General features: G+C 41.7%; 7 protein-coding genes, 2 non-coding genes and 3 pseudogenes across 13 annotated transcripts; 6 read left to right on the top strand and 6 right to left on the bottom strand.

Moving 5' to 3' along the window:
• Positions 1 to 51,963: 51,963 nt before the first annotated feature.
• Positions 51,964 to 109,108, top strand: UBE2Q2 (ubiquitin conjugating enzyme E2 Q2). Of its 2 annotated transcripts, XM_061158911.1 has the most exons (13): positions 51,967 to 52,253; positions 62,820 to 62,921; positions 67,382 to 67,486; positions 74,701 to 74,757; positions 77,516 to 77,656; positions 80,432 to 80,516; positions 81,869 to 81,929; positions 82,684 to 82,774; positions 90,356 to 90,414; positions 101,042 to 101,090; positions 101,534 to 101,629; positions 105,519 to 105,585; positions 107,461 to 109,108. In XM_061158911.1, the coding sequence occupies exons 1-13, from the start codon at positions 52,065 to 52,067 to the stop codon at positions 107,490 to 107,492; spliced, it is 1,134 nt and encodes a 377-aa protein (XP_061014894.1). In that variant the 5' UTR covers positions 51,967 to 52,064; the 3' UTR covers positions 107,493 to 109,108. The 2 variants fall into 2 exon arrangements, with proteins under 2 accessions (XP_061014895.1, XP_061014894.1); XM_061158912.1 differs by lacking the exon at positions 67,382 to 67,486 and having other exon boundaries at positions 51,964 to 52,253.
• A 1,933-nt stretch (positions 109,109 to 111,041) lies between these two features.
• Positions 111,042 to 135,380, top strand: FBXO22 (F-box protein 22). Its single transcript, XM_061158914.1, has 7 exons — positions 111,042 to 111,263; positions 111,653 to 111,791; positions 121,975 to 122,062; positions 122,916 to 123,011; positions 124,995 to 125,159; positions 131,631 to 131,796; positions 134,545 to 135,380. The coding sequence occupies exons 1-7, from the start codon at positions 111,121 to 111,123 to the stop codon at positions 134,960 to 134,962; spliced, it is 1,215 nt and encodes a 404-aa protein (XP_061014897.1). The 5' UTR covers positions 111,042 to 111,120; the 3' UTR covers positions 134,963 to 135,380.
• A 227-nt stretch (positions 135,381 to 135,607) lies between these two features.
• On the top strand, positions 135,608 to 135,719 carry LOC133068723 (small nucleolar RNA SNORA3/SNORA45 family). The gene has a single exon (XR_009695676.1). It is a non-coding gene; the product is annotated as a small nucleolar RNA SNORA3/SNORA45 family (small nucleolar RNA).
• An 888-nt stretch (positions 135,720 to 136,607) lies between these two features.
• NRG4 (neuregulin 4) lies at positions 136,608 to 246,299 on the bottom strand. Of its 4 annotated transcripts, XR_009695429.1 has the most exons (8): positions 246,248 to 246,299; positions 243,684 to 243,745; positions 209,994 to 210,059; positions 207,384 to 207,477; positions 168,797 to 168,946; positions 165,132 to 165,211; positions 157,528 to 157,611; positions 136,609 to 137,507 (listed from the first exon to the last, which is right to left on the bottom strand). XR_009695429.1 is itself a non-coding variant. In XM_061158915.1 (7 exons), exons 3-7 carry the CDS (start codon positions 210,001 to 210,003, stop codon positions 137,497 to 137,499), a joined length of 345 nt encoding a protein of 114 aa, XP_061014898.1. In that variant the 5' UTR covers positions 210,004 to 210,059; positions 243,684 to 243,745; positions 246,248 to 246,299; the 3' UTR covers positions 136,608 to 137,496. The 4 variants fall into 4 exon arrangements, 1 of the variants encoding a protein (XP_061014898.1); XM_061158915.1 differs by lacking the exon at positions 157,528 to 157,611 and having other exon boundaries at positions 136,608 to 137,507; XR_009695430.1 differs by lacking the exon at positions 243,684 to 243,745 and having other exon boundaries at positions 246,248 to 246,292.
• On the bottom strand, positions 165,124 to 210,003 carry LOC133068007 (pro-neuregulin-4, membrane-bound isoform-like). The gene is made up of 5 exons (XM_061159104.1): positions 209,994 to 210,003; positions 207,384 to 207,477; positions 168,797 to 168,946; positions 166,956 to 167,054; positions 165,124 to 165,211 (listed from the first exon to the last, which is right to left on the bottom strand). Exons 1-5 carry the CDS (start codon positions 210,001 to 210,003, stop codon positions 165,124 to 165,126), a joined length of 441 nt encoding a protein of 146 aa, XP_061015087.1.
• Positions 212,507 to 212,777, bottom strand: LOC133068008 (HIG1 domain family member 1A, mitochondrial-like; annotated as a pseudogene).
• On the bottom strand, positions 217,501 to 242,991 carry LOC133068009 (surfeit locus protein 1-like; annotated as a pseudogene).
• Positions 246,300 to 246,509: 210 nt separating the features above from the next.
• TMEM266 (transmembrane protein 266) lies at positions 246,510 to 370,122 on the top strand. The gene is made up of 11 exons (XM_061158913.1): positions 246,510 to 246,610; positions 302,956 to 303,087; positions 305,691 to 305,879; positions 322,978 to 323,132; positions 325,998 to 326,071; positions 337,930 to 337,986; positions 339,138 to 339,276; positions 342,592 to 342,707; positions 355,229 to 355,418; positions 367,310 to 367,372; positions 368,981 to 370,122. The coding sequence occupies exons 2-11, from the start codon at positions 303,050 to 303,052 to the stop codon at positions 369,577 to 369,579; spliced, it is 1,620 nt and encodes a 539-aa protein (XP_061014896.1). The 5' UTR covers positions 246,510 to 246,610; positions 302,956 to 303,049; the 3' UTR covers positions 369,580 to 370,122.
• A 10,394-nt stretch (positions 370,123 to 380,516) lies between these two features.
• On the bottom strand, positions 380,517 to 450,026 carry ETFA (electron transfer flavoprotein subunit alpha). Its single transcript, XM_061158916.1, has 12 exons — positions 449,866 to 450,026; positions 438,993 to 439,139; positions 436,728 to 436,809; positions 436,543 to 436,625; positions 433,050 to 433,149; positions 431,908 to 432,018; positions 431,157 to 431,258; positions 429,913 to 429,981; positions 426,288 to 426,370; positions 400,340 to 400,405; positions 393,701 to 393,781; positions 380,517 to 380,815 (listed from the first exon to the last, which is right to left on the bottom strand). The coding sequence occupies exons 1-12, from the start codon at positions 449,902 to 449,904 to the stop codon at positions 380,777 to 380,779; spliced, it is 1,002 nt and encodes a 333-aa protein (XP_061014899.1). The 5' UTR covers positions 449,905 to 450,026; the 3' UTR covers positions 380,517 to 380,776.
• Positions 424,798 to 424,901, top strand: LOC133068551 (U6 spliceosomal RNA). Its single transcript, XR_009695529.1, has one exon. It is a non-coding gene; the product is annotated as a U6 spliceosomal RNA (small nuclear RNA).
• Positions 450,027 to 472,577: 22,551 nt separating the features above from the next.
• On the bottom strand, positions 472,578 to 472,900 carry LOC133068398 (cAMP-regulated phosphoprotein 19-like; annotated as a pseudogene).
• A 12,045-nt stretch (positions 472,901 to 484,945) lies between these two features.
• ISL2 (ISL LIM homeobox 2) lies at positions 484,946 to 490,644 on the top strand. Its single transcript, XM_061159636.1, has 6 exons — positions 484,946 to 485,135; positions 486,003 to 486,192; positions 486,451 to 486,713; positions 488,482 to 488,765; positions 489,373 to 489,540; positions 489,921 to 490,644. The coding sequence occupies exons 1-6, from the start codon at positions 485,078 to 485,080 to the stop codon at positions 490,035 to 490,037; spliced, it is 1,080 nt and encodes a 359-aa protein (XP_061015619.1). The 5' UTR covers positions 484,946 to 485,077; the 3' UTR covers positions 490,038 to 490,644.
• Positions 490,645 to 493,454: the final 2,810 nt, after the last annotated feature.

Raw genomic sequence — 493,454 nt, forward strand, 5'->3', positions numbered from 1 at the left:
AGCTATGACACCCCAGACTGGGTGGTCCTTTGCTGTGAGACAGTCCCGAGCATTGTAAAATGCAGTGTAGTGCATCCCTGGCTCCTATGCACTAAGGGCCAACAGCACCCTCCCCAGAGTTGTGACAATTCAAAATATCCAGACATGGCCACACGTCTCCTGGCTGAAGCCCACTGCTCTAACCCAGTGTACCTGAAAATTGCACTGCTCTCAACAGGCACGTGGGACAGGAGATCAAGGCAATAGGATAGGTCTGGCCTAGAATAGGATGATCAGGCCAACCAGGGTCAACCTGTCCTGGGAAGGGAGACCCATGGAGGCAGAGGAACATGTGCCATGTCCAAGTGCAGAATCTTTTCATGGTAATGACCCTGCTCACTGGTAAACATGACCTCATGGCACCTTGGAATCTAATCACCCATATTAGTGACTTCTTGCAGAAAGGGTGGGTTGAGAAGCTAGGATCTTGAGGCTATTATTCTACATGTGCATGGAGCAAGCTTTACTTAGTTTGTCCAGTATCCTGGCTCTGTGAGAGTTAGTGAATTTGAAAACCAGATTTTCAAGGTTTTGAACACAAGAACCCAAAGCTCCGAAGGAATCTCCGAGTTTATCTGGGTGATATTTCTATCCTCCCAAGTCTGTGAGTTACTTGGAGATTGTGTCTTACTTATGAGTGGTCACCATCAGGCCACTGTCCACTTGTGGACTGAATGAAGGAAGTTAAAAGGCAGAAAATACTCCTCTCCCCAATACACCTGTCCTCTCTCTTCCTCCTAACCTAGTTTGCCCTTCAGGGTCTATAGATCTTTTTCCTGGAGCCCCAGGGGTCGTGCTCAGAGTCATTTTTTTCAGATATAATGGACATATAACATTATATTAATTTCTGGTACATAACATAATGATTCAGTATTTGTATATATTGCAAAATGATCACAGTAAGTCTAATTAACATCTGTTACCATACACAGTTACAACTTTTTTCTTATGATGAGAAATTTTAAGATCTACTCTCTTAGTGAATTTCAAATATTCAATACAATATTATTAACTATAGTCACAATACTACACATTATATACACAGGAATTATTTATTTTATAACTAAAATTTTGTACCTTTAGACCACTTTCACCATTTCATCCTCTCCCCACCCTCCACCGCTGGTAACCATCAATCTATTCTCTGTATCTATGAGTTTCTGTTACTGTTTTTGTTTTGTTTTTTAAAATAGATTCCACATATAAGTGAGATTATATGGTATTTGTCTTTCTCTGTCTTATTTCACTTAACATAATGACCTCAAAGTTGACACAAAGGACAAGATTCCATATTTGTGTGTGTATAACAGAATATCTATTTCTGTGTCTGTGTGTCATATTTTTTTATTCACTCACCCAGAAGTTTGGTTGTTTCCATATCTTGGCTGATGTAAATAGTGCTGCAATGAACATGGTGCACATACCTTCCCAAATTAGTGTTTTTATTTTCTTCAGATAAGTACCCAGAAGTGAGATTGCTGGATCATATGGTAGTTCTATGTTTAATTTTTTGAGAAAACTCCATACTGTTTTTTATAGTGGTGGCACCAATTTGCATTCCTACCAACAGTGCACAAGGATTCCCTTTTCTCCACATCCTCACCAACAGTTGTTTCTTATCCTTTCAATACTAGCCATTATAACAGGTGTAAGGTGATATTTCACTGTGGTTCTGATTTGAATTTTCCAGATAATTAGTGAAGTTGAACCCCTTTTCATGTACTTCTTGACCGTCTGTATTCTTTGGAAAAATATCTACTCAGATCCTCCACCCATTTTTTAAAATTGAGTTGTTTGATATTTTTGTTGTTGAGTTGTAGGAGTTCATTATATATTTTGGATATTATCCCTTCTCAGATATATGTTTATTTTCATCCAGTTAGCAGGTTGCCTTTTCATTTTGTTGATTCTATTTTGACTTCCTTTTCTGTGCAGAAACGTTTTAGTTTAATGTAGTAGTCCCACTTGTTTAGTTTTGTTTTTGTTGTCAAATAAAAAAAAATCATCACCAAGACTGATGTCAAGGACACCTATGTTTTCTTCTAAGAGCTGTATGAATTCAGGCCTTATGTTCAAGGCTTTAACCAACTTTAAGTTTCACTTACAGTGTAAGGTAATGGTCCAGTTTCATTCTTTTGCATGAAGCTATCCAGTTTTCTTTTTTTTTCACAGTATTTGTTAATTGTTTATTTATTGAGAGACTATTTCTCACCCCAGATAGTCACAGTTTCATAGTTCAGGAACACAGGAAAGTGACAAACTTCCATGGAACTCAACCCAAGAAATTCTTTATATTCCAAATCACTTTGCACTCTGAAAAATACCAGCCTTCCTCATCTCCTCAAAATCTTTCATGGAATCATAATTTCTGTAGAAATCTGCATATGCCTTCTTTCTTCGTTCAGCCACAGCAAACTTATAGAAAGTTGCAAACCCCAGGGAGACCATGAATGCTCCAAAAATATGAAATCGCAGACGTTTGGCCAGGAGGCCACGCATCTGAGGTTTTGCCAAAGCAGTAGACATGGTAGTTCTTCTTCTCGGCGGCACAAAGCCGACTGAGACGCCTGGGGCCCAGATGAGGAGGAAACCACCCCCTTCCTGCAGGTGAAAAACCAGCTATCCAGTTTTCCTAGGACCATTTATTCAAGAGGCTGTCCTTTTCCCATTGTATATTCTTACCCCCTTGTCATATATTGGTTGGCCACCTATTGGGTTTATTTCTGGGCTTTCTATTCTGTTGCATTATTCATGTGTCTGTTTTTATGCCAATAACATACTGTTTTGATTCCTATAGCTTTTTAATATAGTTTGAAATCAGGGAGCATCATGCCCCAGCTTTGTTGTTCTTCCTCAAGATTGGTTCGTCGAGGTCTTTTGTGTTTTCATGCAAATTTTAGGCTTGTGTGTTCTGTTTCTCTGGGAAATGCCATTGGAATTTTTATAGGGATTGCATTGAATCTGTTGATTGGTTTGGGTAGCATGGATATTTTAACAATGTTAATTCTTCCAGTCTATAAACATGAAATGTCTTTCTATTTACAGGTATCCTCTTTTCGAAAGTTTGCTCTGTGCTACTTTGCTTTCACCAAAGACCTACTACATTAGTATGTGTTCTCACTAACTGAAAGAAACTTGAAGAGGATTTTTGCTTTTATAAAAAAGGTGAAAAGTGGAAATAGTGTTCAGTGTTTGCTGTGTAGAAAGTCCCTGTAGAGGCAGTGAGAGTGTCACTACCAATTTCCTGCCCCAGGAACTGCCCCAGGATCAGCATCTGATCATCAAACTATCATAGCTTTGAATTGTGTCTGTGAGCATCTGTACCTTATCTAAATTTCTTTTTTACACCCAAGCAAGATATGTCCCAAGATAATTGCTTCTTCTCCTTACAGTATTTCCGCTTACAAAACATTTCATAAGAACACTCTACTTTGGATAGCAGAGGAAACCTGTATTTGTATCTTCTTCAGTTTCTTTTATGTATTTTAGTTGTCAGTGTACAGGTCTTCCACCTCCTTGGTGAGATTTATTCTTAGGTATTTTTTTCTTTTTGATGCAATTGTAAGTGGGATTGTTTTCTTAATTTCTTCTTCTGGGATCACTCTTACTGAGATGCAGTGGGAAGTGTCCCTGGCCTAATCATATATGCCCTGCTATTTGCCATTGTAGCCCTAACTCCTCAGCATCCTTGGACTCACCCTTGATAAGAGGGAATATGAAAGTTAATGTCACAAAAACTGCAAAGTGGAGCAGCATGGTGGTGTGAGAGGAAGGAAGAGAGAGGGAAAGAAGGAACCAGAGAGGTTTAGCACTGACAGAGCCTGCAGACCACCTTAGTTCCTGGGACCATATTATATGAGCCAGAAATCTGGACTTGTGGCATTGCTAGAGGTTTTGGAACTGCTGCTGTATGAGAGACCATCTGGGAGGTAATAAGTGTTAACATTATGGGTAATATTAGCTAACCTCTATGTCATAGCCACTGTTCCAAGATCTTTATGTACTTAACTTCATCCAGTCTTTACAATCCCCTCGTGAAAACTAGACACTATTGCTCTCTCATTTTACAGTCAGAGAAATCAAGGCTTAGAGTGGTTAAGTAACTTGCCTGAGGTCACACAGCTAGTAAATTGCAGAGTAAGTATTTGAATCCTGAAAGTTTGAGTTTAGGGCCTTGACCACCATACTCACTGCTTAGCTAACAACATATTTGACTACTTTCCTAGTTGATGGAGACAATAGGGTGGAATGTTGGTATGATTTAGATAAGCTTTGACGAATGGTTTCTGTAATCTTAGTCCAACCTCCTACTCAATGCAAACATTGTCTCCACATTTGGCACCACTAGGTCTTTAGCTGAAGAGCCTTAAGAATGGAGAACTCACCACCTCATTTTCATAAAACTCTAAGGTTATTTATTACTGCATAACAAGCCACCCCAAAACTTTGTGGCTAAAAGGACTTATTCTTTCTTGCTATTCTATAGGTTGACTGGTTCTTCTTCATGTAGATGGAGTTGGCTGGAGTCCCTCACATGACTGAATTTACCTGGAAACTCACCTGGAGTGTCTTGGTTCTCTATCATTCATGTTAACTCTTCCTCACGAAGTGTCTCACCTTCCAGAGCCTCTGTATGTGATTCTCTTTCTCTGCCTCACAGCATGGCAGCTAAGTTCCAGGAGGAACTTGTGACCTCTACTTATATCACACTTGCTAACGTTCCATTGGCCAAAGGAAGTCACATGGCCACGCCCAGAGTGGGAGGGGCCACACGAAGCCTGGAACCCTGGGAACAGTGTTTTGTAGGGGTCACCAATGAATTTACCATAGGTGGCTTCTATTAGAATTGCAACAGCAAATGCCAGCTCTTCTTCTCTGTCAAAGACAAAGCTGCTAGAGATGGCATTTCCTTCCCACACTTCTCCTGGATCAGGCCATATCTGAGTCCTTTGTCAGCTTGTATTCCCTTAATTAACCTGAATCAATACATCACTTACCCATTTTGCCTTGGATGGTTGGCCTTTAGTTTTTCTCAGTTGACTTGTAGGATTTATATAGTATTTTGGTATTCAACTGACCTGTTGATACTGGACATCATGCTGGAGGAACTGGCACTCAGACATTAAAGTGAATGTCATAGGACCCCACAGGTTCACCAATAGAGGCCAGTGAGGGTTAGGGGCTCCCAGGAGAGGCACCAGCCAATAAATGTAGGGTGGAGGTCATGATGCTATGCTGAGGTCTTCTAATAAAGCCCCTGGTTGTCATAGTGGCGGGAGAGGAGACAATTGAAATCAGGATTGTGAAGTGCAACTGAAATGTCTACTGCAGCTCCAGGTGAGGGAGGTCCACATCCTGGAATGGCAATAAAATCTCCTAAGAAAAACATCTATTTCTGCTTTATTGACTATGCCAAAGCCTTTGACTGTGTAGATCACAATAAACTGTGGAAAATTCTGAAAGAGATGGGAATAGCAGACCACCTGACCTGCCTCTTGAGAAACCTGTATATAGGTCAGGAAGCAACAGTTAGAACTGGACATGGAACAACAGACTGGTTCCAAATAGGAAAAGGAGTATGTCAAGGCTGTATATCTTCACCCTGCTGATTTAACTTATATGCAGAGTACATCATGAGAAACGCTGGGCTGGAGGAAGCACAAGCTGGATCAAGATTGCCGGGAGAAATATCAATAACCTCAGATATGCAGATGACACCACCCTTATGGCAGAAAGTGAAGAAGAACTAAAGAGCCTCTTGATGAAAGTGAAAGAGGAGAGTCAAAATGTTGGCGTAAAGCTCAATATTCAGAAAACTAAGATCATGGCATTCGGTCCCATCACTTCATGGCAAATAGATGGGGAAACAGTGGAAACAGTGGCTGACTTTATTTTTCTGGGCTCCAAAATCACTGCGGATGGTGATTGTAGCCATGAAATTAAAAGACGCTTGCTCCTTGGAAGGAAAGTTATGAACAACCTAGACAGCATATTAAAAAGCAGACACATTACTTTGCCAACAAAGGTCTGTCTAGTCAAGGCTATGGTTTTTCCAGTAGTCATGTGTGGATATAAAAGTTGGACTATAAAGAAAGCTGAGTGCGGAAGAATTGATGCTTTTGACCTGTGGTGTTGGAGAAGACTCTTGAGAGTCCCTTGGACTGCAAGGAGATCCAACCAGTCCTCCCTAAAGGAGATAAGCCCTGGGTGTTCATTGGTGGGACTGATGTTGAAGCTGAAACTCCAATACTTTGGCCACCTGATGCGGATAGCTGACTCATTTGAAAAGACCCCGATGCTGGGAAAGATTGAGGGCAGGAGGAGAAGGGGACAACAGAGGATGAGATGGTTGGATGGCATCACCGACACAATGGACATGGGTTTGGGTGGACTCCGGGAGTTGGTGATGGACAGGGAGGCCTGGCATGCTGTGATTCATGGGGTCGCAAAGAGGTGGACACAACTGAGCGACTGAACTGAACTGAACTGAAGATCTCATGAGATATGCTAGCTTCTGCCTCCTTGATGTTACCCCATGACCTGTACAGACCACAGCTTTTGAAAGAGGTGGCATGACAAAGATCATAGGAAAAAGAATTAGGTGAAAGAACTGGCATGTAAGATTTCCCCTGCTAGAGGACTAGGCACCTTACCTCTGAGTGGGGTCCTCTGGGGCAGGATCTGGGTGGGAATGATGGAGATGCCTCTTACAAGCACCAGCTTCCAGGAAGTTGGACCATTTTTGGCGGTGAGAGAATTTGAACTGGGCATTCACATTTATTTCTGTGTTTTAATGTCTTTCTTCGTGGCTAAATTATTTCTTAGAACCATAGTTCTTTCCACTCCTGCCAAAAGGAGCTTTGTCATGGAAATTGGGTGCCTACAATTCAATCTTGTGATGACTCATGTAGGCCTGGGATGGCTCCAGCCTTTAACCCTCTTCTCCCTCAGTGCCTGGTGTCAGGAAGTACCCCCACAGACCTCCCCCAGGACCTGAAGGTATTCTCACTGTCACTCTCTCCTGTGCCCTCGCCTGCTGGCCCTTGTTGCTTTCTGAGTGACAGGGAGGGTTTAGCCCAGATCTTTCTGGTCCTCACCAGCCAGGAAATGTTTCTCTAGGCCATGCCCTAGGAAGGTCTCACTTCATTCACTCGTTCATTCATCCAGTTAATGTATATTTAGTGCTTCTCGTATGCCAGGCCCTTCTCTTCTCACGGAAAACTTACACATCTCAGGAGCAATAACCATAGTTACTATTATTAGTTCTCATTTATGGATGAGGAAACAGAACCTTGGAAGGGTTAAGTAGCTTGCCTGAGACCACATGGTTAGTGGACAGCATTGCCATTCTGGGTCCTAGAGTCAGAATCCAGGCTAAGCGACTTCCATGTCAAGCTTACACCATGGGGCTGGTTGGGGTCTGCCCAGTGTGGCTCCCCCGGACCACACACAGAGCAGAAGTCAGATTACAGTGAACACAAAGGGCTTCCAGGAGGTGGCGTGTGGCCTGAGGCCAGGAAGGACCCGGTGGGGAGAGGGCCACTGGCTGCTTGACTGTGTAATGGCGTTAGATCTTTAGCATCACAAGGCAAAACTCCGCTGTGGGGGGCCAGAGTGGTAGGAGAGTCTTTAGTGACCGTGCATGAGGTCTGCTGGTGGGAATTTGGTTCATCATTACTTTTTGAGCTCTTACCATGTGCCAGGCACAAGTCTTGCCCCAGGCATACCACATCACACCAGCTGCCACTGTGTGCTCTGCTCTGGCCTGGGTCTCTTGGCTCTGCTTTACTTTTCATAGCTTACATCCCTCTCTCCCTAGATGCCCATCTTTGTGCTAGAGGCTCCGGGACATGCCGACCAAAAATCCCCAAGCTTCTGGTTCCCTGCAGTCTATACAGCAGAGTTCACTCAAATCAGAGTCTCCCCTTCCCCTTGTTCCCAGTACTGGCCTGGAACGCTTCTGTTTACCAGGGTTTGCTATGAACTCATCTGAGCTCCAGCCCATGTGAGTCACAGGTTGGGAATCAGCTGAAGGCTGGTCAGTCAGGCCGAGCCCTTAATAATGCATCAAAGCCCTTCTCCCCTGGATGAACCTTCTGAGCCTTCAGGGTACAGGCAGGGAGATGCCAGATATCACAGAGGGATCAACAGGTCCCCTGCCCCAGGGAGAACAGTGTAGGCTCCTATAGCCTTTCCCACCCCCTGGTGTGTACGGGGTCCCCAAGGGCTTGGAACTGAAAGGTCCTCAGAGTGAGTGAGTGACCTAATAAATGGGTAAACTGAGGCAGGCTTAATGTAACTGCAAAGCCCATACACCCTCCAAAAGAGAACAAAAGAAGTTTGGCTTCCAAATATTTATTTGGAATAACTATTTATTCTGTCTGTTGCAACTGGAAAACTTAGAAGCCATTTTATTTTCAGCAACCATACAAATGTTGTGTGTTCTCATGTTTCTAGTTTTGTTTTTATTTCGAATCCCCTCTCCAACTCCTAGGGAAGACCACCATAATATCTTCAGTGCTTAGACTAATAAAAGTCAAGCTTCAACCTGGAGATCCAGTCACAGTCACAGGAGCACAGAAAGGCAGAGCTGGGAGGGCCTGTGGAAGTGATCCGTCCACCCTACCCCATTCCCACCCTGGAACAGAACAGCTTAGGTCATCCAGGCCCATTCAGACACTCCCTTCTGATTCCATGAGACAAGTCTTGGAGTGGGAATTGAGAGCCTGAGCTAGTGGAGGCTCTGCTCTCCTAGCCCCTGATGTATCTTCGGCTGCAGTGAACACATGCAGTCATGGTGCCCACTCCCCTTCCTTATCCCTGAGAGCCAAGCAATCATCAGGTCCTCCCACCATCTCCAGACTCTCACCCCTCCCTCCTCCCATCATATTTGCTTCATTCCCCAGTTCCATTTCACTGGCCACAGCAGCCAATTAGAACCTAAGGCTGGCCTTTCCCTTCCCAGAAGGGGTTCAGCAGCTCCCTGTGACCATGTAGTCCAAACCTGTCAGGGCACTCAAGGTCTTTCTTGGCCTTCCCAGCCTCCCTGCTCCTCTTCCCTCCAGAAACAGAACAGGAGGCCTCTCTCCAGTGGCTCATTTGCCTGCCCACCTCTCTCTCCATCCTGGGGTATCTCAGGGCCTGGCATATTCATGAAGCCCTTCAACAACAGTTTGTTCAAAGAGTGAAGGAAAGAAAATTCCCCAGCAGTCCAGTGGTTAGGACTTGGCACCTTCACTGCCATGGCCCAGCTCACAGTAGGCTCAAATAAGCAAGAGCCAAGTGAATGGACTCAGTCCTCTTCCTTTCCTTCTTCCCCTCCTCCTTCCTGTCATTCTCCTTCATCACTGAGAATCCTAGTCATGGGTCACACCCTATGATCTGCTCCCCAGGGGCACTTTTGCCAAAGTTTCAGCTGCTTCCTGGTTGGTCCCCTCATCTCCAGCCCAGCAGAGCAGAAGGTGATCACTTGCAGGTGGTGATTGAGCGAGATCATAAATGGAACAGTGGCCAGGTATGTAGGGTTGAACTTTCATTTGATACTCCACCAAACCTAGAGAAGATAGTGGCATTCTCCCCACTTTAAAGAGGAGAAAACTTGGGTTCAGAGTGGTTGGGTGATTTGCCCATGGTCATACAGCCACCTGTTGTTAGAGCTACCACAGGAACAAAAGCCTCTAATACTTTGGCCACCTGATACGAAGAGCTGACTCATTTGAAAAGACCCTGATGCTGGGAAAGATTGAGGGCAGGAGGAGAAGGGGACGACAGAGGATGAGATGGTTGGATGGCATCACCGACTCAATGGACATCGGTTTTGGTAGACTCTGGCAGTTGGTGATGGACAGGGAGGCCTGGGACATGCTGCAGTTCATGGGGTCACAAAGAGTCGGACACGACTGAGCGGCTGAACTGAACTGAACTGAATGCCAAATCTTTGCACTGCTGTTTAGCTAGACACGGGGTCAAGGGTTGGGGGGTGGTGCAGGGTGCTCAGAGACTGCAAAATAGATCTTGGTCTTTGGGTGGAATCATGCTGTATTCACTTTGCCAGCCTCTTCTTCCAAATTGCTGCTTCCCAGGGCTGAAGATCACTGGGAAAGGAACACAGTGTTATCACTGAGTGAGGAGACAGACAAGCTCAGAACTGGGAAAGGAAATAAAATTCTTCTTAGAGAAGGCCAGATGGGAGGTGGCTTCCTCTGACCCACCTGGAAGTACAAGGAGGGAGCCCACCTCCCCAGCCTGCCACAGGTGCTTCCTCGCCAGCTGCTAGAGCCTCTCCAGTCCCCTCCCTTCCCCATCTCCCCAGAGGCCTTCATCTGCCTGATAAAGGTCCAGCTCTCAGAAGCATTCAAGGCCTTCTCTGATCCCACCTTGACTATGGGTGAGATACATTCTAGATCTATAGCAGTGGCCTTTGGGGCTGAAACCCACATAACACCTCGAGCACCTGCCAGAAGGACTGTGGGATTTGCTTGTCCTAACTTGTCTCATCTCCCTGGGAATAGCTGAACCAAAAAAAAAAAAAAAAACCACACACACAAATTGAGGCTGTCTCCCCACCCTGCCTATGCTCCCCAGGCTGCCCCAGGGAGAAAGACTCAGCAAGGATGCCTGGATGGCACTTGTCTCTGTCTCGTCCTGTCTGTATCACTGTCTGGCTGTCTTCCCTTCTTTGGCCTCAGTTTCTCCTGCCAAATAAGAGAGTTTGACCAGATCATTTCTAAGAGCCCTTTCTCTTCCAAAATGTACATGTGAGTACACATCCTTCTTCGGGTGGATTGGAATCACTCCTTTCCAACATAAGACTTCACCTTTTTTTTTTTAAGTTTTATTAGAATATAGTTGATTTACAACATTGTGTTAGTTTCAGGTGTACGGCAAAGTGAATTGGTTATACATATCATATATCCGCTCTTTTTCAGTTTCTTTTCCCATATAGCTAAGGTGTCATCTTTAAGGAGCCATCCCTAGAGGTTTCACTGTAAAAACTTGGCATTGACCATGAATTTTGAATCGCAATGTCCACAGGTCATCAAGTCTTTTCTCTTGCCTTTTGGACTGATAATAGCAAACCTTTCTCTCCAGTTTGCAAATATGGCCATTTCCTGCCTCTCTGTGGGAACCTCTGCTCTGGCCAGATGCATTTTCCTCGTCCCCAGCACACCTTTATGATCTCATGGCTGGGATCTTTCTAATTCCTTCCCCTGCCTGTCCAGACCCTCACTGTCCTTCAAAACCTTTTCTGACCGTGACTTACAAGAGTGGGTTGTCTCCTCTCATTTCACATAGTGTTTATTTCTGTTTCATGTCACCCACTCATTTGTTCATTCTTGCATCCATTCAAGTTTTTGAATGCCTACAGCTGGGGATGGTAAGGTACTCAAAGCTGAAAAGACAAGGTCATTGTCCTGATGGAGCTTTCCAGCCTAATTGGATTAATGCAGCATGGACCCAACTCCAACCCAAAGCTGACTGTGGAAAATGTCCAAGAAAAGTACACATACAGGGCCACTATTGAGAGAGAGAGCAGGGAGAAAGAGGGTATTCTTTCTGGAGACGTAGTAGTTAAGTCAGGCCTCTGGAGAAAGGATATAATTTGGACTTGGAGAGAGGGAGGAAGAAGGCATTCAGGGGAAAGCTGCAGTGAAAGCAAAGGCCTGGAGGTGGGAAAGCCCAGTCTCTGTGTGGGTAAAACTGACCCAATTTGGCGGGGGCTGAGGGGAGACCCAGTGGAGTAGAAAGAGATAAGGTCACATCAAGAAGAGCCTTGAATGCCAGGCTGAGGTTGGAGACATCTCTTGTAGAGTGGAAGGTGCCTTGGGTGGGAGGTAAGGTTACATGCTAAAAGGGGTATTCGGGGGATGGATCTTGTACCAGTGGTGGGAGAGGTTAAGAAGCAAGCAACAACTGGAAGCTGAGAAACAAGCCAGGAAACTGGGTGTATGGTTCTGAGTGCAGGCTTCAGGCTGTTCAAAGGGGCTGAGTTCCGGAGTGGAGCATAGCAAGGGGAAAGGTTGCCTTAGAGAATAAAAACACCCTCTCCCTGGACTTCCCTGGTGGTCCAGTGGTAAAGAATTCACTTGCCAATGCAGGGGGCATGGGTTTGATCCCTGGTCTGGGAAGATCCAGACTAAGCCCAAGAGCTGCCAACTACTGAAGCCCACAGGCCCTAGAGTCAGTGCTCTGCAATGAGAGAAGCCACCGCAACAACGAGAAGCCAGAGCACCGCAACGGAGAGACGCCCCAGCTCACCGCACCTAGGGAAAGCCTTTGCACAGCAGCGGAGACCCCCACAGCCAGAAATAAAAAAATAAATGATTTTTTAAAAATACTCTCTCCCCATTACCATGGTCGTTTCCCCATCAAGCTCATAACCAGATTTCTAAAAGTGGAAGAGTCAGCCTGCCCCCACCTCCTGTCGTTAGCAACAAAAGGAAACTTGAAGACGGCTTCACCTAGAACCCTGATCATTCCTGTGAGAAAGCTGTTGATTGCTTATGTTAACTGCCGAAGCTCACAGAACCCTGTGCCACAGAGCTGAGGGCAAAACCAGCTTTCTTAAGCTCCCAATGCTACAAGTGGCAGCACTCAGCTCTGTCTCAACCAGTTAAGACTGCACAAACCTGTCTACAGCTTTCCAGATGATAAAGCTGATGAGATTTTTATGATAAAACATGCCTCTCACTGAGCCCTTCTCCTCTCCTGGAAGAGAAGGGAAATGAGGCTTGGCACATCATCATCCCGTCTGGCAGAAGTCACAAGATAAGCAAATAATTATTATTTAAAACCAGAGCATCTTATAATTTATTCATGAATGCCACACATTCTATATTAGATCTTCCATTTCAATTTAGTTGTATTCTTTGAAGCAAATTGATAAGACTTGAATTATTCAGAAACTGCTCCCAGGCCTATAGAAGAAAATACTTCAGCTCCAGAAAGGCTCATGCTGCACGAGACGGTAGTGAAGTGTGAGGGCTCTGAAACCAGAACCATGCAGGCTCAAATTCTGGCTCCACTACCTCGGGTCAGTTACTTGGCCTCTCTTTGCCTCAATTTCCCCATTGGAAAAGCAAGGGTGACAATAATAGTATCTACTTCATAGAGTTGTTTTCAGGATAAACAATATATGTAAAGGGCTTCCCTGATAGCTGATAGCTGATAGCTCAGCTGGTAAAGAATCCACCTGCAATGCAGGAGACCCTGATTTGATTCCAGGGTTGGGAAGATTCCCTGGAGGAGGGCATGGCAACCCACTCCAGTATTCTTGCCTGGAGAACCCCATGGACAGAGGAGCCTGGTGGGCTACAGTCCATGGGGTCACAAAGAGTCAGACATGACGGAGCAATTAAGCACTGCACAGCACGATATATGTAAAGTACTTTGAATTCTATTAGGTGCTATGTAAGGGTTTGCTACAGTTATTTCAGCATTTAGAACTGTAAATATTCTGTCCTGTTGTCCAGATAGCAAGTATCCCTCAGCTGATAACACAATGAAAAGCTTTAAGTTTCCTTGATTTTCTATCAATTTTGTGAGGAAAAGTACCATCAGAAGAAGACTGATTGAAGCAGGTATGAGGAGGAAACCTGGTTTAAGACTGGATGGTTTTGCAAAAATAAACAAATGGGACCTAATTTAACTTAAAAGCTTTTGCACAAAAAGGAAACCATAAATTAGATGAAAAGACTACCCTCAGAATAGGAGGAAATATTTGCAAACAAAGCAACTGACAAAGGGTTGACCTCCAGAATGTAAAAACAGCTCAAGGAGCTCAATTTAAAAAAAACAAACAACCCTATCAAAAAATAGTCAGAAGACCTAAATAGACATTTCTTCAGAGAAGACATACAGATAGCCAACAAACTCATGAAAAGATGTACATCACTAATTGTTAGAGAGATGCAAATCAAAACTATGATGAGATAGCATCTCACATGGGTCAGAATGGCCATCATCACAAAATCTACAAACCATAAATGCTGGAGAGGGTATGGAGAAAAGGGAACCCTCTTGATCTGTTGGTGGGAATGTAAATTGATACAGACACTATGGAGAACAGTATGGAGTTGCCTTAAAAAACTAAAAATAGAACTACCATGTGACCCAGCAATGCCCGTACTAGGCATATACCCAAAGAAAACCATAATTCAAAAGCACACGTGTATCCAAGTGTTAATTGCAGCACTATTTACAATAGCCGGGACATGGAAGCAACCTAAATGTCCATCAACAGAGGAATGGATAAAGAAGATGTATTACATATATACAATGGAATATTACTCAGCCATAAAAAGGAATGGAATTAGGTTATTTATAGAGATGTGGATGGACCTAGAGACAGTCATACAGGATGAAGTAAGTCAGAAAGAGAAAAACAAACAAATATCATGTATGGGGACTCCCTGGTGATCCAGTGGCTAAGAATATGCCTTGCAATGCAGGGGATGCAGATTTGATTCCTGGTGGGGGAACTAGGCTCTCACATGCGTCGGAACAACTAAGCCCATGCATTACAACTACTCAGCCCATTTGCTCTGGAGTCCATGCGCCACAACTGGAGTCTGTGCCCGGACTGCAATGAAAGACACAACTGAGACCTCTGTGCCACAACAAGGACCCATCACAAATAAATGAATTAAAAAAATTTTTAAACCCCACAAATATCTATATTAATGCATACATGTGAAATCTGAAGAAAATTGATATAGATGATCTTATTTCCAAAGCAGAAATAGAGACATAGATATAGAAAACAAATGTTTGAGTACTGAGTGGGAAAGGAGGGATGGGGTGAATAGAGAAACTAGGATTAACATATATACACTGTTGGTATTATGTATAAAACAGATAACTAAAGAGATCCTATCTCACATAAAACTACTCAATGCTTTACTAAATGGGAAGGAAATCCAAAAAAGAGGAGATACATGTATATGTATAGCTGATTCGCTTTGCTGTACAGTAGAAAAGAATACAATGTTGTAAAGCAACTATACTTCAATAAAAATAAAAATAAAAAATTTTAAAAACTAAATTAATTGTAAAATTGTGATGTTGCTGTTAGAATTATTATTATAGCTTTCATTTTTGTTCCCTTCATCTTCATCTGTATTAAGGCAGAAAGTTAGAATTATTATTATAGCTTTCATTTTTGTTCCCTTCATCTTCATCTGTATTAAGGCAGAAAGGAAACTTTTCTGTTTAAGAACTGGGTATTTTACATGATAGAAGCAGTACATACTTACTGTAGAAAGTATGGAAAATAAATTATTTTTAAAATTTATCATTTTACCTCTTTGAGAAAGTCACTCAGTCCAGTTCAGTCACTCAGTCGTGTCCGACTCTTTGTGCCTCCATGAACTGCAGCACGCCAGGCCTCCCTGTCCATCACCAACTCCTGGAGTTTACTCAACTCATGTCCATTGAGTCGGTGATGCCATCCAACATCTCATCTTCTGTCGTCCCCTTTTCCTCCCACCTTCAATCTTTCCCAGCATTAGGGTCTTTTCAAATGAGTCAGCTCTTCGAATCAGGTCGCCAAAGTATTGGAGTTTCAGCTTCAACATCAGTCCTTCCAATGACTATTCAGGACTGATTTCCATTATACTTGTTCTTATTTACTCTAAAGTATCTTAATGCTTAAGGTTTTCATATAGCTTTTTTTCTCTTTTTGGGGGCAAGATCCAAGCTGGGGAGAGCTATATATGGAAAAAGTTAATTAAACTTGATTTTTTTCATGTTTAATTTTATTAAGAAAAATGAATTTTTTAAATATTCAGACTTTATTGCTACTAATACATGAAGAAAATAATAAATTAGTTATGTTTACAATGTCATTTGAGAACTTTCAAATATGTGTAATTCCTAATATGCCACAATATTAAAAATGGCTTTAATTTCATATATGTTATTTCATGACTGCTATGTAAATCATCAACAGTTTTTGAAATAAATGGCTTTTTAACGACTATAAAAAAAGAGACTGGATGATTTTGGCTTTTGTTTTCTAGAAATTTCTAAGCCCCATTGATACAAAGGTTTTTAATATTCATCTAGCCAAAAGGAACAACAGATGCCATAAGACACTGAGTTAGACATAAATTGTTGCTTTAGTCACAAAGTCGTATTTGACTCTTTTGCAACCCCATGGACTATACCCTGCCAGGCTCCTCTGACCATGGGTTTTTCCAGGCAAGAATCCTGGAGTGGGTTGCCATTTCCTACTCCAGGGAATCTTCCCACCCCAGGGATGGAACCCTCGTGGCCTGCATTGGAGGCAGATTCTTTACCACTGAGCCACCTGGGAAGCCCATAGACATAAATAGGAGAGTAATAAATAAAATATGGAAAACTGCAACAGTGAAAAATAAGTAACTACCAGTACACCCCAGTGACATGGATAAATCACACATGCATTATGCTGAGAGCAAGAAGTCAGCCACAAAAGGGCACATACTGCATGATTCCATTTATATGAAGTTCACAAACAAGCAAAACTAATTTGTGATTGTGGAGATCAGGACAGTTATTTCTGAGGTGGATAGAGATTGGGAGCAGGCATGAGGGAACCTTTCAGGGTAATGGAAACTTTATATTGATTTGGGCATGGTTACACCAGTGTATATATATATATATGCAAAAAGTCATTAAGTTATACACTTGAGATATGTGTACCTCACCATATGTAAAATGCACTTCACTAATGAAAAATAAATAAACACAGACACTCTTGTCTCTAAAAATAACAGTTTAACACTTTAAACTGGGAAGATATTAGCTACTTGCATGAGTTATCTTGTAGCAGGAGGTCCTGGTGACGAATGTGGAACTAACAAGCTACCACCAAACCAGAAAACGTCAAAAGGAGAGAGAAGAGTCCAGTCCCTATGTCCTACCAATCTCCCAGAATCCTTCTGGCTGGAATCCATCTTGGCTGAGTGTGCTGAGCCACCAGTAAGGAGGACCCTGGGTCAGAGTGATTGGCCAGAGACAACCTGGAAACTAATCCCATCACCATAAAACCCGAGACTGAGCCACATGGCAGGGCAGTCCTCCCGCGTCCCCTTACTCTACTGCTCTCCGCCAGGCATCCCTTCCCAATAGTCTCTTGCTTTGTTGGCACTTTTCTCCTCAGACAATTCATTTCTGAGTGTTAGGCAAGAGGCCACTCTCAGGCCCTGGAAGGGATCCCCCCTCTTCCTGTAACATTTAGAGCCTAATTTTCCTCTTGCTTACATGCATGTTTGTGACCATGTGATTATTGAAAGTGTTAGTCCCTCAGTCAAGTGTCGGACTCTTTGTGACCTCGTGGACTATAGGCCTCCAGGCTCCTCGGTCCATGGAATTCTCCAGGCAAGAATACTGGAGTGGGCTGCCATTCCCTTCTCCAGGGGATCTTCCTGACCCAGGGATTGAAACCAAGTCTCCTGCATCAGAGGCAGATTCTTTACTGTCCTGAGCCACCTGAGAACATTTCAGGAAAAACTTTTTTATTTCTCACATTATCTACTCTATTCAGATAAAACAAAATGCCTAACTTAGATTTTAGGTTAAGACAGAAATCTTTAGTGATTTGTAGTGAGTGTGAATGACAAAGAGCTAGGCTATTAACTAGCAAAATCCAACTCTAAAAATACATTTAAGGGCATGGTTCCCTACTAATGACTCCCTTTGACAAAACCATTACTTGGATATCAGTGAATCAACTGAAAATGGAAGAGAGAAAAGTTTGAGCCCTTTTTGCAATGGATGGATGTTTGTGAGGCTATTAAGTGAAAAGGATTCAGAAACAAGGGGATGAATGACACGCTAATTTAGGATTGAATGGGGTAATGGGATGATCTTGGAAATACAAGAATCCTGCTTAATGGGACTTGTCTATTTGCAATTCAATAAACCAACAGTTAAATTCAAAGAGATAAAGGCTATAAGCACTCAGAACAAAATTACAGAAATAAATTTGGTAAAGAAGACCGTATGATGCACCGACTGCAATTGAAATGAGGGTCACTGTTCCACATCTGACATCTTTAACTCTTGAGCCTTGGGGTTGGCATCCCAGGGAACACAGAATCTACTGACTGGAAGCTAAAATCAGCCTTGGAGTGGGTTCAGAGAGACTCTGTTTAGACTTGAGAAGCTATAGCACATGTTTCAATATCTAAAATATCCCACCGCAAGGGCATTTTCAAAGACACTGGTGATTGGGGGAAAAAATACTATATTTTAAAAAAAAATTAAAGGGGGTGGGACGAATTGAGAGTAGCACTGAAACATATATATTACCATGTGTAAAACAGACAGCTTGTGGGAAGTTGCTGTAGAACACAGGGAATTCAACCCGATGCTCTCTGATGACCTAGAGGGTGGGATGGGGTCGGGGGTGGGGGGGTGGGAGGGAGGTTCAAGAGGGAGGGACATATGTATACTTATGACTCATTCACATTGTTGTATGGCAGAAACCAACACAACATTGTAAAGCAATTATCCTCCAATTAAAAATTTTTTAAAAATTGAAAGAATGGGAACAATGAAGAAAAAGTGACCTGATGGTAAAGTGCCAGGGACAGATGTGTTTAAGTCTGTAGTCCCGGGAGCAATTAATAATAGTGCACGCTTTCTCTGTCACAGAGTCTGGATTTGAGTGATAGATCAGTGTCTGGATTTGAATGGTAAGTCACATGATCATTCTACCAAAGAGAGGAAATTAGCCAGAGGACCCTTCTGCCATTTTCAAATGGTGCAGGCACATACCCCGGCCTGGCCGCCCAAGTCCCTGCTCTGCTGAGAGGTTCTCACCACCTCTGCCTTGCTGGGTGTTCAGGATGGCTGGAGACCCAAGCTCAGCTCCTGCGCTGCTCTGGTGCCACCTACAGGCTGTCTGGGGAAAGTGCCTCTCCCTTCCCTGCCTCCACCCTTCTTTGCACAGCCTTGAACTTGGCCAAAAGAGCTTCAGAGCAAGAAAACAGGGCCTATGAGGTGGGCAGGAACCAGGAAGAGAAGCCCAGTTTATGGAATCAGAAGGGTCCAGCTGGAACCAACAAAGCCAAGTTCCTCTTCTTCCTACTCACCCCTGTCCTGCCTATGTTTATGTACAGAAAGCTGAGGCCTAATTCAGAGATTTGATTGGTAGGATTGTGACTATATAGCTGGAGCCTCCCTGGTACTGTTCTCTCCATCCCATTTCCACATACCTCTCACCTCCCATCTTTAACAAATATATTAGGATGGTGGAGAAGGGAACTTATAAATCTCCTCTTGTGTGCTGAGCACAGAGTGGGCGCTATACATACATTACCTCCCTCCTTGCAAATGGTGAGAAGTAGATGGTTTCCTCAACAGGGATATAGGATTGGAATGGGCTAGTGACTTGCCCATGGGCCCTTGGCTGGAATTTGAATGCAAGAATCTTTGCCTCCAAAACTGGTACTCTTTTCAAGCCTCTGACTTGAGCATTATTTGCAAAACGCAAAGCACGCATAGAAATCTAATATGATCCATAATAAGGCTGGACTGCAAACAAAAACAAGAAGAGTCTTTCCTTTGGGCTATAATTTTCTTAACAAACATATCACTCAATATAACTTGGGATATCTCTTAGGAAAATGAATGCAGCATGATTATGAATGCAGTTTGTTTGATAAACAATATCTGTTCCAGCATGAGATCTTGTGGATTTTAGGATTGAAGACAAAAAAAACCATTGTGTTGGACACTTTCTAAGAGGTTCTGTATAAAGTAACTAGGGGGCTCAGAGCCCCCAAATTCCTTCTTGTCTGACACCAAACCCCCTTCTTTGAGTAAATAGTGTTTCTCTCCTATTATGAATTGAATTGTTGTGTTCCCTTCCTGTCTTCCCTAACCCATTCATAAGTTGAAGCCCTTCAGATCCTTGAAGGTACACCATCCCACCTCAGGACCTTTGCACATACAGTTCTTTCTTCCAGAAATACCTCTCCTAGAATAGTGAACTCCTGCTCAAGTCTCCTTTGATTGGGATATTGACTACCCATCCCCTCAACACAGATTTCCTACTAATACGCCCTTGTATCTCCTTATACTTTTCCAGTTAGACAAGTTTGACCAGGTGATTCATGGCCATCTCCCTCACTAGACTGTAAGCTCCATGGCAGCAAGGGCTGGGCTAGTTTTTGTACACTATTGTAACTCCAGTGCTTAGCACTATATTTGGCACAAACTAGGGGCTATTTGGGAGCTTTCTGGCTGGCTCTAGTGGTAAAGAACCCACCTGCCAGTGCAGGAGATGTAAGAGACTCAGGTTCGGGAAGATCCCCTGGAGAAGGGAACAGTAACCCACTCCAGTATTCTTGCCTGGGAAATCCCATGGACAGAGGACCCTGGCCAGACTACAGTCCATAGGGTTGCAAAATGTTGGACATGATTGATGTGACTTGGCTTGCATGCAGGGACCATTTGTACCAAGTACATAGGCTGTGAGGGCTTCTGTCACCTGTGTACACAGGAAATAGTGTGGAGGGAAAAAGGAGAAACAGAATGACTGCTTCTCCACCTGGCCCAAGTCTGCTGGGCTTGTTCAGTCTGCTATCACGTGTTGGGAGGTATCAGAAAAGAAGAGGGCCGTTTTCCCTTTGCACGCAAAGGAAGGGTTAAAGAGCAGAAAATCTGCACCGCTCCACTGGGGTCAGTGTCCCTGGGGCTTTTCGGAGGAGGGCTGCACCTCCCTGGCCTGCAATGCTGCCTCTGCAGGTGTATGCAAGGCTGTACCACGCACCCTTGCACTCAGCCAGCTGGGCCCTTCTCACTTGAGTTTGTGTCAGTTGCTGCCTTTGGCCTGCAAAAGATGAATTCCTGTTTGGCCAGCGCAGAGTGCCTAGCAAAGGCTGAGGCCAAATGCAGAGTCCGAGGAATGTGAAACTTCTGGGTGGGCCCTGGAAATGCAGGGTGGGAGGCACTGGAGAGCTCACCTAGCCCAGCTTCTCCCTGCTCTGTGTCTTATCATGTTGGTAGTGGGAACTTGAATCAGAACTCCACCTCCTGCCTCCCAGACCTGTGTTTTACCACACAGCTGCCTGAGAGAACCTGGTATGTTGTGGGTCCTTGATCAATAAATGTCTGTGGAATGAACCAAGTCCTAATTCCACAATGACAAACTGGGGTCTGGAGAGGTTCCATGGCTTTTCCAAGGTCTCCTAGCCAGTCCTGGCAGAGGCAGAACTGAAGCCAGGTCTCCTGAATCCAGTCCGGATAGGGTTACCAGATAAAATATAGGACTCCCACTCAAAAGTGAATTTCAGATAGGCAACAGATAATATTTTAGGACAAATATGTCCCAGTTATTTTCATTCAAAAATTATTTATTGTTGATTTGATGTTCGAATCTCACTGGACTAACCCTATACTTTGTAGCCTGTACTCACTAACCCTGTACTTTAATTTGCTGAATCTGGCCACCCTCTCCCTGGGGTTTGTTCCCCTTCTCTGTGAGCTGCTGTGTCCTCCTTTTATTGCACCGTAGTAGACACTTTGGGTACAAAGAGGAATAAGACAGATCCTCTCCCCTCAAGGAACTCCCCGTCTAGTGTAAGAGATAAGAATATAAACAGAAACCTCCAAAGCTATGCAAAATCCATTTCTGATAATTTGGGAGCCTTTGTTGGAATAGGTATAATAATAATAATAATAGTTGCTCAGTCATTTCTGACTCTTTGTGAACCTGTGGACTGTGTCCATAGGATTCTCCAGGCAAGAATACTAGACTGGGTAGCCATTCCCCTCTCCAGGGGATCTTCTCAACCCAGGGATCAAACCTGGGTCTCCTGCATTGCAGGCAGTTTCTTTACCTTCTGAGCCACCAGGGAAGAGTTATAGTCTCCCTGGAAGAGGTATAGCTTTAGAATTTAAAAGAAACCAGGATTCACAGAATAGACTAGGAAGTCCAGAAACAAACCCAAATTTTCATGAGAATATACATTAGGATGTAATAAAATGGCATTTGAAATCCTCAAGGAAAGACGGGCTTATTAAATAAGTTATGGTAGAGTTGTGAATTTCCTACCTGGAAAAAAATCATTAGATCATTACTGCTTTAAACCTCATATCAGAAATTAATTCCAGTTCTTGTAAAGGCTTAGATGTTAATAAAAACTATAAACATACTAACAAATGAGTAGAAGACAAAAATGGATTTTTCTATAACCTTCAGGATGATTAAGGACTTTCTAAGCATGAGACTAAAAAAAAAAAGTGTTATATCACTAAAAATTTTGTTTTTCTCCATTTGTCTTTTTGTCTTTTAATTTGTTTTTCTGATATCTCATAACATGTAGAATTTTTTATTTCTACACAGTGAAATAGATCAAAGTGTGGAAATAATATTTCCACTATATAAAAGTACTTGTCAACTAACGGGAAAAAGATAAGCAAAATAATAAGAAAAATGAGGCAAAGAAATGAAGTGTAATTTAGAAAAGAAGAAATACAAATAACCAATGAATATGTAAAACAATATTCAATTTCGCTAGTAATTTTTTAAAATGCAAACCCAGTGTTAATTTGATAAAATGGGCCTTTCATACACTGCAGAGAATGTAAATTGAACCAACTTTCATAAAGGCCAATTTGGCAATATCTATAAGAGTCTTAAATCTGGTCTATAATTTCTAGTAATTATAAAGAAATACTGTCGTATATCAGCCATGACCTAACTAAGGGATACTTGTTACAATGTAGTTGATTACACTTTAAAAACTGGAAACAACATACAGTGGTCTCTCACATCCATGAATGGTTTGTTCCAGGACCCCCACGGATACCAAAATCATGGATGTTCAAGTCCCTTCTATAAAATGAAGTGGTATTTCGATATAACCCCCACACATCCTCTGCTGCATATACATATTTCTAGATTATAATATCTAATACAATGTAAATGCATGCAGCAAATTCAAGTTATGCTTTCTGGAACTTTCTGGAAAGTTTTTGAATATTTTTTTTTGGTCACACCCCACACATGTAGGATGCTTGTTCCCCGACAAAGGATCAAACCCACACCTGCTGCATTGGAAGCATGGAATCTTAAACACTGGACTACCAGGTAAGTCCATCGAATAATTTGGATCCATGGGTGTAGAACCCATGGATACAGAGGGTTGGCTGTTAATGTCCAACAATAAGGTTTTAGCTGAGTTATTAAGTAATATTCTCATTATGAGACAGCATGTGCAGAAGAGCCCCTGCTTGAAGCCATGGATCTTCCTGCCCTTAAAGGGCTTATGGTGGTGGTGGTGTTTAGTCTCTAAGTCATGTCCAACTCTTGCGACCCCATGGACTGTAGCCTGCCAGGCTCCTCTGCCCAGGGGATTCTTCAGGCAAGAATACTGGAGTGGGTTGCCATTTCCTTGTCCAGGAAATCTTCCCAACCCAGGGATCGAACCTGGGTCTCCTTCATTGCAGGCAGATTCTTTACCAACTGAACTATGAGGGAAGCCCCTAGGACACCCCCATTTCAACTACATTCCCCAAGTTTGTAATAAGGTATAAACAGTATACCTTATTCAAATAAGTACTTACTTCATTTTAAACATTAAATGCAAAATTTTCTTTTCTGGAAGATGCAGACCAGTGAGCTAGAAGTATAATACCTTATAATAGAATGGATCTACAAAAATTGTTACTGCCAAGTGGCTTGAGAACATTTTATTCTCCTAAAAGGATTATGTATCCCACACACAAAAATAACATTTTCCCATACCTACCCATAATCTCCTTTGCTTTCCCAGGACTTGGAATCATCAAAATGAAATATACTTTTACCTGAGTTCTTAAAAATCCACAAGTGACTGGCTTGACTCTGTGTTACCTGGGGGTGATCCTGAATGGGGGTCAGAAAGGAAGGGCCAGGCTCTCAGAGCTGACCTCTCTGGGTTCAAATGGCACAGCCAACATCTCCTTTCAAGGCCGACTTAGACAAGTTGCTTACTGTGTCTGAGCCCCCATGTTCTCATCCATGAATCAGGTCTAAGTTGCCCAGATTTGTTGAGAGGATTAAAGGAGCAAATCTCCACTGGCAATAGCACCATGCCAGGTTCCATACTGATTCCAACCCCTGCCTATGTCAACTTCACCCTCCAATTTTGAGATCACTCAATTTCACTTACTGACCCGGTGAGGCTAGCCTTCAGATGTGAGTTTCTCTGCTGTCTTTGATACGTTCTTTTCCCAGGGCACCAAGCAAGGCCCACTGGTTAGGAAAAAGGAGACGAAGAGTCTTGTTCCAGAGCTGGAAGCTGTGAGCTCTGACTTTGGGCTTTGACTCCCTGTGTGGCCTGAGGCCAGCCCCTGTCTGATCCATGCTCCACTTTCTCTGGTCTGAAATGAGACACTTGGACCAGGTATCTGCAAAGCCTTTCCTGTGGTCTTAAGATGAAGCGTTCATTTCTCAACTAGAAGAGGGTCTGGCAAAACCATGTGAAGTGTAATTCAAATCTAGCAGCTTGTGGCCTTCCCTGGTGGACCAGGGGTTAAGACTCTGTGCTCCCAATGCAGGGTGCATGAGTTTGACTCCTGGTCAGGAAACTAGATCCCACATGCCACAATGAAGACCTGATGCAGCCAAATAAATAAATAATAAAGCAACAACAACTAATTTAGCAGCTTGGCCGAGGTTGTGAAAGGTCCTTACGTGATTGAAGGGAAGGTGACCATGCCCTACCTGCTCCGGTGTCCCTTTCAAAGGAATGAGGCCTCCGTGCTACCATTTTATGGTGCTTCAAAGGCCCTCAGCCGCTGCCTGTCTTTCTCCAGTTTACCTGTGCCTACAACTTCACCTCTATTTTCTTTGCCCAACAATTTGAAGTTTGTAGGTTTTCTTAGAGAAGCAATGCTCTAGTCATTCATGGAGGTGAGGTGGAGTAAGGGAAGGGGAATCATCCCATGCCATGAAGGGAACCTGCTCCACGGTGACAAGACAGGCTTAGAGGGCCCATGTCCCTGCTGAGTGATGTGACGGGTTACCTCTGCCCCAGACCTGGCACTGTTGTTTGTGATGGTTTGGCTTGGGGAGGTGCCAACAGAACATCATGAAGCTTGAGAAGATGCTTTCTTCTCTGTGGAAAGCCTTGCCAAAAACAGCAGTCACGCCTGAAAGGACAGGGATCCAGAGAGGCCTACAAGTCCCAGAAGGAAAACTGTCTGTGGATGGGGCTGTAGAATGAGGGCTGGATTCAGCTCATAACAGCAACAAAGGCTGGGGTTCCAGTGATGACAATGTCACAACCCTAAAGGAAAGGGTGACTCAAGGGTAGTGGAAAAGCCTCTGGACTTGGTATGTGACCTTGGCCAGTCACTTCATTTGCTTATTTCTCCATCTGTACAAGCAGAGGATGGGACTAGGTCAAAGATGCCAAATAGGTTTCATCTCATGCAGAATGCTATGTTAGAAGAGATTCTGAGGTAGACCAGGCTTAAGGGGAAGGTGTGCCATGATTGATTAGCAACGTCTGACATAGGCAGGACTTTGGGAACTAGTGGCATATGTACCAACTATTTGCCATTTCTACATAAGACAATCTTTAAAGTTACTTTCAGTTCTAAAATCATGTTGTTAAACCCTGTGATGTAAACAGACCTGAACAAAACCTTGTTAAACCAGCATTCTATAACAAATTTGGGTCAGAATAAGTCAATTATCAAATTTTTATGGATTAATTGTGTAGAAAAATTAGAAGTCCTGACTGGCCAGCTTGCAACCAAATTCTCACCAGGGTTAATTAATAAATTAGCATCCTATTGATGCTAATTTACCTTCCTATAAGGAAGGTTTTAAAATTTACCTTGTTTTAAAATTTACCTTCTTATAAGGGCAAGTTTCCCACCTTGCCTGTTTTGGGTGCCAGAATTTTGACTGAGATTGCCAAATGGGGGTTTGCCTGGTTAAGGCTTCTACCTGCAGTCATACCTGGCAAGGTTCTTTAATTCAAGACTTTATAAAAATGACAAGAGGAATATGTCAGTGGGGGGGAATTTAAACTCTTATTGTAAAATATTTTTAAAAGTTTACAATTTCCTATGCAGAACCTTGAGGACAACTGTTTCTGTACCTCAATTGTAGAGAATACAATTGACCTAATTCCTGGTTGATGACATTCTCTCTTTATGGGTGCTTGCAGGAGCATTGTTATATGTTTGTTTATTTTTTAAATATAATTGGTATTCTTTTTTAAGGGAATTTACCCCTCAAAAATGAAAGTTAGGACCTTGTCAGCAACACTGACCTGTGTTCATGGTACTTCTCCATGCCCCAGTCTTTCTATCACATCCACTCCCCCATCCCCCACCCTAGGTAACCACTTTGCTGAATCTCATGTTCCTTTGACTTCCTCTTGCTTGTTTGTTTATTTGTGTTAAAATACACATAATGTAAAAGTTACCATCTTAATCACTTCTAAGTGGACAGTTCACTTGTGTTAATTATATTCACATCATTTTGCAATGAATCTCCAGAAAGCCTTCTATCTTGAAAAATAGAAACTCTGTACTCATTAAACAACAACTCCCTATTCCTTCCTCTCCACAGCCCTAGACAACCACCCTTCTACTTCTGTCTACAAATTTGACTGCGCTAGGTACTGCATTCAAGTGGAATCATATACCTTTGTGATGGCTTAGCACTGTGTCCTCAAGGTTCATCCATGTTATAGCATGTGTCAGAATTTCTTTCCCTTTTTAAGGCTAAATAATTTTCCATTGTCTGATTATATCATTTGTTTATCTATTCATCTGTAATAGACATTTCTTATAACTTTTGGTTGTTGTGAATAATGCTACTCTGAATATGAGTATCTCCTCCCCTTGAATTGTTTTTGCTCTAGCTTTATTTTATCTTACATAGTCCTAAAGTATATATACATAATTTATTTGTAGTTGTTTTCCAGATTATATAAAGTATGCCATATATATCCTTGTGAGATTTGCTTTTTTTTTCAGTTTATATTATATTGCTAAGATTCATATAAACAACAATGTTTGTAGCTGGTTCATCATTTTGACTGTTACTTGACAACATCACAGGCTTCAGAGCCTGAAATCTCTTATGTGTTGCTTGCTGGGAGTGTCGATTGGTATAACCACTTTGGAAAAGAGTTTCTATCTCATAAAGTTGAATATACCCATGCCTCAAAATCCATCAGTGCCACTCTATGTCCTAGAGAAATTCTTGCCCATGTAAAACAAGAGACTTGTACAAGGAAGATTCCCAACAGTTCTGTTCATGATAGCAAAAACCTACTGCCCATCAACCGAAGAGTCGATGAATAAACTGTGGTTCAGTGTTAACATTTTTCTTTCTCTTTGACTTCCTGTAGCTGTGTGATGCAAGTGGCTGACCTGTGGTTAGCCTGGGGAGAGGGAGGATTCTTGTAGCAACAGAGGCTGTGTCCTGACCAGCCCTAGGGCAACTGTCTCAGCTCCAAGCAAGAGTAAAGAGGATGAAGGGCCTCACTGAGTAAATGCCAACGGGCTCTGGGGTGTATATGGGGGAGATTCACACCTCTAAGAAATAACCATCATCTACATCTATCTTTTCAAATGCTTCTGCCATTGGGCTCCCCTGAAACACTATAAAGTTTATCGGGGATGCCATTTTTCAAGTATGTACCATATGCCCAATAATGTACTAAGCTCATCACTTGTTATTTCATTTAATTCTTAATCTGTGAGAGTGACTGGTGGCGGCTTCATACATACACTTGATATTCTCACCTCCAGTCACAGGTGAGAGAGCCGAGACTCAGCATAGTCAAGCAACTTCACGAAGGCCACATGGCTGGAGACTGGCTGAGCCAGGATGAAATGCTGGGATTTCTAAGCTGGTGCTCTAGGAAGAAAGAGCAATCCCTGAGAGTTCAGGCCAGCTGCCTCCTGACAAATATTTCTTTAGATATTCTAAACACCAGGGACTTCCCTGGTGGTCTAGTAGCTGACACTCTGAGCTTCCAGTGTGGGGGGCCTAGGTTTGACCTCTGGTCAGGGAACTAGGTCCCAGATGCCGCACCTAAAAGATTCCACATGCCACAACTAAGACCTGGCACAGCCAAACAAAAAAGTTAATTAATTAATTAATTAAAAAAACCCAACCCTAGATCCACTTTTCATAAAGCAAATAAAATGAGCAGCCTCTTCATTCTAGAGGGAAAAAAAAAAAAAACTCACTAAGTTCTAGGGCATCCCATTCCCATCCCACATAAGGCAGATGCTGGAACAACTCCCAAACCAGAAGAACCCTTTGCAGTTGTCTCTGTGAGCGCAGTACATCTGCAGATGGAAAGAATCTCTGAGGTATGCTGAAGAGTCAGGCAAAACCCTCAGTTCCAGGTCTGGCTTTGAAGGCATCCCTGTGGGAGTCTGCTTGACTTTCCACCAAGTTAATTTCTTGTTTGTGGTCAAGGAAGCCCCAAGGAGAAGGCGGCATGGGTGTGCCAAGTTCTGATGTGAAGTCTCTTGCTCTGGGCACAGTTCTCTCCCCTAGTCTCAAGGGACTCAAACCATGTCCCTCAGCTCCCTTGTCCAACCAGGTCGTCACCCCTCTGCTCCTCTTGCTTAGGCAGCGTCGGGCTTCTGGTGGTCCCTCAGGATCTGTGGCCTCACGCCAGGCATAGTTTCCTCTCCATAACTCCGTCCGTAGGCCCGGAGGATGACTGGTTCTGTCCTAACATGGTACTGCACCCCATTTCCTTTTCCTGACCTTCAGTGATCCCTAGCCAGGTTGTTTATATTCCTGTTCTCATCATCATTTCTCACTCTTCCCATAATTGGATTGCTCACTCTAGCCAATTAAAGCACACTGCTCTTCTCAACACTGATAGCTCTAGGCACATGGCTGGTGCTCACAAAATGGGGCATTGTCAGTTTCATTGATCGGTAGAAGTAATGGCTCAACTGTAAGGAAAACTTGATGGTGCCGGTGCCTCTGAGTTCACGAGCCTCACTAGACTAAGAACTCTAGAGCTAAAACACATGTGTGTCCCTCCTAGCTTGGCCGTGCAGCTTGAGCAATTTCCTGCCTTGTTGATGCAAGTGTAGTTGGGATGATGATAACCATGGCTAGTGATGACTGGGGCTTTCCAAGTGGCACTAGTGGTAAAGAACCCACCTGCTAATGCAGGTAGATGTAAGAACCCACAGGTTCAACCCCTGGGTTGGGAAGATCCCCTGGAGGAGGGCATGGCAACCCACTCCAGTATTCTAGCCTGGAGAATCCCAGGGACAGAGGAGCCTGGCAGGCTACAGTCCACAGGGTCGCAGACTTGGACACGACTGAAGTGACTAAGCACACACCCAGTGATGATCGAGGACTTACCCCGAGTCAGGCAGCCTACTAAAAGTTTTCACATAGACTCTCATTTAATCATTTCTATTCTTCAGGTCAAGAAACTGAAGCTTAAAGCTGTTAAGTATTTTACAGCTAGCCATGGCTAGCATGTCAGGATTCAAACCCAGCAGTCTAACTCCAGGATCCTGTGTCCTTAGTGATTATAATATCCAGAGTCAGCAACACAAAGTTAATGTGCACATATTTTCAATTATATTTTAAGAGGGTGACTTTGCGTTTGGGGGCATTTCACTTACAAAATCCATTGAGCTAGATATTAACCGAGGATGCATAAAAACTAATGAACTCTGAAAAACATAAAACATGAGCAACATGACATCACTGCAAGAGACAGAACAGCAAATTGCTTTCTTGTGAACATAGTTTGCTGACAGACCATAAGGTAGTAATCAGCCTGAATTCAGCAGTGCCCTGTTCCCTAGGGACAGACAGACAGAGACACATACACACACACACACACACACACACACACACACACACACACACACACATACATTGAATGGCTTGTGTGTGCCACTGGTAGGAACCCAGGAACTACTCTGCATTAGCAGAGGATGAAGTACTTCAGAAGCAACACAGATCAACTGAAAAAGCAAGTACTGAGAGTCAGAGATCAGAAGTAACATAATATAACTATCAATTAGCAAAATGTCCAGAATGGGAAGGAATGTGGGGAAGACAGCAAATTTGTATCAGGCTGTGAAAAGAGACAAAGGGGGAGCCCCTGGAAGAAGAATAGTCAGTTTTCACAGGAGCCCCATGGGTTGGTGACTTGATCAGGGCCATAGCATCGAGCTGGGACTTGAGTCTATGTCTCCCATCTCTTGACATTACAAGATTTTTTTTTGCCATTACATCATAAGCCAAGATGCAAAATGGAAATGGGACAACCTCAGCCAGCATAGATAAGAGGTTTGTGCATCTCAAGGGTGTAGGCAAGGACAAATAAGGTACTGAGGAATAACTGATTTGGAAGAGGGTAGCCAGGGCTTTTACGCTCACCAGGCTCTCCATACAGGAAACATGGAAGGCAGATGTCAGCTTTAACACCCCCTGCCCCAACCTTGACCCCAGTTGCCCCACTCTGGCTTGCTCCCCTGCCCCGAGGTGGTGGTTAAGAGCACTGATGCTGGAGCCAGATGGCTTGGGTTCAAATTTTAGCTCTTTTTACTTATTAAGTGTGATTGCAGGCCATTTCCCAAACTCCCTGTGCCTCAGTTTCTTCATCTATAATGTGGGAGTATTAGCAGCATCTTTTTGGCAGTGTTGCTGGGAGTATTAAATTAAACACATATTAAGAGCTTAGAACAGCGTGTGGCACCAAATGAGTCCTCTCTCGGGCTTAGCTAATACTATTTCTATTATTATCTCTGCTCCTTCCTGAATGCAGACTCTGAGGCTTCCTGCTATCCCTTTTTTCAAATTCAAGACCTTCTTAGTCATTCCTTCTGCAGTATTAACTTTCCACTTGGTCTTGGGATAAAGTCACATTCCTTGCCCAAGAATGATCTAACTAGGCTCACCCCTTCTGCTTCACTTGCTTTGTTCCTTGTTCCTGTCATTCAGCATATATGCCTTTCAACGGGCTGTTCCCTTTGAGGTACCTTTACCCTCACTCCTCTCGGCCCTGTCTCCTGGCTAACTACTGTTCTCTCTTCATTCCTCAGCTCACATACCACATGCCCTAGGAAGCCACTCCAGACCTGACTACCTCTGGTCCCACATGAATGCCCAGGCTGGTTAGACGTGCTGAGTCAGACGTGTGCTCCAAGAGGACTCCAGTTTTCCTTCCATCCTGGCACTGGTTACCCTGCCTCGTGATTGTCTCTTTGCCTCAGTTCAGTTCAGTCGCTCAGTCGTGTCCGACTCCCTGTGACCCCATGGACTGCAGCACGCCAGGCTTCCCTGTCCATCGCCAACTCCCTGAGCTTACTCAAACTCACGTCCATCGAGTCGGTGATGCCATCCAACCATCTCATCCTCTGCCTTCAATATTTCCCAGCATCAGGGTCTTATCCAATGAGTCAGTTTTTCACATCAGGTGACCAAAGTATTGGCCAAAGTCTCTTTGCCTGTTACCCCACAAAGCCAATACACACCCTGGGAAACAGACTATGTCTCCGTCCACACCCCTCCCTCACAAATGTACTTCCTCTGTCCTCCAGCCTGCCCTCTGCCCTGGAGACTGACCTCAAAGGATGGCTTCCATAGGTTTCCTTGCCCTCTGGCTTCTGGTTGGTTTGGGTCAATTGGGAGAGGCCCCACCAAGACTGGAGGGTGGGGAGTGAGGTCCTGGTGTTTGTTCCTAACTCCTTCCCTAGGAGATAGACTAAGGCTCACTACATCCCTCACTGAAGTTCCTAGCCACTCTTCTGGCCCTCTTCTTCCTCTTCAAATTATCTGGGGTGAAGGGTCAGCTTGTTTTCTCTTATTTTCAATTGAGTGCAGAATGACTTTTTATGAAATACAATTAAAATGAATTATTCAATATTTAAAAGGTAATTATTTGGAAAAGTAAAACATGATGATTTGTAAAATATAAGACCAGATTTTTATGACTAGATTTGAAGTCAAAAGTTATACTCAAATGAAATATAATCAGAAAAAAACATAACTGAGGGAAAACAAAAGAATGATAAGAACTAAACATGTTGCTCATTGAAAGTTTGCATGTAAGTGTTTAATGTAAAGAATTGTGGCTGATTCATGTGGATATATGACAGAAACCAACACAATATTGTAAAGCAATTCTCTTTCAATTAAAAATAAATTAATTAAAATGTTAAAGAGCTGCACATAAATTCTTACCATTCTACAATGGTGTCAGAACCCCAAATTAGGAAGGATGTAGTATTGCCCATGTCAAGTGCTTTTAGCATACTTTGAAAGAACAATGTGCATATCAACTTTAAGTTTTTAACGTGACAAACATCTTGCTTTTTGCTTGTTAATTTATCTAATGTAGGTTCGATCAACAACATTGATACCAACAGGATGTGATGTATGTGTAAACGGTTTTAATGTTTTTTTTTTAAATTACACTTTAGAGGAATTAGTCTCAAAAAGTTATGTTGACAGGAATAGAAGAAGGAATTTTAAGCAACTTCAGCAGACTCAGACTATTTTTTTTTAACTTTGATACAAAATGAGGCAAGTGATGCTATGTTTCAAAAGTAATTTCCCATCCTTTATTAATTGCCATCATGAGGGAATTCCCTGGTGGTCCAATGCTTAAGAATCTGCCCTCCAATGAAACGGACACATGCTCGATCCCTGTCGGGGAACTAAGGCAACTAAACCTGTGTTCCACAACTACTGAGCCCACGGGCTAAGGTTGTGTGCCACAGCAGGAGATCCCACGTGCCACCACTTAAGATCCAATGCAGCTAAAAATAAAATAAATATTTGAAAAGAATTATTAAAAGATAGCCAACATGAGCAATTTACCTCATAGAGTTACAGTTCTGGATCTATTTATTTCCTACACATGGAGCTTCTTTTGATGAAAAACACAACTGAAAATGGTCTATCAAATTTTTAAAGCGTTTGGTGCTAACTTTTCACAGATATGCAATATCAGGATTTTCACCAGCTTTATGGATAATTGTTAAGTTTTGGAAAATGCTATTCCAATTTGTAGAAACACTGTTCTTTCAAGCTTCTATTCCTTCCTTGCATGAAAGTATGAGAATCATTAGAAATACTCAGTGTATCAAAGAAAAGCAGGTCTGGCTGTCCAATGCATAACCTGGAAAAGTTGGGGTCAAACTGGCTTCTTATTTTGCAGAAACAGTAAGAGTTTGATTCTGTAGTTCAAACATTCTTCTGAGTCCTCCACAACTACACCATTACACAGCACTATTTTGTTAATAGTAATAGACCTTCTCCTAAAATTCTCTGAATCTAAGATTGCTATCTGATTTCTCTCCAGAAATATTTTCAGATACAACAGTCTGCCCATGTTTCCTAAACCAGTAACAAGACACTGCTTTGAAGAAATAAGATAGTATTTTGTAGGAAGTTCAGAAAAGGAGAGAGGCAAAGCCACACCATGAACGAATGTCTCTTCCTGAGATGGTTGTTATCCCTTCTTGATCTGGAGTCCTAGACCAGAGCCATCACTAGCTGCTACACTGCCCTTGTGCAAATTAGGAAAAGGCACAGGCCCTGCAGAAAGGAATGGCTACCTTCTCCAGTATTCTTGCCTGGAGAATCCCATGGACAGAGGAGCCTGGTGTCCTACAGTTCATGGAGTTTCAAAGAGCCGGACACAACTGAGTGACTAACACTTTCACAGGCTCTGAAAGGAAGTGCCCCTAAAGCCCAGGGTTTGAAGCATTGAGTGTGAACTGACTTTCAACTTCCTAAACCAGGTACCTTGTGCTTGAACAAACCATACAATCTTTTGAAAAATTTTTTATTCGATTAATCAATCAATTAATTTTTTTTTTTTTTTTTTTTTTTTTGCTACGCTTGGCCTTCATTGCTGTGCACGGGCTTTCTCTAATCATGGCTCACAGGCTCTGGAGTGCTGGCTCAGTATTGATAGCGCACCAGTTTTGTTGCTCCATGGTATGTGGGATCTTCCCGGACCAGGGATTGAACTGGAGTCCCCTGCATTGGCAGGCAGATTCTTAACCACTGGACCACCAGGGAAGTCCAAAATGTACAAACTTCACACAACTTGTCTACTTTATGCTGAGCAAGCTGTCAGGTCGCTCCATCTTAGAAATGGGACCGGTGAAGTATGATTCTTTAAGGAAGCCTATTACAGCTCAGATTTTGTGGAAATGTGACATTTTTGTTTGCAGGGTGATCTTTTTCACGCATTTCCTCCTTAGCTTCCTGAATGTGGGAGGAGAGCCCTGACTGGCAACGTTCAAATAGGTGTGTTATAATGCAATTGGGCCACAGAATCTCTGGGAGGCAAATGCATCTTGCAGTTCTGGATATAATTGCTTTTCTCCTGAGAGGTCTTTAAAACCCCAAACTGCAGGATTTGTGACTGAGAGTAGCCTGGGGGAGGGAGGTCAGGGTGGTGTTCTGAACCTGCTCTTTCTGGATGGAGCCAGGCACCTCTCACACAGAGAGGGCACTGACCCCTGGGGTGAGCTGGGTGGGGTGGGGGTGGGGGGTTGTTGGGAGTGCAGAGAAGGAATAATACAAGGAGTAGGGTGGGGAAACCAGACAGCTTGTCAGTATCTTGTGATTCAGGCCTTCCTGTTGTAGAGAAGTGATTCTGTTTGACATGAATTCCCAGAATGCCTGACACACCCACACACAAGCGGGCCCAAACCCATCCCAGAGCGCCTGCTGTGAATGAGCCTGGGGTTTGTGCTGCTTCTGCCTTCAGCACCGGTCCCCACTCCCCGCTGAGCAGACTTTCCCGCGTGGGAGTGTGAAGTGGAAGTGGAAGAGCTACGGGTATTGGAAAGTTCGGGTATTTATACTAAATTGGCTCTAATTCTCCAGCCCGAGAAGGAAAGTTGTTTTCAGGGGAGTCAGTTTCCTGTCTTTGCTAGCAGCCTGACACACCTTAACTTCTCTTATTTCTTAATCTGCCAAACAGATGGGTCAACTGTCAGTTTGGTGGTGATGACAGGGATATTTACTCTGTAATCAAACCAAGAGTGGCGAGATGGGGAGGACCTGGGAAAGGTGAATCGGGAAACCCAGGCAAAGATGTTGCGCTTCCTTTCCAGAACTGTAGTCACAATGACACCCTTTCACATGGCCACTGGCATCACCACTAGGAAAGTACTACTGCATTTGGAAACTGAAGAAATCTCTGAGACCATTCACTGTCTCTTTGTTTTAAAGATGAAGACACTGAAGCTGAATGACATTTATAATTGCTGAAAACTACCTGGGAAATGATGAAACCACAATTAGAACCCAGGTCTTATGGCTCTTAGTCCAGGGTGATTTCTACTAAGCTATGCTGTCTTTCAGAATAGCTTTCGTATCATTTACTCATTTATTCATCAAATATGTACTGAGTAGTACTATATGCCGGCATGCATGCTAGTCGCTTTAGTTGTGTCCACCTCTATGTAACCCTATGGAATGTAGTCCACCAGGCTCCTCTGTCCAATGGGATTCTCCAGGCAAGAATACTGGAGAAGTGGGATCCCCTTCTCCAGGGGATCTTCCCAACCCAGGGATCAAAGCTGCATCCCTTATGTCTCCTGCACTGGCTGGCGGGTTCTTTACCACTAGTGCCACCTGGGAAGCCCCACCATATGACTAACACTGTGGTATATGTGCTAGGATGGATGAATGACATGTGCTTGGACTATAGCAATGAATAAGACAGACGTTCTCCTCATGGACTTTAAGTATACTGAGAAGACATATTAAACAAATGACTGTATAAATAAACAATTACAAAGGTGATAAACACCAAAGAGAATTAGAGGGTACTATCAGAGTTCATGAAAGCAGGACTTACCTAGCCCAGGTGTCAGTGACAGTAGTTAAATCAGGGAAGGCTTTCCTGAGGGAGTGATATTTAAGCTGAAATTTGAAGGATAAGTAGAAAGGTAGTTAGGTGAAGGACCCAGGAGATGGGAAGAGAAACCTGGGCAGAAAGAAAGACATGTACAAAGGTCCTGAGGCAGGACAAAGATGCAACTCTGAAATAACTGAAAACAGATCCATAGCCTAGTACATAAAAGATGAGAAGGAAAGGACTGTTAAATGGTTTAGGAAGGTAGGCACACTCTGACCGCAAGCCATGGACAAGAGTCTGGACTTTATCCTAAAAGTAATGGGAAACCAGTGAAGGGTTTTAAACTTAGCAGTATTATGATCAGATTTTTAAAAGATAACTAAGAAGACTGCACTGGTGGGGAGCAAAAGTGAATGCAAGGAGGGACTTCCCTGGTGGTCCAGTGGCTAAGACTCTGTGCTCCCAATACAGGGTGTCTGATCCTGGTTCAATCCCTGGTCAGGGAACTAGATTCCACATGCCACAAGTAAGCATTCATATGCTGCAACTAAGAGTTTCATTGCAGCAACTATAGATCCCATATGCTGCAACAAAGATGAAGAGCCTGCATGCTGTAACTAAGATTCAGCACAGCCAAATAAATAAAATTTTTTTAAAAGTGGATGCAGGGAGTTATTTAGGAAGCTATTGCAACAGCTCAAGTGAGAGAAGATGGTGGCCTTGGACCAGGGCAGGTGTAGTGGATATGGAGAGACATGAAGACATTCAAAAGTATTGAGGAAGTACACCCAATGAACTTGATACTAAAAGGATATGAAAAATGAGGAAGACAGGAGGTGTCAACAGTCACTCTCAGGTGTTACCATGAAATGGGGTGAGGGATGGTGGTGCATTCATGGAACTAGGGAACACAGCAGACTCCAGGGAAAGACCAAGAGACTGGGTGTGTTAAGTTTGAGGGACCTAGGAGACAAAAGTGAGAAGATATTGAGAAGACAATCAAATATATAAAACTGCAGTGCAGACAAGAGACCTGCCCGGGAAATGGAATTTAGGGATAATGTCATGGAGACTGTAATTGAAGCCATGGAGGACACCATTTAGGAAGAAAGAAGAGGACAAGAAGAAAAGAGACAAATAAAGGTAACAACCAAAGGGTTTATTCCATTGCAAGAAATGACATACACCTAAGAATATTTAGCACCTTTGTTTTTAAGATTCTTGCTGATTATTAAGCTATTGTTTCTCTGTTTCAAATCCACCCTTCTACATATTCTGCTTGGGGCACTGCAACTACAGAATACATCCCTCTTTTGCCTACAGGGTGGTAGGAGTTGCTTGAAGGCATCAGAAAGGCTGGAGAAGGGAGAAGGGATCTGTGCTTTCTTTGCTTCCTGCTCCTGTCAGCATCCCCCTCAGCAAGTCCCTCATCCTGGTGGAGGCAGTTGTCTCCAGGAGCAGCAAGCAGTTCCATATGCAGTACTTACACATTCTCAGACCCAGTCTCACACATCCCCTCAGAGACATCAGCCTCACTGCCCTCAAACCCCAATATCTTCATCACTGTGCTTGTCTGAAGATAATTCTCCCTGAGCCTGGCCTCCTCATCATGTTACTCACATGTTAGTATCTAGGAATGTGGGAGAAACTTGGTCAAGGGCCTGTACCCTAGCTGCAAGGGAGTCTGGACATGTAAGTTCTGACTCCTACACTGAGGAGGTGGGATTCATAATGTAGGAACTGAGAAATGCAAAAACATGGCTTCTAGCAGTCTAAGGCTGGGACAATCCAGCTCCCTTCCAAGCGCCTGTTTAAAAAAGCTCAGGGCTATCAAAGGAGTTTATGGTCTGTTCTAGCCAACACCTGACAAAAGACCTCTGATCTCTGCATAGAGCATTTATCAGAGAGGACATGCTATTGTGAATCCTTTTCCTGTCCCTTTGAGATGTTTGTAAATCTGCTACAAGTCAGGAGTATCTTTTTCAATAACGTTTTTATCATCAGTAGGGATAGTTCCTTGAGACTTCCCTGGTAGTCCAGTAACTAAGACTCCAAGTTCTCAACACAGGGGACCCAGTTCCATACCTGGTCAGGGAACTAGACCCCACATGCCGCAAATAAGAGTTCAAGTGCTACCACTAAAATATCCCACATGCTGCAACTAAACATCCTACGTGCCACAAGGAAGATTGAAGAACCCATGTGCTGTGACTAGGACCCGGTGCAGTCAAATAAGTAAATAAATATTAAAAAAGAATGAAATAAAGAGGATTAGGGTCTCTGTGTTCAAGCTGGATTTAGAAAAGGCAGAGGAACCAGAGATCAAATTGTCAACATCCACTGGATCATCGAAAAAGCAATAGAGTTCCAGAAAAACACCTCCTGCTTTATTGACTATGCCAAAGCCTTTGACTATGTGGATCACAGCAAACTGTGGAAAATTCTTAAAGAGCTGGGAATACCAGATCACCTGACCTGCCTCCTGAGAAACCTGTATGAAGGTCAAGAAGCAACAGTTAGAATTGTTGGACATGAAACAACAAACTGGTTCCAAATTGGGAAAGGAGTACGTCAAGGCTGTATATTGTCACCCTGCTTATTTAACTTATATACAGAGTACGTCATGAGAAATGCTGGGCTGGATGAAGCACAAGCTGGAATCAAGATTTCTGGGAGAAATATCAATAACCTCAGATATGCAGATGACACCACCCTTATGAAAGAAAGTGAAGAAGAACTAAAGAGCCTCTTGATGAAAGTGAAAGAGGAGAGTGAAAAAGTTGGCTTAAAGCTCAACATTCAGAAAACTAAGATCATGGCATCTGGTCCCACCACTTCATGGCAAATAGATGGGGAAACAGTGGAAACAGTGGCTGACTTTATTTTTCTGGGCTCCAAAGTCACTGCAGATGGGATTGCAGCCATGAAATTAAAAGACGCTTGCTCCTTGGAAGAAAAGCTATGACCAACCTAGACAGCATATTAAAAAGCAGAGACATCACTTTGCCAACAAGTGTCTGTCTAGTCAAAGCTATGGTTTTACAAGTAGTCATGTGTGGATGTGAGAGTTGGACTATAAAGAAAGCTGAGCACTGAAGAATCAATGCTTTTGACCTGTGGTGTTGGAGAAGACTCTTGAGAATCCCTTGGACAGCAAGGAGATCCAACCAGTCCATCCTAAAGGAGATCAGTCCTGGGTGCTCATTGGAAGGACTGATGCTGAAGCTGAAACTCCAATACTTTGGCCACCTGATGCAAAGAACTGACTCATTGGAAAAGACCCTGATGTTGGGAAAGATTGAAGGCGGGAGGAGAAGGGGATGACAGGATGAGATGGTTGGATGGCATCACCGACTCAATGGACATGAGTTTGAGTAAACTCCGGGAGTTGGTGATGGACAGGGAGGCCTGGTGTGCTTCAGTCCATGGGGTCGCAAAAAGTCGGACACGACGGAGTGACTGAACTGAACTGAACTGAACTGAGGGTCTCTGTCTCCCAGTCTATGTGGGAGGTAGAATCCTAACTTCCCTAATTACCAGCTATCAGACACAGCTGAGCTAATCACATGTACACTGGTCACCCTTTGTAACTTTTTACTCAAGTCCCCACTCTCTCCACCTGTCTTCTCCTTCCTTCTTTTAAAATGTTCCATCACCTCTGTACAAATCAGGGCCCTACATTTCCTGTGCTGTCAGTAGTTACTGAATAAAATTGGTTTTCACCACTTTCAGTCATGTCCAGTTGTACTTATCTTTGGCAGAACCTTTCCATATATAAAGAGATGATTGAAAGCATGACTGGGAGCTATGGATATGGCAAATATCACAGGGGTTTAGTTGTTCTTTTTAAAAATTACTTGCCTCTTGCCAGAAGGGATTAAGGAATCCTCAGTTGAGTCAGTCATGTCCAATTCTTTGCGACCGCATGGACTGTAGCACGCCAGGAATCCTACTACAAGACATTATCCAAAAAGAATAATAAAATAAGGCTAAAAAGGAAAACATTTAAAGTACTGAGAGAAAGAGAGTAGTTGGTTAGGGTAGTAGTTGGTTCTTCTTTTGAAATAAGGAAAACAGGTGGGGTTGAGGTGGACCAGGGGTGGGAACCTAACAGTCTATCACAGAGAGAACATGGATATCTGAAATAAAGAAATCTGTGAGCATTTGCAACCCTCTATCGTGGGGAGCACTTTCTGCCAAGCATGGCAGAAGCTGGCAGTGCCCGAGCAAATGCCACTGGAAGCAGCTTGTGACCAGAAGCAAATGGGGAGTTATAAATGAAGACACCAGCGCCCTCCCCTATGGCTGGGATAACTTGGAGGCATATTCCATAATGTTCTCGGACTTCAATGGAGGGGAGTAATCTGTAGTTGCTTGCAGGGTAACCTGCTCTGCTTCCCTGTCTGAAAGCCCCAGTTCTCTGTCAGGGCTTCCTGGGATCACCTCCAAAATAAATGGCTTGCACTGGAATCTCTGTCTCAGAGTTTACTTCTGGGAGCACCCAACTAAGACCAGCTCTGGACTTCCTGGAAGTCCAGAGGGAAACTAAATAATATAACTGCTATATTTAGAAAGTAGAAAACAAATCAGTTCCTCAGTTGAGACAGTCTTTCTTCCTCCCCTACCTCTGCCTCCCTTTCCAAAATAAAGCACTACTTACAGTCCTATTTCCCACTTATGGCTTTTGTGGCATTCATGTTGGTACTACCTTCAGGCCTGTAAGTTCTCTGATACTTTATTTCCTTTTGAGCTGGCAAAGTGGCTCACAGATAGTTGAGACTAAGTAGGTGTTTGAATTATGAAAATATGAACATTGTCCAACATACATAGAAATGGAGACTCAGTTAGGGGACATGACTCTCCACATGTTCCATGCACAGTGACCAGGGAAGCCAGAATTGGCTCCCAAGTCTCTTGACCACTCCTCTGGTTTTCTACCACAAACACAGCGTCTCCTCCTGGGTTTCATTTCATCATCTGAGTGGAGCCTGAAGCTTTTAGCAGGAGAAGCATGTTTGTCAGTATTAAAAATATACTTGTCCTGAGTGAGCCAGGGCCTCTTCCCCTAGGCCCATTAGATCTGAAGGATTGTGTTTGTTGCTACTTAATTTTTCATATCGTGCAAGAAGAGACCTAAACGTAGTCAAGGAGAAGACTATAGATTCTAGGCATTTGGGCTATTCAGAGAGAATGCATTAATTGATTATGGCAAACCCCAAACACAGAATCAAGTCTGTGTTTCCATGAATTCCTCCTGGAAATAGTAGCACCTTGAAGCCCTAGAGTGTGGGGAGGGTGAGACTCAACTTAGCCTGCAGTGGCTCTGCAGAGAGTGAAGACCAAAGGCTTCATGAACAACCCAACAACAAGTCAGCCAGAGAAGGAGAGGTCTAAGGCCCACAACCTGAAGTCAAAACATTGGAAGTATCACTCCTCTTGGTCTGGGGTGGGGGAATTCATCCAAATGCAGGTACAACTTCAAAAATATCAGTTGTAATGGTTAATCTGTCTTGGGGCCTAAAGTTTGTCAGCCTCTGAGCAGCCTCTAGATCGGGTATCTTCTTGTGGTGGGAAAAAAAAAAAAAATAACAGCCACACATTCACTGGTCCTTTAAATTTCTTTGCAAAATTCTCTCATTTACCTCTCTCCACCGTAAATATCTATAAATCAATTTTAAATTGTTGTTTTATTACATAAATAAATAACATGTTCAATAAAACTATTTCAGAAAATATAAACAGAAAGAAAACTGAAGTTGCTTGAAAAGTCACCACTGTTAACATTTTAGTATATCCTTCCAGACATATATACACAACTTGATTTAATGAGTGCATAGTATTTCATTCTGAGGATAGACAAAACTTTTCTTAGGTTGGCCAAAAAATTCGTTCGGGTTTTCCATACCAGCTTTCCAAAGTCTGAATGAAATTTTTGGCCATCCTAATACACCCAGTTCTAAGCACTGGGTCCTTCCTTGCATTTGGCTATCATAAAGAGAGCTGGGGGACTTCACTGGTGGTCCACTAGTTAAGAGTCCACTTTGCAATGCAGGGAACATGGGTTTAATCCCTGGTCAGGGAACTCTGATCCCATGTGCTGCCGAGCAACTAAGCCCTAGAGCTGCAACAACTGAACCAGCGTGCACCGGAGCCCACAGACCACAACTAGAGACTCCATGCACCTCGGCAAAAGACCCACATGATGCAACGAAGGTCCTGCATCCTGCAACTGAAGACCAGACACAGCCAAATAAATATTAAAAAATAAATGAATCGGGTAAAAAGAGCTGGGATAAATATTTTAACCAAGTTTTTGTTATTTCATCAATAAGTAGCTCCAAAAGAGAAGAATGTTCATTTAAAAAATAGAATAGCAATAACAATACTATTACCACACCTAAGAAATGAAACAATAATTCCATAATATCATCAACTATTAAATGTTCAGACTTCTCCAATTGGCTCATAAATGTTTGATGTTTTTAGTAACCACTTGGGGAACTACATCTTGATTACATGCCTAAGTAGCTCTTTAGGATAAATGCTTAGATATGAAAAATTATAGGGTCAAAGGTATGTTATACCTAGATCAAGAAAGATATTCTCACTCATTAGCCTTAAACATTCCAAAACAACATTTTGTAAGAATGTGTCTGGGGATGGAATAAGGAAGGAATCTTTTTATTTGAAGCTTTCATTTGCTGATGACAGAGGCAAGATAATGCTCTGAAAGGTTTCTAGGGATTTACTATAATAAACCCCAGGCTGATTTCCCTCCTGCCTCCTTTCATCAGCGTCAGTGGGGTCAGGAGTTCTTCCCATTAGATTAATTAGCTTCTCCAGAGGATCATGTGCTCCTTCTCAATAGCCAGGTGGTCTTTCTGAAGGAACTGGTAGTTCTCACTCAGAATCTATCTGTAGAACCCATTATCTTCCTAACAGGAAGATCTGTATTTCACTCCATCGACATTTCTGTGCCACCCTGCCCTCTCAATGCTAAGTTTGCTGTTTTATATTTATCTAAATTTATATTTAGGGCTTGCCTGGTGGCTCAGATGGTAAAGAATCTGCTTGCAATGTTGGAGACCTGGGTTCGATCCCTGGTTGGGAAGATCCCTGGAGGAGGGTATGGCAACCCACCTGAAGAATCCCCAAGAACAGAGGGACCTGGTGGGCTACAGTCCATGGGATCACAAAGAGTTGGACACAACTTAGCGACTAAGCACAGCACAAATTTATATTTATAATTTACATAGAAGCTGAAGTGTAGTGGAAACAGCTGGACAGATCTGGATTCAGATTTACTGTGTCACCTTGGGGCTTCCCTGGTGGCTCAGATGGTAAAGAATCTGCCTGCAACGCAGGAGACCTGGGTTCGATCCCTGAATTGGGAAGACTCCATGAAGGAAATGGCAACCCACTCCAGTATTCTTGCCTGGAGAATTCCATGGACAGAGGAGCCTGGTGGGCTACAGTCCATAGGGTCACAAAGAGTCAGACACCACACTTGGGCAAATTATGTTCCTTTTCTAAAATTGAGTTATTTGGAAGCATAATGATAGTTTCCTCAGGCTACCACAAGGATAAATAACTTGGCTACTTCAATAGATACTTGTTTAATGAGTGAATATTTGCTTACTACATTCTTAGGTGGTTTTGTTGTTGTATATTTATTTTTAGCTAGAAGAAATCTTGGTGCTGCTGCTGCTGCTGCTAAGTCGCTTCAGCCGTGTCCGACTCTGTACGACCCCATAGCAGCCCACCAGGGTCCTCTGTCCCTGGGATTCTCCAGGCAAGAATACTGGAGTGGGTTGCCATTTCCTTCTCCAATCTTAGTGCACATCCTCTTTATTTTAGAAACAAGAAAACTGAGTTCAGAGAAAATGTGACATTTGGTCTTTCAGTCATTCGTTTAACAAACATTTATTAAGCACTGAATCTGTCTCGGGCACCAGATATATGATAATTAGCAACAGATGGCTGCTGCTTTCAAGGGTAAAGGAGGATAGACAAGTTTTAAAAAGCACTAGACTGAGCTAATACATGGTATTATAGAATTATCTAGCGCTGTGTTGCTCAATATGGTAGACACTAGCTCTGTGTGGCTATTTAAGTAGAAGTTAACTTGTAATTCAATTAAATCAAAGTAAATTTCAGTTTCTGAATCACATCAATCATTTTTCAAGTGCCCAATGGCCACATGTGGCCAGTGGCTACTGTATTTGACAGTGCAAATACAGAACACTTAAACACCACTGCAGAAAGTTCTATGGGATAGGGCTACTTCTGACTTTCTCCCCAGAATAATATTCATATGCATATATACTTCAAATTCATACAATTACAGGGTGTTTGCACCTTGGTCTGACAGCCTCTTACCATACAGGTAAGAGATGGGCATTGGTAACTAAAACTCAAAGATAAGAGTTTTATTATAAGGCAGAGCCCAAACTTGTGAAAATTTCAGCTTAGAACAGTTTCTGGCTGAGTTGGCTGCAGCAGAATAATGAGTCACTTGTTCACCTCAACAGGGATGGGCTCCATTTCCTGTGCCTCGTGGGGAGCCCTGTGGTTGTCTGGGCTTATGCAGCCACAGGCTGATGTGTGCACACTTCAGACATAGGGAGAGGGAGAGAGGTTCTCACAGTTTCCCTGAGATTTCAGTGAAACTAGATCACTTCTCTCACAATTTGCCTGCAGTCTCTTTAACTGAAGGTGTTACAAGGCTTTTGCTTCCAGTAGGCCGTGTTCACTCTGTGATCACTTACTGCATGCTTTCTATGTCCCAAGGATTGGGCTATAGACAGGAAGACGTTTCAGACAAGAAGTTTACAATCTAGTAGAGGAGACATACGTAGAACCAGCTAGTCATAACCAATGCAACACCCATGAAATAAGTACTGGAATAGGCAAGTGTGTTAGTCACTCCGTCGTGTCCAACTCTTTTCGACCCCATGGACTAGAGTCCACCAGGCTCCTCTGTCCATGGGATTCTCTGGGCAAGAATACTGGAGTGCGTTGCCATTCCCTTTTCCAGGTGACTGGAACAGGCAAAGTACTGTGAAATTGGAGAAAGGGAGAGATTAAATTCAATTCAGGGGACTAGGGAAGGCTTGATAAAGGATAAAGGCATTTGAGAGCAGCCCTATAGATATTCCGTGGAGAAGGGAATGGCAACCCACTCCAGTATTCTTGCCGGGAGAATTCCATGGGCAGAGGAGCCTGGTGGGCCCTAGTCCATGGGGTCACAAAGAGTCAGACACAACTGTGTGATTACTACTTAGTACAGATATGCTTAAAGAGAGTAGCATAGAATATGCTGTCACTGCAAATTACTCCACATTCAAATTCTAGGAGTTTGAAAGTCTTCTGTATGGACTGCGACTTATCCCATTCTTTCTTTCATATTGAACTTGCTTTGTCTCCCTGGAGACTTTCATCTTTTTCTCATGCTCCTTCATGCACATCCAGGTGGGACTCCGTGGTTAAAAGTTTTCAACCCATTTTTGTCAGCACTACCGTGTCCTCCGTATTTATCTATCTTGCCTGGTCCCAAACTTGCCTTGTTGTAATCAAGGTCATTTATTCAGCATAAGGTCTCTCACCAACTCTCTACTCTCTCAACATTTCTTTGTGTCTTCCCCAATATCTCTCTCCCGTCCCCAGCCTCTTTGAAGGGGTGATTCTTTTCTACATGTAACTCATCCCATCCTTTCCCTCCTCTTCCGGAATCTAGTTCTACATCTTATCTGCCTCTTACATCTTCAGGTTTCATTGCTTATAATTGGCTCTCTCCTTAGGGGCAGATCCAGCGTTGTAGGGCCTGAAGCTTACTCAATCTTGGGAGCTTTATTCAAGAAAAAGAACACAGAATTACAACTACCAACTTAAAACAAAAGTTAATTTTTATTTAGAAGGGGCCTGTGCCTGTGTAAGGGGCCCTGAAGTTTGAGGGACACAGTAATTCCACTTCTGTTCAGATTATAATAAAAACAATGCGTGCATGCTGAGTCGCTTCAGTTGTGCCCAACTCTTTGCCACCTTATGGATCATAGCCCACCAGGCTCCTTGGTCCATGGGATTCTCCAAGCAAGAATACTGGAGTGGGTTGCCATGCCCTCCTCCAGGGGATCTTCCCTACCCAGGGATCGAACCTGCATCTCTTATGTCTCCTGCACTGGCAGGCAGGTTCTTTACCACTAGCACTGCCTGGGAAGCCCCAAATCAGCTCTAAGATCTAGCAGTTCTACCTCAGATATGTCCCTAGAATCAGTATAGTGTTTTCCATGCCCACTGCCATTTCTGTTTCAGTGCTTCTCATTGTTGACTTGGACCAATCCAAAAGACTCTCTTGTTTGGAGCTGGAGAATGTCTGAGTTGGATGCGACTTGACTCATGGAATTAATGGCATGCCAGATCTAGATCTGGGTTTCCGGCCTCTTCTTCATGGCTACCTTACACTTTTAAACCCACTGTGATCTATTTTGTGTACTAATGCCAAATTAATCTTCTGAAAAGTGATGACTCTCATTAAATGAAACTGTAGTCATCCTGGAACAGTATTAGGATTTCAAGATCTGTGCTCAAATAGCATCTCAACTTTATCTTCCTTTTGGTCTCTTCCTGTATGATACAATCAGCTGATCTCTTGGATGTTCTCTGAGAATGGCTGTACTTTCATCCAAATAATTTCTAGAATTAAATTTTTCCTCCTCTGATATGTCATTTGTTGTTGTTCAGTTGCTCAGTCATGTCCAATTCTTTGTGACCCCATGGACTACAGCATGCCAGGCTTCACTGTCCTTCACTATCTCCCAGAATTTGCTCAAACTCATGTCGATAGAATCAGTGATACCATCCATCCATTTCATCCTCTGTCACCCACTTCTTCTCTTGCCCTCAATCTTTCCCAGCATCAGTGTCTTTTCCAATGAGTCAGCTCTTTGCTTCAGGTGGCCAAAGTACTGGAGCTTCAGCTTCAGCATCAGTCCTTCCAATGAATATTCGGAGTTGATTTCCTTTAGGATTGGCTGATTTGATCTCCTTGCTATCCAAGGAACTCTCAAGAGTCTTCTCCAGCACCACAGTTTGAAAGTATCAACTCTTCGGCACTCAGCCTTCTTCATGGTCCAACTCTCACATCCATACATGACTACTGGAAAAACCATAACTTTGACTATACAGACCTTTGTTGGCAAAATGATATCTCTACTTTTTAATACACTGTCTAGGTTTGTCATAGCTTTTCTTCCAAGGAGTAAGCTTCTTTTAATTTCATGACTGCAGTCACCGTCCACGGTGATTTTGGAGACCAAGAAAATAAAGTCTGTCACTGTTTCCATTGTTTCCCCATCTATCTGCCATGAAGTGATGGGACCAGATGCTGTGATCTTTGTTTTCTGAATGTTGAGTTTTAAGCCAGTTTTTTCACTCTCCTCTTTCACCATCATCAAGAGGCTCTTTAGTTCCTCTTCATTTTCCACCATAAGGGTGGCATAATCTGCATATCTGAGGTTATTGAAATTTCTCCCAGCAATCTTGATTGTCGCTTGAGCTTCCTCCAGCCCAGCATTTCTCATGATGTACTCTGCATATAAGTTAAATAAGCAGGGTGACGATACACAGCCTTGATGTACTCCTTTCCTAATTTTGAACCTGTCCGTTGTTCCATGTACAGTTCTAACTGTCGCTTCTTGACCTGCATACAGGTTTCTCAGGAGGCAGGTAAGGTGGTCTGGTATTCCCATCTCTTCAAGAATTTTCCACAGTTTTTATGATCCACACAGTCAAAGGCTTTAGTGTAGTCAATGAAGTGGAAGTAGATGTTTTTCTGGAATTTCCTTGCTTTTTCTATGATCTAGTAGACGTTGTGATCTGATGTTGTCTTTATTTATGAGTCTGTAGTAGACACTGTGGTTGACTCTCCAGTATCTGTTTCATCTCAGATGACTGGAAGGCCAGTGAGAGATCCCATCCATTTATAACTGTGATTGGTTTAGGGGTAGGTTGTGGATACTTCTCTGGCCAATGACACAGAAGAGAAGCCAGTTGGGTATATTCTAGGAAAAGTCTCTTGGAAGGAGACATGGAAGAAATAGTCCTTTCTGATTTGGATATCCTTGTGTCTGGTAACCTGAAAGAACACTTCTTGCCACCTTGCTCTCAGCTTGACAAGGGAAATAGGGTCTGGGCTCTTGATATCATTGAAGATGCTCAAAAAACGATAGTTAAATTTCACAATCGTTTTTTGGGGGTCTGCTGTGTTCCAAGCCCTAAAAGGGCTAGAAATGTAAGTAAATATAGTTCCTGAATTCAAGAAGCTTCAAGTCTAGCATTGGAAATAAAACACTGTATCCTGGAGCAAATAACAGAAAACTGTGACTTAAAATGGTTTGGACAACAAGGAAATATATTATTTCACATAATAGGAGGTCCAGAATCAGGGCAGATACTAGGATTGGTTGATTAAAGCTTCTTCTGTGATGTCTTGTGACTACTCTTCTGTGTCACTGACCAGAAATGTGTCACAAGCCTGCCCCTAAACCAATCACAGGTAAATGGATACCATCACTCATTGGACTTCCAGTCATCTGGGATGGAATGCATATTGCAGAGTCAACTTAATTAGGGCTTCCCTGGTGGCTCCATGGTAAAGAATCTGCCTGTCAATGCAAGAGACGTGGGTTCGATCCCTGGGGCAAGAAGATACCCTGGAGGAGGAAATGGCAATCCAGTCCAGTAAAATCCAGCCTGTAAAATCCCATGGACAAAGGAGCCTGGCAGGTTACAGTCCATGGGGATGTGTGTGTGTGTGTGTGTGTGTGTGTGTGTGTATTTCTGAGATATAAAAGTGTTTACAATTTATAAAGTTTTTAATTTTCTTATAGCAATTTAGAGATAAAATATAGCTTAGATAGATTAAATAACTTATTCAGGGAATTTTATTTCTCAAAGTCATACAAAATTCTGAACAGTTTGTTCCTCTTGGTCTCAAACCCTTGTCTGTGTACCAGAGTACCAGAGACTGAAGAAAAAGAAACAGCAAACTACATGTGTGCTTAACCCAGCAATAATACCAGAGCTAGTTATTTCTGGCTCAGAGTTTGGCACTGGAATCCATTCTTCTTTCTCTCAGTCCCAGTTCATAATGGTTCCCCTAGTTCCAGGGCCAGGAATCCCCAAAATAAAACAATTTATATGCAGAGGCATTTCCTGAGAAGATGGATCATAGCTTTTATTATATTCTCAGAGTGAACCACTGGAAAGCTAAGAAACAATATAACATGATACACTATTACAGAAGTAAATGAAAATAAAAACTTTAGATATGTTCCCCATTCAGTGGACTTATCCTTGTGTTTCTGCATTTTTAAAACTTTTTATTAAATTCCTTTATTTTGTATTGAAGTATAGCTGATTAATGGGCTTCCCTGGTGGCTTAGAATGCCCATGCAATGTGGGAGACCTGGGTTTGATTCCTGGGTTGGGAAGATCCCCTGGAGGAGGGCACGGCAACCCACTCCAGTATTCTTGCCTGGAGAATCCCCATGGACAGAGGAGCCTTATAGGCTACAGTCCATGGGGTCGCAAAGAGTCAGACATGACTGAAATGACTAAACACACACACATAGCTGATTAATAATGTTGTGATAATTGCAGGCAGTCAGCAAAGGGACTCAATCAGCCATCCTCCCCCAAACTCCATCCCATCCAGGCTTCCACATAACATTGAACATTGAGCAGAGTTCCCTGGGCCACACAGCAGATCCTTGTTGGTTTTAAATACAGCAGTGTATAACTGTCCATCCCAAACTCCCTAATCCTTCCCCTGGGGAACCATAAGTTCGTTCTTTAAGTCTATGTGTCTGTTTCTGTTCTGTAAATAAGTTTGTATCATGTCTTTTTTTCTTTTCTTTTTTTTTTGGTATCATGTCTTTTTATGTTGTTCTGTATTTTGTTATCTAAAGGACAAGTAAATCAGGGACCACTTGTAGATCATGAAGGAGGAAGCATTTAGGTACCGGAGAAGACTAGTTACCTCTAGTCAAGACCAGTGCAAACAAGAAGGAGGGGACATGTATATACCTATGGTTGATTCACATTGATATATGGCAGAAACCAACACAATATTGTAAAACAACTAATCTCCAAATAAAAATAAATTTATTTATTTATTTATAGTTCTACCACTTTATTGCTACCAACCCATCTCCCTCTACCCTCGTGCACACATGCTCAGTCATGTAATCTCATGGACTGCAGCCCGCCAGGCTTCTCTGTCCATGGACTTTTCCAGGCAAGAATACTGGAGTGGGTTGCCATTTCCTTCTCCAAAATAAATTTTTTTAAAAGGTGCAAAAGGAAATGCAGAGCAACTTGTTGGAAAATTATTAAGACTTTCAAAATGTCTATAAGTAAGTAAGTAAAGTCACTCAGTCGTGTCTGACTCTGTGATCCCATGGACTGTAGCCTACCAGGCTCCTCTGTCCATGGGATTTTCCAGGCAAGAATACTGGAGTGGATTGCCATTTCCTTCTTCAGGGGATCTTCCCGACCCAGGGATCGAACCTGGGTCTCCAGCATTGGAGACAGATGTTTTAGCGTCTGAGCCAGGGCATTAAACCTAACACAAGGCCCTTCTAAGCTAGGAGACTTTGCAACTACAGGTTGCATGCTCATGAAACTGGTCCTGCTTCTAGTGCATATCACTAAGTGCACTATTAATTACCTGCCCAATTACGTTATGTTCCTTTGGACTACCATGCAGCCCTCCATCCATTTCGGGAGCATTGAGAATATGCCAGGGATTGTGTTAAGTGTTGAGGATTCCAGATAGGAGCATTCATTCAGTAACACTGAGTGTCTATTATATAAAAGGCCTCATTCTAGGTCCTGGGACTATGGCTCTGAATAAGACATTCACGTTGGGGAAAACAACGAATAAACAGGAAAAAATATCAGATAGTGATAAGTGTCTAGCAAAAAATTAACATAGGATGGTATGATACAAGGTGACTAGATGGCTATTTTAGATTAGGTGTTCAGGAAGGCCCTGAGCTAAGACTTCACTGAAAATAGGCCAGCCCTGCCTCCATGGGAGGTGGAGAGAGTTATCTTAAGCTCGAGACAGGAAAGAGGGAGAGAAAAATGAATGCCAGAGTGAACAGAGGTAGTGGGTACAGAAAGGATGAAATTGCGAGAGGTGGGAGGGAGCAGCTGGCAGGGACCAAATTACCAAAAGGATTGTTTGAAAGCAAAGGAGTGGGCAGAGTCCGGCGAGAACGTCCTGGCAGGAACTCAGGCTAGACTGAGAAGTGGTGGCTAGGTGACTAGGTGACTAAGATGAGAGCAGCGGAGATGAAGCTAAGTGGGCCGACTTGGGTCCAGAGTGCTGTCGGCAGCCTCCTATCTGCGAGGGCCCCGGACCGGGTCAGGTGAGTGGGTGGCCCGCTCAGAGCCTCGCGGAGCCCCGCCCCCAGGGACCGGCGCGTGGCCGCTGCCCCGCCGACGTGGCCGGCGCAATAGGCCGGGCACGTGTCTGGTCCCAGACTGGGGGACAGGGCGCGCGGGGGTCTCCAGCTCCTTCTGGTGATTAGGGGCCGGGGCGCCAGCTGGCCTAATCCCGGCGTCCGCGGGCGCGAGCAGAGCAGATGGGCCGAGAGGAAGGGGGCTGGGTCACAGGGAGGAGGGGGCGGCCAGGCGGGCGCGCGCCCCAGCCGCGCGCACGCGCCGGAACGGGGGCGCGCAGGAGCGCCGGGGAGGGGAGGGGAGAGGAGGGGAGGGGAGGGGAGAGGAGGGGAGGGGAGGGGAGAGGAGGGGAGGGGAGGGGAGAGGAGGGGAGGGGAGGGGAGAGGAGGGGAGGGGAGGGGAGGGATGGGGGCGGGGTGGGGGCAGCCCTTTCCCAGGCGGTAGCGGGGGTGGTGTCGCTGTTGCCCTTTTAAGCCACGGGGCCGCCGCCTCCTGCCGGTGGAGTCAGTTACAAAGGGAGCAGCCGCCCAGGCCGCCACACCGCCGCTCGTTGAGGCCTCGGCGCCCCTCGCCATTTTCCAGCCCCGATCCGACGCGGGCCGCGGCGGCGAGGAGAGGCGGAGCCGCGAGAGCGCGGCCCGGGCCGGCCCCGCGGGGCGGTCGCGGCCGTGACGGCGGCTCCGGGCCCTGCTCCCCTTCCGCACCCCTCCCGCCGGAGATGAGGGGAAGATGTCCGTATCAGGGCTCAAGGCCGAGCTGAAGTTCCTGGCGTCCATCTTCGACAAGAACCACGAGCGATTCCGCATCGTCAGCTGGAAGCTGGACGAACTGCACTGCCAGTTCCTGGTGCCGCCACCGGCGCCGCCGGGCAGCCCGCACTCCCCGCCGCCGCCGCTCACACTCCACTGCAACATCACGGTGAGGCGCCCGGCCGCAGCCCCTCAGGGCCGGGCCGGGGAGGAGAGGGGCGCCCCGAGTGCTCGGACAAAGGGGAGGCTGCCCCGGAGAGGCCCCTCGGACCCCTGGGCGGGGCGGGGTGGGTCCGCCCCTTTCCCCGGTGAGGGGCCCGCCTGGGGCCCCGCCGGGACTGCGCGCGGCTGGGGTGGGAGGAGGCGGACGGCGCGTTTCTCCGGCTTTCCCGGCGGGGCTGGGTTTGGGGCTGCTGGCCCCTCTCGGCCCCGGTCGCCGCACCTCGAGGTAGGCGATCGCGGCCGGCCAAGTCCTCGCCGGGTCGCCATGGCCGTCCATAGCCGGGGGCCTGCCCCCGGGGGCCGCGGCCCGCGGGTCGGCTGTTGTTTGAGTCCCGGTGGGGCAGGCGAAAGGCCCTCAAGTTTGAACGCGTCCTTCTCCAGTCAGGTTTCCCTGGTTCCGTCTATTCCCCCAATTATTTTTTAAGTTTGGGTTTAAGGAGAAACTAACATTGAAAACTGACGCGTTTGTGGGGGAAAAGTTTAGAATGCAGCCTCTGGCGCTGTTTGAATGATCCCCTTCCCGTTGGCCTGGCTCTGCGCTAACGCGTTCCGAAGGCGCGTTGGACATTGGATGCGGCAGGTGTTCTGGGGGGATGTTTGTGTAGCCCCTCCTGTGGTAAATCGGGAGCAGGGGAAAGGAGATCCGTGCCCAAATCTACTGCCCAGAAAGATCGTTTTTATGTCACAAAGTCGGAAAGATCCTTTAAAGCTCTCTCATTTGCTTCGTCTGAAAGCTCGTGACAAACCCGTAAAAAAAAAAAATGTTAAGTTTCCTCATAAAAATGTATGATGAGGATGTTCATTGTGAAATTGACTTACGGTATCGGTCCAAACTACGGGATGTGCCGCTTATTATAACAGGAGTCAAGGTGGTGGTTTCTTGTTCCTCTGTAAATACGGTTAAAGCTGACTCTAGCGTCGTTAAACTCCCTTTGGTTAAGTTAGTAGGTAGTTAAGTCCTACAGCGTGCCTGGTGCTCCGGAGTCTGCAAAGGCCTTGAGGTTATGATAATATTAAAATAGTTTTCAGAATACCGGGGAGCAGGTGTATATTAAAAAAAAGTACAATAAAGGGCTGTACTGAGGTGTTCTCTTCTAGGCGCTGGTTTCGCAAAAATGGGTAGAGCAGTCCCTGCTTTCAGAACTCAGGCTTCTTTTTTTTTTTTTTATTATTATTATTATTTTTTTCCAGTGAACTCAGGCTTCTTGAGGGAAGAGTTTTACACAACTGTGATGAAGTTCTGTGGTATGCTCCTGAAAGCCAAAGAGAGCAATTAACTTTGACTTTGGTTGGGGACAGGGGGCGCTTCAGAAAGGGCCTTGAGGAGAGGCGGATTTGTGGAGTTGGGTTTTCACAGGTGAGTCGAATTTTGGAAGGGAGCCAAAGGGCATTTCAGGCTGAGGAAACTCCATCCGGAAAAAGACACCACAACTTTGAAAATGTGGTTGGCTTAGGAATAGAGACGTTATAATGAGACTTGAGAAGCCCAGGATATAGGCGGGTGAAGGAGAACATTTTCCAAGAATGGAAAACAGGAAGTAGTAGTGAGCACAGAGTAGGTGATAATAAAGAGACTGGCTGATCTGATGATGATTATTCTGGCACAAGTTGAAGTATGGCCAGGAAAAAGTAGGGCTGGTTTCAATGACAAACAACTTGTAGGCTCCTGGGGAGGCGCGAGCTCAGGTAAATGGGAAGATGTATTTACCATCCAGGACTAGGAGTGGTTCTCTGTAGTGGGTGGCATTAGGAAATGCGTGTGTGGTTTTGGTTATTCTGGTGGGAGTGGGATGGTGGTGTTGCTGTGCTGAGCTGGCATTTAAGTGGCAGGGGTACAGGGATGCCAAGTGTAATATTTAGGCAGTCTGCCAGACAGAATTATCCCACTTCAAGTGCCAGCAGTGTCCTATTGAGAACCATATTGGAGGCTGATGGAGTCAGCTGCACACAAAGATGCTGAATGATGACCTGGATTAGGGAGTGGAGAACGAAGTGAGTTAGAGATGCCTGGCCAAAGGAGGATTTGGTGGGGACTAGGATAATGGTACCATTAATACAAACTACTCAAATTGAGGTGTCAGTGAATTAGGACACATTATCAGAAGATAATTATCATGGTAGATACTGTGTTAATAACATTATTATGGAGAAACATCAAACATATTCAAGAAGTTCAGTAGCATGGAGAATTTCCGTGTATCCAGCCTCAACAGTGATAAACTTTTGGCCAATCTTATTTCATCTCTGCCCCACCTTGGATTATTTTGAAGCAGATTCCAGACATAGCACTTCATCTGTAAATATTTCAGTGTGTATCTCTAAAAGATAAAGACTAAAGTTTAGGCATGGCTTAGTGTTTAGATAAAATCAATACAGTTTGCTCTTGTTGATGCCATTTTCTTAGAGGGGAAGGAGCAAGGAAAGAGTGGGGTTGGATTTCAAATGCCAGGACTTGTCTACTGTGTTTGATTTGCTATTATCTAAAAAGTTTTAACTCTTAAAAATAAAAATGTACTGTTTGATCTATTAAAAAAAAAAAAAACAACAACTTTTCCTCTTACTCCCAAATATTTATTGAGTTCTTGCCAGGCCCTGTCTTCTCCGTGCTTACCAAGAAGCATCCTTAGGCACTTTCTATAATGTTTGAGTGAATGGTACCTCATTAGTTGTTTCTTACACACATGCATGTCAATTTGAGTAATCCTCTAAAGATATGGTGCCCCCTTTTTCTTTCAGGCTTCTGCATCAGCAGTTTTCCCCATGTGGAATGTGCCCCTTTCCCCAACTCATTCTGTCTTGACATGTCTGACCATCCCCAAGTCTCTAGTCATACAGTGTATCTATTTCCCTTCCTGCTTCCTCTAGTCCTTAACTGCTGCTTTGGTTATGTTTTCTTATCTTCTGTTATGGTACAGTAGTGGGTTTTTTTTGAAAGTCTTTTTCATGGTGGCAGGGGAGACTATTCAGTGATTATGCTTTTCATCCTCCACTCAGTAAATGCTCAGTAAATATTTGTGTTGTTGGCGATATGGCCACCATTTTAGCTACATTCTCTTTGAACAAAAATCTTAACTACTTGATCTTAATAAGTTAACTGCCAAGAACTGGTCAAAAGGGCAGAGAAAACATCAAGAAAGTGTCTTGGGTAGTGCATAAATATTTGAAAGGCCACTTAGGGCTTGATAGGAAATGTTCAATTTGACTTCATATGAAAGTGGTTTAAGAAGTAAAAAAACAGACAAAAGAAAGTGTAGATGTTTTTTACTCTTTAGGCCAAGGGAGTGGAACTAAATTTCTTTTCTGTTTCATAAATTTGTCCTAATCTTAGATACGAAGGGGGAAAAGGGCTAAATTCAACTTCAAGGAGTCATTTTTTTACTTGTTTTCTGTGAACTCATGATAAGAAAGTTTGTCATGGCGACTTAAAAAGTTATTTTTTCCATTTTCAGTAAATGGATTTAATCGCCAGTCAGAGCTAACATCCAGTTGTTATGATCACACCTAAAGGCAAAGCAGCTCATTTTCCTAACCTGTGCAGCCTTATTGGGAGCCAGTATAGGACTTTGTTTTAGTTCTTTTGGAATATTTAGCATAACTTGGCGGCTCCATTACTCCTTTTATGGACTTCTTGGCATCTGGGAACTCTTGGTAGAGAATCACTGTTTTAAAGTGAGAAATGCCCCCCAGGAAGTAAATTAGCTGGTAAACAAGTAAAACCTCATAGTGCTTTATTATTTGTGTAGCATAAATCATTACTCTTTCTGTAGGAGTGGCTATTTGCCAGTTCATTTGTGGTGGAACATTTTTTTGTTTAACTAATTAAATTTCTATTCATCATTGCCATAAAGGGTACTCTTTTCCCCACCCCAACAGCAAGATACTAAATTAAAAATGTTAGAGCTCTGAGTTTAGGAGATGGAAAAAAAAATTTTAGTCTTAGTCTTTAGGACCTCAAGCAAGCTACTACTTTTACTGTATTTTTCTATGAAATAGATAATACTTTTTGACCCACATGAGAACATATTTAGGAGAATTGTCTAACAGTGATAATAATCTCTATAAATATAAAAGTGATGATGTCATTAGTGGCTGAATAACACTGGTTTGAAAATACTTTTTAATAGCTTTTCATGGAAGATGAACCAGTGCTGTTAATTTAATTTTTGATGTTTCTTGTCTTTACACTGATAAAAAAGTAGCCCTGACAATGTTATACAAGGGAAATGACAAAACTTGACTGAAAAGCCAAAGACCTTTTCTTTGGTCTATTCTCCTGGGACAGATTGCTTTTCTAGTTTGAACTCCTGGAGAATCTTTTGAAAGTATCAGAACTGTCATGTTAAGTGCTTAAGTGGTACTTTCACTCCAGAGGAATTATTGTTTCCATTCATTTGACCAGTTTATAATATAGAGTCAAATTCCTAGTTGGTATCTAGTCTCCCTTATCCCCGTTTTTATGACCTTCCTTGAAAGGAACAGATATATGAAGAGGAGATTTAGGTTTCCATTTTGTGAATGGTGTATCCTTTAGTAATTTGATTTTTTTTTTTTTTTCTTTGTTAAACTTCCTTAGATCTGGAAGAGGATAGTGTGAGATAAATGTCAGCTAGTTGAGGGGCTGAGAATTGAATTTAAATAGTCCCTGCCAAATAAAGCATTATTGGAGAATCAGAGTGGTAAAGCAGAGGTCCCTTTTTCCAAGGCTATTGTAATAGTGTTCTGTGTTCTCTTCTAAAAGATTATCTTGAAAGACAAAGCAGACTTGGAACCAAGGAAACCAGTGGTTTCTGCAGGTTCAGTGGTTTCAATCTTTTTCAGCACTTTTGATTTCTCTGCTTCAATTCATTTAGAATGAAGTTTTAATTAGCTGTAATTTGTTCCTCAAACAGTTAAAATTTTTCAGATCACGGGAGTGTGTATGCAGTTTTCTTTCACCAAATATTAGTGTATTTACTCTGCTTCTGTGGGTTCCAGTCATGTTAGCTACTTAGTTGTACATTGTTTACTTGTAAAATGATTATCAGGGAGCAGTCTGTTTTTTTTGGGGGGGGGGGGAGAGGGTAGCTTTTTTTATGTTGTCAGGTCATTTAGGATTTTATATGGTACCATATGGTAATTCTGTCAGTTTATTTCATTCTCCACCCCACATTTATTGAACGGCAATGTGTGAAAATAATGTGTCCTATAACTGTTCTTCAGAAGTGTTACAGTTGTTAGACCTCTGAACCTTCAAAAAGAAGCATGTGCATCAATTTTCAAAAAGTTAAGACAGCCATCTCCAAGGATTTCATATCATTTGGAAAAATACCAGAAACTGGGCATTCTGGCAGGCAGTTTTGCTGGCAGGTGCTTGATACAGAGCTGCACATTGGTCTTGTAGTGGATTTATGTGGAAAATAGATAAAGTTATTTTTGAACAAGGCAAGCTCCTTAAACAATGAGAAACAAAGAGGTCGGTTTGATTAACCTTGAGTTATGTTGTCTTAGATTAGGACAACAACACAGCATTTTATGGTGGCAGTGGTGGTGAGCTTCTTTGTAATTTGTCCAATTATGGTAAATTTTAGGTTGGTGGTCACAGACAACTTCATCCTTCAAGCCTTAAAATTACTATAAGACCAATAGTATTAATAAAATTGAAGAAAAACAGGGCCCCTGAATAATTAGATGCTTAGATAATTGTCTAAAATTTTCATAATTGTGGTGAGAAAGAGCTGTGTTAGAAGCATTTAAACATTTAATGTGGGGAAAGTTGCTTGAATTTATATTGGGATTTTTCAGCACCATCCATTGTTTAAAAATTGTATATCATGAGTCATTTTAAAGAGAAATAGTAAGGAAACTATCTTTTCAAGATAGAAAGCTTAGTTATTAATCTTGTAAAAGTTTAAAAGCTTGAAGTATAAGAGGTTGAAAGCATTAATGCTTAGGTTTCTAAGTTTCGGTAATAATTTTAGATGCCTTTCAAAGTATGTGGATTGTCTTTTAAACATTACACTGAACAAGCCTTGACCACGATGTAGAATTTGTGCCAAAGGTTCAGTTTCCAGAGGTGATGGTAGTGGATATTTTATAATGTGGAAGACAAGACATTTTTATTTAAGAAATCTAGAAACCAGATAAGCAAAACTAGAAAAAAATCGCCTGTAATTCTACCACTCAGAACACACCACTATCCAAATTTTGGTATATGTATTGTCAACTGGTCATATTTCTTCTTTTATATTTATGTAGATACCCTCTCTCTTAAAAAAATCAGTTTATTTTATAATCTGCTTTTTTTTTTTTTACTCAATAATATTGTAGACCTTTGTAGTAACCATTACTCTACATTGTCTTCAATTATTGTGTGCTGTCTTATTATATGACTTGAGCATTGAGTCAGTCATGTCCCTACTATCAGTGGTTTCTGGTTGTTTTTTTTTTTTTCTATTTTAAATAATGCCTTAAACATTACTAGATTGAGCTAAATCCTCATGTATATAGGTAATATCCTTTGAAAATTTCCTAGTAGTGGTAACTTTCCTTTCTTATTGATGAATTGGTTTTTGGAGATGTTGTAACACATTATATTGTGTAGGAATTTTTTTTTTTTCCCTTTCAGGTAACAGCTTTTATTTATCAGATTGGCAATAATGTTAACAAGTGTCAAGTGAAATGGGCATTCTCATAGTCAAGGTAAAAGTGTAAATATCTGTGGCTCTCTAGAAAACAGTTTGGTTTCTTTTAACCCTGTCCATTTAGCAAGATAAATGCTGATTACCCCTGTTGGCCAGCATTGACCTTGTGACGCTAGATCTCTGAGAAAGAGGGCTCTAGTCCCAGAGAAGACCCAGATTTGCCTAGTTTAGCTCATCTGACAGCTAATCAGGAATAGGATAGGCTGGTAGAGACCAGTGATCAGGTTTTGGGTCAAGAGAGGAAGGTAAGAAAGAAAGGAGATAGGAAAAGTATCCTCAGTGGAAGAATGATAAAAGGATGTTCCTTCCAAGGAAGAAATTCTGAAAGTGAGGGGAGAAAAGGTTGGCGGATGGGGACAGGCAGCAGTTTTAATGAGACTAGTGGCACAATTTTACATTTTTGGGGGATTAAACTCTTTGATATCTGGTCTGTCACTTGCTTCTGCATTCAGTTTATGGTGGTATGTTGTTGTGGTTGAAATAATAAGAAAATCCAGCCTCACACAGATACTTGATTGGAAAAAGAAATATTTTAATAGCCATTTTAGATAGCTGTAGGCATTCTTTTTGGATACTGTACCCAAACTTAGTTTTTCTTGGATTTTGACTGGATCTTTCACCCTTGCATGATATGACATTGTGTGTTATTATTTGGAAAATATTAGTTCGCTGGAATCTTATAAATGTTAATACATTTCATTATATAACATAACATTATATCCATTAATATCACCATCACCCTCATCAAAATACTCTTGGGAAGCTGTCAGGCTCACATGGTGGAAACAGGCTTTGCAAACTTCTAATATTTGCTTAAAAGCTTGAATTTTATTACTGGCAATAAATACTGCCTTGGGTTTTCCTTGAAATGACAGGTTCTCTTCATTCTTTTTTTGAAAATATATCTATCAGAAACCCAAGTTGGAATAACCATTGTTTGTCAGTCATTCTTTCAAGTGAAAATGGTGTCCTGTGAAAGTGGTTAGTTCAGCTCACAATTCAAACACACAAGTGTGCTCTCATGTATTCTGTAGGAGTGCTCATGTGTGCCCATTTCATCACTTGCAATATTAAAAAGACATAAGGATTGAGATTTAGTAAAATAACTGCCTCATCACAGACATTTGTAAGTGAAATGCCTTTTTCTTCTTTGAAACACCTTGAATGCATAGTGGTGAATACCAGTGCTTCAAGTATAGTTTGGTGTCACTGCCTTTATCTGTGCTAAGGTACCCACCGTTGTTTTGGCACCATTGGTAAGAATGTTAAATGGGCAAAAGGCAATTAACATCTTAGTATTCCTGTAGAAGTAGTTTGGACCTTGGAGTCCAAGGGCCCCACTTAGAGAACTGTTAACATAGTTGCTTAGACCTACTATATATTCTGTCTTTTGTCTAGGATTAGAAAAATTTGGCATAGGTAGTAACTGATCTCAGCATTTCTTTTCTTTTCTTTTTTTTTTTTTGTAATTTTCATAATATAGTTTTGAGGGGTTTTAGCCCAGAGCACCAATTGATATATTTTCTTTCGCTTATGCAGAACTTGAATCAATGCAATGAAGCTCAAAATGTAGTGTTTTTTTTTTTTTTTTTTCTTTTTTTAAGACTAAAGAAAATACAAATCTAAAACAAAATGGTCTAGATAGTGTATTCTCCAGACTAGGCTGAAGACTTTGAAGAAAATGTAATATTCAGAAAGTAATTCTCACTAAAAATGGGATTAATTTTGAAGACCATCTACGTTTTAGCCTTAAAGAGGTTTGGAACACAGAGTTTGAGGGATGAGGATACAGACATAAACCATTGCTGAATGGATATAATGATGTTCTACTTCAGTTTTTTTTTTTTTAAAGAACATTCGGTAAAATGCTTTAAAAATATTCAGATTCTGTGACTCCCAACTGTATTATAATTGAGATTATACTTCTCAAAGCAGTGCTTCTTTAAAACTATGTAAAATTGCCATGTTTCTGTGACTAGATCCTAACTGCAGCTAATACTAATAATAATGGCTTTCCCTGATACGTAACAAAGCAGTACAAATGAACAGAGTAAATGTTAGTAGGTGGAAATGTGTAATGCTTAATTCGTTAACTTTAAAAAATCAACACGTAATTGTGCTTTAAAAAAGTGTATAGATAGTAATCGCATTTCTTGGTAGTATTCAGTTTGTGTGATGTAATAAAATATTGGAATTTTATGGTGTTTGAATTATTTATTGCTCTGTAACTAGTTTAGCAGCTTAAAACAGACATTATCTCACTATCTCTCATTATCTCATTTTGATTACGGGTCAGAAATCTGTGTGTGACTTACCTGGGTTCCTTGGCTCAGAGTCCCTGACCAGGCATTCAAGGTGTTGGCTGAGGCTGTAGTCATCTCAAGGCAGGACAGGACAGCCCTCTCCACATCCAGGTTCATTCATGCACTTGTTGGTAGGATTCATCTCCTCAAATGCTGTTGGTCTGAGGGCCTCAGATTCTAGTTGGCACTTGGTCAGAGGCCTCTTCAATCCCTTGGCCAGTGGGTTTGGACCTCTCCATAGGGAACTGTTTTCCATCAGGGGAACAAATGAAAGAGCAGGGGAGGGTAAGCAAGACAGAACTTCCCATCTTTTTGTAACCTAATTTCAGAGGTGACATCTATTACTTTATTCTGCTTGTTACAAGTGAGTCGCTAGGTCTAGGGGAGGGAATTATACAAGGGGGTGAATACCAGGAGGTTAGGATTATTGGGGCCATTTTAGAGGCAGCTTATTACAGTGTTCAAGAACACAACTGACATCGATGAGTGGGAGCCCACAGACAGTCGCTGTACAAGGAGAATGCCTCTCTCAGAGTCCAGCTCCCATGGCAAGTGAGCACTGAAGGTAGCCCTAAGATAGCTGTGTTGCTGTTTGTTCTGACTTTCTAACACTTGCTATATTTAAGAAGTAATCTTAACCTCATTTAAGAAATCTGTTCTTTAGAAACTACATTCTTGTTTGCAATCTTAAGAAAGGAAGGGAAATGAATTAGGAAAAAGGTGAAAATTAAATGGGATTGCTTTTAGGGGCCAGTTTTCTAATGGAGAAAAAAATCTCAAAGTAACTTCTGCAATTACACTACTGAGAAGATAAGGCATACAGTGAGTGGATTTAAAAAATTAGTTTTAGTATTTGTAAGGATTTAAAAACATGTGCCGAGATATGTATTCCTTTACTTTGTTTAAAAAATTGAGTTACATCTCATCTAGATAAAGCCTAGAAGTGTAGCTTTATTATACTGAAAGGCAAAAAGTAGTATGGTTTAACTCTATAGACTACTTCAAGGTTGGAAGTTTTTGTTTTTGCTTTTAATTTTGTTCTGTTTCTTGAAGGATTTATTATGATTCTAGATTTTAAAGCCCTTAAAAAATGTTAAAGCTGGCAAATCCATGCCATGATAGACCTTTCTTTGTAAACGAAGGAAACCCATCATCTTTGCTACTTGCATAACATTTTTTTCTGCTTTCGATGGAACAACTTTTGCAGTATATTCTCTTCTGTTTGTTTTAAATCAGACTGCAAGTCCTTTTTTTAAGGCTTATAAATCATATAACATGAAGCAGGCAAGATTAAACTATAGAGCTTAATAATTTTTGTTTAAAAAATTAAAAACATGGATTTTTAATGAATTTAAAGACATGGATTTTATTTATTTATTTTTTTAGACATGGATTTTAATGTGTTACTTTTCTTTCTGTGATATGTTTTACTTAAATTTGTGATCATCTTGCCATTTAGTAGTGGGGTTTGATTTCATATCCAGGTTAGCCTTTATGTAAATATGTTTAACATCAGTGTCTCCATAACAGGAATCTTATCCATCTTCTTCACCAATATGGTTTGTGGACTCTGATGATCCAAATCTGACTTCAGTTCTGGAACGTCTCGAAGACACTAAGAACAACAATTCGGTGAGAAAATAAACCACACTACTTTTTTTTTCTCATGAACATAACAGAATTCAAGTGTTAAGAGGTAATGTGATACAAAAGCTTCATTAATGACTATTTAATAACCTAGTCTTTAGCTCCTCTAAGGTTTTTTTTTGTCCTTCAAATTCTGTTTAGTACTTGGTTTCTCATTTTTATTCCCCGTAACTATAGTCTTAGTTTAGCTCAGGAATTATGTTGTCTCTTTCTCATGAATCCTAATCATTAAATTAAGTAAGCATTTTTGATTGGGTCCACTATCCAAGGTAGGAAACAGAAAAAGGGAAAAAGACTGAGGTAGAAGTGAGGGGGAAATAATGATAGAGTGACCCCAATTGATGTTTCTGTCAAGAGTCGATATAACTCTGCAGTAAAAACTAAATGAATATAAATAAAAAATTTTATTTTTTAATTTTTAATTTTATTTTTTAATATATGAAGAAATCGGATTTCTTTGATTATAAACTATTAAGTGACCCTTGTGAAAGAACTAGTTAAATTAAAAACAATAAAAGGAAAATAGAAATCACCCTAATTTTTCTCTACCTGATATAAACATTGTTAACATGATGGCATTTTTCTTTTGCTTGTAAAATACATATACTCTTAAATATATGTTTAAATTATTAAAGTTATATATCATTTGCATTTTTCCATGATATCAGAGTTCTTGTAGAAGAATATCAGTCATTATTTGCAGGTGATGTGATTTTTTACCTTAAATCCAAAGGAGTCAGTTGAAAAAGCAATTTTTAAGATGATTGATTAAAAGTTCTATTATATAAAAATCAAGTTTTCCTAAATATCAGCTATAATCAGAAAATATAGTGGACAGGTATTTCATTGACAGCCACAATTAAAGAAAAATTAGATACCTAGGAATAAGCTTAGATGTGCAAGTTTTGTATCAAGAAAACTATAAACATTTGCTGAGTGGAATTAAAGACTTGACAGCTATGTTCCTAGATGTGCGGACTCCCATATTATAAATGTGTCAGTTATCTGTAACTTCATGTGCCTTTATAAACTGAATGCAGTTCCAGTAAAAATCCCAACAGATTTATTTTTGGAACTTGACAAAATGACTCTAAAGTTTGTTTTGAAGAGTAAATAATAAATAATCGCTCGCTTCGGCAGCACATATACTGAAGAGTAAATAATAAATAATAATAATCTGACCAGATACTAAATAAAATATCAAGTACTAGCACTAAGCTGGACAGGTAAAGGCAGTTAGAAATTTGGAAACATAATCATGCAATTGAGAATTTAGAATCAGTTAAATTGAACCAAAATACTCAATGAGTAAAGGATAGATTATTTTATGAATAGTATTGGGAGAACTGACCATTTGAGGAAGTTAAAGACTTACCTCAGATTTTTTTGTCACAATAAGTTAGAGGTGGTTTAAACATCTATTCTTAAAATCAGAGGAACTTCAGTGTGAGTATTACAAGAGTAATAACAAAGCCATGAAATTAGAGGAAAAAATTAAAAGCTAGATAGACGTGTTCACATCTCCAGCAAGGGAGGGGCAACAGGACAAGTAATGAGCAATAGACATAGCCCCCTTACCAATGCTTCCCTTTAGGAGATTGCCTCTAAAGATCTAAAGTTGTAAGTTTTATAATAGTAGAAATGAGTGGGCTTATTTTTCGATGTCTAAAATATTTCATCAAAAAATGCTCCTAAAGTAAAATGACATAGGATATAAAATTTGGTCCAATTTATGAATGAGTATTTACATAAAAGAAAAAAAACAAACGCATCCCCTACTCTTTCTTGTGCTTTCTGCCAGTTATTTTATAATCTAGTTTCTTGATCAAATAAGCTATCTTTTCTCACATTTATTTAATTCATTATAATATGGATGCTGCCCCCTTTGTTGTACTAAAATTTTTACCCCTAGTTGCCAAATCCAGGACTACTTCTTTAGTCCTAAAGTTTCTGCAGCATTTTGATACTGTTGACTCTTTCCTTTTGAAACAGCCCTTCATTCAACAAACACATATGCTTTACTGTCCACCAATAAAGAGCTGGTTAAAAAAAAATTGCTGTGTAGTTTTATGATAGAACATCATGTTGTTGTTAAGAATGCAGCCAGTCTTTCCACAAGAGCACATGCAATGTTCCAAGATGTACTAAAGTGAAAAAACAAGGCAAAGCATATTTTCTATAATCTGGCCCCTTTTGTATGGTGGTTCAGTGACTAAGTCGTGTCTGCCTCTTATGACCCCATGTGCTGTAGTCTACCAGGCTCCTCTGTCCATGGGATTTCCCAAACAAGAATACTGGAGTGGGTTGCCATTTACTTCAGGGGATCTTCCAGACCCAGGGGATCAAACCCAGATCTCCTGTGCTGCAGGCGGTCTCCTGCATTGGAAGCAGATTCTTTACTGACTGAGCCACCAGGGAAGCACATATACAGTGTTGTAAAAAATATATAAGTAAATATATATATCTATGTGTACACCAGTTTATACATACCTTTTTTTAACTTGGGTGGATACAGGAAACTATTAGGACACAGGACACAGAAAAGTGTTTTTTAAAAACTTGACTGGCTTCTATGCCAGGCTTCGTGATAAGTGGTCAGTATAAAAGACAAGTCCTCTCTCTGACCTCTGAGGACTTCCATCAAATCACTCACTTCTGTTTCTGTCTCTTACTACCTTGCTTGGTCTTCTCTGAGCTCTTATTCCTTGGTCCACCTCTTTGTTCTCTTTCTGTGCTTTCTCTGAGAAATCTCTTCTACCCCCAGTAATTAAATTGTGGCCTATATTCCAATGATTCTTAAATTTGTATCTCTAGATAAAATTTTGTCTCCTGAGTTTGACACCCATTATTTGTCTGTATATCACATAAATCCAGGGAATCTCACTTAGATGTGCCATGGCTGTTCAAAATGATTATATCTAAAATTTAAGTTCATCTACATCTTAGTACTCCACCACCCCCATCACGTTTCCCCTCAAAAATTTCTCTCTGTGATTGTGAATGGGGCAAAATGAAATAATGAAATTTGTTACCCATGCCTGAATGTGGGAACTATCTTAGAGTTCTTTTTTATAACCGTGTTTCCTGACCCCTGCGTCCTCAACCCCAAACTATCTAGTAAATTTCTAAGACTTGTTCATCTCCCTTCTAAATATTTCTTAAATTCTTCCCCCATGGTCTTAGTTTCTCCTTCTGACCCCTTAACACCTTTTTGGGGAGCATGAAGTTGGGGTTCCTGGGAGGTGTACTGCCCCGTTTCTTACTCCTGGGCACCTCTACCACCCTGCCGCCCTCTCCCCCCAGTGCTCGCAGAGCTCTTCTGTACCAGGGTGTGGAGTGTCCAGGTCTGTCCAGCTCACCCAGCCGCCTCTTTATTACGTACTGAGCACAGAGCAGAGCTTATCAGATGGAGAACAAACGCACAGTGGGGCTTTGCTATTTTTTAAGCTTGAGGATACTTTTGCTACTAACTTACTGCTCAGCTTTCCTCATTTTCATTTGCTCCATTGTCCACTTGGGAAAGGCTTGTTCTTTGCTTTGTTTAGCCCATTCTAATTCTGTTTCTTTTTCCCTTAGTCCTTCATAAATCCACTTCTTTTTCTTCATCTCTTTTCCTGGTTGGCAACATCTAGGAAACTGTTCTGACCAATTGAAGTAAGTTGCCTTCCTTGCTCCCAATCAGGTCTACTGATGGTGACCATTCTTCTGAAATCATAATGCTAAACTTATACATTGAAAACAATGTATATTTTTTAAACAAAGAAAAATGTATTGTGCATCTAATTTACCTTGCTTACTTAAAGTAAATATGCTCTAAAAATCTGAATTTAAAAGTGAAAAGGAGTTATTCTTTGCAGTTTTCCTAGTGAGGCCTTTTTTTTTTTTTTTTTTTTGACAAACACTTAAGAGCCTATGAGTGTCCAGTGTTTTCGCAGAAGATTTCATTTAATCTTTACCCTTATGAGAAGGTTTTCATTTCCTTATTTTCCAGATGAGGAGACTCAGGCTCTGGGCATTAGGTACTGTATCTAAGGTTGCCTAGGTTCCAAGGCTCTGTCTGCTAGACCACATTTGCCTCTGTGCTTTCAAATGAGTGGCTGTGAAATATATAATTTTATAATCCATGTGCAACAACACTGTTCCTGTTTTCTGTAGCCTCGTTAATGTATTAATGTACTCTTGTAAGTTACTAAGAAAAGAAGTTAACAACTGAAAATTAGGCAGTGTTTGAAGCTTCTCTTCCTCTGCCATTTTTTTCATGTCATTCTGCTAGGCAGCCCCTAAAATATTTCTTAAGATTGTTATTTTATCTGTAGGCTGTAACTGAGCAATAATAAACTTTTTTTTCCCATTTCCTACTGGATTAGTTACAATAGTTGTAGCATTATTCATGTCTTCTAAGGGCTCTTTAACATAATGCTTATTTACTGAAATGTGTTTTGTAGCTTCGTCAGCAATTGAAGTGGTTGATATGTGAACTCTCCAGATTATATAACCTTCCTAAGCACCTGGATGTTGAGATGCTAGATCAACCACTACCCACGGGTCAGGTAAAGTAAAAATTCTCAAGTGTTCAAGAGCTAAAATATATTGTCTCATGCACAAATAAAATTAGGACTATTTCTCATTATTATACAACTTATTTGGAAGTTAGTTTTTGTTTTCTTGTTGAATTGTTTTGTTTTAGATACTAAAAATAGCCTTTTCATTCTTGGGAGCTGCTGGTTATATTTACTATGACAGGCAAACAATTGCCCTTGTCCCCATCACCACCTTTTTGTTGTTAATATTTCTGGTTGCCATAACTATTCCTTGCTTCTGCGATTGTTTGCTTTTGTTTATTTATTTATCTTCGCCTGAGAATGCCATCTCTCTGCCCTTTTGTGCTTCTAAAGGCCTAACTCAAATATCTCCTCCATGCAGCAGAAGGACCCACTTGCTCACCACTACCTCTAACTTCTCTGGATTTCTGGATTTACCTTTTTAGGTATAATTTAGTGACTTGTACTATAATAAAAATTTAACTCTTATACCACCCACTTACCCATCCACCTGCCCTTCCTAAAACATCTTTATATTTAGTCATATGAATAATCACCACTTATTATTAGGACTTTGTAGTGTAGTTTTCTGTTATAGTTCCTTTGTACAACTTTTTGCTTTGCAGTGTCTTCCTTAGTAATAATTCTTAGGTTAAAAAAATTATGTCCTGTCTCTTTTCTGTGAGATCTCCTGTCTCTTCAGCCTTTGGTCTCTTCTATACCAGTCTCAACAGGTTGTTTTCTGGGCTGGCTATTTAGCGGTCATCTTGAAATTTTTCTTGTCTCCTCTACTGCAGTAGTAGATACATTGTTTTCAGATTTCCTGTTTCTTTCTTGGCTTAACCTCTTTTCATTTCCCTGGAGTAAAATGATTTTAGTCAAGTAAAATCTTAAGAAAACATGAAGAGGTGGTACATTTCTGAGTTCTTAACTTCTTAAAAATAAAAAAAAAGTGGCCAGACCACCATAGGTTTGAATCTTGATTACTGCTCATTAGTTATATTACCTAATTAGCTTAGGCTAGTTACCTAGCAATATGTGCATCAGTTTCCCATTTGCAAAATGAGAGAAATACTAGTAATACATGTATTTGGGGGGACATGTAAAGATTAAGTAGGTTGTTACATGTAAATCTTTTAGGGCAGTGCCTGGTACATAATACATGCCCAATAAATGTTAACTGCTATTACATTCTTTACTTGATTGATAGTTTGGTTGAATGTGTAATTCTTGGTTGAAAAAAATTTTAGCTCAGAATTTCAGGCTGAGCTGTTGTCTAGTCAGTAGTGGTATGCCGTTCTTGGTCTTAGTCATCTCTGTGTGACTTTCAGGAAGCTTTTAGGACTTTGTCCTTCCCTTGGTGTTCTGAAATATCACAGTGGTTTACTGAGTCGTGGTTTGTTTGGCTTTCCATTGCTTTTGAGCACTTAGTATGGATGGACCTTGTCAAATTTGGACTCTTGAATCTTTCTTTTTGGGTAGATGTTCTTATATTTTTTGTCTGTGGCACTTTGTCCTTTCCATTCTTTTCTTTGTTCACTTTGGAATACCTACCAGTAGGATTTTATTTATTTATTTATTTATATTTATTCATTTTATTTTTATTACCAGTAGGATTTTAGACCTCCTTGCTTGAATCTTTGTATCTCTTATTATCACTATATTCTGTCTCTGTCTTAATTTCAAATTCTGAAACATTTACCTTTCAATTTTTGAAAATTTTATTTGAACAATCATAACTTTATAAGTTTTATTTTGGTTATTTATTACTGCTTAGCCAGTTACCCCAGAACTTAATGGCTTAAACAACACTTTGTTCTGTCTCTTGGGATTGTGTGGGTTGGTTGGGCTTAGCTGGACAGTTTTTCTGCTGACCTCACTGTGCAGTCAGAGAGTGGCTGGGACTCCTAGTTATTTGGACATGTGACCGCACTGGAACATCCAACATGGCTTCTTCATTCACATGTCTGATGCCTGCTGTTTCCTCACATGGCCCTTCTTACCACATGGCATCTCTTCATTCCAGGTCTCTCATCGTGGCTTCTCTTCCTTTAGGAAAGTAGTCAGAATTCTTATTTTTGGCTTTTAAGAGCACAAAAGTGGAAGCTGTCAGGCTTTTTTAAAAAAGTTTAGATCTGAAATGGGCACAGTGTCATTTCTACCATGTTTACTGGTTAAGGCAAGTCACAGGGCCAGCCCAAATTGACAGTGGGAGGGGTCCATATAAGGGATGAATGCTTGAGGCGTGGCTCATTGTGGGTCGTCTCCAAAGATGAATGAACCATAAGTTCTAAAAGCTTGTTCTCTGATTATTCCTTATTCTTAGCATTCTATTTTTGTTCTGTTGATGTAATCATAAGTGTCTTTAAGGAGTTACTTTGATATTCTCCCTCAAGCATCTCTATTTCTCTTTAATAAGTTTAATAATTTTTTTCCTAATTTATCTTTTTTTTTTCTTTTTGAAGATTTTCCTCATATATCTCTTTATTCTGTTGCTTTTTCATATTTTCCCTTTTTCCATTCATATTTGAAAGAGGTACTAAAAGGCTGATAAGGTGTTCTTTGTGGCCAAGACTTGCCAACTGATAGAGCTTTTTGGAGGAATTTAAGTTGACTTCCATCCCTTATCCTCCACTCCCTGTTTCCTGGTATAATCATAAATGATGGCTGGAACTGTTTGGTTTCTCTGGACATGAAACCTTATCTCCTGATTGAGATAGATATGTTTGCCAGAGTTCTGCTTAAGGAGAGCAGTGTGTTTTGGTGACTGGACTTAAGAAGAGCAGTGTGTTTTGGTGACTGGACAATCTGTTCTGTAATTGGCGTTTGGTTAATCTGTGTTTTCAATCCTATCCATCACTCCTGCTGTCAAGTGTACCTGGTGTCTGCTCTCGAGCCTCTCAAGGGTGCTGTGGGACAGATTAGCCTGCTGATTATCCCCTAACCTGTGGCTTGACTTGTTTGCTCCACTTAAATTACCGTTCTTCAGTTCACTGTCATCTTCTAGCATGAGTTGTCTTTTCTGCTGGTAGCCCTCTTTTTTTGTTGTTGTTACATTGTGTGTTTGTACAATGTTTAACCTTCATGGTATGTCTTCATCATAGTTCTAGTGGAGCTTCAGGAAATAGTTGGGAGAAAAGTATATTCTATGTTCAACTTTGCTTCTTCAGAAAACATAGGTTCTTCACTTAACAGTATATCATGGACACAATACATATAGACCTACCTTGTTTTTCATATATTAATAATTCCATATAGGGATATAACTTACAAATTACATGAATAAGTTTCCTAACTTTGAATCTTCCTTGCATTCCCATAATAAGCATTCAGTACCTACATAGGTTGGGAGTTGGGGGTAGAACACAACAAATAACGAATACTTTATATTGGGGTTTTTCTACTTTAAGTAGAGTCTAATATAGTCTCTTTCCTTTTAGGCTCCTCTTGTTTAATTTTGGTATCAGAGTATAAACAGTCTCGTGACTTGAGAAGCTTTGTGTATTTTTTTCTAAGATTTAGAACAGTTGAGATTAATTTTCACCTGGGGGTGGTTTTGCCTCCCATGGGACACGTGGAAGGCTTTGGAGAAACTTTGTGTTGTCACACCGGCAGGGTGGAGGAGTGTGCTGTTGACTTTTTGTGGGTATAGCGGATGTTACTAAACATCCTGCAATGTCAGGACAGTTCCCCACAACAAACAGTCATTTGGTTCAAAATATCAATAGTTCCAAGGTTGAGAAACCTTGATTTAAACAAACATCTGAGCTGATCTATTTTTCGTTTCTTTGTAGTATTCTACTTAGATTTTTCATTTCTTCAGTCAGTGTTAGTAATTTTAGATTCTAAAAAATTGATAACTTCATCTGCACATTTGAAGCTGTTGGAAAAATATGCAAAGTATTCACTTTTTGCATCATTATCATCTGTGATTATAATCTTTTCTAAAGTTTTCTTTATCTTGAGGCTGGTCTGTTTTATTATAATGGTCTTTTGAAAGAATTGACCCTTAGTTTTATTTGTTAAGTGTTTTTAATTTTTACTCTAGTCCTAATCATTTCTCTTTTTTCTCTCTTAGTTTACTGGATCAATGTGATTTAAGTTTTATAATGAAACATGTAAGGGTATTTATTTGTTTTCTTCTACATTGTTTGATGTTATTGTATAGATCTTAAAATTTACTTATTTTCTAAACAGATTGTATTTCTTAAGTAGTTTGAGTCCATCTCTTGTTCATATTACTCTTCTTATATTTTACAAGAAAAAGTTTTAAATAATATGTATTGAAAGTATATAAACATAAGTTTAGTATAATAACTAGTTATAGTGAATACCTGGCAACTATTGCCTAGCTACCACTCAGGTAAAGAAATAGAACATTGCTTGCACTGCAGAAATCTTCTTCAGGCTCTTTCCAGATTAACATTCTCCTATATGTAATCCTCCCCTTACTTTTCTCTAGTTTTATTGCTCATATATCCATCCCTGAACAATATGGTTTAGCGTTGCCTGTTTTTGAGCTTCATATTAAGAGTTATACTATCTGTGTATTCTTTCATGTCCGTCTTTGGCTCAGCTTTGTGAGTGTATTCATTTATATGGTGTGTAGTTATAGTTCTTTATTACTATATAAATAATATAGTATTTATTCCATTGTTTAAATGTACCATACATACTTATCCATTTGACTGTTTACTGACTTTTGGTTTGATTCCAGCTTGCTATTAGGAACAGTGCTACCATGATCCTTTTTGTCTCTGGGCATGTATTTAGGAATTGAATTACAGGGGCATATGAAGGTCAATTTCTTCTTAAATTCAAAAATTATTTAGAAAAAAATTTTAAAGATTCTCAGGCAACTTTGGGGTTTTTAGTTTTTCACTGTGATCAGAATATGGCCTGTAAACTTTCAGCTGCATTAGCAGCAGTTGCTTAGACTTAACCAGTGATGTCTTTGATTATGCTATTTCTTGTACTCTGTGGTTGCCCCTCTCTGAAATATATCTCTGAATAATGTATTCTTTTTTCTAGAAAGGATTTCTGAGGGTGGATATGAGGAGTGTTCTTTGAATACTCAGTGTCTGTTTTTATTATTTATTTAATATATTTATTTGACTTTGTGTAAAGGACTCTGTATAAGTGCTAAGGATCTGGTACTGAATAAACACAGGTATGGCCCGCATCCTAATGGAACTCGGGGAATTCTAAATTCATAGCTGAGTCTTTTCCAAGTTCTTTATACTTTTTTCTTCTGGTATATTTTGTTTTAGATGAAAAGTCTGAAATCTGTCTGATTCTTAGTTCTTTATACTTTTTCTCTCTGGAAGTTGATATGTTTTTTATTTTTTCTTTAACTGTAGAGCATGGGGTTTTACTTTTCAACATTACTTTGGGGCATTCAGAGCTACTTGATATTTTGACATCCTTCTTTAGGTTGGTAACATTTGTCTCTTTCTTTCTCTCATTTTCTGAATGAATATTGGATCTCTGTATTCCAGTCTCTTTTCGCTTTACTCTTCTCTTATTTTAATCACCTTCTTTCCACCCCACCCCCCATCTCCTTTTTCTCCACATTTTAGGGGAATGTCACAGTTTGGTTGTCTTCTTTAATCATAAATATTTTCTTCTTTCAGGTCCATTGTGCTCTCTGGCTGTTCTACTAAGTTGATTTTTTTTGTTTTCCCTTTGAGGGGAGATATGTTTGATTTCCCAGAGCTCTCTTGTTCTTTTACATAGTAATATTTTTAGGTTTTGTGGATGCAGTATCTTCTCAATTACTGCTAAAGATTCCAGTTAAATTTTTTAAAGTACTTGTTTAATTTTTGGTCTTAAGTTGCGACACGCTGGGTCTTTGTCACAGTTCATGGACTGTCTTCTAGTCATGGTGTGTGGGCTCCAAGGATGTAAGGGCTCAGTAGTTGTGGCACACAGGTTTGGTTGCCCTGCGGCATATGGAATCTTAGTTCCCGACCAGGGGTCAAACCCATATCCCCTTCATTGGAAGGTGGTTCTTTAACTGCTGGACCACCAGGTAAGTCCCTCCAATTTAGATTTTAAATTGCTTTATTGCTTTCATCAATCATGCTTCAGGTCACTTCTGCTTGTTTAACTTGGTGCCTTTCTTTCAGATTGCTAGTTTCTTCAAATATCTGATGATGCCCAATTATCTCATTTATAGATGAGGTATGAGTTGTTATGAGTGTCCTAGCAGTTGTCACTCCTCTCCTGTGGCCTCTAGTTTTTCAAACCTGTGCCCTGCCTGTGGCTTGTGAATGGGAGGTGCTTGGCAGGTGGCCTTTGTAGTTCCTGAGTAAGAGGAAGAGAGAAATCTGTTAGGAGAGTTCGCTGCTGCATTGAGTTACGTTACAAAATTGTTTTTTTCCTCTGGTTCTGACACTGACACTAAGAGGCCAGCAGGGTTGACCTCCTATATGAGCGTGATCCTTACCAGCTGTAGTTGGACAAATAGAGTAAGAATTTCTGGGGGAAAAAAATACCAAGTTTTTAAAGTCCTAGAGAACTCTGTGTCCTGGAGAACTGTGCTCTGGGTCCAGGAAGCTTGTCTTTATGAACTCTGATTAAACTAGATATAAAAGCTCTTCTTAAAACCCTATCTGACTCATTGTGAATGAAAGTTAAGTTGTAGCTTATCCAGAAATATTCTGTGGTAAATAGCATGTTATAAAAAAGAAAAATAGCTCTTTAGTGAAATGGTGATTACTTTATAACTTTTAGTTTTGTGCAGTGTCTATGCCTTTATAACGCATTTAACCTTTTAAAATGTAAACTATAGAATTTATGGAAAGATTCAGGTTTTTCAAACCTTAAAAGGTAGATATTTTAAGGAACCCTTGGTTTGGGGTATTTTAAGCCCAAAATCAGCCATTGGCCTTATAGGCATAGCGATATGTATAAAATGTTTTCTTATTTTAAATTAGAATATTTAAAATAGTAATTAGAATATGTTTAAAACTTTTTTCTATTTGCTTTATATTTGACTAATTGGCTTTGTTAATTTCTAAGGCATCTGTTAAGTTGAATTTTTCAAAATTTTTCTTAAAAAGCTGATAAATATTTGTCAAAGCAGAATTTAAGAGTAAATGTTTCAGCTTTAATAAGCTGTTAGTGGAATTGCAGTGACAATCAGTTTGTCTGTAAAGACTTCTGATTTGCTGTGTGCTAACTTGTTCTGTGTAGTCCTGGCAAACTTTTTTTCTTTTCAGAATGGGACAACAGAAGAGGTGACTTCAGAAGAGGAGGAAGAGGAAGAGATGGCTGAAGTAGGTATTTTATGTAAAAGTAACATTTCATAAATATCTTCATTTTTGGACATTTTAGTAATTTTCTAGTCTCCTTTATAAAACCATTGTTAATGTGGAATAATGAGAAGCACATTGTATTTGAAGATAAATACATTTTCTAAAATCTGGCTTTATCTCTAATTCATCATATGTGTTTTAGCAAATTGCTTATCTGATGTCCTTGGATTTGATTTCATGGAAAATAAGAGCTCTTAACATTTAGTACTAAAATTACATTTGCATTTAATAGTAATCAATACTTAACCTGATTTGGTTTAAGAATAGGAACTACTAAGTTTCAAAAGTTTGAATAAAAGGGGAATTTGAGAACATTTAAGGGACTATTCCTTAGAAGTAATGAAAACTATCTCATTTTGAAAACTTAAGAGTGTCAAAGAGGAAATTCCAAAGACACTGAAGTTACATCAGTTTAGTTGCCAGTCATTGATACAGTTTTAGAGGTTTTCAGACTCTGAAGCTTTGCATTTAAATTCAAACTTTGTAATGATCTCTTTCTCTATACTGACCTGATAAAAGGCATTTAAGTTCCACAACCTTGGTTTTAAAACATTTTTCTGTTTTGGGTCTTAGAATTGATTCAAGTTATTACCTTATTTTTCTTGATTTGGAAAAATTTAAACCTAAAATTCACTTCTTAGGATGCCTTATAACTAATGTAGTTGGAGGTTTGTTTTGTGAGTCTGGAAGTAAAAATAATTCTTTTTTGGAAAAAATAACTTTATTTTTGACTGTGCTGAGTCTTCGTTGCTGTGCCAGTTTTTCTCTAGTTGCAGTTTTTCTCTAGAGTGGGGTCTATTCTTCCTTGTAGTGCGTGGGCTTCTCATTGCGGTTGCTTCCCTTATTTCCCGGCACAGACTCTGTCTAGGGTGCGGGGCGTTGGTAGCTGCGGCACGTGGGCCCTAGACTTGTCATTCCCGGGCTCCAGATCACAGGCTCCGTAGTTGTGGTGCAGGGGCTTAGCTGCTCTGTGGCACGTGGGATCTTCCTGGACCAGGGATCGAACCTGTGTCACTGAGTCACCAGGGAAGCCCTAAAATAATTCTTAACATTATCCAATTAGAATGGATTTTGGAGAGATAGGAAGTTTTTTTTAATGTTTACATGCAGTTAAACTTTGGAATAAACTGAATTGAAATTTTAAACCTTTTATTGAGCCCAGTATATAATAAAGTAGACATGGTACTCACAAAGAGTTTATGTACCTTTCTTTTTTCCATTCACAAGATAGTATGAAGGAAGGACAGCAACATTTGGGGAAACCTGAAAAGGTAGGATAGACTTTGGAGATGTCAGATTAGGATAGGTGAAAAGATATTCTAGGCAACTAAAATAATGTGGTAAAAAGGCCCAGAACAACCCTGGGCATGGTGTTTGAGTACATTGGAGGTTGTCCTTTTGGAAGACGATTGATGTGTTGGAGTCTTGGAAAGCAACTTTGTCTAGAAAAAGCCGATGGCTAAGTTTTGAATTAGAGACAATATTTGTTTATATTTGGTGTGATTGTTGATAAGGCCTTAAGCAGAAAATAGTGTACCGTGAATATTATTTTGTAAAGATGATAATGATGTGTTGTTTAATACTGAGTGGAGAAATTTTGTGGGTTGGAGTATGGCTGAGGTTGAAGTTGGAGGAGGAGATACAGTTCAGCACTGTGAAGAAAACAAGTGTATACGGTAAATCATAGCTGAAATGTGCAATCCAGGGGAAATTAGCTGTATGAAGTGTGAAGTCATAGACAGGGTCTAAATAAGAAAGGAATAGGAGTTGAAGAGATGGCAGTCCAAGAAAAAGATTTTTGAGTCTGGATGGAAGTGGTCTAAATCAACCTGGTCTAGAAATCATGAATTAATCTGCTTGATAAAATGGAGATAAAGTATAGACTACTTCTTTAGAGATTTTGATGGCTGAAGTTGGAAGTAAAATAATAGATTTATACAAACATATGCAGAATTTTTAAACGTGTAAGAGCAGATGATAAGGGAAAGGAGGGAGAAGAATGATGTGGAGATTAATGATGTTGGCCTAGAGATGGTGTTTGAATTCTTTTTCTTTAACTTTTTTCCTAATTATAAAAAAATCAATATGTGCTCACTACAGAAAACTTGGAAAAGAAGAAAAAGCGCTGATAATAATATTTCAGTATATGTCCTTTTCTTTCTTTTCTGTGCTTATTTTGACATAATTAACATTCTGTGTATTCAATTTTGTATTCTGTGTCTTTTATTTCATTATTGATATAGAAGAAACCATTATACTGTATTGACATTTTAACGGTCTTCTGGTATTCCATTGAATTAACTTCTGATATTTTGCACATGAAAATTTTGTTTTTGTGGTTATAAAGTTGAAATGGGCAAACAGATTTATGCCTGTATCTGTGTTCACATTTTAGACTAGGTACTAAACTAAATCTAATAGATTTTTAGAAATCAAGTTAAAGTTCTTGGTACCTCATGCTGTACTATTTCAAAAATTCCTCTTAATAGGAGATGAAAGCCATTTAAGGTGGTTGTGGCTTTGTAAAATTATTAGATGTGCTTTACTCAGTTTCTAGCTTTAAAATACAGGATGTAAAAGGAGAGAACCTTTTAAATTGAGTGGTGAAAGCTCTTCTCCCCTCCTCAACGGATACACATGTTTCTCTCTTCTCTGTTCTAGGTCAAGAATAATTTAACTTTTGGCATAAGCTTGAGTAGCTAAATTTATCTTTTTGTAGGATATAGAAGACTTGGATCATTATGAGATGAAGGAAGAAGAGCCTATAAGTGGGAAAAAGTCAGAGGATGAAGGAATTGAAAAAGAAAATTTGGCAATATTAGAGAAAATTAGGAAGACTCAAAGGCAAGACCATCTAAATGTAAGTATTATATAAATATCTAGAACCTGGACTTTTGTGGTTAAATAATTACAGTTGACCCTTGTACAGTGCTCAGGTTAGGGATGCTGACCTTGCACAGTCAAAAATCCACATGTAACTACTGCCAGCCTTCTAATCCGCAGTTCCACATCCAAGGATTCAACTAACTGCAGATAGTGTAGTATGTATTTATTGAAAAAATCTGCATATAAGTGGATCCATGCAGTTCCAACTTGTCTTGTTCAAGAGTCAACTGTACAGGAATAATATAAATACAGGGCAATTCAATAAGATACTAACCTCAGCCAGGTCCCTCCATCCCTGCCTTGGTAGTAGATTCAGTCATAAGCTTTATTGCCCTAGTTTTCTTTTTCCCCCTAACATTTCTCATCTAATGATAACTCCTTTCTACTCTGTTCATCTGAAATCAGTTACTATCCAACCTGTTTATCCCGTTTTCTCTCTTTATCCTTTTCTTATGGGATCTGTAAATTTAAATTCAGTCTCTCCTACAAAGTATAATTCAAATTCTCTCTTCTTCATGAAGCTGGCATCTGGTTTGTCCTGCCCTGACAGAACCAAAAGTAACTTTTTCTTTTGACTTAACATCTTATATGAAGCAGCGTGGTAACAAACAGCTGTGTGGCTTCAGTTTCCCAACTCTATAATGTGGACATTGTGTACCGTTTAGATGATTTCTGTAAATAATAAATGATAATGATATATATAAAATGTTCAGTGTAGAGAAATATCAAATGAAAGTCCAGCTCTCCATCTCAACACTTACTGTTTACCTACTGCCTTTCTGTTAAAGCTGTTTATCAACCCCATGAAATCTGAGAACCAGTTCTTTTGTCCTGAGCACAGATTCTCAAACACAGGGAGTGAATTGTTATGCAAGGAGATGAAAAGTGTTGTAAACAGGAAGATTACTCTCATGTCTTCAGTCTTTCTTACTGTACTAATGTAACTGGCAAATCTTTCTTTAGAGAGCAAAGAAATTTAGCCAAGTCTTTACCTTGATTATTAAAAAAGGAAAGCTTGTGGTATTCAAGTTAAAGATATTTACTCTTGCTTTCTATATCTTGTGATTGCATCCAGTTTGTGTGTTATAGTCAAACAACTACAAATTATTGAACACTATCACATGACACATACTAAGTCCTTTAAACTATTTATATACCTTTGCATTTAATTTTCATAACTACTATGTGAAATATTCTCCCTACTCTACAGATGTGAAGCTGGGATTTTAACTCTTCAAGTAACGTAGCCAGATTTTCTACCTCACCTTAAAGTGTAATACAACTTTTAAGGTGCGGCATTTAAAATTTTACAAGGTCAGGTTTTTTTTTTTTTAATTCAGAAGACATTCTAAATGTTTTTATCTGATGATAAATAGTTCTATTCATATTCAGTCTTAGGATAAGATACTGGTGCCTTTTAATCTTCAGAGAAGTTGGAACACTGAAAAGTACTGAAACCAGTTGTATGTATGTGGACATGTTTCTCTATTTCTTAATATGTAAACTGTAGATTATTAGTATAATATTATTGATTATAAGGAAACTGCTTTAGTTAATGTATCATGTTGAGGGTCTTGTGGCATTTTCAAAAATGCATGGAGCCACTACACATCTATTAAAACAGCCAAAATTTGGAGCACTGACAACACCAAATGGCTGGTGAGGATATGGAGCAACAGGAAACTTTTCTGATTGCTAATAGGAAAATAGTGTCTGGCAGATTCTTTAAAAACTAAACATATTGTACCATACAATCCAGCAGTTGAGCTCCTTGGTATTTGCCCAAATGAACTGAAAAGTTATGTCCACACAAAAACCTGCACATGGATGTTTATAGCAGCTTTGTTCATAATTGCTAAAACTTGGAAGCAACCAAGGTAGTCTTCGGTAGGAAAGCAAATAAACTGTAGTACATCCAGGCAATGGAATATTAATCCCTGATAGAAAAAAAGTAATGAGTTGGCAAGACAGGACATAGGCCTGGAGGAACCTTAAAACCATGTTACAGGTGAAAGAAGCCGATCTGAAAAGATTGCAGACTGTGTTTCAATTATATGGCATTCTGGAAAAGGCAAAACTATGGAGACAGTAAAAAGATCCGTGGTTGCCAGGGATTGGGGGGTGGGGTGGGATTAATAGGTGAAGTGCCGAGGACTTTTTGGGCAATGAAAATACTTTGTATGTTACTGTAACGGGTGGATGCATGTCATTATATGTTTGTCCAGACCCATAGAGTATACAGCACCGAAAGTGAGCCATAAGATGGTGTAATGATGTGTCCAAATAGGTTTATAAGTTGTAAGAAATATGCCCCTGAAGGATGCTGATAATGAGGGAGATTATTGATTGTGAGGGGCAGTTATATAGGAAATCTCTGTACTGTCCTCTTAATTTTGCTATGAACATGAAACTTCCCACCCCAAGTAAAACCACAAAAAAGAAAATAAATTTTAAAAAATTGATGAATTTGAAATAGACTCTTATTAGTTCTAGGCTATTGAAGTGGTCATGGTGATCTGGACATAAGTTTTTTTTCAGATGACAAATAGTAAATGAATCAGACCTGTTCCAAATTTGTATTCCTGTTGCAACTTTATGATCATTGATTTAATTTTTTTGACTTCTTAAATGTTAAGTGGTGATCCATTTTTACAGTCTCATTATGAACATTTATTTCAGGTTCAGATACCTTAAATCTTTAGTTATTTGAATCAATAAATCCTGGTAAACAGCGAGTTTTATGTTTCAGGGTGCAGTGTCTGGGTCTGTACAAGCTTCAGATAGACTTATGAAAGAGCTCAGGGACATATACAGATCACAGAGTTATAAAACAGGTAAGGACCTCTGGATCTCTGCTGTTGTCCTTATGCCTAAAATTTTCAAATATAATATAACTTCATTTCTCATAGTATAACTGGACAGAAACAGAAATGTTTTTTAACTTTATTTTAGGAATGTGAAATGCAAATGCAAATTTAATTAAGTAACCAAAAGATGTGGGGGATAAAATAGGATGAGTTCACTTATTGTTTGGAGTTTTAGAAATTGTTTTTATGGGCACATTTTTTCGTCTTCTCGATGATAGGGATTAATTCATAGGATTTTTATCTTCTGGGAAAGTTACAAGAAATATCTGCTTTAGAAAGTAAATAAGATGAATATGTTTTATTATACAAAGAACTATTGTCAAGTTAATTTATGTTTTTATTCCTTTTTTTGAAACGACAAACTCATAATCAACTGTTACAGAGAGTTAAAATAGGTTTTGTTTTTTTTTTTTAAATTGTGGTTTGACTTAAGTGTTCTTTCTTATCCAATAAGACTTAAATATTGTGGAACCTCCATGACTGATGTAAAATTCCTTCATGTTATTGCAGAGAGTCTAACAGTATTGAATAAGGTAAAGAGTCAAACTTTACTTTCTTTGAAAAAAGTAGCATTACAATTCATTCAGAAGTTTTCAGAGTTATCAAATCTAAATCATGAGAGCTTACTTAAAAACAATCAGCCCTCTCCCCTTTATGGAACAAAGATAAGTCAAACTTGTTTCTGAGATTATTACAAGTTTTGGTGTCCTAACAGTTCTTCTTATAAGAAGTCTGAAAGTTTGTGTGTAGAAACCTAATAAAGTTAAATAATTGAATATTATTTATACCCAAATGTTAAATCATCACTTGTTTGTTACGGCATTATTTTGTAGTAACAAAAAATTAAATTAATAACCAGATATATGGTGAGCTTAATTAAATCATGGCTTATCCATAAAGTAAATTACTATAGAATTGTTTTAAAAATTGACAATAAATTTCTATATACTAAGCTGGAAAAATGCCCCCTGAAAGATTATAAAACTATGTGTAGAGGGATTCCATTTTAATAGAAATGTTTGTATATGCATAGGAGAAAAGTCTTAAGTACATGTGATTTTGCATAATCTTTTTTTTTTCCTTTTGCAGTGAATGGTAAACAGTTTCTCAACCCCACAATCCTCTTCAGGATGACTTTAGTTATCTATCTATTTAGGGCATAAGATACTCTGCTCCTGCACATGAATTATTATAACTTAGTTGTTACGTTTCAATAGCAAAATTTCTTGCTTTTGTTGGGTATATAGTGTGTACATTTACAGCAGAGCAATAGTTATAAGATAAGTGAAGAGTAACTAACATGCCCTATATCATTACAGGGATTTATTCAGTGGAACTCATAAATGACAGCTTATATGACTGGCATGTTAAACTCCAGAAGTAAGTGCTTTTTTACACTAACCCACTCTTTTTAATGGTAGACGATCCCAATGAGATTTCCTCCCTGCTTAATTTGGTACCTATTTACTATGGCTTTTACTTAGCACTTTAGATTCTGTTTGTATAGAAGTTCTTAGGTTGTTAAAATGAGCTGTTTCTTGGGCTTAATAAGTAAAGTGAGAAAGCAAGAGGAGAAAAAGAAGGGCCAGCTGTGGGAGAAAGTGTTTCATGGAGTTAGACAATTAGGAACTATCCAAACAAAAGTGTGTAAATAACTTGATGAGTTAGAATCCAGTGCTTACTCGAAGAAAGAAATTTGAGGAGATCTTTATATAAACAGTTGTAGACAAATTTAGGTTTTGTTAGTGATTTCACTTGTCCTTGGTAAATTTCTCTCGTTGAACCCTTTGTCTAATAATATAGTTTGAGAGAAGCAGATTAAATTTTTGAGTTCTTGAGAAGACTATGTATATATGACCGTTCCCTTTAGGACAACTGCTAACTTTGCATGCCACTTGAGAGAATAGATATAGAATACTGTGATCTCTTCTTCGGACATTTAATCTCAAGGAATTGGAGACTATAGTAATTTGTTTTTCTAGGGACCATAGGACAACTTTAGACTTTCTCTGTTTGGAACTTACCCTAGGGGCTCTGTTTTTAGCTTTCGAAATGGTTCATTTTTGAAGTTAAGGGAGGAAAAAAACATCTGACCTTTTTGTTTGAACTCTTTTTTTGTTTTGTAATTCTTTAGGGTAGATCCTGATAGTCCTTTGCACAGTGATCTTCAGATTTTAAAAGAAAAAGAAGGCATAGAATATATTTTGCTTAACTTCTCTTTTAAGGTAAGAAAAATTGTAAGGGGACCACATATGCTTCTAATGCAACATATATTTGTACAATTGCTTTGGAAAACCATTTGGTATAACTTGGTAAAGTAGAAGGTACTTGTATCCTATGGTCCAGGAATTTTCCTTCTAGATATACAGCCTGTAAGAAATGAGTACTTAGATGTGCCAGGAGACCAACACAAGAATGTTCAAAGCAGCATTGTTTATAATAGGCTCAAATAAAAATAACCTAAGTGTCTCCCAGTAAAATTGAGAACTGTGGTATTCATAAGATGGAATAGAGCTATGTATAACAAGATAGATGAATCTTAAACACAGTGTTGAGCAGAAAGCAGATCCAGAAACATGTTTTGTACAGTTTCGTTTATATAGAGCTCAAAAATAGGTAAAACTAAATTGTTCAGGGCGTGCATTCTCGTTGAAGGCAGGTCTCCCTCTCTTTCCCTGCTCCCCACCCCACACCCCATGCAGTGAAAATTGGTCCTTGGAGTGAAAAAGGCTTAGATGTTAAGATGGTCTGTAGCTGTTCAAGGGGCCATAGTATGTGTATAGATACACAGTATGTCTGAGGTGTTAAAATATGGTGAGGGAGCAGGACAGGGAAGAATTAGGAAAAAAAATACTCTAAAAAAGGCTTGTTAGTGGGACAAAAATGAAAAGAAGGCTGAGAAACATTAATGGATTCATACTTGGAAATGAAGATGCGAGTACCATACAGTTAAAATAGCAAGTACGTCTAGGTAAGAGGGAGGGAGTTGTGAGCTGAAAGGGACATCTAGGGGCTTCTTGGATACTGGCTGTAGTCTGTTTCTTGACCAGGGTGGTGGTTGTGTGGATACAGTTTCATGCTAATGTGTAACAATATACCTATATACTTTTCTAAATTTATGTGTTGTATTTAACAACTTTTTTTTTTCAAGTTGCTGAAAAATAAAAGTTGAAGAATGGCAATGGAATCTAGATAAAATGTATTGATTTATTATGGAATCTGGATAAGTGTAGTGGTTTTAAGCTTTTGTTTAAAAACACTGCAAAGCGTTTCTAAGGGATTATGTTTTAATTATTTGGAGCTTGTTTTTGATTTGTTCTCTGAAATTGAGAAATTGTGTAACAGCTGTCTTGCAGATAAACATTTTTTTTTTCTATTTCAGTTAGACTTCAGTGCATTTTAGTGTGATAGAATGAACAGCAGTCCTCAACTTTTCGGCACCAGGGATAGGTTCATGGAAGACAGTTTTACCACAGACTGGGTCGGGAAGTGGTTTGGGGATGATTTAAGTGCTTTACATTTATTGTGTTATTCTATTATTATTACATCAGCTCCATCTCAGATCATCAGGCATTAGATCTTGGAGGCTGGGGACCCCTGCTATAGAAGGCTTGAGGACGTGAGACTGGATGTTACTAAAATGTAAACCCTGTTCTTTAAGGACCTGTTGTCTTTCTGGAGAGAAATCTTTGAGGAAAACTGTAGGACTTTGGAGATCATGATGGAGAGTCTGGGAGCTTACCTTTATGTAGTAAAAAGCTAGCAGGGGTTTTTAGGCAGGGGTATGATTGATCTATTAGGCTTTTTATTTTATTTTTGAAAAAAATTAGTATGCCATCAGCATCAGAGTAGGGTTTGGATAAGATAGAGTACACTTCTGGGAGACAAGCTGGGGGTATTGATTTTAATCTGGGCAAAAGAGTAATGAAGGTTGGCAGTGGTAGGAATAGGTGAAAGTAGATGAAAATGGGCTTCCCTGGTGGCTCTGCTGGTAAAGAATCCGCCTGCAATGTGGGACACCTGGGTTTGATCCCTGGGTTGGGAAGATCTCCTGGAGGAGGGAAAGGGTACCCACTCCCCTATTCTGGCCCGGAGAATTCCATGGACTGTATAGTCCACAGGGTTGCAAAGAGTTGGACACGACTGAGTGACTTTCACTACCATTAGATGAATATGAGATGTTTTGAAGGAAGAAAAGACATTAAAGGATATTTTTACACTTACAAAAAGGAGTAATTTTCTGAAAGCTGCTTACTTAGTGTTTGTGTATATTCTTGTTTGGGCTTATTTCCTCATTTATGATTGAGCTTTCTTCAAATAACCCAAATGTCATATGTCACTATTTTCCCGCAGCTTTGTTATTGTAGAAATTGAGACTATTAGCTGGGTTACCTTCCTAAAGAGTGAATCTGGCATATATTTACTGATTCATGTGGTGCAAAGAACCTAGGAATGTATCTTTTTTTAAAATGCAAATTTTTATTTTATTTATTTTTGGTCACACTGTGTGGCTTGTGGGATCCTACTTCCCTGACCAGGAATCAAACCCCGGCCATTGACAGTGAAAGCATGAAGTCCCAACCACTGGACTGCCAGGGAGTTCCCCTATGTAAATTATTTTTAACTTGAAAGCTAAATAATTAAATCATATGCCCAACACCAATCTTAAGAAATAAAACTGTATCAGTATCTTTGAAACCCAGTGCGGGCCTCTCCCCTCCCACATTCTCCTTTCAGACATATTTTTAAAGGAATATGAATCTTGACCAGGAAACTGTTTGAGACTTATGACTGTGATAGTGTTTTCACTATATTTTCTTGCTCTAGATAGAACTTCAGAAAGGACAATCTGGGAGGTAAATAAATGGCTGAGATTCTGTTGGATTTGTGTTTCTGGACCATGGTTTCTGATACCAGAAAGAAGGGCCTTTGCTAGGGTTGAAGTATTTAAGAGGCCTGGGAAGGTTAAGATTGCCTTGAGCTAACTGACCTTGTGAAGAGGACCTTAAACTCAGTTGCCAAGTTATAAGTAACTCAATTCATAGATTCTGGGGGATAGCAGATATGACTCAGAAAGAAGAGGATTCACAGAATATTCAGAGCATGAATAGTATTTGAGGCCTTGAATGTCCACGGTGCACCTTGAGGGTCCTGAAGAATAAGAAAATGACACTTGAGATACAGTGTGACACCAGGTTGGGAAGGGGAAAGGGGCAGGAGGTTGGGCTGTATTAGATTTGTCCGCAACTTGGTTAGGAAGTGGTGATCTGGCTTTTCAGGCCACGTGTGAATTATGGAGTTGAATTCTGAGGTAGTACTTTAAAAAGAGTTTGTTTAGACAAATCTGGGTTCATCTAGAGAGTAGTAGCAAGGATTAGAGATTCCATACCATGTCCTAAGACGGTGAAATTGTAGATTTGGAGAGGAGAACAGCGGGGTTTGTGATAGCTTGTCATCAGCTATTTGAAGGACTGGGTATGTAGAAGTATTAGTTTGATTTTGTTTTTGATGAACACAAGGCATGCCAATTAAATTAGTAAGTCAGACTGTAAAGAGACAGTTTTCAACTCAATATAAGGAAGTGATTTGTAGTTATTTAGAGCCATCCGATGATGTAGTCATTCAAAAATAGAATGTTCCTCATCGTTAAGAATAGCTTGGAAGGCCTAGATAGTTTATTTGGAAATCAGATATCTGTGTGAGATTGCTGTAAACTCTGATATTCTTAGTTTCTGAGTCAATATACCACAGTAACTCGCATATCTATATTTTTGTTTTTGTTTTAGATACACGGCATGGCTTGCCGGATTTTAGTCCCCCTGCCAGGGATTGAACCTGGCAGTGAAAGTGTGGAGTCCTAACGGCTGGACTGCCTGGGAATTCCCTCTCATGTATCTGTTTTAACAGAAACCTTCTTCTCTTGCCTCCAGTGCCTGTACCTACCCTCCCCCACCCTGACACCTTATTTCTGTAAAATTTTGGTTACTGAGTTCCAAGGTATAGAGTTTATGGAATAGACTCCCTAGGTTTTGATAAAGTAGTTAATCTGAGGCATTACTTAAAGTGAAGGGAGGCCTCACTGTCACATGATCAATTCAGAGAGGTTTGTAGTCACTCATATGGAATCACACATTCAACGATCTAAAATACAGGAAATTAAATCAAGTTGTGCTTTACCAAACTTTGCATCTATGCCTTTCTTTATTAAATTGTAGATAAAAGGTGAGCTACTTATTCGAAAGTAGATTATAATAACTGTTGTTAAGTTGGTTTCTTGTGTGGATAGATTTCTTCTTTTTCTGCCTTACAATAGATAGCTAAGATTACCTGTTTTAGCCATCAGAAGTATGTTTTTTATCTCCCTCTCCTATTAGGATTTAATTTTCATAGTTTATATGTTCCTCAGAGTCTTGCTTGAGGATGGGTAGAGGTAGGGAGTTAAACACTGTGTTTTTGTATTGTTAGAAATCAGTTCAGTTCAGTTGCTCAGTTGTGTACGACTCTTTGTGACCCCATGAATCACAGCACGCCAGGCCTCCCTGTCTATCACCAACCCTCGGAGTTTACTCAAACTCAAGTCCTTCGAGTTGGTGATGCCATCCAGCCATCTCATCCTCTGTGGTCCCCTTCTCCTTCTGCCCCCAATCCCTCCCAGCATCAGGGTCTTTTCCAATGAGTCAGCTCTTTGCATCAGGTGGGCAAAGTATTGGAGTTTCAGCTTCAACATCAGTCCCTCCAATGAAAACTCAGGACTGATCTCCTTTAGGATGGACTGGTTGGATCTCCTTGCTGTCCAAGGGACTCTCAAGAGTCTTCTCCAACACCACAGTTCAAAAGCATCAATTCTTCAGCGCTCAGCTTCCTTTATAGTCCATCTCTCACATCCATACATGACTACTGGAAAAACCATAGCTTTGACTAGACGGACCTTTGTTGGCAAAGTAATGTCTCTGCTTTTTAATATGCTGTCTAGGTTGGGCATAACTTTTCTTGCAAGGAGTAAGCGTGTTTTAACTTCATGGCTACAGTCACCATCTGCAGTGATTTTGGAGCCTGAAAAAATAAAGTTTGTCACCATTTCCACTGTTTCCCCATCTATTTGCCATGAAGTGATGGGACCGAATGCCATGGTCTTAGTTTTCTGAATTTGAGCTTTAATCCAACTTTTTCACTCTCCTCTTTCACTTTCGTCAAGAAGCTCTTTAGTTCTTCTTCACTTTCTTCCATAAGGGGAGTGCCATCTGCATATCTGAGGTTATTGATATTTCTCCCGGCAGTCTTGATTCCAGCTTGTGCTTCATCCAGCCCAGCGTTTCTCATGATATAAGTACTCTGCGTATAAGTTAAATAAGCAGGGTGACAACATACAGCCTTGACGTACTCCTTTTCTTATTTGGAACCAGTCTGTTGTTCCATGCCTAGTTCTGACTGTTGCTTCCTGACCTGCATACAGATTTCTCAAGAGGCAGGTCAGGTGGTCTGCCTCTTTCAGAATTTTCTACAGTTTGTTGTGATCCACAGAGTCAAAGGCTTTGGCATAGTCAATAAAGCAGAAATAGATGTTTTTTTTCTGGAACTCTCTTGCTTTTTCAATGATCCAGTGGATGTTGGCAATTTGATCTCTGGTTCCTCTGCCTTTTCTAAATTCAGCTGGAACATCTGGAGGTTCACAGTTTACGTATTGTTAAAGCCTGGCTTGGAGAATTTTGAGCATTACTTTACTAGCGTGTGAGATGAGTATAGTTGTGTGGTAGTTTGAACATTCTTTGGCATTGCCTTTCTTTGGGATTGGAATGAAAACTGACCTTTCCAGTCCTGTGGCCACTGCTGAGTTTTCCAAATTTGCTGGCATATTGAGTGCAGCACTTCCACAGCATCATCTTTTAGGGTTTGAAATAGCTCAACTGGAATTCCAAAACCTCCACTAGCTTTGTTCATAGTGATGCTTCCTAAGGCCCACTTGACTTCACGTTCCGGGGTGTCTGGCTCTAGGTGAGTGATCAGACCATCGTTATCATCTGGGTCGTGAAGATCTTTTTTGTACAGTTCTTCTGTGTATTCTTGCCACCTATTCTTAATATCTTTTGCTTCTGTTAGGTCTATACCTTTTCTGTCCTTTATTGTGCCCATCTTTATGTGAAATGTCCCCTTTGTATCTCTAATTTTCTTGAAGAGATCTCTAGTCTTTCCCATTCTATTGTTTTCCTCTATTTCTTTGCACTGATCACTAAGGAAGGCTTTCTAATCTCTCCTTGCTATTCTTTGGAACTCTGCAATCAAATGGGTATATCTTTCCTTTTCTCCTTTGTTTTTGGCATCTCTTCTTTTCTCAGCTATTTGTAAGGCCTCCTCAGAGAGCCATTTTGCTTTTTTTGCATTTCTTCACTTGGGGATGGTCTTGATCCCTGCCTCCTGTACAGTGTAACAAACCTCCATCCATAGTTTATCAGACACTGTCCATCAGATCTAGTCTCTTAAATCTTAAATGCACTGTGTAATCCTAAGCGATGTGATTTAGGTCATACCTGAATGAATGGTCTAGTAGTTTTCCCTACTTTCTTCAATTTAAGTCTGAATTTGGCAATAAGGACTTCATGATCTGAGCCACTTTTTGCTGACTGTATAGAGCTTCTCTATCTTTGGCTGCAAAGAATATAATCCATCTGATTTCGGTGTTGACCATCTGGTGATGGCCATGTGTAGGGTTTTCTCTTGTGTTGTTGGAAGAGGGTGTTTTCTGTGATCAGTGCGTTCTCTTGGCAAAACTCTATTAGTCTTTGCCCTGCTTCATTCTGTACTGCAAGGCCAAATTTGCCTGTTACTCCAGGTGTTTCTTGACTTCCTATTTATTCCAGTCCCCTATAATGAAAAGGACATCCTTTTTAAGTGTTAGTTCTAAAAGGTCTTCTAGGTCTTCGTGTAACTGTTCAACTTTAGCTTCTTCGGCATTACTGGTCGGGGCATAGACTTGGATTACTGTGATATTGAATATTCAGCTTAGTTATTTTAAAATCTGTGTCTGATAACGCTTATCTTGACTCCTTGTAGTTTTGTCTGTCATTTTCTGATAATGCTGTCTTTAAGTCTCATATGACTGGTTATTTTTGGTGATAGATGTTATATATGAATGATTAGAGAGCTAATTTGAAGCCTTGGATGCTAGTCCTCTACACAGAAGATGTACATCTGCCTATCAGGTACTTGGGCATTGTAACCCAGGATCCCTGAATCCAAAATGGCAGGTGGGTTTTGTTCTCTGCCTGTGTAGTTTGTGACTTGTCCTTCAGGGTCCCAAGCTAACGTGTGTTATAGCGACTTGTAAGGAGTCTTTTTCTTCTCAGCTTCTTAACCTCTTATCTTCCTCTCCTCCAACTGAAAGAAAATCCAAAGAGGAGAAAAACAGGCTGCACTCTGAGGTTCCCTTTTCCGGATCTTAGCTCTGTAGTTATACATTTGTCTACCTTTTCTAGTTCATAGCCAGAGGATTGATTCAAATTACCTAGTCCACATTATTGGAATGGTTCCTTTATATAGTTCTCTTGGAAGTGGGAACCTCTTTCTGTATTTCATAATTTTGCAAATATACTGTTCTGTTTGGGCCTGATGTTCATTTTTATTTGCTTTAGTTTTCATTTCATTTTATTTTGGGGGACTATTTTTACATTTATGATCCTCATTCATCATTAGATAATAAATGTATGCATTCTTTATAAATTATTTTACAATCTTCTAAATAATACAGTATTAAGAATTTTTTTTTTTTTTAAGAATATTCTTAAAGTTAAACTTGCTTATTTGTTTTTTAGGATAACTTTCCGTTCGATCCTCCATTTGTTCGAGTGGTATTACCTGTTCTCTCAGGAGGGTAAGTTTAAGTGATTATTTTCTTTGATAGTATACATGAGAATCATTTGGAGGGCTAGTCAAATGCCAGGAGGCCTAGAATGCTGAACTTTACCTCAAAGTTTCTGATTCAGTAGGACTTGTTATGGGGCCTGAGAATTTCCATATCTAAGATAGTCTCAGGTGAAGCTGATGTTCTAGGCTGGGAACCATAATTTAAGCATCATTGGTATAAACCATTATGTTTATAGGGGTTTTTAAATGACCCCTATGTATATATACTTCACCTTAAAAAATCAAATGTTTTTCAAATGTAAGTTGTGATTGAGGGTTTAGAGAAAGTTAGGATTAGAGAGTGATTCCCACATGCCCATGATGTGAGGAATAATCATAGGAAATCTCACGGGCCTGTGGAGCTGGTCATTGATTTTCTAAAGGGGTTGTCTCAGTTTGGTAGAATCAAATCATAATTGCCTGACATTTTTTATTGAAACTTGTAATTTTTTTGTGATTAGAAGTCATGTGAACGATGGGCAAAAGATCAGAATTTGTACCTAGGTTAGTTGTGGAAGGTTCTATAGACCTTTAAAGTAAGAGGAGTTAAACTAGTTTGAGAATTGTGATATGCTCAGCTGATCAAGTCCACTCTGTGAAACAATCATATTATGGTAATTAAAATCTAAAAATATCCAATCCTTTGATCATTTCTATGCTTGATATAGTAATAGTCTCATTTAGATTAAAACAATATGGGTGGCTATAAATGATTAAGGAAAATATTTGGAAACTTTTTGCAAATTCAGGATAAATGTATAAAAAATATGTTTATCAAATTATTTTGAAATCTGATGTAAACTTCACTAGCATAGATTTTTTTCACATTCTGTTGTGGAAAAAATTTCCTAGAGTTTATGGTCTTAGTAGTTTACCACCTTGTGGAAATAATTAAATTATAACTAATGCCATTTTCAGTTTTAAAATCTGCTATATAGTTTCTCTTCATTGATTACTTTTACCAAATGGGGTTATTTTCCCATTATTCAAATAAATAACTAGAATAAGTCAGTTTGTGACTTACCCAAATAAACCTTATATCTTCTAATAAAATATTTCTTCCATTATACCAAAAGGCAACAATAATAAAAGATTAGAAATACTGAGTATTCAATTGATTTGTCAGGTGTTAAGTATGGACTTAAGTTCTCTGATCTTAAAGGAAAAGGAGAATGCTTCTGGCAATAGTGATCTGGGAAGACTTGGACAAGTAGGTGGGATCTCAGCTAGGTCTTGAAGTATTGGGTGGGGTTTGGTCAACTTATGGAGGTTGAAGGAAAATTGTCTACATAGGTGAAAAGTAAATACAATCACACATTTAGGAAAGAGCATGGTGTGTTCAGTTTACCAGAACAGTTTGAGCTATAACACATGAGGGGTAGAGTTCCTATAGAAGAATTATAGGAAATTGTGTTGACAATAGCTTGTAATTATATAGGAGCATGGATTGGTGAGCAAACTATTACCCATGGATATTTAATTTATTTTTCTTTAACTGGTTCAGAAATAGGGAAATAACAGTAAAAAGAATGTCTTAGAAAGCTAAATCTGGTGACAGTAGAAAAAACTACAGGACGAATTATATTCACAAAGTCTGGAAGACTGCAAGGCTAGTTAAGAGCTGATGCCACTGTCTTAGGGTGAAGTGATAACAGCCTGAGTTGTTACATTAGTGATGGGAATGGAAAGATGAATGAAGGATGAAGGCTAATTTGAGGCAAAATCAATATGACTTGATCTTCGTAGTCAACTATTAAGTAAAAAGTAAGAATTATTGACTGACATGGGAAGAAAGTGTGAAGCCTGATAGAACAGCTTGCGATCTCTGACTCAGGCTAATGCTTAATTAAACACTGTGACTCTGGACAGATTATTAAACAGTTCTTGTTCCAAATATTTTATGTCTCCTAGCTACTTATTTGTTTCTTGTCAAAAAATTTTTAAACATAACAGCTTTATTGTGATACAATTCACATATGATAAAACTTACCCTTTTAAGGTGTACAGTTCAGTGGTATAGTATACTCATTTGTGTAACCATTACCATTAATTTCAAAATGCTTTCATCACCTTCCAGAAGAAACTCTGTACCCATTAGCAATCACTTCTCATTCCTCTCTCCTATCCCTCCACCCACCAGCAACTACTAATTTTTTATCTCTATGGATATGCGTATTCTGGACATTTTCATTTAAGGAAGCAAACAAATTATGGGCTTTTGTGACTGGCTTCTGTCACTTAAAATTTTTCAAGGTTCATCCATGTTGCAGCATATATCAGTAGCTCATTCCATTTTATTTATCCATGGACATTTGTTTCTACCTTTTGGCTGTTATGAATAATGCTGTGAACTTTCAAAGACAGGTTTCTTCTGTGTGCACATCTTCATTTCTGTATCATATATACCTATGCGAGGAGTCACTAGGTCCTTTGGTAATAACTCTTTTTAACTTTTTATGAAGTGCCACACTTTTCCCAAGTGACTGCACAAGTTACATTCCCACAAGCAGTGTGTATGTAACCAACTCTCTTCATTTCCTTCCTGTTCACTTTTCAGCCCCATGTAGTTTGGCATTAGATGTTACTGTTCCTCCCAGACTGATATTTCCAGTAGGGACTTTGGTAGATCCGGAAGTACCTTTTCAAGTTCTGTCATATCTGATTATTAGATTTCTCAGCAACACCGAAACATTTTTCCCTCGGCTTCTGAGTGCCTCTTCTCAGTCTCTTTTTGCTGGGAGCTCCTTGTTCACTTAACTTCTACCTGTTGGAGTTCTTTAGAATTTGGTACTAGGTCCTTTCTCTTTTCTTTTCCCTTCATTCCTTTGCCTTTTTACAAAAATTTTTTTTTCATTGAGTTAATTGTACAGTTGCACACAGTACTAGGAAATATTAGAGACACGTTGTACCCTTTGCCTAGTTTCCTTAGTGGTACAATTTTTGCAAAGCTGTATAGTATGAAACAGTGATATAGAGACAGGGATACAATATATAGTGCTTATGCAGATTCTCCCAGTTTTATGTATAACTCATGTATATCTCCAGTGGCTCAGAAGGTAAAGAATCTGCCTGCAATGTGAGAGACCTGGGCTTGATCCCTGCGTTGGGAAGATTCCCTGGAGGAGGGCACTGGCAACCCACTCTAGGATTCCTGCCTGGACAGTGCCCATGGACAGATGAGCTTGGTGGCTACAGTCTATGGTGTCGTAAAGAGTCGGACATGACTGACTGACTTAAGCCCAGCACAGCACATACGTGTGTAGGGCTTCCCTAGTGGCTTAATGCTATAGATCTGCCTGCAATGGGGGAGATGTGGGTTCAGTCCCTGGGTTGGGACTATCCCCTGGAGGAGGGCATGGCAACCCACTCCAGTAGTCTTGCCTGGAGAATTCCCATGGACAGAGGAGCCTGATAGGCTACAGTTCATGGGGTCGCAAAGAGTTGGACAGGACTGAAGCGACTTAGTGTGCGTGCATGCATATGTGTGTATTGAATTTTATATTGAGTAGATTTGTGTATGCAACATGGCAGTCAGGGTACTGTACAGTTCCAACACCACACAGATCCTTTTTGTTGCCCCTTGAAACTATACCCATTTTCCTCTCATGCCCCTCATCCCTTAACTCCTGGTAACCACTCATCTATCCTGCATTCCTAATATTTTGTGATTATAAAAAAAGTGACATAAATGAAATCTTAAGTTTTGTATTGTAACCTTTGGGGATTAGCTGGTTTTTTGTTTTTTTACTCATAATTCCCTGGAGAGTCATCTAAGTATCTGGCTAGTTTGTTCCTTCTTATTGCTAAGTAGTATTCCATGGCTGCACCGTGTACCACAGTTTGTTTAACCAGTAATCCACTAAAGGACCTCTAGACTTATTTCAGTGTTAAGAATATTACAAATAAAGCTGCTATGAATACTTATATACAGTGTGTGTGTGTACTTGTGTGAATGAATGTGCATGTATTGTTCTTTGTCTGGGATTCATGTCTAGGAATGCAATTGCTAGGTCATAGAATCCCATGGACAGAGGGACCTGGCAGGCTACAGTTCATAGGGTCACCCAGAGTCGGACACGACTGAGCAACATTGCATGCACGCACGTCATTGCATATTGAATTTTAAAAGAAACTACCACACTGTTTCCCAGAATGGCTTTACCATTTTACATTCCTATCAAGAATGTGTGAGTGATCCACCTTCTCTACATCCTTGCCAGCATTTGGTGATGTCATTTGTTTTTATTTTAACCATTCTGTTAGCTGTGCAGTGATGTCTCATTGTGGTTTTAACTCGCATTTCCCTAATGAATATTCCTCAATGTTGAACATCTTTCATGTGCCTATTTGACAACTTTATGTGCTCTTCCAAGAGATACTTGTTCATGTCTTTTGCCAGTTTTCTAATTGGATTGTTCTTTTGTTGAATTTTGAAAGTTATTAAGATGCATTCTACACAGTAATCCTTTGGCTGTGTGGTTTTTTAGTTTCTTCTAGTAGCTTAATTTTATCTTAACAGAATCTTTTGTAGAACAAAATATTTTAGCTTTGAAGTAAAATTATGCTTTTGGTATCGAGTCTAACAACTCTTTGCCTAGTCCTAGATCCCAAAGATTTTTCTTCTGTTTTCATTCCTCAAGGTTTTACAGTTTACATTTTACAAATATGTCTGTGAATCATTTTGAATTAATTTTTGTATAAGGTATGAGGTTTAGATCATAGATTTTTACCTAATGTCCAGTTGCTCTTGTGTGATTTGTTGAAAAAGCTCTGTGGCTTTTAAACTATTTCTGCGTGCCAGTGACTCTCGACTTGTATCTGACATCCCTGTGTCTTTGGTGTTTCAAGTATTCTTCGGCTTTGTTGACACCTCCTTGAATGTCTCTTAAACAGGCCTGCAGGACAAAAACTTGAACCCATCTTTTTTTTCAGTCTCCCTTCCCAAGTCTTCCTTATCTCACTTAATGGACCTAGAGTCATTGTTTATATCTCATCTTTTCCTCATTTTCCTTTGTTTCTCCACTTTAAAGGGTTTTCAGATCCAATAGTTTCCAGTTTTGTTGCTACCACCATCAGTTCTCACTTGGATCACTTCAGAGAATTTCAGATCAGACTCCTGCTTTTATCCCCTCATTCATAAAGCTTTTTAGAGTGAATTTTTTTTTCACTTTAAAAGCACAAATTTTATAGTATTTTATATCACAATCCAACAAACAGACACACATATGTTCTGATTATGTTGCTCCTCTGCTTAAACACATCCCATGTCTTCCCACTGCTCCTGCAGGTTGATGTCCTTACCAGATTCCATATACTGTCTGTCATCTTGCCCTTGCTTGCCTCTTCAGTCCTCTTGTTTCCACCCACACTTCAATTCCTGCAAGTCTCAGCTTGTGTGTCACTCGTAGGTATATTATTCCTGACCACCAAATTTAAAATAAGCCTTCTGGGTTTTCCTTCTCAAAGAACTTTGGGACCCCTCCCCTACTTTATTGTTCATTTAACATCTAATCTTTACTATATTGCAGACATCATGAAGGCAAGTCATATCAGTTTTCTTCATTGTATATTCTTGTGTCTGCTTCAGTTTTTAGCATGCATACATACTATTACTATATATGCAGTAAATATTTGTGAACGAATGAACAAGATAAGAAAATACAGTAACTTAGCAGTACAGTTCAATCGCTAAGTCGTGTCTGACTCTCTGACCCCATGGACTGCCCCACACCTGGCTTCCCTGTCCATCACCAACTCCCAGAGCTTGCGCAAACTCATGTCCATCTAGTCGGTGATGCCATACAACCATCTCATCCTCTGTCATCCCCTTCTTCTCCTGCCTTCAATCTTTCCCAGCATCAGGGTCTTTTCAAATGAGTCAGTTCTTTGTGTCAGGTGGCCAATGTATTGGAGTTTCAGCTTCAGCATTAGTCCTTCCAATATTCAGGACTGATTTCCTTTAGGATGGACTGGTTTGATCTCCTTGCAGTCGAAGGGATTCTCAAGAGTCTTCTCCAACACCACAGTTCAAAAGCATCAATTCTTCAGCACTCAGCTCTCTTTATAGTCCAACTCTCACATCCATACATGACTACTGGAAAAACCATAGCTTTGACTAGACGGACCTTTGTTGGCAAAGTAATGTCTCTGCTTTTTAATATGCTTTCTAGGTTGGTCATAACTTTCCTTCCAAGGAGCAAACGTCTATTAATTTCATGGCTGCAGTCACCATCTGCAGTGATTGTGGAGCCCAAGGAAATAAAGTCTGTCACTGTTTCCATTGTTTCCCCATTTATTTGCCATGAAGTGATGAGACCGGATGCCATGATCTTCATTTTTTGAATGTTGAGTTTTAAGCCAGCTTTTTCACTCTCCTCTTTCCATCAAGAGACTCTTTAATTCTTCTTCGCTTTCTGCCATAAGGGTGGTGTCATCTGCATATCTGAGGTTATTGATATTTCCCCCAGCAATCCTGATTTCAGCTTGTGCTTCATCCAGCCCGGCATTTCGCATGATGTACTCTGGATGTAAGTTAAGTAAGCCGGGTGACAATATACAGCCTTGACATGTTCCTTTCCCAGTTTGGAACCAGCCTGTTGTTCCATGTCCAGTTCTAACTGTTGCTTCCTGATCTGCATACAGATTTCTCAGGAGGCAGGTAAGGTGGTATGGTATTCCCATCTAAGATTTTTTTGTTTTAAGTATTTTTGACAGATTGTTGTGATCCACACAGTCAAAGGCTTTGGCCTAGTCAATAAGAAAGAAGTAGATGTTTTTCTGGAACTTTCTTGCTTTTTCGTTGATCCAGCAGATGTTGGCAATTTGATCTCTGGTTCCTCTGCGTTTTCTAAATCCAGCTGGAACATCTGGAAGTTCAGGGCTCATGTACTGTTCAAGTCTGGCTTGGAGAATTTTGAGCATTACTGTGCTAGTGTGTGAGATGAGTGCAATTGTGCAGTAGTTTGAACATTGTTTGGCATTGCCTTTCTTTGGGGTTGGAATGAAAACTGACCTTTTCAGTCCTGTGGCCACTGCTGAGTTTTCCAAATTTGCTGGCTTATTGAGTGCAGCACTTTGACAGGATCATCTTTTAGGATTTGAAATAGCTTAACTGGAATTCCATCACCTCCAGTAGCTTTGTTTGAAGTGATGCTTCCTAAGGCCCACTTGACTTCACATTTTCAGGATGTCTGGCTCCAGGTGAGTGATCACACCATTGTAGTTATTTGGGTCATGAAGATCTTTTTTGTACAGTTTTTCTGTGTTTTCTTGCCACCTCTTCTTAATATCTTCTGCTTTTGTTAGGTCCATACCTTTTCTATCCTTCATTGTGCCCATCTTTGCATAAAATGTTCCTTTGGTATCTCTCATTTTTTGAGGAGATTGTTAATTTTTCTTATTCCGTTGTTTTCCTCCATTTCTTTGCAGTGATCACTGAGGAAGGCGTTCTTATCTCTCCTTGCTATTCTTTGGAACTCTGCATTCAAATGCGTATATCTTTCCTTTGCCTTTAGCTTTATTATAGTAAGTTAGCAAGATGTAGGCAAATACAGTAAATAGGCAGTTTAGGGTAGTATACAATTTCCAATCCACTGGTGTTTTATGAGCTACTTTACTGAGCCATCAAAACTTGGCTGTCTTTCTTGCTTAGTCCAGGGTACAGTGTAGTGAGATTCAGAAAGATTATTTGATGGTAATACAATACATTATTAGAGAGCTCTTTGTAAGCAAATAAAGATGCTTTATTGGCTGATATAATAGGAAGTATTGTTTGTGTCCCAGTCATTCACAGAGAGAATAGTTCTACTTCTATATGACCATGGTTTTTTGTCTGTATTGAGGGAATATTATTTTAAGAATCTGGTTTTAAATGCCAGTACTTTATTGCTCTTTTAGGGCTCTGTTCTTATCCCTGGTCCCCTTCTTTACCTCAACAAAGGGAAAGATCATGACTGTTTTATGTGGACTGATAAACCTGCCTTTTTAAAAAATTTATTTTTAATTGGAGGATAACTGCTTTAGAGTGTTGTATTGGAAGCCTGCCTTTTTTAAGAAAAAAAAAAGTGATCATTATCAAGAATTTGACTTAATATAAAATTTTATTTCTCATCTGTTTTTTGGATTCTTGCAAGAATCAATGTTGCATGATTAATGGTATTTGTTGTCCACTTAAGTACTGGTATCTGTTGTCCCCTCATAGCAATTAAGTTGATCATCCTAGATTGTGGGTGGGGAGGTTAACTGGCAAACATTCTTGCAAGAACCTCCTAGTAAAACAAAAATTTTATAAACTGAATGCCCGAAGAGGGTGAACTTAGGATAGTGTTTGTTATATAACTTTGGCAATTGAAAAATTTTTTAAGTTGAAAATATTACTGTGCCCATATTGATGGCATTTTATCTGTAAATGACCTTTAGATAATTTTTTTTTCTAGTGTCCTTGCATTGTCTCAATATTCTGCAGGAGCTCTTTGTTTGGACCCTAAGAGCAAATAAGAGCTTAGAACACCTACTGATAAAATGATACAATACAGAAGTAGAATTGACTTTTTTTCCATGTGTATATGCTGCTGGTGGTATATATTAAAGAGAAATTTAGTAATTGTATATACCAAGGAAAGTTTATTACACACTATACTTAGCTCACTTTTTGTATAGGTACTAGAACTGTCTTATGTTGAGACATCGAACACTTTTGTAGTTATTATGTGCTTGTAGAAAATGTACTTTCTTCTGATCTACAAGTATGAAAACTTTCCCTTCTCTCCTGACAAGACTCTCCACCCCCAAAATGAAGAGTGGGGTGCTAAAGGGGAAGGTGGTGATTAGATAATTGGTAACTCAGCATTAACTGCATATGTCCTTTTCCTAAAATAAGTTTCTCTTTAGCATTTCTGAAATGTAAGGACCAAGAATGGTGTTAACTCATTAACAGATTACTAGACTTTGAGCGGTTTTGGAGAAATCAAAATCAAATGAGAGCTTGGATCTTGTAATTCTGTTAAATCAGCAAATGCTTATTTAAAGCTGCAAGATTTTTAAATATGCAAGATATACTTTGAGCCCAGTGGGAGATTCAGAGAATTGTAGAAAAATTTCTGAGTTTCAGGAACATAAGAGAATATACACAGTTTATCTTTTATTAAAAAAAAATTACGGTGTATAGTTGATTTACAGAGTTATGTTACTTTCTGCTCTACATTAGAGTGAATCCACTAATACATTTACATGTATCCACTCTTTTTTAAGATTCTGTTCCCATATAGGTCATGACACAGTATTGAGTAGCGTTCCCTGTGCTATACAGTAAATTCTCATTAGTTATCCATTTTATATATAGTAGTGTATATGTCAATACCAATCTCCCCATTTTTTCCTCCCCTACAAAATGTAAAATCTCATGATTCTCCTTCCTGATTTAATTTTTTTGGAGCTTTTTCTTCCTATTAAACTTTTCCTTTGAAAGTTCCCAAAAGTTGGGACAAGGAAGTAAGAGAGATGGTTGCCTGAATTCTCCAGGATAGGGGAGAGTTATTGACTAGTTTCTGTTAGTGAGTAATTCCACTGTAACTATTATTACTAGTGGTCTACAGTAGAAGTTTTTAGATTCCTGACTTCTTTGTTACTTGGTTGAGTCAATACAAGGATGCATTTGCTTAGCCAGAATGCAAAATTTACAGGCTCGAATGGTCTTGGAAAGCTTTATGGGGCAGGAGGAGAAACAGGCATTTGGGAGAGTAGGCAGCAGAGGGAATCTCAGAAAGGAAAGGCATGGGCAGAGTCCCAGAGGACAAACAAAATTTGTGGTGGACACAGTTTTCACGTAGACCTAATCAGTGGTCCTACCTTATGTGCTTTCAAGATTGCCACAGTTTTTCTTTTGTAATTACCATTCCTTTTATTTTTAGGCATGATATTTAATGTGTTTTAAAGTTTAACATTAAAGGAGGAGTTACTTTGTTTGAGAAAATGTCAAAGGCTGAAGAATCTTGATCTAAATAATGATTTCTAAGGGAGATTTCTAATGAAATCCCCCGTAGTTGTTCTTGGTTCAGAGAAGAGTCCTCAGGACTAGAAAGAGAAATAGGGGAGCTCCAGAGAGGCTCCCTGGTCAGAACCATTTGATCTTCACAACAGAATGAAAAATATTTTAACTATAAGTGCAGATGTTCATTATTATAGGTAGGGTAAAGTCATCACTACTGTCAGAGGAAATGTTCTTGGCTATTTAACATGATGGTGGAGAAATCTTAAGATGAGTAGAACAGTTGAAAACCATTTAAGGAAGATTTTCTCCTGCCCCCATTCTCTGGAATGTTTAGGGCTATGTTCTTAGTTTCTGATACCTTAAAAGTTTTCAAGTGTTCCGTTGTTAAGAACCATTATTTAGTTTAAAAAAAAAAAGACATTTAGATGATGACATCAGAATTTTAGAATTACCTATAGTTCTGTAACCCTAAAAACTTATTTTCATTTTTGCATGTTATCTTTTAATCTTTACATGTATGCATACTTTCTTAGCAGTGATACTTTAAAAACTGAAGAAAGAATACCAAGATGTAGAGAATTTTGTATGATTCCTTTTTCTTTTTAAGGTACGTGTTGGGTGGTGGAGCACTGTGCATGGAACTACTCACAAAACAGGTGACTATTTTTCTTATGGTACTCAAGTATTTCAACCTCTTGTAGAGTGTTTTAATTATGTAAATTAGATTCTAAGTGGACAGAGCTCTTTGTAATAGTACCTACTTTAAAATAATTTTTTTTGTGTGTGTGCTAATAGCACCTATTTTAATAATGAAAGCTATTTAAACCAGTAAAATGACACTGTATTTGGTGCTTAATCTATGCTAGGGTGGGCAGTAAGAGTGATGTGTGTTGTAATTTGCTCATTTGTTGCACTTACAACATAGATTTATTTGTTTTGTGAGATTTTGGAAATGGTCCAACTTTACTTTTACTCCTTGACTACAAACTTAACATAAATTTGATACTACTAAGTTGTTATATGCCATTTTCTTAAGCTTTCCTGAGTGAGAATCAGGAGTACCACAGTGTTTTACAGAAGTGTTTTCTTCTTTCTATAGGGCTGGAGCAGTGCCTATTCAATAGAATCAGTCATCATGCAAATCAATGCCACCTTAGTTAAAGGCAAAGCCAGAGTGCAGTTTGGAGCAAATAAGGTACTTTTATTAAGAATGTCACATTAACTATGAGATACATTTCCTATTAGGAAGCTTCTACCTGTTCTTTTAGTCTTTGTTATTTCTACTTTAATTAAATATGTCTGTGGTTTAAAATTTATTATTGGTTTATATATACTAGCGAATAAAAAATTATAGGTAGTTACATGCTTCCCCAAATTGAGATCCCATTGTAATAGTTAATGTGCTAGGCTCTAATCTAAACTTTTTATTTGTATTAACTTTTCATCCTCTTAATAACCTAGAAGTAGGTACTATTATTGTCCTCATTTTGTAGATGAGGAAACTGAAGCACAGAGAAGTTAGGTGACTCATCTAAGATCACAGGTGGAGAGTGAGGATTGGAACCAGATGTTCTGGCCATTAGTCTCTGCTCTTAACCACCATGTTCTGTTCTTTATTCACTTACTGTATCAGAAATATCTTTCATGTCTAATTATAGTTATCTGTGAACACTTAAGACCAAAACGACTCTGAAGTTAGTATATTTTGGAAAAGTCTGTGATGGAAATCATCCCTACCTGACATTTAAAAAAAAATTATGTTCCTAAAATTCCTTGTAAATTTTGTATTAAATACCTATCCAAATAGTACTAAATCTAAGTAAGTATTTCTAACTGTATTGCACGTCAAATCATGAGCTCACTGGAATCTTAACTCACAGAGGAAGCAGAAAATTGATTCTCTAAGGGGACTAAAGTGGTCTCATGTTAATTGTATACACAGTTCTCATCAGTAGCAAATGCCAATACTCTTTAGAAGAAAGGATTTCTGGATTAAGACTATAAGATTCTCAGAGATTAAGATCATTTCAGTTCAATCACTCAGTCATGTCCGACTCTTCATGTCCCCATGGGCTGCAGCATGCCAGGCTTCCCTGTCCATCACCAACTCCTGGAGCTTACTCAAACTCATGTCCATTGAGTCGGTGATGCCATCCAACCATCTCATCCTCTGTCGTCCCCTTCTCCTCCTGCCTTCAATCTTTGCCAGCATCAGGGTCTTTTCCAATGAGTTCTTTGCATCAGGTGGCCAAAGTATTGGAGTTTCAGCTTCAGCATCAGTCCTTCCAATGAATATTCAGGACTGATTTCCTTTAGGATGGACTAGTTGACCTCTTTAGAGCCCAAGGGATTCTCAAGAGTCTTCTCCAACACCACAATTCAAAAGCATCAATTCTTAGGTGCTCAGCTTTCTTTATAGTCCACAACCATACATGACTGCTGGAAAAACCATAGCCTTGAGTAGATGGACCTTTGTTGGCAAAGTAATGTCTCTGCTTTTTAATACGCTGTTTAGGTTGGTCATAGCTTTTCTTCCAAGGAGCAAGTGTCTTTTAATTTCATGGCAGCAGTCATCAGCTGCAGTCATCATCTGCAGTGATTTCGGAGCCCTCAAAAATAAAGTCTGTCCCTGTTTCCATTGTTTCCCCATCTATTTGCCATGAAGTGATGAGACCAGATGCCATGATCTTTGTTTTTTGAATGTTGAGTTTTAAGCCAGCTTTTTCACTTGATAGTGAAAGATGACAAACACCCGTGTAGACAACCTAACATCCAAGAGAACTGGCAGAAACAATGACTAAGAGACACGAGGCACAAAGACTTGAAGTTTTGGAATTAGCAGATATTAAAATTGTGAGAAAATGAATACTTACGTGTAAAATCTAGTGATCAGAGAAAAGAATCTATAGAAATCAAGAATGTTAAAATGAGAAACTGATGAGACATCAGAAGAGAGAATTATTAGAAGAAATAACTCAGAATGTTGCACAGAGGGACCCAGGAATAGATAGTACAGCAGAAGTTAAGAGGTACAGATCAGAATGAGGTCTAAAACGTGTCTTATTTGAATCCCAGGAGGAGAGAATAAAATCATATTAAAAAGTGAGAAATAGAAATCAGAAAGTGAAGTTATGAAAGCAAATCCAAATAAATAAATCATAACAAATATAAATGCACAAAAGTTACCAGTTAGTTTGAATTAAGTGGTCTTTAAGAAGTGTATTTATTTTTATTAAAATTTTTTGAACTATAGTTGATTTACAGTGTTAATTTTTTTCTGTACAGCAAAGTGACTCAGTTATACATTTATGAATATATTCTTTTTAATTTTCTATTATAATTTGTCACAAGAAGTATATTTAACACATGAGGATACAAAGAGATGGAATTTTTTTAAAGGAAGAAGATAATATAAATAGACCAGTATAGGCATACCTTGGAGATATTATGGGTTCAGTTCCAGACTACTTCAGTAAAGCCAGTATCACAATAAAGCAAACCACATGAACTTTTTGGTTTCCTGGTATGTGTAACAGTTACACTGTACTGCAGGCTCCTAAGTGTGCAATAGCATTATGTCTAAAAAACAATGTACATGCTTAATTAAAAAATATTACTAAAAAATGCTAACCATCATCTGAGCCTTGAGCTAGTTGTAGTGGTTAACACCAAAAATCAGTGATCCCAGATCATTGTGACAAACACAGTAGTGAAAAAGTTTGAAGTATTTCAAATTACCAAAATGTGACACAGACACACAAAGTTGGCCCATATTCTTGGGGGAAAATGGAGCCAGTAGACTTGCTTGGTGCAGGGCTGTCACAGATCTTCAAACTGTTAAAAACAGCAACAAAAAAATGTAGTGTCTGCTAGGTGCAGTAAAGTGAGGTGCAGTAAAATGAGGTTTGCCTATATACACTGACAAAAAGGTGATTTAGCTGTAGTGTAAACAGTGTGATTTTGGAACAAAGCATTAGGGACTACTTAATGATAAAAGTCTCATTTAACCAGGAGGATATAATTTTTTACTCTAGGTCATGCTATCATTTCTTGAAAAAAGCAGGGGACAGTGACTAATAACAATAGGCTGTACATTAATTTTCTTATATAATCTTAAGGATATACAGGGATACTAATAAGAGTAGTTTATTTGAATGGAAGAAGGAAGGTAGGTGAGGGGAGGAACTGGGTGGTTGCAGGACAGGTAGGAATGAAAGTTGTCATTTGGAATGTGTTTATACACATTCTTATGCTATGAATTTATTTAAAAAATTTGTGACATAACATAATAGATGTGAACCACTATGGAGAATGCTTGTGATAATTCTCTACAATGGAGAATTGGAAGTTAAGATGTAGGCAAGTTGTACTTACGGGGATAAAATTAATAAAATCAATCCTAAACTTGGTCCCTTAGAAGACATTCTAATCTGTAGAGGTTAACAAAAGACTCCTTTAGTAGTGTGTCTTGGTATCACTTATGGGCATTCTTCAGGTGTTTAACTCAAAATGTTATCCATACATGTAGTCCTTAAAGCCTAATATGTTTCTTTACCTGAAGGCAGTATTTTGTAGTTTCTTTTTTTGATGGAAGTTATGAGGAAGAGTTTTCTGTCAGTGAATATTTATGATTTTATATTTCTAGATACAGAAGTTTTTTTCTTTTTTGAAGTAATAGTTGATTTATAATGTGTTAATTTCTGCTCTACAGCAGTGATTGTTATACATACATATATATACACACACACATATATATATATATACATATATATGTACATGTACATTCTCCTTGCATCCAAACAACATCCTTCAACTTTATTCCTAAAGCCTGTACTTGTGCAGTGGCAGGAGGACTTAGAACATAAACTGTGAATTTTGTAGATCTTTATTAGAAAACAATTTTGATTTTGTTATCCTTCTAAAATAGTTGGGAATAATGAAATTGGGAAATTTATTTTTGAAATGGAAATACTTGGTTTCCTGTGTTCTTTTAAGTACAGTGGTGATGCAAATAATCCATCAATTGTTTGTAATGATTTTCATCTACTTATAGTTTTGATATAAAATGTTTAATTCTCTTTCAGAATCAATATAATCTAGCAAGAGCCCAGCAATCCTATAATTCCATTGTACAGATACATGAGAAGAATGGTATGTTTACTTCAATAAGTGTTTATTGCCATACGTGAAATTTTACATAATGTACTGTTTACTTATTTTATTTTATTCTTCTGTTTTTGCTTTAATTTCTTACAAAGTATGGTTACCAGACTGAAAAAATTTAACTTGACGATACACATACTGTGCTTCATTCAGAATCTTTGTATCCTAAATACTTGGCCTGGGAATCTCTGAGTCAAAGATTTTTGAGTAGATTAATGAATGAATCACTTTACTCATTTGAAATGTGTGGTATTGGGATAGGAACTGAGTTAAAGGCAATTCTAAAGGTGGAGTTCTTGCTGTTAATAATGAGTAAGTGCAGTCAGGATCATGAGCCAGTTGCTGAACCATTTTCAGACCACTTAATGCTTTTTGACAGTTGTGATTTATTCAAGTAAAAAAGTTCTAACTTCAGTCTACACTTAAGAATATTTGAACTGTAAATTTTAGAAAATATCTTTCAAAACTTTATTTGACTTATTTTAAATTTTGTATTCACAAGACATGTTTGGAGTTTTTGTCTGTAATAGTGAGATGACAAAGAAGTAGACTTGGAGTCAAGACCTGTTATCAGGTGCCATTTGTGTCACTCACTAGCTCTGTGGCCCTGCACAACGCCCATTACCTCTCAGCCTTAGTTTTCTCATCTCTAAAATTGGTACGATGTCTGTCTTGCCAAAGGTGAGGAAGGAAATAAGTTGCGTGTGTGTGCAGCACTTAATAACCAAGTGTGCTGATATTCATGGTAGCTGGGGTAGTGGAATGGATGCATTTTTGTGCAGAGGAGGTTAATTGATAGGAAGTAGTTTTTCTTCAAGAGTATCTCCAGTAAAGTGTTCTTTATTTAGTTAGAATGTGATAGCTTGTGACTTAATATTTGTGTTTTGTGTGTGCTCACTTTCATTTAAGTGAAAGAGCAAACTTGTCACTTTTGCAGTGACTGCTTACTTTTGAAAGAATAGTATTCAAAACAGTTTTCAAGCTTCTGAAGAGGGAAATGATAAAATTTGAGGACAAAGCTGGGTTTTCATAATAATATTCATCTCTAGCATGCTAAATTAACAGACCCAAAGATGCCTATATGCTCCTTTATTAAGCACGTGGACACTCCACAAATCTTGGTATATTTATACTGTTGGAAGGGCAGCTTTGTACCAAACAATACTTTGTCTCAGTCTAATTTGCCTTTTTAGAGAGAGCTTATCTTTTTGTTGAGCATAGAAACATGTTTTTCTTATCTCTATTTTTTGTTAAATTAGACATTATAGTCAGCATTCAAAAATGCTTATGGAAAGCACTGTATTTGAGAAAGTGTGGGTGTGTATATAATTAGCTATGATGAAAGAGCAATAGATTCAGATTCAGGAGATGGATTCTAGTTAACCTGCTGGTGCTAAATCTGATCTTGGGCTTAATCACTTAATCAGGGCACCTGCTGAGATGACACCCTTACTGGTAAAATGGCATCACTGCACTGATGACAGTCCAAGTTCCTCGTACTCTAAAATACCAGGATTTCATTTGGGGGACAGTTATTTTTAGTTCAGTTTCCTATATAAAACTTAGCTTGTTGTCTAATATTCCACACTTTTCTCTTTAGGTAGAAATGCCATTAATACAGAGATCTTACCTTGAAAATTCAAGTACAATTTATTCATAGAAAATAACTATATTGTGAATATATCAGAATGTTGTGTTACCAACCCAAGTATAAGCTTAATTTTTACAAATAGGTTTAAATAGGGAAATTACGGGTAGAGAAAATTATGGGTAGAGAAAGTATCTAACCTTGCTAAAATGCCACTTCTCCTAGTTGGTTTAAGAATTAAAATATGTTAACTTTTTTTACCCATTCTTTTTCAGGCTGGTACACCCCTCCAAAGGAAGATGGCTAAATGTGTTGACTTTTGTATGCTTGGACCAGTGTTGCTTTAAAGAAAATCTTTCCAACATGCAGACACAAGCTTTGAGTGCCCCTATAACAGCAGTACCGAAGATGTTAGCTAATAGATATTTTAGTGGATAATCTGTCAGCTGATCCAGTATAAGTTACAGCCTTTCCATTTTTCTCATTTTAGGTATCTTGGACTGAGCAGTGGGGCCTTTACTGTATTTTTTCTGATAAATACACATACTGGCCACTCCTTATCATCTCTTTCTTGAAAGGTGTAATGTCTTAAGCAGACAAGTCAGCATCAGGTTACTGAAGTTATGAATTGAGGGCAAATTTCCCATTTTTGAGCTCGTGTGTTACGAGGATTTGCAATATATTGTTCCATTTAAAGCCAATAAAGTTTAATCAATGTTTAATATTGGTTTAGAAAATTTAAGGTGTTCTGAATCACAGTAGCTTTTTCAGGTTAAAACTATTTTATGATATTGCCAAAATAATGACAGGAAATGTATTGTTAAACTGTTAAACTTTTTTTTTTTTTTTTTTATGGCTATGAAGATCTAAACTATCTCCCGAAGATTTGCTCTTAATTGAGTTGAACTTTAAGCAAGGCTGTGTCAATTCAGCTTGTATGTAGTAATTTCCACTGGGGCATCAGAGTCTTGCTGAGCTGAATCTGTTTCTTGTTGGTTCAGTATTTCTTATGAAGAAGAGCTTGAAGTTATAGAGCTTGAATTATTTAAAATACTAAGTCATTCTACGTTTCATTTTATTAACGGGATGTTGCAATCAGTTGTAAACTAATAAACTTATAAAGTGATTGGCACAAAGACTCCTTGAACAAAACTGCACAGTTAAGTACAAAAAATGTCTAATTTGGAGACTTAAATTTTTTCTATAGTCATAATAATGGCTTTTACATTGAAAGACTAATAGGAATTCTACATATATTAATTCTTTTATAAAATCTAGACTCAAATCAGTGTACTCTCCATTTTATTGCCTTACCTGAATTAGTCCTATTGGGTTGATAATAGATTTTTTTTTTAATATACCCAAATTTGATTTAAAAGTAAACTCTAGTTATTAAGCACTTTTAAAAAGAAACCCAGAAGCACATTTTTTTCTGCACAAACCAGTTACAAAGTTCAAAAGTGTTTCTTATGCTTTAAGACTCAGTTTTTAACTTTGTAAACCACATCTGAAAGACCTGGCACTTCTACATTATTGTGTTTAATTTCTTTCTCTTTTTTTTCCTCCTTTTTTTTTTTCCCCCTGTTTTGGTTAAGAGGATAGTAGAAGATTTTCTAGCATTCTTGTTCACTTGGTTAATTTGTATACAATTCCGATTGCCAGTTGCTCAGATAACAAGTGACAAGGCAGAATTCTTTAAAGCATTAAAGTTCCTTAAACCTAAGGCTAAATCTTGAATACATTATTGAATTCTTTAATATCCTGATGGCTAGCAGATTGACAGCTGCACATTTGGCATGCTTTGGTTTTTGGTTTTGGGGGGTTTTTTGGACTTTATTTTTCATTGCAGATTTATTTGGCAATGTACAGTAAATTTTGTAAACTTGCATCAAGTTTATGAATAAAGAATCATTTAAAATATAACTTTCGCTTTCCTTTTGTAACAGATACTCTTTGTTTTGATTTTCTATAGGCTCTGTTGGGTTTCTGGAATAGGATCATATATGGTGGGATGGGGTGAGGAGAGATTTGAGGCAGATTGATTTCACAAGAGAAAGCTGGAGAACCCAGAATTGGTGTGTATAGACTTGGCATACTCAGGGTTTCCTCAACCTCTTCCCTTGCCCACACTGATTCTTTAATATAAATTCAAGCGCTACTTTCTTCATCGCTTTCCTAATTCCCCAAGTTACAGTAATCTGTTCCCTGTTCAGTGTCCCCATAGCCTTTTTACACAGTTGTCAATTTCTCATATACAAGAAGTACAGAGGTAGGAAAACTCGAGGCATAGTACCTCTGTTTCTTTGAGATCTTTCTGTGTTGGTTTCATCTTTGGATAGACTTGAATGTGCAGCCACCTTAATTCATCCAGAGGTAGATAATGGCCCTGTGGTCTAGTGTCTCCTTAGGAAGTGAGAAGGTCTTTAGAGGTCCCCCTACCCCCGCCCCCCCAGAAAAACACAACTTTTTCTTGGCCTAGAACTAGAGCATTTGTCTACCCCTAAATTAATGGCTGACCAAAAAAATGAAACTATCATGATTAGTTTGGACTAGTGGTTTTCAAGGTATAATTTGTTGGAGAACTCTGGAGACTGCTGAGACCCTTTTAGGAGGTTTTTAACGTCAAAGCAACACTAAACCATTATTTGATATTTTCACTCTCATTCTCTCACAAGTGTACAGTGGAGTTTTCCATAGGCCACATGATGTGACAGACATGATATTGAACAGACTGAATTCAGAAGCAGATCCAGCTGTCTTCTACTAAGCCAGAAGTTAGAGGTTTATAAGCTGTAAAGATGCTACTGTATGCAATATTGGGGAGTAGGGTGGAGATCTGGTAAGGTTATTTTTTCTTAAGTTACTCTGTGTGATGAACTATTTTAAGTGAATTAGTATGATAAATATAGTTATAACCCAGGTAAAGAAGTTCTTTGGCCTTGTCAGTTATTTAAGAATGTGAAGCAGTCTTGAAGTCAAAATGTTTGAGACCTGCTTTTTTTAGACTTAACCACATTTACCAGTCAAGAGCTGGGCACCAGATCAGGGCCTTGTTAGCAAAGGAAGCTACAGGAGGAGTGGGTGTTCCCTGGGGAGACAGCAGTATCTGCTGTGCTTACATTTTTCTGTCTGTGGTTCTCAACTTGAACTTGTATCAGGGGTAAGTTTAAATCACAGTAAAGCTAAAATTCTAACTGCTGGGCCCCAGCCCACATAGTAAGCCTGGGGTGGGGACGGAGAACGCGCCAAGCTGAGTATTTCCCAGGTGAATCTGATGCTATAGGCGGGGAACTAGTGCTGTTTGGGGCGTGCTTTCACAGCAGTGGTAGATACTCTCTAAGCCGATTTACAGGTTCAGAACTTGAGGGCTACACGATGTTGAATAAAGGTATTGATTTTCACACTTTTAAAAGCATATACTATCTGCTCAAAAATCAGACTCATGCTCTTGTTAACTGACTGTAAAAAAAAAATTGGGACTGTAAAGACCGATACAACACTCTCTAGTCTGACTCCCAAGAATTCATGAAATACGTGAATTCATGAAATTCATGAATACTTGGAAATACGCCTACAAGTGCAGTGAGCGGCACAGAATGAGGTGGATCTGGTTGGACTGCGTGATGCCTCCGGTTAAGTCCCAGGAGAATTACAGGACGCGTGACTGTGTGCGCTCTGCTTAGCCGCTCAGCCCTGTCCGACTCTGCTACCCCATGGCCTATTAAGTCCACCAAGCTCCCCTCCCAAACACCTGCCTGCCATCCAAGGCCAGCGCCGGAAACGTATTAGCCTGCAGTCACTTGGACTTCCCCGCAGCGGTTCCGCCTCCCCGTATCGGCCGGAAGTGGAGCGCGCGCCTGCTCAGTGCGCCGAGGGCCCTGTCTAAGCCGCTCCCTCCGAGCCGCCGTACTGTTTCCCGGTGGGGTTGGTGAGGCATGGAGCGGGTGGGCGGCGGTGGCGATTGCTGCGGCTCCTCCTCCGCAGATCCGCGAAGCACCTTCGTGCTGAGTAACCTAGCGGAGGTGGTGGAGCGTGTCTTCACCTTCCTGCCCGCTAAGGCGTTGCTGCGGGTGGCCGGGTGAGGGCAGAGGAGGCGGGAAGCTGACCTCGGGGCTTGCCTCGGGCTTGCTGGGCTGGCGGGTGGGCGGATACCGTCGGGACCCAGGGCTGACCCCGGCTCCGGAACCCCTGTCCCCTGGTGGCGCTCCCATACCCCAGCATTACCTGCTGTAGTGCTCCCGGGGACCCTTCCCAGAGGAGCCAGTTTCCCCCTAAGGTTTTCTCCGCCCCCAGCTCTGCCTCCGAACCGGTGCCAGACGTCTGGCCGTCCCAGGGACTCGGGATCCCTTAGCAATCTCCTGCTGTTGAGGTTATGTGTGGTGGGGAGCGGAGGGAGGTCTGTAAAGAGCTGCGGGAGAAAGAGAAGTGAACGTCCGTTTACAGTCCTTTGTGCGTGTGCGTCTCCAGCGTGTGCCGCTTATGGAGGGAGTGTGTGCGCAGAGTGTTGCGGACCCATCGGAATGTGACCTGGATCTCCGCGCTCTCGGCGGATCCCTGCCATCTGGCGCAGCATTGCCTGGTCCGCGTGGTAGCCGAAGAGCTTGAGGCAAGTAAGGGGTGTCGCGTACAGTCCTTTGCAAGATTGGTGGATCAGTCGTTGAGAACTAAATATTTTAAAACAATTCGTATATGGCCTGACTTCCCTGGTGGCTCAGAGGGTAAGTAGACCGCCTACAATGAGGGAGACCTGGGTTCGATCCCTGGGTTGGGAAGATCCCTTCGAGGAGGAAATGGCAACTGCTCACTCCACTTCTTACCTGGAGAATCCCATGGATAGACTGGCGGCCTACAGTCTACGGGGTCGCAAGAGTCGGACACGACTGAAGCGACTTAGCTTGCACACAGGCATTGTAAGGATGTGCCATGACACATCTTTGACAATTCTTCACCTGTTGGGCGTTTTCAGTTCAGTTCTGTTGCTCAGTCATGTCCGACTTTTTGCGATCCCGTGGACTGCAACACTCCAGGCCTCCCTGTCCATCACCAGCTCCCGGAGCTTGCTCAAACTCATGTCCGTTGAGTCGGCGATGCCAACCAACCATCTCATCCTCTGTCACCCCCTTTTCCTCCCACCTTCAATCTTTCCCAGCATCAGGGTCTTTTCCAGTGACTCAGTTCTTCGCATCAGGTGGCCAAAGTAATTGGAGTTTCAGCTTCAGCATTAGTCCTTCCAATATTCAGGACTCATTTCCTTCAGGATTGACTGGTTTGATCTCCTTGGAGTCCAAGGGATTCTCAAGAGTCTTCTCCAACACCACAGTTCAAAAGCATCAATTCTTAAGCTCTCAGCTTCCTTTATAGTCCAACTCTTACATCCATACATGACCACTGGAAAAACCATAGCTTTCACTAGACAGACCTTTGTTTTTTGCAACCTTTTGCAACCTTTGTTGCAGAGTAATGTCTCTGCTTTTTAATATGCTGTCTAGGTTGGTCATAGCTTTTCTTCCAAGGAGCAAGTGTCTTTTAATTTCATGGCTGCAGTCACCATCTGCAGTGATCTTGGAGTCCAAAAAAATGAAGTCTGTCACTGTTTCCATTGTTTCCCCCATCTGTTTGCCATGAAGTGATGGGACCAGATGCCATGATCTTGGTTTCCTGAGTGTTGAGTTTTAAACCAACTTTTTCACTCTCCTCTTTCAGTTTCATCAAGAGGCTCTTTAATTCTTCTTCACTTTCTTTCATAAGTGTGGTGTCATCTGCATATCTGAGGTTATTGATATTTCTCCTGTCAATCTTGATTCCAGCTTGTGCTTAACCCAGCCAAGCATTTCTCATGATACACTCGGCATGTAAGTTAAATAAGCAGGGTGACAATATAACAGCCTTGATGTACTCCTTTCCCAATTTGGAACCTTGTCTGGTCTAACTGTTGCTTCCTGACGTGCATACAGATTTCTCAGGAGGCAGGTCAGGTGGTCTGGTATTCCCATCTCTTTAAGTATTTTCTACAGTTTGTTGTCATCAACACAGTCAAAGGCTTTGGCATAGTCAGTAAAGCAGGAGTAGATGTTTTTCTGGAACTCTCTTGCTTTTTCGATGATCCAGTGGATGTTGGCAATTTGATCTCTGATTCCTCTGCCTTTTCTAAATCTAGCTTGAACATCTGGAAGTTCACGGTTCACATACTGTTGAAGCCTGGCTTGGAGAATTTTGAGCATTACTTTACTCGCATGTGAGATGAGTGCAATTGTGCAGTAGTTTGAGCATTCTTTGGCATTGCCTTTCTTTGGGCTTGGAATGAAAACTGACCTTTTCCAGTCCTGTGGCCATTGCTGGGTTTTCCAAATTTGCTGGCATATTGAGTGCAGCACTTTCACAGCATCATCTTTTAGGATTGGGTATTTTATGTATCCAGATTTTCACTATTATGAAAATGCTATTTAGAACCTTCCTATTACCTGCTTCCCTTGTCACATGGTTTTGCAGGGATGGGTTCTGAAGGGTCTCTATTGCTTATTGTCACATGAAAATGCCAATAGCTAATACTTAAACCCAAATATTTCGACCCCCAGTCCTATTTAAAATTATACATTTAATATAAGTTATTAAAAGCAAAAATGGAAAATAGAAAAGAAATAAGCCAAAATGCTAGCAAAAGTTTCTTTTGGGGGTAGAAGTGTGTGTGTGTGTGTGTGTGTGTGTGTGTGTGGTGGTGGTATTTATAAAAACTTTTCTATTTTTCTTTTCTTCAAGTTTTTACCACTGCAGGTATTGTTTCTATTTAACTTTAAAAGTTTATGATTTGTAATGGCTGTTAAAGCTAGGCAGACTTAGTTGTGAACCCAGCTTTGGCACATATACATGTTTATATATATTTATATATACATATATATATAAAATAGCTGTGTGACTTTGAAAATGTTACATAAACTCTCTGAGCCTGTAAAGTGAAAACAAAATGATACTATTTACACTCTTACAGAATTGTTGTAAGAATTAAATAATGAAAAGGTAACACATGTAGGTTTACCTTCAGTACCAGGAATATAATATTTTTAATAATTGAAATTATTATTCTTTATTAATATCATTACTGAAATTCATCTACTAATACCCTTAAAGATATTTATACATTGTAGAATACTAGTGTGGAGACAAAAATGTAATCTTATCTAAATCATTCATGCTGGGGTTTTTTTGTGTTTGCCAAATTATCTAGTAGACATGATACCTTACAGCCATAAAGAAAGTTGATTTAGCTTTTTAACTATAAATATTTTAAAATCCACTGAAATTTTTATAAAACATTTTGTCATTTGGAATTGTTTTTAAATGAGGTTCTAGTTGTCTTCTGTTGTGCTTTGGGAACATTTCATGTTGAGGATTGCCATTGTTACTTCTTTAGTGAGACTTGGGAATGAAAATTGAGCAGTTGCTTCTCAGGGTGTACCAGAATCGGGTCTAGACTTCCAGACTTTAAGAATAAGAAATGCAGGGCCTAAGCACCAAGGGTTATTCTGCTGATTTATGGCAGAGTCTCACCTAAATCTCACATCTCTTGAGTTCTCTCCCCTGTACTCACTATAGTGGGCATCACAAACTCAGATGACTCCAGAGTTAGTCAGGTGGGTTACTAACTCAGGTGGGTTGGGCGACTCGGTGTAACATCCTGGAGAGTGGTAGGGTGAGGCAGACCAGGTCGCACTTGCTTCTCCTTGGCCTTTGTCAGGGAGAATGGTGTCTAATAAGTATTGCCAGAGTGTCTACTTTTTCAAAAGAAATCTACATTTTATGTAAATATTCTGTGGGAGTTTTAAATGTTGGCAACTAAAATACATTTGTATTTGTGTGTCTGGTTTTGTTCATGAAATTATTTAAGTTTTAAGTATAATTGATTTACACTACGATTTACACTGTTAGTTTCAGATGCACAACATAGTGATACAGTATTTCTGTACGCTACAAAATGATCATTATATGTTTAGCTATCACCTGTTACCATGCAAAGTTATAATACCGGTCATATTCCCCATACTGTACATTTCAACCCCAGGACTCATTTATTTTGTAACAGGGAGGTTGTACCTCTTAATCTCCCTTACCTGTTTTACTCATCTCCCAACTTCTCTCTCCAGTGACAACTGCCTCTTTATTCTCTGTGTCTATGACTCTTTCTGATTTGTTGTTTGTTCATTTGTTTTGTTTTTTTAGATTCCACACATAAGTGAAATCATATATTTGCCTTTCTCTGTCTGACTTATTTTACTTAGCCTTATGTCCTCTCGGTCCATCCATGTCATCACAAACAGCAAGATTACATATATATATATATTTTAATGACTAAATAATATTCCATCATGTAAGTAATGTTGTTTGTTGTTGTTCAGTCACTAACATGTGTCTGACTCTTTGTGACCCCGTTGACTACTGCACACCAGGCTCCCCTGCCCTTCACTGTCTCCTGGTGTTTGCTCAGATGCATGTCCATTGAGTCGGTGATACTGTCTAACCAACTCATCCTCTGCTGCTCCCTTCTTTTGCCTTTAGTCTTTCCCAGCATCAGGATCTTTTCTGGTGAATAGGCTCTGCACATCAGGTGACCAAAGTGTTGTAGATTCAACTTCAGCAGCAGTCCTTCCAGTGAATCTTCAGGGTTAATTTCCTTTAGGATTGATTGGTTTGATCTCTGCAGTGCAAGGAACTTGGACTTCTCCAGCACCACAATTGGAAACCATCAATTTTTCTGCACCCAGCCTTTCTTATGGTCCAATCCTCACATCCATACATGACTACCCGAAAAACCATAGCTTTGACTATACAGATCTTTGTTGGCAAAGTGGTATCTCTGCTTTTTAATATGCTGTCTAGGTACAAGTGTACCACATTTTTATCCATTCATGTATTTGTGAGCACTTAGGTTGCTTCCATATCTTGGCTATTGTAAATAATGCTGCAGTGCATGTATCTTATCAAACTAGTATTTTTTTTTTTTTTCTCCTTCAGAAAAATACCCAGAGGTGGAATTGCTGGTCATATGATAGTTCTGATTTTAGCCTCTAAAATTTGTATGGAAACACAAAAGACCCTGAATAGCCAAAACAACCTTGAGAAAAAAGAGCAAGGGTGGAGATATCATGTTCCATGATTTCAAACTATATTACAGTAATCAAAATAAATTTTAGGATTATTTGTTGTGGTTTTGTGAAAATGCCATTGATATTTTAGTAGGGATTGCATTGAACGTGTAGATTACATTGGGGTACATAGTTGTTTTCACAATATTCTTCCAGTTGATGACCACAGTATATTGTTCCATTTGTGTCACCTTCAGTTTCTTTCATCAGTGTCTTAAGATTTCCTGAGTGTAGGTCCTTTATCTCTTGGTTATTTTATTCCTAATTTTTGTTTTTTTTTTTTTTAATGTAGATGGGATTATCTTCTTTCTTTCTCTTTCTGATAGTTCATTGTTAGTGTATAGAAACACAACAACAACAAAAAAACAAACACAACAAATTTCTATATATTAATTTTGGATCCTGCAACTTTACTGAATTCATTTAATAACTGTAATAGTTTTTTGGTAGTGTCTTTAGGGTTTTCTATATGAAGTATTGTGTTATCTGCAGTGACAGTTTTACTTCTTCCTTTCAAATTTGTATCCTTTTGTTTCTTTTTCTTGTCTGATTACCATGGCTAGAATTTGCAACACTATGTTGAGAGTAAGTGGCAAGAGTGGGCATCTTTGTCTTTTTCCTTATCTTATGAAATGTTTTCTTTCAGCTTTGCACTATTGAGTGTGATTTTAGCTGTGATTTTTGTCCTATATGATCTTTATTATGTAGATGTGTGTTCTATCTCCAGTTTGTGCAGTTATTTTCATAAATAGATACTGAATATTGTCAAAACTTTTTCCTCATTTATTGAGATGATTAGGTATTTATTCTTCATTTTGTTAATGTGGTGTATTCCATGGACTGATTTGCATATATTGAAGTATCCTTGCATCCCTGGGATAAATTCCACTTGATCATGTGCATGACTCTTTTATTAAAGTATTATTGAATTTGATGTGCTGATTTTTTTTAAAGGAGTTTTGAATCTTTGTTCATCAGAGATACTGGCTTGTAATTTTCCTTTTTTGTGGTGTCTTTATCTGGTTTTGGTACAGAGTATATGTCATAAGAATGAGTTTGGAAGCAGTTCTTCCTCTTCATTTTTAGGGAATAATTTGTGTAGGATATGTGTTAACTCTAAATGATTGGTATAGAATTCACCCGTGAAGCTCTATGGTCCTGAACTTTTGTCTGTTGGGAGTTTTAAAATTACTGATTCAGTTTCATTGTCAGTAATTGGTTTGTTCATATTTTCTGTTTCTTTCTGATTCACTCTTGGGAGACTGTATGTTGTTAGAAGTTTATCCCTTTCTTCTAGGTGTTTATCTTGTTGGTGTATAATTGTTCATAGTAATCTCTTTGAATCTTTTGTATTTCTCTGGTATCAGTTGTAATATCTCCTTGTTCGTTTTGTTTTATTGATTTGGGCTCTTTTGCTTGATGAGTCTGGCTAAAGGTTTTGTAAGTTTTATCTTTTCACAGAACCAGCTCTTAGTTTCTTTGACCTTTTTTTACTGTTTTACTGTCTTTATTTCATTTATTTCTGCTCTGAGCTTAATGATTTCTTCTACTAACTTTGGGTTTTTTTTGTGTTCTTTTTCTAGTTCATTTAGGAGTTGTATTGGGTTTTTAAATTGTGATTTTTCTTGTATTCTGAGGTAGGCTTGCATTGCTATACACTTATCTCTTAGAATCATTTTTGCTGCATTCCATAGGTTTTGGGCTGTGTTTACATTTTCTTTTGTCACCAGGTTTTTGATTTCTTCAGTTGCCCATTGGTTACTTCGTTGCATATGGTTTGGCCTACCAGTGCTTTGTTGTTTTTTTTTTTTGTGTGTGTGGTTAATTTCTAGTCTCATAGTGTTGTGGTCAGAAAAGATTCTTGATATGATTTCTGACTTCTTAAATTTATTGAGACTTGTTCTGTGGCCTAGCATTTTATCCATCCTTGAGAAAGTTCCATGTACACTTGAAAATAATGTGTATTCTGCTGGTTTTGGATGGACTGTTCTATATGTTATATCTATTGAGTCTGTGTGTCCTAATGTATTGTTCAAGGCCAGTGTTTGCTGTTGATTTTCTCTCTGGATAATCTGTTAATTGATATAAGTGGGGTGTTAAAGTTCCCCACTACTATTGTGTTACTGGCACTTTCTCCCTTTGTTTCTGTTTTCTTTATGTATTTAGGTGTTCTCTTTTTGGGTGCATATATATTTACAACTGTCATATCTTGTTGGGTCAAACTTTTTATCAAAGTAGTGCTACCTATCTTGCTTTTCATATTCATTTCCATGGAACACTTTTTTTTCCATCCCCTTACTATCTGTGTGTGTCTTTAGATCTGAAGTGAGTTTCTTGTAGACAGCATATATATGGGTCTTATTTTTTTTACCCATTCGGCCAGTCTGTGTCTTTTGATTGGAGCATTTAGTTCATTTACATTGAAAGTAATAACAGATTAAGTATGTACTTGTTCCTGTTTACTGTTTTCTGATTGTTTTTTAATTCTTTTTTTCCTTCTTTTGCTTGCTTCCCTTGTGATTTCATGACTATCTTTAGTGTTAAGTTTGGATTCCTTTGTTCTCTCTGTGTGTGTGATTATTTTAAGGTGGTGATTCTTAAGTTTGAACACATTCAAACAAACCTGCATCCACCCCCACGCTTTCTTGTTTTTGACATCATATTTGCCTTTTTTTGGTTTCTGTATCCCTTAACAACTTTTTGTGGATATTGATGATTTTACTATACTTTTGTCTTTTAACTTTCCTCCTAGATTTTTATATTTCCAGGTGAGGTGTTTTTCTTTTCTGTTTAGAGAAGTTTCTTAAATATTTTTTGTAAAGTCTACTTAGAGGTGCTGAACTCAGGTTTTGCTTGTCGGTGAAACTCTTTATTGCTCTTTCAAATCTGAATGATAGCCTTGCCGAATAGACTATTCCTGATTGTGGGTTTTTTCCTTTCATCACATTGAACATATTTTGCTGCTTCCTTCTGCCCTGCAAAATTTTTGCTGAAAAGTCAACTGACAGTGTTATGGGAGTTCCCTTGTACATAACTAGTTGTTTTTCTCTTGCTGCTTTTAAGAGTCTTGCTTTATCTTTAAGTTTTGCCATTTGAATTATAGTGTGCCTTGGTATGGACTTCTCTGAGTTCTTCTTGTTTGGGATCTGTGCTTTCTGGATCTGGATATTCCTTTCCCAGGTTAAGGAAGTTTTTAGCTATTATTCTTCTAGTAACTTCTCTTGTCACCTTCTCTCTCCTCAACTTCTGGGATTCCTATAATATGAATGTTAGTACTCTTGATGTTAACGCAGAGATTTTTTAAACTACTATTATTTAAGATTTTTTTCTTTTTCTTTTCAGCTTGAGTTGTTTCTGTTACTTTTTCACTTCACTCATCCATTTCTCTGTATCGTCTGATCAACTGTTGATTCCTTCTAGTGTAGCTAAATTTATCTCAGCTGCTGTATTTCTCAGATCTGGTTCTTTATAACTCACTGTTAAGCTTCTCACTGTGTTCATTCTTTTCCTGAGTTCATTGAGCATCTTTACGATCACTGCCTCAAACTCCATCAGGTAGATTGCTTATCTCATTTCACTTAGTTCTCCCTCTGGGATTTTGTTTTGTTCCTTCATCTGGAACATACTCCTCTGTCATTTTTCCTGATTTTCTGTTTTTATTTCTTTATAAATCAGGTAGGTCAGTTATGCTTCCTGATCTTGGAGAAGCAGGAGATGTCCTAGGGGGTCCAAGAGCACAGTTCTCCCTGATCACCAGAGCTGTGTCCTTTAGGAGTACCCCTAATGTGGGCTGCAAGGGCTCATCTCTTGTGGCAGAGCTGACTGCTGTGGGTGTCCTGGTAGGCAGGGCTGGCCCCCAAGCCCCGCTGGCTGCCAGGAGCTCATGTGGAGGCTGCCAGCTGCTGGCGGGTGGGGGTTGGGGTCCAGTGAAGTTGGCTTTGTGGCCGAGGGAGGACCAGGGCTGGTAGGTAGGTAAGCCCATGGCACTAATAGGCTAGAGGAAGAACTCCACAGAGGTGCTAGTGGCATCAGGGTCCTCCTGGTAGAACAAGCTCCCCAGAATGGCTGCTGCTGGCATCTCTGTCCCTAGAGGGGGGTCCCAGTTGCCTCTTGCTTTTCCAGGAGGCTCTCCAAGATCTGACCGAGGCTCCTTTCAAATTACTGCCTCTGAGCTTGGACTCAGCATATGGGATTTTGTGTGCACCCTTTCTGAATAGAGTCTCTGCTTCCTCCAGCCCTCTGGCTCTTCTGTCCACAAGCCCTCCTGGCCTTCAAAGCCAGATGTTCTGGCGCCTCATCTTCCTGGTTGTAGGACCGATGGGCTGGGGGTCCAATGTGGGGCTCAGATCCCTTACTCCTTGGGGACAGCCTCTGCAGTTGTGATTAGCCTCACATTTCTAGGTTGCCTGTTCAGGGTGTGGTCTACGCTATACTGTATCTCCACTTTCCCCCTTCTGCCTTCTCATGGTGATTCCTGCTGTATGTCTTCAGTGGTGGAAATTTTTTTCCATTAGTCTTGAGGTTGTTCCCATCAGCAGTTTCTCTGTAAATAATTGTAAATTTGGAGTGTCTGCAGTAGGATGTGGGCTGAAGGTCTTATTACTGTTATCTTGCCCCCTCCTCCCTAAATTATATTCCTTGAAGATGCCTTGTGGACCATGGAAACTATATCCATAGTTTATTATTCAGCCCTGAGGCCACTACAGGGTCATCATTGTCTCAGTATCTTTCATGAGTTTGTCTATATGGAATCTACTCCAAAACAACTTAACTTTCCCAGATTACCATTTCTTTTTCATTTAACTCCTATTGAGGCTTCACTGAATGCTATCTTCTTCCTTCTATTTTGATAGTAAAAATCTTTGAAAGTAACCAGCTTAGGAGGAAAACTATGTACACCTTTTTCATTTAGTTGAGCTGCTTTGCCACTTGTCTGCTATATGTATTTTGGTGGAAAATATGAGTCTGAATAAGCCAAGGTTGTAAGGGCTTACAGCTGTCCCTTGTAAGAGGTAAGGCACAAGTAAGAATGACTGGGATGTCAGGGATGTCATATATGAGGTCAGATGTCCTTAGGAAGTCTAGGAAAAGGTTTTATGAAGAGTGTGGCACTTAGCTCTTTCTAAGGAGAAACAATCTTCAGCAAAAGGAAGAAAGCTGCAGAAGAATAAATACAGAAGTGAGCTTGTCCAGATAATGGTGAGAGATAGATTCCTGTAGGAAACTAGTTAGCAAGCCAGAAATGAAGGCCTGGATTATTTAATTTGGCAAAGAAAAGAGGAGTGATACAAGTCTGTATACCTTTTCTCTGTTGCTGAGATGTTTCCATTGCTGTGATACCTGTTCATATAAAGCCAGTGGGATCTTTTGCTGGTGTGTAATGTTTTTGTCTAAGAGCTTAAATTATTGTGAAAATGAACTTCTTCAGTCAGGCTGGAATGAATGTGACCTGAAGAAATAATATATGTTCAACAAATGAATGAACTGAAAATGAAAGAGCATAAGTGAAAAATGAATGAGTAGATGGACTCAGAACACCTGAAGAAAGGTAGGGCCACAGCAGTTCGGGTCAGGGCAGAACTTTAGGGCTCCACAAAAGCATTTGTAGATTTGTGTGATCAAATTCTGTTTTGTTTTCTTTTTTCTTTGCAGAATGTCCATATATTACCACAGACAGTTCTTTACATGGCTGATTCAGAAAATTTCATTAATCTGGAGGAGTGTCGTGGCCATAAGAGAGGTGAGTATCAAAGGAAAAAGTTTTGGATTCTTTTGCTTCCTTATGTACCTCTGTTTGGAGATAAGTGCTGTTTTCATCCTGAGAGTTACTGACTTTCTGAGGCTGTGCGCCTGCTCCCTGAAGAATGCCTGAATATAGTGTCTTTGAACTTTTGAGGAACCGTTTGCTTCAGAGATTGCAAACCTTGCAATCTCAAGATTCAGAGATTCTATCCAGAGATTGTAAACCTTGTGGTACAGTTGACACAAGTTCTTTGGAAAGGTGTTTTCTCATTTTGAAATACTTGCATGTGCAGGCATTTGTCTTTTACTATTAAAACAGAATGTTTGTCTTTGGCTATTCAAGCCCTTTATTCTGTTGGATGACTATTTGCCAAAGTTCTCTGTCAGTACTGTGCATTCTTCTTGGCTTGCTAAGGGAAGAAGCAGACCATGTCCCATGATGGGCACACTGGCCCCCAGAGTTACGACTTAGTGGATTATCATTGTGTGACTTGATTCCAGATGACTCTGCTGTAGAAAAGTCATGATTTCGTATCAGCTTAACAGAAAGAATAGTAAATCTGAAATTCAGCTGCTACTGCTGATGTCATTGAGGCAAAAGCAGTGTGTGAACAAGTGGAAAAGGGGCAAACTGGCAATGCTGAAGGTCAAATTTAGAATATAACATATAAAACAGGGACTCATAACAACAACAAAATACTACTTTTGTTTTCAGTCAAAGCTTTTAGATGTCCTTGTAATGTGTTCTAGTGTAAAGTGACTTAAACTTTATTTAATATTTGCTTTTATTTTCCTCATCAAATTTGACCTTAAATGGATGACCTGGATAATCTTCTTCTATATTATTGCAGCCAGGAAAAGAACTACTATGGAAGCAGCGTTTGCCCTTGAGAAGCTCTTCCCAAAACAATGCCAAGTCCTTGGGATTGTGACCCCAGGAATTGTAGGTGAGAGAATACCAACTTGATTTCCTGCCTTTCATTCATATGGGGTCCTATGGATTGGTGGGTTATTTGTAGCTTAAAGCAGATTTATGTTTTTGGCCATTGAAAGTACAGTAAAGTTGGTCTTATATACCTTCAAGTTATATTTGACTTACATTCATGTTCCTTAGGTTATTGTGGTTAATATTTCAAATCTCAGGGTTGTCCATATAAGCCACATGTACTAATAATTCATATCTTTCCAGTAGCCATTCAGAGGAAGACAAAGATCTCATTCCTCCTCTCTACAAATTAGAAAGTATTAGTGAGAATTCTCACTCCTGGCACCTCAGCCAGAACTGTTTCTGGTGGGTGGAGGTGAGGTTGGCCTCATCAGGAGCTGCCTTCGACCTTCCTCAGATACTTCTCTTTTTCTCCTTGGCTGCCGCTATTTGAAGCTTATAGCATGAAGTTTTCTCTTTCTAGGTTTGCTCCTGGTGAATTTTTGCTGCTGTAATTATTTTTGACTCTGTTCTCTAGCTAGTGGGGGAGTGAGAGCCTGTTGAGGCCATCATGGTGCAGTGGCTCCGATCCCTGGGTGGAAATCCCAGCTGTACCACTCTAGTGTCTGCATGACTTTGAGCGAGTTCGATGACCTCATGGAGCTTCAGTTTCCCCCTGTCTGACATGGGGGTGATTGACAGTACCTTTCGCGGAGAGTTTGAGGAGTCAGTGAATTGTACACGTGCAGTATTTAGAATAGAGATACACAGTAAGCAGTGAGTAAATGTTAGCTATGATCCTTTACTTTGTTGCACTCAGTAGTACTCCATAATTGGCATTTTTAATCTTCACTGAAAGACTTTTGATTGTATATTAAGTGCTGTGCAAGGAAGTACAAAAGATTTCAAGTGTTTACAGGCAAGTAAGGGTAAGTAAATGGTTGATGGGGACTGTTTCATCTCGCCTGCAATTAGCTCCTACCCCTGTATTATTATATCAGCCCCTTCATCACAAAGTTTGTTTCTCATTGGATTGAAAAAATGATGGCAGTGACTGATTTTCTTTTCACTCTTAATTTTTCCTTAAATGAGTGATCTAGTTATCCATTATTAGTTATTATCAAATGCCTCTATAGAAACAACTTTGAGTTGTTACCTAATTTCGTTGGGCCTCTCCCTGCTGCCCGCTGTGACTTCCTCAAAGCATGACCAAATAGAAACTCTAAAATTTGAGTTGGGGGTCAGGGACAAGAGAGGGCAGGCACTCTTGTGCGACACTCTTGCCTCTGTGACCCCATAGTGAGGGGTGAGCAGTCTACCTGAAGCCTTCCTCTCATGCTCAGAGCCTTGCACATCTTTCCCCCTAAGTTCCCAGGTGATCTTGATGTTGGGAGGGAGTATCATTCCAACTCCCTTATTTGGGACCTGTCATCTTATGTTTCCTTGGACCCACTCCTCACCCTGCTCTTGATTCTTGTTCCCCTGCAGCTGAGTGGTTTCTCTGAGCCAGTTCCACACATGTCACAACAACACTTCCACCACGACAGCTGATTGGGTTCCTTTTTCTTAGGCTACAATTAGTGACTATTTCTAAAACAGCCATTGGTGATAAATTTTTTTCAAGTAGAATTGCTGTGAAGTTGTAATTACTACCTCCCCAACTTTTTATTTAGAAAAACTTCAAATCTATAGAAAAGGTGGAAGAATAATAGAATAGTACAATAAACACCCATATACCTTCATCTAGATCACCATTGTGAAAAACATGTGCTTTTCCTGTGTTTATGAAAACATTTGTTTCTAAACAGTTTGAAAGTAAATTGTAGGCATCATGACCTTATACTCCTAAAAATGTGAAAGCTGAGGAACTTTTACTTGGGTGGTGGCCTGTTATCTATTGATTATGTTAGTAGACTAAGCTGTAGGTGTGGCTGGGTAATTTACATGAGGTGAAACTTCTGTCTTCATTGTATTTGTTCACAAAATGGTTTAACTTTTTTCCTAGTGACACCAATAGGATCACGTAGCAATCGACCTCAGGAAATAGAAATTGGAGAATCTGGTTTTGCTCTATTATTTCCTCAAATTGAAGGAATAAAAATAAAGCCCTTTCATTTTATTAAGGATCCAAAGAAATTAACACTAGAAAGGCATCAACTCACTGAAGTTGGTAAGTTGTTACATTTACCACTAATTGCCCATATTGTTGATTGATTTTGTTTGTTCCTGAGAGAGTCAGAATCAAGTACAAGTTACTGCAGATATGGATAATTCAAACTAGTGATTAACAGAGGCTGGTGCAATATTTTTGATAGAATAAATCCACTTTTTAAATTATTTTACTTACATTAAAACCTGCGAGAACCAGAGATGAATTTTCCACAAATACACCATTGATAATAAACTAACTTGTATTTAATTCTGAATTTTGAAGGACTTCTTCCTCTTATTTTCTTATCATTTTGTCCTATTTTGTTTTTGAAGTTGAAAAGTTTAAGGTTTTATTTCTCTTTTGTGATAGTAATCATTTGTTTAAAAAAAAACTAGAAGGTACAGGTTAGTTCAATATCGACTAATTAGAAAGAAATGTGTGATGAATTTGATAAGTTTTAGAAATAGTGTAAGTTAAAGCAAAGTCTATCAGACAAAGGTTTACTAGGAAATACCAGGCAGGAAACTTGCTGATGTAGACAGGTCATGCATGAGAGTTGATAAAAAGGGTTGGCTCAGTTTCTAAGCTCTAATGAGAAAGCTTAATTTAATGTAGTAAGCATTAAACTAACTATTCAAGCAAAGCAGTGTTAAGGCCGTTTACCTACCTCTGCAGGTGAACTGATCGGGGTGAACTTGTTAGAGGAACTTGTTTGGCCTTTGACTTGGTGCTTTTGCTGAAGGTCATATGGTTTCTTCTTCTGTGCTGTCTCTTTTTTTGTCCAGAAGTGAGTATGGTGCCTCCTGGGCATGTTCTCTTCTGTTTTAAAGCAGCCTGGGGATCCATGGTTGAGGTCTTCCTGGTAGCACTGCTTGAAGCTAGAAGCCTAGTTTTGTCCATTTATAAGAAAGACTGAAAATCTTGAGCGGGGAGTAACCTCTGTTTTATGATCAAATAGTTATTCGATTTGTTTTAGACCTTGCTTGCATTGTGGCTCTAAGTATAGGAATCAGAAAACAGACAGGAAAAAGAGTCCCACATTTTTCTGCTCTGTGAAGTGGTTTTACTGGTGTCCTTTCCCTGAACTCTTTGCTGTCAACAGTTTTGACTTATTCCAAGGCATTGTTTTCATCCTATTCATGACCTTCTGGAAAGTGAGGCTTTGCCTAGATTGAGATGATAATCTCTATTCTTTCCCATTACTATTTTCTATTCCTCAGTTTGGACTGTTGCCTTGTATGTGGACAAGAAGATGGAGGCATTTGAGGTGGGCAGGGAAGGAGGGGTTGGAGGCTGTGATGTGGGCATACCTTCTCCACAGAGTCCCAGCCTGCACCCCTGAGCCAGACACCCGGAGCAGCTCGTCAGTCATGTTCTGTGACCGTGGAAGGCACCCCGTTCCTGGAAGTGTCCCACAGGCTCGGCACACCTTCTCTAAAGGCCAGATAGTGACTGTTTCAGGCTTAGCCAGTCATACAGCCTAGGCATCTATTCAACTCTGCCACTGGAGCACAGAAGCAGCTGTAGACAGTACACAAAAAAAATCAGGTTTGTTCCAATAAAACTTTATATGCAAAGGCAGGGGGCCAGATTTGGCGCCCGGGCTGTGTTCTGTCTTCCCCTGCATTGCTGACTTGGCTGCTCTGAGTAGAAAGTGGTGTGTGGAAAGCCTGTGATGAATAAACAAAGCCCCCTCAGCCTCCTGCGAGATGGGCAGTGTCTCTGTGGGCAGTGACCTCACATGAGATATTATATTCCTTCTAGACCTTGTATATAGGGTGTGTCATAATCAGACCCAGCATCCTAGTACCCAGCATCCCATATGTACTGGGATGTATATTTATATATATAAATATACATGTATATAATATACACACACATACACACGGCCACACACCCTGGTTACGTTCTTTTTGAAGAACTTACCAAAATAGCATGTTTTTTAAAAGAAGCGTGGTGGTGGTTTGGTCGCTAAGTTGTGTCCGACTCTCGTGACCCCATGGACTATAACCCGCCAGGCTCCTTAATCCATGGTATTTCCCAGGCAAGAATACTGGAGTGGGTTGCCATTTCCTTCTCCAGGGGGTCTTCCCCACCCAGGATCGAACTCCAGTTTCCTGCATTGCAGGCAGATTCCTTACTGATTGAACCACAAGTGAAGCCCTAAAGAGGCACAGGTTGTTCTAAGATCTGTATGGTATCCACCCCATGTTAAAAAATAGTCTCTGGAATGAAAAAAATATATAGATATACACGTGTAGATGGGCCAGCACTTGATTCTTTCGGAGTGAAAGCAGAAATACCCATGTTCCGTAAAAGCCAGTGTTGGTTTATTGGCAACTGTCCGTGTGCAGATCCTATGCCAGTCCTGCGTGTGCGGGGCTGTGGAGATGCCTCCTGGCGCTCCCGGTTCAGCAGGCCAGGCCGACTTTGAATGCAGTACACCGATGTGTGAGTGTTACCGAGCAGACGCACAGAAGTGCTGGGAAACATAAGCATGGGACTTAATCCACCCTGGGGTCTTGGGAAAGTGACATTTGGGCAGAGCCCTGAGGAGGAGTGAACTGGAGTGGGCGGGGGTCCCTCACATGTGGAGTCAGGAAGTGGATCGTAGAAGTATTGTGCCTGCTTTGCAGGTTATTGACAAAAATAAATCAAAGGACAGGAAATAGGAAGGGCCTGGCAGCTCACCTCCAGGACTGCTGTGCAGTCACTGACTCGTTTATGAAGTAGAAGGAATTCCAGTGAGTCTGGAGAATGGTGAGATGGAAGGTAGGGGAGTGTGGTTGAGCCAGGAGGCAGGCTGGGGCCGGCTCTGCCTTGTAGAGGATCTGAGGATTTTACAGACATAAGGGCCGCGGTAAGCCAGGACTCTAGGCAGAGAGTGACACAGCCGGCTACATCTTCTGAAACTGCCCCTCTGGCTGTGGTGTGATCAGTTTGGAGGGACACAGGAGAGGATGCAGGGAGATCAAGGCTGTTGTGGTTGTGGCAAGTGGAGTTGTAGAGACATGGATGGATTCACGCTGAAGTTTCGAGGTGGAATCAGGAGGTTGGGGTGAGGGATTAGCATGTTGGGAGCTGAGAATGAGGATGGGGGCAGTGTTGTCCCCTGGGTTTCTGCCACGGCAGGCACGCGGAGGGACGGGATAGACGGGGACGGAGGTTAGAAGAGTCAGGCTCCCAGTTCTGGGTTGGGGACACAGGTTAGAAGAGTCCAATTACCAGTTCTGGGTTGGCCATGTTGAATCTGAGATGGGAACATTGATTTGACAGTTAATATGTGGGTCTGAAGCTCAAGAGAATGGTGTCAACCACAGATGGAAATCTGGGAACAGGTAATTTAATGGTGATTGAAGAAAAAGGAACTGGCACAAATTGGAAGAGGAGGGGAAGGAGGTTCAGCAGCTGATGTTGCTTATTCATGGTTGACACTGACATGATGCCAGCATGTGCCTCCCATGGGCAGCCGTTCCCTTCTCCAGGGGATCTTCCCAACCCAGGGATCGAACCCAGGTCTCCCGCATTGCGGGCGGATTCTTTACCAGCTGACCTACCAGGGCATAGTTCCTTGTGCTATACAATAAGTCTGTCTTGCTTGTTGTGTACCTATTGAAAGTAATTGTCGATATTCTACATGCGTTTAGATTATATCACTTTCAAATGGTTCATAAAAGAGCTGTCTTCAAGGAGAGGTTTCTCTAAAAAGAAATCTGAACACACAGACCTAGCTTTTGCAGGCAGTGCTAGCCAGTCTTTGGAACAGTTCTTCATAGTTGACTTTCCTGAATGTGATGCTGGTCTTGGTGTCCAGATTTTAGTTTTTTCCTTTTAACCTTCCAGCTTGATCATATCTGTAATGAATTTATATTCTGCCTTATTTGAAAATGAATTTAAGGCAGCTTACAAAAAAGATAATGTAAACCATCAGTGGAGGAATTCTGAGTTGAGGCGCACGTGTAGGAGGGGCACAGTGCTGCCAGGGCCATGGGTAGTACGGAGGTGCAGACTGTCAGCATTTGCTAGAGGTGGGGCGCTGGTTTGCCGGGCCAGGACAGAAGCAGAACTCTACCCGGTCTTCTGAGAACTGTGATAAATTCTAGTGCATCCACATGCCCTTATGGTAAGTAGGTGGAGTTTTTCAAGCTGTTTCGTACCATGTCACTCTATGAACACTCTATGAACACTGTGATTCCTTAAAGTAACAGTGGTAGGATCCACACCAGCGAGGTCTGGTCCCTAGCTGTGTGTGCAGTCGCCGTGTTTAGGGCTGCCGCAGGAGTGGCTGGCCCACGTGCCCTTCAGGCACGTGCTGTGACTTCCGTCTCACGCCGGGTGTCAAGGAACAGTGCGCTGAGAGCACTGGTGGAGCGTGTCGTCTGCCCAGCACACATCAGAACTCAGAAGACGGCCGCCTGCTTTCTGGGAGTTGAAAGTCCTGAGACACTTGTACTGAGTAGGGGACCCCCTTGTTTCACCAGGAGGCAGGACTGAAGGCGGTGCCGGGATTTACCTCAAAGTGAGCTGGGTGGTCATCTTCCCAGGCTCGTGTATCTCAGGCCTCTCAGTGTTGAGTGGCTTGGCGTTTGAACCTTCCTTCCGGTACGTGATGCAGACCTGTCTGCCTTGACAGCCTGGGCTAGGTGGACTTGTTCTCTAAGTTGGGTGGAGGGAAGTGAGTCTGGTTTCTAGAGTAGTGTGTGTTTGTGTGGTTGGCTACAGAACAAGACCACTGGAGGAAGACGTTGAAAGCACTGGGTATGCGTTGGCTGAATGAGGGCGGTGCCTAGTCGGCAACTGTAAAAGAGTCTAGAGCTTAGGAAGGGGAGAGATTAGAAGTCTTTAGGTTTCTTAAAACTGAAAACTGAGAGTCAAGAGATGTGGATCTAGTCTGCTAAGATGTTGTCCTGGGCCAGTCACTCTCCTGAGATTAGCAGTCCTTATTCGTAAAATAAGACTACAGTGTTGACCCCACAGGCCTCTTCTGACTCTAAATAGTCATTCTGGGAAGAAAAAAAAAAAAGAAACGTTTTCTGCAAATTTGCTGCCCTGGTCTGTGTGGAGAAAAAGATCCTAACTTTAGTAATGGTTTGGGGTATATGGTGTCTTGAAAGTACTGGTTTTTACTAATATCCTTCTTACTCTCCAAATCAGTGATGTGCTGTGGAGAGAATTAGAAATGGACCAGAGGCAGTCTCCCTAGAGAAGTCATTACTTCGTGTTAGGAACTGGTCATTCACCTCCACCCCACCCCAGTTTGCTTGAATGAGCTTTATCTCAGGCAACTTTTACTCTTAACGTCTATGAAGATGGAAGTCATGTGGCTGAGACAGTGGATGCTCGAATGTGGGTCAGGTGTTTGACTTTTTTCTTTTTCCTGTCCCAGAGCCACCTGTTTGTCAGATTTCAAACTGATAGTCTATGAACAAGGTGCCAGCGGCACGTACGAAAGCCTGGGAGCTTGTGGGGGATGTGAGTCCTGCCTGCCTCCTGACCGGGCTATGCTGCCCTCTAGTGGTAGCTGCTTTTCATCCCAGAATTACATCCCAGAAGTGCTCCAGAATTGAGTATTTCCCTGCTTTGGAATGAGTTTCCCATGGTTAATCCACCTTCCCTCTCCTGGAATATGTGGATAAGGCCTGTATTTTAATGGTGTTTTTGTTTCCTAAGGCTGCTGTAACAAATTATCACAAACTTCAGTGGCTTAAAGCACCATTTATTCTGTCACAGTACAGAAGGCTGGAGTCAGTGTTGGTGGAGCTGCTTCCTCTGGTGGCTCCGGGGGTGGGGGTGGGGGGGATCTCTTTTCTCTTCCTCCTTCTGGTGCCACTGACATTCCTTACGGTTGCATCATTCCAGTCTCTGCTTCTGAGGTCACATTGCCTCTTCTGTCTGCCTCTGTTTCTCTAGTAAGGATACTTGTGTAGTATTTAGGGCCTACCTGGACAATCCCGATGATCGCATCTCAAGATCCCTAATCACATCTGCAAAGACCCTTTTCCCAAGTTAGGTCCCATTCTTCGTTCCTGGGAACGTGGTGGGGGGATCACACTCAATCCTCTACAGGTGGTTCGTGCCGTCTCCCGCTCTGGACGCTTAAATCCCCCTGCGTCTAACTCTGTTCTGTCCACCAGCGTCCCCTTCCGTGTCAGCAGGCGGCCTGAGTGGAGACGGCTCGTACCCAGGCCCACCAAGGGGTGCCGCTCAGTTCCACAGCTACTTCCTTATTTGTGTTGAATGTTGACTATGTTATTTTCAAATAGCCATTTAATTTTCTTAATGGTTAAAAATTAATTATAGCAAAGGTTTTGAGTAATGTTAGAGCTTGCTAAAAAAATGGAAGACTTGACAGCTTAAGCACTAAGTTGCATATTAGGCATATAAGACATTAGCAATAACATTTCATTTTGAAAAATAATTCACAATTCCTTTCTAAGGATTTCTTTTAAAGATTCCCATTTTTAATTGTCACTCTTCGTTTTTCTGCAGGTCTTTTAGATAACCCTGAGCTTCGTGTGGTCCTTGTGTTTGGCTATAACTGCTGTAAGGTGGGAGCCAGTAACTATCTGCAGCGAGTCGTCAGCACTTTCAGTGATATGAATGTCATCTTGGCTGGAGGCCAGGTGGACAACCTGGCATCGCTGACTTCTGAAAAGTATGTTTGATGTGCTTTTGACTTCTGCATGTGATGGGTTATGTTCTCAGCTTTACATTACTTTGGGTTTTTAAAACATCATGTTTAAAGGATTGCTAATAGTTCATTCCATTTTGCAGTAGACATAGGTTGAAGGGCTTACACAACATAATTCTGCTTATCTTTGAAGAATGAAATTTATATATGTTATCCTTTTAAGAGTTTATTCTTAGTTGGACTTACACTCTCCTTAAAATTGACTTTCACCATTGTTTATTGTGTTTCCTTGATGGCTCCGTCACTGAAACTGCAGCACATCACTTGCTCTCTGGTTCTGTTCTCCTCTAAAGGAAATGTGGGGTTCAGTAGCACAGCTTTGTGGTAAAGCTTCTTGGAGCCTCTAGTACTGTGCTCAGTACTTTGGATCTTTTAGAGGGAGGGGTAATCCTGTTACTTGTGGCAGTTCTTAAATACATTTGGCCACAGAACCTTTTGTACATGAAACCTGTTGCAGGCCTACCGGTATTATTCAGCAAACATTTTTTAAAATATTGTATTAGATTTTTAAAAAAAAATTTTATTGGAGTATAGCTGATTTACAGTGTTGTGTTAGTTTCAGGTATGCAGCAAAGTGAATCAGTTATACATGTATCCACTCTTTCAAGATTCTTTTCCCATTTAGGCCATTAGAGTATTGAACAGGGTTCCCTGTGCTATATACTTATCTATTTTATATATAGTAGTGTGTATATGTCAATCCCAGCCTCCCAGTTTATACTCCTCAGCTTCCCCCTTGATAACCCTGTTTGTTTTCTACATCTATGACTATTTCTGTTTTGTAAATCAGTTCATTTGTACCATTTTTTCAGATTCCATGTATAAGCAATATCACTTGGAACACATTTTAGGAAATACTATACTAGATCTTTTGAAAGGCTTTTTCAAGTTCAAAAGTGATATATATCTTTGATTTTATTACTAAGGCATCTGTTTTCAAAGATAAAAATATTTGCTCTTCTATCTTGAACCATTACTACTTTTCCATTTCCAATGAAAGTATGTAGTATTTTGAGTTTCAGCTAATTAAGTGGACATAAATACCAGCTGTTTCCAAAAGGAAGAAAATGAAACATTCCCTCTGACCCCAAATATTTCCTGCAAACCTCCTTATTTGTTTCTTTGTGTACTCATTTTTAGTATTTGGACCCTAGAGCAGTGACATGGAGACAGGCTGTTAGAGATCAGTATCTTTAAGAGCAATTTAAATCATCCCAGTCATAATCTCCCTTCTGGTTGTCAGCACCGACAGGTCAGGGAAAGCAGATGCGAAATTGAGTTCCCTGGAACTTGAGGAAGAAGGGAGGAAAGCCAGATGCACTGAACTCTAAGCACTGGATTTCCTGCATAAGTATACCTGATTCTCGGTAGCTGTCTTTGGGTTATTTCCCCTCTTGCTTAATCTTCCTTATTGTCTTTTAAACTATATACAGATATGGCAATGGTGATTTAACTTACAGTTTATCTTTGAAATGCCAACTCATTCAGACATGTAACATCTGGGATGCTAGCCAGTTAGTTTAGCATGCTGTCTGTATATAATCTACCCTTTATACCTAATATGGGGAAATACACCCTCCAGCAATCATTACCTTTTACGTGACACATTAATGTGGTCTTTACACTGTGTCATTGAGTAAGGGAAGCCATTGGGTATATCAGTGATTCATCTTAATGGTGTCCAGATATAAACCCCTCTCCCTCTAAAAAAAGATGACTAATTCTTTCAGGCAGGAGACACCTGTTGCCATTGTATACCGAAGAGGAAATGTAATAAAGTTAAAGGGGCAGCAGCAGACTTCAGAAGATGCATTCTGCCCCTCAGAGACTTGCTTTGCCACTGGTTAGCCTTAAGGGACTTAGTGCTTAAGCCTTTTAAGTCTTAGTTTCTTACTAACCCAGTGAATCCTGCCTGTTCACAGACTCAGATGTTGCTAAGCCTGATAAAAAAAAGCTACTTACTTGGTTTCCCCCAGTGGGTGTTCACTATATTACACTTTACAACTTTACTAACACTGTTTATATTTTCTTTAATAACCATAAAATATTTCATTTTAAAAAATGCCAGGTAAGTAGAAACAAAAAGAAAATGTATGATTTTTCCCTTCAGATTAAACTAAATTATTGGCCCAAAGCAATAAATAAGACACAGCAGTGTAACCTATTTCTTTATGGACCAAATAGAAGAGAGCTAAAACCTCTGGAATTATGGGTTCTAATAAAATTATCCTCCATGACTGAATATTTAACACACCTCTTTTAAAATTTGACAAGCTGAGGTAGGGGATAAAAAGGTACTGAAGATGTAAATAATACCAAAAGCTTCAGCATTGTATATATGAATAAAGTTGTAAGATTCCTTTTTAAGGAAGAGGGTAAGGTAAGGATGCTCTGTACTCTTCTAAAGCTCAGGCTGGATTTTAGAAATCTTTGTGGTGATGCATCTGCCCCTTTGTATCTATGACTGAAGAAATAATTGCTTTATCCTCCATAGATCTGCCTTCTGCGTTCTTGATTGTATTAATTTCAGTAGTTTCATTTTTAACCCTTTCTACCTTACCTCTGATCAGGGAGAGAGCACCTCAGACTAACTGTAAATTAAGGCAGCACTTCTCAACCAGTGAGAATCGGGAGGTGTTTTCTTTTCTTTTACACTATAAATCTGAATTGTGTTTCATGACACGTCGCCACTGTTCTCCTTTCATTTCCTAGGAACCCCCTGGACATTGATGCCACTGGTGTGGTCGGACTGTCATTCAGCGGACACCAGGTCCAGGGTGCCACAGTGCTTCTCAACGAGGATGTCAATGACGAGAAGACTGTGGACGCTGCAATGCAGCGCCTCAAGGCAGCGAACATTCCAGAGCAGAACACCATTGGTTTCATGTTTGCATGTGTCGGCAGGGGTTCTCAGTATTACAGAGCCAAGAAGAATGTGGAGGCTGATGCATTTAGAAAGTTTTTTCCTAGTGTTCCTTTATTTGGCTTCTTTGGAAATGGAGAAATTGGATGTGATCGCATAGTCACTGGGAACTTTATATTGAAGAAATGTAATGAGTTTAACTATAATGATCTATTTCACAGCTATACAACAATAATGGCACTGATTCATCTTGGGTCATCTAAATAAAGCCACCTGTAAAGTGGCTTTCACAATATATAACTTGCAGGTTCTGCCTTTTCTGGAAAATGGAAACTTGGGAGGTGTATATTTCAGACAAAAACTTTATATGTATCTGTTTTGTAGCTTTGACACTCTAAAGGTTTTTTTGGTAGTTTTTAATGTATTAGATGGAGGACAACTTTGTATATAACGTAGTGGGGACCCAGAATTGAGAACTTTTGCATCAGGCACAAGTGAACCGATTATGACTATTGAACCAGGCTGAGTGACAGGACTTTACATAGTCTTCTGCATGGAAAGACTGAGAAAGGATCCATCAGTGGAAGGAGAGCTGAGACATTCCATGACTACCTCTGCAGTGTGAGATGATCTTTCAGCAGAATCATGAAGATTTTTTTCTTCCTTAATAAAAGAGAAAACTATACAGATGGCTTGATAAATTTTTCTCTGCTTTACAGTTTCACCATGTTTTTCAGAAGCTGTAACAAAATTACTACTGACTTTTTACTTGATAAGTATTAAAGAACTGTTTTGTTTTAGTACTCTATAAAGTTGCTTAGTCAAATGAATTGCCAAGACTAATCCATATTCTATTTTAAGGGAAAACATTTTCCTTTTCCCTCAATAAAGATATTGCAACATGGACAAAGGATCGAGGCTAGAGCCACACTTGGGTATCAGCTGTTGCCTTTGTGTGCTAGAGTCCTTGAAGAGTAACTGCTGACCTTAGTCACTCACTGTGGCCCTCAGGGCATAATCACCAGCAAATAAACATCAATGTCGAGATTAAAAAAAAAAAAATGCATCGGAAGATTCTTTTTTCACCTACTTCTATATAGCTAATTGGCAGATCAGGTGACTACATCACCTTTCTTTGATTTTATACCAATATAACATACCTTGGAAACTCAGATAGTTGTGTTGTTAAGTTTGACTCTTTGCAACCCCATGGACTGCAGCATGGCAAATTTCCCTGTCCTTCACCAGCTCCTTCACCACTTTTAGTGAGTGAGTGAAGGAAACTAAGAGGAAAACCCAGAATGATGGTATTTGTCAGCTAGCAAATCCTGGCACATTTCCAGTAAAAGGATTGTCAAGTTTAAATTTCTAATTATTTGTAAATATATCAAAATAGATGCAGAGAATATCAGTTTCTCCTGATAGCCATTCTTTCCTGTTCACACAGATAACACCTTTGGTTTTTAGCTAGGCACATGCACACCAGAATAAAGACTACATTTCCTAGTCTCCCTTGCAAGTATTACTTTTCAGGGCAGTGAAATGTGAGGGAAATGATAATATTTCCTTTAACAGTATGACCATTTTTGTTTTGTTTTCCTTTATTCAATCCTGTTGCTTAGAAGTGGATATGACCGTGAGCCATCTTAGACTCCACAGCAGAGTCAATGCTGTTTTGTGGAAGAGAACCACACAGAACCGTATCTACACAGTTTTTTGTTGAAGTGCAAAACTGATCTGGACTGCCTATCTTTGGACTGTTTTACAAGACAGAAATTAAAATCAGTCTTGCCTAAGCCACTTGTGTTTTTCCCAGGTCTTTGTTATGGGACATCTGTATTAGCATATTCTAATACAGTGTGACATAACGTATGGCCCTTTTGTAACAGTCAATGGTTCCAACAGGATAGAAGGAAACTTGCAAGGTAAGTGAAATTAAAATATATGAACATTCATTCACACTTTTCTGTTTTTAATAATTTGTTAAACCAATTTTTACTCCAAAAGATTTTCTTTCTGCTGTTTATTTACATGAATGATGAAAATACTTTAACGTTTCTTTAAATTATGATTATCCTCAATATTAGTTCCTGAAGAAAGTCCAAAGAAAAGTTTGATTGCAATAGAATTTTTAATTTCTGAATATTAGTATTTAGCTGTTTTTGAAAGGCTTACATACTGAATTGCCTTCTGTCAAGTGACAGGGTTGACAGGATTGTTTATTCAATCAAAATGTTTAAAAAATGCTTTCTTATGTGCTTTCAAAGCAGAATCTTTCTGCAGCTACAATTTGACTTGTTAAAGGCTGCTTTAAGGAATAAACTCCTTGAAAAGCTAAGGAACAATGTAAGGAAGAGGAGGGAAGCATAGGATTAAGATGTGGAAACAGACATTCCACACATTGTTACAGTTAATAGCCTGTGACCTAGACTAATGAAGGGGGAAGGCCAGCTCACTGCTGTAATTATCAACTTTATTCAAACCTGGGCCATTGGTAAATACAACCACTTTTCAATCTAGTAAGAGAAGCCAAACAGCAAAGGTTTTGCCACTGACTTGTACTGCAAATTTAACACAATGAACATGAAAGAATGTAAAATAAACTTTCACAAACCTGATGGTTTCCTATGCATTCTACAGAAATGTTTGAGAAAGTAATTAAATCTACTTCTGTCATTTAAACACCACCATAAATTCCATTCTAATAAAAACAGAAGACGCTAAATCCTCTTGATTTGAAATTGAGATTTTTAGATGACTGACTTGGTTTTCACTTGTAGAAACAGTTTATGAGTCTTGCTTTATGAAAATCCTAAAATAAAACATAGTGAATATTAGTAATAACGTCCTTGTTAAATGAACAAAACTAACACCTGCACTATGTAAAAGAGTGTTACCAGGAAGTCATTTTAATATTGGCCCATTTATAGAAAACATCAAATATTTATATGAGACATGTTATTTTTGTTTTATTTCATTTCTGCACTATGCCATGATGGAGACAGAAGACTATGCTACTATAAAGCAGAAAACATTGGCAGGAGCCAATAAACACCATTTAATGTTTTGGACTAAGAGTGTATGGAGCATTTCATTTCAGAAAGGCTTTATAAAAGTTAATGTTCTGTGGACATCGTATCTTTTTGCCTTTTCATATGAACAAAGCTAGTGGAGGGAATGGAATTCCAGCTGAGCTATTTCAAATCCTAAAAGGTGATGCTGTTAAAATGCTGCACTCAATATGCCAGCAAATTTGGAAAACTCAGCAGTGGCTACAGGACTGGAAAAGGTCAGCTTTCATTCCAATAACAAAGGCAGTGCCAAAAAATGTTCAAGCTATTGCACAACTGCCCTCATCTCACATGCTAGCACAGTAATGCTTAAAATTCTCCAAGCAAGGCTTCAACAGTATGTGAACTGAGAACTTCCAGATGTTCAAGCTGGATTTGAAAAGGGCAGAGGAACCAGAGATCAAATTGCCAACATCTGTTGGATCATAGAAAAAGCAAGAGAATTCCAGAAAAACATCTGCTTCACTGACTACACTAAAGCCTTTGACTATGTGAATCACAACAAACTACAAAAGTCTGAAAGAGATGGGAATACCAGACCACCTTACCTGACTCCCGAGAAAGCTGTATGCAGGTCAAGAAGCAACAGTTAGAACCAGACATGGAACAACGGACTGGTTCCAAATTGGGAAAGGAATACGTCAAGGCTGTATATTGTCACTCTGCTTATTTAACTCATATGCAGAGTACATCATGTGAAATAGCTCAAGCTGAAATCAAGATTGCTGGGAGAAATATCAATAACCTCAGATATGCAGATGACACCACCCTAACAGCAGAATGTGTAGAGGAACTAAAAAGCCTCTTGATGAAAGAGGAGAGTGAAAAATCTGGCTTAAAACTCAACATACAAAAAACTAAGATCATGGCATCTGGTCCCATCACTTCATGGCAAATAGATGGGAGAAAAATGGAAACAGTGACAGACATTATTTTCTTGGGATCCAATATCACTGTGGATGGTGACTGCAGCCATGAAATTAAAAGACTCTTGCTCCTGGGAAGAAAAGCTATGATGAACCTAGACAGTGTATTAAAAAGCAGAGACATCACTTTGCTGACAAAGGTCCATCTAGTCAAAGTTATGGTTTTTCCAGTAATCATGTAGAGATGTGAGAGTTGGACCATAAAGAAGGCTGAGCACCAAAGGATTGATACTTTCAAACTGTGGTGCTGGAGAATACACTTCAGAGTTCCTTGGACAGGAAGGAGATCAAACCAGTCAATCCTAAAGGAAATCCACCCTGAATAGCCATTTGGAGGACTGATGCTGAAGCTGAAGCTCCAATACTTCGGCTACCTGATGCAAAGAGCCGACTCACTGGAAGAGACCCAACTCATTGGAAAAGACCCTGATGCTGGGAAATACTGAGGGCAGGAGAAGGAGGTCACAGAGGATGAGATGGTTGGTTGGCATCACCGACTCGATGGACATGAGTTTGAGCAAGTTTCAGGAGTTGGTGATGGACAGGGAAGCCTGGAGTGGGGCAGTCCATGGGGTTGCAAAGAGTCAGACACAACTGAGTGACTGAACAACAGTAACACCATAGCAAAAAAGGAAAGACTGATTATTACAAGGAATTAGAAAAAATATCTATTCATTAATTTTAAATGTAGATGAAGATAACTGAGACCCTTTTCTTAACATTTACACAAAATTTCCAAGTCTAATTAAAATTCAGTCACCATACATGTATCTGAAACATACTATATTCAAAGCCTAGTCAGGATACTAGAATTACAGGTAGGAATAAATAAACATAATTGATCTGACTGACACAAGCAAAATTGTGATCTATGACATTTCAGCTTTGATTCCTCCACAGAAACACTGGGGAGAAAAGGTGGAAAGCATCAACTATATGAACCAACTTTGTTGGAATTCTGGAAAACAGTCAAAGGTTTACAGCAACTAACACACAGCCCAGTAAAGAAAACCCATCCTCAAAATGGCAGGAAAATGTGACTTTTTACCCACCCTTGCCTCCCGTGCAATGGTGGGCTTATTCTTAAAATGAGATAAGCCTGGTTTCCATTTCCCTCCCTCAAGCCAGAAGAGGAAGAATAGACTTTACTTGCCAATCACTGCCTTTTCTAATCTGTCTTTGGGATTACAAGATTTGATTCAAGCTGTTCATCATTGTTTTTCATAACTTGGAAACAGGCGAGAAAAGGTAGGCACTGCTTGTGAAAGCTGCCTACAGCTTGTGAAAGATGACTACAGAATTGCAGGCATCGAGATACAGGCCATGTAAGGCCCAGAGGAGAAACTGGGGTGAGATTTTTGACAAACCAGACGTTCAAAAGCAGTTGTACCCAAGGAGTGCAGAATGCCAAATGTGTGCACAAACAAAAATGGCTCAGAAAAGATTTAAGACCTTAAGCTTGCATCTTGGTCTGATCCCTAGGATAGAAGCAAGCCTAACTAAGTACGGCAGGAATGCCTTCGGACACAGCTAAACTGTAATAAAGGAGAATGGGCATCCAGGGACATCTCTAAAATCAGATAAACATGAGATAATAGGGACAGAGGTTTCAATGATCACATACAAGGAATAGGCTTTGCAAAAAGGGCTTGGAAGTCTCAAAAACATGAACAACAGCTTTTAGCTGTCAGCAACAACTGGTGAACTAACTGAGGATAAAACAATGTTATATTCAGAATTACAATATTGTAATAGTAAAGTGCCCAATTTTCAACAACAACAAAAACCCTGAAAGGCATACAAAGAAACAAGGAAACAAGGTCTATTCAATGAAACAAACTGGCCTGGAGGAAGCCCACACACTGAACTTAACAGAAAAAGGTCTTTAATTATGGTCAAAGAACTAATGAAAATCAAGAAAGTGATGAATAAAATGGGAATACCAATGGAGAGAAATTACAAAAAGGAGCCAAACAAATTCTGGAGCAGAAAGTTAAAATAATAAAATTTCACTAGAGGGGTTGAACAGTAGAATTGAGTAAGCAAAAAAAAATTCATCAGCAAAGCTGAAGACAGGAAGGTTGAAATTGCTGTCTAAGAAAACAAAAAAATCTTAAGGGATTTGCAAGACACCCTCAAATGGAGCAAGAAATGTTACAGGAGTCCAAGGAGGAAAGAGAAAACTATATAATGATTATTTGAAGAAATAATGACAAGAAGCTTGCCAGACTTGATGTAAGATATGGATGTAGACGTCCAGAGGCTCAATGAACACCAAATAGGGTAAAGTCAAAAGATATATCATATAGTTTGTCCTCAACCCAGGATCTGGGATTTTTCAAACCTTAATGTTACAAAAGTGATAATGCATTCAGTAAAAACCACATTTCAAGTTTTGAATTTTGATCTTTTCCCACATTAGCAATATGCAATGAGATATGCACTTATGCTGACTGGCAGTGACAGAGAGCTACAGCTCCCAGTCAGCCACATGATCATGAGGGTAAACATCTAATATACTTAAAATCATTCTGTTTTTCAGCACAGTATTCAATTACATCACTTCAAAATAGGCTTAGTATTAGATGATTTTTGCCCAACTATAGGCTAATGTAATTGTTCAGAGCACATTTAAGGTAGGATAGGCTTAGCTATGATGTTCAGGATAGGTATATAAAATGCACTTCGACTTATGATATTGTCAACTTACCATGGGTTTATCAATATACAACCCCACTGTAAGTCAAGGAAGATCTGTATAATTAAGCTATACAAAAAGAAAGAATCTTGAAAGCAGCAAGAATGAAGAGACTCATAAAGAGGACATTCAGCGCTTCCTATGTGGCCCAGTGGTAAAGAATCCACCTGTCAATACAGGAGACATGGGCCTGATCCCTGATCCAGGAATATTCCACGTTCTGCAGAGCAACTAAGCCTGACTAAGCCTGTGTGCCACCACTGTTGGGCCTGTGCTCTACAGTCTGGGAGACACAACTACCGAGCTTATATGTCACAACTAGTGAAGCTGGTGCACTCTAGAGCCTGTGCTCCTCAACAAGAGAAGCCACCACAATGAGAAGCCTGGGCACCACAACTAGACAGTAGTTCCCGCTTGCCACAACTAGAGAAAAGCCCATGCAGCAATGAAGACCTAGCACAGCCAAAAATAAAATTTTTTTAAAGGGATCTTCAGTAAGATTATCAGATTCCTCATCAGAAACCATGGAAGCCAAATAGCAGTGGTTTGATATATTCAAAGTGCTAAAAGAAAAAACTGTCAACCTAAAATATTTTATCTGGCAAAACTATCCATCAAAAATGAGGAAGAAATGAAACCATTATCAGATAAAAGCAGGAGGAGACTATTACAACTAGATATGCCTTGCAAGAAATGCTAAAGGGAATTCTTCAAGGACAAAGGATAAGAACAGGAAACCATAAAAAGAAATAAAGCTCTGCAGTATAGAAACTAATATAACTCTAATGTTTAACTCTGTTTGCCACACAATTTAGGAACCAGTGTATAAAAATAGTTATTGGTTTATGTTTCCCGACACAACGCTTAAAGATAGAATCCTGTGACATTAATGACTGAAAGGGAGTGAAGGCAAATTTATACAAGAGCAAGGTAGCAAAGTTTTTTATTAACTATTGAACTTAAGCTGCTATAAATTCAAATTAGTGTTATTATTTTATGACATTAAATGGAATCCCCATGGTAACCACAAAGAAATAGATACAGAAGAATTCCCTTGTAGTCCAGTGGTTAGGACTCTGCACTCTCATTGTTAAGGTCCTAGGTTCAGTCCCTGATTGGGGAACTAAGATCCCACAAGCTGTGCAGTGCAGCAGGAAAAAAAAAAAACTGCCAAAAAAAAAAAAAAAATAGCTATAGAATACATACAAAAGGAGAGAATTTATATGTTTTACTAGAAAAAAAAATAATCAAAACCAAAGACACTAACAAAATAAGGAGCAAAAATCCATGAAGCATTTAGAAGAGAAATAGCAAAACAACATAAGTTCCTCCTTACCAACAATTAATTTAACCATGTGCTGTCTACAAGAGACTGACTTCAGATCTAAATAGGCTGAAAGTGAAAGGATGGATAAAGATATTCCATGTGAATAGTAATCAAAAGAGAACAGTATACTATTACCAGACAAATAGACTTATAACCTTTTTGAATTTAAAGAGACAGAGAAGGATGTTCTATAGGGTTTTATATAACAGATACAACAATTATAAACATTTATACATCTAATAACATCCTCAAAATACATTAAGCAAAACACAACATGCATTGCTTTCATTGCATCCCATAAGAATATTTTAGCTGCAAATGTTTATCTTAAGATAGAAAACTGAAATCAACATTCTAACTTTATAACTTAAGGAACCAGAAAAAGAAGAATGGACTAAGCCCAAAGCTACTAGGATACTAGAATATTAGATTAATATTAGAATATTAGAACTAAGACAAGCAAAATACTGAACAGAAAATTTTGAATCAAAAGTTAGTTCTTTGAAAAGGTTAATATAATGGATAAACTTTTAGCTAGATCAATAACAGAAAAGACTCAACTTCAAAAAACAAGATTAAGGGGGAGGAGCCAAGATGGCGGAGGAGTAGGACGGGGAGACCACTTTCTCTCCTACAAATTCATCAAAAGAATAACTGAACGCAGAGCAAACTTCGCAAAACAACTTCTGATCGCTAGCTGAGGTCATCAGGCGCCCAGAAAAGCAGCCCATTGTCTTCGAAAGGAGGTAGGACAAAATATAAAAGATTAAAAGTGAGACAAAAGAGCTAAGGACGGAGGTCCGTCCCGGGAAGGGAGTCTTAGGTGGCATTGCTTGGGGTAGGGTCCGGGCCTGAGTGCCCTGAGGACAATCGGAGGGAGCTTCTGTGAGTTGCCAACTTGAACTGTGGGAGACCAAAAGAGAGAGAGAAAATTAACCGGCCTGAACACACTGCCGGCCGTTCGCAGAACAAAGAGACCGAGAAAGTCCAGAGAAGAGCTCGCAGGCTGCGGACCGGCCCAGCCCCGGCGGAGGCAGGAGGCAGGGGGGAGGGGAAGGTCGCGGCGAGACACAGGGCGCAGGCACCCGACCTGCGCGGGCGGGGACTGGGGCTGGGGACGCGGAGGGCAGAAGGCGCGCGCACCCGACTGGCGCCAGCGGAAACTGAGACTGGGTCCGCGGAAGGGAGTGGGCGCGCCACACCTGGGGAGAGTGCGCCCACCAAGCCCCTGGCTGCCTGGACTGCTCTGACGGGGAAGGCACAGAGAGCAGGCGCAGCTTTTTGTTCCGCGCTTTTGTGGAACACAGGAGGACTGGAACCTCGCGCAGCGCGGGGCGCGCTCCATATAGAGCGGCCGGGAGCCTGAGCAGCGCAGACGGAGAAAGCAGCGTCAGCCCCTCCCGGCAGCGCCAGCTCGTCCCCGCGGCGCAAGCCCCTCCCCGCAGAGCGACGGAACTAGCTACCTGAATAAGAGTCCACCTGCGCCCGCCTGTGTCAGGGCAGAAATGAGGCTCTGAAGAGACCGGCAAACAGAAGCCAAATAAACAAAGGGAACCGCTTCAGAAGGGACTGGTGCAACAGATTATAATCCCTGTAGAAAACACCGACTACACCGGAAGGGGCCTGTAAATATCGAGAAGTGTAAGCTGGAACGAGGAGCTATCTGAAACTGAGCCGAACCCACACTGACCGCAACAGCTCCAGAGAAACTCCTAGATATAATTTTACTTTTTTCTCTTTTTTTTTTTCTTTTTTCTTTTTTATTTTTTCTCTTTTATTTTCCTTTAAAATCCCCTATTACTCCCCCATTACTCCTTAACTTTCATTTCCATAGATTTTTATGATTTTTTTAATTAGGGAAAAAAAATTTTTTTTTCTTTTTTCTATTTTTTTCTTTCCTTTTTCTCTTCTATTTTCTATTTTTCTTTTTCTCTTATTTCTTTTAAAGTCTTCTAGTACTTCTCTACTACTCCTTAATTTTCATTTTCAATACACTATAACCTTACAAAAAAAAAAAAAGAAGAGAAGCCCTATTTTTAAACTGAAGATTATTCTCTCCCAATCTTGACTCTCTGTTTTCTACCTCAGAACACCTCTATTTCCTCCTTTCCCCTTCCCTTCCCAATCCAATTCTGTGAATCTTTGTAGGTGACTGGGCTACGGAGAACACTCTGGGAACAGACAGCTGCGTAGATCTGTCTCTCTCCTCTTGAGTCCCCCTTTTTTCTCCTCCTGCTCATCTCTATCTCCCTCCTCCCTCTCCTCTTCTTCATGTAACTCTGTGAACCTCTCTGGGTGTCCCTAACGGAGGAGAATCTTTTAGCCATTAACCTAGAAGTTTTCTTATCAGGGCTGTATAGTTGGAGAAGTCCTGAGACTACAGGAAGAATAAAACTGAAATCCAGAGGCAGGAGACTTAAGCCCAAAACCTGAGAACTCCAGAAAACTCCTGACTACATGGAACTTTAAGTAATAAGTGACTGTCCAAAAGCCTCCATACCTACACTGAAACCAACCACCACCCAAGAGCCAATAAGTTTTAGAGCAAGACATACCACGCAAGTTCTCCAGCAACGCAGGAACATAGCCCTGAACATCAACATACAGGCTGCCCAAGGTCACACCTAACACATAGACCCATCTCAAAACTCATTACTGGGCACTCCATTGCTCTCCAAAGAGAAGAAATCAAGTTCCACATACCAGAACACTGACGCAAGCTTCCCTAACCAGGAAACCTTGAGAAGCCAATCATCTAACCCCACCCACTGGGTAAATCCTCCACAATAAAAAGGAACCACAGACCTCCAGAACACAGAAAGCCCACTCCAGACACAGCAATCTAAACAAGATGAAAAGGCAAAGAAATACCCAACAGGTTAAGGAACATGAAAAATGCCCACCAAGTCAAACAAAAGAGGAGGAGATAGGGAATCTACCTGAAAAAGAATTTAGAATAATGATAATAAAAATGATCCAAAATCTTAAAAACAAAATGGAGTTGCAGATAAATAGCCTGGAAACAAAGATTGAAAAGATACAAGAAATGTTTAATAAAGACCTAGAAGAAATAGAAAAGAGTCAATTAAAAATGAATAATGCAATGAATGAGATCAAAAACACTTTGGAGGGAACCAACAGTAGAATAACGGAGGCAGAAGATAGGATAAGTGAGGTAGAAGATAAAATGGTGGAAATAAATGAAGCAGAGAGGAAAAAAGAAAAAAGGATCAAAAGAAATGAGGACAACCTCAGGGACCTCTGGGACAATGTGAAACGCCCCAACATTCGAATCATAGGAGTTCCAGAAGAAGAAGACAAAAAGAAAGGCCATGAGAAAATACTCGAGGAGATAATAGCTGAAAACTTCCCTAAAATGGGGAAGGAAATAGCCACCGAAGTCCAAGAAACCCAGAGAGTCCCAAACAGGATAAACCCAAGGCGAAACACCCCAAGACACATATTAATCAAATTAACAAAGATCAAACACAAAGAACAAATATTAAAAGCAGCAAGGGAAAAACAACAAATAACACACAAAGGGATTCCCATAAGGATAACAGCTTATCTATCAATAGAAACCCTCCAGGCCAGAAGGGAATGGCAGGACGTACTGAAAAATAATGAAAGAGAATAACCTACAACCTAGATTACTGTATCCAGCAAGGATCTCATTCAGATATGAAGGAGACTTCAAAAGCTTTACAGATAAGCAAAAGCTGAGACAATTCAGCACCACCAAACCAGCTCTTCAACAAATGCTAGAGGATCTTCTCTAGACAGGAAATGTAGAAAGGTTGTATAAACGTGAACCCAAAACAACAAAGTAAATGGCAACGGGACCACACCTATCAATAATTACCCTAAATGTAAATGGGTTGAATGCCCCAACCAAAAGACAAAGATTGGCTGAATGGATACAAAAACAAGACCCCTATATATGCTGTCTACAAGAGACCCACCTCAAAACAAGAGACACATACAGACTAAAAGTGAAGGGCTGGAACAAAATATTTCATGCAAACGGAGACCAAAAGAAAGCAGGAGTCGCAATACTCATATCAGATAAAACAGACTTTCAAATAAAGGATGTGAAAAGAGACAAAGAAGGACACTACATAATGATCAAAGGATCAATCAAAGAAGAAGATATAACAATTATAAATATATATGCACCCAACATAGGAGCACCGCAATATGTACGGCAAACACTAACGAGTATGAAAGAGGAAATTAATAGTAACACAATAATAGTGGGAGACTTTAATACCCCACTCACAACTATGGATAGATCAACTAAACAGAAAATTAACAAGGAAACACAAACCTTAAATGACACAATGGACCAGCAGACCTAATTGATATCTATAGGACATTTCACCCCAAAACAATCAACTTCACCTTTTTCTCAAGTGCACATGGAACCTTCTCCAGAATAGATCACATCCTGGGCCATAAATCTGGTCTTGAAAAATTCAAAAAAATTGAAATCATTCCAGTCATCTTTTCTGACCACAGTGCAGTAAGATTAGATCTCAATTACAGGAAAAACATTGTTAAAAATTCAAACATATGGAGGCTAAATAACACGCTTCTGAATAACCAACAAATCATAGAAGAAATCAAAAAAGAAATCAAAATATGTATAGAAATGAATGAAAATGAAAACACAACAACCCAAAACCTATGGGACACTGTAAAAGCAGTGCTAAGGGGAAGGTTCATAGCATTACAGGCTTACATCAAGAAACAAGAAAAAAACCAAATAAATAACCTAACTCTACACCTAAAGCAATTAAAGAAGGAAGAAATGAAGAACCCCAGGGTTAGCAGAAGGAAAGAAATCTTAAAAATCAGGGCAGAAATAAATGCAAAAGAAACTAAAGAGACCATAGCAAAAATCAACAAAGCTAAAAGCTGGTTTTTTGAAAAAATAAACAAAATTGACAAACCATTAGCAAGACTCATTAAGAAACAAAGAGAGAAGAACCAAATTAACAAAATTAGAAATGAAAATGGAGAGATCACAACAGACAACACTGAAATACAAAGGATCATGAGACTACTACCAGCAGCTCTATGCCAATAAAATGGACAACTTGGATGAAATGGACAAATTCTTAGAAAAGTATAACTTTCCAAAACTGAACCAGGAAGAAATAGAAGATCTTAACAGACCCATCACAAGCAAGGAAATCGAAACTGTAATCAAAAATCTTCCAGCAAACAAAAGCCCAGGACCAGATGGCTTCACAGCTGAATTCTACCAAAAATTTAGAGAAGAGCTAACACCTATCTTACTCAAACTCTTCCAGAAAATTGCAGATGAAGATAAGCTTCCAAACTCATTCTATGAGGCCACCATCACCCTAATTCCAAAACCAGACAAAGATGCCACAAAAAAAGAAAACTACAGGCCAATATCACTGATGAACATAGATGCAAAAATCCTTAACAAAATTCTAGCAAACAGAATCCAACAACATATTAAAAAAATCATACACCATGACCAAGTGGGCTTTATCCCAGGAATGCAAGGATTCTTTAATATCCGCAAATCAATCAATGTAATACACCACATTAACAAATTGAAAGATAAAAACCATATGATTATCTCAATAGATGCAGAGAAAGCCTTTGACAAAATTCAACACTCATTTATGATTAAAACTCTCCAAAAAGCAGGAATAGAAGGAACATACCTCAACATAATAAAAGCTATATATGACAAACCCACAGCAAGCATCACCCTCAATGGTGAAAAATTGAAAGCATTTCCCCTGAAATCAGGAACAAGACAAGGGTGCCCACTCTTACCACTACTACTCAACATAGTTTTGGAAGTTTTGGCCACAGCAATAAGAGCAGAAAAAGAAATAAAAGGAATCCACATAGGAAAAGAAGAAGTGAAACTCTCACTGTTTGCAGATGACATGATCCTCTACAGAGAAAACCCTAAAGACTCTACCAGAAAATTACCAGAGCTAATCAGTGAATATAGTAAAGTTGCAGGATATAAAATTAACACACAGAAATCCCTTGCATTCCTATATACTAACAATGAAAAAACAGAAAGAGAAATTAAGGAAACAATACCATTCACCATTGCAACAAAAAGAATAAAATACTTAGGAGTATATCTACCTAAAGAAACAAAAGACCTATACATAGAAAACTATAAAACACTGATGAAAGAAATCAAAGAGGACACCAACAGATGGAGAAACATACCGTGTTCATGGATTGGAAGAATCAATATTGTCAAAATGGCTATTCTACCCAAAGCAATCTATAGATTCAATGCAATCCCTATCAAGCTACCAACGGTATTTTTCACAGAACTAGACCAAAGAATTTCACAATTTGTATGGAAATACAAAAAACCTCGAATAGCCAAAGTAATCTTGAGAAAGAAGAATGGAACTGGAGGAATCAACCTGCCTGACTTCAGACTCTACTACAAAGCCACAGTCATCAAGACAGTATGGTACTGGCACAAAGACAGAAATATAGATCAATGGAACAGAATAGAAAGCCCAGAGATAAATCCACGAACCTATGGACACCTTATCTTTGACAAAGGAGGCAAGGATATACAATGGAAAAAAGACAACCTCTTTAACAAGTGGTGCTGGGAAAACTGGTCAACCACTTGTAAAAGAATGAAACTAGAACACTTTCTAACACCATACACAAAAATAAACTCAAAATGGATTAAAGATCTAAATGTAAGACCAGAAACTATAAAACTCCTAGAGGAGAACATAGGCAGAACACTCTCCGACGTAAATCACAGCAAGATCCTCTATGACCCACCTCCCAGAATATTGGAAATAAAAGCAAAACTAAACAAATGGGACCTAATGAAACTTAAAAGCTTTTGCACTACAAAGGAAACTATAAGTAAGGTGAAAAGACAGCCCTCAGATTGGGAGAAAATAATAGCAAATGAAGAAACAGACAAAGGATTAATCTCAAAAATATACAAGCAACTCCTGCAGCTCAATTCCAGAAAAATAAATGACCCAATCAAAAAATGGGCCAAAGAACTAAACAGACATTTCTCCAAAGAAGACATACAGATGGCTAACAAACACATGAAAAGATGCTCAACATCACTTATTATTAGAGAAATGCAAATCAAAACCACAATGAGGTACCATTACACGCCAGTCAGGATGGCTGCTATCCAAAAGTCTACAAGCAATAAATGCTGGAGAGGGTGTGGAGAAAAGGGAACCCTCTTACACTGTTGGTGGGAATGCAAACTAGTACAGCCACTATGGAGAACAGTGTGGAGATTCCTTAAAAAACTGGAAATAGAACTGCCATATGACCCAGCAATCCCACTGCTGAGCATACACACCAAGGAAACCAGAAGTGAAGGAGACACATGTACCCCAATGTTCATCGCAGCACTGTTTATAATAGCCAGGACATGGAAGCAACATAGATGCCCATCAGCAGATGAATGGATAAGGAAGCTGTGGTACATATACACCATGGAATATTACTCAGCCGTTAAAAAGAATTCATTTGAACCAGTCCTAATGAGATGGATGAAACTGGAGCCCCTTATACAGAGTGAAGTAAACCAGAAAGATAAAGAACATTACAGCATACTAACACATATATATGGAATTTAGAAAGATGGTAACGATAACCTTATATGCAAAACAGAAAAAGAGACACAGAAATACAAAACAGACTTTTGAACTCTGTGGGAGAATGTGAGGGTGGGATATTTCAAAAGAACAGCATGTATACTGTCTATGGTGAAACAGATCACCAGCCCAGGTGGGATGCATGAGACAAGTGCTCGGGCCTGGTGCACTAGGAAGACCCAGAGGAATCGGGTGGAGAGGGAGGTGGGAGGGGGGATCGGGATGGGGAATACGTGTAAATCTATGGCTGATTCATATCAATGTATGACAAAACCCACTGAAATGTTGTGAAGTAATTAGCCTCCAACTAATAAAAAAAAAAAAAAAAAACAAGATTAAGGATATTACTAATGAGTCTACAAAAATAAAAAGGCTCATAAGAATACAAGAGCAGTTGTAAACATCTTGGATAACCTAGATGTAATGTATATATTTGTAAAAACCATACCAAGACTGATTCATGAAGAAATTAGGTCTTCATAGACCTATAATTAGAAAGGAGATTGAATCAACAGTCAAAAACCTCCCAACAAAAGAAAATCCTGCAACCTCTGACTTTACTCAGTTCTACCAAACATTTAAAGAAGAAATAACATCAGTCCTCAAACTTTTAAAAAAACAATTCAATATGAGAGAACACTTCCTAATCCACTATATAAGCCTAGTATTACCCTGATACCAAAGCCAGACAATGACAACACAAGAAAAGAAAGTTAAAGACCAATATCCCTGTTGAATACTGATGCAAAATTCTTGAAGGATTAGCAAACTGAATTCAAGATCACTTTAAAAATTTTATACATTTTGAACATTTTTATTGTTCAAATAAAATTTGAACAATTTATTGGGTTTATTGCTGCAATGCAAGGATGGTTCAACAGATAAAAATCCAACTGAATACAATGTACCACATTAGCAGAATGAGGGTCCCACGTGGATCATATCATTGATGCTGAAAAAGGATTTGACAAAATTTTCTTGATTAAAAAAAAAAACAAAAAACCACTCAACACACTAGGAATTGAAGGAAGCTATCTCAACATCACTTCATAGGAAACAGATGGGGAAACAGTGGAAACAGTGTCAGACTATTTTTTTGGGCTCCAAACCACTGCAGATGGTGATTGCAGCCATGAAATTAAAAGACACTTACTCCTTGGAAGGAAAGTTATGACCTACCTAGATAGCATATTTAAAAACAGAGACACCACTTTGCCAACAAAGGTCTGTCTAGTCAAGGCTATGGTTTTTCCAGTAGTCATGTATGGATGTGAGAGTTGGACGGTGAAGAAAGCTGAGTGCCAAAGAATTGATGCTTTTGAACTGTGGTGCTGGAGAAGACTCTTGAGAGTCCCTTGCATTGTAAGAAGATCCAACCAGTCCATCCTAAAGGAGATCAGTCCTGGGTGTTGATTGGAAGGACTGATGTTGAAGCTGAAACTCCAATACTTTGGCCACCTCATGTGAAGAGCTGACTCATTGGAAAAGACCCTGATGTTGGGAGGGATTGGGGGCAGGAGGAGAAGGGGACGACAGAGGATGATATGGCTGGATGCCATCACTGACTCGATGGACATGGGTGTGGTTAGACTCCGGGAGTTGGTGATAGACAGGGAGGCCTGGTGTGCTGCGATTCATGGGGTCGCAGAGTCGGACATGACTGAGTGACTGAACTGAACCTCAACATAATAAAGACCACATATGAAACTCTTACAGCTAACATTATATTCAATGGAAAAGGACTGAAATCATGAACAAGGTAAGGATGCAGCGTTTACTACTCCTATTCAGCACAGTGTTGGAAGTTCAAGGCAGAGTAATTATTCAAGAAAATGAATGAAATTAGAATGAAGGAAAACTATCTCTGCAGAATACATGGTCCTATGTGTAGAAAACACAAATGACCTCCACACCCCCAAATCTGTTAGCACTAAGAAAAAACTCCAGCAATGTTTAGATACAGAAACAACACACAAAATCAGTTGCCTTTCTATATCCTAATATAAACAACCCCAAAGACTTAATGAAGTCTTAATGAAGAAGTTGATGACTTGTACATTGAAAACCACAAGACATTGCTTAATGATGTAAACGTGAAAGTCACTCAGTTGTAGCCGACTCTGGGACCCCATGGACTATATAGTCTATGGAATTTTCCAGGCCAGAATACTGGAATGGGTAACCCTTCCCTTCTCTAGGGGATCTTCCCAACCCAAGGATTGAACCCAGGTCTCCCACATTGCAGGGAGATTCTTTACCAGCTGAGCTATAAGGGAATACTCCAAGAATACTGGAGTGGGTAGCCTATCCCTTCTCCAAGGGATCTTCCTGACCTAGGAATCAAACCGGGGTCTCCTGCATTGCAAACAGATTCTTTACCAACTGAGCTATCAGGGAAGCTGATATTAATGATGTTAAAGATGACACCAATAAGTTGAAAGACATCCTGTGTAAACAGACTGGAAGACTTAATATTGGTATGATGTCAATACTATCCAAAGTGATCTACAGATTCAATATAATTCACTTCAAAATCTCAATGACATTCTTTACAGATACAGAAAAATAATTCAAGCGTAATATCTAGGATCCAAATAGCCAAAACAATCTTGAAAAGAAGAAAGCTGAATACCAAAGAATTGATGCTCTCAAACTGTGGTGCTGGAAAAGACTCTTGAGAGTCCCTTGGATAGCAAGGAGATCAAGCCAGTCAATCCTAAAGGAAATCAACCCTGAATATTCATTGGAAGGACTGATGCTGAAGCTGAAGCTCCAATACTTTGGCCACCTGATGGAAAAGACCCTGATTCTGGGAAAGACTGAGGGCAGGAGGAGAAGGGGGTAACAGAGGATGAGATGGTTGGATGGCATCACTGACTCAATGGACATGAGTTTGAGCAAGCTCTGGGAGAGAGAGGACAGAGAAGTCTGGTGCACTGCAGTCCATGGAATCACAGACAGACATGACTTAGCAACAGAACAACAACAATAATCTTGAAAAACATCAAAGTTGGAAGACTCACAATTCCTGATTTCAAATTTTACTGCAAAGATACAATAATCAAAACAGTGTGATACTGAATAAAAACAGACATATAGACCAGTGGAATAGAATAAAGAATCCAGAAATTCTCACATATATGGTCAAATGATTTGGAGGAAGCACACCAAGACCATTTAATGGGAAACGGACAGTGTTTTCAACAAATGGTGCTGGGAAAAACTGGGTACCCACGTGCCAAAGAACGAAATTGGATTCTTACCTAACACTATATACAAAAATTAGTTCAAATGGACCAAAGACCTAACCATAAGACTTAAAACTCCACTCTGAGGGAAAAAACCAGGGGGAAAGTTTCAGAACACTGGATTTAGGAGTGATTTCTTAGATATGACACCAAAGTCATAGGCATGAAAAGAGAAAAGAGACAAACTCAGCTTCAAAAATTAGATAGCTGGACTTTCCTGGTAGCACAGTGGATAAGAATCCGCCTGCCAATGCAGGCGGGTTTGATCCCTGGTCCAGAAAGATTCTACATGCCAGAGAGCAACTAAGCCCATGAACCACACCTACTGAGCCCGTGCCACCACTACTGAAGCCCATGCACCCAGAGCCCACATGCTGCAACTCCTGTACCCACATGCTGCAACCACTAACGCCTGTACACTCTACATCCTGTGCTTGGCAACAAGAGAAGCCACCGCAGTACGAGGCCCACACACCACACCAAAGAGTAGCCCCTGCTTGCCACAACCAATGCAGAGAAAGCCCACACAAAGCAACGAAGACCCAGCATGGCCACAAATAAGTAAGACATTTATGTATCAAAGGATACTATCAACAGACTAAAAAAAGCAATCCACAGATGGGAGAAAATATTTGCAGATCACATATCTGATGAGGTATTAATACCCATTAATATATTAACATATTAATATGTTATTATAGATAAACATTAATATAATTATGTATTATAATTAATATATTGATCATAATATGTAACACATTAGCATATCAATATATTAACATATCAGTATATCTATAAATATATATTAATATATATAAATACATAAATATAAATTTATTATATATAAATATATTAATATATATTTATATATAAAACAATATATATATAATATATCAAGTAAATATATAAAATATATATTTATAAAAATAAAAACAAATTTATATAAACAAAAATTTATTTATATATATAAATAAATATATATAAAATGATAAATATACATAAATAATATATATTAATATATAAAAATATATATTTATATAAATATATATATATATATATATATATAAAACTAAAATGCAGCAACAGTTATAAAAGACAACCCAATTCAAAACTGGGCAAAGGACTTGAATAGACAGGTATCCAAAGAAGATATAGATGACCAATTAGCACATGAAAAGATGCTCAACATTACTAATCATTTGGGAAATACAAATCAAAACCATGATGAAATAGCACTTCATACACATTAGAGTGGCTATTATTTATTTTTTTTTAAAGTGTTGACAAGGATGTGGAGAAACTAGAGTACACTGCTATCATATATGATAGCATATATATCATATATATATATGATAGCAATGTACTCTAGTATATATATATACTCTTTATATATATATAAAGCACTATAGCTGCTGTAGAAAACAGTATCATAGTTCCTCAAAAAATTAAATATAGAATGAACATTTGATACTACTTCTGGGTATTTATACAAAAGAAGAGAAAACAGGGGCTTGAACAGCTATTTGCAAACGTATGTTCCTAGAAGCATCATCACAATAGCCAGTGAAATGACTCATGTTCATCTGTTGATAAATGAATAAACAAAATGAGGTAAATATATACAATGTAATATCATTCAGTCATAAAAAGGAATGAAATTTGGATACATACTATACTGTTGATGAACCTTGAAGACGTGGTAAGTGAAATAAGCCACACACAAAAGGACAAATGCATGATTCATGTATTTGTATGAAGTACTGAGACTTACATCAAGCATTGAGAATATTCAAATGCTTAGAGATTAAGTAGAATGTTAGCTACCACGGTCTGAGTAGAGGAGGGAATGAGGAGTTATTGTTTAATGGGTATAGCATTCGGTATAGGATGATGAGAAAGTTCTGGAGATGGGACAGTGGTGATGGTTGAACCAATGGGAATATACTTAATGCCATTGAATTGCATGTATAAAAGGCTAAGAAGCCAATCTGAAAAGGTTACCTACTGTATGATTCCAACTATATGACATTCCAGAAAAAGCTATAAAGATAGTAAAAAACTATAGAGATAATAAAGGGATCAGTGGTTACCACTGAGACTGGGAAATAGTAGATAGAGCACAGGAGATTTTTAGGTGGTAAATTATTCAATGTGATACATAGTAGTGGACACATGAAATCATGCATTTGTTAAAATCTATAAAACTGTAAAAAAAAAAAAAAGAAAAAGAGGAGCCTTAATGAAAACTATGGACTTCTGTTACCAACTTTACCAAACGCATTCTTTATATTGCTCCTAATAAGATGGAAACCTCATGATCTGTAAAATCGTGCCCTAAAATGAAAAGCCTTACAGGGGAAAAAAGGTTTGGAGTTTTGTAACCTGAGCAGTAACAAAAACAAAAATCCTAAATTTCCACTAGTATCTGCACTGAGAAACAGTCTATCTTTCGTATACTTAAACTTTGGGGTTTGTGCTTCTTCCTTTCAGATACAGACCCTGAAATCAATTGCTTCTCATAGAACCATTTTCAGGACTTCCCTGGTGGTCCAGTGGCTAGGACTCTACACTCTCAATGAAAGGGGCCTTAGTTCGACCGCTGGTCAGGCAACTAGAACCCACATCCTCAACTAAGGATCCTGCATGCACAACTAAGACCCAATACAACCAAATAAATATTTATTTTTAAAATAAACCAATTGCATTAACATTAAAAATAGGATCTAAAGGTAGCTCCCAATAATAGGAATAGAGCAGGATAGTTACACAGGTAGCTTTTGACATCCCACTGGGGGGTTATAGATAGAGAAGGAACTTTGGGAGATCATTGTAAGCTAGTGATCACTCAAGAAAGCAATCAGACTATTGTGAAACAGGCCTGCTTAACAACGAAACCACACAATAAAAGCGTAAGATATGCTCCAGGCCAATAAGTGAAAAAGTGAGGCCTGCACCCAGCTGGTCGAGGTCAGCAGAAGAATGATCCTTAAGACAGGCTCCTTAGCAAATACCAAAGACAGGAATACATGAGCAAGGTGCCATTCCAAAGGAGACTTCATCATACTAAAACCTGAGGTGATTTAACATATTTTGGTTTGTTAGTTTACATTACCACCCTTCTGCTGATGTGGATAGCACCATGACAGTCCCAGTTTGACCATATACGGTCAAAAACTCCTCTGCCTGACTGGAGGAGGAGCTAGTGATGAAAGCTTGACGTCCACTCAAAGAATGAGGAAGAAAGTAGTCTTCTTCCCCTTTCTATTTTCCCTTTGCTTATAAACATGTTGCCCACTTAGTTCTCAGGGCAGAGGTCTCTTGCCTGCCTGCTTGTATCCTTCAAAAGCATCCTAAACTATGAATCCACTTCTTACCTCTTACTTTGTCCCTCACTGAATTTCTTCTGCACCAAGACATAAAAAACCTGTGATTTGCTAAGTCCTGAGATGAGCTGTGCAGTTTCACCTTCATCAGTCAATGCTTTCTTCCTAATAACCAGGTGAAATGTCTTCATGGTTAACTTGCACTTTGCAGTTTCCCCAGCCAGCTTAATACAGTGAAAGTTACTAAAACAGTCACTCTTTGACCTTAAAGGATTTTCACTTGTCTTTTAGGGTCTTTATATATTACGAAGAGTTTCTCCTGAGCTGTGAGAAAGTTTGCCTCTAGTTGCTTCAACATATTAGCTTACTGAGAAAAAAAAATCATGTTTGAACCCATGCAACTTTCATGCAGGATTGATATTACTCTCCTATTTACCAACTGCAAATAAGTTAATAATATATGTTACAGAAACACACATACTTTGCAACAGGATGGACTGTGTTTCAAGGTATGATAACTTTCAGTCTTTTTATTTAGAGAACAAAGAAAGATTAACTTGTTTAATTTATTTTACCTTTTAGAGTTTCACTCTCTGCCTTTGTAACAAAGAAGCAATGATTTGGCTTCACTGTGTTATTTCTTCAATGTTCTCCATGACCTATGGAAAATAAGAATCAAGATGTTTTCTCCATCTCAGTTTTTCTTTATGTGCACAACTGTCAACATGTCTTTATTTATACATGTACATCCACCCCTTCTGTTTGCAAAAAGTTGAGGTGAACTAGCCTAGAACATCCAAATGAGCCTCTTAACACACCTCAGAACACAGAAGAGTTGTATCAGCACATCCATTCAGATCTCACAGAAGTGTCCCTGCCTTTTCTCATGCCTCTTTTCTGTTACCTGAAGTTCTAACAAGCTTGGTGAATTTTTAAAAAGATATTACAAATGACAAAGAGGGTAAGAGGGAAAGATTGGTAAAGTGAGTCACTCTAACAGCAATAAAAATGAATAACTGATGGCAGGAAAACAGGAGAAAGTAGCAAAAACAGAACAAAAACCGAGATAAAAACCAAACCAAACCTGTGGCTGGTATTTAATGTAGGGACAATTCCCTCAAGAGCCAATGAGCCCTGAGCCTGTTACCCGCTATCTGTGGAAGCATAAGTACAGTATGAAAAACTTGGACTTGGGAACTAGATTCACCTGGGTTTAAATCCTGTCTTACCACCTTCTGATGTGTGATCTTGATGTTAACTTCTCTAAACCTCAGTTTTCTTTTTCATAGAGTGAGAAGAATGCCACTTGCCTCAATATGGGTTCCATTCAGTTCAGTTCAGTTGCTCAATCATGTCCGACTCTTTGCAACCCCATGGACTGCAACCCCCTGTCCATCACCAACTCCCAGAGCTTGCTCAAACTCATGTCCACTGCGTCGGTGATGCCATCCAACCATCTCATCCTCTGTTGTCCCCTTCTCCTCCTGCCATTAGTCTTTCTCAGCATCAGGGTCTTTTCCAATGAGTCAGTTCTTTGCATCAGGTGGCCAAAGTACTGGAGTTTCAGCTTCAGCATCAGTCATTCCCAATGAATATTCAGGACTGATTTCCTTTAAAATTGACTGGTTTGACCTCCTTGGAGTCCAAGGGATTCTTAAGAGTCTTCTCCAACACCACAATTCAAAAGCATCAATTCTTTAGTGCTCAGCTTTCTTTATAGTCCAACTCTCACATCCATACATGACTACTGGAAATATTATAGCTTTGACTAGGTGAACCTTTGTTGGCAAAGTAATGCCTCTGCTTTTTAATATGCCATCTAGGTTGGTTATAGCTTTTCTTCCAAGGAGCAAGCGGCTTTTAATTTCATGGCTGCAGTCACCATCTGCAGTGATTTTGGAGCCCAGAAAAATAAAGTCTCTCGCTGTTTCCATTGTTTCTCCATCTATTTCCCATGAAGTGATGGGACTGGATGCTATAACCTTCGTATTTTGAATGTTGATTTTTAAGCCAACTTTTTCACTCTCCTCTTTCACTTTCATCAAGAGGCTCTTTAGTTCCTCTTCACTTTCTGCCATAAGGGTGGTATCATCTGCGTATCTGAGGTGATTGATATTTCACAATGGGTATTAAGACTTATAAGTCTCCAAAGTGAAATACCAGCCAGTGTCTGGCACCTATAGGTACGTGATGTTCATGGTTCCATAGTTACCTTACTTTCTATTCATTTTAAAGAGTTGTACTTTAAGAACTAGTGTGTTATTGCAGTAGGGATGATACGTAATCACAATCTAAATGAATGCGAGGACTTAAAGCTGTAGGTTTACTTAATAAACAAATTGAAATAATTGCCTCGGGAGATTTATATTTCAGATGCATACAAGGTGACATGAATGAATCTATTAGAAAGGAGTGTTAAACTGAATAAAGCTTTATGCTATGGTGGCAAGAGGAGTTTCCTGGTGAAAACAGGTCATTAACAAATTTTAAAATAACATGTACCATCATGTTCTGATTTTCATAACAAATATAAGCATGAAGAAATTCCCAATCCCTAAGATCAACTTTGTTTTCATGACACAGATCTTCTCACATGCGGTAAAGGCATTTATTTTGCTTTTTTTAAAGTAATGGCTTTGCAGTTATTGAGACTATTTGACACTGAAAAAATAAGTGGCCAGTGAGCTAATTTTGTGAGCTACACCAACACCTTATCCAGATTTTTACCTCTGGTTGTGATACCCATTTTTCCTCGTTAAAAGAAGGCAGCAATTTAATACTTGAGTTCTGAAACTCTTTTCCCAATTAAACCAGAGTACCCCTGTGTGGAAAGGCTCCAAGGTAGTTTCGATTTTATTACAAACACGTCTTTATAAACTGAAAAGAAGCCAACTTGCTTTTTAGGTGTATGTGGTTTCTAAAAAATAATTTGAGTTTTTACCATCTCATTGAACATTCTGAAAAAAAATTAAGAGGCAAATCCTTTGAGGAGAGAAACCATTGGTGAATTACAAGCATGGATACTCATGCATTCAAGCGTTAGTGGCAATCAGCCATTCCCACATTTTTTCCTGTCACATTTGGCCCTATTTGTATTAATCTTCCCAGTTAAAATCATGCACGATAATACATTCAGTTCTCTGAGAATTTCTTCACTGGTTATTTTATCATAGAGCATTTAAAAATGAATGTAGTTCCAGACATTATCATTACAAATAAAAGCAAAAATAAAAAAACTCATCAAACCATTTAAATACACGACTTCACCCAATTACAAAGTAGAAGAACACAAGTCAATCTCTTGATAACTCAAATGATAATTCTGAGTATATTAAAATGAATCATTTGATAGTGTCATTTCATAATGGCATCTTAGACTTCCCTGGTAGTACCCTGGCCAAGAATCTGCCTGCCAATGCAAGGGACGGAGGTTTGATCCCTGGTGGGGAAGATTTCACATGCCACAGAGTAACCAAGCCCATGTGCTGCAACTACTGAAGTCTGCAAACCCTAGAGCCTGCGCTCTGCAACAAGAGAAGCCACTGCAATGAGAAACTTGTGTACTGCAACAAAGAGTAGCCCCAGCTTGCCACAACTAGAGAAAACCTGCATACAGCAACGAAGACCCGGTGCAACCAAAACCCAAAAAATGCAGCATCTCTTTCTGGCTTTTTATTGTGAAATATACTTGTAAAATTTACCATTCTAACCATTTTCAATATGCCAGCAAATCTGGAAAACTCAGCAGTGGTCACAGGACTGGAAAAGATCAGTTTTCATTCTAATCCCAAAGAAAGGCAATGTCAAAGTATGTTCAAACTACCACACAAGTGCACTCATTTCACATGCTAGCAAAGTAATGCCCAAAATTCTCCAAGCTAGGCTTCAATAGCACGTGAACTGAGAACTTCCAGATGTTCAAGCTGGTTTTAGAAAAGGCAGAGGAACCAGAGATCAAATTGCCAACATCCGCTTGATCATCAAAAAAGCAAGAGAGTTCCAGAAAAACATCTATTTCTGCTTTATTGACTACGCCAAAGCCTTTGATTGTGTGGATCACAACAAACTGGAAAATTCTTAAAGAGATGGGAATAGTAGATCACCGTACCTACATCCTGAGAAGTATGTATGCAGGTCAAGGAGAAACAGTTAGAACTGGACATGGAACAACAGACTGGTTCCAAATTGGGAAAGGAGTACGTCAAGGCTGTATATTGTCACCCTGCTTATTTAACTTATATACGGAGTACATTATGCAAAATGCCAGACTGGATAAAGCACAAGCTGGAGTCAAGATTGCTGGGAGAAATATCAATAACCTCAAATATGCAGATGACACCACCCTTATGTCAGAAAGTGAAGAGGAACTAAAGAACCTCTTGATGAAAGTGAAAGAGTAGGGTAAAAAAGTTGGCTTAAAACTCAACATTCAAAATACGAAGATCATGGCATCCAGTCCCATCACTTCCTGGCAAATAGATAAGAAACAATAGAAACAGTGACAGACTTTATTTTCTTGGGATCCAATATCACTGTGGACTGTGACTGCAGCCATGAAATTAAAAGACGCTTGCTCCTTGGAAGAAAAACTATGATGAACCTAGACAGTGTATTAAAAAGCAGAGACATTACTTTGCCGACAAAGGTTCACCTAGTCAGAGCAATGGTTTTTCCAGTACTCATGTATGGTTGTGAGAGTTGGACTATAAAGAAAGCTGAATGCCAAAGAATTGATGTTTTTGAACTGTGGTGTTGGAGAAGACTCTTGAGAATCCTTTGGACTCCAAGGAGGTCAAACCACTCAATTTTAAAGGAAATCAGTCCTGAATATTCATTGGGAATGACTGATGCTGAAGTTGAAACTCCAATACTCTGGCCACCTGATGTGAAGAACTGACTCATTGGAACAGACACTGATGCTGGGAAAGACTAATGGCAGGAGGAGAAGGGGACAACAGAGGATGAGATGGTTGGATGGCATCACCGATTTGATGGACATGAGTTTGAGCAAGCTCTGGGAGTTGGTGAAGGACAGGGAAGCCTGGTGTGCTGCAGTCCAGTTCAGTTGCTCAGTCATGTCCGACGCTTTACAACCCCATGAATCGCAGCATGCCAGGCTTCCCTGTCCATTACCAACTCCTGGAGTCTACCCAAACCCATGTCCATCGAGTCAGTGACGCCATCCAGCCATCTCATCCTCTGTCGTCCCCTTCTCCTCCTGCCCCCAATCCCTCCCAGCATCAGGGTCTTTTCCAATGAGTCAACTCTTCACATGAGGTGGCCAAAGTGTTGGAGTTTCAGCTTCAACATCAGTCCTTCCAATCAACACCCAGGACTGATCTCCTTTACGATGGACTGGTTGGATCTCCTTGCAGTCCAAGGGACTCTCTAGAGTCTTCTCCAACACCACAGTTCAAAAGCATCAATTCTTCAGTGCTCAGTTTTCTTCACCGTCGAACTCTCACATCCATACATGACCACTGGAAAAACCACAGCCTTGACTAGACGGACCTTTGTTGGCAAAGTATTGTCTCTGCTTTTTAATATGCTATCCAGGTTGGTCATAACTTTCCTTCCAAGTAGTAAGCATCTTTTAATTTCATGACTGCAATCACCATCTGCAGTGATTTTGGCGCCCAAAAAAAAATAAAGTCTGACACTGTTTCCACTGTCTCCCCATCTATTTCCCATGAAGTGATGGGATCGGATGCCATGATCTTAGTTTTCTGAATGTTGAGCTTTAAGTCAACTTCTTCACTCTCCTCCTTCACTTTCATCAAGAGGTTTTTTAGTTCCTCTTCACTTTCTGACATAAGGGTGGTGTTATCTGCATATCTGAGGTTATTGATATTTCTCCCGTCAATCTTGATTCCAGCTTGTGCTTCTTCCAGCCCAGCATTTCTCATGATGTACTCTGCATATAAGTTAAATAAGCAGGGTGACAATATACAGCCTTGATGTACTCCTTTTCCTATTTGGAACCAGTCTGTTGTTCCGTGTCCAGTTCTAACTGTTGCTTCCTGACTGGCATACAGGCTTCTCAAGAGACAGGTCAGATGGTCTGGTATTCCCATCTCTTTAAGAATTTTCCACAGTTTATTGTGATCCACAGAGTCAAAGGCTTTGGCATAGTCAATAAAGCAGAAATAGATGTTTTTCTGGAACTCTCTTGCTTTTTCGATGATCCAGCGGATGTTGGCAATTTGATCTCTGGTTCCTCTGCCTTTTCTAAAACCAGCTTGAACATCTGGAAGTTCACGGTTCACGTATTGCTGAAGCCTGGCTTGAAGAATTTTGAGCATTACTTTACTAGCATGTGAGATGAGTGCAATCGTGCGGTAGTTTGAGCATTCTTTGGCATTGCCTTTCTTTGGGACTGGAATGAAAACTGACCTTTTCCAGTCCTGTGGCCACTGCTGAGTTTTCCAAATTTGCTGGCATATTGAGTGCAGCACTTTCACAGCATCATCTTTCAGGCCGAGAGGAGCAACCCCACGTCCAAGGAGCGGCGGCTGTGCAGGCGCAGGAGGGCTGAGAGGAGCTACTCCACGTTCAAGGTCAGGAGGGGCAGCCATGAGGAGATACCCCTTGTCCAAGGTAAGGAGCAGCAGCTGCGCTTTGCTGGCGCAGCCGTGACGAGATACCCCACGTCCAAGGTAAGAGAAACCCAAGTAAGATGGTAGGTGTTGCGAGAGGGCATCAGAGGGCAGACACACTGAAACCATAATCACAGAAAACTAGTCAATCTGATCACAGGACCACAGTCTTGTCTAACTCAATGAAACTAAGCCATGCCGTGTGGGGCCACCAAAGATGGATGGGTCATGGTGGAGAGGTCTGACAGAATGTGGTCCACTGGAGATGGGAATGGCAAACCTCTTCAGTATTCTTGCCTTGAGAACCCCGTGAACAGTATGAAAAGGCAAAAAGAAAGGACACTGAAAGATGAACTCCCCAGGTCGGTAGGTGCCCAATATGCTACTGGAGATCAGTGGAGAAATAACTCCAGAAAGAATGAAGGGATTGGAGCCAAAGCAAAATCAATACCCAGTTGTGGATGTGACTGGTGATAGAAGCAAGGTTCGATGCTGTAAACAGCAATATTGCATAGGAACCTGGAATGTTAGTTCCATGAATCAAGGCAAATTGCTGCAGTCCATGGGGTCGCAAAGAGTCGGACATGACTGAGTGATGGAACTGATGATGATGATGCAGTTAGGTTATTTAGAAACAATTTGATTCTTTCAGTTCTTGCTTTTATGGTCTGTTAGGCAGGACTGGAACAGTACCCAATCTAGGGCTAATTATTCCCCACTACTGAAGAAATAATCTTTGGTGTACACTATTACTCAATGAATAATTAGGATTTTTAGCCTTATTATTGGGAACAGGCACTTTTCCTAGCCTTGTGTGAATAGTGGGTACCTCTAATCCTATCAGGTGATTCTTACCCTAATATCAAGTATTTTCCTAGTATACATGTGATTATCACTCAACTGAATACTTGAAGATCTCTGAAATTCTCTCTCCATTCAGTGAACTATATTGTTCAAGCCACACTGATCAACCTGGGTCATCCAACCAACTTTCCCATGCCACAGCCTGGAAACTCTCTCAAGGCAGTAATTTGAGGGAATCATTGGTTCATCTCATCTGTTTTCCATCTCTCATGATCTTTTGTTCCCTGTTGTCCAATGCCTTAAAAACCATTACTTAATGTATAATGTCCATTTATAAATTGTTTCAAGGAGGAGGTATTGTTTAAATCCAGTTTAAATTGTTTAAATCCAGTCACTGTTATTCCATCTTGGTCAGAAGCAGAAGTCTCATGATATTTTTAAAACATGAATTGACCCATACATTTCCAAAAGATTTGCTTATCCTTATAGATAAAAATCCTCCTCCTGTCCATATACCAGTCCACTTCAAATTACTTCTGTAAAAATCAGTCTGTGAAACATAATTAACATCATAATTTCACATATTGTGATAACATAGTTTTCTTTGGGGAAAAAAGATGACTTGTGTTATATAGCTAATGAGAAATTCATCTTCAGGTAAAAAAAACCCATAGAAAAAATTTTTAGGGTCAACATTTTTTGGATAGATCCAAATCCCATTAAACATCCAACATCTAACTTAGGGTTTTAAAATATACATTTATTTTGCATTTACTCACTGTGGTGGACACTGGTACTGCTTGTCTCTACCAAGTTGATATCATACTGGACCGAGCTGGCCCTCTGAAGATGGCCCTTCCTGACAATAAAGAAGAGAGAAACGCACAAATGGAAAATGGGTAAGTGCAAACGCAGAAAGCAAGTTTAAATTTGAATATTTGGAGGTCTATTTTCTTTTCTGCAACTATCTGAAACTGCCAGAGCTTCCCTAAAACTGTGCCCCATTATTTAACAAATCCACCAGGGCAGGTAGGTCATCTGTAGGGGCTTCAGATGCTGATGATCCACTTAGTCTTTCTCCTTTAAGACAGCAGAACTGTGCTGTTTTAATGTAGCATCGTTGTGCTCTTCTTAAAGTGGTTAGTTTTCATTATTAATTGGGATCATTATGGTGGCTCAGTCAGTAAAAAATCTGCTTGCAACGCAGGAGACCCAGGTTTGATCCCTGGGTCGGGAAGATCCCCTGGAGAAGGGAATGGCAGCCCACTCCAGTATTCTTGCCTGGAGATTTCCATGGACAGAGGAGCCTGGTGGGCTACAGTCCATGGGGTCGCAAAGAGTCATAGTCTACTGAGTAACACTTTATGTGACATGGGGTGGCTCTACTCAACTATTGAGAAACTCAATTGCACCTTTTAAAAAATTTTATTTATTTTTGGCTGCACTGGATCTTCAATGCTGTGCACAGGCTTTCTCTAGTTGAGGCAAGTGGGGGCTATTCTCCAGTTGCAGCGCACAGGCTTCTCATTGTGGTGGCTTTTCTTCTTGTGGAGCACAGGCTCTAGGATGCACGGGCTTCAGTAGCTGTGGTGTGTGGGCTTAGATGCCCCCCAGCAAGTGCGATCTTCCTGGACCAGGAATTGGATCCATGTTCCCTGCATTGGCAGGCAGATTCTTAACCACTGGACCACCAGAGAAGTCCCTCACTTGTACTTCTTTAAGGCTACAGTTCATCAATCTTTTTTGTCATCTGGTCAATTAATATAGTTTCTAATTACATTCAAATGCCCATGACAGGGTTTTTAAAAGCCACTTTTAATATTAAATAAGATATTGAAATGTACACTTGCTTTCGATTTTTTTTCAGTAAGTCAATGCCTAGAGTATTACATGAATGAAAATTAATTCAAAACCACTTTTTACCATAGCAAAATGAAATGTGTTTTCTAAAAATACACTGATTCCTCCTCATGAAACATGATTGATTCTGTCTAGATTTCAGCTTATGGGTTATCATTTTGGACCTCATTCAAATATGACATTAATTAGTTATTAAATTTCAAAAAGGCTTCAGTTTAAAGCAATTTCAACCACTGATGGACCTAAAAAACTACAGTAAACATTGACTTGTTTTAATTCTTAAAAGCACATTTCAGACAGTATGTTTCACCTGGTCAGTATGCAAGAGCCTAAATCTTATGACTAGATTTTTTTATAAGCAATAGCTACTCGTGTTTTTTTCAAATTAATTCTACTCTTGATTTTGACAAGACACTAATCATCATATAGAAATACCTCTGCTTGTGTTGTCATTTAAAAATGGAAAAGGTACAGTGTGTGTAGCATATTATAACCATTTCTGAAAATTATTCAATGTCATATTATTTTTGTAAGAATCTTAAGGATGCTATTTTTCTCAGTTATTAAATTTACATTCATTTTCCAATTAATATGAAAATGTTTAACATTTATATATGGCAAAAGTTGCTTTATTTTATTTTTCAATAAAGTCCACATATAAAAAGAGTGAATGACAATATTTATGCTTACAGAGAAATGGAATATCTCCTGCCACGTCAGTAAACAAAGGATGTCGCAGTCACCAGCCTGCAGCCTGCCCACAGGCCGCGGGTGAGCCCTGAGGGAACTTAGAAAGGAAAGAACGCCTGCCATCTGACTGCTGCCACTCCCTGTAGTGAGCCCTGAGGAAAACGGGAGGTAAAAACACAGGAAACTGGCCCCAAATAAAGGTGCATATCAAAGGAATGACTTCAGTGAATCCAGATTCTTGCATCTTCTCGTATACAGAAAAGTGCTAAATTCCTTAACTTACTGTAGCTGGTTTTCTTTAATTAACAATAATTAAAAGATTTAAACATATTGGATGTTCTGACTACTTTGTTGCAAAACGTCCATCTATCCTAGCTCCTGGCTTGTCTCCTCGGAGCAATTTTCTCAAGGTTACTTGAGATGCTGCCTCCCAGGCTTGAAGTCCTAAAAATTCCTGCCAAAAAAACACATAACTCTCAACTTTTGGTTGTGAATATTTAAGTTGATACCAGTTTAAAAATCAGTGATAGACCCTTACGTGCAAAGCACAAGATTAGAAACAGGCTATTAACATTCCATGCCTTCTTTGAGTGCTTCCCTTTCTCTTCCCACCACAGGTAACCATCATTCTGTATTTTGTGCTAACCAGTCTCTTACTTGAACCAATCATATATATCACCCTAAGCAATACATTATTTAGTTTTGTCTAGTTTTAAACTTTTCATGAGTAGGATCATACTGTTACATTTTTTATGTGACTTGTTTCTTTCACATAAAATTATGTTTCTAAGATTTACCCAGGCACTTGATAAGGAGCAGGGTCCTCTGGGGCTCCTGGGCACAGTCTTTCTGTGTCTCTCATTTCTTTGATTACAGGAAATAGCCTTTTTATCAGCTTCTATGACCTTTCCTGAGTTCTAATGGGCAGATTCAAGCAGCTGCTAATTAGGGAAGGGAGGGGATCCTAGACCAGGAAGAAACAAACAGTCAAGAGAAACAATAGTGCAGCCCTGGGACAAGGTCCTGGTTCCCCATCAACGGAAACACACAACAATACCCTTGAGCTGTTTTGGGATACTGAAACCCTCTCCAGGTGGGAGAAAGTTAGATGGTATGCTATCCACAAGCATGTAGATCCAGACCAGTTGGAACCTAAAGGTTGATGATGCTGACTCCTACTTATCTTACCACCAATGCATCAGAAGAATGCCCGCAAGCTGATCACATCCTTTTTAAATCATTACTACAAAACTTCTAACTATCCTCTCCAAGCTGGGACACACAGTTTTTGAGGCAAAAGTCCACTGTGTCCTCCACTGCCTGGCAAAGTAATAAAGCTATCCTTTTCTACCTTACCCGAAACTCTGTCTCCAAGATTCGATTCGGCACCAATGTACAGAGAAGCTGAGCTTTCAGAATCAATTTGTGTAACTGTAATTCATTTCTGCTTATATATTACCCATATATATATATATATGGACATACCCATATATATGTCCACTCTTTTGTTGATGGGTACTTGGGTAACTGATAAATCATTGCTTTTCTTTCACATTCAAAGTATACTTTAAATAGACTTACTCCAAATATTTAGGTGTTTTTGGCATGATGACTTTAGTGAATGTGGGTCTACCTTACTAGTTTAGAAAAGTCAAGGTAATGATGATGATAGTAACAAAGAATAAGATCCTTTCAAAAATGACAGTAATTTAATAACAAAAATAAATAAAAGATACAATTTAGTAACAATAACTGCATTAGAGAAATAACTCTAAACAGAAAACATGAGCTGGAAAAATAATCTAGAGCTAAAGGGCATGTTGATTATTTAGTCAAACAATAACTATTATGTATTACTTTTTTCTTTTCAAAAGCATATTTCTATTTTGGTTACCTGCAGAGGAAGTAGAGGGCTCCAAGGATAAGAGTTCCTAGAAGAACAATCAATGCCACGAAAGCTGCGAACAGATCACTTTTAGTCTGGATACTGGAGCTTGGGAGAAAAACCTCTTCACAACGAGCTCCTGTATAATTTTCAATGCATCTATGGAATAAAATGTTAGATACAGAGTTGCATTCTCTGTTCCATTAACTAATATAGGAAGCATAAGTTTTCCAGCTGGTATGAAAAAAAAAAGAAGACTAATTTTCAGATTCTGAACCCAGACTAGGAGTGCTTTACTATAATGCTCACAGAGCTACAGTTATTATAAATTAGCATCTGCAGTCTGATCTTTACTATCTTCCTTTTTCAGTTTTCAAATTGCTCAGAAACTCCAGAGAAATTATAGAATATTCAGTCCTTTTATCTTCCATATTTTCAATATGTAATTGTCCACACTTAAGGTTCATCTGAAATTTATTTTGTTATCTCTGGTGTAGATGTGATTCTAAGTGTATTTTTCCTTGACAATGCTAAATAGCTATTCCAACCCCATTTATTAAATAAACATTCTCTTCCCTGCTGTTTAACAGTGCCTCCTTTAATATATGTTAGGTTTGTGTAAGTGACAACAGTTCTTTACTCTTCAGTGATCTATACATCTAATCTTGGGCTTCCACCTTACTGCTTCAATACTGTTACTTTATGTTTTAGTATCTGGTAGTTCTACTCCTTATATTATTACTTTGCTTTTCTAGAGATTTTGTGATATTTTCATTTGCCAGCCAACTATTTTAAGCCCACTTACTTTCAGCTCTTTAAAACTATGTGACAGAAATCCATAATCTTTGGTAATATCAACCAGTTGCTTTCTCCCTGTTAATATGTTCAAAGATTATAAAACATAAAAATTGATATGAATTAGTGAGTTTGGCACCAGATCAATTTAATTATTTAATATTTGCAGTTAAAATAAATAATAGTATTTTAATATATACTGTTTATTTATAAAGCAACCCACAAAGTTACACAGTAAACTATACTTAGAAAAATTTGTGTAAAAAAGTATGTGTGTATATAAATTCTTCAAGGTAGCATTACCAAAACCAGAAATATTTGTTCTATTAAATTAATTCTCCTCCCCACCTCTTTCCAGTTTAGGAAGTATTTATAAATGTTACCTTCTTTTCTCCCATCCTAGACTAACAAGGATGTTAGAAAGTTACATGTGAACTAATTACTAACAAAGCTTGGCAACTAATGTGATAGGCTAATAAAGCAGTATACAAATAAATAAGAGAAAAGAATATCAAGCTACAGCACAGGTATCAATTTTACTTAAATGAGCATATGAAAGATGTTTTATGAACCTCAAGTCCTACTGATGGTGAGAAAGTGGTGTTACTGGTTAGAGCTTCCACTAGAGGGGGTGTCAGTTTGACCAACGCAGCAGTTCCCATTCTCTCAAAACTACTGTAAAGATGGAGTTGAGGAGACACAGAGAGGAAGAGAAAGGAGAGAATATGAGTGGCAAACTGAAATGGAAGTAAAATACTTTAGAAAGCACAATTACCTAAAGTCTAAATAAAAAATACTTATTTCCCCTATAGAATAAGTCACCTGCTTCCTGAGAAATCTGTATGCAGTTCAAGAAGCAACAGTTAGAACTAGACATGGAACAACAGACTGGTTCCAAATGGGAAAAGGAGTACATCAAGGCTGTATACTATCACCCTGCTTATTTAACTTATATGCAGAGTACATCTTGTGAAATGCCAGGCTGGATGAACCACAAGCTAGAATCAAGATTGCTGGGAGAAATATCAATTACCTCAGATACACAGATGATACCACCCTTATGGCAGAAAGTGAAGAAGAACTAAAGAGCCTCTTGATGAAAGTGAAAGAGGAGAGTGAAAAAGTTGGTTTAAAATTCAACATTCAGAAAACAAAGATCGCGATATCTGGTCCCATAACTCCATGGCAAATAGATGGAGAAACAATGGAAATAGTGAGAGATTTTATTTTCTTAGGCTCAAAAATCACTGCAGCTATGAAATTAAAGATGCTTACTCCTTGGAAGGAAAGTTTTGACCAACCTAGACAGCATATTAAAAAGCAGAGACATTACTTTGCCAACAAAGGTCCATCTAGTCAAGGCTATGGTTTTTCTAGTAGTCATGTATAGATGTGAGAGTTGGAATATAAAGAAAGCTGAGCACCGAAGAATTGATGCTTTTGAACTATGGTGTTGGAGAAGACTCTTGAGAGTCTCTTGGACTGCAAGGAGATCCAACCAGTCCATCCTAAAGGAGATCAGTCCTGGGTGTTCATTGGAAGGACTGATGTTGAAGCTGAAATACTTTGGCCACCTGATGCAAAGAGCTGACTCATTTGAAAAGACTCTGGGAAAGATTGAGAGCAGGTGGAGAAGGGGATGACAGAGGATGAGATGGTTGGATGGCATCACTGACTCAATGGACATGAGTTTGGGTGGACTCTGAGAGTTGGTGATGGACATGGAGGCCTGGCGTGCTCCAATCCATGGGGTCACAGAGTCAGACATGACAGAGTGACTCAACTGAACTGAACTGAATTCTTCTTTATGAGGAAGATTCTTTTTAAAAAAAACTATAAACTCATTACTCAAATTTCTTAAGGCTGGTTCAAGTTTAGATAAGATAGAACTTCAAGCAAGATGACAAACTAGCTGATGTAACTAACTATATGATAGTTACATCATATGAGTTGGATGGAGTCAAGAGAATGGTATAAATATAAACTGAGTGGTCAGATGAGATTGTGGGCCGACAGACAAAAAAAAAAAGGCATATAAAGGAACCCACTCAACACTAGAGTGCTGTCCATTGTCTTACAGCATGGCCAAACAAACACATGCTCTTGTGAGAAAATCAAAAGCTGATGGTATCTTTCAATAAAGCAAAGTCAAGAAAAAATACATCTTTTTGTTATTTAACTAGTCAGATCAGAATTTAGAGAAAAAACAAAGAGAAATTTAAATATTATGTTGTCATCCAAGAAGTAAAAATGACTAACCTAAAAATTAACTTAAAATTTTCAGATATATTTACAAAAAATAAATACAGCCTACCAATGAGTATGTACAAGGATCCCACTTTTTTTTTTTTAATTTATTTTAGTTGTAGGCTAATGAATTTACAATATTGTAGTGGTTTTGTCATACATTGATATGAATTAGCCATGGGTTTACATGTGTTCCCCATCCTGAACCCCCCTCCCACCTTCCTCCCCATCCCATCCCTCTTGGTCATCCCAGTGCACCAGCCCTGAGCACCCTGTCTCATGCATTGAACCTGGACTGGTGATCTGTTTCATATATGATAATATACATGTTTCAATGCTATTCTCTCAGATCACCCCACCCTCACCTTCTCCCACAGAGTCCAAAAGACTGTTCTAAACATCTGTGTCTCTTTTGCTGTCTTGCATGTAGGGTTATCATTACCATCTTTCTAAATTCCATATATATGCATTAGTATACTGTATTGGTGTTTTTCTTTCTGGCTTACTTCACTCTGTGTAATAGGCTCCAGTTTCATCCACCTCATTAGAACTGATTCAAATGTATTTTTTTAATGGCTGAGTAATATTCCATTGTGTATATGTACCACTGCTTTCTTATCCATTCATCTGCTGATGGACATCTAGGTTGCTTCCATGTCCTGGCTATTATAAACAGTGCTGCGATGAACATTGGGGTACATGTGTCTCCTTCACTTCTGGTTTCCTTGGTGTGTATGCTCAGCAGTGGGATTGCTGGGTCATATGGCAGTTCTATTTCCAGTTTTTTAAGGAATCTCCACACTGTTCTCCATAGTGGCTGTACTAGTTTGCATTCCCACCAACAGTGTAAGAGGGTTCCCTTTTCTCCACACTCTCTCCAGCATTTATTGTTTGTAGATTTTTGGACAGCAGCCATTCTGACTGGCATGAGATGGTTCCTCATTGTGGTTTTGATTTGCATTTCTCTGATAATGAGTGATGTTGAGCATCTTTTCATGTGTTTGTTAGCCATCTGTATGTCTTCTTTGGAGAAATGTCTATTTAGTTCCTTGGCCCATTTTTTGATTGGGTCATTTATTTTTCTGGAATTGAACTTCAGGAGTTGCTTGTATATTTTTGGGAGTAATTCTTTGTCAGTTGCTTCATTTGCTATTATTTTCTCCCATTCTGAAGGCTGTCTTTTCACTTTGCTTATAGTTTCCTTCATTGTGCAAAAGCTTTTAAGTTTAATTAGGTCCCATTTGTTTATTTTTGCTTTTATTTCTATTACTCTGGGAGGTGGGTCATAGAGGATCCTGCTGTGGTTTATGTTAGACAGTGTTTTGCCTATGTTTTCCTCTAGGAGTTTTATAATTTCTGGTCTTACGTTTAGATCTTTAATCCATTTTGAGTTTATTTTTGTGTATGGTGTTAGAAAGTGTTCTAGTTTCATTCTTTTACAAGTGGTTGACAGTTTCCCCAGCACCGCTTGTTAAAGAGATTGTCTTTTCTCCATTGTATATTCTTGCCTCCTTTGTCAAAGATAAGGTGTCCATAGGTGTGTGGATTTATCTCTGGGCTTTCTATTTTGTTCCATTGATCTATATTTCTGTCTTTGTGACAGTATCATACTGTCTTGATGACTGTAGCTTTGTAGTAGAGCTTGAAGTCAGGCAGGTTGATTCCTCCTGTTCCATTCTTCTTTCTCAAGATTGCTTTGGCTATTTGAGGTTTTTTGTATTTCCATACAAATTTTGAAATTATTTGTTCTAGTTCTGTGAAAAATAGCGTTTGGTAGCTTGATAGGGATTGCATTGAATCTATAGATTGCTTTGGGTCGTATACTCATTTTCACTGTATTGATTCTTCCAATCCCTGAACATGGTATATTTCTCCATCTATTTGTGTCCTCTTTGATTTCTTTCATCAGTGTTTTATAGTTTTCTATATATAGGTCTTTTGTTTCTTTAGGTAGATATATTCCTAAGTATTTTATTCTTTTCATTGCAATGGTGAATGGAATTGTTTCCTTAATTTCTCTTTCTGTTTTCTCATTGTTAGTGTATAGGAATGCAAGGGATTTCTGTGTGTTAATTTCGTATCCTGCAACTTTACTATATTCATTGATTAGCTCTAGTAATTTTCTGGTAGAGTCTTTAGGGTTTTTTATGTAGCGGATCATGTCATCTGCAAACAGTGAGAGTTTTACTTCTTCTTTTCCAATCTGGATTCCTTTTATTTCTTTTTCTGCTCTGATTGCTGTGGCCAAAACTTCCAAAACTATGTTGAATAGTAGTGGTGAGAGTGGGCAACCTTGACTTGTTCCTGACTTTAGTGGAAATGCTTTCAATTTTTCACCATTGAGGATAATGTTTGCTGTGGGTTTGTCATATATAGCTTTTATTATGTTGAGGTATGCTCCTTCTATTCCTGCTTTCTGGAGAGTTTTTATCATAAATGGATGTTGAATTTTGTCCAAGGCTTTTTCTGCATCTATTGAGATAATCATATGGTTTTTATCTTTCAATTTATTAATGTGGTGTGTTACATTGATTGATTTGTGGATACCAAAGAATCCTTGCATTCCTGGGATAAAGCCCACTTGGTCATGATGTATGATCTTTTTAACATGTTGTTGGATTCTGTTTGCTAGAATTTTGTTAAGGATTTTTGCATCTATGTTCATCAGTGATATTGGCCTGTAGTTTTCTTTTTTTGTGGCATCTTTGTCTGGTTTTGGTATTAGGGTGATGGTGGCCTCATAGAATGAGTTTGAAAGTTTACCTTCTGCAATTTTCTAGAAGAGTTTGAGTAAGATAGGTGTTAGCTCTTCTCTAAATTTTTGGTAGAATTCAGCTGTGAAGCTGTCTGGTCCTGGGTTTTTGTTTGCTGGAAGATTTCTGATTACAGTTTCGATTTTCATGCTTGTGATGGGTCTGTTAAGATCTTCTATTTCTTCCTGGTTTAGTTTTGGAAAGTTATACTTTTCTAAGAATTTGTCCATTTCATCCAAGTTGTCCATTTTATTGGCATATAGTTGCTAATAGTAGTCTCTTAGGATCCTTTGTATTTCTGTGTTGTCTGTTGTGATTTCTCCACTCTCATTTCTAATTTTCTTGATTTGATTCTTCTCCCTTTGTTTCTTGATGAGTCTGGCTAATGGTTTGTCAATTTTATTTATCTTCTCAAAGAACCAGCTTTTAGCTTTGTTGATTTTTGCTATGGTCTCTTGTTTCTTTTGCATTTATTTCTGCCCTGATTTTTAAGATTTCTTTCTTTCCACTAACCCTGGGATTCTTCATTTCTTCCTTTTCTAGTTGCTTTAGGTGTAGAATTAGGTTATTTATTTGACTTTTTTCTTGCTTCTTGAGGTAAGCCTGTATTGCAATAAACCTTCCCCTAGCACTGCTTTTACAGAGTCCCACAGGTTTTGGGTTGTTGTGCTTTCATTCGTTTCTATGCATATTTTGATTTCTTTTTTGATTTCTTCTATGATTTGTTGGTTATTCAGAAGGGTGTTGTTTAGCCTCCATATCTTGGAATTTTTAATAGTTTTTTTTCCCATAATTGAGATCTAATCTTACTGCATTGTGGTCAGAAAAGATGATTGGAATGATTTCAATTTTTTTGAATTTACCAAGGCTAAATTTATGGCCCAGGATGTGAGGATCCCACTTTTAGAGCTCGAGCTCATTTGTGAAAATGTTATGACCCAATTATGACACAAATATCAAGTTTCAGGCAAAGTCAGCTCCTTTAAGGATAAATAAATAAGGGTGAATTAGGGCTTCCCTGATGGCTCAGCTGATAAAGAATCTGCCTACAATGCCATAGACCTGGGTTTGATCCCTGGGTTGGGAAGATGCACTGGAGAAGGGAAAGGCTACCCACTCCAGTATTTTGACCTGGAGAATTCCATGGACAGAGGAGCCTGGTGGGCTACAATGGAGTCACAAAGAGTCATACACAACTGAGTGACTTTCAAAAAAAAAAAGGTGGGGGAAGTGAATTAAGATTTACACAGATAATGAAATAATAGTACCAGCTGAAGCAAAATAGAAAGGTGAGGCATTTGTACCACCATTTCATGTAGAACTAAGCAGCCTTCAGTCTTTATGTAACTTCCTTGTTAATTTATTTTTGGACATCATTTCTGCACAGACTGCCAAGTAGCAAACAGTTGTGCCATCTACCAAGGTAAACACCAAGTACTAGGATTATGCACATTTTCCTGGAACTGAAAGATGAATGCTGGAACAGGTACTAATACTTAACCATGTGAGAAATTTCAAAATTCAGAATCCAAGACATATGTGTTAGTTTTCTGGCTGAACACCACCAACAATCTCTCCTTAAACCCAGAAGCTATATTAGTACATTGGACATAAAATAAATTCATTAGATTCCACAGCATTCAAGGTAAGTTGTTAGACCCAAGTTTTTAATCATGTAAATAAAATGTGCCATATAGCTCTAAGAAAGAGTATTGGACTGTGAGCTAGAAAAAACCGATCTCTTGATCCACTCTTATGACTTGATTGTGTGACCTTCAGCAAGTCACTCAAACACTCTAAGACTGTAAAATCAAAATAACACCTGCTGTAGCTATTTCATAGGCCTATTGTCAGAATCAAATCAGTAATGTCTAAAAGTGCTTTGAATATGGAAACACGCTATACAAGTGAAACTGAAATTAGTTACTTCACAAAGGTCATATTTACATCTCATGTATGACTACACGGAATAAAATACTTAAGAAAAGTTATAGCCAGAAAAAATTAAATAATTTTCAGAAATAATAAACAACTTTAGAAGAGTTCACTAACCAAGTAGAGACTCAGTGTCAATGCCACTTGACTTGGGCTAATCTATCTTAGAAAGAAAAAGTATAATATTGGCATATGCTAAAATTGACTTCCAAGTTTGATTCCCACTTTATAGCAATCAAAGTTCAATCTGAAACCCACGAAAAATAGCAAAAGCAAATTCAAAATAAAATAAAACTATTAGAGTGTTCAAAAAAAACATGAACTAATAAGCACATGAGCTTAAATCCCTTTAGCGATCCAGAGCCAGATAACCATACAAAAACATGCCAACGTCCTATGGAACTCCTACTATATTTTTATAGGTCAAGAATTTAGGGAAGACTGATTCTTTTATTAGCTGGTGCCATAAATGTAATTTCACTAAGCATTAACAGATTCTTAATATTAAGTAAGAGACACTTAGCTAATATTCAACTTTGCAAAAGTTTTGTTTAATATTTATATGATATTAGCACCCTTAAAAACCAATAAATATTGTACTTCAAAAGTGTAAAGTATAATCTAAGTCCAATAAAAAAGCAAAATCTATTAGGTTTTTCCAAAGAGGACTATTAACTAGATAATTCATGTGCTGAAATGGACTACAGATTATATCTGTATATAAATGGACAAAATGTTCTCCATAGAGAATAATTAATATTTGTCATGTATGGTACTATTATTGTGAAAAATTATGATTTTTTTTGCTTTAGTAAAACACTGAAAATTTTAATCATTTTACTTACTGAAACAAACTAAAGCACCATGAATGAAGGAAACATGTAAACAAATGATCAGAATAAGCAAGAGTAGTTTAAAACAGGACCTTCATTACTGAACCCATGCATTGGCTAGTCTTTTCCAATAAAGACTTTTTGGGAGAGACAGCCAAAGAATGCTGCTTGGTTCACCAGAACACTTAGGCAAAATTCTGTGATTAAAAATTTTTTCCCAAATATTGCCTTTCTCTGTGTGAGAAAAATTATTATCTCAATTCTTTGCTCACCCTATTCTGCTTTCCTCAAAAAAAAAAAAAAATCAGGAAGGAAATCTAAAAATGTTCTTGAAAGACAAGGTATATATATTTTTAAAATGATCAGGGAAGAAAAGTAAAACTATAAGCAGGAAATATATATATTTTTTGTAGTCTATATTGTTATAAACCTTGGTATAAATATATATATATTTGTATATACAAAGATTTATTTATATATAAAGTCAGTATAGGTCAGTTCTTCCTTTCTTTTAAGTAATAATTTCAGTAAATATAAAAATATATTTAAAACTCATAAAAAACAAATTATATTAATGGACCTCCCAACTGTAGACATTTTTCACATGTTTTGGTAAAACTGAAAGTTCAGGGACAACTGGAAAGACTCATCCTCTTAAATCACCACTCAATTAAACCACAGTTCTAAATGGACAGTATTCATGCTGGCATCTTACCTTCCCAGGCTTCAGGTCTCAACAACCTTCTAATGCAGAGAAAATCTCATGCCCCAACTTGGAATAAGACAAAGAGAAGCCAGCATCAGCTCACTTCCTGACAAAAGAAGTTAAGTATTAGAGCTGAACAAAAGTCACAGTTTCCAGTTTGCATGGTATTCCTATGTTGAAAATGAAATCTTATTGATGAGAAATTGGGATATTTTTCAGTGGCCTGTCAAAGGAAGTAGTGGATGAAAAAGACACTATCTAAAAGGATAACCAAAATTCAGAAGCAAATACACAATCAGATATAATTTCATAATGCAACAAATAAGAAGAAAGTGAAGGTGCTTTAAAGGAGGATATTCGTTGTCTTTTATGGGCACTCTGCTTCCTAGAACACCTGAGTCAGTTCTGAAGAATAGTTTCTACTCTTGGACAAGTGACACAAAGGAGTAAGACAAAGGCTGGTGGAAGACATGGAGACCTAAGACAGCAGGTATGTTTGCACTGCTTCAAAACCATATTCTGCCATGTTTGACAAGCGGCTGATCTGGAAAAATGTGAGGTTTCAAGATTTATCCTTTTAAGTTTTTGTTCTAAGCAGGGTGAGGTCAAGAAAGATATATCAGTTGTTCCTGCTGAGAATACTAATGAAAAATAAGGTTACTAAAATGAAAAGTGTCAACAAAATGCATAGCTAAATAAAGCAGTTGTTTCAAGTTTTGCAACTGTTCTATCATCAGCTTCAAGGCTGTGATTTCCTTTCTGTAAAGGTGTTCTAAAGATCAATCTAAATCCTGATGTTTAATAAAGCATGTGGTACACTGCCAAAAGTCAAAGTAAAGAGGACTCTGTTCGATTAATATCACAGTAGCATTTTGAACTTTCTTTCTTTGAAGTATAACCCTCTATTAAATTTACAGATGAAAAACCAGAAGTCTTACCTAAAAAGAGTGCCAAGAACTGGTCTATCATAACTACTGACCTTAAGAAAACTAAAATTTTATGTGATTAATAAAACAACTCGTAAAACCAGAAAATTCCTTTTGGAAATTGAGTTTAGTAAAACATACACTGAGGCCTGGCAAAACTGTGGACAGGCACAAATGCTATATACAGTTAAAAGAGGTAACGTGTGCAATGCAGAAGGACAATAAATGTTGATTTCCTTACATTTTCTCAATTCTTATTCTCAACATCAATTATTTTACTTTCATAAAACAAGCCTTTCATATAGCAAGACCTTCATGTATTGCATTTGTAGTCCTAAATTGCCTCTCTTAAATAGAATTCAGTCTTTATCATCTTGAAAAATGATGATTTTTACCTATCCAACACTGGAATTGCTATAGATAGGGGACAAAGCTTGGCTTCAGAGACTTCCTCAACAATTCAGTGTTTAAGACATCATGTTTTCAATGCAGGGGGTGTGGGTTCAAACCCTTGTTGGGGAACTCATATCCTACATAGTCAAAAATTTAAAAAAGAAAAAAAAGAAAAAAAAAAAAAAGCTTGGCTTTAGCCAGGCAGCGGGGTCTCAGGTTCTTTGGTCTGAGCCTGTGGCTCTGTGGGCAGATAATTCTTAGGAATGCCCTTCTGGGAGAATTCTGGTCATCAGGCTCAGGGAGCCAGAGCTTACTGAGTCACTCTGGGAAACTACACCAACAGGTACCTTTTGCCTGATATTTAAAATTCCACCTCCACACTGTGCAATGGTTGGTTCCAAAGTGATCACAAGAAGCCCGGAGGAAAGTGAAGCCGCAAGGAGACGCCTCATTCAGCTAGTGATGCAAACACAGGTGAAGACAAATCTTTTCCCCCTATCTTTGCTCCACGAACCTAGAAAGTTCTAGTTGGAAGGCTGAAAGGTTAGGGGCTGGCTAACCTTGTGCCTAAGTTGGCCAAGAAGACAAGGGCAGTAAAGGACTTCCCCTGGGTTGTTCTCAGTGAAAGACTTTGAAATAGACAAGAAAGGTTATTAGGCGTCCTAACAACCCTCTGGGTTGTCTGATACTATGGGCTCCTGTGTTTTTCATTGTCTTTGAGCTATTTTACAACTCTGTAAAGTTAGAAAATCTATTATAATGTAAATTAATTTTGTCCAGTATAATACAAGAGATTTCCCTGTGGATACTGATTAGTATTTATAAATTCACTTCAACATTATAGACTGATCACCTATACTTACATGTGTGTGTTGGTTTTCCTTTGTTTGTTTTTGGCCCCACGGTGAGGGCCCTCAGCAGTGAAAACCTGAAGACCTAACCACTGGAAGGCCAGGAAATTCCCATGTGTGTGTTGTTTGCACTTGTCTTTGAGTCAGTTGTAACATTTTATTGGTTCCCTTGTTAATGAATGAGTCAAATACGTCTTTGACACATGTTCATATTATATTTGTAATTTTATAAATTTTGTAAATCATATTATATTATGATTTTCATGATTTTCTCTTTAAATTCTTTTTTTTTTTTTTTACCAGTTTGAAGGTCGCCCACTGAGATGGATTCATCTGACAAAGCTAGTAAATGGAGCTGCCAGTGAAGGGCACCTCCTGAGAAGCTTAAACCCCGGCACGTTTTTCTTGCTCCCAGAGGTGAATCTCAAGCAGCAATAGAATTTAAAATTTGCTGGCTCTCTGTTTCTCTAGTTTTCTTCCCTATCCACTAATTTCATGTTTTAGTTTTTGTTGTTGTTGGTTTTCTTACTACTGATAAGTTATTTTCCCATTAGTAAGAGCAATAATAAGGAGTTTGGTTTTATAGTTTGACAATCTGATGATCTCTGTAAATGGATGACAGAGATCTGTTTATTTAGATGACAGAGAAAATGGTTTATTAGACTCTTATTAAAAATTTCTCTATTTTAGCTCAAATAAATAAAAAATTACATACCCACTGGGGAGGAGAGTACCTCTTTGACATTTGGACAGTGAAATTTTAAGTTTCTGTGTTTACTTGATCTGTGCCAAAGGTATAGATCTGAAGCTATAACCTCTCTCTGTGCCTATGTGTCAAACTCGGAAAGGCCTTTACCTTTCACTCTATGTGAAATTTCTTCCTTTCTCCAGAGGATACGAAAAAGTGATGGTACAAGGTTTCTTAAATTAAACAAGTTCTGATCTGATTGACTTAACAGAGATAAATAAGCTCTTATATAAATTCAACATTCCTAAAATTCTCAGAATAGGAAATTGAACTTCTAATGCTTTATTTTTTAAAATTTTATTGAAATATAGTTTGTTTACAATGTTGTACTAATTTCTGCTATATAGCGAAGTGACTCAGTTATATATGTTCTTTTTCATACTCTCCATCATGGTTTATCACAGGTTACTGAATATAATTCTCTGTGCTCTACAGTAGGACTTTGTTTTCTGAACTTCTAATGCTTTAAATGTACTAAACTTAAATAAAATTCTTCTAGCTAAAACTAGGAAATATTCTAAGAATCCAAGTTCACATTAATAAAACTAAATCTTTGGTAAACAATACTAGCTTAATAAAACATCTGTATCTTTGAATTATCAGTATTAGGTATTACAGAAGCATACATTTTATTCCACTTTGGTTTGTTTTTCCTAAAATTATACAGGTTTACTAATCAAGTTAAGCTAATATTACTCCTACAAATTATTAAAAACTATCAAAAATGAACACTGTATTCAGTTAAATTCAATTCTGACTAACATTTATTTCAACCATAATTATGTTTTATAGTATTTGTTTTTAGCAGATAATTTCCAAGGTAATGTAAAAGCTTAAACTTATATTAAATTGAATTAATGGATATTATTAGACATAGATAAATTTTAAGTAAGATAGAATGTGTGTGTTAGTTCTCAGTCATGTCTGACTCTTTGTGCCCCTGCAGACTGTAACCCGTCAGGCTCCTCTGTCCATGGGATTCTCCAGGCAAGAATACTGGAGTGGGTTGCCATTTCCTTTTCCAGGGGATCTTCCTGACCCAGGGATGGAACATGGGTCTCCTGCATTGCAGGCAGATTGTTCACTGAGTCACCAAGGAAGCCCAAGACAAAATACTGAAATATTAATCACTAAGTATAATATTAAATTTATATAATTTTGCTTAAGGTTACAGCTTTGGTCATGTTAATGAACATACTCATTTCTTCCACATTAGAAAGTCATGTAAGAAATGTGTGTGGTAGTAGAAAGTTGTAACATGTGAATTCATGACTCTGCACACCTACTAAACTGCTTGTGGATGCCATACAGTTCTAAATTATCCACTACCCTAGTTTCTCTGTAAAGTACAAGTTAGTTATAGTTACTTGGTTGAAAATTATAATTGATATGAGTTATGAGACTATACTTGGAACAACTGTGACAGAGAAATACAACTCTGTGTGTACTTTTGTTTCCCAAGGGTAGATATGTCTGGAAGCAGTAGTTTGCAGTAGTTCTCAAGATTTTCAGTCTCCAACCCAAAGGACTCTAGGACTTAGGACTCCAGAGAGCTTTTGTTTATATGGGTGCAGAACTATTGGCATTAATATATTAGAAAGTAAAATATAAATTTACAAAATACTTATTAATTGGTTCATTTGAAAATAATAATAATAATGAACACAAAGTGCATTAAAAATTACATCTCAGTATTATAAAAATGGCTTGAATGGGTAAAACTCCTAAAAGAGAACTAGATCAGTTTGTCCTAGAATATGAGAAAGTATAATGAAGAACGGAGCTTAGAAAATACATTTTGTCCTTTTGACTAAAGAGGTAATTGTATATTACTTCTCAGGCACCTGTCTTAACCAAGTGCTCAGATCTCCTCTGATAACTTTTTTGATTTTGCCTTCCCAAAATTGGAACCTAAATACTGGAAAAACAAAATAAAAGATCATGATATCCATTATATCCAAAACTATATTTGAGATTTCCCAGAGGACCCCAGAAAATCACAATTTTTCTTTGTCTTCTATCTTTTAAAAACAGAGATGATAGAAATAATTATTACAGTAAAATAATGAACAAAAATCTATGAAATTTCCTGGAGATCTGTCAATGCCTTTACTGCACATACTGTTTTCTTTTTTTTTTCCTTTTGACTGTACCATGCAGCATAAGGGATCTTAGTTCTCAAACCCATGCTTCCTTCAGTGGAAGCACAGAGTCCTAACCACTGGACTGCCAGGAAGTTCCCAGTTCATACAGAGCAAATGCCAATCAAAACTCTTATGAAATAGTTATACACTATACTTCAACAGAAAATTTTACCCTAATTCACCCTGATATTATTAACTAGAGAAATCAATTACCCATAGTCATTAGGTAATTGTCATCTATATAGTTTTGTTTTAATGTGATGCTTCGCAGAAAGCACTGCTACAGAACTGTATTTCTGCATTTTTTTTTCTATCTACCACCCTATTTTTAACAACTAAGTATGTAAAAGTAAAGAAAAATGTAATTTCTTTCAGAAACACACAACATGCCAAGGGTTAATTTCTGCCACTTGTACACAGTAGTACAACAAGAAAATGATTTAAAAAATAATACAAAAAGGAATACCAAGCAATAAAGCAACTGCAATTTCCTTTATCTTACAAAGAACTAAATGATAAATTAGTAAAATCCATTTGGATTAGGTCTAACAAATTTAGTGGCAGCTTTGATGAGCTATGGGTGAAAGTCTTCCTAATAGCTAGGCAATTAGTACCATGAGATTCAGCTTCTCTTTCAATTCTCTTTCTGCAGTAAAAGTTAAAATGCCAATATCTTTGAGAAAAGTAATAAGTTAAGCTACACTATCATTTAAATCTCTATGTGTGGGGGAATTTTCAGAAAGAATTTTTAAAACAGAACAGTGGAAAGAATGCATAGTATAAAGAAAATAATCACGGCACAAAAAGAGGTAAAAAGATAAAATTTTGCTACTTCAGACTTGGCCCCTGATAACAACTACCTTTTTTTCCGACAGAAATTAGAATATGTATTCCTAAGAGAAGTCTTGGGTATACAAAGGTAAGAAGGTGTATATAATAGTAGAAAGGGCTAGTGGCCTGAAAGAAGTTACTCAAACTTGGGGCCTCACACCCATCTAAAAAGGGACTTTGGAAAGATCCAATGAGATCATGCATGTATTTTAAAGCATTTGGCATATCAAGGCACTCAATAATGTTTGTTTTTGTTGTTCAGTTGCTAAGTCATATCTGACTCTTTGCAACCACATGGACTGTAACACACCAGGCTTCCCTGTCATTCACTATTTCTGGAAGTTTGCTCAAACTTGGGTCCATTGTGTCAATGATGCCATCCAACCATCGAGGATGAGATTGTCTTCTCCTGCCCTCAGTCTTTCCCAGTATCAGAGTCTTTTTCAATGAGTTGCAATCCAATGATCCAACAAACTCAAATACAAGCTGTGACTTGACCGCTTATTATTTTCCTACTTTAAAGAATGGTGTTATCAGAGAAAGTCTGAGAAGGAAATGAATAAATGGAAAACACTAAACGCACTAAATGAAAGCCTGGTATGTGGATTTCTGGAATTTATTTGCAAAACTGGAACAAATTATATAGAGAATCTGAATAACTACAAAATATACTATATACATATGAATCTATGAAGATGTATAATAGTTACTCAATTTTCTGAAATTTCTTCAAGAAGTCTGAGATAGTTACATATACATTGTCTCTAAAAGTGAGTAAAAAGCTGAATAACAAGACTGAAAATCTAAACCTTGAGCTATATTTTCTTCCTATTGTATTAACATTCTCAGTTGTTCAAAAACAATAGTATCCTTTTATTTCAGGCTATAAATTACAGTAAATTCTTATAATGTCAATGTTAAGTCCACAATAGAAATGCTGACACCTGAATAATAGTGGAACAGCTCAGCATAGCTATAGTTAGGCACTAATAGCATTAGCCTATGCTTATATCAGCAAAACTCTTTATATTATTCTTTTCTTATCTCCAAACTGAATGGATTTTGACACATACACACACCCCATTTTCTATAGTAGTAGTTGGGCTAACTTTCTCTATGCATATAAAATACAATTATATGTACCCACAGACATATCTTACTTCTGTATTTCCAAGTAATTTATTATGTGGGAAATACAATTTTCTGTTTTAATTAAGTTTATCTGAATATGTAGGTTTATAGTGAGAACATACAAATAATTTTATCTCGGGGCCATTTTATAAGTATTATTTGTAAAGATCAATATAGTTGAAATTTAAATCTGGTTTAAAAGGTTACACTGTATTGAAGAGGTAATATTGCCTGTTCAAATCATGATTATATAGAATCAGATTTGTAAAATAATGACCAAAAAAAAGTGAACAACAATGATCATAGTTCACCCAACTATGATACATTTCACTTCTGGGTATTATATTAATAGCTTAGATAAGAAATCAATAAAGCTGAATATAAATATATTTTGGGCTTCCCAGGTGGCTCAGTGGTAAAGAATTGCCTGCCAGTGCAGGAGATGCAGGTTCACTTCCTGGGTCGGAAAGATCACCTGGAGGAGGAAATGGCAAACCACGCCAGTATTCTTACCAGGATAATCCCATGGACAGAGGAGCCTGGAGGGCTGCAGGCCATGGGGGTCGCAAAGAGTTGGACACAACTGAGCAACTGAGCATGCACACAAATGCATTTTAATATTTAGACTTTTGAGGATTTCCTGTGGTCCAGCGGTTAAGACTTTACAGTCGAGCAGTTAAAACTCTGCGTGCTCACTGTAGAGGGTATGGGTTCAATCCCTGGTCAGGGAACTAAGATCCTGCATGCCACGCAGCATGGCCAAAAAAAAATTTTTTTTTAGACTTTTGCATATCAAAGTAAATTTACTAAATTATTCTTTCTTCTTTTTCTTTCTTCCTTTCTTCTTATTTTTCCTGTCTCCTCTATATGCTCATTCTCAATGAGCTCAATTCTCAAACTATCTCCTATTAAACAGTTAAAGAATTTTAATTATTTCCTAACAAATAAAACAACAAAGAGCTCAGTTGAAATAAAACCACATATGATAATTTAGGCATCTTTCTTAGCATTAATAGTAGTTTATAAGTCTGACATCTACTATATTTTAGACTTTCAGAATTATTTCATTGATAGGTCAGTTAGTTTACAATTTTTCCTGAAAAATACTTGTGAGTACAAGTATCTAAAATATAATGTTCTATCGACTATTTCTACTATTTTTCACCTGATAATCTTATAACCTATTCAAAATACATCTGTGAGAAGGAACTTTCCTTCAAAAGAGTCCACAGTCTAGAATTGGACAATATGAACCAACTGTTCAGGAGTAAAACAAATTAGTTTCAGAACAATCATAAACTAAAGAGAATGCATCTCAAGGATTTTTTTACCCAGCACATAAGAAACTGTCAGCTTTCCCAAATTACCTAGACTCCAGAGAATAGTTTAAGAGGGAAAGCATGGAATAGTGGAGGTGTACTGAAAAATGTCAGGTAGACTCAAAATAAATATAATAGTTTTCTCTGGTGACTTTTCCTTTTAAACTGATGTTAATTTGTAGAATCAAATACAGCAAATCAATAGAAAGTATGAGGAAGAGTATACCCAGTATGAAAATCTAGGGTTATTTCCAAACACTATGGCAGTGTTTCAAGGTTGTCTCTGGCATCATTTCACCTCATTTTTCAGCTTTGTTGCCACACGGCACCCACTCCCAAAGTCTTGAGTTTTAAAAGGTAGTTAGGACATCCTAGTGCTGTGATATCCAGAAAAGATCTCACGTTCCAGACCACTCTCTGCCGCCTCCACCTGTCAGAGACATTTTGCTCAGTTCTGATAAACTGATTCCAAATACTAAGTAATACTAATGACCAAAGTGTAATCCTTGGAGGATCATTTGCATATAACAGAGAGCCTCACAATACACAGAAAATAATCAAGTTATACTAGTCAAGACCTTTATACACTTAGCTAGACTTGGGTAATAATAACTGGCTACATTTATTCCCACTAAAGGCAAGTTGAGCAATTAATCATCTAAAGAATTTAGACACTCTCAAGGAAAATTTTCTGGATAAGTAAGGCTCCTCTCAGTTTATATCATTTTTAGAAAAGAAGGACTATTTCATTTTCTAGTTTGAGAAATATACATCCTTTGATCCTTACCAATGTTATACATGTTATGCTTCATTATTTAATTATGTGTAATTTGGATATGACTTAGCAACTGAACAACAATTTAGACCATAATGCTTCTTTTCCCTAATAAGACTACAAAACAGGCAGAAACACCTAAATATCCCCTGTCCTCCATTATCCTTTTATCCTTTCTCTCCTCCAATTACAAGAAACCTTAGTCAGGCACATGGCTACATGAAATAAACACTGCGCTTCCAAATTCCACATTCACTGAGGAAAAGGCATGGGACTAGGTCCCAACTAAGAGAGTGTAGGAAAGTGATAGGTGCAATTTCCAACTTCAAGAAAATATCCTTAAAAGGAGTAGAAGTGTCTCCTTTTCTTCCTTCCTACTTTTTGAAAAGATGTGATCTACAGATTATAAAATATCTGTGAGAAATGTCAAAAGAAGCTGCGATTGGTCAGATATCACAAAATAAGAGCCTGGGGGACTAAGAAGGAAGCAGATCTCTTTGTGCACCATATGCTTCCTGGAAGATGAAAGGCTCATTCTGACTTGTTTGCAGTGGCCTGTGAAGGAACCAGGAATACAGGAAGGAACATAGGAGACACATCAGCAGAAATGTGCAAGTGTGCCAGAGCATGGAGGAAATACTGAATCTGGGAGCCTGACTTCTGGAAGGCATCTAGCAAACAAACTTCAGCTGATCATGACATGATTACAGAGGCAATGGCAAAAGGGCAAGCAAGGAGCACTGAATATACTCAACTATAGAACACAGACTAAAACAGATGAGGAAAATGATGACAAAACACAGGGAAAATGTCTTAACTCAGATAAAGTAGACATCGTGCCATTTACAAAAATTCGGAAGAGAGTAACAAAGATAGGAGTGGAGTGAGGACTGCAATCTAAAGCATACATTGGCTGGCAGTCATAGCAGGTATTTAACAATATAATATCAAATAGTTGAGGAATATATGCACATAGAGATTTTTTTTAACTGTGAAAACAGTTCAGTTCCATTCAGTTCAGTCGCTCAGTCATGTCTGACTCTTTACAACCCCATGAATCGCAGCATGCCAGGCCTCCCTGTCCATCACTGACTCCCGGAGTTTACCCAAACTCATGTCCGTTGAGTCAGTGATGCCATCCAGCCATCTCATCCTCTGTCATCCCCTTCTCCTCCTGCCCCCAATCTTTCCCAACATCAGGGTCTTTTCAAAGGAGTCAGCTCTTCGCATCAGGTGTCCAAAGTATTGGGGTTTCAGCTTCAACATCAGTCCTTCCAATGAACACCCAGGACTGATCTCCTCTAGGATGAACTGGTTTGATCTCCTTGCAGTTCAAGTGACTCTCAAGAGTCTTCTCCAACACCAAAAGCATCAATTCTTCAACGCTCAGCTTTCTTTATATTCCAACTCTCACATCCATACATGACTAATGGAAAAACCATAGCTTTAACAAGATGGACCTTTGTCAGCAAAGTAATGTCTTTCCTTTTTAATACGCTGCCTAGGTTGGTCATAGCTTTTCTTCCAAGGAGCAAGCATCTTTTAATTTCATGGCTGCAGTCACTATCTGCAGTGATTTTGGAGCCCAAAGAAATAAATTCTCTCACTGTTTTCACTGTTTCCCCATCTATTTGCCGTGAAGTGATGGGACTGGATGCCATGATCTTATTTTTCTGAATATTGAGTTTTAAGCCAACTTTTTCACTATCCTCTTTCACTTTCATCAAGAGGCTCTTTAGTTCCTCTTCACTTTCTGCCATAAGGGTGGTGTTATCTGCATATCTGAAGTTATTGATATTTCTCCTGGCAATCTTGATTTCAGCTTGTGCTTCATCCAGCCCAGCATTTCTCATGATATACTCTGCATATAAGTTAAATAAGCAGGGTCACAATATACAGCCATGATGTACTACTTTCCCAATTTGGAACTAGTTTGTTGTTCCATGTCCAGTTCTAGCTGTTGCTTCTTGACCTGCATACAGGTTTCTCAGGAGGCAGGTAAGGTGGTCTGCTATTCCCATCTCTTTAAGAATTTTCCAGTTTGTCATGATCCACATGGTCAAAGGCTTTGGTGTAGTCAATAAAGCAGAAGTAGATGTTTTTCTGGAATTCCCTTGCTTTTTCTATGCTCCAATGGATATTGGCAATTTGATCTCTGGTTCCTCTGCCTTTTCTAAATCTAGCTTGAACATCTGGAATTTCACAGTTCACATACTGTTGAAGCCTGGCTTGGAGAATTTTGAGCATTACTTTGCTAGCGTGTGGGATGAGTGCAATTGTGTGGTCGTTTGAACATTCTTTGGCATTGCTCAGACTCATATCCATCCAAAGGACTCTCAAGAGTCACCTCCTGCACCACAATTTGAAAGCATCAATTCTTTGGCACTCAGCATTCTTTATGGTCCAACACCCATACACGACTGCTGGAAAAACCATAACTTTGACTATACGGACCTCAGTCAACAAAATGATGCCTCTACTTTTGTCTAGGATTGTCATAGCTTTTCTTGCAAGGAGCAAGCATCTTTTAATTTCACAGCTGCAGTCACCATTCGCAGTGATTTTGGAGCCCAAGAAAACGAAATCTGTCATTGTTTCCACTTTTCCCCAACCTATTTGCCATGAAGTGATTGGACCAGATGACATGATCTTAGGTTTTTGAATGCTGAGTTTTAAGCCAGGTTTTCACTCTCTTCTTTTACCCTCATCAAGAGGCTCTTTGGTTTCTCTTCACTTTCTGCCATTACAGTGGTATCATCTGCATATATAATATTGTTTATCTTCCATTAGTTTTCCCATATATTTACTTTTCCATAGTTTGCCATCCTTAAAGTCTAAAATCTCTCCTTGTCCTGTCACTTCTCTACAAATTTATTGTTTTTTGCTCAGATGTTATAGAAACCCCAAGTTTAAACCAACCCTTTGAGTAACCCTTGAGTTACTCACCACCAAATGGTCTCATGTATTTATTCAGAAAACATGCATTTGTAAACTTCTGTTTTTCTCTTTTTAATTTTTGTCAGTCTAATTTGCAAGGCCCCAACCAATAAACCTAAGATGGATAGAGGAAAGATTTTTCTCCTCCCTTACTAGGACATGTATGTTACAGTAACAGCACTCAGTGTAAAGAAAATCAACTGGAGTCTGACCCTGAGATGACTTAGACACTCAAATAAGCAGACAAGAATTTTAAATCCCAAGGTTTAATGCTCAAGGACATAAAAGAAAATATAATCAATGAGGAAATAAGATAGCTCAGCAGAAAAATAGGAAATATGAAAAAAATATTAGAACTCATAAAGTAATATATGAAATAAAAAATTGATTAGATGACCTTAACAGCAGATTGTAAATAATAGGAGGGTCAGTGAACTTAAACACAGATCATTACAAACTATCTGTTTAAAATACAGAAATATTTTTTTTAAAAAAGAAAGAAAAATCCAATGATTTATGGAACAGTATTAAAAGGTCAACATACTTGTAATTGGAAACCCAAAAGGAGAAAAATTAGAGAATGAGGCAGGAAAGAATATTTAAAGAAATGATGCCCTCAAATTTCCCAACTTTAGTGAAAGATAAATTTGCATACTGAAACTGCATACACCAAGAAAACTTAGGCACATCATAGTTAAATGGCTGGAGGGAAAAAAGAGAAAATCTTGAAAGTAATCAGAGAGAACAACATAGTACATATGGGAATATAGTAATATGAATGATAGCTGACTTTGTACCAGAACTCATAGAGACCAGGAGACAGTAGAAGGAAATATTTAAAGTGTGGGGAAAAAAAAAACTGAACACAGAGCTCTGTATTTTGCAGAAATACCCTTTAAATATGAAGGCAATAATAGCAGCACTACTCATAATAGCCCAAAAGTAGGAAAATTCTCAAAGGTTCATTAACCAGTAAGTGGAGAAATAAAATGTATATCTACACAATACAACATCATTTGGTGATAAAAATAAAGTACTGAGACATGCTACAAAATAGATAACTCTACAACATAAAATAACTTAGGCTAAGTCAAACAAGTCATTCACAAAATAACCCTTATTGTCTCATTCCATTTGTATTAAATATCCAAAATAGGATAATGATACTGAAAGTAGACTAATTATGTAATGGAGAATAGGGATTAATTACAAATGTTTGTGATGTACTTCTAAGTGTGAAAGTGAACGTGTTAGTCACTCAGTTTGTGTCCGACTCTTTGGACCCCATGGACTGTAGCCCGCCAGGCTCCTCTGTCCATGGAATTCTCCAGGCAAGAATACTGGAGTGGGTTGCCATTCCCTTCTCCAGGGAATCTTCCTGACACAAGGATCGAACCCTGGTCTCCCACATTGCAGGCAGGTTCACAGATTCTTTACTATCTGAGCCACCAGGGAAGCTTTTAGGAGAGGATGAAAATGTCCTAAAATTAGATTACAGTGATAGTTGATTGCATAACACTGTGAACATACAAAAAAACATTGGATTATTTATTTAAATGGGCAAATTATATGATATGCTAATTATATCTCAATGAAGCTGTTAAGAAAAAGACTGAAGGCAATATAAAGACATTTTTAGATACAAGAAAAAAAAAGATAACTCATGGTCAGCAGCCTGTTTTGTAAGAAAAATAAAAAGGAAGGTCTCCAGACTCAGGGGAAATAACTAGATGGAGACAAATCTATAGAAAGGAATGATAAGCACTGGAAACACTTAAAAAACAGTGTCACTTAAATCTCCATTTAGAAAAATACACATGACTATTAAAACAAAAATACTGTATTGTGGAGCTTACAGACTTATGTAGATGCATTTGTTAGGATAATGATGGCATGAAGAATAGGGAAACAAGTGGAACAATATGGTTGGCAAGATTTCTGCATCTTATATGAAGTGAAAATTAGTCATGATTATACTAACTGTGAAGTTAAACCTGTATATATCCTTGGAGCAAAAACTACAAATATAATACAGAGGTAGTTAAGAGGCTTATAAATTAAAATGAAATTCTACCTTCATGTTTAGTCACTTTAAACAGTACTAGCCACAAGACTCATATTGTTGGTAGTCATGGGCTAAAGGACACAAAGGGAAAAAAAAATACAAGATATGTAATACTTGCAACACACCTCAACTATATTTAGACTGTGTATTAAGTACAAGTAAGTAATACACTTACTGTGTATTAAGTAAGATGCTCTACACTACTGATAAATGAATGAAACAAGGTTATTTAACAAAAGCTAAATTATAAAGTCTATGAATCAGAGATGAACAAAGCCAAGGTCCTTTAAAAAATGGAGAATGGCTGTATATATATTAACATATCTAAAGAAAAAGCCTCTCAATCTGAGGAGCTGTTGGTCAGCAAGAGAAACCCAGGAAAAAAGAGCACAAGAGGCAAACTTTAGCAGTACTCATCTAAGCACTAATAGAGAAGTTATGGGCCAGACTTCAAGCATTACAGTCCTAGGTAAGATTATTCCTCTTATGGAAATGAATGCAACAGGCTAGTGACAAATCCAATTTATATAATTTTGTTCCCACTCTATATTCCCTAAACAATGTTCTAATTATAAACTTGACTTCCCATTTATAACAGTCAACACAGAGAAAATACCTGACTCACATTAACTCAAGTCTGTGTTTACCACTCAAAAATTAATAAACTGGAATGGTTATTTTAGTTATTAGTCTCTACAGGTCCAGTTAGTGTTCATGAGAGATAAGAACCCCCTCCCCCCGCGATGCTATGCATGGGGCTTCTCCGTTGGCTCAGAAGGTAAAGAATCTGCCTGCAGTGCTGGGACTGGGTTCAATCTCTGGGTTGGGAAGTTCCCCTGGAGAAGGAAATGGCTATCCACTCCAGTATTCTTGTCTGGGAAATCCATAGACAGAGGAGCTTGGCGGGCTCCAGCCCATAGTGTCACAAAGAGTCAGACACGACAGAATGACTCATACACACATACCACACTAGGCATAATTAGGTTTGAAAGCATGGAGACCAAGAGAAGATCTCCAGGTTGCGATAATACGGTTATATGGTTACACAGTATTTCATAAGGCTACTTATTTTATGGCCTACGTGTACAAACTTTACTGGGTAGTTCATTTTCTTTTTAATTACAAGAGTTTGAAATTTAAATCTTCATATTATTAAAAAACTTCATTTGGCTTTTTAACTGATGTGCTTGATTACATAAGACAGTGGAATAAAGAGATACTGCTGACAAAAGAAAACATTAGTGAAAGGTCAGGAAATCAGATATAGTCCTTGACATAAGCTACCCCTTACACGTAACAGAAAAGAGATTCACTCACAAAACTGGAAAATAGTGCCCAATTCTTGTTTATAATAATTTATTTTTACAGCAACTAGTGAATTATTTATCTATATAATGATAGTATTAGATCTCAATATTACATTTGTTATTACTACATCTGCTTGTACTGTCTTGGTAGAAATCAGGTAAAATGGTTATATCAGAATGAAGAATGAACAAGTCCTAGATCAAACCTCAAATATTCCCAGTGAAATGTGTTATAAGAATTGCATCATAAAGATCTATAAATATAAGATTTACACATTTTTTTCTTGATGGCCATAATTAGCTCTATATTTTGAATTTCTATTTAACACATATTGGTTGAGATGCTTTGTAAAAAGGATGAGGCAGGTGTAAAACTGAGGAAATTAATTTAATGATATTTTTAAGGCTTCTTTTCATGGCCTTCCCCTCATTTGAGCCCTTCCCATTCTAATACTTTATTAGACTAAGAAAATTTTATGAGATTTTTAGAAGCACTGGTTTTTTTATTAACTTAATGAGAGAGGGAAATGTATAAGCTAAAAAAGGGCAAAAAAAATTCAATACATCTCTGTAGAAAATTACAAATAACTTTTATTTTCAAATCCAATCTATTGTAAACATCTTCCTCACAGAATTTATTTTATCTTAGCTTTGATTACTTGGTATTAAATATCCCTATTTTTCAGTGATAAGATTTCCAAATTCTTCTCCATCCTGGCTTTCCTCATCAACATTTTACCAAAATTTTTTTTTTTCTTTTAGCATTTATTATATTCCAGGACTTATACTGGATGGAGGCAATTCAAAGACAAATAAGAAGATGCATTTCCTCCAAGGGGCTTACTATTCTATTAGGGAGCAGCATATACAGAAGTCATTTAAGTGACATAAAGAGTCATAAAGATGTCTGAAACATGTCTGAGTACGTGAGCATATAATTACTAGCTGATATTTAGGGTAATCCTCAAATTGGTGGCTTAATACAAAGAAAGACAAAAGACACTGTTTCATTCACAGGCAGCCCTTCTCCATCACTTAAATCTACTACCTTGAAAACATGTCCTCCAAGGTAACAGATTTAAGTAGGAAAAAGATAGGCTGGAGTTTTTCAGGAAACAGTTGTCTGGGGCTAGGTTTGGAAGTGGCCTGAATCCCTTCCCATAACACTCTGTCCCAGAAGTCAAACTCATGGATCCAACCTATCGACAAGTGGGGCTGGGAAATGTAAAAGACCCCAAAGATATTTACTGAACACTAATAGGCTCTGCCACAGAGTGTAAAATGGAGGCCAGTTAATTCTACTTGGAAAAGCTTTATAGAAAATATAATGCTTGAATTGGGTACCAGATCACTCTATCAGTTTTCCATTGTACATGATGAGAAAACCAAGAGAATCAACTGAAAAAAACCTTACAAACAATAAAAGAATTTAGCAGAATAGCTGGGCCTCCATTCATTCGAAAGGTAATTATTGAACACTTGTTCTAGATTCATGGGAAACATCACTGAATAAAATAAAAATTCTTAAATTTTTAAATTTAAAAAACCATGGAGTTTATAATTGATCTTGGGGAGATAGTAAGTAATAAAGTAAACAAGGACTTTCCTGGTGACTCAGTGATAAAGAATTTGCCTGCCAATGAAAGAGACACAGGTTTGATCCCTGATCTGGGAAGATCTCACATGCCGTGGAGTAACTAAGCCCGTGTGCCACAACTAATCAGCCTGTGCTCTAGAGCCCAGGAGCTGCAACTACTGAGCACATGTGCCACAACTAGTGAAGTCCGCGCAGCCTATGCTGCGCATGAGAGCCCATGCTCCACAACAAGAGAAGCCACTGCAATGAAAAGCCCACGCACCACAAGTAGAGAGTAGCCTCTGCTCGCCACCATCAAAGAAAAGTCTGTATAGTAATGAAGATCCAGCACAATCAAAAATAAAATAAACAAAAATTATTTTAAAAATAAATTAAAAATCAGATAGCATGTTAGTAGATGATAAGATATGTGGCTAAAGGAAGAGTGGAAATGGGAGAAGAATAGGTTTCATTTTTTAAATAGTGGTCCAGAAGTTGACAGTGACGAGATGAATGATGTGAGGGAGTTAGCCATAAGGATATCTTGAAGAAGAGCATTCTATCACAGAAGGAAAAACCAGGACATTATCTTAAAGTCAGGAACTTTCTTGGCATTGGGAAACACCAAGGATGCCAGCGTGGCTGAAGTAGATTGAACAACAGGAGAGAAATAGGATACGAAGGTAGAGAATTACGACAGCCATTTAAGCCTCTGGTCTTTATGTGAGTGAAATGGAAAGTCATTGAAGAGTTTTAAATATAGGAGTAACATGACATTTATTAAGTTTATGTGTAAAATGATTTATATTTGCAGCAAAACATAAAATCTATAGGAAAAAACTAGAGAAACTGCAAAATTTATATAAAATGTTTTTTAAACACCCCTAAAGGACACAAAAAGGAATTTGAATAAATAAGAAGATACGTATTATTCTTGGATAAAAAGACTCAGCAGTATAAAAATTTTTTTCCTTACATGAATGTATCAATTTAATGCAATTAATAAAAAAAATTGCCCGTATGTGAATGTATCAATTTAATGCAATTACCCACTCAAAAAAATCCAGAGTTTTTCTTTCTGGACAGATAAATTAATTCTAAAGTTCATATGAAAAAATTAAAAAGCAAGGGTGATTATGGGTGTGGTGATGCAAAACCTAGACCTACTATATATTAAATCTCACTATAAAGATCCAACAATTAAAAGAAGTTGCTACCGGCACATGAACAGGCCAAAGGAAAATGAGAGAAATTCCAGAAAGAATTCAAATACTTATATTTGAAACTTAGTATATAACAAAGTTGGCATTTCAAATCAGTAGAGGAATTCAAGCTTTTAATAAATACTTACTGAGTACCTATTATGTTTCAGGCACAATTCCAGCAGTAAACATGAGTAAAAGTTCTTGTCCTCATGAGGATGACATTCTAATGGGAATTATGACATTAAATCAATAATGTTGAGAGGACTGGGTAGTTATAGTGAAGAAGATAAATCTGGATCATATACATATTCTAAGTAGAATAAACTTTTAATTTTTAAAAAACAACCTGAAACAAACATGGGAAAATTCTTTATAATCTTGGAGTAAGAAAGACTTTTCTAAGTATGACTTAAATTTGAAGTTTAAGAAAAAAACAAAAGACTGAAAATTTTGACTGCAGACAAATAAAAGAACTACTGCATGGAAAAGTAAACACCATAGGATAGGTAAAAAGAAACATAATAAACTATAAATAATTATTTTAAATTAATATTATACATAAAAGGCTAACCTCCCCAATATAAGACAAGTTCTAGAAATAAAAAGGATCAATAACCCAATTTTTAAAAATAAGCAAATATGGGAACAAATGTTTATCAAAAAAGATAATTAGTATTTAAGCAATGAAAGATGTCTGACTTTACTTATAATTAGGAAAATATAAAAAAAAAAAAAAAGAAAATATAAATGAAAAGAACACTGAGATACTATGGTTTTAGTCTATCATATTTGCAAAAATCCAGAAGTTTGACAACTCTGTTGTAATGGAAACAGTTACTCAAATACATTACTGGTGGGAGTTCAAAATAATATTTTAATCCCCATAGAGAAATATTTGGCGACACCTATTAAAATCACAAAAGTATGTATCCTCAACCCTGAAATCTTACCTCTAGGAATTTACTTTACAGATAAGTAATTTCATACATGTGCAGATTTATACACACAGTTATATACCTCAGCATTGTGTAAGCAGTAACATCCAATGATGAATTCAAGGAGCTAAAGAATGAAGAGAAAATCAAACCCAAAGAAAGTGCAAAAAAAGAAATAACGAGCAGATATTAGCCAACACTACTTGTGCTTAGATTTTTCATAACATCTTTGGGCAAGAGGAGTTTGTTTCTCCAATTTCATAGATGAGTCAAATGTGACTCAAAGAAGTGAGGCAAATAGTCCACAAGTATACAGCTTGTATGGGCAAAGACAGTCTCACAGCTATGCTGAAGTCTAGACCCTGTGTTCTTAAACAAAACTCAACACTGTCTGCTATGAAAATATGTTGTTACATTGTTGTTGTTATTTAGTTGGTAAGTCCTGTCCAATTCTTTTGGACCCCGTGGACTGTATCCCACCAGGCTCCTCTGTCCATGGGATTTCCCAGGCAAGAATATATACTCTATGACTGTTCCAGGCCCAGAAAGTTACCCTAAGAAAAAAACTGAAAAGAAAGCTCCACTCCATATGTACAAAGCTGCTTATTCATTCCACAAATATTTGTTGATTGTTCACTATGTGTCAGGAAATATCCTTAAGTAATTTAAAAGAAATAAATGCAAGTGCTAACCTGACAGAGGTGACAGGCAAGTGTCCCATTCCCAGGGCTTGTCCCTAGGTCCTGCCAGAACCGGTAGTCACGTGGAGCCCTCTCCCCAGGGGATGCCCCTTGACTGTCAGGCTCTGTTGGCCAGAGGGGAACGCATTTCCAAGCCTCACAGGTCTGAAACAACAGCAAGGCAGCTGAAGAGACAATAAAGATCCAGGGCAAAGTTAAACAGTAAGGTTCATCTCCTACGCAAAGCTACTCCTTCAAAATTGGGAGACAGAGCTATCTTGCCTAATACATAGAAACAAATACAGAGCCAAGCAACATGAGGAAACAGAGGAATATGTTCCAAATGAAAGAATAAGCTGAACTCCAGGAAAACAAAAAAACCTAAGTGAAATGGCGATAAGTCATTTACCTACTAAACAGTTAGAAGTAGTAGTCATAAAGACACCAAACTTGGAAGAAGAAAGGATAAACACAGAGATAACTTCAACAAAGAAATAGAAAATCTAAGAAAGTACCAAACAGAAGTCAAAAAGCTGAAGAATACAATAAATCAACTAAAAAAATACACTAGAGGGGTTCAACAGCAGACTAGATGAAGGAGAAATAATCAGTGTTCTAGGGTACAGGACACTCTGTGGGACTCACCAAAACAGAGCAGGAAAAAAAAAAAAAAAGAGAGAAGATTTTAAAAAGAGAAGACACCTTAAGGGACCAATGGGACAACATCAAATACAATAAAATTTACATCATAGGGGTCTCAGAAGGAGAAGAGCAAGAGAAAAAGGGGCAGAAAGCTTATTCAAAGAAACAATGGCTGAAACTTCCCTAACTTAAGGACACAGACATCAATATTCATGCATATGAATGTCAAATCATTATGCTATACATCTGAAATGAATGGAATATTGCATGTCAACTATACTTCATTAGAAATGACATCAAGAAGATAAGGCAATTTTTAAAAAAGCATTTATGAGATAATGTTAAATGGAAAAAGTTGACTACTATCTTTCATTTATCCTACATAAAAACAACTGGTCATGAGGCTCAGGCTAAGGGCTGAATTGATGTGAAGTTATGTGATTTGGGATGGGGACTGAGGTAAATTACTAATTTTAAAGTCTCACTGGGGAAAAAAAATCAATGAAATAGGAAAATGCAATTGAGAAAAATGAGCAAAACTTAAAACTGGTGTTGAAAAAAATAATAAATAAACCTCTAGGAAAAAAAGAAAAAACACAAAACATTTATATCAGAAATTAAAAGGTGACCATCACTATAGATACAGACTTTTCAGATGTTTAAAAGGTAATAAGAGAATAATATTGCATAGGAACCTGGAATGTTAGGTCCATGAACCAAGGTAAATTGGACGTGATCAAACAGGAGACGGCAAGAGTGAACATTGACATTTTAGGAATCAGTGAACTAAAACGGATGGGAATGGGTGGATTTAATTCAGATGACCACTATATCTACTACTGTGAGCAAGAATCCCTTAGAAGGAGTGGTGAAGCCCTTTATAGTCAACAAAAGAGTCTGAAATGCAGTACTTGGTTGCAATCTCAAAAATGACAGAAATGATCTGGATTTATTTCCAGTGCAAACCATTCAACATCACAGTTTTCCAAGTCTATGCCCCAACCACTGATGCTGAAGAAGATGAAGTTGAATGAATTCTATGAAGACCTACAAGACCTCCTAGAACTAACACCAAAAAAGATGCCCTTTTCATCATAGAGGACTGGAATGCAAAAGTAGGAAGTCAAGAGATACCTGGAGTAACTGTCTAGTTTGGCCTTGGAGCACAAAATAAAGCAGGGCAAAAGCTAACAGAGTTTTGGCAAGATAATGCATTGACGCATTGGTCATAGCAAACACCCTCTTCCAACAACACAAGAGGCGACTCTACACATGGACATCTCCAGGTGGACAATACTGAAATCAGATTGATTACAGTCTTTTCAGCCAAAGATGCAAAAGCTCTATACAGTCGGCAAAAACAAAACTGGGAGCTGACTGTGGCTCAGATCATGAGCTCTTTATCACAAAATTCAAGCTCAAACTGAAGAAAGTAGGGAAAACCGCTAGGCCATTCATATGACCTAAATCAAATCTCTTATGATAATATGGTAGAGGTGACGAATAGATTCAAGGGATTAGATTCGACAGAGTGCCTGAAGAACTATGGGCAGAGGTTTGTAACATTGTATAGGAGGTGGTGACCAATACCATTCCCAAGGAAAAGAAATGCAAGGAGGCAAAGTGGTTGTCTGAGGAGGGCTTACAAATAACAGAAAAGAAGAGAAGTGAAAGGTAAAGGAGAAAGGGAAAGATAAACCCAATTGAATGCAGAGTTCCAGATAATAGAAAGGAGAAATAAGAAATCCTTCTTAAGTGAACAATGCAAAGAAACAGAGGAAAACAACAGAATGGGAAAGACTAGAGATCTCTTTAAGAAAATGTGAGATACAAAGGGAACATTTCATACAAAGAAGGCACAATAAAGGACAAAAATAGCAGGGACTTAACAGAGCAGAGAGATTAAGAAGAGGTGGCAGGAATACACAGAAGAACTGTACAAAAAAGCTCTTAATGACCCAGATAACCACAATGGTGTGATCATTCACCTGGATCCAGACATCCTGGAGTGTGAGGTCAAGTGGGCCTTAGGAAATGTGGCTATGAACAAAGTTAGTGGAGCTGATGGAATTCCAGCTGAGCTATTTAAAACCCTAAAAGATGATGCTCTTAAAGTGCTGTACTCAACTTGCCAGCAAATTTGGAAAACTCAGCAGTGGCCTCAGGACAGGAAAAGGTCAGCTTTTATTCCAATACCAAAGAAAGACAATGCCAAAGAATGGTAAAATTACCATACAATTGCACTCATTTCACGAGCTAGAAAGATTATGCTCAAAATCTTTCAGTCTAGGCTTCAGCCCTATGTGAACCAAGAACTTCCAGATGTATAAACTGGATTTAGAAAATGCAGAGGAACCAGAGATCAAATTGCCAACATCCGTTGGATCATAGAAAAAGCAAGGGAATTCCAAAAAAACATCTACTTCTGCTTCATTGACTACGCTAAAGCCTTTTACTGTATGGATCACAACAAACTATGGAATATTTTTGAAGACACGGGAATACCAGACCACCTTACCTGCCTCCTGAGAAATCTGTATGCAGGTCAAGAAGCAATAGTTAGAACTGGACATGGAAAAAAGGACTGGTTCAAAATTGGGAAAGGAGTATGTCAAGGCTATATATTGTCACCCTGCTTATTTAACTTATATGCAGATTACATCATGCAAAATGCTGGGCCAGATGACTTCACAAACTGGAATCAAGATTGCCAGAAGAAATTATCAACAACCTCAGATATGCAGATGATATCACCCTTATGGCAGAAAGCAAAGAGGAACTAAAGAGCCTCTTGATGAAGGTGAAAGAGGAGAGTGAAAAAGCTGGCTTAAAACTCAACATTCAAAAAATGAAGATCATGGGATCCGATCTCATCACTTCATGGCAAATAGATGGGAGAAAAGTGGAACTGTCAGATTTCATTTTCCTGGGCTCCAAAATCACCACGGATGGTGACTACAGCCACAAAATTAAAAGATGATTGCTCCTTGGAAGAAAAGCTAAGACCAACCTAGACAGTGTATTAAAAAGCAGAGACATCACTTTGCTGACAAGGGTCTGTATAGTCAAAGCTATGGTTTTTCCAGTAGTCATGTACGGATGTGAGAGCTGGACCATAAAGGAGGCTGAGCACCAAAGAATTGATGCTTTTGAACCGTGGTGTTGGAGAAGACTCTTCAGAGTCCCTTGGACTGCAAGGAGATCAAAGCAGTCAATCCTAAAGGAAATTAACCCTGAATATTCATTGGAAGGACTGATGCTGAAGCTGAAGCTCCAATTCTTTGGCCACCTGATGTGAAGAACTGACTCACTGGAAAAGACCCTGATGCTAGGAAAGATTGAGGGCAAGAGGAAAAGGGCATAACATATACACACTTTTGAACTGTGCTGGAGAAGACTCTTGAGAGTCCTTTGGACTGCAAGGAGTTCACACCAGTCAATCCTAAAAGGAAATCAACCTTGATTATTCTCTGGAAGCACTGATGCTGAAGCTGAAGCTCCAATACTTTGGCCATGGGATGTGAAGAGCTAACTCATTGAAAAAGACTCTGATTCTGGGAATGACTGAAGGCAAAAGGAGAAGGAGGTGGCAGAGGGTGAAACTGTTAGATAGCATCACTGACTCAATGGACATGAACTTGAGCAAATTCTGGGAGTTAGTGAAGGACACACAGAAGCCTGGCATTCTATAGTCCATGAGGTCACAAACAGTTGGACACAACTTAGCAACTGAACAACAACAACAATATACACATTACTATATAGAAAATCCTGTGCAGTGCTTAGTCGCTTAGTTGTGTCTGAGTCTTTGCCTCCCCATGGACTGTAGCCTGCCAGACTCCTTAGTCCATGGGGATTCTCCAGGCAAGAATACTGGAGTGGGTTGCCATGCCTTCCTCTGGGGGATCTTCCTGACCCAGGGATCAAACCCACGTCTCCCACATTGCAGGCAGATTCTTTACCAGCTGAGCCACCAGGGAAGACCAAGAATACTGGAGTGGGTAGTCTATCCCTTCTCCAGGGGATCTTCCCACGCCAGGAATCAAAAGGATCTCCTGCTCTGCAGGCGGATTCTTTACCAGCTGAGCTACCAGGGAAGCCCATATATAAAATAAATAAATATTAATAATGACCTACTATATAGCACAGGGGCTTCCCAGGTGGCTCAGTGAGTCTGAGCCTGCAAGAATCTGCCTGCAATGCAAGAGATGCAAGAGACTCCGGTTCGAACCTTGAGTCGAGAAGATTCCCTGGAGGAGGGCACGGCAACCCACTCCAGTATCCTTGCCTACAGAATCCCACGTACAGAGAGCCTCAGGAGCCACAGTCCATAGGGTCGCAAAGAGTAGGACACGACTGAAGTGACTGAGCATGCACACAGAGCCCAACGGAACTCTACTCAGTACTATGTAATGACCCATGTGGGAAATGAGTCTAAAAAAGTGGGGATATATGTGTATGTATAACTGATTCACTGTGCTAGACAACAGAAAGTAACACAACATTGTAAATTAACTATACTCCAACTTTAAAGAATAGGGTTTCCCTGGTGGCTCAGTTGGTAAAGAAATCGTCCACAGTGCAGGAGACCTGGGTTCAATCCCTGGGTCTGGAAGATCCCCTAGAGAAGGAAAAGGCAACCCTATCCAGTATTCTTGCCTGGGGGGTTACACTCCACATGGTTGCAAGAGTTAGACACGACTTAGCGACTATACCACCATCAATTAAAAAAATAACAACATTGAGCCACTGAATCAAAAAATAATATATGTGACTCCAAACACATGCACACTGACACATCTGAAGCACAAGTTTCAAAATAATACTTACACACATTATGTACAATTTATTCTAATATTTTTTTCTGTTCTTTTCATTAATTTTAAGACATGTCAATGAAAATAGAATGTAGGATGGAAAAATAAAAGTCATATCCATAAAATTATTAAGGATATGAGAGATTTGAACAGCATATTATAACAAGCCTGATCTAAAGTGTATACATAAAACTCAACATGTGTCAATTAAAGAATCCACAATCTTCTCTTGTAGACATAGACCATTTAAAATTCATACATGAATTAGGCTCCAGAGCAAATCTCAGCACTAACAAACTGATATCATGTAGTCCTCAACTTTAAAATATTAGCTTAAAAAAAAATCACTGTGCTAAATAAGCAAATAAAGAAACTAGATAAGAAAAACCAGAGGATGCTGGTTTGAAAGTCCAAATAAGAAGAAAAAAAAAAAAAAATAGAGACAGAAGAAAAAGACCAATGTGTAAGAAAGAGTAAGTTAAATTTGTAAAGCCTACTTGTTTATTGCCATTGTAGTATTTCTAACTATTTTATTAATTTACTTACATATTTCACGCAAGAAAAATATACTGACCACTGATTCAGAGATGAATCAACAATTATTTAAACTGTCATCTACCATGGGCAAGGCAATTTCCTAAATGGTAAGAATGATGGGAGATATTTATTGTAGAATAAAGAAAATGAGTATATATGTGATACAAAATATAAGGCAATAAATTCCACACATTTCTCTGTATAGAGAGGAGATTAATTTTGATTTGTGATGAGATGAGTGATTAGGAAGGAGGCAACCTTGAAATATAAGTAGGATTTGAATATGCATGTACATTTGTGCTTGGTCACAAGTCAAGTTCCACTCTTTGCGACCCTATGAACTATAGTCTGCAAGGCTCCTCTGTCCATGGGACTTCCCAGGCAAGTATACTGGAATGAGATGCCAACAGACAGGAAGAAAAGGAAGGGTGAGAAAATGCAAAATGTATCTAACATAAATAGGAAATGGTTCTAGGTAGAACACAGACCAAGGAAGAACAGATCACAAAGATGGTTTGGGGGCAAACAGAAGACATCTCTAAAAGCTACAGCAAAAGGTGAAACTTTATTGTATCTGTGGCAGATGGGTAGGTATGAAGGTTGTCACTGAAGTTTTATTTTAGCAGAAGTAGTGATAAGAATTACAGTTCAAGAAAATTGGCTAGGAAACCATTTCTATAGACAAATCAGGGATTAAGAAGGTCTGCTGCTGCTGCTGCTGCTAAGTCACTTCAGTCATGACCAATTCTGTGCGACCCCATATATGGCAGCCCACCAGGCTCCGCTGTCCCTGGGATTCTCCAGGCAAGAACACTGAACTGGGTTGCCATTGCCTTCTCCCAAGAAGGTATGAGCTAACACAATGATTGTAAGAACACAGAGGGCTAGAAAGATGAGAGACCTACAGCAAAGGCAGAATTATGACCTGACAACCAGACAAGGGTTCAATGACAGTTGAAGATGAATCTGTTTTCTCAGTGACAAGTTGGTTGGATTGTCATTGATAGAAATAGGGAATGCAGGAAATAGTATGAGTTGGGATGGGAAATGAGTTTGCCTTTACATATAGGCAGTATAGCCTATAGGACTGTATTAGAAACATGGTCCTAAAATTATTAGAAGGCAATTATTTTTATAGAATATGATTTTAAACTTATCTGCCATCCAGTTTCACTGAACCCTTAGTCACTACATTTCTTCCTTTTTTCTCAAGGTCCCTTTGGCTCCTCCTGACTTCGCCTTCTTCCAGTATATTTAAGAGCTCCAGGGTATACCATGCACACTGTGCAGAGAGTGCTAATCTCAGAACCTCCTGCGATCGCGCAGCATGGTGACCTTGCTTCCGTCCTAACCATTATGAATCATGGGGCATGGTTTCAACTTCTCAATTACTACCACTATTAAAGTCTGAAATTAGGAAGAAACCAGATATACTCTTAAGAGCCTGGCATGAGTTCCCAGCAAAGCAGCCCATTCTCTTTCATTAGTCACTCTTTGAAAATAAACTAAAAGTGCATCTATATAAAATACAAAAGCAGAGTGACAACCTAAGTGCCATAGACTAAATATCTGCCTCCCCCACCCCAAAATCACATGTTGAATTTCATAACCCCATATGATGGTATTAGGAGGTAGAGGCTTTGACAGGTGATTAAGTCATGAGGATGGAACCCCTCATGAGTGGGATTAGTGACCTTATGAAAGAGGCTCTAGTGAACTCTCTCTTCCTGCCATGCATGGCATAATCTTCCGTATTTTTCTGAGTATGTTTTATAACCTTTTAAAAAGCAAAAACAACAACAACAACAACCTTCTTAAGTCAAGGGTAAAACAAAAATAATCTGGCCTGTGGTTTGTAATTTGCTTACATCTAGAGGAAGGTCCTCCTCATTCTATCCTATGTTGTGTCCGCAGTCTGATAGCTGGCTCCTTACCAGCTCTTCCTGACAATAAATCTGCCAGTCAAAAGTTCTACCCAGGTACATCTGCAAACCAGGAAGCAGCCACTCCCCAGAAACCAACCAGGCTGGCACCCTGATCTCAGACCCTTAGATCTCAGGCCCTTAGAACTATGAGAAATAAATTTCTGTTTTTCATAAGCCACTCAGTCTATGGTATTTTGCTATAATAGCCTGAACTAAAACACTAGATTTCTTCCTATTTCAATGACTTTCCATATTTCAATACTCTTTAACTCTTTCTTTCCACTTACTCACTTCAGTATAACAGACAGTTAGTATACAGTCAGTTAATTTTTCATTTTCTCCTTCTTTTTCTATTTCCTTAGGTCTCCTCTCCACCTTTTCTCTAAGGTTTTTCTGAGAATGAAACATGGAAATGTAAATAAAGAAAATGGTCAGTAAAGAAATTTGAGGAGATAATGGAAATATTCTGTATTTTGTGGTGCTGGTGGTTTCACAGGTATAAACATTAGTCAAAATTCATCAGTTATGCACTTACATGAATGTTGTTTATCATACATAGATTATATTTCAGTAAATGGATTTAAAATATAATCTAATGTAAAGCATCTGGAAGGTGAGAAATAATTGCTAATTTGTTCCTCTATGCCCTTCTTTTTTCACCTAAGAGGAAAAAAATACCTATTTTTAAAAATAGTCAGTCACTATTCCTTCCATGAAAACTTCTAAAAACTTCCTGAGATAATTATAAGGTTATTTCTCTGTCTCTTCTCCTCCACACTAAATTCCAACATCCTTCTCTTTTTCTGAAAATTGCATTTTCCTATTCCTTTATTTAAAAATATCTCTCATTTCAGTTAAATAACAAAAACAGAGTAATTGACACACATGGTACAGAATAGCTTTGGATGTCAGCTCTGCTAAAATCTATGAACATTGCTGGTAGTACTATGTTGTTAGTTCACATATTAAAAGAGGTTTATTATACCCCCCTTTAATCCTATTCATCCAAACTCACATGAATTCAGCTATACAAGTACTCTTTTCAAGCCTTTTATTAATCACTGGCTATAACTATACTCCAAAGTGAATCATATTCTTTTAAAACAATAAAAGCTAAGACCCTTTCTTTTCAAAATTTGCTCCCACTGTTAGAAAAACTTAACTCTTCATTTTAATATATCAAATGAAGTCTTGGTACCAACACAGTTATCATGAATTTATATATTCTAAATCAAAGCAAAATATCGCATGGTATGTTTTCTTACATTAGTGAATTCTCTAGCTGTTTTGCCAGAATACTAAGTATAGACTGTCTTCCCTAATTTGCTAAAATTGTAGAGAGTTTACTAAAATGGATTATTAAAAAATACTAATAGACTTGAAACTACCACTACAATTTTCAAAATAAATGCTTTTGGGATGATTTGCCACTTTGCTTTGTTTTTTAAAACCATAATTCTTTTCTATATAAAGTGTTCCTCACCCTTTTTCATCTCACTCTTTATTCAATATTTATCACTTCTTAAAGAAGTGAGTAGATAATGAAAAAGAAAATTACCCTCTCCCCAGTCCATTTTACTCACCTACAAAATGGGCTGGGAATAGTAGGTATCACATAACAAAGTCCTCCATTCAGGCAGAATGACCTGTGACTAGGACCACAGGGCTCTTCGTGATCTAAAACATATACACAAATAAAAGACAAATTATCGTTTTTCTAATAAAATAAGGAAAAGGACTAGATTGAAGTAGTAATTCTAAAAATTAGAATAAAATAAAGAACTGTTTATTAAAATGAAGGACTTAGTTTTATTCCTTATTTGATAAGCAGGGAATTCTATCTCTTTGAGGGAAAGAAACTAATCTGTCTTAAGGATATGGCCATTAATTATAATAGAGTTAAAAACTGTATTGCAGAAATACGGACTGTCTCTAATACATGAAGGGCTTCCCTGGTGGCTCAGTGGTGAAGAATCCATCTGCCAACACAGGAGTCACGGGTCTGATCCCTGAGTTGGGAAGACACCCTGGAGAAAAAAAAAATGGCAGCCCACTCCAGTATTGTTGCCTGGGAAATTCCTTGGGCAGAGAAGCCGGGTGGGCTACAGTCCATGGGTTCAGGGAAGAGGTGGACACAGCTTAGCGACTGAACAATATAGTAGATTAAAAGGAGAAGACCAGTATCTTAAAATAAATAGTGGCTTTTCTCATCTAGTACAGCTTTGCTAAGAGTTCTGTCCCAATAGTATATTTAGATTCCTATCTTTCCTTTAAGGTCTCAGATACATTAAAGTCTGAAATTGCTGTGGGAAAAAATTTTAGATTATTAAATAAATTCTGATGTTCAAAATCATCTTTAAGTATTTCTATATATGACAATTTTAACATCAAAAAACAAAAATACCTTAATAGGTTTTGATTTGCAAGGGGACTTTAGGTAATACCTAGTAACTAGAAAGACATATTTAAAGTCCTCAGTAAAACTGAAAACAGTAATACCATCATATGGGATACAGCAAAAATTTTTGGAATATTAAGAAAATAAATCTCCATATCTCTCTTCCTTTCTCTCCTCTTTCTCCCTCCTTTCTTCCTTCCTTATCTTTGACCTTTCCATTATGCATCTTTCTCTGCCTTCCCTTTTTCTCTTGGTACCTATCCCTCCCTTCCAGACTCTAGCTCCTCACTCACTCTTAGAAAAAAAATCCCCCCAAAACCATTAGACAGAAAAATTTAGAAACAAACATAGGAGAAGTTATAATGTTATGTGTATAATAAGTTATATATACTATATACTTTAAATATGTCTTTATAATTACTCATTGAGTTATACTACTATAGACTACTATTTATGATTAGAAAAGTCAATTGCTGAATGCTTTATCTTTTGATCCTGAAGGGGGAATTATTTAATACATTGCTTTAAAATTGAACTTTGTTGGTTCCTGATTATATCTGTGCAGAAAGTGATGTAGAATCTTATGTGAAGAAGAAAATGGCATTGTTCCAATTTGGCATTTTAAAAAATAGCACACTAATTTTAAAAACGTTATTTAGCATTTATTTGCCACTAAGATATTAATACCCTTAAGATATAATTACTATCGAACCAGATGTCTTCACTGTCAGAATTTGAACTTTGCTTTTATTTTAAATTGTTTCACCCTTACATTACAATTATAAAAATATAAAAATGTAAAGAGGAAAACAGAACTTACAAAAAACTTAAGTGGAAAAAAGGAAAGTAAACCAACCAGAACTAATCTTCTAATTTTTTTCTTTTTTACACAATGTTATGCTTCTTTACTAAAGGAAATCAGTCCTGAATATTCATTGGAAGGACTGATGCTGAAGCAGAAGCTCTAATACTTTGGCAACATGATATAAAGAACTGATTTATTGGAAAAGACCCTGATGCTGGGAAAGATTGAAGGCAGGAGGAGAAGGCAACAACAGAGGATGAGATGGTTGGATGGCATCACTGACGCAATGGACATGAGTTTGAGCAAACTCTGAGAGTTGGTGATGGACAGGGAAACCTGGCATGCTACAGTCCATGGGTCACAAAGAGTTGGACACGACTGAGCGACTGAACTGAACTGATGCTTCTTTACAACAAAACAACTTTTTCTTTTTTTCAAAACAACTTTTTATAAGATAATTCTTAAAATTTTCCAGGAATAATTTGGCTAACAAATAAAATCTCAGTTGACATTACATTATGTTAGAATTATGGACATCATCACATGCAGTTTTCATTGAAGGTGGAGTGTCAACTTTATCACAGAATGCTTCCTGTAGCTGAAATTAATGTCCTTATTTTTAATAGGATCACAACCAGTTATGACTCAACATCTGGGATTTTATCAGTAAGGAATACTCATCTAACCTGAATCACTATCTCTGAATCTATTTGTATTCTGATTTCATTTACTTATTTGTAAAGTTGATAGCAGATTTAGAGTACACCAGAATTAGTCTGTAAAATGTGATAAAATATAGGTCTAAATAAAATAGTTCCATGTTATAAAGCAAGGTCTTTCAAAACCAAGGTATTTCATATTTCTAGGATAATTGTGGGTGGGTGGGAAAAATACAGTCTTGTGTTGATATAAATTTCTTTTTTGTTTATATTTCTATGATATAAATTTTTTGACACACACTGACAAAAGTATAAACTTACAAGAAATTACCTGTTGTCATCTTAACTTCTAAATAGTTTCATTCTTGGTCGAAAGTTTAGGGTTGAAAAACAGCACCTAAAATTAATAATTCAGGAAAAATTATCCTCTTTTGATAGCATTACAAAATTTCAAATATTGTAACAATAATATTCTTTTAAATGATGAAAATAATTAAGCATTTATAGGCTAGGGACAAAATTCTTTGGTTAGAGCATCTATATTTTTAGATACTTATCATATATATCAGTAAAAAAATATGAACAGGTAAAACTAAAGGATCAATAAACAGTATAAATGCACTAGATACAAATCACTGCCTAAGTAATATAATGCAATCTTAAATCTCTCTCTGAAGAAAAGTCTAATGTTTTACTTTTAATGAAAGTGAAAGTCGCTCAGTCATGTCCGATTCTTTGTGACCCCATGGACTATACAGTCCATGCAATTCTCCAGGTGAGATTACTGGAGTGGGCCGTGTCCTCCACCAGGGGATCTTCCCAACCCTGGGATCAAACCCAGGTCTCCCGCATTGCAGACAGTATCTTTATCGGTTGAACCACAAGGGAAGCCCAAGAATACTGGAGTGGGTAGCCTATCCCTTCTCCAGCAGATCTTCCCAACCCAAGAATCGAACAGGGGTCTCTTGCATTGCAGGTGGATTTTTTTACCTACTGAGCTATCAGGGAAGCCCAATAAACCTTGTTAATTTAGTAGTATACCATATGAGATTCTATATGAAAAATACTAGTCTATAAGCAAAAATGAATGACTTGAAATTGACATTTTAACTTTCTCATAAAGCCTATTTCTTTTTTTTTTTACTGAAATAATAAGAATGTATTCAGAGTCAAAATACAGACTTTTTAAATGAGAAAAGAGTTTTCACTGGCAGTTTTTTTATGTGCTGTCAGCTTTTTTTTTTTGCTGTTAGCTTTTTTTTTTTCTTTTTATTTACACGTCTTCCCCATCCCAATCCCCGCTCCCACCTCCCTCTCCACCCGATTCCTCTCGAAACATCCCACCCTCGCCTTCTCCCAGAGAGTTCAAAAGTCTGTTCTGTATTTCTGTGTCTCTTTTTCTGTTTTACATATAGGGTTATCATTACCATCTTTCTAAATTCCATATATATGTGTTAGTATGCTGTAATGTTCTTTATCTTTCTGGCTTACTTCACTCTGTATAAGGGGCTCCAGCTTCATCCATCTCATTAGGACTGGTTCAAATGAATTCTTTTTAATGGCTGAGTAATATTCCATGGTGTATATGTACCACAGCTTCCTTATCCATTCATCTGCTGATGGGCATCTAGGTTGCTTCCATGTCCTGGCTATTATAAACAGTGCTGCGATGAACATTGGGGTGCACGTGTCTCTTTCAGATCTGGTTTCCTCAGTGTGTATGCCCAGAAGTGGGATTGCTGGGTCATATGGCAGTTCTATTTCTAATTTGACTTTTCAAAAGAACAAGTTTCAATTTTTAAGTTTATTAAAAATCACCAAAAGGTTTGCATTTCTACAGAACTTTAAAAATTTTTTATAAAAGTACTTTTAAATTTACTGTAGATTACATATTACATTTACCAATCTACATGTACCTTTCTTTTGAAAAATGTCTAGTGTCTGGCAAAACAAAGGAGCTATGTATTAAGTTATCTGCTATAACAGAAACAAAGGAATTCCAAAAGACATTTGAAAAGATGATAGATTTATACTTACATTATGATTATATGCTCTCATTTTCATTTTATAAAAGAGACTTACTCCTGACTTAAGGAAAAAGACTTTTGTAACAGAAATCTCAGTCAACAACTTCAAATTAACATAGGTGTAATAAGCAAGATCTTCTCTCAAAGCGAGTCACTCATAAACAGACAAGCAGTGAGAGAGAGAAAGATAGAAATTAAGCCTATTTAATTTGAAATAATCACTGGTTCATTGTATGAGTCTCTTTTTCTAAAGAAACAGGCTTACCTCAATAACAATTTACATTCATACAGACAATAAATTTTGTTGGATAGGCAGCATTTCAAAAGTTTTTGAATAATGCAGTCTGCAGCAGCTGTGCCTTGCCCTTTATAATCCGTCAAAAATCTGATTTATATAGCTGCGGTGCCCAGTGTGGGTGCAGCTGAGAAAGACCAAGGTGTGCACAGAGGTCAGGTACCAGCCAAGGGAACCAGCCCTTTCAGTCCACATGTTCAGAGTTACAAATGGAGCAGAATTTTATTTAGAAAAGAAGTTGTTCTAAGCTGCCTTCTCAAATCACTTTCCAATATTTTCAAGTGATTAAGTAAACCATATTCATTTGGCTCCTAACTTATCTTTGTATGGCTGAATAATTCCATCGTGGTGTATAACTTTGTGAAGAAAAGGAATTTTAACACGGAGTTAGTGGACAAGTATTCCACGGATTTTTTTTTGGTCTGACCCAAACAATTTATTTTTAGCATAAACATATAGCATCAATATGAGATGTCTAACTAAAGCAAGCACCATCAACAAGACCAAGATGGCATCTCCCTTCTAAGATTTAGGTTTTGCCCAGAATTCTTCATATAGGTAACAGCCCATACCAAGAGTCACAACAAAGCCTTGGGCTGCCACATGCATGTGGAGCAGGTGAACAGACATTTTAGTACTTCCCCTGCTCTTCAATCTATATAATCCATATGCAACATTTGCTGCAAAACCCGCCATTCCAGTGGGGACAAATGGTGCCTCTAGCTTTTCAGATAAGTTTAGATCCCTGACCTTCACCATATGAAGAAAGAGAAACATCTGTGTCACTTGACATAGTGATTGAAGAATTTTCAGACAACTGCAAGACGTTTCAGGTTCCTACTGGCTTCTGACCCCACTCCTGCACCCGCCCTCCATGGATTTTTTTAAAATAATTAATTTAATTGGAGGCTAATTACTTTTACAATATTGTGGTGGTTTTTGCCATACATTGACATGAATCAGCCACAGGTGTACATGTCCCCCGGTCCCAAAGCCCACTCCCACCTCCCTCCCCATCCCATCCCTCTGGGTTGTCCCAGTGTACTGGTTTTGAGTGCCCTGTTTCATGCATCGAACTTGGACTGGTCATCCATCTCAAGTATGGCAATATTCATGTTTCAATGCTATTCTCTCAAATCATCCCACCCTCACCTTCTCCCACAGAGTCCAAAAGTCTGTTCTTTTTATCTGTGTCTCTTTGTTGTCACATACATAGGGTCGGCGTTACCATCTTTCTAAATTCCAAATATATGCATTAATATACTGTACTGGTGTTTTTCTTTCTGACTTACTTCACTCTGTATAATAGGCTCCAGTTTCATCCATCTTATTAGAACTGACTCAAATGTGCTCTTTTTAATAGCTGAGTAATATTCCATTTCCATAGGGTTTTTTAAAAAAGGAATTTCCTTACAAAATATATAACATTTACATAAATAATGCTTTGAAGTACTGAGAAAATTAAAAGAAGGTAACAGTTACAATACAGCATACATACATGTTCAGTTTGAAGTGAATAAGCACTGAACATGACTAATACTGATGGCAATATAACTATCTGCAAACTATAACAAAGCTGTAATATATGCATTAAGGGAAGTTATAAGGTTTAAAATAATAAATAACTTAATAAAGTAAAGCATAATTTTGTTTAAAATTGAAGTACAGAGTTCTTTAGCAAGTAACTATCTAAAGTGTGCCAACCATTCAGGTGGTTTTCTTTTCTAAAACAACTCAGACATGACTACTTGTTTGATGTAAAATGTAGAAACTAGTACATTTGCTCTTTCAAGAAAATATTTAAATAAACTCATAATCCATATTATGAGAAAAACTCTTTACATTACTAAATACTATCTCCCACATTCAAAGGTAACTTTTACATATTACAATCTTATACACACACACATGCAAACATATATATACACATACATAAAATTTTGTTAGCTTACAATGTTTGAATTTTAAAATGACTTTTTTTTGAAAAACTTAGTAAATTTGATTTGAAGCATGGAAATATATTGCTGTCCACTAACATGAAAATGACTACTAAGTTGTATGTGAGAGATAATAATCTATGAGTACATTCAGGATGTTCAAGATGCTACTTATTAAGAGACCTATCAGCAGTTTTGGTATTAATAATTTTTCACACAATACAAATAAATTTAACCTTTGAGGCTACATGATTCTAAAGAAGAAGGCTTAACATTTTCAAGTTAACTTTCACTCTAAATAAAAGCCATGATCTTTACAAACAATGCGTTCATGCATCTATCAGTAAATATGTGGTAAGTGACCTGCTATCATTAACAAATGATAGAAACATAAACAATAGCAAGCAATTACAAAAATGTTTTAGGCTGACAATGCAATTCAACCTAATATATTTTCACAGACACCTATTTATGTCATATATTAACACACTCAGAAACAAAGCTTAACTAGTAAGGAGAATCAGAGAAAGATTCTGAGAGGGAGTTTTATTTGTGCTGAGCCCTGAAGAATGAGTAAGAGTTTGCTGTTTTCCGATAGAGGTAACAGCATGTTCAAAGGCACAGAAGAAAGAAAATCCTAATGTATTCAGATAACAGCAGATAGATTACAGGTCATGATGTGTTCAGGGTGTGTATGTGATTTTTATAAGAGGAGAGGATGGTGAGGGAAGGAATGGCAAGAACAAGCCTTGTAAAATAAGGAGGGTTCAGACAGTGGACTTTATCTAAAGGGCAATGGGGCTTCTTGGAAAGGTTTTTATTAGCAAAGAAGTGGCATGACCACACATACATTTTAGAAAATTCATTTTGATAATGGTGTAGAAAATAGACTGCAATCTACAGAGGAACTGCTATCAGAGAAAACCATTTGGAGGCCATTTTAATAATCAAAAATAGTGAAGAAATAAAGTAATGGGAATGAGCATAAAGGAGAGAATTAAAGATGTACTAAATAGGTACACTCACAGAATGGGAGAATAGGGTACAAAAAGAAAAATCAAGGCTAACCTTCAAGTACACATTGTGATATGCTCAGTCATGTCTCACTCTTTGCAACCCCATGGACTGCAGCCTGCCAGGCTCCTCTGTCCATGGGGATTCTCCAGGCAAGAATACTGGAGTGGGTTGTCATGCCATCCTCCAGGCAAGTACCCATTAGGGAAACGTATATGAAAACCACAAAGAGATGGGACCTCCCTGGTGGTCCAGTTGATAAGAATCTGTATTCTAATACAGTGGACAAAGGTTCGATCACCAGTTAGGGAACTAAGATCCCACAGGTCAGGAAGCAACTAAGTCTGTGTGTGGCAACTACAGAGCCCATGCACTCCAGAGCCAGCACACGTCCCAACTAGAGAGAAGCCCCTCTGCTGCAACAAAAGATCCCACATGCCACAACAGCCAAAAATAAATAAACAAAAATATTTTTAAAAATCTACAATGAGGCACCATTTCACACCTTACTAGAATGTCTATAATAAAAATGGCAAACAATAACAAAGAGTAACTAGACCTCTCATACATTGCTAGTGGGACTATAAAATGGTACAGTCATTTTAGAAAATAATTGTATAGCTTCTTAAAAAGTTAAAATATAAATTTTCCATGCGTGCATACTAAGTTGCTTCAGTTGTGTCCAATTTTGTACGACCCCATGGCCTGTAGCCCACCAGGCTCCTCTGTCCATGGGATTCTCCAAGCAAGAATAATGGAGTGGGTTGCCATGCCCTCCTCCAGGGAATCTTCCCGACTCAAGAGATTGAACCTGGGTCTCTTACATCTCCTGCATTGGCAGGCAGGTTCTTTAGCACTAGTGCCACCTAGGAAGCCCAAATTTGTCACAAATGAATCCAAGAGATATGGAAATATGGATTCACACAAAGACAAGACCATAACATTTAGAACATTATTCATAATGCCCCAAACTAGAAAACAACTCAAATGTCCATCAACTGATAAACAGATAAACAAAATATGGTACAGCCACACAATGAAATACTATTCAGCAGTAAAAAGGAATGGAGTATTGGTACATGAATTTCAAAAACACACTAAGTGAAAGAAGCCAGTCACAAAAACCACATATTGTATGATTCCATTTATGTGAAATCTTTAGAAAAGGCAAATCAAAAGAGATAGGAATAGATTAATAATTACTTGGGACTGGGGCTGGGAAAAGGAAATGATACAAATAAACATAAAGGATCTTTTTAGAATGATGGAAATATTCTACAATTGGATTGTTGAGGCAGTTGCAAATTTGATAAGCATCATTGATCAGGCTAAAAAATAGGTGAATTTTATGGTATATAAATTATGTTTCAATAAAGCTGTTAAAATAAAAAAGGAATACTGAAACAGAGTTCATGGGCAAGATAATGATTTCTACTTGGACATGTTAAATTTAAAATGCTACTGGGACATAAAGAAGGAATTACCTGAGAATGCAAATCTTACATGCAGGATAACAATCAACTTAGAGATACAGGCAGTTCCTGAAGTCATTTATGCGAGTTAACTAGCTCACAGTGTGCATGTGTTGGGTGAGACAGAGGCTATGGACTGCTCCCTGAAAAATACCAACATTTAATGTTTGAAAAAGCAGCCTGTTAAGAAATTATCAGAGAAACAAGAAAAGAACAAACATGACCAATGGCAAGCTCTTCTTCCACAATTCAAAATGCTTATCCCCTCTATTTCTAAATTTAGCACTTTAGTCAACATCTAACCCCCAGCAATGGAAGATGAGGCTTCAGCTGTCTTACACTACCCTCTACCCCTTTGATTTGAATCTTTGATAAGTTACACTGTCTCTATTTCTTCTCTTGGTTACATCTGCAATTTTAAATAACATACTCATACTTCTATGTCCTCATTAATGAACTTGAGTCAATTCACAGACTGGCTTCTTAACTTTACAGCTAACTTGGCTTCCAACTTTCCTCTCCCCTCTTCCTCTTTCTGCCTCGGTAGCTTTATCTTGACTCCTACATCATGAAGGATTTTAACATTTACATTCTCATCTGTGACCCTAACAAAGTGTTTCATAACTTTGCCTCTAGATGTAAAAGTTGAAAACCAATAAACTACAGTTTTATCAATATTACTATAAATAGTAGTCACAGCAGATCCATGCTGTGTGAATATTTCCTTCTCTTGTTTCAAGGCCACAATACTTGGGCTATTCATAAGATAATATTCCCAACAGCAAGATAAAATAGATTCTCTTCAACTCCAGATTGATTAAAATCATGCTGCATTTGAATATGTATTTTATTTGTACCTTGTTTTTCTTACACAGCTTGAGAGCTTGAGAGTTGCCTTCTTTTTGGTGGGCAGGAGGGACAACTGAAGAATACTGTGCTTTATCATAACATCTCAAATATTCAGCTGCTTTTTTTGTAGTATAGGGATTTATTTATACCAATAGCACATGATCCAGCATAAAATAAAATCTATTGAAATGTTTACTCTGTGACTTCCTAATAATTCAGGGCCAGGGCTACATCATCTAATCCTTCACACACCAGGAGTCCAAGGTAGGAATTTCTTAAACCACAGGTACGTGACTGCAGAGTCTGCACCAGTGCACTGCTGGTGCTCAGTCCTGAGTGACCCTGGTTGTCCTCCAATGGGTCTTTCAAGAACTGTGCTCTGGAAGTCAGCATCAGTGAAAATGGGGTCTGTACCTGGGAGCCTGGCCATGGTCTCCAGGTCCTGGTAATGCCAGTGGTTCTGTCTGGATTATTCTTGGAGACAAAGGACTTCCTGGTTTCTGTCAGCCTCAGCATCACAACTAGGCCCACTTTTCCCTCAATCTGAACTTTATACCATGTTTCAGGATGCACTTTCTTCCTGGGCACAAACACTCTGTTTAGCAGAATGGTAATCCCCAGGTTAGCACAGTGAAAGGGGGTGACAAGGCAGGCACCAGTAAACAAAGGGAACCAGTAGGCCAGCCTCCCGGGCACGGTCCACCATGGTCCGAGACATCGTGTACAGCAACTTGGAGGTCAAAGTGCCTCCTGACCTTCACTGGCCTGTACTCCAGGTGTTCCGGTTCCATTGGATCTGCTGGCAGAGAAATGGACTTGGTAATCACTCTAGACTCTAGCTCTGCCATCAACTTTAGCTTCCACTTCCGACTGGACTTGCCATGTCCCTGGACTGAAGGTAGTAACAGGAATGAGAAGCAGAAACCACTAGAGAAAGGAGCCGTCTTCTGTTTCTGTGGCAGTTGCTTTGGCTTAAGAGCTGCCACACCTGCTGGGCCTCGAGGCCAGTTCTTAGGAGGAACATGCAAACTGGTGGTTAGTTATGCTTTCCTTTAGGATCCCAGACCCCTGGGTTTCAGTTTGGGGTTGGCTCCGCATTAGCCCAAGGAGGCACAGGATTACTGCATGTCGAAAGTCAAGTGTGTAATCCCAGAGTGCAGGAGGAGTCAGTCACGTGGCTGTCACGAGGACAGAATTCTCATCAGAGTAGGCATGCAACCAGGGCCTGATGGCCTGATTCAGAGGCTCAGGCAGCAGCCCCAGAGCATATTTCAATGCCCGTACCTACCCACCCACCCTCCTGGGCCAAGTGGAAGGCAGGGACAGAGCAGTTTTTCCCAGGTGGATAGGGCACACCTGGATGAGTCCTTACCTGGGCCCAGGGCTACCTCAAGGATGCTCCTCCTGGCGGTTGGCCTGGTGCCCACTCCACACAGCCCCAGCCCCAAGGCCTGCAGCCCCAGCTCTCAAATACTCAAGTTTCTTAATCGTACTATTTATTGCATGTAGTCTTCTTCCATTGTTAGACATCCCTTCCAACACTCTATCTCTTGCTCAAATGTGGGACTACTACCAAATTCAGCATAACAATAATAACTACTGCTTTTTTTAACTTTTTTTTTTTTTTTACTGAAGTATAGGTGATTTACAGTGTTCCAGGTATACAGGAAAGTGATTCGGCTACACATATGTCTCTATTCTTTTAAAAATTTTTTCCATTATAGATTATTATAAACTATTGAATACAGTTCCCTGTGTTATATAGTAGGTCCTTGTTATTTATTTATATATAGCAGTCTGTATTTGTTAATCCCAAATTCCAAATTTATCCTTCCGCTTTTTCCCTTTGGTAACCATAAGCTTGTTTTCTATGTCTGTGAAGTCTATTTCTGTTTTGTAAATAAGTTCATTTGCATAATTTTTTAAATAGTTGGATTATTTTAATAATTCTTATTTATTTATTTCATTTTTGGTTGCACTGGGTCTTCATTACTGCACGTGGCCTTCCTCCAGCTGTGGAGAGCAGGGGGCTCTACTCTCTAGTTGTAGTGTGTGGGCTTCTCACTGCAGTCACTTCTCTCGTTTCGGAGCATGGGCTCTAGGCACATGGGTTGTAGCATGCAGGCCACAGAGCAAAGGCTCAGTAGCTCTGGGGCACAGGCTTAGCGCTCTGCAGCATGTGAAAACCTCCCAGACTAGGGACCAAACCCGTGTCCCCTGCACTGGCAGGCAGACTCTCATCCGCTGTACCACCAGTGAAATCCTCATGTTTTTAGATTCCATATATAAGTGATTTCACTAAAACCATATGCAAAAATAAACTCAAAATGGATCAAAGACCTAAATGTAAGACTGGACACTATAAAACTCCTAGATGAAAACACAGTCAGGACATTTTTTGATATAAATTGAAGCAATTATTTTTTTGGATCTACCTCCTTGAGTAATGAAAACAAAAACAAAAATAAACAAATGAGACCTAATTAAACTTAAAATCTTTTGCATAGCAAAGGAAACCATAAACAAAATGAAAAGACAATCTATAGAATGGGAGAAAGTATTTGTAAATGATGCAACCAACAGGGATTAATTTCCAAAATACACAAATAGCTCATAGAGCTCGATAGTAAAAAAAAAGAAAAAAAGAAAAAAAAATTAAAAAGATTGGCACAAGACCTAAAGAGACATTTCTCCAAAGAGGACATGGCAAACAACACATGAAAAGAGGTTCAACATCACTAATTATTAGAGAAATGCAAGTCAAAACCACAATAAGATATCACCTTACACTGGTCAGAATGGCCATCATTAAAAAGTCTACAAATAATAAATGCTGGAGAGGGTGTGGAGGAAAGGTAACTGTCCTACACTTTTGGTAAGAATATAAATTGGTGGTGGTGCTGCTGATGCTAAGTCGCTTCAGTCTTAGCATCCAGGTTTGTGTCTGACTCTGTGCGACCCCATAGACGGCAGCCCACCAGGCTCCTCCATCCCTGGGATTCTCCAGGCAAGAATACTGGAGAATCCCAGGGACAGAGGAGCCTGGTGGGTTGCCATTCCCTTCTCCAATGCATGCATGCATGCTAAGTCGCTTCAGTTGTGTCCAACTCTGTGCGACCCTATGGACAGCAGCCCACGAGGCTACTCTGGTGAGAATCCCTGGGATTCTCTAGGTAAGAATACTGGAGTGGGTTACCATTTCCTTCTCCAATAAACTGGTGCAGCTACTATGAAAAAGAGTATGGTGGTTCCTCAAAACTAAAAATAGATTTACCATATTTTTGGCAATCCCACTTCTGGGAATGTATACAGAGAAAACCATACTCCAAAAATACATGCACCCCAATGTTCACAGCAGCATTATTTACAATAGCCAAGACATGGAAGCAACATAGATGTCCATCGATAGATGAATGGATGAAGAAGATGTGGTACATATACACAGTGGAATACTACTCAGCCATAAAAAAGAATGAAACAATGCCATCTGTCGCAACATGGATCATAATAAGTGAAGTAAGCCAGACAAATATGTGATATCACTTGTATGTGGAATCTAAAAAAGATCCAAATGAGCTTTTTACAGAACAGATTCATATATACAGAAAACAAACTTATGGTGACCAAAGGGTGAAGGTAGGGGCAATAAACCAAGAGTTTGAGATGAGCAGATACAAACTACTATAAATAAAATAGACAAACAATAGTCAATACTGTATAATAAGCCATAATGGAAAAGAATTCAAAAATAAAATAAAAATAGTGGCCTAAGGTTGGCATGTCTCTTTTCTTCCTGGAAACAAGCACACTCCTTTGGTGATGGCTCAGATGGTAAAGAATATGCCTGCAATGCATGAGACTCAGGTGTGATCCTTGGGTGGGGAAGATCCCCTGCAGTAGGGAATGGCTACCCACATCACCGGGTTTCCCAGGTGGCGGTAACTGGTAAAGGACCTGCCTACCAATGCAGGAGACATAAGAGATGCAATTCAATCCCTGGGTTAGGAAGAGTCCCTGGAGGAGGAAACAGCAACCCACTCCCACTCCAGGGATTCTTGCCTGAGGAATCCCCATGGACAGAGGAGCCTGGCAGGCTACAATCCATGAAGTCACAGAGTCGGACACGACTGACTGACTGACACTTCAATTGCTGCAACAGCAAATTTTGAAATCAGGTAGTCTAAGTCCTCCAGGTTTGTTCCTTTTCTAGATTGTTTCAGCTATTTTAGGTACTTTGCCTTTCTATATAAATTCTAGAATTAGCTTACCAATTACTATTTTTAAAATGCTGTTGGGATACTGATAGTGAATGTGTTTAATCTATAGATCAAGAACTATACACTTAGAACAAACCCATATTATTTTGACAAAAGTATGAAGGTAATTCAGTGATGTAAAGGTAGTTTTTTCAACAAATGGTGCTGGAGTATTTGAATATCCATGTGCAAAACCCAGAATTATACCTTTACCTTGTAGCATACAGAAAAACTAACTCAAAATACATCACAAACCTAAATGTAAGAGCTAAAACTATAAAACTTCTAAAAGAAAATCTTTGTGACTTTGGGTTCACTTCAGTTCAGTCACTCAGTCGTGTCCAACTCTTTGCGACCCCATGAATCGCAGCATGCCAGGCCTCCCTGTCCATCACCAACTCCCAGAGTTTACTCAAACCCATGTCCATTGAGTCGGTGATGTCATCCAACCATCTCATCCTCTGTCGTCCCCTTCTCCTCCTGCCCCCAATCCCTCCCAGCATCAGGGTCTTCTCCAATGAGTCAACTCTTCTCATGAGGTGGCCAAAGTACTGGAGTTTCAGCTTCAACACCAGTCCTTCCAATGAACACCCAGGACTGATCTTCAGGATGGACTGGTTGGATCTCCTTGCAGTCCAACGGACTCTCAAGAGTCTTCTCCAACACCACAGTTCAAAAGTATCAATTCTTCGGCGCTCAGCTTCCTTCACCATCCAACTCTCACATCCATACATGACCACTGGAAAAACCATAGCCTTGACCAGATGGACCTTTGTTGGCAAAGTAATGTCTCTGCTTTTTAATATGCTATCTAGGTTGGTCATAACTTTCCTTCCAAGGAGTAAGCGTCTTTTAATTTCATGGCTGCAATCACCATCTGCAGTGATTTTGGAGCCCAAAAAAATAAAGTCTGACACTGTTTCCACTGTCTCCCCATCTATTTCTCATAAAGTGATGGGACCAGATGCCATGATCTTAGTTTTCTGAATGTTAAGCTTTAGGCCAACTTTTTCACTCTCTTCTTTCACTTTCATCAAGAGGCTTTTTAGTTTGCAAAGATTTCTTAAATATGACAGCAAGAGGACAGTTCATAAAAGAAAAAGTTGACAAATTAGACTATCAAAGTTTAACTTTTTCAATTAAAAAAATGAAAAGGCAAGCCACAGAATGGAAGAACATATTGACAAATCGTATATCTGATTAAAGACTTGTATCCAGACAATATAAAGAACTCTTATAAATGAAAGGAAGACAACCCAATTAAAAAATGGGCAATCATTTTTTTCAACTTAATGAAACTGAAATTAAAACCTCAACAAGATACTACTACTATCTACTAGAATAACTATAATAAAAAATACTGACAATATAGTTTTGGCAAGGATGTAGAGAAACTGGAAGCTTCATACAGTACTGGTGGAAATGTAAAATGGTATGGCCACTTTGAAAAAGTGTGGCTGTTTCTTAAAAACGTCAACATACATTTATCATAAAACCCAGAAATCTTTCTCCTAAGAATCTGCCTAAAAGAAATGAAAACATATGTCCACTCAAAAGATTTGTACACAAATATTCATAGCAGATTTTTTTTTTAATTTAGACACTGTGGATAAACCAAAAATGAAAAAAATTCTACTAAAAAAGTGGCATTAGAGTATGAACGGAAAGTACCTGAAGAATGAACGCAAAAAAGGAAAATAATTCTAGCTGTAAAAAGGAATTAAGGGCCAAGAAAGTTGTGAATATGGTGGCAAATCTAAATAAACACTATATAAAAAGTAGAAATGTCCTTTGGGTTCAGCTGGTAAAGAATCTGCCTGCAATGCAGGAGACCCTGGTTCGATTCCTGGGTCAGGACGTTCCCCTGGAGAAGGGATAGGCTACCCACTCCAATATTCTTAGGCTACCCACTCTGGTATTGGGCTTCCCTGGTGGCACAGACAGTAAAGAATCACCTGCAATGCAGGAGACCTGGGTTCGATTCCTGAGTTGGGAAGATCCCCTGGAGGAGGGCATGGCAACTCACTTTAGTATTTTTGCCTGGAGAATCCCCATGGACAGAGGCGCCTGGCAGGCTACAGTCCATGGGGTTGCAAAGAGTCGGATGCAACTGAGCGACTAAGCACAGCAAAGCAATATGCAGGTAGCATTAAATACCTGAAAACAAAAGCATGAAAGTTGCTGCTGCTAAGTCGCTTCAGTCGTGTCCAACTCTGTGCGACCCCATAGACGGCAGCCCACCAGGCTCCCCCATCCCTGGGATTCTCCAGGCAAGAACACTGGAGTGGGTTAGCATGAAAGTTAGCAAGGGGTAAATTAAATGTGTCCTAAGATCCTTTTATTTTGTGGGATGAGAGCAAAAGTTAGACTTTTGACTTTGGTAAGTGAAAAATTTTCACTTTTCCAAAGTGGCCATACCATTTTACATTTCTATCAGTATTGTATAAGGCTTTCAGTTTCTCTATATCCTTGCCAAAACTATATTGTCAGCATTTTTTATTATAGTTATTCTAGTAGGTAGGTAGTAGTATCTTGTTGAGGGTTTAATTTCAGTTTCTGAAGACATTAAATTTCAGTAAATGAAGAATGCATGTGGTACTTTCTAGGGTAACTACCAGTACAATAGAAACAGTGTCTTAAATTCAAACTTAAACAAACTAGCAGAGGGGAAAAATGGAAAAAAAAAAGAAATCCCAAAGAAGGCAAAAGGAGAGAAAATAAAACAGATGTGAGAGACAAACTATGAATCAGATGAGATAGAGTAAACAGGAAGAAGATTTCCCCCATCTCCTCTTAGGAACTCAGCCAATGAGAAAGTCATGAACTCTTTGTTTATTATAGCCTTTCCAATTTGTTTCTCCCTGTAAAAAAGTGTTCTCCTTAACTTTGCTGTGTGGGGACTTGCACATAGATTACCATGCCTGCAGACACTGAACTGAAATTCTCTGCTGATCCCAAATAAACCCACTTTTTTTTTATTGTTGCTGGAAAAGTAACTGGAAGTTTATATCTTTTAGGCAAAATGTTTGAACAATGATATAGGTTTGAACTACATAATATAAAAAAAACTTGAGCTAATAAAGATATGTAAAACAATGCTCCTAACAACTGCTAAATAAACTTTTTTTTCAAGCATACAGATTTATAAAAAACATATCATTACTGAAAAGCAAGTCTCAAAAATGTTTAAATGACTGAAATCATACAGAATAAGTTTTCTGACCATAGTGAGAATAAACTAGAAATGTTAAATGGTTCAATGAAGAAATTAAAAATATATTTTAACTCAAAACAATAAAGTAAATGGTAATAGGATCATACATATCAATTTTGGAAATATTATATATTAAAATGTAGATGAAACTAAAGCAACATTTAGAGGAAAACTTACAGCCTTAAATGTGTATGTTAAGGGAAAAAGAGGCTTACAGATGTTAAGCTAAACATCCAATTAAAAAGAAAAAGAAAATAATTCAAAGAAAGCTTAAAGAAGGAAACAAAGAACAGAAACAACAAAATGAAAAGCAAACATACAATTCAGAGGATTAACAAGGCCAGAAGTTGATTTAATCCTTAAAAAGTTTAGAAAAACTGACTAACATTTATTAAGATTGAGCATGAAAAAAATTAAAAATCACAGGTCAATATCCTGGATGAAATAGATGCAAAAATCCTCAACACAACACTAGCAAATTCAACCAATCCAACCACTACCAATTCAACAGTATTTTAAAAATCTTAAAGGTCACCATGATCAAATAGGATTTATTCCTGGGATGTAAGTGGTTCCACATACACGATTCAATCAATGAGATTCTCTGTATTAACAAAAGTGGATCAGCGATAGAGTAAGATAATCAGTCAGTTTAGAAATCCCACTAAGAGATTAAAGACAGAGAGGAAATTTTAAGGCAGTTTGGAAGACTGTTGCAAGCTAATGACCACTCAAGAAGAGAATTCAATAACCTAGCAACAATCTACACTACCTTGAAGGAAGACCAGGTGCATCCAAGCACCAAACACAAGTCACAAACCTTGATGGTTAAAATGCAAGACAACAGATATGGGTCTGAATCCTGTTACATTAAGTCAGACCGTTAACAGTCTTTGAAGAGTAGCATTTCTGCATGTAACCAGGAAAGAAATATAGGTGAAAAGGGAAAAGAAATTAGGTGAAAGGGAACATTATACCAAAACCTGAGATGAATTACCATATTTTAATATTTTTACCACCCTTTTGCTAACGTACATATGACTTAAATAGCACCATGATAGTCCTGGTGTCTGTCATGACACGGCCAAGCAGGGCCAAAGGGGGAACTAATCATGTGAGCCTTGATGTCTGTCCAAGAATGAGGAAGAAGGTGGTCTCCTCCCCTCCCCAATTTTTCTTTGATTATAAAAATGTAGCCCTCTTTGTTCTTGGGGCTGTGCTCCTTTGCCCACCTCCCTGTATCTCTCACAGGCATCCTATGCTGATAAACTTGGTCTTTGCCTGATGCTGAATTCTTTCCGTGATGAACAAAAGAGCCTGAGCTTCAGTAAGTCCTGACACCAGGTGAGTGGTTTTAATTGAAAGGCAGGGGTTCAAGTCTGTTCCTAAGTCAGGGATTGTGGGTTCGAGCACAAGTCTGAATTTTGGCTAGGTTCAAGTCCCACCCAAGAAGGAGTGCAGTGTCAAAAGGAAGAATTAAAATCCTACAATCATTTCAATAGTTACAGAAAAAGCACTTGATGAAGTGCAACATCCTTTCATGATTAAAAAGTCTCTCAACAAATTAGGTATAGAAGGAACATCCTCAACATAACAAAGGCCTTATATGACAAGGTCACAGCTAACACCATACCCAACAGTGAAAAGCTTTCAGCTTTTCCTCTAAGGTCAGGAAGAAGACAACACAGTAGTGAAAGTCCTAGTCAGAGCAATTAGATTAAAACATAAAAAAAGGAAGAAATAGAATTCCCTCTGTCTATAGATACATGATATCACATATGGAATACCCTGAATACACAACTGAAAAATGTATAGAATTAATCAATGAATTCAGCAAAACTGCAAGATACAAAATCAATTTACAAAAAAACAGTTGTACTTCTATACACTAACAACAAACTATCTAAAGAGGAATTAAGAAAACAATCCCACTTATGAAAGAATAAAATACTCAGGAACAAACTTAACCAAGGAGGTGAACAAGCTGTACAGTGAAAACCATAAAACACTGAAAAAAGAAACTGAAGATGACACAAATAATTAGAAAGATATTCCATGTTCGTGGATTAGAAGAACTAATATTGCTATATCTTCATATTACCTAAGAAAAGATATAGGAGAGGATATAGGAGACGATTCTGCAAACCATACATTTGGTAAGGAGTAGATATTTAAAATATATGAGGGACTCAAGTAACTCCACAGCAAGAAGACAGATGACCCGATTTTTTAAATGGGCAAAGGACCTGAATAGCTAATTCTCAAAGGAAGACATACAAATGGCCAATGAATATATGGGATGATGCTCAACATCAATGATCAATAGGGAGGTGCAGACTGAAACCACAGTGAGATGTCACATCATACGTGTTGGAATTGCTATTACTAAAAAGACAAAAAAAAAAAAAAAAAAAAGAAACCAAAACAAGTGTTGGTGAGGATGTGAAGAGAAGGGAGCCTTTGTGAGAAGAAGGTAGACTGGTACAAACATTACAGAAAACAGTATGGAGGCTCCTGAAAAGACTAGAATTGGAACTGCCATGTGATCCAGTGGTCCCCTACCGAGGTATACATCACAAATGATATCAAATCTCAAGGAACTATTTGAACTCCCACATTCATTGCAGTGTTATTCACAACACCCAAGATAGGGAGTCAATCTATGCATCCATCAACAAATGAATGGCTGGAGTCATTTTGGTGTAGTGTATTTAACAATGAGTTGTTATTCAGCTTTAGGGAAGAAGGAGATCCTGTCATTTGTGATAATGTGGATGAACTTCGAGGACACAGCACAGGGCATAGTGAGCCAGACACACAAGGACAAGAACTACATCATCTTACTTGTATGTGGAATATGAAAAAGTCAAACTCATGGAGGCAGGGAGTGAAATAGTGGTTTCCAGGAGCTGGAGAATTCAGGAAATGGGATGATGTAGCTTAAAAAAAAACCCAATGGCTTACTTCCCATCACAAAGTGTCAGAAGAAAAATGATATCTTTCAAGTGCTGAAGAAAAAACAAAAATTCTTCTATCCTAGAATTCCATACCTAACAAAAACATACATATACCCATGGCTGATTCATGCTGATGTTTTACAGAAACCAACACAATTCTGTAAAGCAATTATCCTTCAATTAAAAAAAATAAATTAATTAAAAAAATATTCTTCAAAGAATGACACAAAATAGAGACAATTTAAAATGAAAGGTATTTGGGGCTAATAGACCTAGCCTTACAAAAAAACAATGAAGAAATTTCTTCAGGCTAAAGGTAAATGATCCCCAACTGAAGCATGATTCCATAATGAAGAACACCATGTGGTAAATTCAATATCTATGTATAATAAAAACTCTCAACCAAGCAGATGTAGATGAAGTGTACCTCAGTATAATAAAGGCCATATATGACCAGCCCTAACAAAACTCCAATGGTATTTTTTTTTTAATAGAAATAGAACCAATAACCCTAAAATTTGTATGGAACCACAAAAGACCCCAAATCGCCAAAGCAACCTTGAGAAGGAAGAACAAAGCTGGAGGTATCACATCCCCCACTTTCAAATTATATTACAAAGCTATAGCAATCAAAACTGTGTAGTATTGGCATAAAAACAAACACATAGATCAATGGAACAGAATAGAGAGCCCAGAAACAAACCGATGTATATTTGGTAAATTAATCTATAACAAAGAAGGCAAGAATCTATGAGGTGACTAGGTGTTTTCAAGGAAGAATGAGGGAATAGGGAGGGGAGATGAGTGGAGGCTTAGTAGAGTGAAGGAATTGAAAAATTACAAAAAACAAGAAGGTGCAAAGGTTTTTCCATGTGAGTCCCATCTGGGTCTATTAACTGGCAGTCATTCAAGGTAAGCTCCTACACTCCCATAGAGACTGGGAGATAGGAACTGGGTTTTTTTGTTTTTAGAATTTAATGTATTTTTTAAAACCCCTTCAGATTAAAATAGATTTTAGAAAATGAAAAAAAAATGATTTGGATTGCATTTTTTCAACATGTGAACACAAATTAAAAAACCAGTTTTTCTTGAAGCCAAATATAATTTTTCTATAAAGTACATCCAAAGAAATATGTCTGTTCTTAACTCCATATTTACCTTTGGTTGGTATTCAAGAATCTCCTTTTCATATAAAAAGCTGGCACACATGGTTACTACAGCCAATTAATGTTAAGAAAGGCAAAAAAAAAAAAAAGAAAAATACAATTGTGAACTTCATATGGTTGAGTCAAAAATTGGAAGAAAAAATTGTTCTGAAATGATGAAATGTTCTGAAAAACATTTAAAAGGACACTGGAATAAAAAAAAATGCATGCTCTGAAATAAAGCATAGAGGGTAAAACATCATTTTAGAAGTAGTAAACATTTACTAGTAGTCAATGATGCAGAACTAAAAGATTGTTCTATACAAAAGCCAAGACTTTATATTGAACATATTCTACTCCAGTCAGCAATTTCTTCCTGAAGATTTTTATTTGGTGGTAACAATTTTAGCTTTTCTTGCTGCATACCTCAGCATGGGAAACCAATTTCCAAAAGGTGTTCCCTAATCATATTAAATGTACAATGCTTAACTATACCCATATTCTATTTCAAAAAGGAACCAAAGTAGGCTAGGCCACGTATGGAGAAGATGCCTATCCATAGTAACACGTCAATGATGCCATTTCAATGTAAATCAGCCTACTGTAAAACTTTTTAAAAAAATCTTTTTCTCACTTCATATAACTATTTACTAATAAGACTTCATGCTAAAAATGAACCAATAAACAAAAACTATCTTTGAGGTTGTAGCATAGAAAACAGATATCTATACTCTATCAGTTTAAGATGCTTTGGGCTGTAGGCAACAGTGAACTCAGTTCACAAAAGTCTTAATAATACGGATTCACTTCTCTCACAAGACAAAAAACCTTGAACTTGGTGACTGTTAAGGATGGTTTATTAATCAATGATGCCATCAATATCTTCAATATTTTTGTTCCACCATCCTGAGTGTGTCTACCCTTTTTAAGGTAAAAGATGGATTTATTTAGAGAGAAACAAACTCCACAGGCAGAGTGTGGGCCATTTCAGAAGGCAAGAGCAGGCCTGAGTTTACTTTTTCCATTCAAAGTTTGTTGCCTAATGATTTCAAGATGGTCACTGCAGCTCCAAGCATTAACTACAGCCCTGTCTGATTCTTTTATCAGTGAAGTCCCTCAGCAGGTTTATGGGCTACAATTGTACTCCATGACTATTGTAGCAATAAGGAAGACTGGAAAATCAAATATTTAACTTTTCTGATTTTTACAATAGAGGTAAGAAGTGAATATGGATTGGTCAGTCAACAGTGTCTGCAGTCCTCAACTCAATATACATATAAACACACACACTTCTTACATGAGTGTTAAACACAATATACTCATCCTCTCTTCCAGGAAGAAAGCCCCACTCTGTCATCCAATCATTGCATGATGCAGGATCTCTGGTTGATTTTCTGTCTGCTCTATGAAGACCAAATATGACAACTCTTATCTGACCATTTGTATCGCTAAAAGAGATGTCTCTAAACAACTCCCCTCATGTATATAGAAGGACAAAAAAGAAAGAACAAAGTGACCTCAATAAAAATTCCATTGAGAAAGGGAGATAATAAGAAGTACACAGTCATCCACAGTCAACAATCCATATCATATCTTATTGGACAGAAATCACAGATTCCCCTGCAGGTAATAAATCCCTTGGTCAGTCAATCTGACAGCGCCTACTTTAAGTTTCAGGAGGATCTGCTTTGTCATTGTCCTCTGCAGCCATATCTAAGATAGGTTTTGAAGTGGATGACCTTTCCAGGGGATTCACAACTTCTGTAGCCTACTTCATCCTGGCTTGACATAGGGAGAAAAGGCTTGACATTGGAAGGTAAAGACAACTGCAACTAATTGTCAGCTTTGTACTACAGTTCCCTCAAAAATATATCAAGCTTCTGGTCTAATTGCTTCAGATCAGTTCCTTGTGTGAGTGAAAGTGAAGTCACTAAGTCGTGTCTGACTGTTTGCAACCCCATGGACTGTAGCCTACCCGGCTCCTCTGTCCATGGGATTTTCCAGGCAAGAATCCTGGAGTGGGTTGCCATTTCCTTCTCCAGGTGATCTTTCCAACCCAGGGATTGAACCCAAGTCACCCGCATTGTAGGCAGACACTTTACTGTCTGAGCCACCAGGGAAGTCCTTGTGTGAGTAATCACAACCAAAAAATTGTTTCTAGAAGTTTCTAGAAATAATCTTTAGGCTGAGAGACTCTCATCTCTTAGAGACTCTCATCATGGACCCCTGAACCATCATAAAAGACAAGGCAATTCTAACAACAAGTCTTAGGTAAGAAGATACTACCCTCAATCCCAAAATTTCAAATTATAGGACTCTTTGTCAATTTAGAGTACAAGCTAAACGCAGATTACCTCCATAGCAAAGCTGTATTCTTCTAGCCTCTCTGCTTTCATGCTGAAAAGCACTAATTTGAGTTCACTGCCTTGTGTAGGATCCTACTGAAAAGGCACAAGAAGTAACCAATATGCACATTATTCCAAATTTTTTCTTTCATTTCTCCTAACAGGCAGTCTCAGTTTGCACAGTCGGCCTTCCATGGGACAGCAGGTATAGGTTAATCAAATGCTCTATGACCATGTAACAAGGGTTACAACATTCCTCTCCTTAATTTTCTCCATAATAAGTCTGGAGGTAGGCAGTCCAAGACTAGAAGAGCTGTTCAACACCAGACTCTGTCAAACCTTCTCCATGGTCCTCAGCTTGTTAAAATCATCTTTTCACTCTCATACCTGTCACCCCATGGTTACAAGATGGCTGCGGCATCTCCAGGCCTCATGTCTGCATTTAAGGCACAAAGGAGGGGGAAAGAAGAGAGTACCAGCCACCTCTGTTCTCTTTATCAGGAAAGCAAAGGTAATCCCTGAGCTCAGCAGTCTTCCCTTCACGATCACTGGCAAAGGAGAATGGGATTGTCATGACTGGCTTCAACTATTCAGGATTTTTTGCTAGGAGCTGGGAACACTGCTACCCCTAACAAAACGAAGGGAAGCAATAGGGAATGGATAGAAGCGAGGTCACTAAGAATATCTATCACACACAGACATTTATAGTCTTAAGATAATGTTTGAAAAATAAAAAGCAATCTCTGTTTGGTGAAATTTGAACAACAGAAGTGAGGGGAAGCCCCTCAGGCAGTGCTATAGAAATACATTTTAGGTAAAGAGAGCTCTACTCAGGCAAATGCAGCCTATTTAGGAGTCTGTCCCTGAAATTAACACCCTTAGTAACTGCTTTCAACAGACTCTTCCCTTTCTTCAATTCTGAACCCACAGATTCTCTAAAATACCCATGTTTATTAACAACTGTTTCTATGGCAGCAGAGCCCCTGGTGGAGGGCAAACGGCTGGAGGCTATTTATAAGTTAAGGACTGACAGTACATGCCAATAGCAGCTATTATTGATGAAATCCTTGAGGAATTTTTGAAATAGATAAATATCATTAAAAAAAACAAGAAATATTCAAAATATTCATGATGCCTGTTGTTCACCAAGAAACCAATTGTAATTTGGTTTCCCATCTATATGCACCACCTGGAAGAAAATATACTGATTATACTGTTACAACTGGTTTTTTAACAGTTTCATCTCATTATATTTAAATTAATTTGCATTCTGGCTCTACATCTTAAGCTGATGAGGTCATCAGACTAATTTAATTCTCTTTGGGACACTTACTGTCCAGACCAGCTTTCTTAAGACCACAAGACTGGGAGTTAGACCCTAGTAAACTCACTAAGGTTATACCATCCAATCTGGTCTCCTGAATAACAGTAGCACTGAGTGTATTGGCAGAAACAACAGATCAATTTTCATTCCACGTAACAGCTCACAAAAGCCACTTTCTTTGATGTAAACTGTGCCACCTATAAATATATTTGTCACAGTGTTCAAAGCAAAATAGTTTCCAAGTAACTTTCAAACTGTGCTTCTCTGATAGCTCAGCTGGTAAAGAATCTGCCTGCAATGCAGGATACCCCCGTACAATTCCTGGGTTGGGAAGATCCCCTGGAGAAGGGATAGGCTACCCACTCTAGTATTCTTGGGCGTCCCTTGTGGCTCAGCTGGTAAAGAATTCGCCTGCAACGTGGGAGACCTGGGTTCGATTACTGGGTTGGGAAGAAGGGAAAGGTGACCCACTCTAGTATTCTGGCCTAGAGAAATCTATACAGTCCATGGAGACACAAAGAGTTGGACACGACTAAGCAACTTTCACTTTCAAATAAAAAATTTTATATATAAAAAGGTATGTGGTACAGGGGTTATGAGCATGAGTCCACAGCCAGGAGGCCAGAGTGCAAATCATAGTTCTCTTAATTAAAACATTCTACCATATTAAAACATTCTACCACAGAATTGAGCAAAAATCTTTGTGCCAAGTTTCTTCACCCATAAGTGAGGTTTGAGGTAGTGGGGACAAAATAATAGTGCCTACTTCAAAGAGTTGTCTGAATATAAAATTAATTTATACATATAAAGTGCTTGAAATATAAGAAGCACTCAACAAGTGTTAGCTGGAAAATCTAATGGTACATGGTTGCATTTTATGCACAGGTAAAATGACTTGATAATTTAAGATTCACTTTATATGTACAATATGAAATAATGCAAAATTCCTCCAATTAATAATTCATTAAGAATCACAGCTTCAAAACTGGCTGGTGAGTGATTTATAAACTCTTTTAAGCTACTGCCACAAGGCAATGGCAAACTTTCCATTCTTTGCTGCCAGGAATAGTCTTGAATTATGCATGTCTCCTACAAAAGGCTACAGCTCTATACAGGGATGAGAAGCAGATAAATATCATAGCACTTCCAACCCCTTGACCTCTCTGTATTGATTCTGGTCTTCCTAGAGGTTTCCTATGTCAATGTCACTAGAGCCTAGAAACTCTACAGTGAATATACAAACAGAATTAAGTCTTTGAACACTGTCCCAGAAAACTTTTCCTGAAATAAGGTGTCAGTCATCCTGGTTATTTTTCACATGCATGTGCCATTCTCAGACCTGGAATAATTACTATCCCCTCCCATTTTCCTTAGGATACATAACTGGTCATCTTTAATACATCACTGCTCATAAAGAATTATTATCCTAATGGCCCTGATTTTCCTTTAACCTGTGTCTACTTTACTACTCAAGTACTTTTATTTCTGTTTTATTTACTCACCTCCAACAGCACAATTCTTTTTTCCCTTTTGCCTCTGACCGCCAGGCACATCTCTCAAACTCCCCCAACCATGCTCATTTCACACCCAATTCTTCCACTTCTGTCACTCTTTACCATCTTGCCCTATCCATCAAGGACTAGAGAATCCGTTTATTTGAGGAAAGACTCTTTTATCCAAAACTATTTTTCACTTCTCTGCAATTTACTCTTTAAAAAAAAAAATTTGGTTCCCCCTAAGGTCACAAGGTATCTTATGATCTTGTAAGTTTCCAATATAACTTATTTAGTCCTTACTTTCTGCTCTTTCTCTGAATCAATAGGAAGAAATGAGGAACAAATGCCATCTTCACTCTCCTTTGAAATCTTCACCTTGTCTCATATTTCACAGAGCTGTCCTCAATAATCTTATCTGAACAAACTCTTCTTTAAATTTATCCTCCCATCCTTCTCTCCAGAGTTGATAGAGGTCATTCATTAAGAGTCACAATTCAATTTCTACTAATATTAACATATGTATTTGAAGAGTATTATATGAACCAGAAAACTTAAACATGTTAATGATGATCACACAGTCAACAAATGGAACAAACTGAATAAAACACATGACTATACCTGTGCTCATAAAATAACTCTATAAGTTTCCATAAAACTCTTAAAGTCAAGTTCTTCTAGTTTATATATTCTGTCATTAGAAATATATCATGTCAGGTACTGCCTTAGACACATATCACCATGTTTGTCAAAATAAAACCATAACAACATAAAATTAGAAGGCCTTATAATGGACATATAAAGGGTTCTTGGCAGATGATCACACTACTTAGAAGACCTTCCAGAAAAAGGATTCTACAACTTCCCAAGGTCAATCATTCTAATCTTAAACATCCTTAATTTCAAAAGCTTTGACTTTTCTTATCTATATTTCTCCTGCTGTTTTTCCCCTCTGGAGATGGGAAAAAGACAGGCACCATTCTCAGACTCTCATCTACTTGAAAAGCAGTATCATTCCTTAGCCTTCACTCTTCTAAACTCAACAACTTTAACTGTTTTCCAGATTCTTGTTCTCCAAGACCATCTTAACTTTCTTTAACTATATTCATATTATTTTTAAATTACTAAGACTAGACTTGGACTTAACCAGCATACAAGTTTGCTGTTTTTAATGTTTTATGAATAGTTAACACATACATGAACATATTTCTATACATACAGGCTTTTCCAACATTAGAATTGAGATCCAAGCTTCTATAAATTAAAAGTTAAAGAATCCTCCATATTATGTAATCTATTTCTATTGTCTCTTAGTTGAACTAAACCAATAATCTATGGCTATAGTTGACAAATTATGGCTCCACATATTGGCCCCAAAACATTACAAAAAATGAATTAAAAATTACTTACCTGATTTGTCCTTGGGAGAAAGTTTTTCTCCTAGATTGCAGAATATAGAGGAAACCAGCTTTATAGTTCACTGTATAGTTCACCTCTATTTCATCTGCTTTGATAAAAATTGTAGCTACCATAAATAAAAACAAAATATTTTATATAGCAATTTTAGTAACACATCGAGAGAAGGAAAATAGCATCTGTTTACATGCAATATTATGGACAGAGGGTTAATAATGATGATCATTTCAATAAAGTGGTAACCTTCATGAGAAAGGAGACAGGAAAAGTGGTATACAATATGATCTATCTTCCACTTTAAAAGTTCATTTTTTCAAAGAGCTTTATTTCATATGGCACTAAGAAGATCAAGGCTCAGAACACCGTAAGTATATAGAAGTGGCATATATAATATATAAATTTTTATATCAAGCCAATTATCATAATGCATAATTAATCCCTCAGAACTTGTATGGTATTTCTAGACCCACATGCTGAAAACTAGTTTCCTTTTCATAAAGGAAACTAAAGATGGTTCAAAGAAACGAAAAGATATTCTGTGCTTTTAGAAGAATTAATATTGTTAAAATGGCCATACTACCCAAAGCAATGTACAAATTTAATGCCTATCAAAATATCCATGAAATTTTTCACTGAACCAAAATGAATAACCCTGAAATTTATAAAGAACCACAAAGATTCAGAACTGCCAAAGCAATCCTGAGAAAAAAAGAACAAAAACTGTAAGTATATCCCTCCCAGATTTCAGACGATACTGCAAGGCTACAGCAATCAACACAGCATAGTATCGGCACAAAAAAAGAGACACACAGATCAATGGAACAGAATAGAGGGTCCAGAAATAAACCCACTAACCTACATTGAATTAATCTACAACAAAAAAGGCAAGAATACACAATGGAGAAAAGACAGCCTCTTCAACAAGTGGTGCTAGGAAAGCTTATAGCTACATTAAAACAATGAAATAAGAACACTCTCTCACACACCATATATAAAAATAAACTCAAAATGTTTTACAGACCTAAATGTAAGACATGACTTCATAAAACTCCTAGAAGGAAACATAAGCGAAACATTCTTTGACATAAACTGTAGCAATATATTCTTAGATCAATCTCCCAAGACAAAAGAAATAAACGCAAAAATAAACAAGTGAGACCTAATCAAACTTAAAAGCTTTCACACAGCAAAGGAAATCATCTACAACGTGAAAAGATACCCTATAAACTTAAGGAAACTATCTACAACATGAAAAGACTATGAAAGGTGAGAAAACATTTGCAAATTGTGCAACTGACAAGGTGTTAATATTCAAAATATACAAACAGCTCATATCAAAATATCAAAAAAACAGACAATCCAAATGAAAAATGAGCAAAAGACTTAAACAGACATTTTTCCAAAGAAGACATACAGATGCCCAATAAGCACATGAAAAGATGCTCAACAATGCTAGAGAAATACAAATCAAAGCCACAATAAGGTGTCACCTCACACTGGTGAAATGGCTATCATCAAAAAGTCTACAAATAATAAATGCTAGAGAGGGCATGGAGAAATGAAAACACTCATACAATATTGGTGGGAATGTAAATTGGCACAATCACTATGGAAAACAGTATGGAGGTTGCTTAAAAAAAAAAAAAAAACCCTGAAAATAGATCAACCATATGATTTGGCAATTCCCTCCTTGGTATACAATATAATAGTCTAAAATCCATGGGGTCGCAAAGAGTTGGACATGACTGAGCAACTAAACTTTCACTTTTCACTTTCCTTAGTATGAAAAAAGAGAAAGTGAAAGCTGCTCAGTCACGTCCGACTCTTTGTGACCCCATGGACTGTAGCCCACCAGGCTCCTCTGTCCATGGGATTCTCCAGGCAAGAATACTGGCGTGGATTGCCATGCCCTCCTTCAGAGGATCTTCCCGACCCAGGGATCAAACCTGCATCTCTTACGTCTCTCCTGGATTGATAGGTGGGTTCTTTACCAATAGGGCCATCTGGGAAGCTAGTAACAAAAAACAAAAACTCTAATTTGAAAAGACACATGCACCTCAATGTTCATAGAAACAGTATTTATAATAGACAAGACATGGAAGCAACCTAAATGTCTATCAACAGATGGATGGATAAATAAGTTGTGGAGTGTATATGTGTGCCATGTATACAATGCCATAGAAAAACAGAATAGAATATCGCCACTCGCAGCAACATGGGTGGACCTCGAGAATATTATACTTAGTAAAAGAAGTCAGAGAAAGACAAATACTACATGGTATCACTTATATGTAGAACCTGAAAAATAATACAAATGAATCTGTATACAAAACAGAAAACAACTCACAGATGTAGAAAACAACCTCATGGTTACCAAAGGGGAGAGGGAGAGGGTAAGGAATAAACTAAGAATATGAGATTAATGGATACAAACTACTATACATAAAATAGATAAACAAGGATTTACTACATAAAACAGGGAATTATACCCAATATCAAAATACTCAATATAATAATAACAATGGAATATTCTAATAATTTTACAATAATCTATAACAGGATATAATTTGAAAAAAAACCCACTATGCTGTATATACAAAACGAACATAATTTTCTGAATCAACTATATTTCAATTAAAAAAAGAAGTTGATAGTCTTTGTGTAGTCACAAAAATAATGAACATGAAAGGCTTAATAGCTAATTTTGCAACAAAATATCAAAAATTTATCTACCTTCAAATTTAATCATGCTAGTTTTTTTTTCCCTGGTTCATTTTTAGTCTGTTGGATAAGTGAAAAATCAAATTTTCCTCTTTATATAAAAATAATCATAGAATCACAAAAATTTAGAGCTAGAAAGAAATTTCGAGAATTTCTAGATTATTAAGTTCAATCCTCTCCAAATCAGAGACATTCATTTAATTGCCTTTTTCAAAGTTAAAGAATGAACTGGAGGGAACTTCCCTGGTGGCCCAGTGTTAAGAATCTGCATGCCAATGCAGCAGACATGGGTTCAATCTCTGGTCCAGGAAGATTCCACATGCCACAATGCAACTAAATCCACCATGGGCCACAACTACTGAGCCCACACCCTAGAGTCCCAAGTTCTGCAGCAGGAGAAGCCACCACAATGAAAAGCCCACACACCGCAAATAGAGAAAGCCTGTTTGCAGCAATGAAGACCCAGCGCAGCCAAAAATAAACAAACAAATAAAATCAAAGAAAAAAAATCAAAGAAAAAAAGAATGAACTGGAGGTGAAACCCTGGAACCCATAATGCTTTTCCCACTACATCATGATTCCTCAAACTAACTGAGGCACAATTTTGCATATATATCTGACGCAGCAGGGTTGAACGAGAGGTTTGTGAGTCAGACTGTCCAGGTTTGAATTTTGGGTTCCTCCACTTGCTATTTGGGTGATCTTGAGCAAATTACTAAATCTCACTGTGTCTCAGTTTTCTCATCTGTAAAATGAGATAACAACTATACTTTGCCAATAGGACTATTATGAAAAAATTAATACAAATAAAGCTCACAAAATGATGTCTGACACATTGTAAGCATTTAATAAATGTCAGTAATCATTAGGAGTCTACTAATAAACACATGGACATGTATTTGCTAGATTTTAAAATAGCCTAAATATACTAGAATTAGAACTCTAGATCATTTTTATGTTTTAAAATATATACACAACCACTGCTTTTTCATTTGCCATATAAACAGTACCCCCAAAATGGTTTCCTCATGAAGTACATGAAAATTCCAGATATTAAATGCATAATAAAGCTCACTTAATTTGAACATCATTCATTTTGTGATCAATCGAGTCCAGTGGTATTCTCAGAATATAATACCCAGAGGGATCTTTATTTTAAACATACCCTTCTCTGTGTGACAAAATTATTTTCAGTAATGACCATGAAATGAAACAAATAATAATAGCCAGGAATGAAACAGACAGTGAAAATTCTTTTACTCAACTCCACTTATATGTCAATATAAAATAAATATTATAGTACAAAAAATAAAAAAGCAATGGAATTAATGTTTTGAAAAAAGGAAAAACTTAAACCTATATATTGTTTTGTGGAAGTACTAAATAATAACATATTTGCTATTCTCTTGGTTCCTTCTTCAGTTTTGGAGTAAACAATAATTTAAAAAGAATAAATTTCATAGGTAAATATATTTTTAATTCAATTATTCAAAAGGATAATTTCATATATTAACTAAAATTTGTACTTAGAAGCCAAAAACATTACAACTCAAAGTTTACACTTTGTCTCACTCTTAAATGTTAAACACAAATGAAAACTCTTAAGTTGTCACATGGAATGAAAACACTGAAGTAATCAAGCTGTTTCTTCACCTAACAGTCTCTGTACTATCACTGCATAAGAATCTACTATTTAAATACAGGGATTTGGACCAAAGGGGTTCCAGACATGAACTGCACCTGAAGTCTTGCATTACCCTGAATTTTTATTAATTTATTTGGAAAAATATCCATAGAGCTGAGTCTAGGTTTATAGAAGGCCAGGTATATAATTGGGAGTTCTCTGATTTAACGTCTCTGTAGAATATAATATTTATTAAAGGATCAATAATTAAAATGTGCTAATTTGAAGCTTACATTGTTCTTGTTTGTTCTTCAGTCCCTAAGTCATGTCCAACTCTTTGCAACCCCATGAACAGCAGCAAGCCAGGCTTCCCTGTCCTTCACTAAGTCCCAGAGTTTGCTCAAACTCATGTCCATTGATACCATCCAACCATCTCATTCTCTGTTACCTCCTTCTCTTGCCCTCAAACTTTGCTAGTATCAGGGTCTTTTCCAGTGAGTGGCTCTTCGCACCAGGTGGCCAAAGTATTGGAGCTTCAGCTTCAGTCCTTCCAATGAATATTCAGGGTTAATTTCCTTTAGGATTGATTGATTTCCTTGCTATCCAAGGGACTCTCAAGAGTCTTCTCCAGCACCACAGGTAGAAGGCATTAATTCTTCAGCACTCAGCCTTCTTTATGGTCCAATTCTCACATCTGTACATGAATACTGGAAAAAACATAGTATGGACTATCCAGACCTTTGTTGGCAAAGTGATGTCTCTGCTTTTTTATACATTGTCTAGGTTTGTCATAGCTTTTCTTCTAAGGAGCAAGCGTCTTTTAATTTCATGGCTGCAGTCACCATCTGCAGTGATTCTGGAGCCCAAGAAAAGAAAATCTGTCATTCTTTTCTTTGTTTTCCCATCTATTTGCCATAAAGTGATGGGCTCAGATGCCATGATCTGAAGTGTTTTGAATGTTGACTTTTAAGCCAGCTTTTTCACTCTCCTCTTTCACCTTCAACAAGAGGCAGTTTAGTTCCTCTTCACTTTCTGCCATTAGAGCAGTATCATGTGAGGTTGTTGATATTTCTGCCTGCAGTCTTGATTGCAGCTTGTGATTCATCCAGCCTGGCATTTCGAATGATATACTCTGCATATAAGTTAAACAAGCAGGGTGACAATATACAGTCTTGATGTACTCCTTTCCCGATTTTGAATCAGTCTGTTGTTCCATGTCTGGTTCTGACTGTTGCTTCTTGACCCTCATATGTGTTTCTCAGGAGACAGATTAAGGTGGTCTGGTACTCCTATCTCTTCAAGAATTTTCCAGTTTGTTGTGATCCTCACAGTCAAAAACTTTAGCAGTCAATGGGGTAGATGTTTTTATTGAATTCCCTTGCTTTCTCCATGATCCAGTGAATGTCAGCAATTTGATCTCTGGTTCCTCTGCCCTTTCTAAACCCAGTTTGTACATCTGAAAGTTCTCAGTTCACATACTGCTAAAGCCTAGCTTAAAAGATTTTGAGTACTATCTTGCTAGCATGTGAAATGAGCACAATTGTCCAGTAGTTTGGGACTTCCCTGGTGGCTCAGACAGTAAAAAATCTGCCAGCAATGTGGGAGACCTGGGTTTGATCCCTAGGGTGGGACGATCCCTTGGAGAAGGAAATGGATACCCACTCCAGTATTCTTTCCTGGAGAATTCTATGGACAGAAGAGTCTGGAGGGCTAGAGTCCATACGGTCACAAAGAGTCGGACACAACTGAGTGACTAACACTTTCACTTGAACTTTCTTTAGAACTGGAATGAAAAATCAACATTTTCCAGTTCTGTGGCCACTGCTGAGTTTTCCAAATTTGCTGGCATATTCAGTACAACTCTTTAATAGCATCATCTTTTAGGATCAGAAATAGCTCAGCTAGAATTCCATCACCTCCATTAGCTTTATTCATAGTAATGCTTCCTAAGGTCCACTTGACTTCATGCTCCAGAATGTCTGGTTCTAGGTGAATGACCACACCAATGTGGTTATCCAAATAATTAAGCCCTTTTCTGTACAGATCTTCTGCATATTCTTGCCACCTCTTCTTAATCTCTTCTGCTCCTGTTAGGTCCTTACAGCTTCTATCCTTTATCGTGCCCGTCCTTCCATGAAATGGTCCATGATACCTCCAATATTCTTGAGGAGATCTTAACCTTTCCCATTCTACTGTTTTCCTCTATTTGAATTGTTCATTTAAGAAGGCCTTCTTTCTCTTCTTGCTATTCTCTGGAAGTCTGCATTGGGTATGTAGTTGTTGTGTTAGTCACTCAGTTGTGTCTGATTCTAGCAACCCCATGGACTGTAACCTGCCAGGCTCCTCTGTCCATGGAATTCTCCAGGCAAGAATACTGGAGTGGGTTTCCATTCCCTTCTCCAGGGGATCTTCCTGACCCAGGGATTGAAGGGGTCTCCTGCATTGCAGGTTGATTATTTACCATCTGAGCCACCAGGGATGCCTTCAGTTGGGAATATCTTTCCCTTACTCCCTTGCCTTTTGTTTCTCTTCCCCTTCATGGATCACAGCCTTGTCATGGTGAAGGGCCTTGCATAATTCAATGACACTATGAGCCATGCCACGCAGGGCTGCCCAAGATGAACAGGTCATACTGAAGAGTTCTGACAAAACATAGTCTACTGGAGGAGGAAATGGCAAACCAGTCCAGTATTCTTGCATGGAGAGCCCCATAAACAGGCAAAAATACTTCCATGGTGGTCTGGTAGTTAAGAATCCACCAGTCAATGCAGGGAACAGGGGTTTGATCCCAGATCCAGAAGAATCCACATGCCACGAGGCAACTAAGCCCGTGTTCCACAACTACCAAGCCGGCGTGCAGCAACGACTGAAGCTTGTGGGAGCTTTATGCTCCACAACAAGAGAAACCACCAAGATGGGAAGCCAAAGCATCCCAACTATAGAGTACGCTGAAACTGGAGAAAAACCGTGTGCAGCAACAAAGACCCAGCACAGTCAAAAATAAAATAAACTATATATATATATGTAAAGTAACTATGGAACTTGTTTAGAAACTAGGTTCATAAGAAATTTTTCAAAGAAGAATATTTTATCACTGATATTGTTTAGAATTTCTGGTATATAAAAACTGCTGGTAATAAAAATCAGACAGGCTTTTAGTGGGTATATTATAGTTCAAATTCCCTACAGACAATGAGAACTTTCTTGCCTACACCCCAAGTGATGTTCTCACTGCGCCATTCTCGGCATGCCACCACTCAAGGTAAAATCTGCCCCTTCTGTCCTTGAAAATGGGCTTGCTACATTAAGTGTATTTAACCTATTTATGAGAAAATATTTTTTAAAAGAATATTGAGGACCTATTCAGTGTACAGTACTGTGCTTTGCTTTATCCCCACAGAATATATGCACATGAATTTTGCTAATTACAAGTCAATCACATTTATTCATTAAAGCACTCAGCAGGATTTTGAAAGCTATTTTGTTAGCAGGTATTATGTATACTTAAATTTTTAAATAATTATCACACAAATTCACATATATTCCATTTTTCAAGCTTTTCATTGACTCAGACTGGCTTTCTCCCTGTGTGTTCCCAGTAAGTGAGGCTGCATCCCAAATCAACGTGCAGCAGAGGTTTTAAAATATTAACATTTACATAAACATTAACAACTTAAAATCTCTTGATATTATTTAAATTTCACAAATCACGTGGCATCAGAATTCACACGTTCTACTTTTTCAAGCAATTACCTCAAGAGAACAAATTTTAACTCTAATAGCAATCTTTTTCAGACATGCATAGGATCAATGTAATCTCCAGTCTGCCTTCTCCTAATCTTGCAGCTGCATACATGCACAATTTTTCTGATTATGTGATTCTGGTACTCTTGAAAAGACAGTCTTTTTAAACAAAAGAAAATCTAACTTACCTCAAAAGATATTTTGGTATGGAAGAGCAAGGTAATTACAGCCACATTAGAAGCAGATATACCTGGCAAGAGAGTGACACACAAGCCTTAAAACTACAATTTCTTCTATTTCTGCTTATAGGTCCTATTTTTCTTTTGTTGTGGGGTTCCATCACCCACAAAGTCCCTTCTCTAGTCACCTACAGTCTACTGAAGCAGGCACCTGTCCTATTTATAGCTCCAGTGTTCCTCAACCTCTCCTGTTGACAAGCATCACCTGGGGCAGTTAAAAATAAAAATAACAGGCTACACTTGTGTCGATTCAACTTTAATGGATTTGAGGGGAGCCTCCAGAATCCGATTTTAATCAAGCATCCTCAAGAGATTCCTATAGACACATTTAAGAATAAGCTAAAGAGGCCTGCCAGAGTTCTTCACGGTTCCTCCAAATTGATCACCCTCAGGGGATAATCCTCCTCCAGGTATTAGGACTTAGAAATTTGAAAATAGAGCAGGAAAAGTTTGGAGAAAGCAGAATAGCATCTTGTCTACACAGCTGATTTAGGTTTTCAATATCCCTAAAGAATTAGAGGGGGATTTTAGTTTGGGTTGGTGATATAAAGTACACACCACCAGGGTGCAGCACAGAGCTGATAAATTACAGGTGTTAGGGGATTTTTTCTTTTTTGACTACACACTACCACATAAAATAGGTGCACCTACATTTTCCATGAACTCAAGATTACAAGAAAAAAAAAAAAAGCAGCACACTTAAAAGACCCAGGTAAAAGATATTAGCATATAATTCCCACAGTTTTCTGTCTCTAGAGGGTCTTCAATGACAGCTGTTACAGAAAAAAAGTTCCCTTGAAGCAGTGTTACACCTGAATCTAAAACTGGTATTAGACTACAAAGATTCTAGGCAAACCAAAGTGGTGTTCCAATTTTTCTGTCTGAAAGTTTCAAAACGTGTCCTACTGTTTTAACTAGCATTGTAACTGGACGCTTTTAATCAAGCCTTTGGAGTTCTACTAAGTGGGGGGGGGGGGGGGGGGATAGGGAGGGATGGGGGTGGAAAACAACAAGAACAAGCTATGCCAAGGCTACTTTTTCTTACACTTTTTCAAATGTAGTTGAAATGTTGCCACCACCTGTCAAAAAACTACCCATTCCCCATCCATCTTCCCAACTTTTCCAGACTCATCCCCACTTTCTCTTTTCAAGTCTACTTTAAATGGAGAAGAAATATCCTCTAGCAACTCGGGTAGCTTCTACACGTATCACCTCCAAGGGCTTTGTGTTCCTCTTAAATTCCATTAGAGTTGGGTTAAAGATGAGGGAGGACCTGAAGAAGGAATTTTACTTATTTCCCAACTTGCCAAAAGTAGATACACATTCCCGATCTAGATATCTCTTTGTCTAAGAAACGTATGATCCAAGCCCCTGGGGCAATTCTGTGACCTGTGTTTTGAAGTCTTTCAACTGCATAATTTCCAACTTTTAGCTAGAAAAGCTGAGGTGGGAAGAGGAAGAGACAGGGATGACTAGACTAAGACATTCCTGCGAATCAAACAGGCCTAACCAAAACAAACACCAAAACCTTTATAAGAAGTATGAGAACCAGAAATCAAGGCTGTCTTATAGAGCTAGAGCTCACCCTGGAACTTGGTGGTCTAGAAGAGAGGGTTTGCGATCTTTTCAAGTACTTTAGCAAAACTATCTGGACTCTACTGGAAAATGGCTAGATTTTTAGCATGAATCGAGACTACAAGTGACAAAAGCTACTTTAACTCCAGAAGGGGCTTAAGTGACTGTATTCCACTGCTCACAGGAGCCCGTACAGACATCAGAAACAGGGAGGATGTAAGAACCTAATCTCTAGTCTTCTGCGTGCACCCAGAGTCCTCATCTAAGCCATTTGCCCCACCCACTAACCAAGAGCCACTGTCCTAAAGCAAGCATTCTCCACGGGGAAGATGTTTTACCTCCAAAGGGTGAGATCTTACTCCTCCTTTTATGTGTGAAACACGATACACGTGCGGTACATAAGCAGCTATACGGTATATGAACGGTATCAGAATTTCATGGCGTCGAGGAGGAAGAGAATGATGAGCAAAACGTTTTAAAAGGCTTTTCTTAAGAGAACGATAATGGAAAGAAAAAAAAGCTTGAGAAACACTGACCTACAAGGGTCCCGAGGTCAACTATGAAATGAAGGTTCTCACAAGTAATTTTTTCCCCAGACAGCAGCCTGAGTCAGGGGGTCTCTGATTCTGGTTCGACTTCGGCCAGAAAGGGGTTCATCAAAGCTCAAAGGGCAATCCATGCCCGCCGTTCGCTGCCTCACCGGGTGCCGTGTGTGGATGTAACCAATGGCTGGCAAAGAGCTTTGGAAACTGCAAAGCGCTGCACCAAAGCCAGAGAAGGTTTCTATTCTCGGTTGAACGAAATACCGGGAATGGGGCCCCCTCACTTGTTGCTTCCCAGTCCTTCTACCTCAGACCTTCTCTCCACGACCCACTCCTGATTCCACACGCGCACGCGCAGCCCCCCATACACCCGACACGTCCCCGCGACCCCCTCACCCGCGCCACGAGACCTGCGCGCTCCGTTCGGGCCCAGGCGCGGGCCGCGTCCCCAGCCCCCGCCCCCTGCCCGGTTCCCGCCGCCCTCCGGGCCGGCCGAGGCTGCCGTTTCCTAGACAGTCGCGCGTCCGCTCCGCAGCCTCCTGGGCGCGCGCGCCGAAAGAGGAGACTAGGGCGCAGGCGCGGGCCCGGTCCTGCCGCCGGCGCGTGGCCGCGCGCGCGCGCCCCCGAGCGCGGTGGGCGGAGGAGCGGAGGGAGCCGCGGGGCCGCGAGGGGGCGGGGGGGCGGAGAGGGGAGCCCCGGGAGCGCGAGCCGCGGCCAGCGCCGCTGCAGAGCCGAGCGAATCCCCAGCCCCGGCAGCAGGTATGTGTCCCCGCAGCCGGCCGTGGCCGGGGCTTCCCCTGCCACGCTGCCCGGGTCCTGTGGCCGGGGCGGGGGTGGGAGCCGGTCAGGGTTTGCAGGGTACGTGCCCGGGAGGGCTGGGATCTTACCTCTGACCTTCATCCCCTCCGGCCGGGGTAGCAATGCGAGGGTGCCTGGGGCAGCCCAGGGCTTCAGCTCCAGCCTGGAGATCTGCTTCTTGTCACATGCTTCTTATTTATTTTTGCAAACTGCCCTGGTTCGGGTCCAGCTGCAGATGCCTTACCTCCCATTCTTTGCATCCGTGTGCCATCTTGCATTTATTAATAAATCATGCAAGCTGGGGGGGGGGGGGGGGGGATTGCTGCTGGGGGGAATCCCATTGCAGTATAACAAGCGAGCGCCTGTTTTCGGTTTTCGAGTGTGGTATTGAGATGGAAATCCCACACCCCAGGGATTTGTGGCTTGGTTGGTCGTGACCGCTTCCTCGTGGGCTTCCCCCATTTGTCTGGAGGCGCCACAGCGGCAGAATGGACTGGCAAGAAAGGATGGTGGTTTTTCACTGTCAGGCCAGAATCCGGTTCTGGGGACAGGTGCAAGCTACGGCAGACAGTTCCCCTGCTTGCTAACTTGCCAGGGTGGCTTAAAACCAGAAGACTGTTTCCCTTGATTGCCGAGAGGAGGCCTTGAACAGAATTCCTGAGACTTGCATACTCAAACTCATTAAGGTTTTGCATCTGAGGATGACTAAAGCTTGCCACCTGTTGGAAGTTAGACCCCATGAAATTCCCTGTAATCTAGCCCACCAATCCCTGTTTCAGACACTAATACTGAGATAGCAATAAGCCCATATTGATCCCTAATGTATTCTTTAATACTGCTTGGCTTTTGTCTCTTTTAAAATAAAACCTGACTATCATTTGATGCCCCATATGTTATAGATTGAAATGAGATGATTTGTTTATATTCCATACACATATAACATCATATCCTAAAGACTAAATTTCTCTTCAGTTACCTATTTCCCCAGCTTTTCACCTTGCTTCAGGAAACAGTTCCAAAAGTGGGACGTATGAAACTGACTACCTTTTTTTGCTCCCCACCCCCCGAAATGCTATGGTAAAGAAATAGCGAAAGCTAGAAGTATAGAATAAAAATGGTTATCGCAAGATCTTTGGATATGGCAACAGGACTATAATTGCTTCTAAAATATATAGTAGAGTGCCACATTTAATCATGAGAACACATTTTTTTAATGGTCATGTATACCAGATACTGAGTTACGAGTTACTGGTACATGATTTCATTTAATCTTCATAACAAACCTATTATCTCCATGTTGAACATGAAGAGACTAAGACTGAGGTTAGCTAACTTGCCCAAGGTCACACAGTCAGGGACAGGATAAGGATACGAACTCTAGTGCATCTGATTGCTGGGGAACGGGGGGTTTAGTGCGTGGCTGAGGGAGTGGGAGTAATGTTTAACCCTGGTACTGTCACTCCATCTACATTTTCATTAAGATCAAAGCTTATGAATGAGCATACAGGCTTGGATCTGATTTTCCATTTCATAGATTCAATTCAACCTTTGTGACTTTCCAGTAATAGAAACTGTTGTTTCAGAATGGATTTGTGTGGAATTTTTTAAGGTGGCACTGAGCCTATAAACATGGGATTTGAGACATGTCTCTTAGACTTGCAGAGAATGCACTTATGGTTGCCAGATGGGGGGTGGATGGAGGGAAGGGATAGTTAGGGAGTTTGGGATGGACATATGCACACTGCTGTATTTAAAATGGACAACCAACAAGGACCTACTGTATAGCATATGGAACTCTGCTCAATGTTATGTGGCAGCCTGGATGGGATGAGGGGGGTGGGGGGAGAACGGATACATGTATATGTATGGCCAAGTCCCTTTGCTATTCTCCTGAAATTATCACAACATTGTTAATCGGGTATACCCCAATAGAAAATAAAAAGTTTAAAAAAAAATTTTTTTTTAAAGACATGTTTCTGTTCAACTCTCCCAAAACAGTTAAGTTCAAAAAGTTGTTTCCCTTCACATTTAAATCTAAAAAATGTATATGCATCAGGTAGAATGAATCATTCACAGTTTTCATGGTCACATTCCAGTCCTATCTTCTCCCTACACTGCACACCATTTTCTGGTCTCATTGCCAGTCATTAGAACATCAACACACTTGTGTGTATGTGCCTTAACCCGGTGAAGAAATCTAATCAAGCTGTAGACCATAATCCAGTCTCTCTGTGATTGTGGCAGCTCTTCATTTGAAAATCTTATAATCTGTACATTTAACAATGGGTGTAAATTTAATATTTTTATATAAATGCATTATTATAACGCAGCTATGAGATCTTGCTACACATTCCTAACAGTTCTCACTGTGGTTGCATCGATGGGAAATTCATCCAGGGGGACTACAAAGTTTTATACTCAGGTCACATATTTGAGATGGTGGTGAGAAAAGTATAGATAAGCATAAGGGATTATTTGAAAATTATATCCCATGGAAGTTACAGCTTTAATGATAAATTGGTGAATAATATTGTCAGAAATAAAAGACTCTCTTGTAAATTCTACAAGCTCTGTTTTCTTTCTTGGGCAATATGACTGGTTTTAGGACATCATGATGTTACTTTTTTCATTATACTGTATTCTGTTGATAGTAAAGCAATTTGTTACAACCATTTTGCCTCACGGAAGTCACTTGGTTTTGGAAGCGCACAGCTCCAGTGCTTATGGAAATGCTGAGATGGAGCCTTTCTGCCCTGGGGATTTCCAGTTTCTGATCAGATAAACTCAAGATAAGTCCTGATGTTACTGAGCGGGAAGTGGAAAGCAAAGAGAGGCATTGCTTGATTCTGGGGAGTATATGGGTTTTCCAATGGGGAGCACCTCTATCTTCTACAGACAGTAGTCTCATAATTAAAAAGCATCCAAGAAGTCTACTTTCTTTTATTCAAGCAGGATTTTATTTACTGCAGGGCTGAGCACCCTTTTTTGGTGCAGTGGTCAATTTGAGGAACATTAAAACGTTTCTGACTACATATTTGTTTCCCTGAAACATATGTTTACACTGGGAAAAACCATATGGGCAACTATGGATGCTTAAGCTTTTTTTTTTTTTTTTTTATTCCCTTCACCAAGGATTTTTTTTTTTCTTTTTTTGGAAGTGGGGAAGCAACTAAAATTTTTCCAAGCTATATAACTAGCATGCATTGCAGTGACTTATTGTAATGCACATTTTAATGTATTGTTGAGTAAGACACTGGGAACTGGCATATTTGTCTTTCCTTGACTGACCTTGTAGGCTACTTACTTGTGAAATGTTTTGTTTTCTTACACTTAACTTAGTATTCTCTAAAATGAGATATTTGTTTCTGTGTCAACAATCTGGAATAACAAAAGTTCACAGTCAGTTTACTCTGAAATACTCGATTTTCACCAGTCTTCTTTTTCTTTCCTTGGTGGAAGCTATAGCAAGGGTTTTAATTTTATTTAGAAAGCGGTTCACAACCTGCTAGTTAATCCATCTCCTTTCCAAACTGAACCAGAGTTCACAAATGCTGGCCAGGCACACCCACCATAGGATTTTCTCCAATAGTCCTGGTCTCTTGAGAGACCTAGACCTTTGGTTGAACTTGTATGCACTCAGTTTCCCCATAAGGAAAATGTAAGGATTCCTAAAGTGGGCTCACATCTGTGGGTTTTGGGCGCAAGGGAGGATGGAGGCTGCTTATAGGAAAGGGCCAGGAAATCAATTCTCCTGTACCAACATTAGTATCTATTGTGATTTCTACTTGCAAATATGTATGTGTTGTAAAATGTTCAATCATTACATAAATATAGAAGGTAGCGGTCCATGGTTAGATTCTTTGATAGTCTTATACCTTCATGAGACCACCGGTAGTAGTTTGGTATGGATTTCTCTGGATTTTTTAATGCGGACACTAAAATGTTACTGTTCACCAACAATACTATACATAGATGCATACTGCTTTGCAGTTTCTTTTCTTACACTTGGTAGTATACTTTGAACCTCTAGAAAGCCCTTGAATGGCATCCTTCTAGACACGGCCACAATGGGAGCTAGATGAGAGGAGCCCTGTAACCAGGGCTGGAGGAAGGGAACTGATGTGTGCTGTGTCCTGCCATAGATAGTTTCACACTCGTGTCTCCTTTAGCCCTTTGCAAGGACCCTTTGTGGTCAACTCTTTCTAGATTAGAAGAGAAGAGTCTGAGGTGCATGACATAAGGAACAGACGCTGAGGTTCAGGCCCTCATCAGTATGGCCCGGAATCTGGGCCTTTTCCTCCTTCTCACTTCCACTGCAGGATGGAGAGTGCTCTGCCCCACCGTTCTCTGGCCTCCCACCCTTCTCTGCCTCTGCCTATCCACACAGGCCCCCTTGCTGTTCCTGCTGCCTCAGAGCCTTGGCACTAGTGCCTCCCTCTCCTCGACCATGCTGCCTGCAGATTCCTGCATGGTTTGCTCCCTCACCTCCTTTTGGCTCTGCTCAAAGTCTCATCACTCCTTTAAAACTACACACCCTCCCACAGGCATTCCCATCCCTCCTCCTGCTTTGCTTTTATCCACAGCCCCTCTGAACACACTCTATAAAAATCAGCCCCAGGGAATGAACGCTCCAGAGCACAGGGATTTTGTCTATTTTGTTCACTCCCCTAACCCTAGTGCTATGGAAAAGAACTGACAAGTCACCGTGGCATCCTTGAGTCTTTCCAGCCTCCCACACTTCTTGTTATCTTGTAGCCCTTGCAGTTCCCCATCGTGAGCAGTGAAACCTCTCAAATGCAAAGGCTGTATATGTGTTGGGAGTGGGGGAGAACAACAAGGAAAGTGGAGAAGAATCGGGGGGAGATGTTGTCTTACTTTTGAGCCGCTGTTGACAAAAGAGGAACCTCCCAGACAGAGTCAGCCCTTGGAGAGATGAAAAGAAAGTCTCCTGAGGGCTGCAGTGTGTAACAAGGAAGCAAAAGGTAGATGGGCATATGGCTTGGGATGGAAAGGAGACCTGTGTGGGTTCCCTTCTATTTGGAGTGCAGAATGATTTTGAAGACTCCCAAAGAAGGATGCTCTAGATTCCACCAACTTTCCCATGGCCTGAGTCACTAGAAAGGAAAAGGAATCTGTGGACACTCATACAGGCAGGTTAATCATGACACTACCAGCTTCAACATCTTTTTTTTTTTTTTTTAAGGTTGAATACCTGTTGGTGTCTTTCCTGCTTAAGCCAGGGTGTGAAAGTTCATTGCCAAAGCATTTATCTCATGAGTCTGAGTTTTGCAGAAAGCGTACCCCAACAGCATCCCAGCCTGAGATTATTTTGGTCCCAGCAGTTTCAGACTCCGAGTGACCTTTCATTCATCTATTGTTTGCAGTATTTCTTGGGCAGCAGCAAAATGATGGGCATTTGGGACATGAACGTGACTCAGAACACTGTAGGACTGAGTACACTGGAATGCCAGAGGGAGGGAATGGCTATGGGATGAAGTCTCAGTGGAGCCTCTCCTCAGCCACAGGGAAGCCTCCTTGTCCTTCTCTCCTCCTCAGTGCCTTTAATTGCTGCCCTAGGCGGTCCGAATTATCTACCAGGAGAGAATTCCCCTCCAAGAAAATGCAGCCTGCCTGAAACTGCTTTTGATTTGTAATGGAAACTACTCAGTAGCTAGGACAGGGCCGATAACTCGGGCTCCCACAGCTCATTAAAACAAAGAATTTTAATAAGTATTTCTGCTCTTTGCAGCCCAGGTTTTTGGAAGTGCGTGCTGCTATCAGGCAGCTCTTCTCTGAATTTCAGCCTCAAGCCGTAACGCATGCAGTGCTTTCTGCTACTCTTGGCTTGAACTAAGTCTGAAGCGAGTTATTTCATCCGTGATTTTCTGACAGTCCCCTATCCCAGTTACAGAATTGCCATCATGTCCAGCCAATGCAATATAGAAATAAGGTTAAATAACCTTTCTCCAATAATGATTTCCCTTCAAACAGTTAAATCTTTGATTTTACCCGAATTTGATGCAGCGTTGTTTTTTTCAAAAAACAATTTCTGTGACACTGCTAATTCTTTAACCATGGCTACTGAAATTTATTAGTTATACCCTTCAAAACAAAAGAACAAGGTGAAATATATTGTAATTGTGTTCTATTGTTTGGTAGCATAGCTTCAAAAGTCTCTTTGGTTTCTCCCTGTCCTTTCATTATCAGTTCCTATCGGGGACTCTCTGCATTTTCACTCCCTACTTCCTGTCTTACCGGGAACCCCTGTCCCCACCCTTCTACGGAACAGAACTCTTAAAGGTCACCCCTGATTGCCTAATCACAAATCCAATGGCCCTTTCTCAGATTTCGTTCCTGATGGCTCAGCAACATCTGACCCCATTGACTTCCACTCCTTGAACTGCTCCCTGCTGGCAGCGTCTTCCTAACATGTCTGGTCTTTCCTCAGCTCTCAACCTTCCTGTTCTATCAAGAGGCAGTCCTGAGAAGAAATTAGAGTGTGGGCTCTGCCCAGGGTGGGAATCCTGGCTCTAGCTCTTCCTAATTGTGTGACTCTGCACAAATGATTTAATAACCCCATGCCTCAGTTTCCTCATCAGTCAAATGGGAAGAAGAGTAGCTTTGTCATAGGGCTGTCAGGAAGAAGATGAAATGAGTGTGCCTGGTAAACAGCAAGCACTCAGTAAATGTCACCTTTTATCACTGTACCTTCCTGTTTGGATGCCTTCGGAGTCTCTCTTGTAGCTGTGGGATAAAACTGTAACTTTAGCACCTGATTAGTTTGCTCCCTGCCCCGACCCTTTCCAGTGTGTGCCCATTTCTAGCCTTTGCTCTGCTCCTCCTTCCCCGGCCAGAGGAAGGAAAGAGAGCTGAGGGCTGTGCCTGCCTGGCGGCTCTGAGCACAGACCGCCTTGTAATGAAAGACATCCTCCCTTGGGCACTGAGCCTATCTCTCTCAGGCAGATTATAAATTACTTAAGGACACCAGCTGTGATTTATATGCTTAAAAAATATTGCCTCAGCATTTAGCACTGTACTTTACACATAGTAGGAATTTAACTCATATCTTTGAACCGCCAGAACTTTATAGGTTTCCTTGGCCCTCCCCAAATCCTTTTTCCTCTTACACTGAAACACCTATTGATCGGTCCTAAAGCCCATGTAAGCTTTATATGGGGAGATTGACTCGACACCACAGGGCGAGTTAACCACCTCAACCTTTTTGGAATGAGGAGGGATATACAGAAATCATTAAAATAATGGGAGCACAGGGAGTTATTTAATGCCTTTTAAAAGGAGTTTGAAATCCTACCAACCCATGAAGCTGTTAGGATTTTATAAAGTGGAGCTTTTTTCTGTCCTCATGCCATCCACTGCAAGTAAAATGAGCTCTGAGAGTGTAAGTGGCAAATCTTCAGACCTCGTCACAGGCCTGCTCCTGAGCCACTGTGTTCTAGTCCCGTTTTTTTTCCCCTTACTATGCAGGTGAAGAGGACAGTGAAGTTGAATGAAGATCCGAGGAGGGGCTGCCTAAAAAAAATTAATCCTGTTCCCAACATCTGTTGGCATGGCAAATACTCCATCAGTCTCTGCTGTATCTCTGAGGTCGTGTGTAGAGTTGGGCTGCCAGTAGAAGTTTCCCCTCTCTTACCCTGGCAGCCTTACAGACCATGTTCTTTGCATCTTCAGATTCTACTGTAGCAGGGTTTTTCAGCTTCAGCATTATTGACATGTGGGGCTGGATAACTTTGTTGTAGGGGAGCTGTCCTGTGCACTGGTTAGTAGCATCCTTGGCCTCTACCTACTAGATGCCAGTTGTGATGACCAAACAATGTCTCTACATGTTGCCAAATGCCCTCTGGGCATCTTTGGCATCTCCCAGTTGAGAACTATTGCTCTACAGAATCAAACATGGAAACTCAGCATCTTACCATTTTGTAAGAATACCAGAATTGGGACAGTTGGGGGCAATTGAAGATGAAGATTTTAATAGCTGTGAAAGGTGAATTTATGTTTGAAATTACTAACACAGGGAAAATTTAGTGTTATGAGCAGTTATAGATTTTATCATAAATAAGGAGAAGTAAACAAATAAAGTAGTTATAGAAGTTGAGACCATTTTACTCCTAACGGCCTTGGATCTGAATACAGCACCTCATTCTAGGGCTGTTTCAACCATCCTCAGAATATTTTTGTTGGAATTGTATTTAAGGCCTTTGGCAGTGAGTATATAATTGTTTTTAGGCCTTTGACAATAAGTATATTAAGCCAAAAATAATTAATATTTCTGGAGAAATCCTGGTTAATTACCATTGGAGAAAATTATATTTGACCTAAGGTTGGCTGGCTCTCTTCACCAGAGGTTACGTCTGACCACAAAGATGCCTGAAAACAGCACTTGCAGGTGCTTCGGGGGTGAAGGAGGAATGACAAGGCATTTTGGGCTTTGGTGAAGGGCCACATTTGATCAGTACTGTCCATGGCAGTCAGAAAATTTACCTATATACGTGTGATTTGAAACCCAACTCCAAATGACAGTCACCATTGTGTTCTTTCTAAAGACAGCAGCTAATTTTCATGTCACACCCCAAAACCGAAAGTAACAGTAAATATACTGCTTTTTGAAAAATGTTAAGGCTCCAGCCTCAGGAGAGACCTGTTTTGGCCAGAGATCACCTTTGGTGTATTAATTTCCTTTGAAAAGGAGAAGCATACACAGAAGACCCCAAGATGCTCCCTACCCAAGAGTTGAGATATGAGCCTTGTGCAATGTCTTGAATCAAGGAAGCCAGTAGACTAATTGATTCCATGGACAACTGTGAGTATCTTCAATGTTCCAGACTTGTGCTAACAGGTGGAAGGAACTCCAAATGTCATGTCAGTGCTGTGGGCTGAATTGTGTTCCCCCAAAATGCATATGATGAAATCCTAACCCCCAGCGTGGTTATTTGTGGAGAAAGAATCTTGAGGAAATAAATAAGATTAAGTGAGGTCAATGATTAAAAAAACAAACAGATGTATCCCAGTGTTCTCTGCGGTGCTATTTACATTAGCCAGGACACAGAAGTAATGACTGAATAAAGTAGATGTGGTACATATATATGATGGAACATTATCAGCCATAAAAAAGGAATGGAATTGGATCATCTGTAGTGATGAGGATGGACCTAGAGTCTGTCATACCGAGTGAAGTAAGTCAGAAAGAGAAAAACAGATATTGTTTATTAATGCATTTGTAAGGAATCTAGAGAGATGGTACTAATGAACCTATTTGCAGGGCAGGAATAGGATGCAGACGTAGAAAACAGACATGTGGACGCAGGGGAGTGGAGGCTGAGATGAACTGGGAGAGTACACATACACTACCATGTGTAGAATAGGTAGCTAGTGGGAACCTGCTACTCAGCACAGGAAGCTCAGCTCAGTGCTCTGTCATGACCTGGAGGGGTGGGATGCAGGTGGGTGGGAGGGAGGTTCAGGAAGGAAGGGATATATGTCTACATATAGCTGATTCTGAAACTAACACAACATTGAAAAGCAATTATACTCCAATTTAAAAAGAAAAGATTAGCTGAGGTCATAAGGATGGGGCCTTAATCTGCTGGGACTATGTCCTTGTAAAAAGAGGGAGTTCTCTCTAGCTGTCTCTCTCTCTCCCTCTCCCTTTTTCCCCACCCCCAGTGTGAGGACATAGCAGAGAGAAGAGCTCTCACCAGGACTAGACTTTACTGGCACCCTGATCTTGGACCTTTCATCTCCAGAACTGTGAGAAAATAAGTTTGTTATTTAAGCCATGTAGTCTGAGGAATTTTGTTAAGATAGTCTAAGTTGACTAGTACATCCAGCATCCTCACTGTACAGATGAGGAGATTGGACCCAGAGAGGTAAATGACTTTCCCAAGGTCAAGGTACTAAGTTAGTGGTGGAACTGGAGCACTAAACAAGTTTCCTGACCCCTAGTCCAATGTCTGTTCCTCTTTCCCCACTGCCTTGGGTCATTGTTGCTCTTGTTGTTCAGCTGTGCAGTCGTGAAGTGTCCGACTCTTCACGATGCTGTGGACTGCAACACATCTGGCTTCCCTGTCTCTTGATGTCTCCTGGAGTTTGCCCATGTTCATGTCCACTGAATCAGTGATGCCTTCTAACCATGCATACTTATCTCTAAAACCTATCACTCCTCACAGTCCTTATGCTTGCCCTGTTTAGCTCAGCATTGCTGTGAGGATCGGTGAGATGATACAAAAAATGACAGTTTAAGATTCTAAACTATGAAATATTTTACAAATATAAATATCATGATCAACTCAGATTTTGCTTAGGTAGCAGAAATCTGGGAGAAGGCAATGGCAACCCACTCGAGTACTCTTGCCTGGAAAATTCCATGCGCAGAGGAGCCTGGTAGGCTGCAGTCCATGGGGTCACTAAGAGTTGGACACAACTGAGTGACTTCACTTTCACTTTTCACTTTCATGCATTGGAGAAGGAAATGGCAACCCACTCCAGTATTCTTGCCTGGAGAATCCCAGGGATGGGGGAGCCTGGTGGGCTGCCGTCTATGGGGTCACACAGAGTCAGACACGACTGAAGCGACTTAACAGCAGCAGCAGCAGCAGCAGCAGAAGTCTAGGCTTCCTTGGGAGTTCAGCTGGGAAAGAATCTGCCTGCAATGCAGGAGACCCCAGTTCGATTCCTGGGTTTGGAAGATCTGCAGAAAGGATAGGCTACCCACTCCAGTATTCTTGGGTTTTTCCCTGGTGGCTCAGACAGTACAGAATCTGCCTGCAGGTGGGAGATCTGGGTGCGATCCCTGGGTTGGGAAGATACCTTGGTCATCTGAATTAAATTCACCCATTCCCATCCATTTTAATTCACTGTTTCCTAAAATGTTGATATTTACTCTTGCCATCTCCTTCTTGACCACATCCAATTCACCTTAATTCATGGACCTACCATTCCATGTTACTATGCAATATTGTTCTTCACAGAATCAGACTTTACTTTCACCACCGGACACATCCACAACCAAGTGTCTTTTACACTTTGGCCCAGCCACTTCATTCTTTCTGGAGCTATTTCTCTGCTCTTCCCCAGTAAAATATTGGACACCTACCAACCTGGGGGGCTCACCTTCCGGTGTCATATCTTTTTGCCTTTTCATACAATTCATGGGGTTCTCCAGGCAAGAATACTGAGGTGCTTTGCCATTCCTTTCTCCAGTGGACCATGTTTTGTCAGGACTGTCCACTATGACCCGTCCATCTTGGGTGGCCCTACACGGCATGGCTCATAGCTTTGTTGAGTTATGCAAGACTGTGATGCGTGTGATCATTTTGGTTAGCTTTCTTTGATTGTGGTGAGGCCATCAAGATGGCGGAGTAGAAGGATGTGTGTTTATCTTCTCTTTTACAAAGGTCAAGAAAGAGTCGATTCCTTGGTTCTGTTTGGCTGAAGTATGATAATGTTTTGCTCCCACAGATTCTGCATATGACTCTGCTTCTTGAATTAAAACATGTCTCTCTTTCTCCAAGTCTAGTTTATTACCTGTATGTGAGTGTTAGTCACTCAGTCGTGTCTGACTCTTTGCGATCCCATAGCCTATAGCCCGCCAGGTTCCTCTGTCCATGGAATTCTCCAGGCAAGAATACTGGAGTGGGTTGCCATTCCCTTCTCCAGGAGTTCTTCCCAAACCAGGGCTTGAACCTGGGTTTCCTGAACTGCAGGCAGATTCTTTACCATCTGAGCCACTACTTGGGTTCCTACGATACATAAACAGGTTTCATTTCCCAACATTTTCCATAATTATTTCACCCAGTTTTTAACCTTCCAGAAAGAATCTTCATCTGTTATATGATAAACTATAATAGCTCCATTTGAATCTCTGTAGCAAATTGGACCCAATGCAAGGAATCTCTTTTGACCTGCTGTATACCATGTAGCAAGATTTACTTTTCTCACCAGTATTTCGCTTCTGAAAGCGGTGGTGTCGGCTTGTCTTGCTGCTCAGGGATGTCATCAGAGGCCAGCGTTCCGATTAGCATTTTGTTCCTCATGGTCATGAGCAGATGCTTCACTTCCAGGCATTTCATGTGTATTCCAGGCAGGAAGAAGGAGAGGGACAACGGTGAAGTACAAAAGCTTTTTCCTCTCCAGGTTTTACCTTCATACTGGGGAAGGGACTTCTTGTTTTGTTTTATTTTATTAATCAGGACTATATCACATGACCACTTCTTAATGCAAAGGTGTCTGGGAATTCAAGTATTTTGCTTTCTAGCCTCTACTGTAGAGGGAGAAAAGGATTGAATGCGGCTTGTGAGCCAAGTTAAGATAATTATCACAGAGAACATGGCATCTCTGCAGAATCATTGGAGGCTAGAGAGCCAGGCTCAGAATTTAATCAAGGTGGCCAGGCGCAGCTCAAAGGCACTGGACGCTCCTGTACTAGTCTGGGCTGATCACTTGCAGTCAACATTCAAGCCGTACCCCTGGATTCGCATTCCACCACAGTCATACTTTTGCGTTCTTATTAAGGATTCAAAGTCTTTGGATGAGCCTGGATCACATTTCCATGTTGTAATATATGGGAAGGGTAGGGAGTATGGCCTCCTCTTGGGCTTCCGTAATGGCCAAAGGGGGAGTCTGCCCACCACCCATCTTGTAATTCCTCCAAACAGAGAGGATGCTACAATGCTATGCAGCCAAAAATGACAAATAGTCACCATCCCCCTATTTTATAGATGGCGAACCCAGAGTTCAGAAGGAGGAAAGAGCTCAGTCTATACCACTGAGTGGGTGAAGGGCAATGGCAGGATTTTATCTTATCCTGATGCCCCCAAACTGCTGGGTCCCAGAGAAGCAGCTCCCCTCAGAGTCTTCTCAGAATCTTTGACATTCCCTATGTTGAGGGAGGGTTGTCTTGGAGGCAGTCCCTCCTTTTTCCAGCAGTCCGTGGGTAATTCCCTCTCTCCCTGTAGGATCTTCCCAACAACTGCTTCCTCTTTGTATACTGTCCTCCTTTCCAAAAGTAAGAACAACCTTGCTGACACTAGGACTCCCATAAGACAATATTGAATGGAATTTTTTTTAATGAAAATGCTATGTGGTAAGTACCCCACACTTCTGAAGAGGAATAGCTAGGCAAAACCCCTCAAGATTTATATAAAGTGGATAAAATTTTCTAGCTGCCATCACCCACCAGCCTGTGTGAAAAAAGACTAGACAGGTACTTCCCTTGTGGTCCACTAGTTAAAGATCCCATGCTCCCAGTGCAGGGGTCATGGGTTCAATCCCTGGCCAGGGAACTAAGATCCGTATCCACATATAGCGTGGCCAAAAATAAATGAATAAAAACACTCTACAAAATAAAATATATATTAAAAAAGAAAACATAATTCTCAACTTAAAAAAAAAAGACTAGTCAAGAAGATTTGATTCACTGGGCAGACTTTGAGGGACAGTGCAACTGGAGATGGGCAGAGAGAGCCTTAGTTTTCCTCCCAGCCAAGGGAGAGGGCTCCCACAGCACCCTCACTTTGGTGCCCCTGACTCAGATCCTATGGAGATTCCCATAAGGCCTTTGTCAGAAGCCATAGCTGCATCCCAAGGTATGTTCAATCTTTGGACACCAACCCAGAGAATGCTGTCAGTCAAGGGAGCTTTACAGTCAAGTGCAAAGACTTTGGCCCCTTTACTTCAATCCTTGTCAACTCCTCCACCCCTGGTCCACCACTGATCCTGGAAAGCGAGAGCAATGGAAGAAGTGAAGGAGAGAAAAGCAGATTTCATCTCCTTCCCCATTTGCAAGACCTCAAGCTGTGAGTTAGTCTGAGCCATGTGAAGGGAAAGAACTTTGAGCTAAATGTAAGATTGAAGATTTGATTTAGACCAGATGAATTTAAAACAAAAAACAACACCTGAAAATTAGTCTTAATTGCTGAAATTAGGTGGTCCTTGAAAGTGTGAGTAATCAGAAAGCTGTGGAGTCTATTTGAAGACAAAGGTTGGGGAGAGAGAAGGCTGTTTCTAGTTATAACCACATTCAGACTGTTGTTACTCTCCTTTTCCAAAGATAACATTCCAACTTTTGAGAAAATGCATGGGACTAAGGCATAGGATTTCTGGAGTCAAGCCCCCACTATTCCATACACTAGGAGGGTAACTCTGAACCAGTCATTTTGTTTTCTGGGTCTTGGCATCCTCTCCCCAAATGATGGGATTGTGCTTTGTGATTTAGGTATCCCAGAATAATTTCTCTACTCCTCTGAACTGTGCAGTGACTTAAAACAGCAGGACAAAATAATTCACACAGCGAGCTTGCTTTACAAATTGTACTTCAGTTATATTTGTTGGAAGAGTCAAGCATAGATGAATGGCATTTGGCAGGAGCAAATCTTAGTACATCCGAAACCCTTAATTATGCATGATAGGCAGCTCTGTAGCTTGGTCTATGTCAAAAGATGCCACATTATCAAATGACACATTGTAGAGATGTGTCCGTTTTTGCAACAGCTTGTTCATCTGTAGCATGATTGTCCTGTGTCAGACAGGTAGCATCCATGTTGTCACCTGCATCTGCATTTGAAAATCTAAGTGCTCCTATATTTAAAGTCCCCTTGTCTAGTTCCTGTGGAGATGAATCCATTGAAATTGATGACACTAAATAGGAAGTTTAGTGATAACATATTTATTTCCAGAGCTTGTATGTAGTTAAATATCACCATACTAGGTATAAGTTTTGTACGCAGCTCTTTATGAATTTTATTATGTATGTAATATATATAAAAATCACAAATAATTAATACATATATTAGAAGCACTTTTCCTGCAAAAAGAAAATCATATGTAATCCTTCTACCCTAACAGGCTTCCCTAGTGGCTCAGACTTTGTGAAGAATCTGCCTGCAATGCAGGAAATTGGGTTTAACCCTGCTGGTTCAATCCTTGGGTCAGGAAGATCCTCTGGAGGAGGGCATGGCAACCCACTCCAGTATTCTTGCCTGGAGAATCCCATGGACAAAGGAGGCTGGTGGGCTACAATCCATGGGTCACAAAGAGTCAGACACAACTGAGCAACTAACACTACTCTATAAATAATTACTATTCCCCTTTTGTGCTTATGCTTTCAGACCTATTTTGCAAATATACAGATATTAACGATCTTTTTCTTTTTTATTATTTATTTTGGTAGAATACACATAACGTAGAATTTACCATTTTAGGGAACGTCCCTGTCAGTCCAGTGGTTAATACTCTGTACTCCCAATGCAGAGGGCATGGGTTCAATCCCTGGTCAGGAAACTAAGATCCTGCATGCTACTAGCTGTGGCCAAAAAAAAAAAGAATTTACCATTTTACCTATTTTGGTAAAATAGGCATAACATAGAATTTACTATTTTGACTATTTTTAAATATATAGTTCAGTGACATTAAGTACATTCACATTAAGTTCTGGAGATCTGCTGAATGAAATAGAGCCTGTAATTAAGTAAATCCACATTGTTGTGCACCATCACCACCATCCATGTCCAGAACTCTCCTCATCTTGCAATATCAAAGCCCTGTACCTAATAAACACAAGGACTTTTTTTTTTTCCCGCTGCACAACGCCACTACACACACTTTGTGTTATTGATGTCACAAATTTTCTTTTTATATCTTATCTCATATTTTGAGGCATGTATGTTCAGTTTAATAACTTACTGAAGACAACAAGGAGGCCTGTGTAACAAAAGTAGGAAATAAAACTGGAAAAGAGCATTTGCAGGGCCTTGTGGACTATGGTGAGCATTGAATTTCATGCAAAATTTACTGGGACATCTTTGTATAGTTGAGGGCGGAGGAGTAACATGATATAGTTTGTCTTACTGGGCTGCTTCCTAGAGTTTGACTAGCAGTGGGTGGGAGAGAAAACAGACAAGTTGTGGGGAGTTTCTTTCAGTTGAGAGTTGATAGTGTCATGGACCAGGTTGCCCTCAATGGAAGCAGAGACAAGTGGTTGGATTCTGGATATATGTGGAAGGTAGAACCAATAGGATTTGTTGATGGATTGGATGTGAGGTGAGAAAGAGAGAGGAGTCAAGGTTGACTTCAAGGTTCTGGGCTTGAGCCACCAAATGAAATTGCCATTTCCTGAAGTGGAGGTGGAGGAAAGTGAAAGTGAAAGTCGCTCAGTCGTGTCCCACTCTGTGACCCCATAGACTATACAGTCCATGGAATTCTCCAGGCCAGAATACTGGAGTGGGAGCCTTTCTCTTCTTCAGGGGATCTTCCCAACCCAGGGATGGAACCCAGGTCTCCTGCACTGCAGGTGGATTCTTTACCAGCTGAGCCACAAGGGAAGCCCAAGAATACTGTAGTGGGTAGCCTATCCCTTCTCCAGGGGATCTTCCCAACCCAGGAGTTGAACCAGTGTCTCCTGCATTGCAGGTGGATTCTTTACCAACTGAGCTATCAGGGAAGCACGAGATGGAGGGGGAGGAGATTTTAGGTGGGGTGAAATGAAGAGTTCTGTTTCAGTCATTTTCAGTTTTACAATCTATGAGATGTCTCATTGAAGAAGTCAAGTAGGCAGCTGGATATGCAAGTCTGGTGTTCAAGGGAAAGAATGGGGCCAGAGATAGCATTTTGGAGAAAGCATGTGTGAATGACATTTTTAAGTCATGAGACTGAGTGAGCTCACCTAGGCCCGGGAAGAGAGGAGAAGTGAATAAGATAAGAGGTCTGACTAATGAGCCCTGGGGCATGTCAACATTTAGAGGTCAAGAGGAGGTAGAGGACCCGGTGAAGGAAACTGAGAAGGAACATCCATTGAAGCCAGAGATAAAGAGTACAAAATATTTCAAGAAGGAAGAGTGAGTGGTCCGTTGTCCCGTGTGTCTGAGAAATTAAGCGGTGTGTTTAGCAACATGAAGGTCATGCCTCGTACTTGGGATGTGGCTCTCGTCACCAGGTTCTGTTAACAGATGATGTCAGGGACTCCTGAATCAGGCAATTCTCCTTCCTTTCAGAGCTTTTGATTCTTAGAGTTCTTCTGCTGCATATTCACATCCATTTTGAAATTGGGGCTATTTTGTCTGTACAAATTCTTCACCAAATCCTGTCTGGGAGGAGAGGAAGACATTTTGCGCCCTCTAACTTTCCTTCCTGAAAGGTCTGTGCTGTCTTTTTTTTTTCTTTGAAATCTTTAGTTGCACCACACGGCATGTGGGATCTTAGTTCCCTCATCAGCGATGGAACCCATGCCCCCTACATTGGCAGCGCAGGGTTTTAACCACTGAACTACCAGGGAAGCCCCTTTATGATGTATTCCTTGATAGAAAATCACAGTCCCTGACTGTCTCAACAGCTGTCTGCGTGTGTGCTTGCTCAGTCATGTCCGACTCTTTGTGACCCCCATGGACTATAGCCCACTAGGCTTCTCTTGATTTCTCTGGGAAAAAAAAATCTGTCTTGATTTCCCAGGCAAGAATACTGGAATGGGTTGCCATTTCCTACTCCAGGGGATCTTCCTGACCCAGGGGTTGATCCCCTGTCTCCTGCATCTCCAGCATTGGCAGGCAGATTCTTTACTGCTGTGCCACCTGGGAAGCCTTCTTAACAGTTACCACTTATGTAAAAGAACTTTATCTTTTAGCTGAATGTTAAACATCTCATCCTCCAGGAGATGATTATCTAATTTTCTAAATCAGTTGATCCCAAAATGAGTATTCTGCCTTCTCTTGGACCTTCCAAGCAAATAGGTGTTTTTCCCTGCCTCAGAGTGGAGAAGTCTTGTGTTAGTGTGATCTGTTCTTTAGCTCACTAGTTTTCCTTACATTCATCACCCAACGATTATTTAACAAAATTACAATATACTATACTATATGCATTGAGTCTAATTTGAGAAAGAAGCTCTTAGAAAGAGTTTACCAAGTCCCAAGCAGAAGGAGAAGAGGGCATCAGAGGATGAGGTGCCTGGATGGCATCACTGATGCAATGGACATGAACTTGGGCAAACTTAAGGAGACGGTGAAGGACAGGGAGGCCTGGCGTGCTGCAGTTCATGGGGTCACAAAGAGGCAGACATGGCTTGGCATCTGAACAGCAACAAAGCAGAAGTGATTCCCATGGGCAGGAAGGGCAGGAAGACCTTAAAGGAAAGAAGGATTGTGAAAAGGTGTGGAGGGTAAGAAAATGTCATGTCCCAGGAAAGTAGAGCATTAGCTGGGCCTCAAAAGGTAGAAAGGATTTGAACAGGTAGAGCAAAAGATAATCATGCAACATATTTAGCATCACAGTCAAAGTTAGTGCTGGTTGCAATTACTGTTTATACAGACAGGTTGGCCTGAAGAGATGGGTTCCTTGTAAGAGATAATTCACATTGAATCATGAACCCGTGAAACTCATTCACACTGGCCTGTGCTTGAGTGGCCAGGGGTATAAAGATCCTAGATTACCTTTCAGAGGGATACTGATGGTCTGTAGTGGTAGTGAGGCACCTTAGAATTTATAAATAAGATTGCCTTAATTTGTCTATTCATTTGCATTCATATGTGAGACACTGAAGAAATATGAAGACAGATAGGCCCCAGTGTTCAAAAGCCTTGAATGGTGACTTGCCAAACCACATCCCCCACAAACTGCAAAAGGTATTCAAACCAAGTCCCTGGAACCTGTAAGTGTTACTTTTTGGGGGAGGAGGGAATGTGATTTGAGGCAGATGTGATTAAGTTAAGATTCTTGAGATGAGATCATTCTGGATTATCATGGACACATGGAGAAGAAGTGGCAGTGTGACCCAGAGGCCAAGACTGGAATGATGAGGCTACAAGCCAAGGAGCACCTGGAGTGACGAGAAAGTGGAAGAGGCCAGAGCCAGAGCTTCTCCCAGAAGGAGCACAGCCTTCACTTCACTTCAGTTCAGTCACTCAGTCGTGTCCGACTCTTTGCAACCCCATGAACCGCAGCACGCCAGGCCTCCCTGCCCATCACCAACTCCCGGAGTTTACTCAAACTCATGTCCATCGAGTCGGTGATGCCATCCAGCCATCTCATCCTCTGTCGTCCCCTTCTCCTCCTGCCCCCAATCCCTCCCAGCATCAGGGTCTTTTCCAATGAGTCAACTCTTCTCATGAAGTGGCCAAAGTATTGGAGTTTCAGCTTCAGCATCAGTCCTTCCAATGAACACCCAGAACTGATCTCCTCTAGGATGGACTGGTTGGATCTCCTTGCAGTCCAAGGGACTCTCAAGAGTCTTCTCCAACACCACAGTTCAAAAGCATCAATTCTTCGGTGCTACCAACACATTAATTTTGGAACTTTGGCCTCAAGAACTGTGAGAGAATACATTTCTACTCTTTAAAAAGAATACCTCCATGTTTGTGATACTTTGTTACAGTAGCTACAGGAAACTTAATCATATTAATTATGGTTATTAACAAATGGTATATGGCCCCATCACTTCATGGCAAATAGAAGGAGAAAAAGTGGAAGCAGTGACAAATTTTATTTACTTGGGCTCCAAAATCACTGCAGATGGTGACTGCAGCCATGAAATTAAAAGATGCTTGCTCCTTGGAAGAAAAGCTATGACCAACCTAGACAGTATATTAAAAAGCAGAGACATCACTTGGCCGACAAAGGTCCATACTATCAAGGCTATGGTTTTTCCAGTAGTCATGTATGGATGTGAGAGTTGGACCATAAGGAAGGCTGGGCACCAAAGAATTGATGCTTTTAAATTGCGGTGCTAGAGAAGACTCTTGAGAGTCCCTTGGACAGCTAGGAGATTAAAGCCGTCAATCCTAAAGGAAATCAACCCTGAATATTCATTGGAAGGACTGAAGCTGAAACTCCAATACTTTAGCCACGTGATGTGAAGGGCCAGCCCTTTGAAAAAGACCCTGAGGCTGGGAAAGATTGAAGGCAAGAGGAAAAGGGGATGATAGGATGAGACAGTTGCATGGCATCACCGACTCAATGGACATGAATTGGAGCAAACTCTGGGAGATAGTGAAGGGCAGGGAAGCCTGGTGTGCTTCAGTCTGTGTGGGTTTAGAAGAACCTGGTAGTTTAGTGAACGTCACCCGCTTTGTGACATTAGGGAAGCAAGTCCAGAACATAACTATAATATAGCAAGCTGAATTCAATTATTGGGACTTCTCTGGTGTTCCAGTGGCTAAAGCTCTTTGTTCTAATGCAGGGGGCCCAAGTTCAGTCCCTGGTCAGGAAACTAGATCCCACATGCCACAACTAAAGATCCAACTAAGACTTAATGCAGCCAAATATGTATATATAGTCTCTGATCAGCTTTTGGTATACTCACTCTGGGCCCTGGTAGTGAACTTGAGCATTTTGGATCCTGAAAGGGAAGCTTTCTCTCTTTCTCACACATGTACCAATGAATACATTTGCAACCTGGTTTTTATTTCTTGCGAGTTTGATTAGCATGATTTAGCTAATCATGCAAAGGTTGACTCAACCTTGAGAATGACAAAACTAGAGACCACATCCTGACGCTTAGTGAATTTGCCTGCTAAAGCCACATGATCAGACTTCTTGAGAAACAGGCTTGGAGTCTTCCAGATACTGTCTACTGTTACTGTTGATCCCTCTACACCTCCTAAGGGAACATCATGCTTCTCCCTCAATTTAAAATCTGGGAAACGTATTTATTCAGCAGACATTTTTTTCTTGGCGCTCACCTATAGGGGTGAAGTAAAGGGGCTGCTGAGGCCTGGAGAGCTCATTGATGTATCTTTCAGGAGAATGACCTCAGTTCCTGTGTTAGTTTCCTGGGGATGCTGTACCAGACACTGAGAGACTTAAAAGAACAGAGATTTATTCTCTCACAGTTCTGGAGGCCGAAAGTCTAAGATCAAGGAGTCAACAGGGCTATATTCCCTCCGAAAGCTCTGGCGGTAAATCATCTTTGCCAGTTCTGGTGGACGCAGGTGTTTCTTGGATTGTGGCCTCATCACACCAGTCTGTGCCTTGGTCTTCACATGGCCTTCTCTGCCTTCTCTGCGTCTGTCTCTTTTAAAGAAACCTGTCATTGAATTTAGGGCCTACTCTACTCTAATATGTCCTTATTTAATTAATCACAGAGACCTATTTCTAAATAAGGTCAAACGAGTTTTGCAGGGGTGCTGGTCAACTGACTATAGCTCCTTAAACTGGAAAAGCTGCATGGGCTGGAATGAGTCTTCGGTTATGCTAAAATAAATATGAATTGGGGACTTCCCTATTGGTCCAGTAGTTAAGACTCTGTGCTGCCAATGCGGGGTTCAATCAGGGTTCAATCCTGGTTGGGGAACTAAGATCCTGCATGCCATGTGGAATGAACAAAAGATTAAAAAAAAATTTAATAAAAAATATGTCATCTACAGCCCAGACTAGGTAGATCTCAATCTGCAAGTGCATGGGCTATAAGATATCATGTGTGTGTGTGTGCTCAATCACGTCTGACTTTTTATGACCCCATGGACTGTAGCTGCCTGGCTCCTCTGTCCATGGAATTTTCCAGGCAAGATTTCTGGAGTGGGTTGCCATTTCCTGCTCTAGGGGATCTTCCCTACCCAGACATGGGATCAAACCCATGTCTCCTGCATTGGCAGGCAGTTTCTTTACTGCTCTGCTATCTGGGAAGCCCATAAGATAGCATGTGTGAATGTTAATCGCTCAGTCATGTCCAACTCTTTGCGACCCCATGGACAATAGCTCACCAGGCTCCTCTGTCCATGGAATTCTCCAGGCAAGAATACTGGAGTGGGTTGCCATTTCCTTCTCCAATAAGATAGCATAAGGAAGCTTAATAATGATCAAGAGACCACACTGGCTGGTGGCAGCAGTGCTGCGCAATGTCTCCTGTTAAGATCCCTAAAGGCACCTCTCCAAACAAGGAACCTGCCCATCTGGCTCCCTTTCCCTCCTCTAATTCAGATCACTCCAGCAGTACTGCTCTCTGCAGATGGAGCCAGTTCCCGCATCACCTGCTGTTCTCTGTTGGTGTGGACACCTGTCTCCTGGCCCAGGGTCTTTACAGCTTTGTAGCTTTCCGTGGACACTCTGGCACTTATTCCAAAGGCTTTTTTTCTCCTGTTGGGATAGGTTTGTCTTCTAAGGGCTGCCCCGCCCATAGTCATTCTAGTTACCCAAGCTATTGCCATCTTGGCATTTGTGCCTGAAGCTCAAAATGTCGAATGAAGGCATGTCTCCATGGCACCCCTGGACTCATGGCACTCTACGGAGAAGTTACTGACCTTATCTTTAGTCAGGTTAACCTGTGGCATACTCCAATGTTGGTTTCTTTATGATTCTTCTCATCTCAGTAAGAGGACAGTGCATTCTAGGCCAGAGTGTTGCATTCTAGCTTCCCAAACTGTTTTCTTATTACTCATTTACTCGTAAGGAGACCCTGGAAAGCACATTGTGCAAATTAAACCAACCCTATAGGCAAAAACTGCCTCTGCCGCCTTGCGCTATGCCCATGTTCCAGCTGTATTGGAATAAAGCATCTGAAACCAGCGCACAGGTAGCAGAATGGCCAGTCTACCAAGTTGCCGCAGGACTAGAGTTCCAGTTCCAGATCATCTACCCACTGACAGTGTAGATCCAGAAAAGGTTTTCAACCTCCTTGAACCCAAGTTCTGTAAATTGTAATTCATCTGTAAGTTGGGCCTAAAATTATGTACTTTGAAAAATTGTGAACTGTGAAAATTTAGTGAGATGGCGAACGCATGTGAAAACTTAGTGCCGTGCTGGTTGCGAGTCACCACTCTATAAATCTACTGCCGTGACTATAGGCAGAATCCACAGCACAGCTGACAAAGAGTGATCGTCTGATAGCACCATGCAGATTCAATGACATTTCCAGTGAGCCCACGTGACTGTAATAACACCCTTGCCTAGAAATAACATATCTGCCATGAGTTCATGTCTTTTCTCTAGATCTTTCCCTGTTTTTCTGCCCTTTTCTCATACCTCAGTGGAAGAATTATTCTTCCTTTTCAAAACTGATAATCTCTGTATTTGTGATTCCATCCTTCCCACCTACATCAGAACTCTATTTACACAGTCCATCCCTTTATTGGCTGTATTCCCTCAACAAACCCAAGTTGTGCCTTTGCTTAAAAACACTATTCCTTAATTCTGCAGTGCATTCAAGATACATGTGGTCGCTCCTTCCCTTAGCTGTCAAACTTCTTGAGTACTTCTAAAATTAATTCACAAATGTCTGTTTCACATGAGCCCGTGCTGCGTACAGTGATGGGCAGTGGGCATCCATCATGGCTGTCAGTGGAGGACGATACCACCGCGTCTCCTGCAGCTTGATCTTGAGCTAAACGGTGACCAAATCTGAGCAGCTTCTGGTCTGGCACTTGTCCAACTCTGTTCCATCACACTGGGCCCATCAGTTTCTGTTCTCAAATCTCACCAGCTTCATTTCAGTTTCTTGAACAGTCTCAAGTTCGCTCACCGGATTAATCCCTGTGTCTCCTTTAGATTCCAATTAGGTTATCTGCTCAGGGAAACCTTCCATGCCCCCTCCTCCGCCGTATTTAGGACAGATTTTTTTTCTTTTACATACTCATAGACTCATCACCCCCTTTGTTCAGAACACTTAACTCAGTACCTAATTCTCCATTTATGAGTGTGGTTACCTGGCTTTCTTTTCCACTCTACCCTAAGCTCTAGGGGAGCAAGGGCCATGGCTATTTTTACTTACTTTATGCACAACTGCTGGTAGTGTCATCTGGCAGTAGACCATCATTAAACAGTGATATAAGTGTCTTTCAGGAGCTAGTCAGATAGCAAGAAGAAAATAATGTGTTCTAATGCTTTTGCTTCGAGCAGAGTATTCTAATGGAGTTAAACCGTGTATGTTAAGGGGGTACAGAATAGCAGCCATTAACTCATAGGGGTGTAGGTACAGGTGTGAAGTAATCAGCAAACACCTTTGAAAAGATGAGTAGACATCCGTTATGTAAATGAGGGGAAAATGGCATTGTGGCAGAGGGAAGGACTTATACAAAGAAGTGAAAAGACTTCTTCAGTTGAGGGAACTGAGTGATGTTTCTATGACTAGAATGAAGGGAACATGTGGAGAAATAGTAAGAAGTGAGACTGGACGACTGGGACACAGAAAATGGAGAGCCTTGCCTATTTCCTGTGGAATTTGAACATATGTGGAGATAGGGATGATCACTAAATAGGAAAATGGCATGACATATATGCATTTGAAAAAGACTTATTTTGGCAACTGGAACTCTCAGACATGGCTTGTGGAATTATAAAGTAGTAGAACCATATTGGAGAGTTGTTTGACAGTTCCTTACAAAATTGAACATACACCTATCCTATGAACTGGCACTTCTATTCCTATATATTTATCTAAAATTGAAAATATATGTCTGAAAAAGACATACAAAAATGTTCATGACGGCTTTTTCATAAGAGCAAAAGCTAGAAACAACTCAATTTTTCATCAACACATGAATGGAAACATAAGTTGTTATATATCCATACAATTGTGTACTACTCAGCAATATAAAGGACTTCCTCAGTGGCTCAGCAGCAAAGAATCCGCCTGCAATGCAGAAGACTCGGGTTCAATCCCTGGGTTGGGAAGATCCCCTGGAGGAGGGCATGGCAACTCACTCCAGTATTCTTGCCTGGAGAATCCCATGGAGAGAGGAGCCTGACGGGCTACAGTTCAGAGCGTTGCAAAGAGCTGGACACGACTGAAGTGACTGGGCACGCATGCGCAGCAACATAAAGGAAGAAACTAGTGAAAATGCCATAGCCTGGATGACTTTCACAGACACTGTGTTGACTAAAGAATCCAGATACAAGATAATCTGTACCATGTGATTCCATTTACATACAGTTTAAGAACAGGCAAAACTGTTCTATGGTAATAGAAATCAGGACATCAAGCCCCTCTGGGCATAAGGGGCTTGACTGGAGAGAGTCATAAGGGAACCTTCTGAGGCTATGGGAATGTTCTGTTTCTTGATGGGGGTGGTGGTTATGTTTAAGCCCGTCAAATTTTGCACTTACAATTTGTGTGTTTTATTGTATGTAAATTATGCATCCATTTTTTTTTTAAGTACTAGAGGAAAACGACTTCTGTGGAAACAGTGTGGAGAATGCTCAAAGAGGAATTGAGAATTGACTTGGGGTGATTGTAACAATGCAGTAGAAAAATTTTAGAATGCTAGAATTTAAGCAATAGGTTTGGAAAAAGAGGGGATGAATTTCTGGATTATTGAGGTAATAGGATTTTTTTTTTCTTCTTTCTCCAACCCCCTCCCCTCTAGCAACCACCTGTTAGTCTCTGTATCAGTGACTCTGTTGTTTAGTTACGTTTGTTCATTTATTTTGGTTTTTTAGACTCCATATATAAGTGAAATCTACAGTATTGTCTTTCTCTGTGTATATTATTTCACTTGACACCTCTTGGTCCAACCATGTTGTCACAAATGGGAAGACTTCATTCTTTTTCATGGCTGAGTAATACTCCATTGTGTGTATATGTGTGTATCTATATATCTGTATATCACATCTTCTTTATCCATATTTCTGTTGATGGGCACTTAGATTGCCTCCATATCTTGACTATTGTTAATAATGCTGTAATTAACATAGGGGCGGATATATCTTTTCATTTTCTTTGTATAAGTACCCAGGAGTGGAATTGCTGGATCATAGGGTAGTTCTATTTTTAAATTTTAAGGGAGGCTGCCATGCTCCTTTCCAGAGTAGCTGCATCAATTTACATTCCCACCAACAGTGCATGAGGGTTCCCTTTCCTCCACATCCTCACCAACACTTGTTATCTCTTGTCTTTTTGATAATGGCTCTTCTGACAGGTGTGAGGTGATATCTCATTGTGGTTTTGATTTGCATTTCCCTGATGGCTAGTGATTTTGGCTATCTTTTCATGTGTCTATTAACCATCTGTATGTCTGCTTTGGAAAAATGTCTATTAAGCTCCTCTGTCCATTTTTTAATCAAGTTTTTTGTCTTCTTGATGTTGAGTTGTGTAAGTTCTTTGTGTGTTTCAGGTATTAACCCCTTATCAGATATATAATTTACAAATATCTTCTCCTATTCAGTAGGCAGCCTTTTCATTTTGTTAACAGTTTCACTCTGCAAAAGCTTTTTAGTTTGACGCAATCCCATTTGCTTATTTTTGCTTTTGTTTCTTTTGCCTGAGGAGACATCCAAAAAAGTATTGCTAAGACTCATGTTAAAGAGCATATTGCCTATGTTTTCTTCCAGAAGTTTTATGGTTTCAGGCCTTACATTTAAGTCCTTAATCCGTTTTGAGTTTATTCTCATATGTGATGTGAAAGGATGGTCTAGTCTGATTCTTTTGCTTGTAGTTGCCTCAAGTTCAGTTCAGTTCAGTTGCTCAGTAGTGTCTGACTCTTTGCGACCCCATGAACCACAGCACGCCAGGCCTCCCTGTCCATCACCAACTCCCGGAGTTTACTCAAACTCATGTCCATTGAGTCGGTGATGCCATCCAACCATCTCATCCCCTGTCTAGGTTTCCTTTATTGAAGAGGCTGTCTTTTCCCCATTGAATATTCTTGCCTCCTTTGTCATAGATGGATTGACCATATAAATGTGGGGTTTTTTCCCCTGGATTCTCTGTTCTGTTTCCTTGACCCATGTGCCTGTTTTTGTGTCAGTATTTTTTTTTTTTTTTTAATTTGGCTGCACCAGGTTTTAGTTACAGAACACAAGATCTTCATTCTCACGTGCAGGATCTTCAGTTGCGTCACACAGGCTCTTAGCTGCAGCATGTGGGATCTAGTTCCCTGACCAGGGATTGAACCCAGGCACCCTGCATTGGGAATGCAGAGTTTTAACCACTGGACCACCAGGGAAGTCCCAGTACCATACTATTTTGATTACTGTAGATTTGTAGTTTGAAATCAGGGAGCAAGATACCTCCAGCTTTGTCTTCTTCCTTAAGACTGTTTAGACTATTCAGGGACTTTTGTGTTTCTCTACATATTTTAGAATTATTTGTTCTAGTTTTGTGAAAAATGCCATTGGCATTTTGATAGGGAGTGTATTGAATCTGTAAATTGCCTTAGGTTGTATGTTCATTTTAGCAGTATTAATTCTTCCAATCCATGAGCACAGTGTATCTTCCCATTTTTTTGCATTATCTTCAGTTTCTTTCATCACGTCATCATTTTTCTGAGTACAGGTCTTTTACCTCCTTAGTTAGATTTATTATTAGGCATTTTTATTCTTTTTGAAGTGATTTATAAATGGGATTGTTTTCTTAATTTCTCGTCCTAGTTTGTTTTTAGTGTATGAAAAGGAGGTGGTAGGATTGACAGAACTTAAAAAATGAAGAGGGAAGAGTTAAGTCTTTGGATTGTACCCTTTGATAGGTTGATACAGTTGCTGAAAATTTGGAAGCAGGTTTTGAGGGAGGATTTTTGGTGGTGGCCGCTGAGTTGGGTTCCAGAAAGGTGAGCTTGTTGTAACCCTGAGGAATCTCCATGTGCAACAGGCAGAGCTAAAGACGGGTCTGAAGCCTGGGGAGAGTCCAGGGCTGGAGATAAGAGTGTGGGGTCACCAAGAGGTAGGCAGCATTGAAATCATCATGAATGGGAGAGTTTGAGGATTAAGCAGAGACAAGGGCTAAAAACAGAACCTTGGAAACCTTGACATTTAAAGGTCAGTAGAGAACTAGGAGCCCATGAAGGAATCTGAGGAGATACAAAATGTGCTTCGTAAGAGCCAAAGAAGGGGTAAGTGATTCAATAAATAGGGAGGGTCAATGTCAAGTGCTGTAGCAGTCAGGTCAGAAAATAACTGCTTTCACGCCCCTTCCTCCCTCCCAAACCTTTCAGATCTCATGAACTCCTTTCTCCTGCTACTGGAATGTTTTTCCTGAAGGTGGCCAGAGACCTCCAAGTCTCCAGATCTAGTGGCATCATCATCTCCAGCCTCATCTTCAACCTCCCTGAACATTCGACATCACCAACCATGCCCTCCTCCTTGAAATTCTCTCCCCTAGGCCTTTGTGACTCTGCAGGTTTCTTATTACCCTCACACAAACCCTCATCATGGCTCCTCTTCCTGCTCCTGAACATACTCATTCCCTGAGGTTTTGCTGTCTTTTCTTCTCTTGACATCAAATCGAATCGTCATGTGGTTAGAACTGTGGTAGGTGCCGATGAGACCAGTAAATATAACATAGGCCTGGCTTCCCAGGAGTTGACAGCATAGTCACAGTGGAAGAAGAAAATAGATCTCAACAGTACTGTATGCTAGACAGTTATTAGCCAGGTTCTCTGGGATTGTGGAAGGAACAATGGAGCCTGAAACAGTAAATAAGAACACATAGAGTCTAGGGAGATAGTGTCTAGGAAGGATGGGATCCCTGGAAATGTTTGTGGCTGAAGTGTATATAGAAAAGGTGGGGCTGAAGCGTGAGAGAAGGATTCGAAATATAAATGTAGAGAGGTAAATTGCAAAGTGTCGTGTGTAATTCTTAGGAGTTTGAGCATCATTATATATATATAAGTAGTAGAGAGCCAGTTGGGTCTTAAATAGAGGAAAGATGATCACACACAGGCTTCCCAGGTGGCCCAGTGCGTAAAGAATCTGCCTGCAATGCAGCAGACTCAGGAGACATGTGTTCGATCTCTGGGTTGAAAACATCCCCTGGAGGAGGGCATGCAAACCCACTCCAATATTCTTGTCTAGAAAAATCCCATAGACAGAAGAGCCTGGTGAGCTACAGTCCATAGGGTCACAAAGAGTTGGACATGACTGAAGCAACTTAGCATACATGCATGCTTTATCACACAAAAAATTTTGGAACATAACTAGCTGAATGAAGGCTAGAGAGACTGGGAGGAGGCTGGGGAACAGAAGGGCCAATAAGGAGGCTATTTCCGTAATCCAGGTGAGAAATGATGAGGATTTGAATTAAGGTGGCAATGAGAATGGGGGTTCCTTAGTGGCTCAGTGGTAAGGACTCTGCCTGCAATTCAGGAGACCCAGGTTTGATCCTGGGTTGGGAAGATCCCCTGGAGGAGGGCATGGCCACCCACTCTAGTACTCTTGCCTAGAGAATCCCATGGACATAAGAGCCTGGCAGGCTGCAGTCCTTAGGGTCACTCAGAGTCAGACACAACTGAAGCGACTAAGCAGCAACAGCGGCAGCTCTGAGAACAGGGAAGATGATGAAATTCCAGAGGTATTTCTGGTATAGACTTGAATTGGTGAGGCAGCTGGTTGGGAGATGCCAAAGGAGAGGTTGAGGATGACTGCATAGTGCTTAAGAGAGGAGATTTGGGTCAGTGGTGACTCCATTACCCCAAATTAAAACCACAAGAATGGAAACAGCCTTTGAATGGAAGTACGTTTATGATTAAGATGTAAACATACTTGGGAATTCCCTAGTGGTCCACTAGTTAAGACTGCATGCTTTCACTGCCAAGGACACTGGTTCAATCCCTGGTCAGGGAACTAAGATCCTGCAAGCGGCATTGTATGGCCAAGAAAAAAATAAGATTTAAACATACTAATTTTGAAATTATTATGCAGTATTTAGTTAGAACTCTGTTTCGACACAGAGATCGTGGCTGAAGCCCTAGGATTAGATGAGCCTTTTTTGAAAGCCCATATAGAAGAGATCATGAGTTTGGAAGAGATGGAACATCAAAGAATATCAGCATTGGGACTTCTCTGGTAGTCCAGTGGCTAAGACTCCCTGCTCCCAATGCCCTGGTCAGGGAACAAGATCCCATATGCGGCAACAAAGATACCATGTGCTGCAACTAAGACCCGGCACAGGCAAATAAATCATAAATATTTTTTTAAAAATGAATATCACTATTGTAGAGTTGAGAAGGGAAAGCCTGAAAAGAAATAAACAGAGAAAGAGGAAAAGGACAAAGAATCCTCAAAACTAAGAGAATAAAGAGTTTTAAGAACAACAACAACAACAACAATGTCAAATGTCACAGAAAGGTTTAGGCCTAAATGTGTACATTGTGTTTGGTAACTAGGAGATCCCTGACTAACACATCAAGAGCACTTTTATTGGAGGGCAGGGATGGAAACCATACGGTTGAAGAGAATTTAGGAGGAAAATTAGAAAAAGCATAGTGTAAAATAATGTCACATTCAGGCATACAAATACTTGGAACATTTCCTTTCCACATAATTTTACTCAGGAAAATTACTTGAAGGTGTACTCCAGAAAAAAAATGAAAGAAATTCAATAAAGAAGAAACATGGGATCTGAGGGGGAAAAAATAGAGCCATGTCAGATTAATAGTGGTAGAGCAGATCCATAGAGTAATGTGTCCAAAATTGATCATTTAACAGGAAAATTAGGGATCTTGACAGTCTTACCATAGGATGAAGAAAACATATAGTTTTACTTTCTGTAAGAAAAAGGGCAATGAGAAACCTCAGAAATGTAGAGAAAAGCCTGTGGAAGAAGTCTGGGCCAAACATGAAGCAAACTGAAATATAATATGATTTTGAGCAGTTTGATGGCAGATAAAAAAAGAACAATAAACCTATATATTTGAATTTTTTCCATCCAGTAACTTGGCTGGAAATAGTGTTATAGCCCTTTCTGTCATGATTTATTCACCCTACCTGATTCTGCAGTGTATGTAATCATAAACATAAATATTGCTTATTGTTCTTCAAGTTTTAGATTCAATTTATGTGAAGTTTACAAAACATGCAAAAATTCATGGAGCTCCAAAGCAGAATCTGAATGATTTAAACCTTGACATGTAAAGAAGAACTTGAACAGGTAATCAAAATTTGGAATGTGGAGAAGAGTGTTAGCAATAAGATAGCTACCATTCATTGAGTCTCCACTATGTCCCAGCACTATCCTAAGCCTGTTAAAAGTTATTGAATTCATGACAAGGCTATGAGTTAGGTGCTATTTTTATATCCATTTTCCAGATAAGGATACTGAAGCACAGAGAGGTGGAGCAACCTGCCCAGGGTCACACAGCTAGAAAATGAAAGCAGTGAGATTAGCACCTCAGCGGTCTGGCTCCAGAGCCTACATCTGCATGTACTCCATGCCACTGTCCCGTTTCCTCAGGTGAGGCAGAGAGAAGTGCCCAGGTACCAGCAACCTCATCACACTTCCTAGAAGGGGGAGCAGGAGGAGAAGCTGTCCCAAGTCGATGCAGCAGACAGGAAGCTTAAAATAGGTATTTTACAAGTCACCTGAGGTGGTTGCCTCAGCAGGTTAGGACTGAGGGGTGGGAGGCTGAGAGGAGAACTTACTGTCATTTTATATACTTAACGAACCATTTGAATTGTTATTACTATGTGCATGGATTACTTTCATCATTTAAAAATCCTACCCTTCTTCCAAGGCCATGTTTAAAAATGTCCTCCCAAAGCTTCCCTAATTCCTTCAGTAAAAAATGGGCTCTTGAATCCTCTGAGCTCCTGCAAGGCTGTGTCTCTAATTCTGCCCTCTTTAGAACCCACTACTTCTGACTTTACATTGCCTTTGAAAATGCCTTGGGGACAGCGTCTTTGTCAGAATTACCTGACTTACCTCCATGACCTTGGCATCGTGCCCTGCTTAGGTTATGTGCTCAGTAAATATTGAATGAACTGGACGAGTGGCTTCTGTTAACAGCAGATTGTGTCCATTTCCCGCAATTTGGGGAACTCAGAACACGTGGCTTGAGTATGTCTGTGGGTCAGTCCCTGTGCTGCCACTGGGGAGGAGGGAGATGGGGAGAGGAGGAGGGGTGTGGAGTGGCCACGTTGCCCCATCCTTCTATGAAAACAGAGTCACAAAATGACAGCGCTGAAATGAATCTTAGATCGTTACGTCCAACCCCATCATTTTACAGATGAGGAATCTAAGGCAAGGGAGCAGAAAAGACTGGAAAGCCCACAATGAAACTGGAATAGCTGTGTATCAGCTTAGGTTCTTAAGCTTTGTTCCTAATTACCAAAGCAATACCTGTTCAATACTTAGCTTGGGTTTTTTGGTTTGTTTTTTTAAGCCCCTATAATCTCTCTATATTTCTACCTGAACATGGTTTAGAGCTTTTATTTATTTGTTTTTTTATGGTCTTGCTTTGTAGGTGATATTTTAAGTTGGCACAGATTCTTTTTGGATGGCAGTGAATGATGGATGGGTAGATAGATGGATAAATTAGTGACTTTCCCGGGATAACATAGCTGGTCGGTGACAGAGCCGAGACCTAGCAAAGCATCTCGTTGAGGGATGCCAAGCAGCTGAAGTACCAGACACCAAAGCACTTCTGAGTTGCCGTGACAACTACAGGAGTCCTCTAATTTCCATCAGAGTGTGTGGGGATCAGGGTCAGATCCTAATGCACAGGCTCAGAGGTTAAGGTCCAAAGGAGGACGCTCCTTACCCGGGCTGCAATGGCACAGCCCCAGCTAGATTCAGGAATCAGCATTTTGTTGAAGCCACCAGGCCTGGTCTGAAAGAGGGGCCAAGAGAAATGGATCCAAAGGACACTGTTATCCAGGCAGCACCATGTGGTGAAGAGAAACAGGAGGCAGACCCAGATTCCTGTCCTGGCTCAGGCACTAAGTCATTGAGTGACTTTGGGCAGGTCACTGCCTCTTTCTGGGCCTCGGTTTCTTTACCTACAAGGTGAGGTGATTGGACTAGTCCCTGGGTGATGTCCAAGGGCTCTAACCGTGTGAAAACGCCCTGAAACCACAATTGCAAAATGTCTTGTCAGAATCCAGAGAAGGCTGGGATTCCAGCCTCAGATCCACAGAGAGGACATATCCCTCCCCTCACCCCTTTGTTGCCCACGGACTCCATGCCCTCTGACAGCCAGCCGGAGTTGCGGGACAACAGCCTAAGACGGGTAGCCTGCCAGCCCTGGCCAGCTCCCTGCTCCAATTGAGGTAGGAGTGGGGCCGGGAGCAGGTGCTCTTCTTCAGAGATGCCTCCCTTTGGAGGAGGCACTACTTGGGTGGTCAACAAAGACCCAGATTCCTCGGCTGGAAGCGGCGGTGTGCCTTCCTCCTCCTCCACGAAGATGGGGGTTGCAGGAGGTCAGCGGTCCTGGGAGCACTGCTGAGTGGGGGTGAAGAAGCCAGCTGGGTGGAGGGGCAGGGTGACTGGGTGACCTGTGGTGGCGACTCCACGTCCATGTCCAGTCCCCGAGGGTCGTATCCCCCAGTCTCTTCACAAGTCATCTACCTCCCAAGCCTCTCCACCTTCCTATGCGTGTCACCACTTACACTTCATTCACTCAGTAAGTGGGATGCTGAGGATACAGTGGTAAATGAGAGAGACAAAACCCCTGCTCTCAAGGAGCTTATGTTCTAATGGGGGAGGTACTTAGTAAGCAAATACTGATCATATAGTATATTATACACATGGTGAGACATGCTGTGAAAAGAATAAAGCAGGTAGAGGAGATAAGAAATGTGAGCAGAGCATGCTCTTGGAATTAAGGTGGTCTGGGAAGACCTTGCTAATAAGGTGACTTTTGAGCAAAGACCTGAAGGAAGTGAAGGTGCAAGTCCTGCGACATTCCAGGCCAAGAAGAAGCATCCCAGGCAAAGAAAAGGCCCAGAATAGAGTGTGCTTGGCGTGTCTAGAACACAGTCAGCAAGGCTGGAGAGGTGGAGTCACAGGGGACAGGCGGAAGTTGCGGAGAAGGCAGGGACAGAGTATAGCACCTTGAGGGCCGCCACTCAGTGGCCAGGACGGGAAGCCACTGGAGGTGGTGAGCAGCGGGGTGATGTGTCTGGCTTGGGTTTTAAAAGGGTTTCTGCTGTGTGAAGGACAGGTGAAGGTGGAAGCAGGGGAACAGGTGAGCTGTCAATTGCAGTAATCCAGCTGAGAGATGACAGGGGCTTGGACTGGAGTGGAGAGGTGGTGAGGAGTGTTAAAATTTGAAATGTGTTTTGAAGGTAGAACTGACAGATTTGCTGACAGATTGGATATGGGGCATGAAAGGAAGGAATCAGGATGGTTCCAAGACTCTTTGGCCTGAGCAACTGGAAGGATGGGTTTGTTGTTCACAGAGATGGGAAGGGCTGTGTTGGGGTAGATGACACATCTAAGTCAGGTTTTCCAATTGACAGTTGGATCCATGAGTCTGGAATTAATGGGAACATTTGAGGGTAAAGATGTGTTTAGAAGTCATCAGCAAATAAACTTGCATTGTCCAATATGGTAGCCACTAACCACAAAAGGCTTTTTATATTTAACATGAGTTAACAGTAAGTAGCATTTAAAATTTAGCCCCTTCTGTCACACTAACCACATTTCAAGTGCACAACAGCCAAATGTGAGCAGAGGCTACCATACTGGACTGCACAGATAGAGAACATTTCCACCATCACAGCAAGCTCATTAGACAGTGCTTATAATGTCTGGATGAGATGCCAGGAGAGTGGATGGAGGAAAGTGAGCTTTTACCAGTTGGGAAGATAGAGAGGAGTGGCCTCTATGCTCAGTTGCTAAGTTGTATCCGACTCTTTGTGACCCCATGGACTGTATAGCCCACCAGGCTCAGACTTTGTCCATGGGATTTCCTAGGCAAGAATACTGGAGTGCCCTGTATAGGAGTAGGAAAATCCAGGAAAGGGTGGATTTCTAGATGCCAGTAAAGAAGGTATATTGGAGAAGAGGTCAGATGCTTATATTAGGACAGGGAGACTGAAAATCAAGAATTGTTGGTGGTCCAGTGGTTGAGAATCTGCCTGCCAGTGCAGGGAGGGGTCCCATCCCTGGTCCCAGAGGATCACACGTGCCGTGGAGCAACTAGAACGCGCACGCCGCAGCTGCTGAAGCCCATGCACTCTGGAGCTCATGCTCCACAAGAGAAGTCACTGTAATGAGAAGCCCGCGCCATCTAGAGAGTAGCCCTTGCTCACCACAGCTGGAGAAAGCCCACACGCAGCAACGAAGACCCAGCGCAGCCAAAATAAATAAATAATAATAACCTTAAAAAAAAATGACCAGCAGATTTATCAACAAGTAGGTCGTCAATGACTTCAGGGAAGGCAGTTTTGCAGAGGTGGAGACCAAAGCTTGAGTGAGGTGATAGATTCCAGGGAGAATGAGGAGAGAGGAATTGGAAATAGCACCTGTACACACCTTTTCAGATGAAGGTGCTGTGGAGGAGCGGAGAAGTAGCCAGGGGCTTATGATGTTAAGGGAAGTAAAGCTTCCACACAGGGGAATTGAGAAAGCCATGCCTTGAGTAAGGAAGAGCCGAGGGCATCTGATTCCCACAGGGTAGGATGGTCCGTGGCTAGGATATGGACAGGATGGATGTCTTGTCTGGAGGATGGAGGGAGGGCAGAGTCGGTGGCAAGGCTGCAGATAAGACAGTGGCTAGGGCATGGGGAGCGTGGGGAGGTTCTCTTGTAAATGTCTCAGTTCCCCCAGGGCAGTTAGGAGGAGTTCATTGACTGAATGTGAACCTGGCATTGGAGGGGTGAGGAGAGAGAGAAGGGCATCCAGTAGTCATCCAGGAAAGCAGGAGAGTGGTGGGGTTAGGGGATGGATGTGGGATTGCCAGGCTGCACCAAAAGCTTGCTTAAAGTTTGTGGTCCTGCCAGAGCCAGCTTCCAGAATTTGCCCTGTCTTGCCTCTGTGTGTTCACATATGCCACTTTTTCTCTTCAGAGGGTCTTCTCATTTCTCTGGTCCCTCCTCTGCCCAGCAGACCCACGGTTCTGCAAGGCACAGCTTGAGTATCAGCTCCTCTGATACCTCCTTCCCTCCCTTTCTTCTCACCGGAGCCCATCCTTCCCCGCAGAACTCTGATCGTGTCACATGATCAGTATTTGCTTCCATGGCTAGTGCTCTAAGGCAGGGGTCAGCAGGCACTTTTTGCAGAAGGGCAGATAGTGAATATATTAGGTTTTGTAGACTATTCAGTCTCTGCCACACTATTCAGTCTGTACAGATTGTAGCACAAAAGCAGTCAGACAATACATAAAAGATGGGGTGTGACTGTGTTCCAGTAAAGTGCTGTTTGCTGAAACAGGCGGTGGGCTGGATCTGGCCTCTGGGCCATAGTTTGCCAACCCCTACTCAAGGGAATGGCAGAGATGATGCCTCAGTTCTCAGTGGCCCCTGTACCTGGGTGCCAGCTAGGGGCTCAGGGAATGTTTGAATGGACGACAGATGAATGGATGTGCAGGAATAAACATTTAGGCCTGCCCTACTTAGACTGCAGAACAGTGTTCCCCCAGACATGCAAATTTTAGTCTGCTTGTCAATGGTCTGTCATTACACCGTCACCCCGTGCCTAGGGAAGGATTATACATGGGAGCATGAGCCCTCGATACCCAGGAAAGATCAGAGATGGCCTTGCCACCCACTGCATCCATGCTAAACTGCCACCCTGGCTAGCCAACCTTGCTCCTACTTGTTCCCAGGTGTGCAGACTCCCAGTTCAGAGGGACCAGCCTCTTCACAAACAGGCCCTCCATTTTCACCGTCCCTCTGCATAGTTCCGGTGCTCCCCTTCAGCCCAGCATCCCTCAGCCCCTGCAGAGAACGAATAGTCATCAGGTCTCTGTCATATGCAAGACAAAGTGGGAGAATCATAGGCCCTTCCCTGAAGAAGCTTACTCAGTCCAAGCATCCCTTTGGGAGTGCCCTCTGCCTACCCTCATTATACTCATACCTGAGCTCCTCCTTAAAGCTTGCCAGAGCCACCCCAACCCACCTGATTCCCCCTTCTTCTCTATTTTTTTGTCCCGAGGTTTTGCACCACGCTGGGCTCCTCTTGGGGGTGGATTCACATGTAAATATCCTCTCCCCATCATACTGTCAACCAACAAAGACCAAGGACAGCAGAGTTTGCTTTTGTTTCTTTGAGCTCACACTGTCCAAGAGAAGTATAAACCACACACACACAGTTTAAAATTTTTCTACTAACACATTAAAAAGTTAGAAACTGGTGTGTATGCATGTGTGCTCAGTCATGCCCAACTCTTTGCGGCCCCCTGGACTGTAGCCCACAAGCCTCCCCTGTCCATGGAATTTTCCAGGCAAGAGTACTGGAGTGGGTTGCCATTTCCTACTCCAGAGGATCTTCCCGATCCAGGGATTGAACCTGCTTCTCCTGTGTCTCCTGCATTGGCAGGCAGATGCTTTGCCACTGAGCCCCCTGGAAAGCCCTAAAAGAAATAGGTGAGATTAATTTTAATGTATTTTTAATAACAAATATATCTAGAATATTATTCTAACATACAATCAATATAAAAATGATTTTATTCATATTATTCATACGTCTTCAGTGTGTGTTTTGCTTGTACAAAACAGCTGTTTGGGCAGCAACACTGCAAGTGCTCCGTAGCCACATGTGGCCAGTGGCTCCCTCACTGGAGTGTGTAGTTCGTGCAGGGAGGGTGGTAGGTGCCTGGGAAGTGGCTGCATTGAGTCTTCCTTGTGGAGTGCTTTCCTCCCAGCCTCTGACACCATTGGATATTGTACTGGGGACTCCGAAGAGCTCCAGTACTATAATCCTGCATGTCCCAGCACAGAAAAGACTTCAGCAAGAGGCAAAGTGATAGATAAGAAGTGATTTATTAGAATAGGACGCTTGTGAGCCTTACAAGCAGGCAGGCAAGAGGATGCTGCACCCTGAGAACTTACAGGGCTCCAGTTTTATAATCAAAAGAAAAGTGGGGTGGGGGAAGAAGAGCTTCTTTGTCTTTCTTGAGTAGACTCTGTGCTTCCATCATCAGCTCCTCCTCCAGGTTGTGCAGGAGAGTTTTCTTGACCCCATATGGTCAAGCAAGGTCCACAAATTCTTGTTTTTTATGTGTGTAGAGATCATGTCCTAGGGATCATTAACTTAACTGAGCTCACTGGGCAGGATGTGGGTCTCATGACACCTGACCAGGGATTATACCCATGTCCCCTGCCTTGCAAGGCAGACTCTTCACCACTGGACCACCAGAGAAGTCCTTAAACTACCTTCATTGAGAAATGTTTGACATATAAATATTGTAAAGAAAACTGAGATTTAAGAGCTTGCTTTTACTCAAATGCTAAGTTACAAAGCTCAAATTTGAACCCAGGTCCAGGTCCAAAGCCTGTCCATAAAATAGAATATTTAAGTTGGAAGGTTCATTAGAAAATTATCCAAACCATTACCTCCATGAATATCACTTGTGTTCTCAGCACCTAGCCCCAGTGTCTAGCTCATCCTAGGAGTTCAGTTATTTCAGTGAGCAAATTTGGTCTCACTTTATAGATGAGAAATTGAGAAATGAGAGGAGACTTGTCCAACTCAGTGGAAAGAGGGACATCAGAGGCTAGAACCCACATTGCTGATTATCACTGCACTGCTCTTATTCCATGTCATTTTGTCACGCAGGTGATCAGCCCCCCCAACCATGGGAGTTTGACATCTGAAGTGCTCTTTGTATTTGCAGGGACAGATTTTCAGCAAGCATTTTCTTCCCCAGGTCCACAGCCTCAGAACTCACCAGGAATCCTCCTTGCAATTCCCATCTCCTCTTAATTCCACCCTCTAGCAGCTGAGCCTGCTCAGGGACCCGGACTCCAGGTCTCCACGTGAAGCCGCATATACCAGCAAAGCTCACTGCATGTGGGCACCACCCCCAGCTTTCATCTCGGGTCACACTCGTCGTGACAACTCAAGAGGTTTCCTTGGCTGGAGGGCAGCACGACTCTCCAAGAGGGTCACGCCAGCAGCTGCCTGCTGTGCCTGGATGCCAGCCCTGGAGCCTGATTGGGAAGGCGCCCTCGGGCTTACTGCAGGCCCAGCCAGTCAGCATCCTCCCAGAGAACTCCTAGCAGCCTCCCTCCTGATCGGGTCATAGTAAAGGTCATAGATTGTATTAGAAGCTTAGAACTGAAAGGGAATTTAAATATCATGCTCCCTAGTGCTTTTCTAACTGTAATGTCCTACAAGTCTCCTGGGAATCTTGTTAAAATGCAGATTTCTGATTTCATCAATTGCAACAGATATACCACTGGAAGCTATGCGGGGTGGTGGGGGAAGGGGTGGTAGTCATGTAGAAATGCTCTATATTTTAAATTTTTCTTTAAATTTTAAAACTGCTCTAAAAAAATAAAGTCTATTAATTTTTTTAACATCCTACTGAGTTCCAAGAGATCATTTGCTGGGTAATTGCTCAGTCATGTTTCTCCTTAGGCACAAAGATGACCTTGCACATTCACTGCTGATGGCCCCTCCAAGGCTGCCTCCAGCACTGACTTGCTGCAAACTGTCCTCAAGTTTGATGGGTTAACTGAGGAATACTTTTTGAATGCAGAAAGCGTACTCATGGGGCCATCTAAGGGCCCTGCCTCACTCTTCTGCCTTTAGAAAAGCTGCTGAACTAAATCTGGCATATAGAAATGTTCCTGAGAGATTTTTCTTCTTTTTTTTTAAGGATTAAATATAATTTTTATTTTATATTGGGGTATAGCCCTACAATTGTTGTGTTAGTTTCAGGTGAATACTTGAATTATACTTCAGTTATACATATACCTTTATATGTTCTTTTTCAGATTCTTTTTTTCCCATATAGGTTATTACAGAATAATAACTCTAACCTGTAGTAGAGTTCCCAGTAACTCCTTGTTGATTATTTATTTTATATATAATAGTGTGTATATATTAATCTCAACTTCTAATTTATCCTTCTTCCCCCACCTTTCCCCTTTAGTAACTGTAAATTTGTTTTTGAAATCTGTGAGTCTGTTTCTGTTTTGTGAATAAGTTCATCTGTATCATCTTTTTAGATTCCACATATAAGTGATACTGTTTGATATTTGTCTTTCTCTGTCTGACTTACCTCACTTAGTATGATGATCTCTAGGTCCATCCGTGTTGCTATAGATGGCATTAGTTCATTCTTTTCTTGACTGAGTCATATTCATGTACATGTACATACATGTACATACTGTATACATGTACCAAATCTTCTTTATCCATTTCTCTGTCAATGGACATTTAGGTTTTTACATGTCTTGGCCATTGCAAATAGAGCTGCAGAGAACATTGGGATGCATATATCTTCTCAGATTATGGTTTCCTCCAGATGCCCAGGAGTGGGATTGCTGGATTATATGGTAGTTATATTGTTAGTTTTCTGAGGAACCTCCATACTATTCTCCATAGTGGCAGCACCAGTTTACATTCCCAGAAACAGTGTGGGAGGGTTCCCTTTTCTCTACACCCTCCCCAGCATTTATTGTTTATAGACATTTCTATGATGGCCATTCTGACCAGTGTGAGGTAATGCCTCATTGTGGTTTTGATTTCCATTTCTCTCATAATTAGTGATGTTGAATACTTTTTCAAGTGCTTTGAGGTTTTTTTTTCCTTTAGGTTTGCTAATATGAACCCTGGCCTTAAGGAGCTTATAGTCTAGAATAGATGGTATAGGAGCCTAAACCTCTATAAGACAAAGTAGAAAAGTGGTACATACCCTGAGTGATGTACAGTTAAAGTGTACAGAAGAGAGAAAAGAGTTGGCTCCCTGACACTGCGTTCAGGTGGAAGCAGTGACCCTGGGTTATAGAAGGTTGGATGAGAGAGAGATTATGCTGGGACTTGTGGAATAGGGGAATCCGTGTTCCTGCCGAGAGAGTTCCATAAGCAGAGGCAGAGGGTGGATAATTGTGTGCCTCTGTCCGTGCACTTGGAACAGTGGTGTCTGGACAAGGTGGCTGGAACACAGCACATAAGGAGGGTGAGGAATGGCTTAAAACGTTGAGGTCAGGTGGTGGAGGGTTCTGAATCACAAGTCAAGGAATTGAGACCATGTTCAGTAAGCAGTAAACCATGAAATTAAAATATGCCTGCTCCTTGGAAGAAAAGCTATGACAAACATAGACAGCATATTAAAAAGCAGAGACATCACTTTGCCAACAAAGGTCTGTTTAGTCAAAGCTGTGGTTTTTCCAGTCGTCATATACGGATGTGAGAGTTGGACCATAAAGAAGGCTGAGTGCCAAAGAATTCATCCTTTCAGATTGCACTGGAGAAGACTCTTGAGAGTCCCTTGGACTGCAAGGAGATCAAAGCAGTCAATCCTAAAGGAAATAAACCCTGAATATTCACTGGAAGAACTGATGCTGAAGCTGAAGTTCCAATACTTTGGCCATCTGATGCGAAGAGCCCATTCATTGGAAAAGACCCTGATGCTGGGAAAGACTGAAGGTAAAAGGAGAAAACAGCAGCAAAGGATGAGATGGTAACACCACCAACTCAATGGACATGAATTTGGGCAAACTTCGGTAAATAGTGAAGGAGAGGGAAGCCTGGCATGGTGCAGTCCATGGGGTCGCAAAGAGTCGGACATGACTGAGCAGCTGAACAGTACCAAGTCGGTAAGCAGTGGGGATTGAGCAAACCCCAGCTTCAGCAGAGGAGTTTTGTGGTGGCTGCATGTAAGATGTGTCAGAGAAGAGAAGATCCTTACCTGGAGGTAAGGATCCTCGTCAGGAGACTGCTTTGAGGAAGATTCGAGAACCCAGGCAGTTGGAAGCTGTCTAGTCTGCCTTGGGATTCCCACAGCCCTTTTCCTGTATCTCTCATACACACTTAGCAATTTTTAACCTTATGTACGTTTTTTAGTTTAAAAGTAGATTTAGTTCATTATTAATGAAAATGAGACAATATAGAAACATATAAAGTAAACAGTTCCTTGTAGTCCCACCACCCAGAGATAACTTCTTTTAACATTGTGGGTCTGTCCTTTCAGATTGCTTTAAATATACATCACACTATATGGGCTTTTTTTTTCCCCCAGATATGAACATAGTTTAAAGCCTACTTTTTCTAATTACCTTGTAGTGAACATCTTTCCTTGTCAAGCAGTATTTCTAGATTTTTGTTGTTGCTTTGGTTGACTTTTGGTTTTCCTTTCCTAGTTTTTAAAATTGTGGTAACATGTACATAACATGAAATGTACTGTCACTGATAGTATATTTGCATCATTGTGCAACCTTTAATATTATTTAGTTGCAGAACATTTTCATAACCTGAAAAGGAAACCCTGCAACAACTAAGCAGTCATTCCCCATTCCTCTCTCTCCCCAGCCCCCAGCAACCATTAATTTGCTTCCTATCTCTAGAGGTTTATCTATTTGAGAAATTTCATGTAAATGGAATCATACAGTATGTGGCCTTTTGTGTCTGGCTTCTTTTACCCAACACAGTGTTTTCAAAGTTCATCATATCTAGATTATCCTTGTCTTTTTTTTTTTTAACAAAACATGCTCAGGAACAAAAAGCAGTGAAATGAAACCTCTCCTCAAGAATACCACTTCTCCCTCCTACCTCCCTACCTGTTAATAACTTTGGATGCAGCCATCTGCATCTTTTAGATGAATGGAGGTTGATAGGAACAATCAAGCGATGACTTTTTTCAACATATTCTGCTGTCTGTCTCCTCCCATCACCTGACATGAACGTGGCAAGATGTTTCAGCTTTTTTAGTCACTTTCAGGATTTAAAAAACTGTTAATTAATGTCTGACTCTTTGCGGCCCCATGGACTGTAACCCACCAGGCTCCTCTGTCCATGGAAGTCTCCAGCAAGAATACTGGAGTGGGTAGCCATTCCCTTCTCCAGGGAATCTTCCCAACCCAGGGATCAAACCCAGGTCTTCTACATTGCAGTGGATTCTTTACTGTCTAAGCCATCAGGGAAGCCCTTCAGGATTTAGGACAGACTCATTTTCAGGTGTTAAAATATCCCATGTAAATGAAAATTCTGTCCAGGCTACACAACCTGACCTACAGGCCAGCCCTTCTGCTCCTTCCCACACCCAGTTCCCTGTATTCACCTGTATTCATCGTCGACATGATCTGAGGATACTTTTGTAAGTTCCTTAGAAACCCGCCTTCTGTGTCCTGCCCACTCCAGCCCCTCTGGGTGCAGTAGGGGAGCTGCATGCACTATTCCACTGGATTCTTGCCTGACTTCAGAGGGCTACCTTCAGTTCCTGCTTTGGACACTGTGTCCCTGGCACCCCTCTGGTCCTCTTGGGTAGAGTCCTGTCAAGATGTACATGGGAGACCATAAACTATAGACTATAGTCCATAACTATTGGCATATTTGTGATCATCTCACATCCTTTCAGTGGCCTTTCTAGATTTGGGGAAATTCCCATGTTGAGTCCACCCCCCATGCAAGGTGGCAGCCTCCCTTGCAGCCAGGATGCAGCTGTGTGATCTGTCTCTGCCGGTTTTTAATCAGGTGGAGCTGGGACCTCGGGAGCTGGGGAGGAGAGGATGTTGGGGTGGTGCAATGGCATCAGCGATGCTTTTGCTGGAGCAGCACTAGGGCCCAGTCCATGTTCCTGACCATAAATGTTTGATACCTGACTCTCTCACCCACCTGGAATTCAGCATCCTTTAAAAATGCACACTCTGCTTAAACTATTGAGTTTAATTTTCACTAAGATCCTTGACTGATGCCACACCCCTGCTTAGCTTTGTGGTTAAGGGCAGGTGGCTCCCGCCAATGTTCTCTGTCCTCTTCTGGCCATCTCCCATGGCCCACTCAGCCTGGGAGTCTGGCATGGGTTTCTCTAGCCTTCTTTCTCACAGGCTGTCAGGAGTAGTAGCTACTAGACCAGCTTAACCATCTGTTAGTATATTCCAAATAGATAGTCTGATATCTCTCTTTAGAAAATGTGAGCATTTACTATCTTTATCTTCGACTTTAGGGCATCTGCCAAATTCTGGGACAACAGGAAAAGTCCCAGTCCACACCTTGTCACATACATATTTCCTCTATATATTGTGTAAGTGGGATCATCATCTATTTATCATTTAGTAACCATTTTTATTGTTACATTGCAGGCAACTTTCCATGTTAATGAAAATAGTATACCTTCATCCATTAATACAAAATCAGCCGTATTGGTGAAAGAACTATTTACAAACAATAAAAAGCAGCCATTTTAAAAGCACACTTGGAACCATCACAATAAAGATTTAGAATATTGCCAGAAGTTCCCTCATATTCCTTTGCAGTCAGTCCTTCCCAGTCTTCCATTTAACTTCATCCTTTTCAATAGCTGTAGGACAATCCCGTAATACAGAAGTTCCTTATTTACCTAGTCTCCTATTGATAGACATTTGCATTGCTTTCAATTTATTATTTTATTGATTTCTTATCAGCACATTTGTGGAGCACCTACTATGTGCTAGGTGTGGTGATATTATATAAATTCAAGAAACTTCTATATGTGTGTATGTATCTATTATTCCCCTAAAACATATCTTCTAACAGTTGAATTGTGCGGCCAAAGAGTACACATTAGAATAATTTTGATAAATATTGTCAAATTACCCTTCAGCAAATTTCCAACAGTTTTCACTTCTATCAACAATGGCTCAGACAGTAAAGAATCTGCCTGCAATGTGGGAGACCTAGGTTCAATCTTAAGGTTGGGAAGATGCCCTGGAGAAGGAAATAGCAACCCACTCCAATATTCTTGCCTGGAAAATTCCATGGACAGAGGGGACAGAGGAGCCTGGCGGGCTACAGTCCGTGGGTCACAAAGAGTTGGACACAGCTGAGCAACTAACACACACATGTATATCTCAATGATGTGCATGAATGGCCATTTTCTCACACACTCATCAGTACCAGGTATTATAAGTCATTCCCAGTCCATTAGGAGAAAAAATGGTTTGAATTTATGTGCCTTTGCTTACTGATAATGTGGACCCACTTTGCATCTGTGACGTTTATTTGGTTTCTGGAAATGACTGCCCCAGGAGCCAAACTCCCTTGACTTTGCCACTGAGTGAGGTCATGACTGGATTCTCTCCACTGAACTGGAAGGACATCCTGTCCTATTGGAAGTGGGACAAAGGTCACCTTTCAATTCCTGATGGCTCCCTGCTTGCCCTTGAACAGCCACTTCGGGTAAAGCCCCTCCAGATTGGGGTTGGTCCTTGTCCCTCCTGTGATTGGACCTGCCCCAGCAGGTACCCCTGAGGAGGTCTGTGTCATTTACACGTCTAAGCTGGCAGAGAGTGTGGGTGGAAATAGCAGGCTTAACTTAGCTATAGTTCCTGGTCAGCTAGATAAAAATCATTATCAAAGGATAAGAATTTTAGCAAAGTCACTCTCTTTTTAACAAGTAAGTATATACAAAGAACTGACTCATTAGAAAAGAACATGATGCTGGGAAAGATTGAAGGCAGGAGGAGAAGGGGACGACAGAGGATGAGATGGTTGAATGGCATCACTGACTCGATGGACATGAGTTTGAGCAAGCTCTGGGAGTTGGTGATGGACAGGGAAGCCTGGCATGCTGCAGTCCATGGGGTCGCAAAGAGTCAGACACGACTGAGCACCTGAACAGACAGACAAAAATATCAATGTGTGGGGCTTCCCTGGTGGCTCAGATGGTAAAGAATCTGTTGGCAGTGCAGAAGACCCAGGTTTGATCCCTGGGTTGGAAAGATTCCCTGGAGAAGGGAATGGCAACCTGCTCCAATATATCAATATATAGGTTAGTGTCTAAAATATGACTGGAAACTATTAGAAGGTGACACCAGAATTTCCTGTAATTCCCCCTACTCTGTGGTGCTCTCCCATCCTCATTCAAGGAGAAGTCAAATCTCCTTGGATAGATCACAGCTCATAACTCCTGGGATTGGGCAGGAACCCAGGAACTGGTTATGTGGCTGGTTTAGTTGGGATGGTTAGGGTTTATGGCACAAGAAAGAAAACGGAATCCTCAGGGCATTAACTGTTCTGAAATAACTCATAGAAATACTGTGACAGGGTAGTTCCTAAGTCAACTAAGTCTTTTCTTGTGGTGCAAGGATATTTATTGCTATTTTTGGTTTCACCCTTGTCCTCTATTTTCACTCCAGTGCTCCATGGGGACAAGGGTATAATTAAGCAAGTATTTGGACTTATCTGGTCCACAGACACCCTCAACTTGCAAATGATTAAGATGTTCTCTTAAAAGGGAACTTTCAAAGCAATCTTGTTTTAGCTATTAAAATTTAAGATATATTGTCTTTAGCCCAGTCATCTCACTTATGGGAATCTATCCCATGCAAATAAAAACACCAGTATATAATGAAATGTATGCAAGATCTTTATTGTAGTATTTTTCACAGGGCCCCAAAACTCTGAAACTGCCTGTCAATAAGGATGTGCGTGTGTGCTAAGTCGCTTCAGTTGTGTCCAGCTCTTTGTGACCCTATGGACTATATAGCCTGCCAGGCTCCTCTGTCCATGAGATTCTCCAGCCAAGAATACTGGAGTGGGAGGGAGGTGGGAGGAGGGGATCGGGATGGGGAATACATGTAACTCCATGGCTGATTCATGTCAATGTATGACAAAACCCACTGAAATGTTGTGAAGTAATTAGCCTCCAACTAATAAAAATAAATGAAAAAAAAAGAAAAGAATACTGGAGTGGGTTGTCATGCCCTCCTCCTAGGGGTCTTCCTGACCCAGGGATCGAATTCACATCTCCTGCATGTATATTAAGGGAAGGTAACAGTGAGGCAGGTGAAGTGGGCAAATGAGGAGGAAGTGGGCAAAAGAGAACACATGTGCTACTAAAGACATGAATTTTATGATAAGCAATTTATATAAAGTTATATGTTATATGTGTGTGTGTATATATATATATATATATATATATGAATTAATAAGTTAGAAAAGTGTAGATCTTTCTCTATTGGCCAGAAAGGATTTCCATTATATATTGCTAAGTGATAAAAGCAAATTACAGAGTTGGTTTTATTTTGTTAAACACAAACCCCCCAAAAATTAGCTTATATCTGTGAGTACATGCTTACATAATTCTGAGCAAGGATTTCCACACCTGGCTGTTAACCTAGGACCTCAGGGGAGACATGGAGGGTTAAAATGGAGGCTGGAGAGAGGTTATCTTTAATATACATATATATGATGATGTATACAAAAATATACATCTTTGCTACATCTGGCCAGTCCTTTAAAGTAGGTTGTAAATTTGATTAGACATGCAAGACTAGATGCCAGGATTGAGTCTAAATTAGGTCATGTGGTTATGGGTAGCACTGCAGGCTCACCTCATCAGCAAGTGATTAAAAGACCAAAAGCCGTTCATTTGGAAGCCAGATGTTGGCCATGAATATTGAGAAGAAAATCAGAATAGCAGGTCAGAGGCTCCTAACTGGGCAACTCAGGACTCAGGCTTCTATTGGAGAACAGTACACAAAAAGAAAAACCTATAAAAGAAAGGTGAAATAATAAAACCTTTGTATCATGGTGAAGCATTTTAGAAACAACATGTTTAGTATAAATTTTGGAAAATTTAAATAAAATTGTGCTTCATTTAAAAAATATATACATATGTGTCTTTGTATTATTTTATGTGTTGCAGTGGACATTTACCTATAATGTATCAGTGATCTGTTACCACAGTAATACCACATAACAACCATTCCCAAAACTTGGTGGGCTTAGAGAAACAAACCTTTCCTAACAGATGGCTGGAGACTGTACCTGCCAGTGTGAGGCGTTGTTAGTTACCTGATATTTATAAGGAAGTTTACAGCTTTCAAAACACCCCTTTTTAATGTTTTGTTCTTCTCACCTCTCTGAATTTTAATTTCTATCTGTGCATCTGTCTTATCACTAGCCCACGAGTTTTCTGAGTGTCTCTGTTATCTTGATAACCCCAGTCTTTGCTATATTCCTAGAGGACACCAGGTGCTAATAAATAGCTAAAGAATGACTTTGAAAAAACAAAATTTTATTTAGGTCATGGGTCTGTGGCTCTGCAGTTTAGGCTGGGCACAGCTGTGTGACTCTTCTAGACTTGACTGAACTCACGTGTCTGGGGGTGGGCAGGTGCAGGTGGCTATTGGCCGTCCTTGGCCGGGGTGACTGGGCATGCTGGCTGTCATGGAAACATGTGAGAGAGAGGGCAAGCCCAGTCACATGAGTGCTTTCTTGTTAGCTGATGTGGTCATCAGGGTTCTACAGAGAAACAGAAGCAATAGGATATTTATGTGTGCATGTGTGTGTTTCTGTGTGTATGTGTGTGTGAATAAAGAGATTTATTATAAGGAACTGGCTCACAGGATGATGGAAGCTGAGAAGTCCAGATCCAGTAAAGCCAACAGGATAATTTTGAGCCTGAGTGTGAAAACAGAAGGCTGATGCCCCAACTAACAGAAAGTGAGGCAGAGAGAGAGAATTCTTTCTTGCTGCTGCTGCTAAGTCACTTCAGTCACGTCTGACTCTGCACGACCCCATAGATGGCAGCCCACCAGGCTCCCTGTCCCTGGGATTCTCCAGGCAAGAACACTGGAGTGGGTTGCCATTTCCTTCTCCAATGCATGAAAGTGAAAAGTGAAAGCGAAGCCACTCAGTCGTGTCCAACTCACAGTGACCCCATGAACTGCAGCCTACCAGGCTCCTCCGTCCATGGGATTTTCCAGGCAAGAGTACTGGAGTGGGGTGCCATTGCCGTCTCCGAATTCTTTCTTACTAGCTTCTTATTCTCTTCAGGCCATCTACAAATTGAATGAGACCCACCCACACTGGCGAGGGCAGCCTCCTTTACTCAGTCTACCAATTCAGATTTTAATCTCATGCAAAAATATCCTTTTAGACACCCCGAGGCACACTGTTTAACCAGAGGGCCCCTTGTGTGCCAAGTTGACACATAAAACTAATCATCACAGTTTCCCATCTACGTTGACAAAGCAAGTCACATGGCCAGCCCCAGCGACAGGTGAGGGGGTAATGAGAAGCTCTGTGACTGTCCTTGTCCATTTGGGCTGCTGTCACAGAATGTCATAGGCTGGGGGCCTTCTTACAGTTCAGAGACCTGGCAAGTCCAGGGTCAAGGTGCTGGCAGACCTGGTGTCTGGTGAAGACTCTCCTCCTGGTTTATAATAGGCGGTGTTCTGGTTGTATTCTCACATGGCTAAGAAGTCTTCACTCTTGTGTTTCTTCTTATTAGGGTACTAATCCCATTTGTGAGGATTCCTTCCCCATGACTTAATTACTTTCCAAAGGCATTACCTCCCAATACCACCAACATATGAGTTGGTGCAGAATCTGCTCCTAGGGAGAGCAACTTACCAACATATGTAAGAACAAAAGGGGATTACTACAGGGAGAGTGAGAATGTGGTCATTTTTGCATCCTACCACAGATGTACAAAAAAGTACTACAAAAGTATTGAAGAAAGAGGATTTTCCCCCATTTATCAAAGAATGGTCATTTGTCTGGTGCAATGTAGAATTCAATGACAAAGTTAATTATGCCCAAGTTCTTAAATCTTTTAGTTACCATCATGTACAACCAAAGATTTCTTCAGAGATTTACAAAGTCTTACTCTTAAGATTTGCTTGACTGGAGTGGGGAGGGGGGATGGTAGGGTCAGCCACTGCAGCCCTAGCTCATTGTTATCCCTTCTCTAAATCACAGATATTTGAGTTCCCCAGGAGCTCTGCAGAATTCTGGAGGGAAAATGACATCAAGTGGCAGGTAAGGAATGCCTGCTATAGGATGTCCATTTCTGCCCAGGCTAACCAGGGGCAAGGAACCACTGGATCCTTTGTTCCAGCAGGGACAGCTTAGGGAAGTGCTCGTTAGAAAAAAAAAAATTGTTGGGAGCAAGGGAAGGATTAGAATAGTGGTCCTCTTGGTTTTCTTCTCGGACACAAGAGTAATTTCAGATCTAGTTTTTTGTGATCTCATTTTGTGTGTCCCCTGCTTTATGACACTGGTAATAGTTGAGTGGCTACATTATTTGGTAAGTGGAGAAGAGCAAATGGTAGAAAGTAAGAGCAGTCCACAGGAGACAGGGCCGCATCTAGAAAAGAGAGCCACTGTGGGCTCCCTGCCTGCTTCTTTAACTGCTAAGAACTGTGCAGTTGACTAGAGATGAGAGAGAGAGAATGCTCACAGACATGATTGATTTTCTTCATTTTCACTCGTTGTTAACAGAGCAAGGTACAATGGGTCAAGGTAACAACAAGGTTGACCTTGCATTGCTGTACACGAACCTTTGTCTTTTAGAGCAAGAAACAGCCTCCTTCTGGGGGTGTGGAACATCGTATCTGTGAAAGGTGCCTGTGCTCACTGGCTTCTCCCTAGGAGCAGATTCTGCAGCGTGCTTGAGGATGTCAAAGCTGGACCCCACACATGTGCTCTCTAAATAAAAGAGCCCTGAGGTTTGGTAAGAGCACATCTTTTATCTCTCCTGTGAACCAGTTACCAACACTTGGCCAGTCTTGTTTGGAGACCCAGGAAATTTCCTTCAGCAGAGCCTCAGAACCATCTCAGAAGTGTCCAAACCTGGTCTGGCAGACAGGTGGTTATACACCAGAGAGCTCCTTCCTGCTTCTTGCTTGCTAAGATAACTGAGGTTTGTTTATGGTAACAATATGCCCAGCTCCTAAAGGATGAGTCACGACTGGTCTAGGGTCTCATATCACCCTAGTCCCTTGGCCAGCTGTGTATTGTCCTTGGTTCTTTTGTAGCCATATGACCTAGCTCTGCCCAAGAGATATTAGATGTTGAATAGAGGCCTTGGAAAGATAATACCAGCTAAATAAAAGACCAAACTTCATGAGGAGAAAGGCTTTGATTGTTCCTTTTTGGTAGGAGCTAGTGTGAGGATGTGCAAGCTGGAGCTGCAGCAGCCATTCTGCAACCACAAGGCAACAAATATGAATAATGCATCACAAGGGGAATGAGGGAATGCCAAGATACAAAGGGCTTGAGTCCTTGGTGATATCTTTGAGCCTCTGCCTCCAGGCCTCTTGCTATGTAAGATAATTAGAAGTCTTTACCGCCTAAGTCACTGTTAGTCAGATATTTTGTTACTTGCAAATAAAATTATTCCTAACTAATATAGCGGGTCATCTTCAGCCTGGCCAGGATAGGATTTGCTGACTATTTCACCATACTAGCTTTGTGTGCAAAATACACAGGGATAAAAATCCCTTCTATAAATTACCTCAAGCAGACTTTCTGATACAGAAGATCAGAGTGTGGTCTGTGGATCAGCAAATCATTATTCTCTGAAGTTTTTTCAAAATATAGATTCTCAAGTTCCCACCCCAGACATACTAAATTAGAAACTTCGTGGGTAAGGCTATCAATTTGTATTTACATAAACCTTCGTGGTAATTCTGGTGCAATGGAAAGTTTAAGAACCACTGATATTGAGGGTCAAGTGCAGTGGTTGCATGTCAGAAACACCTGGGGAATTTGAAGAAGATTCTCAAACTTCACCTGCACAGTTCTGATCCAGCATTTCTACAGTGTAGCCTGTGAATTTATATTTCCCAAAAGACCCCCAGGTGATTCGCAGTAAAAGCAGGTATGGCAACCAATGGAACACAGATGAAAGCAGATCATGTATGCCAGGGGGTTGTCACTAAAGTAAGAGATGAGGAGTAGACTTAGTCGAGTAGACTTAGTCGCCCCTGGGGACAGGTGAGCCAAATTACCGATTTTCTCACCTGGTAGGTGAGGGAACTGACTACTTGTTTTTAGAAGCCTTTTTCAGCTCTAAGATCCCTAGGATGACAACTTGAACTTTGCAGGTCTGGCTGGAACAAGCCAATATGGTTTTGGTAAATTACATAGACAGACTCATGAGCAACAAGTGGAATGGACTGAAATTGCCTCAAGTTTAAAGAGCAGCCTTCCTCCCCACTGCTGCCAGACCAAATAAATCCAAAACAGGTTTCCTCTTCTGCCTTCCCAGGTTATGAGACAGCAGGTTTGCACCGCAGATGTTCATTTATAGAGTGCTAGACTACACCTGCTTCATGCTAGGCTTGTGCTTTGGGCGTTATTTCATTTGGAAAATATTATTTTTAAAAAGCATCATCTTAAGGGATCTTGCCTTCTGAACTGTGTTTCTTGTTAAGGTTCTAAATCGCTGAAGCAGCCTACTCACTGTCCATCCAAATAGGATTTTAACCCTCTATCCTGCCTCATCTTTGCCTGTACTGGAGATGCCAATCATTTCTTCCCCATCCCCACATCTCCTTCCAGGACCCTGCCGTCCCCGTTTCCAAGGAGCCTGCTCCCCTCTCAACCTCTCCTGAGTGAGTGTTTAAATCTGTAACACTGAAAAATAAACCACCACCACAAAACACCTCACTGATCGACTTTGGAAGATTATTTTGAAAACCAATAAATAAAGGAGGGAAAGTTAAGCATGTATCCTTCCTTTTCTATATGAATTGTACCTTAAGCTAATCTAATAGTTGACGAGGGGGAGTTTGTCTTCACAGAAGCTGAGAAATGAAGACAGAAAGATGAAATCGTGTGATCTTTTTGCAAGCCCTAATGAATTAATGGGATCTAGGGAGTGACCATCAATGGCTGTTATGTCACAAAAGAAAAAAAAGACATTCTGTGTCTCTGAATGGAAGTCATGATACTGCTTATGAAAGTGAAAACAAAACAAAACAAAACAAAACTAAAGGTGAATCTTATTAAAGTTTATAGACTAATGTTTATAGGAAATACAGAGGACAGAGGGACATGTTAAATGAAACCAAAGAGATATAATCACCATAATTTAGACTATGGGAAACTTCATGAGACAACCCAGTTTTTCCAACAAATTACATGGGAAAAAATCCAATACTGTAAAGCAATCATCCTTCAACTAAAAATAAATAACTTTTTTTTAATTGCATGGGAAAAAAGTGAGATGGAGCGGGAAACCTACAGATTAATTAAGAATCATGTGAACCAATCATAATGTGTGGACCTTGTTTGACTCCTTATTCAACAAACCTTTAAAAATTATAGGAGAAATAAGGAAATGTGAATAATTCCTGGATATTTCATAATATTAAGAAAATATTGTTGATTTAATAGTTGATGATAGTTTTGTGGTTGCATCTTTTAGAGGAAATCCTTACCCTTATGCTTAGGGTTACATATTGAAACATTCACACATGAATAAAATGACACCCCAAATTTCTTTCAAAATAATCATGAGGAGTGAGAAGGGGCAGTCTACAGAGAGAACTAGACAGTCCCTGTGCTGTTAACTGCTGAAGTTGGGTGAAAGATAACTAGAAATTCACTCTGCAGATCTCTACAGCTCTATATATTTGAAATCTTTCTTTCTAAAATGTCAAATTTTAAAAATTTAAATCATTTTTATTTCTATTTTTTTAAATGTCTTATATGGGTCATATTAGTATAGTATTTTATGTTTATTATGTATAAATATAGATTTGTCAAGTTTTACTTGTTCATTACTGCTAAGGATACACAAAAATTTGGGGGTTTTGTGTATTTTACACTTGCATGCCCAACTGGACTGGAAGGTCCATGGAAGCAAAGACCTTCCTAGTATATACTCCAGAGAGTTAATATCTCAAGATATAGCATGTAAAGGGCTCACCTGCAAATACAACTTGTTAAAACATCATTCCAGAAGGTTGTGTTGCTCACCTGGACTCCTATTTGTGGACACCTCCATCCTGACTTCATTGTCAGTGGAGGATGGACAGCCCACGTGACCAGTCCAACCATTGGGAGGAGTTGGTTTGCTTGAGGCTTTGTAGAAAGACCTGGAAAGATTGAGACTAACTAAATCTGTGCTATGGAATCGAGAACTTGATATATTTACTATACAGTTAATATTATAGATGCTACAGGAGAGTTCTCATTTTTAAGTTCACGTCCTCCTTATAAAGGTAGAAAGTAAGGTGAAACCCCCAGCAAGGTGTGGCTGCAAAACATTTGTCCAGATTCTCCTTGCTATTGTCTCTGGCTCTTTCGCCCATGCTTTGTTTTGCCCCAAAAACATCTGGTGTGAAAACAGTGGTCCCCATATTAAAGCTTTTCTGGCTTTATTAATTTATTCTTTTATTTGGCTGTACTGGGTCTTTGTCTCGGCATGTGAACTCTTCATTGTGGCATGCAGGATCTAGTTCTCTGGCCAGAGATTGAACCTGGGCCCCCTGCATTGAGAGTGCAGAGTCTTAACTACCAGACCACCAGGGAAATCCCAGAGCTCATCTGATTTTATGAAGCTCTCCATCTCTCTTATTTCCAGTTGCTCAAAGTTCAGATTTCCCAAGATTTCCTCAATTTCCTTTACCTTGAGCTGTTACTTTTCTTAGTTACACAGAACTTGAATGCACTTCCCCGCTTTGCAGGTTTACCATCAATCCTCTAATATGTTTCACTCCAGGAGCACCTTTTCCTTTGGCACCATGTAGCAATTCTGTCCCTTTGTTCCTTGAGAGCTGAGCTTCAGGATTGCATGGCTAAGTCACTCAGTCAGGTCCCACTCTTTGGGACCCCATGGAGCGTAGCCTGCCAGACTCCTCTGTCCATGGAATTCTCCAGACAAGAATTCTGGACAATTCAGACAAGGGTTGCCGTGCCCTCCTCCAGGGGATCTTCCTGACCCAGGGATCGAACCGCATCTCTCTCTTACATCTCCTGCATTGGCAAGTGGGTTCTTTATCACTCATGCCACCTGGGAAGAGCTTCAGGATTGGGAGAGGATATTTATCCTGGATTGATGTCTTGTAGGAAAACCAGTTTGCAATTAGAATGTAATTTATGAAAGGACCAGCCCTTTGAGTAACTTCCCTTTTAAGTAGTTAAAAATCACCCAAAACCTGGGTCTGTCTCCTTGTCTGTGTACAATCTGTTACTCTTTCCCAGAAGACTTCAAGGTGGTACTATAGTATCTGTTTGTAGAAAAGTATATTCTATTTACCTAATCCAGATTTTAAGAGGAAATCTTACACTCAGACATCCAAATGCTTTGGAATGTGCTTAGATTCAACAGACTGTGCAATTTAAATTTATAAAACAATAGCTCTGTTGATAAAAGCCAACAGTAGATGCCAGGCACTATTCCAAGGGTTTTACATGCATTAACTCATTTAGTTAGTTCTATTATTATTCCCATATTTTATGGGTGGAAAAAATGAGGACAAGGTTTATTATTAGAGACATAGCACAATGTATGGGAGAACACACAGATAAAGTTTATTTATTTGAGGCAGAAATATACATCAGGAGAGGAGTATGGGTATCTTGAATGAGGGCTGCAGTAAGAGGTGATTTAAATCCATATAGAGCAGGGGTCCCCAACTGTTAGAAGTGGGGCTGCACAGCAGGAGGTGAGTGGCAGGTGAGCAAATGGGAAGCTTCATCTGTGTTTACAGTCACTCCTCATTGCTCACATTACCACCTGAGCTCTGCTTCCTGCCAGCTCAGCTGTGGCATTAGATTCTCACAGGAGTGCAAACCCTAGTGTGAACTGTGCATGTGAGGGAAATAGGTCGTGTGCTCCTTATAGGAATCATCCTGAAACCATTTCCCCCCACCACCCCATGGAAAAACCATCTTCCATGAAACCGGTCCCTGGCGCCAGAAAGGTTGGGGACCGCTGTTACAAAAGACCGTCCTTCTGGGTCTTTGTTTATATTTGGTCAGTTACCTTCTCTTTTCACACCTGACTGGTCCTAGGACCCGCTCCAACATGTGTGCACAATTTTTTGCTAAGATGGATCCCACTGCAGAGGCCTATGGGCTGTTCACACTTATTACGGGGTGGTGTCCCCTCCCTTTTTGTCCCCCAAGGAGCCTCCCTGCACATGTGCAGACAGGGAAGTTTTCCTTGACCTCAGGAGTGGTCATCTTGTCTCTTTACTTCAGCAGAGCTCAGCTTCCACCACTAGCTTTGCTCTTGGAGTGTCTGGGTGAGAACAAAGCTTCCGTTTTACTCCACTTGACAAATACCAGCTGTCCAGCCCAGGGGCCCATCTATCTCATACCTCATGACCACAGGCAGCCTCGGTCTGAGGTGTGTGGCCTCTCTCCTGGAGTGACCCGGTTGGGAAGAAGAGAGGGAGGCCTGGAAGAGTGAAGAAACAGCCTACCTGAGGAGAGGGAAATCTCGGGAGAAAGAAATCTGTGGGAAAGCTCTTGAGGTTATTTTAGACAAACCTAATTTTTGAGATTCCTAAAGCTGAAGTATATAGAGTTACCCTGGTTTTTACTTGGCTATTTAGTAGAAAGAGTTGTGGTTCAACCTGGCTCTCTGCCATCTCCGTGTGATGCAGAAAATCACTTTGTCACTCTGGGCCCATTTCTTCATCTCTAAAAAAGAGAGAAATCCTGTTTATTGGTATCTGCCATAAGTAATGATCAGAATCTGTGCACTGTTACTTTGAAGGGAAGTCTATCTCAGAGAAAGTTCTAAGGGCTTCCATCTTTAGATGAGCTTAGGAGGACTCTGGTTTGGCTCCTGAGTGTAACAAATTCCTACTATTCAATTATTTGTTTGCAGGGTACCACATTCACATGTTTTGTAGAACTCATGCTTGGAAATGCTGACGTCAGACTTCAAGACAGCTGAGCCCCACTAGTCACCAGGAAAACCCATGGCCCTGGTTGCATCTTTCAACATGACCAATCCACAGTAAGTAGCACTGGGATCTGCTTTCTGCAGGTGCTGAGTTGGTATGTCTGGATAGGGGAAATAGCCAATAGCTCCTTCCCTAGCCCCGTAGAGATGGAGGGGCTCCAGGTGGTTTTGTCCTTGAGCCTGACATTAAAATAACTTGTTAAAATCTACTTTTTCTCTGAGTTGCCTTACTCTTGTCATCTCATTTTTTTAGTTCAAAAAGGCAGAGGAATTCTGCAATCCAAAACTGGGGTTGTAGGGACTAGCCTGGTGGTCCAGTGTTTAAGACTGTGGTTCCATTGCAGAGGACACGGGTTCGATCCCTCGTCAGGGAACTAAGATCCCACATGCCACACAGTGCAACCAAAAGACAAAACTGGGATTGTAATCCCATTGCTAGTCCTGTGGAATTACTAATATCCCATCGGCCAAAACAAGTCTCTTGATTGAACACAGCATCAGAGGTGGGAAAAATACTCTTCCTTTTGATGGGAAGCTGCAGAGTCACATGGCAAAGTGAGGGGTGCAGAAAGGAATCACTGATACATGTTGTCTACCATACTGTTCTTCTTACCCAAGATCAGGGACCAGTCCCAACACCCAGACCTTTACTCCTCCTAAAGGAGGCCTTGTCTCCTTCTGCTGAAAGATGACCACATGAGGCGAGATGGTGCCGGGCCATGGTGCTATGACCATTAGCAGGAGGGGAAAAGAGAGCAAGAAAGTCAGAAAGACAGAAGTAGCTTATCCCATGCTTCTCAGGACCACATCCTGTTAGTCTCAGAAACTCACCCCAGCCCTCCATGAACATCCCATGGATCAGAAAGCCCCGGTTCAGCAATCCATAGTTTCCAAAAGAAAAGAACACATTCAGTCCAGTGTCGTCTAGTTTTGGGGGAACATCTGGAAGAGCCAGGATTCCCGCATGAACAACCACACTTCTGTTCCAATTGTTGAGAAACACAGCAACTTCACATCCCGTGACTGTTCTGTCTGAAGATCTTGAGTCATTTTGTAGATGTCACACCATGATGAGTACCATTATCCGTGCTTCACAGGGAGCAAAGAACTAAGGTTTAAATAAGGCCCACAGAAGAGAACTGGGGCACTGGAAATTACTGGGTGAACTCAGGTGGCTTAGGCCACCAACCTGTGGTGCTCAAGAAAAATCCCTGTTTTCCCTCAATTATCTGGATGATTCAAGCAAAAGAGAAGTAGGCAGATGCAGTTCTAGACTTTCCAGATCGCTGCCACTGTATATTATTGGGTAGCTTTCAGTAACTAATAATCTTGGTAGTTGGAAAAGCTTAGCATTTAGAACCATCCAGCCCAGTGTAGGGACTTCTCAATCCAGAGTCCCCCCACTTCCTCTTTCTCATACCCATGTCAGGTCATAGAGAAGGGATGGCACCTCTCTTTCACCTCGTCATGCCTCTGCTGGGGAAACTGAAGCCCCAGAATGCGGAGGCCCACAGAAGTCAGCACTGGAATCCGCACTTGAGCCCAAGAACAGTTTAACACAGACTGGGCTGTCACCTCAGCCTTACCACTGGCCTCTCAACGATCCTTGGATAGTTAATTCTTACTCCTCCTCACTGTTTGGCCAGAGGCGTAATACCCAGCCCTTCAGATTCTACAGGATGAGCTAGGCTCAAAGATTTGTTGGGGAGACCAAAGACGGCACCCCAGGAGGTGAAAGCAAAATGATCCAGCTTACCATCTCTTCACAGGGTAGCTGTTGGAGTTGGGAGGAAGAGTTTTTGGTTACCCAACACACTGAAGGATGTGTAAAGTCCCCTTTCCTATTGATGTTGTTAGTGACCTCCTGTGGTCACTGAAGGTCACAGCCACAAATTCCTCCACCAATTGCTAAGTACCCTGCTTGGTTGCTTGATAACCTGTTACAGGAGGTAGCCCTGCCCCGAGTTGAGATGCTCTGTAATAATAATGGAGTTGTGGGTTATTTGCAGGGCCCTTGGTGAGTCTGACAGTAACCTAGGATGAGACTCACAACTTCTTGAACATTTGATCTATTGATCCCCATTTCCTACTCTCAACCTTAAAAGAGCTGTAACAGAACCAGTGTGAGTAGGAACAGAATGGCATCCAGGACAGCTGGTCCCTCCTCTCCTCACGGCCTGAAGGCTCACTTGGCCCCTCCAGATCAGCCCCCTAAGCACCAGCAGTACATCCAGTTGTGAGCAAGCACCTCATTTCTCTATTGTGTACAGATGGTAGGACCATTACAAAGAAACCCGGGAGACAATTTACAAGAATATATTAATTACTCCAACATAAAGTCCGGTGACTGAGAAGCCTAAAAATCTAAATCCTGGCTTTGCTGGTTGGCAGAGTTTCCATCTGGGTCTATACCTGCCCCCAAAGCTCATGTTTTCAGATGTGAGCACGCTTCTGCTTTTCCCCAGCTGATGAAGGAGATGGCACGGGTGGTGGGGTGGCCAGTGGGGAGGAACGAAACCTCACCCTCCTTTGCCCTCCTCCGCCCTCCTCTAGCACAGCAGTGATCCCGTGCCTACTCCCTCGTCTCCTTGGGGAACAGAAACGTCATTTTGTTCTTGGGGGATGACTCTGTCCTGTTGCCATCCTCCCCCACTCAGGCCTGCCACAGAAAGAGGACTTTCCGAAGTTGAGATCATCTCCCAACAAGTAGATGAAGAAACCAAGAGCATTGCTCCTGTGCAGCTGGTGAACTTTGCCTATCGCGACTTGCCGCTGGCTGCCGTCGACCTCTCCACAGCGGGCTCGCAGCTCCTGTCAAATCTGGACGAAGATTACCAAAGAGAAGGGTAGGTGTGGGACCGCTGAGTAGCTAAGAAGTCTGTCACATTAACGCCCCAGGTTTCCATGGGTACCTCCAGGGAGGCAGCCCGAGAGGAGAGATGCCAGATAGTCAAGAGACCAGAAGTTCACATCAGGCCACATGGGCCCTCCTCCTCAGACGTGGTTTCCTCAGAAAAAGGCTGTGGGCACAGAAAACATCAGTTGCTGTTGGACAACTCATTAAGTGAACATTTGCTTGGAACTCAGGGAATTATAGTATTTAAAGGCTGTTAAACTCCCTAAGGACCCATACAACTCTCAATCTGGACACCTAAGAATTGGGAAACCCACAGGATAAGTGAGTCACCCAGGAGGTCAGAGCCCATAAGGAATGGATTTAGACTGTACTTTCCTTATATCGGGCTTCCCAGGTGGCTCAGTGGTAAAGAATCAGCCTGCCAAGCAGGAAACCCAGTTTCGATCCCTGGGTCGGAAAGATGCCCCAGAGAAGGAAATGGCAACCCACTGTTGTATTCTCGTTTGGGAAATCCCATGGACAGAGGACCCTGGCGGGCTACAGTTCATAGGATCACAAGAGTTGGACACGACTTAGCCACTAAACAGTATTCTCTCACCAGGGACGGGATCAGGAAAAGAGCATTCTGTGTACGGGAACACGCTAAGGGCAGAAGGGAATTTAGCAGCATCCAGCCAGGAGCTTTGCAGCCCTTAGCCGCTCCTTTTCTGGTGGCCTCTGATACACAGAGTGGCCCCTACCTACTTTTATTTAGCTGGTCAATCAGATTGGACATCTTTGTTCAATCTGGGCAGGGGAGACACAGCAGTGAAACCCTCAGTTTACATGGGGGAAGCGAAAGGTCAGGAACAGGTCCTGGGGTCACAGGGGGTCCGACTTTCCCCAGCCCCACCCTGTGGCTCTTAGATACAAGCTTTTAAACACTGGCCCCGAGCTTGGGAGCCAGTTGTGGGCTATTCTCCTTCCCTGGGTGCCGCTGGTAAGTATTTTTGGAACACGCCGACTGCTTTGAATATAAAAACTAAGGGTTGCCAGGTTATTTTAGAAACACATGAGAAGCCTTAGCTACAGTTAAATTTGCAGAGCTTGGATTCCCCGCGCGGATTTACGAAGGGGCTCCCGGCCTTCCCGAGGTAAATTGCCCAATAACTGTGAAACCATACACCTTGTACAGAAACTTCACCCCAGTGGCTTTCTCTGAAAATATAATCTTCTCCAAGGACTGTGCTTCGAGTCAGCAGGACACTGGAAACGGATAGGCAAAAGGGTTGGAAATAGTTCGCGATGCCTCGCGGACGGCGGCGCCCTCCTCTGAGCACGGGCTGCACGCTCTGACCACAGGGTCTTCTCCTCCAGGTCCTGGCCTCCGCCAGTGACATTGGCGGTCGAGCCTTCCCTGCGCACCCGGTTCCCGTGTCACTGCCCTCTGGCGGTCAAAATTGAAGTACAATCTGGTTCCCTCCGCGGTTCTCAGGGACTCATTGCCCACCTCACTTGCACCAGCGTTAGCTTCTTTTCAAGTTTACAGTCTGAAGGCAAGAAGAGGGAAGGATCCTCGCGGGTCCTGGTTCCGGACCATGTCCACGGTCTGCACCCTGTGGGCGCATGCACTGCAGAGGTCCAGGCTATGGGGCACCACTCCTTCGCTTAAATTGGAGAAGGCAGTGTCCCCGCTTTGTCATTCCATTGACTTCTGAATCAGGCTTCTGCAAGGTTTCTTCTGAGCAGGGAGAAGACAAATAGGATGCCTGCAAGGCAAAGAGGCTCTTGATTTGATTTGAGTCTCCAGGTGCGCCCTGGAACGCTGCTTCTGTTGAGTAAATAGGAAGCAGCCTGGCAGAAGGGATTTGCTTCCCCGCTGGAGTTCTCCGCAGGGGGCTCCGTTGGCAGCCAGAGGGCTTCCTGGAGGAAGGAAGAGCAGGTACAGGACACCAGCCAGAGCCCGAGGAAGCAGAACCAAAGCACACTGTGAAGGGGGGAAAGGCTCTCCTCACAAGCTTCTTCTTGGCTCTTGCTGTACTTCCTGGGGTTTTCCCATAATTTCCAACCTGGCCTTTTCTGAAACGATGCAAAACAACATGATTTCTAGGTCTTTGAAAAGCTTTTCTGTAAGTCTTGTCAAATACACCTCTTCCTACTAAGTGAACTGTTATATATAGGAATGAATATTTTCTGTAAGAAGTGATGGGACCTCAGAGTACCCAGCAAGGGGGTGCCCAGTGACCCAGCCACCTTGCCATTCACTGCTTTTGAGTTCAATGGTATTTCAGTGCTTTTAAGTTCCCCAGAATCTGCGAATGTTAGAGCTGGAGGAAAAAAAATTCTTAGGACGTGTGTATTCTAAATACTCTAACAGGATGCCCGAGTCCAGGGAGTGGAAGGAGCTTGCCCAAGGTCACACAGTGACTTGAGACGAGACAAAGATAGAGCCTTGGCTCCTGATCCAGGCTGGCACTATGGGCTTCCGGTTTGTCATCTATCCCTTTAGAAAATCACATTGTAACTGTGGTGTTAGCCTACATTGCACATGTGATACCACTCTTCGGCTATACTGTCAAAAGTGTGCAGTCACTGAAATGTCGGTAAACCCCTTGGCAAAGATGGAAAAGATTCATCTCTGTCAAGCGCCTTGACTTTCCTAACAGACCTTTGTCCTTCTCAAGTATCTGCCTGATGGAGCTTAAACTGCAGAGCTCTCTGCTGTCCACCCTCTTCGCTTCCATACCCAGACTGCCTGGGGCTCAGGTGAGAAGGTCAGACACCTGGGCAGATTGGCACTGTCTTAGTTTGGTGGGGCTGCCATAACAAAGGACCACAGACCAGACAGCTGAAACACAGATATTTATTTTTTCACAGTCCTGGTACTGGGAAGTCCAAGATGCAGGGTCAGTGGCTGGTGGGGGCTCTCTCTTTGGGTTACAGACAGCTGCTTTTTCGCTGTGCTCTCAAATGGCCATTCCTTGTTCTGTATGAGTGGAGAGACTGAGCTCGTCTCTTCCTCTTCTTATAAGGGCTCTAATCCCATCATGGGGGCCCAACCCTGACCTCATCTAAACCTAATTGCCTCCCAGAAGCCCCACCTCCAAATACAGTCACAACCTGCAGTACTGGGGGGCTGGCCAGTGTTTAGGGCTTCAGCATTTGATTTGGGGGGTGGGGTGGGGGAGAAGGACTCATTCCACCTGTAGCATCATTCCCCAGACTCATGATCTGCAGTCTCAGCTTGCTTCTCAGTTTTGCCTGACAGTCCTCTGTTGTCCTGGTGACCTTTGACTCCTGGTCCCCAGATGGCTATTTCAGATTCCTCCCATTTCCCCCAAGCCGGCTCTTGCCCCCAGAAGATGACCTCATCTCCTCCTTCCCTCAGGAAGTAGAAACAGTCACAGACGAACTGCATCCCACCCCCTCTGTCCCTTGCATCCTCCCTTCTAGGGCCCACCTTACCTCTGAGTGCTGATTCCCCTCCCCTCACACCTTTTCATGAACTTTGCTGCCTCAGTTACATCCTCACTCTGACTCATCACACACTCAGGTCTCTCACATCCTCCCCCAACTCCACATCCCATTTGATGCTACCATCTCTCTCTTCCCGTTTGCAGCCAAACTTCTTAAAAGCTTCATCTCCACTCGCCATGCCCCCTCTGCTTCCTCCCGTTCATTCCTTGGTCTCCTACAGTCCAGCTTCAGCCCTGTCTGCAGGGCAACTCTCCTCAAGATCATCAACAGCCTCCATGTTGCCAAGATCTTTTCGTTGTCCTCTGTCCAGCATTTGAGACTGTCAGCCACTCCCCCATCTTGAAACACCATCTCCTGCTGCCCTATCACACTCTCCAGATTTTCTTCCTACCCCTTTGGCTGTCCATTGTAGGCCTTTTAAAACTTGTTCTTCCTCTGCTTGGTCCTTGAATGTTGGGGTCCTTCATTTTCTGAATTTGGCCATTTTCACTCTACTAATTCTATCCACTAGGTAAGTGCATCCACCCCCATGACTGAAATTAACGTTCTTCAACTTGTAGCTTTCAAAGCCACATCTCAAACACAGTTCTCTTCCTTTCTCTCTCTCTCTCTCTCTCTCTCTCTCTCTCTCTCTCTCTCTCTCAAACTCCTGGCTCACATACAATTATTTCCTGGACATCTTCACAGGATCCCAGATACACATATAATCCTAACAAGTGTCTGTGGAATTATCTGTTCTTCTATCTCTGAGTGGACTGAATATTTGAGAAATGTTCTAGTCTCCACCCAAATCATTGCTTAAAATAGTTTTTTTTTGGTGGAAGCACTTAAATCCAGCCTGAGGAGCCATTACCTGCCCAGTCAGGACTTCTGGCCATCTCAAACCCAACAGGACCCACAACTGAACTGTCTTCTCCCAAAAAGGAATTCTATCTGACCCCAGTCAGTGGATCTCGACCTACCTGGCTGTCCTCCCCAGCCCATTACCAGAGTAAGTCACACACTTTGACTCATTTACAATGGCCCTCAGCCCCCTTCCTGCCTCGAGAGGAGCCAGTGGTTTCCAAGACACCTACGCTCCACGAAGCCAGTCAGTCAGGCACAGTCACCGTTGGAACTGTGTCCTTCTTCCTCCCCTGCTCTGGCTCCATCTTGTCCACGTCCATTGCCGACGAAGCCACTGCCACCAACAGTGTACATTGCGGGAGTGCTAGTGCCCAGTTCGGGGGCTTCAGAAACCAGAAGGCCACAGGATACCCAAGCAGGGTAGGGATGAAAAGCCTTCCCTCCCCCCAGACTCTGTACCAAGCTATCCATGAGCCCAGACCACTCTGGTCCTATTTGCTTCTGGCTTTCACTTCTCTTCAGCCAGGTCTCCAATTCAATCCAAGGGGCCGCACTGGCACATCATGCCAACTACACCACCACCACCATCATCCTTGCCCTCCCTGCGTCTTCCCCCCAGCCATGCACTTCCTCCTTTGATAGTGATAAAACACAAATCTGCGTGCATGTCTGCAGATGTGAGCAGACACTTAGAGGAGAGGGAGGGGAACAGAGGAGCTGCCTGGGCATGTTCTGAGCCCCAGCTGAGCTGCCACAATGCACCCACTCCATAAGTGCCTGGAGCCAGGGCAGCTTTGAGGTTGGTCCAGACCCTCAACAATAGTGACAAGGACCAGATTCCTTCTGTCTGTCAGCAGTGTTGGCTTCATCCTGATGCTGTAAGGTTCCCCTTATTTTGTGAGAGAGCTGCCATGGTTATCTGGCCACATCATCTTCATACATACCTGGCAAGAGAAAGAATGGCTGCCCATCATTCTCTTTCAAGAGCAACAGCGAACTTTCCCAGAATTCTTTAGCTGCTCTCTCCTCATGTCTCATTGGCTAGAATTGGGTCACATGGTAAGGGATATGGGAATCCACAGCCCAATCAGGGCCACCCCTTGAACTGTGTCATTTCCTGAAACACATTGATGTTACCCAATGGGCCAAGAGTAGGATGGATATTGGAGAATTGTCCGTAATACACCACAGCCTCTAAGGAACCCAAGCCTTCATTCATAGCTTTTGATCCAGAATGAGAACTTTCCTTTTTCCTTTATAGTCATTGTTGGATTTGGAAAAGAACTAGAAACATGTCTGCCTTCTCAGACTGTTTCTTCAGTAACTTGCTTGACTTGATTATTTCACTTGGAGGCAGTTTGACTTGTGTCCACGATCCCAGTGTTTCCCTTTGTGTTTCCATGTAACCAGAGACCCGTCTGGGCCTGCTTCCCTTTGGGACATCACCCCATTAAACAGTGGGAATGTGAGATACAGAGCTGCTTCTTGGTGAACCAGCTGTCCCCCTTTAGAAGAGGGACACTGGGTTTGCAGGTGGCTAACTCATGGCACAGACTGGCAGTTCTGCCTTTTCTTAACCAGTTTCACTACACTGACGGCCTGCTTGGTTTTGCAGGGTCTGGGTTAGCTAGACAGGAGGTCACAGAAGACAGAAAATTCAGAGAAGCCCAGAGTCTCCACCCTCAGGAGGCGCACAGCCCATAGGAAAAGTGATGGTGACAACATATGTGGGAAGAAAGCAGTGGAAGCAAGGGCTGTCACCCCTGTTTATAGAGGAGACTCTGTGGCCCTCCAGAGAGATAGTGCTCCCCTTCTTTTGGTGAAAAGCAAGTGCAGGGAGAGTTATGGGAGAGTAGGCAGGGTCGTCTTTGTCAAAATATCAAAACTAAGAAATGAAAAATATTCAGCCTTTTGTAATTATTTACGTTTTAGTGTTCTACAGGGTCTGACCTGGTTGGTCAGGGCCAGACCTCTAGATGGGAGAAGCTTGGAGGAAGGCTGAGTAGACAGAAAGGGACACTGCTTGGAGATGATGCCAATGACACATTTCTGAAATAACTGCAACTTCACAGTCAGAGGAAGAAAACCTAATAGTTTTTGAGAAGTCAGGTTAGGAAAAGAAGACAGGGCCAATATAGCAACATCTTTAAATAACGACTGAAATAATTTTAGACATGCCAGCAAACAAAGGCTGGAGGCAAAGAGGGAGAAGGAGAGGTACCCTCTGATCCTTGACCCCATATTCCCTTCTCTCTCCCCACACTCTGTAGTCCAAGGACCACCCCATCCAGAAAGTCTTCTGTCCCCCAGCCCACCCAGGCCAGGGTCTCACCTCTGTGCACCGTAGCCCCTGACCTACTTCTGTCTCAGCACTCGTGACACTAAACTCTGCCCTACTCTCCAGCCTCCCCATGGTACTGGATTAAGTGCTCCCTTAGGACAGAGATCAGATCCTTTGAGCCTTGGAGCACAGAGGGGTGTTGATTAAATGAAGGAATGACCTGAGTGAGTAAATGGATGGATGAGGCTGTGTTAAGATAAAATTAGAAGAGAAGGGGAGGCCCAGTTTTATTTGGGGAGAGGTGGAGGCTAGTCCCAGACCTATGTGGGGTCCAGAAAGAATCACAGGAAGGGACCAGGATTCTCATGCTTCAGAACTCAAGGCCATGGTCTGTAACTAGCCCACCTCTGAGCATCCCTGCTAATTCCACAGCCCCTCCACAAAATCATTCTAAGAGAAATAAATCAGACTTGCCTCAGAACCTTGCCCACTTGAGCTAGTATACTCTTAGCATCCTTTCAGAAAAAGAAACAGTTTTTTGGGGTTCTGGGTTAAAAGGCAGTTCTGTCTGTGCCATGGCCTTGCAAGTGCAAAGTCTAAAAGTTCTGTATCATGTGGCTTGTAAAGCTTGAGTCATCATTTTTCCCTCAAGGAAGAAAAAACGTTAAAAAGAGTTTCCTTAATCCATTTTCTCAATGCCAGTGAGATTTGTCTATAATAAAACTCCATCCCTTCCTTTGACACACTAGCTGTCCCTAAACCCAACCTGACATTGTGACCCATGACTCTCTATTTTTAGTAGTCTCAGGCTTCCATGAGGGTTCTTGATGCCCCAAACAGGGAATAGAGGTTTAATTCAGATTAAAAAAGTATTTTCTTGTAATAACAGTTAGCCTGTTTCCTGTAGTCCAAGAATTGCAAAGATTTTATATTTATTAGGAAGGTGGTAAGTTCACCTATATTTCTCAGCAAAATAAAACTTTTTCCCCACCTGAGTAGGGCCAGGGTGTACAGCCGCTAGTGACCACTAGGTGGCGGTAGAGTGCCTCTGACCATCTTTGCGGGGTGCCTGAGAGCTGCCTTTGGCGGGGGGGGGGGGGGGGGGGGGGGGGGAGGCGTGGAGGGGGGGAGGCGCGGGGGGGGGGGGAGGCGCGGAGGGCGGGGTGAGGACATAAACCCAAGTCCAGGTCCCCAAGGAAAGTGAGCTGGATTTATGGGGCTTGGGGGGCCCCCAGTCATCTGTGGAGGCACTTGAGATCTGAACTTTGGCCAAAGAGAAGAGGGAGCTGGCTGACCCAGGGTTTGCCAAGCCACAGCTCAGAGCCACAGAGAGCTGGACGGGGAAGTGGGGAGGGAATGCTTGAAAATTGTAGCCCCCTTGTTAACCTCCTGGGTAGGAAGCTGACCTCATCCAGGCAGCCCTGCCCGCAAAGCTTGGCACAAAAAAGACTCTTGGACTTTTGGCCAGTTCCTGCATTAAGGACTCGGGAGGTGAGAGAGTCTTGTGGCCACTTACTTGGTCCAGCAGCACCCCACTCTCTCACCGAGTAGGCTAGGACCCCGTGGCAGCCCTTCAGAGGCGTGTGGACAGTGTCCCAAGTCCCCCAAGTAGCGGGTCGATGGTGTGTGTTGGTCATTGTGTTCCCAGATGGGGGTTGATGGCTTGTCAAGCAGGGTATCAGCTCCTGGGCTGGGCTCTTGCCACCGCACCCTGCTGTCTTTCCCAGAGCTGGCATTTCCCAGGATGCAAGATATCTGAGATTCTGGAGCAAGCACATGTCAGACTCCCGGGACCCCAGCTGCACACCGCCCTCCACCCCAAGGTGGTGGGGTTCACCTTTAACTCTGATTGCAGCGCTGAAGCTGCTCTAGGGGGAGCTTCAGTTTCTTCAGTCCCCCCGAGGACTGAGAGAATCACCTCTCACCTCCGACCTGAGCGTCTCCGTGACTGCAGTGAGTCGTGTGCGCGCATTTCTGGGTGTGTGTGCTGCTGTGGCTTGCCTCTTGCGATTGTGTGCAGGAACACGGGGGCTGCTTGACAGCGCTTTTCCTGCTGTCCCGGGTCTCCCTGTGAGAGCAAGGAAGAGGCACAAGTGTGTCCCTGTGGCTGCAGGACTGATGGTTCTCAGAGGAGGTTTGTCTTTTTTAACAAGTTCTTCACATGTAAGCCCATTTCCCGCTCCTGCTTTCTCCTCTTCCTTTATATGTTCAGCTTTTTGGGGTAGTCTAGGACTAAGAGCTCATGGCGGAGTCAGAATTAACTTATAAGGCTGCAGATTCCATATAGATGAATGCCCTGAGTGCCCTCAGTACAGTGCCTGGCACTTAGCGGGCATGTACCAAGTATGAGCAGGATGGAATGGATGTGGAAACTACCCACATTTAGATGATTAATTGCTATTCTAATGTCCACACACCTAAATCATAGAAGATATGAATGGTATAGTAAGCATTACATTATAGATTTTACATATTATTTTTAATATTTTAGTATAACACTCCTGCAATAAAATAGCAGTTTTCCCATTTGGGAGCTAAGAAACTAAGGCTCAAAGATTATACTCGGATTTCAGGCAGTGGTGGGGCTGCAGTTAGTACCAAAACCTAGACAGATGGAAAAGTCTGGCTTTCCCCACTGTTTGTCAACAGAGGGAAAAAAATTAAAGGAATTGTCTTTTAAAACTACTAGATGAGTTAACATTTGTTAAGTGCTCAGAGTGGCATACATACATAGTAAATGCCTTATAAGTGTTTGTTAAATCAGTACAAATAAAACCCAGGGCAATGCCAGAAGTTGGATTTTAAGTCAGCTTCGTGGCTTTCTCTGACAGTAATTTAATCCTCTGGCGTGAATACAGTAAAGAAAAGTGGGGCCACTGGATGGTCTGCTGATGAAATCACCACCAAGTCTGGGGCACCCAAGCCACCAGGGTCTAGCAACACAGAATTAGAGTATCTCAGGGCTTGCGGGCATGGGGGCGGATCTCAGACTGCCCAGTCCCAGGCTTTAAACTTGGATCCCAGGTGTCCTTAGAAGATCTAGTAGTGAGATTCAAGGGGTCCATGCACCCCTTGGAATGCTGTGAGCACTGCTGTGGTTTTGTGCATTGTTTGGGCTGCAGGGCCAAGGTTTTCATGCCTCAGAGAGCTCTGCAAGCCAGAAGGTTCAGTGCTCTGGTCAAGTAGAGCCTCCCAAGGCTGGAGTTGAGGTAGGGTGGGGAGGCCCAGTGCCCCAGACTTCATTAAGGCCTCAACTTCAACCCCTTTCTTTGGGGACTTGGTGGATGAATATCCCCACGCAGTAGGATATGTAGCCATCTGGTCTGGTCACTCACAGAGAAACAGGCTCTTCTGTGATCTTCCACCTCCTCCGGGGACACCGTGGCTGTCCACAGCCTGTGAGCACCTGTTCAGATAGCGTGGGGGTCTCCACAATCCCCATACCCTAGTCACTGCCCCTCCCCCATTGTGCATCCTCCCAGCTACACCAGCCTGGCAGCCATGCTGTGGATTGCAAGGGTGGGAGAAGCCAGACCCCCCAGGAGCAAACACAGCCCCTGCCGTCCTGGCAGCACACAGCTCTGCTCTGCCTTTCAGAACAGGGCTGTTTTGGTGCCAGGCTTGGGAACACGGCCTGATGGAGCAGTGACCTGGAGCCGCCTCCTTCTGGGCCACTCACGTGGCCTGACCTCATATGAAGGTCCCATCAGAAACTTGCCAGAGTTCATTCTCACATTCTAAAAGTTATTCTTTCAAACTTTTATCAAAACACCTAAGTATATAAAGTGGAAGCAGTAAGGATACTCACCTCCCCTCCCGCTCCAGGGTTTCTCTGAGGTCTCAGGAGTGACTGGTGGACCCTCACAGTAGGACACACGCCTGACTGCCAGGAGATGCCATCTGCTTGTTGGTATTTACAGACTTTGGCAGCCCAAGCTGGCCTCCTGGAGCTGTCCCCTCACTGTCACTGCACCAAGATAGGAAATTGAGAGACGCCTGCCCTCTGGTGGTGTTCCTGGGGATAACACCACCCTGAAAACCCACTCCAGGGCTTTGATGGACAGGACTGGAAGCTCAAGAGATGGAGGAAAGTATCTTCTCTAATTAAAGAGTCAATGCTGATTTCCCTTTTGGCCCATGCAACCCCTTGAGTCATTATTTAATCACTCAGGGACATTATGAAGCTGGAAAGATTCTATTTTTCTGCTAAGACACAGTCTCCTAGGAATGTCTGAATCATTTGAGTCTCAGAGGACATTTTATCAGCAGCTTGGGATTTCCAAACACTGGGGCAGCCAGGAAGTCTGCTGCTTCAGCCCAGCCTCCATCCTGGAGCCTTGGGGCCCACGGTCCTGCTCTTCATGGAGCTGGAAGCCCAGAGCCTGCTCGGACTCTGGCTTCAGCCTTAGGTCTGGGCTAAGAAAGCCCTCGATGCCCCTGAAGACACACACCCAGTCTCAGTGAGAGTCAGCACACTTTCTTGCTCCCCAGGGGGGCTGCCTGCTTCGCCATCTCCTCAGTGCTGGGTCCTGCGCCCCAGCCCCAGGGACTGGCTAGGGCCCTGCTTGCCTTTACTGCCTCATCTCTTCTGCACCCAGACTCCCCTGACCATGTCCTGCCCACCTCCTGAGCTGCCCAGTCACCCAGATCACCCAGGATCTCACTGGAATGCAGACACTCATCCCATGGGTGTGGGGAGGCCCAAGAGTCTGCGTTTCCAGCAAGCCCCAGGTGATGCTGCTGCTGCTGGTTCCCAGAGCCCACTGGGCATCAGGGACCAATGACAGTGGTTCTCAAGTTCAACTGCACTTTGTGAAAGTGTTAGTCGCTCAACTGCATCTCACTCTTTGAAACCCCGTGGACTGTAGCCCACTAGGCTCCTCTGTCCATGGGATTCTCCAGGCAAGACTACTGGAATGGGTTGCCATTGCCTCCTCCAGGGGATCTTCCAAGGAGATCAAAAAAATACTAAGGCCTGAGTCCCACCCTAGAGGCTGTGGTTTGAATGCTGTGGTGTGTGGCCCAGGCACTGGGATGTTTTTAAGCTGTCTTAGTGGTCCTGGAACCAGCCGAGGTTGAGAGCCATCAAGCTGGATGCAGACTGCAGCCTACCTGCACCAGGCAACCTCTACTCAGCAGCTACTGGATCCCTGGATGCTCTCCTTTCTTTGACGGGTGGTCTCCCTCCACCTGCTGCAGCTGAGTCCACCCCCATGTGTATTGCCCTGGGGTTCACATAGAGCATGTGTGAATCACATTTCTTGAACTTGTGCAAAAAGAGGGGTTGCAGGAAGTCACCCCCAGATAGACATGGTTGAGGGACTGGTAGCTGAAGGCAGAGCAGGGGCTGGGGGAACCTGTGGGCTGGAGCAGGAGCGGAAGCACTGGACTGAGGCAGTCTTGGGCTCTGTTTTGCAACTGCCCTGGATTCTCTGGGGCTTCCCAAGGTGGCTCAGATGGTAAATAATCTACCTGCAATGCAGGAGACACAGGTTCAATCCCTGGGTTGGAAAGATCCCCTGGAGAAGGGAATGGCAACCCACTCCAGTATTCTTGCTTGGAGAATTTCTTGGTCAGAGGATCCTGGCAGGCGATACAGTCTATGGGGTCGCAGAGTCGGACATAACTGAGCGACTAACACTTTCACTTGGGGTTCTTTAGGAACTGCATTGGTTGCCCCAAGGGCTGTGGGAATGCCTGCCGCAGCCGCCCCGGGTGGGTTAAGTAAACTGCCCCCAGCCTAAAGGGGGAGCCCCACCTCCCCCACCCCCAGCCCAGCTCCCAGCTTCTGCCCTTCTGGTGTTTACTCTGCCAGAGATTCCTTGGGAGTCCAGTAGAATTTTACCATGAACAGTCCCCGTTTCCTATACATCACCACCCACCCTCAGATATGCACGGCCTCACTCCCTCCAGTTCTTGCTCACAATGGCAGTTTTGGGGTGAGGCCTACCCTGACCGCCTAGTTTGAAATGCCACCCTTCATGCCCCTCTTTTCCTCCACAGAACCCACCACCTTGTCACACACCATCTAATTTCCTAACCTGTCTTATTTTAATGAATGAATTCTGTTTATTTACGTTCCGGCTGCACCGGGTCTTCATTGCTGTACACAGGCTTTCTCTTGTGGTGGCGGGCAGGAGCGAGTCCCTAGTTCTGGTACACGGGCTTGTTGCTGCGGAGGCTTCGCTTGTTGCTGAGCGTAGGCTCTAGAGCACAGACTCAGTAGTCGTGGTACATGGGCTTAGTTGCTCTGCGGTATATGGAATCCTCCCGGGCCAGGGATCAAACCCGTGTCCCGTGCATTGGCAGGCGGATTCTTAACCACTGGACCACTGGGGAAATTCCTAATGTCCTAGTTTGTCATGTTTATTGTCTGACTCTCACCCACTGGAATGGCAGTCTGAGAGCCAATGCCTGTTTGGGTCACAGTGTCCGGCATGCACTTGACTTCCAGACCTTCCCCAGCCTGGTTTCTCAGTCCTGCCACCTAACGGATGCCGTGGTGTCAGGGCCAGGCCCACGATGCCGGCTTCGAACTACACATCCCCACTGAGCACTGACCGCTTCCCAGTAACCAAACCCGGGTCTGCCTAGGGAGTTTTTCCAACCACACAAGAAAATAAAAAGCAACATCTTAACATTTGAAACAGCAACATGAAATGACTTTTTCCTCCCATGGAGACAGCTCAAGCTTGGAGCTTCCTTTTTAGAGGGAAAGACTGCTACTTGAAGAAGTACCGGAGCTACTTCTCAGGGTAAAAGGCTTGGTCTCTGAGGGGTAGACCCCATGCTTCGGGGATGCACAGGCATGGAGGAGAACAGGTGCCCCCCCGCCCCTGTTGGGCGTACAGGTGTACCTTCCTCTGGTGCTCAGCGTGGCAGCAGCTCCAGCAAATGGCCTTGGCAGCCGCCCTTTTTTATTCATCACATGGAAAGCACTTGCCTCAGATTTCAGGTGACAGTGAAATGACATCAGTTTAGGGGCCACAGACGATTGGACCGGGTTTCAGGGAGGATGTGGAATTGGAGCTGGGTCTCCTCTGGGACCAGACGATGAAAGAGCTTGTGGCCTTGGGGAGGAGTGAACAGGAGGGCAGAAGACGGCAGGAAACTTCCAGAGGACATGCTGAGGCAGCTGGAGCTGAGCGAGAACCGGGATGAGAGGTGCAAAAAGATTAAAATAGGGCCCGTGGAAGGGAGTTGGGAATGTCACGTTGTGAGAAAAGAAGACATGACACCCTCAGCATGGACCAGGAGGAGAGGAGGTCAGTCGGTGGTGATGGCCAAAGCTACCTTAGAATTCAAAGGGTCTGACTTCCCTGTTGGTCCAGTGGCTGAGACTCTGAGCTCCTGATGCAGGGGGCCCTAGTTCGATCCCTAGTCAGGGAACTAGCTCCAACATGCTACAGTGAAGAGTTCACACAGCACAACTAAAGATTCTACATGCCGCAGCTAAGACATGGTGCAGCAAAAGAAATAATTTTTTAAAAATCCAAAGGGATCTTTCATACACAGAAAAGCATGCACAGCTGATAGCCCCTATGGGCAGAGCCTCTAGGTTCCTCTGGGCCTTGGCCAGGTGGGGCACGGCTGTCCCTCTGAGCTGACTGCCCTCGTCCTTATTTCCTGGCCTGGTCAGACACGCACAGCCCTCCCAGCGTGTCCCTCTCCTGGTCTTTCCTTCCCTGATGCTGACTTCTCACCTGTTTTCCAGGGTTCCCGTACATCCCTCTGACTTATCGCAGCCAACCTCACCAGATCCACCTCAGGCCCACTCTGCTCTGAATTTAGGGCTGTCAGATTTAGCAAATAAGGTTACAGGGCACCCAGTTAAATTTGAATTTTGGATAAACAATGAGTTGTTGTTTTAGTGTAAGCGTGCAATGATTGTGCATGCCTGCTTGCTTAGTCACTTCAGTTGTGTCTGAGTCTACAACCCCATGGACTGTAGCCCACCAGGCTCCTCTGTCCGTGGGATTCTCCAGGCAAGAATGCTGGAGTGGGTAGCCATGCCCTCCCCCAGGGGGTCTTCCCAACCCAGGGGTTGAACCCGCTTCTGTTACGTCTCCCGCTTTAGGCAGGTGGGTTCTTTACCACTTGCGACACCAGGTGGATTCTTTTACCCACTGAGCCACCTGGGAAGCCAAATACAGTAATTGGGATACATTTATAGTAGAAAATTGTTGCTTGCTTATTCAAGATTTAACTGTTTGCCCTGTATTTTCTCTGGCAACCCTCATGAGGTCTGCATGGTGTTGGTTTGAGGTTTACCCTGCAGCCTATTAGGCGTGGGCCACCAATCACTTCTCGACCTTTCTGCTAAGATCCAGGGTTGTGGGCAGCCCTCGTGAACATTCAGGAAGGTGGAGCAAGGTGGTTCTGTGGGGGACTTTGAAACCCGCCTTCTGTCTGGCCTCCACTCACTCTTGTCCCCATGTCATCTGCTTGTCCTCAGTGAGAACCCTCCCTTCTACCTGGCAGCTCTCCCCACCCCTCACCCCACCCACACTCTGGGCCATGGGCTTGAGGGTCACATCAGTCACCCTCTGCCTGTCCAAGGTGCCTTCCATCCTTCCCCATCACCTGATGGAATTCCCCTACCCCTCTTCCTGGGACCAGTTTCTGAGGCTGGGGATTGAACCCCCAGTTTTTTCCCCCAGAGCCAAGGACACCCATAGGTTTTGGAAAACATCCAAGAAAGATTTGAATAAGCCAGGTTTCCTTGAAGAGCCACGAGCTTTGTCCCACCTTCCCACAGCTGGGGCCTCCTTCGAGCCTTCCCTGGATTGTGAAGAAGAAATCTCCTTTTTGAAGCATCCACAGTATTCCTTTGGTGAGAAGGAAGCATCTCAAGGCAGAAGTCCCCCTTCCAGGGACACCCTCGGGGTCTTTGAGGGATGGTCCTGGCCACTGTGCAGCAGGCTCCAGCTGGTTGCTCCCTTAGGACAGGAAGGACAGGGGTGACGGCCGAATCTTTGGGCCATCAGATAATTTATCATCATCATTACCACCACCATCATCACCACCATCACCATCGTCATCAGCTGCATGGTTCCTTCCAGGTCAGATACGTTTTCTCATTTAATTTTCAATGACCCTGGAGGTTAAGGAGTTTTACATATGGGGAAGCGGAGGTTTAGAATGCCTTTGGCATGGTCCCAGGAGACTGAAGGTCAATCAGAAGTGAGAAGGCCCCAGCCACTGCTGTCTCGGGTGCTTCAGGGCACCTAATTCTTCCTTGTCAAGGCAGGCAGGTGGGTCCAGCTCATAAATAATCTACCAAAGCAGTGAGTTTTGACCTCGCCATCCCAAGACCTTCTTAGAGGCACCCCCTTTTCACCAGAATCTTGTGTTCCTGAAGGTAGTGGATCAGGTGTCCTAAGAAACCCACCAGCTCTGAGATTCTCTGCCTTCTCTCTACATCCAGGCCTACTCAGGAAAGATTTCATCCTTGGTGGCTGCATGTCTAAGTATGTTCACGATAGTGTAGTCAAGGGTTTCCCAAAAGATGGTCCATGGACCACTAGTCCCTCTAGATGCTACATACAAAAGGCTGCCATGGGATAGTGCATTGGGAGACACTGATTCTGTAATTCCTTTTCGAGTCCATTGGTGTATGATAGCGTATTAATGGCACTAAAATGTCCTGCAAAGAAAAATAATCCACTTGACCTTGATGCAAATTTTCCAAAACTTACCCAACCATGGAAACTTTTTATTGAGTAACAACCATTAACATTTTGTGGAACTAGCTTTCCTTACAGTCTGCTTTGAGAAACAAAGATCTACTTCAAATCTTTTCTTATATAACTGGAAAAAAAAAAAAGAAAATTCTCTTACTAATCCACTGAACACTTGTTAGAGGTGGTTTGAGGGTCTCCCAAATGTAGAACGTGTGCTCCATTCTGACACTGCACAGAAGTATAATAATAAAGTGTTAGTCACTCAGTTGTGTACGACTCTTTGGACCCCATGGACTGTAGCCTGCCAGGCTTCTCTGTCCATGGGGATTCTCCAGGCAAGAATACTGGAGTAGGTTGGCAAGCCCTTCTCCAGGGGATCTTCCTGACCCAGGGATCAAACCCGAGTCTCCTGCATTGCAGGCAGATTCTTTACCACTGAGCAACCAGGGAAGCCCTACAGTAATAAGTATAATAATAAGAAGAATTCATGCAGTACTTATCACATGGCCAGCCTCTCCACTAACCTTTGTGATCTTCCATCTTTACCACAAGGCTATGAGATGTGGTTTTGTTCCCGTTTTAAAGATGAGGAGACTGGAGCACAGGGCGACGCTGTGAGCAGCCCAGGTCAGCCTGTAAACGAAGCTGCATCTCTCAGTGAGATGTTTCCGGTCTTCGTCATTCTGCCCAGCACCCTCTGAAGAAGGCACAGAACCGGGGAGGTGGGATGTGGCAGGGGCGGGGGGCGGGGTTTGAGAGCAGGGCTGTGGTGGGACCTCACCCCTGCTCAGCGCCTGCACCCCCCACTTTTGTCCCCGCAGGTCTACCTGGCTGAAGCCGTGCTGTGGGAAGAGAGCAGCCGTGTGGCAGGTATTTTTGCTCAGTGCGAGTGTCAACAGTTTCCTGGTAGCCTGTGTAATATTGGTGGTGATTCTCCTGACTCTGGAACTTCTAATAGATATAAAGCTTCTCCAGTGTGAGTAGCAAGAGAGATACATATGCAAACACATATGATGTCAATATTCCATGTGCATCCATCAGGGGTCCCCAACTAGCAGTGAGATCTGCCCCCGGCCCGACGGCTGTCCCCACCCCATCACCCCCCGGCCCCATATCTCATGGGGGTGACCATGGGGAAAAAAGCATCTGGCAGCCTCTCTCTCTGTCACCCCAGCATCGGTTTGCCCCCCTCACTCCACCCAATGTGGCCTCTTCACTCCCCCTCCCCAGCATGCCATGATCAGCAACTAATCAGATCCAAAATGTTGGGGACCCCTGTGTGCACTTTTTTTTTTTAATTGTTCCCATTTGGAATTTTTCAGATTGGAATTTTCTGTAGCTTAGAGTTCCCACGTGTGGAGGCGTCTCACTTTGTAGTAACCTGTAATGATAGCAGCCACAGTGATGCTAGGATTCCTTGTATTTTTAACCAGTTGTAAGTTGGCAGGGTTGTGTGTCTATAACGTGATCATTTTGGAAGCACTTCTCCATGCATCTGATCCTAGTAGCACCCCTGGGAGACAGGCAAGACGGCTCTTAGCCCTTTCTATGGATTTGGGAATGAAGCTTGGGAGAAGTTAGACTTTCCCTTGGTGAGAGGTGTTGGAGCTGGGATGTCGAGCCATCAGGCCAGTTTTCTTCCTCACCCTGGTCCTGGTGGTGTTGGTCCTGCTTTCATGGGAGCCTGACGCATGTGGTGGCTTGTCTGCCGCCTCTCTGTCCTTGCAGATGTCCCTTGGCAGCACAGCCATCAGAGCAGAGGGTCCTCCTTCTGCCCCTAGCCCCTGGTAGACCCCCGTTTGGTGTACCAGCGGGAAGGGCCAAGGGCCTTGACTCTTGGCTTTGGGTGAGTGAGTGCTCTTTGGTTCCCCAGAGGTCCCCTAGTCGGAGGGTGGTTCATTCAAATGCAAATAAAAAAAAGAAATGAAATTGTGGGCCCTCTGAGAGATTTCCTTCCCTGCCATTGCCAAAATCCAGGACTATCGATCTGGCCACCCCCAGACCTGTTCTGTCATCTTAGATTTGTTTTCTTCTCAGTAGCCCCCAGGTCCCTTACTGGAGTCTCTGCATTCAGGGTCCGTCAGAGCTCCTGCCAACCTGTTCGCCTTCCCTCCTCTCTGAGAGGGCGGCGGGGAGTACAGAGTTGCTTTTGTCTGATGAGCCTCATTGGCTTTGTACAGCTGGTGGCCCCTTGGTTCTAATCACCGTATCTCCCAGCAGAAAGTAACCAGCGCTGATTTTACACTCAGCCTGTCTTCAATTATACTGTGTTGTCTATTTTCCCTCCCACTCATCCCTCCGTCTGCTTTTTATGAGGTCTGACCATAACAGAGTCTTTCTTTCCCTGTTGTGGGTTATACCCGGGGCCCTTGGCCGCTCAGGCATTGGGTAGAACCAAGAACACAGCCGACACTGGAATTTTGCTTAAAATTAAGTATCCAGGAGATTGATTTTGGTGGGAGATCCAATAGCAGCTCATAAAAGGCATCTTAAATTCCATAAAATGCACAATCAGAGATTTATTGCTCTTCTAAAGCAAACCGTAAAAAAAGGCCCAGGAATTCATTTGAGAAATAATGGGGAGAGATTTTATGTTTCCAGAATCATCTGGAGGTCCCTTCAGAATCACGCAGGCCTCAGCCTCCCAGTTCTCACTCATCTTCATGTGACCCACGGTGGGGCAGGCCTTGCCTTCTGAGGCTCGTATTGGCCTCAAGCCAGGGGCCCCAGAGTCTCCCACCTGGAACCTGGCATTGCAGCTTTCTGACCCTGGATATGCTCCAGGACTTCGTTTCCACCTGCCCATCTCAGAGTTTTCGGGAGACTGTGGGTTCCTCTCTTTGGGCCAGCCTGCCCCACTGATGGCTCAGGGCATTTTTCCTGGGCCCCCAGGGGAGCTGAGCTATGTGCTGAGCAGGCCTGGCCAGAGCGCAGTAGGGAAGCGTGCTCCTAGCAGCATTCCTGCACCTTGTTTCAGCTCTGCCACGCTGCCCGGGGTCACCCACTGCTACCACTCTCTCTTTCAGGCTGGCCCTCTGAGCGGCATCCCCTTCTGCCCTCTCTCTATCAAAGCCCATTTGCCCTTGTCCTGGGCCCCAGCATCCTACAGTTAGCCTCAGGGCTCCTATACCATGAAAGGGTCTACCAGAGGTGGTGCCTTAGTGCCAAGGACTGTCTGGTGGAAGGCGGGATGGGAGCTTTCAGTGGCTGCTGGTGCTCCCTGCTCACGCTCTTGGGGCAGGAAGCTATGGCACTTTCGGGAGGCTGACATCCCCTCCCCACCCCCAGCTCCCTCTGCCAGTCCCAGCTCCAGTCTTCTCCCCAGCATACTCTGGCTAACACTGCCATCTCAGCCACTCAGAATTTTCAGAATGAGAAGTCAAAGGAAGCTTGCCTTAAATCCCGCTCACAGCACACGGTGCTTTGGGGGTCAGTTGTGGTGGGGATTTCTGAAAGCTCGTCTAGATCTGACCACAGCTGCCTCCACTGTTCCAAGAGCCCTGGCTGTCTCCATCAGCCCCCTCTGGAAGCCTTCTTTCTGGACGCAAAGCCCACAGTGGCTGGTGGGACCAAGCTGGAACTCAGAGGCCGCCTGTGGGGAGATGGAGGCAGCCTCTCAGATAGAAGGGAAAACAGCATCACAGACCCACCCACCTCCCTCCACCTCCCTTGCAGACCCCCCTTAAAGCTCCCTCACGTTCTCGTTCTCTGGCCTGATTGCTTCCCAATCCAAATGCTCACTCTCCGGGCTCCTGAAGGCCTGCCTCCATGCCACAAAGCCTGCTTTGCTGATGGACCTCATTCCTTACTCCTGAAATTGACCCTGCTACTGTGCTTGCAGTTTCCAGCGCATTCCAGTTTGCCGGCGTGATACACTGGATCAGCCTGGTCATCCTGTCGGTGTTCTTCTCAGAGGTAGGTTGAGATTTGGGCCCTGGGACCGTCTCTTTAGGGCAACTCCTGTCCCAGGGGGACGAAGCTTTAGTCTCTTGGCCCTTGAGGCTGCAAAGAGGGAGACGTGATACGGGGAGCGAAGTTGTATGCTGGGCCTCGGCGGGTGGCCCAGACGGTGAGCAGGTGTCGTCCAGGTAAGGATGGATAGTGACCTCTGTGAAGGTGAGGCTTAGTGGGAGGGGGTTGAGGGAGAGCAGATGGTTCTTGTGGCTGGTGAGGAGCAGGCAGAGGCCGGGCCAAAGCCCGGGGGCCTGGAGATGGGGAAACTGACTGGGACGGCGGTCCTGGATGCACGGGGGGCCAAGGCTCGGGAGGCAGAGAGATGGAGTCGCGGGCCAGGCAGTGGACTTGACCCAGGTTTTCATGGGGAACAGGGTCTGGCTAGACTGAGCTGTGACCCTTCCGTGGGAGAAAAGGGGCAGGTGTCTGGAGTCAGGGAGCACAGGTGCCCTTTGCCATTGCTAGAGTCAGCTGATGAAGCCCCAGCCCATATCTCTGTGTGTGAGATAAGAGGGGAAAAGCGCCTAGAAGCCCTGGGACCCTGGGTTTTGATGGGAGCTGATAGCCTTGAGTGCCTCTGAAAGGGATAGGAATCAGCATCTCGGCCCAATTCCTCTGCCTTGATGGGAGAGTGAGTGGCCAGTCCTCTGAGCGGCTCCTGGCCTGTCACAGTGACCCCTGCCTGCGTTTCAGGGGCATCAACTTGGGGCTCTTCCCAGCAGGGTCTATGGGAAGGCTGAGAAGACTGGGCTTCGTCCTGTGGGCGGCAGGTCTTTATAGAACTAGAGAGTTTTGTGTGGCAGCCCGGTTCTTCCTAACGGAAGATGGGCCTGAGTCAGCTGACCGCTGGCCTGCTCCCTCTGTGTGCCGTCACCCCACACTGCTGCAGGTCCAGATTACCCCGGGCAGAGTCCCACTGGGGCCTCTCAACGTGGTCAGGAGGCGTGGGGAGGAAGTCAGAAAGGAATATGGTACAGAGCCTGTTGGGGAGGCGTATAGGCTTGTGCACATACACATATGCGCACACACATACACACACAGCCCACACCAGCTTAGAAGCAGAGGGGCCTCTGAGTCCCAGAGCACAGCAGGGCCTCAAAGGGCGGAAGGATGCTCTGGGAGAGCAGTGATGTGGGTGGAGGGATGGAAGTAGAGAGTGTTTTGTGATGTGATCAGGGAACCCGAGGAGTCAGGCACCCAGGATCCTCTCATGTGCGGGGTTCTCGGTGGGCCGGCTCTAACACCGGCTAGTGGCATGCACTCTCCTCCTCACAGACTCAGGGGAGGCCCAGGCCCCTTAGGCCTGGAGTCCAGAATCCTCTGCCTGGGCGTGGGGTGTGCTGGGCTGGGCAGCAGGCATTCCTCACCCGGAACATTCTCTCCCCGGGCCTTAGATCCTGCAGCCCACGAAGTTGGCCAGCGAGCCTGGGCTCAGACTGAGGGGGCAGCCCCAACACTGCCCCTCCTGGGAGGTGTCCCCACCAGCTCACCAAGGTCACTGCCCCAGAGATGCTTCGGCCCCCAGATGGTGCCTGCGCCCCGGCCTGCTGCCCCTCGGAGGGTCCTTGTCTCCGGCCGAGGGGCCCCCTTGTCTCCGCTCACCAGCGCTCCCTCCCACACATACACGGGCCGTGGCCAGATGTCTGCTTGATGCAAGCTTGGAAAATGTGCCATGTGTCTATGACTGCCAACAAAAATGTTTAATCAGTTGCTGCGGTTCTTCCATCTATTCCTCCGCTTTGGTTTTATTGGCTTCACAGAATTTATTACCCAGCGTTAATTTGGCATTCCCTCCCTGTCACTGCTAGAGACGAGCCACCTGAAACAGACAAGCCCCTGTGTAGCGGCATCGTGGCTTCAGACCCTCACCCGCCCCCCACCCTGTCTCCACATCGTGGAAGGGGGCTGGGCTTCCCACAGGCTCAGCAGGGAGAGCTGGGGGCTGGGGGGAGAATGACTGTGACCTTGGACCTTGTCAGAGAGAGGGTGGGGCTGTAAGGTGGGAGTAACGGGGGGTGGGGTAACAGAGGGGTAACAGGAATAATAGAGGGATAACAGGAAAGTAACAGGGGAGACCTGCCTTCCCCAGCACAGCCAGCCCCTCATGAGGGGCAGCCCAGCTCGTGAGCCTGGGTGTCCCCGGAGCTTCCAGGAGAACCTAGCATCCGAAGAGGTTAGAGCCATCCCACTGAGCAGGGGGCCCAGCCCCAGACTGTGGACCGAGGCTGACCCGAGTGAGGCCTGTTAGGAACCAGGCTGCACAGCAGGGGATAAGCAAAGGGCAAGGGAACGAAGCTTCATCTGTGTTCCCATCACTCCCCATGGCTCGGGCTCGCATTGCCACGCGTCCCCCACCCCCTGCCCCATCTGAGGAAAAGTTGTCCTCCACAAAACCTGGAGCCTCCACAACAGTCCCTGGTGCCAAAAAGCTTGGAGACTGCTGCCATAGAGGCCCCCAACCCCTACTCCCCGGAGGGTTGGAAGTGTGTGAAGGTGTCTGTGCTTCTCACGATGACAGGGGCACCTCTAGTGGGAGTCAACTGTCCCTCCGCCGTGGAGCAGGCTTGCAGATTTGCCTGCTGAAAATGCCAAAAGCGTCCCTTTAAAACCATGCGGACAAGGACCGCAGCCCAGGGTCACATAGCTGGTTTCCACCAAAACGGGGCCCAAGGCTCCGGACTCTTGTCTGGCCTGTCGCCACTGCATGCCCCCTCCCTACCCACCCACCTTGGGCCTGGTGCACGCAGGCGGGGAGCAGACTAAGAATCTGAGGGAAAGGTCTGGGTCAGCAACCGAGAAAGAAAAGGCCTGACCCTGTGATACTTCTGACCATAGATCCAGCACACTCCCCCCACCTAGGGAGAAGCCAACACCGCCCCTTCAGGGCTGGCCCTTGTCCCTCTGGGGAGGGCCCAGGGCCATGGCCGCGGGCCGGGGGTGGGTGTGGTGTCCAGGAAGGTCCCACCCAAAGGGCTCCTGAGGCCAGGCAGCCGGTCACCTATTCCTGAGCCACGTTCCACCCCACGTCTCAGCTGAGCTTTAGGACAGTCGCCGGGTCAGGCAGGACATTTTGTGAGTTAGGAAACTGAGGCTGTGGAAGAGAGAAAACTGCCAGGCCCTCAGGAAGACGGGCGGCCTGGATGCAGGCCCCCAGGCGGGTGTGCGAGCGCCAGCCTGTCCTTGCCCATCTCAGAGCTCCAGGGGCTGCTCCAGGGAAGACGCCCCAGAGCACAGAGCTGAGTCTGGAGAAGAGAAGTATGGGGCTGCTTTGGGCTCAGTGTGAAGGCATCTATTTTTTTTAATTAATTAATTAAATTTAATTGGAGAATAATTACTTTACAACATTGTGAAGACTTTTGCCATACATCAACATGGATCAGCCACAGGTATATATGTGTCCCCCCATCCTGCACCTCCCTCCCACTTCCCTCCCCACCCTATCCCCCTGGGTTGTCCCAGAGCATTGGTTTTGGGTGCCCTGCATGATGAAGCGTCATGCATTGAACTTGCACTGGTCATCTCTTTTGCATATGGTAATTCAGTTTGAGGACATCTGTTCAAACAGGCCAAGCTATTCAGCAGCAAGGCAGATGCTTCTCAGTGTAGTGAGAGTAGGCGCCCCACGTGCAGTCAGGCTGGGCAGGGTCCCTGCAGGGGCACGAGGTGAATGTGGATGCCTGGCCAGCTTCCTGGGCCATGTCAGGCAGGGTCATCCCGCTTCCTCCTGCTTCCATGGGGCCCTGCAGCACTGAGACCGGGCAGAGCCTTCGGAATCCAGATGGACAGTTGTGCAAACTGTGTTTCCGAACCGCCCTTGGCTGAGACCAGGCCCAGTGATCACTTGCAACTGGGGAGGCCAGCTGCTTCTCTTCCTGAGACTCCACGAGGCCTGGGGGCCCAGCCAGGCTGGGTCACCCTGCAGCAGGGCCTGAGCGCAGGTCATAGGGTGTTGGAACTGTTCCCTAGCCAGGGTGGAGATGCAGAGAGGCCCAGCTCCTTTTCCTGGAAGAGGGGAAAGCTAGCCCATGGTTGGCCTTGTAGATGGGAGCCTTAAGGCAGGGGCAGCAGCCTCTGCTTCTTCCTTCTGTTTATTATTATTAGGATTCTATTGAGGTGAAATTCACAAAACAGAGCCTTTTATTTTTATTGATCGATTGATTTTTGGCTGTGATGGGTCTTCGTTGCTGCACATAGACTTTCTCTAATTATGGCAAGAGGTGGGCTACTCTTCATTGCTGTGTGCGGGCTTCTCATTGAGGTGGCTCCTCTTGTTGCGGAGCACAGGCTCTAGAATGTGCAGGCTCAGTAGTTGTGGCACAGGGGCTTAGTTGCTCGGAGGCATGTGGGATCATCCCCGTCCAGGGATTGAACCTGTGTGCCCTGCACTGGCAGGCAGATTCTTAACCACTAGACCACCAGGGAAGTCCTGACATAACAGCCTTTTACAGGTTCAGTGGCATTTAGCCCCCAGTATTGTGCAACCATCACCCCTTCCTAGTTCCAAAGCATTTTCATCACCCACAAAGGAGACCCTGTCCCCATTGAGTGGCCACTCCCCCATTCCCCCTCTCCCCCAGCCCCTGCCAGCCACACCAATCTGCTTTCTGATTCTAGGAACTTAACTATTCTGGATATTTCATAAAGGTGGAATCGTTCAATATGTGACCTTTGGGGTCTGGCTCTTTCATGCAACATGTTTTCAAGTTCGTTCACACTGTAGCGTGGTTCAGTGCCTCTTCCCTTTTTATGTCTCAGTACCCCTTCTACTGTATGGGTAGACCATACTTGGTGCATCCACACATCAGTTGATCAAGGTTTCTTTTAACTTTGGCTGTTACAGCAGAGAGAGCAAATCCTTCCTCCTTTTGTTTTCTTTGGCCCTTCGGCGGATTGAAAAGAATGAGACTCACTCACGTTGGGGAGGCAGTCTGCTTTTACTCAGTCTACTGGTTCAAATGATAATCTCATCAGAAATACCCTCCCAGACACACCCCAAAATGATGTCTGGCCAGACATCTGAACACCCGTGGCCCAGCCAAGCTGACCCGTATAATTAATCTCCCAGTGCCTAATAGAGAGCCTGGCACAGAGGTGCATGTGTGCGAAGTTGCTTCAGTTGTGTTCAACTCTGTGACCCTATGGACTGTAGCCCACCAGGCTCCTCTGTCCTTTGGATTCTCCAGGCAAGACTACTGGGAGTGGGTAGCTATTTCCTTCTCCAGGGGATCTTCCCAACCTCGGGATCAAACCTGCATCTTTCAAGTCTCCTGCATTGGCAGGCAGGTTCTTTACCACTAGTGCCACCTGGGAAGCCCAGAGGAGGCACCTGGAAAAAGGAAGCTCTCACTTACTCATCCAGCTCCTACCCTTGAGTGACTCTATGCTGGGTGCTGTAGGTGGTGTAGGGTGTGAGGATTCTGCCCTGATAATCAAGACGCAGGCCCAGTTCAGGTGTTTACCATCTACTGGGAAGGAGCCAAGCAGGCATGCATAATGAGAACAAGAAACAGCTTAAATCTCCCACTGACTGCAGCGGGAGGGGCCGCAAGCTGCTGGTGGATGTGTGAGCTGCCAGGTGGGTGCGGGGATGGAGGGCCTTCGGGCAGTGGTCACAGAGCGAACAAGGGACCGAGAAACAGCGACCACAGCATGTCAGGGTGTTGACTGCGGCAGGGGAGGTGGGGAGAGATGTCCTGGGGACCAGGCCGGGTAACGAGGTCCCCTCCAGGTCTTGCTCAAGAGTGAGGCATCTTGTTCAGGAGTGGGGTGCCTTGCTCAGAAGTGGGGCATCGTGTTCAGAGTGGGGAGGAGGCTCCAAGCAGGAGAGCGGAGTGATGAAATTGGCCTTTTAGAGAAATCGCCCAGGCAAGGCGGTGAGGAGTGGGTGTTCGAAGTAGGAGGGAGACTGGAATTTGGGGACTGTTTGGGAGATGTGGTTCAGTGTCGGGGTTAAAGGTTTGACCCAGAGCAGTGGAAGCAGGATGGAGGAAGGGACAAGCTGGATGGAGTTGAAGGAGCTAAACTCTGCAGTACATGGGTACTGGTGATCATGGAGGGGAGCATGTGAGCAAGAGAGGGGGGCAAGCAGGACTTCCGGGGGCGGGGGGGGGGGGGGGACTGGTCTCCTAAGAGGGGGTGGGGATGCCCTTCATTAAGCCCAGAAACTGCTGCAGGAGGAGGGGGGAGGGGAGGGAGGCCTCAAGGTGTCCGGTGGGAGTTGAGGCCAAGGGTGCAGTCGTCTGGGGACCGGGAAGCATGAGAGGAGAAATGGAGCCCAGGGAAACAATTTGAGGATGAAAAGCTGACTGAGACGATGTAGCCAGGAGGTGGGCGAAGAATCCAGAGGGGTTGGGACCCTGGAAACCAAAGAAGGAAGGAAGGAAGGAACTGGCCAAGGAAGCCAGTGGTGCACCCCCCAAGCTGCCGAGGAGTCAGCACTAACCAGGTGCAGGCAGTTTTGGTGTGGGCCGGCATCAGGTTGCAGTGGGTTCAATGGAGACACCTCTTCAGAAACTTGGGAGAAGAGACAGGGGGGTTGGCTTCAGGGAGACTTGGGGTCAGTGAGAGATGCTTCAGGACTGAGAAGTGGAGATGTTCACATGCTGAGAGGGATTTCTAGAACAAACTATGCTTGTCTTGTGGATTCCAGCCTCTCCTCTGGGACCCACGCCTAGCACGGTACCCCCGCCCCCCGCAGCCCCCCGCGCCGGGAGCATACAGCCGGGTCTGTCAGCGCTTAATACGCTGCCCTTGGTCACGTGGTCGCCACCATGCTCTATCCTGCCGGCCTTGAACCCATTCTTTTAAGGTAGCTGGGAACCGCCTGCTGAAATGAAACCAGTGCAGCCAGTGCGCCTGTCGGCTCTGGTGTCTGGTGCGGGGTCACCTATGGACCCCTAGGGCGGAGGCTGCCCAGGGAGCAGGCAGATTCCCTTCACCATCCGGATCCGGGCACATTTGGAAGACCTGAGGGTGGAGGAGGGAAGTGGGGGAGCTGCTCACTCGGCTCCTGTTTTATCAACGCCTAACTCCAGGGGGCGCGCTTGTGCTGCCCTGCGGTCACCCCTAAAAGGTTTCTCAACCGAATAAACCTTTCTTTTGCAAACAAATCGAAGACTGCTTTCAAGCTCCCACAGAGGTCTCTCCCATTTCCTAAGTTCTCCTTGTAGCGGAATCCCGGGCGGTGTGCCTACCTCTTGCTGCTCTAGTTTAAAAGGAGGCTTGCAGGGGAGGGAGCCTGCAGCCATCTTGGCAGCAGAAACTTGCTCAGGGGTAGATAGGCTTCTTGAGGAAGCACCAGGGGTCGGCCCCCAGTGGCCTGGTGCCCATCGTGGGTATTCCTTAGGCCAGGCGGCTCCCCAGAGAGCCCGGGTACCGCCCCACTCCCCAGACCCACCAGCTGCAGTGTTGCAGGGGCACAGGCTCAGGGCGAGATGTGCGCTGCTTCCTTCTTCCTGGCTGGTGGGCCCAGCTCTGGGGATGGGTCTGTAAGGGGCAAGGGTGCCAGCCCCAACGCTGCTCACCAATCAATGAGCCAGGGAATCTCTCTGCCTGGAGAAGGGGTTGTTGTTCAGTTGCTAACTCTTTGCAGGTGCAACGGTCAGGTCTTCCCACCCACCCTCATGCTCCCTGAAGCCTGAGCCCCTTCCCTGGGGAGAAGGAAGAGGCGTCCCTCCTGAGAGCAGAGCTTCCCAAGGGAAAAGATGAGGGCGCTAGGGTAGGAAGGAAGAAGGGCCTGGGAACCAGAAGCTTTACCTGCCCCTCTCAGCCTCAGTTTCTGTATCTGTAAAATGGCAGAAGACCTTGGCTTATAGTAAATAATAAATGGTGACATCCTGTAGGTTTGGCCAAGCCTATCTTGAGTGTGGAGGAGGCTGAAAGCTCTTACTCCCAGGAGGGACAGAGGCAGCTGGAATTCAGGGTACAGGTCCCTCAGTCCCTCCCTGCCTCAAAGACCTTTGCAACACTTGGGGGCCAGATCGCAAGGCTGAGGGTCTTGGGGTGGGGGATGGGTGGCTTTGGCCAATGTCCCATGGTTAGTAAGGTTTAGTCAGGACCAGAAAGGGGCCCTGACCTTTGATTCCTAGTCGAACTCTCTTTCTCCTTGTTGCGTCTGGGCATATGGCTTCCTTGGTTTCACCCAGGGCACTGTTACCTCATACATCCCCGCCATTCTGTTGGGACCCCAGGAGAGTTTGTTTAAAAGGCAAATTCTTGGGCCCTTCACCCAGAGGTCCTGACATCCTGGATCTCCATGAGAGTCCAGGAATCTTCATTTTAAACAAAACCCCAGGAGTGATGCTGAAATTAAAGCTCCAGTACTTTGGCCACCTGATGTAAAGAGCCGACTCATTGGAAAAGAACCTGATGCTGGGAAAGATTGAGGGCAGGAGGAGAAGGGGGCCACAGAGCATGAGATGGTTAGATAGCATCTTTGACTCACTTGACATAAGTCTGAGAAAACTCCAGGAGACAGTGAAGCATAGGGAAGCCTGGCATGCTGCAGCCCATGGGGTCATAAAGAGTCAGACACGACTTAGCAACTGAACAACAAATAACAACCCAGATGTTGCTGAAGCAGGGGATCCTTGCCAGCACTTTCAGGAACACTAGCTATCAGTGGGTTTGTTGACCAGGGCGAGACCCATGGGGGGCGCTGTGAGGTGGGAGGGCAGAATGCCTTGATACCTGCAAAGGATGCTACAGGGGAAAAGCCCCTGGGTGGGATGTTTCAGAGCTGGGTTCTCATTCCAGCTTTGACCCTGATTCAGAGCCACCAGTTCCAGGCCCTTTCCCTTCTCTAGCAGGAGGCTGGCCCAGGAGGGGTTTCCCAAGCCCTTTCTACAGCTGCTTTTAGCTGTTCTGTTTCCATGGGCTGGGCTAGAAAGAAAAGGTTCCCTCAGTTGGCGGGGAGGGTGGGGGTTGCTGTGGATGGACCAGAAAGGATGGAAGGCAGGAAGCAGGTGCTTCTGCTGTTCTGCTTGCCTGCCTGGCATGACTTTGGCCCAGGAGCCCATCAAACCTCCATCCCTTCCTAGAGCACAGAGGCTGCGTGTATGCTGCCTGCCCCCCTCTGCTGCGGGTTCCTGGCTGAGTCTCAGCCTGGCCAGCTCCCTTCCTCCTCCCCCTCCTCCCCCCCTCTACCCCCCACTCCGGGCCACTGACTTTTCAGTAAGTGCTGCTTTGTTTATAAAGAAGCAGGATGATTCCCTTTTAATGAGGTTCTGAGAGTAGTCAAACCAAGAAGGGAAAGGAATAGTGGTTTCCAGGGGCTGCAGGAGGCGGGAGACCGGGAATTAATATGTAATGGACACAGAGTTTCAGTTTGGGGTGATGAAAAAGTTCTGGAGGTGGATAATGGTAAAGGTTGCACAATAATGTGAATGTACTTTATGCCACAGAGTCTAAAATGTGTGTGTGTGTGTGTGTGTATTTTACCACAATCTCAAAAGGAGCAGAAGAAGGAGAAATCATATTTGGACCAGGCCCTGTTCCCCTCTGTGCTAGCCAGGACTTTTTGCTTTGGGAGCCTCAGAATTGTGTGTGGGGGGTGGATGTGGCTGGTGTATCCTTTCAGAGGAGACAAATGCTGAGTTTCAAAGTCAGCACAATTCGAGGGAGTGAAGAGCAACAGGAGACACTGGGACAGTGTCGGGTGTTTCCATGTAGCCTGAGTGTACAACGCGGAGTCAGCGACCTCTGGGTCCAAATACTGACTCACTGCCCAATGCCTGAGTGACATTGGGCAGCTTCCTTAACCCCTCTGAGCATCAGCTTCCCCTTCTGTAAAATGAGAGTCATGCGTAAGGAGGGCCGGCCCAGGATTTGCAACCTACTGATACATCCCAGATAGCAAATGTTAGTCTCATATGGAACTGGAAGATGTGTATCTCCTAACCCATCTCTCTAGCGGAAGAGGATATGGGCCCAGAGAGGGGGTTTGACTTGCCCACAGCCACACAACCAGTTCATTACTGAGCTGTGACCTCAAGATACCAGACCACCAACCCAGATCTCTCTGCACCCACTCGGAGCTGCGGTAGTTAAGTGAGAGATCGGGAAACCACGTGGAAGGGACATCAGGCTGCCATGTGTCCCTCCCTGTTCTCAAACATGGTGACATAACAGGCTGCCACCAGCATCCCTCCTTCTCATCCCCTCATGGAAATCGGGATAGTCCTTCATGGGGAAGAGGTAGACTTTAGCAGCCAGTCGTTTTTGTGGCCTAAGTATGGGTAGAGATCCCTAGGCTTTCTGCAGCTTTTGCCAAGTTCAGGTGGCTGACCTTGTATTGAGTTGGCAAAAAAAAAAATTCGGGTGGGTTTTCTGAACAAACTTTTTGGCCAACCCAATCCTATAGGCGTGTAGGAGAACGGACCCCACCTGAAGGGAACTGCTGTGAACTTCTCACCTTGGTTCAGGGAAGGACCTAAGACAATTATACTAGGGTCATACAAGACCAGGTTCTAAGTATCTTCTTTGGAGAAAAAGGTACTCTTGGTGAGGAAGCCACCCCAGAATGCAGAGGCATTGAAATGAGTTATGGAGTGTTTTAAGGAATCAGTCAGGCATGCATTTATTCATCACTCACGTGGGTAATCACTCAGTCTCACTCTATGCCAGAGACTGGGACAAAGGAGAGAAATGAGACAATGTCTCCTCATCCTTAATTGGGGCATCAAGCAGGCAGTCACCACAAGGTAAGACGAAGTCTGGGGGAGGGGACAGCAGCAATTGAGATTTCCAAGGACTATAGGGACACCCAGGAAAGAGGCACCAAGCCTGGAAAAGGTAGAGAAGCTTCGTGGAGGTGATGTTTGAGTGGTTGGGAAGGTCCCCTGGAGAAGGGAAAGGCTACCCACTCCAGTATTGTGGCCTGGAGAATTCCATGGACTGTAATAGTCCATGGGGTGTCAAAGAGTCAGACACGACTGAGCAACTTTCACTTTCAGAATGAGAAGAAAGCCTTTCCAAGTAGAGAAAGGGAAAGAGGCCCTGCTGGTTAGCACACAGGCCAAGATGCTCTAACAAGAAAACCAAAAATACGGGGGCTTAAACAAGGCGGGATTCATTTCTCTCTCGTGGAAGGACAGGTGGGACCAGCCGTTTAGGCTCACGTGGTGATGTGGGGCTGGTGGGGACCCAGCAGTGCCTCCATCTTGTTGCCCAGCCCTCTCTAATTGAACACACCTCCCCACCACACCTACACACCCATATGCTAGCCTTTGGGAAGAAGGAAACAGGAGGAAGAGACTAATCCCTTAAAGCTCACAACTGAGAGGTGGGACACAGAGCTTCTCTGCTTATAAGCCATTGGCCAGAACTTGCTCACTTGGCCACTCCAGATGCAAGGAAGGCTGGGAAATGTAGTCTTTTTCTGGGTGGCCATAGTGAAATTCCAATTATTGTATAAGGAAAAGAGAGAGATTGGGGGTGGGGGAGCAGTCTTTGCCACATGCGAAGACAAGGTACAGGAGAAAGAATTGCATGTTTGTAGGTTTGCAAGTGGTTGTGGCATGACAGGAGTGCAAGAGATGACTGGAGAGGGAGGCAGAATTCTGAGTGTCCATTCCAGAGTGTATCTGTGTTCAGTGGGAGCACTGAAGGTGCTGAGCCAGAGGCTGGCACCAGTGGTAATGCAGACCTGAGCTGGGGCATTCAAGGCAGGGCTGGGGAGGGCACGTGAACCGAGAGACACTTAGGGGAAGACTTCCCGAGGAAGCAGAGCCTTGTATTCTCAGCTCTGGAGTCTTCTCTGCTGATGGAAGCAGGTAGGAAGAGCAGTAACCATGCCCTCTTTTCTCACTTCCTCTCCCCAGACTGTCCTTCGGATTGTGGTGCTCGGGATCTGGGATTACATTGAAAACAAGATAGAGGTAAAGACCAGTGTCCCTCGCACCCCCCGACCCAACCATCCTGGAAGCTGGAAACTGTCACTGTCCTGTCCGTCCCAGGGTGGGAGCCATCAACAAAGGCCAGCTCCCTCCCACACTGGACACACGAGTCTGTCCATCTGTGCCTTTGGGTGGGTGGGGAGTGGAGACAACTGAGAAAGTTTCCAGCAAAAGAATATGGTCTAAAATATCTCCTTGAAGTTCTGCAAAATTTAAAAAGTTATTCTTGAATCATTTTGGGAAACTTCTGAAACGTGTTTGAAAACAAACCTACTCTTTAAAATGGTCCCGTGGTCGGAGAACAGAGTGAGGGAACCCTAGAAGTGCTTCTCAGCCTGGGTTTCTGCTGAGCAAACCAGTTGCTCTGTTTCATGTGAAAAGGGGGTGGAGTGTGATGGGAGGAGATGGGGTGCTGGGGAGGCTGGCTGTCCTTCAAGTTTGGTGCACACAGGACAAGGCAAGAAGGTCAGTGTCTGCTACCCACTCCTTCCTTACCACCACCCTCTCCCCACCACCAGCACACACTCTTTATCCTCTTTGGGTCAAATGCTGGGAGCAGACATAGAGGCCTGGCCTGTGGAAGTCTCAGACCAAGGCCACACTGGAACAGGCTGATGGCAGGGCAGGGCCCAGAGCTGAAGCTTAGGGTCCCCTCCTCTCCAAACTCTGCCTCTAGGCAGAGTGAGAGACTCAGCACCAGCCCTGGATGAAGAAGATGCAGGCTCTGGGCTTCCCAAGGGGAAAGGGCCTTCCTTCAGCCCCTGCTGCCACTGAGAGGTTCAGAGAAGCCAGCACAGGAACCCTGCAACGTGGAGGAAAGCCTGTCCCAAGAAGAGACAAGATGCTGGAGGCAGATGCTTGAAAAAGAAGCTTGGAACAGCCCAAAGCAGTCTGAACCAAGGCTGGCGATGGACTGAGGTCACTTGGAGGACTGTGCTCAGGAGCATGCCCAGCAGAGAGAGGCCCCTAAAGACCAGGGAGGATCAGGAGAGGTAGCCAGGGATGGGGGGTGACCTTCAGAGGGGGCTGCAGGGCGTCATTGGCCAGTGCCAGCTGCCTTTCCTGACCTGGTCACTGGTTCCAGGACATTCAGGAAGGTGGCCCAGGGTGCTGACATCCACCTCCTCTCACAGGTGTTTGACGGGGCAGTGATCATCCTGTCTTTGGCCCCGATGGTGGCATCCACTGTGGCTAATGGGCCCCGGAGCCCCTGGGATGCCATCAGCCTCATCATCATGTTCCGGATCTGGCGGGTGAAGAGGGTGATTGATGGTGAGTGACCTGAAAGGGTGAGCTGGAGGCAGGAAGGGCAGCACCGCCTCTGGGGTCGCGCCCTTGTCGGGGCAGCCTTTCCTCGGTTCCCACCCCCACGTCCCACCCTGCGAATACTGTGGGGCTTGACATCTGCTCAGGGAGCCAATCCAGGGTCCTTATCAAACTGGGATGTGAGCGGGTCCAGCTTCAGAAAGTCCACCCTGGGAAAGTGCTGGTGGATCGTCTCGTCCATCCTCTCCTTTCACAGGTGGGAAGGCTCAGGCCCCGAGGGAGGAGGGTCACACACACTTGAGCCACAAGTGGAGGCAGGACGCCCGAGGCCTCCCGGTGCTCTCTTAGCCGTTCAGCCTCCCCCATCTGCACAGGCTCTGCTCTCAGCTCTGTCCCTGAGAACATCCGCTCCCTCCAGGGCATGAACAGCGCCTTCTGGCTCCTCTCTGCCAGCTGGGGACAGCTGGATACCCTCACACCGATGCATCCTGACAGCCCCCATTGTGAATGCTCTTCCCAGCTGTTCCCCTTTGTCCTGACACGTCAGGCGTTGCAGAGCCACTGGGGGCATCATGATAGGGTCGGGCTGTGTGAACGGATGGGGATTGGTTTGCCACTCTCACCCTGGGTGTGAACTGGCTTCGGCAGAGACCCCGGGGACAGTGGGCCCGCTTGGGGAAGCCTCTGGGGCCTGGAGACAGGTCTCCGGGACTCATGGTCTGTCCTCGAGTTTGGAAGCAAACAGAAAAATTCTGATCTCTCTCGTCTGCATGATTTCTGCAGCAGCCAGAGAACAGCTGGAGGTTGGGAGGCTGTGGGTGGAAAAGAACTTGGAGAGTTGAGACACAGAGAGTTCTAGAACCTAGTGGCAAAAGAGGCATGTGACGGAGGTTTCTGAAGGGTCTGGAAGGGCTGGGTTCTGAGAGGTGTGAGAAGAGTGTGAAAGGCAGAGGCCAAGGTCAGGTCAAGAGTTGATCCTGAGACTTCCCAAGAGCCAAGAGAACTGCCAGAGGAGGGGTCCGTGGGGCTGCCGCTGGCTGGGAACTCTCCAGGTTCTCCAATCCAGAGTCCAGGGTCTCTCCTCTGGGTCTCAATGTGTTTCATTTATAAGTAGGATTGACTGTGAGTAAGTAGATTCAGAATAGCAGTGACTTAAAATAGAAGCCTATTCCTCTCACATGAAAACCTGCAGGTAGGCAGTCCAGGATCGTAAGGAGCATCCATAGTCATGGTCCCTGGTTCCTCCTGTTTTGCTGCTTTGCTGCACATAGCCTACTTTCCAAAGTCATCCCCATGGCCCAAGATGGCTGCTTCCATGCCTGCTATCACATCCTCATTTCAGCCAATAGAAAGAAGGAAGAAAGGAATAAGATAAAGAGTCAAAAGGAAAGCCCCATCTGTCTTTTCTTTTTATACATCTTTACTCAGATACAGTTACATACCATAAGACTCACCCATTTAAAATGCACAACTCAATGGTTTTTAGTACATTCATAGAATTGTGCAAACATCACCAAAATTTAAGTTTGGAGCACCTAAAAAAATCACTTCAAATAGAAACCCATTAGCTTCACTCCCCATTCCCCTCTAGCCTTAAGCAATTACTAATCTACTTTCCATCTCTATAGATTTGTTTCTTCTGAGCATTTCATTTAAATGAAATCATATGATATGTAGTCTATTGTATCTGCCTTCTTTCACTTAATGTTTTCAAGATTGATCCATGTTGTAGCATGTGTACACACGTGCTAAGTTGCTTCAGTCAGGTCTGACTCTTTTGTGGCCCCATGGACTGTAGCCCGCCAGGCTCCTCTGTCCATGGGATTCTCCAGGCAAGAATACTGAAGTGGGTTGCCATTTCCTTCTCCAGGGATCTTCCTGACCCAGGGATTGAACCCACATCTCTTTTGTTTTCTGCATTAGCAGGTGGGTTCTTTACCACTAGCACCACCCGGGAAGCCCAAGCATGCATCAGGACTTCATTCCTTTTTCTTGTGAAATGGTGACTGCAGCCATGAAATTAAAAGATGCTTGCTCCTGGAAGAAAAGCTATGACCAACCTAGACAGTATATTAAAAAGCAGAGACATTACTTTGCCAACAAAGGTCCGTCTAGTCAAAGCTATGGTTTTTCTAGTAGTCATGAATGGATGTGAAAGTTGGACTATAAAGAAAGTTGAGCGCCAAAGAATTGATGCTTTTCAACTGTGATGTTGGAGAAGACTCTTGGACTGCAGGAGATCCAACAAGTCTATCCTAAAGGAAATCAGTCCTGAATATTCTTTGGAAGGACTGATGTTGAAGCTAAAACTCCAATACTTTGGCTACCTGATGCAAAGAACTGACTCATTTGAAAAGACCCTGATGCTGGGAAAGATTGAAGGCAGGAGGAGAAGGGGTCAATAGAGGACGAGATAGTTGGATGGCATCACCGACTCGATGAACATGAGTTTGAGCAAGCTCCAGGAGTTGGTGATGGATAGGGAAGCCTGAGTGCTACAGTCCATGGGGTTGCAAAGAGTCAGACACGGCTGAGCAACTGAACTGAACTGAAGTGTTCCATTGCATAGATATACCACATTTTATTTATCCATCTGTCAGCTGATAGACATTTAGGTTGCTTCCACTTTGGGCTGCTATGGACACTTATGTTCAAGTTTTTGTGTGGACATATGTTTTCATTTTTCTTAGATTCCTAGGAATGGAATTACTGGGCCATGTGGTCACTCTTTGTTGAATATTTTGAAGAACTGCTGTTTTCCAGAGCAGCTGCCCCATTTTACATTCCCACCAGCAGTGTGGGAAGGTTCTAATATCTCCACTTCCTCATCAACCCCAGCTGCCTTTTAAGAAAGGCTTCTGGAAGCTGCTTCATGACACCTGCGCTTATATCCCATTGTCCAGCATGTAGTCTCACGGCTGCTCACAGCTGCAAAAGAGACTGGAAAATATAGTCCTCATACCAGGCAGCCATGCACATAGCCAGAATTACAGAAAATCCCATGGACAGAGGAGCCTGGTGGGCTGCAGTCCATGGGGTTGTGAAGAGTCAGACACAACTGAGCGACTGAGCACATATGCAGAATGTCACTATGGAAAAGGAGGAAAATGAGTATCTCGGTCACAATGGCTTAGGGTTCTAGCTCTCTTATACTTTCTGGGTGCTGTTGGTACCTAGGTACCACGCCTGCCACTGCACTGCTAGATCTTCTGGGAACCACACCTGGGCCTGAACTTGGTGCTGGCTGGACGCTGGGACTGGCCCTTCCCCTCCCAGCCCCGCCACTGCCAAGCTCTTCATGGGGCTGTCTCTGTCTTGCAGCCTACGTCCTGCCGGTGAAGGTGGAGATGGAGATGGTCATCCAGCAGTATGAGAAGGCCAAGGCCATCCAAGACGAGCAGCTGGAGAGACTGACGCAGATCTGTCAGGAGCAAGGGGTAACGCATGGCCACGCTCAGTTCTGCCCGGGTCCATCCTGGGCTGAGAACACTAGTGGTGCCTAAAGTCCCCCAGGGTGTCAGAGCTGCAGGGGCCCTGTGGTCAGCGAGCTCCTCCGGACCCTTCACAGACATATGGGGAGCCCAAGGCCCAGAGTCAGGAGACATGTCTCTAAAGTCACTTGTGCCCAGCCAGGCCTGGACTCAGCCCCAATTCCCAGGCCAGGCTTCTTTTCATCTTGCTGTGGTGACCAGTCAGCTCTCCAGCCTAAACCGGCTGAGTCACCTTCTCAGTTATCAGGGTCTTCTGGGCACCGTGGTCTCTGAAAGGGGAGGGGAAACAGATTCTGTGTGCAGAGCTTGCCGGGCATCATGGTGGGCCAGTTGCCAGCCAGGACCCCCAGGCCCACCAGAGAGGCGTCAGCAGTGCCCTCCTCCCTCTGGGAACCAAGGAAAAGACTCAGAGACAGGGAGGGGCCCTGTGAGGCTGTGCTGAGGTGGGTGGGTGGGGTGGGGATGGGCAGCTGGGCCTGGAAGAGGGTCTGTCTAGGAATCCAGGCCTCACTCAAGGCCCATCTCTCCCCCTCCACCCCCTGTCCTCTGCACGGCTAACCAGAAGTAGTTTGGCCTTCATCCTGATGAGAGAGAGGAAATCTGGAATGTTAGCAGCAGCAACAGGGGGATCTGCTCAGGTTTAAATTTTATTCTTTAATTTGGCTGTGCCTGGTCTTAGTCGTGGCATGCGGGATCTAGTTCCCTGACCAGGAATTGAGCCCGGGTCCCCTGCATTGGGAGCAGAGTCCTAACCACTGGGTCACCAGGGAAGTCCCCAGATTTGAATTTTTGGTGGATCTTTCTTGCCACCCTTGGAGGACAGATGGGAGAGGCAGGAGTGGAGATGGGAATGAAGCCTGGAAGAGGCTGTAGAACCACCAAGGGAAGCAGGCTCTGGGGTCAGGGAGACAACACCTCGAGCCTCATCCAGGACCTGGCCAGAGTGTGGTCAGGCAGCTCGCAGTCTGCTGTCTGATAGGAAAATGAATGCTCTGCTCAGCCACACTTGGCCACATGAAAGCCCTGCATCTGCTCTTCATAAATGCCTGGCTTCCCAGGCCGCAGAGAGCAAGCTGGCCCCACGAGCCTCACGTTAACAGCCCATGTGCCGCGTGGCTGAGGGGAAGCCCTGGCGGCAGCCTACCTCCCCTGCTTTCCACCACGACCCCGTCCTGAGCCCCCAGGGACCCCACATTCCTGCTGTCCTGGTTCACATCACCCACTCCATGTGGCCTCCTTCCCGAGGGTCTGGGCCGGAGGGAGACTCCCTTGGACTCCGTGCAGGAAAGAGCCCATAAATAAAGACAGATTCCCTCTAGGTAGTGACATCTGGAAAAGAGATGAACAGAAACAAACCATTTTAATTTAAAAAACACCTGAAGCCTGTCATCTGAGTTAAGACAGCAAAAAAGGGCCAGACGGGCTGGAATCCCAGGGGGCTGCCAGGAGGGCGGGAGGGGCTGGCCAGAGCAACGCTGGATTCTCCGCTCTCCCAGAGCTCGGCCCTGCCCGCTTCACAGGATGGAGCAGACAGACACTTCATTTTCAACTGGATTGTAAGACCAGGCTTGAGACTTGACTGGGCAACAAATGCCCTTAAAGCAATGTGAATGCTGGTTCATGGGATGTCAGGGGTGGCCAGATCCTTTGAGAGGAAAGTGATTGGAATAGTTAAGTTGTTGTGGACAGACCTGAGTGCAAAGCCATCTTGGCTACTTGTGGTTTTGGACACCAGTGAAACCTCTGTGGACCTTGGTTTTCCTAATCTGAAAAATGGGGCTAGTAATAAAAATCCTGGAAGGATGGCTGTGGGATTGTTTAGCCTAAAGCCCGGCACCTGACAAATAGTGACTCTATGAGAACTAACCCCTATTTCCCCACACACAGCCATTTTACAGGTAAGAAAATTGAGGATTGGTGACTTGCCCAAGAGCACACAGCTAAGTGAGGGCTTTTAGAGCCAGGAGTAGATCCAGGTGTCCTAACTGAATGTCCTTCTTTCCCAGTCCACCTTGCTTAGGGTCTTGTTCCATGACATTTTCCTACCCAGGTCACTTCTCAGGGCTTGGTGAAAACCTTGATCAGGTTGAGCACCAGGGTGTCTTTAAATCACGGCCTGAGGACACCCCTTCTTTTGTGGGCACAGACCCAGCTCCCCTCAGCTCCCTCAATAGCTTCCAAAGAGTCTCTCGCTGCTGCTCCCCCCAACCCCACCCCACCCCACCCCACCCCATCCCATCCCAGGTCATTCTGTTCATCTTGGTTGCAAACTCTCTCTCTCTCCCGGCTGGAATTCTTAGGGTTCAATGAAGCAATTTCCAAAATAAATTCGTGTATTCTACCTAAGAAACTGAAATGTATCCAAAGTTCCAGTGAAATGTGTGGCATCACTTTGCATTCACCTTGCTCTCTCCCTGGCGTGTATTTGCATAACCATTTGTCAGCTCTTATTTTTCAGAACAGTTTTAGATTTATAGGAAAATTGTGACAGTATCACAGAGTTCCCATATGCGCTGTACCCCATTTCCCTATTGTTAACATCTTACCCTAACATCATGCTTTTGTCACAATTAATGCACCAACATTCATACGTTGTTATCAAGGTCCGCACATTATTCAGATTCAGTTTTTATCGAATGTCCTTGATCTGTTCCAGGATCCCATCCAGGATACCATATGACAATGAGTCATCGTGTCTCCTGGGGCTCCCCTTGGCTCTGAAAGTCCCTCAGACCTCTCTTGTTTGTGGGGGCCTGGACAGTTTGGGAGAGTTGGTCAGGCGTTTTATAGCGTGTCTCTCTGTTGGGTTTTGACTCGTGGCTTTCTCATGATTCGACTGGAGTTCTGGGAGTTTGGGAGGGAGACCGCAGAGATCCGATGCCATTCTCATCCCATCACATCAAAGGTAATACTGTCACTCCGACATCACCGTGGGTGTTCACCCTGAGCACCTGGCTGAGGCCGGGTGTGTCGGCTCTCTCACCGGTTAAGTGACTCTTTTTAAAATTCATGGTCACTTTTTAAGAAAGCTTAAGTTGCTTCTCACAGTGACCCTGTGGAGACACTGGGTGACATGGTTTGCCAGTTTCTTGCAGGAACAGCTTGTACGTTTTCTCTTCTTTGCCATGTGGCAGCCCACTTCTTACCATGTGGCCACACCCCAGGTGGCCTGGAACCTCCTTGTGTTGTAGACGAGGGGCCCCTGGATTTGGCAGGTGGGGGAATCTGAGGCCAGTGGGGGATGAGGATGGAAGAGGGTGTCTTATGGCTCATTCTGGTCCTTTCCCCCTGGACCACACTGGCCCTCTAGTCTTCCCAGGGAGACAGGATTCAGTGCTGCCCTCAGTCCCACATCGTTCCTGGCCTTTGGGCTTACCTTACCCTTAGCAGATTCCTACGAGGAGCCCAGAGGGGCCAAGCCAGGGGGAGTGACAGGGGTGCACTCTGTGGCCGGCCTCACTTTCCTCCAGCCCTGGCTGGCCTTCTGCCATTTTCCTCCAGACGGCTCATTACTGTGATGGAAGCATGTCCCCTCAGCCCCTTGCATTCAACAGTCCTTTGGCTGGAAGGTCATTCCCATTTACTTTTCTTTTGCTCTCTCTGTGGATTCTGCTCTCTGCCTGTATGTCCACCCAGAACTTTGCTAGGCATCCATCTGTACACCAGTCTGTACACCAGTGGATTCCAGAGGAGGGGTGCTAGGGACCGTCCTTCAGAGAGATGGTGTGCACTTTTTGTCCTTCTCTGTAAATGGCTGCTTCAGAAATCAAAGGTATTTTCGAAGCAGGGGTTAAATCAGTGCAATGATATATTCTTCCTATTCGTCATATGAAACCACCTCTGAGGTTTTAGTGCATCCCTGCCTGGCCCCTTGCTCTCATTCCAAAACATATTTTGAAGTCCCCATTGTACCTGCTCTTTGTGCTCTAAGCCTTGCAACAACCGTTGGCCCCCAGTAATATGATCCAACTCAGAGCCCTGTGGAAGTTTGTTTCTCTTCCCTGCTGGGCCCTGTGGGACCAGCGGAGTTCTACTTCCTCAGCACCATCCACCCTGAGATCACTGGCAAGAGACCTGAGGAGGTGGGGCTCAGTCTTGGGTGACTTGGGGCCAGCCTGCAAGGCAACCAATGGAACTCAAGGCAGCCAAGGAGCCCCTTAGGACAGCCTCAGACCTTGGCAAGCGGCAGGCTCCAAAAGAAGAGTCCTGTATAAGGGCAGCTTGCGGGGTGGGGGGGGCATCCTCTCTCCCAGGGAGAGAGCAAGAGGAATTCTGACCTCAGCTACATGGATCACTCTCTTCACCCCTGGATCTCAGGATCCTCATTGGAGAAATGGACAAAACAAGGCTTATATCACAAGGATGCTGTGAAGTTCAGATTAATTCAAGTAATATAGAAAGTCTGGTCCACTGAAGTCTCTCAGTAAATGTGAGAGAGAGAGAGAGAGAATAAAAACAATACTAAATCATTCATATAATGGTGACTGTTTACAAATGCACTGCCACATGTTTTAGCTCATCTTGACTTTGATGGTCGGAGTTGGCAGGCTTGGTATTATTAATCCTTTTATAGATGGAAAGACTGAGGCTGAGAGAGACGGCGGCTTGCCCAGGGTCTCACTGTTTGTCATGGAAGGAAGGGCCGGGATGGAACTCCGGGCTCCGTGTGCATTTTCCTACACCACAAACAGGGCATCTGTACAAGTCTGTTAGAATGAGTAACAGCATCTGCTCCGTCACACAGATCCGGACATCCAGTGGCCTAACACAGGAGGAGCATACTGCAGCCCAGAGCGGGGTGGGGGTACAGGGACACTGTGTCACAGTCTGGCCTCCAGGCTCTTCCATGTCATGGCTGCTGCTTATTCTGAGTGTCGGGAGTCTTCTCCTTTCAGCCAGGGGTTAAGAAAGGGAGGGTAGAGAACTGTGCATAGACGATTTTTACTGCCTGGGCCTAAAAGCGGTGACCTTGCTTCTGCCCCCGTTTGATGGTGGACTCAGTTACACATTCATACCTAAGGCACCAGACCCCCACAACAGTAGGCTGTGCGTCTGCTGAAAACAGTCACCTGCACAGCCGCCTGTAGGCCCACAATGTTTCCTAACTCCCTTCCCCACTTCCCAATAGCAAGAGGAGCAGTCACAATGATCAGTTCTCCCTGGATGATGCAGGTCCCCCTGGCCTGTCTCCTGAAGAAATCTGGACCCTAAGGGATAGACATTCCCAGTGGAAGCAGGGGGAAGGGGTTCTCTCCTCATTCTGGAGAGAACTGTGGCTGACTAATTCTAGAGAACCCCCATCTTTTCTTGCAGAGGCCAGAGCCCCCCAGCTCAACACAATAGTCTTTGTTACCAGGATTATTCAAGATCTCCAACTGTGAGAAGGAAAGTTGTTTTTTTTTTTTTTTTTCCAAACATGGGAAGTGATTTGTAAAACAGCCGATAGCTTTAATGACAAGCCTATTTAGCTGATAAAATTAGCCATCAGAGGAATAACTTATGTTATCCTTTTGCCATAATTTAAATTTATGGCCAACTACCAGTCATCTTCACAGTGGATGGAAAGGGGCCAAGGTCGGATTCAGCATCACCCTGCTCCTAAATCATTAGTTTGCAACTGTCTCCTGAGTTTTATTGTTACCAACAATGGCGAAACTAATGGAAATAAACATTGGATGCCATCCCAATAGCAGATGGGTTTGAAGGCAGGGCAGTCTGTGCAGACAGCCCTAATAGGATGGAAGAAAATTATTGCTATTGCATTAGATACCATCGAGCTTCTGGCCAAAGTGTGCATTGATCAGGCCAAGGCCATGTCAGTTGTACTCCACAAACCAGACCATTAAAGGCAGAGATGCGCTGGGTGTGCCCGCCCTGCCGCCCCGGGGGTCTGGCCCCGCCTGGGCATGCATTAAAAGCCCAGCCCAATGGAAGGGGACTGACTCACTCCAGTAATGCACGCTGAGGGCTTCCCTGTGGATCCCAGCTGATTTGGTCAGGTTATCTGATTAGAAATACTTAGCTCATGATGTGCATTAAGAAGGGCGGTGACTGCACTTTCATTCCTCCTGAGTCACACGGTGGTCCTTTTGTCCCCACTGCACCAGTTTGCCAGTGGGAAATTTGCTTCATTTTGTCGTCAAAGCCACCATGTGCTTTCTCTCCCAGAGGCCCAGGCCCACGTGCTACAGGTGTTTCTCCTTACTTGCCCTTTGATTGCAGGGCATCACGGTTTTTATATTTATCCTCCTTGAGATTCTTCTCAGTTTCTTGAATTTCTGGGTCGATGTTTTTCATTAGATTTGCAAAGGTTTGGACCATCATTTCTTCTTTTTAATGTTTATTTATTTGACTGTGCCCGATCTTAATTGCAGCACATGGGATCTTGAGTTGCGGCATGTGGGTTCTAGTTCCCTTATCAAAGATGGAACCCAAGCCCCCTGCATTGGGAGTGCAGAGTCTTAGCCACTGGACCACCAGGGAAGTCCCTCAGTGATCTCTTTATTTATTGCTTCGGCCTCATCCTATCTTTTTTCTCCTCTGGAACTCTAATTGCATGTTAGACTTTCTGATCGTGCCACACTTCTTTCTTATACCCTAATCTCTTCCCCCATTCTCTCTCTTTTTTCTTTTTCTGACTGTAAGTCCTAATTTTTTTTTTTTTATAGATCTATCCTCAGGTTCAACATCCCTGTCTTCTACTGTGTCCAGTCTGCTGTTAAACGCATGCAACTGAGGACTCAATTTCAGATATTGTATATTAAGGTTCTAAAATTTTCATTTGATTCTTTTTATAGGTTCTGTTTCTCCACTGAAATGTTACATCCATTTTATCCATTTTCCCCCCTCCCTTCTCTAACATATTAATCACAGTTGTTTCAAAGCCCTTGTCCGTTAATTCAAATATTTAAATAGGTCAGCTTCTGTGCAGATTCTAAGCAGCTTCTTAACTGGTTTATGATTTGATAATCACTTTTTTCTACTTGTTTGCATGAATAGTAGTTCTTATTGTCTGTGGAATGCATTGTTGATGCATTTTAGAGGTTCTGGATTATGTTATCCTCTCTGTAAAGAGTTGGCTCTCTGCAGTTGGGCATTCACATGAAAACAGGGCGCTGCCTAGGTGGTTCAGTGGTAAAGAACCCACTTGCAATGCAGGAGACGCAAGAGACATGGGTTCAAACCCTGGGTCGGGAAGATCCCCTGGAGAAGGGAATGGCAACCCACTCCAGTGTTCTTGCCTGGAAAGCCCCATGGACAGAGGAGCCTGGTGGGCTACAGTCCACAGGGTCACAAGGAGTCAGACATGACTGAGCACACACAGCACGCAGCATAGGAGCACAGGATGGTCCTGAAGATGCACCAAGAGTTACCTGGCACTTGCGATTTTTCCCTCCCAGTTAGAATCCCAGAGCCAGGACAGAGCTTATCATAGACCAGAATTCAGCTGCTCCGTTACCCTTATTGAACACACAGTGAAAGTGAGGCCCAAAGAGGAAAAGAGACTTAACCAAAGTCAGAGTGAGGCCGGAGAAGGAGGTGACAGAGGACAAGATGGTTGGATGGCATCACCGACTCAGTGGCCATGAGTTTGAGCAAGCTCTGGGAGATGGTGAAGGACAGGGAAGCCTGGCGTGCTGCAGTCCATGAGGTCACAAAGAGTCAGACACGACTGAGCGGCTGAACAAGAACAACAGAGTGAGGGGGGATGATGGGCTCCTGCCTCCAGCTCTAGCTGTTTTCCTACCTGGGAGCCTCCTGCCCTTTCCTGACCCCTGTTACCATTAAGCTCCTCATGTTCTGTTGGGTTGAGTTACTTCCATCTCTCCCATAAAGCTTCAAGTTCCCTGACCAAGGTCTGTGGGGCTAGAAGCCAGAGGCGTGGGTTCTGGACCCAACATTGCTTCTATTGTACCATGTGATCTAAGCCTTTGCCCCATCCTGTCCCCTGGCACAAACGCCTCCTTCCCATCTCAGGGCCTTAGTTTTCCCATCTGACTAACGAGGCCCTGATATCCTAGGACCCCTTGACAACTCTTCATCAACTGGGGAAGCACACATGGCCATGTTCAGGAATGCGGATCAGGAGCCAGGCTCTGAGGGTCCCAGCTAGAACATTTGGACAGTCCCCTGGGCTGTCACAGCCAGTGGCCGGAGCCAAGAGCTGATGCAGCCCATCTGTTGTGTCTCCTCTGCGAGGGGTCAGTCATTTCTCTTTAGGGCAAGCACTCAGAGCACCCAGCCACCCCACACTCTCTGGGTAAGCAGCTTGTAATAACCTGTCCCCAAAGCAGGTTGCCCTCTCCCTCATCTGCATTCTAATCCCTGCCCATGCTGACACTTTCGCTTCCTAAACAGTTCTCATCTCCTTCTCACTGTCTCTACTCTAGTCCAGATTCTGGTCATCCCTGGCCTGGACCGCTGCAGTAGTCTCCCAGCTCGTATTCCCATGTCTGTCCTGGATTATGTCTGTCCAGTTCATTCTCCTCTCTGCTTTCAGCACAGTCCTTTCAAAATGCTCAGCTGAATCACCACCCTACCACCTCCACCACCCCACCTTTCTGTTTAAAAGACTTCAGTGGTTCACTGTTGCTCTTTAAATAAGGGCCAAAATCCTTAGAACCTCTTACCATGCTCCACGGCTGTGTGCCTGGTGTGGCCCCTGCAGACCTCCTCACCGCTCTGCCCTCCCAGTCTCTGCCTCCCGGACACACCACCTCTACCACAGGTGCCACCCAGAGCTAGCCTTCAGGACTCTCCTAAGAGATGCGTTCCTTGTGCAGCAGATAGCCCCTATCACTGGGACCAGCCAGGGCTCACTGGGAGAGGCATTTTCATTCCAGTATACATAACAGAATTTTAACATCACCCTCACCAGGCTTTACCTGACTTCTTAGTGAATGGGTGAATAAATGAATGACTAGAACTACCATATACTCGGGGTGTGTATTTTTAGCTTAAAACTTATTTCATTGTGCATGCCTATGTCTGCATATATGGGCTTGGGGCTGGGCAAGCTCTGGCCTCTGGCTGTCTGGCCTGAATTCCAGTGGGACACTCATGGGCAGCTCTGTATCAATTACAAGTTATCAATAATGCATCTGTTCAGAGTGGCCTTGGAGGCCATTAGCTAGGACCGCCGGCCCTGATGAGCGGCCTTGGAGAAAGCAGGCTGGGTACGCCCATGGGAAGTTCAGATCAGCTGGGGCCGGAGGGCCTCCTAGCCCCAACAGAGCTAAGGAGGGTTGCCTAATGGGTCCTCCTTGACATCTGAGACCTGCTGCAAGAAGGGTGGCTCCAGCCAGCTCCCTCTGCACAGACTACCCTGTAACAAGCCAGCCTTGCTTTCTCACTTCCTGAGACCAGTGGCGCCATCTGAGTACCGGGTTGTTAAGATCCAGGTCTGAGCCTAGCCTGAAACCAGAGTTAGAGCCCAGTGTGTGATCAGGTTGGGCTCTCAGTTCGTGACTTGGGTCAGGGCTCAGTGTGTGAGCAGACTTGGGGCTCACTCTGTGAGCAAGATCAGGGCTCAGTGTTGGGGCTCAGGCTTTGTCTCAGCTTTGGGTCAGGATCAGGACCCAGTTTGTGGCTGGTGTTAGGACGCAGCCTGAAACCACAGAACTGGGCAAAACTGACTAGTTTCACACATTCATGTATTGATTCCCTCAGCAATATTTATTGAGGGCCTTCTGTGTACCAGGCAACAAGACAGGCAAGACCCCTGCTCTTGCAGAGATTATCTTCTATACTTTATTCTTGTGTAGATTATATTCTACATTCCTGCTCTAACAGAGGGCCAGTTGTGAAGGTTTCTTCCCTGTTCTGCATAACATCATGTTGGTAGTTTGGAACTGGTCATGGTGGATTTACTAGAGATTAGCATGCACTGTAAATCAGGCCTTTTTTTATTTTTTTAATACCTGCACACCACTGCAGGTGAGAGGAACACCCATAGACAGTTTTTGAAGAAAATGGTGGAGTGACCACACATGTTTATCTGATCTCCTTCCCCAAATTCCACTAAGATGGTGGTAAAGAAAAAAAGAATTATAAACAGATAAGAATTAAGAAATCCTTTAAGTCCTGTCCATCAGGACTGAGAGGAGAGAGAGAGTTCTGTGGATTTGCGGGAAGTGGAGAGAGAGAGCAAGAAAGTGGTAACTGATCTCGAAGAGAGGAGGATCTATCACTAAGGGAGTGTGTGAAGAGGTGGCTAGTGAAGGAAATGGGCTAATTCCCCCTCAGAACCCTGGAGAGTTTGGAAGGAAGGGGTGAGTGTGAAGCCGACCATAGGGGAGAGGGGTGGGCTAAAAGTCTGTACATGTGCTATCTGAACCCTCCAGGTCCCCTTGCAAATCCTGCACAGTCAGGAGACCATGCTCCCCCATCACACAAGAGGCAAGAGTTTCATCCTCTGGAGAAACTGAACCAGAGGGCTCTGCAAGTGGGTACCAGGTGAGGCACACCCCAGGAATTAGGTCAATGTCCTTTCATCTCATGGCTGGATCCTCAGCCCCATTTCCCTGCTCTGCTCTCAGCACACAGGCAGCCAGAGGCGTGTCCTCAGGCAGGAGGCTGATAACTCTACCCAGACCTGAGTGGTCCTTGAGACAAAACCCTTGAACACTGCCATTGGGAAGTTATCCCAATGTCAGTTTGCTGCCCAGCCACTCTAGTGTTAGTGAATCCTTGAATTGTGTTTCACTTTCATCAAAGGAAAAATAATAAAACATTAAAATAAATAAAAAAAATCAGAAGGTGCTAAGTGCAATGTAGAGAATTCAAACAGGGTAATGGGATGGAGTGGCTGGGTTAGGGGTCCGGGAAAGCCTCCAAGGGGGGGAGGGTCAGCCATGTGATATGGGACCAGAGGTCTCTGGGGAAGTGATCCTGAGACCAACACAGGCTTAGTGTGTTTAAGGAGTTTTGAGAAGGTGTCCCAGTGAGAGGTTAAGGGAGAAAGGGTGAGAGGAAGTGGGCCAAGTAAACGGAGTCAGAACTCACACCTGCTCTGTAAGTCAAGGGTGAAAAGCTTGGGTTTTCTCCCACCCAAGGGGAGATATGACAAGGGGGTGACATGATCTGATCTGCGTTTATGAGAACCCCTCTGGCCCCTGTTGGAGGATGGATAGTAGAGGATGTGGGGCTGCAATCATCCAGGTGAGAGCTGGCCGTGGAGGTGCGGGAGGTGGGTAGATCTGGGGTAGCCCTTCGGGAGCTGGACTTGAGGGCAGAGTGGATGGCAAGGATAATGGAAAGTGAGGAAGCAAGGGAGGAGGTTACATTTTTGGCCCCAGCTAAAATGAGATGAAAGCACCTGAGGAGCAGCTGTGAGGACAGAGTGAACAGTCCTGTTTAGACTAGGTTGAGTGTGTGGTATCTGTGACCCAGTTCTGTTGTTGTTGGGCAGGCAGCTAGAGGTGTGACCTGACATTTCAGGGAGGGGCAAAGGCTGGAGGTTGGAATCATGAGCAAGCAGGTAATCTCCTAGGTAGGGAGCTAACCCCCAGCTTCAGGTCTTTGGGGGTTTGACTGGAGGTTGTGGGGTTGTGCAAGAGTGATGCAATGTGTGTTTGGAACACTAGGTGGCAGTGAAGACTCTCCTTCCTCCTGAGTCCGCAGTCAGGCCGTTCAGAGTCAGACCCAAACTTTGCCTTCACCCAGATGACCCAGGAGGGCCCCAGAGTGTGAACAGCCCTCTCAGCCACAACCCCAAGAGGCATCTGAAAGCCTCTCTAGGAAACTTTCCCCAACAACAAAAATTTAAACCAAAATAAAAATGTATGATGCCTTTTACAAAGCCTTTATGAAGAGCTCTGTGGGGTGATAACCCCCATTTTACAGAGACAGAAACCAGCCACATGGCAGTAAAGCCGCAGGGTTGGGACCAGAGCCCAGTCCTGTCGGACCAGCGCTCGGAACACCTCGGAGAAGGATGTGGGCGCTGCTGGAAGACGAGTGGGTCGGGCACAGACCAGCGAGCACGCGATGCCACGATGGGCTTCCCTGGCAGGTTATCGCTGGCCCTGGATATTGTGGGGTTTCCAGTCCTCCGCTAAACATCGGTGTAAGACACCTGAATAAGGTTCTCATTTTTTGGGTCACACTTTAGACCAGTAACTAAAACAGGATTCAAGTCCGATGTTCCCCGACTCCTGCGATGCATTTTTTTTTTTTTTTTTTTTTTTGCAAACCACCATTGTGTTCCTCTTAACGGCCATCTTGTCCTCACGACACAGTATCGGAGATGGGACACGGGAACATATTTTATTACTTGGAAAAGCCTCCATAAACGTCAGGGACTCTTGCCATTAGTGCCGTTGCGAGATTTATAAAGGAACGCCCCCTCCAGCCTTTGGAGGCTCAGTGCCTTCCTCCCCGCTCTCCCGAAAGGAAAGCGCCCAGACATCTCGCAGGGCCTGGGTCCTGGTGCCGCCCACCGCCCACCGCCCCTCTCCTCCTTGCAGTTTGAGATCCGGCAGCTGCGGGCGCACCTAGCGCAGCAGGACTTGGACCTGGCGGCGGAGCGCGAGGCGGCGCTGCAGGCCCCGCACGTGCTCAGCCAGCCGCGCAGCCGCTACAAGGTGGTGGAGGCCGGCACGTGGGCCGAGGAGACGGCGGCCGAGAGCGTCGTGGAGGAGCTGCAGCCCGCGCAAGGTGAGTCTGCCGGCGCCTCCCCAGCCCGGCCGTGGGGAGCTCCCTCGCCGCCCCCGGGCTCTGCGCACAGCCACAGCATCAGGGAGCTGGAGCACGTCTCCTGATGGGACTGTGTCCCCATGCCAGCCCACAATTTTGGTGGTGGTGGGGGGGGGACCCTAGTTTAGTGCTCCCCGGGACTGCCTTTCTCAGCCGCGGAGAAAGCGTTCAGTCAAGCTGCCTTGACCCGACTTCGACATGATCTCAGTGGCCTGTAGTGTAGTGACCTACCCTCGCCTGCTTTGAGTGTGTTACCTCCCCACTCCTCGCGGCAGCTTGCAGGAGACTTTCCTACTTTATGCGTGAAGGGACTGAGCCCCAGAAAAGTCGTCCAAAGGTGCAGAGCTAGGTTTCCAGCCGGGTGCCCTCGGACTTTCCTATTGGGCTGCCCCTACCCCCGACCCCCAGGACCCAGATAGTAAGGGGCCTGGGGCCAGAACAGCCGAGAACCTAAGCCTTGAGGATGGTGGTAAATTGATGGGCCGGTGATGTTGGTGGAGATGGGGGCCTTGGCCATACCGTAGGGCAGAGTTCTCTAGAGAAGACCACCTTGCAGTGGGGACTTAACCTTTCTGGGTCTTGGTTTCACTAGCTGTCAAATGGAACGATGCTGAGCCTTCCTCACAGGTTCCTCTGAAGCCCCAGGAAGCAGGTGCAAGTGGCTTTCAGAATTGCAAAGTAGTCCTGCAAATGTCAGGTGGTGTTATTTGTGATTGGGGTGGAAATACCCCTACATGGTGATGCAGCTGTCAGGTTTGGGCCTTTGTGGGGTTTGGGGAGGCTGTGTTCTGACGGGCTCAGGCCAGGACTTGGCCTGCGCAGGGGCCAGCAGGGGAGATCTGCAGCCTTGTTAGAGCCCCCAGGGCAGCCTGGATGCAGGTTCCCCTCCCCAGGCACCCTTGCTGCTCTGGTCTGAGTCTACCCTGCTCTGACTTGCACCTGAAAATGCTGTTGCTAAAATGATGCCTACGGGATTTCTTCACTTTACCAACATAGATTTTTTTAAAATATTGACTTCCCCTAATAATTCAGAATACATTTCTAGGACCACCTTTTTGACCTAAAGATAAGGGAACTACCCAAATGCCTCCAAGAGAAGCTTTTTACAGTGTGATTTCATTCCATCCTCACACCTCTTTTCTGTCATATGGAGGGAGAAACTCAGGCCCAAAGAAATCAAGAGAACTTCATGGGGTCACATGGAAATGGAGGTGCTGGACTCAGCTAACTGCAGCTTGATCTAGGGCCCTCTTCACTTTGGCGTGCTCTATTCCCCTCACCAGGGCAGTGACAGCCAGGCAGGGCTGGGCAGGGTGGGAGGCAAGAAGCCAAAGCTCCAGACTCTGCCACTCCCCAGCTCTGCGACTTGGGGTCTCAGTGCTCCCTTCTGTAAAGTGGGCTCATAACTCCGGCTCTGTCTGCCTCACAGGAAGTCTGGGGAACTGGTGGACGTGAGAAAGCTCTGTAGGCTACACGGTGCTGTGAACAGGTTTGGGGGAGTAGGGTGATTGCTATTATGATCTTTTGAGAGAGCTTCCATCCTTAGAACTTTAGAAGTTGGGGGGCTCAGGACTTCTGAGTCTAGCTCTTCAGCTGACGTGCTAATTCCATCTAGAACCCCTGCCAAGAGGTTTACCAGCTTCTAAGAACAGGTACCTGGAACCTCCCAAGGAAGCCCAGGCCAACCCAACTTCACATGACTCTGCCTGTTAGAAAATACTTTCTCAGACGGAGCCAAGGTCTGCCCCTGGCACCCACCTCTCCCACCTGGATGAAGCTTTTATGTCTCCCAGCTGAGACATCCTTTTGGAAACTGGCCTCTGGGTGCCTTCTCCTCCAGGGACTGTCACCTGCATCCCCACAGCCACTCCTCAGGGGACACAAGCCCTCCAAGTTCTTGCTGTACAGTCCCTCCCTGAGCATTCCAGTGTTTCCGTCCCTCTCAGAGTGACATCTAGAACTAAGCACGCTTCTCGGGGAGCTGCAAGACCAGGTCAGAGTGTCATGGGGCCACCGCCTGCTTTTTTGTTCTGGACACAAGACCCCTGTGACTGAGCCTTGTGGTGGCTGCCTGGCCTCAGCTCACAGATGAGCCAGGTCATGGCTCTGTTGAGCCCTGGAACCTCCCCACAGCCCATCCTTGACTTTCTATATGCCCATGCAGAGTTTGACATTCATTTGTGTTCAGTTGTAGCCTGATTCCTGCCTTTACTCTGGGTTTCCAGGGCTTTGTAGGTTCTACTCACAACTCATCACCAATCCTGCTGGTTTTACTGCCTACATATATTTCGAAACATTCCCGACTTTTCGTTTGCATTGTTCAGCCTCCCTCTTTCTGGACCTCATCTGCTTCCTTGACCTCAACTTTGCCCCCATGGGTGCCCTCTTCACTCCTCCCCCCCACCCCAACACACAAACACACACAGTGATCTTCCATAATCTTTCATGTCACTCTCTGACTTAATACCTTGGCTGGTTATTTGCTTGAGCTGCCGAAACAAAGTCCTGCAAACTGGGTGGCTTAACCAACAGAAGTTTCCTGTCTCTGAGTTCTGGAGGCTGGAAGTCTGGGATCAGGGTCTTGGCAGGACTGGCTCCTTCTGAGTTGCGAGGGAGCATCTGCTGCTGCCTCTCCCCCGGCTCCTGGCGCGTTGCTGGTAACCCTTGGCGTCCCTTAAAGAAGCATCACCCTGACCTCTGCCTTCTCCTCACATGCTGTCCTCCCTGTGTGTGCGTCTGTGTCCGGATTTCCCTTTTTACAAGGACCCTAGTCGTGTTGTGTCTGGGGCCCACCCTACTCCAGTATATGACCTCATCTTAACTAATTCTGTCTACAACAATCTCATTTCCAAATCAGATCACATTCTCAGGTCATGTGGGTTAGGATTTCAACATATGACTTTGGAGGCGGAGGACATGGTGACTCAGCTTGTAACAGGTGGCATGTAAGGCCCTTGATATTCTTGTCCCAGGCTGCCCCCTCCCACCCCCTGCCATCTCATCTCCCTCCACTCTGCACTCCGTCTTCACTTTCACTCTGGCTGAGTGAAGCATCTCTGCATTTGGAGAAGTGGTCTGTGTAGTAGTAAGTCCCTGAGGTTTTCCACATGCTGTTCACTGGCAGGACAGGCCTGCCTGCCAAACTTCTTTTCATCCTTCAAACCCGTCTCAGAGTCAGCTCCCGGTCACCATGTCCTTCCCTCGAGACCTCATATGAACCCCTGCTTGCCAGGTCGCCCCCGCATTTTATCTTCGGAGCCACACCTGGCCCTTGGCAGGCTCCTCACAGAGTGATCTACATGGAATATAGTCTGCAAGCTCATAGCTGATTGAAGAACAGGACAGATCTGTGGACATGGCTTGTTTGACTATGGGTCCTGCAACCCTGGGTCTTCTCTCAGCGCTCAGGGGGCTTCTGGCAGTAGCCCACTCCAGAAACCCCGCTTGTGGCTTGCAGCTCCCCATGCCGGTGCTTGGGGAATCCAGAATATAAGAATCTTCGTTTTGAAAATTCTGGAAGTTGGTGGCAACTTTTGCCCACTTTGTCCTGTTTTCCAAGGGTGAGAGGAGCAGGTTTACAGCCTATCCCAGGGTCTTCCCAGGTGGTGCTAGTGGTAAAGAACTTGCCTGCCAGTGCAGGAGACTTAAGGAGACACAGGTTCAATCCCTGGGTCAGGAAGATCCCCTGGAGGAGGACATGGCAACCCACTCTGGTATTCTTGCCTGGAGAATTCCATGGGGAGAAGCCTGGGAGAAGCCTGGTGGACCACAGTCCATAGGGTCGCACAGAGTTGGACACAACTGAAGCTACTTAGCACGCACAACCGGCCCATCCCAGGACCTTCCTGCTAATGGAGCAAAGTGAGGTGGAGGAGCTGCCCCCTTGCTCTGCCCTGGCGGCTGCTGAAGCCCGTTTGGAGGCTGCAGCTCACCTGGCGCTGGAGCCTGCTCAGCGCTGTTCCGTCTTGGGCAGTGCGCACCTTTGAACACCTGAGCTCAGGTGAGCACCTCCGGTACAGCCAGTCGTTCTGCAGCACCTCTCTGCCTCTCTCATCAGGAGCCTTCGCTCTTGAGATAACAGCCTGGCCGTTACTATCCCCCCCAGCCAATGACCTCCAGATCCCGGACACCTGATGCCACACTTGGATTCACAGGGCGTCAAGATCTGAGCTCACAGTGTCTGCAAACAAGCCAAGCGTTTAAAGTAACTGCACACATTCTAGTACTGTGGAGCCGTGAGTCCCTGCCTCTCCACCCTGTTCCTTCTCTCCCTGCAGTCCCCACGGTGGGCACCTTCCAGCAGGAAGTGGAGGGAGGCAGAAGAGGAAGGTAGAAAGTGATCGGCTACACGTGCCAGCCAGGGGGGTCACGGGTTCTGTGCCAGCCCTCCTGGAAACTAGAGGCATGTCTGATTGGGCACTCGGATCTCCCACAGAGCTGGAAGACGTGCACCCCTGGGAGCCGTTGCCAGTGCCCCTCCCATCTAGCCCTGGAGCCCTATCCTTGCTCTCCTCTGTCTCCTCTGTGACATCCCTGCCTCCTAGCTCTCTAGAGGCACCCCGGGCCCGGCCTACTCAGCAGAGCGCTAGCACATTTCCCAACTTGTCACTGGCCTGCCAACCCCCAGAGCCATCAATAGCAAAGGTAGTTCCTCTGAGACAGAGAGCAGAAGCCTTGCCGGGCTAGCAAGTGGCATGCATGATTCACGGCCTCAGATGGGCTGGGGAGTCAGGGCACCCCAGCTCATCTCTGTCTGACCAGGACTTGTGTCCAGAGAGGGATTTCCACGATGTTAGAAATCATGGCTAGACAAGCTCGGGGCGCTCTGGGCCACGCTGGAGAGGGAGAAAGGGCAGTGTTTGTTGCTCACCATGACCTTCAGGCCAGCGAGGGCCCCAAGGCTCAGCGTGTCACACCAGTGCACAGACAATCCGGGGATTAACCTGCAGACATCAGCAGTAAGTCTCAGGAGCCTCGGGGTATGGGGGTGGGGAGGGAGGCAGCCACTGGAGTGGGAGTGCCAGCCTCAGCCGCGGCAGGAGAAGCGGCTCCTGCAGTCCCCACAGTTGCCAGCAGGTCGCTGTCAGACTAACGCCAACCAGCTTCTGTTTAAACTTGCTCCAGCACAAATCATTTTTAAAACCCGGACTGCAAAGTTCCAGGCTTTGGGGCCTGCCAAGTTCACAGTGCCCCTGTGTAGTCATTAATACTTCCCTCCCAAATTTATTAGTCCTGAAGCTCGCCCATAACTTATGAATTACAGCCGCTGGTGGGAGTGCCACAGCTTTTACCATATATCACAGTGAGCCTCGGCGTCCACCCCCCACCGCCCCCGCACTGCACCCGCGCTCAGAGAAACCTCCACGGAGGTGCGCTGGGCCGCAGAGCTGGCACCGGGTCTCACCCTGGGAGAGGAGAGGCTTGTGTGCTGACGGAGGCAAGTCGGGCTCTCTCCCATCACTGGCCTCCTGATGGGGGACACTGGAGACCAGGAGAGCCCCCAGAGCTGTAGCACTAGAACTGGGGCCCCTCACATAAAGCAGAGAAGCACATACCAGGGTAGGGAGATGTAGGTGGCTCTGAAAGAAAGATGTGGGATTCAGACTCAGGACTGGGTTTGGATCTCAACTTGGCCGTGAACAAGTTACTTAACCTCTCTGGACTGGCTTCACGGCGGGGTAACACCTGTAGTCACTGAGGGTGTCACACTTGGTTCATTGCTCTGGTGTCACTCTCTTAAAATTCGTAATGTTTTTTCTTTCAGTGATATATTAATTTCAGGTATACCTGAAAATACTTGTATATACTGGAGAATCACAGTAAGTCTAGATAGCATCCATCACTATGCATAGTTACAGAATTTTATTTATTGTGATGAGAACTTTTGAGATTTATTCTCTTAGCAGTTTTCAAATATACCATACAGAGCTAACTATAGTGACCATATTGTAGCATATCCCTGTGACATTTACTGTATAACCGGAAGTTTGTACCTTTTGAGCCCCTTCACCCACCCATTTCACACCCCCTCCCTTGCTTGCCCAACCCCTGCCTCTGAGAACCACCAATCTGTTCTCTGTATCTCTGAGCTCAGGGCATTTGTTTGTTTTAGGTTTTGTTTTTAGATTCCACAAATAAGTAAGATCATACCATGTCTTTGTCTGACTTATTTCACTTAAGCACAATGCCCTCTGGTCGATCCAGGTTGTTGCAGATGTCAAGATCTCATTCTTTTTTATGGCTGAATAACATTCCATTGTATGTATGTATGCATGTATGTGTGTGTGTGTGTGTGTGTGTGTGTATGTGTATATACCACATCTTCTTTATCCATTCATCTGTTCTTGGACACTTAGGTTATTTCCATATCTTGGCTATTATAAAAAAATGCTGTATACATTGGGATGCATGCATCTTTTCAAATGTTTTTGTTTTCTTCAGATATATACCCAGAAGTAGAACTGCTGGATCATATGGTAGTTCTATTATTATTATTATTTTTTTTTTTAGGAACCTCCATACTGTGTTCCAGAGTGGCTACACCAATTTATATTCCCACCAACAGTGTACTGGGGTTCTCTTTTCTCTGCCATCTCACCAACACTTATTATCTCTGTCCTTGTGATTCTAGCCATTATAACGAGTGTGAGGTGACATCTCCCTGTAGTTCTGGTTTGCACTTAATTGCACTCCTTGAGTGAAGTTGAGTTCCTTTTTGTGTACCTCTGGCCCACTCTGTGTCTTCTTCAGGAAAATGTCTATTCAGATCCAATTTTTAAATTGGATTATTATTTCTTTTTTTTTTTTTTTTTTGCTATTGAGTTGTATGAGTTCTTTATGTTTATGTATTTTGGATATTAATCCTTATCAGGTATGATTTGCAAATATTTTCTTCCATTCAGTAGATTGCCATTCATTTTGTTGATGGTTTCCTTTGCTGTGCAGAAACTTTTTAGTTTAGTATAGTCCTACTTGTTTATTTTTTGCTTTCATTGCTTTTGTTTTAGTGTCAAATCCAAAAAAATCATTGCCGAGATCAAGGTCAAGGAGCTTACATACCGCCTATGTTTTCTTCTAGGACTTTTATGGTTTCGGGTTTTATGTTCAAGTCTTAATTCATTTTGAGTAAATTTTTGTGTATGGTGTAAGTTAGGGGTCCAGTTTTCCCAGGACCACTTACTAAAGAGACTTTCGTTTCCTCCTTGTATATTCTTAGCTCCTTTGCTGTAAATTAATTGACCATATATGGGTGAATTTATTTCTGAGCCTTAATGCTTTTTAAACAAAGGGCCCCACAAATTATGCAGCTGGTCCTGAGTCTGAACTCTGATTGTCCCAACTAGGAGCAGAAGCACATCGCCACTGAGAAGGACTGAGCACTCGGCCACACGCACTGCCCTCGGCCTGGCACACAGCTGGTCACATAGCAGTGTCCTTTCTCAATGAGGCTGCCCTTGGCCTGGCACACAGCTGGTCACATAGCAGTGTTCTTTCTCGATGAGGCCGCTGAGCTGTGGAGCAGCAGTGTGGAGTGTGGCAGTGGGAGCCCTGGCCGGGAGTCAGGGCCTCCCTCTGGGCTCGGATCTGCACAGGACGTGTGGGTGTGCAGTGGGACTCCCCACTCCCACCCCACAGCCGGGCCAGTCCCACCGCCCAGGGAGGCCCACCTGACTCACCACGCCCTCTTGCTCCACCTCGCTGGGCAGGCTGGGGCTCTGCCCGAGGAGCACACCCACATAATGAGCACTGCCAGCACAGCGCTCGACCAGCTTTAGGAGGATCAGTCAGGAGGGCTGCGTGGAGTGCTCACGCCCTAGGAACAAAGGTGCTGGGTGGTTGAGGGCGGCTGCGGCAGCTGCCACAGCAATGACCTGAGACTTAGGGGCCGGCAGGGAGCACCATGGGCCAGGGTTTCAGGGAGGTGACGGACAGACCCAGGTTAGACTTGACCTTCATCATCCCGGTGGAACATATAGCTCACCAGCATGTAGGTATTTCTTATTCCCATTTTACTGAGGAAGCTGAGGCTCAGAGTGGCCAGGGATTTGCCTAAGGCCACAGAGCAGATGTCTGCAGAGCTGGGGCTGGCACCTGAGCTGTTTCATCCTGGAGCCTGAGTTTGTACCAGCCCTTCTTTCTCACCCCTCCAGTGTCAGCCAACCCTGTCCTCCTGTGGGGCAGTTCCTACATGGCCTTGGGGCTCCTTCATGCCAAATCAAAGCAAACCTCGGGGCAGGGGTTCTCTTAGATGGAGGGTGGGCAGCCCCATGTCGGGGCTCACTGATGGCCTCTTCCTGGCCACATGCATCCGTGCCTGCCTGCATTCCCTCCCTGCAGGCTCCCACACACCAGTAGTCATTAGTCTCTGGGCAGGAAGTACCAGGGACCAAGAGCAAGGCTGTGTGCTGCATGGTGCTGACAGCGTCTCAGAGGCTGAGGGGAATGGTCCTGGGAGGTCATGCAGGCCCTGGACCCAGCCTCGGTCATTGTCCAGTCATCCTATTCATTGGTGGGTAGTATATGCCAAGCCCCATGCTAAGTGCTGGCGAGACTCTGAGTACGATGTGGCCTCTGTGTGGGAGGGGACAAAGCCCCAGCCCAAGTGGTCAGCGTGGAGAAAGGGGCCTGCCTGAAGCAGAGAGAGTCGGGGAGTGGGTGGCAATCAACACTGCTGGAAAAGCCTGGGCAAGGCCTTGCTCTGACTGCCTTGAAACTCACTCTGAGGCCCCTGTGTGGGTACAGGTTTGGAGCAGAGGGAACAAATGCAGACTGGACAGGCCTGCAGTGGCTGCCTGGAGATCTAGGTTCTGTGTCAGGCATGTCCATGGAGTGAGCAATCCCGTTTATTAATCCCTGCAGGCATGGTGAGAGGCAAAAGGGAAAAGTGTGAGGTCTGACCCAAGGCTGGATGGCAGAGGGTATCTGGGTATCCCTTGACTGGTCACAGGTTCAGCAGGAGCTGAATTGCTGGTAAGAATGGAGGAGAAGCATGGAGAAGTGACCAGGGTCCTAGGGTACCATTCACCAAGGTGGAGGTGGGGGGAGAAACTGAGTTCTCTTTTGGACACGTTGAGTCAGAGGTGGCTGGAGGTCATCCAGGAGAAGCTGTCTGGTTGGCCAGACCAGTCAGAAGCTGAGAGATGTCTGGGCTGAAGGTCACCTGGCTCAGGTTACTTTTATATCCATGGTTTTGATGAAGATTGAGCATCCTCAAATGAACAGTCAACACTGAGGTACAAGAGAGAATTCCTTAGTAGACAGAATCAAGATTCAGAATGCTTTCAGCACGCTTTGGGCTGAGACCAACAAGCTGACATTTGCCTGAGATGATAAACGTGAAGTCCTCTGTGGAGCCGACACAGCCACGGTGTGGTGAAGGCCTGGCTGGCTTGGCCCCAGTGCCTGCAGAGAAGGCCTGGCCTGGGCATCCGTGTTGGCCACAGACTCATGAGTCAGCAGAGTTGGGTGGTTGCTGAGCCCGATTGGAGGATGTTAGGCTGTGTGAGGGGAAAGATCCCAGCAGATCTCCGGGAGGACCCACCTGTTAAGCAAGATGAAAGGAGGTCGCTGTGTGGAGTGCCCAATCTGCAATCTGGAGCTCTGAAGGGCACAGTGACAGTCGGCTCCCTCCTGCCTCCCCTGTCCCTGATTTGGTCACATCTGGAGCCCATAGTGACTTGAGAGGCTGGAAAACCAGGGAGGGTTGAAGAGTGAACAGGGGTTTCTCAGGAGAAGAGACATCTTGGGAGGGATGTGAGGGCTTTGTAAGTGCTGGAAGGTCTGTTGTGTAGTAAGTAGAAGTGGGGTGTGGCCTTGGGGCATGTGGGAACAGGACCCAGATACTCGGATCTGCAAGGCCTGCCATAGCGGGCCCTTCCTAAGGAGACGGAGACTGGCTGCCTGACCACGCAGTGGAGGTCCCCAGGAGGCCCTGTGCCCCCTGGAGGTGGAGGGCCAGGCACCCGACCCCGCTGAGCACAGATGAGTCTGATTATTAGAGTTGCTCCGCAGAGAGGCAGGAGGCCCCTTCTGTGAGGGGCTCAGGCCGTGGTGGGCAGAGCGCAGGCAGGGGTTGAGGGGATGCTCACACAGGGTGGGGTGGGGGGAGTGCGGCCCTTGATGGCTCCAGTCCCTCCCCACTCTACTCTCTCACCTTTTGAACTTCAGGCCTGGCTGAGGGGCCGGGAGCCAGCTAGCCTGGCTGTCACGGTCTCTAAGAGCCCCACCGGCTCCCCCCATGGTACAGATGGAAAAACTGAGGCCCTGAGAGGGGACGTGACCTGCCCAGGTTCCCATGGTGGGCCAGTGGCAATAGCAACACAAGAACCCAAGCTCTGGGTGTTTCATTCATCCAGGCCACCTCCTGCACATAAGCCCCTTTGGGACTCACGGGTCTGTGGAAACTTCAGCTGAGTTTATTGTCCTGTCCTCGTGACATGGTCCTCTACAGCCATACTGCAGGTCCCTCCTGCCACGGCCTCAGGATAATACCAAGATCAGTGACCAGACTTGTCTGGCCCAGTGGACCCAGTGGCCCTTGCACTGCTTGCCAGGAACAGTCACACCAGCCTCCTCCCACTTTCCGGGGCAGCCTGCAGGGCTAGACAGCATTTACAACATAAATTATGAAGAGCCACGGAGAAGAGGGTTGCTGTCTGATTCTGAGGGAGCGTTGCTGGTTGATCCTGAAGCAGGGCCTGAAGCCAGCCTGGGGCCCCTCCCTCAGCTCAGGCATTAATGCAGAATACACCTCTGGCCGCAGGCATCTAAAGATCAAAAGAGGCCAAAAAAGCTTTTAAGAGCCAGGTTGCTGCGTGTGGTGCCACCGGGCTCCCCGTGTCAGGGCAGACACGCTTCTGCAGCGATCTCAGGTGTCAGGAAGGCGGCCATGGAGAGCAGCAGGTTCCGTCACCTGCAGACCGAGGCTTCTGGGGGTTTAGACCCCCATCCTCGCCTTCAGCCCCATCAGGGCCTGCCTTCCCTCCCCTGGGCATTGCTGTCTGTCCTCCCATCCAGTCTGACACCTTCCCAACAACTCTCCCAGCACCCTTGGGCGTGCCTCACACCTGAGCCTGTTCACACTTTCCTGTGCTTCCTCACTGTGCTTGGGGCAAGGCTGAGCTCCTTACGATGGCTTTGGGGTCCCCTTTCATCTGCTGTCTGACCCCCCCGCCCTCACCATGCTCAGGCCTCTCTGATGTTCTCACCTCTCCTCTCTCATCCCTTCCCACCCCATCAGAACAATGAACCAATTCTGAGACCCTGTTCCCATGCCGTCTCCCGTGACCTGGACAGCTTTACGCCTTCTCATTGGTTATTCATTCAGCAACTCTTTACTGAGCACCTACCGCGTGCTGGGAGCAGGGTAGGGCTGGGGGTGCCCAGTGCCTGTGTCCATTCCTGGGTGGAGTGGAAGACTGAGGGGGCTGTCGCCTATGATCAGCCTCTGCAGCTGGCTGTGTGTGGCTGAAATGGCACTCTGAGGCTTTTGCACTGAGGTGAGCATTCCCGGTGACCGTGAGAACCTCAGGTGGATTCAGAGACTCAGGCCATCCAGGCAGGGAAAGCCCTAAGTGACTATTTCCACACCCCTTATCTCAGGGAAGGGCAAGCTGAAGGCAGAGAACGAAGGGGCTTCATATCACACAGCAAGCTGGATGCTCCATCAGAACCTGGGGTCCCTGATACCCAGCCCGGCACTGGGGCAGATGAGCCATGTGGTCCCCCTGGAGAAACCACGTGGCAGGGAGCTTGTGGGAGACCAGTGCCTCCTCGTGGTGATGAGGGGAGAGGCACTGGGGGAAGGAGCACGAACTGGCCACACTCACCCTTCTCTGTCCTCACCTCCGCAGAAGCCACGGTGAAAGATGACATGAACAGCTACATCAGCCAGTACTACAATGGGCCCAGCAGTGGTAAGTCTCTGTCGGTGCTATTCTGTGTGTACCAGAACCTCTGTGTGGCCCCACACCAGAGGTGACCCTGGCAACCCCTAACATCCAGGCCAGGGACAGTGCGACCAGGCGGTCCATCTTGTGGCCCCCGTGAGCCATAACCATGGGCAGAGTTCCCAGCAAACTCTGGTGCCCGAGCTCGAGTGCTGGGATGGGAGTGCTGGGATGGGGGACCCTGGGGCGGAAAGGGGCTGGAACCTAGGAATCTAATGACCTCAGCGCTTCCCAACCTGAGAACCTTGCAGGATGAGCGTGAGGAGGGTGAGAGAATGCATAACTGGGTGTGAGAAGCAGCAGGCACTGGCCTGTCCTTGTTTATGTTGCATTCTTGCACTTCAGAAAGTCTCAGGGGACCTGGTGGTTTTCACTTATGAGAAAGGTGGAGTTTTAACATAATACTCAGTCCTTCGGGGTCTTGTTTCTCCTTAGCCAGTGTCTTGAGTCTTGTAAGGTTTGGGTTTCACAGCCCTTGAAAAGTGAAAATGTTAGTTGCTCAGTCGTGTCCAACTCTTTGCGACCGCATGGACTGCAGCCCACCAGCCTTCTCTGTCCATGGAATTTTCCAGGCAAGAGTACTGGAATAGGTTGCCATTCCCTTTTCCAGGAGATCTTCCTGACCCAAGGATCGAACCCAGCCTCCTGCATTGCAGGCAGATTCTTTACTGCTGAGCCCTTAAATCCTTGTAAACTCCATTCTCAGGCTAGAAGGTTATAGTGTGTGTCATGCTGAATACATCTGAATTTTGTCTTTTCTGCAATTTAGCCCCTTTAAGGCCTCTTTCCCTCCCTTCCTCCTCCTCCGAAGCCTTATCCAACCTGCTGATCTCAAAGACCACCATCTCTAGCCTGAACCTCTCTCCCAGCGCACTCTCCCTATCACTTTAGAGAGAAGCCCACACTATGCCTACTGTAATTCAGGCCCTTGATACTTCTCACTTAGAGCGAAGACATTCTGGGATGTCCTCCACCCTCTGCTTAGAATGCATCCTGTAGAAATTCATCAGTTTTCTGAGGGCACAGCTCTGGTCATGAGTCTCACACTGGACCCATTTAAAACTTTGAGTCCTGCTGACCATGACATTCAGATTCCTTGTCATAGCATACTGCTGGGTTAGTCAGGATGGGCTCAGTTATGCTGCAATGACAATAACCCCACATCTGAGTGGTTTAAATAAACCAACCAAGGACCAGGGCACACTGGCCAGGGGCTCTTTGCCCAGGCTGTTATCTCTACCCCGTCTCCATGACAACAGAACAGTTGTCATGCCTTCTAGAACAGTGTTGACCGCACGGGCAGAGCACAGCTGGCTTATGTAGCTTTTCCAGGAAATGCCACCGGTCACTTCTTGCAGGTGACTGGCTGAGGCCTGTCACATGTCTGCATCTGATACGGAGGCATAATTCTCCCTCAGGGCAGGTGGTGAATATTGGGAACCTGGACCATCTCCCAAGGCCTCTCCCAGCAAAGCCATTCATACTCAGGGCACCCCCACCATCTAGCCCCGCCCCCATCAGGGCGCAGAGGTGCGGCCGGGGTGGAGAGTGACCCACGCCCCTCCTCTCTTGCAGACAGCGGCGTCCCAGAGCCAGCTGTGTGCGTGGTCACCACGGCCGCCATCGACATCCACCAGCCCAACGTCTCCTCTGACCTCTTTTCCATCGACGTGCCCCCGAAGCTCGGCAGCGATGGCACTGGCGCCAGCGCCAGCTCCGAGAGTGCCACCCGCTCCACGCGCAGCTCCGGCACCCGGGCCCAGAGTGACAGCAGCCAGACGCTGGGCTCCTCCACGGACTGCAGCGCAGCCCGCGAGGAGCCGTCCTCCGGGCCCCGCCCCTCCGCCCCGCCGCCGCCCCCGCCGCCCTCTCAGCAGCATGCGGCAGAGGCCACAGTCCAGGACCTGTTGTCCCCCCTGTCGGAGGACCCCTGCCCCTCCCGGAGGGCCTTGGACTCCGCCCCGCTTGCCCAGTCCAGCCCAGAGGGCTCGGCCCAGCCCAGCCCTGAGCTGGAGCACAGGGTGAGTCTGTTTAACCAGAAGAACCGGGAGGGCTTCACCGTCTTTCAGATCAAGCCTGTCATCCATTTCCAGCCGGCCGCGCCTGTGCTGGAGGAAAAGTTCAGATCTTTGGAATCCAAAGAGCAGAAGTTGCACAGGGTCCCTGAAGCCTAGAGCCTCCAGGCAGGCTGGGAGGGAGGCGGGGAGACAGCCATCTCGATGCTCCCCCGGGGCCCCGGTGGCCACCAAGGGTCACACGAGGGGCCGGGGAGCCCTCTGGCTTCCCTCAGGGTGCTGCCTGCCTCCAGGGAGGTGACGCCAGGCCTGGAGGCCACATGCCTCAGACCTCAAAGCCCAGAGCTGGCGCCTCCTCTCACCCTGCTCAGGGGAGGGTGGTGCTCATGGCTGGGGTTTTTTTTTAAAAACCACTTTTACAAAAACCAGCCTGTGGCCCAGCTTCAGCAGGGTAGAGCGTGGGGGCCAGCTCAGCCTCTTCCGTTGCCTTTGTTCCCGACGCCCACCCTGGACCCTCGGGAACAGCACTGTGAGCAGGGGCTCTCCAGCCCCACCCCCAAGCCGTCTTTTCCAGGAATCCCGGGTGGAGCCCACACAATCACACACAGACCACCATCTGAGCCTATCTCATTTGTCTTCATTTTCTCATTTAGGCATGAGCGTTTCTGAGTCTTTTCGAGACAAATCTAGTTTCCACCTTCTTGGGACATAAAGGGATGGGTCTGGAGGAGGGTGGGAGGGTTGTGGGGCGGGGTGGGTGACAGCCATTTTCCAATCTTGGCTTTAATAATAAAAACCACCTGCACTGAGACTTCCAGTTGGCAGAGGTGTTCCTTTGGCTGCTAGTCCAGGTGAGGACCCCAGAGTGGCTTCTCTGGGTTTGGGTTGGCCTTGAAAATCCACCAAGGGAGCCCCCCCCAACTCCTCTCCAGTATCCCCAAGGCTTTTGTAGAGGAGCCCTAGACCCTAGGAGAGAAGTGGTCACACTGCCTGTGTGACTCTGGACTAGTAGTACCTTCCCTTCACTCATCTCCCCACCACAGTGGAGCTCAGAATTCTGTCTTCCTTGCCAGCAACTCCCAGACACAGCTCCCTGACCCAGGGCTCCATTCCTCAGGGATCTCAAACTTAGAGGTCCAAAGCTGAGTGAGATGTCTTGCTCGCAGCCTACTGTTCCTCCCGGGTTCCTAGCTGGGGCACCACCACCCACCCGGCCACGCACGTGAATGTTGGCCCCCTTCTCATTCCCCACGAGCAGTCAGGGATGCTGGCCACCTGCCCCAGACCCTCACAGCCTTGCTAAGGCCCAGGCCCAGCCTCTGACTCCCCCATGTGTGTCAGCCCCTCAAACTCCGGCCCAGGCGCCTGAGCCGGACCAGTGTGTCCCTTCCTGGAGAGCCTCCAAGGGGTTTTGTTTGTGACTGTGTTTTGTTTTTGATGTCCAGAAGAAAAAGGGAAGAGAATTTTTTTCAGTTCAAGGGCTCCCGTTGCCTCAAATGAATTTCTTGGTGAGGTCACCGCTCCTAAATGGGCTGGTTGCCTGCCCCCAGGCCACAAAGAACGTTCTCCTTATTCATGGGGAGATCAGCATTTGTCAGAAAAGATGTTAAAGGGAACAGTGTCAAATGGAGCTTGTTTAGGGGTGTAATCTGAGGCATTCCATCACCAGCAGCACAGTCATTCACAGCCGCCATGACTGAGCACTCTGTAAGGCCTCTACCCCTCTGGGCTCCTTTAACCCTTCCAGTGGCCCTGTGAGGTGGAAAATCACTGGGCCCATTTTCCAGGTGTAGGACCCAAGGCTCAGAGGTTTAAGAAACTTCCCTGAGGTTACACACTCATAAGAGAGGCACTGGAACTGGAGTTCAGATCCGCCTGGCTGTGTGCTAGGTGCTGGGGCTCCCAGGTTGTAGAGTTTTTGAAAGCAAAGGGGTCACTCTTGGGTTTGTCACTTATGGGCTGGAGGGTATTACATGATTTATAATCTCTAGGGCAGGAGCTGTGGGGTCTGTTCTTAGCGGTCTGCATCTGCTGGACTAGAAACAGCTACCCTCCTTGGCCAGGCTCAGCCTGCTGAGCTGTGATGCCCTCTTGGCTGAGTTCCCATGGCCCCAGCTCATGGGCTAGTGCTGGCCACCCAGTCAAGTAAATGAGCCTGTCCTGTGCTGGAGGTGAGACCCCCGTGGCTAGCTGGCAGTCACCTCTGCTTGGACTTCTACTCCAGAGAAAAGGGCTGGGAGGAGAGCAGTGGGGTAAGATGGTAGGCAAGTGGCCCCACTCTCTCCCTCAGTTTCCCCACCTAGAAGAGCTCCACTTTTAAGAACTGGTTTCTTAGGGCATTTACAAATGGCCCTGAGGTGAAACTGTGCCTGAGCACTCACGGTTGCCTTCCTGCCTGCCCAGGCAGTAACAGTGTTAGAGCTGCCGCACAGGCAGATGGAGCCTCGACGTGGTCTGACCTCTCCGAGGACAGAGTCCGCAGTCACCAGGTAGAGGACGCGCAAGAGGAAGCCTCTCACCTGCCTGAGGGCGGGCGCAGGGTGGCGTCTCACAGCCTGGAGCGCAGGAGGTAGAGAGTAAAAGCTTTGGCTCTCACGGTTCTCCCGGGTACCACAGCCCAGCTATAGCTGGTGGGCAGCGGGGCGCCAGTGGAGATGGAGCCCAAGCCCTCCCTGGGAGGTTTGCAGCTCTGGGAAAGACCCCCTCCTTGCTCGTCGACTCACTCAGGGAGCCCACTCTGGGGCTCTCTCAGAAGGGAGGAGGGCCTAGTAGCAGTTGCTGTTTCCTGTAAGCCAACGAGAGGGTGGTCACAACAGTGGCCCCCACTTACTCATTTGCTGTTGTGCTGGGGGCTCTTGGCGGGCTTCCCTCTCTGTCACAGTTTTGCAAAGTGGGTGCTGTCTTCCCTGCTTTACAGAGACAGGATGATTTATGAAATGACTTGCCCAAGGGCATACAGCTGAACTAGGAGCAGAATTCAAACCCAGGTCTGTCGGGATTAGATGCCATGCTGGATGTGGTGAGCCGAACTTTGTGGAATTAAACCAGGTATCATCAGGAGACCCAGAGGGGGAGTAGTCAGCCTGCATGGCTCCTCAGGCTGGGGGGACCTGCCCGCCCTCCCTGCAGAGCCCTGTGGCCCTTCCGCAGGAACAGCCTCCTGGCTCTGCCTTGCCACTGAAGCTGGAGAGGAGCCAGTCCTGTGGCCCGGCTGGCACCCTGACGTGCCAAGCCTGGCAGCCACGACAAGGTTCAGAGTCAGCAGTGCTGGGGGCCGGCCCCCCAGGGCAGCGTGGCCAGAGCCCTGCAGGCCTGGCTCACAGTCCACCCGGGACTTCCCTGAGTGACACGACCGGCCCCTCTCCAGTCAGCCCTCCAACCCAAACCTTGGCTGTTCAGGTCACACAGACGGGTTTTACACAGACGGGTTTTTCACAGACCCTGTACAATGACTTAGAGGCCAGTGGCCTGGAATTCCCTTCACCATGGTGGCTGTTCACTCCGTCCGTGACTCTCAGCTCAGCAACACCTTTCTCACTCCAAGCTCTTGACGGAAGCTCCGGCCCCAGTGCTGCACCCACATTCCTCTCTGGTGTGATTTCCTCGTCTCTAAAGAGACCAGGAGTGGGGTTGTACTCTCTGTGAGCTGAGCAGAGCCTCAAATGAGATGAGGTCCAAGGGAGCTCATCTTAGAAAGAAGCTTCCCAGGTGGCACTAGTGGTAAAGAACCCGCCTGCCAAAGCAGGAGACCACGGGTTTGATCCCTGGGTTGGGAAGATGCCCTGGAGGAGGACATGGCAACCCACGCCAGTATTCTTGCCTGGAGAATCCCATGGACAGAGGAGCCTGGTGGGCTACAGTCCACAGGGTTGCAAAGGGTCGGACATGACTGAGGTGACTTAGCACATTTTACTAACGAGTCAATAGGACACCTGCACAGTTGCTTCACAAGGATACCCAGCAACTCTGGGGGCTTGAGAGGACATCTCAGGGCGAGAGAGAAGTCCGGATACCCCACCTCCACCCTCCGCCCCAGCTGCTGTGGTGCACATAGGGTGTGTGCCAAAGCCCCGGATTCTCAGCTCAACCCTGGTTCTGGTTTGCTGTATGGCTCCCAGCGAATCCCTGGATCTGCATCCTTCCCCTTTATGTACAGCAGGAATAACAACTCTCGTCCCCTCCGCCCCCACCCACCCCTGTGAGGGCGGCTGGGATAGCTAATGACATAATGGAAGGGAAAGCCCTTTGAGAATGTTTCAAGGGAGACACAGACAGACACCATCCTTATTAATAATGGATGCCTGGGTGTTGTGCTGCCTACTCACGTTCAGCAATTCTGGGGAAGGCTGCCCGGGACAAGCTCAGTTGTTTCACTTGCTGCTGCGGATAGTTTGGTGCGAGAAGAGGGTGGTAGATAGGAGCTGAGAGTTCGTGTGCCCCAACCCCACTCCCAATACCCAGCCCAGGCACTGTCTGCTCCTCCTGAGCTCACCCTGCTCATATATCCCCACCGGTTCCCCTATAAATAATGCCCCAGAGTCACCCTGAGTTAAAGCACTGCAGTTCCAGGAGGCACCTTATCTGCCTTCCTCTCCTTTTCCCAGTATAACCCCCAAACCTACATTTCCATGGCATAAACTGAATGATGAATTCATAACTACTCTGGATTTTTTTTTTTTTCCTTTGCTCCAGCGCTGAAAAGTTTAGTATTGTCTCTTGGTGAATAGTTAATTTAATTATCCAAAGAAAATGATGGAACATTTGCTGCTAAATTTATTGCAAACTACCAAAGAGACAGCGCTGGCATAATTTTATGCAGAGCCCCAGGCTATAGCATAGGGGAGCAGGCTGCCTATTCATCCTGAAACAAGCAAATGAAATTGACTACCCTGGAGATCAATCAGGACATTAAACACTGTGATGAATGTGGCAGAACTCTTCAGTGTCTGAGATTTACAGGGCACCTTTCACCAAGCGCTCTAGGAGCCTCCCCAACATCAATTAGGCCGCATAACTAGGTAGGCTCACCTCCACCTCCACTGCATAAGGAAGAGGCGTGGTGTTCTTGAACCTGGGTTTGCTAAATGCCACAAAAGATAGCCAGTGTGCAGACCAGATCCAGCACAAAGCCCCCTGCTTCCCTCAGCAAAGAATGTTTTAGAATGGAGGAGTCAGGCTCAAAGGGGACTGAGGGATTAGAGTCCAGACTGGGTCATGTTCTTGGTGCTTCTGTGCCTTGGCCACGCTGGGCCTTTCACCTGGGATATGCTTCGTTATTGGTTGATTTTGACTGAACTTGTCTCAGCTGTCTCATCTTGCTCCCCTTCACTGCAGCCGGTCCCAGTCAGACTGGATAAGGTACGCCCTCTGTGTTCCCAGGGGCTTCCCAAGTGGCACCAGTGGTAAAGAACCCGCCTGCCAGTGCAGGAGACATAAGAGATGTAGGTTCGCTCCCTGGGTTGGGAAGATCCCCTGGGGGAGGGCATGCAACCCACTCCAGTATTCTTGCCTGGGGAATCCTGTGGACAGAGGAGACAGGCAGGCTGTAGCCCACAGGGTCACAGAATCGGACACGACTGAAGCGACTTAGCATGCATGCACACTGAGTTTCCAGAGAGGAACTCAGGTTATGGCATGTGGTTGAGGGTATACTTTGGCCTAAGGTCACTACTCTCTAGCTGTGAATCCTTTGGCAAGTGTCTTAAGCTCTGTAAGCTTCAGTTTTCTCATTTGGAGAGTGGAGAATACTACAATACCTCATGGGGTTATGAAGCTGAAATGAAATAATGTCTGTAAAGCACTCAGCACAGCTCTCAAAAGTGATTCTTGTCTCCATTTTCCTAAGCTGTTTGATATCTGCCAACACGTTCACACAGGTTAAAGCTTGAAGGTATCTTGGAAGGTTACCAAGTGCAATTTGCCATTTTACAGATGAGGAAAATGAAGCCTAAAAGGAGAAGGAATGTGACCAGGGCACCCCTGAGACCATATTAGAACCAGGGTGAGAACCCCAGTGTCCTGGTGACCAGCCCACTCAGTGCTCAGCCCAGGTCCCAGACCTCACAGTTCCCCATGCAGCCCGCACACTGGGAAGGGAAACAGCCCTCCAAGCCGGACGTGAGTGCCCAAAACCACGTGAGCAGTTGTGGGATGCAAAGATGGGGAAGCCCAGGCAGATAAAAACCTCACCATGGCCTGACTACTCACCAATCCGGGCACCAAAGAAAGTAAACACCAGCTTCCTTCCCAATAAATTCCTATTTCCATCACCCATCACTCTTCCATGCTTCTAGTGACAAGTTTGCTGTTTTCAGGCAATGCAAATCAGAGGAGAGTCCTAGAGAAGCTGAAGATGTTGGGGAGGCAGCCTGGTACGGTGCAAAGGCCAAGCTCTCCAGGCCTGGAGTCGGCTCAGGTTTTGTATCTCACTGACTGCCTCTGCTCAGCCCATTTCTTCATCCAGAAAGTAGGGGTGATGATACCCACTTTGGAGACCGTTGTATTAGAGAAGGATAGGTAATGCACCTAGTAGGTTCTTAACAAGTAATATTTGCCAGAATTCTGGTTTGTGTCCAGCTCTACCACCTGCTTTGTGCCCTGGGGCAGATCACCCCTCCTGAGAGCCTGACTTCTTCAGTTTCCTACCCTTCCCACCTCTGAGCAGGTAATTGACAAGAGAGTGCTATTATAAACCAAGGATTATCAGCAACTCTTCTTCATGTGGGTGCCCCACAAAATATTTTTAAAACCCTAGGGCTATACAAATTGGAGCAATATATCACCCTAAATGGGCTTTTAACAAGGTTATCAGTCAAGTCTTCTTTTGTTCGGCAACAGCTAACCAAATCCATCTGTTATAATCAATAGTGTTCTCTGGGTTTCCCAGCCTCTTAAGCACACTTTTACATGGACCAAAAACAAAAACCCCTCTCACCCCCGTGAGAGACAGTGTGAAATGCAACCAAACTGACTACCCCTCTCACACAGACAGCACAGAGAGCGCTTACGGCTGGGGTTGCATTCAAAGCCTCCCAGCCCACTGCAGACATGCCCAGGCTCTGCCGGCAGCGTGGCTCCCACACTATCCTTCGAGGATGAGCCCCTCTCTGCCAGCCTCGCCCATAGCACCGGACCCTTTCCCACAGCCTCAGGGGACCCATTCTGTACCCAAAGAACTTTCAGTCAAACCCATTCAGGGCATAAAGCCAGAGGATTCCTGCAACAGCCTCCTAATCGTGTCCATCTTTTCTTCCTCTGTCTGTCCTGAGCACTCCACCAGCTTACGTTATTCCTCTAGATCAAGTGACAGGCCTTCCTCAACACAGGCTAATATAGTATCTATCTCCCTGTTGCCAGAAGGGTGATCCCGAAGACCTGTTCGGGTGGCAGGGCCTCAGGACGTCATGCCGCTCTTTGTGGAACATACTGGATATACTGACGTGGTTACTTCTAACACATAGACAAGGAATAGTAACAACCAGCAGAGAGCCTTTTTATGTATTCAACACCTGTTCACTAAACAAAAGCTGTGGAGGGCCAGTGGCTGCTGACCTCCTCAGTTAAATATCCATTTGTTACCAGTTCATTCCCTTTGGAACCTGATTAGAGTAGGATCAGATGTAGCACAATTGGAGTTTTAGAAAAAAGGATGCAAGAAAGACTTAGATTGGGAAATTTTATTAATTTTTCCTGCAAATCAGGAGCTCTCACAGTACCATCTCTGGTCCAGCTCCTGAAACAGCAGTATTCCTTGAGGGCCAAGTTTGAGAACCACTGACCCACGAGGAAAAACAACAAACTCTTCAGCCTACCAGCCAATGTCCTCCACAATCCGGCCTTAACTACCTACCACCCTCAACCCCTGATGCTCTGTTTTCGCCCGTCACTGCCTCAAGCCTGCATGTGAGCTCTCATCCGTTCTACTTCTGCCCCTCATGTTCACATTAACACTCCACACCCTGAGGAATAACCGTAGCTGGCCCCCTGAAGGAGCCCTCCCTGTATGTGCAGTTCATGCTGACTGCATGCTATCTGCTTTTCTAATCACTTGGGTCTCATCTCATCTTTCCTGCTAGCTGCAGATCTTGAGGGCAGGGACTGTGTCTCTAACAGCCTGTATTCTCAGAGCCCAGCAGCAAGCTGCTCTCCCCATCAGGACCACAAGCTGCGTCAGTGCAGACATCCAGGTGTTCGCTCCAGAGTCCCACACGGCACAGCTGCTGGGTGAGCCGGGGAGCCTAGAAGGGAATATGCCCCAATGTACTGCTGAGAGACCAGGGGAAGTGCTGGGTTCTGTACCTTCTCAACTGCCAGAGAGCTGAGACTAGGGCCCTTACTGTCCATAGTAAGGAGGTTGTTTATTGTTCAGTCACCCGGTTGCATTTGACTCTTTGCAAACCCATGGACTGTAGCATGTCAGGCTCCTCTGTCCTTCACTTTTTCCCAGAGTTGGCTCAAATTCATGTCCAATGAGTCAGTGATGCTATCCAACCATCTCATCCTCTGCCGCCCCCTTCTCCTTTTGCCTTCAGTGTTTCCCAGTGTCTGCTTGACCTAAATGACCTCAAGAACCTATCAGCTCTGCCCTTACATGGCTGCCTTCCTACACGCGTACTCCTGCCCTCTCAGGGACTTCATGTTCTGACAAATTAGCCAAATTCCTGGGGGCCGTATGACATTACCCTAAGACCTCAAAGGTCTTAGGGGAGAAAGGCAGGAAGCATACACACAAACCCCAAAGAAAGCTATCCCTAACACCTTTGCCCACACTGCTTCCAGAGCTACAGCTCAATCCTCAAGCCAAGACGTACGGCCGTCATTTGGAAGTGACAGCGTGGTTTCCCACAGAACATTAAGTAAGTAAAAAAAAAAAAAAAAAAAGGGCATGTCAAATTGTACCTTCCGGCATAGATGGTAGTTTTTAACAATTAGCCCCAGTCTCACACAGCTGCCTTTTGAAGGTAAACTTTGAGGGGGCACTTAGAGGGGCTTCTAAGTTGAACAAATTCCGGCTGGAAAGACAAGCCCAGGATACCAACTCTTCCTCCGCCAGGATCCTGAGTGTGCGCCCCGCCCACCTGGGACCAGGCAGCGAGCGCCCTCTACCTGAGGGTGCCATGCAGCACCCTGTTCCTCCAGCTGAGGTGAGGCAGAAGCACACAGCGGTGAAGCCACTGCTCTGAAGCCAGACTTCCTGGTTCCAAATCATGGCTCTCGTTTGTAAGCTGTCTGAAATTACGCAAGTTACATACCCTCTTTGTGCCTCAGCTTCCTCATCTGTAAAACAGGGGTAAGAATAGCATCTATCTTACGGCTGTTGTGACGACTGAAGGGTTTAGTATGTGACATATAGTAAGCGCCATGTGTGTGCTCAGTCGCTCCGTCGTGTCCGACTTTTTGTGACCCCCATGGACTGTAGCCAGCCAGGCTCCTCTGTCCATGGAATTCTCCAGGCAAGAATACTGGAGTGGGTTGCCATTCCCTTCCCTAGGGGTTCTTCCCAACTCAGGGATCGAACCTAGGTCTCCTGCATTGGCAGGTGGACTCTTTACCACAGAGCTACCTGGGAAGCCCCTACTTAATGCTATTATGACAGTGATGAATTGTATTTAGTATATTAACTGAACAGCTGCTTAGAGCTGGAGCAGGACAGTCATGACAGGAGGGAGACAAAAGGGAGAAAGACCAAACAGTTCAACCCCGAGGCTAAGAACCACACAAAGATACCCCTTGGGATGGACCTCCCTGAGCTGGCGCACCCTGTATACACTGGGCGTACTCTGCAGCCTCCACTTCTGCTTCTCTCCTGTCCCCCCAGTTATGGTATCCCACAGGGATGAAGAGTCAATGGAAAAGGCCCCGAGTAAGGTTAGCTTCCTTGGCAAGAGCCCCAAAGATAGCAACAAGATACAGGCATTACTTCTGCAAGAGAGAGTCAAACTATGTGGCCTTGGACAAGTCACTTCAGCTCCTTCACGTCTCTCTGTGCCACAGCATCCCTCCCTGCACAAGGGGGCCGAGCCGGCCCGGCCCTCAGCTCTGCATGCTAGGGTCCTGCAGCTCGAACACTGAGCACTACTTGGCTGCTCCTCTCACTTCATTACAAGAAGGCAGAAGTGCCAGTGACATTTAACTTCAAGGGGTGTTTCACAGCAAGTGATTATAACGCATCAAGAAAGGGTTCAACTAATCAGCCCCAGGCTGGCCACACTAAGGGCCCGCTGGGCCCTCTGCTCCCTCCCTTTGTGTATCACAAGTCACTTCCCATCTCTTCCCTGCCGTCTTTCTTGTCAGCAACTACACCTTCTGTGGCTCAGCTTCAGCACGGCAGTTCTCTTCATTCAACCCGCCTGCTGACTCCTGGCCTTTCTAAGACCCCAGATCCCAGCCCACACCTTCCTGCAGTCTTGGCTGACACCTCACCAGCCCCTGTTCCTCGGGCTGCACTTGCACAAGCGCCTGGCCGCTCTGACACCCTCACCCTCAGCCCGTGCCCTAGGGCAGCATGGGAGAGTGCAGGAGCGCACGCGCGTGTGGCCAGCGTGCATGCCTGGCTGCTTTCTAAGACAGTCCAAAGGGAGCCACCAGGAGGGCGAGAGAAAAGCCAGAGCCATCTCTGAGCAAGACTTTTAACATTTACAACAGTATCGAGCTATCTGTTAGCAGAGGAGGCCACACTGTCTCAATGCAGCTCCTTCTCCAGCTTGCCTCTTCTTTATAGACACCAAGAACTGTAAACTGCCAAGATCTTAAAGTGAAATGGAAAATTAAATCAATTTAAGTCAACTAAATACATTCAGCAGGTTCAGGTTTAACGCTGGTCCGCTTTTGTCACATTAGCTATGATTTTCTAGAGACTGGAATATATTTAAGATAATATTCACGCTTCGTGGCCCTGCTTTTTTAACTCTAAATTTACCACTCTAGTTTCCTTGTCTCAACAACTGGATTATGTTGATTAGACTGGTGGGAACATTCATGTTTATAAAAATACAGAGCCATCCATGAACAACACAGGCAAAGAACAAATAATAATTTTCACTCCTGTTTTTTCAATTTTCTCTCTTCCTTTACAAAGACAGGCATATTTCTGGTAATAGTTTTAAAGTTATGGAAAGGCTTTATTATGTATTACAGAACTATAAAATTTCAAAAAAATAACTGTTTAGAACCACCAATAATTAAGAAATAATAATAACCCCATAAAAAAAGTATTTGGTGTCTGTTAGAAATTTTCCTCAAATTATGATATGTAGCTCTCCACACTTTCCAATGATTGTTATATTAGCCATGAATTTCTATGATTTCAGCTGAATATACTTTGATATAATTTTCCTTCTTAAGACATGGTCATGACTCATTTCTTCTTCAATAGCTCAGTCATTTCAGGAACAACCTGCAAATTAAAAAAATTAATAATTAAGCAATTTGAGTTTTCATTGTGATAAGGTCACAGCTCCTTAAGGAGTACAAAGAGGCCAAAAGTAACAATGTGAATTACCAGCGAAGTACAGGAGGTACAAACTGCCCCCTCCCTCTGCCTCACCGAGGAATTCCCTGTTTTCCCACAGCCTCTCTTCCCATCCATGGGGAAACTATACCCACCCTGGACATGTGGCTGGCAGAGCCAAAAGCCCGCTCATGGCTTGGAAGCCTTTGTGACACAACCCCAGACCTCAGAAAGGCACCACTGCGAACAGGAAGTCCAATTTCTCTTGTCTGTGTTGAGAACAGTGTATATTTTTGACCTCTGTGTTTCCTAGCACTCTTTCTTCCCTCACTGCAGTCCTGCCTTACCTTCAAAGTCTTGCTTAGTCACGACTCCTGTCAACTTCCTCTAGTACTTGTTTTCTCACTGTTTGTTCATTCATTCATCATTCATGTAACAAACACTGTAGTTGTTATTCCTCAGCACACGTTACCATCTTCTGGCACATAAAAATGAGCTGCATGTGGGACATCACCCATCGTCGTTCTTTACTAAAATCAAGGCCTTGTGCGAATGCAGTGGCTGGTCAGCAAACAGCAAGAAACCCCAGTGAAGGAAACTGACCAAGCTGGCTCCCACTTTAGAAAGGATTCATTACTAACCCTTGGCCTGGGCGGTTCAGCGGCTGCAGCTGGAGCTTTCAGTGTGGAGCTGCTTTGTGACAGCCTGGATCACAGAGGAGGGCTACATGTGGGGACTGCAGGAGAATGTCACACAGGGCCTGCCTGAAAACTAGCCTAGCCACTTGTGTAAAATATCAATTACTCAGCTTCCAAGGGGTTGTCGACTGCCCTAGCTCACAAAGATCCCAGCTGAACTCGCCACTGATGAATATAGCCTCTCAATTATTTAAGAGAGCTACATTTCCATTAGGTGGAAATAATGTGTTCGTACAAAATTTATTAAGGAAATTGTCGACATGTTGTTTCTTCCGAATGTCACTTTGTCTCCAGCCTATTAAAAGGCCCATGTTTACCACGGAGCCAGCAGGCATTAGCTCAGGGGCAGCATTAAGTGCTGGCACCACTTCCCCCCGTTTCCTTGGCGGAGAGACCATGAGCTTATGCCAGTCACACAGAAGACATGCTAAACGAGCCTCATGTGGGACCTACGTGTTTCATGAAAAATGGGCTAGGGCCCAACTTCTTTGAAATAAAACATCAGTTTGGTTTAGAACATAGTTTTTAAAAACCTTACAGAAAGTCCCCCTGCCACACTCCCCCCAAAAGGGTTGAGGGGTCTTTCTCTCTCCATGCTCCATATTATTTTTGTTAGATCAATCTCGGAATTCCCAAGCATATCAAACAATGCCTTGGTTAGGGAAAAAAACATGCCAACTCAGTTTACTGAGTATCTAATGGCCTCAGCACACTGAAAGATCTGAATTCTTATTTTTTTCTATTTTAGATACTGCAGAGGCAGCTCCCTACTCAGTAAGACCAGATGAGAGTGAATTTATGTCTCAAAAAGGACAATCTACTGATATAAGTCACAGCACAACTATATTTCACTCATTTATTTAGTATTTCCTCAGGATAAGCATTATGGGAAATAGAGAAGATCAGGCCTGATTCCTGGCCACAAGGAGGGAAGAGACAGAGGTCTAAGAACCACTTGATTAGAAATTTGCTCATCTTACACTGTAATGTAAGAGGATGAGAATGGCATTAAAAGCTCCAAATTCAAGCATTCTGAGGTAAGTTGAATCTGGTATGGACTAGGAAAAATCAGAACATTTAACATGGAGAAAAAAAAGATTCTGGGCAAAAAATGAGGTGGCAAACAGACAAATACTGTAGGTTCCAGAAACAGTAAAGGGATTAGAATTGACTGTAGTGAATGGCTATGTTAGAGAGAGGTGGAAAAGGTTTAAATAGATAGGAGTTATACCAAGTCTAATCAATGGGGACACAACAGTCTCTCCAACAGAGACGAACTGGATGTCCACATGCAAAAGAATGATGCTGGACCTTCACCTCACACCATACACAAATATTAATTTAAGATGGATCAAAAGCCTAGTTAAACAACATAAAACTCTTAGAAGAAAACGTAGGGGTAAATCATCAAGACCTTGGAATATGACAATAGATTCTTGGATATGACATCCAAAACATAAGCAACAAAAAACAGATGAACTGGACTTCATCAAAATTTAAAACTTTTGTCATCAAAGGATATTATTAAGAAAGTGAAAAGACAACTGACAAAATGGGAGAAAGTATTTAGAAAACATACTAAGGGGTGTGATAAGGGTTTAACATCCAGAAAATATGAAGAAATCTTACAACTCAACAACAAAAAAAACAAACAATTCAATTTAAAAAATGGACAAAGAATGTGGATAAACATTTCTCTAAAGAAGACATGCGAATGGCCAAAGAGCACTCACAAAAAATGCTCAATATGATTTGTCATCCAGAAAAAAAAAAAGTCAATCAAAACAACGAGATACCACTTCACAACCATTAGGATGGCTATAATAAAAGATAATAACAAGTGCTAGCAACTATATGGAGAAATTGGGGCCCTTGTATATTATTTAGTAGGAATGCAAAATGAGTCAATCACTTTGTAAAATAGTAGGCAGTTCTTCAAAATGTAAAACACAAAATTATAAAAATGTACAAGCAATTCCATTCCTAGATATGTATCCAAAAAAGATGAAACAGTGCACAAAAACTCATACATGAATGCTCATGGCAGCATTAATTATAACAGCCAAAAAGTGGAAACAACTCAAAAGTTCATCAACTGATAAATGGATAAACAAATTGTGGCATATATATACAATGGCTATTACTTGGCAATAAAAAGGAATAAACTGCTGCTACAACAGTGAACCTTTAAAACATCATGTTAAGAAGCCACCCACAAAAGACCATGTATTACATGATTCTATACCCAGGACTGGCAAATCTACAGAGACACAAAGCAGATTAGCTGTTGCCAGCGGCTGGGGAGAACGTGAATAGGGAGTGACTGCTAATAGGTATCGGGCTTCTTCTCAGTGTGACGAAAATGTTCCACAATTAGACACAATTATACCTAGTCGTTCAGTGATGGATGCATAACTCTATGAATATACTAAAAACAACAAGACTGAACTGTACCTTTTAAAGCATACATTTTATGATATGTGAATTATAGCTCAGTAAAGTTATTATATCTTAAAAAATTAACAAAACTACCAGTCAGGTGGTTCCCTCTGTCTAACTCTAACTCTGATTATGATATTCACCATTTATTAAGCACCTACTATGTACCTGCATGGAACAAAATACAAACAGGTAGGCTAATATTTAACACAGACTAAACTAAGTGCAGTACAATCTCACTTAAATCTCATTATAAGATGACATTTATATTACTTATGAGAATGCTTATATTCAGAGAGATTAAGTAAGTTTGCTAAGATAATTTAATTAGTATACGCCCATGACAGAATATGAAATGAAGCTTGTAATTACTGTACCATGTTACTTCTGTCATATGAAGAAAAAATAAATTTGCCCTAACTCATGACTGTTGAAGGGCGAAGTGAAAAAATAAATAAAAGAAAATAAAATGTTATGCACATACAGTTTTATTCTAGACATGATGAAATTTGGTGGACACAATATACCTTAGGGAATTATTAGTCCAATAGCTATTTTTATACTTGTTATATGTGATACAGCTTGAAATTTTTAAACAAAAATTTGGTGTAAAAAAGTCCTTTTTACACAGCTATTATTTGATTTATGATGTTATTTTAAGATCTTAATCCCAAATAGATAATAATTAATTTTCATTCATAATTTGCATAATTGCATTTTTTAAGCTGTTATACTTTAAAATTTTGATTTTTAAAGATAGAAGGTAGCTCCAATGAGAAGTATATTCACTATGCCACCCTATCTGCTCTTCCATCAGAATTACTAGGTTGGAGCAAAAGTAATTGCAGTTTTCGACCATGAATTTTATTTTTTTATTTTTTCCATTTATTTTTATTAGTTGGAGGCTAATTACTTTACAATATTGTAGTGGTTTTTGTCATACATTGACATGAATCAGCCATGGATTTACATGTATTCCCCATCCTGATCCCCCCTCCCACCTCCCTCTCCACCTGATTCCCCTGGGTCTTTCCAGTGCACCAGGCCCGAGCACTTGTCTCATGCATCCAGCCTGGGCTGGTGATCTGTTTCACCCTAGATAATATACATGTTCCGATGCTGTCCTCTCGAGACATCCCACCCTCGCCTTCTCCCAGAGTCCAAAAGTCTGTTCTGTACATCTGTGTCTCTTTTTCTGTTCTGCATATAGGGTTATCATTACCATCTTTCTAAATTCCATATATATGTGTTAGTATGCTGTATTGGTCTTTATCTTTCTGGCTTACTTCACTCTGTATAATGGGCTCCAGTTTCATCCATCTCATTAGAACTGATTCAAATGAATTCTTTTTAATGGCTGAGTAACATCCATGGTGTGTATGTACCACAGCTTCCTCATCTATTCGTCTGCTGATGGGCATCTAGGTTGCTTCCATGTCCTGGCTATTATAAACAGTGCTGCGATGAACATTGGGGTGCACGTGTCTCTTTCAGATCTGGTTTCCTCAGTGTGTATGCCCAGAAGTGGGACTGCTGGGTCATATGGCAGTTCTATTTCCAGTTTTTTAAGAAATCTCCACACTGTTTTCCATAGTGGCTGTACTAGTTTGCATTCCCACCAACAGTGTAAGAGGGTTCCCTTTTCTCCACACCCTCTCCAGCATTTATTGCTTGTAGACTTTTGGATAGCAGCCATCCTGACTGGCATGTAATGGTACCTCATTGTGGTTCTGATTTGCATATCTCTGATAATGAGTGATGTTGAGCATCTTTTCATGTGTTTGTTAGCCATCTGTATGTCTTCTTTGGAGTAATGTCTGTTTAGTTCTTTGGCCCATTTTTTGACTGGGTCATTTATTTTTCTGGAATTGAGCTGCAAGAGTTGCTTGTATATTTTTGAGATTAATCCTTTGTCTGTTGCTTCGTTTGCTATTATTTTCTCCCAATCTGAGAGCTGTCTTTTCACCTTGCTTATAGTTTCCTTTGTTGTGCAAAAGCTTTTAAGTTTCATTAGGTCCCATTTGTTTATTTTTGCTTTTATTTCCAATATTCTGGGAGGTGGGTCATAGAGGATCCTGCTGTGATTTATGTCGGCGAGTGTTTTGCCTATGTTCTCCTCTAGGAGTTTGATAGTTTCTGGTCTTACATTTAGATCTTGAATCCATTTTGAGTTTATTTTTGTGTATGGTGTTAGAAAGTGTTCTAGTTTCATTCTTTTACAAGTGGTTGACCAGTTTTCCCAGCACCACTTGTTAAAGAGGTTGTCTTTTTTCCATTGTATATTCTTGCCTCCTTTGTCGAAGATAAGGTGTCCATAGGTTCATGGATTTATCGCTGGGCTTTCTATTCTGTTCCACTGATCTATATTTCTGTCTTTGTGCCAGTACCATACTGTCTTGATGACTGATGAATTTTAAATTATAACTAGGCTCAAACACATCTTTATTAATCAAAACAGGAACCATTCAATCAACACATTTTTGCCAATGAGAAATAAGTTTGTTTGCTCCTGTAGCATAAAAATACATGCTTTGGGATTTGACAAACTCTTGGAAAGCATTTTCTGCCTCCTGCTGGTTGTTGAAACATTTTCCCTGCAAAAAGTTGTCAAGATGCTTGAAGAAGTGGTAGTCAGTTGGCAAGAGGTCAGGTGAATATGGCAGATGAGGCAAAATTTCATAGCCCAATTTGTTCAACTTTTGAAGCATTGATTGTGTGATGTTTGGTCAGGTGTTGTCATGGAGAAGAACTGGGCCCCTTCTGTTGATCAATGCCAGCTGCAGGTGTTGCAGTTTTCAGTACATCTCATCAATTTGCTGAGCATACTTCTCTGATGTAATGTTTTTGCCAGGATTCAGAAAGCTATAGTGGATCAGATCAGCAGCAGACCACCAGTGACCATGACCTTTTCTTGGTGCAACTTTGGCTTTGAGAAGTGCTTTGGATCTTCTCTGTTCAACCAGCCATCATCAGCTTTTGTATAAAATCCACTTTTGATTGCACGCCACAATCTGACTGAGATAGTTCACTGCTGTTGCATAGGATAAGAGAAGACAACACTTTGGCATCCTCTTATCGAGTTTCTTCACCTTTGCAATTTGCTTCAAATGCTGAATGACCACAGAATGGTCAACACTGAATTCTTCGGCAACTTGTCGTGTAGTTGTAAGAGGACCAGCTTTGGTAATTGCTCTCAGTTGGTCACTGTCAACTTCCAATGGCTGGGCCATTGTGTTTCTCATCTTCAAGGCTCCCATCTGCTTTGCAAAATGTCTTGAACCACCACTGCACTGTATGTTCATTAGGAGTTCCTGGGCCAAATGCATCACTGATGTGGCAAGTTGTCTCCATTGTTTTACAACCTATTTTGAACTTGAATAAGAAAATTGCTCAAATATGCTTTTTATCTAACATCATTTCCCTAGCTTAAAATAAATATAAATACACAGCAAGTGATAAGTCATTAGCAAAAAACATAAAGGGAGAAATATGCATCAAAATGATGCATAACATAACCACATTAAGAATGTATTCCAATATCAAAGGGCAAAGTTCAACAATGCAAAAACACAATTACTTCTGCACCAATCTAATACTATAATACTCATCTGTGCTACACTTAATTCTGATTTCAACTGAGAAAACAATTTGATTTCTGTTTAGCTCTGCCTTGGTTGCCAGAGCCTGTAGAAGACGTGGTCCTATTCACTGCAATTCATCTGAGGTACAGGAGCAGTGGTGAACCACCAGCTGTGGTACCTGATGAGCGAGAAAGGCAGTAATGAGAAAGAGAACAGAGCAGGAACCTGGCTTAGTTGTGCCAGCAACTTGCTCAGCAGCTTCCCTAAATCACATCTGAGACACAGATAACTTAAGAACACATCCTGCTTGTTACTCACACAGTAATAAATGAGAGGCTGCACCTCAAGTAGAATTTTTCATATTTTCTTAACTAGTTTTTCCCAAGACTGCATTTTTAAGGACTGATTAACTTCCTCACCACTTTGTATTAATCAAAGGCATATATAACTGTGCTTCAGAATTTCTGAGCAGCATGAGATAGACACTGCCTTAGTTCTTGCCAAAGGCAAATAACAGTTATGTCTTACTCCAGATGGTCTCCCAAGAGTCAAATGTGGGCTTCTTAAGGGACAGAAGATTGGAAGATGATACTCCAAGCAAATGGCAGCCGAAAGCAAGCAAGCAGGGCTGCACTCACATCAGACAAAAAGACCGCAAGACAAAAAAGTTAACAAAAGACAAAAATGGACACTATATAATGAAAAAGGGACAATTCATAAGGAGACACAACTTACTAATACATATGCACCTGACAAAGGAGCATCGAAATGCATAAAACAACTATTAACAGACCTACATGGAAAAAGGCAGCAACACAGTGACAGGAAGAGATTCCACTACATCAACCAATAGATAATTAGAGTCAATAAAGAAAGAGCAGAGTTAAGTGAAACATTAGACCTGATATGGTAGATCTGTACAGAACATGCCATCCAAATGCAGCAGAATACACATTCTTCTCAAGTGCACATGGAACTTTTCTCAAGGATAGACAACAAGTCTCAAGACTGATAACGACGGTTAAGAATCTAGAAATCAACTAAAAGAAAGCTGGAAAAACCACAAAAACATGGAGAATGAACAACATGTCACTGAACAACTATTGAGCCAATGGAAGAAAATCAAGGGAGAAATAAAAGAACAAAGCCCAAAATCAGCAGAAGAAGGAAATAATAAAGATCAGAGCAGAAATGAATGTTTTAGAGACTAAAAAGATGATAGAGAAGATCAGCAAAACTAAGAGCTAGTGCTTTGAAAAGATAAATAAAATTGACAAACTTTTAGCTAGACTCATCTAAAATAGAAAGAAGGCTCTGACAAATAAAACAAACAAGGATAGATAACAATGGGCACCACAGAAATACAAAGGCTTATAAGAGAATATTATGAATAGCTATATACCAACAAATAGGACAACCTAGAAGAAATGGACAAACTCTTAGAATCACACTTTTCAAGACTAAATCATAAAAACATAGAGAATAAGAATAGACAAATCATTAGTACAGAGATTGAATCAAAAAGCTCAAAGTAATCAAAAAGCTCCCCAGAAAACAAAAGTTCAGAACCAGATAGCCTCACAAGTGAATTCTACTAAATATTTAAAGATTTAATATCCACCCTTCTCAAACTATTACAAAAAATTGAAGAGGGAACATTTCCGAACTCATTTTATGAGGCCAACATCATCCTGATACCAAAACCAGACAAAGACAATGTAAAAAAAAAAAGAGAGAGAGAGAAAATTGGAGTCCAATTCTCTTATGAATACAGATGAAAAAAATCCTCAACAAAATTATTAGCAAAACAAATCAAACAATACATTAGAAGGATCACACACCATGATCAAGTAGGACTTATTCCATGAATGCAAGAGTGGTTCAATATCAGTGGTTCAAATCAGTTACTGTGACACACAACATTAACAAAATGAAGGATAAAAACCACATGATCATCTCTGTAGATGCAGAAAAAGTGCAACATCAATTTATGATAAAAATTCTCAATAAAGTGGATATGGAAAGAATGTGCTTCAACATGATAAAGGTCATACATATCAAACCCATCAATATCACACTTCGTGGTGAAAAGCTTGGTGAAAGTTATACTTCTAAAATCAGGAACAAGATAAGGATGCCTGTTCTTACCACTCTTATTCAAAATAGTATTGGAATTCCTAGCCAGAGCAATTAGGCAAGAAAAAGACAAAAAAGTCATCAAAATTGGAAAGGAAGAAGTAAAAATGTCACTAAAAACTTGTGGAGAAAAAAAAAAAACTTGTGGCTGACATAATTTGATATACTGAAATCTCTCAAGATGCCACCAAAAAAACTATTAGAAATAATAAATGAATACAGCAAAGTTGCAGGGTACAAAATCAACATACAAAAATCTGTTGCATTTCTACATGCTACCAATGAATCAGCAGAGAGAGAAATTAAGAGAACAATTCTATTTACAATCACAACAAAAAGAATAAAATGCCCAAGAATATATTTAACCAAGGAAGTGAAAGACCTGTATACTAAAACCTTAAGACATTGTTTTGTTTTGTAAGACACTGTTGACAGAAACTGAAGACATAAATAAATGAACGTATTCCATGCTAATAGATGGGAAAAATTAACATTTTTAAAATGTTGATACTCCCCAAAACAATCTACAGATTCAGTGCAATCCCTGTCAAAATCCCAAGGACATTTTTCACAGAAATAGAACAAAAAATTCTATAATTTGCAAGGAACCATAAAAGGAGCCCCCCCCCACACACACACACAAAGCCAAAGCAATCCTGAGAAAAAAGAACAAAGCTAAAGGTACCACAGTCTCTGATTTCAAACTATATTACAAAGTCACAGTAGTCAAAATAGCATGGGACTGGCAGAAAAACAAATACACAAATAAATGGAAGAGAACAGAGAACCCAGAAATAAAATTAATTTACAATGAAGGAACAAAAAGCATACAATGGAGAAAGAACGATTTCTTCAATAAATGGTGCTGGGAAAACTGGACAGTCACAGGCAAAAAAATGAAACTTGACACACAAAATCAATTCAAAATGGATCAAAAACTTGACTGTGAGACCTGAAACCACAGAACTCCCAGAAGAAAACACAAGTAGTTTGATGACGTTAATCTTAGCAACATCTTTCTAGATATGTCTCCTCAGGCAAACAAAAGCAAAAATAAACAAATGACAAGTTAAAAAGCTTCTGCATAGCAAAGGAAATCATTAACAAAATGGAAAGACAACCTATGAAACAAGAGAAGATGCCTGCAAATCACAGATACAGTAAGGGGTTAATATCCAAAATATGTAAAGAACTCATATACCTCAACGACAAAACAAACACTCCAATTAAACAATGGGCAGAGGAGGTGAACAGACATTTTTCCAAAGAAGACATAAAGGCAACTGGCACATGAAAAGATGTTCAACATCATTAATTATTTGGGACTTGCAAGTGAAAGATCACAATGTGGTATCACCTCATTTCTGTTAGAATGGCCATTGTCATAAAGGTAAGAAATAACAAGTGTTGGTGGTCAGGATGTGGAGAAAAGGGACCACTGGTGCACTGTTGGTGAGAATGCAAATTGCCACAGCCACTTTGGAAATCAGTATGGAGAGTCCTTAAAAAATTAAGAATAGAACTACCACATGAACCAGCTATCCCACTCTTGGGTTTTTATCCATAAAATACAAAAACACTAACTTGAAAAGATATAATGGGACTCTTAGGTCCGTTGCAGCATACTTACAATAGCCAAAATATGGAAGCAACTTAAGTGGCCATCAATGGATGAATGGATAAAGAAGATGTGGTCTATAGGTATACAATGGAATAGTATTTTGCCATTTGTGACAACATGGATGGACCCTGATGGTATTATGCTAAGTGAACTAAATCAGAAGGAGAAAGACAAGCTCACTCATGTGGAATATAAAAGACAGCCCCTCCCAAAACAAAGTAAATGAACACACCAAATAAACACACAGAATCAGAGAAGAGAGTAGTGGTTACCAGAGCAGAAAGGGCTGGGGGGAGGGTACAGCGACTAAAGGTGATCAAGTATATGATGATGAGGCAAGACTAAATTTTTGGTGGTCAGCACACTGCAGGGTATACAGAAGTAGAAATATAATGTTGTACACATGAAACTTATATAATGTTATAAAGCTGTTATCTCAATAAGAAATTCAGAAAAAGTTTTTAAAGTGTTCTTCTTAAAACACCAAAAATAACTTGAGAATCTCAAGTTGGAAATCAGCTTATTGGATGATTTTTGAGGTCCTTTTCCACTTCCAGTGTCCTAGAACTCTCAATATCTCTTTGAGCATGCACACACACGTGTGCAGACACACATACTCTCTCATGTTAAACCTAGGAGTTGCCCTTAATGCAAGAGGCACAGCTTGTGGGACACCACTGCATCCATCATTGCTACAGAGATGCTCCTCCCCCAAGGCAGGTGTCCACAATACGAACATCACAAATGTCTGACTGTTTAACACTTCATTTCTTTGATCAAGTATGTGGGCAGCTTTAGTACACAAGCAGACAGGAAGACATACCTTAAACAAAATTACTTACAAATTTATTAAAATATTGTCTTGAAGAAAAATAAAAAGGCAACTACATTCGATGTCTGTTTGCAAACATGTCAACAGGAGACATGGTTGGGGTTCAGCAAGTATTTAATTTCATTTTTAAATTTAAAGGTCTTTATCCCTTTATCTATATTTCACTGGAACTAAATGCTTTCTACTTGAACAAAGGTATTATTACACAGAAATACAAAAATATTTATCTTTCTCATAGTAACTTTTCATCCCACTGGAATATCTTGGTCAAATGACTGCCACCACAGTCACAGTTCTTATACAGCTGGGCCAGGTCACAGGAGCAGCTAACCTACCTAAACCCTACATTTCAGATACAGAACCCCAGGACCACAGAAGATGGGCTGTATTTTTCCCATGCAAGAGAGAGGCCTTTCTGGGTTGGGTATGTCGGGGGAGTGGGGGGTGGCGGGAGTTTCCACAGGGAAAGATGCCTCGGCACACAGGCTGGGCCATCACCAAGTAATTGCTGAGCATCTGAAGGGCCCATTCTTCACTGAGCATGAACACACACTTCAAAATACAGATGTGCTCTCAAAGTACACTCATGAGTTCATCTGGATCATACAAGTGCTAGAGAAGCCATGGCAACGGGCCAGTCCTCTTGCTGGGGAGACCACCCCTGGTTCTGTTCTCAGGCTGCAGCCTCTCCATAAAGGCCCACAGAAGCTCATTATATATCTACGTGATGGGTTAGCAAACCTAGCATTGGATGCTACTTTCAGAGCCTCAATTACTGCCTAAGTAATTTCTGCACAAGGTAACCTAGAAACTTGTAGACAAGCCCTGAGGGACAAAAAGAGGCTAGCCCATGCATAAGCTAGGACCTTTAAATGTGGCCAAATGGATATCAGGTGCTCAACTCTATCACTGAAGTAATTCTTTCACTGAGAGGGCAAACATAAGGGTGGTAGCAGGGCAGAAAGAACACAAAAATATTAAGAGTGTGAGGAGTTAGAAATAAGTGTTCTTCCCTGCAGCTGTCACTGTTAGGAAGGCCTTTGACTCTCAAACACAGCAAGCAGAGCATACCTGTTGAGTCAATAAAGTGGACCTGAGAGCCCACTCATCCCATGAAAAGCTATAGCATCACTATTAAGTCTCTGAATGAGGGGTTATGATGGGAATTTCCTTAAGGTATCTGGTAAATATGGTTCTAGGTTATAATTACTTGAGTCATTTCATATTCTGTACTAACTTAGTACATGAGATACCAAGAGTCATATGGATGTTTAAAGACAACATGGACTTCTTAAAGAAAAAGTTATTAATATAATGCTCCATAAAAATATCATATATTAAGCAGAACAACTCCTCACTTTAAGTAGTTCAAAATTGTGTAAATATATTAACATATACATACACAGACAGACACAGATATACAGTCACACAATGTTTTCCTATAACAGCTTCCTCCCTGACCAACTCCTGCAGGTTCTTGGATGACAACCTAGATAACAGCTATCACTCTCAAGGACAACTTACCTTAAATAGATCTGCAACTATTCCATAATCTGCCACTTGAAAAATTGGAGCTTCTGGGTCTTTGTTAATAGCCACAATTGTCTGTGAAATAAAAGCAAAGAGTTTTTTAAGAAAACATACCACACAGACTGATGGTTCTATTCTAACTTTCTTAACAACAAATTTGTATTCTTAAAAATGTCTACCAAATAAGATTAGTTTAATTTGTGCTGGTATTGTAAATTTAGAAGTTTCTGGGTAGGAACATAACAAAAAATTATCTTCCTTCCCTGCCACAGGCCAACTGCAATATTTTAAAAAGGCTTTATATCATTATTTTTAAAAGTTCTTTTTTAACTTATGAAAAAGTGTTGTAGATAAGTAACAAAAAGGAGAGGATTCTGGGAAGGTGGCCAAGTAGGAAACACTGAGAAACTATCGCCCCACCTACACAACAACTGAACTGGAAGAATCTGTCATGTAACCAGTTTGGAATTTTGGAATCTATTAAAGGTTTGCAACTTTCAGGGGAAGGCTTGAATGGTAAACTATAGCTCTTAGCAGAATAGTTGCTACTAAACCCCCATCTCTCATTCCCGGTGGCAGGCAGTTGTGTACATATTCCTGGAACAGCCTGCATACAGCTTATAGCAGTCAGAGTGGGTAAAAGAAACCTTGTCCTCTAAATATTGGGGATCTGTGCTTTGACCACAGAGTGTTGCATCTGATCAGAAAGGTGCAAAGAAGGGGTGGCTATTGCTGCTGCACCTCAACCACTGTTTTCCCCCACCTGTCAAAGCTGTTCCCAGGGGATTTAAAAGATCAGTGCTCTTCATTTTTCTCCTTTTCTTTCATTTTCCCCCTGTGGGAGCCAGACATTAATGACTAGGACATTCAAAAGCAAATGCATATCAGAGGAAAACTACAAAGTGACCATAAATGCCTAGGGAAAGGCAGACTCTGAAAAGACTCCAGAAGCCTGTAAGTTTATATACCTCAGGTTAACACTTGGCACAAAGACAGCATACAACAATCAAAAAGATAAGAACAATAAACAAAAACAGTAACAAAAACAAAAAAAACCAGCATACTCTGGGGAAATAGAAGAATCTACTATATTATTGGTTCAAATGTCCAGCTTTCAACAAAAAAAAAAATCACAAGGCAAAAAAAGAAAAAAGTATGGCCCACTCAAAGGAAAAAAAAATAAATAAACAGAAACTGGCATATCTACTAGACAAAGACTTTAACATAATCATCTTAAAGATGCTTGGGGAAAAAAAAAACTAAAAGGAGATGAGGAGAAGGTCAGGAAAACAATGTGTGAATGCAATGGAAACAGTGATAAAGAGAAAACGCAAAAAGAAACCACAAAGAAATTGTGGAGGTGAGAAGTACAAAAGGTGAATGAAAAATTCACGAGAGGGATCCAAAGGCAGATTCGATCAGGCAGGAGAATGAATCAGCAAATTCGAAGAGAGGACAATGGAAATTTTCAAGCTTGAAGAACAGAAAGAAAAAAGATTTAAGAAAAGTGAACATAGCCTAAGGGACCTGTGGACCACCATTAGGAGGACCAAAACATCTTATGGTGGCCCCAGAAGGAGAAGACAGAGAAGAGGGCAGAGAGAATATTTAAAGAGATAATGACTGAAAACTCCCCAAATTTGATTAGAGACATGAATAGAAACATCCAAGAAATTCAACAAAATTCAAGTAAGATGAATTCAAAAGAGACTCCACACTAAGACACAAAATCAAAGTTTCAAAAGCTGAAGATAAAAAAAGAATCTTGAAAACAGAGAGAATTGATTTGCTACACAGAAGGGATCCTCAAGACTATCAGCAGATTTTATAATACTAACCTTGGAGGCGAGAAAGAAGTGGGCTGATACATTCAAAGTAGTAAAAGAAAAAAACTGTCAACCAATAATACCATCAAAACTGTTCCTATAGTGACTTTTGCAGAAACTGAAAAAGACTCATCTTAAAATTCATACGGACTCTCAAGGAACCTCAAGTGGGACTTAAAGACCAATGAAATAGAAAAGGAAGCCCAGAAAGAAACCCTCACATATATGATCAAATCATTTTTGACAAGGGTGTCAAGATCATACAATGGAGAAAGGATAGCCTTTTCAATAAATGGTATTGGGAAAACCAGATATCTACATACAAATGAATGAAGTTGGCCTCTTACCTAACACCATATACAAAAACTAACTCATAACAGATCAAAGATTTAAACATTAGACCTAAAATTACAAAACTCACAGCTGAAAAACATAGAGCAAAAGCTGCATGATGTTGGTTTTGGCAATGATTTCTTGAATATGACATGAAAGGTATAGGCAACAACAAAAAAAAGACAAATTGAACTTCATGGAAATTTAAAAATTTTGTGGCTCTAAAGGCACTATCAACAGAGTAAAAAGGTAACCTAGAAAATGAGAGAAAATACTTGCAAATCATGTATCTGATAAAGAATTAATACATGGAATATATTTTTTAAAAACTACTGAACTCAACAACAAAAAACCAAACTATCAAATTCAAAAATTGGGCAAATGGCTTCAAAAGCCACTTCTCCAAAGAAGATATACAAATGGCCAGTAAGCACATGAAAAAATGCTCAACATTATTGATCACTGAGGAAATGCAAATCAAAACTACAATGAGATACCACCTCAGATCTAGTAGGATGGCTACTGTCAAAAAAAAAAAAACACCATACCAGTGCTGAGAAGGGTGTGGAAAAACTAAAACCCTTGTGCATTGTTGGTGGGAATGTAAAATGGTACAACTGCTGTGGAAAACATTATAGTAGTCCCTCAAAATATTAAAAATAGAATTACCATGTGATCCAGCAATTCCAGTTCTGGATATATACCCAAAAGGACTGAAAACAGGGCCTTGAAAACATATTTGTACCCCCAATGTTCATAGCAAAGTATTCACAAATGCTAAAACTTGGAAGCAGTTTGAGAGTCCATCAATAGATGAATGGATAAGCAAAATGTGGTGTGTATGTATACACACACACACACACACACACACACACACACACACATATAATGGAAAATTATCAGCCTAAAAAGGAAGAAAATTCTGACATATGCTACAACATGGATGAATCTTGAGGACATTATGCTAAGTGAAATAAACCAATCACAAAAAGACAAATACCAAATGATGATTCCACTTAAAATGTACTTAGAAGAGTCAAAATCATGGAAACAAAAAGTAGAATTGTGGTTGTCAGTATATGGACTATGAGGTGGGAGACTGGGAAAATACCATTTAATGTATATAGAGTTTCAGTTTTAAAAGATGTTGTAGAGTTGGATAGTGATGATGGGTGCACAACATTATGAGTGTATTTAATACCAATGACAGTGTGTACATACCTAATTTTACACTTAAAAATGATTAAGATGGTAAACTTTATGTTATGTACATTTTACCATGCAGAAGAATGTTTTAATGCAGTATACTAAAAATGTTGAATTTTCTGTATATAAATTAAAAATCTGACTTAAACCAAACCAACCAAATATAACAGGAAATTTTTGTAGGTCATTGAAAAATTTTAGATGTACTGAATAAAAACCACAGATAAAAGTTCATTCATCCATTTTATATTTGGTGTGCTTTATTCAACAAGACAGAAGTCAACTTTGTCAAATCATGAGATATATATTATTAGAGTCAATTCTCAACTTATTTCACTTATAAAATGATCGGTAGTTTTCTACCTATTAACTATATATATGTTTTAAACTTGTGACTATAAATGTTAGATTTCAACTTTAAAAAGTAACAAAGTCATACCCTAATTCATAGGCTTTAAAGCTCAAACTGTTTCTTCTCTATATACTTCTTTCCATTTAGCATTTTAAAGTTACTCTCCTGGGTCTACTGTGAGAATAGAAAAGTTAACTATCTAGTTGGCCAATTAAGTAAAGATGAACGTTTAAAACAAAAAAGTTTAAGTCCTTATGTATGCAGCAAATAAATGTAACAAAGTACTATGTCTCCTACAAAAACTACCACAAGTTCCTCTTAACTCCCATAAAATCTTTAAATGTAAGATTATGATGACAGATCAGTAACAGATTACGGGGAAACTGTCCTAAAAAGCATGTTATGTTTACACAATTATTCTATTAATAACAGATTTCTTTATACACTACAAATAGTCTGGTATTCCCCACAGATGCTTCTACCACCACTGCAATTAAAGTAAAATTAGACTTTTGACTCTAACATGGTGTTATTTTAATTAAAAAATGATAATTTTTGAATCTTTCGAAGTAAAATTAAGTACGTCCCTGCCTATTACTCCATCTCATGAAAACAGGCAGAACACCTTTATCAAGTATTTTGATACAGTCTGACTCAAAATATAGCCTATATGATATATGTGCAAATTCCTCTAAAAGGGCCCCAAGGCCTGAATATTCCAGAATATCTGAAATTGGCACACACTGCAGTCCAAGTAACTACTGATCCATAGAAACATGCCATCTATATTAAAGTGTGGTCAAAGACTATAATATAGCATGGTTTCAATATATACCTCAAATCTAGTCACAAGGACAAACATTTTGAATCATAGGCATTGATTTGTATCATGGTCTTTCTTTTCTGGGAATAAGTAGCCTGCTTCACAGCTACTAGCAGAGATTTATTTAATTAACGATGGTTAATGATTTTCCTGGAGGCCACCTAGTCAAACATCTGACAGTTTAATCATCTGAAAGCTTTTTCATCCCACTATATAAAAGTTATTTTTAAAGAAAAAGCATGTGATTGTGGGCAAAGAACCACAATAGTATTTAAGAAAAAAGATTTTGGCCAGTTACAGAATTTTGAGATTACTGAAAGAATATTCCTGAAATATCAACTGCAAATAATTATGATAAAATCTTGCTTGCACTCTAGGGCTCTTTTAATATGTCCTTATAAATTCATACTCTTCTTCCTTATGGACATTTTAAAGCACAGATTGTATTCAACCATATTAATAGGTATACAGCTTATATGCAGAGCAGGCTCCAGGAGTTGGTGATGGATAGGGGAGCCTGGCGTGCTGCAGTCTATGGGGTCGCAAAGAGTCTGACATGACTGAGAGACTGCACTGAACTATCAGATTTATACCAACCACTTTATCCACGGCCGCCTCAGGTCTTAGTTGCGGCAGCTGGGCTCTGTAGCTGTGGCACATGGGCTTAGCTGCCTTGCAGCAGATGGGATCTTAGTTCCCTGTCTAGGGCTCGAACCCATGTCACCTGCATTGGAAAGCAAATTCTTAACTACTGGACCACCAGGGAAGTCCCAATCATCCATTTTAGAACTTAGCCAAAATTACAATCTAAGACTGGTGTGTCTCCCACAAAAGAGTTATGACAGGGACTATGTCTTTTTCATTTAAGTAACTCCAGCATCTGTACAAAGTACATAGACTTAATAAATATTTGTTGACTGGAAGGACAGACAAATTATTGGCTCAAGTTTATTCTTACAGATTGTTCCCCAACACGGGTCTCCTTAATTCAATTATTCCCTTTTTGCTTTGACATATACCATCTAGTCCATTTCTCCTCCAGTTCAGCCCTGCTGGCATGAATAAGATCTTCTAGGCAGGCAGAGAGAGAAGCAAAATTCTAGATATGTCTGAACAGGCCCAGCTAAAAATATTTTTGCAGGCTGCTGGTGTTTAGTGTTTTTTTCCCTCTAATGCAGCAATAACATTTTCCCCACTGGCACTGCTGCTTTAGAGCTCAGCAAAGAAACCTGCCATCCAACTGTGAAATCTGACTGGTTTTGGGCCAATTCATTTAGAGGTTACAAGGAGGGAATGCATGCGTCTTTTCAAGCTAGAAGTTAAACCTATTAAAAGTTTTATTACCTTTTTTATCAAACTTCCATCTGAATGAATAAAAGCAGGAGTGTCAGAGGCATCTCTGACTTCATGAAAGACTAAGTTCATAATTCAAACTGTGCATTGTTATGCATGAATTAATGTGTCATATTCTGAAATGTATGTTCACAGAGTCATCACACAGGACTTCTAGATAGAGTCCAAGCAGCAAGTTAAAATCAAGTGGCTTCTCTATATGCTGCATTTTTGACAATTACTAAGGTTTTGAGGTGCTCCAAACCAAAATGTGTCAGTCACAATTTAGTAACAACCCAAGAAGACGGGCCTTGCTGACATATGACAGTGGGACCGTTAGGGGCTAGGGTGAAACAGAGAACCAGGTATCAGTACATCACAAACTAGATAGTCAGAACCTCATCAAGTTGTTTTCACCCCATATTTTCTATCCACATATTGTCAGAGCTGAAAGAGATCTTCCAACACCTGCATTTGGCAGACAAAGAACTGAGGCACAAACAAGACATGTCAGGTGGTAAGCTGGCAGGGGAGCTGGGATTCAGGTTCACATCTCTTTCCACGATACAGCACTGCCTCTCCTACCAATGGCACATCTTCAGGCAGGGTACAGTAGTGTCTATACCTTTCAATTCCTAGATTTGTGTTATTGTGAATGATTTCACCACACACACTATAACTACATGGAAGCATACCAGTGAAACCTAAATTTTAAAATATGAAAACTTTTCCTCTTAGTATCATCACTGTTGTGTAGTTACCTTGCTGTCTTTCATCCCAGCTAAATGTTGGATGGCTCCAGATATTCCTACAGCAATATAAAGTTCCTGAAACAAAAGAGACCATATCATTAATATGCATTCATATATTACACCTTCCAAAGTACTTGCTATAACCAACCCAAGTCTTATGCCAGAAATATTTTAAATAAAACAGATGCCATATGTATCACTTAAATTATGCCTTCCTCCTTCCCTGATCTCCCTAACCGGTAGTCCACACTTGCCTCTGAAGTCATAAAATAGTGGTGGAACAACAATATTGGATAATAAGTTTTTGAGCATTAACTGTGTGTCGACCACTGCGCTAAGCATTTCACATCAACTGTTTCACTTAATCTCACAATTTCCTGTGAGGCCGTACTTTCTGTCTGTGCTACTCATTTGGATACAGCTCTTCAATTCACCACCCTGCATGGAGCCATTCACAATATACACACATTTCATATTAACATATAAATACATATTAAAGTATACTTTGACTTAGCTATTTGCTTCTCATGGATATTTGTTGAAGTGGTAATCAAAGTATATTTATTAAGCTTCACATTTAGAAAAACCAAATATACAAATCAGTCTCAAGGGTCACACACACATACACAATCGCCTTTATTAAAAAATAACAGATTTCTCAAAGGCACAGAATGAACCTTTGTATTTTTAACGCCTAATAAACGGGTCCCTGGACTGCAGTTTCCAAGTAAATGTGGATGATAGTTGCACCTCTTCCTACCCCTCTGCTTCAACTAATTATAAAAGGAATGATGACTGCTCTCTGTACCTTTATCTAAAAATAAAAACTCACTATCATCATGGAAAACCAATTTAATAAGTGCTTAATTAAAAATACTTAGTTGCTCTGTCTACTATGGATAATTAAAACTTCAGCTGAAAAGCTTTCCCCACACATAAACTGAACAAGTCCTGGCTTGGGTAGGGGGTGCCCCTTACCATGTAACCAGACAGACACTACAGTTTTGTCACGACTGACAGTATAGTCTCTCGTCAACATGAGTAATGTGGAAGGTACTGAAGGTGGCTCTGTCACACAGTTTTATTACCGGCAAATGCTTCAAAGTCAATGACAATGTCAGGTGGTCCCTCTTTGTCTTCTGCATGGCTTGTAATCTAACTCATGAGCACTGGAGCTTTTCTTTAAAAAGCTCTTCAACAGTGAACCTTTCTAAAAAGGCTCCTCAGGATGCTCTAATGTACACAGAGTTGAGGACCAGTAAAACAGATGATCCTCAGCTCATAAGCAGCTTGAAAGCTGTAACTTGACCCAGCACATTGATAGCGTATCTCTGGGTCTTATCTTTAAAGGCATAAAGTGTCCACCTGCTTCTAGAGCAGTAGGATACCCTTAAGTACTCTGGAAAGGATACAACTTAGACCTTAATGTGAGTTAATCATCTAAAAATCTACAGTGAGCTGGGTTTGCTTTTCAATTCAACCTGCTCATTAGTTAATCATCAAAAGCCTGAAAATAGGAAAGAGCACTTAGGCCTAAAAAGACTGTGTCTTAGGGTGGGGAATACACTACTGCAGAAAGCAAAATGTGTGGGTGAGGATAAAAAGCAATCCCATGATTTTATCTTAAAACATAATCCAATGCATCAATTATGACCATACACCTTTGGAAAATAAAGTAAGGCCTTGTTATTATACTCTTATCAGACAATGACACTTGTATGACTAATAAACAAGTACTATTTTGAAAAAGCACCAGTATTTTCCATTGAAGACTTTACAGGTAACTTCAATTGATAATTTTAACATCATTCAATTTATTCTGACTAGCATTTCTTTTAAGAAAGAACATTCATTAAATTATTAATCACAGTATACTTACTAAATCCGATGTTCAGGAAAACCAAGCCAAAAAGTTCTAATGTAGGGATTTTTAAAGTTAGTTATTTAGATAGACACTGTCTCACTAACCACGCTTCGAAGTATATTCTCAAACCATATATTGGAAAGGATCGACAGTTCTATAAAGGGGTCTTTCTGACATACATGTCTACATTAAAATTCAGCAAGTCTTTAAAAGCCTCTTCATCTGCATTATAAAATGCTAATAAGAATGCTGATTCACTCTGGCACTAAGCATCAACATAAATATGATATAAATGAAATTTACATTAAACCTCCTAAGAAATGATTACTGTTGGCTTTAACCATAAAATGTCAGTAAAGAAACAACAGATTCTGGGCCAAAGGAAACCAAAGGTGGTTCCAGGGTCATTCCCACCTTTCTAAAAAGCATAAATTGTCCAAACAAGTAAATTTTGACCTGTTCCTGACCAACAGGAACTTATTTTACTATCATGCAAACATGGTTCTCTAAATAAATAAAAAAAGCTTTGAAACAACAGCCCTGAACGAGTCCTGAGATTTTGGCTGCTGTTCTGAGATCTGATGGCTCTCTAAGACGGGAAGAGAGGCTTTTTTTCTTCTTTTTCAGAAAACGTGTACAGGCAATTAGACTACAGTCATAGGATGCTTCCTCATGGTTCAGAAAGCATTTCTGTATTTCAATAATAGTAATTAGTATGTGCAAAAGCCTCCACAGATGCTAATTTATGGAGCACTTTAGACACTGGTTCACAACATAACAAGGCAATCCCTGCCCTGAGGCACTTTCTTTCTAAATCGGATGGTAGGTAAAAAAATTTGGAGCGAAAATGAGAGGTGATGTTGGAGTGGGGAACAGCAATTAAGGGTTCAAAAAGAGGTGGGATTAAAGAAAGGAACAGACAGAAAAGGAAGGAGGGGTAGTCCTGGAGATAAAGTTCTAGTAGCCTTCACAAAGGGAAAGAAACCTACAAGAGTAAGAAACTAGAACAAAGGACATCGCTGGTGGCGGTCTGGGTTGACCATCCCGCAATTCAAGGATGGAGAGGATGGGTGGGAAGAAGTAAAGCCAGAGGGTCGGTAAAGAAGGGGCAGCACCTACTTCAAGCAAGTTCTGACAAAAAGCACAAATCCCTCTTTCTTTGCCAAGAACTAAAAAAGACTACAACCTCATCCAAAGAACTCAGGAGCAGATGTCTACACTACCTCAGAGTGTGCTCAGATAAACACAGGAATAGGGCTTGGAAACTGCTGCACCCAGTGTGGTTAACAGAGGTTTGCAAGAGGAGTATATCACTGTGGTTTAGAAGTTTAGAACCTAGGCTCTGGAATCTCATGGCCTATGCTGAAATAAATGCCAGTTCAGCCACCTAACAGACCTTTGACCGTGAGCCAATTATTTAATCTCTCTATGCCTGAGCTTGCTCATCTGAATAACTGGGATTGTAAAGCTTCAATCCTGAGCACAGAATCTGGTTTCCCAAGACACTGGTATGCTACTCAAGAACTGAGATTTATTCAAACACTGATTTTCTCAGTCCACTCAGTGACTAGTGGACTCCTGGGGTGGTCCCAGGGCTACCATATACAGCTGAGCAGGCTGTGTACTGAAAAACCCTGGAGGGAAGCATCATTCATATCATAGTCATTACAGATCTACACTTTTATTACAATAATTTTCCAACAGATGGCAGTAAAGTAACTTGAGAAAGGAGTATTTTTCCCTTATTCATACAAAAGAGTTGTATGGACTAGCAGAAGTACAGGAGGCAAGAATCCCCTGTGGTACACACGCAAGAAGCTCAGTCAAACAACACAGGTTAAGGTAAGATCATAAAAATCCGGTGTGACAGAGCTCTGGTCTCTTATGCAACCCCTTACTTTCTGTTCCTGCCAACAAGCAGCAGAATGGTCTTTAGAAGCAGGAAGCAGTTTGGGGGATGATAGTCCTCTAGAGTAATTTCTGTCCTCTGCCAAACAGGAGTCTACTTTTACAGCCTATCCCATCTGTTCCTGCTCCTTAGTCCTTCAAACAAAACAAGCTTTTAGAAGAGGTTTTACTAGTCCAAGCATGATGACAAATCTGTATGTCTGAGAATTGAAAGACTGAAATGAAATCTTAACACTTTTACAGAAATCTAACCAACCTGGGGAATCAACATGGTCAAAGTATTCTCTGATGCATGATTTGGGTTTTGGCTGCTTTCTTCCTAAAGTATTTGCTAACATCACTCTCCTGCTTCACTCAAATCTTGGGCAGGAAATCTGGAATTCCAAGAGCATATATTTCTGAGTCCTGCTCTCCAGAAGATCCTGGTGCAGATGCTAAGGAGAAAAGTGTTTCTTACTTGCACATTGTGATTTTTGCCTAACATTATTAAATCCAAAAGAGATATACAATATAAAAATATTGTAAGCCACATACTTTAAAATTTTCTATTAGCTTCATTAAAGTGAAATGAAATAGGTGAAACCAATTTTAATAATATAATCTCAATTAAATCTAGCCACATTTCAAGTGCCCAATATCCACATGTAACTTAATGGTTACAACCAGCTAGACAGCAAAGATCCAAGACGATTTAAGAACAAGCTAAAGAAGGGAACTCCCTGGAGGTCCAGTGGTTAGGATCGTACTTTCACGGTCGAGGGACCAGATCCAATCCCTGGTTAGGGAACTAAGATCCCACAAGCCGTGAGGTACTGACAAAACAAACAAAAAAACAACCAAGGTAAAGAAGAGCCTTCTTATAAGCTCTGTGGGGTACTACAGAGCATGACAGTAAGACCTCAAGGCAGAATGACATTAGTATCTTGTGTTAGCTTTGCTTTTATTGGCTCAGAACAAGATCATAAAAGGAAAGTCAGCAGAATGACAAGGCTAAGATTAAATAAGGGAGCAGTCAATAGACAAACACATAGATGACTCAAATCCACCAATTTTCAGGTACGGTAGACCATTATAAGAAAACCCAAAGCAGATGAAAATGGCTGGTTTAAAACACTAAATTTATACTCTGAAACTGATTATCAAATTTTGTTCTCTAGTAAGATACTCTTTCTTAAAATTTTAGAAAATCCTGAAGACTCTATCCCGAAAGGCTCACACTTCTCAAAAAAGCACACAGACAACACCCTGGAGATTTTGCGCGTTCCAGACTACTGCAATAAAGCGAGCAGTGCGATAAAACAAGTCACAAGAAGTTTTTGGTTTCCTAGTGTATATAAAAGTTATGTTCACACTACACTGAAGCCTATTAAGTGTGCAACAGCACTATGTCTAAAGAAACAACGTTATCTACCTACATTTTTAAAATGTTGTTTTTAAGTTAAATACCGGCAGCTAATAGGATTGTTGGGATTATTAAATAACACAATGCATGTGAAGTGCTCAAAATATGAGCCATTACTATTAATGCTATTATTATTACTGAATGATCACTAAATCTTTAAACCAGAAGGCATGAGACGACCAACTGCCAAATAAATCCCACTTTACTTGAGTAGTTTACTATTGTGATAGTAACTATTACTATCTCAAGAGAAGTTGCTATTTAACTTGATACAATTCTTCTGGGATAAGGTATTGGGAAAATTTTTTTACTGATATTGTTAGTGATTTGGGGGGGAGGGGCACTTAGTACTAGCTGTAAAGTTTGAATTCAGCCCAACTTTCTAGACAGTGCTGGCTGGCCTAGGAAGTTGAGGTGAGTTTCTTCACAAAATTCTAACACAATCTTCATATAGGGATACATAGCCCAGATACAGCTACCAAGACATATCAAATTTGTCATACAAAAAATAATATATCAAGTTGAAATTACATCTTTTTTCCTAGAATTGCAACAGTATTCTGCCTGCAGCAACTTCAATACTGCTTAAACAAAGTAGAAAGGAAAGATTTAAATGTTTACTTTTATGTTTATATAAAAATATGACTATGAGAAGAGTGGTTAAATCTGGAGCTTTCAGAGCAGAAAAACTAAGCCAGTATTTCTTCGCCTCTTTAAAAATCAGGTTTAAAATTCCTTTTCTACCAAGTCTCCCTTTCCAGATTGGGGAAGGAACATAAAAATTTGAAGGATAAAAAGTTTATTTGAAGATAAAAAGTTTAAAGACATCATATAAGTAGTTCTATTAAAAACTAGAATTCAGCAATCCTATGTTATGTGCTTAAAAACAATACCCTAACACTGCCTCGGGTGAAACAAATTTTACAGAATGGCACATGCTCTCTCAACATTGTTTACTCAGAAGACTACAGAGGCATAACCTTAAACAGCAACTGTTACAACAGCTAAAACACAACACACATACCCAGGACAAATGCCAGGTTAGGAGTTAAATGTAATTCATCATAGGAAATAATGAATGTCTCTTTGAGAAGTAGATTAACCGAACTATATTTTCTAATTACTGCAAGTCTCTTGTGCATTAATATTGCTATATTTCATCCTGCTACTCACTTAAAAGGCCAAACTATTTCCTCTGTTTGCCAAATTGTTTTTAAGTCTCTTCTCTTTTTGGAAGAGGCCCCAAAATGCAAAGCACAACTGTGGCTCTTCTCTCAAACAGCCCTCAGCCTGTATTATGAAATCATCAGACAGATTTATGCCTAAACTGAGTTTCATATAAATACAGAACTTTATGCATACTCCTGATATGAAACTGAAGGTATGTCTCAACCATCAGATAATGCTCCTACACTAGGACTAACTCAGATTGTATCAGTATTTGAGATGGCATGATAATCATCACCACTACATGAATTGTCTATAATATGCCAGTAACCATACTCTATATACATTAGCTCACTTATCTATGACAATAACTCTAAGGGGTGGAAATTTCTCTCGTTTTATAGAACAGAAAGCACAGGCTCAGGGAGGCTTGATGAGTCATTCAAAGTTACACACACCCAGTAAAAGGTAGGCTTCTTAACCAAAGTCCTTTGATTTTATTAAGTTCAGTACTTCTACTACACCACAAATAATTCAATATTGTGACAGTACTATTAATAACTGAAGTTACTAGTTTATTAAAACTCCAGTAAACATATTTATCATTGAGAAAAATCACTAAAACAAGATGAACAGCTAACATAAGGTTATATGTAAAAAAAACTGTATCAATTTTAGCTAACATGAGTTTTTAGCCCATGTTACTAGATGTATCAGTTGATACCTTATTTCTGAGTTCTTCATCCTGAATTAGGACATAAACTACAGCCTTTGATTTATCTAATGACCAGTTAGTTGCACAGCAACTGAAATGCCTCTAATACAAATGTTTTCCCACAAATGCACTGGCTACAAGGCCACCAAAAAGACAGACTCACGGAAGAGGCAAGACTTGGAAGCTATTTCTTGTTTGTTGATGTTTCTGATGTTTAGCTTATGTAACCCATACAGAAAACTAGCACTTTGGATAAAAACTTTCACCTGGCTTTCGATGAAGTCAATATCTGACTTCATATCTGACAAATATTTCAAAATTTAATGGAAAAGGTCTAGAAACGAAATCAGAAAACTCATTTAAAAGAAACCTCTGTAGGTTTCTCATATGAATAGATATTCTATGGCTCGGTAGATGGACTTGGTGCTTATTAGTCAGAGAATACATAGCTTAGGTTTTTTAGCCCAAGGTGTTTTAAAATCCTAAATTCATCCACAGATAGGAGTTCCTCCATATTCTTTTTACTGGCCCACCTTTCCCCCCGGAGAAGCCAATTAAATGTCATCTTCACAACCAGTGTAGTTACAATATGACCAAAGCAAGTGGTGATTTATACTTCTAGCATAGGTTTCATTGTGTTTGTGCACTTAAGTCAGTCATGTCTAACTCTTTGCGACTCTGGACCATGGCCCATCAGGCTCCTCTGTCCATGGGATTTTCTAGGCAAGAATGCTGCAGCAGGTTGCCATTTCCAAGGGGATCCACTTGACCCAGGAATCAAACCTGCATCTCCCACGCTGGCAGGCAGATTCTTTACCACTGAGCCACCTGGAAAGCCTATATTGCTTCATTACGTTCCTTATTATTTTTGTTCAAAGTGTTAAGTTTAGTAACCCAGTTTCTCAAATACAAAGTTAAAAGATTTTTTTTTTAAAGGACAGCAACTAACTATATTGTGATTTAGAATTCAGAAGTTTAAATGTAAACCAAAAAAGGTGAAATTTCAGCTCTTGGTCTTTAAATACTGTTTTTAAATGTAGGTTTTGATTACAAGGGATGCATAGAATCTGACAGAAGTTTTTCTTAAGAAAGTATTTTTACAATAAAATATAACTTTTAATACTTAACTATTTTGCACTTAAATGTTTAGCATTTAGGTAATTAGCTTCTATACTAAATGCATAGATTTTCTATAGCGGGAAGACTTTCTTCAAGGACACCTAGAATGACAGAAAGCAATGGAGTATATGTGTGTGTGTGCATGCATATATATATATATATATATATATATAGGCCCTGCCCCACAGCTTATGAGATTAGTTTCCCCAGCCAGAGATCGAACCTGTGCCCCCTGCAGCAGAAGTGCAGAGTACTAATCACTGGATGACCAGGGAATTTCTAGGTATACTATAAAATTACTCAGATGATTAAATTACACTGAAATATTTGGGTGTACAACATCAAATTACTTATATATATAATTAGTATATTACAAAGCTTTGTATTTTTAGCAATCAAATAAAAAGTTTAAGTATAAAATTTTTTATCAGTAAGGTTTAACTGATCTAACAGCTAAATTATATATACCTATATAGAATTTTGTAAGAGTAAGGAAACTCTAAGGTTATCTATGCATTTGTTGTTGTTGTTCAGCCTCTAATTCATGTCCAACTCTTTGTGACCCCATGGGCTGCAGCATGCCAGGCTTCCTTGTCCTTTGCCATCTCCCAGAGTTTCCCCAAATTCATGTCCAATGAGTCGATGATGCCATCCAACCATTTCATCCTCTGTCGCCCCCTTCTCCTGCCCTCAATCTTTCCTAGCATCAGGTTCTTTTCCAGTGAGTCAGCTATTCACATCAGATGGCTGAAGTATTGAAGCTTCAGCTTCAGCATCGGTCCTTCCAATGAAAATTCAGGGCTGATTTCCTTTAGGATTCACTGATTTGATCTCCTTGCTGTCCAAGAGACTCTCAAGACTCTTCTCCAGCACCACAGTTCAATGCACAATATCTAATTCAGTGCACAATATCTATGCATAATCTTTTAATTTCATCAATTAAAAAAATAGAGGCCTGAAGAACCAAGATGGCAATAGAACCTGCCTTCAAAGTACTATTCTTTTCACTCACCAAGTTACCTCATTCCCAAAATTACTAAGAAGGTCACTGTTTGTGCATAGCCTTTCTTGATAATTATTTAACCTAAAATTATAAAGAGAGTTTCTATGCCAAGAAGCTAATAAAAGCTACATAACTAGAGGAAAACAGTTTGGAGGCTCTTCAAAAAGCTAACCAAAGACTTATCATGTGGCCCAGCAAATCCCAGGCCTAACTTTACCACCCAAAAGAATTTAAAGCAGGAAACTAACAGATAATTATATGTGAATGTTCAAAGCAGCATTATTCACAATAGCCAAAAGGTAAAAACAAAAACGACCAAAGTATCTATCAATAGATAAACAAATAAAATATTTATGGAATATTATTAAAATATTTTTTAGCCATAACAAGGAATGATATTCTGACATATGCTACAATAAGGATTAAACCTGAAGATATGCTAAAAGAAGTAAGACACTCACAAAAGGACAAATATTGTATATGATTCACTCTTAAAATATCCAGCATAGTGAACTCACAGAGACATAAAGCAGATTAGGGATTACCAGAGGCTGAAGTTGGAAAGAATGGAGAACTATTGCTTAATGGTTACAGTTTCTTTTTTGGGGTGATGAAAAATTTGGAGTATAAACAGAGGTTATTCTGAATATACAATATTCTGAATATAATTGATGTCTGAATTATACACTTAAGTATGGTTGTAAATTTCATTAGATTTTTACCACAATAAAGTCATCAGAAAGTAATTTCCTTGACAGAATCCTTTATACAATTCTCCATCTTCAAAACACTTAATTCTAGAATCCTGTGCCTTAATAACTATCAAAATTCTTCAGGCCAGAATACTGGAGTGGGTAGCCTTTTCCTTCTCCAGGGGATCTTCCCAACCAGGGATCGAACCCAAGGTCCCCTGCATTGCAGGCAGATTCTTTACCAGCTGAGCCATCAGGGAAGCCCATAAATAGTTCCAACATATTAAAAAATAATAATATGGGAAACCAGGTGAAAGACTTACGGGAATTCTCTGTACTATTTTTGCCATTTTTCTGTAAATCTAAAACTGTTCTGAAAAATAGCAACTTGAGTTCTCTATGAAATTCAGCCCAAATTACACAAAAACTCCTTGAACCACCATTTAAAGCTCTAAGAATCTGAGCAGAGCTAATAACATAGAAAAGGGAAGTGCTTATAAGAGAAGAGTAAATTTACTATTCATCCAACCTTACTAGAGACCATCTAAGTAACTTCACTCTAAGGAAATGGAAAACATTCCCCTGCCCCAAATACCATTTCCCAAATTCCTTCTCAGACTAACTTTAGTTAATATTAATATATAAATACATTAAACTAAATTACTAAAATGTTTTTTTATACCAGATTTTAGTACTCATATCTTTGGCTCTAAAATAAACATGAGGATTGAATTACATATGCTAAATGATCAACTATCATTGAATAAACATTTCCTTCCAGGAAAGTGTTTTATTTTCTCTGACATTAATGTGCATGATTATCTTACCTCAAGCAATACATGAGGAAAAAAATTAGCTTTTATATGAAAGAGCCAAAAATACAGTTAGAATAAGAACAGAAATTTAGAACAGTTTTATTCAAATTGCCACACCAAGATGGCTACAACAAAGATTTGCTGTCTGCTCTTACTGATTTTCATGCCAGCTGTTACATTAGACTGATCATCTACAAGGCATGTCAGTTTATATCAGTGGAATCTTTTATAAAAGTTATAATATACACCTAAAAAAATTCAATAGACTCTCCAAAACTTAAAAAGTTAATTTTATATATTAAATGGTAATGGATAAGAAAACTTGACTGACACTGGTCCTCTTGAAACAAATATTTAGAGAAAACAGTCTAATAAAAATTAGCTAAGAACATAAAGCAAAGACACAATTAGAACTCAAGGACACAATTACAACTAACTTTTAGCAATTAAGTTTTTAACTACTGCACAACCAAACTATTTATATATCCAAACCACAGTTTGTTAGTTCTACAACTTCTCCTTTGTCACTTTAAGCTTCACTGTAAGGGCTTTGATCATCCAGGCCATGTAATTACCTTTAAGGAGCATGCTTAAGGTGTTTTCTGTACTACAGGTCCATACAGCATTTCTCTTTGTCCTCTTGGGAACAGAACATCAATTGCTTTCAGCTAAATGCACTCACATATGAATATTTTAGTACAATTTAATGCTTCTATACCAACCCCAAAGGAATAGAGCATCAATTTGTGAACACCATTTTCTTAGAGTTAAAAGCCAAGCTGGATAATGCAGTATGAAAGGGGTTGTCAATCTTTAGCTTTTTAGCAAGTCAGAAAAGCAGTCCATAAATTCAGTCCCAGCTGTGTACAAATAACTCCCATAAAGTTTGTTCGTACACAGACTTTCAACAAGAGTGAATTTTCTTCAAAAGAACTCAGAAAAAATTTCTTGTCTTAGTAAATTCTCCCCAAAACTGCTTTATCTAGTAAGTATTCAAGTCTTAGAATTATAAATGAACCACCAATCTGTTAGTAAAATACCAAAATGCAGACAAAGTAATCTACTTCCAACTAAGTGAAAAAAACACATTTCTCTGGCAGGACATAATAGAAACTCTTTAACGACTACAATATGCTTATACGTTTGAATGGTGAGGTAGGTAAAGTCATCAATGGGGCTTTTAAAAGGTAATCCAGAAAAAAAAAAAGTTAAATGGGAATTACTACCAACTATGTCAAGGCTAAAAAAACCATATTTATTAAATTCTAGTCATAGCATAAATCTGACACTCTATCAAGCTCAACACATGTAAATTAATGCCCTAACAAAATCCAATGAAACTATCAGATAACAGTTAAAGAATTTAATACCTGTTCATGATTTCAAAACAATAACAACAAATCTAACAAACTAGATTTATAATACTAATTCACTATTATAAATAGTGTATTAATTCACAGTACTCATACTATATGCAAGGCACAGTTTTAAGTGTTTGACACAGACTAATGCATTAAACCTTCAGAACTACCATATGAAGTACAGACTGTTATATTGCCATTACACAGCTGAAAAAACGGTAGTACAGAGAAGCTAAGTGATCTGTCCAAGGTCACACAGCAAGCAAGTGGTAACACTAAGAACTGAATTCAGGCAACCTGGCTACAAAGTCTGGACTGCTAACTGTTTTTAACCATGATATGACACTGTCTATTGTAGGAAACTGCTTTAGCAGCATTCCTAGTGGTGAAACACAAGAATTCTCTTGAAAATAAGAGACAGGGATGTTTATCAATCAACATTCCAAACATGGAGCTTGACAAATTAATTCTAAAACTGTGGGAAATGACAGAGAGTCAAGAATAGCTGAGACAATTCTGGAGAAGAATGGGGAAGATGGGTATTGCCCAAGTAGATAATTTTATTACAAAGCTCTTGGAGCAGTTTTGGTACAATGATAAACAACTGACAGACAAAACACAGAGTCCAGAAAACACAGAATCCAGAAAAGAGACTTCTGCATATATGTAAACTTGATATGTAAAAGGTCTGGGGCAGAAGAAAATGCAAAATAAACGATTAACTACATGAGGAAAAATTAAATAGTTACTTCATACCAAACAAACAATTAAATCAAGTAGATTAACTGAGTGTGAAATGTGAAAAGCAAAACTTTAAGAAAACTTTTAAGAAAAAAAAATACTGGTTAATATTGTTAAAACCCTCTCTTGACAGAGATCCTTTTTAAAAGACCAAAAAACAGTATATATCAAAAAGAAAAAAACGTTCAACCACATTACAATTAAAAGCTTCTGTTTATTAAAAGAAAAATGATTCAAAAAATGAAGAAGACAGTCATAACTGAGAGAAAATATATGTAACACACATAACCAACAAAAGATTAATATTCAGAATACATAAAAACTTCTAAAATTGTTAAGAAGATAGGCAATTCTATAGAAAAATAGGCAAAAAAGATATGAACAAGAAATTCAGAGGGGGGAAGAAAACATGAATGAAAGATTCCTCACTCGTAATCAGGGAAAAGCAAATTAAAAAGCACAATGAGATTTCATGCCCATCAGACTAGCAAGACGTTTTAAAAATTGTAGTAAAATATACCTAACATAAAATTTACCATTTTAATCATTGGTAAGTGTTCTGTGGCATTAAGTATGTTTGCCTTGTTGTGTAATCACCACCATTACCTATCTTTGGAACTATTCATCTACCTCTACAACCGCAAAAGATGTTAAAAAAAAAATTGAAAATACCAAAATACAGCAAGGATAAGAACAAAGGTAATAAATTTTATAAACTGTTGATAAGTGTAAATAACCACTTTGGAAAACAGTATGTCAATATCTGGTAAAGCTAGACATTTACTATATGTAATTAAGCAATTTCACTCCTGGGCATACTTCTCTAGGGAAACACTAACATACAAGGAAACATTTTTCTAAGAATTTTCACAGCAACATTACTTGTAATAGCAAGAAATTATAGACCACCTAAATAAACATCTATTAATGGAAAAATGGTGGAAATATGATACATTTATAATATGGAATGCCATACATTAATGAAACACAAATGAAAACTGCTACCTTCATTAAATGAATGAATTGCAAACAAAACTGACTGAAAACAGAATAAAGAAGACATACAGTCAACAAAGTGGGTATAGAGGGAATATACCTTTATAATAGGGTCTCCCTTGTGGCTCAGCTGGTAAAGAATCCACCTGCAATGAGGAAGACCTGGGTTCGATCCCTGGGTTGGGAAGATCCCCTGGAGAAGGGACAGGCTATCCACTCCAATATTCTGGTCTGGAGAATTCCATGGACTGTGTAGTCCATGGGGTCTCAAAGAGTCAGACACGACTGAGCGACTTTCACTTCACTTCACTTCACCTCATCTTTATAATAAAGGTTACATATGACAACCCCACAGGTAACATCATACTCAACAATGAAAAGCTGAAAGTTTTCCTTCTAAGATTAGGGACAAGACAAGGATGCACACTCTCATCACTCTCATTTGACATAGTACTAAAAGTCCACACCACAGCAATTAGGCAAGAAAAAGAAATAAAAGGCATCCAAAGGCATTCCTTGGAATGGAAAAAGGAAAACTGTCTCTAATTGCAGGCAACATGGTATTATATAGAGAAAACTGAAAAGATACCACCAAAAAATTGTTAGTACTAATAAGTGAATTCAGTAAGTTGCAAGATACAAAATCAATATACAGAAACATTCTGTTTTTATACACTAACAACAAACTATCAGAAAGGAAAATTAAGAAAACTACCCCATTTACAATTATATCAAAAAGAATAAAATACCTAGGGATATATTTAACATAAGGAGGTAAAAGACTTGTATATGGAAATCTATGACACTGATGAAAGAAAATGATGAAGATACAAATAAATGGAAAGATACTCTGTGCTCATGGATTAAAAGAATTAAAATTGTTAAAACATCCATACTACCCAAAGCAATGTACACATTCAATGCAATTCCTAACAAAACTCCAACAGCATTTTTCACAGAAATAAAGCAAACAATCCTAAAATGTATTTGGTGTCAAAAAGACCTTGAATAATTAAGGTTATCTTGAAAGAATAAAAAACCTGGAGGCACCATATCAGAAATACATAATAGAATTTAAAGCTATATTACAAAGCTACAGTAATCAAAACAGTATGGTACTGACATAAAAATACAAGAGAATCAAGAAATATACCCATGCACACATGGTCAATTAATATATGACAAAGGAGCCAAGAATATACAATGTGCAAAGGACAATCTCCTTAATAAATGTTGCTTGGAGGACTGGACTTGTTGCTGTTGTTCAGTCACTAAGTTGTATCCAACTCTTTGCAACCCCATGGACTATAGCCTGCTAGACTCCTCAGTTCTCCACTATCTCCCAGAGTTTACTCAATTTCATGTCCATTGAGTCAGTGATGTCATCTAACTACCTCAACCTCTGTCGTCCCCTTCTCCTCCTGCCTTCAATCTTTCCCAGCAGTAGGGACTTTTAAAGTATTGGATCTTGAGCTTCAGCATCAGTCTTTCCAACAAACATTCAGGGTTGACTTCCTTTAGGATTCACTGATTTGCTCTTCTTGCAGTCCAAGGAATTCTCAAGAGTCTTCTCCAGCACCACAGTTTGAAAGCATTATTTCTTTGGCGCTCAGACTTCTTTATGGTCCAACTCTCACATCCATACATGACTACTGGAAAAACCATAGCTTTGACTATACAGACCTTTGTTGGCAAAGTGATGTCTCTGTTTTGTAACATGCTGTCTAGGTCTGTCATGGCTTTTCTTCAAAAAGCAAAAAGGAGCAAGGTTCTTTTAATTTCATGGCTGCAGTCCTCATCCACAGGGATTTTGGAGTCCAAGAAAATAAAATTTGTAACTGCTTCCACATTTTTTCCCCTTCTATTTGCCACAAAGCGATGGCACCAGATGCCATGATCTTTGTTGTTTGAATGTTGAGTTTCAAACCAGGTTTTCCACTCTTCTCTTTCACTGTCATCATGAGGCTCTTTAGTTCCTCCTCACTTTATGCCATTACAGAGGTATCATTTGCATATCTGAGGTTTTTTATATTTTCTCCAGCAATCTTGATTCCAGCCTGTGATTCATCCAGCCTGATATTTCACATGATGTACTCTGCATAAAAGTTAAATAAACAGGGTGACAATATACAGCCTTGATGTATCCTTTCCCAATTTTTAACCAGTCCAGTTCTACCTGCTGCTTTTTGACCTGCATACAGGTTTCTCAGGAGATGGATAAGGATAAGGCAGTCTGGTACTCCCATCTCTTTAAGAATTTTCCACAGTTTGTTGTGATCCACATAGTCAATGAACTAACCCTAACCCTAACCTGGAGGGTTTCTGGAACTTCTTTACTTTTCTCCACAGTCCAATGAATGTTGGTAATTTGATCTCTGGTTCCTCTGCCTTTTCTAAACCCAGGTTGTACATCTGCAAGTTCTCAGTTCACGAGCTGCTGAAGCCTAGCTTAAAGGATTTTAAGCACAACCTTACTAGCAAATAAGAAGAAGGAAATGGCAACCCACTCCAGTATTCTTGCCTGGAAAATCCTATGGACAGAGAAGCCCAGTGGGCTACAGTCCCTGGGGTGGCAAAAAGTTGGACACAACTGAACACACACTTTTTTCTTTTTATTAGCATGTGAAATGAACACAATTGTATGACAGTTTGAACATTCTCTGGCATTGCCCTTCTTTGGGACTGGAATGAAAACTGACCTTTTCTTATCCTGTGCCCACTGCTGAGTTTTCCAAATTTGCTGACATATTGAGTATAGCACTTTTACAGCATCACCTTTTAGGATCTGAAATAGCTCAACTGGAATTCTATTACCTCCGCTAGCTTTGTTCATAGTGATACTTCCTAAGATCCACTTGACTTCACACTCCAGGATGTTCGGCCCTAGATCAGTGACCACACCATCTTGGTTATCTGGGTCATTTAGCAACTATATTAATTTTTTTCTAGTTATCTTTGTTTTCATTCAGTTGTGTTCCAATATAACTGACTATATAAGTTTAAGTTGTACAGTATAATGATTTGACTTACATACATCATGAAATGATTATTGCAACAGTTTAGTGAACATCCATCATCTCATGTAGATAAATAATTAAATAGAAAAAAAACATTTTAAAAAATAATAAAAAGAGACCTACCATATGACTCAGTAATCCCATTATTGGGCATATATCCAGAGTAAACCAAAATTCAAGACACGTACTCTGATGTTCACTGCAGCACTATTTACAAAAGCCAGGACATGGTAGCAACCTAAATGTCCATCAACAGAGGAATGGATAAAGAAGATGTGGTACATATATACGGTGGAATGTTACTCAGCCATAAAAAAGAATGAAATTGGGTCATTTGTAGAAATGTGGATGAACTTAATGACTGTCACACACAGTGAAGTTGGAAAGAAAAAAAAGTATCATATAGTAACACATATATGTGGAATCTAGAAAAATACAGATGACCATATTTGCACAGCAGAAGTAGAGACACAGACGTGGAGAATAAATATATGGATATCACGTGGGAAAGTGGCGGTAGTGGGAGGGATTGGGAACTGAGATTGACATGTATACACTGTTGAAAGTATGTTTAAAATAAATGACTAATGAGAAGCTACTACATAGCATGGGGAACTCTATTTGATGCTCTGTGGTTACCAAAACGGGAAGGAAATCCAAAAAAGAGGGGAATATGTGTATACGTATTGCTAATTCACTTTGCTGTCCAGTAGAAACTAATACAACATGTAATACTCTAACAAAAATTAATAATAAATTAATTAATAAAATAACTTAATTTCAAATGAATAAACATTTTAAAAACTTCTCAAATGAATAAACATCTTAAAAATTTCTAAGTTTGTATCTCTAATACAATAAACATCACCACCTATGAACCAAATAAACAAAAGTTCTTTAAGGGCCCTCAACAAATTTTAAAAAGAGTCCCAAGACAAAAAAGTTGAGAACCACTGTACTACACACATAATGAAACAGGAAAATGTGAAAAATACAATCAAAGGATATCAACCCTTAAATAACCAAAAACTTGGAATTAGTACACAAGGATTTAAAAACAGCTATTACAAGTATGGTCATGATGTTAAAGAAAGATACCTATAATGTTTGAACAGATAAGAAACCTCGGCAGAGAAATGAAACTATAAAAAGAACCAAATGAAAATCTAGAAAGAAATTTCCTAGCTGGGTTTAATAGCATATTAGAAATTATAGAAGAGTCAGTAATCTTGAAGGTAAGTCAATGCAAATTATTCAGTCTGAAGAACAGAGGGAAAAAAAGATGAAAAGGAATGAACAAAACTTAAATAATCTATAGAAGAATATAAAGATATCTAAAATATGTGCAACTGGAGTCCTAGAATAAAAGTAGAGGGAAAAAAAGGTGGCTCAGTGTCCTATAAATGTTAAGTCAATAGGCCAAACCTGGACTGCCACCTCTTTCTGTATATAAAGTTTCAATGCGATACAACTCATTAATTTATTTACAAGTCTACGGCTGCTCCTGCTGTACAACAAAAGAGTTAAGTGGTTATCATAGACACTCTATGGCCAATAAAACCAAAAATACTTGCTGTGTGATTTACAGATAGCTTGTTCTCCCTGATGTAGATCTTTTATGTCCTAACTGAATTTTTTGGTCTAGTACTCCATCAATTATTGGGAGAAGGCATAGTACCAAAACCTCCAACTAGGATAATAAATTTGTTTATTCCTCACTTTAGTTGTCAGATTTTGCTTGATGTACTTTGAAATTCTGTTATTGGGCACTTACACATTCATGTCTGTTCTGTCTTACTGATAAACTGATCCTTCCATCAATTTATGGCCCTCTTTATGTTTGGCACTACTCACTGTCTTGAAGTTTGCTTTATCTGATATTAATAAAGACCATTCAGATTTCTTATGTTTACTATTAGTATTACATATCTTTTTCTGTCTAAATGTGTTTCTTATAGGCAGCATACAGTTGAGTCTTGCTTTTTATACATCTAGCGATCTCTGCTTTTTGGCTGGAATATTGAGTTCATTTATACTTTTCTCTCACTGCTTTTAAGAATTTCTTTTTATCAGTATTGAAGTGGATATACCTTGTTTATGGGTTTTGAATACAATTATATCAACCATAAACACAGATGAAACAACTTTGCTTGTCTGCCAGAAAATAATTCTTGATCATGAGATTTCAGGTCTTCATTTTGTTTTCACTTTAAAGTAATAAAAGGTGCTTGCTGATCATTAACTAGAGAAAGCTATAAAGTCAGTGAATCTGGAAACTAACATTTATGACACACAGAGGGCCAAGAGGCACAGGAAAAGATGCTCAACATCATTAATTATTAGGGAAATACACATCGAAACTACAATGAGGTATCACCTCACACCAGTCAGAATGGCCGTCATTAAAAATTCTACAACAATAAATGGTGGAGAGGGTATTAAAAAAAGGGAACCCTCCTATGCTACTGATGGGAATATAAATTGGTACAGCCACTGTACATTCTTTAAAAAACTAAAACTAGATCTACCACATGACCCAGCAAGCCCACTCCTGAGCATATATCCGGAGGAAACCAATATTCTAAAAGATACAGGCATCCCAATGTTCACTGCAGCACTATTTACAATAGTCAAGACATGGGAGCAACCTAATGTCCAACAACAGAGAAATGTATAAAGAAGATGTGGTACATATAAGGAATGGAATATAGCATACATGCTCAGTCATGTCCAACACTCTTGCAACCCCACAGATTGTAGCCCGCCAGGCCTCTATCCGTGGAATTTTCCAGGCAAGAATACTGCAGTGGATTGGCATTTTCTACTCGAGGGAATCTTCCCAATCCAAGGATTGGACCCTTGTCTCCTGCATTTCTCACTGACCCACCTGGGAAGCCCTACAATGGAATATTACTCAGCCATTAAAAGGGATGAAATAATGCTATTTGCAGCAACATGGATAGATTATAATACTAAGCAAAGTAAGTCAGAAAGAGAAAGACAATTATCATGTGATATTTCTTATATGTGGAATCTGAAAAATCAAACGAATGAATATCTATGAACAGAAATGGACTCACAGACATAGAGAACAGACGTGTGGTGCCAAGGGGCAAGAGGTGAGGGAAAGAAAGATTGAGAGCCTGAGGTTAGCAGATGCAAACTATCATATATATATAATGGATAAACAACAAAGTCCTATTCTATAGCACAGGGAACTATATTCAATATCCTGTGATAAACTATGACGGAAAAGAATATGAAAAAGTAAAGTAAGGCAGACAGAGAAAGACAAATATCATAGGATATTACTTACATTCAGAATCTAAAAAAAAAAAAAAGTACTTATTTACAAAACAAAAACAGACTCATGGACTGAGAGAGCAAACTTATTGTTACCAGGGAGAGAGGGTGGTAGGGAGGGACAGATTAGAAGTGACATATACACACTGATATATTTAAAACAGATTACCCAGGGTTCTACTGTATAGCACAGGGAACTCTGCTCAATACTCTGTAATAACCTTAATAAGAAAAGACTTTGAAAAAAGAAAATAAAGGTTTCAATAGGGAATGCAGCAGAGAGATCTGATGTTGGTTAAATTATGCACTCTTTCTAATTAATTGGCTCTCTCTCCAAAGCAAATGTACTAAAAATAAAATGAATTCTTTTTTGAAAAAAAAGATTTTTTTCTTTTAATCATTCTTTAAGCAATCTGACTGTTACATGCCCTGTAGTTTTCTTCCTGTTTCCCATTCTTGGTATTTGTTGAGCATCTGAGATCTGGGTTTTTCTGCTCCAATTACACACATAATAGACCTCCTATAAAGTTGTCCTACAGTTCACCAAAGCTTTGTCCGTTTTTTCCTGTGTTTTCAAAATGTTCTGTTTCATTTGGGACATATTTCTGCTGCCATATTTTTAAGTTTTCCTGCAGTATCTAATGGCAGGATAAACATTCTCTTCAGGTGCACAAGGTATATTCACCACAATACAGCATTTGTTAGGCCATAAAAGAAGACTCAATGAATTTTAATACTGAAAAATTTATATCATTAACATTTACATTTAAAAAAACAAAATACAAAATTAATGAAGTAAAGTTCAATCTTAAGTGCAAGGTAAATCCAAAGTAATCAGAAGGAAGGAAATTAAGAGCAAAAATCAATAAAAAGAAAGCAATGAGAAAAATTAACAGTTAAGAATTGGTTCATTTTTGGTGTAGCTGCTCTGGAAAACAGTTCCTCAAAAGGTTAAACATAAAGTTATCATATGAACCAGCAATTCTACTCCCGTGTATATATCCAAGAGAAATGAAAGCATATGTCCACACAAGAAAAATGAAAGCATATGTCCACACAAAAACCTGTATATGAATGTTCCTATCTGGATTATTCATAACAGCCAAAAAGTAAACAGCCCAAATTTCCATCAGATGATGAATGGATACATAAAATGTGATATATCCATATAATAGAATACTATATGGCAATAAAAAGAAATATTAAATATGAATAAATGAAAATATTATGCTATATATTTTTTAAAAGTCATAAAAGACCATATATTCTACGATTCCCCTTACATAAAATGTCCAGAATAGGTAAATCTATATAGGCAGAAAGAGCTTCCCTGGTGGCTCAGATGGGTAAAGAATCTGCCTGCAATGCAGGAGAGCTAGGTTCTATCCCTGGGTTGGGCAGATCCCCTGGAGAAGGAAATGGCAACCCACTCCAGTATTCTTGCCTGGGAAATCCCATGGAGAGAGGAGCCTGGTGGGCTACAGTCCATGTAGTCACAAAGAGTCAAACACAACTGAGTGACTAACATTTTCACTTTCACAAAGACAGAAAGCAGACTGGTAGCTGCCTAGACTGGGGAGCTGGAAAGAAAACAGGTGTGCGGTTTCTTTCGGAGGTGATGAAAATGTACTAAACTGACAGGCGACGTTTATACAATTCTTTAAATAAACTAAAAGTCACTGAATTAAATAGTTAATTAGATAAACTGTATGGTAAATGAATTGTATCTCAATAAACTTGTTATTTTAGAGAGCTGAATCATTAGAAATGTTTCTTTAATATTATAAATTCCTCACTGGACTGACGTAGGAAAGGGAAACAAAAAAAACAGAGGACACAAACCGCAAAATTTAGGTGGAGCTATCACACCAGATTTTACAAACAACAAATGGAAAATGGGGCAAGATTATAAACAATTTTATCCAATATATTTTATAACTCTATCTAATATATTTAATAACTTAAGAGAACTAAACGAATTCCTTCAAATACATCACTTAGCAAAACAGACTCAAAATAAAATAGAAAATCTGAATAGTTCTAAATCTATTGAAGTAATTGAGTTAACTATCAAATGCTCCAACAAAGAAAACTTAAAGTTCAGATGGCTTCAATGGTGAGTTCTATCAAACATTTAAGAAAGACACAAACACAAACCAATCTTACACAAACTCATTCAGAAAATATACCAGGAGAGAGTATTTTTCAACTCATTTCATGAAGGCAGCATAATGCCAATACCAAAATTAAACAAAGATATTGGGGATGGGGAGGAAAATTATAGATTATCTTGATAAAGACAGATCCCAAACTCCTTAACAAAGCATCAGTCAATGAAAGCCAGCAATATATTAAAAGGGTACTATATCATGATCAAGTAAGATTTATCACAGCAACTCAAGGTGGTTTAACATTTAAAAATAAAGCAATGTATTATTATGAATACATAATAATACATTGCCTACATTGTGTATCTGCCTACATATACATACCTACCTACACACACTCCCTAACTTTTTTCCCTGAGGTGTCCTGAGAATAGCAATATCCAAACAGCAACAGGCACAATTAATATTAAGATGTCAGCTTCATACTATTCTTTCACTAAAAGGAACCAGGACTCCCTGGAGAAAAGACTGATACCAGGGCTGGGATAGGAAAACTACAAAAAGCCTAGAACATCTTATTCTATCAGTAAGTAAGGCCCCAAAGAATGATGGGAACATATTAAGACACAGAAGCCCCCAGAAGGGCTTCTCACTGGCCAAATGTGGAACAATTTGTACATCAACAAAAATTATAACAACAGATTTTCACCCACTGAACATAATAGGGACAATAAGTCCTATTATAAACAAATATTCAATGTTCGCTTAAGAAAATAAATGTAAATGAATAAACTGAAAGTCTGAGGAGAACTGGAATATTCACATCATTTCAAAGTACCTCCTTATAAAACATTTATTAATTACAAAGGGAAAAACAGCTTTACAGTAGAGAAGTTTGACAAATATCACCTTAATCAAACAGTCAAAGTGAAAATCTAATAAGACACAATGAAATTGTATACCACTTGATAGGATGAAATATCATTTTTGTGATATTCCTGTCAAAGACGCATATATAATCTAAATTGAACGGTGAGGAGACAATAGACAAACCCAAAATAAGGGACATTCTACTTTACAAAATAGCTGTCCTATAATTTTCAAAAATGTCAAGGTCATGAAAGTTAAAATAAGACAAACTCTTTGAGATGGAAGGACACATGACAACCATATGCAACATTTGATTACAAATTACAATCCTTTGCTATAACATATAGCACATTATTGGGACAACTGGCAAAACCTGAAAAGGGTCTGATGTTCACATGATATTAATGTACTGGTGCCAATGTCCTGATTTTAAAAGTTGTACTGTGGTTTTATAGGAGAATGTCCTACATATTTGGAAATGATGGAGAATCATCTCAACAACTTACTCTCAAACAGTCCACAAAAATAAAGGTTTTTACTTTGTACTTGATTCGTTTTCTGTAAACTTGAAATCAGCTCAAAAAAGATTTACAGTCTTAAAAGAAAAATATACACATACACACACAAAAATATACACAGACACAGACACACACACACACACACACACACACACACACAGAGACACACACACGCCGAAGTCTAACAGTTAATGAGCCAGAATCTCCAGGGAATACAGGATTCATGTTAAAGTGAAGACTTTAATATGTTTTAAATTCCTTAAGAAAAATTTTCAGTAATCCTACAGTCATGATAGCAATGTTGAAGAAAGCTGACTGTATGACATTTACCTACAAGTAAGGATGCCACTGGTTGTTCCCTGTCATTCTGCCATGCTACTTAATAACAGTGTATTGTTCCTGAAAAGTCAATGTAAACAAAAGCCTGTCTCCCACCATACTTTGCTGTAGAAGTATGATTAGACTGATTAGAAAGGTTGTGGGCTTCATCTTTGGTAAATAAATTCAAATAAAGCTGTTTATTCATGTAAACTATGACAAACAAGATTTTCACCAAAAAAATACCTATTTGCCATTCCTCATTAAATGTCAGGGAAGGTTTGAATTTACCTGCTCAATAAATGTTCTCACAGCCTGACAAATGTGGTATCACAAGCAAATAGGTTACATGGTTTTTCTGACTTTGTTTACAGTTTTAGTACATATTTTAGATTCTGAGATCTTATCTGAGTTCAAATAAGCTGAATAACACAAAAAGTATTAACAAACATCGATAATTAGATCTTATAAAAATAAAAATTTCTGCTCTTCAAAAAATGAATAAAGAAGCAATAAAAAGACAAAGAACCCAATTTTAAAATGGGGTTGAGTGCTCGCTTCGGCAGCACATATACTAAAATTGGAACAATACAGAGATTAACATGGCCCCTGTGCAACGATGACACGCAAATTCGTGAAGCGTTCCATATTTTTATATTACTCAGCCATTAAAAAGAATTCATTTGAATCAGTTCTAGTGAGATGGATGAAACTGGAGCCCATTATACAGAGGGAAGTAAGCCAGAAAGATAAAGACCATTACAGTATACTAACACATATATATGGAATTTAGAAAGATGGTAATGATAACCCTATATGCAAAACAGAAAAAGAGACACAGATGTACAGAACAGACTTTTGGACTCTGTGGGAGAAGGCGAGGGTGGGATGTTTCGAGAGATCAACATCGAAACATGTATATTATCTAGGATGAAACAGATCACCAGCTCAGGTTGGATGCATGAGACAAGTGCTCGGGCCTGGTGCACTGGGATGACCCAGAGGGATGGGGTAGAGAGGGAGGTGGGAGGGGGGATCAGGATGGGGAATACATGTAAATCCATGGCTGATTCATGTCAATGTATGACAAAAACCACTACAATATTGTAAAGTAATTAGCCTCTAACTAATAAAAATAAATGAAAAAGAAAAAGAAAAAATAAAATAAAATGGGGTTGAACTCTCTTAAAAACAAACTTCAAAGACAAGACTTAAATTTTTTTTATTATTTTGAAATTTTAAATGAACATCTGATGAGACATGAGATTTTTTAATGGATATGACTTAATACCTTGTTTTGAAATACATTAAAAGTACATTTTGAAATATATTTAAAAACTCATTTTCAAAAAAAAAAAAAAACTCATTTTCCTCCACACAATAAAGATTTAAGCTGGCTAAGAATTCTACCCACTGAAAACTTGTATCATCTTAGAAACATGAACAATCATTTGATATTGTTAGTAATTCAACTTTGAAACCAATATATTCCTAAGTTTTGAATAGCTTTAATTGAAGAATAATCTAATATGGATCAGAATGGAATCAGAATTCCTGAATTTATAGAATTTACTGAATTTCATGCAACTAGACATAACACAGAAATAAACGAGGTGAGACTACAGCTGTCATTCACAGCTCCTGATTTTGAGAGTCTGTGTTCATTAATATAGATTCATCAGTTTCATGGATAGATTTTATAATACATAGGCATTATAGTAAATAAATGCTAAGATGAACATCTAAAATCTATATAATAAAATGATGCTTCTCTCAATTTCATATTTAGTGTTCTGACATAAATTTGACAAAGTATTCTGCTGCTTTAAAAACTCTGAAAAACACTGCTGGATTTAAGGCCTGCTATTTTTACTAAGGCCAAGAGATCCACAGGCCTGTGAGGACACACTCACCGGGATAAAGGCTAACTGCCTCGGTACACTGAATAGGTCATCACGTCACTGAGATGACTGCTCCACAAATATATACAGTTCTTATCCCCACAGAATTTTGCATGGCATATTTTACTGCAGTACTTACTGGTGCCACTATTTTTCCTGTCTGTCCAACTTGCAGGTCATTAGGAACAAAGCCAGCATCAACAGCAGCACGAGAAGCACCAACTAAGAAAAAAATAGTTGTCATTTTTTAAAGCTCTATTATTCAATTTGTTGGGGGCATTCATTGATAATGGTTTTTTAAAAATTAAAAAAAAAAAACCTTTTTTTTTACCCTCTCCAATCCTCTCCAACAGATGCCGCCTTGTCTGCCACTATCCTCATACAACTGGGGCCTCAAGGTGGTGCTCCAGGCCCTCACTGCAACTCTCAAAAATTTTCCCTCCTTTCTCCTTAAAAGCCTTCAATTTTGAATTTCATGTCATCGGATAATGTCACTCGTGTATTGCTTGTGTCATCTATTAACCAGCAGGTCAATCCCCTTCATTTCTCTAGGATTTTAGCTTCTGGGTCTTTGCTACTCCCTCCAATACTAGTCTTAATACTTGAAGACTTTGACACCTTGGCTCCTCAATTCTTTGAGCAATCCTCTTCCAGTCTTCTTACCCTTCATGCTACCTCAGCCACAGCCATGGTCATATCCTCAATCTGTCCATTAACCAATATCATCAACAATCTTGATTTCCAAAATCTCTCTGTGACCTCCCCATTCCAGCTGACCCCTTTTAGTACCTGACTCCAACAACCCTCTGACCCCACTGAGGTCTATAATTCTTTGCACTATCCCTCTCTCCCCTTATGTTCTCTCTTCTTTCTTTACCCAGTTCAGTTTCTATTATCAATGACTCTAAGCACTCCTTTGCATATGCCTTCAATTTCCTTGCTCTCCTCTTATATCATCTTATTTCCAAATGGTGGAAAACCTCCATCTCTGGTTACTGACTAAGCAATCTTTCTCCCCTTTGCATACCTGTCCTACTACATACAGTTCAGCATGACTGGAGAAAAACCAATACTCAGCCATGTTAACTGTTTTGTACTTTAAATAAATAGGCCTTATTTCTCTCAGACTGTCCTATATTGTAATTTTGTATCTTTCTTCTCTCTTCAAACTTCCAATATTCTTTTAACATTCTGCTTCCAATTGCACTAAAAAACAGAAACCTGCTCCAACTAACACATTTACCCATCAATTTGCAGCTGTGTTCATATTCTCTCCCACTGACTCAAGAACATCGCTCCAGTAACTCTCATCTCACGTATGATTAACCTCTCCCTCTTAACTAGAGCATTCCCATCGGCATATAAAGCATGCTATTATCTTCTAATCTTTAAAAAGTTCCTCTGCTGGTCCTGCTCTCCCTCTAGCTACTGTCTATTTCTCTGCTCTACCATATGGTTAAAAGCCTCTAAGGAGTCGTTTGCATTCACTGTCTTCATTGCCAGGCCTCCCATTCTACTTCTAAAAACTTTTTAAGTAAAATATGACACACATACAAGTAAAGCACACAAATCACAAATGAACTTAGCTCATGATCAGCTTCGATGGCTGATCATGAAGTGAATACAACCATGTAACTACTTATAAACACTCCAATCAGGTTTGTGCCCCCACTACCCACTACTACCATTACTAAAACTGCTCAAAGTCACCAATGACCTCTAAGTGGCTGATCAATGAGGCACTTTTCGGTGCTCATCTTCGCTGACCTATGGGCAGCATTTGACATAGGTGATCACGCTTTGCCTTACTGAGACACTTCACTTAGATTCCAGAACATCAGACTCTTGATCCTGGCTTTCCTGCCTTACTTTTCCATTTGTCTTTGGTCTTCATTCTCCTCTTCTCCCCTACCTCTTAATCTTGCAGCATCTAAGGCTTAGTCCTAGGACTTCTTTTACATCTGCACTCTTGGTGAATTCATCCAGTCTCACAGTTTCAAATATCACCTAAGTGCAATTGATTCCCAAATTTTTATCTCCAGTCCAAACTTTCGAACTCCACATTTCTATACCAACTGCTTAACTGACAATTCTACTAGGGTATCTGTTATTAGACATGTCAAAACTTTGTACAGTCATTTCTTGGTATCCACAAGGGATTACTTTCAGAACCCTTCCAAGGATACCAAAATCCAAGGATGCCCAAATCCCTCATAATGGAACAGTATTTGCATATAACCTATGCACACTCTCCTGTATACAGGCATACCTCAGAGATATTGGTGGTTCAGTTTCAAACCACCACAATAAAGCAAGTTAAGTGGATTATTTTTTGGTTTCCCAGTGCATTCATTGCTGTTTAGTCACTAAGTCATGTCTGACTCTTTTTGCGATCCCATGGACTATAGCCTGCCAGGCTCCTCTGTCCATGGGATTCTCCAGGCAAGAATACTGGAATGGGTTGCCATTACCTCCTTCAGGGGATCTTCCTGACCCAGGGATCGAACCCACACCTGCATCTCCTGCATTGGCAGGTGGATTCTTCTACCACTGAATCACCTGGGAAGCCCCTAACATACTATTTTATTATTTACCAATTTACTATGTTTACTGTCTGTAGTAAGCAGAAAAATGGCCCCTCCAAAGATATATTCACTCTCTAGTTCTCAGAATTTGTGAATATTACCTGTGTGGCAGCAGATATGATATAAAGTTAAGGATCTTGGGAGAAGGCACTTATCCTGGATTATCTAGGTGATTTTTAAATGTCATCACATATATCCGTGTAAGAGGGATGCAGAGGGAGACATGATACAGATAAAGAGGAGAAGGTAATACAAAGACGGTGGCAGAACCTGGAGTGACGTGGCTGTAAGTCCAGGAATGCCAAGGCAGCCTCTGGTAACTGGAAACATATTCACTCCCCAGTAGGAGTGTGGCTCTGCCAACACTTTGATTTCGACGTGCTTCTGGCCTCTAGAACTTTGAATCATTTTGCTCATTTTGGTCACTGTTTTTTGCCTAGCTCCTAAAAATAGTGCCTGTCATATAGCAGACACTCAATAAATATTTATTCAGTGAATGAATAAACAAAATATCTTTAGTCAAATACCATCATCTGATTATACAGTCAAGATTACATCTTTATTCAGACAAAACCATAACTATTTCTATGGGTACATATATTAGGTAATATAAAGCATAAAAACCAGAAAGTTATACATGAAACTCTCAAAAAGGGAAGAACAAACTAGACATTAAGAATACACTCATTTATAATTATATAATTAAAAACTAAAATATTTTTAATGTTCTGATTTTTTTTCAAAAACCATCATTTCATTCTTAACACACTTTTAATAATAAGATCTATCTTCCCTATAAACTTTTAAAATGTTAAATGTTAATTTCTATTTGTATGAGAGATTTATGTTGGGCTAGCAATAAAGAGAAAAACAAGGGCATTCCTGAATCTGAAGTAGGCAATGAAATTGACATTTAATTTTTTTTAATGGAAAAACTCCTAAAATTTGGCAAATGGTAAGAGTATCATATAAATAATAAAGAACAAGGACAACCTTTCCTCACTGAATGCTACACCATTTACGTGGAGATTAAGAAAAACTGTTTCAGACAGAAAAGTTGAAAACCAGAGAAAGCAAAAAAATCTGCAGCTTTGAGTGATTTATATACAAATGAAATAATGAAGAAAAAATACTTCCAATGAAATGGAAATATTTTTCTAGTAAGGAAAATAAACTTACCCGCAGCATGTAGTTGATCTGCCAGATCATACAACAACTTAAAGTTCTCTCCACTCTTCAAACCCCGACCTCATTTAAGAAGATGGAAAAAAAAAAAAAAAAGAATTAAGCAAATATAAACTCCATTCTGTAACAATTTTGAACTTCATATACATGAGTGAATCTTCATATTATACAACTGCCACCTCCTCTATAAAGCCTTTCCTAAGTTCTCCAATGATACTCTTGCACTTTTCCAATAAAGCATTCAACACTACTGTAATTCTGTAATTAACTAACTGGTTAACTAGCAGTATAATTAGTCTTTAAAATCAGTCTTCCCCACTAGAACAAAAACTCTTTAAATATAATATTCATACCTATCTTGGTCACTGCTATATTTAGCAATACTTAACTGAATAACTGAAAGAAGACATTCCACTAGACTTTAAACTCCTTAAGAGCAAGAATAATCCGTTTTTTCCTCTCTGTTTCTCCAGCACTTTGCAATGGGTCTGGCAGAGAACATATACCTAATAAACATTTATTGAAAAAATAAGTGAATAAACTAGTCAGATATACCTTTCTGAAACATAAATTATTTCCTCTCAATGCCACTTGCAATAAGAGGTTGTTTGGTAGCTTAATTATTTCATTTGATGTTTAGTTTGGAAAGATTTTTCAATCATAGCAGTCACTATTTTAAAAAGTCAGCAGGCTATGAAATATGGGTCTTTTTGTTTGTTTCTTGGGGTTTTTTGTTTGTTTTGTTTTTAAATAAGAAGCATGATGTACAAAAAGAAGCAAGTCTTATGCAATATTAACAGCTTTCATATTAAATGTGAAAAAAAACTTCAAAAGAGTTATCCATAGAGACTTGGACGGTGCTGCAAGACTTTTAAAATAGAGCAAAGGATCACACAACACAGCCCTGAGATGCCAATCAGTCCTTTCTTTGCCTCAGAAGTTACCCACACTCTTCAGAATAACACAGGAGTCAGTCAAAATGACAAAGATACCAAGTTGCAAAGCTATAGAGTTGAGATTTGTACCATGCTCCCCCTGGTGCCAATGAAACAGATTTGCAACAGAAGTCCAAACTATTAAACTCAAGATTTCCTTTTCCTAACAGGTAAAATGGGACTAATACTCACAACTTACTTCTTACATTTGAAAAAACACCTGTGCTCCATTAAAATTAAGTATTAATAAAAGCAAAGTATTTTAAGTTTACATCATTTTTAAAATTACAATATTAGACTTACCACCAGACACCACCACTTTGGCACCTGTGAGCTCTGGTCGATCGCTTTTTGTTAATTTCTGGTCAAGCCATTCTGATATTCCCACTGGGGAAATGCTTGATGCTGCGTATATTGATACATATAACAAAACAAACAGTATGAGTTCAAGGACTACAGTAAAAACAACTTTTTAAGAGAAATACACAAAGAATTAATCATAGGAAATTTAACTTTGTTAGTGTGATTTTTTATTTTTTGCTACTAATTTCATTCTCTCTGATTTTTGGAAAGACTTAAAGGGACTGGATTCCGGCCTTCACTGTATTAGCTATATGACTTTTGAGAAGTCATTTAATTCTCTGAGTCTACCTATAAGACTGAAATAACCCTTTCTCTACGGGGTTTAATAAGATACTGTATATATTAAAGTGTTAATACCTTCCATAAGTTTACTATTATTATAGTCTCCCACTATATTGAAGTTCTTTTATAATAAACAATGAGAGGAGAGTAAAAAAATCCTTACATCAATATAACAAATTAATCTTAATGCACCCCACTCCTACCCCTTTGATATATACCAAACTAACTATCATAGTACAAAAAAATAATATAAATATTTCTTACTTTTGCATAAACTTGGGAATATCATTTATTTAGATGGAGCTCTCAAACAGTCTGCATTAGAAATTTAACTAGAAGCAATCTCTTATTCTAATATAATGTCTGAACTAAAAATAAGAAACTAAGGCAAATACAAACGAACACTCACCCTTTTCTGAACTGGCACTGCCTCCACTTGTTGCTGCAGCTTCAAAAGATGTTCCTCGGACAGAAAACACCTTCACTTTCTCATCACACTTCACTGTACATACAGCATTTCCTGAAAAGCACACTTATTTTTAAAAACAACCATGAAAGGCAAAAAAATCCCCCAAGTATTCCTTTGAGGTTCAGAATTTACTTCACAAAGATAAGGAAAAAATAACTGTAAACCAGTTAGGTTTTTTCTACCTTTACTAAATATAGGAAAAAGACTATAACATTGAAGAACATATCAGTGGCTATGTAACCTTGGATGTCTTCAAAAATAGAACAAGTGCTGACCTGCATGGAAGAAACAAACTGGAAAAGGCTGTCACACTAATCAGGTACATTCTTCCTAAAAGGAATATAAACAAAAGCTTTCTTCTCCAAAACAACATGATCACTAACTTAACAACATGAGCTGCAATAACTTAATAAAGACAAAGCTACCACGCCTGCTAAGGCAAGATAATAAGTGAAAACATGGTAGGGGCGTAGAGGACAGAAAGTGTGCTGCACCAAGATTTTAAAAGTATTTGAGACATTTCTCATGGATTAGCAATTACATTAAGAGTGACCTAAACTATGACCAAATACTTCCCTTTAAACACTACTAAAGATGAGAGGTTTGATTTGAGTTCAATCAGAAATATCAAAGAGTTCATTGCCTTCTCCAGCCCCACCAGAGACCAGTGTGCTTAGCAAAAGATCAATCGACTAAGACACTGAACTGAATTTCTTAATGCAGACAGAAATGAAATAGAAGCAGCAAAGAAGACTGAAATTATTTTTAAAAAAACAGAAAGTTTTCTTTTCCAAGTGCCACTTACAAAATATACTGAAAAGAAACCTAATTTTTCATCACTGGAAAAATCTCACTCTGTACATGGAAAGACCAGGAAGGAAAAAAGTATGTTTTAAATCTATCAGAGAGAATGTCATATCACGGTCCAGCAGCAATTCTAACACTAAGATCTAACACTAAGATTTTCTTCGGGAATCTTTAGGATGATTCATGCTTCAAAATCCTATCTTCAAGATTAATTTCTGCTTTTAGAATTTTCAAAAATTTAACATTCTGATTAACTGTTTTCCTTGGGTACTCACCTGCATAAATGGTTCTCACAAATGTGTCAGGTGATTTGATTGCAATGATGTCAGAAATAGGGGCAACATCAAGTTTGGCTGCTATTCTGGGCAAAAGGTTCTAAAAGCAAAATAAGTAGTGAGTTACACAATACATGATGATGGATGGCTATAAAATATTAGCAGTAACATTCTCTAAAAGCAAATTCTGTAGAAACTTTATTTTGAATATTTTATATTTCACATGCATCTTTAGACATACCACAACTTAAAGCACAACTTTTTGGATAGTCGTTGAACATAAGTAAGAGTCGATCATTACTCTAGCTACATTAAGAGTTTTATGAGTTTATAGCAATAAACTACCTTAACTCAGTACATTGAATTACGAGATATGATATTTGCTTTAATGATCATCATTTACAAAGTGTGACAATCATAGATTACTGAATTTAGATAAGATAGAAAAATAATTAGAGTAGTAAAATTCTCAAATACTAAAAAAAAAAATCCTCATATGTTTACTTAATGTACATGAAAGAAAAAATTCCAAATCGGACATGTTCACCTTTTTAAAAAGTGATGTTGCATTAAAAAAAAATAACCCAAGTGTCCATCAATAGGGCGTGAAAGTGAAAGTGAAGTCGCTCAGTTGTGTCCGACTCTTTGCAACCCCATGGACTGTAGCCCACCAGGCTCCTCAGTCCATGGAATTTTCCAGGCAAGAGTACTGGAGTGGGTTGCCATTTCCTTCTCCAGGGGATCTTCCCAACCCAGGGATCGAACCTGGTCTCCCGCACTGCAGGCAGACGCTTTACCGTCTGAGCCACCAGGGAAGCCCTCAATAGGGCATAGGTTTACAAATTATAGTAAATCCATATAATTTAAAAAATGAGAAAAGTAAAGCACAGCCTTTCTCTCTCTCTCTCTCTCTATATATATATATATATACATACATATACACACACATGTATATGCTTTCTCTGTATATGCATATAACATCTCTGGAATAGATACATGTGGTAACTTTACTCCCACTAGCAGGGATCACTGGGCAAGCCCCAATAACTCCAGGGCTTAGTTACTTCACCTCACAGTAAGAGGAAGAGAATCTCTATGCTTTTATTCTAAATTTCTTGGGCTCTAAAACAGAATCAGTTAGTGAAGAATGAATATGCATACTTTCTAGATGCAAAGGTTCTCTTAGATGATGACATCATCTAAGTGTAATTTTAAAAGTGAAGTGTTGCTTTTATCACACAAATAGAAAGGGTAAAATTCCCCACTGCTTTCTACACAGAGCTTACTCTACGGCATCTCCTAAACTCAGTACATGAAACCAACTCTAGCAGGTGAACTTTCATTGTAACAGCACTCAAGTTCCTCTCATTCCATCCCCAAATCTTCTCTGTTCCTCTAACAATTCTCTCAGGACTATCCTCTAATCACTCCTTTATTCTGCATCCTGTCACATGCATACACAACTATTGGCACTAACATGTATCTTGTTCTAAAAGTTTTAATATACATATTATTTAACCTTCAACTAAGTTTATAAGCACCCCGAGAGCAGAGGCTGTGTGTCTCCACTTACATCTCTACCCTGTATCTAATAAACAGTTTTATATAAATTGATGCCAACAAGTATTGAAAGCTTGAGTCAAATTTCCTCCTGCTACAACCTCCAACTGTAAAGATTTTCTAATACTCAGTCTATTGTTACCTATATTATATAGCAATTCCCTTTCAACCATAACAACAGAGCTACTAAAAAGTACCATAGTTTATAAAATCCACAATCAGAAAAAAAATTAAGATTTTATAGGAAATAAAGGGCTTGGGAAAATAATTAAAATGTCATTAAACATAGTTCTAACTTGGTAAATAAGAGGTTTAGAAGATACCTGCTTTTAAAACAAACCAAATCTGTCAGCACTTAAAGCCTGCTTTAGTAAGTAACTCTTTCCTTGAGGCACCTTCTTTAACTGTTCAGGAAATATGACTGGAATATTATTACCTGGCTGAGCAGATTCTCACACAAATTTTGTGATATTCAGACTGTGTTTCTTTCTAAAGTTTTAGAGTTTTTTTAAATTCCTTGAAATTTAATACTTTTTGTACTTCTACTATCCCTTATTTCATTTTAGCACATCTTGAAAACAAAATTTACCACAGCACTTAAAGGCACACGTCTCAATGTGCTGAAAGGATGGATGGTAAACAGATACATCTCAACATTATCTAACAGGCTAAACCACATGAAAGATGGCAGTTTTAAAATTCTAGATTACCAATATAAAGTTGTGGTATCTTAAAAAAGACAATCGGTGAAGACTTATTATAGAGCAAATTGTTTAGTTTCACCTGATGGACTCTTCCTCATTCCAAATCCATTCAGAAGCTGCAGCACCAGCTATACTACTATTATGTGACCTTTGTTCTCAAAACACCCACACAGCAATCAAAGCCAGAGTACTAAAATCTAGTGAATCAGCTACAACAAATACCCTTTCTTGGTTTAACACTTTTTTAGGTGAACTGTCATCACAGAAACTCCAGACTCACGAAATTGTTTAAATCATCTAACACAGACACAAAACCCTGAGAAGGACGGGTCCCCAGTGATCTTTTAGTCAATGCTGATCTGCAACATCCCAAAATACAGCAGCTGGATGGCAAGCCTCTGACTTAACCATCTCCAAGGAAAGTGGAAACTGCTATAGAGAAAGCCCATTCCATCTTTCAATAGTTCTAATTGGTAGATTGTAGACATCACCTGGCCAAACTGCATCATGTTACATATCAGAAAACAAATTTCAGGAAGGTAAATAACTCATGCAGACCACTACCCATCTCATAGCACATTCAGACATATCACAATGCATGTGATCAGATTACACTTCTCTTTACCCTAAGGATGTCTTCAACCACTACACAGTCCTTTCCAAATCTCTCAAACATATAAACTTAGCCTTTCTAAATATCCACCAGTCACCAAAACAAACACAATGGACATGGGTTTGGGTGGACTCCAAGAGCTGGTGATGGACAGGGAGGCCTGGCGTGCTGCGGTTCACGGAGTTGCAAAGAGTCAAACACAACTGAGCAACTGAACAGAACTGAACCAAAACAAATCCATCTCTTATAATGGGTTACTAATTCAATTGGCATTCACACAATGAGACATTTCCATATTGTTATTTAAGAAAAATATGTTTAAAAATAGGGCTTTCCCCATGACAAAATCTGAAAATCTGGAAGTGGCATTATAAAAAATTATGACAAAGTCTCAAAAGAACAGAGTTGTCTCTATGACCATAGCTGAAAGACTGGAGATAGCATTTTAACAGAAATTATATCAAAATCTTGAAAGAATAAATTTTAGCAAAACTATCACATTAATTCTGAAAGCCAGAATTAGCTATCTAAACAAAGTCTGTTGTACATTTTCAGCACCATGAAATATAACCCTTCCAACTAGTGACATCAGATTCCACATTCTAAATCTTCTCACCTTTCCAAAGGCAGACGCTCCAGCACAGATGTGTGTGTGATTAAACTGCTTCTGAGTTGCCAAAATCAATGGTGTCAGTTCCTCTGAGAATTAAACACATTTGATAAACACATTTCATAATATCTTCATAGTCAGATATTCAAGCATAATTTAGACATTCGTTTTTTTCCACTGGAAAAGCTCACCTGGAAGGAGGCCTTTGTACGCATCATGCTGAGCCACCAGAACTTTTGCTACACCTGCTACTTTACAGAGATCTTGTGCCACCTATGAATAAAAGTTTTTAATTATCCATCTAACAGAAAGATACTAATAGAGCCACCCTTACAGATTCAACAGAGTATAAAATCTTAATGGCCACTGTAAAAACTGTTCTTATGAGAAAAAGGGCTACTTAGGAATAAAAGAAAATTATTTAACAAAGAAAATCTTAAGCCAATCGATCTTACGGTCTACTGACCCTGAACAAAAATTCTTGCTTTGAAAAAAAGTACAGATTGATAAACCAAAATCAACTTAGCTATCCACTCAAATGTAATTGTTTATTGTGCTCTTCCCTTTTGCTCAATGCAAATATAAGTTCATCATTTTAGAAATGGTTAGGTTCTTTCGCTCATAATAATGACACAGTCAATACATTTCAGACATTTCAGATTTAAGGTTCCTAGAACTAAAGAACAAGACTTAACCACTCTGGTATGCAAGCCACTGCACTTTATCTGACAATAATGATTTCTGCTGATACTAAAATCAGTGATTCTGGGCCATCGAGAAAACCATATAGAACCTTAGAAAACTATAGAGAAAACAGTCCACTGTCAACCCCTGAGTTCCTGCCCATCAACATAAATTTTATCTATAATGAAGCAAAATATTTTCTATTTTAATTCCTCTTTTCTCTTGTTTAGAATCAGGATGGGGTTCTGGGAAAGCTCTTTGACCACTCAGATTTTCTGTATACAGAAAGTCATTAGAATTCCTTCTTTTAAATCTCTAAGTACAGCATGACTGGTTCCTGTTTTAGCAGAAACAGGGCAATTGTATTCTGGCCTACCGTCTTCTTGTTTACCTTCCTACTGATTCACTGATGAGTAAACATAAAAGGCCACGCCTTCTGCCCTCCTTTAATGAAGGTAAGGTTCCAACAACATTCACTCAAGAAAGAAGGCAGTGCAAAAGCAACTCTCCTAAATCAAGTATTCACTGGCAGGGGATACTGTACTATCAAATCCATCTCTTATTTTAGGCACTACATAGAAAAGTTACTTGCTGTCCATGATAAACAGCTATATTTCAGTATAAAACTGAAATCTGCCTGGGTTATTAACAGAGTCTCTATATACAGGTACTGACTGTTTTTCTTTAAGATTAGAATGTGACATGATAATAAGACTGTAACTGAGGAAGAGATGATTTGTTTCAATTTTTCTCAAAATATTATAAATAAAATAACATCAGATATCTTCCAAGTTATATTAATTAAAATCACAGTTTAAAAAAAAAATCAAATCCAGAACTTGTGTATCTGGAAGTAGGGCAACCAAAAAGATAGTTTAGCTATCTTTTATAACTATGCAAGAGTCAACAGTTGTTAGCAGGATTTAGGTAAAGAAATCCACATAAGCACACACCTGCTTGAATACATTATTTTAAGATACCAATTGCATGTAAGAAATTAGCCAAAACAACACTAACTGAACCTGCATTATATCATAAGCTCTGCATCAACGCCATCTAAAAAAAACAAATTAAATTGTCTAAAAAGTAACAAGCTCTCTTCTGGATTTCTTCCCCTGAGGCCCAAGCCCCCAACTACACAAATGACAAATCCTGTATGGTGTGAGAGGCAAATGGTGGCTCAAAGTGGGTAAGCTTAATGAAAGCATGATTTCAACTACACTAAAGTCCAAAGGTACAGACTCTGCAAACGTCATTAGAGTTCCTTTTCAGGGGGTTAGTTTACAAAGCTGTCATTGTCTTATGTCAACAACCAAACAAAGAACATCTTCTAGTACCAGGTATAGTTTTGGGAAAGTCCTTGCATTTGAATTCTTACACCAATTAAAAATTAACACTCATGATACTTTTTCCAGATTTACCACTTTCAGGAATTAAAAGCAATTAGCAAGTATATTCATCAATACTAAAAAGGGATTGGCTATTAACCTCTAAGGGGACTCAAATATTATCTCTCTACTTGGTACCTGATGGCACATGATGGTGCCAGTGGAACTAAATCAAGTATTCCACCTCATTTCAAAAGACAAAATGCCTAGTGAGCAAATCTTTTAGTTTCTTTTTCACACACAGTAATGGTTGTGAAACTGACCGTTTAATGAGGTTTAGGACCCAGTTTGGGCTACAGTCCTCATTATAACTCTCTGTCGCTATCTTTCCCTGTCTCTTGATGGCGATTTTATTTGCTATGGTTGACCTTAAAGATTTCTCACCTTGTCACATTTGGTTCCAGCTACTAAACAGGACACTTCACCTCCAAGACGTTTGGCTGCAGTGATGGTATTTAATGTAATGGGTGCAAGGGTATCATTTGCATGCTCAGCTATCACCAGGGTACTCTGAAATCGTAGCAATGAGGTCTAAAAAGAGGAAAAAAAAAAGGAAAATTATGTTGCAATATAATTTTTTTTTGCTCTAATTGGTAAGCAGGTGTGCTTTAAAGAGAAGTGTATGCAATACTCAGTTCTATAAATGTATTTATAAATACTTGGTCAATAGCAAAATCGGGCTATTTATATCTATCACTCTATTACTGATATTCCTGCCTAATAAAAATAGAAAATACAAATTAGTATTCTACTGTTAGAAAAAAAAATACTTTTATTATTTCCAAACAACTTTCCCACTAATCTATGCTCAACAAGAAACTGATATATGTATCTGAATTTAAAATCCTTAGAACACATTCTCAAACTAGGTGTCAGCTACCAATTACATTCACTTGCACCCAATACTACTAAAGAGCACAGTATATCCAGGAATAATGATAATGTAATCAACTACTAATGTTCTACTGCTTCAGGTAAAATGAATTACTTAATACCAAAAGAACTGATAATGTAAATATGTCTTTACAATACAACACTACACAGCAATTCTGCTAAAGTTTCAATTGCTTAAGCTTTTGGACTGTATCCTGGAGGCAGTTAAAATCCTTCCGCAGGTCCTGCGGACTATTGAGAAACCACCGTGCAGCTCATGGTCGTCTGAAATAGTTTCAAACACCAGAAACAGAAAGATGAACAAGAATGGTCCCTGCACTCAAAGTTTTCAAGGGAAAAAAGGCTTGTTCACACACAGTTACAAGACAGAATAGTTTCCAATTAGTGAAGAGAGCCAAAATGTTGGCAGCTGCAGATCACAGATAATCAAGTGGAAGAACGGAAGAAGTTTAGGTGTTCTGACATGTGAAAGGATAAGGAAGCACACCATTGGCATGAGGAAAGGAGAAAATCTGAGAACTATCCTTGTGGAAAATGACAATGAGAAAAAGAGGCACTAACGATCACATGTCAAGGTTCAGTGGTTTGAATTCAGCAATAATCTTCTGATCTGGAGTTGGAATGAAGAAAGCCTAATATAAAATGTACACAGAGCTTGAATTTTATAAGGAGGGTATAAATGAAGGGAAGCCAGGCACAGGACTACAATGCTGGTCACGCAACTAAATCAACAGAATACATATTTTTTGTTTACTATATTGTACATATCCTAGTAGCTCAGATGGTAAAGAATCTGCCTGCAATGCAGGAAACCTGGGTTCAATTCCTGGGTTGGGAAGATCCCCTGGAGAAGAGAATGGCAACCCACTCTAGTATTCTTGCCTGGAGAATTCCATGGACCATGGGATCATAAAGAGTTGAGCACTACTGAGCAACTAACACTTTCATCTTTTTATTAATACTTAGGCATACCAGTTCAACTAGTTTCCATAATCATTTGGGTTACCAGAAATTTTTTATGATTATAAACAATGCAGAGATGAACCTTCTCAAAGCTCTCTGCACTCTTCCTCAACAGATGAGATATCCTTTTAGTCCAGTAAGACTAAAAGTTCAGATTGGAACTTGGCCAGGTTACTTCAGCTGCTCTGCTTTCATAGATGACTAAGTCAGATTCTGTACAATGTTCAACAAGATAGGGGCCCCTCTTCTCCTAAGCTTCCTACCTCTACAACTGTAACCCATTCCTTCTCCTCAGCCCTCTAAGCCTCCTCAATCTTTGATGAACCAATCTCAGAGCTGAGGGCCATAGAGGCCAGAGCAGGCATTCAGGGGTATAAATGCTTCCGGAGTCACAGAATGAGGATGGGAAGAGGACACTGAAGAATAAACCAGAGGACAGAATTGCTACATTGTTTATTAGTGGATGACATTTATCTTTTTCTTCCTTTTTTTGTTTACTCAAAGTGAGCAAGAAAGGGGGAGAAATGGAGACTTCTGTTTTTGCTGAATCAAGTCTCTGTTTGCATAGCTTTTACGTTTTTACAATTAAAAAAAAAATCTCACAGGAGGTAAGAATTTTTATGGTTAAGGTTAGAAATCTTTATGCACATCTTAAGATTCACTTATGACAAAATCCTAGAAGTAGGAATGTTAGATCAAGAGAGAGACACACTTTCAAGGCTTTTAACACTGATTGATGCAAAATATTCTCCAGAAAAGTTGTAGCAATTCACAATCCCTGAGATGGCATGAAAGTTCTTAGAAAGCAAACACCATGCCTGTTCATTTTTGTATCCTCATTGTCTAGAACAATGTTTTTTCCGATAGACACCTGTAGAATTATATGGTACTTCTTTTTTAATCAGAAGAGCACACAGTAAAGAACTGTGTAATTAGGATCCAATGGCATAATTTATGATTCAAATCACATTTAACAAGAATTGCCAGTAACAAACTATTTATTACCAATATATATCAGACACCATATTTTTGATTATGCTTCACATATCATTTACCATAAAATTTATGAGCTTTTCATCACCATTTAAAGAATAAATCCAGGATTTGGTGGCAGAAGGCCCATATTTGCTGTAAATTATAGTTCTATAATAAGATAAATTGGGTAGTTTCCTAAGGAATTGTCAAGCTTTTCAGAACTTCCAAGGGAACACTGCATATTCTTCTTAAAAGGCTATTCAAAAATGTTTAAAGAATAAACAACAACAAAAGAATATATAAGAAACTACTCAGTCCATCTATCTGACCAGTCTTTACTAAGCACTACACATATCCTAAGACATTTCACATTACTTTACCAACTGACTCCTTTATAGTTTAATAGTAAGGTTTCTTTTAATTATCTAAGATTTCTTCTAATTCAAAGTTCTACCTTCTATTCTCACATACCACCTAAAGAGAAGCTGCAGAACCTAAACATGGTTATGTAGCTTAATTCAGCAATAATAGCTGTGTGTAGCCTACAGCAGAAGAAATTGGTCTGTGGCCTTTAAAATGTTATTCCTTAAGCCAGAGCCCAGTTTCTTCATCTTCAAACCGAGGGAGACAAACTAAACCGGTGGTTTTTACACTATACTCCATCCAGGGAGGCACCACATCTATGAGGCCCCACCACATAGAATAAAGTGAGCACCAGGCAGGCAGGCTGCCAGAATGGTCGCTCACTTTGCTTTAACCAAATTAACCAAACTAATATTATTGAGCCCTCTGAAAAAGAAAGGAAAGCAAAAGTCACAGTCATGTCTGACTCTTTGCGACCCCATGGGCTACAGCCTGCCAGGCTCCTCTGTCCAAAGAATTCTCCAGGCAAGAATACCAGAGTGGGTAGCTGTTCCCTTCTCCAGGGGATTTTTCCCAACCCAGGGATCAAAGCCCTCCACTAAGAGTAAATCATATTTAAAACTCAAAAACCCTTTATGATGTGGTACTATTACTACCTTGAGTTTACATATGAAGGAACTGGAACTTAGTGGCTACAGACCTAAGAAAAGAACCAGGTTAAAGTCCAGGTAGCTGGACTCAGATCTGAAGTGTGTAATTAACAGTTCTCAAAGCATCGCCATTTTTAGCTGTTTTATATATGGGTCATTCCTGTAATATTTCACCTAGCAAATACTCTCCTGCTAAAAATAATAGAACTGGTCAAAAAGATGACTTCAAAGGCCTCTTTTCCAGCTCTAAAAATCCTACAACACTAAAATTTCTATTTTAAATACAAGTGGTGTAGCATATCACAAAAAGATTAAAAAGTACAGGTCCCATTACTAAATGCAAGTTGTTTATTACCTTGTGATCCACTGCATCTGTAGACTTTTGGGCCCCCTTTATTTATGAGGAAAAAAAGAAGCCAAATCTTCAACATTTAAAGATAACTTGAAATATGCAATACGGTAGCTGCTCAGAAAAGAATCTCATCTCTTCAAAACACTGCTACTTACATTAATTAATGCAGACTGGTGCCACCACCCATTTTCGGTCATCAACCTTTTTGAGTGTGCGTGTGTGTGAAAGAAGTTTATTGGGCAGCACTCTTTGCTCCCCATGAGGCATCAAGGAAATATAACTGGGCAGTGGAAGAAGCTGAACTGCAATACTGCAATGCAGCCACTAAAAAGCTCTCACAAGGGAACCCTGGAACTAGAATGGCCCATCAAGCTCGCCCAGAATTGAAGCAAGGGGGCTGCAAACTTTAGATGCGCTTTTATTTGGGGTTGTTTTTTTTTTTTTAAACAATCAAACTAACATGACTGATGCACTTTTATTTCTGTTTCAAATTCAACCCTTGAAATAATACCATGTTTAAAAGGCAAGATATGCATCATATAAGAGACCTCCCTGATGGTTCAGCGGTTAAGATTCAGGGGTTGGGGGTTGGATCCCTGGTGAGGGGACTAAGATCCCACAAGCCCTGAGGCCAAAAAACAGAACACAGAACAGAAGCAGTACTGTAACAAATTCAATAAAGACTTTAAAATACTTTTAAAAATTCCTTTAAAAAAAAAGAGCACATACAGTAAGTACTGAATTAAAACAAAAGGTAAACAGGTGATTTAAGATAGCCAAAACCCAAAAATGAAGTGACCTTTTTACCTAAAGAAAATCCTTTACCCTTACTATTACTTCATCACCCGCTAACAACAGTTGTAGTTCACCTTAGTTCACAAAGTAATTTCACAGGTTTCTCCAGCCCCCTAACTAGATTAATTCTCTCCCCCAATACCTATTCCCCAGACCCTATACACCTTTCGTGATCACTCGTAAGATAATGTGTTCAACGTCTGTCTTCCCCAGTCTGCTTGAAAGGCATTGGGCAGGGACTAGGTCTTTCTCACTCTCCATTGTGAACTCAATATCTGTCTTTGAGAATGATACAGAGTGAGCATTCTGTGAATGTTTAGTAACCAAGAGAGAATTTTCCCCCATAATGATCAAAAACTAAAAAGCAACCATTTTTCTGTTATTGATAATTATCTAAGTACTTTAATATGTGTGTCTACCAAGAACAGTACACAAACATGGTAAATCACTAGAGATACCCTATCATACCTTTTTTTTTTTTTTTTTTTTTTTTTTTTTTACTGATTTTTGGCTGTGCTGGGTCTTCGCTGCTGTGTGCAGACTTTCTGTAGCTGTGGCGAGCAGGGGAAACTTTGTTGCAGTGTGCAGGCTTCTCAATGCAGTGGCTTCTCTTGTGGAGCACAGGCTCAGCTGCCCTATGGCATACGGGATCCTCCGAGACCAGGGACCAAACCAGTGTCCCTTGCATTGGCAGGCGGATTCTTAGCCAATGAACCACCAGGGAAGTCTTCCCACTCCACCATATTTTTAGGGAACTTATCTGAACTTACTGACTAGACTTAGTTCCAAGTAGTAAAGTGAAGTTCTCTTTTACGTACCAGCTGCATACCCTTATTAAGTTGACTGGCCTTTAAGAGACAGTATTCTTTTCAAGGATAGGGCTTAAAGAGATTATCATCTTCTCTCCACCCTCTCAAGTCTAGACTTCTTGAAAACAAAGTCCTTACTCATAATTTCTTCTGCCTCACCTCACTCCTTCTGAACCTTTACTCACAGCAAACTGGCTTTCACTTCCACTCAACACTGAACACAATCTCTTCAAAGTCATCATCAACCTGGGATAGCTAAAGTTCAATGAACACATTTTCGTCCTCTTATTCAGTCTTAACAGTTTTGATCCTGCTTGCTTTTCAGTCTTTCAGGAGCAACCAAGGATTGCTATAGCTGATAAGTCACGTACAACTCTTGCAATCCCATGAACTCTAACCTGCCAGGCTCCTCTGACCATGGGATTATCCCAGCAAGAATGCTGGAATGGGTTGCCATTTCCTTCTCCAGGGAATTTTCCCGACCCAGGGCATTTTCCCGACCCAGGGATCGAACTCACATCTCCCGCACTGCAGGCAGATTCTTTACTGTTGAGCCTGGGAAGCCCCTTTAACTATATGTTCTTGTAGTGAACTACAACAGGAGTTGGAAGAAAAAAAAGTTGGGACGCTAACTCCCTACTTTATCCTTACAAACCTACTCAAAACATAAAGTAGTAATAAGAATAAACATAATCTACCTCCCCCACCACCTTTGAAAACTAAATGGGGTTATGGTAAAAGGGTGGAGGTTTGTTTAACTCAAAAATTAAAAAGCAGAAACAAACTATAAAATCTTTCAACTTCTACTGAAAAAGACAAATAATATATAATTAGTTACCCATTCCTATTTTAATGTAACTTTTGTAATTTTAAAATGCATATTACATTTCTGAACTTTAAATTACTTTAACCTCTTTAGTAATAAAATACGGTAGCTTTCAATCATGACTAGAAATGTCATATGACATTGACTATATTATTAAAAACACAATTTACTTCTCTTTAAAAACAGACAAGACTCTTAAAGTAGACACGTTGGCAGCAGCATAATTTTACTGAATTCACCTCATGCAATAAATCTTTCAGTACCACATCAAAGTTGGCTTTCTCTCCCTTCAAAAGAAATTAAAATCTGCATGTGAATTACAGAGGTCAATCTCATTCATCAATGATAAACCATGGACTCTGAAAAATGTCATGTTCCTTCATACCAGTTTCATAGCTTCTGAATCATAATAGATGTGCCTTCTTGTCTGGGAATGAATACAGTAATAGGAAGATTCAAATAACCTTGAAAATGTTGCTGTACTCTCTGTGTAAAATATCTCCTTGGTATCTTGAAAGTATAAGTCGCTCAGTCGTGTCCAACTCTTTGCGACCCCTATGGACAGTGTAGCCCACCAGGCTCCTCGTCCATGGAGTTTCCCAGACAAGAATACTGGAGCAGATAGCCATTCCTTTCTCCAGGGGATCTTTCCGACCCAGAGATGGAACCCAGATCTGCATTGCGGGCAGATTCTTTACCAAAAGAGCCACCAGAGAAGTCCCTTTGGTATCTTACTAGTCAACAAATCAACCTTAAATGCAAATGAATAAAATAATACTAATAATTCAGATTAATATCCTTGAAAGAATATTAACTACCTATTTTCCTCTTAGTGTGTTCCTCAGCTCTTTGTTTTGGATGGAAAACACTTTCATTAACAGGTAACACTGAGGAGCCCCCTCCAAAGATGAAGGACTTTGCTCAAGGCCATAAATAAGCCAAAATGGAAATGGAACTTAGATACCAAATGTGAGTCATTTAACTTACATTCTAACAGCTTAAGGTATCTCTTTTTTCACTAACTGCAATGAAAAACAAATATAAAATTTACCATCTCAGCCAATTTTAAATATCTAGTTTAGTAGCGTTAGCTATATTCACCTTGTCATGATAACAGCTTAATTTTTTAAATCTTTTAGTAGATTAATCTATTATTAAACCTATGACTTTGTAGAAATGTATCTTTCTAAATTTATTCAGTTAACTACAGAACAATTTTTTTAAAGTTCTAGAGTAAGGAGTCAGATAAGCCATTTTGACTTAGAGTACCATAGTGTAAGCAAACAGGCCAGATTGAAGGGACTTGCACTTCAGAAATCCGGCACACCTTGAGCACCAAAACATTTAACAGTAGTAACGGATCATAACTTACTGAATGAAGCACGATTCCATGAGTTCATAAATAATAATACAAGGCTAACAAATGTAGAAGGAACGATGGAATTAGAAAAATCACCATTTTACATCACAGCAATCATTTCTCAGGGAAGACGCATCACCAGATAAGACCAGTGAGTGAAAGGCTGATGAGAAACAGAAGAGTTATAGTCTCAATGTATATTCCCATAAATTAGTTAAAAAATCACAAAGGGAGGAGTAGTAATTTGACAGTGGAGAAACCTGGTGAATAACACTTTAGCCAAGTAATTAACACCACCAACAATGGAATAAACCAACATTATGAGCCTCCTAGTATGATCCACTGAGAACACAATACCACCCTGCCAAAAATACATAACCTGAAAGTAATCAGAGGAAACACCAGACAAACATAAATGGAGGACAGTCAACAAAATAGAAGGCCTGGAGGCTTCAAAAATGTCAATGTCATCAAAGCCAAAGAAAGGCTGAGGAGCCTTCTAACAAAGACTGCAGAGACATGAGAACATTAAATGCAAGGCCTGACTCGACTATCCTAGACCAGAGTAAGAAATATGTTACAGAAGCAAACTGGTACTTATAGAAATGAATAAACCCCAAGGTCCTACTGCAGAACATCAGAGAACTATAGTTAATATCCTGAGATAAACCATAATGGAAAAGAATATAAAAAAGAAAGTATATATTTGTATAACTGAATCACTTTGCTATATAGCAGAAATTAACATAACACTGTAAACCAACTATACTTCAATTTAAAAAACAATAAAAAATACTGCTACAAATGATTAACAAGACAACTGGTAATACATGAATTAATATCTGTAGATCAGATAATGCATAGTATTGTATCATAGTTAAACTTGCTGATTTTGCCAATTATATTGTGCCAAAGAATTGATGCTTTTGAACTGTGGTATTGGAGAAGACTCTTTTGAGAATCCTTCGAACAGCAAGGAGATCCAACCAGTCCATCCTAAAGGAGATCAGTCATGAATATTCATTGGAAGGACTGATGCTGAAGCTGAAACTCCAATACTTTGGCCACCTGATGTGAAGAACTGACTCACTGGAAAAGACCCTGATGCTGGGAAAGATTGAAGGCGTGAGGAGAAGGGGAGGACAGAGTATGAGATGGTTGAATGGCATCACTGACATGAGTTTGAGTAAACTCCAGGAGTTGATGATGGACAGGGAAGCCTGGCATGCTGCAGTCCAAGGGGTTGCAAAGAGTCAGACACGACTGAGCAACTGAACTGAACCGAACTGTGGTTATGAAAGGTGCATACTCCTTGTTCACAGAAAATACACTACAAGTTTTAGGAGTAAAGAGCATGTCTGCAAATGGTTCAGAAAAATAACAGGATGAATATATGAAGAGAAATAAAGCCAATATGCCAAACTGTTAACAGCTGGTGAAATTCATCAAAGGGTTTTGAGATTTCTTTGTGCTATTCTTGAAACTTTTCTGAAATTTCTAAATTTTTAAAGCTAATATGTATGTATATTTATGTATTCATTCTAGAAGTGTTCCCGCTATTTTCCTATATCCTTGAAATTCAAATCTCTTAGATGTTTCCAATGACTTTGGAGGAGCTACTTTACTTAGCATGACTTTAAATTCTGAAAATATGTCTCAAAGTCTTTGGCAAACCACAGTAAAGATCTGGAAATACTGTCCATGTATATTGGCAAACTGTGTTTATAGTGATTACTTAAGTTAGTCATTCCATTTTTTTTTCTGTTGAAGTGAAGTCGCTCACTCGTTTTGGACTCTTTGTGACCCTGTGGACTGTAGCCCACCAGTTCCATCCATGAGATCCTCCAGGCAAGAATACTGGAGTGGGATGCCATTTCCTTCTCCAGGGGGGTCTTCCTGATCCAGGGATCGAACCCAGGTCTCCTGCATTGCAGGCAGACTCCTTACCATCTGAACTACAGGGAAATCAACAGTGAAATCAAATAACTGAGTTAATAACTATAAAATAACTGAGTCCTAAATGCCCCCTCCACAACTATTTCTCTTCAGCCAGACTCCTAACCTGTCCACAAAACTACCTTCTCATTACTGTATATATTAAGAGTGTCACTCTGTTACCTGGGACTTTTTCCAAATCCATGACTTTAACTTGTTTATGTCTGGATCCGCTGAGGAAAATATCTGGAGAAAGACTGAAGGCTGACCTGAAGGATGTGGGTTTGAACTCTGTGTGTATGAGGGGGAGGGGGAACGGAGGGTTGGTGTTTTGTTTTTTTTTTAATGAAACAAAGAATACACAAGAAAAGGACCACAGATATCTAGAAAAATTGCTAACTATGTGTCAAGGAGAAAGTCCCAGCAGGATATAAGAAAATATGCGTGCACAAGAAAGTTTCTGACCCAAGTTTAGCAATCTTGTCACTTAACCTAACTGTAAATTAGAAAACCTTCAGAATCTACAATATAAATTGTTACTTGACTTGTAACTGGTCAATCTCCAAATACTATTGTCCCACAGCGTTAGACAAAAACATATTTTCTATCAGTCTTTCTCATAATAGAAAAATGTGGTAAACTCATAAGTTGTAACTAATAAAGCATCAAAAACTTAGCGCTACCAATAGTTCCCCAGCTACTTAACCAACAATCTGCTGGATTAAAATAAGCAAATTGGCCAAAGTTGTCAATACAATCACCTAAACTCACCACTGTCCCATACACCAGAGAGCAGACCAAGTTTCCAAAACCACACCGCCCCTCGCCCCCAGTACTTGACAGTGAGTGGATTCGAGCAGCCATAATGAGCCCAGGGAAAATGTTTAATTCTTTCAGAAACGTCACCTTCGAAGCTGAACTCAGGTTTTTAATTTTCTACAAGAAGGCATCATAGCGGCGACATTTTCCTCCCTCGGGTAAAGATTCCCCGGGGACGCAGATGCTCGCTCCCCGCCAAAGCGGGAAAACCTGGCGGCCCAGCAGTGCAAAGAGGAAAGCTGGAGGGCTGGAGAAGGGCTGCGAAGAGGACGCGGAGAAGGGACAGCGGGAGCGCAGGTTCGGTACTTTGAGCTGACCTCGACCCCCAGCTGGCGACCCGGAAGGAGGCAAGGGCAGGCCCCAAAACTTTGAACCCGAGTCCCAGTTCAACCTGGGCCTGCCAGAGCGAGGACCAGCTAGGTCTGGGGACGGCAATGACCTTCGCCCAGACCTTCACAGGAACAGCAGATTAAGCCCGGACCGTCACCGGGCTCGGCCCTCCCCGCCCGGACTCACCGCCCGCCGGAGCTGTCCGGGAGCCACGGCTCGGAACATAGTCTCTACACCGGTTCGTCTCACGGCAGCCGAGAGTGAACCGAGCTCCAACCCTCCGCGAGTCACCGTAAACCTCGCGAGACGCGGGAACGAGAGCTGGCGCCCCAGGCGATCGGAGAGAGCGCGAGTTTAAGGTTTCTGCCCGCCGATTGGGCGGTCGCGCAACCAACCGGGAGGGTGGAAAGTTAGGGGCTGGACTTGGGAGTGGGACCAGAGTGGAACTGTGTTAAATAAGGGAAGGCAGGGGCAAAGCGGGTCAAGTGCTGGTGACAGTAGCTCAGACGGCCTTTTAGTCCCAGCGTGCAGCGCTGTTACACTGGACTGATGACGTCACTGCCCTGGCTTCCCAGGCCTCTCGACGAAGTCCACCGCTCAAGCTCTAATTATTCGTCTGCCTGTTCATTTGATTACAGATACCAGTGCTAAGACCTGCAATATGCTAAACACATTTTTAGGTCAGAGTAATACAATAAAAGAATGCATGAAAGGTTGACTTCACCAGACTCTGAAGGAAAACGTATCATTACTATTACGGAAGGAATGATTCCTGGAATTGGTGATGTTTGAGCTGGGTTCTAGGAGGAGGGCAAACAGGGAGCCCAAACGAGGAAGGAACAGGACAGGAAGATCCCAGAACAAGGGGCAGGCTGCTGTGTGCTGCCTATAGAAGGAGGCAGATTGGGAAATGTCTTGAATTGGGGTGTAACATGCGGCCCCACCCAGGCCCTCTTCTCTCCCCACTCAGCCCAAACCACACCTTGGCTTCAAGCCCATGACTGCTAAATCCCTCCTGACCTTTGGATCCATTTATCCACTTGGCTACTGGGCAGCTCCTCAGGATGTTTCTCAACACCTCAGACGCACACATTCACAACTGACTGGGAATTCCCATCCAGACTTCATTCTCCGCCTGTATTCTGTTTCTCAGGCAAAGCTTTCCATCTCCACCCAACGGCTCAAGCCAGAACCTGAGGGTCACACTTGACTTGTTCCTTCCTTCATTTTCTATCCTATCAGTCACTAAATTCTAGCAATTCCACTCCCCAAACAGCTCCCAAATCCACCCAGGACTCTCTTCTCCCTCGTTCTGTGTTTACACTGCTTCAGTTGCTTATTTACTGTTCTCCCTGTTTCCAGTCTTCTCCATCCTTCAATCCATCTCACACTGCAACCAAAGGACACTTTCAAAAGGATAAACCGGTGATGGATTTCCCTGCTGAATACACTTCAGTGGCTCCCCATTGCTTTTAGAATAAAATGCAAACCCCTTAATGTGAGGTATAAGCCTTGTGTGAGCTGATCCCTTCTTCTTTTACTCCCCTTCCATCTTGCATGGCCATGCAGAACTTCCTTCACATCCTCCAATACCCTATTCCCTTCACCTCCCTACTCTTTTCCTCCTTCTTCTCCCCTTTATTCCTTCAACTGTTTAATATTAATACCTATTCATTCTTGATATTTCAACTTGGACTTTCCTCTCCCCCCTCCCGCCACCGCCACGAGTAACTCTGAATTAAATCTCTCTTCCATGTGCCCCTATTTTCACCTATACTACTTCCCCTGTATATGGAGGCAGTTGTCACATGTCATATGGAGGCAGGTGAGACTGGTCTGTCTCACCCATCTGTCTGTAAGACCTGTAAAGGCAGAGTCTGTCCTACTTGTTTTTATTAATGTGTCTTCACACCTTACACAGAGCCTGTCTTATAGGAGGCATTCAATCACTATTTGTTGGATGAATCAGCAAATCAATGAGTGGCTTGCTAAAGAGTCTGAACTTTAAGCAGGGGAGTGATATATTCAGAAATTCTTAGTTCCCAATTTTGTAACAAACTACCTTTCCAGCCTTGTCGAGACTACCAGCAAATCCCACTGGCTCTACCTTCAAAAGATGTACAAATTTCAACAAGTTCCACCAACATGTCTTCATTCCTCCACCACTGCTGCCTTCCCTCAGGCCCCTATCGTCTCTCCCCTGGATCATGGCAGGAACCCCCTGACTGGTCTTTCTATTTAAACCTATGCCTTCTGAAGTCTCCTCTCCAAGCAGCAGACTAATCATGTCCTCTGCTCAAAGTCCCCCTCTCCACTGCCCCCTGTCACTATGCCCCCCTCCCACTCTGCTGCTCCTTGAACACCCCAAGCAGCTCCCATCTCTGACTTTGCACTCCCATTGTTCCCTCTGGCTGCAATACTCCTCACCGGGGAACACGTGGCTCTGTTTCTCACTTCATTCAGGTCTCTGTTCAACAGCCACATTTTCAAAAAGATTGACCTTGGCCACCCTACTGAAAACAGTCCTCCTCCCTCTGCACTCTCTGCCATCTCCTTTGACTTTCCTTGTTGGCATTTATCACCACTTAACGGCTTATACATTTCTGTTCTTTTGTGTTTCTTGCTAATCTTGCATGGGAATATAAATTCCCTGGAGCAAGAACTTTGAGCCAACAAACATTTGCAGGCCTTATACTTCGCTTGTTTTTGCCTGTCTAGACCTGGCAAGACTTTTCCATCTGGCAGATTCCTTTGCCACCTTAAATATTCAGTCCATAGGCATTTCTTCTGTAAGGCCTTCCCCAAAGGTGAATGAACCATTTCCCCTTCTTTACTCTCCTGGTTCTGTGACCATAACTTGAACATCAGTTACATCTACTTAGACCACGTCTGCGCCCACAGGGTGGGCTGGAGGTATGGACCCCCTCTGGGAGCCCACATGTAGGAGGTGCCACTTAGTACTCCTTCTATCACTGCATTGCCTCCCAACCCAGTTTCCCAATTGGACAGTCCTATGGAAGTGGAAAGAAGAGGGCAGGGTGCTTTAAGTAAAAACTGAAAGGAGTATTTTACTAAAAGTGATGTGGAAAAATTGGTACACAAACCAACCTCCTTCCCTGCCTTCACACCCATGACAAAGCAAAACCCAAAAGAGAAGAGAGGCTTCCCCACCCCCATCCCACCTCCACCCTCACTGGGGCAGCTTGGGCAGCACCCAGGCTCCAGTGAATCAGCAGCAGCTGTGCCCAGCAGAGGCACGCAATGTCCACAGGGACAAGGTGGTTCCTGGCAGAGCAGAACCAAAACCAAGGAAAAGGCAGAAAACTGTCCAGGTCTGTGATAACTGACCAGAGCTGCTCATGAGCACACAAGAGACATCCCTTGGGACTTTGCGGGCGAGTGGTGGTCATTTAGTTCTATGTTCACAAGCCAGCCAGCAACCACCAAAAAACATGTGTACTAAAACATCTATCTTAGAGGACTTCCCCTGTAGATATCTGGGTGTCTGTCTTTCCCCCTCAGTTATGAGGTTCTTTTGTGGCAAGACCCAGCCAATGGTTTTTGTTATCTGGTTCATGTTTGCTGAGTGGTTGTAGACATGTTTGTTCAGAGAAAAGGGAGGAAGGGAAAGGTGAGAAGAGGGAGAAAGGAGTTGCCACAGTCAAACCCTGAAGTCTCCACAGTTAACCTCCAATCTCTTTGAAAAAACACCTCACCTCACCTCTTTCCTCCCCACAGGCCAGTTTCAGGAGCAGCTTCTCTAGGATTCCTGGTGAAAACTTAAAAGAGGAGAGTTCGTGGGATGAATTACAGCCCCAGCTGCAGCAGCTCTCTGGGGACCACACCTGGTACTCGCTGTCTCCTTCCTAGTCAGCCATGCCAAGTTCCTCTACCCTCAGCTGGTACCTCCTCTGGCCTCAGTGGTCTGCCTGCTGATCCAAGCCTCTGACCACTGGCCCTGCTTAGCCCAGGGTAGTTGTATTTGTTCATTTATTGTCACGACTGGGCAAGAGAGTACTGAGAAGCACCCAAGTGGGTCACTCTTGGCCAGGATGATGACTCTACTTCTAGCCTGCTGGTCCTTGCATACAAGGTGCCCAGAATGCCCAAGTGGCAACTGTGGCGAAATACTTCAATGGAAGTAAATACTCTGGGAAGTAAACATTCTAAATACTCTGGGCTGTGAAGCCTGGAATCCCAAGCTCCTCAAGAGCTCACAAGAGTGATGGTAAAGTAGGTCCCTCCGGCTTCCACCCCTTGCTTCCTGAACTCACATATTCTTACAGAAGGCATAACACCATATAAAGGTCTGTGATTCAAGATGCACATCCAACATTAATACCAGCTACGGAAGCATAAATGGCCAAATAGCAGTACTGCTGGGACTACAGCCTCGATCTGATATAAAATCTTTTTCTTCCCTGAGCTAGCCACCTTTTGTCCATCTGACTGAGTTAGTGAGATGTCATTGATGTAATGGAGCAGTGTGATGTTTTGCAGGGTGTCTAAACGGTCTTGATCTCTTAGGCTGTCTTACCATAGAAGCTGAAAGTTAACATAGCTCTGGAGTAAAGTTATAAATGTATAACATTGATGTTCCATGTGAATGCATACTGTTTCTGACCTACTTTCCTCATAGGTATAGAAAAGAACTTATTCACCAAAGCAGTGTCCACATAAAGTGTACCTGAGGCTGTGTTCTTTTGCTCTAGCTAAGATGCCCGAACTGGTGTGGTGGCTGCAGGAGGACTACTCCTCGGGTGAGTTTGGGGTGGTCCACTGTCATCCTCTGGGTTTAGTCTGGTGTCTTCAGGGATAATACTGATAAATTGATTGGAAAAATGAGAAGAATCCTTTAGAGTCTTAAAGGTTGCTTCATTATATTGCTGCCAAGGAAGCCCTCCAACTTTTACACAGGTTTTTTTTTTTTTTCTTTTTTTTTTTTTTTTATTATTATTATTTTTTTCCAGTGGGTTTTGTCATACATTGATATGAATCAGCCATGGATTTACATGTATTCCCAATCCCGATCCCCCCTCCCACCTCCCTCTCCACCCGATTCCTCTGGGTCTTCCCAGTGCACCAGGCCGGAGCACTTGTCTCGTGCATCCCTCCTGGGCTGGTGATCTGTTTCACCATAGATAGTATACATGCTGTTCTTTTGAAATATCCCACCCTCACATTCTCCCACAAAGTTCAAAAGTCTGTTCTGTATTTCTGTGTCTCTTTTTCTGTTCTGCATATAGGGTTATCGTTATCACCTTTCTAAATTCCATATACATGTGTCAGTATGCTGTAATGTTCTTTATCTTTCTGGCTTACTTCACTCTGTATAATGGGCTCCAGCTTCATCCATCTCATTAGGACTGGTTCAAATGAATTCTTTTTAATGGCTGAGTAATATTCCATGGTGTATATGTACCACAGCTTCCTTATCCATTCATCTGCTGATGGGCATCTAGGTTGCTTCCATGTCCTGGCTATTATAAACAGTGCTGCGATGAACATTGGGGTGCACGTGTCTCTTTCAGATCTGGTTTCCTCAGTGTGTATGCCCAGAAGTGGGATTGCTGGGTCATATGGCAGTTCTATGTCCAGTTTTTTAAGAAATCTCCACACTGTTTTCCATAGCGGCTGTACTAGTTTGCATTCCCACCAACAGTGTAAGAGGGTTCCCTTTTCTCCACACCCTCTCCAGCATTTATTGCTTGTAGACTTTTGGATAGCAGCCATCCTGGCTGGCGTGTTTTACACAGGTTTTAAATTGACTATTTTTTTTAATTAACTATTAATCACTCCTAGTTTTTTATATTTTTTTCTAGGGCATCAGTAGAGCTTAGCAATTGCCACCCAATGCCATTGTCTCATAGTAACTATTTCCCCTGTTTCTCTCAAATGCCTAGCATATTCCCTTCCACAAGCAAAGTATCCCAGTTCACCACCATTGAAAGCTGTAACAACTGCACCACTACTTTATGCAAAGGGTTATCTGTATTCCTGCTACTGGCAGTGAGAGGGGCCTCAGAACTGGTCTAGCAAAGAGTAATACAGCTCCAAAACTGCATCTCATCACCTGCTTTCTCAGACCACTCCACTTCCAATAGAAACACATTCCTGTTTCTTATGGAATCGGGCTCTGAGACAAGTTTAAAATACCTGACAACTGTTGGGAGGCGGTGCCCTTAAGATCCATACCTGTGTAAAGGATGAGCCAGAAAGGATGCGGCAGAGGGAAAAACTGGGCAGACATGCAACCTGAACAACAATCCAGTGAAATGTGAATTATTCTGTTATTGAATTAGATGGTAAAGCAGTGTGTTCATTATACAATAACACTATTGCCATGCTAAAAGAATACAGTATATATCAACATTAACAGACTAACCACATTACTGTCCACCCATAGGAGAACAATCATCAGAAAAAATAGAAAATTAAAAACGAAGGAGAAGGCAATGGCAACCCACTCCAGTATTCTTGCCTGGAAAATCCATGGACAGAAGAGCCTGACGGGCTATAGTCCAGGGGGTGGCAAAGAGATGGAAAAAGAAAAAAAAAAAAAATGAAATGTATCATCTGCAGTATTTAAAACGGAATAGCTCACTACACCTGGAGAAGGCAATGGCAACCCACTCCAGTACTCTTGCCTGGAAAATCCCATGGATGGAGGAGCCTGGTAGGCTGCAGTACATGGGGTCGAGAAGAGTCGGACATGACTGAGTAACTTCACTTTCACTTTTCACTTTCATGCATTGGAGAAGGAAATGGCAACCCACTCCAGTGTTCTTGCCTGGAGAATCCCAGGGATGGCGGAGCCTCCTGGGCTGCCATCTATGGGGTCGCACAGAGTTGGACGCGACTGAAGCGACTTAGCAGCAGCAGCAGCTCGTTACACCAGAATTTTTAACAAGTGTAAAGAATGAAAACAAATCTGCAACCAAAGTAAATTTCTGAGTGGCTCATTTGTTAACCAATCACAGAAAACTGTTTTACTGATATTGAGTTAATTAAATTTGCTTTGATTTTACCAGCTGACAAAATGTGTCCTAAGAAAATTAGCTTGCTTACTACAGTTAGATTTGGGGGTAGAAGAAATGAGGGCATGAAAAGCAACATCAATAATCAATTAAAAATCAAGGTAAATTATTTCAAGTAGTCTTCCTTAGCTTTGGATGAGTAAACAGGTATTACTAGTAATAATGTTCAGTTCATCTTATTTATTCAAGGAATCAGAGCCAAGTTTGAAATGACTGCAGAAGGCCTCTGTGAATAGTTTGAATGAACAGACTGTTTCCTAAGAAGCTGAGAAAACAAATCAGTACAAGCTTAAGTGGAATCTGCTATGATGCGTTACAGCTAATGGTGGCAAAAACACATGTGAAGCAGAAAAAGGTTTAGACAAATTTAAAAACTTATGAAAACATAAGGTGTATAAAGCCTGTATTTATTCACTGTATTATTTGTCAACAGATATTTCATTGAAAATATTTTGAATCTATCATTTGTCATTGTCTCCATGTCAGTGGTGAAATTCATTCACTCTCATGGACTCTTACCAGTTCTGTGATTGTTTATTCTTTTTTTTATTTTTTAAGTCATGTAAGTGTGATAACACAATTACAGGAGACTTGGAAAATACAGAACAAAGTTACATCTAGTTCCACTATATATTACAATTTTTAAGTAGATAAATTAAGGTTTTTAGTTTGAGTTTCAATATCAACTGTAAAAAATTAATAGAATGAATAGATAGAAAAATAAGAGGATATAGTAGACCTGAAAAGCACTAAGAACCAATGCAACATAATTAAGATTTATACAATTTTCGCACAACAGTAGGATACAAATTCTATTCAAGTTCCCATAAACTATAAACTTGGAGACACTGTAACATCAGTTCTGTGAATTTTTTTTTTTTTTGGTCTGAAATAGAAGCTGAATATTCCAACTTGTACTACATGGCAGTTTGACAGTTTAGCAGTGGTAAGGTTTTATTGTGATTTTTAACTCAGGAACTAGATTGAAATTGTACTCAAATGTTTATAACAGCTTATTATCACAGCCCCAAATGGGAAATAACCCAAATGCCTATTAACTGATTAATGAATTAACAAATCATGGTCTATTGTATTCCACTGTGCTGTGGACTGAATTGTGTTCCCTGAAAATTTATATATTGAAGCCCAGTTTGATAGATTTGAAGATAGGACCTTTGAGAGATAATATGGATCAGAGGAGGTCATGGAGGTGGGGAACTGGTTGTGAGATTAGTGCATCCCTCCTTTCTCCCCCATCTGAGGACAGAGAGAGAAGGCAGCTGTCTGCCAGCCAGGCTTTGCAGAACCCTACCACAATGGCACCTTGATCTTGGACTTCCAAAACTGTGAGAAAATACGTTTCTGTTGTTTAAGCCCCTAGTCTGTGGTGTTTTGTTATGGTAACCCAAGCTAAGTATGATCTGTTAGATTCCATTGTAACACAATAAAAAAGACATACTATTGATACACACAGCAACGTGAATGAATATCAAAAGCATTATGCTAAGTGACAGAAGTCAGACACAAAAGACATACAATTCCATTTATATAACAGTCTGTAAAAAGCAAAACTAAAGGGACAAAAAGCAGATAAGTGGTTTCCAAACGCTGGAATAGAGGGTGAAGACTAAAGGTAAACGGGCATGAGGGAACTTTTCAGTGAGATGAAAGTGTTCTGTATTTTGATTGTGGTGTGTATGTGTGTGTGTGTGTGTGTGTGTGTGTATTGGAGAAGGCAATGGCACCACACTCCAGTACTCTTGCCTGGAAAATCCCATGGATGGAGGAGCCTGATAGGCTACAGTCCATGGGGTTGCTAAGAGTCAGACATGACCGAGTGGCTTCACTCTCACTTTTCACTTTTCTGCATTGGAGAAGGAAATGGCAACCCACTCCAGTGTTCTCACCTGGAGAATCCCAGGGACGGCGGAGCCTCCTGGGCGGCCGTCTATAGGGTCACACAGAGTTGGACACGACTGAAGCGACTTAGCAGCAGCAGCCACATATGTATATATATATATAATGTGGTGTGTATATATATATATACATATATATATATATTTGTTTGCCCAATATAAGTTTGCCCAAGTTCACATCCATTGCATCAGTGATGTCATCCAGGCATCTCATCCTCTGACACCCTCTTCTCCTTCTGCCATCAATCTTTCCCAGCATCAGGGACTTTTCCATTGAGTCAGCTATTCACATCAGATGACCAGAATACTGGAGTTTCAGCTTCAGCTTCAGTCCTGCTATTAGAGTGGTATCATCTGCATAGATATATATATATATATATATATATATATATGCATATCTGCATATATATATAATGTGGTGTGTGTATATATATATATATAATGTAGTGTATATATATATAGTATCTGTCTATATATAATGTCTGTCTACACTTATCAAAACTCAAAAAACAGAACATTTAAAATTGGTGAATTTCATTATATGTGAATTTCACCTCAATAAAGCTGATTAAAACCCATCCACACACACATACAGCAGTCAAGATTGCCAGGAGAAATATCAACAACCTCGGATATGCAGATGATATCCTATTCAGCCAACTCAGCGGCTGAACAACAAAGCTGATTAAAATTCATCTATTCAAACATACAGCAGATATGCAATTTATGCAATTTACAGTTTACAATCAGGATGTTGATGCCAACGTAAAGTGCAACATTTCTTTTTGTTTGTAATCTGACTCACAACCTATGTTCAATCCATCAGCAAATTCTTAGGCTTTAGGCTTCTGCTTCCACTGTAGTCTAAGCCGCTGTTGTCTCATCCTGGGGTTATTGAGTCCGCCTCCTAACTAGTCTCTGGGTTTCTGCCCTTGCCTTCAAAGGCAATTCTCAGAACAATTAGTGATGCTCTTAAAACATAAAGCACATTTCATCACCCCGGTTCAATTGCTTCCATCATGCTGGGGAAACACTCCAAAGCTCTGCAGAGACTCTGCTTGGCTCTCCAATTTAGCGGGTTGGCCAAAAAGTTCCTTTGGTTTATATAGTACAAGTAAAAGACACATTTTTCATTTTCATCAAGAACTTTATTGAACAACTTACTCACCATTTTGTTCTACTCTGCATGTGTGTGTGCTCAGTCATTCAGTTGTGTCTGACTCTCTGTGACTCGACGTCCAGAGGAGACGGCCAGGCAAGAATACCAGAGTGGGGTTGCCATTTCCTCCTCCAGGGGATCTTTCCAACCCAGGGATCAAACCTCCATCCGTTATGTCTCCTGCACCGGTAGGCAGATGCTGTGCCATCTGGGAAGCCCTTTTTCCACTACCCTCTGTCATTTTTCAACTTCATAATTCCATCTTCCCAAAGCTTTTTATCTTTTTGAGCAAAGAACTGTTCTGTGCCTTTAACAGTCTTTCAGGGAATTGGAATTTTTTCCATTAAGAGAATTTTTTAAAGACTGAAATAAATGGACATCTGAAGGGGCAATGTCTGGTGAATAAGGTGGATGAGTCAGAACTTCCCAGCCAAGTTGTAATGGTTTTTCCCTGGTCATCAAACATGCGGTCTTGCTTATCCTAACAGAAGACTCTGCATTTTCTGCTGACTAATTTCAGGCACTTTTTTGTCAAGTGATGCCTTCAGCTGATTTAATAGGGAGCAGTACTTGTTGGAAGTAACCCTTTGGTTTTCCAGAAGGAGCTCATAATAGAGGACTCCCTTCCAGTCCCACCATATATACAACATCACATTCTTTGGATGAAGACTGGCCTTTGGTGTAGTTGATGGTGGTTCATTTCACTTGCTCCATGACCCCTTCTGCTCCACATTACTGTATAGTATCTACTTTTCATCAGCCATCACAATTTGTTTTAAAAACAGAATGTTTTGTTATGTTTAAGTAGAAAACTGCATGCAGAAACAGCATCAAGATGGGTTTTTTTATTAACTTATGTGGAACCCAAACATCGAAGTCATTAATATAACCAAGCTGGTGCACATGATTGTCAATGCTTGATTTGGATATTTTTAAAAATAATTTTATTTATTTATTTTTGGCTGTGCTGGGTCTTCATTGCTGCTCTTTTTGTTTGTTTTGATTGTAACAACAGCTTTCTTGAGATATAATTATATACCATTTCATGTATATAAATTTTTTAGCATATTCACAGAGTTGTGCAAGCCACAGTTAATTTTAGAATATTTTCATCACTTCCAAAAGAAACCTCAGACTCTTAGGCTATCAGATCCCTATTTCCCCATACCACCAGCCCTGAGAAATGACTAATCCACTTTTTGTCTATGAATTTGCCTATTATTTTCATGCCTTGAATCGAAAAAGCAAGGGAGTTCCAGAAAAACATCGATTTCTGCTTTATTGACTATGCTAAAGCCTTTGATTGTGTGGATCACAATAAACTGTGGAAGATTCTGAAAGAGATGGGAATACCAGACCACCTGACCTGCCTCTTGAGAAACCTGTATGCAGGTCAGGAAGCAACAGTTAAAACTGGACATGGAACAACAGGCTAGTTCCAAATAGGAAAAGGAGTACGTCAAGGATGTACATTGTCACCCTACTTATTTAACTTATATGCAGAGTACATCATGAGAAACGCTGGACTGGAAGAAGCACAAGCTGGAATCAAGGTTGCCGGGAGAAATATCAGTAACCTCAGATATGCAGATAACACCACCCTTATGTCAGAAAGTGAAGAAGAACTAAAGAGCCTCTTGATGAAAGTGAAAGAGGAGAGTGAAAAAGTTGGCTTAAAGCTCAACATTCAGAAAACTAAGATCATGGCATCTGGTCCCATCAGCATGGCAAATAGATGGGGAAACAGTGGAAACAGTGGCTGACTTTATTTTGGGGGGCTCCAAAATCACTACAGATGGTGATTGCAGCCATGAAATTGAAAGATGCTTGCTCCTTGGAAGGAAAGTTATGACCAACCTAGATAGCGTATTGAAAAGCACAGACATTACTTTGTCAACAAAGGTCTGTCTAGTCAAGGCTATGGTTTTTCCAGTGGTCATGTATGGATGTGACAGTTGGACTGTGAAGAAAGCTGAGCACCGAAGAATTGATGCTTTTGAACTTTGGTGTTGGAGAAGACTCTTGAGAGTCCCTTGGACTGCAAGGAGATCCAACCAGTCCATCCTAAAGGAGATCAGTCCTGGGTGTTCATTGGAAGGACTGATGTTGAAGCTAAAACTCCAATACTTTGGCCACCTGATGTGAAGAGCTAACTCATTTGAAAAGACCCTGATGCTGGGAAAGATTGAGGGCAGGAGGAGAAGGGGACAACAGAAGATGAGATGGTTGGACCGCATCACTGACTCAACGGACATGAGTTTGAGCAGGCTTCGGGAGGTGGTGATGGACAGGGAATCCTGGTGTGCCACAGTCCGTGGGGTCGCAAAGAATCAGACAAGACTTAGCAACTGAACAACAATGACAACGACAAATAAATCGAAGGAACACCAACTTATGAACAGCATGGCAAGATATTCACCTCTAAGTATATGAGTAAGGAGTACAAAAGCCGTCTCATAAGCCATTTTGGAAAGATTTAGTTGAATCCCAAATCTTATTTTTACTCTGGACTAGAAGGCAAGATGCAAGCATTTGTTCTCTTCTCCATACATGGAATACTTAAATGGTACCTGACTTATTAGTCCTCTAACATTGTGGAGGGTTAGTCTCCAACACCCTATTAATGTAAGGCATTTCAAGGGGCTTTCACTATTATTTTCAATTCTTATTGTTAATTGTTAGCTCTTATAAAGCCTATTTTGTTAAATTATATTATCCTTGAAAGATAAACATTTCATCCATATTCTACTTTATATTCTTGGATTTCAGCAAACTCTCTTTTATGTCTTTAATTCCACTCACGAAAAGTATAAATTCTTTGAAAATTAAAATAGCTCTAACATTTTTGTATTTCCTAAGAATTAATGTTTCATTTTTCCACATTAACCCTTCTCTTCTTTTCTTGGAGTTGTTTTGGTATTTTTCTAATTTTGTGAATAGCAGGCTTAATCTAAACACACTTAAAATCAATACTTTATTTGTTAATAAATTACAATAGAATTAATATTCTGATGTAAACTTTGTGCTTTGGCTGTCTGCCAGTGATTCTTACATGTTTTTAACATTGGTATTTTTCTAGATAATGTGCAATTTTATTTTGGGTCAACTGCTTATCCCAATATTATAAGAGGTTTTTATCTAGCCAGCAAATGATGGCATACTATATTAAATTAAAACCTGTTATTTCTATACAGCAGAAACTAACACAATATTGTAGAACAACTATACTCTAATAAAAAAATTTTAATCTCATCATTTCCTTTTGCTCAAAATTTTAAAGAAATGGACCATCGACCTAAATGTAATAGTTAAAACAATGAAACTCTTGGAAAAAAATAAAAAATAAATCTTCATGATCTTGGGTTAGGTAAAGCCTTCTTAGATATGACATCAAAAGCATAAGCAACAAAAGAAAACATTGATAAATTCGACTTCATCAATACCTAAAAGTTTTGTGCTTCAAAGAACACCACTAAGGAACTGAAAAGACATCCCAGAGAATGGGAGAAATATATGCAAGTCACATATCTCATAAAGTATTTGTACCCAGAATATATAAAGAACTCTCCCAACTCAAAAAGGTAACCCAATTTTCAAAACAGGCAAAGGATCTGAATAAACTTTTTCCCAAAGAATGTTTACAAAAGTCTTCAAGTGCCAATAAGCACGTGAAAAAACACTCAATATTGGTCATCAAGGAAATGCAAATCCAAACAACAATGAGATTCCACTTCAACCACACTAGAGTGACTATAATAAAAAAGACAGATAAAAACAAGTGCTTGTGGGGAAATTGGAAACCTCACACATTGATGGGGGGAACCCTCATAAATGATGTAGCTGGTTTGAAAAACAATTTGGCAATTCTTTGAAATGTTTATCATATTGCCATATGACTAGATACCCCATTCCTAGGTATATGCCCAAGAGAAATAAAAACATATTCACACAAATCTTGTACATAAACACTCATAGCAACATAATTCGTAAAAGCCCCAAACTGAAAGCAACCCAAATGTCCACCAACTGATGAATGGATAAATAAAATATGATCTATCCATACAATAGACTATTATTCAGTAATAAAAAGGAATACTGACACAGTACAGCATAGATGAACCCTGAAAATATTATGCTAAGTGAAAGAAGCCAGTCACAAAAGACCTTGTATTATATGGTTCTATGTCTATAAAATGTCCTGAATAGGGAAATCTATAGAGATAGAAAGTGGATTAGTGGTTGCCTATGGCTGAGGGCAAGTGAGGGAAGTGATTGCTAATGGGTATGGAGTTCGGGGAGAGGGTAATGAAAATGTCTACAAGTGAGGGAAGTGATGATCTTGCAACTCTATGAATGTACTAAAAACATCACACTGTATACCTTAAATTGTATAGTATATAGATTCACACACACACATCATTAGGATATAAGGATGAGGGACATTATGATAAGTCCTCTCATTTATTTTCTGTTTAAAAAAAAAAAACAAAAACATTTAGGAACTTTCCTGGTGGTCCAGAGATTAAGACTTCACCTTCCAATGCAGGGGATGCAAGTTCCATCCCTGGTCAGAGAGTTAAGATCCCACTTGTCTTGGGGCAAAAAAAAACAACAAACATAAAATAGGAGCAATATTGTAACAAATTCAAAAGACTTTAAACATGATCCACATAAGGAAAATTAAAATTAAAAAACAAACATCTGAAAAAAGCCAGTAATTCAACCATTAATGATTACAAGGTCTTGTAGCACCTCGCACACACCAACCTGGACCCACGGGTGTTTCAAGACTCCATGAATGAGAACTGCTGCTTTACACCTTGATTTATTATGCGTAACATCCTTCAGTTCTCTCTGCTCTTCATCTAGATGGCTTTAATTCACTGCTTTCCAGGGCTGCTCCAGAATTGCTCTCCAGGAGTATTTTAGGGGCAGCAGTCTGGTTTAGAAGGAGCAACACCAGGGATTTGTCTTGAAGCCGCATATGCACAGCAAGCCCACTTTTTCACTTAAAATTTAGAGGCTGATAAGATTGGTACACCCAGAGTACTGCTTTTGGGTGGTCCCCTCCTCTGCTTCAATAGGGACCACATAGAAATGGGCCTGTATTCTTAAAACCTGCTTCATAGTTTCAAGGCTCACTTGTGCTTCCAACAAGCAATTATTCTGCAATGATATTCTGCCTTTCTAAATATAGCATATGGAAATAGACCTCCCCTTTTTAGCAGTGTCTGCCAACAAGACTTCTTTCCTGGTGCTAAAAATACATGCAGATGATTTTAATGGTGCCACTTTCAGATTCTACTTTCACTGTGTCTGTTCCTTCCCATGTGTTGTCATTTTTCTATTTGAAAATCATGACCATGAGACCTCGAACATTTACGGGTTATACAAACAGCTTCTGTTGGTATATTTTTAATAATCACCACTCTTATTATTACCAGATGTTGAAATCCCAAGTGATAGCAGAGTGACAGACTTTAACAGTATGATTATTTGGGCAAGAGACATGTGATATTTTTGTTTTCTGAGAGAGCAGGTGTTTTGCTTGAATTTGTATCCATTTTCCCCCTCATTTGGCTGAGATGTCTTAGACAAATTCTTTAATATCACTCACTGATCCTTTGTGTCTTCATTAGTGTGTGTTTGACTGTGTGTGTGTGTTCGTGTGTGCTCAGTCGTGTCTGACTTTTTGCAACTCCATGGACTGTAGCCTACCAGGTTCCTCTGTGCATGGGATTTCCCAGGTAAGAATACTGGAGTGGGTTGCCATTTCCTGCTCCAGGAGAGCTTCCTGATTCAGGGATCGAGCCTGCATCTCTTTCATCTCCTGCATTGGCAGGCAGATTCTTTACCACTGTGCCACCTGGGAAGCCTGTCTTCATTAGTAGAGTGCTGCTAATGCCTTAAAGGATTTTAATAAGAAACATGTGGGATTTTATGTTATCTATTATTAGATTTTGAATTAGATATTAGTTATCTATTGCTGTACAATGAATCCCCACCCCACCCCCTGCCAAATTTAGCAGCTTGAAACAATTTTATTGTCTTATACAGTTTCCAAGGGTTAGAAATCCTGGAGCAGTTTAGCTGAGTGGTTCTGGTATAGAATCTCTCACAAGATAGCACTCAAATTATTGGCCAGGGATGCATTCTCTGTCGATTGCATGAGTTTGGAGGATTTGCCTCCAAGTTCACTCATATGGTTATTGGCAGGAGGCTTCCATTTATTACCATGGGAACCTATCCACATGGCTTCTCCCAAAGTCAGTGGTCAGAGGATAAGATAGAGATAGATAGAGTGTATGCCAAGACACACACTACACTCTTACAACCTAAATTCGATGGCGACATACCATCACGACTGCCGTATTCTGATCACACTAACCAACCGGGATACAATGTGGGAGAGGACAGCACCAGGGTGAAAAGAACAGGAGGCAGGCATCATTGCAGACCATCATGGAGGCTGGGTACCACCTATGGATGGAGCACCCAGCAGGCACACCTGGACACTAGCAATTCAACAGCCATTTATTGAGCCCTTCTAGGCCCAAGAGGTATAACATAGACATTGTCCTTACCCCAAGGACTCTCATTGTAGAGGCTCATAGTAAGTGCTCAAGAAATATATTTTTCCCTCAAGAGAAAGAAAGAAACAAAAACTCCATGAAAGGAGATCTTGATAGTCAGAGGTACAGCCACTATCCAAGTAATGCCCTCTAGAGAAAACCCCCCCTAAATGTAACTGTTATGAGTTGGAGGACTCCACGATTTTCGGTTTAGTGTCTGAGAATTTATGTTAAGGATCTGAGCAGAAGTAAAGACAATCATTATAACTGTCTCTGAGAAAAAGGTGTACTAGGCAAATTGATGGTGTCCACAGTCCAGCAAACATAGTTACTTTCCAAAACAATTATTTGGCAAACTAATAAGTAAGGTTCTAAAACTCTGGGCTCCTTGTCTCTTTGTGAAAGCAACTAAGGTGTAAGCTCTCTTTGGCAATGATTCATCCACTGTCAATTTTGTTGATGTTTAATCTAATGTACATATAGATACTGTATGTACTATATAATAAGGTGACCTTGAGCGTAACATCTTCTTCTGTTAATAGAAGGCACTCTGACCTCCCAGTTTATCCTAATTAGTGAGATGTGACTCTCCTGATATTTTACCTGTGCTAAAATATTTATATTTCAGGCTCTTAGAGGAGACATGTATGATTCATAGGATTAATGGCAAAGGAATTTACCTCCATTATCAAATTAGCCTTGCATCTCACCAGCCTTCACAAGGCTAAAGTGAAGCTTGAGATTTATACATAAATATTGAAGTCTGATTCCAAGTTTAATAAAACATGCATACCTTTCCAATAAACCCATGGAAAGAAATGGACACTGGAACTTTTGCTGATGTAGAAGAGCCCACAAGTGTCTGAGAAACACCAACTAAAGTCCCATTGGATGGCTGTCATTCCCTCTAATGCCCTTGACCAGGCTTTTCAGGTCACCAAAAATTCTGTGGTTCAGTAGCTCTTTGCTGAGCCTGCTGTCCTCTGCCAGGCCTGTGGAGGATGCAGGAGAGGAGACTGATACCATCTCTGAGCTCATAGATTTAATGAAAAACACTTGTCCCAGAGTCTCCTCCTCCATGAGAAATGGAAGGGATTATAGTTGTCTTATTCACAGCTGTATTTTCAGTGTTTATAAAGGGAGTTTTAGGCAATTCCCATTAGGGAATCCCTAGCATACCCATAAGAATTAAAGCATCATGTGGCCCCCAGGAGTCTCTGCACTTAACCACACACACCATGAAACTGCAATGAGAACTTTGGGGCCGAGCAGGGGCCAGACCCTCCAAAGTCCCCACATCTTGGATTCATTCCTGTCTCCCTACGTAGCTGCCACGTGCCTGATGTTGGTGCACCCTTCTCATTGCCAAGACTGTACTCCAGTGGTTCCCAATCTTCAGCCAAAGAAAGAATATTTGGCCTTTTGCAGTCAAATGAGAAAAATAAAAATAGTGTAATTAGTTTTTCACAAAGCTCAGTGGGAAGGACTATTTATACTGAGAATAGGCCTTTCTTTATTGGTGTTACTATGTTACCTCTTTTATAAAATTATGGTAGGAGACAGTGAAATTTTTTTTTAAATAAAAAGACAACAATATTTTATTTTGGGCACTTACTCAGTATTTCACAGATTCTCAACAAGTTTTGAGGTAGGTTAATATTAGTATTTATTTTACAAACTAAAACTCAGGCAGAGGTTACACCCCTTGTTGCAAACCATAACAGGAGTCCTACCATAACCAAGAATAACATGGTTTTTCAGATTAATCTGATGTGTGTGAATTTAACAGTTATAGCTTGCAAATAGTCATTAAAAACAAAACAAAACCCAAACCCCACTACATATTACAGAAATTCTACTTTGGGTATTTTGTAACTCTTAAGTCAATCCTACAATGATTATACATGCTTTTGAATAACCTACTTACTCTCATTACAAATATATTTCTGCTGGATCATCAAAAAAGCAAGAGAGTTCCAGAAAAACATCTATTTCTGCTTTATTGACTATGCCAAAGCCTTTGATTGTGTGGATCACAATAAACTGTGGAAAATTCTGAAAGAGATGGGAATACCAGACCACCTGACCTGTCTCTTGAGAAGCTTGTATGCAGGTCAGGAAACAACAGTTAGAACTGGACATGGAACAACAGACTGGTTCCAAATAGGAAAAGGAGTACGTCAAGACTATATATTGTCACCCTGCTTATTTAACTTATATGCAGAGTACATCATGAGAAACGCTGGACTGGAAGAAGCACAAGCTGAAATCAAGGTTGCTGGGAGAAATATCAATAACCTCAGATATGCAGATGACTCCACCCTTATGTCAGAAAGTGAAGAAGAACTAAAGAGCCTCTTGATGAAAGTGAAAGAGGAGAGTGAAAAAGTTGGCTTAAAGCTCAACATTCAGAAAACTAAGATCATGGCATCTGGTCCCATCAGCATGGCAAATAGATGGGGAAACAGTGGAAACAGTGGCTGACTTTATTTTTGGGGGCTCCAAAATCACTGCAGATGGTGACTGCAGCCATGAGATTCAAAGACGCTTCCTCCTTGGAAGGAAAGTTATGACCAACCTAGACAGCATATTAAAAAGCACAGACATTATTTTGTCAACAAAGGTCTGTCTAGTTAAGGCTATGGTTTTTCCAGTAGTCATGTATGGATGTGAGAGTTAGACTATAAAGAAAGCTGAGCGCTGAAGAATTGATGCTTTTGAACTGTGGTGTTGGAGAAGACTCTTGAGAGTCCCTTGGACTGCAAGGAGATCCAACCAGTCCATCCTAAAGGAGATCAGTCCTGGGTGTTCATTGGAAGGACTGATGTTAAAGTTGAAATTCCAATACTTTGGCCACCTGATGTGAGGAGCTAACTCATTTGAAAAGACCCTGATGCTGGGAAAAACTGAGGGCAGAAGGAGACGGGGACAACAGAGTATGAGATGGTTGGATGGCATCACCGACTCAATGGACATGAGTTCAGGTAAACTCCGGGAGTTGGTGATAGACAGGGAGGCCTGGCGTGCTGTGGTTCATGGGATCGCAAAGAGTCGGACACAACTGAGTGACTGAACTGAACTGAATCCTTATCATTGAAGAAGGAAATGGCAGCCCACTCCAGTACTCTTTTTTTTTTTTTTTTTTTTAGTTGGAGGCTAATTACTTTACAATATTGCAGTGGTTTTTGCCATACATTGGCATGAATCTGCCATGGATTTACATGTATTCCCCATCCCGATCCCCCCTCCCGCCTCCCTCCCCATCTCATCCCTCTGGGTCTTCCCAGTGCACCAGCCCTGAGCACTTGTCTCATGCATCCAACCTGAGCTGGTGATCTGTTTCACCCTTGATAGTATACTTGTTTCAATGCTGTTCTCTCAGAACATCCCACCCTTGCCTTCTCCCACAGAGTCCCAAAGTCTGTTCTGTACATCTGTGTCTCTTTTTCTGTTTTGCATATAGGGTTATCATTACCATCTTTCTAAATTCCATATATATGTGTTAGTATACTGTATTGGTCTTTATCTTTCTGGCTTACTTCACTCTGTATGATGGGCTCCAGTTTCATCCATCTCATTAGAACTGATTCAAATGAACTCATTTTAATGGCTGAGTGATATTCCATGGTGTATATGTACCACAGCTTCCTTATCCATTCGTCTGCTGATGGGCATCTAGGTTGCTTCCATGTCCTGGCTATTATAACCAGTGCTGCGATGAACACTGGGGTACAAGTGTCTCTTCCAGATCTAGTTTCCTCGGTGTGTATGCTCAGGCCACTCCAGTACTCTTGCCTGGAAAATCCTATGGACAGAGGAGCCTGGTGGGCTACAGTCCAAGGGGTTGCAAGAGTCGTATATGACTTAGCAACTAAACCACCACCAATCCTTATAGTAACAAATTAGCACATTATTGCTTTTGTTGTTTTCTGCTTTTGGGGTAGGTGGAGCAGGAAGATAATCAGCAAGCTTTCCTCAGAGTGCTAGGCAACCTTTAGGTGCAGGCGCTATGCTCAATGCACCATCTATGGTGGTTTGGGGGTCAAAGGAAAGCAGATATCTAATGAAGCCAAGATCCAGAAAAGATGCCTGGCTCCAAAAGAGGTGGAGGCCTTGCACAAGTCAAAGAAGAAGAAAAAAGCACTATCATCTCAGGCTACTGATCCCTAGCGTCATGCTACAGCATAACAGCATATGGGAAGAGTTCTTAAAAGACCAGTAAATTTGTCCCAGCAGTCTGTTAATTAGAGTTCTTACTAACTAGGCAAACCACACATACAATTAAATTTACATTTTATTAAAATGACATCTTTAGAAGCAAAATATCTAAATATGTATTATCTGTTCCACCTATCATGTAAATTGCTCTAATTGTCACAAGTCTAATTCACTTAGCTCATTATAATCACTTAAAATCCAGCTCATCCTGGGTAGATTCCTGGGCCAGTCTTCTCATGTTTTATTATAAATTTCCTTTTATTTAAACAAGTGTCAGTTAGTAATAGCACAGGATTCAGTTCAGTTCAGTTCAGTCGCTCAGTTGTGTCCGACTCTTTGCGACCCCATGAACCGCAGCACGCCAGGCCTCCCTGTCCATCACCATCTCCCGGAGTCCCAAACCCAAACCCATGTCCATTGAGTTGGTGATGCCATCCAACCATCTCATCCTCTGTCATCCCCTTCTCCTTCTGCCCTCAGTCTTTCCCAGCATCAGGGTCTTTTCAAATGAGTCAGCTCTTCACATCAGGTGGCCAAAGTATTGGAGTTCCAGCTTCAACATCAGTCCTTCCCATGAACACCAGGACTGATCTCCTTTAGGGTGAACTGGTTGTATCTCCTTGCAGTCCAAGGGACTCTCAAGAGTCTTCTCCAACACCAGACACACAGGATTAAGAGTGGTTAATTAACAACTGAGAAATTATAAGGAAAATGTCATTATTGGGTTAGAAAATACAGTATTCAGCAGAGCAAATTTCAAGAGTAAAGATATAGACACTTATGTTTCTGAACAGGCTGAATGGCACAGCTCAACACAATGTGAGTCAAAGAAGCAAGAAAAAAAGAAGGGAGGGGGCCACAAGAGGCAAAATATTTTATTCTAGTATCACCCAAATTGACTGTGGAAGTAAAAAGTTTCTACATTAAAAAAGTTAATATAAATTATATGAATAGTAATTTTGATAAAAGTCAAAATGAAATGTTCTGCATAGGACAAAAGATATGCCTAAGCAACACATCATATTTGCACAAGGCCACTGAATGTCATGGGTACTAGTAACAAATGAAGAAGCTTAAGTCTATGGCAGATTGAGCAAAGACTTCAGTTTGGTATTCTATAACCCCAAGACTATAAACTACTCTTACTATACAAAAGCTCTAATGACATACAGAGTCTTTTGTAGGGACACTTGTGCTTTTGGTTGGCACATCATCTACTCTTTAATATGTGAAAGTAATACAGAAAGTTGTGAAAATTTGTGCAAAATTATTGTATTTGCAAAAATGGCACAAAAGTGAATTCAACAGTCGATGCACATGCACACTTCGTTCACATCTTCAGCGACAAAACCTATTCTGAACACTATAGAACTGAATAAGAATACTAGCTTCAACAACAGCTGCTAAGCAATAGAGTCACGTAAGTTACACCAGAATGGGCAAATATTGCCCAAGTAAAATTCTGTTGTTAAAGCTGAAACATATTTAAGGCCATTCAAGTTCAAGCATAGGATACAAATCTTTGGAGCCCCATCTATTTGTGTTTGAAACATGTGAACTTTCTTCTAACTGTGGTCTTAAATCTGTTTTACAAAACCCAAAATGAAAATCCAGAAGAAATTAACAGTAGAGGTTATATGAAATAAGAGTAATATACAAAGCTATAATTAAAATATATTAAAGAAAGTCAACATTAAAACTGCGAAACTTGTTACTTGTATCTAGCCCTACACTAGGAGTTAGGTAATATATACAATTATTTTTACGTAGATTACTTTATGTTGCTCTAACATGTTCTTTTCATCAGTGCACTATTAAACTAATCAAAAACTCTACACATGTATATTCTCTTACAATAGCAACACATGCTACCACTACCTGCAAAGCCATCACTCTCAAATGACTTAATGAGTAAAAGGAAATAAAAAGCAGAGGAGGAACATATTAAGGAGAAATAACGGGGCTTAGAAGATTCATGCGGTTCAGCTCTTTTTAATCAGCCAGCCAGTTTGCTAGCAACAAGAGACGGTTTCCATTGAGGAAGGTCCTGTGGAGTGGGATGTAGTCACCAGTGAACTCTGTCTTATCCTGGGTTGCAGTAGGAAGTTGCTTGTTCTTTATTTTTGCTTTAGCCATGTTGTAATCCCCAGAGTCAAAATATTTTTACCCTTTATGCAGTCATTTACTTAAAAAATCTGAACCTCTAGGATTTTGTCTCAGATGAGGATACCTTGCTTTAACTTGTGCTTCTTCAGCTTTCTCTGGACTAATCACTTTGTCTTCCATTTCCTTCTGCTCCTCTGCAGAGGCTGCCTGGGGGGACTTCTGCCGACATACTGCTCCCTCTACGGACAAGAAGCTGAGAAGAGAAGTGCCCGAGACAGTGGAATTTTTTAATGTGTCACCTGACATCATGGAATAGTGGCAGTCTTGTGTGATGTCCCTACTGGTTTTTCCTTGGTTCTTGAATTCCAAATGTTTGAGAACCACTGTCATACAAGAACCAGTTCAATCCCCACCTCACCCTTGGGGTCTTCCCTGTCCTTTAGGGCTCCCACTTTTCCTTTCTTTTAAAAAATATCAGTTAGGATATTTTCCCTGTAAAGTCATATGTATATAGGTGCAGGACAATGGGTAAATGTAAAAACTCACAAAGAAGAACATAGTAATCCTCTGTAGTCTCACTTCTTAAGTGAAAATAAATATTGCCTAAGAGATGCCCTTCTATTCTGCTTTCTGAGTTTATCATTTAACTTTTTAACATTTTGTATAAGTTGTATGGTAATTTCATAATATCCTATCCTCCTCTTCCTATACAATTAAGTGCTGACTTGGTCTAGCTCCTGGGGTAAGCATTTACATGTATGAGCCACTTAATGCACACAACAACCTTGTAAAGTGGGTACTATTATTATTTCCTCTTTGTAACTGAGGCTTAGAGAGTTTAAGATACACACCCATTTTACAGAGCTGCTAAGTAGTGGAATCTTTCTAACCAGGAGATCCTGGCTCTGGAGCCCAGACTCCAAAATAGTCTGATCCAGTACACTTCCATCATATGGATTTACCAGTTTACTTAACCATTCTTTTATTTTTGCTCCTTTTCCTTTTTTCCTCCAAGTTTCTGGTATTATAAATAAAGCTGCCATGTATAACCTCATGATTAATTATTTGTGTACATTATCCATAAGTATTTCTATAGAATAATTTCTGGCAGAGGATTTGCTTGATCAAGGGGATTACAGTTTTAAGGCTTTGACAAAATTCACCAACCTGCATCTCAGATTGTTGTGTCTTTTCAGAATGTTGTATCCTTGATGCTCCATCCAACAAGCTAAGCAACGAAGAGCCAGTGCAGCCAAAAATAAATAAATTAAAAAAAAATACTTTTGTTATATGATGCTTTAGTTACTAATATGGTAATAATCCACAGTGATCCAAACCCTTGTATAATTCAGTCCCCATGAATACCTGTGACTTGTTTCTAATAAACAGAATATGGCAGAAGTAAAAGGATCTTGCAGGTGTAATTAAAGTCCCTAATCAATTGATTTTCAGTTAATCAAAATGGAGATTATCCTCTGTGGGCCTTACCTAATTAGGTGAGCCCTTTAAAAGGGCTTGCTGAAGTTAGGCTCAGAGCAGTAGAAACTGTTACTGACTTTTAAGAAGTAAATCATCATGAAATGAAGCTGCAAGTAAATGAATTCCATCACCAATATGGGAGTTCAGAAGTTTATCCTTCCCTACCACACCTCCCTATGAGAATGGAGTCTGGCCATCATCTAGATTTCAGCCCTGTAAGGCCCTGAGAAGAGAACCCAGGTAAGCCATGCCCAGACTTCTGAGTTACAGAAACTCTTAAACAATAAATGGGTGTTGTCTTAAGCCACTGAGTTGTATGCTAATATAACTAACAAGACTGCAAATTTTCCATGTGTTATTAACCATGTTTTTTTCTTCTTTCCAGCTCATGTTTCTGCATTCATCATTTTCTTATTTGGGTTGTTAATACTTTTTGTTTTAAAGATATCAACCCCTTTGTCTGTCATAAATAATCAACAGCCATTGCATTTTCAGGTGGTCAGATCCATTGGTCTTTCCTTTTGTGGTGCCACTTGGAAAGTCCATCCTCATCCCAAAGTGACAGCATGAGTCACATACATTTTATCTAGTACTTTTGTGGTTTCATCATTACATTTAAATCTCTAATTCATCTGAAGAGGTTTTTGGTAAACGGTGGTACAGAAAAGCCCAACTTTCACTGCTTTCAAATATACAAATGATATCTGCTGAATAATCATGTGCTTTTCAACTGAATTTATATCAGATCAAAAGTCTAAATTTGGCCTTTTCCATGTGTTACATTAGGTCTATCCTGTTCTACTTTATTATCAAACTGTTTTCATTATTAGAACTCTATGATGCATTTGAGTATAGTAGAAAAAAAATCACCCCTCATTTCTCTTCTTTCATAGACTTTCCTCATGATTCTCAAACATTTCTTCTTTCATTTTATCTTTGGGATTGTTTTGTCAAATTCCATTGGCAATTTAATTGTATCTGTGGCACACCGAGATACATTTATAGATTTGTACACATACAGATTATAGAATCGACTTCCCTTATTTCCATACCAGAATATGTTTAGAACTGTGTGTCTTTTTCATAACCTCGTCAAGATAGGTTTAGTCGTGTACACCTTCCACGTGTCTTATTGGATTAATGACAGGGCTTTAAATATTTTCATTTAATATATCCTACCTAGTATATTTTGATAACTGTTTATTTACTAGATTATAGGAAGATTTTTTTTAACTTACTTGTGCAACCATAAATCAGTAAGAGTCTGGCAAAAATCAATGAAAGCATTCTGTGAGAATCAGTTCTTAAACAATTATCAGTACCCCCTCGTGGGATATATGTACCTATGCTGATTAGTCTAAACCAACAAGAAAATCCCAAATTCCTTGCAGTAATTGGTTCAGGAATGGACAAATCTAAGCTAAGTTGGGCCAGTGAAACAGAAAAGAGGTTTTCCAAGGGATTGTGATAAGAAGCTTTCTTGCTCTTTGATGAGAACCCTAGGAAGCCAGCTTCTCCCATTGGTCACAGTCAAGGAGACGTGCGTATTTTGGCAGCTGTTGTGTGACCATAAGAAGCACCCTCAGAATGATGCTGAGTCTGTGGATAGCAGAGCAGAGACACCAAAAGACTGTGCTGATGACACCTTTGAACCCCTGGATCATTTAACTTGAGATCTGCCCTGCCTCTGTGCTTGTTCTTTGAGCCAGTTCCTTTTCTGTTTGTGCCCCTTTCACCTGGGCCTTTTTTAGCCCAAAGCACCCTGCTGATATATGAGGACCGAGTGAGACAGATAAAGGACAGTTCCCAGCACAGAGTGGCTGCTCAGTATATGATAGCGCTACCTGCCACCATCCCTGACCCCTAGCCCTGCCGGGCCTTACTTCCCTGTCCAGTGCAGACCTGCATCCAGCCTTCGCTCCCACACTGTCTCCCTCCTCACTCACATTCAGAGCTGTCTCACCCTTAAAGTCCCTGCTCAAATTCTATCTCCTTCACAAATGCTGTTTAGCTTGTGGGGAATTCTCCTCCACGCTCGGCTTGTCTGAGCCTCATCACACACTGCCTCCCGTGGCTGCCTTTGCCTTCCTGAGTCTGGTCCATCTCCCCATTCGCCATCTAGAGTGAATCCCTTCAGGGCCTGGACCACCCAGTGTACCTCAGCCTCCTGCACTGGTCTGCCTCCTGCAACCTCTTGCCCCTTGTAATGGTCAGTGAGTACTTGATGCCAAAGTTACCAGCCTTTAAATTTCTTCTCTCCCTTGTTTTTTACAATTTGCGGGCACTGGGATTCATCAGCTGAATGAGATTCCTACAACAGCAAGAGGGGTGTTATTATTTTGTTCTGAAGGTCTCTACAAGTGTAAGGCATGTCTAAAGTGGCTATAAATAATTTATATTGTCCATAACTCAAGTCGATCAAAATAGACCTCATCACAGTGATGCGGCAAAATCTGGTACAAGCTGCTTTTCTGCTGCCTCCAAACCCATTACACACTCGGCGCAGATGAAAATCTGCCTGGATTCCCTCCTGAATCGGATTAATGCCCCATCCGCAATCACATTAATCACAATCTGTCCGAGATTAGACCCTGGATAATCCCATTGGACAAGAGGTGCCAACCCAGATTCTATCATCTCATTTATTATCTGTTTTTGGAATTTACTAGTAACTCTAGCCTCCGGAAGATGTTTTCTGGTGAAAGAGGATCCTCTGTAGATTCTTTTGAAAAACTGTCAGTTCATGGGCTTTGAATAGAGCCAAGCACTTGGTGTTATTGATGTCTCCTATTTTGTTTCCAGGTGATGAACAGACAACAAAATCCCCAAGTCCGTAGTCTTTGTTATGAGAAACACATACACATTTAGCTTTTTACAAACCTATGTTGTAAAGAATTAAAGACATCCTTCAAAACCTTTAAACGATCAGGACAACATCTTTCTGAAGAGACAGCTTCATGTTTGAGGATATATGATATTTTCTTTCTGCCTGTTTTAGTATCATAAAGGTAAGCAACTATGGTTGGTAAAGGGGCTATGACTGGCCTCCAAAGTCTGAAAACCACCCCCCCCCACACACATTCACACATCTGTGCGGGATGGAGGACTTTTTACAATATTCCATTTCCTGCTGGCAAGTCAAACTGAACTCTGATAGCTGATGTTCCTCTTATTTGCTCTAGAAATACTGCTCAAGGGAAATGCTAGGACCAAATGAGTCAGGGCAAACCAATTCCGTGCCCACATTCTCAGACCTCTGGTGCGGGAGCACAGCAGAGAAAGCCAACCCCAGGAAGGATACAACCCACATAACAGGACTGTTGCCCACAATATTGGTGTCTGTATCTCAAACCAGATGTATTTTTCAATATCTTTAACAAGTAAGTTACAAATGAGAGGTATTCTTTTCCTCATTCCTCAGGACTACGAATAGAAATGCTTCCCTTTCTCCCATGGAAATGGTTGCCAGGAACCGATCACCAGCCAACTCTCCCCAAACTAGCCTGCTGCCAACCTGCTGTTTCTAGGTTTCTAGGTGGAGAGAGGAGCCGTCCATCCATAGGCTCTCTTCCTTCAACCCCTGGCCCCTTACCCCCTCCTGACTCACATCCTTGTTTCCTCTTGTCTTGCTTGACGCACCCACTCTTTCCATAGCACACTACGTGCTTGCTATTTTCCATCCGAATCACTCAGGCCAGGCAACAGGATCACGGATGTTCCCTTTGGCCAAGAGAATCCCTCAGACTCCTCAGTGGAATTTCGAGGCCACGCCCAGTCTGACACGAGCTTCCCTTTCAGTCTTTCACTCATGCTGACTCCTCCACGAAAGTCCAGTCACACAGACCTGCCTTAGGTGGCTACAGGGTCTGTCCTGTCCCCTTTCTCTAGGGCTTTGCTCATGTCACTGTCCTGGTTCATTCTGCCTCTCCCAGCTGCTCATCTTTCCCCCAAATGCACTTGCGCCACTCATCTCCTCTCTCTATCTTTGAGACCATTTCCTCTTCCAAGCAGACTTTCCTGATCCTTTTCTTCTTGGTACTCATCCTATAGGGCTCAGATAAGATGCCACAGGCTCTAAGAAGTCTCTCCAGCCAACCCATTCTGTGCTCCCTCCCTGGAGTTACTGTTCCAGGTTTGGTAGCTCTCTTCCCAGAGCTGATCATAAGTCAAAGGTGAATGAAGTCGGACATGAGGTAAAGTGGCGAGGACAGATTTTAACTAATAATATCTTTTGTATCAGGGAGAAGAGTCGCATGAACTGAACTCAACTGCAATTTGTACAGAGGTGACCAGACATCTTAAAGGGAGAGTGAGGGAGTAAGGAAGGCTCATAAGAGTCAGCAAGGTGAAAAATTGCAAAAGGCTGGAAGCGGGGGTTGGTCAATGAGAAATCCATCAGGGTTTGCTAATGGGTTCCTATCCAAGGTAGGCTCCTGCCCTGCCACAGAGGCTGGAAGATAGGAGGCTGGCCCTATCTTCAGGTGTTGGTTGGAACAAAAAGAATTCTTTCAGCAGCCTTGAGTGTTTTCAGGTAGACACTTTAAGCGGGGCTGGGATGATCTTAGGGATGTGGACTTGAGATGTGAGAAACTATGTTTGTGTTTTGCTCAAATCTACAGGCTAAGACTGAGGCCTAGTTGAGAAAGGGCTCAGAGGAGCCTGGCTAAAGTTTGGTCAAGGAGAGACTGTGTGTCGCCTCCCTTCATCCTCCTCTCCTCCTTAGCCTTGTTTCAGTGAAGGCACCCTGTCCAACCAGGGCCCCCAGCCTTAGCCTGGACCATTTGGTAAGAGGCAAGCCCTTCTGCAAAACCACCCAATCTTGGTTTGGTGATTCTATTCCTTTTAGAGCTCAGTCTTTCCCTCTTTCCTTCTCTCCCTTTCTTTCTCACTTTGCTCAGTATCCTGATCTTGGCAAAGGGAGATAGTGATAGGATGAAACCACACTTTAGAAGGTAGACCCTGTGAGGCTGACAGAAGTCAGCCAAGAATGCCAGTGCCTGGGGCCAGACTGCTCAGAACCACATCCAGGTCACCTAAGACAGCTGGGGATTCCCCTTCTGGAAAGATAGGAAAAACACAACTGTCCCTAAAGCCATTAGCATGGGTCTTTTTTGTGATCTCCTCCCCTCCTGGGATGTAAGCTTGGCAGGTTATCCCCTGTAGCTATGAGAGTGTGATTTGGAAAGAAACAAAGGCTCCCAGGTGGTTTTGTTTTTAAAGGGCTACTTTTTCTCATCCTTCTATAATGATCCGATTGATCCCCCAAGGGCAAGAGTACTACAGACTCTGGGTTTCTTAACACAGAATGACCTTTGTCACATGTCCACTATAAACAAAGTAGCCAACAAGTAAGTTCATCCCATCTGGACAGACTCACACAGCAAAAGTTGATAACTGGTCTCATGGACTAGTGGGTTTAAGTCTGAGTCCCACCTCTTACTAGATGTATTAACTCATTTAGGTTATTAATTTATTCATTTCTGAGCTGCTGGAAGATGGTAAAAGGACCTGCCTCAACATCTCAGATGCAGAGTCAGCTTCATGAGCTGCACCCGGTGGGGCCCCATCCTTGGCTTCACGCTTTGACACTGCCATCTTGAAATTCTTACTAATTTTTAAGCAAGGGACGTCACATTTCATTTTGCACTGGTATCCACATATTACGTAATCCAGCCTGTCCTGGGGGTTGTTGGGAACTTTAAGATGACTGAGCCCCAGGCCTGGCCAGAAGCAAGTGTTCAGTGAATGTTAGGGAGGGACGGGCCCGCCCAGTGTCACTGGGTGCCTATTGGCTCAGAGGAAGCTGGTGGGGGTCAGGCAAGAGAGCCTGGGGAGAGAGGATGGGTTTGGATATCAGGGGGCCTGGAATCTGACTCTGATTTGCCAAGTTTCTTGCTCTTCCCAGGCCTGAGCTGCTGTCTGAAACATGGTGCCCAACTCCCCCCAAAATCAAGCTCTCAGAAGCCTATGGTGGTGATGATGTGGGTGCTAAGACCCCTTCTGGCCTCCTCTGTACAATGTCTCCAACTGCCTTTGGAGACAAGGGTGTGGGCTGGGAAGGGGATGGAGGCAGGAGCCAGAGAAGAGCCCTGGTCCTCAGGTGGGCAAAGAGAAATCCCATCCCAAAGAACTCCAGCAGGAAGACCCCTGGCCTGGGTCAAGGGACCTGGCTTATTTCTGTCACTTACATGCTGGAAGACAGGTCATCGGCCTCCAGTTTCCTCTCTGATACTCACAGTGGGATTAATGCTCCCATCACGAGCAACAGCTTCCTTTGTGTTGGGTGGACAGTGTGTCTGTGACATGCCCTTTGTGAGTGATTCGGAGCCCATATAGTGTAACGATACTACCAGCAAGTCGGGGGGCAGAGAGTCTGGTTCAAGCCCTGGCACCACCGGCTATGGAACCTGGAACAAATTACCTAATGTCGCCAAGCCTCAAGGTCCTCATCTGTGAAACAGGGACAACTTTTATTTACATGGCTGCATTGGATCTTAGTTGCAGCATGCAAGATTTTCGCTGCATCCTGCAGGGTCCTCCGTTGCAGCGCACGGACTCTCTAGCTGTGGCATGAGGGCTCAGTAGTTGCAGTGTGTAGACTTAGTTGCTCTGTGGCATGTGGAATCCTAGGTCCCTAACCAGGGATCAAATCCACATCCCCTGCATTGCATGATGGAGTCTTAATCATTGGACCACCAGGGACGTCCCAGACACAGGGATAATTTTAACAATAGTAACTCCTTCCTAGAATTGTTGTGACACATGGGCAGTGCTGTGTGTGAAGATGCCTCCAAGTTAGAGTCCTGTATGTTAGCTATGATGACGATGATTCTGAACATGAAGGTTAAGCCCCACATTCTTCCCCATATATGTGGTTCCATGATGATGAATAGGAGACAAAACATCTCACGGCAGGTAAATGTCTCCTGAGTGGGTAAGAACAGGAAGGCAGTTAGCGGGGAAGGAAGTGGAGTGTGTGTGCATGTGCAGGCCTGGAGGAGCTGTCTGTGAGCTCTGTGCTTGAGGAGGAGGAGGCCAGGCAAAGATGACCACCTCTCTGGTCTGCAGTTTTCTCTCTGTCAGACAAAGGCCTGAAAGAGAAAGTCTCCAAAGGGTCTTGCAGCTTTTTGGTTCGCAAGCTCTAGAAGGAAAGAAGGGAGGCTTGACTAAGCAAAACTGTGAGATGATAAAGCCTGCTTTGTGATCTGCTCCCAGGCCCCAGCCCCCCTGCCCGATTCCTTCCTGCTCTTTCTTTCAGGTTTTGCTTTCAGGGTAGGAGCTGCTGTACCTGTATTGTGAGTGACCACCTGTTCTGTGCTTTCTCAAGGATTTCCGTACAGTAAGCCTATCTTTTAGGGGAATTGTGAGTAGAGTTTAAGGCAGCAATGGTGGGGTGGGGGAGGTCTGGGGAGAAGGAATCCAGAGAGATTTCTCTGTGCTTCCAGAATCTTCCCAGGAGGAGGGTCATAGCCAGGGCTAGTTTTATGGAATATATAGAGCTCTGGAGCTCAAGCTGCTATTCCCTGTAAGGGTAGAGAGCGCTCTAAAGCCCAGAAAAGGAGGGCCCCCAGATCTCCTGTGCCTGTAGTCTGGGACATGGAGAAGGGGCCCGTGGGAGTATCTGGGAAGCAGATACCCAAGGCGGGCTCAGATCAATGGCACCTTGTGGCTGTGCCAGGGGGAAAGGATTTTTGCTTCTCTCACTCTTGTGCTCACTCTCAAGGATGGCTGAGACCCAGGAGACCCACATGGAGGGGTCTTGAAAACAGTCCTTGATTTTCTAGCTCCAGAGAAGTGAAGCTGGTGACAGATGGAACCACACTCACATGGGTCTTCAACCACAGTGGAAGCAGCAAAGCCTATGGAGCCAGGCAGACCTGCTGTGAATGTCAGCTCTGATTTATCCTGTGACCAGAAGCAATCATGTCACCTCCCTAAGTTTCAGTTTCCTCGGGGACTGAAGGAATCTAACACTACCCACCTCTTCATGTGCATGTGTGCTAAGTCACTTTGGTCATGTCTGATTCTTTGTGACCCTATGGACTGTAGCCCACCAGGCTCCTCTGTCCATGGGATTCTCCAGGCAAGAATATTGGAGTGGGTTGCCATGCCCTCCTCCAGGAGATTTTCCCCACCCAGGGATTGGACCCGCCTCTCTTATGTCCTCCTGCATTGGCAGGTGGGTTCTTTCCCACTAGAGCGCCTGGGAGGCCCCCCCACCTCATCACATTGCTGTAAAGACCTAATAGACTAATAGCAGGGCATTAGCACATGATGGAGACTGAAAGAATACTGGTTTATGACCCAGCTATCTGACATCCCAGGAGAGATCAACTACTTACCCTACTGCCCCCTCAACACCTCCCCTCCTTCCCACTCTTGCCCATAGCCCCCACAACACCCCCTTCCCTAATAAGGTCTCAAACAATTAGTTTTTCTGGGTTGTAGGAGGAATTTCTCTTGGCCCAAGAGATCAACAGTCTAGACCTAGGATTCCAGCCCAGAGCCGCCCCCTCCTGGCTGCCTGAGCCATTGAGTTAATTGATTTGCTTGCTCGCGTAGTTGGGAGCTGAAAGTCTGGCCAGGCACGGAGCTCCTGGGGAGGGAGGACAACCAGCCAAGAGAACCTTTTTCGTTCACTACAGAAGGGTACCTACCACATATGGCCTCCCTGTTCTGAGACTGTGCCCAACTACACAGACATCATCTGTACACAAACTCTTCACTCAGACCACACTTTCTGAGACTCCATCCCCACAGAAGAGACAAGCATACATGGAAATGCACAAAGAAACCATCAGATGACACATACACACAGATATACTTAGACTTCCCCTCCACACCCAGAGGCAGGCAGGCACCGCGAACAGGTAAGGCACGGTGTACACACAGACTCCCAATATAAAACCATAATGATAAGTGTCATATTTACCACGTATTGCACTATGTGCCAGATATTGTTCTAAGCCTTTTCCAGAGAATAATTCTTACAACAGTAGAGGTAGATACTATTTTTACCCCCCTCCCCCATTTTACAGATGAGGAAACTGAAGGTCAGGGAAGTAAAATAACATGCCTGAGGTCACAGAGTGGCCACGTGCAGCCATATCCACCCATACCCGCTCCCTCGTTCCTCAACCCCATTTATTTTCATAGACTCGTTATTCAAACGCAGCATTCTCCCCACACCGACGTGCTCCACATACACTGAGGGTGAGTGCTGTTTGGGGCGCTAAGTGGCCAAAGACTCAAGAAATGGCATGTGGGCACAGAAGCTGGTAAGCTGTGCTGAAGAACCGGCCAGTGAGAAGACCAGACGTTCCAAAGGTAGTGGCGGTGGGTAAAAGTCTTACAAGCCCGACGGGGCTACCGCGTGAAGCGCTCAGCACAGCGCTGGCCGGCGGAGGGGCGCTCGCAGGCTGTGCGGGGACCGTCCTCCGGTAGTGAGTTCAGTGTGCGCTGAGGGTCTAACCCCAGCTCTCCGAAAAGCCTCTCCCTGCGTACTTGACTGCACCCATTTCCCAGCAAGCAGTCCAGAGCGTGAGGCCGACAAGCCTTAGGTTTTTAGCAGAAGGGCCGTGGAGCTCCACCGTGCCCTCAGGCCGACGTGGGCTGGGTCTGAGATTCCGGTGGAGACGTTTTATGCCTAGGAACCCACCTGCGCCCCACTCAAGCGTACACCAAGTTCTTGGTACACCTTTTAATGGGAAAAACAATAGCCACCCTGGTTGGGTAAGTGTGATTTATAATTCATGGGCCAGTCTTTGAACCCTTTGAGAAAAAACCCACAGCAATTTCTTTGAAAGAAATGCCTGGACTTTGCTCAGAAGTCGCAGGTTTTCTAAGGAACGACAAGCCACTGCACAGATAGTAAATCACCCTGCGCACCACATTTGTTTCTAATTATTTGCATTGCAGTTCGTTTGTGAGATAAAACAGAAGAGTTTATAAATATCGTTTATTCTGGAATTGAGACACACATTCGACCCCAGTCTTGTTCCTAGGAGCTGTGCTATTCGAGTGGGGGAAAGAATGAGGGAGTCCGTGTCAAATTACACCCCCGCCCCAAATGCAAGTCAAGGCTGGAGTCTGGATCCGGCGAGGGTCTTCGGATTCTGCGTTCTGGTGCTACCCACCTAACGCTCCATCTCGGAGTTTTCCGCAGGCGGACGGGTGGGGAACGTCTAAACAGAGTTTACCCAAACCCTTAACCTCTCTCTCTAGCTTGGAACCTGAGAACAAAGGCGTCTGAGAGAAGAACGCTGACCGGCTGGACGGTGAAGGTCTTGTCCAAACAGACCACCTTCTCCCCAGCTCTCGTCACAAGAGGGTGAATTTTTTTCTTGTTAATGAAAGAAAGGAGCATTTAAAAGAGACACCTCCGCCCTTTACTCCCCCAGGTATTCATCACCCTGCTCGAGCACGCCTGGGGAGACCGCCCCGCAAGTCTAAGAGGAAGCTCAGAGCTGCAGCGGTCTCGGAGACAGCTCAGCAGTGACGCAAGATGCAGCTGGGATAGCCCGACCCGGGGCCAGAATGAGGATCCTTGTAGGTTTCCGGGGAGGGGGCCGCGCTCCATTGTTCACTCTGGGCCAATCAGGGCTGGCTTATTTCCTTCCAGCCAATCCGCTGTCACCCCCGCCTTCCACCCACCCCGCCCATCAGCCCCCAGGTCCCTAACACCTCCTTCGCATCCCCCGCGGTTCTGGGGAAGCTTCGTGACGCCACAGGTCCCGCCCCCAGCTCCAGCCACGGGCGAGTGCGTGCTGACGTCATGCTGCGTGCGGGCCGGTGCGGAATCGCTCCTTCAACTCCGCGGGGCAGGAGTTAGTTAGCAAAGAACCGAGGCTGGGCGCACGACCCTCGTCCTTCTGCCCCTGGCCGCACGCTTTGCGCACATCTCTTTTCTGCATGGTGGATATTATTTTTCACTATCCTTTTCTGGGTACTATGGGGGATCATTCCAAGAGTAAGTCTTTCTCTGTATATGTGTGTGGTGTGTGTGTGCGCGCTTAATATGCAATATTTCTAATGCAGAAGAATGTTTAGCGGATTCTACAAGTGGCTTCTATTTGACAGGACACTGGGAGAGAAAAAATCAAAACGAATACATTTTCCTGCAGGACCGTTTATCCTTTGGAATCCTGTTGTTTTAGTTTATAATTAAACATTCTTTCTCAAGCCTGCTAGGCTGACCTCGGGCTGTGAAATCTGCTTCTGTTTTGCGCTAGGGCAATAGTTTGATTTAGGGATGTGGGGTTTTTTTGTTTGCTTGCTTGCTTGTCTTTCGGCCTTTCAAATAAGGAAGATTTCTTTAGCTTGATCTAGGATGTTTAAGCTAAAAAATGTCCAAGAGGATGAGCAGAGACTCCGCTAAAAGCTGATGTGTCTGTGTTGGGATAGGAGGGAGTCGCGGAGAGAGGGAGTGTGTGGACGGAAATGCCGGAACATCACCGTTCAGTATTGATGGGGTGGCGTCCGCAGGGCTTAAATGTCTATTTGCCCTTTCTTCTCACTTACATCTTAGCTTTTAGTTACAGGACATATCATTAAAACGCCTGTGTCCAAGTGAATGTAATACCGTAAAAAAAAAAAAAAACAAAAAACTGAGGAGGGGGTGGGGAGAGACGAAAAGCCTTCACAGATTCAGAAGATTGTGTTTTTTCGTTTTTTTTTCGTTTCCAATAATCTGGACCTTTGCAAAGCCCAGTTCCTTTTTAACTTGTGGTTCCAATTTTTGAAAGAGAGCGCGAGCGGGTTGGGTTGGGGCTGGAGCGGCCTTGGCCGGGTTCCGGGCAGCCAGGCCTGACGCGGGCTCCGCGCCCTTCCCCGGCAGAGAAGCCCGGGACGGCCATGTGCGTGGGCTGCGGGAGTCAGATCCACGATCAGTTTATCCTACGGGTGTCGCCAGACCTCGAGTGGCACGCCGCCTGCCTCAAGTGCGCCGAGTGCAGCCAGTACCTGGACGAGACGTGCACGTGCTTCGTGAGAGACGGGAAGACCTACTGCAAGCGGGACTACGTCAGGTGAGGCCCGCAAGTGTCCGGGCTGCGCCACTGCCCGCCCGGGCCGGGGCTCGAGAATGGCAGGCCGCCTGCGTGCCCCCGCCCCGAACGCGTGCCGCCACGCGTCTCCCGGCCTGGGAACCCCCGAGGGCTGGGCCCCGCAGCCACCCTCGCGACCACAAAGCCTCCTGGGCGCGCGTGCCCTGGGCGGGTAGCAGCCCGGCGGGCGAGGCCGGCCACAGGCCCTATTCTGACAACGCCCGTGCCTTGGGCCCGCAGGCTCTTCGGCATCAAGTGCGCCAAGTGCCAGGTGGGCTTCAGCAGCAGCGATCTGGTGATGCGGGCGCGGGACAGCGTCTACCACATCGAGTGTTTCCGCTGCTCGGTATGCAGCCGCCAGCTGCTGCCCGGAGACGAATTCTCGCTGCGGGAGCACGAGCTGCTCTGCCGCGCCGACCACGGCCTCCTGCTCGAGCGCGCGGCGGCCGGCAGCCCGCGCAGCCCCGGCCCGCTTCCCGGCGCCCGCGGCCTGCATCTGCCAGGTAAGCCGCTTGCGGCCGGCACTGCCCCGCCAGCTGCGGGGTGCTGTGCACACGTGGGTGTGTGTGTTCTTAGACGGGTGCTTGTGCTCCGGCGAAAACTTGTCACTTGGGTGTGTTTCCGTTTGCCAGCATTGTGGGGGTTTTTGAGTGAGTGCAGAACTCTGCTAGAACGCGACGGAGTGTATGTTCGTGTGTGACCGGGAAAATTGCGTGTGGCTAAACGTGAGCCGGGGTTGTGTGTATGAGTGTTCGGAATTGTGGAGATTTGTGTTCCCAGGAATGTGTGGGACACGGTAGTAGGAAGAGGAGGAAGGTAAATGACAATGGGGCATCTCAAGTGATGACTCTAAGGACCTTGTACTGGGAATTTCAAGCAGTCTGTGTGTTGCCTGAGAGAAAAGACAGGTTTGCCTGGGGGGATGTTTGTAAGGAATACAGTTCCCAGCCTAGAGCTGGGCTCAGCCAGGCAGAAGTCTACCGGTACAGCTCTGAAGGCTGTACAGAGCGAATGTCTGCGTTTTTCTGTTGAGGCCCAGTCTGATGAACAATGTAGCCAAACGTTTCTTGGTGGGAAAGAAGTGGAAGCACAGTGGATTCAGGGATAATGGCAAACACCCCAGGGGATGCTCTAGGTCATAATCAGGAGCTGTCCAGAGACTGGTTCTAAGTGTGTGGTTACCCAGTGGGAATGGTGACTGCAGCTGAGCAGTTACCAGCAAGTAGCCACAGACCTGAAGCATCAGTCTGCAGACCAGGCTGAGCCTCTGAGTGCTGTGTGCTCGAAGGGATCGAGCTTTCACTGGCCCTCTCGTTAGTATCGAATGAGGACATTGAGTTAGATGGGCTATTTGTGAATATTTATCCAGACCTAGAGATGCCTGGAAGGGGATATAATTTGAAACAGTGCGACTTGTATCCAAGGGTGGGTAGACCTGGTTCAGATGGGAGTGTGATGCCAGTATTGAGTGAACCCTGGTCTCCCTTTTGTTTGTTGAAGGTTTCTGGCCACCGGAATGGGGCCCTAAGTACCTGACTCTACCCAACCTGGGGTTGAGAGAACCCAAGGCCAAGTGAGGAGAGTCCCAGCGGCTGCGCGCCGGCCGGGAAAACGGCCGCTGGACAGGGAAACTAGAGCCTTAAAAAGGAGACCCTGGGGCCGAAGTCCAAGGGCTGTTAGAAAGGAACTGTTCCAGGTCCGGGAGACCCACTCCGGACCCCAGGCCAGGTCTTAATGACACACGGTCTGGCCCTGTCCGAGCGGCCCCAGAATCAGGGAGACGGTCTCTTGGGGGATCCCCGGGAGAGGCAGACAGGCTCCCTTGTCCCTATGCAGCGCGGCGCTCGGTCCCTTCCCCTTCCAGCGTCCTAGGCGCGCCTCCTTCCTCTTCTTCTGAAACTGCGTCTCTTCCGGAAGGCTTCCCTCGTCTGGCGGAGGCCTTGCGGGTATTCCGAGGGTCGGGTAAGCGGAGGAGGCACAGCAGGATGGAACCACTCCTGTCCTGCACAGGCCTCGCTCGGAACTCCCAGGCCCTGCTTGCTTTGCGGGGATCGCGGCGGGGAGCCCGGTGGAGGAACTAGAGAAGGGACGAAAGTGCACAGCTTTTTCCGGGTAGGGCGAACAGACGGAAAGGGAGACCAGACGAACCAGAAAACGAAATAAACGGAAGAAGAGACAAACGAGATCGGGCCCTGCGGGGCTCGGTCGCCGCGGGGCGGGGCGCAGGGGGAGTGGGTGGCGGCCGCTGGCTCACCTCTCGCTCCCTCGCAGACCCGGGATCCGGCCGGCAGCCCTCGCTGCGCCCGCACGTGCACAAACAGACCGAGAAGACAACCCGCGTTCGAACCGTGCTGAACGAGAAGCAGCTGCACACTCTGCGGACGTGCTACGCCGCCAACCCGCGGCCCGACGCGCTCATGAAGGAGCAGCTGGTGGAGATGACCGGCCTGAGCCCGCGGGTCATCCGCGTCTGGTTCCAGAACAAGCGGTGCAAGGACAAGAAGAAATCCATCCTCATGAAGCAACTGCAGCAGCAACAGCACAACGACAAGACGGTGAGGGTGGGGGAGCTGGAGGGTCGGGTCGGGTGGAGCCTCGGGTTCGGCATCGGCGCGCCCTTTTCTGGGCCGGCTCTTGGGAGATCCAGGGCGGAATTGTTTACTCCAGATAGCGTGTCTTTGTGTTTTCAGAGCGAGACTTACCTTGGGGTTGGAAGGCACCTTAATTATTGTTTCTGAGGTCAGGTCTTCCCCAGCCCCATCGGTAGACCGGAGTTGGGGTCCCGGGCTCAGTTCGGAGCCCAAGGCAGCCTGGTTTCAAGCTTCAGCAAGTAGGGGAGGGTTGTGTCCATCTCTCAGCGGGACTCGGTTGAAACACTTTCCCTCTGCAAACCCGGAGAGGGCGTGGGAACGCAGCCCTCGCGTTTTGTTCCCTTGTCGTGTTGGCTTCCAGCACTGAGGTTGGCCCGCGGTGGCTGTTTTGGGGCTCGGGGTGTCTTCCAGTGGAGAAGGCGGGCTCACTCGGCCGCTGCGGACAAGTGCATGCCTCCCCAAACAGTTTCAGGCTCCAAATCATGTGCCAGGGCCTGGGATCCCCGTCTCAAATGTGGCGGGAAACGCAAGACCTAACTCTTCTGCCTCCCCTCTTCTGCTTGTTCCTCAGAGCCTCCAGGGACTGACTGGGACGCCCCTGGTGGCGGGCAGCCCCATCCGCCACGAGAGCGCCGTGCAGGGCAGTGCAGTCGAGGTGCAGACGTACCAGCCGCCGTGGAAAGCGCTCAGTGAGTTTGCTCTCCAGAGTGACCTGGATCAACCCGCCTTCCAGCAGCTGGTGAGGACCTGCTCTACCCGCCCGGAAGGCTGGACTTCGGGGGAGGTGGGGTGGATTTAGTCACTTAGCCAAGGTGGGAAGGGGTGGGGGACTCTGAGAGGAAGGGGGAGGTTGATGGCTGCAACCGCACCTGGCCCATAATTGGTTCTAAACCAGGTCTCCCTGGATTAAAGCGCCAGGAGGAGAGGTCGAGGGATTAACCCACCGTGCCCCCGCCCGCCCTAATACTCCTGCGTGTGCCTGGGGGCCGGGCCGACTTCTCCAAGGGCATGCTCCCAGCCTGCTACTTGTCCCAAGGATACCTTAGGGAGCTGGCGGCCCGGGAAAACCAGCTTGGGCACGTCTTCACCGGTTCCTTCCCGGTGTCTCCGCTGCCCCAGGTCTCCTTCTCCGAGTCCGGCTCCCTAGGCAACTCTTCCGGCAGCGACGTGACCTCCCTGTCCTCGCAGCTCCCGGACACCCCCAACAGCATGGTGCCGAGTCCCGTGGAGACGTGAGGGGGGACCGTTCCCCGCCAGCCCGCGGACCTCGCATGCTCCCTGCATGAGACTCACCTATGCTCAGGCCGTACCAGCTCCGAAAACTCTCTCGCCTTTGTAATTATGATTATTGTTATTTAAAAAGAGAAAGGACTGAGAGAGGAGGTCGGGACAGTCAAAATCGCCTGGACGCAACCTGCTTCCACCAGACTAGAGAGCCCTGCTCCGAGGACTTTTATTTTTACAAAACCAGAATTTGGGTTGACTAGCGTTAGCTCTGCCCTCTCCTCTCCCTCGGTCCGCGGCGCCCCGTCCACGTACACACCTGTGCGTGGAGCATGAGCGGGGTAGGTCCCGCTCCCGCCCGCGCGGATCATGGCTCCTGCCCTGGCCTGGCCCCGCGCTACCTGGTGGCTTCGCCCGCTCTCTAGCGGGGAAGAGGACGGGGCAATCCAAAGGAACAGACACTCAATCCCCCAAAGCGCATGATTGCCGGAAAAAAGTAGAGACGAGACTTTCCTTGAAAATGTTTTAAATTATCAGTCGACGGAGGACAGAGTGTGTGAGCCTTTGCCGAACAAAACGTAAGTTATTGTTATTTATTGTGAGGACAGCAAGTTCATAGTGGGACGAATATTTTGATCTTAATAAAAAAATAATAACCCTATGCGACGCTGCTCCTGTGTGCTGTTGGCGCAGCGGGAGGGCTGGACGGAAGGCAGGTTGGAGCTTGGAGCTTCTTTCAACGGAAATGACACTCGGCCCAGGGCCCACGGCTCGTGCCCGCGCCTCGCGCGCCGCTGGCCCGCGTGCTCCCGCGCCGCCCGGGGGCGGGCCCGGCGGGGATTGGGCGTCGCGAGGGGGGCGGGGCTCGGTCTCTGCGCTCCGTGCGTCCCTTGCGGCCCCGCGAGGCCCCCGAAGCGCTCGAGCGCCCAGGTCCTCCCGGAAGCCGGCGCGCCCTCTGCTCGTTCCTCATCCCTGGCGTTTCGCCGCAGAAGCCTGCGGGGCAGCGGGGTGACTCTGAGCGGGAAACCTGCGATGATCCAGTGTCGGCTGTTCCGCTTGCTGAAGCGAGCAGTTCCGTCTCAACCTTGCCTTAGCTCGCGGAGCCGAACCCAATCTGGAGTTCTTCAAGGTCCTCCGACTCTTTTCGGCCCGGTGCACTCGGGCCCTACCTGCGTGCGGTTCTCTTCCCGCGGGTCTGGATGCCCGAACCCCCACATCCAGAACCCTCGCTCGCCTGCCACGCGGGCCCTGCCACCGAGCCACGAGGCTAGCCCGCGGGCCCCGAGGTCGAAAAGGGGGGCCTTGACGGCTCATCCTCGGCTCTGTCCCCAGAGTGGATGCGCGACGTGATCAATCTCGCTGCATTTATTAATTCCCCCGTCTAGACAGAGGAGAAGGCCGGGCGGCGGCTCCTTATCTGAATTTGGCATCACCTGCAAGCGATACACTGAAGGAGCCACAACGAGCCCCCGCTAGGATCGCGGCTGCCAGGGAAAATAAGTCCACCCAGAACCAGTCTGGCGTGTCCTTGGTTTATTTTCTTTCCAGACCCGAAATGCAGGGGGCGGGGGCTGGCTCGGGTGGGAGGGGGCTGGGAATGGCCCCTGGATATGCCGTGCCCAGGTCACTTGGTGTGACATTTCAAACCCCTGCGACTTGTTTTCTTGAAAACTGGCTTTAGTGATCGCAGGAAATAACCGAGAGATACTGAATCTCTAGCAGGCCCCCGGGCGAGCACACACACACAAAAAAACGGGAGGCTCAGGTTTTACCCTTCACAAATATTTAACCCTTTGGCAGCCTGGGATAATTCTTTTCCTAGACCAGCCCTCACTTGGACTCAGAAAGCTGCCAGCCTACCAGTGATTCCACTACTCTTGAAGAATTTCTGGCGTTGGGTTTCTGTTTCCTTGTCCCACCAAGTTAAAAGAACCCAAAGGTATATCCTTTGTCCAGGAATTGTTTTGAAAGCGGGCAACACCCTTACTAAGTTGCCATCTTAGCTCAGGTAGGTGCTGGTAAGGAAAAATGTGTCGGAGGGGGGGCATTTTTGGTTGTTGGATAGAGAAGTCGATGCCTTCTATTAAAAAGCCATGGGCTGCTTGGATGGCCAGAGGCCACTGTAGGTGTTTCAGCTGAGCTGATGGCTGAATTCTGAAAGCGAATTCCCCCCCCCCCCCCCTTAGAAACGGGAGGCTGGCAGCAAAGCTGGCAATTACTGAAAGAAAATGGGAGGAGGTGGGAAGATCGGGCCACATTTATATTTTACTTCCTGAAAGTCAAGGTGATGCTAGCACAGACGTTAAAGAGACTATTCTCCTTCTTCAGGATTTAGGAAATGGTGCTGCAAACTTAGAGATAAAGGAAGAGATATTTAGGGTTAATGAGGACCAGCTTTACCTCTCAAGTGCCCAGAAACGGTTTTAATAATCAGGGTTAGAGTCTTTGAGGGTTTGTTCCCTTAACTTAGATTCTTCCCTCCCAAGCAGAAATACAGATATTTCCTTTTACCTTCTGGTTGGCCACTGGATAGGGGGCTAAACTTCCAAAAGCCTTACTTTTGAAAACTTTTGATTGATCCAGAATACCGGGTTTTGCCTTTTTAAAAAAGGAAATAACAGGTCCTTGAATTTGAAAAATGTCATTATGGTTGTTAATTAGCTTTGAATTTTTGCTTTTGACAGATTGCAGTATTTTAATGCTACAGATGGAAACATCTGCCTATCTAATTGCAATCACTTCTTCCCTGGCCAACCATAGATCAAAAATCTGATTCCTTTTTGGATGTTTATATGAGTGTGTCTGTTTTTGAATATTGGGAAATAATTCTGATCAAAGTGGTTACTGGGTATTTAGGATACCTGTAGCTATGTGTTGATGTTGTTTAGTCGCTAAGTTGCATATGACTCTTTGACCCCGTGAACTATATAACACACCAGGCTCCTCTGTCCATGGGATTCTCCAGGCAAGAATACTGTGTGGGTCGCCATTTCCTTCTCCAGGGGATCTTTCAGACCCAGGGATCGAACCTGAGTCTCCTGCACTGGCAGGCAGATTCTTTACCACTAAGACACCTGGGAAGCCCTGTATCTGTGTGTACTGCTGTATAAAACATCAGAAGCTCTTCTGTAGTTTGTTGCTAGCCACCCAAAGGGGCACATCATTTTCCGTGTGGGTTTCCAAGAGGCAAGTTTGACTGTAAAGCCTTATTATGATGGTCCCTGGTGAGGTGTCAGATCTATGGTTGGTTAGTTAGATTAATAAATATCAATTTTACTGGCTCCCAGTTCATCTTTAAACATCCCCTGTAATACAGTAGGGATTTCCTTGTAAATTAAATTACCTGTAACAATTACAAGTGTATTTTATGCTTACGAACTTTTAAAGTGAGATACCCAGTTGTGTAGTAAAAAAGTCAGTTCAATAAAA

Source organism: Dama dama, chromosome 13, assembly GCF_033118175.1.
Source record: "Dama dama isolate Ldn47 chromosome 13, ASM3311817v1, whole genome shotgun sequence".
Classification (NCBI taxonomy): Eukaryota; Metazoa; Chordata; class Mammalia; order Artiodactyla; family Cervidae; genus Dama; species Dama dama.

Coding starts and splice junctions, on each gene's coding strand:
- UBE2Q2 (XM_061158911.1), top strand. CDS start 52,065: ATGTCCGTATCAGGGCTCAAGGCCGAGCTGAAGTTCCTGGCGTCCATC. Junction 67,487..74,700: donor AACCACTACCCACGGGTCAG/GTAAAGTAAAAA, acceptor TTTTCTTTTCAG/AATGGGACAACAGAAGAGGT. Junction 80,517..81,868: donor ATCACAGAGTTATAAAACAG/GTAAGGACCTCT, acceptor ATATCATTACAG/GGATTTATTCAGTGGAACTC.
- FBXO22 (XM_061158914.1), top strand. CDS start 111,121: ATGGAGCGGGTGGGCGGCGGTGGCGATTGCTGCGGCTCCTCCTCCGCA. Junction 122,063..122,915: donor GTGTCGTGGCCATAAGAGAG/GTGAGTATCAAA, acceptor ATATTATTGCAG/CCAGGAAAAGAACTACTATG. Junction 131,797..134,544: donor GCATCGCTGACTTCTGAAAA/GTATGTTTGATG, acceptor TTCATTTCCTAG/GAACCCCCTGGACATTGATG.
- LOC133068007 (XM_061159104.1), bottom strand. Junction 168,947..207,383: donor ATTCCCAGCCCATTTTGTAG/GTGAGTAAAATG, acceptor TTTATTCCATAG/ATGCATTGAAAATTATACAG. Junction 165,212..166,955: donor TGTGGGCAGGCTGCAGGCTG/GTGACTGCGACA, acceptor CTTTATTGTCAG/GAAGGGCCATCTTCAGAGGG.
- NRG4 (XM_061158915.1), bottom strand. Junction 168,947..207,383: donor ATTCCCAGCCCATTTTGTAG/GTGAGTAAAATG, acceptor TTTATTCCATAG/ATGCATTGAAAATTATACAG. Junction 165,212..168,796: donor GCCCTCTACTTCCTCTGCAG/GTAACCAAAATA, acceptor CTTTATTGTCAG/GAAGGGCCATCTTCAGAGGG.
- TMEM266 (XM_061158913.1), top strand. CDS start 303,050: ATGGCCCTGGTTGCATCTTTCAACATGACCAATCCACA. Junction 303,088..305,690: donor TTCAACATGACCAATCCACA/GTAAGTAGCACT, acceptor TCCCCCACTCAG/GCCTGCCACAGAAAGAGGAC. Junction 326,072..337,929: donor TGTCGGTGTTCTTCTCAGAG/GTAGGTTGAGAT, acceptor TCCTCTCCCCAG/ACTGTCCTTCGGATTGTGGT.
- ETFA (XM_061158916.1), bottom strand. CDS start 449,904: ATGTTCCGAGCCGTGGCTCCCGGACAGCTCCGGCGGGCG. Junction 431,259..431,907: donor CAGTGCCAGTTCAGAAAAGG/GTGAGTGTTCGT, acceptor CAATATACGCAG/CATCAAGCATTTCCCCAGTG. Junction 400,406..426,287: donor CAGGAAAAATAGTGGCACCA/GTAAGTACTGCA, acceptor CTTTTGTTTCAG/GAACTTTATATTGCTGTAGG.
- ISL2 (XM_061159636.1), top strand. CDS start 485,078: ATGGTGGATATTATTTTTCACTATCCTTTTCTGGGTACTATGGGGGAT. Junction 486,193..486,450: donor TGCAAGCGGGACTACGTCAG/GTGAGGCCCGCA, acceptor TTGGGCCCGCAG/GCTCTTCGGCATCAAGTGCG. Junction 486,714..488,481: donor CCGCGGCCTGCATCTGCCAG/GTAAGCCGCTTG, acceptor GCTCCCTCGCAG/ACCCGGGATCCGGCCGGCAG.